Here is a 576716-nt window from a genome sequence, read left to right on the forward strand (position 1 = left end):
CCTGTGGCGGATGCATGTTGATGTATGGCAAAACCAATACAATATTGTAAAGTAAAAAAATAATAATAATAATAAAAAGAAAGTGAAAGGCACTCAGTTGTGTCCAACTGTATAGTCCATGGAATTCTCCAGGCCAGAATACTGGAGTGGGTAGCCTATCCCTTCTCCAGGGATCTTCTCCAACCTAGGAATCGAACCAGGGTCTCCTGCATAGCAGGCAGATTCTTTACCAACTGAGCTATCATGGAAGCCCAGTGAGGGAAGTTACCAGGGAAGCTCAATGAGGGAGCTATCAGGGAAGCCCAATGAAGGAAGGGCTTCTTAAAACGCAGATTGCTGGGCCTCAGAGTCTGATTCAGTGGGTCTGGGTGGGGACCAGAGCATTTCTAACAAGTGCTGTTGCTGCTACAGAATGAAGGTCACACTTGTAGAGCGCCTGGTCTACAGCCTCTCTCCAGAACACCTCCAGTGTGCCACAGACTGAAATCAGAGGAAAACAGCAGGAAACAATAAAAAGGGAAGGGGAGAGCTGATGCTGCCCCGCCTGATAGGAGAGGCAGGGCCCCCATCTTGCATGTCCCTCCTGCTCATAGCTGACAGTGTGCCTGCATCACAGAGCACCGTGAATATTTCTGTATGGTGACGTAGCTGGTACACGCAAACACAGGCGACAAATGCCAGTCTATCGTGTAAACTTCTGGAAAGACAATGTCTGTCTGTGGCTTTCTAAATGCTCAACAACTGAACTCAACAAAAAATACTGAGTTGGCCTAAAATGCCCAAAGTACCATATTCTAAGCACATCATGTCAAAAATCTACTGGGGATAAAACAGTGAATTAGATACTGACAGAGTTCTTGATCTTCTGGAGTTTACTGCCTTTCAGAGATGACAGTAAACAAGAAATGGCAGAGGTGAGAGCTTGAAAAGAAAGCTACCGTTCTAAGAGCAGGCTTCTCCCTCTTTGGACTGTTGATGCCCTGCTGACTTGAACCAGATTATAAATCTTGGGGAGATGGAATTGGCCCCAAATGGGCTACTTGTTGTGTTCACCTGAGCTGACCCATAGAGCCACTTAAAACCAGAGGTTAAATGTTTCAGCATCTTGCTGAAATCTTTCAGCTCATGCTGTTTAAATTAAATGAATTTTCAGTTCCCCTTCCAGCCAAGGGTTTGATGGAAACAGCCAGGCTGGTGGTGCCGTGCTGATGTGCTCAGTCGTGGCCGACTCTGCGACCCCATGAACTGTAGCCCGCCAGGTTCCTCTGTCCATGGAATTTTCTAGGCAAGAGCACTGGAGTGGGTTGCCATTTCCTTCTCCCCCTTCTCCATGGTGGTGCAGAGGTTGCTGTAATTCTGTCTTGCTTGAGGCTGCCAGGCTAGAGGGGGCATTGTGTTGGTCTGATGTGAGCAAGTCACTGAGCAGAGAATTCCACCATATTCAGGAAACCAGAGACAATGCAGTGAAATGCACCATTGTTTGTCCTAGGACCAGCAGCCCAGTGAGTGGGTGAGCTCTGTGGCTGTGGCAAAGACACTGGTCAAAGAATCCTCCATCCCAAAGCTCTCCTGAGAGCAGCTTGTGTCTAACTAAACATTTTTTCAGGCTGACCGGAAATCATGACCTCGTCTGGAAATTATCTTTACTCTTCTGTGGGAACAGAGGGGTGGCCGCATAGACCCACAGAAGAGACATCATTCACGTCTTTGAGGCCAAGGATATTATCTGGTTTATCTATACAGCATCCCACACATTGGTGGTAGCTGCCTGAACTTAGTTCAACACAGCATCTGTAACAAAGGTTTAAATTCTGGGGCCATTAACTCTAGCTATGAGGACATTCAACTCAGGAGTCCAAGTTCCACCAAGTACTCAGGCAATGTGCATAACCTGAGAGGCTGTGGAAGTCTAGCAGGAGATCTTAGAAATGAGAGTCAGAAAAGGCTTTTGAGACTCAGTTTTTCTTTGCAACCAACCAACTGATATATGTAGAAACAGGGCTACGCCTGTAAACAACTGGAAATATTTTTGGTTAGCTTCACAAGGTCCCCCTACTCCTAATTAAGCAGTTTTTAGGAGTGACAGGGTTGCAATAGTTAAGCTAACAAGATGACCCATTTCTTAATATGGTGTGTTGCATTTATTTTAAAGATACATCCCTCTCTTCTGGACCAAAGCATTTCAGTTTTGGATCTGGACATTAGTGATCTCTTACAAAAGTATCTCTCACCATCTCATAGTCCAACATCCACACTAGAAGTTAATTCTGCAGTGAAAACTTTCTAAAGACAAAACAACTTGTGATCAAAAGAGTAAGCAGTTGGATACACCCTGCAGATGGGGTTGAAGGGTCACACTTGAATGCTCTTCAACCTGAGCTGAGTGGGTGGACTGGCCAAGCCTGGGGCCTTCAATTGTGGAAGCACCCAGCTTGTCTTCACCCCATTCACTGGGTAACTCACCCAAAAGAACACAAGGATTAAGGGCCAGGAGAGGCAGGGCAGCAGCCCACTGTGGGCTCCACATGCAACCAGCATTGAGTACATACCTTCAGAAGGAAGTAGTTATTCACAGAAAATCCACTGGCATTGCTGGGCTCTGCCTCTCAGCTATTGTCCCTCTTTCCTGAACATGCCTCAGCAGCTGGGTTGCCTGTGATATGTGGCTTTGTTTCTGTCTCTACTTTGTCTCCTGTGACATCCTTTATGGCTTTAAAGGATGCGTGATAGTGTATTACAGTAAAATGAATGTGACCTTAAAAGCAAGGTAGACATAATTTGGCCTTGGAGTACAGAATGAAGCAGGGCAAAGGCTAATAGAGTTTTGCCAAGAGAATGCACGGGTCATAGCAAACACCCTCATCCAACAACACAAGAGAAGACTCTACACATGGACATCACCAGATGGTCAACACCGAAATCAGATTGCTTATATTTTTTGCAGCCAAAGATGGAGAAGTTCTATACAGTCAGCAAAAACAAGACCGGGAGCTGACTGTGGCTCAGATCATGAACTCCTTATTGCGAAATTCAGACTTAAATTGAAAAAGTAGGGAAAACCACTAGACCATTCAGGTTTGACCTAAATCAAATCCCTTCTGATTATACAGTGGAAGTGAGAAATAGATTTAAGGGACTAGATCTGATAGACAGAGTGCTTGGTGAACTATGGACGGAGGTTTGTGACATTGTACAGGAGACAGGGATCAAGAAGATTCCCAAGAAAAAGAAATGCAAAAAGGCAAAATGGTTGTCTGAGGAGGCCTTATAAATAGCTGAGAAAAGAAGAGAAGTGAAAAGCAAAGGAGAAAAGGAAAGATATACCTATTTGAATGCAGAGTTCCAAAGAATAGCAAGGAGAGATAAGAAAGCCTTCCTCAGTGATCAGTGCAAAGAAATAGAGGAAAACAATAGAATGGGAAAGACTAGAGATCTCTTCAAGGAAATTAAAGATACCGAGGGAACATTTCATGCAAAGATGGGCACAATGAAGTACAGAAATGGTATGACCTAACAGAAGCAGAAGATATTAAGAAGAGGTGGCAAGAATACACAGAAGAGCTGTACAAAAAAGATCTTCATGACCCAGATAATCACGATGGTGTAATTACTCACCTAGAGCCAGATATCCTAGAATGTGAAGTCAAGTGGGCCTTAGGAAGTATCATAATGAACAAAACTAGTGGAGGTGATGGAAATCTAGATGAGCTATTTCAAATCCTAAAAGACGATGCTGTTAAAGTGCTGCACTCAATATGCCAGCAAATGTGGAAAACTCAGCAGGGACCACAGGACTGGAAAAGGTCAGTTTTCATTCCAATCCCAAAGAAAGGCAATGCCAAAGAATGTTCAAATTATCACACAATTACACTCATCTCACATGCTAGTAATGCTCAAAATTCTCTAAGCCATGCTTCAACAGTACATGAAACATGAACTTCCATGTTCAAGCTGGTTTTAGAAAAAGCAGAGGAACCAGAGATCAAATTGCCAACATCTGCTGGATCATCGCAAAAGCAAGAGAGTTCCAGAAAAACATCTATTTCTGTTTTATTGACTATGCCAAAGGCTTTGACTGTGTGGATCACCACAAACTGTGGAAAATTCTTAAAGAGATGGGATTAGCAGACCACCTGACCTGCCTCTTGAGAAATCTGTATGCAGGTCAGGAAGCAACAGTTAGAATTGGACGTGGAAGAGCAGACTGGTTCCAAATAGGAAAAGGAGTACATCAAGGCTGTATATTGTCACCCTGTTTAACTTATATGCAGAGTACATCATGAGAAACGCTGGGCTGGAAGAAGCACAAGCTGGAATCAAGATTGCCGGGAGAAATATCAATAACCTCAGATATGCAGATGACACCACCCTTATGGCAGAAAGTGAAGAAGAACTAAAGAGTGTCTTGACGAAAGTGAAAGAGAGAGTGAAAAAGTTGGCTTAAAGTTCAACATTCAGAAAACTAAGATCATGGCATCTGGTCCCATCACTTTCATGGCAAATAGATGGGGAAACAGTGAGGACTTTCTTTTGGGGGGCTCCAAAATCACTGCAGATGGTGACTGCAGCCATGAAATTAAAAGATGCTTACTCCTTGGAAGAAAAGTTATGACCAACATAGACAGGATATTAAAAAGCAGAGACATTACTTTGCCAAAAAAGTTCCGTCTAGTCAAGGCTATGGTTTTTCCAGTAGTCATGTATGGATATGAGAGTTGGACTATAAAGAAAGCTGAGCAACAAAGAATTGATGCTTTTGAACTGTGGTACTGGAGAAGACTCTTGAGAGTCCCTTGGACAGCAAGGAGATCCAACCAGTCCATCCTAAAGGAGATTAGTCCTGAATATTCATTGAAAGGATAGGTGCTGAAGCTGAAACTCCAATACTTTGGCCACCTGATGCGAAGAGCTGACTCTTTTGAAAAGATCCTGATGCTGGGAAAGATTGAAAGCAGGAGGAGAAGGGGACGACAGAGGATGAGGTGGTTAGATGGCATCACCAACTCAATGGACATGATTTTGAGTGAATTCTGGGAGTTGGTGATGGACAGGGAGGCCTGGCATGCTGAAGTCCCTGGAGTCTCAAAGAGTCAGACATGACTGAGCGACTGAACTCAATTGAGACATGATTTCAAATCCTAGCTCTGGTATGTGCTAGTTGTGAGTTCTTAGGCAAGTTCCTTAACTTTTTTGCCCATTTTTTCATCTGTGTCGTGGATAAACTTCTTGATAAGGCTGCTGTAAAGTTTAGTGAACTAATGCTTACAAATGCTTAGCACAATCTCTACTACAAGTTAAGTCTTCTATACGTATCAACCATCATCATGAAGTCAGCTAAGGGAAGAACTGTCTTCAGGCAATTGTGGAGATCACACCAGATGCGATGGAGTGAATGTGATGGAGTGAATAATACACTATAGATTTCCTATGGTTAGCAAAACATTGGAAGTAGTTTAAATTTCTAACAAAAAAGGACTAGTTTGGTAAATTGCAGAGTACGTGCTAGAAGCGCCCTCTACTTCAGGCACCCTGTATTGTGTAATCCAAATGTCCGCTGTGGTTATCCTTTGAGACCCCAAAATTGGCTTGAACACTATCCCACACACAGTGGGAAGTCCAGGAGGGACAATCCCAGAATGATTTGGTGGTGGGGTCCTGTGAGGGCAAGGGTATGGGCGGTGATATTTCCCCATTCACTTCTGCTGCTTCGACTCTTCCGTTTATGAATTATCTTGCTTTACTGTCTGCAAGCTTTTCTTCTGCACCAGTCAGACCACATTACATCCTATTTCCATTCTTTCACTCCCTCAAACAACACTGATTCAAAGGTGTGTGTGCGACAGGCTCACTGAATATTTGAGACAACGAAGAGGATTCAGATTTTAGCACATTGAGTAGTGTGAAGTCTTTTTGTCCTCCTGTGACCAGGGAATCTTCTCATGAGTCCCTGACAAGCTCCAGAATCCAGAGACCAAGTCCTGTAGCTTTTATTCTGCTGCTGCCCAGGCCCCTACCCTCCAACGGGCGCTGACCTTCTCTGCAGAAGAGGGGATTTGAGGTCTTACTTTTCAAAGAAGCCTGATAAGGTATCTTAGGAAAGAAATGTAGTTTTGCCTCTGAGAGAACCCTGATGTGACTGTAATTTTATATATTTGTGTACCTGACCCCATAGGCTCCTTTAGGGCAGGTACCTATGCTTGATCTGTGCCTCAGGAGGGGGAGCAACAGAGCAAATAAGAATCCATGCTCTGAGTTAAACTGCTGCTGCTGCTGCTGCTAAGTTGCTTCAGTCGTGTCCGACTCTGTGCGACCCCATAGATGGCAGCCCACCAGGCTCCCCCATCCCTAGGATTTTCCAGGCAAGAATACTGGAGTGGGTTGCCATTTCCTTCTCCAATGCATGAAAGTGAAAAGTGAAGGTGAAGTCGCTCAGTCGTGTCCGACTCTTAGCGACCCCACGGACTGCAGCCCACCAGGCTCCTCCATCCATGGGATTTTCCAGGCAAGAGTACTGGAGTGGGTTGCCATTTCCTTCTCCAATGCGTGAAAGTGAAGTTGCTCAGTCGTGTCCGACTCTTAGCGACCCCATGGACTGCAGCCTACCAGGCTCCTGCATCCATGGGATTTTCCAGGCAAGAGTACTGCAGTGGGGTGCCATTGCCTTCTCCATCGACTGCTTGGGTCCAAATACTGAGTCTGTTGCTTACTAGTTAGGTACCCACTGTAGGAAATGAGTTGTAGGGAGGATTGAGATAAGATAAAAGGTAGTGAACATAGAGCAGTGTCTGAGGTATACCCTGGGTCCTCACTAAATGCCGACACTGACTGCTCCCAGATGGATTCTGTGCCGACAGTCTGCAGAGACCAGCTTCATGGACATGTCATTCCAAGCTGAAAAGAGGTCTTTGGTGTGATTGAGTAACTTGGTTTCCTAATGTAGAATGTCAAAGGATGAATTCTTAGACAATTGTTTTTCCCCTTAGTAAGACTGTAGTTTAAATATTTGGACACAATAAAGGAAACTTTTACTTAACCAGGTTGGGAAGAAGAGTGGAAAAGAGCTCAATTGTTTCATCTAAACAGTGACAAGCCACGAAACCATGTCAGGCTTCCCTTCTCATTATTAATCACTTAACACTACAGATTCATTTTGGGTCTTTTTTTTTTTTTCTCTTTCTACATACAGAACAAAACCAAGCAAGTTTAAAAATTCTTTATTTGAAGTTTAGACAAAGAACAAGTATTGCATCATAAAGACTTGCTTAAAAGCATATCATAGTCTGCTGTCATTGTTTCTTTATGTGTTGAAAACAAAACAAAACAAAAAATTTAAGGGAGAAAATGGTACATCTTTCCTCCATATTTTAACCCATTCTTAACCGAGCACCGATACAACCTTACAAAGAAAGTCCTGGTGAAACGACATCTCTGATGCTCTCTCCTCGGGTTCTAATGGCTCCGTGGGAGCAGCACTACCGGTCTCAGACTAACCATACTGCCAGTGTGATGACAAGTGACAAGTATCTCTAAGGCCAGTAGTACAGAGCAGTTTCCATCTAAAGTTCTATTTCCCCCACTCTCTCTCATGAAGATGACTGACCTAGAAATGAGGGCTGAGTGCGAGTTAAAAGGGTCCAATATACATCTGTCACGAAAGTCAGCCCACTGAACTGTCTGCGATGGTCCTGCCGGGCAAGACGCCAAGCCTCCAGGTCTGCTTGTTGACTAACGGTCAGCAGCATCACTGGGGGCAAGCAGCACTGTTGCTGACCTTGGAAACGGTCAACTATGCTTTATTTACTCCTTGGTTCCCCATTTAATATAATTAAAAGCCTTTTAATGTGCTGAGTCTCTAAGGCTTCAAGGTAGCAAACCACTATGTTGAGTATGGTGCCCACTTTTGACAGTGACTAGCCATGACCTGACTCACACACAGGACAAGTTTCCTGATCCAGATGCCTTTCTCATCTTCTTTTCATAAGTTCTCACAGAAAACCTGACAGATATTAACACAGAGGTATTAGAATAAACTGCGAAAAGTCCTAGTCTTGTCCAAAATAAAATTTATTTTAAGTTTACTCATTAAAAATATGTTAACAGAACAGACTCTTTCTTCAGGTAAGAGAAAAGTGTTTTTTTTTTTTTAATGTGCACAGTTCCATCTGGACTCTGGCAACATTTTGGGTGGTAGTCCAATGTTCTATTTCCTAGAAAATTAAAAATTAATCTCAACCCCTAGGGGTGAGGGGAAATAGGAACTGCTCCCTCCCAAATATTATTAGGTGTAAGAATAAAAATTCCTTACGTTTCATTTTATCTCTTTAAGCTTTATTCTGCTTTTCAGGTATAAGTTATAATTAGCATTCATATTAGCAGCGAAGATCCTAATTTCTATAAATTAAAATGACTCAAGACTAACAGAAGTAGCATTTGGCAAAGAATGAGGGGTCTATAGAGGGTCAAAAATGTCTATCAATTCTGGCATTAAGCAATCTTATTTGAGAGGTTAATTTGTATGAAAACAGCCAATAGGATAGTACGCAAGGTCTCATTTGAAGTTGAGTCCTGTGACTCTGAAACAGGAAGCTGAGTTGGCCCAGCAGTGTGCAGTGGAAAGAGGGCTTTCACGGTGGAAAATTTCCATGAGGTCAGACTGAAGGGGGCATGGACTCTAACTCTGGCTCTTCAGTAAAAGTGGTTACTTCTAATAGTTGAAAGTGGAAGCTGCTTTGAAACTTGGCAATGTGTTAGAAAGTCAAATATAATTACAAGTTTTTCTCTCTGATTGTCAAGTTTCACCACCTGAGGTTAGTAAAATGGTGAGAATCAGAAAATAGTACAAAAGCTGCAAAGAGCTTGAGAATTCTCCAGCTTTAATCACTCCAGATGCCGCAGCAGCAGGGTCTTATCAGAGTGTCACTGCTGTGACTACTGGGGGTTCATTCCCGGGAGGCAGATTCAAGCCAGGAAAGTTTAATCGGGACAGTGTCTCTTTAAAAATGCTAGAAAAATCAGTTTGAATCCCAAATTTCTTGTCTGTTTCTAAGTAGTGTTTATTCAGAACACTCAGGAATGACTCATGTAACATTGCTGCTTTCAAATACCTCTGCGTCTACTTCTTGCTAACAAGAGAAGGCAAAGAAATGCCAGCTTTGTTCTGAAGCCTGTAGTCTTTTTTTTTTCTTTTTTTAAATTAGAAGATGCTCTGAGCTTTCATAATCACAGGGAATTTCTTATTTGTGAAACGACAAACACTACCCAATAACATAAACTACAAGGATGGCAAGCAATGTTTCTTTCAAGATGACCCTTTCACAAACCCTAACTTTAGAAAGAGACATTTCACACTGTGGTCCTAATGGAGCTGTGTCCCTGTTCTGCTGAGTGAGTTAACCCCCCGGGGAAGCAGCCCCTGACATCTGACTCAGTAGGTAGCACAAGGGAACATCTACTTCCATGAAGCCTTAAAAAGTCGCAACCAGGTGGGAAAAACACCCAGAAGTCTTCACCATCACTTCCCACGAGAGTAGTACCAGTGCCCCAAAGGGCACAGCCATCTAGGAACAGGTGGACTTGACCTCTCCGTGACCTTATCTAATATCCTCACACATTTGCAAAATACCACTTAAAGACTTAATAAATTAAAAAATTAAATAAATATACACCCACACATCCGCCATAATTCCTGGTTGCCATCCCCAAAAGGCAATCTCACCACAACAATTAGGGGAAAAAAACAGCTTAATTTATTCATCAGGCACAGCAACTTTCCATTTCCTAAAGGACTTTGAGCTAGCGTACAGGCGTTAAAATAAAAATACCATTATGCCCAGGGATTAGCAGTAGCCTTGACAGTAGTTTAAAAAGTATATTTCTTTGCACTTGTCAGTTGCCTTTCACTCATTTCCTGAAACTGTACCCTGAGGAGAATCCTGTTCCCACCTCTCAAAAAGATCAACTGCAGAATAGGTCATGACAAGGAGCAGAAAGGTCGGTGAGTGCAAGCAGGCAAGGCTCCCAGGCTGCTTTTTATGGGCACTTCACAGGTACTCTCAATCCACACTTAACCCACCTGAAAGGCATTCAGGGGACGCAACATGTAAGCCTTCAGTCTGGCCACTTGGTAAAATGAGCGCAGGAAAAGCTGGGAATGAAGGGAAAAAGTAAAAGCGAGTGCTAAAACCAAGAACTCCACGTGATGGTTCGCTCTTGTGTGATTCAGTGCAAAGGACAGGAAGGAAGCACCATCTATAATCACTCCATGCACACTTCATGTGTATCCACCGTAATGACTACCTCAGTTCCAGGGGAAGACTGGCAGCTTGGGAATGACCATGTCGCCACTGACTACTAGCCATGGCAGCAGCCTCTTGTTTGGAATAATTCACAGGACAGAATGGGAAGGATCAGGGCCAGGAGAAGACACTCCTGGAGAAGATGGCCTGCAGCCTAAAGGTCTTCTAGGCGCTGCCTTCTCTTTCTTGGTGCCCAGTAGAAGGAGGAGTGGTCCCCTGGGAAGTGGCTCTTGTCTGAAATTGCCCAGGACAGACAAATCACAGTGGAGTGCTGCCCTGATTTAAAACAGTTTGTGCATACAGAAAAGGAGGCTACTGACACTTCCCAAACTCCAGATTCCCGGGGAACAGAGCAACAGAGCCCCCTACTTCCCCTCACAAGAGTTAAACTGATTTCCTCCAAAAGCATCTAACTGACTTAGACAGAGAAGCATCACTGTCCAGACAGAAGTGCTGGTGCGTCTTCAGAAGTATTTAGGAACTATGCTAATTTCACAGGCAGAAAACTAACTGGCTACATATAAATCCTTGAGTTGATATATTTTCTCTGTTCTTTTCTTGCAGGGAGGAAGAGACTGATACAGTGTGGAATGGAAGGGAAGAAATCTGACCAAAGCAAGTCAATTAGGATAAGAAGCGGTGTTTGCAGAATGCATTCTACCGAGAAATTGAAAAGTTTCAGAGGAGGAGAGGGTCAAAGACCCATTTTTGAAGCTAAAGGTAGAAATCACAGAGAAGAAAGTAAAGTACAAGTGAACAAAGTACGATATTTTTCTGTTTCGTTTTTAATAATGGGAGGACAAAAGAATTAAATTCCTTCACTGCCTTTTCACTGGAGAACTGATAATTACTGCCATATTATGGGATGCACTCCACCAGTAGGAATCTAATTTGCCTGTGTGCATAGTCTTAAAGGAGTAAATACCTGTCAATTCTCAAGAGAAAAAACTCGTGTTTGTTTAAATCTAAAGTCACCTACATGCTCCTTACTTGAACTGGGTCATATTACTAGAAGGTGTGTAGTGTGTGGAGATTCAGTCAAGTGAAGGAAAATGGCTTTAATTAAACTGCAGTCTCATCAAACTTTCAGTGTTTTAAATACATGTGTTAATGGAGCTATCTCCTCTTTCAAAAAGACCCCCACCACCGTCTCTTCCATTTCATCCTCTCAAATTCACTACCCTCCCCCGGCAATACAGTTGTTCTCATGGCGTTTCAGGTGTGAACCACAAATCCCAAGATAAACTTTGCCACTGGAGGATCTTCCCTTTTACCTAACACTCCAAAGGGTTTGCCTCTCTTGGGGATGCTTTTGGCCCTGCTGGTTCTGACATTTGCTTTCCAATAAGCATGCATCCACAATTGGTTTGCATTAAGTTGATGAAAGATCTAATCAGTGGAAACATCTGTGTGCTGTTAAATCAAAGTATGGTACCTATAAGTGAAATGGCAGAGAGGGGAAGCAGGTCTTATTTGAAAGAATATGACTATTTAAACACAAAACAAATACAGAGGGAAAAGTAATTTAGAAAAGTACAGGGAAAAAAAAAAATCTACACCAGGCAGCGGTGAAGAATGCAGGGCTACCTGTGCCCCCAGAGAACTGCTGCTTGCCTTGTGTCAGCTTCAGTGCTCTTCAAGTGGATAGGCAGATGGTGAGAAATGGAGCAGCTTCGTTTTTTCCTCTTCTCTCTCTGGAATTCTATTATGAGGCAGTTCTCTGCTTGCCACCGAGGCAAAAAGAAACATTTCTCTCACCCACTCACCAGTCTGGCAGGGTCCCATTCTTAGTTCTCCAATGTAGCCCCAGGGTACTATTGTAATGACTCAGGGATGGTGCTGACAACATGGGCTGCCTCTGGGGCTGCTGGAGGGGAACCAAAGAAGGTGTTGGTTTGATTCCTCTGCTGATCCCGGAGGTAAGGAGGAACTGACGAGCTTTTGATGTGGAGGATTCTGGTGTCCATCACCTGACAGTCAATCTGCATCATCACTTCGTAATCTTGCCCGTTGATCACATTCTCTGCAGAGAGGAATACACACAAGGAATAAATATTCAACAGAAGGTGAAATTCCGCTATAAGCTTGAATCCCAGGAAGACATCATGAGCTCCAAGGTGTGAACTGTCAACACGCTTTCAAGGGTATAGAGAGAATTCATCAGTCACTAATCAGAGCTACAGTGCCGGGATGGGCTGTCCTCTCCTCAATTCTGGTTTCTAAACAACCTTCACTGGCTCAGGAGGCGCTGGAGGCACTGTCAGAATAAATACCGCAGGTTACCTATTCACAGACATTGTATGTCTTGTATGCTTTCCATGCAGTGTATCACCACGACTGCAGCAACTGGAACAGCAGGGGATTTCAGATGCAGAGGGTGGGGAGTGGGTGCAGCGGGAAGAATACTTAAGTCCTCTCCTTCCCTTTCAACAGCGGGAAGGAGTAATCTGTCAAATGGACCACCACATCATGTGAATCGTAAGGGGGCCTTGGCCAAGACTGCTTGGTTCCTGTGCATCAGTAATATTTCTAATTTAATTAAGATATTCCCAACTATGCATTTAAGGGTTAGAAATTAGGAACATAAAAATACAGTGAAGGCTATAATAATTTATTCCCTGATTTGTAATTCCGGGTGGTTTTTTCCAACTTGTAGTCAATGAAACTTGGCATAAAACTGATGGAAGAATTATAAATAGATAACATCTTTCAAGTCCAGCTGAACAGTCACAGCAATATAGTCAGAGGATGTGTGAACTTGGAAGAAGGCTGGAGAGTCAACGTGGCATCTCAGTTTGCATTCTGAACCACGAATCCAGAGCTGGGTGTGGGGATCAGGAAGAAGCTGGCGAAGGCCCAGTCCTCCACTGCCTTTTTATGAAGATGATACACGGCCAGCCAGTGATTTTTAAATTAAACACTTGGCTTCTCTAGGACAAAGAACTGAATTTAAAAGTAGAATTCTTTCTATTCCATTATCTTTTTATTTATTTTCTACTACTACACCATGTATGCCAAGTATTATAAATCCAGAGGAAGAAAATCCAAAGCTTGACATATGATCCTCAGATTCCATTATGTTTGGGAAAACTGAACTATGGAGTTTGTCACTTATGAGGCAGGAAAAGATTTACAGAGATCACCTAATCTGGGGTGTCTTAAAACAGGGTCTAATGCAAAGACCTCAGAGTCCATAAGTTCCCTGAAATTACATGCAAAGTTCTATTTGTGTGAGCATTTTTCTGGAGAGGGGTTAGGATTCTTAATGAGGTCTATCGCCTCTTAAAGGTTAAAAACTTATTAAATCTAATAAGCTATCAACTTCAAGTGCCTTGAGCAGATCATATTTTTAAAGCTAATGGAAGACATAATTCTTCCACTTTTATTGGCTGATTGTTTCAATTTCTAAAATAGTCTCCACTGATGGTGAATTTCCCACTACAAGTCTTATTATAAGTCTCTTTGATTACAGTTAAAGCTAATTTCCTTCTTTCCCAGCCGTACTAGTGATGAAGAGCAGTCATTTGCTGCTGGATATTAACTAACCCTACTTATTTTTTAAGACCATTGCTATGGAATTTTAACTCCAATTTTACAGCTCCTGCTACTCTGTAATGGCTATCAAATCATTTACTTATCTTTAGAGAATTAAATCTGATTGCCTGCAAGTTAGCCAACGTTTCCCTATCCAGGTGTTTTCTTTTCTAAAAAGTAGGCAATGGAAGAAAGACAAGCTGCTAACGTATTTGGAGTTATTACATTCAGAACATGTGATACAGTTCAGATTCCAAGGTACCACACTAGTTATTTCCTTTTGGAACCATGGTCCCTCTCTTTTAGAAAAACTGAAAGATTGTATGTGTGTGTGCATGCACACACACACACACACATGACCGAATAATGAAAAACACGTGTATAAGAGACATAATATACATTACTAATTTTTACTACTTTCCTGGATTGACTCAAAATCCAGATGACAGTATAAGATCAAAACTAGGTTCTCTCATATAGCCCATACCACCTGCAGAAGTCATCAGAGCCCGTGTGCCTGAGATGCTTTAAATTGATAACTGGAGTTCTTTAATATCTTAAATATTGGGAAGAGATGAAAAACCTGGTGGTATGAGCTCAGATGTTTGGGGGAAAACTAAAGCTGTGTCATGATTCCAAAAACCTGGGAGTCCCTTGCCATGGCTGAAATGGCATCATTATTTTAAGCCCATCCAGGAGGCTCAGGCTAGCTATGGTTCAGGAAGCTTTAAAATGGACTCTGTTCTTCACTCCTTTCTGAAATTTGAGGCCAAGGAAAGGACCAGCAATACTAGAAGAAGACTCTACCAGACAGGATATGAATGTCTTAAACCGAATTTAGGAAGCCCTTCTGAACGACAAACTGATAATTTAGGGTTTAAAGTGACATACCATTAGGACTCCCAAGTTACCCACAACCTCTAAAAAAATAAGAGTAGCTCTAGCAATTTCTTTTCTTTGGTCCACTCTGTGGGACCCTATAAAAGAGTCCTTTGGGGGTTTCAGTACTGACCCCCTTGCATAATGAGTGGGGTGGTCTTGGCATTACTGATGAGGTTCTAATTATTTTAACTAAAGGAGAACAGAATGAGAAACAGCTTATGATAACTTGTGGCCTGGTAGGCCCTTCCCCTGTGCTGTCAGGCACACAGTCTGCTTCCAGGAGCAACAGAGAGACTCTGAAACTCTGAAATTTGTGCCTCACTGTGAATAATACAAGGGGTCTACCGGTGGTACAGTGGTAAAGAATCTGCCTGCCAACGCAAGAGATGCAAGAGACGTGGGTTTGATCCCTGGGTTGGGAAGATGACTGTATATACAGCCCATGGGGTTGCAAAGAGTCAGACGTGACTGAGTGACTTTCACTTCACACTTCCAGTATTCTTGCCTGGAGAATTCCATGGATGGAGGACCCTGGTGGGCTACAGTCCATGGGGTCACAAAGAGTTGGACATGACTAAGCACGCACGCATGTGAATAATATACACCAGAGTAGGTTCTAACTGGAGAGATGAGACCTGAAGATTCTGGTGGCTCAGGGAAAAGGGAGAGGAAGAGTCTCTGAAGGAAAATCCAGACAGGATGTGAGAGGCTGAGGACGGACTGCACACTCTCATTAAGGGCCAGGCTTCCATTATGAAGGGGCAGCACCCCCAGAAAAGAGAAAACATCACAGCTCATGGGCTTTCTGACAAGAGGGAACAAGGTAAATACTGGATTAGGGAGTTGTTCGAGTTACGTGAAAAGATTGCTAAAACATTTTTTGTGTACTTAATGAAAAAAGACAGTGACTATTTGGGAAAAATAGAACTAAAAGGAACAGTGTGGAGCACAGACGGTAAAGGTTCACTCTCCCTCTTGCACTGGCAAGCGCTGTTTTGGGTGCTGCACAAGTGCAATAACTGATCTTGCATTCTGGGCCTTCTGGAGTAAACACAATGAGAAGAAACATTGACCTGAGTCAGGAAAAAGGTATAAAATACGAATACTTCACGTTCAAAATTAATCAGGCAAATAAAAAGGAAGAGGTGATTGACTTGAAACATGAGCGCCAGAAAGTGATTCTGAATGCCCAGAAGGACTGGGAAAGCATGAAAAAGAGTGCCTGGATAGTGGAGGTGGAAAAACTCTAGGCACTGTGAAATTCTGAATGCCTGTAAACACACAGTGACTGAATTAAGAATAGCCTGCCAAGAGGCTGTTAGCTGGGAGATGACTAACACATACATCAGAACCTTGACCGTAAACAGAATTCAAATACCTCAGAATTTTACAGAAATTTAATTTAATTTAATTTAAAAGCAAAACAAAACAAAACAAGACTTCACCAGTGCTTTGCAAAGAAGTTATGTATGAGAAAACAGATTTCTGTTCAGAATCAGACACTAATCAAGCTAGGCTGGTGACTGGCAGTAGGCTGTCAGTATCTGTACCTGAATTCTGCGGGGTGTGGGGAGACATGGATGGTAAATAAAAATCCCCCCTTCCACGGATCACAAGATATAACTTCATCCAAAACAAACAAACTGAAAAATGAGGAAAGAAACCCAAATGGGTAAGAAAGTGGAGACAAAGGGAATGGAAGGTGGGAACAGAATGAACAATAACGTGGTAAAATATCACATGTGTGCCGGTTGTGACCATCCCAGTGCGCCATGCGTTGGAAAAAAAATTAAAAAGCTCTTTCTACTCTTCTACCCAAATTCTCCATTCAACTTCTTTTTTTAAAAATTAATTTAATTGTAGGATAATTACTTTACAATATTGTGATGGTTTTTGCCATACATCAGTATGAATCAGCCATAGGTATACATATGCCCCCTCTATCCTGAAGCCCCCCTCCCATCTCCTTCCCCACTCTAAACCTCCAGATGTCACAGAGCACCGGCTTTGGATGCCCTGCCTCATACATCAAACCCACACTGGTTATCTATTTCATATGTAGTAGTGTATATGTTTCAATGTTATTCCTGTTTCAAGAACTTCTTCTGAGAACCTTCTATGAAAATTCCAATATTGACCTTTTTCTTATAACCAATATATAAATGTTCTATGTCACTGAATATGTTAAAATACTGACAGAAAAGAGGTTTGGCTCTTTTAAAAAATGTCTGGCATTTTTGAAGGTAGCAGGTAAGGGATCAGATCACTGGTCGCGCTAGAACCTTTCCCTCATCAGCGGGGAAGAAGACTGAGTGAATAACTAAGAGTCATACTGAAGATGGGCTTCCCAGGTGACACTGGTGGTAAAGAAGCCACCTGCCAATGCAGGAGACATTAAGAGACGCAGGTTTGATCTCTGGGTCAGGAAGATCCCCTGGAGGGAGGGCATGGCAACCCACTCCATTCTTCTTGTCTGGAGAATCCCCATGGACAGAGGAACCTGACGGACTACAGTCCACGGGATTGCAGAGTTGGACACAACTGAAGTGACTTAGCAGGCAGGCATACTGCAGATGGAAACACAAAATACACTTCTGACTTGACTCTTTCCAGAGACATAAGGAAGAACACCTGCAGGAGCAAAGAGCACCCAGTAACTTCTATTGTCTGCCCTTTGCTGTTTCTCAGACAGTGGAGAGATTTCAGGCTGTGAGTGTCCAAGAAAATCAGAGATACCAAAGGAACATTTCATGCAAAGATGAGCTCAATAAAGGGCAGAAATGGTATGGACCTAACAGAAGCAGAAGATATTAAGAAGAGATGGCAAGAATACACAGAAGAACTGTACAAAAAAGATCTTCACGATCCAGATAATCACGATGGTGTGATCACTGACCTAGAGCCAGACATCCTGGAATGTGAAGTCAAGTGGGCCTTAGAAAGCATCACTACAAACAAAGCTAGTGGAGGTGATGGAATTCCATGGGGCTATTTCAACTCCTGAAAGATGATGCTGTGAAAGTGCTGCACTCAATATGCCAGCAAATTTGGAAAACTCAGCAGCGGCCACAGGACTGGAAAAGGTCAGTTTTCATTCCAATCCCAAAGAAAGGCAATGCCAAAGAATGCTCAAACTACCGCACAATTGCACTCATCTCACATGCTAGTAAAGTAATGCTCAAAATTCTCCAAGCCAGGCTTCAGCAATATGTGAACCGTGAACTTCCTGATGTTCAAGCTGGTTTTAGAAAAGGCAGAGGAACCAGAGATCAAATTGCTAACATCCGCTGGATCATCAAAAGAGCAAGAGAGTTCCAGAAAAACATCTGTTTCTGCTTTATCGACTATGCCAAAGCCTTTGACTGTGTGGATCACAATAAACTGTGGAAAATTCTGAAAGAGATGGGAATACCAGACCACCTGATCTGCCTCTTGAGAAATTTGTATGCAGGTCAGGAAGCAACAGTTATAACTGGACATGAAACAACAGACTAGCTCCAAATAGGAAAAGGAGTACGTCAAGGCTGTATATTGTCACCCTATTTATTTAACTTATATGAAGAGTACATCATGAGAAATGCTGGACTGGAAGAAACACAAGCTGGAATCAAGATTGCCGGGAGAAATATCAATAACCTCAGATATGCAGATGACACCACCCTTATGGCAGAAAGTGAAGAGGAACTCAAAAGCCTCTTGATGAAAGTGAAAGTGGAGAGTGAAAAAGTTGGCTTAAAGCTCAACATTCAGAAAACGAAGATCATGGCATCCAGTCCCACCACTTCATGGGAAATAGATGGGGAAACAGTGCAAACAGTGTCAGACTTTATTTTTCTGGGCTCCAAAATCACTACAGATGGTGACTGCAGCCATGAAAATAAAAGACGCTTACTCCTTGGAAGCAAAGTTATGACCAACCTAGATAGCATATTCAAAAGCAGAGACATTACTTTGCCAACAAAGGTTCATCTAGTCAAGGCTATGGTTTTTCCAGTGGTCATGTATGGATGTGAGAGTTGGACTGTGAAGAAGGCTGAGCGCCGAAGAATTGATGCTTTTGAACTGTGGTGTTGGAGAAGACTCTTGAGAGTCCCTTGGACTGCAAGGAGATCCAACCAGTCCATTCTGAAGGAGATCAGCCCTGGGATTTCTTTGGAAGGAATGATGCTAAAGCTGAAACTCCAGTACTTTGGCCACCTCATGCGAAGAGTTGACTCATTGGAAAAGACTCTGATGCTGGGAGGGATTGGGGGCAGGAGGAGAAGGGGACGACAGAGGATGAGATGGCTGGATGGCGTCACTAACTCGATGGACGTGAGTCTCAGTGAACTCCGGGAGTTGGTGATGGACAGGGAGGCCTGGCGTGCTGCGATTCATGGGGTCGCAAAGAGTCAGACACGACTGAGCAACTGATCTGATCTGATCTGAGTGTCCAAGGGCAGGGAGGGACAGTGGGAGGGGCTTTATACATTTAACTACAAGACAAACCAGAATTTGTTAAACTTTTTAAAAATACATGTGTATTTATTTTTTATTGAAGTATAGTTGATTTACTGTATTACATAAATTGCTATTATATTCCATTTAAAATTATTATAAAATATTGGCTATATTCTCTATGCTTGTAGCTTATTTTATACATAGTGGTTTCTACTTCTTTATTCCCTCCCTTTACCTTGTTTCTCCCCACTGGAAACCACTGCTTTGTTGTCCATATCTGGTAGTCTGTTTCTGTTTTATTATATTCAGTCATTTTATTTTTGACATTCCACATATAAATGATAAAATACAGTATTTTTCTTTCTCTGTCTGATTTATTTCACTAAGCCTAAAAAGGTCCGTCTAGTCAAGGCTATGGTTTTTCCTGTGGTCATGTATGGATGTGAGAGTTGGACTGTGAAGAAAGCTGAGTGCTGAAGAATTGATGCTTTTGAACTGTGGTGCTGGAGAAGACTCTTGAGAGTCCCTTGGACTGCAAGGAGATCCAACCGCGCCATTCTAGAGGAGATCAGCCCTGGGTGTTCTTTGGAAGGACTGATGCTAAAGCTGAAACTCCAGTACTTTGGCCACTTCATGCGAAGAGTTGACTCATTGGAAAAGACCCTGATGCTGGGAGGGATTGGGGGCAGGAGGAGAAGGGGACGACAGAGGATGAGAAGATGGCATCACCGACTCGATGGACGTGAGTTTGATTGAAGTCCTGGAGTTGGTGATGGACAGGGAGGTCCCGCGTGCTGCAATTCATGGGGTCACAAAGAGTCGGACACGACTGAGCAACTGAACTGAACTGGATACTCTTCAGTTCCATCCATGTTGTTGCAAATGGCGATGCTTCATTCTTTTTTATGGCTGAGTAGTATTCTGTTGCTATATACACCACATTTTCTTTATGCGCTCATCTACTGATGGACACCTAGATTGCCTTCATTATCTTGACTACTGTAAATAATGCTCTCATGAACACTGAGGTGCATGTGTTCTTTTGAATTAATGTCTTCATTTTCTTCAGATATATACTCAGAAGGGGAGTTGCTAGATCATATGGTAGTTTTATTTTTAGTTTCTTGAGGAGACTCCATATAGTTTTCCACAGTGGCTGTACCAATTTACATTCCCGCCAACAGTGTACAAGGATTTCTCCACATCCTCCCCAACATTTGTTATCTGTGGTCTTTTTGATGACAACCATTTTGATAGGTGTGAGGCGATATCTCATTGAGGTTTTGATTTGCATTTCTCATTAATCAGTGATGCTGAGCATTTTTTTTCATGTGCTTGCTGGGCATCTATACGTCTACTTTGGAAAAATGTCTATTCAGGTCCTCTGCACTTTTTTATTTGGGCTGTTTGCTTTTTCAACATTGAATTGTTATGAGCTGTTTATATATATTTTGGATATTAAACCCTTACTGGTCATATCACTGCAAATATTTTCTCCCATTCTCCTGTTTTCTCCCAAAATGGCTGTCTTCTTTTTGTTGGTGGTTTCCTTTGTTATGCAAAAGCTTTTAAGCTTAATTAGGTCCCATTTATTTACTTCTGTTTTTATTTCCTTTGCTTTAGGAGACAGATCCTAAATACTAGTGCTACAATTTTTGTCAAAAAGGGTTCTGCCTATGTTTTCTTCTAGGAGTTTTTATAGTTTCCAGTCTTACATTTAGGTTTTTAATCTATTTCAAGTTTATTTTTATATACAGTACTAGAGAATGTTCTCCTTTAATTCTTTTACATGTAACTGTGCAATTTTCCCGGCACCACTTAATGAAGACACTGTCTTTTCTCTATTGTATATTCTTGCCTCTCTTGTCATAGATTAATTGGCCATAAATGTGTGGATATGCTTCTGGGCTCTCTATTCTGTCCCGCTGATCTATGTATCTGTATACAGAACCATACTGTTTTGACGACTGTAGCTTTGTAGTATAGTCTGAAGTCAGGAAGTGTGATGCCTCCAACTTTATTCTTTCTTCTCAAGTTGCTTTGACTATTTGAAGTCTTTGGTGGTTCCATGTAAAATTTTTAGAATTGATTGTTCTAGTCCTGTGAAAAATGTCATAGCTATTTTGATAGGCAATACAATAAATCTGTAGATTGCTTTGGGTAGTATGGTCATTTTAACAAGATTAATTCTTCCAATTCATGAACATTGAATGTCTTTACAATTGTCTATACTGTCTTCGATTTCCTTCATCAATAACTTATAGTTTTCACAGTACAGGTCTTTTAACGTCCTTGGTTTAAATCTGTTGCTAGGAATTTTATTCTTTTCGATGCCAATGTAGATAGGACTGTTTTCTTGAATTCTCCTTCTGATACTTCATCATTAGTATATAGGGAAACAAAATATTTCTTTAATTAATCTTGTATCCTGTAACTGACTGAACTTATTTATTTAGTTTCGGGGTAGAGATTTCAGGGCTTTCTACATAGTGTCATGTCATAGTAGTGAGAGTTTTACTTCTTCCCATCCAATTTGTATGCCTTTTATTTCTTGTCTGATTAATATGGCTAGAACTTCCAACACTGTGTTAAACAGAAGTGGTGAGAGTTGGCATCCTTACCTTATTCCTGAGTTTACAGGAAAAACTTTCAGCTTTTCTTGTTGAATATATTAACTGTGGGTTTGTCATAAATGGCCTTTATTATGTTTAGATATGTTCCCACTATATTCACTGTGATGACAGTTTTTATCATGAATGGATATTGAATTTTGTCAAATGCTTCTGCATCTGTTAAGACAATCATGTGATTTTTAGTCTTCATTTTGTTAATGTGATGTACCACATTAATTGATTTGCAGATATTGAGCCATCCTTCCATCCCTGGAATAAATCCCACTTGATCATGGTATGTGATCCTTTTTACATATTATTGAATTTGGTTTGCTAATACTTTGTTGTAGATTTTTGCATTTATAGTCATCAGAAATGTTGGCCTGTGATTTTCTTTTTTCATAGTATCTTTCTCTGATTTTGGTATCATGGTAATGGTGGCCTTGCAGAATGAATTTGGATGTGCTCTCTCCTCTTCAGTTTTTCAGAATAGTTTGAGAAGGAGAGGTATGAATAGAATTTGTTAAATATTACATGATTATTATATTTCTGAACAATGGGGACACAGATGAGAAAGAACTTATCTAGTTAGAAGATCTATAATAATTTAATTTTAAAAATGTATGGGCCTACAATAATGTCTATAAAACCCATCAACCCTTAAGGAAGACATGTAGTGGTCATGATGATTGAAGGAAACTACACTTACTGTTTTATATTTAAATATAAAGCATTTTTACATGTTTTTTTCTCTTTTTTATTATTTATTTATTTTTAAATTTATTTACTTATTTTTTAATATAAATTTATTTATTTTAATTGGAGGCTAATTACTTTACAATATTGTATTGGTTTTTATATATACTAAATTTCCAGGAATAAACTACTGAGTAATTTATTTAATAACATTTAGTGGTTTGGTTTGCCAGACACTGTTCATCTAATACTCAAAGCAACCTCCTAATTCAGGCATTATTATTCCCATTTTATAGATGAGAAAACTGGAGCATAAAAATGTCATGCAACTAGCAATACAACAAGGAAATGGCACAGCAGGAAGTTCAAACATAGTCAGAGTGTCTTTAGAATACATTCTTACAAACCACTCCACTATGTTGGGAATATTATTTTTTAACTGAGATTTGTTTATCATCATTTCAGGAAATCACATCCCCAATGGCAAGTATCTTGTGATACTAAGTGACCCTTAGTACCTGGGTCACTATTATGAAACGCTAGTATCAGTTTGCATTTGTAGCTGTTGCATTCCCAGTCATAGTAGGTACTGATTCAAGCACCTGACTTGTTCACTGTGTATTCTAATGCAATATAAGCATTATATTTATAATGCTTGAACATTATATATATTTATCCATTCAACAAATATTTACTGAATTCCTACCATGTGCCAGGCACTGAGGATACAGAAGTGAACAAAACAGAAAAAAAAAAAAAATCTTATTCTCATAGAGTTTAACCCTTATAAAAGATGAAAGTGAGGGTGGAGACCGAAACTAAATAAGTATACAGAATGTTGAATAAGTGGTATGGGTAAAAACAAAGCACCGAAGGTGGTTAGGGAGTGAGGGTGGCAGTGTGAGGAGTGGCTTGCAGTTTAGATGTGGTGCCCGGTGGAGGCTTCACTGAGAGGGTGACTTCTGCATAAGGACCTCAGGAGGTGAGGAGCGAGCCATGCAGCTATCAAGGGAGAAGTCGAGCACGTACATGTCTGAGATTCCATGACATTTTAGTGGAGAGAACAGGCAAGCAGTAGGAAATAGGGGTGAGGACTGATTGGTGGGAGAAAACAGGGTTAGAACTGTAATTTTGGAGTTTATTTGTAGACAAGACAGATGGAGTCCTGAAACCAAATGGTACTCTTGGGGAAAAAATGATGGGAACATGTGTGTTAAAAAGGATGGGCATGAACCCAGAGAATGGGAGAAAATAATTCCTTCATTTGCAAATAATCTCCAAAATATAAAAACAGCCCATGCAGCTCAAAAAAAAAAAACACACAACCTAATCAAAAAAGAGTTGGAAGATCTAAATAGACATTTCTCCAAAGATACACTGATGGCTACAAAGCACATGAAAAGATGCTCCAACATCACCTATTATTGGAGAAATACAAATCAAAACTACAATGAGGTATCACCTCACACCAGTCAGAGTGACCATCACCAAAAAATCTGCAAACAGTAAATGCTAGAGAGAGTGTGGAGAAAAGGGAATCATCCTACAATATTGGTGGGAATGTAAATTGGTATAACCACTATGGAGGACAGTATGCAGGTTCCTTTTCATCCCAATCCCAAAGAAAGGCAATGCCAAAGAATATTCAAACTACCGCACAATTATACTCTTCTCACATGCTAGCAAAGTAATGTTCAACATTCTCCAAGCTAGGCTTCAACAGTGAGTGAACTGAGAATTTCCAGATGTTCAAGTTGGATTTAGAAAAGGCAGAGGAAAAAGAGATCAAATTGCCAATATCAGTTAGATCAGAGAGAAAGCAAGAAAATTCCAGAAAAACATCTACTTCTGCTTCATTGACTACACTAAAGCCTTTGAATGTGTGTGGATCACAACAAACTGTGGGACTACCAGACCACCTTACCTGCCTCTTGAGAAATCTGCATGCAGGTCAAGAAGCAACAGTTACAACCGGACATGGAACAACACTGGTTCCAAATCGGGAAAGGAGTACGTCAAGGTTGTATATTGTCACCCTGCTTATTTAACTTATATGCCGAGTACATCATATAAAATGCCAGGCTGGATGAAGCACAAGCTGGAATCAAGACTGGCGGGAGAAATATCAATAACCTCAGATATACAGATGACACCACCCTTATGGGAGAAAGTGAAGAGGAATTAAAGAGCCTCTTGATGAAAGTAAAAGAGGAGAGTGAAAGAGCTGGCTTAAAACTCAATATTCAAAAAACTAAGATCATGGCAACTGGTCCCTTCACTTCATGGCAAATAGATGGGGAAACAATGGAAACAGTGACAGACTTTATTTTCTTGGACTCCAAAATCACTGCAGATGGTGACTGCAGCCAGGAAATTAAAAGATGCTTGCTCCTTGGAAGAAAAGCTATGACCAACCTAGACAGTATATTAAAAAGCAGAGACATTACTTTACTGACAGAGGTCTGTATATTCAAAGCTATGGTTTTTTCAGTAGTCACATATGGATGTGAGAGTTGGACCATAAAGAAGGCTGAGTGCTGAAGAACTGATGCTTTTGAAACGTGGTGTTGGAGAAGACTTTTGGGAGTCCCCTGGATAGCAAGGAGATCCAACCAGTCCATCCTAAAGGAAATCAGTCCTGAATATTCATTGGATGTTGAAGCTGAAACTTCAATACTTTGGCCACCTGAGGTGAAGAACTGACTCATTTGAAAAGACCCTGATGCTGGGAAAGATTGAAGGCAGAAGGAAAAGGGGATGACAGAGGATGAGATGGATGGCATCACTGACTCGATGGACATGAGTTTGCGCAAGCTCTGGGAGTTGGTGACAGACAGGGAAGCCTTGCGTGCTACAGTCCTGGCATGCTGGGTTGCAAAGAGTCAGACATGACTGAGCGACTGAACTGAACTTAAAAAACTAAATATAGAACTACTATATGATCCAGCATGTATCTGGAGAAAACTGTAGTATGATAAGATATATGCATTCTGATGTTTACTGCTGCACTATTTACCAAAGCCAAGACAAAACTAAAGAAGATGTGGCACATATGTACAACAGGATAGTACTCAGCTGCAAAGAAGAACAAAATCATGTCATTTGCAGCAATGTGGATGGACTTAGAGACTGTTATACTGAGTGAAGAAGTCAGACAAAGACAAATATCATATGATATGGCTTATATGTGGAATGTAAAAAAAAAAAAGGTACAAATGAACTTACTTATAAAACAGAAATAGAGTCACTTGTAGAAAACAAACTTGTTACCAGGGGGGAAAAGGGGAGAGGACAGATAAATTGGGAGACTGACATATACACACTTCTATATATAAAATGAAAGTGAAATTGTAGTTGCTTAGTTGTGTCCGACTCTTGCGACCCCATGGACTGTAACCCGCCAGGCTCTTCTGTCCATGGGATTCTCCACGCAAGAATACTGGAGGGGGTTGCCATTCCCTTCTCCAGGGGATCTTCCTGATCCAGGGATCAAACCCAGGTCTGCCACAGTGCAGGTAGATTCTTTACCATCTGAGCCACAGGGGAAGCCCCCATATATAAAATAGCTACTGCACAGCCCAGGGACCTCTACTCAATACTCTGTAACATCCTTTATGGGAAAAGAACGTGAAAAAAAGAAAAGAGTAGATATATGTATAACTGATTCATTTTGCTGTATACCTGAAACTAACACAGCATTGTAAATCTACTATACTTCAATAAAAATTTTTTAAAAAGAATGATGAACATGAAGGAAAAGAGTAGATCTGTGGTTTTATCTGATCACCGAGAATACTTTTAACTGAGAAACCAAACTCAGTTTGTAATCTTCATTCATTCATTCAACAAATGTTTATATACTAACTATAGGCCAGGCATGGTTACAGACTCTTAAAAGCATTCAGATCCTATTTTCTGTATCCAAATTAAACAGAGGGTGAATTTTCTAAAGGAAAACGGACACCATATCATGGGTCACAAAACTGTCCACAAACATTTACTCAGTGCCTTAAATTGTAAGGAATTACGTAAGAAAATGAGGTTTCTCCCTTTATGCAGCTGACAGGAGTGTTTCAAAAGCAACAAAATCACATTTAAAATATTGGTAAAACATCAAACAAGTGCATTTCCTCAGAAAAGCCTTTCTTCTTACTACCAAAACTCAAGTTGCATCCTCAAATCACATCAGTTATTTTCCTTCATAGCACTTACCACAACATATAATTAAACACTGGCTTATTTACTTGTTTATGAATATATGCCTCCCCTACCAGACCATCAACTCCATAAACTCAAAGAATATGTCTGTTTCATTCACCACTACATATCTGGAATTAGCAACATCTCTTTCCAGCAGACAATGAAAAATACAGAACATGGTTAAGAAGGCTGTCCTTCATACTTGCTAGTTATGTCATCAGGTAATTCTTTGCCCTATGAAAGTTCCATCATTCTTGACTCCAACTTGAGAAAGTGTCATCCTAGAATACTTCCAGAAATGGTAGCAACAAAGAATTTCTAATATCCTCAAACACAAAAATAATCCTACTCTGAAACATAGCTGAAGTCACTTCTTTTCAACCTCAAGTTTATATTCTGAATTCATAACCATCAACAATGACTCCTTTAAAGGTGACCAGATGAAATTTATCCCCTGGGAAATTTAGGGGCTTACAGAAGTTTAAGCTGTACATGGTCACGTTCCTACCTTTTCCCAAGTTCAGCTCCTCCTGGGCTTTCGACAGTTTGCTAGAATGATTTCAGGAAATCTGACTATAATTGTTCAGATTCCATAATAATTGTTCATAATTCCAAAACAATTCCATAGTTGTTCAAAGACTAATGGTATTAGTTTTTCTTTACCCTGGATTTACCTAGTCTTTGCCTGAAAATGCTGCCCACATATGTGAGAGGTTTTTTTCATCAGATCATAAAAAGAGTTACATTTCATTGATCTTCAACAGCCCCTAACAGATCATTAAATGGATATGACAAAATTACTCATTTTGCTTCAAACTGGATTTCTAGACTACCAAACTGATATCTGATTATGTAATTTCAATTAGCCTGAAAAACTGAGAACAAGTGCACTTCAATATGAGTGGCAACAAAGGGACCCACGAGAACACTGGGTTGGGGTTAAAATTAAAATTCATCCTGAAAGCTGAATGAACTAGACACAGGAGCTGATCTGTTGCCCTAAGACACAGTTTTGAGTTTTAGCCTGGGACGTGGGCCCAACTCTAGGGATGACCAATGTTATTGCTTCAAATAATAAAATTGCTGGCACCAAGTACTAGAAAACTGTTTCATGGTGTCACAATCTGCAGTTTGAGACCCATAAGAACCGAACCAATGTTCAAAGGCACTTCCTTCTAAAACCAGAACACGTGGAAGAACTACCCCACAGGCAGATTAAGAACCAAACCTCTGCAATTACTAACACTGGGTCAAAGAGCACTCTTTCTTCTGAAAATCTGTGGCTCCGTAATTGCATTTAAAATTAATACATGGGAATTATACATTCTTCTCAGAGCATCAAAATGGCTTTCTCTGTAATATTTCTGCCCGTTGTGTTGGGCAGACTCAGCTTCTACAAGGAATCACTAAATCAGAATTATAGAACGTGAAGGAACCTGAGGCCTGATATTGTCATATTGCTCTCAGCCTAGTAAAAAGTCTAGCATATGTTTTATTCATAAAATGGAATCTTAAAATATTTTGGAAATGACAGTCACTCAATATCAGGTACATGCAGAAAAACTCATTCACATTCTAGAAACAACTGCCAACAGGTTAAAATGAATGAAACCTGACATGGTATTGTAACTGTAGACTAAAAACCAACAAAGTGAAATATATATAAATATATATACATATATACACACACACACATATGTATATACCCAGAAAGCGGTTTGTGTAACACGGAAGGCTGCCATTCTTCATATTCTTTCAATAGGAAGAAGTGTCTTTTCCTCTCCACACCTGCTCAGATATAAAGCCTGTTTAAGGGCACAGAACAGGTGAGGGGCCCTGTAAACTTCAGAGGCTTCTCAGATACACCCACTTCTAAAGTCCATTTAACTTGGACAGCTCTTAGGAGGACTCACAGTAGAAAGTCGGCTCCCTGAGGACAAGGAATTTTTATCCATTTCTCACTGCTGAATCTCCAGTGCTTGGCACACAGAAGGCACTCAATAGGCATTTTAAAATAAATGAATGAATGAGGCTTTGGTTGTGTGGAAGTGTTCCCACAGGATGCTGACTTACAGAGGGTGCTGGAAGTATTCTCCTCTACACAGAACTGAGCTCAACAAGAGAGAGTAAGGCGGCTTCCTCAGGAGGGACCCGCTCTCCTGTGGGTTCAGTTTTTAACCAGAGAATTCCCCCCTCTCTCAAAACAGGGGCAGGAGCGGAGGTAAGAGAGAGGCGGAGACCAGGTTCAGAGGTCAATGTCCACAAGGTTATTTGCCATTCTGGGTCTCATTTTCTCCACTGCAATGTCCGCAGTTCTCAGTCTGCAGGAAACCATGTTGCTTTTCAACTACATAATGTTCCGAAAAGCCTAGAACTCCCCAGTTTCCTGTGTTTACTCCCCACTCTTACAACTGATAATTCTGTAGGCTTACATAAGCAAAACCCAGGAAACAGGACTTCTTAAAGTGTCTGCATTTATAAATAGCCTGACTGCCCCGCTTAAGCACTGTAACAGGCAGTCCTGCCTCCAGGCAAGCTTCATTAACAATGTGCGTGCGTGCACGCATGTGTGTTCAGTCGTATCCAACTCTTTGTGACCCCACGGACCGTAGCCTGCCAGGCTCCTCTGTCCTTGGCTTCCCAGGCAAGAATACTGGAGTGGCTTGTCATTTCCTACTCCAGGGGGTCTTCCTGACCCAGGGATTGAACTCTTGCCTCTTGTGTCTCTGCACTGGCAAGTGGATTCTTTACCACTACGAAAGGCCAAATAAATGCTGAGATTCTGAGACTACTAATTCAATCTCACTCTTAGTTGAAATTTGACCAAGTGCTGGGTCATCTAGAGTTTACTTTTTCAGAAACCTAAAAAATAAGTAAGTTTATCTTTTAGACACAGAGGTCTTTGATAACAAATAGGATTTTTTTTAAAGTTAAGAAACTGGTATAAACAGTACTTGTAGATATCTGGAAAAGAAATAATTGTTGAGTGCCTTATTCAGATGTTCCTATAAATGAGTGAGGCTCACTGTTTCAGTATTCACTTTACTCTTGCAGATGAAGTAATCAGAAAATTAGTGGAAAAAAATTTCCCTTTTGTTATTATTGGAAACTAATCTAGAAAAGTTGTCTAACAATTGAGGAAAGATCTCTGGATTTATTTAGAGAAAAATACTAGAGGATACTTGGTTAAACAGCTGATAGAAGTCATCACCAAGTACAATTAAGGCTCTGCTGTGAACTGATACCCCATCCTCAACCCACCCTCCACATTAGAAATGGCCTGGATGGTCTTGTCTCAGATTCTCAAAAGAAATGGCCTAAGGACTGTATAAGATTTTTGATTTTATAACACAAAAATAATCTGGAATATACTATTCTACACATTGAATAATTTTTCCATTCTGGGAATTCTGATACACTACCACATCAGCCTACAAATAGTACCACTTTGACTCCTACAACAAATGCCTCTTTTCCAAGAATTTTTCATGAGTTCTGAATTAATATAAAGTGGGATACAGACAAGCTCTCTCTTGCTATATGGTTGAACTATTATTCTCTGAGCCATAAAAGCTATTTCTCTTTTTGGCAGGGAAGCCATTTTCTCTCAGACATTTCTATTTCTTTCAGAAAAAGGAAGCAGTCATATTTACAAAACTACTGAATAAATCCTGGTACTATATAGGTTTTTGGCAAGAAGCCAAACAGCATTTTGGAAAAGTTTAAAGTGAATTAACTATAAAATGTTCTGATCAATAAATGTCATGTGATTTGCTGAGCAAAGAGTGAGAACGGGGCGTGAATGTTAATATTCAGGTGAAGTTCAGTAAGTCTCCTGCTCTCATTTTTTTTCACAAACTAAACTCACAAAAGCAGAGGGTGCTTGTTTTTTTGTTTTTGTTTTTTTAAGATAAGACCTGCTACATAAAAAATTATCGATAAATAATGAATGAAAAATGGGTACAATTGAGTACATGTCACATTCGAGTGTTCTACTCAGCTATGAAGATGACAAACCCTGCTGAAAACCCAAAACTAAGCCTGCTCCATCCCCCAAGGCCCGTGTGGAATGTATGCCACATACACTCTGAGAATCGCGTCAAGACCAAATTCCCAGAGACTCCTGGTGTCAACTAGGATACTCAAACCAGAAAGAGATTTTTTGATCAAGGATGTAATTTTGACTTTTTAAACTCAGAGAATTTCTCATCCTCTCTCATGGAACAGTGCCTAACAGGTGGCACTGCTACAGCAGAAGCATAATCTTCTTAGAGGATCTGTGGTTGTCTCACAGGAGTGTAACATCATGGATACAGGCTCCTCCTCACACTTTAGTTTGTTAAAGACTCTTTGGGCTTGCAGTCAGGTATCCTGTACTGTCTTATCTAAATACTTGGGTAGGAGAACAGAAAATGTGCTCATGAAAGCTAGTGGCTATGCATTCAGTGGATCCAGCATGGTCAGGCACTGCTCTCAGCTGAAATGTCTAACCAAATCCCTGATCATTCACAGAACTAGCAAATGATTACATGACACAGTTCCTATTGGTAAGTAGTTCGCAATCAAGCTGGCAGATAAAATATACAGAGGAAGAAGACACTAATAATAGTTCAGAAGGAAGATATTCTAAAATTACTGAAAAAATATAGCAATTTGCTTGTATGCAATAGAAATTAACAATGATAAGCTTATTAGGATCCTATCTGTACTTCTGTTATGACAGACAATTATACTTTCTCCTAGTGAAAAGTCATGTAAGAATAAATACAGCAGTGATCAGTTGGTGTTTTGGAAACTGCATGACCTGTGAAATCCAAACGCTGGCTGGTATGGTGACAGGAGTAATGGTTATAATAAATTAACTTCAGTTCAAGCAAAGAACTTAATACAGTTGCCTCTAAGTGCAGCTATAAAAGTGCTTGGGGATAAGGAGAAAGAAGAGATTAATTCTTTCTGGAGAAAATGGAAATTCAGTAAGAGAAAGGTGACTTAGGAGGCTGATGTTTTATTGTTTGTCTTGGGTTTTTTTTTGGCCGTGTGGCATGTGGGGTTCTTAGATCCGCACGCCCTGCACTGGGAGTGCAGAGTCTTAACCACTGAACCACTAGGGAAGTCCCTGATGTTTTTGTTTTCTTTTATTTCCAAATAAAAGTTTTGGTTTGATTACTGATCAAATCCCAAATTGAGTAATTAGCTTACTATTCTTACTTTCTCAAATTTGTTCTACCTTGTCAGGGGTCATGGCAGGTTCACTTAGTCACAAACCATTGTGCAAGGAGTAAAACAGGACTGGAGATCACAAAACTTACTCAACTTGTGCATTTAAGAACCAGTATTTGACAAGGAGCTTGGAGAGCTGCCTTCTGCTCATAAGGATATGCACACCACCTCCAAATAACTGTACTCCCTCCACAGAGAGAATTTTTACGAAAGAAACAGATATATTGCAAAACAACTGCCTTACTCCTTCTTTGCCAAAACCGTTGTACAGAGTTGGACAACCACCCACCTGACTCACCAGTGCACTATTTGTATCCGGCTGCCTGGAGCACATCCTTAACTCAGAACAGCAACAGTGCAGAGCCATGCGGCAGACTTGCCTCCTTTCCTGACCTGTGGATCACTGATTTAGTTCCCTAGTCTAAAGCGGCCTTGGCTTCTGGTTTGTTTGCCCCTTTGGTGAGTGGCTGAGTCTCCCTGTGGCAGAGGCTGCATGAGAGACCGGCATGCTTGCCAATCCTGTAATGTGACACAGGGAGGTGAAAATCCCTAGGTTTATGCAGCTCTCCACCTGTTCTCATTACTCCTGCTATGTGGGGACAGCGCCGAGGAAGGGCTGGCCTGTGTCCCCTATGATACAGTAACTGATGCAATAATTGTTTTAAAACTTCAAATTACCTAAAAAGTATTCCTAATAAACTGGATTCTATGTTATAAGATCACTTACAACCTCTTGTGGATTTTGACCTCACTCAGCTCCAAACTGAAAAAGCATGGAATGTGGACCAGAAGATCAGGGTCAGCTTAAACTCTGACACTGCTGGTCCACAGTATTTTCCGGGGAAAACCACTTTACCTTTTTCATCTTCCATTTTCTGGTTTCTTTTTCATGCACTGAATATTTACTGAGTGCTTTCTATGCACCAAGCCTGTTCTAGGTGCTGGAGCTAAGAAGTGAACAAAACAGACCAAAGCATTTCTTCACGGCATTTCCTCACAGTGTATCCATTCTAGTGGGTAGGAGGAGGCCGATGATTAACAGTTCATTTCAGTCACTCAGTTGTGTCCAACTCTTTGTGACCCCAAGAACCGCAGCACGCCAGGCCTCTCTGTCCATCACCAACTCCCAGAGTTAACCCAAACCCATGTCCATCGAGTCGGTGATGCCATCCAAAAATCTCATCCTCTGTCATCCCCTTCTCTTCCGGCCCTCAATGTTTCCCAGCATCAGGGTCTTCTCAAATGAGTCAGCTCTTCGCATGAGGTGGCCAAAGTATTGGAGCCTCAGCTTCAACATCAGTCCTTCCAATGAACACCCAGGACTGATCTCCTTTAGGATGGACTAGTTGGATCTCCTTGCAGTCCACGGGACTCTCAAGAGTCTTCTCCAACACCACACTTCAAAAGCATCAATTCTTCGGTGCTCAGCTTTCTTCACAGTCCAACTCTCATATCCATACATGACCACTGGAAAAACCATAGCCTTGACTAGATGGACCTTTGTTGACAAAGTAATGTCCTGCTTTTGAATATGATGTCTAGGTTGGTCATAACTTTCTTTCCAAGGAGTAAGCGTCTTTTAATTTCATGGCTGCAGTCACCATCTGCAGTGATTTTGGAGCCCCCCAAAATAAAGTCAACCACTGTTTCCCCATCTATTTCCCATAAAGTGATGGGACCAGATGCCATGATCTTCGTTTTCTGAATGTTAAGCTTTAAGCAAACTTTTTCACTCTCCTCTTTCACCTTCATCAAGAGGCTTTTTAGTTCTTCTTCACTTTCTGCCGTAAGGGTGGTATCATCTGCATATCTGAGGTTATTGGTATTTCTCCCGGCAATCTTAATTCCAGCTTACGCTTCTTCCAGCCCAGTATTTCTCATGATGTACTCGGCACAGAAGTTAAATAAACAGGGTGACAATATACAACCTTGACGAACTCCTTTTTCTATTTGGAACCAGTCAGTTGTTCCATGTCCAGTTCTAACTTTCGCTTCCTGACCTGCATACAGATTTCTCAAGAGGCAGGTCACGTGGCTTGGTAATCCCATCTCTTTCAGAATTTTCCACAGTTTGTAGTGATCCACACAGTCAAAGGCTTTGGCATAGTCAATAAAGCAGAAATAGATGTTTTTCTGGAACTCTCTTGCTTTTTTGATGATCCAGCAGATATTGGCAATTTGATCTCTGGTTCCTCTGCCTTTTCTAAAACCAGCTTGAACTGGTTCTGGAAGTTCATAGTTCACATATTGCTGAAGCCTGGCTTGGAGAATTTTGAGCATTACTTTACTAGCATGTGAGATGAGTGCAATTGTGTGGGAGTTTGAACATTCTTTGGCATTGCCTTTCTTTGGGATTGGAATGAAAACTGACCTTTTCCAGTCTTGTGGCCACTGCTGAGTTTTCCAAATTTGCTGGCATATTGAATGCAGCACTTTCACAGCATCATCTTTCAGGAGTTGAAATAGCCCCATGGAATTCCATCACCTCCACTAGCTTTGTTCGTAGTGATGCTTCGTAAGGCCCACTTGACTTCACATTCCAGGATGTCTGGCTCTAGGTAAGTGATCACACCATCGTGATTATCTGGGTCATGACGATCTTCTTTGTACAGTTCTTCTGTGTATTCTTGCCACCTCTTCTTAATATCTTCTGCGTCCGTTAGGTCCATACCATTTTTGTCCTTTATCGTGCCCATCTTTGCATGAAATGTTCCCTTGGTAATTTTCTTGAAGAGATCTTTAGTCTTTCCCATTCTATTGTTTTCCTCTATTTCTTTGCATTGATCACTGAGGAAGGCTTTCTTATCTCTCCTTGCTACTTTTTGGAACTCTGCATTCAAATAGGTATAGCTTTCCTTTTCTCCTTTGCTTTTTGCTTCTCTTCTTTTCTCAGCTATTTGTAAGGCCTCCTCAGACAGCCATTTTGTCTTTTTGCATTTCTTTTTATTGGGGATCTTCTTGATCCCTGTCTCCTGTACAATGTCACGAACCTCTGTCCATAGTTCATCAGGCACTCTGTCTATCAGATCTAGTCCCTTAAATCTATTTCTCACTCCCACTGTATAATCAGAAGCGATATGATTTAGGTCATACCTGAGTGGTCTAGTGGTTTTCCCTACTTTCTTCAATTTAAGTCTGAATTTGGCAGTAAGGAGTGTAATAATAAACAAGAGAAATAAATACCTAGTATGTTTGAAAATGAACACCAAGGACAAAACTAAAGCATGGAAGGGACACATGAAATACTGAGGAGTTGAACCTAATTTTAGAAAGAGTGGTCTAGCAACAACTGACCAGGAAGATGATTTTTGGTGAAAATGCGACTTTTTTGTCAAGACCTGACAGTGCAGAGGCAGCTGGTCATGCAGGTCCCTGGGGAAGGGCATTTCCGGCTGAGGGAAGAGCCCCGATAAAGGCCCCGTGTGTCTGAGGAACAGCCTCCTGGCCAGGGCGACTGGGGCAGAGGTAGAAGCAGGGCTGAGGCCAGAGTGGGGCCAGGGCGCCAGACCCCTCAGGCCACACGGATTTGGGCCTCTACTCTAGATAGATGAGACACAACTGGGGCGCTGAACATGAGTGTCACTGACTGACTTAGATTTTAATAAGATCATTTTGACCAGTTTCTTGCTTATTTATTGCAAAAATTGCATTCGTATTTCCAAAGTTCTTAAGAATTAAATGCGATCATCTGGTGGAGGACTTTCAGGCTATAAAGCGACATAAAATGTTACCTTCTGTCATTGTGTGGAGTCACACAGTGGAGAGACGCCAGGCTTTGGAATCACAGACGTGAGTCTGAAGGTGAGCTTTTCTAATTGGTAGCTAGAGAGTGAAAAGGTGGCTTAAAGCTCAACATTCAGAAAATTAAGATCATGGCATATGGTCTCATCACTTCATGGCAAATAGATGGGGACAGTGGAAACAGTGTCAGACTTTATTTTTTTTGGGCTCCAAAATCACTGCAGATGGTGACTGCAGCCATGAAATTAAAAGACGCTTACTCCTTGGAAGGAAAGTTATGACCAACCGATTGCACATTAAAAAGCAGAGACATTACTTTGTCAACAAAGGTCCGTCTAGTCAAGGCTATGGTTTTCCCTGTGGTCATGTATGGATGTGAGAGTTGGACTGTGAAGAAAGTGGAGCACCAAAGAATTGATGCTTTTGAACTGTGGTGTTGGAGAAGACTCTTGAGAGTCCCTTGGACTGCAAGGAGATCCAACCAGTCCATTCTAAAGGAGATCAGTCCTGGGTGTTCTTTGGAAGGACTGATGCTAAAGCTGAAACTCTAATACTTTGGCCACCTCATGCGAAGAGTTGACTCATTGGAAAAGACTCTGTTGCTGGGAGGAACTGGGGGCAGGAGAAGGGGATGACAGAGGATGAGATGGCTGGATGGCATCACCGACTCGATGCACATGAGTGTGGGTGAACTCCGGGAGTTGGCGATGGACAGGGAGGCCTGGCGTGCTGCGATTCATGGGGTTGCAAAGAGTTGGACACGACTGAGCGACTGAACTGAACTGAAGTTTTTGTAACTTCGTCTGTAACAGGGAAGCTAATATCTACCCTATAGGGTGGCTGTGAGACTTAAACACATAGATTAAAGTACCTAACACAGCATGCAATGTACACCCCTCTAAGTAGCAAGGACACAAGACGTCAGAGCACAGGGAAAAGGCCTGGGAATCTGTGACCCCAGGGTCTAGCTGTGACTTTCCACTCCTTTATGGTCTTGTGGTGACGGACTTAGCTGCATTCTTTAAAGCTGATTCATTTTCTCCATCTCTCTGATGGATGGAGGTTACAGTTTCCTGTGGTGGTATGAGGGTTAAGAAGTTAATGCCTGTGACCCTGCTGTTTGAAAGCAGATACTACAGAATGTTCCTATTGTTAATACAAGTGTGACTAAGGCTTACGCTAAGGAGACAGTGAGAGATTCCAGAGGAAGCTGCTGCTTTGGAAACAATATGAGATTTATGTTTATCCTGAGAACGCTTTCCAGAACCGTTGAAGTTCTATGACTTATATTAAAAAAAGAAGAAGAAGAAAGAGAAGAAAAAGGAGACAGGTCTACAGCATCAGACGTCTGTTATTACATAGTAGAAATGGTTGCAGAGGGGAAATTCTGGCACATATTAAAAACCTGTTTTAACTCTTGCTTTAGAGCTAAGAAAGCACTAGAAAATTTGGCTATTTGCCTATCTCTTTTTCAGATAAGTTATCCCAGTCCGCTTCCTGTAACTTGGTATGTCTCATCAGAATTCATGACATCTTTCTGGGCTTCTTCAATAAAAAATTTGGGGCCCTTCTTGGGATAAAACAACTGGAACCACTACATAGTTTATATAGGTCACTATTAATCTCTATGGAAGGCAGGCTGAAGGCTGAAAACTAGGCTGGTTTATGACCTAGAAAATGCAGGCCATAAGCTTTCTTGAAATAATCTGTATTTCTTGGGATTTTTTAAAAAGCAAGATATCAAAGCAGAGACGGCTTGCCACTCAGCCTCTTCCACAGACCAACAGTGACTTGCTACTTTTATGCTATTAGCTCATCTCATCAAAATACCACCAAACACAGAAAGCTATGCTGGACTGCAGCCGGGCATCACACATCCCAAGCAACTGTAAAATGTAGTCACCACCTATGTTTCTGCACTAATAGGCACTATGTAATCTTAACAGAGCTGTGAATATACTCAATTTAACCTTTATTTTTAAAGCAGGACTAAAATATCCAATTTAATATGTAGTACAGCAGCTCTCAATTAATAGAGTGTAATAAACAAGGGCTTTTCTGAGATATATAAGGCAAGCAAGGCAGATGTTCTCCCAGTGGGAGTTTGTTCATATGATCAATATGATTCAGTTACATAAATATTTACTTAACAGCTGTTCTGTGTTGGGTACTGTGCTGGGTGCTGGAAAAAGAGATGAGTAAGACCTGGCCCCGGATCAAGGCATTTAAGGGAGGCAGCAATGTAAACAGATACAGGCAGCATAGGTGCTGTGTGGGTTTGCCTATGGCGTAAAGAGAACAAAGAGAAGGAGTGTCTTCCCTGGCCTGGGGGGCGGGGGGTGGAGGGGTGAGGAGAGGGTGAAGAAGGCTGTCTGAAGGAAATGCCACTGAAGGTGAACTCTGAAGGAGTCTTCAGCCAGGTCAGAGGTAGGGGAAATACTAGAGAGGGATAAGCATTAGGCAATGCATGAAGTCCTGAGGCAACAGTCTGTGCAAGGGGTTGTTGAAGTTACATGGTGAAGTGGAAAGTGGGGTTATGAGTCTGAAGAGATGAGAAGGGGTGGTTCACAAAGAGCTTGGAATTTATCCCAATGGCAGTGGGGAGCCACTGAAGAGTTTTAAGGAAGTGAGAAACAGGATTGGATATGTATTTTATTTTAATAGGTCACTGGTGCTAGTGCAGAAGACAGAGCTGTTGAAGGATGGAGACAAGAACAAAGGGATGATTCAATCATAAGTTTATATATCTTGACTTTTTTCCTGTGGGGTAAAGAGGTCCATTAGTTTTGCTTTATATCCGCCAGTGCAGATGAAAGTATGGAACACAGATTTTTAATGTATGCCTGACAGTCCAGAGTATATCCCACTTGGTGCAAGAGTTAACCCTCCGTCCTTATTAGGTCTGCTTTGTTTCTAATAAAAATACATGAGCCCAGTGTAAGAGGAGTCCTAAAAAGTCCAATATGGTTCTTAGATCCACAGTGAAAAAGTCTTCCCTTCTTTTTTTGTAACAAAGTGGCACAATCTATTGCAAAATTGTCTCTTCTTAAGCAGAATATTTATTATTTTTTAACATTCAATATATGATTTGGAAAAATAAGGAATTATCAAGGGAATAGTGAAGCATTTGCTACATTTTCTATACTGCTCCCAATTCCTGGATTGTTCCCTATTTAAACTAACTTTCAGTTCAGTTCAGTTCAGTTCAGTCACTCAGTCGTGTCCGACTCTTTGCGACCCCGTGAATCGCAGCACGCCAGGCCTCCCTGTCCATCACCAACTCCCGGAGTTCACCCATATTCATGTGCATCGAGTCGGTGATGCCATCCAGCCATCTCATCCTCTGTCGTCCCCTTCTCCTCCTGCCCCCAATCCCTCCCAGCATCAGGGTCTTTTCCAATGAGTGGCCAAAGTATTGGAGTTTCAGCCTCAGCATCAGTCCTTCCAATGAACACCCAGGACTGGTCTGCTTTAGGATGGACTGGTTGGATCTCCTTGCAGTCCAAGGGACTCTCAAGAGTCTTCTCCAGCACCACAGTTCAAAAGCATCAATTCTTCGGCACTCAGCTTTCCTTATAGTCCAACTCTCACATCCATACATGACCACTGGAAAAACCATAGCCTTGACTAGATGGACCTTTGTTGGCAAAGTAATGTCTCTGCTCTTTAATATGCTATCTAGGTTGGCCATAACTTTCCTTCCAAGGAGTAAGCGTCTTTTAATTTCATGGCTGCAATCACCATCTGCAGGGATTTTTGAGCCCCAAAAAATAAAGTCTGACATTGTTTTCGCTGTTTCCCCATCTATTTCCCATGAAGTGATGGGACCAGATGCCATGATCTTAGTTTTCTATCAATAACCTCAGATATGCAGATGATACCACCCTTATGGCAGAAAGTGAAGAGGAACTAAAAAGCCTCTTGATGAAAGTGAAAGAGGAGAGTGAAAAAGTTGGCTTAAAGCTCAACATTCAGAAAACTGTTGTTCAGTTGCTAAGTCCTGTCTGACTCTTTGCACCCTTGGGAGGTACCTACTGTATCTCCAATGTTAACACATGGGAAATCTGAGTCTAAGAAATTTACATAAACTGCCCCAAAGCACATAGGTAGTGAAGAGGAAGACTCATATTTGAACTCAGGTCTGATTCCAAAGTCTGAGTACTTTTTTCTATGACAGCAAGACCATGAGATCTCTCAAAAAGAGGCAGCAATTCAAATTTTATTAACATATAATTTACTTGGGCTCAGAAGGAACTTTTCGGTTAATTAAAATGCATTATATTTTAGAAATGTCTTCATTTCCTGTTTGGTTTTCCTTTTCACTCCTCTACGCCCTACCATCTCTTCAAAGAAGAGATGACAAAATCAAGATAAAGTCGTGATCTTACCACAGAGAAGAAAAATAGTGTAGAAACAGATTCCTTTGGATTCTCTGAGATTTGATATCCAAACGCAAGGTTGGTTCGGTCCAACAGTTTAGATGACTTTGGGTACAAAAGACATTTTGGCCAGCTAGTCTACATATCTACTAATACTACAAACACTGAATTCCTACTTCATCCATTCCATGATGGCAGCTCTCTTTGTCATAGCAGCTTAATCTGTATATTTATATCATGATGAAATATAAAGAAGGATCTGAGCATCCAATAACTACTAAGCACCTTATTCATGCCAGGCACCATCTCAGGTGCTAGAGAGAAATCGTCAAATTTAAGGTTCTTCCCTCATAGTACTTATTTAATAGTAGAGCAGTCAGAGCAAAACAAAAGCAGTTTCAGACACTGACAGGCTATGAAGAAACCAAAGCAAGACAAGCACTCAGAGAGGGCTAGTGGAAGAGAGCAGAAGACAGGGAGGGAGGGAGGCGGGGAGAGGAGGGAATACCCTACATTCAACAGTAGTAGCATTTGAGAAAGGCTTTCTGAAGATGTCCTCTTTTGGCTAAGATCTAGGTGATAGGAAGGAGAGAGCCAAGGAAGGACCAGACAGAAGAGTTTTCTAGGCAGAGGGACCAGTACGTGTAAAGGAGTGAAGACGAAATGAGCTTACATGTTCCAGAAAACCCAAGACGGCCAGGGAGGCTGAGGTGGGGTGAATGAGGAAGGAAAATAAAATCAAAGGAGGAGGTAGGGATCAAATCATGTACCATTTGGTAAGCTATGATAAGGGATTTGGAATTTTTTCTAAGTGTGACAAGATGCCATTGCAAGATTTTGAACAAGACAGGGATATGATTTGATTTACATTAAAAAAAAAATCACATCACTCCAGCTGCTCTGTGAAAAAGTAGAATGAGACACGACTAGTTAGGGAGAATTACAGTTGTCCTGCTGAGATAATGGTGGATAGATCAGAGCAGTGATCAGAGCAATGAAAGGGAGATGAGGAGAAGTTGTAGGGCTCAGTGTTATTTTGAAGGTAAAATTAATAGGACTTACAGATGGATTGTATGTTGCGTAAGAGAAAAAGAGAGGAACCAAGGTTTCCTATTTTTCTGGCATGAGCAGCTGGGAGAACTAAGATGAGGAAGGGGGTTGGGAAGAAAAGTAAAGAGTTCAGTTTTGGACATGGGAGTGTTTGGAGATGTTGGAAATGTAGCTGGGTAAAGAATCTGGAATGCGGGGCATAGGTCAAGGCTAGAGACTCAAAACTGGGAGACATCCGCACCTATTTAATACCTGAAGCCATGTGTTGTGGAAATTGCTCCGTTCACCAAACTCAATTATCCTCTTTTTCCTCTAGTAAAAGAACTGCCAACTTTTACCTGGAGTCCCAGGCTACCTGACTAAAGACTACATCTCCTGGAGGCCATTCAGAAAGCTGTCATGTGACTCAGTTCTGCCCAGTGGAATGAAAGGAGAAGAAATACTGTGTAGTGTCCTCAAGGGTGGGGATATGTCCTTCACTCCCTATTTTCTTCTTCCTGCCATCTAGAACACAGATGTGATTGATCCAGAGGCTGGAGCAGCCATCTGGGACCAGAAAATGGAGGCAGCGTGTTGAAAACAGCAGGAAAGAAAGAGTCTGGATCTCCAACACTAACAAGCTATCATAGCAGTGGGATCATCTACCCTCACTTTTACAGGAAAGGGATGTTGTAATTTAGATACCATGGGATTAAGTGAGAATCACCGAGGTAAGACCAGGGGTAAGGTCTAAGCCCTGGGATATTTCAACGTTTAGGGTTTGCGAGAGGAGAAAGAAAGAGTCCATAGATGAGACCGAAAAACAGCCACTAGTGAAATAAGATGAAGAACAAAATGAGACATAACAGAAAGGTCATAGTGGAAAACAACTAGATAAAGTGTTTCAAAGTAGTGCCAAATGCTGCTGGGAATGATAAAAACAGAGAAGAGAATTTGAAAGAATGAAGGTGAAGGCAGCTTTGACAAGTTTCAGTCGAGTGATGAGCTGAAAGACTACTTGGAGTGGGTTAAAGAATAAATAGGAGCAGAGAAGGAGGAAGCACCAAGTACAGATGAGTCTTTCAGTGATTTCTGCTAAAGAGGGCGATAGTGAAATGGGAGATAACTGGAGAGGAAATGAAGGATCAGGGAATATTTTTTTCTAAGTGAGCCCTACTATCATTATCAAACCTACTGTAATGAGAAGTTTAAAATTTAATTAAACTTGTCATTATTAATGACAAGTACTAAAAAGCAAGAGCTCTGAAATGCAGTATGAAATACTTACATTTTTATAAAGGAGTAATTCTTTCTTTGAAAACTCACCTCCTTACAGGAATGACAGCTCAAGCTGTTAAACTTGAGACCCTTAATGAATCACGTTAACAGCACAAATGCTGTCGCTATACTACAAATGCAAATAGGGTGATTAATGGGACTCTTTCTCATTTATAAATCAGTGCCGATAATTAAAAAAACCCCACAACTTGATAGTCTGACTAAACTTTCTTCTACAAACTTTTAAAATATACCTTATATTTTTGGTACCAATGAATTAAAAAGTTTGGTGTACTTTTTCCATTGGAGAAATCTGACCATTTCCTTGAAAATCCTAATGCTCTTCTTATGTTCTCTCAGATTCACAGGGAAATCTCAAGTATGTGAAAATCATTAACATTTAGTAGGAGAGGAGTTGGGGGAGGAATCTAACTGTTCGCACAAAATATTTGGTATACAGAGGCAATTATTTCTTTAGATGTAATTTCAAAATATTCATTTATGTGAGTTCAGAAGTCAAACCTACAACTGCCATTAGTCATAACTTCTGTTAGTGCGTAGGTTCTCATACAATACCTTAACCAACCAAACAAAAAATGACATGTGGAGATTTCATAGGGAAGATTCCCAGACAGTGAAAGAAAGTGCACTCTGGGTAGAGGACACTTGGCATGTCCCGGGAACAACAAGGAGGACACTGCATGGAGAGGAGAGGAGAGGAGAGGGCAGAGGAGTGGAAAGTGAGGTCAGAAATGCAGCGCGTCTGTGTGTGTGGCGAGAATCATGCAAGGCTGTGCAGGCAGTTTGCAGGGCTCTAGCTTTTACTCTGAGTGAAATGGAAAGTGATTATTTTGAACAGAGGAGTGACATGACCTAATTTATGTTTTAACAGGATCCCTCCAGCTGTAGTGTTGGAGAGAGACGAAAGAAGGCAAGGGTAAAAACAGAAAATAACAGGAGTCCATTCAAGGCTCTACTGAGGTCTGGTTCAGAGCAGCAGGGCAAGGAGCTGAGATGTAGAAGAGGTGTGATTCAGGATATGCGCTGAAGTCAAGTCAGCAGAATTAGTTGAGGGATTAGATGTGGGGTGTGGAAGAAAAAAGAAAGGAGCCAAGGATGACTCCAAGGCTGTGCAAACTGAAGGCTGGATATGCCATCAACTGAGATGGGAAGACTATGAGAAGAGAAGGTTGGGGGTGGAAATGAGGAGGTCTGGTTAAGTGTGAGCTGCCTCATCTAAGTGGAGATATTAAAGAGGCAGTTGGATAAATGAATCTGGGTAGGCTGAAGTTAGAGGTACATTATGCAAGTGTAGATATTGAATATATAATGAGGGAAGTGCATGGCTAAGTCACTCACTGTCATAAGAGAACCCCCAAACAACCTGACAGGCTAGAAAAAACATGAGCAAACTCTAACAAGCTGAAATTAAGTCGAAACGTAAAATTCTACACAAATACATGATGAGGGAGATAGAGTAGACTAGAGACATGTTTGAAAAATATACAGAGGTCTTAATCAAGTATACAAGTCTGATAAATCAAAGGTGAAACAACTCATGCCAACTAAGGTTGTGTTGAGAATACAACCCCCAAAATGAGAGTTCTACTCTTTACCTGTTGATCAGAGCACATTTGCAATGCTTTGTCCCATTCTGTACTGGCTTGAACCCAGGAGTTCAAAGCAGCCATTTTCAAAGACCTTGAAGCTGACCATGTAGGAAAAGGATTACGTGTCTTCTCCAAGGCCCAAGGATACTGAATTAGAACCAGTAATCGAAAGGCAGAGATTCTGAAGCAATATAAAAAGAAATTTCTGACATTTATAGCTGTCTGAAAAGAGAATGAACTGTCTCTGGAGGTAATCAATGCCCTTTTATGAGAAATATTGGAGCACTGTCACCATTTTCTGAGACTCTATTATAAATGCTTTCATATGCTAGATATATTATTGGCAATTTATACAATATATTAAGTCCCTCTTTACTACAACCTCATATGAGGAAAGGCTTCCCTGGTGGCTCAGCTGGTAAAGAATCCTCCTGGAATGTAGGAGACGCAAGAAGTGTGGCTTTGATCCCTGGGTCGGGAAGATCCCCTGATGGAGAGGAAATAGCAACCCACTCCACTATTTTTGCCTGGAAAATTCCATGGACAGAGGAGCCTGGTGGGCTACAGTCCGTGGGGTTGCAAAAGAGTCATACATGGCTGAGCACACATGCATGCATGCACACATATGAGGAAATTTCCACTCAGAGCAAAGTGAACAAATCATATAGTTAGGGAAGAGCTGAGATTCACACCTATGTCCATCTGTTTCAAAAGCCCATGCTTCTATGCATGTCTCTCTCTGGATATTTTCAACTGTGTGTAGTCTTTTTCAATAGTGTATGTTAAAACTAATATGGAATAAGAAAACACTCTGCCTAGTTAAGTACCTGTTAATCCAAAGAGCTCCGTGATAACTTCATACCAATTATTGAAACCCATTTGCATCTCTCTTTCTTAAAAAAACACTTATTTTATATTGGAGTATAGATGATTAACAATGTTTTGATAGTTTCAGGTAGACAGCAAAGGGCTCAGCCATACATTATACACTGGAGAAGGGAATGGCAACACATCCAGTATTTTTGCCTGGAGAATACCAGGGACAGAGAAGCCTGGCAGGCTATGGCCCGTGGGGCCACAGAGAGTCGGACACAACTGCGCCAATCGCACACACATACATATACATGTATCCATTCTCCCCCAAACTGCCCTCCCACCCAGGCTGCCACATAACACTGACATCTGCACCTTTTTTTAGTAATTGTGTGCATCATATTTCTCTGTTAAGTCAGATTCTCTCCAGCTATCATGGAAGGTCAACTGGAATGAGGGTAGAGACAGAAGTATTGTTATTTCTGGAAGGAAACTTCCTGACAGTGGTTAACACAGTGGGTGATGATGCCCCAGGAACAAACGGAGAATGTGAGAGCTAGTCAAGACTCTTGCCCTGCCCCAAGGGAAGCATGGGTTACCTTAGTTCTAATGCTGTCAGTGGTAGAATGTGCTTATTCCCTGGAAAACAAAGTGTTTATAACATGCTAAGTGCCATGGAAACACATTTGTTCTTTCCACAAGCATATGAAAAATTCAGGGGAAAAAATAAATCACTGAGCTTAAGAACCAGAAGAAAAACAATTAGAAGGGAACTTAGAAGAAAAGGAAACACCAAATCACAACTCCTATGAAAAAAATCACACTCTCGAGAGTTATGGGCCTTTACATAGAGGCTGTTGGCCATACATTCTCTTTGAAAGGCCTCTGGGGAGGTACCTGGTGCATTGGGAAGAGGCTCTGCTAACACCACTGGGAACCAAAAGCATCTCGGGAACAAGGGTCCACAGATGTGTGGCACTCTGAACAACTCACTCCTTCCTCTATCCGAGCTCCTCCTACCTGAATGGGTTTCCTGATAAAGAATTTCCTGCTACTTTTTGGGCACTTCTTATTTTTTTTCAAACTTTTCTTTATCATGTTTTGGGTTGTCAAGTGGCTCTAGAGGCTAAAGGAGCAGGAAGGAAGGCAGCAACAGCCTACTGACATGACAAACCAGAGGAAGATCTGGTTTCCACAGGCCATTGGTGAAGCTCCCCCGGGCTGAAGCTGGGCTCGCTGCTGGGTGGCTCACCAGGCTGGGCTCAGATCCCAAGGCGTCCTCCTGTGAAACAGACGCACTTGCACGGGTGGAGCTTTTGCTCTGTATGGGGGCAGGCAAAGTTCTCCTCATTAAAAGGACGTGTGTGGCTTCAAACACTGTGGCCTGATTAAAATTTTTCTTCACAGAACAACTCTGTTAAGAGTTGGGCATGACTTAGTGACTAAACAACAATTAGCCACTGGCACTTACCCCCTGGCTCAGTTTGTGCTTACTTTTCCAGCTGTCTCTCTATACATTGTTTCACAGAGTTTTCAGGTGACTCTCCTACCACTGTATTATCTTTGCACTAGCATCCATGCTACTCCCTAATATAAGTAAAGTGAAAGGGTCAGTCGCTCAGTTGTGTCCCACTCTTTGCGACCCCCTGGACTGTAGCCTGCCAGGCTCCTCTGTCCATGTCCAGGCAAGAACACTGGAGTGGGTAGCCTTCCTTTCTACAGGGAATCTTCCCAACCCAAGGATTCAACCCACAGATCCAACCCACATCTCCTGCATTGCAGGCAGATTCTTTTACCATCTGAACCACCAGGGAAGCCACTAATATAGTGGCCTGTATTAAAAAGAAACCTTTGCTTTCCTATATGATGATAATAACTGATATCATATTCTCACAGGTAATCACAAAGATGACCATGAACTTGTCAGGGAAGTTACAGCACAAAAGCTGGGATCAATCAAATTTTCACTAAGTTCCTTTTTTAAAAACTGCATTCACTAACTTTCTAGTCTTTGATTTATTTTCATGATAGGATCAACTGAATTAAAGCTGAGACTGCCAAATTCATCAATTTAGAGGACTGGAAGATTCTTTATCAGGTTGACCCACTCACCTACAATATCCCTGTGGTCTCTAAAACACCCTTAGCACAGATGAGTAAGGGAAAAATATATATATAAAGAAATTCCTCACATATATTCCAGAAGATAAGAAATCAAAATTAGTGCAACAAAAATTGTCTAAAAGAATACCTTAGTAGGTTATAGGGACAGGCAAGGGAGCGAGCCAAAATCACCACAGTAGCACTGAGTACTTGACCCGAGTTTTGAAAAATCTGTGATACTTCGCAAGTGTAGAAGCAGGAAGAGTGGTCTGTAATCTCACTGAACATACAAAGACAACTGGATTGGATTGCCAGCTCAGAGAAGACTGACTCAATCCTTATAATAGTTAGGTAAACCAAAAGGCTAATAGCAGAAGTCTTCCATTTAAGCTCATAGAGAGAGATTTCCCCTGTGTTGAACAGATATGATCATGGAGTAACCATGGAATGGAGATCCCACTATTCTTCAACATGACACTTGTGTTTATGAGGGAAGTGAAGTCAATAAAATGGTCAAGAAAAAAATGATGTGGTTTTGGCAAATAACATGCCATCTTCTATAAAGTCTTGTGTTCTGCTTACAAGCACATAGTCCTCACCTTTCCTCCAGGTCAGATCATTATCAATTCACGCCTGAATGAATACAAAAGTTCCTAGCTGTGGCACCTGATCATGTCTAATCCAGCCTCTGTCTACATATAAGTCATCATGTACACTGTCAGGAGATTAATCTTTCTTCACTTTCATCATGTCCCTGGCCTTGATGGTCTCTATGATACTGTGAAAGGCGTTACATGACTGCCTCTTTATGGCAGTGATGCTGGAATGGAGAAGTGAATGAAGAGGAGGAGTGAACCATGTGATGATGTGAGGTTAAGAGGCTTCCAGAAGATGGAAAAGCCTGAAGCATAAACAATCACTCAGGCTGAAGACGAGCAAGGACTGTGTGCTGGAGTGGAATGAACAAGAATAGGACCGGTGGTGACAGAGAAAATGAAGCTGGAGAGACAGACAGAGATCAGTTGAGTTATGGAGGCCAAAGTGAGGAGTGTGGACTTTATTACAGGTTTAACTCATGATGAGTTACGTGAGTAACTTAATAAGCTCTGCCTGTTGAACAAATTAATTATTAAAATCTATTCAGAACTACTTATTTTGTTAAATTAGAATTGAAACTCACAGCATGATTTAAAAGAAAGAGAAATATTCTGCATGTTGAACATGTTTAAATTAAAATAATCTTTTACATGGGCCAAAGTTTTCTATTACTAAAACTGAATAATGTCAATCTTTCTAAGTCAATGGAAAAAATGAAGTTACACATACAAATTTCTAATTGTGTCTTAGAACTTTAACATTATCTCTTGATAAAATGGATTAATAACAGTGGATATTCACAATTCAGATGCTTTAAAATATTATGCACATATACACATAATTTAGGATGGAGAGACCTGCTTATAATACATATGTTTTGGAAATAAAATGATCACTTGTTTGCGTGACAGAATCGCATATGTCAATGCTCTACCTAAAGACACTATGACTTTTGGGTACTCCATGACTGGACAATAGATTCACTAAATGTGACAGGCAGCCTCTACCAGCACCTCCAGTGAGCCCCACTTCCTAGTGTTCATATCCCTGGTGCTCCCTCCTGTTGAGTGGGGGCTGTATTTAATAATTAGCTTCTAACAAACAGAATATGGTAAAATTGATGGGGTATTACAACAACACTGTAGCATCCACTTTGAGCATTCTCTTATTTACTCATTCTGAGATAAGTCAGATGCTGTGTTATGAGCTGTCTAACAGAGAGGCTCATGTGGCAAGTAACTGCGGGAGGCCTCAGGCCAATAACCAGTAAGTAATGCAGCTCTCAGTCCAACAGCTCACAAGGAACTGAATCCTACCAACAACCATGTGAGTGAACTTGGACATGGATCCTCCCTAAGCTGAGCCTTAAGAGGCTGCAGCCCTAGCTGAGAGCTGGACTGCAACCTCATGAGAGGCCTTAAACCAGAGGCACCCAACTGAGCTACCCCTAGACTCCTAACCCACAGAAACTGTGAAATGTTTTAAGTCACTAACTTTTGGGATACTCTGTAACACAACAATACATAACTAATATACCGAACTACTTATCATTTTAATGGAGATGTAGATCAGTTACATTTTTAACAGTGGCTAATCCAAAAGACATTTAAAATGTCTGACATACATATTTAATCACTTTGTAATAGCAAGTTTGCCTTTTAGTATTTTTTAATATTAGAATTAGTTTAAACGGGCTAATTTGGAGGGGATAGCCAAAAAATCCAAAGGTTATATATTAATGAAAAAATCTGATCAGAAACTAAGAAACTGCAGTTTCAAAGAGACAGAAATCTAAAATTAGAAGTTAAAGACTGGGTTCTAATATGCCTGAGAAAAATCTAGAGACTGTTATCAGATGAAAAATGAAATTGTAAAATAATTTTGTTTTTAAAAGAATGGCAGTGGGACATAAAGACACAATAACTTGCACTCGCACTGCAACTTGAAAGCCCTGGCATCAGTGCTTATTAACAAGTCAGCCTCTTCATGCCTGTTTCTTCATCCATGTAATAAAAATAATAAGAAACCTACACTTTAGGGTTGTAAAGCACTCAGAGCAATGCTTGGTACATGGTTAACAACCAAAGAGATTTAGTTCCTATAACAATTACTGTTTTCTGTTATAGTCTTAAAAAATTATAAACCACAAATTTTCAGGTTACTTCACATGAGACATTTTAAAAAAAATTAGCAGGAAGTTCAGGAAACCAAACTTTAACCAGAGCTAAGAATAAGGCTTGGATGTCCTGGGTAGTACAGTGGATAAGAACCCACCTGCCAATGCAGAGGACACAGATTTGATCCCTGGTCTGGGAAGATTCCATATGCTGTGGTATAACTAAGCCCATGTGCCATAACTATTGAGCCTGTCCTCTAGAGCCCACAAGCCACAGCTACCAGGCCTGTGCGTTGCAGCTCCCGAAGCCTGCATGCCTAGAGCCTGTGCTCCACAACAATAAAAGCCAACACTGCACCGAGAAGCCTGTGCATCGCAACAAAGAGTAGCCCCTGCTCAGCACAACTAGAGGAAGCCCATGTGCAGCAATGAGGAAGACTCAGCACAGCCAAAAATAAATAAAGGCTTGTTCAAGAAAGCGAGAAGACAAACCCAGAGAATGAGTGAAAATACTTGTAAATCATGTACCTGATAAGGGACTGGGACTTGTATCTAGAACATAAAATGAACTCTTACTACCCAATAATAAAAAAGACAAATAATCAAATTAAAAACAGGCAAATGATCTGATGAGATAGTTCTTCAAAGAAGATATACAAATGGCCAATAAACACATGAGAAGATGGTCAACATTATTAGCCATTGGTAAAATGTAAATCCAAACCACAATTAACATACCATTCCACACGCACTAGGATGGCTGTAGGGGACCTGGGATCCCAAACGGCTCTGAGGGACCAAGCCTGCACGCTGCAACTAGAGTCGATGCGCCACAGTGACGATCACACACGGCTCCATGAGGACCCCGTGTGCTGCAACTAAAACCTGACCCAGCCAACTACTGAAATAAATAGATATTCTAAAACAGACAACAGTAAGTGCCATTAATAATGTGCACCAAATGGAACCCTCGTACACAATTGGTGGGAACATAAAAGTACAGGTTTTCAGTGGAAAACTTAGACATTTATTCAATTTTTAAATGTACAATTTGCTACCATCTCTTTCGCTGAATCAACTGAATCAAAAAAGGAAAATAGTTGACCAGTGGATGTAAAATGTCTCCAAAATCCTCCACTTTACAATAAATGTGAAGAATCTTGTATTTTGTATTGAGATAAACCCATTTTTTAAAGAACATGGTAGTATTCTAATTCATTATCATAAATGCAGTTTGAATCTTCAAATGTTAAATCAGGCATGCTATGAATTAAAATCTACTTGAGAAATAATATTGAAACTAGGAAACCAGAAAGGCTCTTATAAAAATAGAAGCCAAAAATAAATAAATAAAAAACCAAAAAATTCAATGAGAATTTCCCCTGCTGCATCTTGAATGACTAAGCTGTATTGTGTGGGAAAATAGCATTGTCTTAAAAAAATAAAAAACTAAGCAGGAATTGAGGATTTAATTATGTGATTTCATGGAAATTTACTGCCACCAAAAAATAAGCTCATGGTTTATTTGCCCTCTAAAACACACAATCCATTTAGGCAGACCTTCCTTTAAAGATCAGCTACCTCAGCCTTCTCACGTTATAGATGAGGGCATTAAATTGAACACCTGGTTAAGGGTTGAGCAGAGTGAGAACCTAAAGTGTAGGTTGTTTTCCTGGGTCTTATGCTGAGACTAAACCTTTAAAAAGAGACAACAGTTCCTGTATCTGTGTAGAGATAATGGACTCCAAGTAGAGTTATTATCCATTCTTTAAGACCTTGTTAACTTCTGAGAATATCAGTTATCACCGAGACTTCTATTAAATGAGTTTTATCAAATGGTTTAGGAAAACAGTTTTTTTTTAGTTTAACGATATGAACTAAAGCCAAAACTCACTATCTTTCTCCTTTGGTTGTGGTTTCTTTCTTCTCACTTTCTGTGTTTAACCTTCTCTGATTATCTACAATGTAGTTGAAATAAGTTTTTAGGCACTTGGCATCTACTGTTATAGATTTAGAGAATCTCCTATCTTAAGAGGTAGAGCTTACGTCCCACTATATAATTTAAGTTCTTGTGAGATAGCAGGAATTATATATTGGCCTCTGCCCCTGGTTCCTGGCATAGAGTTCCTAAAACCCTTGGAATTTCTTAAGTGATAAGAGCACTGGGAGCATGTTTTGTTCTAACATTTGACCTTTCACCATGGTTCCTGATACAAGACTCCTGAAACCTTTGTGCTGGGTGACAGGAATGTCTTCTCCTAATGAGGCCACTCTGGATGGTCTCCTGGATTATGGCTGATCACTGAAAAGACCAAGCCATGATGAGAAGTTTGGAATTTTCAGCCCCGGCCCTGCTGAAAATGGAGTTAATGACTGACCATCCTGCCTATGTGATGAAGCCTCCATAAAACCCCCAATAATATGGGATCTGGAAGGCTTCCAGGTTGAAGAACACATCCGTGAAATGGGAGGGTGATGCATCCCAATTTCAAGGGAACAGAAGCTCCAGTGCTTGGGTTACTCCTGGACCTCTCCCTATGGAGCTCTTCATCTAGCTGTTCATCTGTGTCCTTTATCACATCCTTTAATAAACTGCTAAACATAAGTGTTTCCCTGAGTTCTGTGAGCCACTCTAGCAAGTTAACTGAACCCAAGAAAGGGGTCACGTAAACCACTAATTTCTGTCCAAGTTGGATGAAGTTGCAGGTAACCTGGGGTGCTGACTACTTGGAACTGGCATCTGAAGTTGGGTGGGAGCAGTCGTGCGGGATGTGACACAGATCCAAGTGGACAGCGTCAGAACTGAGTTAGATGGTAGGACTCCGAGCTGGCATTGTGGAGAATCCCTGGTACGGGGGGAAACCCCACACATCTGGTGACCAGAACAGTTGTTAGTATCTTTGTGAGGATTAAAGGAGAAAGACACAGGAAAGGAGAACCACAGGTTTTCTCAATACGGTACCAGATACTTAATCTCCCAGGTTTCCTTATAACTAGGGTACAGATACGTGACTTAGGCATTGCCTTACAAGATGCACCTGCTCTAGACTACAAAGAAGCTGTGGCTAGTAAGACTCTCCTGGACAGGGAGGTGGCCCTGGAAGCAGTAGCATCTAATTTCAAGAGCCAGCCATGGCACTGGTTCTGGAAGCAGACTTAGGAATCAGTGATCTCAGTGGTGCAAGCTATGCTCTATGACCAGCTGTGGTGTGGAATTTGGGGCTTTGTTCTTCTTTAAGGGACCTCCAAGTGTGACTCTCTGGCTTTCCTAGAAAATCTGCTTAAGTCACCCAGAGTTAGTCTCTGTTACTTGAAACCAAGAAGTATTAATACAAGCAGCTATAAGTAAAAGAAAAAAAAAAGAAAGGAATACAGAAAAAGAAAGAAAGGAAAAAAAGCTCTTCTATATTGTGTTTATCTCAAGCTGGTTCTATATGTAGTTTTCATATTAAATAGTATTTCTCAGCTTGTAAGATAATGTCCAGCATTTAGTAGATTGCTAACAAATGTAGAATTAAATTGGCTATTTTATTTACAAAGGTAATACTTATTAATGAAGCTTCCAGGGATAAAAGGGAAAAGATAGCACCAACAGGAAAGTACATTTACCAGAATGTGTGAGGACAGAACAACTAACCAAACCCAGAGTCAGGGGCAGAAGTTTTTTATGTTCATAGCCTAGTTTCTCTAATGGAACTTTCAAACTATCTAAATTTGGGCAAGCCCATTTTCCTGGGAAGATACATGTTTCTAGAGAAACGCAGACAGTAAATTCCTTAGTGAGAGGACAGTTTTTTTTATTTTTGCTATAAAATGACATGCTTTATTTTGCATGTAGAACTGATCTGTTGGTCTGGGACAGGCTAGGTTAGGGAAATGATTAATATTTATTTACTAGAAAATGTAAAAAAAAAAAAAAATTGTATATTTAAATCCCAAGGAAAAAGCAAGCAAATTTTGAAATCCATGTTTGCTAAATTTGGATGGAATGAATTTATTTTAAAATCCTTTAATTGGGTAAACACGTGATGCCAAGAAAGCTGCAGCTTACAGTTGCTCCATTTGTTTCTTCACATTTTAGTATACTGGTAAGAAAATCTTTCTGTCTTATCATGGAAATTCCAGGGAACATGTGAGCATGTCTATCTTACTATGAACATAAGTACTTCATCATTTTGTTGGCCATCCTACCAAATTATGTGCTTAATATAAAATATTTATAGATGCCTGGAACATAAACACCATAGCTGCTACTCTGAAATTATGGTAACATAAACTGGCATTTAGTTATACTGCTTCCACTCAGTCACCAACTATTTAAATAGGAGCTTTGGGTAAAGGAAAGTGACTGCAAGGACTATTCAGAAAATTCAGTTATGATTCTTCCAACTTCTCAGCCATTTCAGCCGTACACTGGGATAAAATTATACCATGGAGACTGTGTGAGGACCAAATGCAATTATATATTTTAAATAACCCAGAAATATGCTTAATATACATGGTGGGCACTCAAAAAAAGGCAAAAGGAGAAGGGGACAGCAGAGGATGAAATCGTTAGATAGCATCACCGACGCAAAGGACGTGGATTTGAGCAAACTCCAGGAGATAGTAAAGGACAGGGAGGCCTGGCAAGCTGCAGTCCATGGGAACGCAGAGGCAGATGTGACTCAGTGACAACAAGAACAAAACTCAAAAAAAGGAACGTTTTTTGCAACTATTTAGTAGCACAGGCAAATCTATGTCAAAAGCATTTTGTTTGGGGGAAAAAAATTCCAAAATATATTTTAAGCTATGATACATGCTGAATAAATCTTGTAAATGCTTAACTTTATTTTTATCCTCTCATTATTCTAACAGTATAGTTCATACTTACTATTTTTATTCATTATTCATAACATAATTCTTTGTTTAACCCTGGATTTTATCATTTTGGTGATGGTTTAGTCACTAAGTCATGTCCGACTCTTTGAGACCCCATGGACTGTAGCCCACCAGGCTCCTCTGTCCATGGGATTTTCCAGGCAAGAATACTGGATTGGGTTGCTATTTCCCTTCTCTAGGGGATCTTTCCCACCCAGGAATCGAGCCTGGATCTCCTGCATTGCAGGCGGATTCTTTACCAACTGAGCCACCAGGGAAGCCATGATTATCATTTTAATATGGGAAAATTTATGTAAATATCTCGCTATCAACTAGGGAGGTCGCTGCTTCAAAAAACTGTAAGGTATGTGACACTGCTAATTCTTTCTCTGGGTTTACTAACGCACTACAATTCAGTTCAAAGTCGTACAATAACCAGTGACAAAGTGAGTTGGTGTTTTAAGAGAAGACAAAAAGGTTTTCTAAGACGTTTATGTCTCACTTCTCCCCATGTCAAATACTAAGTCATTTTGCTTCTAATATAAAATGGTTTATCAAATAAATATAAACAAATAACCTTTCACATTTAACTAAAGTTCTGTGTCTGGGGATGTGAAGATCTGGGCCTGGTCAGAGCTCCATTAATAGCTGGGTTGGGTCAGCCGTTTGCCTCCCTCAACCTATTTTCTTACCTCTATCATAAAGCTGTTATACTAAACTATCACTAAGTTTTCTTCCAGTTCCTAAATTCCCTATGATCTACATTATGTCCTGCTTCCCAGTAAGATCATTGGTTCTCTGGAGGCATAAATCAGATCTTTGAGAGAAACTGTATGTTACTTAGCATAGTGGTATGTATGGAATATCTATAAATCTGAACTGCAATTATGACACTGTAAACCCAATATGGAACCAGATTATTACATCTTATAGTATAAAACCAATTATTGCAAAGTAACCATTATTTAACATGTACAATGGGGTCCTCTCTTATATTTCAGTCAAGCAAATGCTTCCTTTACCGCTCTAGGCAGTATGAAGCTGGGAGGAATGACTAAACAGGATAGTTTCTATGTGAGGTGTTATGTCCTCTTATCTCCATAAACCATTAAAATACTCCTAACTTCTAGGCTTACACTGTCGTACGTCAGTGTGGTAAGCAGCTTCAGTAAGTTCCCCAAGGAACCCCACTTCCCGGTGTTCATACCCTTGTGTACTTCCCTGCTAGAAGGAACCAGGGTTAGCATGCAGCAGAACGGATGGGGCTCCAATGCTTAGGTTTAAAAGACTGACTGCTCTCCTGGGAGCTCTCCCACGTGCTCACTTTCTCACTCTTGTGGCTTACTTACCCTGAGGGAAGCCCCAGGGAGAGGCCCTCACAGTGAGAAGCTGACACCTCCTACCAACAGTGAGTGAGTTTGGGAGCATCCCCTTCAGCCCTGATCAAGTCTTCATCTTCACCAACAGCTTACTGCAACCTCAGGAGAGATCTGAGGCCAGAACCACTCCGCTAAGCTGTTCCCAGATTCTTGACCTTCAGAAACTGTGAGCTAATCAATGTTTGCTTTTTCAAACTGCTAGGTTTGCAGATTATACACAACAAATACCTATTTATCATCCTTTTCTAATATGAAGTACCTGTGATTTCTTCTTCTTGCCTAGATGATTATAACTTCCTAACTGTTGTCCCTGTAAAAGCATCAGCCTCTGTAATATTCATCCTTTACATGGCTGTAAGTGAGATATTTGACATGCAAGTTTATTTGTGCCTGTCTATTGCTTAAAAAATTTTAGCAGCTCCCTATTACTATTAGAACATTCAAAACTCCATACCATGTTATAGAAGGCCTTCACAAACTGGCTTCTGTTTTCTCTCTAGCTTCTTCTGCACCTCAGTACTTAAGCACTTTACCTCTACTTCAATACCCAAAGTGAGCTAAGGATTTTTCTTTTTCTGATATCACTATTACACTGTTTCCTCTGCCTAGAATATCTCATCCATTTGGCCAACACTACTTATCCTTCAAGATTCAGTTTAAGTATTACTCTGTGTGTGTGTGTGTGTATTTAATTAATTATATATTTTTCTTGGACATAGATACTTCTATACAAGCGTCTGGCTTGTATATATTTATAATTCAATTTGACAAAAACTTTTAAGCACCTACTATGTGTTCGGCACATTTTTTGTAAGGCACTAGGAATAACAAAAAATATTAAGTGAAGGGTCCTTAACCTAAGGGAGGGGAAGTAGCAAGGAAGCTGGACAGTAAACAACTGATTACAAATGATGTGAATGTTACAAAAATAAGGGAGTTCAGAGTATTCTGGGCAGATAAGGTGGGGGAGGGACCCCCAACTTATTCTATGGTTTTAGGAGAGATTTTCTTGAATGATTGTTGAGTAAAGAATTTAAGAAAAAACTCTTCCCAAAAGGTGTGAAATCAAAATAAAAACACAGCCCTAAATTTTAGTTCAAAAATCAAAATTAGCAAGTAAAACGGAGACATACTTTGGCAACAATATATGCAAAAAAAGTTATGAACTATATCTGACAGAAAGCACAATGTATGATATAGAAAAAAAAAAACACACTTTGGTTTCACCAATGGGAATATACTATATAGATCCTCCTCAACTGACAATGGAGTTACATTCCAATAAACCCACTATAAATTGAAAATATCGTAAGTCAAAATGAATTTAATACACCTCATCTACCAGACATCGTTTAGTCCAGCTTTTTCTGTTTAGTCACTAAGTCATGTCCGACTCTTTGAGAACCACGGGTTGTAGCCCGCCAGACTCCTCTGTCCATGGGATTTCCCAGGCAAGAATACTGGGGTGGGTTGCCATTTCCTTCTCCAGGAGATCTTCCCCACCCAGGGTTCTCACCTGCGTCTCCTGCATTGGCAGGTACCAGGGAGGCCCTTAGCTCAGTATACCTTAATTTGGCCACATCAGGTCTTAGTCACAGCATGTGAGATCTAGTTCCTGATCAGGGATCAAGCCTAGGACCCTGCATTGAGAATATGGAGTCTCAGGTGCTGGACCACCAGGGAAGTCCCAAGCCTAGCTTACCTTAAATGTGCTCACAGGGGCTGCCCTGGGGCTCCAGTGGTTAAGAATCCACCTGGCAACGCAGAGGAGACAGGTTCGATCCCTGGTCTGGGAAGATTCCACATGTCATGGAGGAACTGACCCCGTGCACCACAACTACTGAGTCCACACTCTGGAGTCTACACTCTAGAATCCGTGCTCCACCACAAGAGAAGCCAGCCGCAACGAGAAGCCAGCACACCGCAACGAAGAGCAGCCCTCGCTCTCCACAACCAGAGAAAGTCGAGCACAGCAGCAAAGACCCAGCACAGCCAAAAACACCGTTGTTTTAAAATGTACTCAAAACACTTGTATTAGCCTACAGTTGGGCAAAATCACCTAATACAAAGCCTATTTCATAATAAAGTGTTGACTAGCTCATGTAATTTACTGAATACTGTACTGAAAGTGAGAAGCAGAATGGTTGTTTGGGTACAGATTGGTCGTAAGGGTATCCATTGTTTACCCTGGTGATCACACGGCTGACCGGGAGCTGCTGCTGCCCAGGATCACTAGAGTACTATAACTAATATCACTAGCCTAGGGAGAAAAAAATCAAATTTCAAAATATGAAGTACAGTTTCTATTGAATACATAACACTTCTGCACTATCTTGAAGCCAAAAAAATGGATAGGTCAAACATTTGGAAATTGGGGACTGGATAAGACTCTTGAGAGTCCCTTGGACTGCAAGGAGATCCAACCAGTCCATCCTAAAGGAGATCAGTCCTGGGTGTTCTTTGGAAGGACTGATGCTAAAGCTAAACTCCAATACTTTGGCCACCTCATGCGAAAAGCTGACTCATTGGAAAAGACTCTGACGCTGGGAGGGATTGGGGGCAGGAGGAGAAGGGGACGACAGAGGATGAGATGGCTGGATGGCATCACCGACTCGATGGACATGAGTTTGGGTAAACTTTGGGAGTTGGTGATGGACAGGGAGACCTGGCATGCTGTAATTCATGGGGTCACAAAGAGTCGGACACAACTGAGCAATTGAACTGAACTGTATAGAGTTTGGAAATACTCCATTATGCTCAGTATTCACAGCCTCTTAAAGGAGGGAAAAAGAGCCCGTTGAGAAGAGAATGACCAGAACTGAGACACCCTGAACCCACATCACAAAAAGAATAGCTTCTGAAAACTGGAAGGCCTTGCTGTGTGAAGACTCAGAGGTGCACAGTGTATAAGTAGCTAAAGGTCAGTCTTGTAGAAGAAATATTTTATATTAATATATAATCCCATGGATTTATGGATAGAGTAAGGAAGAGACAGAAGAACAATTCACAAATAGCCAGAGCTATTTAAGGCAGATAAGTCTTTATCCCTGGAGGTGACTATTTCTCAATTTGTTGGCCACTGAGCAAAGCACTGCAGAAGGGAATCCAAACATTGGAAGGGAGTTAGTATGTATGACTTTGTACTAAAGCCATTTAAACCTTGATATTTTATGGCTTGAATACATGAATATTAATGAGTCTTTCTTCATCCTAATCTACACTGCAGTGATGCCAAGTAGTTCACATTTCCCACAAGATCTGTTCTATATAGTAAGCAGAACGAAAACAAAGAGATGGGCTTTAGATATCTTCAAAGAGGCTATCTATATGGCCTTCTCAGCAACCCTGCTCCTAGCAACAAACTATTTTATAGTTCATTTGTCTCATTATTTAATCTAAATCATATGTTTAAGGCATGCATTTGTTTCTGTAAAATCTGTAATAAATCTGGAGGAAAATATCTCTATGGATATTTGGTTGAGTTCAAAGGCAACTGCTGCTTGACGTACTCAAGATCCCCAAAGCAAAAGTTCTCTCTAATGAACTCTAGTATCTGTATCCATATTTTCAATTTCAACTTTCTGAATTCAGAAAAAGGAAACATAGATTTCTTCAGACTTGCTAACCTTTATTTGTAAAAGTCCAAGCATGTGTGCTTCATCGTGTCCAACCCTCTGCAACACCATGGAGTCATGTAGTCCGCCAGACTCCTCTGGCCACAGGATTCTCCAGCAAGAATACTTGGGTGGGTTGCCATTTCCTCTTCCAGGGGATCTTCCTGACCCAGGGATTGAACCTGTGTCCCCTGCATTCGCAGGTGGATTCTTTACCACTGAGCCACCTGGGAAGCCCCAAAAGTCCAAGTGTGAACAAAAACTACAATGTCTTTGACATGTACATCCTTAAGATGATTCTAGTCTATCACCCTGTCTTCAATTTACATCTTAAATATCAAAGAATTTACCATGCAAGTATGGAAAGAACTATGCAACACTCCAGAGAAAGTTATGGTCTCTACTGTTGCCAATTGGTATCACTGCAAAGGAGAACACGCAGAGAACCTGCACTTGCTCAGCAGTTCTTCTGAAAAACAGAAACTTGAGATTATGTGAAATGGCTCAATCTTCTGACATACTACAAGGTTCTTAATTTTCCAGTACAAAGATAAATCCATTCTGAAGAGCTTAATATGTATAAAATAAATAAATATTTCAAATTTTGGACAGTCAGTAGGAGGTTCAAACCAATTTTGTTGGCTTAAATAGATGTTGATCTGTAGTTTTTATTAGCTGAAAGCTAAACCATCTGTTTGAGTAGAAACAGATTTTGGCCCCAGGGAGAAAGAGTGAAAGTGATCTCACTGAAGCTAACAGGGCACTGAAGGTCAGTTAGGTACAGTGGGTTTGGGAACTGGCTCCTTTGGGTCAAGGAAGTTCTCTAGTATCCTAGAAAATACAATGCAAACTTGTCTAATGTAAATCTCTGAAGCCTAGTGAAAGTTCTAACAGATTAAATGTTTGATTAATAAATCACATACAAAAGGGACAAACGCTTCATGGAAAAGATTTACTTGTACAACTTCCAATAAACTATCAAAGCAATGATCATTCTTCACAAAGTGATAAGTATTCCAAGTACAGAAAGGCAGACATACCATAAATCCTATTTTATTTCTATTTTAAAAATCTATCTTCAGATTTACTTTGTAGAAGGGGCTTCAGAACAGGCTATACCAAGTGGGGATAACCTAGTGGTTTTGAAGGAATTAAAAACAGATACCCTGATGACTTCAAGAAATAAATGGGAAAGAAAGACAAGCAGAGAAATGAGGGTGGCAGGATACAGTAATACGACAGCTTTTTCAAAGTCATGGGATCAGTTTTTACTGCTTCCTCCTTTAGCTGCCAAGTGCTATAGATTTTCCTTTGAAACTTCTTTGGACATTTTCCCTTTCTCTCCATTCCAGGCCTTTAATGATCTCATTCCAAGACTGCTGCAGTGTCTCCTTGCTCATCTCCTCTGAAGCTTCAATGTACTCTACCCTTGTTCCTAGCGCAGCTTCCCTCTTATTTTTCTTTCTATTTACAGACCTCCTCCAGATTAACAGTCTCTTAATAGAGCCTTTATAGTGTTTTTAAAATTATGATAGCTTAAAGTCACTTCCTTAACTCATTAACGACCTAAATCATATATAACTGCACCCCATGCAATAAACACCTATTCCCCATCTCTCCTCAACACGAACCCTCTCCTTACTGTCTTCTCCTGGCCACCTGATGTGAAGAGCCAACTCACTGGAAAGGACCCTGATGCAGGGCAAGATTGAGGGCAGGAGGAGAAGGGGGTGACAGAGGATGAGATGGTTGCATGGCATCAGCGACACTACAGACATGTTGCTTGCTGTTCAGTCACTAAGTCGTGTCCAACTTTTTCCAACCCCCAACCAATATGAATTTGAGCAAACTCTGGGAGACAGTGAAGGAAAGAATCGGATACGACTAAATGAACAACAAAAACTACCTGGATACCTTGCTCAGTTCCAACATGTGATGGAGCACGCAGCAAGCAGATGCTGGTTTGTCCACAATATCCATTATTTCCATACTAAGAGAAGTTCACTTTTTTTTGTTTTTTTCAGATCACAGTGTACCTAGTTAAAACATTATACTTCTGAGCCTCCTTTGAAGCTAGGCACAAGAATGTGACACAGTTCATATCCAGTGAGAAATAAAGTCTGCTACAAATTTCTGGAAAATGTGTCTTCTGATAGACACCATGCCTTCCTTTTTTTCTGTCTGAAATACAGATGTGACGGCTTGAGCTGCAACAGCCACTTTGAGATCATCTGGGAAAGGCCAAGACAATTGCAGCAACCTTAGTCCTGCTGCTGCTGCTTCTAAGTCGCTTCAGTCATGTCCGACTCTGTGCGACCCCATAGATGGCAGCCCACCAGGCTCCCCCCTCCCTGGGATTCTCCAGGCAAGAACACTGGAGTGGGTTGCCATTTCCTTCTCCAATGCATGAAAGTGAAAAGTGAAAGTGAAGTCGCTCAGTCGTGTCCGACTCTTAGGGACCCCATGGACTGCAGCCCACCAGGCTCCCCCCTCCCTGAGATTCTCCAGGCAAGAACACTGGAGTGGGGTGCCATTGCTTTCTCCGAACCTTAGTCCTAGCACCCTTAAATTTCTGAATCAACACCAGCAACTGGACTGGTTCACTGCTGTGGATTTTTCAATACATAAGAAAAAAATCCAATTTATTTAAGCCCATGCTTAATTATGTGTTCTGTTACTTGTAGCTGAAAGCAATTTTTATATTATTTTATAATAATATAAAATATTTTAATATAATAGAGAGTATAAGATAAAATTGTATATCTTATACTTTCCTCATCCTTATATTCTAAGTTTCCATTTACAGTTCAAGTTTTATCTCCCAAGGAACCAAATTATGTTAGTCATAAAGATTTTCTCATTTATCATATTCTTCTAATTTTCTTTTTTTTCCTTCTTTTGAAATTTATTTTTTAATTGAAGGATAGTTGCTTTCATAATTTTGTTGTTTTCTGTCAAACATCAACATGAATCAGCCATATACCATAGCATTAGCTTTACAACTACCAGTACCTAATTGATCTCTCCTTTAAAAAAATCAATCAGCATATTATTAATGGTTCAGAACTTATCTGTGCCATCACTGTGGGTCTAGATCCACTTAGTAAGGTAGCATCAGTGGAAGCTATGAGCTATAAAGAGACCTAAGAAATTCAGTCAGATTTTACCCAAATTCTAAAGACAATTGTGTCACAGAAAGCAATGGCCACCCACTCCAAGACTCTTGCCTGGAAAATCCCATGGACAGAGGAGCCTGGTAGGCTGCAGTCCATGGGGTCGCAGAGTTGGACACGACTGAGCGACTTCACTTTCACTTTTCACTTTCTTCATGCATTGGAGAAGGAAATGGCAACCCACTTCAGTGTTCTTGCCTGGAGAATCCCAGGGATGGTGGAGCCTGGTGGGCTGCCGTTTATGGGGTCGCACAGAGTCGGACACGACTGAAGTGACTTAGCAGGAGCAGCTGCCTTCCTTAGGTGAATGTCCTCTCACTAGAAAACTGCCAATTGAATCTGCAGCTCAGAATGTAAAGTCAGTCTTTATGAAAGTGTTCCTTATCATAGTTAGCACAGTAAATGTGACTTAATGCTCATCATTTTACTTGTCAGTTATTACTATATTCATAATTAACACATCTCTGACTTTGTTTCAAAAGAAAAAAAATCATTTTTTCAGATGAATAGTGTGATTTTTCTCCTTTCTTCAGTAGAAATTCTCAGTGGGAATTTTACTACCGGTTTTAATAGTGAGTCAAAAGTGGAACTACTTGATCATGCATTAAAAAAAACATGGCTTCAAGAGAAGACTCCATTTACTCAATTAGATATAATTATATCTGAAATGGAATGAATTGCAATCAAAATGCAAAACTGTTCACATATTTTTAAAAATAGATAGCCTGTACACATTTAAGGAGAAATGAATATATAAGAAGAAAATGCACAACTTTTAGGCACAACTCTCTTGGGCAACCAGCCTGCTTGAGCAGAACAAGTCTAAAGTAGGACAGTTTCCAAATATATTTTCTTTGAGATAACACTCCTATGAAAGTAATCATCAAAAGCAGTTGTATCAACATTCTGTTATTATAAAAACCAATCCATTTATTTGGTTGGTTTGCTTTCTGCCCTTCTGTTATAGTCTCTCCAACCAAAAGGGGTTCCACTGGTAGTGACTTCTAGATTTTCCTTACATGAAAATTATTTTGAGATTAAACACAATTACAGTTTAGCCTTGTAGTCATTTGTTCACTTACTTGAACCCTTAATACTGACAGGGTAGAATTAGAGTTACAGTTTTATTTTCGTTACTCATTTACCACATTGTCTGAGCCACATGGTTAACAGAGGGAAGGAAGACAGTAAAACCAAATCAACACAAGTGCTGGTCAAACTGTGAAATGTACCCGCTAATGGCTGTGTTCAATGTCTGATGAAAGGCGTCTACAAAGTAGTTACCATTAAAAAAACTCTTCTATGTTTTTTGTTGAATTATGTATTAAGAATGAACGAAAGGAAATGAGCAGTTTTACTATAACATGAGTGGAAATAATTTAAAAGCAGGAAATGCTGACTTATAGTACAAGAAGACCTTCTAGAATCCTTTTCCAAAAAAAAAAAAAAAATAGCAATAGCCTTTTAATTCATCACCAACTGGCCTGCCATACATCTGCAATCATTGTTTTTTAAGTTTTTTTAAAAGTATGCCTCAGTTCAGTTCAGTTCAGTCGCTCAGTCGTGTCTGACTCTTTGCGACCCCATGAATTGCAGCACGCCAGGCCTCCATGTCCATCACCAACTCCCAGAGTTCACCCAAACTCATGTGCATTGAGTCGGTGATGCCATCCAGCCATCTCATCCTCTGTCATCCCCTTTTCCTCCTGCCCCCAATCCCTCCCGGCATTAGTCTTTTCCAATGAGTCAACTCTTCACATGAGGTGGCCAAAGTATTAGAGTTTCAGCTTTAGCATCATTCCTTCCAAAGAAATCCCAGGGCTGATCTCCTTTAGAATGGACTGGTTGGATCTCCTTGCAGTCCAAGGGACTCTCAAGAGTCTTCTCCAACACCACACTTCAAAAGCTTCAATTCTTCGGTGCTCAGCTTTCTTCACAGTCCAACTCTCACATCCATACATGACCACTGGAAAAACCATAGCCTTGACTAGACGGACCTTTGTTGGCAAAGTGTCTCTGCTTTACAATATGCTATCTAGGTTGGTCATAACTTTCCTTCCAAGGAGTAAGCATCTTTTTATTTCATGGCTGCAGTCACCATCTGCAGTGATTTTGGAGCCCCAAGAAATAAAGTCTGACACTATTTCCACTATTTCCCCATCTATTTGCCATGAAGTGATGGGACCAGATGCCATGATCTTAGTTTTCTGAATGTTAAGCTTTAAGCTAACTTTTTCACTCTCCTCTTTCACTTTCATCAAGAGGCTTTTTAGTTCCTCTTCACTTTCTACCATAAGGGTGGTATCATCTGAGGTTATTGATATTTCTCCCGGCAATTTTGATTCCAGCTTGTGCTTCTTCCAGCCCAGTGTTTCTCATGATGTACTCTGCATAGAAGTTAAATAAGCAGGGTGACAATATACAGCCTTGACGTACTCCTTTTCCTATTTGGAACCAGTCTACTGTTCCATGTCCAGTTCTAACTGTTGCTTCCTGACCTGCATACAGTATGCCTAGAATTTCATTTTACTTCAATAATCTTCAGTGTGAAGACTTCTTCAAAGACCTTCTTTCTTACAGCCTAACCTGTTTTCAACTCTCTTATGAGAACAAGGGAAATTAAATAATAAAGTTTATTACTCTTCATTGAAGAGTAATAAACTACAAAAATTAAATAAGGCATGGAGAACACAGAACGATGCGACTATTATTTTCTAAATGGCATTAAACTCACATCCATATCCTACTCTCTTTAGCTATTTCTTATATAGACATTTTTCCACAGCTCAAAACCACAAAGTAGAATCATTATACATTATAGCTTAAGGCAAAACATTGACCTAGAATCTAATTTATTTTGCTAAAATTGGAAAATCAAATTCCTATTCCCAAATCCCCACATACAGGATACAAAAAAATCCAATTGCTCAGTAAACTTTAACTTTATGCCCTCTACACTCACTCCAACATTCTACAAGCTCCATTTAAGTCAAAGAGAGGGATCAAACCCACAACTCATTTTTCTGTTTCAAGTTACATGTAACTTTTGAATTCAGAGATGGTAGAAAATATATTTTATTAACTTCCTCAAGTCCTCATATTGCTCACGGTGAAAACCTTGCTGACTGTTTTTAATCAAAGAGTTAAAATAGTAATGTCTTTCAAGTGACCACAAAGTAATGACCAAATAACATTTACCTTACTTATTGTGTCGTTCAACAAACATGTGCCTATCAAATCCAAAATATTATATTATATTGAATTATATTGCTCAATGAATGTGCTTAACCTTTATAACAGGGATCAAGTAGTATAAAAATATATCTTAAATTCTTGAGTCCACATATTTTTAATATTTACACATTTGTCTTTAATATTAAAATATTTAATTAATAATTGATCAAAATATATTTTATACAATGTATTTAGCTCTTACTTCTCTGTTATATAATGGTTGAATAAATGGTACAAATTACTTCCTTGACCTTTAATGTCTTCATCTATAAAATGAAGATAATAAAAAATAAATAAATAAAATAAAATAAAATGAAGATAATACTTAGCTGGCAGCTGAGCATTACATAAATTAACAGAGATGAACATCTTGCAATACACCCTGTGCCAGACACTGCTTGCTCTAGGTACTGGGGTTATGGTAAATGCAAATATAACAAACATTCCTGTCCTTACAGAGGAGGAGAAGCTGGCTAAAGTAACCAAGAAGGAGGTGCAGCAGGAAAACTAGACCAGCCATTGTATTACAAAAGCTCACAAAATAAAGTGTTTAAAAACACAGGGAACACCAAAAATGAACGTGAGGGGACTGACTTTAAAAGAAGACAAATAAACTTCTTGAAGCAGTGAGAACGCTGCTATCATGAATGAAGTGGTGGTCTCACAACGGTTTACACTTGTCAAAACTCATAAAATTGTACACATAAAATTGGTGATTTTTTTATTGTATGTACATTATATCTCAATGAATCTGATTTCTAAAAAATGCATGTGTCACGAAAAATAATTTTAAAAAGGGCAGAAGAGCTGTTCTACATGAAAGGAGACTAAAGAGGTGTGACAAGGAGATGCCATGTATGACCTCTGATTGGATGTTGAATCCCTTCCCCCAAAAGCTATAAAGAATATTTTGGGGTCAAATTTGGAAATTTGAATATTGATTATATATTAAACTCTATTATATCAATGTTAAACTTTGATGTGGTCATTTTATTGTGCTTGTGTAGGAGAACATCCCTTTTTTAGGAGATGCATATTCAAGTATTTAAGGGTAAAGTATTAAAATGTTTGCAACTAACTTCCTAACAGTTCAGAAAAAAACACATATGAGTATAAAGAGATAAATAGATACAAATAAAGTAAATATGGGAAACTGTTAACAATTGGTGAAATCTAGGTAAAGGGTCTCCATATACTCACTGTACTCATCTTTCAACTTTTCTGTAGATGTGAAGTTTTTAAAAATAAAAATGGGAGGCTGAAAAAACGGGAATAGTCAACCATGTCAAATAACATTGTGAGGTCAGGTAAGATGAGAATGAAGACATGACTCTTGGCTTTGGCAAGGTATTGGTCATGACCCTTTTGCAAGAATACTTCAGCAGGGCAAAAGTTACCTAAGAGTAAGCAGAGGAGAGAATGGGAGATAAGTAAATGGAAGCAATGAGTATAGGTAACTCTTTCAAGAGTTTTGCTATGAAGGCAGCAGAGAAACAGCACATGGAGTCAAGAGATTCTCCCTACACCAAAAGCAGTATTAAGGCACTTTGTATGTTGGTAGGGATGACCCAGTAGAGAAGAAACTGATCACTGGGGATAGCAAGGGTAAAAATGCAGGAGCAAAGTCTCTGAAATGGTGAGAAGGGCTGGGATGCACGATCCAAAAGGAAGGAGTCACCTTAGATAATGGTGACCATGATGACAATGACAAAGTAAGAGTGACCAAACTGAAAACAGCTAGGCACTATTTAAAGCATTTCTGCTTATTTAATTCTCACCCAAATCTAAGAGGAAGGTATTACACTAATACCTCCTTTTACAGGAAGCTCAAGTACAGAAGGAAATGGCAACCCACTCCAGTATTCTTGCCTGGAGAATCCCATGGACAGAGGAGCCTGGCAGGCTATGGTCCATGGGGTTGCAGAGAGGCAGACATGACTGAAGCGACTAAGCATGCACGCACGCACAAGTACAGAAAACTTAATTAATTTGTCGAACTACACATATCCAATAAATAGCAAAGTTGGGATTTACAACTCAGTGGAAGAAACTTTTCTCCCAGTGCAGTAAGAAGGAAAGCAGAATTTGTGGGTATAGATGCTGCTAGGTAGTGGAAAGATGAGATAGCTCTTCAACGATTACATCTATTTTCTCAATGTAGCATTTTGATGAGTTCATCAGCTGAGGGGGTGAAGAGAGGGGATATTGGAGATTTGAGAAGAGAAGGTGAGAAATTCTTGTTTCAGAGAGAAGGCAAGTGGATTTACTAGCAATGATAGGTGGTACTGAATGCCCCTTTGGAATTAATGGTCATAAATTTGAAGTGAATCTCCTTGTCCAGACGGGATGATGTTTTGTAGCAATTTTCAACCGCTTGACAGGAGGCATAAAGAGTATAGCTGTGTTTAATTAGGGTGAGATTTTTACAGACAAGTGGGACCTAAGGAAAGAGGATGGGGGGGGGGGGTGGTTTGTAAGAGTGGTGATAGTATGGAACACGGAATACAGGCTTGGTAAGGAGAAGTGTATGGCCAAGATGGATGTAAGACACAGAAAAAGTGGCAGGGTCAAAGGACTGGAGATTTGTGAGGTCAGAGAGTAGCTGGAGTGTGGGTATTACAGTGGGAGAGCAAATAAAAGTCAGAGTGGGATGCCTGGAGAGATTTCAAATGGATGCCATTATGGATGATGAGGAGGTCTTGAGTATGACCATGTGGATGGGAAGCTGAGGTGGTGCAGAAATAAAAGATGAGTTGACCTAAAGAGGCCTGAGTGCTGGATGAATCCTCTGTGTAGATGCTGAAGTTTTATAGAGTTGACAAGAGCCGTGGTGGAGAAGTAGTCAGTGAAAGCGGGATAGAAGACAGCAGCAAAGAAGGGTAACAGGAGTGTTATAAACTTAAAAGATGTTAGGGAGACCAAAGAAGAAAGGTGAGGTCATCTGGAGGTTGTAATGGGGGACAAGGATACTATCCGCCCCATCTGCAGACTCTGAGATATATGACATGGGAAGGAAAAATCAAGGTCTAATTTGAGAAGTGGCCTCAAAACAAGAAGGTAAAGGGATGGTTCAGAAAAGAAGCTGAGGATGCAGCACAGTACTGAGCACATGGTATCTACTTAATCAGTATTTCCTGAATTTGAAGTAACTTTTCTAAGAGTTGTCTATATCCTAAAAAGGAAAACAAAACTTATTTACAAAGAAATTCAAACCAGATTAAAAAGGAAATGATCCTCTAATTATGGTATTTTTCAAATCCATGAAAAGGCTCATTTAAAAAAATTAGTCCCCTGGCCAATATAATCAAACAGCATCTTACTGTTTTTGGCTTAATATCAATACAAATGGATAGCTTACTGTTATGCAGAAGAATGCCTGGTTTTACTTTATAAGAACCTGAGATCAAAATACTAAAATTAAGTAAATTCTGCCTTGTTGAAGGTTAGACAATACCCTTTCTGAGCATAAACTGACAAGAAGTTAGATCTATTACGGTTCAAGTAGAGAAATCTAGGAACAAGATGAATAATATTTCCTAAGCATATTCTTTGGAGTGTAATACACTACCCTTTCTAATATACTGTTCCACTTGAAGTTGTAATATGATTGATCCATGAAAGCTTCAGAGGTATGCCTTCATTGAAGGAGTATAAGTTCACCTCAGCGTTACAGTTTGTTTTTTTAAAAAGTTTGTTCTGTCTTCCTAAGACTAAGAGGACGTCATAATTCTTTCATGTTTTAAAAAGAAAAAAACTTTTTTTTATATGTTATGTGTCTATAACATTGTCTCCTAAGCATTTCTAATAAGCTGTCTGTATACAGTTAGAGCCAGACATCCTGGAATGTGAAGTCAAGTAAGCCTTAGAAAGCATCACTACAAACAAAGCTAGTGGAGGTGATGGAATTCCAGTTGATCTATTGCAAATCCTGAAAGATGATGCTGTGAAAGTGCTGCACTCAATATGCCAGCAAATTGGGAAAACTCAGCAGTGGCCACAAGACTGGAAAAGGTCAGTTTTCATTCCAATCCCAAAGAAAGGCAATGCCAAAGAATGCTCAAACTACCGCACAATTGCACTCATCTCACACGCTAGTAAAGTCATGCTCAAAATTCTCCAAGCCAGGCTTCAGCAATATGTGAACCGTGAACTTCCTGATGTTCAAGCTGGTTTTAGAAAAGGCAGAGGAACCAGAGATCAAATTGCCAACATCCGCTGGATCATCGAAAAAGCAAGAGAGTTCCAGAAAAACATTTATTTCTGCTTTATTGACTATGCCAAAGCCTTTGACTGTGTGGATCACAATAAACTGTGGAAAATTCTGAAAGAGGTGGGAATACCAGACCACCTGATCTGCCTCTTGATAAATTTGTATGCAGGTCAGGAAGCAATAGTTAGAGTTGGACATGGAACAACAGACTGGTTCCAAATAGGAAAAGGAGTTCATCAAGGCTGTATATTGTCACCCTGTTTATTTAACTTATATGCAGAGTACATCATGAGAAACGCTGGACTGGAAGAAACACAAACTGGAATCAAGACTGCTGGGAGAAATATCAATAACCTCAGATATGCAGATGACACCACCCTTATGGCAAAAAGTGAGGAGGAACTCAAAAGCCTCTTGATGAAAGTGAAAGAGGAGAGTGAAAAAGCTGGCTTAAAGCTCAACATTCAGAAAATGAAGATCATGGCATCCGGTCCCACCACTTCATGGGAAATAGATGGGGAAACAGTGGAAACAGTGTCAGACTTTATTTTCGGGGGCTCCAAAATCACTACAGATGGTGACTGCAGCCATGAAATTAAAAGACGCTTACTCCTTGGAAGGAAAGTTATGACCAACTTAGATAGCATATTCAAAAGCAGAGACATTACTTTGCCAACAAAGGTTCGTCTAGTCAAGGCTATGGTTTTTCCTGTGGTCATGTATGGATGTGAGAGTTGGCCTGTGAAGAAGGCTGAGCACTGAAGAATTGATGCTTTTGAAGTGTGGTGTTGGAGAAGACTCTTGAGAGTCCCTTGGACTGCAAGGAGATCCAACCAGTCCATTCTGAAGATCGGCCCTGAGATTTCTTTAGAAGGAATGATGCTAAAGCTGAAACTCCAGTATTTTGGTCACCTCATGCGAAGAGTTGACTCATTGGAAAAGACTCTGATGCTGGGAGGCATTGGGGGCAGGAGGAGAAGGGGACAACAGAGGATGAGATGGCTGGATGGCATCACTGACTCGATGGACGTGAGTCTCAGTGAACTCCAGGAGTTGGTGATGGACAGGGTGGCCTGGCGTGCTGCGATTCATGGGGTTGCAAAGAGTCGGACACGACTGAACGACTGATCTGTCCTGATACAGTTAATTGAAGTTTGACAGTCCTCGATGATCTTAAAATGTACAATGAATACCTAATACTCTTTCTCTAAGACTAAATTTTATTGGAATTTATCTAGAATCCCAGTGTTTTATAATTGTATTTGGTGGCTTCAGCATGACCATCAATCAGAATGTGGACTGGTTCAACTGCAGGTTAAAGAACTTTTCGATTTTGTCTTACTCATTAAACTATAAGGTTGTCATTATTAGACAGAAAATTTACTAGTAGTTCTGTTACACCAGATAAATGGACTTGAGAAGGACAACCAATCCTCCCAGTTCCATTAGAATTTAATATGATGTGTCAGAGAAAGTCATCAGCCAACAATATACACTGTGCTCATTGTCAACACACACCTGACACTGGGAGTGAGAAGTTTCTCTTTTCCATGAAGAACCCAGCTGGAAGTAATCTCTTCTTTACTAAATCCCTTTAGTACTTTGTTTATTCCTTATGGGATGCTCTCTCTGGAATACAGTGATTTCTGTGCTCATCTTATACTCCCTACTAAACTATAAGCAAGTACACTACACCATCACACTTTGGATACTCTCAAAGCACTATGGTATTATTTGTATTTTATCCAATACCCAGAATTAATGAGAGAACAAAATGCAATAGTAATACTGTCAATATCAAATTCATTAGTATTACAGATTAAATATAAACAGGTTTCTTAGGTTTAGTTTGGGAATCACATCACATCACCATTTATGTTATACAAGAAACTGCTTTGAGCTCCAATAACCTAACTTATGAACTCACCCTCACAACATAGCAAGGACTTCTTATATAGCAGGTATTATCAGAAAGGCCCCAAGCAAGAAGTCTATAGATCAGTAAAGATAAATTGTATATAAATTTATATACAAAATATATAGTAATTGTAAAGGTAGCTTTAGACTAAACCTTTTACTTTTTAAAAGAGAAGAATTTAAAAATAATATTTTGTGAAAACAGTGGGAAAACGTTTCAGAATTAACGCATGGATATATACTTGACCAGATGAATGTGTTAGTTAATCCAGAGAATCTAGGTTAAACAAAGCAATCACATGTCATTCATAAGCCAAAATTTCAACTTACCATTTATGTTTATTGCTGGTAATACAATTGACATCTTTGGTCTTGAGGTCTTGTTATGGGTGGTAGCTGGTAACAGCAGGTGATCCTAAGATTAACAAAGAACAATTTGTTACATATAACAATCAGCTTAGTCCTGTAACAAGCCCAGTTCAGAGTTTCTAGGATGCCAACATTTCAATGCTATCATAAAAAAAAAGGTGGGGTGGGGCTGGCTAAGCCCTTTTGTACTCAGAACTCTGGCCTGAAGGACTAGCTGCAAGGCCTCTGTACTTGTCCCCCTGTGAGCAGGTGAAACCAGACTAAGCACCGAGGAAGAGAAAAAGGGATCTTCCGTCAGGAGGGAGGCGTCATCCTGGAGGACAGGAGTCCTTGAAACCGGCTTCAGACCTGTTTTGAAGACTGGGTAAAAAGCACTGCCCCATTTCTTCTGGACTCAGAGATCAAGCCCTAAGCCTTTAGAGTGGGAGCACTGACTTCAAGACCCTAGACTAACAGAGAACTAATGCTAGGGAGTATCAAATAGTGAGAACTCACACAAAGGAAACCACTTGAATACAAGAACCGGCATCACTCAACCACCCGTGCAAGACGCCTGTGCCGGACACCTGTGCAGGATGCCTGATCTAAACAACAAACAAAAATAAAAGCCCAATCATCAGCAGACAGGATTACCACCTCACTCAGCCTTGTCCATCAGAGGAAAACCAAACAAACAAACAACAACAACAAAGAGCTCAGCACAAATCTCACCCTACATGAAGCTTACACAAACTACTGGACCAACCTTAGGAGAGCAGAAACCAAAAGGAAGAAAGAATTCAACCTTGAAGCCTGGGAAAAGGAGACCTCAAACATAGTAAGTTAAAAAAAAAAAAAGAAAAAGCAGAGAAATACTACACAAATGAAGGAACAAACTAGAAATACATAAGTCCAAATAAATGAACAGGAAATAGGCAAACTACCTGAAAAAGAATTCAGAATAATGATAGTAAAGATGATCAAAAACCTTGAAAACAACATGGAGAAAATGTAAGAATCAATTAACAAAGACTTAGAAGAATTAAAGAATAAAGATGCAGAGACAAACAACACAATTACTGAAATTAAAAATACTCTAGAAGAAATCAATAGCAGAATACCTGAAGTAAAAGAATGAATCTGTGAGCTGGAAGATAAAATGTGGAAATAACTTCTGAAGAGCAGAATAAAGTAAAAAGAATGAAAATAACTGAGGATGGTCTCAGAGACCTCTGGGACAATATCACATGCACCAACATTCGAATTATAGGGTCCCAGAAGAGGAAGAGAAAAAGAAAGGGTATGAGAAAAATTTTGAAGAGATTATAGTTGAAAATTTCCCCAACATGGAAAAGGAAATAGTCAACCAAGTCCAAGAGGCACAAAGAGTCCTGTAAAGGATTAAACCCAAGGAGAAACACACCAAGACATATACTAATCAAACTAACAAAGACTAAATACAAAGAAAGAATATTAAAAGCAGCAAGGGAAAAGCAACAAGTACATTCAAGGGAAACCTCATATGCTTAACAGTTAATCTTGCAGCAGAAAATCTGCAGGCCAGAAGGGAATGGCAGGATATATTTAAAGTACTGAAAGGGAAAAATCTACAACAAAGATTATTGTACCCAGCAAGGATCTCACTCAGAATTGATGGAGAAATCAAAAGCTTTTCAGACAAACAGAAGTTGAGAGAATTCAGTACCACCAAACCAGCTTTACAACAAATGTAGGGACTTCTACAGTCAAGAAATACAAGAGAAGAAACAAGATCTACACAATCAACCCCAAACAATTAAGAAAACGGCATAGGGACATATATACCAACAATTACTTTAAATGTAAATGGGTTAAATGCTCCAACCAAAAGACACAGACTGGCTGAATGGATACAAAAACAAGACCCATCTATATGCTGTCTACAAGAAACCCACTTCAGACCTCTCACTTTCAGTGAGACTGAAAGTGAGAGGATGGAAAAATATACTCCATGCAAATAGCAAACAAAAGAAAGCTGGAGTAGCAATCCTCACACCAGACCAAATAGACCTTAAAATGAAGACGATTACAAGAGATAAGGAAGGACACTACATAATGATCAAGGGATCAATCCAAGAGGAAGACATAACGATGGTAAATATCTATGCACCCAACATAGGAGCACCTCAATACATAAGACAACACTAATAGACATAAAAGGAGAAATTGACAGTAACACAATAATAGTAGGAAACTTTAACATCCCACTCACACCAATGGACAGATCATCAAAACAGAAAATTAATAAGGAAACATAAGTCTTAAATGATGCATTAGATGAGCTGAATCTCACTGATATCTTCAGGGCATTCCATCCAAACGCAGAATACACCTTCTTCCCAAGGGAACATGGAACATTCTCCAGGATAGACCACATCTTGGGTCACGAATCAAACTTCAGTAAACTTAAGAAAATTGAAATCAAGCATCTTCTCTGACCACAATGCTATGAGACCAGATATCAATAATAAGAAAAAGCTGTAAGAAACACAAACACATGGAGATTAAACAACATGTTTCTAAATAACCAGAAGATTACTGAAGAAATCAAAAGGGAAATCAAGAAATTTCTAGAAACAAATGACAATGAAAACACAACTCAAAACCTATGGGATGCAGCAAAAGTAGTTCTAAGAGGGAAGTTTATAGCAATTCAATCCTACCTCAAGAAACAAGAAAAACATCAACTAGACAACCTAACTTTACATCTAAAACAACTGGAAAAAGAACAAAACCCCCCAAAAATTAGTAAAAGAAAACAAACCATAAAGATCCGAGCAGAAATAAATGAAAAAGAAATGAAAGAAACAATAGTAAAGATTAATAAAACTAAAAGCTGGTTCTTTGAGAAGATAAACAAAATTGACAAACCTTTAGCCAGACTCATCAAGAAAAAAAGGGAGAAGAATCAAATCAACAAACTTAAAAATGAAAAAGGAGAGGTTACAACAGACAGTGCAGAAATACAAAGGATTATAAGAGACTATTATGAACAACTATATGGCAAGAAAATGGATAACCTGGAAGAAATGGACAGAGTCTTAGAAAAGTTCCATCTTCCAAGACTGAACCAGGAAGAATTAGAAATTATGAACAACCCAATTACAAGCACTGAAATTGAAGCTGTGATAAAGAAAATCTCCCAAAAAACAAAAGCCCAGGACCAGACGGCTTCACAGGAGAATTCTATAAAACATTTAGAGAAGAGTTAATGCCTATCTTCTAAAACTCGTTCAAAAAACTGCAGAGGAAGGAACATTTCCAAGCTCATTCTACAAGGCCACCATCACCCTGATACCAAAACCAGACAAAGACAACACAAAAAAAGAAAACTACAGACCAATATCACTGATGAACATCGATGCAAAAATCCTCAACAAAATTTTAGCAAACAGAATTCAGCAACACATCAAAAAGCTCATATACCATGATCAAGTTGGGTTTATTCCAGGAATGCAAGGATTCTTCAATATATAGCAATCAATCAATACCCTGTGATACCCTATATTAACAAGTTGAAAGATAAAAACCATATGATAATCTCAATAGATGCAGAAAAAGCCTTTGACAAAATTCAGCACCGATTTATGATTTTAACTCTTCAAAAAATGGGCATAGAAGGAACCTACCTCAACATAGTAAAGGCCATATATGATAAGCTTACAGCAAACATTATTCTCAATGGTGAAAAACTGAAAGCACTCCTCCTAAGATCAGGGACAAGACAAGAGTGTCCACTCTCACCACTATTATTCAACATAGTTCTGGAAGTCCTAGCCACAGTAATCAGAGAAGAAAAAGAAATAAAAGGAATCAAGATCAGAAAAGAAGAAGTAAGGCTCTCACTGTTTGCAGATGACATGATACTAAACATAGAAAAGTACAGTATGAGAAAATTACTAGAGCTAATCAGTGAATTTAGCAAAGTTGCAGGATACAAAATCAATACACAGAAATCACTTGCATTTCTATATACTAAAAATGAAAAATCAGAAAGAGAAATTAAGGAATCAATCCCATTCACCACTGCAACAAAAACAATTAAATATCTAAGAATAAACTTACCTAAGGAGACAAAAGAACTGTACAGAGAAAATTATAAGACACTAATGAAAGAAATCAAAGACGACATAAACAAATGGAGAGATATCCTATGTTCCTGGGTAGGAAGAATCAATATTGTGAAAATGACTATACTACCAAATGCAATCTAAGATTCAATGCGATCCCTATCAAATTACCAATGGCATTTTTCACAGAACTAGTACAAAAAATTTCACAATTCATATGGAAACACAAAAGACCCCGAGGAGCCAAAGCAGTCTTGAGAAAGAAGAATGGAGCTGGAGGAATCAACCTTCCTGACTTCAGATTATACTACAAAGCTAGAGTCATCAAGACAGTATGGTACTGGCACAAAAACAGAAATATAGACCAATGGAACAAGATAGGAAGCCCAGAAGTAAACCCATGCCCCTATGGGTACCTTATTTTTGACAAAGGAGGCAAGAATATACAGTGGAGCAAAGACAGCCTCTTCAATAAATGGTGCTAGGAAAACTGGACAGATACGTGTAAAAGAATGAAATTAGAACACTTCCTAACACCATACACAAAAATAAACTCAAAATGGATTAAAGACCTAAATGTAAGACCAGAAACTATAGAACTCTTAGAGGGAAATATAGGCAGAACACTCGATGACATAAATGAAAGCAAGATCCTCTATGATCCACCCCCTAGAGTAATGGAAATAAAAACAAAGTAAACAAGTGGGACCTGATTAAACTTAAAAGCTTTTGCACAGCAAAGGAAACTATAAGCAAGGTGAAAAGACGACTCTCAGAATGGGAGAAAATAATAGCAAATGAAACAACTGACAAAGGATTAATCTCTAAAATATACAAGCATCTCATACAACTCAATAGCAGAAACACAAACAACCCCATCAAAAAATGGGGAAAAGACCTAAACAGACATTTCTCCAAAGAAGACATACAGATGGCTAAAAAACACATGAAAAGATGCTCAACACTGCTCATTATTAGAGAAATGCAAATCAAAACTACGAAGAGATATCACCTCACACCAGTCATCAAAAAGTCTACAAATAATAAATACTGGAGAGGGTGTGGAGAAAAGGGAACGCTCCTCCACTGTTGGTGGGAATGTAAATTGATACAGCAACTATGGAAGACAGTATGGAGATTCCTTAAAAAACTAGGAATAAAACAACCATATGACCCAGCAATCCCACTCATAGGCAAATGAGGAAACCAAAATTGAAAAAGACACATGTATCCCATTGGTCACTGCAGCACTATTTACAACAGCTAGAACACAGAAGCAACCTAGATATCCATCGATAGATGAATGGATAAAAAAGTTGTGGTACATATACACAATGGAATACTACTCGGCCATAAAAAGGAACACATTTGACTCCGTTTTGATGATGCAGATGAACCTAGAATCTATTACACAGACTGAAGTGAGTCAGAGAAAGATAAATATTGTATTCTGTGGTACTGAAGACTTCACTTTCACTTTTCATTTTCATGCATTGGAGGAGGAAATGGCAACCCACTCCAGTGTTCTTGCCTGGAGAATCCCAGGGATGGCGGGGCCTTGTGGGCTGCCGTCTATGGGGTCTCACAGAGTTGGACACGACTGAAGCGACTTAGCAGCAGCAGTGGAGAAATAGACATAGAGAATAGACTTATGGACATGGGGAGAGGGGAGGAGAGGGTGAGACGTATGAAAAGAGTGAGATGGAAACTTACATTTTAAAAAAATGATAGTTTTTTATTTGAACCTGACTTTGGGATAATTAACTACAAATCATTTTATGATTCATTCATTCATAATGCAATACACATGAATTACTGAGTGACTATCATTAGCCCAGACCAGCCTGTGACGCTCAGTTATGTCTGACTCTGCCAGGCTCCTCTGTCCATGGAATTCCCTGGGCAAGAATACTGGAGTGGGTTGCCATTCCCTTCTTTAGGGGATCTTCCTGACCCAGTGATCAAATCCAGTTCTCTGACATTGAGGGCAGATTCTTTACCATCTGAGCCACCAGGGAAAGACTATCACTACCAGATACTATAGAAAACTGCTAGTTCTGATAACATATATCCTGCAGTATACTATAAAGAGCATTGGTCAAGCAGTCAGAACAGAGGGCTTTTAATTCTAGCTCTGCCACTTAATAGCTGTATAATCTGGATCTATTTCCAATCCTATAAAATGAGGAGGCTGGACTAGATAATGTCAGAAGGTACTGAAGTTATCTAGTAGAGTCATCTTCAAATTTCTTTTTTAAAGAAGAGTAATGTTCCGCCCCCTCCTGAAAACAATACTGATCCCAAAAACTGATATATAACAGAGAGGTTCTGATTCAAGCAAGACCAAGGCCTAGAGCCTTGCCTGCTTGGCCTTCTCTTCTCCCTTTGAAGCAGCCAGTGTTAGGCTTCTCTTTTGGTAAGCAACAGAAAAATGCTAAATAAGATGCATAGTTCTTCCCCTTAAAAAGTGTACAGCTTAGTGGAAGGGTAAAAAAAAAAAAATTATAAACGATGCCTAGCAAAATTATATAATTCTAAATGTAATATTGGGGCTTCCCAGGTGACACAAATGAAAGAATTTGCCTGCCAATGCAGGAGACACAAGAGAGATGGGTTTGATCCCTGGGTCAGGAAGATCCTCTAGAAAAGGATATGGCAACCCACTCCAGCATTTCTTGCCTAGAAAATAACATGAACTGAGGAACCTGGCCAGTTACAGTCCACAGCATTGCAAAGAATCAGACATGACTGAGTACATACACATAAATGTAATATTGCCAACTTTTGATCATCTATAAGTGACCCAGAGCATCTGAGGTTTCTAGTTTCCAACCACACAAATACTGAAGCTGAAGTAAGAATGAACCAAGAGGACTTTGGCTTCAGAAACAGGGAAGAATGAGTGTTTTGGAAAAGGTATATATGTCTTTTGTAGGTATGAAAAAGCTGGTTAAAAATGACTTTGACTTTGATATTAACTACTGTTTTCAATAACTCAGACACTTTTTTTCCTAGCAAAAACATAGGAATTGTCACAACAAAAAGGAAAAAGAGAAAAAAGTATACAGTAGTGTTTCTTCTTAAGGGAGCATGGTTAAACTGAGATAAAGCTAACCCGCAGTCTAACTCCTCTTGCTTTATTTTCTTGCTCCTGTGTTGCATCATTTGTTCAACAAACTTGCTCTATGGAAGGACTCATCAAAAAATAGGACTTGACATAGCTGAGAGTGATAAAAAATTCAATGCAACTTAATTCAATGTGATTATGAAATGTAAGTATCAGCAAAGCTAAGAAAAAAATCTAGATTGTGAAAAACAAACAGAAATTAATGTACATGAACAGAACTGTACAGAAAACCTTTCCTGTAACTGCTTGTGCTTTGTCTAATTCAAGGCAACATCTCCATGAGAACATGTTTATTTTTAAAAAAAACCAAAAAAACAGAGGGGAAAAGATGAGTGTGATTGTTCTGTTATAATTCCAGCACTGCAGCATGGGAAAGTTTTTTTTTTTTTTAAGTGCATTGTTAGACACAAAGATCACACATTTCTGAAAGTAAGATAACATATGATAGCCAAGACAAAACAAAATTTGCTGATCTTCGTGCCATAAAAATTATAAATAGCTAAACACCTATAATTAAAATACTGTTCAGGATCCCCCAAATTGAATGAGAAAACAAACCAACAAACTTACAAGCCCCAAATTAAGGCTACTGTAAAAATAAACATACTTTGATTCCACTGGTCACGGGTTAAGGTCAGGCTCAGACTTAAATCTGAATTTCCTGTTAGGATCTAGATGTCGTATCAAACTTCTTTAAACATGATTTTCAGAACATAATGCCTCCTGCTTTCTCTCTTCATTAAATTTCATACAAAGTAGTTACTTTTGCAGCAGAAAACCAAAAAAACACATTACTATTTGTGAAAAAGAAGAAATCACATCTTGAACGCATAAAAACTATTACAGTTAACCTTCCCTACCTCTAATTATTAAAGGTTTGCAAACTGGGAGTAAAACCTATAAAGTGCTTGTTTACAAAGAGACCTATAGGTTAGACATGCAGGGAATCAAAGCTGGTATACTAAAGACTCTGGGCTTCCCAGGTGGCGCTAGTGGTAAAGGACCTGCCCGCCAATGTAGGAGATAAAAGAGATGTGGGTTCTATCCCTGGGTTGGGAAGATTCTCTGGAGTAGCAAATGGCAACCCACTCCAATATTCTTGCCCGGAGAATCCCATGGACAGAGGACCCTGGTGGACTACAGTCCGTGGCGTTGCAAAGAGCTGGACATGACTGAAGTAACTTAGCATGCACCCACGAACTCTAACTGTGCCTATTTTATATTAAAAAATACTTTGCACACACACACACGCCTACAACAGTGTAGTTGCTTCATTTAATATTTACTTTCACTTCATCAAGTTAAATGTTTCTTGCCATAACAGTGAATCTTCAATCATTTGTTCTCTCCAACTATGTTTATCTCACGTTTGATGGTATTTCACTAATCCTATCAGTGACATCTTCAGAAAGGAATCAGTCAACATTTACTGACTTCTCACCATTCACTAAAAAAAAATTTACTGAGCATAGTAACCTACCATGTATTCAGCACTGTGCTACAGAGGATATTTTCTTTTAAAGAACACATATTCAAGTTTTTCTTAGGCAAAGAATGCTAATTGTGGCAGGAACAGTCATTGTGCTCGGTATCTGCTTTCCTTTTCCTATTCCTTTTCTAATATCATTTAGCTGGGCACGAAGCTACTCAGAAAAAGGACTATATTCCTGTGCAACCAAGTGAAGCTACACATTCAAGTTCTGGTCAGTGGACTGTGAGGAGAAATGGTGCATGAAACTTTGTCAGGGTGGTGATGGTGAAAGGCAAACTCGCTCCTTTTCTTGTTTCTCACCTGCTAGCTAGAATGCAGATGTGACTGCTGAAACTGGGGTAGCCATCTTGCATCAGGATACGGAAACTGCAATCTGAAATTTATGGAGCAATAAGAAGGAGCAAGGGATCCTAATGATCAAGGAGATACCATTAGACCTCCATATGAGAAACAAACTTCTAATTTGTCTAAGTCACTACTATTTTGGACTTTTCTGTCACTTGTACTAAAACAACTCCAATGACTAGTTATATTACAAGTTTGTGAAATAATATAGTGGTTTTTACTCAAGAGAAATCTCAATAAGGGTTAAAATAATCAAAGAAGCTTTACTCTTTAACAGTGTAAAACAATCACCTTTGTTATCTGGCCTTGTTGATAATATTCCCCTCCCCTTTATTTATTAAAGAAATTGTCTAGGAAATTCAATCCTGGAAAAGTACAAGTACAATTAGATGAATCTGAACAAAATTCTTTCTTTCTTATTAAGTCAGTTAATATAATTCAACTGCAACAAAGGTGAAGTTACTTAGAAATAAAAAGTAGAAAAAAGATGTTGCCATAGAGATAAATTATTTTGTCACAGTCTTTCAAAACTATGTCACTACCTTTAAGATATCTTCAAATGGACTCCTAAAAAGCTTTTATAGGACTGAGATACCTAGGAATATCTTTGGGGAGAAAACTATGTGGACAAAATAGCATAATCAACACTTTGTTATTCTCAGAGGAAGTTAGAGAAATACTGGTGGGAAAACGCCAAAACGTTTCATTGTCAGAATAAAGCATCAGTTTTCCAATGTTATACAATATTGTGCATGAGAAAATATACTATTTTCATACAGCTTTCCCCATTCCCTCTTCCAAGCACTTTGTTAGAAAAACAAAATTATTAGTGCATAACACAGCATCCAAAGTTATCTGTTTCTTCTCTTTTTTTTTTTAAAGAGCTAAAATTGGAGACTAACTTATCAAAAGAACAGGACCACATTTTGCCCAGCTGGAGGTTATGATGGAAAAGCACATTCAAACTGAGGTCCTACCAAGTTTTGTCTAATGTTGATTGTACGTATCTGTGTAGGTAGAAACTGACCTTAACTTAAACTAACTCACTAGGTTAAATGACCCTTCCCGCTCCCCCTCTAAAACTTACTGCTGCCTCTAACACACTAAACATTCATGACTAGTTGGGTTATTTTTCCAAAACTACCTTTGCTAATTGCATTTGTTACTAATTGTGTAATTTAATAAACTACTACATAACTGATAAAACAGTGTGAATAGAAAGAGAGCACTGTGGGTGTAGCGCTTCCGAGTTGGCGCTAGTGGTAAAGAACCTGCCTGCCAATGCAGAAGAAAGAGACGCAGGTTCGATCCCTGGCTCAGGAAGATCCCCTGGAGGAAGACACAGCAACTCACTCCAGTATTCTTGCCTGGAGAATCCCTTGGACAGAGGAGCCTGGAGGGCTACAGCCTATAGGGTCACCAAGAGTCAGACACGACTGAAGTGACTTAGCATGCACCAGTGAGTAGAGTTTATTGCAAGAAAGACAACGTGGAACTTTAGTAGATGTGCACTCAAAAAGAACCAGCCCTACCTCAAAGCTTGCCAAATGAATGCACATTTATATAATTAATTGAGATAAAGTAAGACACACACACGTATATATCTTAAAAAAAAAAAAGATCCTTTGCTTTAACCAAATTTGTTAATTAACAGATTACCCCTAGTCTCTGTTTTACTAGGTAGAACAGCTTTGCCCATGTTAGGAAACTGAATCAGGGCTGCAGTCTTTTATTTTTGATAGAAAGGAATGTATTTAAAATTTATTTATTTGGCTGTGCTGGGTCTTTGTTGCCATGCAGGCTTGTCTCTAGTGGCAGTGTGCTCAGGCTTCTCACTGCAGTAGCTTCTCTTGCTGCAGGGCACAGGCTCTAGGCTGAGTGGGCTTCAGTAGCTGCGGTTCTGGGCGTTAGAGCACAGACTTCATAGATGTAGTCTATGTTTTCTTAGTTTCTCTGCGGCATGTGGGATTCCCCCGGGCCAGGGATTGAACAAGTGTCTCCTGCACTGGCAGGCAGATTCTTTACCACTGAGTCACCAGGGAAGCCCAGAAAGGAAGGTATTTAATATCTAACGATGTCCCCTAAGGATGAGGGAAACTCAGTCTGCAACAGGCAATATCTGTGACACTAAACAGCTTTCACTTAGATCAACATGTCAAAGAGTCATGCAGATCAGGCACATATTAATAACAATGACCTCTTGATATTTTACATTTGAACCACGTAAACTGTATTACAGACATGGGGGTTGGTTTTCCAACCCAGAAAACTGTTAAAAACAGACCAAAAATAAAAAGAGCATCTATCCACATTTGAAAAACAGCTTTGTATTTAATTTTCTCTATCAATATGTTCCTACCTTTTGTTTCCTGTATCACTGCCTCATTTGCCTTACCAAGTATCTTTCAGACCACCAAACTGAAGGCCAAAGCAGTAATTAAAGTCAGTTTTTCCTAGTTATTTATCAATTCACAACATTCTGAACTAATGTTAATTTCTAGTAGTTGCATTAACTGTTGATCAGGAACCAAATCTGTCCTTTCATTTAAAGCAATTATAAAGCAAAGGCAATCAGGAAATTTGAAATCATTAAACTACACAGACACACATACTGACATATCCTGAAAATAAGAATTGCAAAAAAAAAAAAAAAAAAATTAGAGGTAGTAAAATTAAGTAGAGTGTAATCATTTAAAAGTCTATTAAAATGTCTATGATGTAGAACTTCCCATCATAGTAAAAACATAAGTAAAATACATTACTCATCCCAAAACTAGAAACAGTTAATAGAAATAGCTAATATGAATGCAGTATTTGTGCCACTAACATATGCAATAAAACTACAGGCCAATAAAAGGAAATGTAAAGTTTGCATCTGCACCATTAGCACACATGTCAGCCAGAGGAAAAATAAATCAAAACTATTAGAGCACAACAGATGGCTCAAAAGCGAGCCAAGGTTTACATTTTGACAAGAGGAAAATTTTGACAGTAAATTCAAATCTGATAGTGCAGGCAAGGTCACCCCCAAAAAAAGTTAGTTTGAAATCCTAATAAGTACAAACTAAAGTACTGCCATAAGCAATGGTTCTCATATCAAACTCTACAAGAAGCCCCCAAAACTCCCCAACTGATGCTGAACTCCTTTTTTTTTTCTTAATTTTTTAACTGAAGGATAATTACAATATGGTGGTGTTTCTGCCATACATCAACATGGATCAGCCATAGGTATACACATGTCCCCTCCCTCGTGAGCCTCCCTCCCACCTCCCATCCCATCCCACCCCTCTAGGTAGTCACAGAGCCCCGGCTTAAGTTCCCTGAGCCATACAACATATTCCCACTGGCTATCTGTTTTACATAAGTTAGTGTACATGTTTCCATGCTACCCTCTCCATTCTTCCCATCCTCATCTTCCATATCCCCGCCTCATGTCCATAAGTCTGTTCTCCATGCCTGCATCTCCACTTGCCCTGCAAACAGGTTCATCGGTACCATTTTTCTAAATTCCATATATGTGTGTTAATACGGGATATTTATTTTTTCTTTCTGACTTACTTCACTCTGTTATAGCTCTGTGCTGAACTCTTTTATTCACACAAAAAGGGCATGATTGAACCATACAAAACTGTCATTTTTATGGTGAGTCAAATCTCAGTAATTTCATAATGGTCAACCTCATAGTTTGGTGAAGAGTTTTGAGAGACCCTAGGACAGTAAGAAGATCAAACCAGTCAATCCTAAAGGAAATCAACCCTGAATATTCATTGGAAGGACTGTTGCTGAAGCTGAAGCTCCAATACTTAGACCACCTGATGAGAACGGCCAACTCATTGGAAAAGACCCTGACGCTGGGAAAGACTGAGGGCAAAAGGAGAAGGGGACGACAGAGGAAGAAATAGTTGGATGGCATCACTGACTCAATGGACAAGAATTTGCGCAAACTCTGGGATATCGTGAAGGACAGGGAAGCCTGGCGTGCTCCAGTTCAGGGGGTCATGAAGAGTCAGACACAACCTAGCAGCTGAACAACAACAACACCGTTACGTATGCCTCTTTCAAGTCCAGAATTAATTTTGAGTTTCACAGCCAAAATGATTCCTTGTAAACTTTCCCAAGAATAAGACAGTAGCCCCCCAGTCATTCTTCTGTCTTGATGAGGGCTTCAGGGAAAGTGTTTCTAAACCAGGGTGGGATTGTTTTCCCTAAAGAAAGCTCTTAGAACAAAATGTTGGTTATGTGCCTTGAATAAGTAGAGTGCTAGGAAGTCTCTGACCTTATACTTCCTATTTCTTCATTCAGTAATCTGAGCTCATCAAACTTCAAAACTTTGTCAGCTATAATACAGAGCTTTTCAAAGGTGGACCATGTGTGATTTAGGCAAATACATTAGGATTCCTGAGACTTGTTATCAATCATCATTTGTTGTGTGCTGAGAGTGTAGCGTCAGAAAAATGTCTTATTAAGGAGAAAGATCAAACACTAAACGTATAGAGTTTAACCATATGAGAGTCTGTCAGACATAATGTTTACAAGATGTTTTATTTTAAAAATTGACTTTACTCAGGACTACTGGCAGGAAGTGAATTTCCTGAGAATTAAATTGCAAACTACAGATATGCTACCAAAGCAAAGGATGGGATGGGACAGAGGAAGGGTCTGTGTCTACAGAAAATTGAATCAAGTTTTCTGAAAAAAGAGATTAATTAGGAAACACTTCAAGCAAAAAGTTAAATATTGGTATCTAAGAGAATTACTTTATTTTTTTGTTGGAAAAATTGGGGAAAATGTTGGGTGGAGACCAAAAATTTTTTTAAACTAGGCAGCTGGCTCTAGAAATGAAGTAAACTTGTACAAGAGTGGAGTGGGGGATTAGCTCAAATGGTAGAGGACTTGCTTAGCATGTGAGTGGTAGCGGGATCGATGCCCACATTCCCCAGTTTGGGGCTTCCCTGGCGCTCAGTTGGTAAAGAATCTGCCTGCAGTGCAGGAGACCCTGGTTCGGTTCCTGGGTCAGGAAGATCCACCAGGGAAGGGATGGGCTACCCACTCCAGTATTCTTGGGCTTCCCTTGTGGCTCAACTAGTAAAGAATCCGCCCACAATGCGGGAGATCTGGGTTCGATCCATAGTTGGGAAGATCCCCTGGAGAAGTGAAAGGCTATCCAGTCCAGTATTGTGGCCTGGAGAAATTATAGTCCATGGGGGTGCAAAGAGTTGGACACGACTGAGTGACTTTCACTTTGACTTGTACAAGAGTAGTCTCAAATGTCCTATGTGTGTAAACAGGGGAGGGAACATGGAGGGATATGATTCTAGCTGATTCCTTCATATCTATGACTCTACAATCTTCTGCAGTGGAAGAGGAGTCCTACTTAATCTATTCTCCTGGAATGATTCTAAGTGTTTGGATATTTCCCCACTCTTCACTACAGATCTTGATCCTTTTCTTTCCAAAGCAATTTTGATCTTGGTTTCACACAAAGAAATATGAGGGGCTGGAAAATATCCATAAAGTACATTTTAGGAAAGACTGGACTTGACAAGGCAAATTACAAAGTGGGCAGTGACAGCTGTCTAAGTTTATTCCGTTCCACCTCATAGTGGAGAACCACTTTCCACAGCTGAATAAAAGAAACTGAGGGTGACAGACACAGCTGATCTAAATTCCTGAGCCTAGAAATGAAAGCTCTTTTATGATTTGGTCCCCATGGATTTTGGTTTTTCTATTGGGATCTCTCATTCTTTTTCACAAACACTGGTGTCAACTGTCATAGATACTCTCTATAAATTCAACCAAGAAAGGAATACACTCTGGTATTTCACTTCTTTTAATTTAAAAAAATGGCGAGAGAGAAATAACAGAGGTTTAAGTATTCAGAGCTTCTACTCCTATCTCTGTGCTTCTTCTAAGGATTTTTTTTTTTTTTAGCACTGCTGATAGTGTGTGTGGGAGGGGTGAGGTTATAGGTGGAGAGGAGAGTTGGAAGAAGCTACACTGGCTTACATTTTTTAAAAAGTATTAGTTTAGCAGAGGGGGAGAAGTCTGGAAGTTGGAAGGGTAGAAAAGAATTGAGTAAAGAGGGCTAGCCTGAGCTGTGGGCTTTGTGTGACAGAAGAGAGACTAACGCAGTGACTGTGTGTTGGGGGCAGGGAGTGGTGGTTGGAGGCAAGAGGATGTTTTCCTGTCTATTAATATTCCCTTTCCAGTTTTTTCAAGAGACTCCATTAAAAGGCTATATTACTTATCAAGTTTTTGAAGTTTTGGATTTGCATTTCTTTTGGATGTGCCACTATGCCAAAATTAGTCTTTTAAAAGGGTAAGAAAAAAAATGTCTAGTTTTATTTGAATTACATAGATAAAGGGTCTTTTCTTCTGTGGGCAGACTTCATAATGGTCTTCTGGCAAGGAAACACATTTAAAAATCAAGTTAAATCCTAGTACCAAGAAAAAAAGTTTCTCACAGGCCTAGTCATTTGAAGAATCTGGGCAGCTACTATCTGTACAACATCTGCCTTTCTCTGCTTCCCTCCACTGTTATTCTCCTACCCATGCCAATTCCTGGCCTGGCCCAGCCACTCAGCTTCCTCTGTGGCCCAAAGCACTTTCCCACCCGAGCCTCAACCCAATTTTCTCTTCTGCAAAGTGGTATTTTTCTCCCTCCCCGTCCAAAGGGTCACAGCTACTCCTTATATCCATTCAGGTCTCAGTTCAGTTCAGTTCAGTCGCTCAGTCGTGTCCGACTCTTTGCGACCCCATGAATCGCAGCACGCCAGCCCTCCCTGTCCATCACCAACTCCCGGAGTTCACTAAGACTCACGTCCATTGAGTCAGTGATGCCATCCAGCCATCTCATCCTCTGTCTCCCCTTCTCCTCCTGCCCCCAATTCTTCCTAGCATCAGAGTCTTTTCCAATGAGTCAATTCTTTACATGAGGTGGCCAAAGTACTGGAGTTTCAGCTTTAGCATCAGGTCTAGCTGAGACTAATCTCATTCCTAGACATGTGCTCCTACTACTAGGTTCAACAGTGTGCCTCCATTTGGTTTGCCCAGGCTGCCATAATGAATCCCACTGTAGGTTACAGGGGCCCAGATATCTGGAAAGAGAGGACACTGAAGGGCGTATACTATAAGGTACAAAGCAGGAGAGATTAAAGTCTTTAATTTAATACTCTTGATATTTAATATTTGTAAGGCAAGCCATAGATTACATTCCTAAGCTTAATAAGTATTGTTTATTTTAGTCATGTGAATTTCAAATTAGTTTCCCTAAATCTTTAAGACTTGGCACTTAATTTTTATAGTATTAGCTGGTGGTTATGGCTATCCTGCATCCCAAAAGCTTTTCTATTTGTTGGTATTACCACTGAGTGGGTTTTTGTGCAGAAAATATCTTCAACTACTGAAGCCTGATGCTAGGAGACGAAGCCTCTCTCCCAGCTCTTTGGCAACTAGGGCATGGACATGTGACATAAGCTTGGCCAATCAGATACTCCTTTTAAATTTGAAAGGCTCAGGCATTAGTGAAAAAAGACTCAGAGACATACAGATTATTCATAGCAGTGAAGAGTCAGCCACTGACAGCAGTGCTAGCAATCTGTGGGGTATCCAGTGGTGGGTTATCCTAACCCAACTTCTTGAGCTGAGACAATGGCTGTGTTCTTTGCTGTGTGGCTTCCTTTGGTTCCCACCATATTCTAAGCTGAATTCTCCAGTCTTCCATGGTATCTGTGAACTACCAAATAGACATCCAATAAATTCCTTTTCTGCTTAATGTCAGCAGTTTCTGCTTTAACTTACAGTAGGTTTCTGTTGTTTACAATCAAGAAACACTACTAGGACAGAGCTGCAATTCCATTTCTGACATATTTGACATTGCCAGTTAATGTCTGACCTAACATTTTTCAAAAACATTAAGTTAACAATGGCATTATTTTAGATAAACTACAACAGAGTTATAAATCAATGGGCTTCCTCATCTTCCGTTTGATGCCCACAGTAATGAAAACTAACTCTGTCACTACCACACTATTGAAACTGTCCTCAAAAATATTACATTCCAATTGTCCAAGCCACTTGCTTTTATTTAGTCCTCAGGCTAGATTTCTCTCTGCAGCATTTGATATGCAACTTTCCCTCCTCAAATTCTTAGTTCTCATTTTCCTCCAATGTTACTGTTACCTTCTCTTCCACCACATTCCACATTAACAATTGGTGTTTCTTAGTGGCAAATCTTTTTTCAACCCAATTCTCATCTAGTCCCATGACTTGAAGTATATGTCTGGCTCAAACCTCCCAAACATTAACTGAAGACCCATATTTACAATTTTTCACTAACCATCTCCACTGGAATATCTATAACAGTATTCTTAAATGACAGTTTATCTTCTCCTGGGTTTTCTACTTTTGTTAACTCATCAATTTCCATCTAGTTATCCAAATAGAAATCTAAAATCATCTTGGACTCCTTCGTTCTTACCTTCAGCACGAAATATGCCCCCTTTTCATTCCCAAGCTTAAGTCCACATTAGCTCCTCTCATGTACTTCTACTTACTCTGCTTATTTAACTTATATGCAGAGTACATCATGCAAAATGTCAGGCTCGATGAAGCTCAAGATGGAATCAAGATTGCCAGGAGAAATATCAATAACCTCAGATATGCAGATGACACCACCCTTATGGCAGAAAGCAAACAGGAACTAAAGAGCCTCTTGATGAAGATGAAAAAGGAGAGTAAAAAAGCTGGCTTAAAACTCAACACTCAAAAAATTAAGATCATGGTATCCAGTCCTATCACTTCATGGCAAATAGATGGGGAAACAATGGAAATAGTTAAAGACTTTATTTTCTGGGGCTCCAAAACCACCTCAGCTGGTGACTGCAGCCATGAAACTAAAAGGCACTTGCTCCTTGGAAGAAAAGCTATGACAAACCTAGACAGCATATTAAAAAGCAGAAACAATACTTTGCCAACAAAAGTCCATGTAGTCAAAGCTATGGTTTTTCCAGTAGTTATATATAAATGCAAGAGTTGGACCATAAAGAAGATGGAGCGCCAAAAAATTGATGCTTTCAAACTGTGGTGTTGGAGAAAACTCTTCAGAGTCCCTTGGACTGCAAGGAGATCAAACCAGTCAATCCTAAAGGAGATCAGTCCTGGGTGTTCACTGGAAGGACTAATGCTGAAGGTGAAGCTCCGATACTTTGGCCACTTGATGCAAAGAGCCGACTTGCTGGAAAAGACCCTGATGCTGGGAGGGATTGGGGGCAGGAGGAGAAGGGGACGACAGAGGATGAGATGGCTGGATGGCATCACTGACTAGATGGACGTGAGTCTGAGTGAACTCCGGGCGCCTGGTGTGCTGAGATTCATGGGGTCACAAAGAGTCGGACATGACTGAGTGACTGAACTGAACTGAACTGAATCTTATATATTAGGAATTATTCTTAGATGTTTTATGAGTAGTGAAGACAGTCCTATAAATCTTTGAATCTACTATTTCAAAGCTACCATGATATACCTTGTTCATGAAGAAAACTGAGAACTGTTAAATGATTTTCTTTGTTCACAAAGAGGAAATAAATGTATGACTCATTTGTGGGCAGTCACAGAATGATTAAAGTATAACTGAATGACAACTCCCTGAATATAAAACTTTTCTAGAAAATGAAATCAAAATTTTAAAAATAAAATTACAGTACAGTGGTTTGAACTTCACTTCATGGCAAATAGATGGGGAATCAGTGGAAACAGTGGCTGACTTTATTTTTCTGGGCTCCAAAATCACTGCAAATGGTGACTGCAGCCATGAATTTAAAAGACGCTTACTCCTTGGAAGGAAAGTTATGACCAACCTAGACATCATATTAAAAAGCAGAGACATTACTTTGCCAACAAAGGTTCGTCTAGTCAAGGCTATGGTTTTTCCAGTAGTCATGTATGGATGTTGAGAGTTGGACTATAAAGAAAGCTGAACACAGAAGAATTGATGCTTTTGACTGTGGTATTGGAGAAGACTCTTGAAAAAGTCCTCTGGACTGCAAGGAGATCCAACCAGTCCATCCTAAAGGAGATCAGTCCTGGGTGTTCATTGGAAGGACTGATGCTGAAGCTGAAACTCCAATACTTTGGCCACCTGATGTGAAGAGCTGACTCACTGGAAAAGACCCTGATGCTGGGAAAGACTGGGGCAGGAGGAGAAGGGGATGACAGAGGATGAGATGGTTGGATGGCATCCCTGACTCAATGGACATGAGTTTGGGTGGACTCCGGGAGCTGGTGATGGACAGGGAGGCCTGGCGTGCTGCAGTTCACGGGGTAGCAAAGAGTCGGACATGACTGAGCGACTGAATTGACTAACAGTGGTTTGAAACCACCAAACTTTAGGTGAGTACCTACTTTAGCCATTTATTGATCTATTCATTCATTTACTCATAAGTGATTCAAGAACAAGTTCAAATCTAAAAAAGCTGCTGTCTGCTACACACATTCAGTTCAGTTCAGTCACCCAGTTGCATTCGACTCTTTGTGACCCCATGAATCGCAGCACACCAGGCCTCCCTGTCCATCACCAACTCCTGGAGTTCACCCGAACTCATGTGCATTGGGTCAGTGATGCCATCCAGCCATCTCATCCTCTGTCGTCCCCTTCTCCTCCTGCCCCCAATCCCTCCCAGCATCAGAGTATTTTCTAATGAGTCAACTCTTCGCATGAGGTGGCCAAAGTACTGGAGTTTCAGCTTTAGCATCAGTCCTTCCAATGAACACCCAGGACTGGTCTCCTTTAGGATGGACTGGTTGGATCTCCTTGCAGTCCAAGGGACTCTCAAGAATCTTCTCCAGCACCACAGTTCAAAACCATCAATTCTTTGGCACTCAGCTTTCTTCATAGTCCAACTCTCACATCCATACATGACCACTGGAAAAACCATAGCCTTGACTAGACAGACCTTTGTCGGCAAAGTAATGTCTCTGCTTTTTAATATGCTATCTAGGTTGGTCATAACTTTCCTTCCAAGGAGCAAGTGTCTTTTAATTTCATGGCTGCAGTCACCATCTGCAGTGATTCTGGAGCCCCCTAAAATAAAGTCTGACACTGTTTCCACTGTTTCCCCATCTATTTCCTATGAAGCAATGGGACCAGATGCCATGATCTTAGTTTTCTTAATGTTGAGCTTTAAGCCAGCTTTTTCACTCTCCTCTTTCACTTTCATCAAGAGGCTTTTTAGTTCCTCTTCACTTTGTGCCATAAGGGTGGTATCAAATACATATCTGAGGTTATTGATATTTCTCCCAGCAATCTTGATTCTAGCTTGTGCTTCCTCAAGCCCAGCGTTTCTCATGATGTACTCTACATATCCGTTAAATAAGCAGAGTGACAATATACAACCTTGACGTACTCCTTTTCCTATCTAGAACCAGTCAGTTGTTCCATGTACAGTTCTAACTGTTGCTTCCTGACCTGCATACAGATTTCTCAAGAGGCAGGTCAGGTGGTCTGGTATTCCCATCTCTTGAGCAATTTTCCAAAGTTCATTGTGATCCACACAGTCAAAGGCTTCGGCATAGTCAATAAAGCAGAAATAGATGTTTTTCCGGAACTCTCTTGCGTTTTCGATGATCCTGCGGATGTTGCCAATTTGATCTCTGGTTCCTCTGCCTTTTCTAAAGCCAGCTTGAACATCTGGAAGTTAATGGTTCATGTATTGCTGAAGCCTGGCTTGGAGAATTTTGAGCATGACTTTACTAGAGTGTGAGATGAGTGCAATTGTGCGGCAGTTTGAGCATTCTTTGGCATTGCCTTTCTTTGGGATTGGAATGAAAACTGACCTTTTCCAGTTCTGTGGCCACTGCTGAGTTTTCCATATTTACTGGCATATTGAGTGCAGCACTTTTACAGCATCATCTTCAGGATTTGAAATAGCTTAACTGGAATTCCAACACCTCCACTAGCTTTGTTCACTACACTCATTAGGACTGCCAAAACTATGAGTAGAAATCCAAATTCAGGCTTGCCTAAAATATACTGGGGGTGAGGGTATACTGGGGGTAGGGGTAGAGGGGAATGTTGAGACTGAAGAATATGCTTGGTCACTTAAGACTGACTGACTTTAAAAATTACTTCTTATAATTACACTCAAATACTTCGTATGTATGACAAACTAGAAAATTATTTTATGACAGTTAAGGATCTCTGTTGTTTAATAGGATGGAATAATGTACAGGTGATTGACACAGTGGTCTCTCTACTAGTAATTTTATACTAAAACATCATAACAATGTTACCAGGGTTATACAGCAAATGTATTGCCATATGTAAGGTAATAAATGCATTAATACTTATTGTGAGCTCAAGCACATGTACAGAAAGAGTTTCACATACACCTGAACAAAATAATAGATTAGTAAATCCTCAGGATAGGTTAATCAATGGACAGAGACAGTTAGATTGTTTAATGAAATAATACTGCTTCTTGAAATTACTGAGATCAGTTTGAAATTAACACATACACACTATTACATATAAAACAGATAATCAACAAGGACCAGTCTAGTGTATGGGACAGGGAACTTTATTCAATATTCTCCAATAACCTATATGGGAAGAGAATCTGAAAAACAATGTACGTATCACTGAATCACTTTGCTATACACCTGAAACTAAATCAGCATTGTAAATCAACTATACTTCAAAATAAAATAAAAATTAAATTTAAAAAAGAAAATAAGTTAGCCATTAATCTGACAGTGTAGCTAAAAATTTCAGAAATAATTTCACAGTAAATCTAGTTACTGATTAAACATACATTTAGAATAGTATCACCATGAAATAATACTAAAAGTCTCAAATTTATTTTCTAGGCAGGACTGTTGTTAAACCTTTTTGAAAAAATTTAAGTGATTTCTGCGGTAGAAATGAAAGAGCTTAAAAAATGAGTAATGAGTAATATTTCTTTCTGATACATTATTTCTTATAGTCTTTCCTATGGGAATTATGAAAGTTCTCATTTTTCAAACATTAGTTTTAATTTTTAAATGTTCTTATGGAGCTAAAGTTCATTAATTTTACATAAAACTTTTACAGAATGAGCATATCTCAGGTAATACATAAATTTATGTACTTGCAAAGCAAAAAATTAGCACATACTGTAAGATTAAGGAGATATTCTTTTAATAAACTACAATTATTTGCTTCCTTTAATCAAGCTATTTTGACTTCATTTGTTGTCATTACTCTTAATCTTCTTTCTAAAAGTATAAACAGAAATTCGATTCTTAAGTAACATTTAAACTTCCTACCATACTGTGTGGTCTTTTGGACTTAATATAATACAATGCAATAAGTTGAAATTTAAATACAAAGGATTATATTCAACTTATTGGTTTACTGAAAATATTAACTCTCAGCTCATGAAGCTCATAAAATGGTCTTTTTCACTACTCCTCTACAGAAGAGCAACCATCTTAGTCTGTCAAATTTCTTTAGTTCCAGACGGGTGCCTTAAAGCAGTATTGGAGTAAGCTATGAAATACATAGGTAATGGGTTCAATAATTTTGTGCTTGTCTCACAGCAGAAAATGAAGGAAAGAAGCAGACAAAAACATTCACTAACATTAAAGAAGCTGAGGAATAAGACAGTGATGTCTTGACCTCACCATACTTTTTAAACTGTTTAAAATTTATGAAATAATTTTAACCAGAATATTTTAAGTCTTTATATTAGCAAATAAAACTTAAAATCTAAGAGAATTCTTTCTTGAGTATTTAATAAACTATGTACCTTTAAGTATTTAAGAAATTAACTTTTTAAAATCAGAAATCTGGAAGGGTAAAGCATTATGTTCATGACCATAGAGAATCAATTTTGAAAAAAAAACTTTTCACTCTTTGATATACAAATTTCTTCATAACTGTTGGTTAGAAAAGTAATAAGAGAATTACTGATGCCGTTAATGGGGTGAGAGAGTTGTTTTCAAATGGGCTTATACAGCATGGGAATTCAGTACAGATGTTTGGAATAACTTGCAGCTGTTGCAGGGTGAATAGGCTTAATGAAATCACTGGGAATATTGAAGGAAAATTGCCAGAAGTACTTTAAAACATTTATATTATTGTGATTAAAAACCGTTTAATTAGAAGCCTAAAATTGGTCTTTAATTATGATCAGATTTTTAGACGTCTCTCATTGTTACATATTCCTGGGTATACATCCACAAACATGTGCAGTTGTAACAAAGTACCTCACTTACTATTAATGTATGTCTGATGAGAAAACAATTTTCTTTAGTTTGATCAAGTTGTGGCTCAGTTAAATTCAAAATGCTTTATAAATTTATTATATGCAAAACACCAAAAGGATAAAGAGTGAATTAAAAAAAGTCCCTCACTATTCTCAAGAAACTTACCTAAAGAAGGTATTATACGTGTACACATAAAAATAATACAGAGAAACAGTATTACAGGAATTCAGTGGAATTTTCCAGATTTCACTGAGTGTTCAAATGCTGTTCCTTGAGGATGAGCCTGACTTTGCCTGAAGGTATCCATAAGTACATTATTCCTTCATCCAGGTAAAAATTGTTAGGAAAGTCAACCTTCAAAATAAGATGTCAACCTTACCATCTATTAGGTTTCTAAAGCATACGGAATCACCCTGAGTTAGCAATACAGAAGGCTAGTACTCTAGGCTCTCATCATAAGTGTGGATAAGAGATAAGATATTTAGAAGATATGTTTAAGTGGCATGCTGGCCATCCACTCCCTTTAGGCACTCCAAGTTCCAAGATGAATTTGAACTCTGAGAAGGCTTGATTCACTTTTACCATACATTATGAAAAAAAGACAAATCAGTGTCCTCAGGTAATGTCCCCATAATGTCCCCATAGAAGGTTTTGGTTCAGCTTCAAGACTCAACCCAATTAACTTAGAAATCTTAGCTCTAAGCATGTTGCCTAAGGTCAATATATTGTGAACCATATATGCAAGTCACATGTAAACTTTCTAGTAATAAAAAAGTAAAAAGAAATGGGTGAAATTAAATTTAATAATCTATTTTCTTTACCCAACATATTAAAAATACTATCATTCAATTTGTATGTAATCAGTGTAAAAATTATTGAGCTATTTTACTTTTTTTCTTCAAGTTCTTAGTCTTCAAACTCTGGTGTGTAGTTTGCTCTTACAACACATCTCCATTAGGACCAGTTAGAGTTGAAGATTAGTGGCTACTATAACGAACACTGTGACGCTCTAGAGGATAAACTTCTTTTGGGAAATGGTCCTTTGAGCCTTCGTCTCCAACAAAAACCTATCGCTCCTCTGCTTTCCCCTTTATTCTGTAGGTTATTACGGACAGGGCCTTAACAACTCCACTTAGCAGTTCTTTGGTGGTAAACAATGGGAGGGTAGGTGACTTGGTCAGTAAGATATTTTAAACCCATAAATTCAAAAGTGAAATAAATAAAATCTTGTACTATATTTCTCCCCACCTATCTCCAAATGCTGTAATAGCACCTCCCTCCAACACGAATCTGTCTGCAATGCAGGAGACCCAGGTTTGATTCCAGGGTCAGGAAGATCCCCTGCAGAAGGAAATGGCAACCCACTCCAGTGTTCTTGCTTGGAGAATCCCATGGACAGAGGAGCCTGGCAGGCTACAGTCCATGGGGTCACAAGAGTCGGACACGACTTAGCGACTAAACCACCACCACCACAAATGGCATGGCTGATAGTTTAGAATGTCTCCTCAGGAGAAGTGGAATGGGAGTATTCAAACTCCTGGGGGTATTGACTCCTTAGTAAGGGTCATTTCTATGACCAAAATAAAGTTACGGATACCATATAAATTTAGATATTATTTAGATACCTTTATATAATCTTTTAGTAAAAATACTATAGCCCATTCTGGTTTAGAAACATTTCAACTTCTCTTAAATTTCATATAATAAAGTAATACACCACTTCGTAGTGATATGTTAATTTGTGGCTACTGGTTTGCACGTTTCTAGAACTCCCTTTTAAGACACTATAATCTCATTTATTGAAAATGAAGATGCAGTACAGTGCAGTGAATAAAGCACTAGCCTGAAATGGAAGATGATTTGGCTTCTAGACTTCTGTCACGTAAGTTGTGTGATGTTATATAATTCTCTGAATCTAAATTTCTTCATCTGTAAAATTAAGGAGGCAAAAGTACATCAAAAACCTTAACTGGAAGCTATATATTTATTCAAGAATTTCAAAATGCTGTATTATCTGAAACAAATAGTGTTTCCAAGGTCATGTTGCAAAACTTTGTTAAGAGTGAGATTAAATAACAAAGCTAAAATAAATGGACAAGTTATAAAAGGAACTTAATTCTGCAGGCGGGTTTAGTTCCTGTTCATTAGCTCCTGATAGTTTTTCACAAGGAAAAATAACACGACGTTCTCTATGTGAGAGAATTCATTAAGTTCAGTTTAGTATTGAAATAGTTTAAATTTGAGTGACTAGGATCACTAAGCTTCACTGATAAGATTCTGCTAACTAACTTTAGAAACTTAAAGACTTATCACAAAAAAGAAAGCAAAGAAAAAACACATACAAATGTATAATCATCTAATATTAAACACCTATGACTGTTGATGAAAAGATAAGTCATGAAACTTCGACATTTCTATTTTATTTCCCATGGACAATTTCAGTTCCAGGTGGGCAGATACTTATGTGTTAGCACTACAGTGTTGTAATTCAGAGAACAAGGGTGGTCCAACACCTGTTTCTGTAACTGACTGAGTCCTTTGTTTTTTCAAAAAGATCAGTAATTTTTTAAAAAATGCCTTGATGTCAGTGCACAATAGCATCTTTCAGAAATGTTTAAATGTTGACAAAGGAAGTAGGATTCCCTCCTACTCATACCAAATCACTGTAAGAAGGAACAACTCATCTAATCAGTACAAGACAATGAGTGCTTTCTTGAACATATTGACAGAGGTAATAAAAATGTTTTTTGAGGGGGAATGGGATAAACACTAAACAATAAAATGGTTAATTCCACTATGGAACCTCAAATCAAAATCGGAGTAAAATCCTAATGTAAGTATCTAGACATTCCCACAGTAACCTAGGCACACGTCTTCCTCACTACTTGATCTCTATTTTCCACATTGTGGTCAAAACCCTTATCCTAGCTGCATATCATTGCCACAGCTAGGTAACAGAGCCTTAGGAATCCTTGAAAGACAAAATTAAAGGGGGTTCATCTGTTGCTATCTGAATCTGGGGGATAACAGCCAAATGAAATTCTAATTAGTAAAACTTGATTTAAATATAAATGCTTATCTTCTATAGAAATTTACATAATCTTTGTTGCAATAATATAAGATGTATTTCTTAAAATAAATGAAACCCACACATAAGCTTCAATGATTTCATTAAACTAGTGGATGACTAGAGATGACTTCTCCCTGTTTGTTTTTCAAATTTCTGAGCATTGAGATAGTCCTTTTGAAACTGAAAAAACATTTTAAATTGATCACAGTTATCTATTAATGGCTGAGGCTATTTGGTAAGAGTTCTGCAGAAATATGAAAACCTCATTAAGACAATTTAAAAAGTTGCTTCTAATAACCAAAGAATTTATAAACAATTTGATAATTAAAAAAAAAAACTTCTATGCTCCAAAACTTAAGAACTTTGAGTCTCTTCTATATCAGTTTTATGGCTTAAGAAAGGTATATCACTCGGTTCTAAAAACCAGATCTACCAACTTCAGAATTTCCAATCAAATCTGAGTTAGAAGCTTTCACGAATCATAAAAAGAATTTAAAACTAAAATTAATTTCAAATGAGTTTTTCAAACCATTTCCTAAGAACAAAATATGAAACACACACTCTTTCAATTCAGCTCTTTTTAAAAGGAATTTAAAAGAGGCTTTAAGACTAACAGCAAATGATACATATTGGCTACCATGCTTTGATACCAGTCCTGAAATAGGCTCATTACAATAAAAGCTTTTGCAACCATATGCAAGGAGAAATCATAAAGGGCTTGATTTTTGCAGAAGTAGGCACCAGCTCCAAATTTGTTTGATATAGTGTTAGAACAGGGAGAAAAATGCAAATACCAGAAATCTGAACTAAAAAGGACAAGCATATTTTCTTAGTAAAAGACATGCTTGGGTATTAGAGATAATTTATTTCAATCTCGCATAGGGTCAGCATCAAGAAATTGAAACTCCAAAACTTTGGCCACCTGATGCAAAGAACTGACTCACTGGAAAAGACTGATGCTGGGAAAGACTGAAGGCAGGAGGAGAAGGGGACGACAGAGGATGAGATGGCTGGATGACATCACCGACTCGATGGACATGAGTTTGAGCAAGCTGTGAGAGCTGGTGATGGACAGGGAAGCCTGGTGTGCTGCAGTCCATGGGGTTGCAAAGAGTTGGACATGACTAAGCAACTGAACTGAACTGGCATAGGGTTTGACAGTTTAAAAGAATAAGAAACAAGCAAGATGACGGTGGTATTATGTATGGAACAGGTATTTTAAACCTTAGATGATTAACTATGGTTGAAAAACAAGCAACAATTGGACTTCCTTACACTGTCGATTACACACTGGCATGCAATTACATGCCTGTCAAACGACATCAACTGACGTAGAATTCCTGGCACTTAATCTGAATCAGATCTAATACCTTACAAGGGAAATAAAGAGAACTCTTGAGGAAGAATGTTAAATGCAACCAGAAGTCTTTCTATTAGGCAATATCTTTTGTTTTTTACAAGGTCCAATTTGAAAGATGCAGGCTTTTCAGAAGTTCAATGAAAGAATAAACTTGTTCTATCTTGGGGCATCATTTTTTAGAAGTTTACTTTGAAAATAAAGCTTCCACTAAACCAGTTTACAATTTTTTCTCATCTATATAGGTTAATATAGACACATATTCATGTATATTTTAGTAAAATGGGCTCAGTTATAAGGATGCGTTATAGTTATAAATATAAATAAAAATTTTTTAAAGGTGATTATGTCTCTAATTCACTTCACTCAGGAAGAAACAGCTATTTTACTCCTTCAAGTGAAAAAGATAAGGAAAATGAAAAAGAAGAGGTGCCCAAAATCACCATGCTCTTCCTGCATAGACTTTGACACTACTCCAGAAAAAAAAGTAATGAACATCACTATTCACTTAGAAAAACAAAACCACCCACTAGAAATGTGGTATAATTCAAAATAAGAAATATTTCTTTTTTAAAAAAGATGCAAAAGAAAACATCTCTGCTTTACACATTAAACAATTCTTACTGTTAAATAGGAAATGTTTTTATAGCAGCCTTTAGAGTCAAGTCTGTACGATAAAGGTTCATGCTGGTTTTCACCCTTGGCAACCAAAATGCATTGTTGAAAAGAAACTCCTAAACAAAAAAGTCTCCTTCAAAAGTGATTTCATTCATTAAATGGGGAAACGGGGGAGTGAGGGAGGAATGATTAAGATCAATGAAAAGAGAAGATAATCATGTTTTGATCCTATCTGAAGCAAGATCTGAAGGTAGTTTCACTTATAGTAAGGAAAGATATTGCAAAAAAAGGGGGGAAGGGAGTAGAATCACAAGCAAGTTTTAATAATAGATTCTAGACTCTCACTTGGATAGTTACCTAGTTTCAGAGGGTCTTATATTATGTGAGAAAAATTTCCAATGGGAAATACATTCTCATTTTTCACAAAAATAAATTTAATCCCTCATAATTTCCCTACCAAAAACTCATTTGAGGAATAATTTATTGCATGAAAGTATTACTTAAAATACATTAAAAGATTAAGGTCATAACTTATTATGCATAGTCTTAAAAAACTCTCATGAGGATTCAGGGCACTTTTAGCTGAATGGGAAAAAAAGATGAAGCTGTCAATTGTACATGGGAATAATCTCATTCTTGTATATAAAAAGGCAACAAAAGTAACTCCCACTCTTTTTCCAATTGTGTATTATATAACTTCCACAAATGCTGATTTTGAGTGACGAAGATCCTCAAATAATACTAATACTGAAAAAAAAAGTGAAAGTGAAAGTGAGGTAGCTCAGTCCTGTCTGACTCTTTGCCACTCCATGGACTGTAGCCTGCCAGGTTCCTCCGTCCATGGGATTTCCAGGCAAGAGTACTGGAGTGGGTTGCCACTTCCTTCTCCAGGAGGTCTTCCCAACCTAGGGATTGAACCTGGGTCTCCCGCATTGTAGGCAGACGCTTTACCGTCTGAGCCACCGGTAAAGTCCCACTGAAAAAGTTTTCAATAAATATACTTCAGCTGGCTGAAGTATCTTCATCACCAGATAAAGTAGAATTCTGAAAAAAAAAAAACAAACAAAAACCCACCATGGAAGAAAGATTCATCATTCAATAACTGCAAAAAATTCTCTGATGCATAAGGTGACTCAGGGTATAGTAATTTACCTTACCGGCAAATAAAATTTGAAAATGCTGGACTTGAAATACACCAACAATATAGATCACTACTGAGATGACAATGGTTTCCCCTAAACTGGGCAGCAAAAGCAGGAAGGAGGAAAAAACCCAGTCACATTTTAGAGGCTTTAGATTTTAAAAATGACCCATATAATTTGACAGGAAAACTTTTAAGAAATAAGAAATATATTAAGGGACAAAAGGGTACAGGAGTTGAAAATCAGTTGAGGGCAAAAAATGTGATATAAAGCTTGAAGGACTTAGCAGGGACTTAAACAAATGGATATACAGAAGAAACTCTAAACTGTGTGTAAAAGGAAAATAGATGATGCTGAGGTGGCAGAAGATTGTGCCAGGAAGCCATTTTCACAGATTTCTCTCCAGTCTAAGGGAGGTATAGATGCCCATTTCTTTAGAACAACTGAGATCTATCCCTCTTTATATGCTCATTTTTCTTACACATCAGAGTTGAAAAATACCAAAGGTATGAGTCCAGCTGAGGAGGAGGAAAACTACACATCTGAAAATTAAAGTTCAGATAAGCACACAGGTCATCAAAAAATGATTTTTATTTCAATTTGCTAAATTGAAAGCATACAATGACCTAAACGCATCCCTTTAAACTCTTTTTCTTGCAAAAAACAAAAGATGGTATAAAAGGAGCATTTCTGAGGTTTGAACAAAGTAACAGAGCAGAACCTTAAGAAAAGCGTCATTGAACTTTCTTTAAAACTTTTTTTTAATTAACCCCTGAAACCATTCGATATCACCAATGCCATAAAAAAAGAAACCTTAGCCAACATTCATCTATAAAGCTGTTTTTAAAATGGCCATCCTTTCTCCTTGACCAGCCTTACCACCTTCAACCAGATGGCTTGATCCCATTCTCTCTCCCCAAAGAAAAATCAAATAAAAATTACACCAAGAGGATTTAGTATGAGGATAAGCTACGAAACAGTCTCTAAAGAGTAACGCACATTTCCAGTTGTTTCGTCACCTGTAGATAACCAGCCTTCTGAACAGCTCAGCCAACTCCTGAAGGAAGTAGGGTGGAGAAAGGTCCTCAGTAAAGGTTGTCAGTGTTGGTGCTCCGCGGGGTCTTGATCTTCTCGATATTCTTGAGGATTACATCATGCAAAGTGGCATACTGGTTCCGTAAATGGAGCAGGATCTGGCGCACACTCAGGTACTCATTTTCGTCGACCTCCGCTACAGTGCGGCGATAATCTTCTACCTGGGGATATTTCACTATCTTTGATACCAACTTTGCCCTGGTGTTGTAGTAGGTGGAGAAGCGGCGTAGATAGGAGGCTGCTGTGCTCTCCACGGTCCACAGCTGGTCCACGGTGTCTTCCTGGATGGACACGCCGAAGTTGTTGCCGTCTTCCACCTTCGGAATGAGCAGCTGCACCCACATCCGCACCGTGTTGCATTTCTCTCTCAGCAGCTCGATCTCAGGCTTTACACGCTCAATCAGCTCCACCAGATGCTGGTTGCTCCGCAGAAGCTGTCCCTCGCCGCCGGGCAGTGCTAGTACCTTGATGGAGGACTGGGTCTGCAGAGGTGGCGGATCCCGCTTGGGCCCATCACCCGCAGTGTCTGGGGTGATGAGGCTTTCTGGGGCAATGAGGCTCTCTGGGGCTGGCACTGAACGGATTCTGGACAAGTCTTGCAGGCGGAGCTCCTGGACGCGACTATCTAGCTCCGAAAGCTTCTGAGGGAAGAAGGTGGACACTAGATCCTCGGCCTCCTGGGCGATGCGGGCCCGGAATGAATCTACTTTCCCCAGCACGTCCTGCTCTAGCTTCAGTGGAGAAGCCATGACCGCCAGGGGCGTCGAATGTTGGAACAGATACGGGTTTGGGCTTCCGGCGCCACCGCCAACTCCCAACAGACCAGGGCCCGCTAGGCCGAAGTGACGTCCCAGGGTCTCTGCGGACTGGCACGCGGTGGAAGCGGAGCCGCACGCTGACCACTCCCGATGGCACGCTGACCACTCCCGATGGCACGCTGACCACTCCCGATGGCACCCTGACCACATGTGTGTAGGTGGGGAGGGAGCCCAGCCGGATCTAGTTATCTGGGCGGCCCATCCCCTATTTACTGGCCCCTACGGGCTGGAAGACAGTTCCAAAGAACATCGTTAAACTTAAGCTGTGACGACGGAAGTCAAGGAAATCCACAGTCCTTAGATCCAGAATACACAATCTCTTTTGAAAGTCACCTCACGAAATGGGGTCCCAAGAGCAAGTCTCACTTATGAAGAGCTTTAAATCACATCTTTACATGTAATCTGAGACTATCCATGCTTTCCCCTTAGAAAGTCAGAGGGCTTCCCTGGTGACTCAGTCGGTAAAGAATCTGCCCGCAATGGGGAAGATGCGGGTTCGATCCCTGGGTTGGGAGGATCCCCTGGAGGAGGGCACGGCAACCCACTCCAGTATTCTTGCCTGGAGAAGCTCCATGGACAAAGGAGCCTGGTGGGCTACAGCCCACAGGGTCGCAAAGAGTCAGACACGACTGAGCAACTAAGCATACATAAAAAGTCAGAAGCGAGTGCACTATTATATTTTTAATCAAGTTAGAAAACTTCTGAGATCTTCTATGGCTTACTTCATATAATTTTTAGTTTAAATTTATAGCAAATGTTAAGTTACAGAACTTTTCTAAAAATTCATTTTGGTGAATAATCACAGTTAAATCTAGACTGTAGATTAAAGTAACAGATTTCCTGAATTCTAAGTGTATGGTGCTTACCGAGGTTAATATCCTTGTTTTTAGGAAGCACACACTACAATATTAAGGGATAAAGTGGTATGATGCATTTACCTATTCTCAGATGCTTCAGAAAAAGTGTGTATGTTTGTCAGTGTGTGCATGTGTATAGAGAATGAGAATGCTGAAGCATGTGGAGAAATGATAAAAATTGATGACTCTGTATAGACTGTATGAGAGATCAGTATTAGTCTTATAAATTCTCTGTAAGTTTCTACTTAATTCAAAATAAAAAGTAAAAAAACTACCTTTTCCTTAAAGTTTTCTGGAATCATAAAGACAAATTCGATAGTCTTCTAAACTCTCACCCTATTTATTTATATTCATTTTCCTTTCCCTGAAATATTTTCCTTTTCTTCTTTGCAACCCACAGAGTAAAATCCATGCCACTCACTTTTATTCTAAAATTATTGAAGTTTAGGGTTTTTTTTTTTTTTAAGGATTATTCTAAAGATGCTATAGTATAGTTTCAAATGTAATTGTCACTTTGATCAGGCTGTAAACTCCTTCAGGACAGGAGCCAAGTTTTAATTTATTTCCTTTACAGGTGCTCAATACATGCCTGATGAAATGATCTTGACATAGTAAGATTTTAGCTAACTAGAACTTCAGAATATCTAGAACCAAAAGGAAAATATCAACAAGACAAATATGTTGTTACAGGTTGGGTCCCTAGCAAGCAGAGAAGTTGCTTACTGGAAGTTTATTAGGGAGTGTTCTTAAGATAAACACCTATGGAAAGGAAGAGACAGAACTGGGAGAAGTTGGACTTCAATGCAATCTCAGAGCCTTGACGGACCCCATGGGGAACTGGGTAATGCCCTTCAGAGTTATCCTGAGATGGGGTCAAGGGAGTTCTGAAGAGGGCTCTTTGGCGGCAGGACTTCTTGCAGTTGGGAAATAAAAACTTAAGTTCTGAGGAGGGATCTGGGGAGCTCATCATAGCTTCAACTACATATGTAAAACACTAAGATACCATAATCCAAATGGAAAAAAAATACCTCATTGGGAGTGGTAATGGGGTTGAAAAGAAGCATCAAGAAAGTCTTAGAAAGTAAAATTAACATGGTGATAGTTTTAGATATGGCGAGATGAGAAAAAGCAGAATTCAATATTATGCAAGTTTTTTTTTTTTGGCTTAGGTAAATAATTTCTATTTATACTTATATTAAACCTCTCCTATGGGGTCACTAAGAGTCTGACACGACTGAGCGACTTCACTTTCACTTTTCACTTTCATGCATTGAAGACGTAAATGGCAACCCGCTCCAGTGTTCTTGCCTGGAGAATCCCAGGGACGGCGGAACCTGGTGGACTGCCATCTATGGGGTCACACAGAGTCGGACACGACTGAAGCGACTTAGCAGCAGCAGCAGCAAGAGGTGATTTAAATATACATACATTTTTTACACACACATATTTACATTCGAGTTATGAGAATTTAGATAGAGCTGTCAAATAGAAAAGAAAAAGCAGATCTTGAAACATGACCACAATTTCCCAAATGTTGATTTTCTTCATAACTTTGGCTATAAAAGATTACAATAGGGCCAGCATGGAAATTCCTTTTTGTACCAATAACATCCTCAAAGGTATTAATATATATGGTTTAACAGATGGTTATTTTGTTTTCAAAGAGAAAACATTTCTAGCTGCTTTTTAACTGAAGCATAGTTGCTTACACTGCTGTGTCAGTTTCCGCTGTACAGCAAAGTGAGTCAGCCACACATACACATATATCCCCTCTCTTCCAGTTGCTGTTTTAAAAAAGGAGAGAAGTTTCTTTCTGTTTATAAGTGATTAATGTAGCCATTTATGTGAAATTATTTTCTTTACTTGTCTAATGATAAAATATAAAATCCTTTGGGGGATTTAACTGCTCTTTTTTCTGATGTGATGTAAGAATTTTATTTATTTGTAATGTTTTCTGGTCTTGTGAATGAAAGTAGCAGTTGGTAGGAAAGTAATAGCTCCTAATTCTTCTTCTGCCATCAACCATCAGCAGTCAGTTTTAAAGATTATTTAATGCACTTGCATGCCTTGATTTGACCCATGAAATTAACACCGAGTGCTAACAGGTGGAGGAAGGCTAGGGACAGCTGTATAGACTGTTGTCTCGTTCAGTTCAGTTTCTCCTTTCTTCACAGCCCAGTAGGGTTCATCATGAACTGATGCCAATAACAGACACCCCGCTCGTCTTTTAGAAATACCAACAGATCTATGGATTGATTTGTCCTTTAAATATCTTCCAAATCTGAAACTTCCCTGTGAAGATGGGATTCTGTGGTGCTAAGTTCCACTTACAAAACTAAACAACTATTGTTGTATCAACTATTGGAGACACCTGTAAGTGTGCGACATGGATTGGAATGTAATCTTCCAAACTAAGCTTTTTTCCCCCCACTGATTTCTGTCTATGAAAGTTAGAAGAAATATCATCAGTGGGGCTATATCTAGATAATCGTAAGACTCTGGTGGGTGGTAATATTTATGTCTTTATAAAACCTCAACTCTGGGTTGCAATGGATCTTACGTTATCTAGACCAAATGGTTTCATTTACCACGTGTGAACACCCCCAAGTGAGCAATTTCTAGGCCTGGGAAATATATCATGTCTCTTCCTTCATTCTTCTTCCTAGACTGCTGTAAGTAAAGGTACAGAAATAAACAGTCTGCAGTGCCTTTTTGTCAGAATCAAGTCTCCACATCTAACATGATCATGGCTTTAAATGAAGTGAAAGAAATTGAATGTGTTAAGTCACTCAGTCGTGTCTCTTTGCGACCCCATGGACTATCGCCTGCCAGGCTTCTCCGTCCATGGAATTCTCCAGGCAAGAATACTGGAATGGGTTGCCATGCCCTTCTTCAGGGGATCTTCCCAACCCAGGGATCAAACCTGGGTCTCCTGCATTTCAGGCAGATTCTTTACTGTCTGAGCCACCAGGGAAGTCAAGTTGGCAATATAGGCATTGTGGTTAAAGTTTGAAGTTAGTCATGTTCAGATCTTAAGCTTTGCTACTTACTGTGACTCAGGCTAAGTTATCTAACCTCTCTGTGCTTCATTTTCTTCATCTATAATAATATCTATAAAATTATTTTGAGGATTAAATTAGTTAATACATGTAAAGAGTTTAGCAGAGGGCCTGGAATATAGTAATTGTTCAATAAATGTTAGCTATTATTGAAGGAGGGTCTATCAACAGTCCAAAATCTCCCTTTACTCTTAGGAGTAGAACTATGTATTCTAGACAAACAAAACAAGATATAATTTTCTCGTTCACTGTCTTATTATTTAGCAGTGATGACTAATTGTACTACATAGTTGAATATAAGTATCTTTTTTTAATGGCTTGAATTTCTCAGATCATCAGTATTTAGAGTCCATATCACAGAGAGCATAGGTGAAGTAAGCACAAAGGTTTATTGGCTACCTTGACTGAAAACTCTGTTTCTAAATAGAACCCCTTCTTGCAAAAGCCATATCTTCAGCAATTTCACATTATTTTTATCTTACAAATTACATAATTGGGATAGTGTGGAAACAGTGATGTCTACTTTCAAGGGTCCTTAAAAATCACTGATTTTAACAAAAATCCACTGATTTTCGGGTCCTAGATTCTTGACTTTTTAAGATGCTATGGCCAGTGGCTCTCCATTCAAGTCACTGATAGCTTCCTTGTTTACAAACTGCCTGGATCAGTAATGTACTGAAGGACTTCCCTGGTAGTACAATGGATAAGAATATGCCTGCCAATGCAGGGGACATGTGTTGGATCCCTGGTCCAGAAGGATTGATTCCACATGCTGCGAAGCAACTAAGCCCGTGTACCACAACTACTGAGCCCACGTTCTAGGCCTGCGAGCTGCCACCGCTGAGGCCTGTGCTCCCCAACAAGAAGCCCCTGCAGCGAGAAGCCCGTGCACCACCACAAGGGGCAGGCCCCGCCCACCGCAACCACAGAAAGCCTGCATGCAGCAGCGAGGACCCAGTGCAGCCCAAAATAATTAAAAAATAATGTACTGGACGGATAAGTAATCTTCTAGTTCAGTATTTTTCAAACTGAAGCCCACTGGTTCCCTATAATTATTTGTGTGTCTTCATTTTGATGATAAATTAATTGATGTAAGCATATTGTGGATCATATTATAACTGCCATGTGATCTGGGGCCCAGCAATTACATTTTTATGATTATGATGGTACGAAGTATATCTACCTTAATTGACGAGAGAGGAGCCTATTAAGTGGTGTTGGTTTAGTTGCTAAGTTGTGTCCGACTCTTGCAACCCCATGGACTGTAGCCCACCAGGCTCCTCTGTCCATGGGATTTGCCAGGTGGGAATAGTGGAGTAGGTTGCCATTTCCTTCTGAGAAAGGAGCCTATTAGGTATGATTATCCATTTTTCCCTTCTCCCAAATAACTGTTAATCCAATAGAGCAAAAGGTTTTTTTAGTGGCTCAAATAGAGAAAACCTGTGGGAGAATTAATTGGAACTAATAATATGAAAATGTTTAATTAAAAATGAAAAGCGCTTGCACCATGAGAGTCGGTACTTCACTTATCAGTAGTAACTTACACAAGAACATAGTCTATGACATAAATCCATGTTGTTGATTTGAATTTTATTTTTGTAATATTATTTATATTTAATTTATATATTTATATTATATAATAGAATTATATTATTTTGGTTTAGTACTTGTAAACTAAAAGTAGGGGATGTTTCGAGTTTTATGTTTATATGTACTTAATAAACATAAGTCAATGCTGGCAGAGAATTTCTTCCTTTAAAAGTAAAAATCCTCTTCTAATGCCTTATGTGAACAATTCCAGAGTTATCTTCCTGAAATGTGTTATCAGATTTCTCTCAAATTCCTTAAGCATAGCCTACAAGTTCCTTCCTGACCTATTTCCTGCCATCTTTAATTTCCCAGAACCAACTCTACATTCCAATAACATGTCCTATGCTTTTACAAATTCAGCTTTCTCTGTGTAAAATGCCACACTGCATCATTTTTCTCTCACTCTGTCTTACTCATCTTGCTATAATCAACTCAAGAACGTTTCCTGATGCCACCTGCTTCCTTGTTAGATGAAGTTATTGCTTCTGGCACAGGTTAAATAGTATAAGATCTACCTCATAAAGCTGTTGAAAGGATTAAATGAGATAACATATAAAGCATCTAGAACAATACATTCTTCATAAATAGTAGTAGTTTCATTTGTATCTTAAAGTATTCTGCATATATCTCTTTTATAGTTCCTATCACAGTATTGTAAGTCTGGATTTACATGTCACTTTTCTCCACCATAAGTTCTTTGAGGATAAGCATTTCAGTTCTTTGATTTCTGTATGTCCTTTAATGGCAGTGTGCCAGGTAACAATAAGTGTTCAATGAATATTTACTGAATAAATTAATGAAGTATAATAAAATGTATCAGACATGACCTAACTAGCAAAAGAGATGAGATTCTCAAGCAACTTATTTTTTCGTTTTCCCCTGAAAAGCTGCTGAACTATCCTACGTCACATAAAAATCCATTTTAGAGATCTAACAGTGGTCTTCTGGGCTGAACTCTTTAGGGATTTATAGGGAAAGTAGGAAATATATTTCTTTTTTCTCCCATCAACAGCATGCAGAGTTTTACATTCTGCTTTTGACTCTGGTAATATGCCAGAATTCTAGCAATCACAGTATTGCTTAGTTCTAAGAAGGAGCTCTTACATAAACAACTGGAGTTGGTCTTTAGAACAGTAGTTACGCATCACTGCGTGTTTGTGCAAAATGAACATCTCAGGAGTACTAGAGAGGTACACACACAAGGGATACGGGCGGGGCTGGCTGACTCATGCGCCTACTGTTTACTTACAGCTTCTTATTAGGATGGCATTTGTTTTATTTGGCAAATATACAAGATTTCACTGACTGAGAGAGGAAGATGTAAGAAAATGCCCAAGCATAAAACTTCTACCCCTGAATAATAATCTGTAACTCGGTGCTGTATCAACAGACTCCCCAGGGGCTGGTGCAAGCTGAAACCACTCCAGAATTACAAATTTCATGAGCTGTAGACTTTACTACTAAAAGTGAAGTAGTGGTTAACTAAAGATTTTATTCTTCCACACACACGTCCATTTATAAACGCTAAATTCACTAGTTGGGGCTAAATTTTTTATTAGTATATAAAATATGTATGATGAGTTTCTAATTTCTGTAAATAATTCTGACCAGCAGAAATAGTCAAATGTACATTTCAAAAACCAAACCAAAGAATGTATATGCTTCAACCTGAAAAAATGTACTTTCTTTATGTTCGTTTAAAATTACTCGGTCCTTTCACTTTGATTTTCCTTCTTATCCCTTATCACAAACTGAAATTCTATTACATGTTTATCTATTTGTTGTTTCCAGGCTCTAGAACATAAAATCAAGAGCTTTTTTTTGTTTTGTTTATTGGATTCTTTGCAGTGAGAACAGCTTAGAACATAATGGCTACTCAATAAATATTTTGTTGGATGAATGACAGTAAACTTGTTTAAATCTCATGATTTAAATAACTCTTTGAGGATAACTGCATTTGGAAAAACTTTTAAATTATGAAAGTAAGGTAATTATTAAAATAGTCGTAACTTAGTATGAATAAAGTTTTTGGAACAATAAAAGCAATCCTTAAATATCTGAAGAAAAAATGTTTTATGACGATCTCTCATATTTATGTTTTCTCTTAAAGAGCAACAAAAGAGGCACTACTTGTTTTAAAAAATTTGGATTTTGGTATTTATCACTTCCATTTACCTTCTTAAAATATATGTTTTTTCCCAAGATGAAAAGATTCATATTTTGAAAGATGGAAAATATAACTCCTTAGCTTTCTATTTTCAACTCAGGTCAACTACACCAAATTGCAGTAAAATTAAAAAAAATACAGATAAAAACAATTGAATTTGGACTTATTTTGGTTCTAATAAGTACTTTGCTTAAGGAGATGCTATGCTTTCCTGAATGTAACCTGAACACAAAGTTGGTAAAATAATCCTAGGAGGATAAAAGTTTTCAAAAAACTTAGCAATCATATATGCACAGAAATTACGTTGATCACTTCTTTTTGTATGGTAAATAATACATATACTTATTTTACTAAAATATAAGCAAGATAAACTTCATAGCTAAAAAGCTGACCCCAAAGCCTCAGTCTTAAGTTGTTTCATCAGAATAGACTTAAACTATTTATAATCTGAATTCAAATTATTTTATCTTTAATTATTGATCTACTTAATAGTCTATGGTGGACTTCCCTGGTGGTCCAGTGACTAAAACTCTGAGCTCCCAGTTCAGAGGGACCAATTCAGGGATGTTTGATCGCTAGTCCGGGAACTGATTCCACATGCCACAACTAAGAGTTGGCATGCTGTAAAAGACACTACATGCCACAGCTAAGACCCAGTGCAGCCAAATAAATACATAACTATATCTTTTAAAAACCTATGAGCTTCCATTATATATAAAAATGTCAGGTAACAGGTTTCATCTAAAAATGAACAACAGAATTAGAACCTTGTGCAGTAATGTCTATTAATATTAAACCTATGCTGACATTAACTGTTTCAAAAACTATATATGATTTTATGTGTGCTATTAAAATTTATAGGAAAACAAGACTAGTTTTATGCTACAAATATGTAATATTTACTAAATCTTCTGGATGACCTATCACATCCATACCAGGCATATGGTTCCTATCTTCTTTTCAATTATCAGCTGATGTTACTAAAATCATCAAAATGAATGTGACAGAGTCAATTTGAATAAATCCTAAAAACAGCAGAAAACCTGGTGTCTTCTGTTACTTCATGTTCTGTCGGTAATCTAAGTATCTAGTTTCTGCAGGCATCACATGAAATGAATATTGAAATAGAATTAATTTAGGAAATCACTCTGAAATCACTTTTTAAAAGACTACTGTAAGAAATTTATAGACTACTGAGGGAGATTCTAGCTGTCCTTCTGTTTGGAAGAGCTCTTCCTTTCAAATTATAATTGCCTTTACCCCCAAAAGGGATAAAGGGTAGGTCTAAATTATGTAAATAAAGCCTTCAAAAAACCTAATTAGATAATGGATAGTAATATAAAAGTCACTGTTGTAAAATGTTGCAGATTTCACACTCTTTCCAATATGTTAATTTTCTGTCTGTTGCTGAATGATAATGGCAAAAAAATGAATCTTTATGGGGAGTTGGGGGTGGTATGGGATCATGGATGACTGTGTTATGTCTAATGAAAAACAAACTTTCTTCCCTTGTCCTATCCATTTATAGGTTCTTCAAACTGTAGTCACAGGCTTCAAAGGTCAGTCCCCTGATGACAGAGAAACAGACATATACTGAACACCTACTATGTGTTAAGTACTATCCTATTAAGTACTCTTCTAGTACCTGATTTTTTATATAAAAATTTTTATATAAAATTTCTTAGCCTAAAAAGAGAGAATTATTAATATTAGAGATACTGAGGCTCTGAAAGTGTTTCCCTGAAATCTTTGAGTTTGTAAGCAAGAGAACAATGCTGGTTGAAATCCAAATACATTCGACTCTAAAGCCCATGCTACATGATTTCTTACAAAAAAAAAAAAGGCTGTCTCAGCACCTCCAAAGTTATTTTCTCTACAAACTAAAAATTATGATGACTCATAGCTGATTGGAAATTTTTTTTCTTATTTCTGAATAAGGCTGCATAGTGCTACAGGATAAACTATCTATACCCTCTGTTATTTTTCTACTCTTTAAGCCAACGCCTAAAATATCTGTATGTGCATGTGTATGCACATACATACATGTATTCATACATACATAATACATGTATTTTTAAAAGAATAATTCTAAGGTCAAATCCTATAGGTCTTTTTTACTAAAAAAGGGAGAAATACATAGTAGATTAGACACAAAGTAGTAGCCAGTTCTTTTAAAAACTTTATTTTTAGCTCCTCTTTCCCTTACTTTTCTGTGTATTTCCTAGCACTGAGATCTGTATTGGCACATGTTGTATGTTTATTTCGTCTGGTCTCCAGAACCTTGGTTTGGCAATATCTTCCACTACCCATTACACTTTTGCTGTAATTACCTACAGTATATGTTATGTTTCCAAAAGAGTATATAAATAACATTTCATTGGTTAAGTAGAAAGTCAGGAAACTTGAGGTTGAAGGAGTTCAGTCACAGGATACTATTTTAAGAAGTTCCAGCAAAATGGACAACAAGAAAGTTTTAAGGATAACAAAAGAAAATAGCCTAGTGTAGCTCAGCTGATAAAGAATCTGCCTGTAACACAGGAGACCTGCTTCGATTCCTGGAAAGGGAAGATCCCCTTTAGGGAGGGATAGGCTACCCACTCCTGTATTCTTGGGCTTCCCGGGTGGCTCAGATGGTAAAGAATCGAGAATCCGCCTGCAATGTGGGAGACCTGGGTTCTATCCCTTGGTCAGGAAAATCCCCTGGAGGAGGGCATGGTAACCCACTCCAGTATTCTTGCTTGGAGAATCCCCATGGACAGAGAAGCCTGGCAAACTACAGTCCATAGGGTCGCAAAGAGTTGGACATGGCTCAGTGACTAAGCACATACCCTTTTAAGCTTAGCTTTATTTTAATTCTTCTATTAAAAGCTACTGGACACAAGGAAAAAGAGTTTTTATTTAATTATGTACCTATATAAAATGATGGATATTCAATAAACTTAATGATAGTCATTTCATGATGTGTGTAAGTCAAATCATTATTTTGTACACTTTATACTGTGCTGTGTGTCGATTTTATCCCAATAAAACTAGGAGGAAAAAAAACTATGGGATGTAAACAGTATTGAATATCATAAAGTACTGGATATCCATATGCAAAAAAATGAACTTTGACCCATCCCTGTGCCATATACAAAAAGTACTTTAAAATGGATCACAGACCTACATGTAAAACCTAAAACTATAAAACTTTTAGAAGCAAACATGAGAAAATCTTTGTGACCTTGGGTTAGACAAAGATTTTTTAGAACAATAAAAATAATACTTAAAGGAAAAAGATGATAGATTGGACTTCATCAACATTAAGATTTCTGCTCTTTTAAAAACACTGGTAAGAAATTGAAAAAAACAACAGACTGGGAGAAAATATATCCAAATCAGTAACTGACAAGGGAATTTTATCTAGAATATTTAAGAACTCTCAAATCAATTATAGGAAAACAGCTACAATTAAAAATGGGCAAAAGATCTGAACAGATACTTTACAAAAGAAGATATATGGATGGCAAATAAGCACATGAAATGATGTTTAAGATTATTTGTCATTAGGGAAATGCAATTAAAACCTGAGATCAGTCAGTTCAGTCACTCAGTTGTGTCCGAATCTCTGCCACCTCATGGACTGCAGCACACCAGGCCTCCCTGTCCATTGCCAACTCCTGGAGCTTACTCAAACTCATGTCCATCGAGTCGGTGATGCCATCCAACCATCTCATCCTCTGTTGTTCACTTATGCTCCTGCCCCCAATCCCTCCCAGCATCAGGGTCTTTTCAAATGAGTCAGTTCTTCACATTAGGTGGCCAAAGTACTGGGAGTTTCAGCTTCAGCATCATTCCTTCCAATGAATATTCAGGACTGATTTCCTTTAGGATGGACTGGTTGGATCTCCCTGCAGTTCAAGGGACTCTCAAGAGTGTTCTGCAACACCACAGTTCAAAAGCATCAATTCTTCGGCGCTCAGCTTTCTTTATAGTCCAACTCTCACATCCATACATGACTACTGGAAAAACCATCGCTTTAACTAGACAGACCTTTGTTGGCAAAGTAATGTCTCTGCTTTTTAATATGCTGTCTAGGCTGGTCATAGCTTTTCTTCCAAGTAGCAAGCGTCTTTTAATTTCATGGCTGCAATCACCATCTGCAGTGATTTTGGAGCCCAAGAAAATAAAAGTCTCTTACTGTTTCCATTGTTTCCCCATCTATTTGCCATGAAGTGATGGGACTATATGCCATGATCTTAGTTTTCTGAATATTGAGCTTTAAGCCAACTTTTTCACTCTCCTCTTTCACTTTCATCAAGAGGCTCTTTAGTTCTTCTTTGCTTTCTCCCATAAGGGTGGTGTCATCTGCATATCTGAGGTTATTGATATTTCTCCCAGCAATCTTGATTCCAGCTTGAGCTTCATCCAACCTGGCATTTTGCATGATATACTCTGCATAAAAGTTAAATAAGCAGGGTGGCAATATACAGCCTTGATGTACTCCTCTTCCTGTTTGGGTTGTTCCATGTCCAGTTCTAACTGTTGCTTCTTGACTTGCACATAGATTTCTCAGGAGGCAGGTCAGGTGGTCTGGTATTCTCACCTCTTGAAGAATTTTCCACAGTTTGTTGTGATCCACACAGTCAAAGGTTTTGCGTAGTCAATAAAGCAGAAGTAGATTTTTTCTGGAACTCTTTTGCTTTTTTGATGATTCAACAGATGTTGGCAATTTGATCTCTGATACCTTGACACATTTATTAAAATGGTTCAAATAAAAAAGATTGGCCATATCATATCAAGTGTTGGTGAGAATGCAGGGGAAGTGAAACTCTCGTATACTGCTGGTAAAAATGTAAAATTGTACAACCACTTTGGAAAATAGTCTGGCAGTTTCTTAAAAAGATAAACACATACCTATCATATAACCCAGCCACTTTACTCCTAATTTCCATAAGAGAAATGAGAACATATGTGTCTACAGAGACATATGTACACCAATATTCATAGTAGCATTATCTCATGTTGATAACTGTAAACTCATGTTGGTCAAAGGGTACCAGTTTCCAGTTATATGATGAATAAGTTCTGGAGATATAAGATACAGCATGGTAATTATAGTTAACAATTATTTGTATTAGCCAAAAGTGGAAGGTGAATGAATAAACAAATTGTTATATTCCTACAACAGAGTACTAAACAATAGAGGAATTAACTATTGATAATACAACAGTATAGATGATTCTCAAAGTAATGATGTGGAAGGAAAAAATACATACTGTATGATTTCTTCATAAAAATTGTTTTTTTAATGTAAATGAATTTATAGTATTATATCAGAAAGAAGATCAGTGATTGCCTATGACAGGGGAGAGAATAAGTGGGGAGAAATTACAAAGGAGTAACCATCAGAAATGATGGGCATGCTGATTATTTTGACTATGGTGATGATTTCACAGATATATACATTTTTCAAAACAACATGTGTGATTAAGTATGTACAGCCTCTTAGATGGTAGTTATATCTCATTAATGCTGTTTTCTATTTTTTTAGACAATAACAACTAACCCACCATGGAAAACAGTATGAAGGTTCCTCAAAAGATTAAAAATAGAGCTATCATATGATGGAAAATCCCACTTCTGGGTGAGTATCTGAAAGAAATGAAATCAATATCTCAAAGAGATATCTGCACCCCAGTGTTCACTGCAACATTATTCACAATGGCCAAGACATGGAAACAGCCTAAGTGTCTAATGATGGATGAATGCATTGATAAGGAAAATGTGAAACACACAAAGTGGAATATTATTCAGCTATAAAAAAGGGGAAATCCTAGTATGGAGAACAGTATAGAGGTTCTTTAAAAAGCTAAAAACAATTAAAACAAAGTTACCATATGATGCTATATATGTATATATATATACAATGGAATATTACTCAGCCATTAAAAAGAATGAAATAAGGCCATTTGCAGCAATGTGGATGGACCTAGAGAGTATCATACTGAGTAAGTCAGATCAAGAAGGAGAAATATCATATGACATCCCTTATATGTGGAATCTAAAAAGAAATGATACAAATGAACTTATTTACAAAACAGAAAGAGACTCACAGACTTAGAAAACGAACTCATGGGAAGGGACAGTTAAAGACTTTGGGATGGTCATGTACACACTGCTATATTTAAAATAGATAACCAACAAAAACCTAATGTATAGCACATGGAACTCTGTTCAATGTTATCTGTCAGCCTGGATGGGAGGGGGGCTTGGGGGACAATGGATACATGTATATGTGTGGCTGAGTCCCTACACTGTTCACCCGAAACTATCACAACATTGTTAATTGGCTATGCTGCTGCTGCTGCTAAGTCGCTTCAGTCGTGTCCGACTCTGTGCGACCCCATAGACGACAGCCCACTAGGCTCCCCCGTCCCTGGGATTCTCCAGGCAAGAACACTGGAGTGGCTTGCCATTTCCTTCTCCAATGCATGAAAGTGAAAAGTGAAAGTGAAGTCGCTCAGTCGTGTCCGACTCTTAGCAACCCCATGGACTGCAGCCCACCAGGCTCCTCCATCCATGGGATTTTCCAGGCAAGAGTGCTGGAGTGGGGAGCCATACAAAATGTTTTTGGTGTTAAAAAATGAAATTAAAAAAAACAAAGAAGATGTGGTATATTAGTTATACATAAAAGAGAAAGAATGCCATTTGCAGTAATATGGATGGACCTAGAGATTATCATACTAAGTAAAATCAGAGAAAGATAATACTGTATGATTTGCACTTGGATGGGGGAAATGAGGGAGATGTTGGTCAAAAGATACATATTTCCAGTTATAAGATGAATAGGGTCTAGAGATCTAGAGATATACAACTACAGTTAATAATACCATATTATATACTTGAAAATTGCTGACAGAGTAAACCTTAAATATTCTCAATATTAAAAAAAGCAATTATGTGAGATGATGGATGTGTTAACTAACCTAATTATTTAACTAATAATATTAACTAATAATCTAATAATTTAACTAATGTGCTAACTAGCCTTTATTATAGTAATCATTTTATAATATGTATGTGCAAATATATTATAAAATAATTAAAGACATATACCTTAAGCTTACAATGTTATGTATCAATTATATCTCAATAAAGCTAGGGGATGGAGAACACTAACCTTTACCTTAAAAAATGGCATTACATGATATACAAACTCTCACTAGCAATTTTAATTATAAATATGTTAAAGAATAAGTCTTTGCTTCATATAGCAGAAAATTAAATTCAATCCAGACACAAGGTTTGTTTTCTTGTATTAAGAGAGTCTTCCAAGAGGTATGGTTCCCTGAATGCTAAAAAGACTAATTCCTCATAAGGCCGTAAGGCAGAAATCCAAGTTAAACGCTAAGTGTTCAAATATTACAACAGTATAAAAAATTAGAAAATAGTTAGGAAATGATAAAAAGAACATGCCAAATGAAAACAAAACAGTATTATTAGGCTGCATCTACAAATTCTTGTAATTTTCTAGCTTCCAACAACTACAACTAAACAAAGATATGAGCGGGGAAAAAGAGGGAGAAAGAAGAGAAGGATGGCCCTTTTCCTCACAGCATCTCGATGTGTTAATGAGGTGCCTGATGATATTTGCAGAAAGCAAACAAGCTACTGCATCAAGACGTAAATACGGTTGTGACTATCACACCCTCTACAATTATTTTTGTCACCATGAGCTATGATGTAATAGTTACAGGTAAAATATCTCAGAACAATCAGTTCTCAGCTGTTAAGTCTCCAGGAAGAGTTCCCTGCACAGGACTGTACTGTAATTATTTGTCTGTCATTTTTTACATTATAAATTCCTTGAGTGCAACGGCTATGTCTTATTAATCAGCTGTAACCCCACATCAAGCACTTTCTTGCAGAGATTTCATTTATCTCATACTGCAAACTGGCACCCACCATGGCCTGACAATCCTGTTTCTCTAGCAGGCACACTATTAGTCAAGACAACTATTTCACACCTACCCACTCCTCTTTCCTCAAATCCCCTATACCTCCTCCAACAGCCTCACCTGCAGCTGATCACACTGTATTAAATCCTTCAGTGGAAAATAGAAGCCATCAGAGGTGTCTTATCTTCCTAGAATAAAACGTCCTCCCTATAAATTGCCTGGCTTCTAACTGCAAGACAAGAAAGGTCTCACCTTCTAGCACAAAGGACAGTCTTTCTACTTGTGACATAAATTCCACCTGTTTGCCCCGCCTCAAGGACTTCATCACTTCTAATAACACTGCTCTCTTACTATCCACTAGTTCATTCCGTGAAAATTTAAAATTGTTATCTTGGAATTAAAAAAAACTACCTTTTCTCTGTTCCTTCTGTTGACTAAAAAAATACACAACCCAAAATTTGAGAATTACTTTTATTTGGCAGACAGAACTGAGGACTTAAGCTAGTTCTGAGAGACTTGTTCCAAAGAGGTAAGGAAGGACCCAGGGCATATAGGAGATTTTGCTACAAAGACCTGGTAGTTGGGATGTCAAAAGATTAGTATTATTAGTTAATGAAAACCAGATGTCTCAAGAAATTCAGTGTTTTTCTATACATGGGAAGATTCAAGACTCTGGGCTCACTGAAACCAATTCCCTTGATATGCATTGCTTGTATTTGTTGACAAACATTCTCATAAAAGATTTTTGTTGCTGATTATTTGGTGTTCATACTGAATGAATATAAATAAAACATCAAGTGTGTAGGTTCTTTCATTTATAGAGCAGAAAAACAATTCTATACTAGAAATACTAATTCAATCTCCATATTTTCTAAATCATTCATGTCATTCAGTTGCTTAAATGCCTTAAATGGCCCTCAGAATAAAATTGAACTCCTTACCATAGCTTACAGTCCTTGTGTGATATGGCACCTTCCAGTCTCTCCAACCTTATTTTCATAACTCAACCTCATCCCCCGTACTATTCACTAACTCTTCTGCCACACTGGCTTTCTTATAATACCTCAAATAAAGCTTCATTCTATGAGGCCACCCTGATACCAAAACTGAGCACCAAGACACTACAAAAAAAAAAAAAAATTATAGGCCAATACTCTTTGATGAATTTAGATGCAAAAATTCTCAAGAGAATATTAGCAAAACAAATTAAAAAAAAAAAAAAACAGAAAAGATCAGACACCATGATGAAGTGGGACTTATTCCAGGGTCACAAGGATGGTTCAACATTTGGAAATCAATGTGTTACACTGCATTACCAAAAGGAAGATAAAAATCACATGATCATCTCAACAGACATATAAAAAGCAATTGAGAAAACTCAACATCCACTCATCATAAAAACGCTCCACAAAGTACGTATAGAGGGAATATAACTCAACATAGTAAAGGTTAAGACCCACAACTTAAGGTTATTCTAAGACCAATCATGTAAAGTTTAAGAGCCACTGAAATATCTTACATGGTAAATTTATAATGCATTGGCTGAAGAAGTACATACAATCAATACCTGACAGACTAAAAATGCTGTGGATAGTTGACCCCGCTCAGTGCCTGCTGGATGAAAAGTCAATACAAGAAATTATGGCTCTGCTACTTTCTAGTCATATAATAACGCATCAAATTAAAGAGTAGCTGCAAATATGAAGACTGAATTAATATTTCTACTGTAGAATTGTTCTGCTCAATAAATGAAAGAAACTACACACTTGATATTTTATTTACATTCATTCAGTATGAACACCAAATAATCAGCAACAAAAATCTTTAATGAAAATTTTTGGCAACAAAGAGAAGCAATTCTAAAATATTCAGTATTGAATATTTAAACATTTTGAACAATGGTTTTGAATCTCATTTATCCTGGAACAACTGTGTTGATATTTATACTGATGATACAAAATCAATTCTGATACTTTAGCCTGAATGAAGACAAGGGCACCAAACTGTATTAGAGTTCACTGTATTATTCATCACCTCATGTTCAGATACACACACATATACACATCATAAACACACACACAAAGTCAGTTTAAGGACATCCTGGATAAAGCAATAAAAGTTATTAACTTTATTAAATCTTGACCCCTGAGTAGACTTCTTTTTAATATTCTATGACAAAATAGGAAATATACATAAAACATTTCTGCTGCATCCTAAGTATGACTGTCCAAAGGAAAATCACTTGTGTACTGTGTGAGTTGTGAGCTCTACAAACTACTTTTTTTTTTAATTTCTTTTTTGGAAAGGCCATGAGAAAATACTTGAGATAATAGTTAAAAATTTCCCTAAAATGGGGAAAGAAATAGGCACCTCAGTCCAATAAATCCAGAGAGTCCCAAACAGGATAAACCCAAGGGAAAACACCCCAAGACACATATTAATCAAATTAATGAAGATCAAACACAAAGAACAAATATTAAAAGCAGCAAGGGAAAAACAACAAATAACATACAAGGGGATTCCCTTAAGGATAACAGCTGATCTTTCAATAGAAACTCTTCAGGCCAGAAGGGAACGGCAGGACATACTTAAAGTGATGAAAGAGAAAAACCTGCAACCCATATTACTGTACCCAGCAAGGATCTCAATTAAATATGAAGGAGCAATCAAAAGCTTTACAGACAAGCAAAAGCTCAGAGAATTCAGCACCACCAAACCAGCTCTTCAACAAATGCTAAAGGATCTTCTCTAGACAGGAAACACAGAAAAGGTTTATAAACTCAAACCCAAAACAACAAAGTAAATGGTAACGGGATCATACTTATCAATAATTACCTTAAATGTAAATGGGTTGAATGCCCCCAACCAAAACAAAGACTGGCTGGATGGATACAAAAACAAGACCCTATATATGCTGTCTACAAGAGACCCACCTCAAAACAAAGGACACATACAGACTGAAAGTGAAGAGCTGGAAAAAAATATTCCATGCAAATAGACACCAAAAGAAAGCATAAGCAGCAATAACTCATATTAGATTAAAATAGACTTTGAAATAAAGGCTGTGAAAAGAGACAAAGGACACTACATATGATCAAAGGATCAATCCAAGAAGAAGATATAACAATTATAAATATATATGCACCAAACATAGGAGCACCACAATATGTAAGACAAATGCTAACAAGTATGAAAGGGGAAATTAACAGTAACACAATAATAGTGGGAGTCTTTAATACCCCACTCACACCTATGGACAGATCAACTAAACAGAAAATTAGCAAGGAAACACAAACCTTAAATGATTCAATGGACCAGTTAGGCCTAATTGGTATCTATAGGACATTTCACCCCAAAACAATGAATTTCACTTTTTTCTCAAGTGTACATGGAACCTTCTCCAGGATAGATCACATCCTAGGCCAGAAATCTAGCCTTGGTAAATTCAAAAAACCTGAAATCATTCCAAGCATCTTTTCTGATCACAATGGGGTAAGATTAGATGTCAACTACAGGAAAAAAACTATTAAAAATACAAACATATGGAGGCTAAACAACACACTTTTGAATAACCAACAAATCACAGAAGAAATCAAAAAAGAAATCAAAATATGCATAGAAATGAATGAAAATGAAAACACAACAACCCAAAACCTAAGGGACACAGTAAAAGCAGTGCTAAGGGGAAGGCTCATAGTAATACAGGCATATCTCAAGAAATAAGAGAAAAACCAAATAAATAACCTAACTCGACACCTAAAGCAACTAGAAATAGAAGAAATGAAGAACCCCAGGGTTAGTAGAAGGAAAGAAATCATAAAAATTAGGCAGAAATAAATGATAAAGAAACAAAGGAGACCATAGCAAAAATTGACAAAGCTAAAAGCTGGTTCTTTGAGAAGATAAATAAAATAGACAAACCATTAGTTAAGATTCATCAAGAAAAAAAGGGAGAAGAACCAAATCAACAAAATTAGAAATGAAAATGAAGAAATCACAGAAGACAACACAGAAATACAAAGGATCATAGGAGACTACTATCAGCAACTATATGCCAATAAAATGGACAACTTGGAAGAAGTGGACAAATTCTTAGAAAAGTATAACTTTCCAAAACTGAACCAGGAAGAAATAGAAAATCTTAACAGACCCATCACAAGCACGGAAATTGAAACTGTAATCAGAAATCTTCCAGCAATCTGGAAATCTTCCAGGACCAGATGGCATCACAGCTGAATTCTACCAAAAATTTAGAGAAGAGCTAACACCTATCCTACTCAACCTCTTCCAGAAAACTGCAGAGGAAGGTAAACTTCCAAACTCATTCTATGAAGCCACCATCACCCTAATACCAAAACCTGACAAAGATGCTACCAAAAAAGAAAAATACAAGCCAATATCACTGATGAACACAGATGCAAAAATCCTTAACAGAATTCTAGCAAACAGAATCCAACAACATATCAAAAAGATCATACATCATGACCAAGTGGGCTTTATCCCAGGGATGCAAGGATTCTTCAATATTCGCAAATCAATCAATGTGATTGATTGATATTGTTAACACCACATTAACAAATTGAAAGATAAAAACCATATGACTATCTCAATAGATAGAGAAAACCTTTGACAAAATTCAACATCCATTTATGATAAAAACCCTCCAGAGAGCAGGAATAGAAGGAACATATCTCAACATAATAAAAGCTATATACGACAAACCCTCAGCAAACATTATCCTCAATGGTAAAACATTGAAAGCATTTCCCCTAAAATCAGGAACAAGACAAGGGTGCCCACTGTCACCACTACTATTCAATATACTTTTGGAAGTTTTAGCCACAGCAGTCAGAGAATAAAAAGAAATAAAAGGAATCCAGATTGGAAAAGAAGAAGTAAAACTCTCACTGTTTGCAGATGACATGATCCTCTACATAGAAAACCCTAAAGATTCAACCAGAAAATTACTAGAGCTAATCAGTGAATATAGTACAGTTGCAGGGTATAAAATTAACACACAGAAATCCCTTGCATTCCTGTACACTAACAATGAGAAAACAGAAAGAGAAATTAAGGAAACAATTCCATTCACCACTGCAACAAAAAGAACAAAATACTTATGTATATATCTACCTAAAGAAACAAAAGACCTATATATAGCAAATTATAAAACATTGATGAAAGAAATCAAAGAGGACACAAATATATGGAGAAATACACCATGTTAATGGATCAGAAGATCAATATAGTGAAAATGATATACTACCTAAAGCAATCTACAGATTCAATGCAATCCCTATCAAGCTACCAACAGTATTTTTCACTGAGCTAGAACAAATAATTTCACAATTTGTATGGAAACACAAAAAACCTCGAATAGCCAAAGCAATCTTGAGAAAGCAGAATGGAACTGGAGCAATCAACCTGCCTGACTTCAGGCTCTACTACAAAGCCCCAGTCATCAAGACACTATGCTACTGGCACAAAGACAGAAATATAGATCAATGGAACAAAATAGAAAGCCCAGAGATAAATCCATGCACCTATGGACACTTATCTTTGACAAAGGAGGCAAGAATATACAATGGAGAAAAGACAATCTCTTTAACAAGTGGTGCTGGGAAAATTGGGCAACCACTTGTAAAAGAATGAAACTAGAACACTTTCTAACACCATACACAAAAATAAACTCAAAATGGATTAAAGATCTAAACATAAGACCAGAAACTATAAAACTGCTAGAAGAGAACATAGGCAAAACACTCTCCGACATAAATCACAGCAGGATCCTTTATGACCCATCTCCCAGAATATTGGAAATAAAAGCAAAAATAAACAAGTGGGACCTAATTAAACTTAAAAGCTTCTGCACAACAAAGGAAACTCTAAGCAAGGTGAAAAGACAGCCTTCAGAATGGGAGAAAATAATAGCAAATGAAGCAACTGACAAACAACTAATCTCAAAAATATACAAGCAACTCCTGCAGCTCAATTCCAGAAAAATAAACGACCCAATCAAAAAATGGGCCAAAGAACTAAATAGACATTTCTCCAAAGACATACAGATGGCTAACAAACACATGAAAAGATGCTCAACATCACTCATTATCAGAGAAATGCAAATCAAAACCACAATGAGGTACCATTTCACACCAGTCAGAATGACTGCGATCCAAAAGTCTACTAGCAATAAATGCTGGAGAGGGTGTGGAGAAAAGGGAACCCTCTTACACTGTTGGTGGGAATGCAAACTAGTACAACCACTATGGAGAACAGTGTGGAGATTCCTTAAAAAATTGGAAATAGAACTGCCTTATGATCCAGCAATCCCACTGCTGGGCATACACACCCAGGAAACCAGAATTGAAAGAGACACATGTACCCCAATGTTAATCGCAGCACTGTTTATAATAGCCAGGACATGGAAGCAACCTAGATGTCCATGAGCAGATGAATGGATAAGGCAGTTGTGGTACATATACACAATGGAATATTACTCTGCCATCAAAAAGGAATCATTTGAATCAGTTCTAATGAGGTGGATGAAACTGGAGCCTGTTATACAGAGCGAAGTAAGTCAGAAAGAAAAACACCAATATAGTATACCACCGCATATGTATGGAATTTAGAAAGATGATAACAATAACCCTGTATGTGAGACAGCAAAAGAGACACAGATATAAAGAACAGGACTCTGTGGGAGAGGGCGAGGGTGGGATGATTTGAGAGAATAGCCTTGAAATATGTGTATTATCATATGTGAAATAGATTGCCAGTCCAGGTTCAATGCATGAGACAGGGTGCTCAGGGCTGGTGCACTGGGATGACCCTGAGGGATGGGATGGGGAGGGAGGGTCAGGATAGGGAACACATGTACACCCATGGCTGATTCATGTCAATGTATGGCAAAAACCACTACAATACTATAAAGTAATTAGCCTCTAATTAAAATAATTAATTAAAAAAAAAAAGAAAAAACAGAAAAAAAAAAGTCTTGTTTGGCTGTGCCACATGGCTTGTGAGATTTGTTTCCCAACCAGGGATTGAGCCTGGGTCATGGGAGTGAAAGCCCAAAATCTGAACCAATAGGCCACCAGGGAACTCCCTAGCAACTTTTTAATGTAGTATCAGTTTTATTTAAAAGGATGTCAGATAGACAAATAGTATTTTGACTTGGGTATTTGAAAGACAAATGAGTTAAAGGAGGTTGCCACTTCAAGGAAAACAACTGACAATATTTTGACAGTGATGAAATGAGCCTTCAAGCAAAAAATAGGATTTTGAAAAAGTTGCATCTGCTACCATGAACTTAACAGCTTCCTAATATTTAAAGACTCTCTTTCTTTATAAGGGTGTTTAGTGGATGCTAAGAGTTAGTACTACTGGGGTTTCCTGGGTGGCCCAGTGGTAAAGAATTCACTGCCAGTACAGGAGCTGCAGGTTTGGTCCCTAGGTCGGGAAGATCCCCTGGAAGAGGAAATGGCAACCCACTCCAGTATCCTTGCCTGGAAAATGCCATGGACAGAAGAAGCTGGTGTGTTACAGTCCATGTGGTCACAAAGAATTGGACACGACGGAGTGACTAAACAACAACAATACTTAAAGACTTTTCAGATAAGACTTGTGGTGGTATTAAACAGCATGGTTTTTTAAATATTGTATAATAAAATGTGTCAACATTTGCAAGATCTGTATATCTCAATGAGCCAAATTTTTCCAAATGGCCAATGTGTGACGTTACAAAATCATGCATGGAGAAGAGATCCATTCAGAGGGCAAGGTAAAAACCAATGGATTTTAATGTATCAGAGTGCTAAAAGTTCTTAGATTTGGCTTCTACACTTAAAGTACCCTTGAGGAAACTATCTCTGGTTGAATTTTGGTATGGCATCAAAGAAGAATACCCACAATTATCTGCAAAGGCTTTGAAAATATTTCTTCCATATCCAACTACATTATCTGTGTGAGGTCAGGTTTTCTTCATATATTTGAGCCGAAAGGAAATGATTAATGCAGAAGCACATATGAGAATCCAGCTGACTTCTACTAAGCCAGATATGAAAGAGATTCATAAAAATATAAAACCAGCACTCTTCTCACTAATGTTTCTTTGAAATCTTTTGGGAAAATACAAAGGACTCTTGAAACTGAAAAGTTTGAGAACCTCTGATCTACATCAGTCAAGGACCTCCACTTTCTTATCACTCAGTTCAGTCTGAGGCCTGATTTTTCAAGCAAAATAGGAGCCTGAAGATCAGAGTCAAATATATAGGAAACGCTGCTGCTGCTGCTGCTTCTGCTGCTGCTAAGTCGCTTCCGTCGTGTCTGATTCTGTGCGACCCCATAGACGGCAGCCCACCAGGCTCCCCAGTCCCTGGGATTCTCCAGGCAAGAACACTGGAGTGGGTTGCCATTTCCTTCTCCAATGTATGAAAGTGAAAAGTGAAAGTGAAGTCACTCAGTCGTGTCTGACTGACTCTTCGCGACTCCATGGACTGCAGCCCATCAGGCTCCTCCATCCATGGGATTTTCCAGGCAAGAGTACTGGAGTGGGGTCCCATCGCCTTCTCCATATAGGAAATGAGTGGATAAATATTTGATGAGATAAATATTTGACTGCAAAATTCTGAGTTGGATGTTTTTTCATTCCAAAGCCAAGGAAAATTTTTTTGATTATGTATCATTCTCTTTATACTGCTTGTACCTCCACAAGAATAGATATCCAAATGCTACTAATTCAAAGCACATTTAGCAGGAAGAATGCAATAGTCTCTTTAAGGAACTTTAAAGTAAACAGCCCCTCCAAGGCAGATTCATACTCAACAGAATAAAAGTTACTGAATTTCTATTCAATAACAGAATGAGAAGAAAAGTAGCTATAAAACTTTAACAGAGGCTTGCTTATTCTGTATGATATTATTTTCAAGATTTACTTCTAGGTGTATTATAATCAGACATAGATGACTCTATATGAATTATTTAAAATATAGGCTATGGAAGATTTGATTGACAAGCTTTTCTTGAAGCATGTTTTTTTCTTTATTGAACAGTTGATTTACAGTATTATATTAGTTTCAAGTGTACAACATAGTCATTTAATATTTTCATAAATTATATTCCATTTAAAATTATTATAAAATATTGGTTATAGTCCCTATGCAGTATAAAATGCATTTAAATTTACAGATTTTCAAAGACTGATTTCTAGATTTACCATGAGACCTAGATGGCCCCAATAAAAGTAATCAAGAAGCTGGTCTATCACAAATTGTTTATCACATTATGGTGATGTTATAAACTAATTTAGAATCCATCCATCAAACTAATGGATTTGATATTCAGTTTGTTCATTCATTCAGTATTTACTGAATACCTGCTCTATGCCTGATACTAGGCTGGGTACTATGGATAGTGTGATGACTAAGATGGAGTTGGTTCTTGCCCTCAGGTGCTTAGGGCCTGACAAGGGAAACAGACAGTAAGCAAATAGTTACATAATTATTTAGTTAGACATACACCACACTCTGGTCTCAGCTAATCATCTATCCTGCTGGTTTCCAGTGTGATTCTATACTCGGAACTGGAAAACTCCTCAAAGCCCAACCATAACAGACTCGCTACAGATTAGCATCAGTGTCTTGAAATAAATACCACACACCTATTAAAGCCTTAGGATCTTTCAAGAAAAACCAGCTACATGTCAGTGTTCAGATTTGTTGATGGTGTCAAAGTTAAACAAATCATAGTCCAAAATGAAGAAATCACCACATATTGGGGAGGGAAGGACATAAGCATTTCAGACCTTACTCCTGAGTCAGATGGTAAACCAACAACTTTTCCTAACTATAACTGCTTCTTCCATAATTAAGCTTTATGACATCATCAAAAAGCTAGCACCAAATTCTGTTTAAGCATAAAATGATTTAATAGTCTACTTTGCTAGTTTTCCAACTTTTTGAGGAAAAACTTGAAGACCATCTGTGCATTAGTTAAATTAGAAATAGTTCTATCTCCTTTAAATTTTAAAAACATTTCACCATTATTAAAAACCAGCTCCCTGTTTAAGATTTAGAAGACTTTTGATGTCTCAAGGAATACTTTAAATATGATTTTATTTCGTAGAAATCTGGTTTTAATTCCACTTTTCCTTTTATTTTGTGTAGTCCTACTGCAAATCAAAAATTTTTCTTTAACTTCCTCCATGCTCTGAGTTAAACAGAAACACATTAATACAGATGAGGAACAAACACTGACATGTTTATTTTCTTTTAAAACATCTGTCAAAAATAAAATATGCACTCCATTCTTATATTTATATGTATATAAATTAACCATAACAGTCTCTCTGTGACTATTCTGGGAGATAGTGAAAGACAGAGGAGCCTGGAGTGCTGTAGTCCATGGGGCCACAAAGAGTCGGACATGACTTAGCAATTGAACAACAACAAATCTCTCTTTACTTTATATCTCTCCTATCCTTAAACATACACATGCGCACACGTGCACACACACACACACATACACCAACACACACCTTAGTTCTCTTCCCTTTACCTGTATCCAGGCTATTTCCCCTTCCCTTCAGTGCCAAATTTACCAAGCCCCCCACTTTATTTCCTTCACAGTCTCTCTCAGCCTCTAATCTTCAAGTCACCAATTACTTCCATGTTTATACAGGCCAAATGGGCTTTCCTCATCTCGTTCTCAGTGAGTTCTGTAACACCTGATACTGCTGACCATCTCTTTTTTTTAATTCTCCTTCCTTAATCTCCATATTTTAAAATAGATTTCCCCCCTTCATCTGTAGCACTGCTCCAATTCTTCTTCTATATCTCTAATCATTTCCTCTGTATTTCCCTGGTAGCTCTGTTTCTCTTACAATATTACTCTTCATAGCATGGGTCCTGCTTTTCCACAGGGCTTTATCTTTGGTCTTGTTCTTTAGAAAATGAACCAGAAGCATTCAAACAATGTTTTGAACAGATGGATCAGTGGAATTAAAATCTTGAATTAAAATCCAAGCTGAATATTCTGAAAGACAAGGGACTTGGACTTAAAAGTTCTAGAAAGGCAATATTGGGAAGTGGCTGCAAACACAGATTCTGGAACCAGACTCTGTAAGTTAAATGCTGGCTCAGTCACCTCCAAACTATGTCATGTTGGACAAATCAACCTCTCTGTGCCTCAGGCTCCTCATCTGCAAAGTGAAGATAATAACTGTACCTACCTCAGGATTAAAGACTGGCATATTATAAGCACTATAAAACTATTATTAGATAAATTATAAGGTCACTAGCAATTAAAAAATCAAACTCATTAACTTATGGGTCTATCCTGTAATTTGACATTTTGTTTTTGTTATGGTTGTTTTTCAAAACCTTTAAAATATTCAAACTCCAACAGACTGAGTCATTCTAGTAACTTTAAAGAGTTTTTAACACAATACTACAGGTCTTTGATTCATTTAGATATTTGGCAAAACTAATATAATTATGTAAAGTTTAAAAAAAAAAAAAGGACAGTGTTGACACATAGAAACACATATACACACAAATACCTACACACACACAAATAGAAGACTGGAGATTTCAGATTTCTAGAGTTAGAAGGAAAATGCAAACCTGCTCTAACTGAATCATTTCACAGATCAGGAAACTGAAATTAGGAGAGATGAGTGATTTGTCCAAAATCAAATAGTAAGTGGCAGAATTGGGGTTAGAATGCAAGTCACTAAAGGCTGCATCTGTGAGTTGTTTAAAAAACATTTTCCCTCACATCTTCATGATGTGAAGAAATATTTTTTCTTAAAATGCAGTTTTGCTTTCAGGAAATGTTTTCTTACTCCGTTATGAGAAATGTGAAGTTTGATGAGAAGGAAACTATCCAAACTTTATCAATTATCAAATCCCACCTGAAGAATAGGGGTAGCTTTAGAAGTCATTCTATTCTGTAGCTGAAAATCTATCCACATCAAAGTAGACTATATATTTAAAGATTTTTTCCACAGTTACTCAAATAATAAAAGTAATTTTAAACGTTCACTGAGAAAATTTCCTTATTTGTTTCTGGAAACTTCATCTCTAGTAATCTTTTGAACAACAGGACATAAAAAATAAGGCAAAAAGTCACAAATAAATAGCAGTTTGAGACCTAACATTTATTTAGGACTTACTTTACACTGTCTGCAGTGCACTGCAACAGACTTTGTAAAATGACCAGAGGAATAACTTTATTCCTGCCCAGAGAAAGCTTGCAATCTATAAAAGGAGCTTAAACAAATGCATGTGAAAAAACATCATAAAATAAAGATTACTAAATATAGCACATGAATCACAAAAGGTTGGAAAAGACTCAGATGGACTTGCCCACCATCCTGAAAATTTTGAAGACTTGAAATCATGAGTTATAAGTTCTTTGTGTCCATGGCTATTCTACTTACAAGTCTCGTTATAGAGACTACTGAACAGTCATTTTTCAAACATAAAACAAGTTATATTACAGTTTATAACTGAAAAGTCCAAATAACAGAAACTTTTTTTAATATTAGCTAGGAATCTGTTACAGAGCCAAGGAACAAATGACTAAATCCCCTAAAACCATACAACAGTAACTCATATTCAACAAGGAGCTTGAGATCAAAAGTTTCTCATCTCAAGAATCTGGCATGCCATATACAGAATGCATTATAAAATGCATTTACACAGACACAAAAACCATTCTTCTCTATGAGAAGTTCTAGCGTACCAATCATTAAAATATTGTCTATTTTGGCTAAAGTACTTCCATTTCAAGACACAGCAAAGATTTTTTTTTTCCCCTCAACTGTTTTAAAAAGAAACCAGAAACTCTCAAAGTCTACTTATTATATTCCCTTGGTTTCAAATCTGAAGCGATACTGTAATCTTTCAGACCATTAAGTTATTCTTTACTATTATGAAAGTGTAACCTAATAAAGCACTTAAGCTACAGTCAGGTTATTAACAAACAAAATATTTTAATTGTTATATAATAACTCCAGCAAAACTGGCCAGCAGATTTGGCAACAAAACATACTTGGCTTTGGAGAAACAGAGTAATTTTGATATTTAAATATTCTGCATATATATCTAAAATGCAGCACCAGAATGTAAAGAAATAAAAAAATCGTATTAAATTAGAACACCTCAATTATTGCTATTTCTACTGCATACCATTTTTGTGTCCTTAGACAAGCTACTTAACCTCTCTGTGCCTCAATATTTCCATGTGTAAAGTAAAACTAGGGATACTTTATTATATGTACGGAACTAAGATTATAAATGTGAAAGGAGTGTGTAAAGTATAATCAGTTCAGTTCAGTTCAGTCGCTCAGTTATGTCCGACTCTTTGCGACACCATGGACTGTGGCACGCCAGGTCTCCCTGTCCACTACCAACTCCCAGACTTTACTCAAACTCGGTCAACTGAGTTGGTGATGCCATCCATCCATCTCATCCTCTGTCGTCCCCTTCTCCTCCTGCCTTCAATCTTTCCCAGCATCAGGGTCTTTTCAAATGAGTTAGTTCTTCACATCAGGTGGCCAAAAAATTGGAGTCTCAGCTTCAGCATCAGTCCTTCCAATGAATATTCAGGACTGATCTCCTTTAGGATGGACTGGTTGGATCTCCTTGCAGTCCAAGGGACTCTCAAGAGTCTTCTCCAACATCACAGTTCAAAAGCATCAATTCTTCTGCACTCAGCTTTCTTTATAGTCCAACTCTCACTTCCATACATGACCACTGGAAAAACCATAGCCTTGACTAGACGGACATTTTTGGTAAAGTAATATCTCTGCTTTTTAATATGCTATCTAGGTTGGTCATAACTTTTCTTCCAAGGAGCAAGCGTCTTTGAATTTCATGGCTGCATTTGTGGTGATTTTGGAGCCCCCAAAAACAAAGTCTGTCACTGTTTCCCCATCTATTTGCCATGAAGTGATGGGACCAGATGCCATAATCTTTGTTTTCTGAATGTTGAGCTTTAAGCCAACTTTTTCACTCTCCTCTTTTCACTTTCAGCAAGACACTTTTTAGTTCCTCTTCACTTTCTGCCATAAGGGTGGTGTCATCTGCATATCTGAGGTTATTGATATTTCTCCCGGCAATCTTGATTCCAGCTGTGCTTCCTCCAGCCCAGCGTTTCTCATGATATACTCTGCATATAAGTTAAATAAGCAGGGTGACAATATACAGCTTTGACATACTCCTTTTCCTATTTGGAACCAGTCTGTTGTTCCATGTCCAGTTCTAACAGTTGCTTCCTGACCTGCATACAGATTCCTCAAGAAGCAGGTCAGGTGGTCCGGTATTTCCATCTCTTTCAGAATTTTCCACAGTTTGTTGTGGTCCACACAGTCAAAGCCTTTGGCATAGTCAAAAGCAGAAGTAGATGTTTTTCTGGAACTCTTGCTTTTTCGATGATCCAACGGATTTTGGCAATTTGATCCCTGGTTCCTCTGCCTTCTCTAAATCCAGCTAGAACATCTGGAAGTTCTCAGTTCATGTACCGTTGAAGCCTGGCTTGAAAAATTTTGAGCATTACTTTACTAGCGTGTGAGATGAATGCCAGTGTGTGGCAGTTTGAGCATTCTTTGGCATTGCCTTTCTTTGGGACTGGAATGAAAACTGACCTTTTCCAGTCCTGTGGCCACTGCTGAGTTTCCCAAATTTGCTGGCATATTGAGTGCAGCACTTTCACAGCATCATCTTTTAGGATTTGAAATAACTCAACTGGAATTCCATCACCTCCACTAGCTTTGTTCGTAGTGGTGCTTTCTAAGGCCCACTTGACTTCACATTCCAGGATGTCTGGCTCTAGGTCAGTGATCACACCATCGTGATTACCTGGGTCGTGAAGATCTTTTTTGTACAGTTCTTCTGTGTACTCTTGCCACCTCTTCTTAATATCTTCTGCTTCTGTTAGGTCCATACCATTTCTGTCCTTTTTTGTGCCCATCTTTGCATGAAATTTTCCCTTGGTATCTCTAATTTCCTTGAAGAGATCTCTAGCCTTTCCCATTCTATTGTTTTCCTCTATTTCTTTGCATTGATCACTGAAGAAGGCTTTCATTCCCTCCTTGCTATTCTTTGGAACTCTGCATTCAAATGGGTATGTCTTTCCTTTTCTCCTCTGCCTTTGACTTCTCTTCTATTCACAGCTATTTGTAAGGCCTCCTCAGACAATCATTTTCTTTTTGCATTTCTTTTCCTTGGGGATGGTCTTGAAGCCTGCCTCCTGTACAATGTCACGAAGCTCTCTGTCCATAGTTCTTCAAGCACTCTATCTATCAGATCTAATCCCTTGAATCTAATGGTCATTTCCACTGTATAATCATAAGGGATTTGATTTAGGTCAAACCTGAATGGTCTAGTGGTTTTCCATACTTTTTTCAATTCAAGTCTGAATTTGGCAATAAGGAGTTCATGGTCTATGCCACAGGTAGCTCCTGGTCTTGTTTTTGCTGACTGTATAGAACTTCTCCATCTTTGGCTACAATGAATATAATCAATCTGATTTCGGTATTGACCATCTGGTGATGTCCATGTGTAGTTTTCTCTTGTGTTGTTGGAAGAGAGTGTTTGCTATGACCAGTACATTCTCTTGGCAAAACTCTATTAGACTTTGCCCTGCTTCAGGACCCAGAGATCCCACAGAGACTGAGACTAAGAATTGTGTTTGAGTGTCTCCTGTGGAGGTACGGGTCAGCAGCAGGCTGATGCAGGGGCAGGAGCTCTGAGTGCAGCAGACCTGGGTGTGGCATAAGCCCTCTAGGAGGTGGTTGCCATTAACCCCATCACAGAGCTGCCAGAACTTGCACAGGACTGGGAAACAAACTCTTGGTGGGCACAAAAAGAACTTTATGTGCACCAGGACCCAGGAGAAAGGAGCAATGACCCCATAAGAGACTGATCCAGACTTGCCGGTAAGTGTCCAGGAGTCTCCAGCAGCGGCATGGGTCAGCGGTAGCCTGCTGCAGGGCTGGGGGCACTGAGTGTAGCAGTGCATACATGGGACCTTTGAAGGAGGTCACCATTATCTTCATTACCTCCACCATAGTTTGGCCCCAGGTAAATAACAGCTGAAACTCCAATACTTTGGCCACCTCATGCTGGCTGAGTTGACTCATTGGAAAAGACTTTGATGCTGGGAGGGATTTGGGGCAGGAGGAAAAGGGGACGACAGAGGATGAGATGGCTGGATGGTATCACCGACTCGATGGACATGAGTTTGGGTGAACTCCGGGAGCTGGTGATGGATAGGGAGGCCTGGTGTGCTGCAGTTTATGGGGCTGCAAAGAGTCGGACGCGACTGAGCGACTGAACTGAACTAACAGGGAGGGAACATAGCCCCACCCATCAACAGAAAATTGGATTATAAATTTACTGAGCATGGCCCTGAACATCAGAACAAGACCCAATTTCTAACTCAGTCTCTCCCATCAGGAAGCTTCCATAAGCTTCTTATCCTTCTCCATCAGAGGACAGACAGACTAAAAACCACAAGCACAGAAAACTAACCAATCTGATCACATGGACCACCGCCTTGTCTAACTCAACGAAACTATGAGCCATGCCATATAGGGCCACCCAAGACGGATGGATTATGATGGAAAGTTCTGACAAAATGTGGTCCCACTGGAGAAGGGAATGGCAAACCACTTCAGTATTCACACGTTGAGAACCCCATGGAGGGTATGAAAAGGCAGAAAGATAGGACACTGAAAGATGAAAGACCTCCCCAGTTTGGTAGGTGCCCAATATGCTACTGGAGATCAGTGGAGAAATAATTCCAGAAAGAATGAAGAGACAGAGACAAAGCAAAACAATTCCCAGTTGTGGATGTGACTGGTGATGGAAGCAAAGTCCACTGCTGTAAAGAGCAGTGTTGCAGGAACCTGGAATGTCAGGTCCATGAATCAAGGCAAATTGGAAGCGGTTAAACAGGAGATGGCAAGAGTGAACATCGACATTTTAGGAATCAGCAAACTAAATGGACTGGAATGGGTGAATGTAACTCAGACGACCATTATATCTACTACTGTGGGCAGGAATCCCTTAGAAGAAATGCAGTAGCCCTCATAGTCAACAAAAGAGTCCGAAATGCAGTACTTGGATGCAATCTCAAAAACGACAGAATGATCTCGGTTCGTTTCCAAGGCAAACCATTCAATATCACAGTAATCCAAGTCTATGCCCCAACCAGTAATGTTGAAGAAGCTGCAGTTGAACGGTTCTATGAAGACCTACAAGACCTTCTAAAACTAACACCCAAAAAAGATGTCCTTTTCATTATAGGGGACTGGAATGCAAAAGTAAATTATAATGGGCGTATACATTAAAGGTATCCATATTTGTATATGAATGAAAAAGAAAATGGATATATAATGCTCTTGATATAATCATTAACTAAACTCAGGTTAAGTGAATCCTCAGACAACTCTGTTCTATTTTTTATAATGTGCTTAAGACCTGAATAACAGTATATCTTAAAGTAAGCTAACAATTTATTTGGAAAAAAGCCTTCTAAAATAAGGATTTTTTTTATAAGTCTCTCTCTTCTAAGAAAAGACATTTTTTTTAAATTTTTTTTAATTGGAGGGTAATTACTTTACAATATTGTGGTGGTTTTTGCCATACATTGACATGAATCAACCATGGGTGTACATGTGTTCCCCATCCTGACCCTCCCTCCCACATCCCTCCCCACTCCATCCCTCAGGGTCATCCCAGCGCACCAGTTCTGAGCACCCTGTCTCATGCACCAAATCTGGACGGGCAATCTATTTCACATATGATAATATACATATTTCAATGCTATTCTCTCAAATCATCCCACCTCGCCTTCTCCCACAGAGTCTAAAAGACTGTTCTATACATCTGTGTCTCTTTTGCTGTCTTGCATATAGTGTCATCGTTACCATCTTTTTAAATTCCATATATATGCGTTAGTATACTGTATTGGTGTTTTTCTTTCTGACTTACTTTGCTCTGTATAATAGGCTCCAGTTTCATCCACCTCATTAGAACTGATTCAAATGCATTCTTTTTAATGGCTGAGTAATAGTCCATTGTGTATATGTACCACAGCTTTCTTATTCATTTGTCCGCTGATGGATCTAAGTTGCTTCCATGTCCTGACTATTGTAAACAGTGCTGCGATGAACACTGGGGTACACGTGTCTCTTTCAACTCTGGTTTCCTCAGTGTGTATGCCCAGCAGTGGGATTGCTGGGTCATATAGCAGTTCTATTTCCAGTTTTTTAAGGAATCTCCACACTGTTCTCCGTAGTGGCTGTACTAGTTTGCATTCCCACCAACAGTGTAAGAGGGTTCCCTTTTCCCGCACCCTTTCCAACATTTATTGTTTGTAGATTTTTGGATCGCAGCCATTCTAACCGCTGTGAGATGGTACCTCATTGTGGTTTTGATTTGCATTTCTCTGATAATGAGTGATGTTGAGCATCTCTTCATGTGTTTGTTAGCAATCTGTATGTCTTCTTTGGAAAAATGTCTGTTTAGTTCTTTGGCCCATTTTTGATTGGGTCATCTATTTTTCTGGAATTGAGCTGCAGGAGTTGCTTGTATATTTTTGAGATTAATTCTTTGAAAGACATATTTTTAAAATAGCAAGTATTTTTCAAAATTCATTTAGTCACTTCTTTTTTCAGCCAGAGAAGGAAACTGGCTAGAAGATTATGAAAGCAGAGATAAGTAAATGGCCAAACTTCAAGATCCATGTGTAGTTGTGAAGTCCCAAAACAAAAGGAGCTGTATCCTTTTGAAGGAGACTTTATACACTAATCTCCTTTGATTACTAAAGAAATTCCTCTTGCCTCCGAAGATTTTATATAAAGGTATATACTAAACAAAAATTTCCAAGAAACAAATAATATACGTTAAGAAAAGATGCCACTCTTCTAAGCATGTATTCGGTATTACTTTAGGCATTAACTTAGAAAATGTCATTGTCATTCTGTAAAACTCTCTTTTAAGGCCTTCCGTGGGAATAAACCTTTGGCAAACTTTTTGAATCATTAACATCACCAGTCAACCTTTCTGCACTATGAAAGTCTTTCTTATTCTTTGTCCAAAGTTACAAGTTTCTGGTTCATGCTGCTTGAATCTGCAGATACTAGACACCAACCCTTCTCCACACACAAAAAAAGCAACAAGGTCTAACAACAATCCACTCCAATAATTTCACCAAGGTGACTTTTTTCTTAGCTCTAAAGCTTAGATTCAGAGATAAGCACAAAGCTGATAAGATACATCTCTGGCTAGTACAACCATAAATAAAGCAAAGACAGGTCATCTCTAACTGAACTTTCTGCTGGAATTTGGCACTGCCCATGTTATTTCTTAGAGCAGCAAAATAGATTTAAATTTCTCTAAGCAAAACAGATGTAAATATACACCTTAAACGATGATGAAAAACCGTGAACTTTCCCTTAGTGAAGCATACATAAAATTGCTTTGTTCAATAAACACTGAGTGACTGGCGTTGTGCCGAGTGTCAGCTGTAGTCATAAAAAAGCACACGACACTTCCCGTCTTTCCGAGGCCTGTGATACATATGAGAAGACAAGCCTTGGAGACCAGAAACTAGGGACCAATAAAGAAAGAAGTCTTTTAAAAAAGCAGGTGTCACGTGATATAAGAAACAGTTTATGAAGCTCTAATGGTTGATCACAATCTTTTTCTCAAACTAGTAGTCCAAGCTATTCCTTCTGCATGAACTTGCTGGTACATTTAAAGAAATCCACCCTATTTCCTCGGTCACAAATGAATGGACCATGGGTCATGAGCCAGATTATTGCAGAAATTCCATATAATTATATGTATATATATATGTATATGTATATGTATATATATATATATATATATATATATATATATATATATATAATCAAGCTCTTTATGTTTGGGGAGTCTGAATAAGACATGTGAGAAAAAGACTAAAGTGGAATTACTGGAGCTGCTGTTGAGTCAGGAATGACAACAAGCCACTACTCTAAGTCTCCATGAGGACTAGTGTACGTTCCAAGCTATGAAATATAAGAGTTGGTTTATTAAATAATGGTATACTAAACAGTCAATAGCTACATCTACTTTTTTATAAATTAAAATATTTGTTAAACACATGTCCAATTATAAAATAAAACAATATGGTTTGCTTATTGGCTCCGTTAATTTTCATTTATACTAAGCAAAACCTGGGGGCATCAAAATTCCTACACTTCTTAATTTCTAATGCAGTCACACAGTATCAATTACAGTAATTTCTGTCAATGAAATTAAGAGCCTGACTAAGACTTCTACGTCTTTCTTTTTTTCCCCTTATTTATTTTTATTGAGATTTCTACATCTTTCTGCACAAGAAATGATGCCAGCTAACTTTTTAATAAAACTGTTAGTATATTTTATATTGAAAAAAATGGAAAAGAAAACTAAGCATGTAAGCATGAGATCATTATGTCTCTCATTCTCATTTTAGCAAGAACAAAAAGAACAACCCAGGACTTAATCAAATTCCTGTCTAATGACATAGTCATCATGATAAAATTAACTTCCTTATCCCTACTGTTGAAAAAAATAAAGCAAGAAAAAGTAAAAAAGGATGCTCTCTCTCTCTCTAAGGACTTCTAACGACTGTTATCTAGTTCAGTTCATGCTTATCCTCACTTTTCCTTGATATAAAACACTAAGATATGATAAATCAGTAATTAGGAAATGAAAAACTCAAACAGAATGTGAGAGTCCAACAGTTTGCTTAAACATGAGACAGTTCCTTCCAGAACATCAGAAGGTTGCAGGGAGGGTGACAAATAATTTTCTAGTAGCACTTTTCACAGCAAACTAATGAGAATTAGCTTTTACAAATGTAAGAAATGTAACATATTCATTAAAAAAAAAGAACAGCATTCGTCTTCCTTTGTAAAAACACAGTCCTTTTAAGGCTACAATAATTTTCTTCGTAACAAATACTTGTTCTCCTCCCTAGAAAAATGCTACTAGTCATGATGTCAATCTGTGGCTTGACAATTGCTACTTTTAATGTATACTGTACTGTTTTCATCAAATAATACAGAAATTATCCCAAACCTAAGGAAAAGTATTCAGCTATTTCAGTGCTTCTTTTGTGGTTATATTCATTATATATACACATCAACACATTCGTTTTAACACCCATCGAGTCTCTTCTTCATAGTGCTGGATCCCATTTACATTTCCCCCCAACATAACTGTGTCAACCCAAAGCAACACCAAGTTCTCATCAGCCAGTAGAGCTGGAGCCTTGCTGAAACCCTGTTTTCAGCTGCCCCCTTGCTGCTAAAAATGAACTTTGAGGCTGGTGCAGTATAGAAACACACCGATTACATCTGAGAGAATAGACTGAGCACAGGGAGTTTTTGAGAAAAGGCAGAAGTCATGAGATACCTTCACTAGAGTATCCCAAATCTCCTAACACATTTGATTAACGACTACACATACATGAAATGTTTGACTGCCCTAATCTTCGAGTCCAAAATTCTGAGCCACTAAATATTTATACTTCAGGAAAAGAATTAACTGAAAATTTCAGTGATAGTGAGTTGTGACAATAATCAGACAATGCATCATTTACTGTCAGCATATGCTTATTTCTATCATGCCTCTCCACATTCTTTAAAAAAAGAAAAAGAAAAACCTAGGATACAAACTACCAAGAAATTCTAACCTATTCATATGTTACTGGTTTAACATACAGCACTTTACGAGAGATATTCAAATGGTAATTCTATGAAAAATGTATTTTCATTTTAGAGGAAAAGTAGATGGCATGAAAATAAGCTATGCGTTTTACCCCATTTAGTCTAACATTTGTAACATTCAGAAGTGGTCATATAAACATTTTCTTTTGCATGAGTGACTAATTGTCTTATACATTCTTCACTAATAAGAGTAAATGCTTGATGAAGGAGAGAGAAAAGAATAGAAAGTCTCAGTCACATAGATTCAAACATTCCACATGTAATGTATTAATCAGCCCATAACTCATATTAAGCTAAAATTTAGGAACTCTACTTTCCATTAACCAAATGGGAAAACCAAACCACCATAAAACCTAAAAAGAAATTTTTATGTTTTTACTTCTCCTTTAGTTATAAACAAAAAATATGGCTATAGGGACAACAAAGAATAAAAATCAATAAGCAGCTTATATTTTCTAAATAGTGTCTGGTATCAACTCCATGTTCTTCATAACTTGAACAGCTCAAGGTCAAGCTTGTATTATAGCACTTAGAGTGTTCTACTCATACAATTTATTGTATATTGCTTCCCATCTCATATATTTTTATCTTCCATAGTATGCAGCCCAATGCCTTATGTACAGCAAATATTCAAAAATATTTCTTTTATTCTCTCCAAATGAACTTACCCTTCGAAACGACACAACATAAAACGTGTCTCCCCTTCTGCGGATAGCTTCAAAGAAGTCTTGGTAACTTCTGGGTGAAGCATAATACACCTGTAGCTCACTCCCTGAGTTCCTGCTGAAGTAAGAAAATGGCAAAGTGCTCTTAAACCGATGAATTTCTATCCACTCAAAAATGCTTCCTAATCTAAGGTGACATCTGAATCATAAGAATCTCTCTCAACCAAAATATTAGTAGCATTTTGGCAGCAATTTTTGCAATAACATTTTGAAAAGCTAAGATCCAGTTCACTAGAGCTAAACTCTCATTTCTGAATGCTCTAAATGTACCAGTCAAGTGCACTGCAAAGCACGTAAAAACAACAGAAGTACCAGAAAACAGACTTCTACATCAGTTTGCATGATTTTAAAATTTTGGTAAGAAAAATTAAGTCTGAGGAAAAGTTCTTTTTCACCGTTCTGTCAAATCTGTGAATGCATACTTGCTTATGAGGCTGTACAAAAGGGGAAAAAGAGCTTAGGATTTGGAAACAAATATACCTGTCTCTGAATTCCTGTTCCACCCCTCAATTGGGCAATTGTGGGGGAAATCCATCCCAGAGCAACTTCATTTTCCTCATCAGTAAAATGAGGGTAACTACATAAACCTTTCAGGACTGTCCCTGGGGTCAGAGATGTTCGTACCAACCATGTTACTCCTATGGGTCCTTTTGCAGAGGAGTCACTCAACAATGATTAGCCATAGATACTAAAAGTATCATGTCAGTGCCTTGATAAAATTATATCTAAAAATGTAATACCTCAAACCACATCATATCCCGAAAGATGTACTCAAATGGTGTTAATATAGTTCTTAATAATATTTTCAGGGTCTTTTATTGTTTAGCACAGTAAGCTAACACCCAAAAGTTAAAGAGAGTAAAAAAAATGTTTATCTTTCTTCAAAAACAAAAATCATATATATTTAATTCTTATAGGTTCTTCTATATCTTCAAACTTATTAACTTAAGAGGACGGAAAGATTGACCTAAAAGGAAATTATAAATGAGCCATAAAAACTTCCTTTGAAATAGTTTCATGTACTCAATAGGCCATTTCTAACTATAATATTTTACCTGTACAACTCTTATTATTTACGGTAGTTACGTTCTATAAAGTCAGTGCGAACTCTGAACGAGAAAACACTGAACTGTTCTCCTAAGGGAAATACAGGTGAGATTGCTGTGAGCCCTTAGTTACAGCATTTTTGTGAACTGATCATCATATAACCTTGCTTTATATGTTTCCATTTAAAGACACTTTCTTTAACAAATACTGTTCACTCATTAACAAAGCACTCACAGGCAACACCACTATAACCCGTGTACACACGAAGTTTACCTAATACACGTTTTCTCTACACAGCACAATACGGCTTTCTCGGGCTCTCACAAAACTAGGCAGCACACTGCAGAACTATGCTTGTAGGCAATTTTAAATGATGAATTTACAAGCAAAAATCATACAATGTAAAAAATACGGCACTAAATAGATCTCAGAAAGGACAAGTGTTTATAGTATGAGAGCTGAAACAGGAAGCCAAAGTACTGCTTTGCTGAAATTCACCTGGGAATGCAAATGACCATGAAAGTACCTTGAATATTGATTGGCGGTACAAATAAATTTTCTCAAGTAAGAGGATTCATAAATACAGAATGCATGAATAAAGAAGGTCAACTATAATTCCCTTTAAAACATTTTTTAAAAACTGTTTTTTAAATAGCAGTTTAGGTTCAAGCAGTTTTCAGTTTTAAATATTAAGTTTGGGATTAAAAGAAATGCAAAAAGGCAAAATGGTTTTCGGAGGAGGCCTTACCGATAGCTGTGAAAAGAAGAGAAGCAAAAGGCAAAGAGAAAAGGAAAAATATTCCCATTTGAATGTAGAGTTCCAAAGAATAGCAAGGAGAGATAAGAAAGCCTTCCTCAGTGACCAGTGCAAAGAAATAGAGGAAAACAACAGAATGGGAAAGTCTAGAGATCTCTTCAAGAAAATTAGAGATACCAAAGGAACATTTTATGCAAAGATGGGCATGAAAAAGGACAGAAATGGTATGGACCTAACAGAAGCAGAAGATATTAAGAAGAGGTGGCAAGAATACAGAGAAGAACTGTACAAAAAAGATCTTCATAACCCAGATAATCACGATGGTGTGATCACCAGCCTAGAGCCAGACATCCTGGAATGTGAAGTCAGGTGGGCCTTAGGAAGCATCACTACAAACAAAGCTAGTGGAGGTGATGGAATTCCAGTTGAGCTATGTCAACTCCTAAAAGATGATGCTTTGAAAGTGCTGCTCTCAATATGCCAGCAAATTTGGAAAACTCAGCAGTGGCCACAGGACTGGAAAGGGTCAGTTTTCATTCCAATCCCAAAGAAAGGCAATGCCAAAGAATACTCAAACGACCGCACAATTGCACTCATCTCACATGCTAGCAAAGTAATGCTCAAAATTTTTCAAGCCAGGCTTCAGTGGTATGTGAACTGTGAACTTCCAGATGTTCAGGCTGGATTTCAGACTGCCAACATCCGTTGGATCATTAAAAAAGCAAGAGAGTTCCAGAAAAACATCTACTTCTGCTTTTGACTATGCCAAAGGCTTTGACTGTGTGGACCACAACAAACTGTGGAAAATTGTTCAAGAGATGGGAATACCAGACCACCTGACTTGCCTCTTGAGAAATCTGTATGCAGGTCAGGAAGCAACTGTTAGACTGGACATGGAACAACAGACTGGTTCCAAATAGGGAAAGGAGTATGTCAAGGTTGTATATTGTCACCCTGCTTATTTAACTTATATGCAGAGTATATCATGAGAAATGCTGGGCTGGATGAAGCACAAGCTGGAATCAAGATTTCCAGGAGAAATATCAATAACCTCAGATATGCAGATGACACCACCCTTATGGCAGAAAGCAAAGGAGAACTGAAGAGCCTCTTGTTGAAAGTGAAAGAGGAGAGCGAAAAAGTTGGCTTAAAGCTCAATATTCAGAAAACTAAGATTATGGCATCTGTTCCCATCACTTCATGGCAAACAGATGGGAAAACAGTGACAGACTTATTTTTTGGGCTCCAAAATCACAGCAAATGGTGACTGCAGCCATGAAATTCAAAGACGCTTGCTCCTTGGAAGAAAAGTTATGACCAACCTAGACAGCATATTAAAAAGCAGAGACATTACTTTACCAAAAATGTCCGTCTAGTCAAGGCTATGGTTTGTCCAGTGGTCATGTATGGATGTGAGAGTTGGACTATAAAGAAAGCTGAGTGCAGAAGAATTGATGCTTTTGAACTGTGGTGTTGGAGAAGACTCTTGAGAGTCCCTTGGACTGTAAGGAGATCCAACCAGTCCATCCTAAAGGAGATCAGTCCTGAATATTCATTGGAAGGACTGATGCTGAAGCTGAAACTCCAATACTTTGGCCACCTGATGTGAAGAACTGACTCATTTGAAAAGACCCTGATGCTGGGAAAAATTCAAGGCACGAGGAGAAAGGGAAAAAACGGAGAATGAGATGGTTGGATGGCATTACTGACTCAATGGACATGAATTTGAGTAAGCTCTGGGACTTGGTGATGGACAGGGAGACCTGGCGTGCTGCAGTCTATGGGCTCACAAAGAGTTGGACACAACTTAGCGACTGAACTAAGAGATTAAAAACATTTTTAACTAATGAAGAAATAATATGCCATCATAATAATGTGTCAAAAAATGAATATATTTTTAACATACACATAGTAATTGAATAAAATATTCTGGTTACAGAGATCTATAAGTTACTACATATAACTGAACAATCTGTTTCTGTAATATAATGAGGAGAACAAGTTTAAGATGGAAGCAAAGTGTGCATTTCAACTTTACTGAAATACTGCTGCTGCTGCTGCTAAGTTGCATCAGTCGTGTCTGACTCTGGGCGACCCCACAGACAGCACCCAACAGGCTCCTCCGTCCCTAGGATTCTCCAGGCAAGAATGCTGGAGTGGGTTGCCATTTCCTTCTGCAGGGGAAAATACTAGGTATTTAGAATTCCTTAACCAAGAGCCTCCACACTTTCTCACCTGATACTAGTGGTTTCTGTGTATTGGACGGCCATGAGCTGAGAATTTGAGCCCTGTTCCAGAGCACCCTGAAAGAAAAGAAAATGTGTTAATGTTTCATAATGAAATTATATGAAAAGTTTCCTATATTGACTCATTCTATATTTACATTTACTAAACTTCATTAAAGTATTCTTAAAAGTTTTTTTCATGAATATTCTGACATATTAAGCTTACATAACTAAATACCAATAAACAAATTAGAACTCATTTGGTCATATTCTGGGCTGAAAGATGTGTCTTATGGACAGTAAGACATTTAAGGGACTTCCCATAAAGATTCAAGATATAGCCACAAAACTTAATCCAAGTATCACAGGTTTTATGACCAGCTCATACAAGTATTACTGAATGTATAACAATTTAAGCATTAGTTGCTCAGGCATGACTGACTCTTTGCGATCCCTTGGGCTATAGCCCACCAGGCTCCCCTGTCCATGGAATTCTCCATGCAAGAATACTGGAGTGTGTAGCCATTCCCTTCTCCAGGGGATCTTCTCCAGGGATCAAACCCAGACCCATTGCATTGCAGGGAGATTCTTACTGTCAGAGCCACCAGGGAAATCATTAACAACTTGTGTTTGTCTCAAATAATTATTTTCCCAATGAAAATTTCCTAAAGTATGAGAAGAAAGTGAAAGTGGAAGTCGCTCAGTCATATCAGACCCTTTGCTGACCCCTGGACTATACAGTCCATGGAATTTTCTAGGCCAGAATACTGGAGTGTGTAGCCTTTCCCTTCTCCAGGGATCTTCCCAACCCAGGGATACATCTCCCACATTGCAGCCACAAGGGAAGCCCAAAGTATGAAAGGTCCATAACAAAACTAGATCCTAATGTTTACTTTTTCCAGTGAGTCAACTCTTCGCATGACCCTGATGCTGGGAGGGATTGGGGGCAGGAGGAGAAGGGGGCGACAGAGGATGAGACGGCTGGATGGCATCACTGACTCGATGGACATGAGTTTGGGTGAACTCCGGGAGTTCATGATAGACAGGGAGGCCTGGCATGCTGTGAATCATGGGGTCGCAAAGAGTCGGACACGACTGAGAGACTGAACTGAACTGAACTGAAAGTTTACTTTGAGTAAACACAAAGGTCTTCGTGCATAAATAGACCTATAGACTAGTCCATCACTAAGAGATCTCCCCAGTGACTCCTCGCCTTCTGGAACCATTAGTGATCTACACAGATTATGGTAGAAACTTCTCTCCCACTTAGCATCTGCTTTGCACTATGTCTTCTTATATACCCTGGCAGCTTTGTAAACTGATCTTCAAAAAAGTTTTATAAGACTATCAGAGTTCAAGAGCACATTAGGAATTGACTTTACTATTACCTTGTCAGAGACTTAACTAACTTTAATCACAAGATTACTAGCATTTGTTCGTTACTATATCCATCCATTCTTCCTTCAGCACTCAAACTTTCATAGAATGTGCCTACTACATGTACAGGTGCTACAGAATTTGATTTCTGCCATCAAGAAGCTTGTAGTGTAACTGGGAAGACAATACAGTATAATGCTAAAACACAAGAATATACAAAGGGTTAAGGGAAGAGAAGAGGGAACGATTTTGTTTGGTGGTAGATGGAACCAATATGCAGGGATGAACAGAGGGTTTCCAATTCCTGGCTCTGTAACAAGTCAAGGGTCTTATTTTATGAAAAACTAATGTAGGTCTTAAATATAGTAAGTGCTCAAAAATGCATTAAACAAAAGTAAAAAGAGCACACATAAAATGAAAAGAAAAAGATACTTAAATAATAAAATATTATACTTACTGTTATGCTTATGAAGTAGCAAATAAAGCCAAAATTAAACTACAGCTAGTGGATAATATAAATGTTAAAATAAACAGATTAAATAGCTGATGAATTTTAAATGATTTTGCTACTTTGGCACATATGAAATAAGCACAGAAGTCTGAAAAAAGTCAGACTTCTTTTCATAGACTCAGAAATGAGTGGGTAGGCTTTAAAGAAAGCTGAGTGACTTACAGAGACAGCAGGCAAACAGAACCTCAACATGCCATTTACCTATTCAAGATTTACACCAATAAATAGCGGGACTTATGAAAATTTGACTGTGAACGTCAACATTTTTAGCTCTGTGGACTTAGCACGAGGTTATGATCAGAAAAAAAAAGTGAGACATTTACATAGAAGTGAGAAAGATGTTAAAATCTCCAGTTATGTTGTAGATTTGTTTTCCCTTTGGTTCTGTCATTTTTCTGCACTATGTTTTTGAAACTTTGTTATTTGGAGCCTATGCATTTAGAATTGTTAGAACTTGATTTAATGCTCCTTCTCTCAACACAAAATTTCTGTGTCTTCTGTAATATTCCCTATCTACTTTGTTTGATTAACATAGCCACATCAGCATTCTAATGCTTAGTGTTTGCACAGAAAATACACTTCACCCTTTATTTTGCATCTGTCTGTGTCTTTACGTTTAAAATGTCATTTCTTACAAACAGCATATAGTTGAGTCTTCCCTTTTAAAAAATCTAGTTTGATAATTTCTCCCTTTTAATTGATAAGTTTAGGCCATTAACTTTAATTGCTAATATAGTTGAGTTTGTTTCTACTACCCTGGTATATATTTTCTATTTATCCTAATTATTCTTTATTTGTTTATTCTTTTGGCTGAAATATACACTTTTTTAGCATTCCATTTTTACTGCGGATATCACCTTTTTAACTATTCCTTGTGCTCATTTTTAGTGGTTGCTCTAGAGATTATACTTTGATCTTTAAGCTACTAGTCTACCTTCAAATATTACTTGAACAATATAAAAACTTCATAAGAGTATAATTCCATTTATCCCCCTCCCTTTTTGTTCTTATTATCTAATATTTTACATCAAAACAAACTATAAACCCCACAACAAGCTGCTGCCAAGTTTTGCTTTTAAAATAGTCTTTTTAAGATCTCAAATAGCTAAAGCAATGTAGAAAAAAAAAAAAAAAATGGAGCTGGAAGAATCAGGGTCCCTGACTTCAGGCTATACTATAAAGCTATAGTCATCGAAAGAGTATGATACCGGCACAAAAATAGAAATATTCATCAGTGGAACAGGACAGAAAACCCAGAAATGAACCCATGCACCTATGGTCAGTTTATGACAAAGGAGGCAAGAATACACAGTATTAAAAAACAGTCTCTTCAACAAATGGAGCCGGGAAAATAGGACACTACATGGAAAAAAATGAAATAAGATCATTCTTTAATACCATACATGAAAATAAGGTCAAAATGGATTAAAGACCTAAATGTGAGACTGGACACTATAAAACTACCAGAGGAAAACATAGGCAGAAGACTCTGACAGAAATCGCAGCAGTATATTTTTCAATCTGTCTCCCACAATAATGGAAATAAAAACAAAAATAAACAAATGACACCTACTTAAACTCAAAAGCTTTTACACAGAAAAGGAAACAATAAACAAGACAAAAAGACAACCCACAGATTGGGAGAAAATATTTACAAATGATGTGACTGACAAGGGATTAGTCTCCAAAATTTACAAACAGCTCATGATGCTTAAAAGCATCAAAACAAACAATCCAATCAAAAAATGGGCAGAAGACCTAAATAGACATTTCTCCAATGAAGACATACAGATGGTCAAGAGGCACCTGAAAAGATGTTCAACACGGTTAATTATCAAAATGGCTATCATCGAAAAATCCACAAACAATAAATGCTAGAGAAGGTGTAGAGAGAAGGGAACCCTCCTACACTGTTCGTGGGAATTTAAATTGGTACAGCCAGTGTGAAGAACAGTATGGAGGTTCCTTAAAAAGGACAAAAACAGAGCTACCATATGACCCTGCAGTCCCACTCCTGGGCATATATCTGGAGAAAAACATGATCTCAAATGATACATGCACCCCAATGTTCATTGCAGCACTGTTTACAACAGCCAAGACATGGAAGCAACCTACATGTCCATCAACAGAGGAATGGATAAAGCAGATGGGGTACACATACACACTGGAATATTACTTAGCCATTAAAAAGAATGAAATAATGCCATTTTGCAGCAACATGGATGGACCTAGAGATTGTCATAGTGAGTGAAGTTAAGTCAGACAGAGAAAGAGAAAAATCATATGACATCCCTTACATGTGAAATCTTTTTTTCTAAAAAGACATGATAAAAATAAACTTACAAAACAGAAAGACACTTAGACTTAGAAAATGGGTAAAGAGCTAGTTAGGGAGCTTGGGATGGACATGTACACACTGCTATATTTAAAACAGATAACCAGCAAGGACCTACTGTGCATATAGCACATGGAACTCTGTCGGTGTTATGTGGCAGCCTGGATGCCATCCTGGGGGAGTCTGAGGGAGAATGGATACATGCATATGTATGGCTGAGCCCCTTCGTTGCTCACCTGAAACTATCACATTGTTAATCGGCTATACCCCAATACAAAATAAAAAGTTTTTTTTTTAAGATACTAGTCTTTTAAAGACTTTGATATACACAAATAAAATAAAGATACTAAAACAAAACAAACAGCCATTTATTTTTATCCAGATATTTACCCATTGTGGTGCTTTCACTCTGGATAATCTGGTGTTCTGTCTGGTACCATTTCCCTTAGTCTAAAAAACTCATGTTAGTATTTCTTACACTGCAGATCTTCTGGAGACAAATTATCTCCGTTTTTATCTGTCTGAAAATGTCTTTATTTTGCCTTCATTTGGAATGATATTTTTACTAATTTGCCCCTTTATCTTTTCTAATAACTCACAGTCCAGGAAGAGGGTAGAATTATGAAATAGGACAAATCAAATCAAGAATATAAGGCTTAGAGATGACAGAAATTTAAAAAATAATGTTCATTTGTCAAATTTATAGAATACCTTATTGGACTATTAGGTCCTTTGCACAAGAAGGTTCAAATTAGCAAAGAAGACTAAGCAGAGTAGATACAGGTTTTGTATACTAAAAAACAAAACCAGATGAATTCTTTATATGCTTTGGTATCAACAACAGCAGAAGAAGCAGAATGATTCTTCTTCCCCTAACCAACCAAGAACTTCATTTAACCTTTAACAAACATAGATTTATCCTTGTCATTCCTTTTTTCTGTAATAGCTAAGACTCCCATTTTTTTACCATTATCTAAGCTCCCTACTAAAAATATATGTACCCAAGATAGCAGAGAAAGAGATAAGATTTTAAACTACAAATCTCCAAATGTTCAAAAGCCATGAAATTAAAGCAAAATTCTTTATCTTCCACTAAAATTTCTGTAAGATTAAAGAACACCAAGCACCCTTACAAAGTTAACTCTCTGCTTATTTATCTAATGAACAGGAAAGAATAACATGAAAAAATATGTCAAAAGATAAGACAAAAAACTTATTTAGGCCAATGATTTAACCTATTTTTCATAAAGCCCACTTTGCCAGCTGTGTGGAATTCTCCACTGGCAACAGTCTCTTCCTGCTCCCTTTTCGCTCTTCCCTGTATAACAAAGGATGAAAGCCTTTTTACCCAACTATATTACTCAAACTTTTTTGCTACCAGGGTCTATACATAATTTAGGCTCTACCAATAATACTCACTTGCACCAGATTTGGAAAACAGAGGGAGACAGAGTTCATTTTTTTCTCTGGCCATGGAGGCAGCTAACGCATAGGCTTTGGCAGATGTGAGTTTTGGCAGTACTAGACATTGTATTTGGAGAAGGCAATGGCACACCACTCTAGTACTCTTGCCTGGAAAATCCATGGATGGAGGAGCCTGGTAGGCTGCAGTCCATGGGGTCGCTAAGAGTCGGACACGACTGAGCAACTTCACTTTCACTTTTTACTTTCATGCATTGGAGAAGGAAATGGCAACCCACTCCAGTATTCTTGCCTGGAGGATCCCAGGAACAGAGGAGCCTATTGGGCTGCCATCCATGGGGTCGCACAGAGTTGGACACGACTGAAGCGACTTAGCAGCAGCAGCAGCAACAGACGTTGTATTCCAATGCGAGTAAGCAGCTTTGGGACTTTGAGGTAACTATGACATTAGTAATGATTGCCTGTAGCCTCCAGAAGTACTGCCAACAAATGAAGTTGCTATAATAGGTGAACAAAAGGTAAGTGGCCCAGAGAAACACACGCTGGATAATCAGAGACTCTCGATGTCAGAGCTTAAGCTCATTTAGACTAACCCTCATTATTTTATAGATGAAACAGTCCCTTAATGGTCAAAAGTTCATGTTTCTCAATATCCTTTTAATGTACTTTAGAACATACATACTGCTTCCAATTAGTTTCCAAATAATCAAATAGTTAAGGCGTTCCATTAGCATATCCATTAGCTTCCCTTGTGGTAAAGAATCTGACTGCAATGCAGAAGACCTGGGTTCAATCCCTGGGTTGGGAAGATCCCCTGGAAAAGGGAACGGCTACCCACTGCAGTATTCTAACCTGGAGAATTCCATGGACTGGACTGATAGTCCATGGGGTTGCAAAGAGTCGGATGTGACTTTTACTTTCACTTTATCTTCCCTGGTGGCTGATGGTAAAGCATCTGCCTGCAATGCGGGAGACCTGGGTTCGATCCCTGGGTTGGGAAGATCCCTGGAGAAGGAAATGGCACCCCACTCCAGTACTATTGCCTGGAAAATCCCATGGATGGAGGAGCCTGGTAGGCTACAGTCCATGGGGTTGTAAAAGAGTCAGACACGATTGAGCAATTTCACTTTATTAGCATATAACCAGGTAAACCTGGTGAAACATATCCCATCCCAAAATGAAATGTCTTGATTCTTACAGCTACTCCATTTCTCTGTTTCCATTAATGGGAATCATCCTGAAGTAATTTTCTCATTTTATTTTTACCTCCTGAACCCATATCAATGAGCCTTTTGTCATTACCACTCTCCAGTGAGACAACTTTTGTCAGTCACTTGTTGATGCTTAGTCACTAAATTGTGTACAATTCTTTTGCTAACCCATGGACTGGAGCCTGCCAGGCTCCTCTGTCCATGGGATTTCCCAGGCAAGAGTACTGCAGTGGGCTGCAATTTTCTTCTCCAGGGAATCTTTCTGACCCAGGGATCAAACCTGGGTCTTCCACACTGCAGGCAGACTCTTTACCGTCTGCACCACCAAGGAAGCTTTTAATCCAGCTTTATTCCAATTCTTGATGTTCCTCAAATACATAAACTGCTTCCTCCTGAGGGTCACTAATACTTTCTATTCTCTTGCTTTGGAAACTGTTTTTCCAGGTTTTCTCCTAGATCTTTACGTTATTTGCTCCTCCATTTTCTGCCTATGGCAAAAGCAGTGTTCTCACCAAAACCCTCTTCTTCCCAAGCACATAGGAAAACTACATTTGCCAAACCTACTGCAAGGGAGACTAGGAAAAGTGACAGAGTTTTAGTCAACGGAACAGTGGCAAAGGCCATGCCTTATCCCTAAAATATTTTGCATAATTTTCCAAACTTTCTTCCTCAACATCCAAAGCTAGAAGCAAAGGATTTCAAGTTGCTGAGGCCACAATGTGGAAGAATCTGGGTTCCTTAGTCACTGCTTGGAGGAAAGCCATTCTAGAGAGCTATCTCAAACTCCGAGTGGGTGAGAAACAAATTTCTATTCCAATGGCTACTGAGATTTTGAGGCCAGCTGCTGTTGTTTGGTTGCTAAGTCGTGCTCAACTCTTTGTGACCCCCCATGAACTGCAGCACGCCAGACTTGTGACAGCTGGTAATAATTACCTTGACAATACCTTACTCAAGTGGAATCTCTTTAGAGAAGGCTTCTCTTACCACCCAATCTAAAATTGCCACTCACCTCTCAATTCAAACTCTAGCCCTGTTTTTTTCTATAAATAACTTTTAATTTTGAGTCAGTGAGTCAAAGTCGCTCAGTTGGGTCTGACTTTGCAACACCATGGATTGTAGCTCACCAGGCCCCTCTGTCCATGGAATTTTCCAGGCAAGAATACTGGGCTGGTTTGCCAGTCCCTTCTTCAGGGAGTCTTCTCGACCCAGGGATCAAACCCAGGTTTCCTATATTGCAGGCAGATTCTTTCCTGAGCCACCAGGAAAGCCCTTTGAGTGTATTTAAATACTTATTTATTTTTTTAAGTTAATCTTCTCCCTCGTGATGAGAACTTTAAAGATCCATTCTCAGATTTCCCTGGTGGTACAGTGGATAAGAATCTGCCTGCCATCTACTGCAGAGCACATGGAAATCTGCTCAGTGTTATGTGGCAGCCTGGATGGGAGGGGGGACTGGGGATACATGAATGACTGAGTCCCTGAGCTGTTTACCTGAAACTATCACAACATTGTTAATCTACTATACCCCACTACAAAATAAAAAGTAAAAAAAAAAAGAAAGAATCCACCTGCCAACGCAGCAAACACAGGTTTTACCGCTTGTCTGGGAAGATTCCACACGCTGCGGAGCAACTAAGCCCTTGTAGCACAACTACTGAGTTCGCGTGCTGCGACTACTGAAGCCAGCACACCTGGAGCCTGTGCTCTGCAACGAGAGAAGCCACCGCAACGAGAAGTCTGCACACCAAAGCCAGAGAACGGCTCCTCCTCTCCACAACCAGAGAAAGCCCGTGAGCAGCAATGAAGACCCAGCACAACCAAAAACACAAAAGATCCATTCTCTTCCAATTTTCAAATATACACTACGGAATTATTAACTAAGGTTACCATGCAGTGAGCTACGTCCCTATGACTTCTTTATTTCGTAACTAGAAGTTTGTGGCCTCCACCCACCACCTCTGGCAACCTCCATGAGTTTGGTGTGTTGTTTTTTTTTTTTTTTAAAGTCAGAATTCAATTTTATTTCACATTGATAGAAACCGTGAAAAAGATTTACATTTTCCCACGTTACAGCACAGCATTTCAATGGAATATTTCTTGCCATAAGTTAGATCTTGCTGATTTGTGTCAGTGAAACAACAGTTTATATTCTTCAAGGTAAAGCAAAATGACTTAGTAAATGATTGTTTAAAAACTGTGAATCCAGACATAAACATATGGCTTCATTATTCACATGCTTGTGTAGTCCATACCAAGTCATTTCCATCATCAAATAGCACCCATTTATGAAGATGCCATCCTAACACTGTCCTAGTCAGCTGGAATTTTAAGATTCCACATGTAAATGAGATCATACGGTATTTATGTTTTCTGGGTCTGACTTATTTCACTTGACTTGTTTATAGTTTATCTTTCTCATTAGAATGTAAGTTCCATGAAGGCAGGGACTCTATAGTACTCTCTACTATATTCCCAAAGTCCAGGATAGCACCTGGCTCATTATTACTACCACAGGTAACATTTGTTAGGAGCTTGCAATGTGTCAATCTAAGTAATTCAGAAGTAGTATTAGATACTGGAATGACAGAAAGACTATAAATGTACTTTGTGGTAAAAAACAAAAAAAATTTAAGATAGAAGCCCAGCTATACAGGTTCTAAATAAGAGCTGTCAATAACCTGTCTAAATACAAAAATGCTCTCCATGGAGATGTGCCTTCAATCCCAAGCTGTCCTACATTTGAAAAGTTCTAAGAACAGAGGAGATAAACAGTATCATTTGTTAAGTTTTTTGTGCCAAGAACAGCTGATGCAGACCCATGCATAGCAACTCCAGACTTGAAAGCAAATTTGAGAGAGCAGGAAAGAGCACCATGCCTGAACAGGAAGCACTAGCACTATAAAACCTAAATGAGTGTTGTGAAACCTGGGAGGAGGGCTTCAGTGGCCTTGACAGCTGCACCAGTAGCAGCAGGAGGCAGCAGGAAGTGGTTACAGTTCAAGCTTCCCAAGTCATCCAGGGAAGACAGCAACGCACCTGCAGGAAGCCTTCTAACAAGTATGCCAAGTGAAAGTGAGAGTCTTAATCGTCAAAGTGTTAGTAGCTCAGTAGGGTCTGACTCTTAGCGACCCCATGGACTGTGGCCTGCCAGGCTCCTCTGTTCACGGAATTCTCCCAGCAAGATACTGGAGTGGGTTGCCATTTCCTTCTCCAGGGGATCGTCCCAACCCAAGGATTGAACCTGGGTCTCCTGTATTGCAGGCAGATTCTTTACTATCTCAGCCACCAAGGAAGCCCACAAATATGCCAACTGTTGTTAAAGACAAGCAGAAACAAACCTGAAGAATACGAGTTTTCTGTTGATTATTCGTCATTCTTCTTGACTTGGTCCTTTCCACTTCGTGCCTATGAACCCATCCTCGAAGTTCATGATTTAACCTATAAAACAGCTTAATTGATTAAACATATTTCATAGAAACAGATGTTTCACCTGATTGGAAAGGAATTTAATCATGTTCTGAGGTTCCAAAGAGCATTCCAAATGCCTAATGATTCAATATTCTTTTGACTTAAGAAAGCGAAGACACTTAATGTTAGTTGTTTTTAATGACTTGCATTTTTATATAGTAGTCTCCTCAATCATGAGTTCAAAGTTCAAAGAAAATCATAGCTAAATACCTGCCAAACATAAATACTAAATGCAAAAGTTTTTCCACAAAGTATTTCTGTTTCTGCTCTTGGACTATGTACACACAAATACTGGAGAGCACAGAACAAGTCATAGGGCTCCTAACCACAGATGGACGCATCAAGGCCTTTGAAACGCATGCTGTTTGGGGAGAAGAAAAAGAATCAATCAACTGCTCAGGAAGAGAATTTTTAAGGCACTATAATCCAAATTTTCCAAAACTGAAAAAAAAAAAAAAATTTTTAAGCCCAGTTCAAATATAACTTCCCTTTATTTTTCTTACTTTTTAAAGCAGTTGTGGAGATGTCAGACTATACTCAGTTTTCTACAGTTGATTACTACATACCACACACACACAAAAAAAAAACTGAAGCAGTTTTTAAGGTGTGTAGATAGGATCCAAGAATCACAGGAAAAAAAATTCAAGGGAAGAGTAAATAAAGAAAAATACACTAATGTGAAAGTGATTCCAGAATCACATATCTTCAAATTACTACCTTCCTAATTTGAAAAGGTACCTTCCAATATGAATGTTACCACCTACAAATCTAACACTTACCCTGAATTTTTATATTAATATCATTCTTCAGTTTTCAAATAAGACATATTTAAGCATACAACTCCCATATAATCACATAAAATAGACCCAATACCCCCTTTATCAGGTTGGTGGGGAAACTGAACAATTGATATGCCTGCCTATGGTTATGCAAGAAATAATTCAGAGTTTTCTCAAGTATTTGGTTAATCTGAATTAATATCTGTCTAGGTTCCACAGCTAAGCACAGGAACCCAATCAGCTATATCTGTAACAATCGACAACACTCACCTGAGAGATTCTGTTGTGTTTATCAGGGGCTGACAGGGAGGCGGAGGAATATAGAGTAATGGTTCTTCAGTTAGCACCATCAGGGCTTTGTCATTTGAAACAGAATGGTCATATCTGAAACATAAATGTACAAAATGTGTTGCCTTGTGTCTTGTATTCCTAAGAGGAAGTCTGCTATAAGAAAGTCATTGCTAGTATTGTTTTCATGAAAATAAAAATATAAACCAGTACAATCCTCCTATACAGCAGAGAACTATATTCAGTATCCTACGATAAATCATAATGGAAAAGAATGTTAAAAAGGAATGTGTGTGTGTACACACAGCACTAACACAATACTGTAAATCAACTACACTTCTGTACTTCCATAAAAACATTTTTGTAAATATTTTGAATAGAAGATACTGCAAGCAAGAAGTGAATGTGATTTAAAATGGGGGGAAATATATACCATATAGCACAAACATCATTTTGCAATTTTCTAAAGAGATTATCACGGTAGTTCACATTTACTGCCCAATTATTAAGTACTTAAAACTAGAGATATAATGATAACACACAGTTCATGTCTTCAATGAACTCAAGGCATACTCAGTGATGCTGGAACACGAGGGGTAACACAGTGAGAAGCTAAACTGGGGGAAAGACCCACTGATGGACAGGAAAGACTTACGACCGACAGTGAAGTATTATGTAACCAGGACTGAAGTTTGTGCTCATTCTCAACACTGTGATAAGAGAACTGAACAGTCTCCTTAAAAGAGTGTCTGTGTATATATCCCAGTGTTCATTACAGCACTATTTGCAATAGCCAGCACATGGAAGCAACCTAGATGTCCACTGACAGATGAACAGACAAAGACGTCGTGGCATATATATACAATAAAATATCACTCAGCCATAAAAAGGAACATGTTTCGGTCAGTCCTAGTGAAGTGGATAAATCTAGAGCCTGTTATACAGTGACGTGAGTCAGAAATAGAAAAATAAATATCATGTATTAATGCATATGTATGGAATCTAGAAAAAACCAGTACTGATGAACCTCTTTACAGGGTAGAAAACAGACTCTGGACACAGCAGGGGAAGGAGCGGATAGGACAAACTGAGAGAGCAGCACTGAGACATGTACAGTGCGATATGTGAAACAGACAGCTAACGGGAAGTGGCTATGCCACACGGGGAGCTCAACACGGTTCTCTGTGACAGCCTGGAGGGTGGGGGAGGCTGGAGGGGGCAGGGGGAGGTTCAAGAGGGAGACACATATATACTTACGGCTGCTTCATGCTGTTGTATGGAAGAAACCAATACAATATTGTAAAACAATTATCCTCGGATTAAAAATAATTTAAAAAAAAAATCTGTGTGTGGTAGGGGAAAGGAAAAGCATAAAATACTTGGCAGGAGAAAAGTAAAAGCCTTGAAAAGTTAAATATTAGAATCAGAAGAGGAATCCCTAATAAAACACCTGACTGACATTAACCAGTTATTCCATTAGCTTTAAAAAATATACTTTCCTAATCATCACAGTGATCTATATCATGTGAATTCATATCCGGGGTATGATGTAGTGAGCAAAATGTGGGTTGAAAATCTTAATCAGATCCTAATCTGAGTTGAGGATATTATAGCTATTTATTCCCTTCAGTCTGCTATTTTAACCTTTCTTACTAAGAAATCTGAATTCTGTCTTGAATTTCTTTATATACAATACTCTGGATTTAGAAAACTAGATTTATTAAAATTCAAAAAGAAAAACACAAAATTGGACATGGCTAGATTTGTGCTTTTCAATCAACAATAGATATTTTTGAAAACCAACTATATGCCAGATACTGTGCTAGGTGATGGAATTCCAACAGGGAACAGGGAAATGAAGTCCAATCCTCCATGATCTTGATGGAGAAGATGGACCAAATACAAGAAAACAAACACAGAGAATAAATCCAAACTGAGGTAAGAGCTACGAAAAAAACATATGGTTGAGATAGAAAACCAAATGACAATGCCTACTTCAGATAAAATGGTCCGAGAAGGAGAAGGTATTTAAGACAAGGCGTAGAGGATGGCAAGAAGCCAAACCTATAAAAACTGGGGGAAGAGTGTTCTAGATAGAAGCAGGTGGGAAAAGGGAGGCTTTATGGAATTAAGGAAAACTCACCAGCGGAAAATTGTAAGCAAGTGAGGGAGGCACAAGATGTTTGGTAAGATGGAGACCAATCATGATAAGGAATTACTAAATGTAATAAGAAGCCACAAAAAGGTGTTAGGTAGAGAAGGGATATATTTTTAATTTATATGTATCCCTTGCTATTGTACCAAAACCAGTTTTGATGGAGGCAAAAGGGGAAGCTGGGAGACCAGTCAGAGTGGAAGACCACGCTGCCTTGCGCTTGGTAAATTCTCTCTCAGGAGAGATCAACAGCAATCTGGGCAAGAGCTGAAGATACTATGACCAAGGTGGTGGCAGTGAAGATAAAAAATGAACCAATTCAAGATAATGTTTGGAAAGAATATCAATAGCACTTGTTGAAAGGGAGGAACCAGGGTTTCTGGCTTGAGCAACAGAAACGACGAAGCGTGCTGTACAGAAGCGGGTGGAACCTGAGTATGGAAAAGGACCTAGAGTTTCACTGTGCAGGTGTTAAGTTCGAAATGTTAAGAGAAGTGAAGGAACTACTGGATATATGACTTTGGAGACTCAGAAGTCTGGGCAGGAAATCAAAGAGAGTCATCGCGATATACAGAAATGGACTGTGTGCTAAATTATGGCATAAAGGGAAAAAAAGCTCACAGTTCTATACGTTAGGATTTGGATAGAAGAGGAGCCTACAAAGATGAAGCAGAGCCAATGAAAACAGAGGAAACAAAACTGCAGCAATACTAAAGGAGAATACTTCAAGAAGGAGTGATCTATACAGCCAAATGCTGAGGAAAGATCAAGATAGAGAGTTTTCACTGGACTGACAATGCTGAAATCAGTGGCCACCTTGACAAAAATAATTTTTGCAGTGTGGAAAACTAACTTTAGATAAAACTTAAAGACTTCTAACTATGCCACATACAAGTGGGAAAAAGCAACAGCAGAGGGTATATACACCATTCTTTCCTGCAGCTGTACCAGAAACATTCTTGATGCCCTTTCTTCTGCCTCCGGGGGTTGTTATTCAGAATAAAACAGCGATTGTGGTACACAGGTAATGAACGCACACACAAAAAGAAATCAGCTCAAATTAACTGTTGAGGGAGAAGGAAAAAACCCTGCCTTGCACTTGGTAAATTCTGAATGCTTTTAAGAAGCCAGAGGCTGTTTACCACACTAAAAAAAAAAAAAAAAAAAAAAACCACCTACTAAGACCAAAGATCTTTATATATGTGTTATTTTAAAATCAGGTCTGAATACTCACAAAAATACAAACACTGAAGTCAAGTTCATCAAAAAAGTCTTGAACTACTTTTGAAACTATAAATCTGATTTATAATTTTATTTCCATGTGATAAACTCTGGTAATGATTTCTGCACATCTGTGCTGACTGGCTTTGTTCCATCAGCCAAAAATATTCTTTGGAAAAGGAAACAAAAAATCTGATAGGAGAAATATTATATCATGAAAGGGTCTGCTGCTGCTGCTGCTGCTGCTAAGTCGCTTCAGTCGTGTCCGACTCTGTGCGACCCCATAGACGACAGCCCACCAGGCTCCCCCGTCCCTGGGATTCTCCAGGCAAGAACACTGGAGTGGGTTGCCATTTCCTTCTCCAATGCATGAAAGTGAAAAGTGAAAGTGAAGTTGCTCAGTGATGTCCGACTCTTCTCGACCCCATGGGCTGCAGCCCACCAGGCTTCTCCATCCATGGGATTTTCCAGGCAAGAGTAATGGAGTGGGGTGCCATTGCCTTCTCCGAGGAAAGGGACTAGGTGGAATTGAAGAGGAAAGAAAAGGGAGAACATAAGCCAACATGCAATCAGGAAACAATGATATCCACACTACTCCTGAGATGGTCAGAGTTCCAGACTGCCTGCAAACCATTCCATACCAATAGAGAAAATTTCAATAAATAAATCACTGCAATAAAGGGCAGTCTTAAGGAGCTACAGCTAATGAGAATTTCTGGAATAAATACTGGTTCTGGCTGATGCCTTAGAAGTTGATGCCTTCATCTAAGAAGTCCTGATTTATACCTGACATGCTGACATAATTATTACACTGGTACAATAGTATTAGTAGCTGAAGCTCCAATTCTTTGGCCACCTGATGCAAAGAAGTGACTCATTAGAAAAGAGCCTGATGCTGGGAAAGACTGAGGGCAGGAGGAGAAGGGGACGACAGAGGATGAGATGGTTGGATGGCATGACCGACTCGATGGACATGAGTTGAGCAAGCTCCAGATGGATGGTGATGGACAGGGAGGCCTGGTGTGCTGCAGTCCATGGGGTTGCAAAGAGTTGGACACGACTGAGCGACTGAACTGACTGACTGACGCTAGTACTAGTTTTCATTATTAAAAGTCTCTCGGTTTGGTTGACAGATTACATGGTCATCTTATATACCACACATTTCTAAGACTGAAAAAATATATGCAGTTAATTATTAAATGATAGACAAATGTAATATTATAAATTACGAGATTAGAATCTACTCCTTTTTTATTTGAACCAGTTGTCATAACTCTCCTGAAAAAATTAAACATAACATAAAGTAAACTGCATTAAAACACACACACACAAATGTTATGGCTGAGTGTAAATAAACCACCTAAAAATCAGTTTAAAACAAATTCATACTTGGTGCTTTCAAACGTTTCACAAACATTTTTTGGTATCTGTTATTTAGTATATAAAATAATAAAAGAAAAAATATCAAATTAATGGGCGAACACCTAAATCTACCAAATGGCTCAATAATAATCTTAGGTATTTCGATAGAGACTTGCATACAACCAAGAATCAATAACATTTCCATTTTTTATTAAGACCAGTGGAGGCTCTGGGTCAAGGACAGAGAGATGGCTTGCACTTCACGAATTATTTTGAAAGCTGATAAATTACAGCCTAAAAGTCATTCAGACCTCTAGTTAGAGCTAATACGATCAAAGGACTGTGCTTTCCACAAACCACCATATTATCTTACTCTAACATGGACAAGTAACTGAAAACTTTTATTTATTGTAGTTTGTGAAAAATACAAAATATTTTTATAACGCTTACCTGAACAGTAATTTCAGGTGTCTAATTCCATTCTATTTTTAGCAACAAGCTATAAAACATAAGTGGCGTACTCTCAACTCTCATAAATCCAAAGGCTATCTATGAAAAATGTAACTTTTGCTGGATCTTACATAGACAACAACAGAACTCAAAATTACAGCATATGCAGGGCTAACTTGGAAAAATTATTTAGCAAATTAAAAATACTATTACTATTAAACTCCAGTAATGTTCAGAGAGACTTATACAATCACTAAGATCAGTATTTCAGAAGTATGGCTAATTTGGGCATGTAAAAAAAAAGGCAGGAAATGTTAGGTTTTCCAACATCTATCACATTCTATGTTGCATTACAGTTACTACCATAGAATTCTTTGGATCATCTGCCATATTTAGCGCAGTATTTTGCACACTGAAGATTCTTAAAAAAAGTGAATACTAGCGTTTTTTTTCCAGGAAGACTGAATGAAGACAAGCCTGAAGGACTATGGTAATACTCTCATTAAGTGGTATGGGTGTAACAGAGTAAAAATCAGAAGAATGATTCCCCTATGGCCTTTGGCCTGTGAAACCTTAGAGAGTTAAGAGTAATCAAATCTTTAATGATTTTCAAGCATTATTCTGTGCCATGGTTGACACACTATAACCTCCCTTTGCCTTGTAATTCAAGGACCTAGCTCCACTTGACTCTAATAAAAATTATAAATCACACAGAAATGTTTATCAAAAACATTTTTGAAAAGGGCCACTATAACCTTCTTCTACTTGCCATAGGTAAAAATTATATTTTCATACAGTTGTCTTTACTACTTCCAAGCTATATGGAAATTTATGAAGACAGAATTAAATTATAACAAGAAAAAGAGATTCAATAAAAATCACAATAAACAAGTATAAATGATTTCATCTAATAACTGCAAATGGATTCAGCCATATCATTCCACCAAATCATATCCATCACAGATGATACAGTAACAAATATTACACTATATATATAAACATATGACAGTAAAATAACTATACTAAAGCACTACAAACAATATACCATGTGTAATATATAATGTATGTGTTTCAACGCATATAGTAGTACACACAAACCGAGATTTTAAGGTCCCAGCTCTACAAGAATTCTAAAACTGGGACAGTTTTTAAAAAGGAAATTTACCCTTAGAACTGATCTTGGTAAAATTTATGAACATCCTTGTAACTTGTTTGCTCTACTAGTTGAAATTGTATATAAACAATTTAGATATAAATCTAACCTGTAGCTGTTTTTCTGGATGATGTCATCCGATGTGTCTTGCTCCTCTTTAGCAGAAAATCCTAGAAGATGCCTCCTTTGATTTGTAGGGTTCACACTAGGATTCATTCTCTTGGAATCTTGTTCCAACATGCTGAAAATGTTAAAATGTTAGCAAATAATTGAAAAAAAATTTGTCATACATACACATGCTACGTGTGGCTCTGAAGCAAATCAGAATTCTGTACACACAGCAAGAACACTAGGTATAGAGGTAAGTCAAAACAGCTTACTGATATGGTCAAATCCCTAGCTTGGCATCCTATACATACATGAAAAACAATCTTGAAAATAATTTTTCTAACTATAGAAGTACATTATTTATAAACTGTTTTAAAAAGTCAGTATTCTATATGCTTTAAACTATGAATATATCCCTGGAGAAGGACATGGCAACCCACTCCAGTATTCTCGCCTGGAGAACTCCATGGACAAAGGAGCCTGGGGGGTACACTCCATGGGGTCGCAAAGAGTTGGACACAACTGAGTGACTTAGCATGTGAATATACACATATATATAAAGTAAAAATAGGTCCAATGTACATATAAACAAATTCCAAACTCAGATAATAACTACAATAAGAAGTCCTCCTCGATGCTTCAGATTGATGTTTTCAAAGAAGAAATACTTCAAATAAAACGGGAATTATTCTCTTTATCAACAATCAAATTCACTAGATTTTCACCATCCCAGAAGGCAGGCTATCAAATAAAGTTAACAGAAATTTTTTAAATGTTGATTTACTCCTTTCTCTTCACTCTTCCTAAATCTTTTTGTATGTATCTGGGGCAAACATAGATATATATTATTGCAATAGTTATTTAACACTTTCAACTAACTAACCAAGGGCTTAGAAACCTGGCTCATCGATATGATATCTTGTGTGTTTAATTTTACAGTGCCACATATATAACTTATACTAGTCAAAATCTTCTTGAAATTCAACACAAAGGGAATTTCCCTAGGGAAGCACAAAAGAAGGGATACCAGATTCTATTTAGAGGGATGAAGCGTAGGAAGGAAATAAGGCTGATGAGAGTGTCACAGTTAAGGGCCCCGAGATTCTAAGAGAAAAGGAGTTCTTTCGGGTGGAGTACTTTGCCTCCAGATTTGGAGAAAGGGATGTTAGGTGGAAGGAAAAGCATGCACATCACTGTAGAGTCTCTTCCTGATGCCTTGCTATATCCCCCATTCTCTGCAGTCCTTCCTTCCTGGAGTCACCATCATCCAGTGTTTCTCACAGGATGTGCTGTGGCGCGCGGGCACACTACAGACTCTTCAGGGGTTACCATTGAATGATGGTCATGGTGTAAAATCTAATTTTGCTACAACTGAGGCTCCATTTTGTTACAACTGTATCTTTCAGAAAGAATGTTCACCTGAGTGGTCAGGAACAGTATAAACCCTGCTACAAATGAGATAAAAGGCTGTGGAATACCCCACTAAACTTATGAACACTTAGCCTGGTGAGTATTTTAGAAAACATGAGATAAGCAGTAAACAAAAACAATTTTGTAGGGAAGCCAAATGAAGAGTGTGATGATAACTGTAGAATGTGTTTTTTCTTTTCAAACCTTGCATTTTGGAAAAGGGTTTACTTTTTAATCCTTTCAAGGGTGATGCCAAAACGTCTACCTAGGAAAGTAAGCCTAAACAAAATCAAAGGTAAACACTTCCCCCTCAGGACTTCCCTGGTGGCTCAGTGGTAAAGAATCCACCTGCTACGCAGGAGACACAGGTTCAAGCCCTGATCTGCGAACATCCCACATGCTGCAGAGCAACTAAGCCCAGGCACCACAACTACTGAGCCCAGGAACTGAAGCCCAGGCACCTGAGAGCCTGTGCTCCACAACGAGACATGCCGTCACAACGAGAAGCCCGTGCGCCGCAGCTAGAGAGCAGCCTCCGCTCTCAGCAACTAGAGAAAAGCCCGCCCGGCAAGAGACCCAGCACAGCCGAAAATAAACAAATAAATGAAATTATTTTTTTAAAAAGAACTTACCCCAGTTTACAGAATTATTCACCTCCTATCAACCTACCTCTCCATTGCAATTGTGAAATATCCACATAATAACATTCCTGTTTGGTGGATGTACTCTGTCAATTTCACCAATGACTAGGAGAAACTCTACCACTCTAACTATTTAAGAATTGGGTCTGAACCCCACTCACATTTTATTTCTACTGGATAGTGTTGAGCTAAAAGCTCCTAGGAAGGAACAGGGTTTGGGAGAGGAGCAAATTCTGGGTGTCCCTCCCTGCAATTCACTTCAATAGGGTCACTTTTTTTTTTTTTTTTTAATTAAAAATGTTTCAACTAGTACCACTAGTCTTGGTACAAATTCTGGACTCTGTATTCAGAACATACCTAATAAGCAAGCCTTCTTCCAATATCCAAAGAAACCTAACACCCCTCAGCCCTCACTTCAGGCTTTCTTTTTCATGGCTGTAGTTTCTTCTGCATGTTCCTCTTTACAGTACAGTCTTAGGTTCCTTCAGCGTATGTGGTCACTCCCCCCTCAATATGCTTCTCAGAGATGATGTCCAGAACTGGCCACAGTACTTCTCAGGTGGTATGACCACTACAGGACGGAACAGGGTAATTCCTTCCCATGTTCTAAATATTATTCTTCCACCAATGCAGCCTAATATCACACAGGCTTTTTTGGCAGTTACATCAGACTCTATATTGAAGTTGGTTTAATTAAAATTCCAACTCTTCTTACAAACTGGACTATTACCCTCCCTTCCCTTCCCTTCTTCTCCCACTTCCAATTTAGAATTTACATAACTGAGCTTTGTGATCCCGTTGAGTAATTTACGTTAATTCCCTTTAAAATATCATTCAAGGACTTTTCAGATCCTAATTAACAACAGAAATTCTCCTTCAAAGCAAGGAACAACATGCCACCAACATCCTCAGCTAAGCTGTTGTTAAGATATCAAAAAGAAAAGAAATTAAGCCCTGGAGCATGCTCCCAGGCAGCACCTTCTAAGTTTGTAAAAACATAAGTAAAACACTTATGAATTAATCATAATATCTCCTAGTCCAAAATCCCTGTCTTGACCATAGGGATATTACAAGACTGTTAAACATTCTCCTAAGATGCAAATGCAGTATAACAGCAGCTACCATTTTCTGAGCACCTTCTACGTACTAAGGAATCAAAGCTCAAAGAAAGTTGAGGCTCAAAAGAGTTTAAAGTTTGCAGAAGGTCATGCTGTGATATGGTGATTTATAAAGAGAAATACATATTTGGTGGCAACATTTTTCTGGCCCAGAGTTCCTAACATCCTTGCGAATTTCCCAAGTGATGAGACCCATAAAGGTGCCATATGCTATGTTAATGAGGTGACTCTGGAAGGCCCTTGGGTTGCCTAAGGGTGGGGGTTAGTCCCCAAAGGAATCAGTCATAGAATACAGAGTTTGAACTTTCAGTCCCAACTCGCACCCCCACCTCCAGGAAAGGGAAAGGGACTAGAGATTAGGTTCAATCACCAATGGCCAAATGACTTAATCAACCATGTCTCTGTCATGAAGCCTCCATAAAAACCCAAAACGAAGGGATTCAGGGAGCATCTGGGTTGGTGAACATTCAGAGCCAGTGGTGAGCTTGAAGAGGTCATGGAAGCTCCCTGTCCATTCCCCCATACCTTGCCCCATGCAGCTCTTCTACCTGGCTGTTCCGGAGTTATATCCTTTAATGATAAACTGGTATTCTAGTAAGCAAAATGTTTCTCTGACTTCTGTGAGCCACTCCAGCAAACAAACAGGAACCTGAGGATTGTGGGATCCTCTGCTCTATAGCTGGTTGGCCAGAAGCACAGGTGACAACCTGGATTTGCAGTTGATGTCTGAAGCGGGAGAGGGTAACTCTTGTAGGACTGAGCCCCTAATCTGTGGAATCTGACCTTGTCTCCACACTGGCTGTATCAGAATTAAGCTGAATTGTAGGACACCCAGCTGGTGTCCGTGCTTGTTGGTACGGGGAAAATCTCTCCATACTTTGGAACTGGATAATCAGAACCCTTAGGAGAACTGTTTGGTGGTGTGGAAAAACACACATTGGAATTAGTGTCAGAAATGTACATGCTCTGAGTAATTAATGAAGCCAGGATTTGGGTCCAGGATTAGAACATCATCACTGCCTTATGTTGATGACATTTCCCAGAATGACTGATTGACTCACTCATTTATTCAACATGTTCTAGACACCTATTATGTTCCAGGAATCATATTTGATACTAAAGACTCAAAGATAAAACCAAATATAGTGTGTATAAGTGTTTCTGTGTGTGTGTATGTTGGGGGGGTGGATACAGATACAAGATAATAGAGGGATTAGCAGCGTAATAGCAGTTAATGCCAAATGTTACAGAAGCATATAGCTAGGGCATTTGATCTTTACCAAGAGGATCATGAAGTTATCTTTAAATGACAAGCAGTAAATAAACAGGTAGAAAAGGAGGATGGGAGTGAGAAAAGGCATTTCATGCAGACTAATATGAAAAAGGACACAATCACAGGAGAGTATGATTTGCTTGAGAAATTCCAAGTAAAGCAGGAGAAGGTATATGGGTGGACATGTACATGTATAAGCACGGAGGGAAAGGGACCATCGCAAAGAGAGAAGGGAGAGACGAGACTAAGAGTACTGCAAGGCTAGATTACTTACGGGTGGCCTCGCCTGCCACAGTAGCAGTAAGTCTAGCAATTTATTCAATAAAAGAAACAAAACTGGTATGTTTTATTCTTGTTTTAATTTTGGTTCCCAGTTATCCTGTCCCTTTCTATATCAACATCTTCCATGTGACTAATGTTAAATTCCCTGGTATAATGGGAGAAATCTACCTTCTTTCTTTTAGAAACTGATATCACGTTTGTCCCCTACCCATCTAGACTACTTGGTGACTATCACTGCCAGAAAAACAGCAGAACGCTAGGACCGTTCCTCTGCTTTACCTATTTCCTGGCTAGGGATCTTAAAGCTGTTTGTGAGGCTCTCACAGGTAAGTGCTAAGTTAAAGTGGCTGCTATGGCTTCTGGGAGTAGCTTTTACATTTTTCCTTCCCTGAATCCTACTGTCAACTAGCAACGAACACAGTTAGTTCTTCTGGATCAGAATGCACCTTCCTCTAGCACAGTGACTCTCACAAAGTGCAGTACCCAGACCAGCAGCATTAGCATCACCTGATAACTGGTTAGAAATGCAAACTCTCAGGTCCCATTGCAGTCCTACGCACCCAGAAACCCTGGAAGTGGTGCCTAACAATCTGTGTTTTAACTAGCTGTCCACATGATACACGTCAATGTTTGAGAACCACTATTTTAAACTAATCTGGTTTCTCATAACATCTTTCCTACCTCAATTCCCTAAAAGTTACATGTTTTTCACAATAAATCCAACAAAAGTGAACAGTGTGGGGAAAAGGATGGGGCAGTTAGATGAAATGGCTGTGGAAGGACACAATCAAAAATGATGTATGTGGTTTATGGATGATTAATAGAGTAAGTTATTTTTTAGAGGTTTATATTTATTTTATTTATTTTGCTGCACTGGGTCTTACTTCCAGCATGTGGGGTTTTGATATTTGTTGCAGCATGTGGAGTCTTTAGTTGCGGCATGCGGGATCTAGTTCCCCAACCAAGGATCACACCTGGGCCCCCTGTTACTGGACCACCAGGGAAGTCCCTAAAGTAAATTATTAATAGTTCATAACCATCAGTACTTGGGAGTTTTTAAAGAGTTCTTCTACTGATTATTGTTCTTTAGATGATTTTACTACCACTATGAAACTGGGATTTCAAGTCACAATTTATAACTGTCACAAGGAAATGCCTTGCATTTAACTATCAGTTCAGTTTATTCCATCTGTTATTGGACTGTAATCACTTAGCAGTCATAATCACTTAGCAGCTACACTTGCTAGAAATCAGTTTTAATGTTGATTGGTTTGGCTCATAAGTGATCACTATTATTCCCACTGCCCACATGAGAAAATGATTATCAGAGTGTAATGACAAATATATGTTTAACCATAACAACTTTAATAATTTTACCCTTTTTTAGCCTGAGGGCTCACTCAGATCTCATTCAATGGACTCCACAAACATGATCTTCACAACACTTTCATTACACAGAGTCAACAAAGCATTTTTAACAAGGAAGTAAGACAGAGAAGAGGCAAAAAATAAATATCCAGGCTAACAAATACATGAAAAGATGCTCAACATCACTCATTATCAGAGAAATGCAAATCAAAACCACAATGAGGTACCATCTCATGCTGGTCAGAATGGCTACCATCAAAAAGTCTACAAACAATAAATTCTGGAGAGGGTGTGGAGAAAAGGGAACCCTCTTACACTATTGATGGGAATGCAAACTAGTACAGCCACTATGGAGAACAGTGTGGAGATTCCCTAAAAAACTGGAAATAGAACTGCCATACGACCCAGCAATCCCACTGCTGGGCATACACACCGAGGAAACCAGAATGGAAAGAGACACATGTACCCCAATGTTCACTGCAGCACTGTTTATAATAGCTAGGACACTGAAGCAACCTAGATGTTCATTGGCACACGAATGGATAAGGCAGTTGTGGTACATATACACAATGCAATATTACTCAGCTTTAAAAAAGAGTCAGTTCCAATGTGGTGGATGAAACTGGAGTCTATTATACAGAGTGAAGTAAGTCAGAAAGAGAAACACCAATACAGTACATTAACGCATATATATGGAATTTAGAAAGACGGTAACAATGACCCTATATGTGAGACAGCAAAAGAGACTCAGATGTAAAGAACAAACTTTTGGACTATGTGGGAGAAGGCGAGGGTGGGATGATTTGAGAGAATAGCATTGAAACCTGTGTATTACCATATGCGGAATAGATGACCAGTGCAAGTTCAATGCATGGAGCAGGGCACTCAAAGCCAGTGCTCCGGGACAACCCAGAGGGATGGGGGAGGGAAGGAGTTGGGAGGGGGGAGGGGGGTCCAGGATGGGTGGACACATGTACACCCATGGCTGATTCATGTCAATGTATGAAAAAACCACCACAATACTGTAAAGTAATTAGCCTCCAATTAAAATAAATAAAATTTTTAAAAATGACTAGAAGAAGAAAAATAAAAAAGCATCCAAACAGTCTATGAGTCTCAATTTTCTTATCTATCCATTTGGCCTGAATGTATTTTGAAGGCAACATATCAGGAAATTCTGTAAAGAAGCTTTTAAAGTTTTTCACTTGTTTATTTTTGGTAGTTGTTGTCTTTCGGCCCCAAGTCCTTGTAAATTTTTTTGAAGTCTTAAAATGAAATTTCTCTTAAGCTAAATTACAGAGACGCTGACTGTCCAATTCAGCTCAAAACAACTATATATGCTTCAAACTATGAAATGACTTACAGAAACTAACCATCTAAATAACTGTAAGTTTACATTTCCCTTGTTTTTATTAATATTTGAAATACATGAAGGAGCTTTATTTTACTAGCAGAATACAAGACTGTCTTCATACAACTTTGACAACACAAATATGAAGGAAGGAATTTGACAGTCAAAACAGCCAAACGTACAAAAGAGTATGAGAAAATTGTTGTTGATATGAACTTTCAGATGCTTGGCATGAGTGTTTTTGCATCATTCAGTGTCTCTTTTTGTTAATTTTGGAAAAAAATTTCCCAAAACACAAGGAGATGACTCAGTCACAATAAGAGTCAGTATAATGATTAACTGTTACAGTTCATGATATAAATAGGGTGATCTAATCACACTTTTCATAATTAGCTTAAATCACATTCTACTCAGTATTTTCAAATAAACTAATAAATATTTTAAAAAACAGAAGTCTCTATGTCTCTGTGACCAGAAACAAGCTACCCTGCAAGAGTTACAAGTTTTAAGGCTCAGAATAACCATTACACCGACAAACGCTGCTCATGCTGGGGGTCAGTGGGCCTGAAAAGCACAGATTAATAAAACATAAATAACTTCAATTTCTCCAGAAGCCTGGAAAAAGTATTATAAGAACTGTTACTTTATTTTTTCATTTATGAAATTCTAAAAGCTAACAACTGTTTCACTTATGAAGCCAACTTAATTATTAAGATATGATTTCAGATACCCAATTTTCATACCAAGTAGCTCAACAAAAAATGGCACATCTCCAAATCTATACTACCCGTCACAAACCTGTTTCCTTATGGTACCAGCTGGTCAATTTCAAAGTCAAGCCATTTCAGCAGGTAAGAATCTTACAGTTCCCATCCCCAAAAGAAACCCATTTGCTGCTATTGCTCTCCCTGAACACTGCATATGAAAAACTGAAATCACTTTAGGATTTGGAAAGAGCGGGAAGATCCTTAGGTTTTAATGTGGAATAGTGGAAAGAACACAAAATTTGGAATCAAGAGATGTGCATTCAACATGTGGCTCTGAGACTCCCCGAGTCATTCTGGGAAAGTTGGTTAACTTCTCTGAGCCTCCAATTCCTCTCTTCACAGCAGTTTTCAAAGATTCAAATGATATGATGGATGAGAACATGCCTTATAAATCAGAAAGGAAGATGACACAGCAGTTAGTGGCACAGCTTGTCTTCCCGCCTGCCAAGGTTCAGGCTATCCTCAACATAGCAACTGGAGTGATTGTTTTAAAATCTAGGTCAGATGACTATGTCACTCCGCTGCTCAAAACCTTCAGATGGCTCCCCATCTGTATCATGGTAAAAGCCCAAATCTTTAAAATGACCAAGGCCTCGCTAAGTTTATTCCCTCCCTGTACCTAACCTCTCTGGCCCCATCCCCTACTACTCTCCCCCTCCTTCACTTTAGTCCAACCACACCAACCCCCTTGCTTTTCCTGGAACATGCAAGGCACACTCCCACCCTAACACCTTTGTTCCCTCTGCCTGGAATGCTCTTTCCCCAAACATTCATATGGATAATTATCACTTTTAAGCCTTGGTTCAAATATCTACTTTACAATGACAACTATTTAAAACTACAATTCCAATAACCACCCTCACACTTGTAAAACTGTTTACCCTACTATATTTTATCCCTTTTTTCTATCATTTTACTTATTATGTTTACTATCTGTATGTCCCTGTATGTGTATTTTGTTCTAAGACAATGCCTAACCCACAGGAGGCATTTCTTTTTTTTTCCTTAAGTAACAAATGTTATTTTATGTAACATTCTGCCTCTTGCCAGGAGAAAAAATCCAGATCTTTATTTTAGAGAAAACTAAGGCACAACTCAAGAATAGCAGGTGGTGAACTCATTATTATACCATCTCCAGATGCAGGAACAGGAAATTATGTTAATTTTCATTGAAACTGAGGCTAAAGACAGGGAGTTCTCAAGGGAGTTCTCCAAATCTTAAAAAAGCTATTTTTCTCTGTTTATTGAATGGTTCGCAGATGATTTTTGCAGACTTGTAGTAACTGGGGGCAATTTACTAGAAACAGAAATTTGAAACAACAGATCAATAGTCAAGATTAAAAAAAAAAAAAAAAAAAATTCCTCTAAATAGTAGTTCTCAGAACCACGGATTACCAGACCTGGAGAAGAAACACATACGTACAGCAGCAGTTTGCCAAGCAAGCCGGCAAGAGCAAGAAGACAACCTGAGATTCTTTCATCCATTCAAGGAACAACTATAAAGCAAGCACTCTTCTAACAGGCAGTGCTCATTCTTGGAATCTAGTCACTAGACTCTGAGAAAGGCCAAGCAGCTTGCAGAGTGGTCCAGCTAAAGGAAGAAGGAGACCCCTAGCCAACAGCCCTGGCTCAGTCCCGGTTGAGGCCAGCACCAACCTGCTGGCTATGATGAGTGAGCCATCTCCAAGCAGGTCCTCCACCCTGAGTCAACCCAGCTGACACTCCATGGAGCAAACAACTGCTGTCTCTAGTGAGCACCTCCCAAACTGCTGGTGTTTCAGCCAAGTAAATGACTGTTGTTGTTTTAAGCTCTTAAGTTTTGGGGTGGTTTGCTACACAGCAATTGATAACTAATACACTCTAGTTATTAAATTTCTGAAGTCAATAAATCAATATTTAATACAGTAAGTTTGTGTGTGAACAACTCTTTTGTATCCTCTCACTTGAAAAAGGCATGCTCTAATCTTTCTTAAATGACTATAAATTTCAGTGCAATCTCTTCTGTTATAGTCCCATCAATCCCATCAACCCATAAAATAAATATTTTCTCCTTTTACATCCAATCTTAAGCTTTAGGGAAATGGGTAACATTATTGGATCTTTTTCTCTGCATAAATGGCTATTGTTCTATTAATGATTAACACAAGGGCTCCAAATACAAACTGAATTCTAGCTCTGCCGAATGTTAGCTATGACTTCAGTTTCCTCATATGTAAAATGGAGAAAATAATACTTACCTTATAGTTCAATATATAAAGTGCTTAGATTAGTACTTGCTGCACAGCAAATGTTTGATAAATAAAAGCTCAACAGCAAAACACTTAAAAAACTGCCAGCTTTATCAACCAAACACAGGTGGTATCAACAAACAGGCAGATTATTCTGAAACTGTCTTCACTTTTGTACTCATCTTTTTTCCCAACTATCTTATTTCCATTTATCTCTCATTTTCAAATTCACATTATACAAAAAAAGGGGGGAAGGAAAATTAAAGTAAGTAATGCTGCTTTATTGAGAATTCCAATAAAAGGGTTGAGTTGCTGTTGTTTAGTCACTAAGTTGTGTCTGACACTTTTATGACCTTATGAACTGTAGCCCGCCAGGCTCCTTCTGTCCATGGGATTTCTTAGGCAAGAATACTGGAATGGGTTGCCATTTCCTTCTCCAGGGGATCTTCCTGACCTAGGGATCAAACTCACGTCTCCTGTATTGGCAGGGGGATTCTTTACCACTGAGCCAACAGGGAAGCCCAAAAGGGTTCAGACAGAAAGCCACATAAAGCATACAGAGTATCCATGATTCCCCAGTAGTAGCTTCTCAGAGTTCATGGGTTGTGATAAGTTGACTGGTAACATAAGATATCAGTGTCAGTTTATGTTCAGGACACACAGACACCAGGAAGTCTAGATGCATAGCACACACTCACACTTCTTGCTACACCAGCTATAACTCAGTTAAAAACCATTCGTGAAGTGAAAGTGAAGTTGCTCAGTCGTGTCTGACTCTCTGTGACCCTATGGACTGTAGCCTACCACACTCCTCCGTCCATGGGATTTACCAGGCAAGAGTACTCGAGTGGGTTGCCATTTCCTTCTCCAGAGGATCTTCCCAACCCAGGGATCAAACCTGGGTCTCCCACATTGTAGGCAGACACTTTAACATCTGAGCCAAAAACCATCTGTAGAATATACCTTATAATATAAGTTTCAAATGTTTACTGAAATGACAGAACAGGTCAAATCTGGAGAAAATAAGACAGTAAACTTCTAGGCAAACTGCCTAGAAACAACATGTAATAATTACATATATATTTTGCAAAATCAAAAGTTTCAAAGTTATTTTATACTACCTTAATATTAAGCCAGACCCTCACTTATTACAAAGTAAAGCTAAGTATCCCTCTATTATTTATGTTTTGCACAGCTCAGTATTGAAAATGGTGTTTGAAAAAGCTATTTTAAACAATCAGCTACTGGTCCTTGTTTCACATTAAACTAAGATTTATAGACTAAAGAAAATATCAAAGTAACCAACTTAAACTCTGACAGTTTTCGCATCTGCCCTAGTCTCTCACTGACGCCCTCTCACAAGATAGAAGTGGCAGAAGTTACCACATGATCTCCTTTTATCTTTGAAAGTGACACAGTGACTGACTCACTCAAGGTATTAAAGGAAGTTAGCAAAGAATGTGCCTTTCTGATTTCAACTGCTTTCCCTTCACTATGACGAGTCAGGTCTGAGGGGAAAGGTAGCCAAGTGATACATTATAAAGCCATTGCAATACTCCTTATTCGTCTCTCTATATGTAACTCACAAGAAAGCCAAAACTAAAGAAAATCATCAATAGAATTTTCCATGCCCTCAAAACTCTGCACTGTTGATAGACTCTATGTCATTTTTTTAAACAAAGGGTGAAACCCTATAGGGACTAGAAGAAAAGAGAACCAATTACTTTGCACAGATTCTTTTTTGAAGAACATGAATAAATTAGACATTTGGGAAAAGAACTAATCTTAGGTCTCCTGGCTGGCTGGCTAAGTCACTTCAGTCATATCTAACTTTTTGTGACCCCACAGACTGTAGCCCACTAGGCTCCTCTGTCCATGGGATTCTCCAGGCAAGAGTACTGGAGTGGGTTGCCATTTCCTTCCCCAGTTAGGTCTGCTGCTGCTAAGTCACTTCAGTCGTATCCGACTCTATGTGACCCCATAGACAGCAGCCCACCAGGCTCCACCATCCCTGGGATTCCCCAGGCAAGAACACTGGAGTGGGTTGCCATTTCCTTCTCCAATGCATGAAAGTGAAAAGTGAAAGTAAGGTCGCTCAGTCGTAATCGACTCTTAGCAAACCCATGGGCTGCAGCCTACCAGGCTCCTCCGTCCATAGGATTTTCCAGGCAAGAGTACTGGAGTGGGGTGCCATTGCCTTCTCCGGTTAGGTCCACTACCTCTCTGCAATCCCAGAGTCAGTAACACCTAGTATTTAGATGTATAGTATTTCTTCAGTTTATGTGTCACTTTGATAAATGTGGAAAGTACTTTTAGCCAAAAACTTGAATTAGATTTCATTTTAAAGTTTAGCTGAACAAAACCATGTATACTTGGTGGTTTGAAGTCTGACATATAAGTTATAGAGTAACTTTTAACCTACAGCCAATAGTGATATCATACAGCAAAGTGTGCTCAGCAACTGAATAAGGGGAAAAATTGAAGCCAGATTTGGAGACAGGCTCATCTCATATAGGAAAGTTAGAACTCTTCCTATAAAAATAATGAAAAGCTGACAAACAGAGAATACTGGAATTAGAGACATTTTATTTCTAACCAGTTCCAGGCAACTCAAATTCAATACCGTATTCTCTGTGGTGATCTTTTCCCTAATAACATAGTCTCTTAAGAAACCACAGAGCAGCTGGCCCCTATGGAGTATGATTTGCCTTCCTCACCCAAGTCTGATGTCTTAAACTGTAAACATTATGGTTCTTATGAGAGGACAGCACCTAACCCTGGACAAAGGAAAAGTATTATCAATTTCAAACACTTGCTAATTTTGTTGTTGTTCAGTCGCTAAGTCATGTCCAACTCTTTGCGACCCCATGGACCACAGCATGCCAGGCTACACCATTCTGTCCTTCACCATCTCCCGGAGCTTGCTCAAACTCAAGTCCATTGAGTCTGTGATGCCATCCAACCATCTCATCCTCTGTCACCCCCTTCTCCTCTTGTCTTCAATCTTTCCCAGCATCAGGGTTAAGACTTAGTATATTTAAAACCTCCTAAGGATGCTTCTTTATTATTTGCAGAAAAGGAGAATGGTTAAAGTGACTTTTTAAATATGTAGAAAGGGGAAGAAGTAACAAAGGAATCTATATACTGCAGTCCTATGTCCCAGGAAGAAGTTCCTCTTATAGGATTCTGTCATGGCTCTTATTCTCTCCAAAACACAAGTTCATAAATTTCCTCAATTATATAAAACAAACCTAGGAATATACAAGTGCCTATCCAGAGATTTTTAAAAATTTCTTTCACATGTATTATCTTCCAATTTAATGGGTAAGCATGCTTACAATCACCATAGGGGTCGATGTATAGAAAGGAAGAAATATAAAATTATACACAGTAGTTTTCAACCCTGGACACACCTCAGGATTATCTAAAGAAAAATGCTTTATTTAAAAAGAAATGATTTAGACCCATCTCATTAGATTCCATACATTAGGGGTAGGGCTCAGTTAGCTGTCTTTTTAAGATTTTCATAGTGATTATGTACAGGCAAGGTTGAAAACCACTATAGACAGAATTTAACAAAAAGTCATCCAAACTATTAAGGAGAAAAGGGAAATTAGCAAAACATCAGACAAACTTCTATGATAAAAGCTGTTGCCCTATCATCATTCAAGAGTCAAGAAAACTCAGAATATAATAAGGTAATAATAAACAACAAACTACAAGTAGCATTCAGACTGATGTTTTTCCAACTAGCTCTTAATCACTTTGTTTTACAAAGAAGGAAGTATTTTTAGCACAATTTGTTGCTGGTTAAACTTTATTTGCTAACAGAACCTTTTAGAAATTCTTTTCTTTCTATCAAAATTTATCTATTTTCCTCCCCTCTTTCCTTATTTCCCCCTCATTTCTTAAGTTAATTCAACTTCCCTCCATGAAGAAGTATTTTTACAAGTGTCTAAAATGAACACTGCCCATTTTCCCCACCTCACTATATTTCCTGAATATTTGTATAACTCTGAGATTTACAGCAACCCTTGGGGTGAGGAGCAAGTTAAACTTACCTAATGTCGAAACTGTCATGAAGTTAAACTTAAAACAATGAAACTTCCGAGTCAAATAGAAACACAGCATAGAGAAGCAATGAAAAACTATGTCTTCAGTATGAACAACATCAGGTATGATCTTTGACTACTCCTTGGAAGTAGGGACCCAACAGGAGGGAACCCTAAAGACAAGTCCTCTCCCTAACAACAAAAATATTAATATCTCTTCCTCAACCTCATAACATTTAAAACATAATAACCAATTATACCAGACCTATCCAATCTCAGTGTCTGTTAGAAGGTTTAGTGTATGAAAAATGATTAGATGAAACTACATTTATAGTACAGGAAGTGGTAGTAATGAGATAAAGAAAACAGATATGAGAAGTAAAGTATCTTAGAAAATGTACAATAAGAAAAAGTAAAGAAAACAGAGTCAATTGTAAGAGGCCCAGGATTTGAGGGTTCAGCATAGTGGGGGGGACACATGTGTACCTGTGGGTGATTCACGTCAATGTATCGCAAAAACCACCACAATACTGGAAAGCAGTTATCCTCCAATTAAAATAAATCAATTAGCTAAAAAAAATTTCTTTGCCATTTTTATTTTATTTTATTTTTTTTTTTTAATTTTATTTTTTAACTTTACAATATTGTATTCGTTTTGCCACATATCAACATAAGAGGGGGATAACTTCTTTTCCACTTCCGTGGAACCTTTTATATTATACTTTGGTTACTGTCAGGCGTCATACATTTCCCTTGGAATGTTTATCTCTCCTTCTCTCCTTATAAATTTTTAATTTTACTCTCCTCTGTAAAAGTCTTTCTTTACAATAATTATCTCCATCTATTTCCCTCTTCTCAGTACAACACTCACAACATACACCAGTTACTTGGTACTTGCTATGACACATCCTTGCATTAGTCACTGTTTATGCTGTTCTCCTTCATTGTGAGCATGATGGCCTATGTGACCTGGACACAGTCCACCCTTTCAGCCTAACTGCTTACCATTCTCTACCATATAAACTACGTTCATTCACATTCAATCATTCATTTCACTTAGTCACTCAACTGTCATCCAACAAATATTTATCAAGTAGCTACAATATGTCAAACACAATCTAAAAGCAAGGTAAAAAAAATTTTTTAATAATAAAAATAAATAACAAGGTAAGCTCTAGCCATCCCTGACTGCAGCTTACTGTAGGTAACAGTCATCTTCCTTCACCTCTCCAAGCATTTATTCAGAATATTCCCTCTGCCTGGAAGCCCGTTCCCACTTTGTCACCATGATTAAACCTTTCCTCACAATTCAGTGCAACATGTGTCTACAATGTACTACGCACAATACAGATGCTGAGAATATACGTATATTTCTTTAAAAAAAAAAGGAGGGAATTTCCTGGCAGTCCAGTGGTCAGGATTTGAAGCTCTCACTGCAGGAGTCCAGGTTCAATTCCTGTTTGGGGAACTAAGATCCTGAAAGCCATGCAGCATGGCTGAAAGGACTCAAGGAGTCAATAACAGTGATGACAGACAGACCAACAAATAATCAGTAAAACGTGATACATTCTATTATATATATACAGGATAATATGGGAACACTAAAAAGAAATACTAAGCCCAACCCAGTCAAAAATGGGCAGAAGACCTAAACAAACATTTCCTCAAAGAAGATATACAGATAGCCAATATACACATGCTGCTGCTGCTAAGTCACTTCAGTCATGTCCGATTCTGTGTGACTCCATAGACGGCAGCCCACCAGGCTCCCCCATCCCTGGGATTCTCCAGGCAAGAACACTGAAGTGGGCTGCCATTTCCTTCTCCAATAATAAACACATGAAAAGCTGCTTAACATCATTCATTATCAGAGAAATGCAAATCAAAACTAAAATGAGGTATTACCACACACAGGTCAGAATGGCCATTATCAAAAACCTACAAACAATAAATGCTGGAGAGGAGGTGCAGACAAAGGAACCCCCTTGCAGTGTTGGGAATGTAAATTTATACAGCCACTATGGAGAACAGTGTGGAGATTCCTTAGAAGACTAGAAATAAAACCACCATATGAGCCAGCAATCCCACTACTGGGCATATACCCTGAGGAAACCACTATTCAAAAAGACACACGTACCCCCAGTGTTCACTGCAGCACTACTGACAACAGCCAGGACACGGAAGCAACCTAGACACCCACTGACAGATGAGCAGATCAAGAAGCTGTGATACATACACACAACAGGATATTGCTCAGTCATAAGAAAGAATGAATTTGTGTCAGCTGAACCTAGGTGGGTGAACCGAGAGCCTGTTACACAGAGTGAAGTAAGTCAGAAAGAGAAAAACAAAGATCATATATTAACACACATACACATATGGAATCTAGAAAAATGGTACTGCTGCTGCTGCTACTGCTACTGCTGCTAAGTCGCTTCAGTCGTGTCGGACTCTGTGCCACCCCATAGATGGCAGCCCACCAGGCTCCCCTGTCCCTGGGATTCTCCAGGCAAGAAAACTGGAGTGGGTTGCCATTTCCTTCTCCAATGCATGAAAGTGAAAAGTGAAAGTGAAGTTGCTCAGTGATGTCCGACTCTTCGAGACCCCATGGGCTGCAGCCCACCAGGCTCCTCCATCCATGGGATTTTCCAGGCAAGAGTACTGGAGTGGGGTGCCATTGCCTTCTCCAGAAAAATGGTACTCATGAACATATTTACAGGGCAGGAAGAGAGACACAGACCAGGAGAAAAGACCTGGGACACAGCAGAGGAAGGAGAGGGCGGGACCAACTGAAAGAGTAGCCCTGAAACATATATTACCACACATCAAGGGAAAGCCAGCAAGAACTTGCTGTGAGACGCAGGAGCTCAACCTGGTGCTCTGTGACAACCCAGAGCGGTGGGCTGGGTGGGGCTGGGAGGTTCAAGAGGGAGGGGAAATATGTACACTTATGGCTGATTCAACTTCTTGTACAGCAGATATCAACACAACATTGGAAAGCAATTATCCTTTAATTAAAAAAATACTTAACCTAGCCTAGGGGTGAGTTCAATTTGCTCAATGCCAATTCTTAAATCTAAAAATAACAATTCCCTTGCTTTTCTTTATAGCTATACCATATATGCACATGCATACATAATGTACAGTTTTCCTGATTTGAACTTCATATAATCATATTTTAAATATTTTTCTGCAATTTGTTTTTCCCACACAGCATAGTGCTTCCTACAAAGTCTGATAAACAGCATTTTAATATCTAATTTAATATCAAATTTTGTTATGACTTCTTCTTTGATCTATGGGTTATTTAGAACTGTGCCTTTTAATTTTTAGTGGTTTAGAAGTTCTAAGTTTCATCTTTTTTATTATTGATTTCCAGCTTAATTGCCAACAGTGAATATACTCCATATGTTAATTTTTGAAATTTGCTGATATTTCCCTTATGGCCTAGTACAAATTAATTTTTTAACACTTTCACATATGGTTGGAAAAACTGTATTGACAGATGCAGTTGTATATACATATGGCCACCAGATCAAATTTAATAATGGCAATAATCAAATCTTCTGTATCTTTGCAGATTTTCTTGTCTATGTGGTCGATGAATTATTGAGAGAGGTATGCTAAAATTTCCCACTATGGCAGCAGAAGGTCAATTTTATCCTGTAGGTCTGTCAGTAATTGTTTACAAGGAATATTACTGGGAACATACTAATTTAGAATTATAATATCTTCCTGGTAAACTAAACCTTTAAATCAACATGTAGTGACTAAGTCTAACACTGCTTTTCTCCTTAAAGTATATGTGTCTGATGCTAGGCTTTCTTTTGACTACTATTTGTTTTTTCCATCCTCTGACCACCTACTTTTTTGTAGCTTTATGCTTTTAGGTGTTTCTCTTATAAACAGCATAAAGCCCAATTTTGCTTTTCTCCCCAATCCAGTCTGACAATCTTTGCTTTCTAAATGCAGAGTTCAGTACATTTCCACTCATTGTGATTACAGAAAATATTCTAGATTCATTTTTACTACAGTATTTTGTGCTTTCGTAATTGAGCTGTTTATTTCTCTCTTAATGCCATCTTTTGGAATGAATCTGTCCACCTCATTCCATGATACACTAGACTTAGCAATGATATATTCTATTTTGCTAGAGGTTACCCTTCAAAACTTTAAAATATCAATTTAACACTCTAAACATAGTCATTATCTTTACCTACTTCTCAAACAATACAAACTTTGAATACGTTAAGTTCAGCTACACCCCTCACAATTTATCAGTTATTATTATCCAGAAATTACAGTAGTCCCCCTTTATCTGTGGTATTGCTTTCTGCAGTTTCAATTACCTGTGGGTAACCACAGACTTCCCTGATGGTACAGTGGATAAGCCAATGCAGAGGACACAGGTTTGATCCCTAGTCCAGGAAGCTCAACTGCTGAAGCCTGCTCCCTCTAGGGCCTGCGAGCCACAACTACTGAGCTCCTGGCTGCAATCACTGCAGCCTGCAGGCCAAGAGCCTATGCTCTATAAAAGAAGCCACTGCAGGAAGAAGCCAGCACACGGCAACCAGAGAGAAGCCCTTGCTTTTTGCAACTAGAGAAAATCTGAGCCCAGCAACAGACTCAGTGCAGCCTAAAAAAATAAAAATATATGAAACATACCAGAAATAAACAATTATTGTTTTAAGTTGCGCACTGAGTAGCATGATGAAATCTTGAACTGTCCTGCTCAGTCCCACCCTTAAAGACGTCAGTTATCCCTTTGCTCAGTGTATCCCGCTGGTAAGTCACTTTGCAGACATCTCAGATACCAGGTCAACTGTCACAGTATCGATACTGCAGTGCTTGTGTTCAAGTAACCCTCATTGTACTTAATAATGGCAAACAAGTGCAGGAGCAGTGATGCTGGCAATCTGTGCATGCCAAAGAGAAGCCATAAAGTGCTTCCTTTATTTGAAAAGGTCAGGTTCTCTACTTAATAAGAAAAGGAAAAAAATTGTATACTGAGGTTGCTAAGACCTATGTAAGAACAAATCTTCTATCCATGAAACTGCGAAGAAGGGAAAGAAATCATACTAGTTTCATCATCACATCTCAAGCTGCAGAAGTTACGGCCACAGTGTATAAATGCTTAGTTAAAATGGAAAAGGTACTAATTGCTACCATAAGCTATTTTGAGAGAAAAACAGGTCACATTCATATAATTTTTCTTACAGTATATTGTTATAACTATTCTATCATTAGTTACTGCTTTTATTCTTACGGTGCCTAGAAATTAAACTTTATCATGGGTATGTACATATGGAAACAACATAGTGTGTGTGTGTATATATATATGTAGTATTCCATACTATCCATGATTTTAACCATCGATGAGGGGTCTTGGAACATACCCCCCAAGGATAAGTGGGGGGAGCTAATACTAAATTTCTGTCTTGATTTGTTTTAGACACTGTTATGTTTTATACCATCAACTTGTTTTAGTTTCATCCATAAAAGATTTGAACGCTTTCAGTAAATATTTTGGAACTAAAAAAGTTTCGTTCACATTTATTATTTTTGTTGTTGTTGCTGGCTACTCATTTCTAGGTCTCAAAATCTTTTGAGTCCATTTTCCTTCTTCCTTAATTCCCTGACACTTGTGAAGACTACAAAAGATTTTGGATGTCCCTCAAATCTGGCCTTATCTAATGTTTCTTCATGATAAAATCCAGGTTATGGATTTTTGGCAAGATTATCCCAAAAGTGATACTGTGCCCTTTCAGTGCATCACATCAGGAGGTACAAGATGTCAGTACATCTCATGACTGATTATTGATTATTGGTTACTTTGATTATTTAGTTATGGCAGTATAACCCCATGCCTCTTAATAGTGCTCATGTTTTCCATCTCTATGTTTCTATGTTACGTTCTGCATAATTTCTTCAGCTCCATCTTCCCATTTACTATTTATTTCTCCAAATGTGTCTAATTTTTTGTTTTAACATGTGCATTACTTTTCTAATTCAAACTTTTTAATTATCACATTTCCAGATTTTTTTCAAAATGTCCTGATCAATTCTGATAGTCTTTTGTTCTTTCATCTTACTTTAACTCCCTCTTTTAACATACTTATATTTTGTATCTATTAATTCAAATATCTGTAGTCTTTCAGAGTGTCACTCTGTAGTTTATTTCCTCTAACTCTTGCTCACGGTAGCCTGTTTGCTGGTGTGTTTAATAATTTGGAGGAGGTGCGGGGATGCGGATTCATGTTCAATTGAAATCCTACCTTTGGCAATTTCTTTAGATGTCTATTTAAAGTGCCTTTCTTTGAGAAGGACTGGCATTTGCTTTGGCCAAGAGACTAGTAGTAGCACCAACAGAGGATCTCTTAAACTAGATTTTTGTCTTGGTTTTTTGGAGGCCACACAAGTAGTAGAAACTCAGGCTCAAACCAGCATGAGTTAGGGCCTGTGGTAAAGAGAAAAATTTTTTAAAATTCTACTCACAGTCAAGGTACTTTGCAACACTCCCCCTCTGAGGTATGGTAATCTACTTTTTTTTCTTTTAGCAACCAAGAATGGTATTCTTTGGAAGTCCTGACTTTATTTGGGTGGGCGTAGGAGGGCTTCAGTTGCGACTTTTCACTTTGCTTAGGTCCAGAGCTCTCTTTCCCGTTCCCAGATGCTAGGCCAAAAGGATAAGGAAATAACTCCAGGACAAACACTACTTCCAATGATAGCTTACTACATGGATTCATGTTAGCTCGGCTATTTCTGGCTTCCAAGAAATCCTTCCTTTTTCCTCAGTTCAGCCATGAAATAAGAGTTTTGACTTGTTTTTTAACCTAGCATTTTCTGGTACACTAAAATGCAAAGTTTCTCTGTACCTCTAGCCCGCCATATTGCCAAAAACAGACATCTTTAAGGTTTTTTTGAATAATGATAGGGAAAAAAAATGCTTTAGGGTTTAGTAGAAAAGGCAGAGTTTTTAATGATAATTTTTAAAAAGAGATCTGGATTAAATTTCAGGTTCTTTATAAACTATGACTAATAATCATAGACTCAACCTCGATGAGTAGAAAGTGAGAAGAGGGTTTCCTACCAATTCATTTGTCCTGTTTGGTTATTCCCTGCTGCCTAGAGTTACTGTTTTTATAGACCACCCAGAATAGGCCAGTTCCTTGAATTCTGTGCCAAAAATCACTAGATGCCCCCTTTACCATCCACACAATATCAATAAGGTCAGAAAAATTAACCCTTTTAACTATATTTAGTTTATTTTCTTTTTCAGTGTAATAACTATTCGGGTACGCAAAACTCTTCAAACTAGTCAGTTTTGCTTACACATTACTTTGACAAAACTCTGTTACTTTAGACATAAGGTGTATTTACATTTCATCACCAAGTGCCTTCAGGAAATGTTTCTTAAGGCATACCTATATTTGGCAAACGTGTGTTATATATTTTTTCACTTGGATCCATACCAGTAAGGCACAAAAGTTCAATTCTCCACTGAACATCTGAAACAACATTAACAACACTATTATGGTAATGTGATCTCTTCTGAAAGAGTTCAGGTTCCTAAATCTAAAATGCTTTTGAAATCTCTGATTAAAATGTCTATTTGTCTGGCCAGACTTAGTTTTCCGGTACCTGAGAAAAGTTGAGTTAGAACTCATGGTCTGTTATTTAAAAGCCTATGCAGTTTCTATATCAATTAAAGCAGAATAATGCTTGCTTTATATATACATATATATATATACACACACACACAAGGCCACGGATGTGGAAGTTGTTCAATAAATATCTTCCAGGTGGTACTAATAAGGTTCAACTAGGGAGTTCCTGTTCCTCTTGCAGACTCCCAGGCCTGAGAAGATCCTCTGTCTCGCAGTGAAAAAGACTGCAAACGGTGAGGTCAATTAAGAAATACTTCTGAATAATATACATGATGGAACATCTTCATCCCCAACATTTGCTTCAGGGGTAGATCTCAGTCTTTCAAGTCATTGTTGCTCTCTAGCTTTGATATTTCACTGTTTGTGCCGAATTTTCTCCAGAAGAAATAATTCCAGCTTTGTATGAGTTTTGTAGCCATTTCTTTCCTATTTCCTTCTTGGTGTCTGAGATATTCCAACTTGTTAAGACATCTTCATATTTCTTCATTCCTTCTAGTTCTTCTCTGTTTTTTTTTATCTTCAGTCTAAGCCTTTTAAACATGTTTTTAAAATCTGAACAGTTGCTAATATTCCCATTACTTCTTGGCTTTCTGTTCCTAAAGCTTCACATAAAGACAGGCATAGATTTCCTTGGGTTGCTCCTCAGGATTTTCAAGTATTTCAACTTTCTCTCATTCTTATTTATTCTTTTTGTACTATCCATCTAATTTTTTAAACACAAACCTTTATTGATAAATTGAGACCACTATCCCCTCCATCCATAATGGGTCAATCTACTTGCTCATGGAAATAAGACCCATCCTTTGATACACCCATCACCTCAGCATCTGTGAAGATCAGTAATTCATTAAAAGTTTTTTGTTCCTGTCTTATCTTTCAAATCTCTATTGACTTATACAGACTTTCACAACAGGACATACCCAACACCATTCTCACTTCCTGCAGCAAAATTCTACTGTCTTTATTCATTCATCAAATGCTACTACAAAAAGTCACTGTGACTACCATTATCAGAGTTATTGATGTTCCTTCAAGAATATGCTATCTTTACACAATACCTACATAATCTTTTTTCATATTACAATTGTTTACATATGTGCTTCTCTTACTAGACATGCTTTTATTCATGTGTACATTCCTGGTTCCTTGCTCAGCACCTGGCAAACATATAAAAATATATGCTGTAGGTCTGACTGAAAAAACAATGAGCCTCACCTCAGAGAGCCTAGATAACAAATGAGGAACTAAAAGCACACAGCTTTTAAGAAATCATATAAATGTGTATCTCTGGGATTCCGTGGTAGTATAGTGGATAGGAATCCGCCTGCCAATGGACGGGACGTGAGTTCTATCCTAGTCCAGGAAGATTCCACATGCCGAGGGCCAATTAAAGCCTGCGTGCCACAAAGACTGAGACTGCGGGCTGCTACTGAAGCCCGCACACCTAGGCCTGTGCAATGCAACAAAAAGAGCCACCGAAGTAAGAAGCCCACACACCACAACAGAGTGCAGGCCCTGCTCACCGCAACCTGCACTCACGGAGCTCCGTCTGGTACTGAGGGTCCCAGTATAAAATGCACTCAACTTTTGAGAGTTGCACTCATGTCGATGAGTGCAGAAGAATTGATGCTTTTGAACTGTGGTGCTGGAGAAGACTCTTGAGAGTCCCTTGGACTGCAAGGAGATCCAACCAGTCCATCCTAAAGGAAATCAGTCCTAATATTCATTGGAAGGACTGATGCTGAAGCTGAAACCCCAATCCTTTGGAAACCTGATGCGAAGAACTGACTCATTGGAAAAGACCCTGATGCTGGGAAAGATTGAAGGCAGGAGGAGAAGGGGACGACAGAGGATGAGATGGTTAGATGGCATCACCGACTCAATGGACATGAGTCTGAGCAAACTCCAGGAGTTGGTGATGGACAGGGAAACCTGGTGTGCTGCAGTCCATGGGGTCAAAAAGAGTTGGACACGAGTGAGCGACTGAACTAACTGATGACTTTATATTCACTCCATAGTAATCTAATTCACTTTATTCAAGTAATTTAATTATATTCAAGTTCCTAAATCAGGATGATAAAGTTTTGATTAGCACGTCTCTTGTCTCCTATATTAATCAAAAGATAGATCTTCTTAAATAAAGAAGTTGCACTCCTTGGGACTTCCTTGATTCTTCAATGGTTAAGAATCTGCCTTGCAATGCAGGGGACAGGGGCTTTGATCCCTGGTTGGGGAGCTAAGATCCCACACGCTATGGGACAGCTAAGCCCACACACAACAACTACTGAGCCCGCACACGCATACTGGAACCCCTGTGACACAACTAGGGGCCCACATGCTACAACTAGGAAGTCCGTGCACCACAACAAAAGACCCTGCATGCCGCAACTGAGACCTGATGCAGTGAAATAAATTAGTATTTTTTTTAAAAAAGAAAAAGGAGTCCAGTTCTCACACACAAAAACAAAAGAATTTTAATATAAAGGATACGGGTAAAATGTCAAAAATAAATAATGAAAAAAGCAATAATTTTTTTTTTAATAATGCAAATGCTTATTTCAGGTATCTCTTCAGCATGTTTTATGTAACTTGTCTAGTATAGTGTCAACTTTCAAAAATAAGTCAACTTGAAATCATGACTTTTCACCGAGCTATCTTAGTTAACCAATTAAAAAGCGAGGTCTCTGGGACTCCATGAAGAGATTTCAAATGCTCTGGGGAATTGTGCTAACATCAAACAACAACCAGAGTCCAATATGAGATCGACTTCATTTTTAGAAAACAACTACATAGAAATAAAATGGGAATGACCTGGTTTGGCTATCAAACATGTGAACAGGAGGTTCATTATATTATTATACTATTTTCTCTGTTTAAAATCGTCATAAATAAAAAAGAGATTATTATTATTCAACTTATAATTCCTTTCAGTTCTCAACTAATTTTAATACAGATTTCACTCCTATCCCTAATAAATCTGCTTTCCAAGATTACCACTGACCTGCTAATCACCAAATTCAGTATTTTCATCTCAGTTTTCTGCCTCTCCCAAGCCCTCAACATGTGATACCACTGCTCAAGCCCCTCCTGAAACTCTTTTCATCCTTGGCTTCAGAAAATCATTTTCTTCTCATTCTGTCCCCAATCCTATTCACTTTGAGTGTCTTTCCCTGGGTCTATCTATTGTTCATGCTGAGTCACTCAGATTCTTATTATTCTTCTTCCTCTATTTTTCTCCTTGGATAATCTCAGCTACTCCACTAACATCTCTGTCTATCTATCAGATAATTGGTAGGGAGGGGTTGGGGGCAAGAGGAGAAGGGGACAACAGAGGATGAGATGGCTGGATGGCATCACTGACTCGATGGACGTGAGTCTGGGTGAAGTCCGGGAGTTGGTGATGGACAGGGAGGCCTGGCGTGCTGCGGTTCATGGGGTCGCAAAGAGTCAGACATGACTGAGCGACTGAACTGAACTGAATATCTAGGCATTACCTCAAATTTCCCAATATCTAGTCACTATCTCAAATTTATACTAACAATAGAAACCATTATTTTCCACCATGAAATTATTCATCTTTATATGTTGGCTACTTCATATAAGAGTATCACCATTTGGTCCCTCAAGAGAGAAATTTTGGAATAATGTTTCCTTTCTCTCTTTTCCTCCTCACATTCCACACTGTATTCATCATCAAATCCCACAGAGTTTACATCAGAGATGTACCCTGGGATAGGCCATCCTTTCCATCACCATAGTCCAAGTTTAGACTCTCGTCTATTGCTTTACATACATCAACAGAATCCCATGCTGTCTCTGTCAACAGTTTCTCCTCCATCCAAACCATTTTCAATAGCACCCTCAGAGTCATTTTAGTCATCTTCCTAAGATACGAAACTGATTATGTTACCCTCTGCCTAAAAACCCAGGAATGACTGGTTTATAGTAGCACTGAATACAGCAGCATACTAAGCCCTTCATTATCTGGCCTCACTTATATCACCAGCTATATTTCCTCACACACACTTCCACATACATAAAATGCACCGGATTTTTCACTTTTTTTCTGAACTTGTCAGCCATTTCATAACTGTGCCTCTTATCATGCTGCTCCCTTGGCATGCCTCTCCCGTACTTTCCACCAGGCAAACGATCGTCGTACTGTAAGATTCAGCTTCCTCTATGGGATTTCCCTCATCATTCTGGCATTCAACAAAAGAAAATGTTTTGTGCATCTATCAATATGACATGAACCTTCTCCTCAAGGAATGCATATTCTGGTTTATATTCTTTTAGTACTTTGTTCATACTGAAGTTATGACATTTATCACATTATGCTATAGTCATCCTGCCACACGTCTCTCCTCCCAGCTGGATCATGAGATCTTTAAAGGCACGGCCCCTGTCTAACTACTCTTTGACTCCCCAACATCTAGGATGCTGACTTTGTTCATGTGCAGAGTATGCCATGGTTAGTGGGAATCTGAAAAAGATGATTTTTAAGATCCCTTTGAATTCTAGTATTCTATAATTTCAACATTAATGCAGCACTTCTTAGTTGTGATTTAGCTGAAAACCTGTGTCAAATACAGCTAGAATGCTTAAAATATTTATATTAATTCCTGTTCCAAACCTACGGAAGAGGAAACAGAATTACTGCTCTAGTTAGGGAAGAAATCATTCAAGTGCCTTATAATCACTGACACTCAAGTATCATAGTATTGAGGGAGGTAATATTATAATTACATTTTAAAGGTAAGTAATTGAGGCATAGAGAGATTAAGTAACTTGAATAAGACAACAAAGTTACTAAGCTAGGTGGGGAAGCTAGGATTTGAACTCAGTCTAATTTCAAGGCCCATGATCTTTTTCAGTTCAGTATTATGCTTTATCAGTGCTCTGTTTAATAACTTAAGGCTTCCTTCATTTAAAAAAAACATGAACTTTACTTTCTGCCAGACCTACATGAAGAACAAGAAAGAGGAACCAATCTTTCTTCTGTTATCTTGCCTCTGAGGAGGAAAAAACAAATCCATTTTTCCCTAGCTTATGACTAGAGCAAAAATAATAAATAATAAGAATTCAAATTTCTAGCATTAGTATCCAAAACAAATATCTATACACTTACCTCATGGGTCCATAGTTCAATATTACAAATGCCAAAACTATCATCACACAGATAGCTCTTCGCTTCGGACTAGGAACTTTAAGCCTCTGGTTCTAAAGAAAATGATCATATTAAATACAATTGAATTACACATCAGTCTCACAAAAAGCAACATCTAAGATAATAATAACCCTCCTCTTTACCAGTTATGAGAATGCTTAAATGAAAACCAAAATGCAAATATGAGGAAAGAATACTTTTCAAAAGACTAAGGAGAGGAGTAGGAGAGAAGAGACACAGCAGCCCTTGTTACAGAGGCCTCTTCACCCAAAGGAAGAAGTCAACAATTTTATGTTTTTATGAATCTTCAAAGAATCCCAAGGCACTGTACTTTAGTAATCTGTCTCTCTCTTAAATCACTGTTTTCAGTAACATAATGGAATATTCCCATGTGCTCAGGGTAAGATAGAAAGAGCAATGTAAGAAGCCAGTCTCCGGTGGTCAGGACTCCACGCTTTCACTGCAGGGAGCATGGGTTTGGTCCCTGGTCAGGGAATGAAGATCCCACATGCTGCCCTGCACAGTCAAACAAAAACGTCCCATTTACTAGGCAGAGGCATCTGTTTGGTTTAAGAAAGCACTGCAGTAGGAAATTCTGAAGGCAGCAGATTTCATGAACAGAACTGAGGTGATTAGCCTCATTGGGATGCATAGCAACGAAATACAAAGTATAGCATAGTGGTTGGGTGAACTGAGAACACATTAAATTTTTAAATTTTGTATTGTTTACTCTTTTAAAAGGGAAGACCTAGTGGGACTACTTAGGAGACCTGATGTGATTCATTTAGTCAAAAAAAAAAAAAAAACAGAGAAAGGGTGCTATGATAATAAGGGAGAAGAAACCCAGGAAAAGGAGACAATTTTTATACACAGCTTGGGAGGTACAATTCCAAAGCTCCTCTTTCCAACATTTTATCCTTATGACAAATGTTTTTGGGCTTATTGTGCCTGTCTTTTCCTATTTTTATTTTACAAAATTTAATTTAAAATGTAAAATTTCCAATTGCTTTATCAGGAAAAAAAAATACTTCAACCCATCATCTCGCCTCTATCACTAACTAGCACTCACCTCTGATACAACTTCATCCAGTTGCCGCTTCAGGGAACCATTCTCTTTCTTCAGCTTCTCATTCTCCAAAAGGGCTGCCTTTAACCTTGCCTCTAAGCCTAGCATGTATTCTTTCTTCTTCTTGCGGGACTGACAAGCTGACTCTCGATTTTTAATCATACGTTGCTGTCTCCTTAACACAGCAATCTAGGAAAAGTTACAGTAAATCAAAAATAGTTGGATTTTAGAATCACATCAGTGAAGAATATACTGACTTTTATAATTATCTTTAAACAAATTGTTCAAAAGATAGCTTATTGGTTGTTTTTAAAAAAATACTCAAATGAAATAAACTGAAATCAAATGATTAAATAAGGCCTTCTAAAACCTGTTAAATGATTTCTTCTGGTGTTTTCACCAGAAATAAGACTTATTTATTGATAAATAATAAATAAGATTTATTTATTGATCTTCCCACTTTCCCTTTAGAAATACTATTTATATGTATACATACAGCTTTAATCTATATCAGAGGCCCTGAATTACTTGACTGTTTTTCGGAACCATCTATCCAGTTACTTATAGGGCCACTTCTGCTGGTAGAGTTACCATCACTTCAAATTCACCACGTGCCAACTGAATTCATTATCTCCCTCTACCTATTCTTTAAAACCTACTGATTTTCTATCAATGGTATCTCTCAGGATATAAAGGAAGGTGTGTCCTGTAACCTATTTTTCTTTCATTCCCTACCATATTAACTCATCTCCAGACTACTGCAACAGCTTTCTAACTACTTCAGCTGGCTTGAAGCTCCTTCTGTCTACAATTTTTAAGATAACTTTCTTCTAAAAACATTTTAATCTTGCTGCTGCTGCTGCTAAGTCACTTCAGTCATGCCCGACTCTGTGTGACCCCAGAGACGGCAGCCCACCAGGCTCCCCCGTCCCTGGGATTCTCCAGGCAAGAACACTGGAGTGGGCTGCCACCTCCCTCTCCAATGCATGAAAGCAAAAAGTGAAAGTGAAGTCGCTCAGTCGTGTCTGACTCCTAGCTACCCCATGGACTGCAGCCTACCAGGCTCCTCTGTCCATGGGATTTGCCAGGCAAGAGTACTGGAGTGGGGTGCCATTGCCTTCTCCATTGCAAAAGCAAGCTAGTCACATATTTTACCTACCCACGTTTGCTTTCAAAATCTTCCATAATGCGACCACTCTCTACTTTTCTAACTCTCCAACTATTCACACCACACCTTCCAATCAAGGTTATTCCATGATCTTCACACATATCTAACGTGTTCCTTTATTCATACTGTGTGTTCTGATTTAGAATGCTTTCCTCTACTAAGCTATTTAAGGACCATCCAAACTCTTAATTATGATAGACCACTAGGAGTTTTTAATATTGTCTGAATTACTTATGCCCTTGTAGTTCAGAAGATACAGCTGAATGCTCTGTTTCAAAAATGCTGACTTTTTCTCTCTTTTCCTAGATTTTATACCTCGGAAGCCAAAACTATGTGATATGACCCACAATATCGACCATAATCAAAACTTACTGACCAAAATTATTTTTGTCATATTTTATAAACAAAGATGTGAAAAGTGTTTTAGCATTAGTCTATTTCAGAGAGAATGTGAGATAGTAAAATTAAGTCCATAAAAAGAATCAAATAATATTAAATGTATTATTGTAAGTGTACAGATGACAGAATTTCTGACTTCTCTGTTTTGTAAAGGACTTTTAAAAAAGGAAACATTTTACTGTGGCTGTTTAATAACTTTCACTGAGATACATAAATAAAATTAAATAATTTAATGCTGATTTCTTTTGAAATAACACTGCAATTTCCACCCCATACTACAGTTTCTAGAAATAGAGGTATACCAAATCCAACTGAGCCATCAGACTCCATAAGGAAAAAAAAAGAATCCACAAGGAAAAGAAATATTACATGAGATATCAAGAAGTGTATCTTTCCCCCCTTTTTTTTTCTTTTTTTAAGTGAAACATCACAAGAATGCTGACTTTGGTTATCACCCATCTACAAAATCTCCCTGTGGCATAACTACCCCACTCTTCAACACACACACACACGGGGCAGTGCCAAATCACGATGGGTTTTAACTATCCATCAATTTCAAACTATTTCCGGACAATGCCACTTTGTTCAAGCCACTATTACTCTTAGTGATCTTCATTTTTACTGAGAATGCCAGTGTCCATAATTAATACTTAACACAAGAGCGCTGAAGTACACAGAACGCCGAGCAAGCATGTAAAAGAGAAGGTTCCCAGATGGAAGAGCTTGTACTAAAAGTTGGATAAAAGGTAACCTTACTTATTTAAAGGCTGATTAATGTATGGACTCTGGGGAGGCTTACAGATGGCACACTACCTAATAAATTTCAAACAGGATTAGGGATTTCTATAAACAATAAAAGCACCTGCATATTATACAGCATAAAGTTTCAAAGGCCGTCAGTGCACATGCCTCAGACTAAAGAAATGAAAACCACCTGTAGCCAAATATTCATTTCTTCCCATAGAAAGAGATAACAATAGTTCTGAAAATGCAGTAAATACTCAGTATTACCAATAAATACAAAAGATGAATACAATAAAAATATATGAAGTCCACAGGAATCTCCAAACACAGAGCTCCTACTTTACATCTCAGCAAGCTATCTTCAGCTAACTGAATAAAATATTTAAATTATTCTGTATTTTTGAGGGTAAAAAAAATAAAATAAAATTTCAGATTAAACATATACATATTGTTTGTTTGTTTGACAGGGGAGGATATTTTAAAAGAAAAAAAGGACTACCTGTAATTACTATTCTGTAAACTGATTTTCTTCCCATACAACATATCATGATCATCTTTGACATGCCATGAGAATGGCAGCACAGTATTTCAATTACATTGATGCTCCGTAAAACATTTAATTAATCTCTTGTTGAAATTGTTACAGTTTTCAAGATTCTTTAAAATAAGGCTCATCATTCGACACTGTTAAGAGTAGAAGAATCAAGGCTAGAATTTAGGGCAGTTAATTCCAAGACCAGTGCTACTTACACAATAGCTCCACGCTGCTTTTAAATACCAAACAGGAAGTCCTGCATTACAGTACGGAACTCTAAACTCAGTGAACTGTGTGGTTACTTTAATTATGTGCCTGTTTGAAATTGAAGGCTTATGGAACTGCTTGTATCTGGAAGTTTACCCTCCTCTGTTAGCAGTCTACAAACATAAAATCAATACTCTGGCCCATTAATCAATTGACACATCTCCTTGTGGGCGTATAAGATGATTTAGCATGATTGAGATGAGTGAACAGCTAGCCGGTCCCTGCTTCTGATCATCCTGCCTTCAGACAACTCTTTCCCAAGCATTATGTCTTGGAAAAGGAAAAACTCCAAAGCAGAAAAATATTCTCCCTGTATTGCCACTGCACTATAAAACATCAATAGCGTTTCCTTATTAAACATTTATTTGACTGTAAGAAAGACTCTCACAATTGCCATATGACCCAGCAATCCCAATGCTGGGCATACACACCAAGGAAACCAGAATTGAAAGAGACACGTGTACCCCAGTGTTCACTGCAGCACTGTTTACAATAGCCAGGACATGGAAGCAACCTAGATGTCTATCAGCAGACGAATGGATAAGAAAGCTGTGGTACACATACACAATGGAGTATTACTCAGCCATTAAAAAGAATACATTCGAATCAGTTCTAATGAGGTGGATGAAACTGGAACCTATTATACAGAATGAAGCAAGTCAGAAAGAAAAACACCAATACAGTATACTAACGCATATATATGGAATTTAGAAAGATGGTAACAATAACCCTATATGAGAGACAGCAAAGGAGACCCAGATGTAAAGCACAGTCTTTTGGACTCTGTGTGAGAGGGCGAGGGTGGAATGATTTGGGAGAATGGCATTGAAACATGTATATTATCATATGTGAAATGGATCGCCAGTCCAGGTTTGACGCATGATACAGGGTGCTCGGGGCTGGTGCACTGAGGAGACCCAGAGGGATGGTATGGGGAGGGAGGTGGGAGGGAGGGTCAGGATGGGGAACATGTGTATGGATTCATGTCAATGCACGGCAAAACCACTACAGTACTGTAAAGTAATTAGCCTCCAATTAAAATAAATTTATATTAAAAAATAATAATAAAATTAAAAAAAAAAGAAAGACTCCCATAAAAGGAGAACTTTCACAAATGGACAAATACTTTTTGAAGGCTGGATCAATTCAAGAGTCAAAATCCTAAGTCTCTTTGCATTATGTTTCATTTTAAGTTACTGATAAACACAAGACATGTTCTTCTTACAAATAAATAGACTATATAGACCCTTGATTCCATGACGTTGCTAAAAAATGAGCTTCGAAGTCCTGAATGGCTATAAAGATATTAAAATATTTTACGGCTAAGAAATACATCCCAACATCTCACACAAGCTCAAGACAGATCAAGTACAGGTAACATACAGGTGAATGAACCACTAGGCTACTATACATCTATCAGTTCTAATTCTCATTTTGCTGAGTTTTTCTCTCTACACTGATGTATAAAGCGAACACTGTTGCTGATTAACCTCTTCATTATATCAAACAAAACTTTATTCAATTAAATAAAAAAGAAATAAACTTCACCTACTGGAAAATGACACTTTAATCCTCTAAAGGTCTCATCCAATCCAAAAACAAAATGGTTCTAGTACCAATGTTAAACACATGTGCTTAATTACCATGTAGCACAATAATGACTACTGTATCATAAAATATGGATGCTATTAACTTTGCTGTTTTATCTGATTCCAGACTGTTCAAATAAAGTCAATCTTTATACTTTGTCTCACAAAACTTAAAACCATCTGCTTGAATTTTTTTCTTAATTAAGAGAATACATTTGTAGAGAGAGAGAAAAGGGAACAGCAAGTTTCAAGATACGGATAATTTAAAGTTGGCACCACATCAGGGCTGCCTTGTAAGCCTCGTTGACAGAGCAGAGTAAAGACCACAGTGCTGAACTGAGGGAAGGCCAAGGTCTGAATTCTAACTCCACTATCGCAGGTCATATGATGGAGGTGAGGATCAAATTTAATGGACATGAAGGTTGTCTGTAAACTGTAATGTACTACACACATGCCATGCTGTGCTAAGTTGCTCCAGTCATATCCAACTCTTTGCCACCCCATAGACTGTCACCCACCACGCTCCTCTATTCATGGGATTCTCCAGGCAAGAATACCACCATGGGTTGCCAGTTCCTCCTCCATGGGATCTTGCAGACCCAGGGATCAAACTCATGTCTCCTGTGGCTCCTGCAATGCAGGCAGATTTTTTACCACTAAGCTATATGTTGGGCTCCAAAATCACTGCAGATAGTGACTGCAGCCATGAAATTAAAAGATGCTTACTCCTTGGAAAGAAAGTTATGACCAACCTCGAGAGCATATTAAAAAAGCAGAGACATTACTTTGCCAACAAAGGTCCGTCTAGTCAAGGCTAGGGTTTTCGCTGTGGTCATGTATGGATGTGAGAGTTGGACTGTGAAGAAAGCTGAGCGCTGAAGAATTGATGTTTTTGAACTGTGATGTTGGAGAAGACTCTTGAGAGTCCCTTGGACTGCAAGGAGATCCAACCAGTCCATCCTAAAGGAGATCAGTCCTGGGTGTTCATTGGAACGAATGATGCTAAAGCTGAAACTCCAATACTTTGGCCACCTCACTCAAAGAGTTGACTCATTGGAAAAGACCCTGATGCTGGGAGGGATTGGGTGCAGGAGGAGAAGGGGACGACAGAGGATGAGATGGCTGGATGGCATCACTGACTCGATGGACGTGAGTTTGAGTGAACTCCGGGAGTTGGTGATGGACAGGGAGGCCTGGCGTGTTGCGATTCATGGGGTCACAAAGAGTCAGACACAACTGAGCAACTGAACTGAACTGAAGCTATAAGTTTCACTAAAAAGAAATATCCTGCAGCTATGAATAAACTGGGTGAGGAAACACATATTCTTAATTCCATCAACAATGTGCCTCAGAGATACTCTGATAAACTGTTCAACTAAAGTAATATTGCAAATATCTGCCTTCATTCCAGCTCTTATTTTTACAGATTTCAAATATTAAATATCAGATTAAAACAAAAACAGACAAAATCTGGAAATCCCATTTAATTCATACAAAAGCAGAAAACCAGGGCCTAAGAATAAAAATCTAATTCACTCTCCTCCCAAGATCCCTCAGTCTGCTCCTTATTCTGTATTTATCAGGACTCTCATTTGCCTGAGAAGGCCATTAGGAGGTTTTATGCACTTACAACAAAGAGTCTGGTATATACCACTTCATCAATATCAGCCATCTAAGTAACATGGCCTTGACTGAAATATTTAACCAACTGATTCATTCAATGGTAAAATGGGAACAAAGCCCGCTTTACAAGGATTTTGAGAGAATCAAATAGGACTATGTGAAAATAAATGTGAAGTACTTATCAAAACTATATTAGAGAAGAGCTGAACTTCTCAGAAGCGTCAAAAAGACAAAGGCTATGGGAATGCTCCAGACTGAAAGAAGTCAAAGAGACATGACATCTCAGTGCAGTAGCTGACCCTACAGGGATCCTACACTGGAGGGGGAAAAACTCAAGCGATAAAACTGTCATACTGACAGCTGAAAAAAGTATTTTACAAAGGGTAAGAGAATATCCCTATTCTGAGGAAATACACACTGACATATTTAAGGGTAAAGAACTATAAGGTATGTAACTTACTGTAAAATAGTTCAGGAAAAAAATGTATATATGTGTGTATATATATATATATATATGCAGATGGTTAGACAGGCAGATAAATAAAACTAACTGATAAAGCAAATGTGGTAAAATGTTAACAACAGGTAAATCCAGGTAAAGTTACATGGTGTTCTCTGCACTAGTTTTGCTTTCACAACTTTTTAAAATTTGAAATTATTACCATATGCAAGGTCTGTACACATGTCCACACACATGCACACACACACATAAGACTGCAGTACAGACATAACACTAAGGAGTTATAGCAAAAGCAAAAAGAACTTTCCTTTAAAACTCATAATCAAGGGTGGTAAGAGCCACAGAAAATGTTAACCATAACAGGTTTAATCTTTGAGTATTATTTGTTAACCACCTTTAACCAGTCAAAAGTTCTCTCCTGTTAACAATTAATATTCTTTCACACATTTGTAGAACAGTGATGTTCTGGAGAATACACACCTTCAGGACTATATAGCCAATGATACTTTCATTGAAATAATTTGTCATTTTTCTTTGTAAATTATCTATTCACTTATTTTGTCCATTTGGTTGTTGGGTTAACTTGCATCTTTCTGATTTGTAAACACTCTTTATATACTAAAAATTGCTTTTAAAAGACTACACAAACTTGCACATGAATTTTCAAAGCAGCATTATTCCTGGTAGCCTAAAAGTGGAGACCACCCAAATGTCCATCAACTGATGGATGGATAACCCAAATGTGGTATATCTGAAAAATGGACTATTATTTGGCCAAAAAAAGGAGAAAACATTGAAATATACCACATAAATACATCTTGAAAAATATTGTGCTAAATGAAAGAAGTCATACACAAAAGCTATATCATGTATAATTCTACTGACATGAAATGTCCAGGATAGGCAACTCCATACAGAAAGCAGGCTTAACTCAGTTTGTATAGAATCTACCTGCAGTGCAGGAGACCCTGGTCCAATTTCTGGGTCAGGAAGATCCGCTGGAGAAAGGATAGGCTACCCACTCCAGTATTCTTGGGATTCCCTTGTGGCTGGTAAAGAATCCACTTGCAATGTGGGAGACCTGGGTTCAATCCCTGGGTTGGGAAGTTCCCCTGGAGAAGGGAAAGGCTACCCACTCCAGTATTCTGGCCTGGAGAATTCCATGGACAGTACAGTCCATGGAGTCACAAAGAGTCAGACACAACTGAGAAACTTTCACTTTTCCTTATACAGAAAGCAGATTAGGAAGTAGCTGCCAGGGGTTGAAGAGGATGGCAGATGAGGAATGACTGCTAACAGGAATGGAGTTTCTTTTTAGGGTGATGAAATATCCTAGAATTAAACATCAGTAACAGTTGCATAACTCTGAGAATATACTAAGCAATCACTAAACAGTGCACTTTAAAAGGGTAAACTCCGACTTCCCTGGTGGTCCAGGGGCTAAGAATCCACCTGCCAATGCAGGAGACACAAGTTTGATCCTTGGTCCAGTAGGATTTCACACGCGGCAGGGCAACCACACCCGCGTGCCACAACCACTGAAGCCCAAGCACCCCAGAGCCCGCACTCTGCAACAAGAGAAGCCGCCACAGTCAGAAGCTCACGCTCTGCCACGAGAGAGTAGCCCCACCTCGCTGCAACTAGAGAAAGCCTGTGCACAGCCACGGAGACCCAGCAAAGCCAAAGAAAATAAACAGTTTTTTAAAATAAAAAGGTAAACTCCATAGTATATGAATTTTAGCCCAACTAAGCTATTAAAAAACCCCAAGCAAACAAGGACTTTCATTCACCTCAAAAGGCCATGGAAGGCAGAAGCTAAGGACCCTCTTTCCAGACAAATGTACATGCATACAAAGTATTACAAGCAATTATGCAGGGAACAGAGTGAGGTGAAGAAAAGGGAACTTGTTATGGAAACACTGAAACCTATCGATGGGTACCATTAAGAAACCCTGTGACAAATTACAACTACCCCTAAGGTGAAAAGCTACCTAGCTTCTGACGCTCTAGTTTCAGTTCCAAGAATTTCTCCTACAGATACACTTTCATATGAACAAACTGAAGTAAGTACCAAGTTATTCAATGGAGGAATGTTTACAAAGAAAAAAAAATCCACAAAACTCTTAAATGATTATGACAGCTGTATGAGATAAGACTACCATGCACCTATTAAAATAATAAGAAAACTTTTTATGTACTGCTGTCAAAAAATCTCTAAGATATATTGAAAAGAGTGACATGCAGGAGAGTGTTTATAGTATGTTACCATTTCCATAAAACAGGTAAATAGGTAAAAAGATATACTCTTATATACTAAAGAACTATCTCAGAAAGAATGCACAAAAAACTGGTAACAATGATTGCTTCTGAGCAGGGAAACAAAACAGCTAGAAAGCATCTAGGTCATGGGAGGACTGTCTTCCTAGGAATGAGTCTCCAGGGGTAGTTTATAGGAAGAGAAATCAGAGAAAGGACAGAAGCATTTAATTATTTATTAAGATATAAACCAGCATCCCTCTAAAAATAATTATTTATTAACCTTATCAAGATGCTAAACTGAGAAATAAAGAATAAAGAATGTTAAAGTTGCCGTGACATAAATCTAACCTAATGCAACACATCAGGGAAAAAAAATTTTTGTTCACTTCTCATTCCAAAGCTACTGTAACCACAGAAGAGATTACTTGCCAAAGTCTTTATTCAGGATAAATTTTTAGGAGCCCCAAATCTCCATCTAAAGAGGAACTGCAAATATTTTAACGAAGCATGTTTTTCTTTTACGTGCACAGTGTCTGGTAGCAGCAAAGCCAAAAAGTAGTCAGCACAGAAGTAATTTCTTTACTAGAATCTGGATAGCTTTTCAGATCTCTAAATCTTCCTGTTGAATTTGTTCTGATGGATTCCTCTACTTTATAGCCTAAAGAAATATCATGATCTCAATGTCTCTGTTGCTTAAGAATTTAGTTACTAAAAAGTTCATTATTTATTCACTATTTATCTTTTTAGGTCTAAGGTAGTCACACAATTCAAGGTTATTCAGCTCACACTTTGACCTAACAGTATCTATTTGTGGGTTTACAGACAAAATAAGCATCTTCAGTAGTTCACTTTTTTTTTCTGAAACAGAACACAGACACTCTCCATCTTTCTAAGTTTCTCTGCACTGCTTTGCATTGTAAACAGATTGTTTTAGATTCATACTTTTCTTGGAAGCTACTCCTTTAGGGGGTACCCTGTGAGTCCTGCTACTACACATCCTCCTGGGTATGACAAGAATACAAAGCCCTGACCACTCTTTACCCAGGCCATTTCTCAGGGTTGACCTTGAGAGATGAGATAACATCTCCCTCTGGACAATGAGGAGGCTTGCTTACTGCTTGCTGTAAATGTAGTCAATTCCCAACTTCAGCATTCCGCCACTGCAATAAAGGAACACTGTGTGTACAGCATCATCTGGGCCAGTATCACATCACCCCCATGCTGACAATACTAACAATACCTGAATTCTTGAACTTAACTATGTAACACTGTCCCCACAGAAAGAAACACAAAGTTTCAATTTGGTATGTATGCCAGGGGAATCCCCTCCACACCATTCTCACACCCAAGGCCACTGAAAAGGATCCCCAGCACCCACCTTCTCATGATGGCTCTAGTGACCCAGGACAGGGACTCCCAAAGGGAAGGGCTGGGATGGAAGGAGTCAAGGTCACTAAGTAAAGATCAAGACAGAGGATCCAAAGTAATAAGGGGTTTGAAAGACCCTCAGTGGAGCGAATGGAGAGAAGACCATTCGCTTCTCTCAGTGGGCTGAGAGAAGACCTGCGGCCTCCTGTCAGTATAGCCTGTACCCCTTCATCAGTCTCCCATCTGATGTTATTTCAAGTTCTGACCTTGTTTCTGATAATTTTTTTTCCATTGTATCCACCAACTGATTTCTATTAAGGGTTTTTGCTCCACCTTGACCCACTTGCAACATTTAGAAAAGAATTTCACCCCTCTTTTTTTTCTGTTCTGTTGTCCCAGTAACCAGAACAATGTTGTAGCTCCGTAGCCTTAAAACTAGGACCATAAAGTCTTGTGAACTTTATGGAATTATAATGGGTAAGTGGAAGTGTTCAATGCAGATTTAAACAGATTGCTGTTTCCAAGCCCTTGGTTTGATGTTTGGCAACATTCAATAGCACTTTAAAGAAAGATTAGCATGTTCTCCCATGAAGGCATCTTTGTAGTTCCAAGATTACCATTTACTAAGAAACTGCTTGAGAGAATTTCTACACTGAAATGAGAGACCATGTTCATTTTTTCCATCAGGATCTGAGCCAAAAACCAACCATATTTCTTGAAGACTTAGGTGAGGTTTCCAAGAGTTAAACAGAACAGATTTACCAGCAAAAGGCAGGAAGAGTGAGATTATAATTTGAACCAGGCAAACTGTTTCATAACAGAAAATGTGGCACTTAATGTAGTTTGCAGAATATGGTATGCTAAAAATGCTACTTTATGGCAGGAGCAGACCTCTGGAGAGTGAAACCAGCCAAACGAAAAGAACAAAAAAGGTAGAAAAAAAGAAGCCATGTCAGCAATACAAAGCCACAAAAAACTGATACACTTTTTTTTGGTTCCGAATTACAACTTTTCCACCACATTTTGTGGTTTAAAAACACACAAAAAAACGCTTGCTGTAAAAGTTTTCATTTTGGCCATTTTGAATCGGGGTTATACTAATTCAAATTTATCCTAATTTAATAGGACTTGAGTCTAACAAACACACACACTGTTGAGGTCACAGGAGACTACATATGTGAGCAGATCAAAGTTTTCTGCAGCTCCTTCTGGAACAGATTTATCCTGGGTTCCTGAATGGCTTGGCCAGCTGATAGAGGACAGACTGATGTTTCTTTACTTGAAATAAACATTAAGTCAAAACCTCTAACAGAAAACTCATACTGAAAAGGTTTGGCTCACTCCCTGATGTGCTAGTCAAGAAGAAACGAGCACAAAAATCTCAATGCAGGTTGATTGGAAAATGTATTCTAATCATCTTTATGTCTCTTGCACCAGACATACAGTACTTGAATCTTTCTTATATAACACTGTCAATTCTGAATTTTGAAAAATAATAAGAATGCTAGTCAATAATTATTGCTTAAAAAAAAGCTAATAATACTTGTTGATTCTATACTTTCTCATCTCACACATCCCCCAGTTCTTCAATGTTGACTGCATTATTCACCAAATTTACAAAGGACTCCAAGAGTTTAAAACCAAAACAGACATAGTCTTTCACATCAAAGAACTTCTAAAGGATGTCTGGTTAACAGACTGACAAATAATTAACTGAAATGTTTATAAAGATTACAGAATGTGTGTCAGTGACATACAATGATGACTGCCACCATTAAGATGCTCATTATTCAGATATTAAGCCTAGAAGAAAAACAATGATCTCTTCTTGTTTTTAAATAGAATTACTGCATCAAAGACTCTTAGAAGAAATTTTTGTATAACTTGGGCTTCCCTTGTAGCTCAGCTGGTAAAGAATCGGCCTGCAATGCAGGAGACCCCTGTTTGATTCCTGGGTCGGGAGGATTCACTGAAGAAGGGATAGGCTACCCACTCAAGTATTCTTTGGCTTCCTTGGTGGCTCAGCTGGTAAAGACTCCGCCTGCAATGTGGGAGACCTGGGTTTGATCCTTTAGGCTGGGAAGATAAAGGAACGGCTGGCTACCCACTCCAGTATTCTGGCCTGGAGAATCCCATGGAGTGTACACCCATGGGATGGCAAAGAGTTGGACAGACTGGGCGACTTTGACTTTTACTTTCTGTAACTTACCTGCACCTGTTCTAGATGAGTCCTCTGGAATAACCCAGAACAGTTATCCTATTTTCCACATGACAACCTTCATTTTCTAGAAGATGGCTCTACTTTCAGTCTTCTTTTCTTTAGCTGACTGAATCATACCAACCCTTAAACCATTCTTCTCCCCATGACATGGTTTCTAGACCGTCTCCCCACCCTAGCTACACTCCTCTGGACCATCCCATGATTGAATGTTATAATTCTATGAATGTATACTAAAATATGCTAAGATTTTTTAACACTGAAAACAGTGTGTGCCAAGACATGAAGGAGGAACAGTAGTGTTACATGAAAATAGATATATAGTACAGGATTAAGCTTGACTATTATGTTAGTTTATTTTGAGTACTAAAAAAGGTAAGCACACAGTGCTGTGGCATAATAGATACTAATGTATAGTATGTGTTTCAATTGAAGATGAAATGATGTGAAGCTGAGATTTGCTTTAAAATACTCTATGTGGAGCTGATGAGCACAGAACAGAGGAAACATGATTAGCAAAAAAATGTTGGTACTCGCTGAGGTATGATTGGTAATCAAAAATGTTGGTAATCAAAAAATATATAGATGTCATATACATCAATTTTTATAAATTTCTAATTAGCCATTATCTTTTTCATGTCTAAAATATTTCAAAATACATATTTTTAATGTCTGAACAAATTACCTATAGACAACTTTGAATATTTTCTATTGCAAGTTTTATTTGTGAGTATTATAGAAAAAATATTCAAATTCACAATTTAAAAAGTATTAAAAGAAAATTTTAAGCGGTCATTTTCAAAATCCTTGTTCAGAATAGAAATTATTTTAAGCATCTTTTCTGATCACAACAGTGTGAAACTAGAAATCAACCACAGTAAGAAAAAAGGGGAAAGAACCAAACAACAAGCCACTGAACAAACAACGGGTCAGCAATGAAACCAAAGAGGAAACCAGCAAGTCCCTCAAGACAAGTGAAGATGAAAACACAGCTTCCTAAAACCCATGGGATGTAGCAAGAACAGTGCTAAAAGGGAAGTTCATAGCCATACAGGCCTTCCTCAAGACACAAGAAAAATCTCAGATAACCTAACCTGACACCTAAAAGAATTAGGAAAAAAAGAACAGACAAAACCCAAAGTCAGCAAAACGAAGGAGATAATAAAATCAGAGAGGAAATATATAAAATAAAGATCCAAAAACAACAGAAAAGATCAATAAAACAAGAGCTGGTCTTCTGAAAAGATAAACCAACAAGCCTCTGACCACACCCACCTAGAGGAAAACAAAGAGAACTCAGATAGACAAAGCAAGAAATGAAAGAGGAGAGGTAACAAGTGGAACCACAGAAACACAAAAATCATAAGAGGATACTACGAACAGTTATATGCCAACAAACTGGACCACCTAGAACCACACAAGTTTCTAGAAACATACGGCCTGCCAAAACTTAGTCAAGAAGAAACATAATTTGGATAGACAAATCACCAGAAATGAAATAGAATTTCCCTGTGAACTTCATTCTCCTGTGAAAAACTTTTTAATTGAAAAGTTGGATGTATGATTTTTAGTTGAAAATATCATGAAATATTTTTTAGATTTTTGGTATCATTGTTCATTTACTTATTGTAGAAAACTTCTCAAACACAGAAAGGAAAGAAAGACTACACACCCACCCTCAATGAGTACCAACATTTTTTTGCTAATCATGTTTCCTCTGTTCTGTGCTCATCACCTCCACATAGAGTATCTTAAAACAAGTCTCAGCTTCACATCGTTTCATCTTCAACCGAAACACATTCTATGCATTAGTGTCTTAAGCTACAGCACTGTGTGCTTACCTTTTTCAGTACTCAGACTAACGTAACAGTCGAGCTCAATCCTGTACCATGTGTCTATTCTCATGTAACACTACTGTTCCTCCTTCATGTCTTGGCACACACTGTTCACAATTCCTATATAAACTGTGGGAATTGCTGTAGAATTTCGGTGTTCTACTCCAGTAGATAATATTCTTTTGTTATGGGTCTTTACAATATTGCTGATGGAGATTACTTGGCTGTGTTTATGCAACAGTAGAGCAATTCTACAATGAAATGGCTACTGAAATGCTAGTTAATAAATTCTAGTAGACAGATCTGTCAATAGTATGATATACAATGTTACATAACTCACAGGATTTTAAAAATACTTTGCAATACCTAAAGAAAAGGTAATATCCACTTTTATTTTAAAAAAGATACAGGGTTTGTTTTGCTTTCCCAGTCATGATTTTAGAGAATCCACTTTCAGACTAATTACTTGATTTTAACTTTCATTGAACTTCAGGCCCGTGATGTTCAATTACTGTTTAACACACAACATAAGGTATTTTGTATCACTTTTAAAGAAAGCAAGAGTTAGCTGGCAAATACTGTAACTGGTTTTAGGCTGTGACAGATCTTGGGAAACTTTCTGTGATTTACGAATTACAGAAAGTCCCTATAACAGAAACTCTGAAGGTTTGCAAAGATGGGAAAAAACTAAATAATCATTAAGAAACAGAATTCCTAAGAGTAGCAAGTCATCATTATGCAGTGGTGAAAACTCTACAGTAAGTTAAGAGAGAAGCTAAATATAAACTCTGACCAAAAAGAAGTCTACAGACTTATCTGGGGCGTTGCCAAAAACATTTCAATCAGGAAACATGAAAGAATCCTGTAAAATACTAGTATTTTATGATTGAGTTGGGGGTGACAGTCTAAAGTATTGCGATGAAAAGGTTCAAAAGAAGGAATTAAAGAAGAGGAAGGTATGCATACCTCTCTTAGTCAAACCACTTTGGACTTTTTAAAACCTTTTCACTTAGATTCTAACAAAATAAGCCTTACCTTAATTTTCCACTGGATGTGCAATTTCAGCACATTTGACACAATATAACAAACGTTAAAAAACAAAAATAGTGTCCTTTTTTTGTTCTCATTTTTAAAATCAGGCATTTAAAAAAAGCATTCAACTTCAAAACTTACATCAGAACCCACATTTTTCATCGTACTTTGTAGGACAGGTTTGGTCACAGAAAGTTTCCCGTTTGCTGGGCTGTTTGCCACAGGGGCTGGTACCACATTCACCACATGATTAGGTAGCTGCGTGGTTGCCCCAGCAACAGCAAGGACTGGTTGAGGAGAGGGCAGAACTCCAGGGGCCTGGAGCTGAACCACGGTAGGCTGGGAGAGCACCACGGTCTGACCTGCAGTAGAGAAAAAAGAAAAGGAATCAGAGGGTGCGTAACTGCTGCAGCAGAGGCAAGCTGTTGAGCACTTAGGTCTCTTCTGCAGATACAATAGGTAAAAACCACATGAAACGATTTGAAACCACCAATTAAACCACAATCAAGAGCAGCACACATTCTTGCTGACTTTCACTGCTGTGTTTTTAATGAATTTAAAATATGTTTTAAATTCATTCTCTTTGAAGTTATGATTAACAATGTATTTCCACACTTTTTTTCAACTAACAAATACTAAATCTGTTAAGTTATACATAGATTTCCCTAAGTATTAACCTCTGAAACTTTTGCATGCTAGAAGTATTTATCATATTACAAAGAACAAACCTTGTATACTGAGCACGGAATCATATATTTTAAGTTAATGGGATTTAGAAATACATACAACACCAAAAATATATGACAGAGATTCAGGAAGTCAATACTCAGAAGAATCTGAGTCTACAAATATCAAAAATGTTAAAACCACTTGAGATAAATTCTTAGCTAACACGGGAAACAGAGATCTGTAATTTAACACAACCAGATAATGTTGACTCCCCTACCCACCAAAATAGTCTACAAGTCTTTTCTTAATCTTCACATTTAACCTTATTTTAAAATTATGCTATTCTGAAAATTAATATCATAACCTAAAGAAGGCTCATACAACTCCCAATACTGATCTAGTCCAATACTGATCTAGTAAAACTTTTATTTGTCTGCTGAGTGTTTGCTTTCAGATCTGGCCAATTTTATAAGGCGTTGAAAGCCTCACCTAACATCCACAGCTGCCTGAGCCTATCTAGCAAAATAAAGGTATTAAAGTAACTGGCAACTAAAATTTCCCATTGTATATTTATACTCTTCTTGAAGGAAAAAAAAATACTATGCTTTCAGACAGTGTAATATGCATGACCCATGTAAAATTCAGCTCAGTATTTCAAAGGATCAAAGAAAACTAAAAATCAAAATAATGCTTCAAACACCTGTTTGTTATGAACATGTCTTAGCTTGAAAAAGAATCACTTCTATAAAATCAGTCTTTCTGTCTCAAAAGGCCTTGAAAGCATACTTATACTAGAATTAATAGTATTTTATCCCTAAAAAGTAAATAAATTAGTAAGAAAGACCTAAAAGTAATTTCACAGATTTATCATATACACAATTTAGTATAAGTGATCCCTAAGTATTCTTACAGAGAAGGCAATGGCACCCCACTCCAGTACTCTTGCCTGGAAAATCCCATGGACAGAGGAGCCTGGTAGGCTGCAGTCCATGGGGTCGCTAAGAGTTGGACACGACCGAGCAACTTCACTTTCACTTTTCACTTTCATGCATTGGAGAAGGAAATGGCAACCCACTCCGGTGTTCTTGCCTGGAGAATCCCAGGGGCGGGAGAGCCTGGTGGGCTGACGTCTATGGGGTCACACAGAGTCGGACACGACTGAAGTGACTTAGTAGCAGTAGCAGCAAGTATTCTTATCTTCTAATTTTCCCTTGGAATAATTTACTTTATGAAATAAAAACATATAAAATATGGTAATAACTCATAAGCAGATATAAACTTGCTCTAGCCAAATATTCAAATAAAAATAGAGAATTCCCTGGTGGTTCAGTGGTTAGGACTCTGCACTTTCACTTCCAAGGACATAGGTTCAGTCCCTGGTCAGAGAACTAAGATCCTGCAAGCAACGTTGCAAAACCAAAAGTAATAATAATAAATAGCATATCACCAAATGTTTTTTAAATAACACTTACTGATCTATTACAGTTAATCTGGTACTGTGAAAGACATACTCATGTATGTCAAGAATGTAAAACTCAGACCAAAGGTTCCCACCCCGAATTTAAGGACCCTTCTTTAATATCAAAAACATCATGTCACCCAAGACTATCACAGCAGTCCTTTCAGTTTCTGTAGATGGAGAAAATATGTGATGAGAAAAGTTTAGTAAGAATTTACTAGTGATTTGAAATGAATCTGGAATTTATTATCCTAAGTATAACCACAAAATTTTTAAAAATCAGTGCAAAGATATATGAAACAAATTATGTATCCAGTCAACAGAAAATATGGATGTGCAGATACCCTACAAAAAAGCCAAAAGCTACTGCCACTTCAACCATCCATATCCCAGGATCCACAGTCTACAGGTTGAGAACCACTGATTTAAAGCAATACTTTGAAAAGAGCATTATCAGGGGCAGTGTTCCACATCTCCTGAGTTTAAAAATTATGGTAAAGTGAAAGTGAAGTCGCTCAGTCGTGTCCGACTCTTTGTGATCCCATGGACTGTAGTCTACCCGGCTTCTCTATCCATGGGATTTTCCAGGCAAGAGTACTGGAGGGGGTTGCCATTTCCTTCTCCAGGGGATCTTCCTGACCCAGGGACCGAACCCAGGTCTTCTGCATTGCTTTACCCTCTGAGCCACCCCGCAAAACTAAAATGTTCAGTGAATTTAGGGGATTACTCCAAAGGTCAGAGAAGGTGGTAAATGTAAAGAGTGAAATCATTTCAAGGAAACAATCCTACTTTTAGCTCCAATTACAGATTTAAAGCATTGGCAGACAACACATGCAGATGGCTTTTCTTAATCAATTTTCTTAAAATTGATTCAAAAAATAATCCAAGTCTGTAGTGTTCATGTCTGGTTATCACCATCTCCTTGCTAAGAGAACTGTAGCATGGAGCAAGGGAGATGAAGCAATATCAAGGCAAGGTCTGCATACCAAATGTGGCTCCAAGTCCTTCCAGGCCATTGATGCCTCTTTTTTTTCAAAAATGCTCATCAAGCCCTTTCATCCCAGAGTGCCCAACTAACCTCAAATTATTTAATATCTAAATCAAAGATCCTCTAAATAGTCTTGGCATGTTTGGGTTCAAGACAAAATGGGGAGAAGCAACTACATTTCTATTACAGTGTGTTCACGGTGGCTTGCTAAATCTGACGTGCTAGATGCTCACCAGATCACAAAACGCAAGGCAAAGAACTGTTTCAGGGCTTAAATAGTTAGCAGCTGAACATAAGTTACTACTGTTCCTCATGTGCAAACAGTTAAAAAGGGCATACCAAAACACTGTTTATCCATTTCAGCATGCTTAAAATCCTCTTTGGCATTACACACAAATCCCCCTTCATGGACCATGGCTGGTTTCAATGCTGAATACTTGACTATGGATGACTCACTGATTGTGATAGTCAGTGTCTTCGTTTTCAATTATCTTCAAAGATTTCAAACTTTGTATCAAACATTTATTGAATGTCTTCTTTGTTTGAAAGAGTATGGCTGTGTGACTGAGTAAATAATTTCTCTGTTTATTAATTTTCTCATCTATAAAATGAAGATGATAATAAAGCACCTATCCTCACAGAGTTGATGTAAGGAGTAAATAAGATGACACAGTTAAGCACTTAGAATGGTATCTGGCACTTGATCTTTTATGTATAATAACTTTCGTAAGGGTATTTCATGTATAATTAATTCATTAGTTTTCATAGTTACTGTTATTTAACTATTGATATAATTTTCCAATTAGATAGTCAATTCGTGAGATCAAGGACCACTTGTCTGCATTCTTTTAGAGGCAATAGAGCATAGTAATTAATTACACAGACTCTGAGCCAGACCATCTGGGCTCAAGTTCTGACTGTGCCTCTATTAATAGGACGACTTGGAGCAAGTTATTTTACCTTTATCCTCCATTTCAATGATTTGAACCACTATCTACCCAAAAAGTCCAAGAGAGGATACTTGCCCTTTTTCCATCCTCCATTCCCATCACCTAACTGCCAACCCCTGTGATTCTACACTTTCTAACATCTCCACTGTCTATCCTGGATCTTCACTGATAGTCTAAGTTTCAACACCTCTCACCTGCACTATCATAAGAATCTTAATGAATGTATAGGACACAGATGTAGAAGTAAGCAGCAGTTATTTACGGCAGACTGAACAGCATGTCAAGAAACTAGAAAAAACAAGAAAATGTAATGGACAATAGCCAAATTAGTTGAACCAAAGATTTATAGAAAGGAGAGTTATTATTATAAGGTAAAGTTAGAAAACTAAACTGGAGACAAACCATGATGAGTTTCACATTCCAAGCCAGACAATTTGAACTTAATCCTGTAAGAATTACTTCTTTTTTGCAGGACTTGCCTGGTAGTCCAGTGGTTAAGACTCTGCACTTCCAATGCAGGGGGCAAGGGTTTGATCCCTGAGTGGGAGCAAAAATCTCGCATGCCGCACAGTGTAGCCAAAAAAAGAAATTACTTCTTTTTTAATAACAAATATTTACTTCTGATACTTATATTGATTAACTGTAAAATGCCTTTCCTATTTCTCTTCTTCCCTCCCCATTATCAAATAAATGTAAGACTGGAAGTTATACATTTAAATCTGTTATGTTATTACAAAATTACCTCTCCAGATTACACTATAAAAATAGTAACGAGGCCTGTATTAGCATATGCTCCCCCCAAAATAAATACTGTTTTCAGATAATGGGAAAGCACTGAAGTTCTGAATAGTGTATGATTCAGGCCTCTGAAACTGATAAACTGCTCAGAGAAGTTTTCTCTTCTCGCTATAGGTAAGATTTTCTATCATTCAAACACAGCCAATGGTCTGCTGCTACTGCTGCCAAGTCGCTACAGTCGTGTCCGACTCTGTGCGACCCCAGAGATGGCAGCCCACCAGGCTTCCCCGTCCCTGGGATTCTCCAGGCAAGAAGCCAATGGTCTACTAAGAGCAAATTCTTAGGAACACCTCTTGCTTTACATACTGATCATATTAATGTCAAACTTTTACCTTTTATGTATGTGTTTTAATAGCTTATGGAAGCTATAATAAAGTTCTTCACACATTTAAATTCTTAGCCTTTGGGATGATGTACACTTTTGAGATCCTGATGAAAGTTTTGGAGACTATCCCTAGAAAAATTCACAAATAATATACACTAAATCTTGCATTTTATTTCAAGTAGTTCATGATATCCATTCACAGGTCCCAAGAATACCCATTAGACAGGACTGCTATTTTTCATATGAAAAAGACCGTATTTTGACCCTGTCTTCAGAGGGCAGGTATTTCAGATTTGTTTGGTTGGGGTTTTCTGGAAGGGATTGGTGAATTTTCACGGATCCATCCAGTCTTTCACCTAGTTCTTTTTATCAATGCCATACTGTCTATGACCATGGAATAGAGCAAAGTTAATAGAGTACCTAGAAATCAAATTTATGACCTTGCCCTCACTAAAACCATGCTTCAAAGAAATGAGCTAAAAATCTATAACTGAAAATAGTTATAAACGTAACACTGGTATTTATTTATAACCCATATCCCATTGATACCTAGTCTTACTTGGTGCCAATAAGATAAATCCACGGAAACAATGCTGCACAAGTTTCGCTTTAGCCATGTGTACACACATCAGTATAGGCAGGATGATGAATACTCTTCCCAAGAGAGCTCTGTGTGCAAATGAGTCCTGTATGTTCAGTCAGTTCAGTCACTCAGTCATTTGTCTGACTCTTTACGACCCCATGGACTATAGCACGCCAGGCCTCCCTGTCCATCACCAACTCCCAGAGCTTACTCAAACTCATGTGCATCGAGTCAGTGATGCCATCCAACCATCTCATCCTCTGTCGTCCCCTTCTCCTCCTGCCCTCAATCTTTCCCAGCATCAGGGTCTTTTCCAAAGAGTCAGTTCTTCTTATCAGGTGGCCAAAGTATTGGAACTTCAGCTTCAGCATGAGTCTTTCCAATGAATATTCCAATGAATATTCAGGACTGATTTCCTTTAGGATGGACTGGTTGGATCTCCTTGCAGTCCAAGGGAAGGGACTCTCAAGAATCTTCTCCAACCCCACAGTTCAAAAGCATTAATTCTTTGGTGCTCAGCTTTCTTTATGGTACAACTCTCACATCCATACATGACTACTGGAAAAACCACAGCTTTGACTAGATAGACCTTTTTGGCAAAGTAATGTCTCTGTTTTTAATATGCTGTCTAGGTTGGTCATATATGTGACAACTATATACATATTCCTATATGTGAACAGTACCAAATCCTCAGACTTGAACTTCTTTTAATATAGACCTCAACTTCTTATAGAATCAACTATACGAGGCCATCTAGTGGATGAAATATAGAAACACACATTCTTAATGGCTTGAAGTCAGAGGTTCAGGTATTTAATGCCCTGTATAAGCTCATGTTTATTAAACAATGCTTCCTACTACTAGGAGATTTAAGAGTCTGATTCTATTGTCAAACCACACCTATTAGACCTGAAATGGACCACTGTATTTTAAATACTAACCTCTCCCTAAAAACAAAAAAAATTCATAAATACAAAAATCTCAGAATACAATAGCATCAAGAAAGTTTCCCAGATTTTCTTCTTCCCTACAAAATTACAAGCCTTAGAGGCTGTTTTCACTAAAACTGTGAGAAAAAAGAAGTATCAGATATAATTGATCTGGATAGCTACCTCCCTTGTTAGGACAGGAACCACCTATTAACCATCTCTCTATAACCTCCTCAGAGCCAAGGACATTCTTGACACACACACCCAACATATGCTCAGAAATTATACCCTGAATTAAAACAAGTCATATGACCCATGCCTCAGAGTCCTCCAATTAAACATACAGAACATCAGATTCCATTCAGGTACCTTTAGTAGGTGCAGGATGTATACTGATAATTGGCTGCTGCTTTGCCAATGGCATAAGTGTTGGTAGTGTCTGAATAATGATTGTTTTTGCTGGAACGCTGGGGTTTGTTTGAGTCTTGGGTGCTGCTGGAAGTAATAAAGGCTTGGGCTGAATTGAAGGTTTCGAATTTATCTGAATTTTTTTCTTTGGAGTCAGTCCATTTTCTGGAGAAAAACCAAACCACAAATTATTTAAGTGCAATTAAGCAAATCCAAGAAAGCAGATTCTATTATACACCTTTCTCTACACATTATCTTAACCTCTGACTACCCTTAACTGAAGTTTAAGCATAGTTTAATGTACTGAAAAACAGAATTTTATCTTAAGTGGACTGAAGAAGAGTCCTCAATCTGAGGTCTTCCCTTCTGACCAAGCTACAGCTTTGCAAAGGGGACACAGGAACCAGTAAAGAAAAACAGCTAAAATCACTGAATAAAGCATTGAGGTGAATGAGGTTAACAAATGCCACAGGCAGATGGGCCTCACATTCAACTTCTTATAGGTGAAACTTGGAAATTTCTCCTGAAGATGGGGCCCTAAATCTATTTCAGGGCATCATTCACCTATAAAGACAGAGACAACCAAAGAAGATCATTTTTTCCCTTTCCTCTTCACATTAACGTTCACAACAAAGGATATAGGTCCACTAGTTTAAAAACAGCAAGCTAGCTTAATAAACATACACTTAATCCAACATTTTCCTTTAAGATATGGAGCTTACTCTCAGTCTACAATAGAAATAACAGAAGCTAGCAGATGGAGTAATACCAGTTTTGCTCTTAGGACCAATGATGGGCTTGTCTTCCTTCAGTGGCTCTGCTGAGGAGGGGTTGTTGGAGCTTTCACCATATAAGGAAAGAGGAGACATCTGAGAAGTAGAAGACAAATCCAACTCCTCCTGCAGTAAAATACAACACAAATAAATTCATGCAGAAGAACAGTATCCTTGAGCAGAAAATGGCTTAGAAAGAGAGGCAAGATCCATGCATAAACAGAAACACTTCAAGATAATTTCAAGTCAAAGGTGTGATATATTACAACTATATCTACACAGTAAGCACTAAGAGATGATGGATAAATCAACATTATCCATCAATACAAAAGTAAAAGTAACTAAAAGCGAAGTATGTCTATTTAACCCTCTTATATTAAAGATACGATCACTGATTCGATCTGCTTCTACATTTTCTCCCACAAACTTTATGTTTTACTTGATTCCTAGCCATACAAACATTTAGTATCATTATAGATTTACAGGTAAAATGCTAATATCTTTTCCCTACCATCTCTTATTCAGACTTACAGGAATTTCAAAAACAAATAATTCTTACTATTTTCATCCTTTTCTATTTATTAAAACTACCTTTGTCCCTAATGTTTGAAAGAAAAATCCTGAAAGGAGCAGGGCTATTTTATTTAATGGGTAAATTAATAATGCAGAGATATACAAATATTAATATTTTCCAAAATTCAATATTCAGTGGATCTGTCTCATTTTGCTAAAATAAAGAAACTTAACATAGGATAAAGTAGCATTTCAATTCCAAGAAAGAAAGATGTTATGTATAATAAATAAATAGGCATATACATTTACATACATACATCATATCATCTTCAAAAGAATCTACAAGATCACTGAAAGAAGAGTTAAAAGAATACTTGTTTGCTCTTAGCATAACGTAGGCCCCCTTAAGTCAAAAATCCAGAAGCCATAGAGGAAGAAAAAACAGATTTGAATAATAATTATTTTATAATAAAAAACAGGCCATAAACAAAGTTAAAAGATATATATTAAGAGAAAATATTTGCCTAAAATGAACAAAGGACAGGAGTCATCATTTCACTGAAAAGGAAATGCAAATGGTAGCCAAAGGCAAATTTAAAAGAAAATCTTTCTTTTTAATCATCAGATACGAAAAGTTAAAATAACCTGAAAGAGCATGTGGCAGAAATGGTCACTCTCAGTCATGCTGGTGAGGACGAGAACTGCTTCATTCATCCATCCCTAACACCTATCACCATGTAGCCAAAACCCAGGACTGCATGAACCTTATAGTGTATTGAATAATAATACATTTGTGTGTGGGGGCGGGGGGGGGGGGGAACAGTAAGAGATAATATAGGAGGAAATGATTATCTTTATGGCCTTAGATGCTTAAAAGGCATTTAATAAAACTCTGCAAAGATTCTTCATAAAAGTCCTAGAAAATAAGAACTGGAAGGATGATTTAACACTTAAAAAAAAAAGCTAGGCATCATTGGATAGCCGAAGTCATACTTAATGGTAAAATACTAATACTTTGCCATTAAAGTTGGGACAAGAAAGAAATAATTGCTTTTTCTGTAATTCTACAAAACATAATTATAGCAGAAACTAAAATAAAAGGAACAAATATTAAAATAGAGACAGAAGTGCCTTTGTTTTGCAAGATGATGTGCTATCTACTTAGAACACATTTAAGAACCAACAAAAAAATGTTCACTATAAAAATGTACTAATAATCACTTAGACAATATAATAAAAATAGTTCATTCATAATAGTAATAGCAATTATGATATACCTAGGAATTAATTTTTAAAGAATGTATAAGGTCTATATGAAGAAAATGATAAAGCTTAACTGAGAGACAAAAAAGAAACCCTTAGTAACAGAGAAACATATAATATTCTTTAACAAGATGATTACAAAGGCAATACAACTGGGAAAACTAGTTCATTTATACAGTGAAAATTAAAACTAGATTTGTCCTTAACACTTCATATGAAGGTCAGCTCTTAGGCCTACTAGGCGACATCTTTGACAATGTTCACTGTGATGCAGGTGAAGGGTTAGGCAGTTACATTCAACAAACTGATGCAGACAGAGCAATATGAACGGGTCTTAAAAACACTGTGCTAATTTTTTACAGTAAGAAATAAAGAGATCTAATATAATACCATTTACGTAAGTTTAAAACACATACACAAAACTGAAATCAGTGAGAAAAAAAAAAGGAACTTTAATAAATGGTACTGGAATAGTCCTTCTGATAGTCATTGAGGAAAACAAAAAAACTTGGATTTGTATCTTACATCATAAACCAGGATTACTCCAAATGGATCAGATTTGAAAATTAAAACTAAAACCTTAGGAAATATATATATTAACAAGTCACTTAGAAACTATTACTTCCTGAATAATTTGATCCTAAAGCCACTAGATGGGGCACAGTGCAAGACAAGCACGGACACAGAGAGGCAGCCTGCGGGAGTGTCAGAGTCCAAGCGAAGCAAGTAAGGGCAGGCAGCCAAGCCCAGGGAGTCAGAGTAAGGTAATGATTGTATCCATATTGCATCAGCCTGAGGTAGGGTGTCAAAGCCCAGAACACAGGAGTCAGTGTGAAGGGACCAGCACTGGCAAAATCCAGGACAACATAAGAATCAGAATAAATAAAATAATGAGCTATAATCTATTGACTACGCCAAAGCCTTTGACTGTGTGGATCACAGTAAACTGTAGAAAATTCTTAAAGAGATGGGATTACCAAACTACCTGACCTGCCTCTTGAGAAATCTGTATGCAGGTCAGGAAGCAAGAGTTAGAACTGGACATGGAACAACATACTGGTTCCAAATAAGGAAAAGGAGTACATCAAGGCTGTATATTGTCACCCTGCTTATTTAACTTATATGCAGAGTACATCATGAGAAACGCTGGGCTGGAAGAAGCACAAGCTGGAATCAAGATTGCCGGGAGAAATATCAATAACCTCAGACAGGCAGATGACACCACCCTTATGGCAGAAAGCGAAGAAGAACTAAAGAGTCTCTTGATGAAAGTGAAAGAGGAGAGTGAAAAAGTTGGCTTAAAGTTCAATATTCAGAAAACTAACGTCATGGCATCCAGTCCCATCACTTCATGGCAAATAGATGGGGAAACAGTGGAAACAGTGGCTGACTTTATTTTTCTGGGGTCCAAAATCACTGCAGATGGTGATTGGAGCCACGAAATTAAAAGACGCTTACTCCTTGGAAGGAAAGTTTTGACCAACCTAGACAGCATATTAAAAAGCAGAGACATTAGTTTGCCAACAAAGGTCCATCTAGTCAAGGCGATGTTTTTCCAGTGGTCACGTATGGATGTGAGAGTTGGACTATAAGGAAGGCTGAGCACAGAAAAATTGATGCCTTTGAACTGTGGTGTTGGAGAAGACTCTTGAGAGTCCCTTTAACTGCAAGGAGATCCAACCAGTCCATCCTAAAGGAAATCAGTCCTGGGTGTCCTTTGGAAGGACTGATGCTGAAGCTAAAACTCCAATACTTTGGCTACCTGATATGAAGAGCTGACTCACTGGAAAAGACCCTGATGCTGGGAAAGATTGAGGGCAGGAGGAGAAGGGGATGACAGAGGATGAGATGGCTGGATGGCATCACCAACTCAATGGACATGGGTTTGGGTGAACTCTGGGAGTTGGTGATGGACAGGAAGGCCTGGCGTGCTGCGGTTCACGGAATCGCAAAGAGTGGGACACAACTGAGCAACTGAACTGAACTAAATCTGTTGAATAAACTAGGAAACCATGAGTCCATACTGATATAAACAAAGAAATGAATGAATTTAAAGTTTGATGAGAAACAGGATATTTTTACATAGTTTTAAAGTACCTTCTCATAAAATACCCATTTATGGCAAAGGGAGATGGGCAACTTCACAGTAGAATAGCCTGGAAGATACCACCTTAATCAAATGAACAAAGTAAACCTCATCAGTAACAGGACAAATGAAAACAGCATGCAACAGCATCCAAAGTAAATGAGACAGACACAGCATCACTTCTGTGATATTCCTGCCACAAAACTGAATCTCACCCTGAGGAAACACCAGGCAAACCCAACCAGAAGACATTCTATAAAATAACTAGTCTTTAATCTCCAAAAGTGACAAGTCATGAAAGTCAAGGAAGAATGAACTATTTCAACTGAAGGAGATTAAAGAGACAGGACAACCAAATGCAATGTATGATTCCAAACTAGCTCCTTTTGCTCTCTACAGGATACCTCTAGAACAACTGGTACAATCTAAATGAGAGCTGAGGATCAGATAACCATAAGGTATAAACATTTATTTCTTGATTTTAAGCTGTATTATGACTAAAAGACATATCCTTACTTGTAGGAAGTAGACATTGGAGTATCTAGGGGTGACAAGGCATCAGGTTGGCAATTTAGTCTCAAATGATTCAGGGTGAAAAAGTTCTTTGTAATGTACTCATAACATTTCTGTAAGTTTGAGGTTTTTCCAAACTCTCTCTCTCTCATCTGTCTATCTACATAGCTATATATCTATCTATATGTGTGTATATACACACACACACATCTATCTATCTATATATACACACATCCAAGAAGACAAGAATATAAATATTATAACTTCTGAGCAGTTAAAACCCTCCTTTGAGTAACAACAACAACAAAAGCAATAGAAGATTGGTCATTCAGCTATGGAGAAAAGTATCCCTAGAGAAAGTAAACACCAGAAATAAAGCTTATAGAAAGTGACAAATTAGAGAAGAAAACACTTGTAACTTATTTCACAACCTAAGCACTAATCTTTATTTTTTGGGGCTCCAAAATCACTGCAGATGGTGACTGCAGCCATGAAATTAAAAGACGCTTACTCCTTGGAAGGAAAGTTATGACCAACCTAGATAGCATATTCAAAAGCAGAGACATTACTTTGCCAACAAAGGTCTGTCTAGTTAAGGCTATGGTTTTTCCAGTGGTTATGTACGGATGTGAGACTTGGACTGTGAAGAAGGCTGAGCGCCAAAGAATTGATACTTTTGAAGGGTGGTGTTGGAGAAGACTCTTGAGAGTCCCTTGGACTGCAAGGAGATCCAACCAGTCCATTCTGAAGGAGATCAGCCCTGGGATTTCTTTGGAAGGAATGATGCTAAAGCTGAAACTCCAGTACTTTGGCCACCTCATGCGAAGAGTTGACTCATTGGAAAAGACTCTGATGCTGGGAGGGATTGGGGGCAGGAGGAGAGGGGGACGGCAGAGGATGAGATGGCTGGATGGCATCACCGACTCGATAGACGTGAGTCTGAGTGAACTCCGGGAGTTGGTGATGGACAGGGAGGCCTGGTGTGCTGCGATTCATGGGGTTGCAAAGAGTCGGACACGACTGAGCAACTGAACTGAACTGAACTGAAGCACTAATAATTCTAATATGTTATAAAACACTTTAAAAATTGAAGGGAAAAAGACCAATACAATCCAATAGAAAAATGGACAAAAATTTGACAGTTCATAAAAAGAAATGCAAATAGGCATTATACATATGAAATATACCAAAAGATGTCCAACCATACTTATAATAAGAGAATAGAAAATAAAACAAGTTAACACTATGTAGCAATAAAGGGAAAACTGGCTCTCTCACATACTGCCTGGTCAGAATACACAACTGTACAACCCTTTGGAGGGAAATTCAGCAATAAACAGTAACATTAAAAATCACCTTGATCTCAGCAGTCTCTCTTTAGGAGTATATCCCCAAGATATCCTGGCAAAAATATGAAGTGTCTTATGTATATAGTTATTTATTACAACAGTGTTTGAGTTCAGAAAAGACTGAAAACAATACATATGTCCATCAATACAGAAATCATTGAACAAAGTATGATATAACCACACACCAGAACACTGTAAAGCCATAAAAAGGAATAAGAAAGAATCTATAACCTGAAACTGTAGTTTCCTCCAGGATATATACCACTAAGTTAAATAAACAAAGTGAAGAACAGGGATGTAACATGCTACCTTCTTCCAAGGGAAGGGAAAAAAAGGCTATTTCAGCTAGAAGGAAGAGCATGTCCAAAAATCTAAAATGGTAGAAGCAGAGGTCTCACTGCCCGTGTTCACTGGTGGTGTCTCACACAGCTCTTGGGGCAGTTGTTCACAGACTGGAGCACACAGGAGCTCCTGGAGGTAAAGCCAAGAGCAGTGAGAAGGCAGGGGTAGGAAGGACAGTGAGAAAGAAGACTGGAAGGTAAGCAGGGGCCATGTCATGGAGGGCCTGATACACTAGCCATTTGGATTTTGTCCTTGTAATGGTTGGGAAGGTTTTAAGCAAAAAACTGACACAATCAAACCTGTGATTTTTAAAGATTTCTCTTTGAAGATTCCTCTGCTAAGAAAGGTCTGGGGAATTAGGAGGCAGAGAGACCAGTCAAAATTCTATTGCCTTAATCCAGAAGAGGTGATGATAGTCTGGCAGGGTGGAGAAGATGAATCCTAGAGATACTAAGCAGATAAAATCATCAGGATTTAGTAACTGCTACATGTAAACCACACCAGAATGAAATACCTCAATTTACATCAGATATAATATATTGAAACATTAATTTAAATTTTCTTCTTATATTTTTTTCCTTTTTCCTTTCCAAAAAATGCCTAAGTCTTTTGGTATTTTCTTTTCCTGCCCTCAAGAATTTTTTTCCTAGATGAAGAGCAGAAGCATGTTTAAGGTTTTGTAAAAAACCTTACTAACTCATTCAAAAGATAGTGCTAGGCATTCCTGAACTAAGGAGACCATTCTAGGTTTTATGGCTAAGGAGTCACACAAAGACCATGTCCTCCAAGAACATATATCCTAATAGGGAGGAAAGAGTGTAGCACAGAGAAAAGACTTGATAAAGACAGAGTAAGCTTGATAAACAAAAAAATACTGGATACTGGTAAAGTACAATGAAACAAATGAAGCAACGAAATTATAAAAACAAGATCATAAGGGAAGGGTGGCAAAATCAAAGAGACTAATAACTTTCTAACTCCCTCAAGGTCCTTCCTCAGGATTAAAAGAGGTAAGATTTATATTAGCACTTAATAAAAGTTAACTTCCTTCCCCATATACATATTTCCCAGATACCACTATAACCAAAATCATTGTAAAAGACTAGTTACTTACAGGAACATGCTGAGTTGATGAGTAAGAGTCCACTGATTGAGGAGATGAGATTGAACAACTTGAGGAGGCTGGCGAAAGTGGCTGAGGTTCTGTCTTAATATCTTTAATTGGAAAAGGAGAAGCAAAAATTTTCCCACTGGACAATATAAACTCAGAATAAATAAGAAAAAAGGTTAAATCTACTCTCAAAATTCAGATATAGAAGCTAAGGTCACCAAAATATATCATCAAGTGAAAATTCAAGATGCAGAAAATAGTATATCCAATATGCTTCCATCTGTGTAATAAATTTATATGTATGTTTATATGTGTATATATACATATAAATACATATACACATACTATTACTAACATCTGCACTAATTCTCTTAAAAGATAAACTTAAGAAATTGGTCACAGTGCTTGTCTCTAGGAAGCAGAACTTGCTGGCTGAGGGACAAAAGCCAAAGGAGACATTTTTCTACTCTATAGACTTTTCGTATCTTTTGAATATTATGCCATATGCAAAAAATTATAGATTTTCCCCCAAAATAATTTTAAAACATAAGAAACAGGGAAGAATTTTTGTGGAAAGCATTTTTGACAATAAAATTACAATACAAAAATGTTCCTATCTTTTGAACTATTTTTTTAAATGTGTTGATCAACTTCAGCCCAGCAGTGTTCCTCAGTGCCAAATTTCTAACAGGGTAGGAAGGAAGGAGAGAAGAATCTGTGCCAGACTGTGTTCTCCAAAGTTAGGAGCAAAATACCTGCCGTGTCTCATGATCTGTACTGTGATCCTGCCACTTCTCCATCAAGAAGCAGTGATTATATTCTCTTCTATTTGAATCTAGGTGAGCCTATGACTTCCTAAATCAACAGAGTATGGGAGTAACGATATGTGAATCCCAAGTCTGGGTTACATTAGGTAGCTGAAAGACTCACATTTGAGCCCTTGAATCCTGATTACCACGAGACTGCCAGGTTTTGAGGAAGCCAGGACATTTAGAAAGATGATGGTCAGCTCTCACACTGGCAGTTCAAATCTTCACATCATTTCAGATCAGGCATCAGACATGTGAGGGAAGAAGCCTTAAGGTAGTCCGAGCCCCCAGATGTCAGGCTACCCTAACCTCCAAATCTTCCCAGATGATGTCTGGACACCATGGAGCAGAGACAAGAAATTCCTGATGTATCCTGTCCAAATTCCTAACCCATAGATTCTGGGAGCCTAATAAAATGGTTGTTGTTCTAAGCCACTACGTTTTAGAGAAGTTTGTTACATAATAGTAATGAGAACACTGACCCTGTGTAGTCCATATTCTATGAGGAAAGAAAGGAATTGAGTGAGATATACTAATATATAAAAGGAAGGGGAATAGGAATTACAACAGAGGGGGAGGGCTGTAACTTAGATGGGGAAATGTGCTGGTTAATTACCCACTGTTACTCAGCTCCATGTTCACCTCCTATAGTCTGTGATGAAAATTAATACAAGTCCCAGCTGGCTTCCTTTTAGGTCCTGTCAATAGGGGATTCTAGAAGGATGTTTCTTACGGTAGAATGGGGGAGAAGGGATTTTTTTTTCATCCTTCCATCAGCTTTATCCCAGAAGGGACAGTTTGCTTTAGGTTCTAGTTTTTTTCAGCACACCCAAAACCCAGTTCAGTGGCCCCTTACAGATATTGGCATCGTCCAGGTAGTGGCTCCTCCTCAGAAGGGTCTACATGAGACAGCTACACTAAGGCCCTAGGTTCTGATAATCCAAGTCTCTTCCCTTTGATTCGCTAAATCCTGTTTAATTCTCAGAGAGGTTAATCTCTTACAGTATTACATTTAATTCAAATATTAAATATTACAGTATTACATATAATCTCTTAGAGTATTACATATAATTCAAAATCGATATTTCTGAATTATAAAATTTTCATTCATTATGTGACTCTGCCATAACTCTGAAATTCTTTATATCTATTTTGGCAAGAAATTTATGTATGCCTGGCCATACCAGAAGTAGAATGTAGTCCCTGGAATTTTTTAACAAATAAAAGTAGACCAATAACCCCACCTAATTTTGACTATTACCAAACCATAAAATAATACGGATCCATTTAAAGTTTTTATCAATGAAATACATCATTACCTGTACAGAATTGGTTGTTGACGTCCCAAATGCCTGTCTCCCAAGGCATCAAATCCAAGTCAAAATCAAGATTATCAAAATTACTTTCCTGTAGATTTCAAATCAGCAAAAGAATATCAGATTAAAATATATACATCCAGAAACCAAACTAACAGAAACAACTTGTCAAAAATAACTATTACCCAAATTAGAAAAAATAATTTTCTAAGTTAATCAATTCATCTTGAGAATATATCTTAGATACCTTAGAGATAAACCAATTTACTCTAAGCACAGTAGTAATAACTAGGAAGGAGGTAATGGAGTCAACATCTATCAGAAAGATTCAGTTGGTCTCATTCTTTTCAATGAAGAGACACTATTACAAGATATTAACACAAAATATATGTTTTGTCATAAAGGAGATCCAGTATAATAAGTTTTCCCACTGTCACTAAAGGGAAAAAAGTCAAAGCAAATGCCTACTTATAAAATCATCTCTATCTGCAATGGAAAGAATACAGATGTATCCAAAAGACATTCAGGAATCATAAAGAGACTAACTGAACCTTCAGATATACCAAATATTAAAATGGTTATGGGAGAAGGAAGAGATCCACAGGAGGAGGGCAATTTTATCTTTTTTACTGGTCTATAGTTTTCAAATTTCTAAATTTTTTTTAATCCTAGAAGATAACACCAAGTTTCTCAAATAGGGGTCAATAAACCTTTTAGAGGAGCTCTTAGCTTCTTGTCATTTAGGTGACAATTTTTTTTAATGTAAATATAAGTGTATTCTGGGTCATAACCATTTTCTACCATATATAATAATATAGAATAACCACATGATTTCAGAACCCTCATATCACTTAAGACAGTATCACTACTATTTTAAATGTCTGAAGTCACAGAGATAAGAACAAAGGAAACTTAATATAAAAACAGTACAACAAGTCAAAAGGTAGTCGGTATTAACTTAATGTGACAAATAATAAAACAGCAACAAAAAAGAAAGTAACCCTCAGGCAAAAAGGAAAGATTAATCTAGTAATTATTAACAACCACTAGTAATAATTTCTAGAATATTATCCTTCCAAATGTCTATTATTTGGTTTATTTTTTATTGAGACTGTAACAGAAGAAGGGAAATTTTTCTTATCTTATATTTGCCCTAAACTGAGAAAATATTAGTGTAAGTTACTTAAGAGAACACATGAAACTGCACACAGAAAAAAGAAAAAACTACTGAAATTATGAAAGAAACAACTTTTAAATCAATCTCCTTTGCTTTTTCCTCAAATTTGAATCTATACATAAAAAATTAAACAGCCTCATACTTTCAGCAATGAAAAATCTTTAAACTTTCGTAGTCCAAGTAAATTGAGCAATATTTGGCTGATTACTAGCAATCCTTTGTAACATGCTCAATAGTGGCGTGACCTACTTCAGGGATGCTTCATACTCAATCTTCAGCCAAAAAAGTCAAATACCTTTTACAGCATAAGAATTTTATCTGGTTGGAAATTTCACAGGCCCATTTTATTGTAAAGCAAAACATGCTGATACTTATATACTCTGCTTCCTCAACAACTTCTCAAGAGAAACTGTACTGCCATGTAGAAGAATGATGGTTATACAACTGCAAAGGGCCCTCTAAGATGATTTAATCCAATCTCTTATTTTATACCAGAAAAACTAAGAAACTGAAAGACTGAATGACTTCTTTGAGATAACAGAATGTTAGTTATAAAGTCAGAATCATATTTCCCTGAACCTTTCAAATATAATATATTGTTTCTTGAAGACTAGGCTCTGGAGGTTATGAAAATAACATTAGTTGCTTAAACAACCAGTCAATATTAAAACCCAACTTAATTATAGACAACATTATAAAGCATCTCATAGAGTAAACGAAACCATAAAATCTTATGCATTTGGAGAAGGAATTAGCAACCCACTCCAGCATGGGCTTCCCTCGTAGCAGGAGACCCAGGTTCAATTCCTAGGTCGAGAAGATCCCCTAGAGAAGGAAATGGCAACTCATTCTGGTATTCTTGCCTGGAGAATCCCATGGACAGAGGAACCTGGTAGGCTACAGTCCATGGGGTCGCAAGAGTCGGACACAACTTAGTGACTAAACACCACCCCCCACCCCCACTATTCTTGCCTGGGAAATCCTATAGACAGAGGAGCCTGAGCAGGCTACAGTCCATGGGGTTGCAAAGAGTTGAACACAACTTACCAACTAATATTCACACTTTCATGCTTAGGATGGATTTTCTAGCTCCAAGTCACCCTTTGAGGAAATGCCTCACTTTGTACTACTTTGTGTAAACATAAAGACTATTGTTTAAGACAACAACAACAAATCTCATGAATTGATTTTAAAAAACATGTGTTCCACTCTCTATTGATTCATGGTAAAACAACTGCTAAATTATTCTTTGAGAAATGTCAAACTCACCAAGTGATAAATATTCAACCTGATTGATGTACATATAAAATCACTCTGTTCACTTGAACTACTTCCCAAGTCAAACAGCACCTCATCCGTTAAAGAAGAAAGCAAAATAAGAGTTCAGGCCAAACAGCTTCACATATACTGACCCAGAAAAGGAAAAAAGAAAGAAAAATCTAAGCTACTTTTGAGGAATCAAAAGTACTATAATAACTTTTATGCATACTTCCAGCTACTCAAAGGCAAAAAGGAAGGACATTTCTAAGTTTCAGAGCTTTCGACACTACGGATACTTAACTTTAAAAAAGGAAGTTGGTTAAGTTCTCTTTCTAAAAAAAAAGTTTTATAATTTACTACTTTTTGGGGTGGGGGTGTGGTGCTGGATCTTCGTTGCTTTTCTCTAGTTGTGGTGAGAGGGAGACATTCTCTAGTTGAAGTATGCAGACTTCTCACTGCAGTGGCTTCTCTTGTTTCAGAGCATCAGCTCTAGTGCCCACAGGCTTCAACAGCTGTGGCCTGTGGGATCCATAGCCGCAGCTCCTGAGCTCTAGGGCACAGGCTCAGTAGATGTGGTGCTTGGGCTTAGCTGCTCCATGGCATGTGGGATCTTCCCAGACCAGGGATCAAACCTATGTCTTCTGCATTGGCAGGCAGATTCTTTACCACTGAGCCACCTGGGATGCCCGGTAAGTTCTCTTAACTAGAGCCATGACTCACATATATCCCTTAACATCACATTGTTTCCCTTTGCAGCAAAATATGTGTAAAAACCAAGAGGTAGGGAGTTAAGTAACTTCTCTAAGGTTACCCACTCCTGGGGCCAAGGCAGACTTAGAATACATGTCTTCTACACACTAAGACCAGAGCAATTTCTGCAATCATACATTCACTGAAAACAAAATGGCAACTAACTTTCATTTTTAACCCTGAAAGTTATTTAAACTTAAATAACCAGCCTAAAGGTGTTATTCTAAAATCTTCTTGCAATAGTTAAAGATTAAATATCACATTATTCAACACTTCTCCCCTAATAAATACTTACATAAGTCTCATTTGCTGCATCCAATTGCAGGTCATCAGTGTCTGTGAAATAGCCAAGTTCAGCAAACAGGGCAGAATCTTGAGACAAAAGAAAACAATAGGTATTTCCTGTTAATCCAGTGTTTTGACTAGAGGATAACTGCTGTGTCCTTATGCCAACTCTATTAGAGTTTCTCATTAGCCATTCTAGCAGTGTGAATGACAGCCGATGCAAAGCTGATTTCTCACACATGTATTATTTTCCACATACTTTTTATCTTGTGAACTAAACTATTATCGGAGAAGGCAATGGCACCCTACTCCAGTACTTTTGTCTGGAAAATCCCATGGACGGAGGAGCCTGGTAGGCTACAGTCCACGGGGTCGCTAGAGTCGGACACGACTGAGCAACTTCACTCTGACTTTTCACTTTCATGCATTGGAGAAGGCAATGGCAACCCACTCCAGTGTTCTTGCCTGGAGAATCCCAGGGACGGGGAAGCCTGGTGGGCTGCCGTCTATGGGGTCGCACAGAGTCGGACACAACTAAAGCAATGCAGCAGCAGCAGCGGCAAACCATTATACCAAGGATTAAAAAATGTCCTGCCATGTCACGTTGGACTAATTGATAGTGACTTTCTGGAACATTATTAACACAAAATCTGAGGCTTCATCTGGACTCAGCACAGAAAAGGTGACACAGTTGATCAGCAGTGATGACAGGACAGGTATCAGGTATTTACCATCCATGCCTTAAAGGTACAACCAATTTTCTATCCAAACAATAAAGAACTTACCTAAATCACTGAATTTATTTCAGCGAATCTAACAATGTTCAAATTTCCTAATGAGACTGCATTATAAATCCAGAAACATGAATACAGAATGTCAAGGTGCTGATAAGGCAAACAAGGCTGATTACTGTACAATCTGTAAAGTATCTATTTTCTCTAACATCTTAAGAACTTCAAGTGCTTTGAAGAGTCTGCCAGCCTAAGTTGGCCTCTGTACTCCCTACCATCGTGCCACTGAAATGTGCTCTGGTGGTTCCTTACTCCACACATATAGGAATTGCACTCCCAGTCGAGCCTTGACTAGGCCAGTGGGAGAAACATTTCAGCAACCTAAAACAAAATAGGACCTAGCAAAATACGTTGTGTGCAGTGATAATGAAAGGTTATTCATATAACTCTCAGAAAAGGACTACCTTAAACTCAGCTGTCCAGCAAAACAGAACAAAAAACCCATATAAGTAGCTAACTGTGACTATGTACCTTATACACAGGCTAAAACTCCTTGAAAGAGTTCTTTATCTGCTGCCTCTCATTTCTCTCCTCCCTTTCCTTCTTGAACCTATTCCAACCAAGCTCCTCCCACACACACAAGCATACACATCAGTTATTAATGTCACCAATGACCTCTCCTTTGCTAAATTGAATAGTAAATTCATGGTCCTCATCGTACTCTCAACAGCTTTGAAACAGTTGATCCTTTCATATTAATTGAAGCATTTTCCTCACTTGGTTTCAAATTATCATCCTCCCCTGGTTTTCCTCCCACCTCAAGATAGGTTGGCCCTATCTTGCTGGTTCTTCCTTATCTTCTTAATATAAAATTGTCCCTGGGCTTAGTGCAAACTTTTCTATCTACTCCCTTTGTGATTTCAGCTGAGCTCATGGCTTTAAATAGCATGGACATGCCAAGGATTCCTAAATAAACATTTCCAATCTATACCGTAAGATGTATAAACAGAGTAAGTACTCCCCATCTCCTCTTGAGTATCTAAAAGGCATCTCAAACTTAAAACAGCCAAAACTGAGCTTCAAATCATCCTTCATCAAACGTCCTATGGCTTTGTCTTTATCTCAGTTAATGACAATCCAATTACCCCAGCAGCTCAGGTCAAAAACCTTAAGAGTCATTGTTTATTTCTTTTTCTCATTCTGTGTTCAATCTACCAGTAAATCCTGTCAGCTCTGTCTTCAAAATATGTATTAGTAATCTGGCTTCTTACCTTTCTTTTCCATCCTTCCAACTCTTTCCATCTTTCCTTTCTTCCCCTGCTCTTCTGAACAGAGAGATGTCAGCAGAGCAAGAAGGGTGGTGGGGATTTTTGTGTCATCATCTGTGAAAATGTGCCTGGTACCCAAGGAAATAGGATGATGCCAGAGTGGGGGCTGCCTAGTGGAGGTGTAGGCATGCCTCAGCTGCCAAGAAAATGCGGCAGTGGGAGGAGGCCCAGGGTGGTAGATGTAAAAATCAGCCCAAGTGGTTAGAAGAGTAATAATACCAAAAAAATGTGCTATTTGATAAAGCAAATGACTAAATATATTTAAAATAATTGGAGCTAGGTTCCTCACTGTTTGAAAAAGGGCTTACAAACATGAAAAGGGAAGAGAATAAAAGAATCCTAAGGTGTTGGACTGGTATTAGAAGCATTAATATGGGCACATTTTTTAAAATACTTACACACAGAAAGAATTATAGATGTTTGTATAAGTGTGTACACACACACACACACATACATATACATGTATTTCTTAGCTTTGTCTGCTAACAGGTCCAAGAAGGGATGACATCCCATCAGTATTTAAAAATCCTGTTTCCAGATCTTGGATACTAAATATGATCCTCTACTAAATGGAAGTCCACCAAAGGGCTACTTAGAGTAATAGCTAATTCCAGGGTTTAGACAGGGGCATGCAAAAGAGGCCTGGGAAAATCTTGTTTTGCCAGAAAATAAAGAAATTCTCGGAGAATGATGGAAACACGTTAAAAGAACAAAGAAGCTGATATGAATGGACTCTATTTTTGTTTGTCTTTTTGTTTTCTCATATTTACAATTCTTTCATGTAACGAATAGACTCTTACTGGTCAATTATGGGAAAATCTGAGCCTCAAAATAAAGCCAGAGTACAACCCATTAAGTCAAATAGCAATTAGTGAGCCCATAATGAAATAAAAAGAGAAAGCTCTTTCTTACAGTATCAGTTCAGTCACTCAGTTGTGTCTGACTCTTTGCGACCCCATGGACTGCAGCACACCAGGCTTCCCTGTCCATCACCAACTCCCAGAGCTTACTCAAACTCATATCCATCAAGTCAGTGATGCCATCCAACCATTTCATCCTCTGTCATCTCCTTCTCCTCCTGCGTTCAATCTTTCCCAGCATAAGGGTCTTTTCCAATGTCAGTTCTTTGCATCAAGTGGCCAAAGTATTGGAGTTTCAGCATCAGCATCAGTCCTTCCAATGACTATTCAGGACTGATTTCCTTTAGGACTGACTGGTTGGACTTCCTTGTAGTCCAAGGGACTCTCAAGAGTCTTCTCCAACACCACACTTCAAAAGCATCAATTCTTCAGCGCTCAGCTTTCTTTATAGTCCAACTCTCACATCCATACATGACCACTAGAAAAACCATAGCCTTGACTAGACGGACCTTTGTTGGCAAAGTAATGTCTCTGCTTTTTAGTATGCTGTCTAGGTTGTTCATAGCTCTTCTTCCAAGGAGAAAACGTCTTTTAATTTAATGGCTGCAGTCACCATCTGCAATGATTTTGAAGCCCCAAAAAATAAAGTCTCCCACTGTTTCCCCATCTATTTGCCATGACGTGATGGGACTGAATGCCATGATCTTAGCTTTCTGAATGTTGAGTTTTAAGCCAGCTTTTTTACTCTTCTCTTTCACTTTCATCAAAAGGCTCTTCAGTTCCTCTTTGCTTTCTGCCATAGGGGTGGTGTCATCTGTGTATCTGAGGTTACTGATATTTCTCCCGGCAATCCTGATTCCAGCTTGTGCTTCTTCCAGCCCAGATTTTCTCATGATGTACTCTGCATATAAGTCAAACAAGCAGGGTGACAATATACACCCCTGACGTACTCCTTTCCCGATTTGGAACCAGTCTGTTGTTCCATGTCCAATTTGAACTGTTGCTTCTTGACCTGCATACAGATTTCTCAGGAGGTAGGTCAGGAGATCTGGTATTCTCATCTCTATAAGAATTTTCCACAGTTTGTTGTGATCCACACAAAGGCTTTGATGTAGTCAATAAAGCAAAAGTAGATGTTTTTCTGGAACTCTTTTATTTTTTCAATGATCTGGCGGATGTTGGCAATTTGATCTCTGGTTCCTCTGCCTTTTCTAAACCCAGCTTGAACATTGGGAAGATCACGGTTCTTACAATATAATGTCAAGTAATTTACGCAGACATAATGTCTGGAGAGAATCACCATTTGGCATTAGAGTGGTACTTGATATAGACTGGAGTTATCAATGGAGGCCAGGGCTAGTGAGTGAAGGCTTAATAAGGAATATGATATTGGTGGCACGTCCAATTATCTCTCCCCAAATATGATTCAAATGTAAAAGGAGAAATAGAGACGCTACTGTGTAGAAATCTGGAGATACTAACTTGACCATGGGATCAAAGTGAACATCACTTTGGGACAGATCAACATGGTGTGCCTCCGAATGCAACGCACTGAGAACAGAGCATCATTTCCCTGGCATTCCTGCCACATTCCTGCCATGGACTCAAGGCCTGATTCTGGTCATGAGGACAGAGTGGATAGACCCAGGTTTAGAGTCATCTTACACAACAAAAGATATGCACTCTTTAACACTGTCCAGGATACAGAAACAGGCAAAGACTAAGGAATCGTTCCAGGAGACATGACAAGTAAAAGTAATGTGGGTTTGTAGGCAGGGTCCCAGACTGGAAAGGGAACGGGGACATTATTAAGACATACAGCAACATGTGAATGGTATCTGTGAACTGGAGGATAATGCTGGACCTTTGTTCATTTCCTGACTGGAAGGAGTATATGGTAGTTGATACAGGAGAGTATCCTTGTTTCGGGGAAGAGAGGGTAAACACTGCAGTGTTTAAGGGTAATGATCTCACAATAGTTTTCTGGCTTTTTCTCTCTCTAAAGAAAGAAACAGGGCCAATACAGCAAAATTTAACAATTACGGAATATGTGTAAAAGGCATGCAACAATTCTTTGTACAGTTCTTATAACTCTTCTGTAGGTTTGAAACTGTTCAAAAATTTAAATTTGAATAAAAAATATACATGGGTATATACACATGCATATGCATATGTGTATAGATCCATAATCCAACCACTTCCATTTCCTCCATTCTCCCATCATAAATCACTTGGATTGCTGCAGTAGCCTCCAAATGGTCTCCCTGCTTCTGCCCTTGACCTTCCTTCAGTCTATTTTCAACAGAGCATCTAAAGTGAGCCCATAAAAACATAGGATGTTACTGAGAATCAGGATTTCCACAGGAGGAAAAGAGAAATGAAAGTATATAATACAAGAAGAAAAAAGCTTTCAATACTATATAATGCAAGAAAAAAACTTGCAAAAGTATATAATGCAAGAAGAGAAAGAACTCTGTCTGTGCTGTCTTTGAACTGTGAATATTTAGTACAAATTCATGCTTTCTAAAAACACATATTTCCTTTTCCTTAGGAAATACATAGTGAAGTGTTTGGGAGTTTCATATTATTTGCAACCTGCTTTCAGATGATGAAAGAAGAAGGAAGTGTCCGTAATACTGAGAGAGAAAGCAAGTATGGCAGGATGTTAACAGTTGATAAATCTAGGTAAGGGGAATATAGGTTATCGCCATACTGATCTTTTAACTTTCCTGTGGTTTGCTAATACTTTTAAAAACTGATAGTGGGTTGATAAGTACACTTGTATATCCACAGAATATCTTAGAAGGATCCATACGGAAGTGGTGGTATTGGTTACCTATGAAGTATCTCTGAAATTTACTGCCAATGTCTATGTCTTTTTCACCAATCCCACCCTACCATTTAGATTTCTACTATTTAGATTACTACTATTTAACAATAGTAAACTATGGTAGCTATTCGGTCTCATTTGCTCAGCAAACTTTCCCACCTGACAGCCACTTTGACCACTTATTTATTCCTTTACTTCTTATAAGATGAGAAATCAGTGGTGACCAGTTAGAAAGAGCTGTTTTGGCAAAGCGGTAGAGCCTGACTGCAGTGGGTTCAAGAGACAATAGAAAAAGAGAAACTGGAGCCGGTGAACATGGACATTTTCTAAAAAAGAATTCTGCTGTAAAATAAAAGAGAGAAATGTGGTGGCAGTTAGAAGGGAAGTTAACATTTGAAGCGGGTTTGGGGTTTTTCTTTTTTTTTTTTTTCACTCTAGATAGGAGAAACAACTACATGCAGGGAGGGAAATGATGATTCAAGGCACAGAAGGAAGAAGTTTGAGCAATATTCTTGAATAAAGAAGGAGGACTCTTAAGCACACATGGAAGTGATCGGCTCTCTCATTCCCACCAACAGAAGAGAAGCAAATATGCTGGCACACGGATGGGCAAATAAGGTAGTAGGAGACTGTGGCAGTTCTCTTCTGATTCGAAGGATTCAGGAAGAGGTGCTGGAAGTTTGAAGAGAGAAGAAACTTCACAAAAACAACCATCAGAATGAGAGGACCAGGGACATATGATCAGCTGGGTAACACTTACTCAAAGGTCTATTTCAGGTTAGAATCATAAATTTAGTGACACCAGTCAGAATGGTTGAATTTTCTTTTTTTTAGCCACTTTCAGCTATTTGAGGGCATTCATGGAGTAGGCAGAGAGAGATTTAACCAAGGCTCTGGTTGACCAAAGAGAGAATTACAAAGCAGGAGAGAGACAAAGAATACTGAGGGTATGAGGCAATGGTTAGAGACTGTCCATGTAATGTAAACTGGATAAGGGGAAAGTGATGACATAAAGGGGATGAGGGACACGGAAAAGATGACAGAATCTCAGCAGGGCTGGAGGTGCCACTGGACCACTAAATAGAGTGAGCTGGTAAGACAGAAGGTGATGGTCAGAGAGGGATGTTTGAAACTGAGATTATGTTATTAGTAACAACTAGATTGAGGCTTATGACTGGGAAAGCAAATGGCTAAGACAGGATGGAAGGTGGAGAGGAGACCCAGGAAATGAGAGGTCAAGGTGTTTGAAGGATCTTCTCTGAGAAGGCTTCCCTGGTGGCTCAGACGGGATTCGATCCCCTGGAGAAGAGAATGGCAACCCACTCCAGCACTCTTTCCTGGACAATCCCATGGACAGAGGAGCCTGGTAGGTTACCATCCATGGGGTCGCAAAGAGTCAGACATGACTGAACAACTTCACTTTTTTTTTCTTTCTTTCTTTCTCTGAGAATACTGAAATCAGCCAAAAATCTTGATGGAAGGAGTGTTGAAGTAAGTGACAATAAGTTAAGAACTAAATTTTTTCAAAAAGTGAGGGAGAGTGAACCAGAAATTAGAAGATGACTATAAGAGGGACAGGTGGAGGAGAGCATGTGAGACAATGTGAAACTTAAGCCTGGATGTGGATTTTTTTAGGGAAGATGAATGATCAAAAAGCAGCAATGAAGAACAAGAAAGACGCTAACCCACCTTCAGAGACCCTAATGGTATAAAGGTTTTGAGAATGAAAACAGCAACCATTCAGTAGGGCTTCAGGGAAAAAGTGTGATCAGGGGTGTCAGGTACTGGTCAACACAGGAAGGCAAAGAGAACTTTCACAGAAGATGCTGAAGTTATCAAAGAAACCACAGTGGCAGAACAAAGCTTCTGATCTTGGTACATATATCTTATATGTGGTCAAAATAAAAAAACAAGTGGCTTTTGCACAAATGTAAGAAAGAGGAGGAGAGAGTAAGGGAGGTAGGAAGGAAAGAGAAGAGGAAAGATATACAAATGGCAAACACAATTTAGGAAAAGATGCTCCACATCACATGTTATCAGGGAACTACAAACTAAAATAATGCGACACCACTACACATCTATTAGAATACCTAAATCTGAAATGCTGGCAACAACCAAGTGTCAGCAAGGACTTAAAGCAACAAGAATATCCATTCACTACTGGCAGGAATGCAAAATGGCATAACCACTTTGGAAGACAGGTTGAAAGTTTCTTACACAACTGGACATACTCTTACTGTGTGATCCAGTAATCATGCTCCTTGGTATTTATGCAAATGATATGAAAATGCATGTCCACATAAAAAGCTGTGCGTGGGCGCTCCCCGGTCTGGTGGTTAGGAATCGGCACTTTCACAGCCATGGCCTGTGTCCAGTCCCTAGCGAGGGAGCTGAGATCCCACAAGCTCCATGGCACAGCAGAAAAAAAAGCTGCACGTGGATATTTACAGCAGCTTCATACAGAACTGCCACCATTTGAAAGCAACCAAACTGTTTTTCAGCAGGTACATGGATAAACAGACTGTGTGCCTTGAACAAATCGTGTCCCCCCCAAAATGTATAAGCTGAAGCCCCCAATATGACTGCATCCAGAGGTAGGATGGTATTTCGGAGGTAATCAGGCTTAAATGAGGTTACAAGTGTGGGGCCCTAATCTGCTAGAACTATGGCCTCATAAAACTAAGAGCTAGATCTATCTACTTACCTCTCTCGCTCCTTCCCTCCTTCCTTCCCCTTCCACCCCTCTGCCTTGGGAGGACACAGCAAAAAGATGGCTTTCTGTAAGTCAGGAAGAGAGGTCTCACCAGAACCTGACCATGCTGGCACCTGAAGTTGGACTTCTGGCCTCCAGAACTGTCAGAAAATAAATTTCTATTGTTTAAGCTACCTAGGTATTTTGTTATGGGAGCCCAAAAGACACTGTGGTACATCCATATAATGGAATACTATTCAGTGCTGAAAAGAAATGAGCTATCAGGCCACTAAAAGACAGAGGGATCTTAAATGCATTTGCTAAATGAAAGAAGCCAATTTGAAAATGCTACATACTATATCATTCCAATAATACGACATTCTGAAAAAGGCAAAACTAGGAGACAGTGGAAAAATCAGTGGTTGTAGAGGGCTTTGGAGGAAGCGGGCAGAGATAAATAAGTGGAGCACAGGGAATATTTTTAGGGCAGCATAACTACTTCATATGATACTATAATGGTAGATACTGACATTATGTATTTGTCAAAACCCACAGAATAAACATGGAGAAAGCAAGGGAGTTTCAGAAAAACATCTGCTTCATTGACTATGTGAAAGCCTTTGACTGTGTGGATCACAACTGTGGAAAATTCTTAAGGAGATGGGAACACCAGACCACCTAACCTGTCTCCCGAGAAATCTGTATATAGGTCAAGAAGCAACAGTTATAACTGGACATAACAACCAACTAGTTCAAAATTGGGAAAGGAGTGTAAGGCTGTATATTGCCATCCTGCTTATTTAACTTCTATGCAGAGTACATCATGGGAAATGCCAGGCTGGATGAATCACAATTGGAATCAAGATTCCCAAGAAAAATATCAACAATTTCAGATATGTATATGATACCAATGGCAGAAACTGAAGAAGAACTAAAGAGCCTCTTGATGAGGATGGAAGAGGAGAATGAAAAAGCTGGCTTGAAACTCAACATTAAAAAAAACTAAGATCGTGGCATCCAATCCCACCACTTCATGGCAAATAGAAGGGCATAAAGTGGATGATAGATTTCCTTTTCTTGCGCTCCAAAATCATTACAGATGGTGGCTACAGCCATGAAAGTAAGAGACGCTTGTTCCTTGGAAGGAAACCTGTAACAACCAAGACAGTGTATTAAAAAGCAGAGACATCACTTTGCCAACAAAAATCCATAAAGTCAAAGCTATGGTTTTTCCAGCAGTCACATATGGATGTGTGAGGTGGATCATAAAGGAAGCTGAGCACCAAAAAAATTGATGATTTTGAATTACAGTGCTGGAGAAGACTCTTGAGAGTCCCTTGGACTACAAGGAGATCAAACCAGTCAATCCTAAAGAAAATGAACCCTGAATATTCATTGGAAGGACTGTTGCTGAAGCTGAAGCTCCAATATTTTGGTCACCTGATATGAAAAGCCAACTCACTGAAAAGACCCTGATGCTTGGAAAGATTGAAGGCAAAAGGAAAAGCAGGTGGCAGAGCATGAGATGGTTAGACAGCATCACTGACTCAATGGACATGATCTGAGCAAACTCTGAGACAGTGCAGGACAGAGGAATCTGGCATGCTACAGTCCATGGTGCTGCAAAGAGCTGGATACGACTTAGCGACTGAAAAGCAAAAAAAAAAAAAAAAAAAACAACAACACAGAATGAACAGTGAATCTTAATATAAACTATGGAATTTAGTTAATGATAATGTATCAATACTGGCCCATGAACTGTACCAAATATACTTCATTAATGCAAGACGCTACCAACTAGGGAAACTTGGGGGTGGGGAAACTCTGTACTAACCCCTCAATTATTCTGTAAATCTAAAACTGTACTAAAAATAAGTGCTATCAAGTATTTAAAAATAATTACACTGAAATAGAATTTCAGCATCCATAAATAAAGTTGTTCTGGAACAGGGTCATGCTCAGTTTATACTGTCCATGGCTGCTTTCATATTGCAGCCGGCAGAACTGAGTAGCTGGAACAGAGACCACATGACCACAAAAGCCTAAAATACTTACTATCTAGATCTTTACAGAAAACATTGACAGGGCCTCTCTAAATTTCATTACCCAACATAAAAGGAATATGCACATCTTGTCATAGGCTGTTCTGAGTAAGCCATTTTTAATTATTCAAAGTTGTTAGAATCCCAAGTTCTAATTACATGATCTGATTTTAAAATTTTAACTGGCTAGCTTGTAATATAGAAAAAAATCAAATCAGTGAAGTACCTGAACACCCAAAATGGCAACTCCCAGAAAAAGAACCCACATTCTACTGAGAAATGCTAGCAGAAAGTAACCTTTCACTCCAGCGCCTGCAAAACCTATACTACTTACTGAACACCTGAGGAATCAGAAGTAAAATGTTCTATTAGGAGAAGATTTAACAGTGTCAAAAGAGAAGCTTGGAAAACCATGGGAAATGGGCATATTCAGGGAGGGGCAGGGCAAGACACCCAAGCTGAGTCAGTGAACCTACTACAAAGAACTGAATGATCTGTTAAAGAACATTAAAAGTAGGAGTCAACAGATAAGATTAGTCAGGAAAATGCAGCCTGAGTATCAGAAGACATAATAATGCTATCAGGAAGTATCCCACAGTTATAGTTTAAGAAACATCATGAACATATAATAGTTGACTAGCTGAGAAAATAGATCCTAACTATCCAACATACTAGATTCATTAATAACTGGGGGTATCTTGGTAAGAATCAAATCTGTAGAAATAATTCAGGAAAGCAATATAAAATAGTGACTAAGTTAACAGGCTTTGGAGGTAGACAAACGTAGTTCTTAGCCTGCTTCTGACACTCACTAGCTATAAGACTTTGAGCATTCATTTTCTCTCAGCTTCAGTTTCCTTATCTGTGCATCTAAGAGCTTAGCAGAGCACCTCACACATAATGTTTAATAAGTGACAATTGTTCCTAATTGTAATAGGAATATATTTTCCAAAGCCAAATATATTTTCCCAAGCCAAATACAGTAGGCTTATACTATATAAGATTATATTAGGCTTATACTACTTACACTACAAGTACACTCTACTTGTAAGAGACAGTCTACTTTTTCCAACAACTCAGAAAATCTACCCAAGGATTGAAATAAATCTCTGCTGCTGCTGCTAAGTCACGTCAGTCGTGTCCGACTCTGTGCGACCCCATAGACGGCAGCCCACCAGGCTCCCCCGACCCTGGGATTCTCCAGGCAAGAACACTGGAGTGGGTTGCCATTTCCTTCTCCAATGCGGGAAAGTGAAAAGTGAAAGTGAAGTCGCTCAGTCGTGTCCGAATTTTAGCGACCCCATGGACTGCAGCCTACCAGGCTCCTCCGTCCATGGGATTTTTCCAGGCAAGAGTACTGGAGTGGGGCGCCATTGCCTTCTCCGGAAATAAATCTCTAAAAGTATATAATTTAAGAGAAGTTCTGCCCTTGGAAAATCAAATGAGAACTTCAGTTCAACAAAGAGAACTGAGATTACACTCTTGGTACTGACAATGACGGTCCAATGAAAAAATGAAGGTCAGTCTGTGTTTCCCCCAAATTTTAAAGGTAATGAATGGTGTAAATTTTAGGTTTGCTAAAGGACTCATTCAGGGAAGTATACAACCCCAAATTCACACTGAAGCTCAAGAACAGTATAAGTACTCCTCTGTTAAGGTAAGAATATTACTATCCTTATAAGGTAAGGACAAGTTTTCTTTAAACACTGGATGATAAAGCTTCTCTACTCTTATTTCGACCACATTCCATTCCTACTCTTCCTGCCACAAAGCCAAACAAAATATCCGTAACAAGCAAATTCATAATTGTATCCGGAGAACAATCAGGATTATACCCATTTATAAGCGTTAGGTGTAGATGGACAGCAACCTGAGGTCAGGTGCTAGGGTGCTTTGCTTCTCTGCCAATATGGACATCAGCCTCGATCAATAGTGGAAGCTCAGAAAAGGTTTGTCTTCTTTCAGACGAACCAAACGTGTACATACACGCACAAACACTATACGGCAAGCATCGCCCACATCGCACACTGAGAAAAACCTTCAGCCGTTTTGGTGGTCACGGCCATCCTGCCCTAAGCTTCCTAATGACGTCGTATTCGCCGCACCAAATCATCACCTGGTACTTTCCCAGAGGAAACAGCCAACACGATAGTAATTCTAATCAGGCAGCATTTTACACTCATGTCGCCAGGACAGACACCGACAGGTTCTGCTATACTCTACTAGGACCACGGACGGACACGACGAGTGACCCTCGCTTCCCCGACAGGATTCGTCCACACCTGTCACCGAGAGGGCGCGGAAGCAGGGAGGAAGAAACCTGGAGCCACCCCTGGCACAGTCTCAGATCCCACTCACCCCAGTCTTCATCCGGCCGGTGAGGGAGTCCCGGACTAAAAGGTGACTCCATGGTGCCGGCAACGCCAGCCGGTTCCCCCGAAACACACGTTCCCCTGCCCAGTAACTCGGTGACTAGTCCTGGGACGGCGGCGGCGAGCGGACAAAATACTCCGTAACGCTGACGCGACGGTGGCCGAATGGAGACAAACTGCTTCCGCCGCACGAGGGCCGCCAGAGCCTGAGCTAGTTTTAAACAAATCGCTGAGCAAGTATTTTTCCCTTTTGGAGTTTTCGACATTTTCTGTTCTGCTGTTTTAAGGAAAAAAGAAAGACGCAAATACTACGTCGGTTAAATAAAATATAATATTTTGAGAAATGGGGGAAAACCCATTCTGAACATCGTCCCCTTTGATTCCACAGTGGAGATATATCAAAACAAAATTTAGAGACTAAAAAAGTAACTCTGGTTTAATTTTAATAACTCACTATGAGTATAAAAATTCTCCATATACACAAATGTGTGGAAGAAAAATACACAACTACTTTTCCACATTCGTTAGAGCTTCCCCTCTATTGGCACAGCATCTGAGATAAGCAAAAATACTAGGAATCGTACTTCTAGAAAGCCTTTTATTTAAGAAAATTTAAACAAAATAAATATAAAAGATGAACTTTCCAAAAATCAAAATCAGCTCACCGCCTTAAATATACATTTCTAAAGCATAGCACCTAGTAGACCGAGTCCTCGAGACCTTACCCTAAGACCTGTAATAATGTAAATTCCCAATCGTTTTACTACTAAAACTTATGGATCGATTTTGTTTTAAAAAATCCACCTACACCACAAACTCTAACGGAAAACTTGAACTGAGTTTGATGAAAGAGTTTCAAGACCGCTACTTAAAATTTCTTTCTAAAGCATTTCAGCAGTTGAATATTTAATAAAAGCCTCCACCTTAAGAACACGTATATTCTTAAGAACACGTATATTCTTAAGAACACGTATATCGATGCATGAGACACGGTGCTCAGGGCTGGTGCACTGGGATGACCCTGAGGGATGGGATGGGGAGGGGGGTGGGAGGGAGGGTCAGGATGGGGAACACATGTACACCCATGGCTGATTCATGTGAATATTATTGCAAACGCCACCACAATATAAAAAAAAAAGGAAAAAAAGAACACGTATACCTCTAGGACCAAGTGGAATCTTTCCCTAGGCTACTAAACAAAACAAGCCCTTCCCAGAAGCCTCAAAACTCCTCGTGGCTGGATGATTACTACGGATTACACAATCCGGAATATACAGAATCACCCTGGGATGCAAACCCCGAAAAAAATCACTGAATTATCTTACATTAAAGGTGATTCTTTCTGTCATCGGCTAACTAATCATTTTTCATATCAGGTGAAATTTATAAGGTTTTTATTCTCACCCAACTGCAAATTCAAAAATTGCCAGGAAAACTAAAATAAAACCACCAAGAATCTTCTATATCCACCACATATCTTAGTCTTTTTTTTTTTTTTTTTTAAGAAAATCGCCATGACTTAACTCCAGCAAGTTTTCGGGTTTTAATTTAAATTTTTTTAATTTTTTATTCAAGTGGAGATAATAATAATACAAAACAGATTTTGTGTGCTTACCACCAAGAATAAACAAATACAAAGAATTTCCATTTTCACTTCAGGTTTTTCATAAGAAACTAAGCACTGCAGATTAAGCTGAGCTACGTTGTTTCCTTCTGCTTCTTTCCCTTCGTCCACACAGGCAACTTCTATTACGAATTTTATGGTAACCGTTAAAGTCCATTTTTATCATGTTTAAATATGTGTATAGATACATACATTTAGTGTTGTTTTGGGGTATTTTAATTTACATAAATGTTTAGCACTAGTCTTCTCCAAGTCACTTTTCTCATTCAAATTTATTTTTTGATATTTTAACTGTTATATGGCATTTCCATAAATTTTTTCATTTCCCTACTGATGAACGTAAATTTTTCATTTCCCTACTGATGGACATTTGGATGGTTTCATCATTTTACTGTTACATAAAATATATCCTCGTATGGATATCCTGGTGCATATATGCAAGAATGTCTTTTAAGGTACTTGCTGGCTCTAGGAGTACTGCTATTTGCCAAATAATACCAATTTACACCTATCATTAGGAGTGATGAATTCTCACCAACACTAGATGTAACCAGACTTTTATTTTTTGCCTGTGAAGGGTGTGACTATAATTTACATTTCCCTGACAATTAAAGAGGTGGCACATCTTCTCATATTCATTAAACTTTATTTCTTCTGTAAATTGCCCATTCATCTTTCATAAAATTTCCTACTGGATTTTCTTTCAATGATGTGTTCATTTAACTTGTATGAATGTAGCAAATACTTTCTCTGAGGCTGACATTTGTCTTTGTTTATGGGATTTTTGTCCTCTAGGTTTTAATTTCAATGTAGTCAGACTTATCAATCTTTTGTTAATGATCTCTGCTATTTGTATATTGCATAAGAAATCCATCCCTTTCCTGAGGGAATTTTTGTTTCCAGATTTTTAGTTTCATTTTACACATCCTTTTTTTTTTTTAATTCAGTTATTGCTGACATATAGTAGCACTATTGCCTTTTTACAGCAATTTTGTATTCAAAAACCTGACTGAATTATGTGCAAATGCTCATCCATGGAGTTATACCCTCCCTACTGTAAATCCTCTAGGATTTTCTGTGTAGAAAGACTTCTTGTATGTAAACATTAACATTTTAAAATCTATTTTTAACATCATTTTAGGTGAAGCGAAAGTCCCTCAGTCGTGTCCAATTCTTTGCAACCCCATGGACTACACAGTTCGTGGATTCTCCAGGCCATAATACTAGAAGTGGGTACCCTTTCTTTTCTCCAGGGGATCTTCCCAACCCAGTGATTGAACCCAGATCTCCTGCATTGCAGGCAGATTCTTTACATCTGAGCCACAGGGGAAGCATATTGTTTTAAAATTAACCTTTAATATGGAAATTTTCAAGCAAACAAAAGAATCTGGGGAATTCTTAAGTCTTCTTTTGGAGGAACTCCTGGCAGTCCAGTGGTTAGGGCTCTGCATTTTCACCACCAGCCACTTTCACTGCTGTGGTTTGGGTTCAGTCCCTGGTTGGGGAACTAAGACTCCACTGTGCAGGGCCAAAAGAAAACAAAAACATCATTTGTCCTGTAAATTTTTCACTTGGTGAGTCTCCTGATTGTAGTATCTAGAGGTTTGATAGGTTTGGGGTTTTTTCATTTGTTTCTGCAAAATCTTTTCTTTGGAGACATTTTTTAAAGAAACATCAATGTTCGTTAAGAAATATGCTGTTTGTAGATCTTTTTGAATCATACCTGTTAGTTATCAAATAACTTAATTCATTTGCTTTAACTTAAACCTGTGGCAGAGAAATAAAACTTCAAAGAATTTTATGTCTAGATCCATACCTAGGACTCTACTCTGGCATCTGGTAATGTATCTTCCCACAGGTTAAGAATCCATGATGCCAAAGTGATGTGCCCAGCCAGGACATATATCCCCCTCCAGACACACTTCTGACACACAAATAGCTCCACGCCTTGCTCAGGCCTCTGACCCCTAAGAACTATGACAATAGTGAATGCCAGGATGTAGACAGCTTAGAAATGTGAGCTTAGGAGTCCAAATAATACATATGCACACGGTCCCCATGGACAAATCCAGGGGTAGGGAAAGAGGGGCAATCTGTGGGTAGGAGCCAACTCTCACTGCATTGCCATATTTTGTCACAAAACTCCAGTCAGAGAATTCTAAATTCAAACGTCTTCTAGGTCATTATGAAGATGTATTTGTCAAGATAAGAGATTAAAACATTTTAATAGCTTAGTAGCTTTAAGTTCTAAATATTAAGACAAATAGAATGTAAACTTCAATTCTGTTCTGTCTGAATCCTGCCAATGTTGGTAGAATGCCTGACTAGTGAATTTGTAGCTTAGTTAAAAACGGCATTTCATCAGTACTATTAGATTTTACAATCTGATTGACATTTTCAGTGTATCTTCAAGACAAATATCACCCTGAACAGTGAACTCAAACAATAAATATAGAGGTTAAAAGATCAGATTTTGGAGTAAGTCAAACTTTACTTCTAATCTAGGTTCACTAGATAGCTATGTAACTATTGAGGAAGTGACAATCTTTCTGAGCCTCAATTATGACTGTAAAATAGGAATAGGGTCTATTTCAGAGCTGTTTTGAGGATTAAATATACATTAAGTGTTTAGGATAGTGACTGGCACAAAAGTACTCAATTAATTGCAGGAATTTTAAGAGAAACTGTTGACTGCTAGTGGCTAGGCACTATATAAAGTTCTGTCAGCACTGTATCACAAAAATCCTCAGAAAAACTCCAATGTGGATCCTATCATTATCTCCATTTTAGGTAAAAATGAATTAAAGCTAATGCAAATGACCTTTCAAACAACGCTGTCAGGAGAGCAGAGAATATATTAATCTCATTTCGTGAAGCGGAGAAGGCAATGGCACCCTACTCCAGTACTCTTGCCTGGAAAATCACATGGACGGAGGAGCCTGGTGGGCCGCAGTCCACGGGGTCGATAAGAGTCGGACAAGACTCAGCGACTTCACTTTCACTTTCACTTTTCACTTGCATGCATTGGAGAAGGAAATGGCAACCCACTCCAGTGTTCTTGCCTGGAGAATCCCAGGGACGGGGGAGCCTGGTGGGCTGCCGTCTATGGGGTCGCACAGAGTCGGACACGACTGAAATTGACTTAGCAGTAGCATTTCGTAAAGATGAAAAATGACTCAATTTTCAAAAGACCTGCTCACTTCCAAGAAGATGGTGATCAGTGGAACCAGATTAGAGCCACTCTCTAATAATTCTACTTCAGTACTGTTTTCACTGTACCACACCGCCTCTGAAATAAGGTTAATATTGCTGTTTTCAACAAATGTATAAATCCTAATGTTTTACACTGGTATTCCTAAATATTAAAAAGAATTCTTTTTTGAGAACAAAGGCATAATGGATTTTCTATCTATCCCCCACCCCCTGCCAAAAAAGAAAAAAACAAAACACTGAAAGACTTTAAATCTGAAAAGCCTGCTGAGGATGTTTCACAAAATTTCAAAATTTACATAAAGAATAGTCATGTATCCCAAAACGATCCCTCACTGGCAAATACTAATTATCACTCAAAAAAGATACTGTTTTGTCAATTCCCCTGGCAACAATATAAATTACAAGGCAGAGGTTTTATCTAGTTTGTTCAGTGTATCACCAAATTGCATACAACAGGTGCTTGGTAACTATTAACTGAACTGACAAGTATAAATTCAAGTAAAATCTACATAATTCTCTGTGTCAGATGCCACAGTGTCATGGATAGGTAACTTGAACAGCATGAAACGGCTGCTACTCAACTACTTTTTACCTACAAAGAGGCAAAGGTTCAACCTAATTGCTTTTAATAATCTTTCTGGAAAACATTACAAAGTAAAGAGGTAAACAGCTATTATGAAAGCTAAGACAGAAACGGAGAAATTTTTTCTCCTAAAAAAAAATGTATTAAATGAAAGTTGCCAAAGGCTCCAGGTCCTATTCTGAGATACTCTCAAGAGTCAACTGTAACAGTCCCACCCTTTTAAAGAGGATGGTGATTCACACTTCTTTGTATTTAAAGTAACTTCCATGTTGGTGTTTATGTACATATAGATATACTCACATGTGAAGATATGTAATATGTATTAAGAACATGGACTACTTTATTAGCTATTTCTGATCTCATGTAAATGTTCAAACATCTAATCAGGTACAATTCTAACTATTATCAATGAGTAAAATAAATTCATCTCCAGAGATCACATTAAAAAGCTAATCTGGACATATTACCTTTCCCAATACTCTTAACACACCAGGCTAAAAAGGTGACTGATATGCAGTTACCCCACATTTAATTTTATTCATCATTAGAAACATACCTAACATTAATATATTTCTTTAAGCAGATTACTTCCAAAAGTATCTTAAACACATTTTTCTAAAAACTCAGATAACTGGGATTCCAGAACAAAAGTAGAAAAAAGACATTTTAGTCAGCATTTTACTGATGTCCTTTCCTTCTACATTTCCAAGAAAAATCCAGACTTACGTGGCTTTACTAATGTCCCTTAAAAGAAAATCTCAAAACACATCCAAGAAAATTTGCTTTACATTTCTAGAAATAAAAGGATGTCACTTAAATATGACAGTTTTAAATTTTTGGACATTATTCTGTCCATCTAGACCTGAAGAATTCTTAACTAACATTCCAAAAATCACAACTGTAAGGAAGTGACGTATGTGTAATTATGGCTGATTTGCATTTTTCTATAGCAGAAACCAACACAAGATTGTAAAGCAATTTTCCTCCAATAAAAAATAAATTTTTAAAAAAGATGGGGAAAAAATCACAACTTTTAATATATATGAAATAAAGAAAGTATCCAGGTTATAGAAGATTTTAATATCAAAGTATAATTTACATGATTAAAAAGTTCTGATTTCTATACAAAGTATTCTACGTAGACAGTAATAAGAAGCTGACAATGTATAATTTCTAAGTAACATCAAGTGATTTTATCTTCTCACATTGCAAATGAAATGTTAACAGCCTAAAAACTACACAATCTGCCACGGATGACAATAAGGAAGAGCAGCACATATCAGCAAGTCATCACATGTAACGAGTTCCTGTTTCTCTTGTTTGTGATCCCCACATTGGCAGCGTTTTCGTTTCGTCCACTCTGCTCTTATGTATTTGAAAAGCGGGTGCTATCCATCTGCCACATGAGCACTGTTCACCATACCAGTTGAAAGAACCCAACTTGGCATTGCATTTGGGGCAGAGAAGCTAAAAGAAAACAGATGTGTTACTTCTTCTCTCACTTTTATATAAAACAAGTAATTATCTTTGGTAACACAGGATATAAAACAGTTAAGACATGGCTCATAGTTTCAAGGAGTTGATGATCTAACCAGTGAGAGGAAACGTAATGGCAATTTATTATAAGGGATAGTAGACTGCAATAATTCTTAAGTATGTTGTACTCTGGGAGTACAGAGAAGGAATAGATTAATTCCAGAATGAAAGGAGAAAGGTGAAGACTGAGGCATGAAACAGAAGGCTTCATGACTGTGGCATATATGTTGACTTTTTTTTTTACCTAAAGACTTAAATTTTTATTTCTAATTAGCTAGTACTAAGACTAGAGCATTTCAAGCAAACAGTACAGACATGAGCATACCTGATCCACACTTTAAATACAGTGTCATCATAAACAAGATGAGACAGAAAAATCTTTCATTATCCACACACCATATTATGTGTTTACTTTTAAACCAACTATAAAGTTTGTACATAAAACTCAGAACTAAAATTGATTACATAACTATCTACAAGTTTTTAGTTTGACAAAATATACCACATTCCTCAAAACAATTAAACATAGAGTTACTGTATGAACCAGTAATTCCAATTCTGGGTATATTTTCAAAATAAAAGCAGGGACCCAAACAGGTATTTGTATATCCATGTTCATAGCAGCATTATTTCCAATACCCAAAGGGAGGAAGCAACCCAGATATCCGTGGATAGATGAGTAGACAAAAAAATGTGGTATACACATAAAATGGAAGACTATTCAGCAGTAAAAAGGAAGGAAACTGACGCACGCTGCAACATGGATGAACCTTGAGGACATTATGCCAAGTGCAATAAGCCAGCCACAAATTTATGAGGCACCTGGAGGAGTCACATTCATAAAAGCAGAGAGTAGAACAGTGGTTGCCAGGGACTGGGGAGGCGGGGGTGGGGATTAGTGTTTAAGGGGTAATTAGTTAATTAGTGTTTAATGGGTATGGCATTTCAACTGGGGAAGATGGTGGTGATGGTTGCACAATGCGAACATTCTCAATACTACTGAATTACACACTAAAAATAGTTAAAATGGTAAATTTATGTTATGACTATTTTACCATAATTTAAAAAAACCACATTCATAATATATGTATGTCAGACCATTTGTGCCGTACACCTTCAACTTATACAATGCTGTATATCAATTATATCTCAATAAACTGAAAAAAAAAAAACAAAAAAAAACTGTGTATCTCAAAGCTGAGATAAGCAACAGACTGGATAAAACACCTGCATTATGTGAAACACTAGACGACATAAACAGCTCCTAAATTCCTTAGAAAAAGACAAAACCCATTGAAATGCACCAAGGATATGAAGGAAATTTCCTGCGAAACAAAGTATAAATGGCTGATAAGTACATAAGGATGTTGGTCTCAGCAGTAGTCATAGAGATTCAAATTAAGACACCTTAGGATTAACATTTTTCATCTCATAGACAGACAAAACCTTACTGATTTTATAATATCCATATGCCAACGGTATGGGGAAGTGAGTACATGCATTCAACGTTAGTGAAAGGCAAATTTGTGTGGGCATTGTTAAGGTTGGCCCAGAATATTAGTAATATTTTAAAATGTACACTCTTCAAGCCAGGAATTCCACTTTTAGGTATATATTCTATAATAAAGGTACAAAGAAGTATGCACAAATGTGACCTAGAATATGTCACAAAAAAATAAAATAAGTGCCTTTATCTTGGATGCTTTCCAGATTAAATACAAGCAGCAAGGGAATTCCCTGGGCATCCAATGGTTAAGACTATGCTTTCACTGCTGAGGGCCAAGGTTCAATTCCTGGTCAGCAAACCAGGATCCCACAAGCCACAAGTGGCAGCCAAGATAAATAAAAGCAGCAAGGCATAAACATAAGCCACAAAAAAAAAACCGATAAAGTGGACTTCAACAAATAGTATCAAGAGTCAGAAGTGACTGCTGTACAAGGTTTATTTGGTAGCAATAACAATGGTGACAGATTCTAAAACCTGTGAACATACTAAAAACCACTGAAAACATACTAAACATACTAAAAACCACGTACACTTTCCATGGGTGAATTATATTGCAAGTGAATTATATCTCAATAAAGCAGCAGCATCTGAAAACATGGGTTTGAATATAGGGTACCCCCTTCTAGGCAAGACATTAACTAATGTAAATTAAGTTTCCTCATATATAAAATGTGAATATATATCTGCTCTATTTTATAAAATTATTGTATTCTTCAAATGAAATACAGTGAGAGTTTCATAAAAACTCACTATACAAACTTAGATAATCTTTAAACATCATTACCTCTTAGATTAAGAATATCTTTACATTAATATCAAGTAAACCTAAAAAGAGTTGTAGTGGTCACATGATGCTCATATGAGCTGCATTCTTTACAATTAGTAAGAAATGATAAAGAATCTCATAACAAATATATAAAACTGAAAGAATCAAGAAAACAGAGATACATAGAGCCAAAGGAGAAAAAGGAAGATTAAGAAGAAATTTTAAATCTAACTTTAAAATCTGTGATTTGCCCTATTTCTTACAAAGCTCAAGTTCTGCTAAATATATTCTAGTTTGTCTTAATTTGAAAAAATATAAACAATAGCCTTAAAAGGAATTAACTGAGACCAAAAGCTCTCAACCAGAAAGTGGATCACTGTTTTAGATCATCTGGTTTTTAATTAACTAATTTATCTTTGATAGAATCTTGCCTATCCTACAGAGATATAATCTTTAGAAAGAAAGCAGTTAAGATGGAGTAAAACACTAAAGCATGGTTTAAAATGAAAGAAGGAACAAAATACAGATGACATAATAAAACTAAAGAAAGTAAAATGTGTTCTCACCTGTCCATCCATCACTCCCAACAAAGTGGATTCCATCCACTGTACAGGTTCAATGAAGTAAGATGTACACTGAGCCTGACTCCCTGCGGAAAGCATGGGGGATGCCGTCATCCTCTTGTGGGCAAAGGCTATAGGACCACTTCCTTCATTATGATCCAAAACGCTAGAACTTCTAAATAAAGATCGCCTGCAAACCCCCAAACAAACAAAAACATTAATGATTTCCAAAAGAATGGAAAAATAGATTAAAAGTGCAGTTATTTCTTAGAGGGAAATTAATATAACAAAGATTATGCTATTTTAATTTTTGATAACCTCTACAAGTAACCAGATAACTTTTAAGAATTCATATTCTCCTTGAAATCAGATCTGAATATGAAATTTCTATATTTTTCCATTAAACAATCTTCCTACAAGATTTTAAGAAACTGAAACTTTCAGTACTTTTCTACTGAGACAAAGTAAAATCTCCAGAGGATACAAAATATTTTACCTGCACTTTCTACATTTGTAGAGACCCCCATCTTTCAATCCTTGTGAAATGGCAGATGGGTCAACAGCAAAGAGTTCTTGAGGTAAGTTCTGCAATTCTACGTAACATAAAACATATCCACTTGTCAAAATCAACTCTACATTTTCAGACAAATTCAGTTTGTGTCAAATTGAGGCAAGTTGCTCAGTGGTAAAGAATCCACATGCCAATACAGAAGACAAAGGTTCAATCTGTAGGTTGGGAAGATCCCCGGGAGAAGGAAATGGCAACCCACTCTGGTATTCTTGCCTGGGAATCCCATGGACAGAGAAGCCAGTCCATGGGGTCACAAGACAGTCAGGACACAACTTAGCAACTAAACAACAAAATGCTAATCTCAGAAATTAAAAAAAATCTCCCGTGTTGAGGAACGAGGACGAGGTGGGACAGCACAGTGATGCAGCCCTTGGCTTCCAGGCACAGACTGCCTGACTTCAAGTTCGAGCCAGCCATTTACAAACCATGTGGACCCTGAACAAGCTATTTCTTGCTAAACCATGGTTTCAAAAATGAAATAAAAAGTACCTGCTTCAAAAGTGAAATAATGCACCTGAAGGCATCTGGTCTCAGAGTAAACCACATCTACAAAGGACTGAATGTGCTGTGCTTCGTTGCTCAGGTTGTGTCTGACTCTTAGCAACCCCATGGACTATATAGCCCGCCAGGCTCCTTAGTCCATGGGATTTCCGAAAGCGAGAATACTGGAGTAGGTTGTGATGACCTCCTCCAGGGGATCTTCCCAACCCAGGGATGGAACCCAGGTCTCCGGCATTGTGGGCAGATCCTTTACCCAGGCTGAGCCACCAGGGACGCCCAAAAAGGACTGAATACATACTGCCAATTATTACTTACCTGGATACTTCTCTGTAACCTTTTGTAAACGATATTGTTTATAAACTGCACTGGAGGTATCCACTTCACAGCCCATTGCCTGGTATAATTTCAGTTGCCACTCAAACCCCTCATTCATCCTGCAAGGGCAAACAGATACAGAGTTAAATTTTCTTAAATAAATAAAACTGCATCACAAAAGCAGAATTATTACTGTATCAAGTAACTCACTTGGCCTCTGGCTTGACAGTCTTAAGGTTTTCATAGGCTTCTTCAAAGGTAAGCTGGTCAGTCTTCATCATAAAAGCAGTTATTACAGTCACACTTCGACTGACCCCTGAATGACTGAAAAAGAAACCTTTAAAATATCAAATAGCAACAATTACAAAAACAAAAAAACCCACCCCTATAAATGGTAAAGTTTGGGTCCACTTCTTGTCTGCTTCTTCTACTCAGGTAAATCCTATGCCTCTGAAATACTACTGCTACACAAAAGAAGTATTCCTTGATTTCCTTATTCACTTTTAATTCTGAACCATGTGAATGTACTACCTACTGAAAAATAATTATACTAATTTTTAACACCTCACAATGCCTTCAGATAAGAAAGCCTTCCTCAGCGATCAATGCAAAGAAATAGAGCAAAACAAAAGAATGGGAAAGACTAGAGATCTCTTCAAGAAAATTAGAGATACCAAGGGAACATTTCATGCAAAGATGGGCTCAATAAAGGACAGAAATGGTATGGACCTAACAGAAGCAGAAGATATTAAGAAGAGGTGGCAAGAATACACAGAAGAACTGTACAAAAAAGCTTCACGAGCCAGATAATCACAATGATGTGATCCCTCACCTAAAGCCAGACATCCTGGAATGCAAAGTCAAGGTGGGCCTTGGGAGGCATCACTACGAACAAAGCTAGTGGAGATGATGGAATTCCAGTTGAGCTATTTCAAATCCTGAAAGATGATGCTGTGAAAGTGCGGCACTCAATATGCCAGCAAATTTGGAAAACTCAGCAGTGGCCACAGGACTGTAAAAGGTAAGTTTTCATTCCAATCCCAAAGAAAGGCAATGCCAAAGAATGCTCAAACTACCACACAATTGCACTCATCTCACACACTAGTAAAGTAATGCTCAAAATTCTCCAAGCTAGGCTTCAGCAATAAGTGAACCGTGAACTTCCAGATGTTCAAGCTGGTTTTAGAAAAGGCAGAGGAACCACAGATCAAATTGCCAACATCCGCTGGATGAAAAAAGCAAGAGAGTTCCAGAAAAACATCTATTTCTGCTTTATTGACTATGCCAAAGCCTTTGACTGTGTGGATCATAATAAACTGTGGAAAATTCTAAAAGACATGGAGTATCAGACCACCTGACCTGCCTCTTGAGAAACTTATATGCAGGTCAGGAAGGCACAGTTAGAACTGGACATGGAACAACACACTGTTCCAAATGGGAAAAGGAGTACGTCAAGGCTGTGTACTGTCAGCCTGCTTATTTAACTTATACTCAGAGTACATCATGAGAAACGCTGGGCTGGAAAAAGCACATCTGGAATCAAGATTGCCAGGAGAAATATCAATAACCTCAGATATGCAGATGACACCACCCTTATGACAGAAAGTGAAGAGGAACTACAAAGCCTCTTGATGAAAGTGAAAGAGGAGAGTGAAAAAGTTGGCTTAAAGCTCAACATTCAGAAAACTAAGATCACGTCATCTGGTTCCATCACTTCATGGGAAATAGATGGGGAAACAGTGTCAGACTTTGTTTTTGGGGGCTCCAAAATCACTGCAGATGGTGATTGCAGCCATGGAATTAAAAGACCCTTACTCCTTGGAAGGAAAGTTATGACCAACCTAGATAGCATATTGAAAAGCAGAGACATGACTTTGCCAACAAAGGTCCGTCTAGTCAAGGCTATGGTTTTTCCAGTGGTCATGTATGGATGTGAGAGTTGGACTGTGAAGAAGCTGAGCACTGAAGAATTGATGCTTTTGAACTGTGGTGTTGGAAAAGACTCTTGAGAGTCCCTTGGACTGCAAGGAGATCCAACCAGTCCATTCTGAAGGAGATCAGCCCTGGGATTTCTTTGGAAGGAATGATGCTAAAGCTGAAACTCCAGTACTTTGGCCACCTCATGTGAAGAGTTGACTCATTGGAAAAGACTCTGATGCTGGGAGGGACTGGGGGCAGGAGGAGAAGGGGACAAGAGAGGATGAGATGGCTGGATGGCATCACTGACTCGATGGACTGAGTCTGAGTGAACTCCGGGAGTTGGTGATAGGGAGGCCTGGCCTGCTGCAATTCATGGGGTCGAAAAGAGTCGGACACGACTGAGCGACTGAACTGAACTGAATGGCTTCAGAACAAATCTAAACTCTTTTGCTCTTGGTTTTAAAGGCCCTGGAGATCTGGTCCCAAACTTCTATTTTATCTTTATATAATATTTATAACAAAGGCTGGCTGTAAAATTGCTGACTCAGTAAGCGTAAACTGTTGTTATTATACTCCTTCTGCCACTGCTACGTCCTAATCAATTTTTCTCTCCCCAAATCTCCCCTACATTGGCCACGCCTGCCCCAAACAAGAACAATGAAATAGCCTGCTCTCCCTCTTAAGTCTGAATAACCTTAACCTCTGTTCATCTCTCTTACTACACACCTCGCATCCCAGTCTGCATTTCCTCAGTATGTGTCTGGCTACTCGAGAAGAGATTTAAACTCTTTAGGTGTAGAGACTTAGTCATTTATCTGAAGATTCCTCCTACCCTGGAAAACTCAGCGGCTGCAGAATGACCCAACATAAACAAAATGAATGAAAAGCCTGCGCTTCGTCAGGGGACCGCGTCCCGCCCACTCCTCTCTCTGACACAAGCCTACGCAAGAGGGAGCTGGGACAGCCCTCTGGTCCTCTTCTGGGCCCTGGGAGGGAAAGGGTGAGGTGGGCCAGGTAGAAGCGTGGTGAGGTTGCTCTCCCCACGGACCCGACCACTCACCAGTGCACCAGCACCGCGCGGCCCTCGGCGCGAGCCTGGACAATGAAGGCCACACAGCGGTCCAGATGACTGAGCAGGTCGGTCTCAGGTTTGTCCAGCGCTGGCACGAAGAGACTCCGTAGACCCTCGACCCCAGCCCCCGTTTTGAAGTTAGGCTCCTCCGAGTCCACCGTCAGCACTGCCGTGACGCCCGCCTCCCTCAGGTGGTCTGGCTCCGCAACGGCCGCGGCTCCACCCAAGAACAGCCCCGGACGCACTTCCAGCATATGCCTGGCAGAGCTGGCCCGGCTCTGGCTGCCGATCTGGTGCTCGCAGCCATTGCTCCCGTCCTGCGCCTCCAACATGGCGGCGCCCGGGGGCCGGGCAGCGGCTGGCCCTACCACCGAGTAGGCAATCGGCTAGAACGTCCTTACTTTAGGCCCAGCCGGCTGAGTTGCGCCGCTGCTGCCTCGGAGGGTTTCGTCGACCGCCGGAATGTGGATTTACTGGGGAAGGTGACGTGACTTCGGCCTGGGCGGAGCTAAACCCCATTCGCAGCGGCTTCTGAACCCTAACGCAAATACCTACAGGGTTTCTCAGGCTCTTAGGGCTGAGATTTTTATAGATTTCTGCAGAAGCAGAAAATGGATTCAAGTTGAAATGATGGTCACACCAACTGAGTCAGTACCATAATCTTATGCATTTGAAATACAACGCTTTTCCAGTACGTATGAAATCATTTGTTTGTAGTTCTTCTCTTGTAACCTTTTACTTTTTTTTTCTTTTTGCCCCCTCCTTTTTTTTATTGGTATGTGACTTCTTGTTGGTGTATATTCTGTATGTTTGAAAATATTGATCCCATGGTTTTGTGTCAGTGCACTCCAAAGACCACCAAGAATCCACGTGTAGTTTTAAATAAATTGAGTTTATTACTCAATCATGAACTGTAGAATTTTGGGAAATGCAGGTCTTAAGAGAATGTTGCTGCTGCTGCTAAGTCACGTCAGTCGTGTCCGACTCTGTGAGACCCCACAGACAGCAGCCCACCAGGCTCCCGTCCCTGGGATTCTCCAGGCAAGAACACTGGAGTGGGTTGCCATTTCCTTCTCCAGTGCATGAAAGTGAAAAGTGAAAGTTAAGTCGCTCAGTCATGTACGACTCTTAGCGACCCCGTGGACTGCAGCCTACCAGTCTCCTCGGTCCATGGGATTTCCCAAGCAAGAGTACTGGAGTGGGGTGCCTTGCTGCTGCTGCTGCTAAGTCACTTTAGTCGTGTCTGACTCTGTGCCACCCCAGAGTCGGCAGCCCACCAGGCTCCCCCATCCCTGGTATTCTCCAGGCAAGTGGGGTGCCTTCAGATCAGATCAGATCAGTCGCTCAGTCGTGTCCGACTCTATGCGACCCCATGAATCGCAGCACGCCAGGCCTCCCTGTCCATCACCAACTCCCGGAGTTCACTCAGACTCACATCCATCGAGTCGGTGATGCCATCCAGCCATCTCATCCTCTGTCATCCCCTCTCCTCCTGCCCCCAATCCCTTCCAGCATCGGAGTCTTTTCCAATGAGTCAACTCTTCGCATGAGGTGGCCAAAGTACTGGAGTTTCAGCTTCAGCATCATTCCTTCCAAAGAAATCCCAGGGCTCATCTCCTTCAGAATGGACTGGTTGGATCTCCTTGCAGTCCAAGGGACCCTCAAGAGTGTTCTCCAACACCACAGTTCAAAGGCATCAATTCTTTGGCGCTCAGCCTTCTTCACAGTCCAACTCTCACATCCATACACGACCATAGGAAAAACCATAGCCTTGACTAGACGAACCTTTGTTGGAAAGTAAAGTCTCTGCTTTTGAATATGCTATCTATATTGGTCATAACTTTCCTTGCAAGGAGTAAGTGTCTTTTAATTTCATGGCTGCAGTCACCATCTGTAGTGATTCTGGAGCCCAAAAAAAATAAAGTCTGACACTGTTTCCACTGTTTCCCCATCTATTTCCCATGAAGTGATGGGACCGGATGCCATGATCTTCGTTTTCTGAATGTTGAGCTTTAAGCCAACTTTTTCACTCTCCTCTTTCACTTTCATCAAGAGACTTTTGAGTTCCTCTTCACTTTCTGCCATAAGGATGGTGTCATCTGCATATCTGAGGTTATTGATATTTCTCCCGGCAATCTTGATTCCAGCTTGTTTCTCCAGTCCAGCGTTTCTCATGATGTACTCTGCATATAAGTTAAATAAACAGGGTGACAATATACAGCCTTGACGAACTCCTTTCCCTATTTGGAACCAGTCTGTTGTTCCATGTCCAGTTCTAACTGTTGCTTCCTGACCTACATACAAATTTCTCAAGAGGCAGATCGGGTGGTCTGGTATTCCCATCTCTTGAAGAATTTTCCACAGTTTATTGTGATCCACACAGTCAAAGGCTTTGGCATAGCCAATAAAGCAGAAATAGATGCTTTTCTGGAACTCTCTTGCTTTTTCCATGATCCAGCAGATGTTGGCAATTTGATCTCACATATTGCTGAAGCCTGGCTTGGAGAATTTTGAGCATTACTTTACTAGCGTATGAGATGAGTGCAATTGTGCAGTAGTTTGAGCATTCTTTGGCATTGCCTTTCTTTGGGATTGGAATGAAAACTGACCTTTTCCAGTCCTGTGGCCACTGATGAGTTTTCCAAATTTGCTGGCATATTGAGTGCAGCACTTTCACAGCATCATCTTTCAGGATTTGGAATACCTCAACTGGAATTCCATCACTTCCACTAGCTTTGTTCGTAGTGATGCTTTCTAAGGCCCACTTGACTTCACATTCCAGGATATCTGGCTCTAGGTCAGTGATCACACCATCGTGATTATCTGGGTCGTGAAGATCTTTTTTGTACAGTTCTTCTGTGTATTCTTGCCACCTCTTCTTAATATCTTCTGCTTCTGTTAGGTCCATACCATTTCTGTCTTAGGAAGATCCTATTACAGGATTTTGGGCTTCCCATGGGGCGCTAGTGGTAAAGAAATCGCCTGCCAGTGCAGGAGACTTAAAAGACCTGGGTTCAATCTCTTGGGTCCAGAAGTTCCTCTGGAGGAGGGCATGGCAACCCACTCCAGTATTCTTGCCTAGAGAATCCCATGGATGGAGGAGCTTGGTGGACTACAGTCCATAGGGTCGCAAAGAGTTAGACACAACTGAAGTGACTTAGCATGCATTAGAGGATCTGAGCTTATATTAAATGGGTTAGGGCTAAGGGGCTGTGGAAGCAGGACTTTGCTCTGGATTGGATGCTGTCAGGAAGTGGGAGTGATTCTATGATTCAGTATGTTAATAAATCTTACCCAAGGGAAAGAAGGCTAGAGAGATGCTAAAGCTGTAACTGGTCAAGAAATAGCAGTCATGGTACTGGCATAAAGAAGGAAACATGGGCCAACGCAACAGAATAGATAACGCAGAAATAAACCCTCACATGTATGCGCAAATGATCTTTGGCAAGGGTACCATGACCAAACAATGGTCTTGTCAACAACTTTTTGGATATGACACCAGAAGCAATACATGGGATTATATCAAACTAAAAAGTTTCTGCACAGCAAAAGAAACAATCAACAAAATGAAAAGGCAATCTACAGAACAGAAAAAATATCTGCAAACCATATATCTGATAAGGAGTTAATATCCAAAATATACAAAGAACTCATACAAGTCAACTGCAAATAAAAATAGAAAATGGGCAGAGAAACTGAAAAGAGATTTTTTTTTCTAAAGAAGACATACAAATGGCCCACGGGTACATAAAAAGATCCTTAATATCACTACCCAGCAGGGAAATACAAATCAAAACCATGATAAGATATCACCTCACACTTGTTAGTATGACATTAAAAAAAAAAAAAAAGCAAACAATACGTAGCATGTTGATGAGGCTGGTGGATAAAAGGGAACCCTTGTGCATTGTTGGTGGGACTATAAATGGATACAGCTACTCCGGAAAATGTATGGAAGTTCTTCAAAAACTTAAAAAACAGAGCTACCATATAATGCAGCCATCCCATTTCTGGATATATGTCCAAAGGAAATGAAGTTAGAATCTTACAGAGAGAGCTGCAGTCTCATGTTATTCCCAACAGCCAATACATGGAAGTGACCTAAATGTCCATCTAAGCATGGATGGTAAAGATGTGATTTATATATTATGAAATATTATTTAGCCAAATGAAAGTAGGAAATCCTGCCATTTGTGATAACATGAATAGAACTTTGAAAGCATTATGCTAAGTGAAATAAGTCAGAGAGAGAAAGACAAATATTGCATCATATCACTTATATGTGGTAACTGAAACAGCTAACTCAGAAACAGCATAGAATAATGGTTGCCTAGGGCTGCAGGGAGGAAGAATTGAAGAGTTGTCCAATTGGTATAGAGTTTCTGTTTTTCAAGATGAAATGGTTAAGAGGGTAAATTTTTTTTTCATCATATTTTTTAATAGCAGTCATTTTAGCTAAAATAGAGGGATATTTGGTGTTTTGTAATTGGACAATGTTCATGTTCTGTCTTATTCAGACATAATGATGCTGGTCTTTGTCTTACTTCGTCATGATCTCGGAGTTGCCTTGTCTGATGCTGATTTTCTGTGAAGTTGTTTACGTTCAGCAGGAGAGGAAGAAACACCTAACTGTGAGCGCCTGGCCAGCTGTAGCAGCACTAAGGAAGATCTACTTCATAGTACCAAGCCAGCTCCTGGATGCCAGGGTCTGCTTTCCTCTTTCTCATATATGACTTTATGATTTTCAAAGAGACTGAGACTTGGGGCAGGGACACTTGACCCCCATCTAAGTCAAACGGAGGAAGCAGCGACTACTTGTCCTTGGAAACACTTAAGTGGGCAGCCTGTAGGGATGGAGGAAGAGTGGTACCTTCCCTTACTCCCACCACAGGCTCTGAACCTCTTAAGGGTAAGGACTTTGCCTTTTCATCTTTGTATCCCTCACCCCACAGAATTTGGGCTAATGGTGCTGATTATTCCATCTTTTGAATGTTAGAAATGAAAAGGAAAGGAGTACCAGAAAAGACACTGTGCACGTCCCTTTCAGTGTCATATCCTTCCCCATCCCAAAGGCTTTATCTCAAAGTCTCACTCAGTGTTTTTGCTGCAGAGTCATGTTCTCAATCTTCTGAGCCCTTGGTTGAATCAACTCGGCCTTTCTCACTTTATGGTCCTGGAAACATCTCCTTTGTGTCAGGCTCTACAGTAGATGCTGAAGCTACAAAATGAATGAGTCTTTGCCCTCAAGGAACTTAGAGAAAAACTGGAGTAAAAGATAAATAAATAGCCTAGTAGTGTTTTGACAGGAGCAAGGGCAAATCACTAAGAAGAATGCCAGGGGTGGCATGTATGGCATATATGAAAAATACTGAAATATATGTATCAAACTATTAACAATGGTTATTTCTGGGAGCTGACATGAGGAGACGTACATGATAGGGTTTATACACTTCTTCCTGTATAATTTCTTAATACACTTCTTTCTGTATAACAGTACATGAACCGTGAACTTCCAGAAGTTCAAGCTGGATTTAGAAAAGGCAGAGGAACCAGAGATCAAATTGCCAACATCCGCTGGTTCACTGATAAAGCAAGAGAATTCCAGAAAAACATCTACTTCTGCTTTATTGACTATGCCAAAACCTTTGTACGGATCACAACAAACTGGAAAATTCTTCAAGAGATGGGAATACCAGACCACTTGACCTGCCTCCTGAGAAATCTGTTTGCAGGTCAAGAAGCAACAGTTAGAACTGGACATGGAACTACACACTGGTTCCAAATCAGGAAAGCAGTACGTCAAGGCTGTATATTGTCACCCTGTTTATTTAACTTCTATGCAGAGTACATCATGAGAAATGCTGGGTTGGAACTGAACTGTATAATTTGAATCTTTTCAAGAAGTGTTATTAAAATTATTCATTGTTAACAATCATAGATATTTACATTCTGGAAAAATGGTGGAGGGGAGAATTAGGGTTAATCTCCTAGACAATTTGTTCAGTTCAGTCGCTTGGTCGTGTCCAACTCTTTGCGACCCCATGAATCGCAGCATGCCAGGCCTCCCTGTCCATCACAAACTCCCGGAATCTACTCAAACTCATATCCATCGAGTCAGTGATGCCATCCAGCCGTCTCATCCTCTGTCGTCCCCTTCTCCTCCTGCCCCCAAGCCCTCCCAGCATCAGGGTCTTTTCCAATGAGTCAACTCCTTGCATGAGGTGGCCAAAGTACTGGAGTTTCAGCTTTAGCATTAGTCCTTCCAATGAACACCCAGGACTGATCTCCTTTCGGATGGACTGGTTGGACCTCTTTGCAGTCCAAGGGACTCTCAAGAGTCTTCTCCAGCACCACATTTCAAAAGCATCAATTCTTCGGCGCTCAGCTTTCTTCACAGTCCAACTCTCTCATCCATACATGACCAATCACCATCTGCAGTGATTTTGGAGCCCAAAAAAATAAAAAAATAAAGTCAGCCACTGTTTCTTCATCTATTTGCCATGAAGTGATGGGACCATGATCTTAGATGCCATGATCTTAGTTTTCTTAATGTTGATTTTATTAAGGTAGCCTAAATCATGCCATTGGGAGAAGGCAATGGCACCCCACTCCAGTACTGTTGCCCGGAAAATCCCATGGATGGAGGAGCCTGGTAGGCTGCAGTCCATGGGGTCGCTAAGAGTCAGACATGACTGAGCGACTTCACTTTCACTTTCCACTTTCATGCATTGGAGAAGGAAATGGTAACCCACTCCAGTGTCCTTGCCTGGAGAATCCCATGGACGGATAAGCCTGGTAGGCTGCAGTCCATGGGGTCACACAGAGTCGGACATGACTGAAGCAACTTAGCAGCAGCAGCAGCAAATCATTCCATCAGCTTTATTAGTTTTCTGTTGGAAATTAGCTTTTCTTCCTCAACTCCTTAAAATGAATGTACATTCCTTCAAGGATGGGAGTGGGAGACATATCTGAATTGTTATTGAACATCATATAGCCTGGCTCAGTGTTTATCTGTACCTGGGTGAATAATACCTCAATTCCCAAAGCTGAAAGGTATTTACCAGCTTCTGTATTTGTATGCCTGGCCACTAGGTGGCACCATGTGCCCTTTTGCAAAATATATTTTCTTCAGTTCAGTTGCTCAGTCGTGTCCGACTCTTTGCGACCCCATGAATTGCAGCACGCCAGGCCTCCCTGTCCATCACCGACCCCCGGAGTCTACCCAAACCCATGTCCATCCAGTCGGCGATGCCATCCAGCCATCTCATCCTCTGTCGTCCCCTTCTCCTCCTGCCCCCAATCCCTCCCAGCATCAGAGTCTTTTCCAATGAGTCACCACTTCCCATGAGGTGGCCAAAGTACTGGAGTTTCAGCTTCAGCATCATTCCCTCCAAAGAAATCCCAGGGCTGGTCTCCTTCAGAATGGACTGGCTGGATCTTCTTGCAGTCCAAGGGACTCTCAAGAGTCCGACACCACAAGAACTTCCCCAACACCACAGTTCAAAAGCATCAATTCTTCCGCGCTCAGCTTCCTTCACAGAGAAACGCATATATGGCAACCTGCAACAAAAGCTGGATGTTTGGCCCAGGGAAAGAAATTTGTGTTTAGAGAGGGAGCTGGGTTGCTTCTTGTCAAGAAGAGGAGAGGAGGCTCTCTGCCTCTACCTAGCATTGGTAGGCTCAGGCATGCACCACCCCCAACACACACATAATTTATCTGTTCATTTTATCGGGAGCAAGCCTATATCATTGATAAACATGAATTAAGCAAAAATTCTAAGAGATATTCAAGTATGTGGTGGCTTGCATTTTAAAAAGACATCACTCATTCTATATAACAAGGCCTAAATCTGATGAGAGTCCACATCACCCTACCTTTCCATTTATGGTTGCTTTCAGAATGTTTCATCTTCTAGAGCACAGTCACAAGTATGATTTAACACTTTCACCTTTAAAAATATTTGCTGTAAGTGCATATTTATGCTGAGCGATGAGTAGGGCAATTTCCCCTCTTCTGCCCCATCGCCTCCCCATCATGGTCCAAAGACAAGTTCCTCTTTTTATCTCCAGCATGCTGCCTGGGCCCTCCTAAACCCAATGAATTATCAATAAATGTTTGTCAGTTATGTCCTTAATGGAACTTAAGATCTATGACAGTTATGGAGATACACGTGAAATGTACTTTAAGGCCTCCAAATTAAAATGTTGAACAAAAATGTAAATGGTGACAACAACATTATTTTGTCTGTGTTCGTGAGTAGAAGGTGGACACCTAGAAAGTGATGAGTTCAGATTTGACACTGTCTTTGAGGCACACAGTCTGCAACCAGAGAAAACCCAGGTCTGAATCCCAAGCTTCTTCTGACCCTATTACCTACCAATATGTAATCATGTGCTTGTAGAAATTTATATGATTTCTCTAAGCCTCAGTTTCTTCACCTGCAAAATAGAAATGCTGTGCTGTGCTTAGTCGTTCAGTTGTGTCTGACTCTTCACCACCCCGTAAACTGTAGCCCGCCAGGCTCCTCTGTTCATGGGGGATTCTCCAGGCAAGAATACTGGAGTGGATTGCCATGCCCTCCTCCAGAGGATCTTCCCAACCCAGGGATCGAACCCAAGTCTCCCATAGCAAAATAGGAGAAATTATAGCCACATTGCAGAGTTCTAATAAGAATTAACTCATCAATATGTGTTATCGCTAGGAGAAAGAAATCCCAAGCTGCACCGTTGCCCCTGAAGCAGCTCGTAGAGGATGCTGTGCAGGAGAGGCTGAGCTGCAGCGAGGGAGAAACGACCGCAGATGGCGTGTCCTGAGGAAGTTGGTGAGCAGATATAAATCACTGAGCGTCATCAGTCCAGGAATTCAGTGGTCATGAGACTTAGTGGTAAGAGGACCCTAACTACTCATGCTGTTTCAACCACATTCTGAAGTCATGTATTAGAGTCCATGTCTTGTAAAAACGTGTCCTCCTTCCCTAGAAGGGCACCTCTTGTCAAGATTCTGAGGAAATAACATCACCATGAAGCCCTGCGAACAGAGATGACTGAAGCGAGTTGAAACCCCCTCCTTATGTAAGGATAGCTTGGTCCACTGACCCAACAACTTCTCCTGTCTTACTCCCAACTGTGCCCCCCGACCCACCCCTAATATTTGAAAACCCATCGCATTTGGGGACAAGCCATTTGAGAAACACTGGGGCAGGAACTGGTTAGTGATATTTGGGTTGTGCTCTCAGTTCCTTTTTGACTAAAAGAGAAACTGGTAAACAAAGAGTCAGATGAGTAGGGCAAAGATGTTCCCTATTGCATGTCAGGGGTTTGCTGGGTTATATTTTGCAAAACTCTTCTCCCTCCATTCCTCCCCAGACAAGCAAAATACAGAGAATGGCCAAAGTTGCCCCTTTCCAACATCACAACCTTTGGAGTACTCTTGCTGCCTAAATACAGTCCAGTGTGTTGTAATGGAAAGAACTCTGGACTTGGATGCATGTTCTAGACTTAAGTTTTGGTTCTATCATGTATCAGTGTTATAACTTGGCCAAGCCAGTTAAGCCCTCTGAATTTCAGTGGCCCCAGCCTAAAATAAAGCCTTCTCTAACATTCACTAAATGATTTTAAACTATAAAAATCAGAAATTCTATAAACTTTTGGTCAGTACACAGAACATTTCTATATCCTTTAAAAATGCTGTTGCTTGCCCCTCCTTATACCAAATATACTCAGCTGCTTCTTCTAAGTGTGTTTCCTATCAACTATCTCATATTTTCCAAGATGTATTTTTAGAAAAGGCAGAGGAAACAGAGATCAAATTGCCAACATCTGTTGGATCATAAAAAAAAAAAGCAAGAGAAATCCAGAAACTCATCTACTTCTGCTTCATTGACTATGCTAGAGCCTTTGACTATGTGGATCACAACAAACTGGAAAATTCTTAAAGAGATGGGACTATCAGACCACCTCACCTGCCTCCTGAAAAACCTGTATGCAGGTCAAGAAGCAACAGTTAGAAGCAGACATGGAACAACAGACTGGTTCAAAATTGGGAAAGGAGCGTGTCAAGGCTATATATTTACAAACATTCAAGATGGCAGGAGGAAACTGTCCAAATAAAGAGAAAAGGCTAGATTTGGATGTTCAATAGAAGCATTTTGTATGGTCCCAAAGTGGAGATGCAGCCTGGAATATGGTGAAGCCCTTTAACTCAAGCCTCCACTATGCAGACAGAGGTGCAAATACCCACATTCTGTATTAAACTGCCAGTACAAACAATGCTTGGAGGCTCAGACCAAAGAAATTATTCATTTTGGCTGGAGGAAACTGGGGGAAATTGTCCAGGAAGGCGGCATTTGACTTGGGTCTTTCCCACAGGTGAAGGAAAGAGCTGTGAGGGAGAAAGGGCTGGAAGAGTAGTCGGAAGACAGAGAGCAGTGAGGGAGAAGGCACAGAGATGTGAGGGCTGAGAGGCTTGAGAATGTTTCATTAAGGGCGCCCAGCGTCTGAGAAATACATGATTTATCCTGAGACTTCACAAGCGGTCCTGGGGCATGTGTTGGGTCCCACGAACCAATGCAGTCCTAACAGCAGCCACACAGAGTTGTAGCTGTTGTGAAGGGAAGAGGCCACTACAAGTCCCGCACAAGCCTCAAGTTTATCAAGCCCCTTGCACACGAGGATCTCAGAATTCCTTAGTGGGGTCACAAAATATAACATGGATAGTGGGGTAGTAAGTGGATGAGCCCCATCTGCATGTACCTTTAGGATATCGAACCATTACTGGTTGCCTCTAATCCAAAACGATGCAGGTTACTGCAGGAATTTCTCGTATGCACTTATAAAAAGAAGCAATTCATATGAATTCTAGCATTATCAACTGTAGAAAGCATGATGACTACAGTTAATAATACTGTTTAAAAGTCGCTGAGAGAGTAGATCTTAAAAGTTCTCACCACCAAAAAATATATATGTAACTATATACAGTGGAGGACTTATTGTGATGATCATTTTGCAACATATACCAATATCAAATCATTATTTATAGAACTGAAACTAGTATTAATATAACATTATGTGTTAATTGTTGTTGTTATTCAGTAGCCCACTTGTGTCTGACTCTTTGGGACCCCATGGACTGCAGCACACCAGGCCTCCCTGTCCCTCACCATCTCCCAAAGTTTGCCCAAGTTGGTGTCCACTGCATTGGTGATACCATCCAGCCATCTCATCCTCTGACACCCTCTTCTCCTTCTGCCCTCAGTCTTTCCCAGCATTAGGGACTTTTCCAACGAGTCAGCTGTTCCTATCAGATGACTGAAATACTGGAGATTCAGCTCCAGCATCAGTCCTTCCAACGAGTATTCAGGGTTGGTTTCCCTTAAAGTTGACTGGTTGGATCTCCTTGCTGTCCAAGGGACTTTCAGGAGCCTTCTCTAGCACCACAGTTTGAAAGCATCAATTCTTTGGCATTCTGTCTTCTTTACAGTCTAGCTCTCACAACCGTACGTGACCACTGGGAAGACCACAGCCTTGACAATATGGACCTTTGTCGGCAGAGTAATGTCTCTGCTTTTCAACACACTGTCTAGGTCTGTCATCGCTTCCCTGCCAAGAAGCAGCCGTCTTCTGATTTCGTGGCTGCGGTCACCATCTGCAGTGGTTTTAGAGCCCAAGAAGAGGAAGTTTGTCAATGATATTACCTCAGTCCAAGAAGGAGGGGGGAGAGGACAGGGAAGAGAAAGGAGGAGGAGGAAGGGACAGGCAGGCTGGTGGGTGGGGAGGAGAATTGGAAGAAGCATCCACTAGGGGCCAGCATGACCTTACCAAGGACAGTCTCGCCTTACTAGCCTGTTTTTCTATGACTAAATAGGCAGGTAAGGGGACATTCTCACCCACTGAATCTGCACTTCTGCAGTCTTGTAGACAGATCTCCTCACGAATAAGGAATAAAGGTGTCCCTCCCCAACTCCCTAACTATCCCTTCTTCCCACCCTTCACTCCAGCAACCATAAGCTCATTCTGGAAGTCTGTGAGTCGGTCTCCAGAAAGAGAAAGGAAAAACCCATGTGATATCACTTATACACAGAATCTAAAATATGATACAAATGAACTTACAAAACAGAAAGAGACTCAGAGAAGGAATTTATGGCTGCCAGGGTAAAGGGATTGGAGAAGGAAATGGCAACCCACTCCAGTGTTCTTGCCTGGAGAATCCCAGGGACGGGGATGTCTGGTGGGCTGCCGTCTATGGGGTCGCACAGAGTCGGACACGACTGAAGCGACTTAGCAGCAGCAGCAGCAGGGAGCTTGAGATGGACATATACACACTACTATATTTAAAACAGATAACCAACAAGGACCTACTATATATCACATGGAACTCTGCTCAATGTTGTGGCAGCCTGGATGGGAGGGGAGTTAGGGGAAGAATGGATACATGTATATGTGTCACTGAGTCCCTTCACTGTTCACTTGAAACTATCACATTGTTTGTTAATCAGCTATGCCCCAAGACAAAATGAAGTTTTTTTTTTTTAAATGATGGTACATGTATGTATATACATACATATATACAGATACATACATACAATAGAATACTACTCAGCCATAAAAATGAATGAAATAATGCCATTTGCAGCAACATGGATGGACCTAGAGAGTGTCATACTGAGTGAAATAAGTCAGAAAGAGAAACCATGTGATGTCACTTATATACAGAACCTAAAATATGGCACAAATGAACTTATATATTAAACAGAAACAGACTCACATAGAGAACAAGCTTGTGGTTGCCGGGAGGGAGGGGAGGTAGAGGAGGGATGGATTAGGATTTGGGGATACAAACTATTATATATATATAATATATATAATATATATCAAGATATATAAGATAAACAAGATCATAGTATGCAGCACAGTGATCTATATTAAATATCCTGTGATAAACAACAATGAAAAATAATAATATGAAATAAACATTTAAAAAAAAAAAGAAATAAAGGTTGGATATTAGAGCAATTGAGTTAGTAATTGGTTAAATAATTGCATCCAAAGAGAGGAAAATAAAATGGATCAATAGCAATCATAAGAGAAATTTCTAATAAGATAGAGCCATCATCTAAATTTCTTTAATCTGTTTTATTCAACTTTCTTTCTTTTTTTTTTTAGTATTACAGTGCACAAGACATGTTTATCTAATCTACATGTGTTACAGCTGAGAGGGATTACATTTGGATCCAAAATTGTCTTTGTCTTTGTCCAGCTAACTAAATTCAAAAAAGAGAAATATAAGATCCTGGACTTTGATCCCTCAAATGAACTACATAAATATAAATTGGGGGTCAAAGAGGTATGGCTTAGATAAAACATTCTCTTGGGTTTGCAAGCAATAGCTTAATGAAGCTGGACAATAGTACCTGACTCCTGGGAGAGTGGCTATCTTTTGCTGCTGCTACTGCTAAGTAGCTTCAGTTGTGTCCGACTCTGTGTGACCCCATAGACAGCAGCCCACCAGGCTCCCCCGTCCCTGGGATTCTCCAGGCAAGAACACTTGAGTGGGTTGCCATTTCCTTCTCCAATGCATGAAAGTGAAAAGTGAAAGTTAAGTTGCTCAGTTGTGTCCAGCTCTTAGCAACCCCATGGACTGCAGCCCACCAGGCTCCTCCATCCATGGGATTTTCCAGGCAAGAGTACTGGAGTAGGGTGCCATTGCCTTCTCCGGGCTATCCTTTAGGCTCACTGAATTCCTTCTCAAAAGACCTGAGCTCTATTTCTACCCCACCACTAACAAGTCTTTCAGTTTCTGCGTCTTCATTTACTGACCTCTAAAACTAACAAGTTGCCGTAAATCTTTGGGTCCTTCACAATGTAAAAGTCTACATAGGACTCACCCCTTTATTGTCCATGGAAGTGGGATGAGCATTCACTTCACTACCTTTTCAAGTGCCTTTCTGAACTAAAGAGCCTGGAAAGCAAAAAGGGATCAAGACTCCCTTGCAGCTAGGTCTGGCGACTCAGAAGCCCTTAGACAACATATAGAAGGTGAAAGTGAAGCAGAGGCTGTACTTCTGCAGCTTCTGTGGCTCCTGTAAACCAGGTGGATGACGCTCTTGGTTTCTTCAGCAGCAGCAATATCAGAGATCCCAGTGGATCCCAGTGGATCTCTGTGGTGCTGAGAGGCAGGGCCCTGAGCATCTATTTCTTGGACCATAGCAGACTGGGTATGCTGAAAGCACAATTCATGGAATGATCAAAATTCAGCTTTCTTAATATTTCATAATCCATTTCAGATTCATTCAGTGGAGTAATCCCCTGCTCCTCTTGCTACTCAAAGTCACTAGTATCAATTGGGAACTTGTTAGATATGCAGGCTCTCAGGTCCTACCCCAGACCCACTGGGTATAATCTGTATTTGCAGAAGAGCCCTGGCTGATTCATGCATACATTAAAGTTTGAGCCAATCCCTGACTTTTCTGCTGCTCTTGGCAGTTCATATTCCTTTAATGACTTTAGTCACAAATATAGTTTCAATTTATTAATTAGAATGCCCAGTCTTAGATGTTAATCAGAACTTCAAGCTTAATTCTGAGATAACTCTTTGTCCTCATACATATTGGGTTTAGGTCCTGACTTGAGAAAGCAGCTTGAAGGAGCTTGATTGGTTTTCCTTTGTTTCTCTTTCTGCATCTCCTTAGTGTTTGTTTCCTTTTCACCTCACCCAGGCCAAAGAAGGGGATAACAGGGAAGGAAGGAAGGATGGGTAAGGAAGTAGAAAACTCTTTGGATGAGCAGCTTCCTCCTCTCTGAGTTTGGAGGTGACTATGGCCAATTCTTTCTCCCATAAACACGTTTTGTGGACTTTTTGGAGGTGTTCATTTTGGGGGACTGATCCCCTCTGATATTCAAGACAGGCTTATCTTTTTCCAGGTGTTCACTTGCACCTCTTTCCTCAATCTCTGGGAATCCAGACTCACCTCCAGCTTTTCCGGTATTTTTTTCAACCCCTTCTGGTGGCCTTATTCTACAGGAACCAAGCCCCAGGTGGCACTAGTGGTAAAGAACCTGCCTGCCAGTGCAGGAGATGTGTGAGGTGTGGGTTCCCTCCCTGGGTTGGGAAGATCCCCTGGAGGAGGGCACAGCAACTCACTCCAGTATTCTTTCCTGGAGAATCCCAGGGAGAGAGGAGACTATGGAGGCTATGGTCCACGGGGTCGCAAAGAGTCATGTCAGACTGAGGCAACTTAGCACACACACATGCAAGATAACCCCATGGCAGCTCTCTGTCTTTCATGGACCACGGAAATATGTACATACCTAGCTTTGCCCCCGCAAATTTTGTAGTGTAGAATCCCAAAACAGACTTCTCCATCCTATGGCCACAACTCACCTTAGCTTTCTCAAGAGTGAGTCAGGCCCAGTTTCCTGTGTCTTGCAACTGCGGGGAACACATTTCAGACCTCTCTGGGTGAGGCCAAGGGACTGCCCTCATTAGGCTTGAGGGGGAGAGGATAAGCGCCCCAGACTCCCCACTATGAGTAAGAATTGTGATGGAAACTCTTCATATGTCAAAGAAAGCTCTTCACAGACCCTCTCTCCCCTCCATACTCTAACCCCTTTTTAATCTTCTTGATTTGATTTCGGAGTCCAAAAGCCAGAGAACAAATCTTTGGTCATTTCCTTTGTACATTCTGTGTATGATGATCTGGCTTCAGAATTCCATGTCTGTTGCATTGCATCATGAAATATCACTTTTGACATCCTGTCACAAGTGCAATTGCTTAATTGTAAAAAAATAAAAATAAAATTCTGCCTTCCTGCCTTTTTCTCCCTGGACACACCCAGTCAGTTATGGGTCCCACATTTTAAATCAAATACAGAGATGTGCCCAGAAAAGCCAGGATGGGGAAGGAATTCTAAATTAAGAACAGTTGAAAACACTGAAACAAACAGAGTCTATCTTTAAGAAAACTAAGCATGACTTAAGCAGCGTCTTTAAACATCCAAAGGCCTAACAAGAGGATGAGGAATTAGATCTGTTATGTGTAACTCTAGGAGGCATGGTGAGTAGAAGCTATAACAAAATCATTTTGCTCATTACCCATAGGAAGAACTTTCCAATTGCCAGAGCTATCCCAGGCAGTGGTAAAGAACCCACCTGCCAATGCAGGAGACCCAAGAGATATAGGTTTGATCCCTGGGTTAGGAAGATCCCTGGGAGTAGGAAATGGCAACCCACTCCAGTATTCTCACCTGGAAAATTCCATGACAGAGGAGCCTGGCAGGCTACTGCCCATGAGGTCCAAAGAGTCAGACACAACTGAGCATGCCCACTCCTCCTAATATAAAGTGAATTGTCCTTGGGAGGCAACGAGGACCGAATACTCACAGGAAGTCAAATGTGGCCACATGGCAGGAGAAGTTTAGAATCTTAATAAGTGGTTTCTTGGTTGAACTAAACAGCTTTTAAATTCCTTTCAGATTTTTGAGGACTTCCTCTTCAACTGAAGAAAAAGTCCATCTTTAGTCTCAGGCTACACGTAGGGTCATGTGTAACTTTTTTTCTAGACATATTGAAATTTGCTTTTAGGATGCATTTTGTATTTCATTAATTCTAAGAGATAATTTTGTTCAAACTACTTTTAATGTCTCTGGAACTACAATGCATCTTATGACTGTCATCGTGTCATAGTTTGCACTGCTTAAATAAACACGAACATGAAAGTACTGGTTTCAAAATTTAAGAACTGGTATGAGCATCTTGGGAGAAATTTCTAGAGATGACAGTGAAACGTTCATAGGTTGTGAGAAGTGGAATGGGTGGTGTATCAGACATGTTTAGCCACATTCCTAAAAGTGAAAGTGTTAGTCACTCAGTCGTGTCTGACTCTTTGTGACCCCATGGACTGTAGCCCACCACGCTCCTCTGTCCATGGAATTTTCCAGACAAGAATACTAGAGTGGGTAGCCATTCCCTTCTCCAGGGGATCTTCCCGCCCCAGGGCTCAAAACCAGGCCTCCCACAGCTGAAGTCAAAAGTAAGTTAACTCACGATGATTGCAAAACCAGCTTACAAGTCTGGCAATGATGAGTGTTACTCTTGTTATGGCTTCTTTTAAGGAATGCTGCATTACTAATGCTCTTCATAGGAAAGAGCACGTTGCAAGAATGGGAAAAAAATCTTTGATAAATATGAGTGGGGAAAGTGATTTAGAGAAGTCAAACTCTGAAAGTGAATAGTTTTAGGAATACCTCACCCAATTTATATATTTCCTTTATGTTGTCCTTTTTATGCATACGTAAGAGTGATATAAACTGTGGAAAATTCTGAAAGAGATGGGAATACCAGACCACCTGACCTGACTCTTGAGAAACCTATATGCAGGTCAGGAAGCAACAGTTAGAACTGGACATGGAACAACAGACTGGTTCCAAATAGGAAAAGGAGTACGTCAAGGCTGTATATTGTCACCCTGCTTATTTAACTTCTATGCAGAGTACATCATGAGAAATCCTGGGCTGGAAGAAGCACAAGCTGGAATCAAGATTGCTGGGAGAAATAGCAATAACCTCAGATACGCAGAAGACACCACCCTTATGGCAGAAAGTGAAGAGGAACTGAAAAGCCTCTTGACGAAAGTGAAAGAGGAGAGTGAAAAGTTGGCTTAAAGCTCAACATTCAGAAAACTAAGATCATGGTATCTGGTCCCATCACCTCATGGGAAATAGATAGGGAAACAGTGGAAACAGTGTCAGACTTTATTTTTTGGGGGCTCCAGAATCACTGCAGATGGTGACTGCAGCCATGAAATTAAAAGACACTTACTCCTTGGAAGGAAAGTTATGACCAATATAGATAGCATATTCAAAAGCAGACCTTTGCCAACAAAGGTCCATCTAGTCAAGGCTATGGTTTTTCCAGTGGTCATGTATGGATGTGAGAGTTGGACTGTGAAGAAGGCTGAGCACTGAAGAATTGATGCTTTTGAAATGTGGTGCTGGAGAAGACTCTTGAGAGTCCCTTGGACTGCAAAGAGATCCAACCATCCCATTCTAAAGGAGATCAGTCCTGGGTGTTCATTGGAAGTAATGATGCTAAAGCTGAAACTCCAGTACTTTGGCCACCTCATGCGAAGAGTTGACTCACTGGAAAAGACTCTGATGCTGGGAGGGACTGGGGGCAGGCGGAGAGGGGATGACAGAGGATGAGATGGCTGGATGGCATCACCGACTCGATGGACGTGAGTCTGAGTGAACTCCGGGAGTTGGTGATGGACAGAAAGGCCTGGCGTGCTGCAATTCATGGGGTCGCAATGAGTCAAACACGACTGAACGACTGAACTGAACTGAAGAGTGATTATAGGACTTCCCTAGTGGCTCAGATGGTAAAGAGTCTGCCTGCAACACAGGAGACCTGGGTTTAACCCCTGGGTCGGGAAGATCTCCTGGAGAAAGGAATAGCTACTCCAGTATTCTTGCCTGGAGAGTTCCATGGACAAAGGACCATGGCGGGCTACCGTCCATGGGGTCATAAAGAGTCAAACATGATTGGCAACTAACACTTTCACTTTCAAGAGTGAAATTTGAATTTAAAAATAGAAAATTTTAAAATTTTCTATTTCTAATTAAGCCTAAAAGACATTGTGTGGCTATTTGGCCACAATTTCCTTCCTTAATGTTCTGCTCAATGGTGCATCCTATGGTCAATGTCATTTTAGATGCTGTGAACTACAGCGATAATGTGATAATAGCTTCTATCAAGTATGTTACTTGGATAACCTCATTGAATCCTTCTAGCAATTCTGTAAGGAAGATGCTATTATTACTGTGCTTTGCAGATAAGGAAATACAACTTCAGGGAGAAAATCTCTTGCCCAAGTCTTGCTGTTGTCGCTAAGTTGTGTCTTACCCTTTGTGACCCAGATGGTAAGTAGTGAGGGTGATGTTTGAACCCAAGTCTATTAACTGCTGGCCGGGGTTCTTAACCTCTATACTCTGCCACCTCTAGGTCCAGAGTTAATTAGCTTGGCTACTACAACTTAACATTCTACATTAAGAGCATATTTACTGTAAAGAAACGGGAGAGTGGTCATCTCCCACATCAGCTCCTTTGAACTGAAAAAGACTTAAGTGTACCAGTTCTTTAGCCTCAGATGTTAGCTGAATCAGGGATGTACAGTTATATGAGGCCTCTTATTATAATTAGAATGTTAAGCATTGAAACCAATTATCTTCGAAGGTGTAGTGCATGTATAGTGACTGGGGAATAAACTAAACTAATACGGGCAAACTGCAGTACACCTTGGGAACTGGGTGGAGAACTAGGATGATCTGGCTTGGAATAAGAGCTCTACTTAGCAGAAAGTTCACATTTATTAAGGAAATATAGTCAAGAGTACATTCTCTTAGTTAACTGCAGCCCAGCTAACAAGAATTCAGACGATGGGTGGGTTAGAACTACAAACAGGGACATTGACTCTGCAAGGATTGCACTGCTGAGTTGTTGCACAGCACAAAGTTAGTAATGTTGCCAGGATTCAACTGGGGGAATTCAACAGAAGATTAGGGGTCAAGAGTTTCTCTGGGTTTATTAAGAAATATAGGACTTCCCTCGTGGTACAATAAATAAGAATCCACCCGCCAATGCAAGGGACATGGGTTTGATCTTTGGTCTGATAAGATTCTACATGCTGTTGAGCAACTAAGCCTTTGAGCCACAACTACAGAGCCCGAGCTCTAGAGCCTATGAGCTGCATGTACTGAAGCCCACAACGAGAGCCTGCACTCTGCAACAAGAGAAGCCACTGCAACAAGAAGCCGGTGCCCAACTGAAGAGCAGCCGCCCCCACTTGCTGCTGCGAGAGAAAGCCCTCGCGAAGTACCAAAGGCTCAGTGCAACCAAAACTATATGAATTAATTTTTTAAAAGAAATATATAACTGCAATGATGTACTCTCCTGACCAGGGTAAGAGAAACAAGCTCTCTCAGACATAATGTGACAATATCTATTAAAATTTAAAAGGACTCATTTTCTTTAACAATTCTACTTAAGGCTAGGAGTTTGCCCTACAGATATATTCAAATATGTGTCTAAAGATCTAAGTGTGAGAATCTTCATTGCAGCATAATCTAAAACAACAGAAGTTTGGAAATAACCTAATAGTTCATCAATAGGCACTGGCAGACGTCATCTCTCTGGAAAGTGACTTGTGAGCCTCCATGCTGGGCTTGGTGCTCCTCCTCTGTGCTTCTAAGCACCTTAGCATCCCCTGACTTAGAACCTTTAGTAATGAAAAAAATCTGTTTATTTGTCTTTCCCTCTCTAAGTGAAAGTGAAAGTGAAGTCGCTCAGTGGTGTCCGACTCTTTGCGACCCCATGAATTATAGCCTACCAGGCTCCTCTCTCCATGGGATTCTCCAGGCAAGAGTACTGGAGTGGGTTGCCATTTCCTTCTTCAGGGGATTTTCCCGACCCAGGGATTGAACCCGGGTCTCCCGTATTCCAGGCAGATGCTTTAACCTCTTTAAGGTTACTCTTATTTCCCTCTTTTTCCCGATGAGAGAGCTTGAACTCAGAAGGCCTGTACAGCCCATGCCTCACCAACAGAGTTGATGACGCAAAAGTATATGCAGAGGCATGAAAGAGGCTCCATGGGGAGAGAGCAAGTGGTCCGTGTGACTGCTCCATGTCATGATAGGGAGTTTGGACTTGAACCTAGAGGATTTGATTCACTCTCTTAGGAAAAAAGTCATTAAGTGTGGAACCCAGAGTTGAGTTCCTTCCTTCCACAGAGTCAAGTCCAGATGAGAAACTTAGACTCAGGGAGGACAGTATGAGAGAGGGAGGCCGAGATCCAAAGGAAACTTGCCAGGACCGTTTCTGCTGTCTGATGGAGGACTTCCGGGTTCCTTGTTTGGTATCTGGTATGGACACTCACAGGTTTACAGTCAAGGCCTGAGACTGAGACACAGAAGTGATCAGAGAGCCAGAGAGCAGTGGCTTCCTCCCCAGGTTTCTCCAGCATTCTGTTGCTACCCTTGCTGCTTGAGAATGAGCTTGAGATTCTCCTTGGGTAGCCTGGGCTAGCTAGCCAGCCTTCTGTTTCCCTAAAAGCATGTTGGAACCTGATGAAGCTGGATGAGGACTCAGCGCCCTGCGCCCCACCCAGAGGAGCATGGCCAGTAAGCTGCCTGTCTGACGTTTCTCAGTATTTCCTTAGTGCAGGTCTTCCTGGGAGATCATTAATAGGTCTTGTAGGGGAAGATCAAGGAGATTCGGGGGGCTTAAAGACATGGAGACTAAAAGGCATAAAAGTTACTCCTTCCCTTGCCACACAACATAAATAGAGAAGTTGAGTCATGAATGATTTCATTCTAACCCATAAATCTTATTCTTTCCCATCCCCCACATCCCTGGCCTTAAATGGAGGTAGGTGGCAGGAAGGAAGATATTGTGGCTGCTGTGAATGAGGAGATAGTAAAGAGATAAAATGCTCTTTTGAATGGCTATTTCACCATTTCACTCCCTTAAGAAATGATCAACTGATATTTTAAAATTACTTATTATTGAAGTATAATTGCTTTACAATGTTGTGTTCATTTCTGCTATGCAGCAAAGTGAATCAGTTATACATATCAACTGACTTTTTTTTAATGGGTGAGATTCTTTGATTAGGTAATCAATGCTAGTCATGACCCTAATGCTACTCATTTTCTATCTGGATAAAGAGACAGCAGAAACATCAGGGAACAAAATCACAATGGGCCCACTGAAATAGAGTCGGGTTAGCCAGGGAAGGCATGCCAAGAAAAGATTCTGGGAAGTGAGCTAAGCCTGCATAGAAAGCTGAAAAGCAGAGGCACAAAGACCAGAAGCCCAACACTGGATTATAGTGCCTGAACATACCTTCTCAAGGGATAAGCAAGTGGCCGCTGAGATCAGTTTATTTGATTGCTCTTTCGTAATTTTAAATTAGCTTCTCCTCCAGTAAGGTTTATTTATGCCCTCCATAAAGAATGTTTCCGCATATCCATCCCAATTTTCCAACAGGTTTAAGAACCTCTTAACAAGACTTCCATGTTCTGAACCCTTTCTACTTCCCCATGTTCATCTCCTGCCACCTTCTGCCTAAAATATACCCTACCCTGCCATACACACACACATAAACACATATAATTCTCCAGCCACTTTTAATTATTTGCAACTCTACAAACACACTATGGTCTTCCATGTCTCTGCTTTTGCATCCTCAGCCTGCATCCCCCGCTCCTCAATATTTTCCCATCTTCACTTGGTGAAATCTTGCTCTCCTTCGAGATTCAGTTTCCTCCACTGAATTCCTAGTGTTTCACAGAAGCACTTATCACATTGCACTGTAATATATGTGTGAACCCACCTGCCTCTCTTCTTATACAATTTCAGTGACTTTGTAGTAATAACATGGTGAAGACAATACTTGAAGAAAGTAAGAAGGTAAGAAGAAGAAAAAGATGAAGGATGTTAATGTGATACTGATTAATCACTCAAAAAGAAAGGGAAATTGCATTGTGACTGAATACCTATAGACTAGAAGGGTGGGAGGGTAGAGTTGTTATCAGTTCTAAGCCTTGACAGTAAAGGTTAACTGATGAAGGTATAGGTAGGCCTAATGAGAAAGAATTCTCCTGGAAATAATTCACACCAGCTCTGCTGAGATCTCATAGTTTTAGTAGGCAGATGAGGAACTTATAAAGACTGAACTGTGTCTTAGTGTTGGAATGGCTCTTATAGAAGAAACTGGCAAAAACTAGAATACAGCAATTTTGAGAATTTGTCTTAAACTTTCTTCAAAGAGATTTCTCGATGCAGTTGTTTAATTTAGGCTAAAATGAGCAGGGCCTGCCTGCTGCCACCAGAGCCCATCAGAGTCTGTCAAGCTATGCTGGTGTGGGAGGTGCATCTGGGTGGCTCTAAGTGTACACTCACCCTTAACCTGGAACGGGAGACCCACACAAATCCCTTTCTGTCTCTAAAACTATAACACAGGACTTTGAAGGTATAAACTCATCAGAAACAGAACTGAAAACCTTTTAAATTTTAAGTTTCAATTCATGATGAATAATTAGGGTTGTAATTATTGACCCTTAAATGTGCCAAAGAGTTTAGTACCAAAATAACCTTGTGCTGAAATATGCGTTGTGTGGGTTTACATGAAAAGCTAAGGATGACTAAATCCACTTCCAAAAGTCAACCTCAAAGCAGTAAATAGCAGATTTCTACTTCCCTACTGAAATCTGTGAGGCGAAGGAAGAGATGAGAGGGAAGGCCTTGGGGTTACAAACTGCTCAGATGTGCAGGTTGAGATTGACGTGTCAGCTACCACACTTTATAAACCACAGCGAAACACAGGGATGAAACAGAGGTGGCTTAGGAAGGTCTCCACGTGACGGGAGCAGGAGAAACCAGAGGTGGATGTGCCTGGAGAGGGGACTGTAGCCACCCCCTCCCTCAGCTCTCCACAGTAGTGGTCTCAGGGGTTCCCTGACTCACAGCCGAGTGGGAAGTGGGGGTCTCGACTGTGTGCCCTGGCAAAGGCTGTGTCTCCTTTAATTCCAGGACCACCCGGCTGAGGAGGCCTTGGAGCAGCTGCATTTCTCGGAGCAGAAGCGCCACGTCGGGTTTTAGGGCGCCAGCGGTTTGTTGCAAGGGTGTCGGTGGCGCACACGCTGGTGGCCCAGCGGTGGGGGCTCCGCCCGCGGGGAACTGCGGCCCCGCTGAGGTGACATTCGGGACGGAGGGGACCGACGGGACCGATCTGGACACCGGGGGCTTTCTGAAGGAAAGCGGCTGGTTACCGGGGTCCGGGGCGGTGGTGGACGCCAAGTCCAAGGGAGAACCTGCGAACACAGCACACAGAGAAACGCTCGGCTGAAATCATTCTCTCATGGCCTGAGGCGGGAAAAGGGGGCGAAGGACTGAAGGACGGGCCGGGCTGGGGAGGCGAGTGGGGATGTCGAGGAAGCGGGAAATGAGCTGGAGGGGTGAGGGAGGCAGGGGTGTGGGAGGCGGTGGAGCGGGACGGCGGGGCAGGAGAGCGGGTGGGGAGTGACGGGCGTTTCCGGAAGGCGTGGGCGGAGGCTGGGCGGCCGGGGCTGCCCGCCCGGAAGGCTTCGGGAAGGGCCGTCACTCACCGCGGCCCGGGAGTTGCAGCCATGGGCTGCGTTTCCGGACGCTGCGGGTGGCTGTAGCCGCCTCGCACCAGTACGATTCCAGCTCCTCGACCTCCGGCTCGGGGACCGTGTACTCCGCATCCCAGTCGTAGCGGCGCACGGGCCGACTGTACTTGTAGAAGGCGAACTGCAGTGGCGTGTCGCGCTTCTGCGGATGCAGGCGCGTCTCGCAGCGCAAGACCACTCCTCCGAAGGCCCCGCCGCGAGCCTCCACCCGGCCTATCACCCTCAGCGCGGGCGCCTGGAACAGCTCTGCGGAAGCGGGGGCCCAGTGGCCAAAGGTGCACTTTAGGCCGGCGCAAGGGTCCCAGGGAACCGGGCCCAGCTTTGTAGTCCCACGACCCCTCTCCCGCTCCGGTTTCCCACGAGGACCTCTAACCCACCAGGGAGGAGATTGTGTGTACACTTGAAGGGAGGAAAGTCTTTGAAAATGTGGGAGACGAGTCCACGAGGGAAGGGGAAAGCTTGAATGGAGCGGCACCAAGTCAGACACCTCGAGTCACTCCCCGACTGACATCCAGCTCTGATCCTTCAGCCTAGAAGGGGTCTCAGGACGCCTGGAAGCAGTTCCCTCGCCCCAGTCCCACCGTGATCCCATTTACTGCCACTGTCATTCTGGCTGGGGCTGCGGAGAGAGCTTCCCCCTACATGGGTGCCTACCCAGAGAAAGAAGCCAGGACCCCTGCCCCCACCCAGGCTTAAAGATCAAGTGCGACTTCACACTAAGAAGGAGAGGAGAACGTGCTCGTGGTCCCGCAGAGAAATCCCCAGCTTGCCAGCTACTATAACTCTGGCCCCTTCATTTCCCCGCCGGGTTTCTGTCCCAGAATTTCCCAAGGCTTGTTTGTCTCCCTCCCCGGCCCCGTCTCCCCCACCTTGCACGGTCACGGCCACCTTGGCGGAGAACATGGGCGCGCTTTCCACGGGAATGCGCATGGTGCCGGAGCACTGGTAGCGCCCGCTGTCGCTGGTGCGGGCCTGGGGTACCGTGTAGTTGGCGCTGGAGTGGAAGTAGCGCACGGGTTGGCCGTCGTGGTAGTAGTGAAGTTTATAGACGATCTTATCGTACCAGCCGCGACAGCGCATGACCAGCGGCTCGCCCTCGAACACCGCAGCATAGGGCACTTGCAGGATCAGCCAGTCTACGACAGTCAGCACAAACAGCCTGATTCCAAGAGAAAGTCCAGCCCTTGGGGTGACCCATTCTTCTCCACCTCCCTGCTCGCTTCTTCCTACCCCTTTTCCCCCACCAATCCCCTTCTCCCTTCCTGGACACCCCAGGAGCCTCAGATGGTGAGTGGCAAGGGGAAGGGGAAGGCCAACCTTAGGTATTGATGGCTGAGACTTGGTTCCAGCCTCAAAGAGTAGTGTCCGTCAGAATCCAGTTTAAACGCCTTAAGATGGCATCAAGGCCTTCCTGACCTAGCCCCTGCTTACCTTTTCAGCACCATCTCAGGATTCTCCCCTGCCCCGTGTCTCCTTTTCCGCCTTACAATGCAGGCTAATTCCATCCATACTGTACTGCTGGGAGAACTGGCACTGCCCAGAGCCTTAGTACATGCCAAGAAGACCTCTTCACCTACTTTAGTTGAGGCCTGTTATCCTGCAGGTCTGAACTTAGATCTTATCTCCTCCAGAAAACATACCTGAGGGCCTCCCACCCCCCGAGGACAGCCTTAGGCACCTTCTGCGGTACCCTTATTTACCTGATCATCATACTAGCTAACGTTTACACAGCCCTCAGTTCAGTTCAGTTCAGTTCAGTCACTCAGTCGTGTCTGACTCTGCGACCCCATGAATCGCAACACGCCAGGCCTCCCTGTCCATCACCAACTCCCGGAGTTCTCTCAGACTCACGTCCATCTAGTCGGTGATGCCATCCAGCCATCTCATCCTCTGTCGTCCCCTCTCCTCCTGCCTCCAATCCCTCCCAGCATCGGAGTCTTTTCCAATGAGTCAATTCTTCGCATGAGGTGGCCGAAGTACTGCTAAATGCCACTTTAGGTGTTTTACATGGAGAAAAAATTCTGCAAGTAATAGCCACGATCTCTATGGTACTCTCGGTTCTGCAAGCAGTAACTACTGTTTATCATATTCAGTATCTTATCTGTGCTTGCTATCAGTTTCCAAACAAGAAACCATGGAGTGTGGATGAGAGTTGGACCATAAAGAAGGCTGAGCACCGAAGAATTGATGCTTTCGAATTGTGTTGGAGAAGACTCTTGAGAGTCCTTAGGACTGCAAGGAGATCAAACCGGTCAGTCCTAAAAGAAATCAACACTGAATATTCATTGGAAGGACTGCTGCTGAAGTTGAAGCTCCAATACTTTGGCCACCACCTAATTCAAAGAGCTGTCTCATTGGCAAAGACCTTGATGCTAGGAAAGATTAAGGGGAAGAAGAGAAGCAGGCGGCAGAAGATGAGACAGTTAGATAGCACTACTGACTCAATGGACATGAGTTTGAGCAAACTCTGGGAGATAGTGAAGGACAGGGAAGCCTGGCGTGCTGCAGTCCCATGGGGTTGCAAGTAGGCTGACGTGACTTAGAGACCGAGCAACGAATGGGTATGAAGTATAAATGCTAATCTGAACATTGAGTGTTAACCTTTTAAATTCTGAATAGAAAATATACCCTACCAGGCTAAAATGACAAAATATTCCCTACAAAGTAGCCAATCCTGTGCCCTAATGAACAAATTACTGTTACTTCTCTTATTCTGTTTGGAAGCTCTTTATGTCTTCCCAGGAAATTAGTTTCTTCTTGACTCGTGTGTGTGTGTGTGTGTGTAATAAAAGTGCTTTGTTCATCTGCTTTTTTCTTTGACAACCTCTCATAATTCATTTTTAATCTTCACAATAACCGAACAGATGGACACTCTTATTGTCCCTATTTTACTAATGGGAGGCACAAAGAAGCATCACTCTGTTCAAACAAGAGTAATCCCCCAGTTGCAGGCAACCTGTCCAGGGAACCTCACTTTTCCTGCTTTGCACTGCCCTTTCCCTTCCTGCCCAACCCTCTTTCTCAAAAGTATTCAGTATCCCAGGTCCTTAGACTCTCTTCTCTTCTGAGCTAGTAAATGAACAGAAATGTTTATTTACTGTCCACTGGCAGGATGGTAAAGGGACCTTTGAGGCTATGCAAGCCTTACTGCATCTCTCACATAGTGCCAGGCAGACTCAGTATAAACCCTCTCTTCCTACCCCAATCAGAGTGGCCCCGTGTCCTCTCCCACAGGAGGGGCAGCCTTGCCAGGGGACGTGTGCGCTGCCCTTCCGGTGTTCAGACGCTCACCATTAGATACAGAGAGGTGGATGGGGTCACTGACGGGTGCTCCGCGTGTCTGGCATCTATACACCCCTGGCGTGTGCACCTCGATGCTCTTCTTATAAGAAGGCAGGAGTAGGTGGCCCAAATACCAGAGAGTGCTAATGGGTCGAAGCTCCAGAAGCAGCGGGTGGTACCCATCACACCGCAAGGTTACCTTTTCCCCTTTGAAGATTGTGGTCCAGGGTGGGTGCAGAGACAATATGGGCTTCTCTGGAGTAGCTGGGGGAGAGGGTATGGGAGGCAGCAATGTGAAAAAGAGAATCAAGGTGAGGTGCCCGAGGATGAGATCTCAGGTTAGAAAATATCAGAAAATGCCAGTTTCCAGGACCCAGGTTACTAGTCCGTCTCTGGGAGAGGAGAGACCACACTGGGCTATCAACTAGTCCCTTGGTGAGCACCCATGTCTAAGTGCCAGGCCTGCTGGCAAACTGAGTCACAGGGATTGAGAAGCCATGAGAAGAGACGCTACCCTGGAACAGCTAAGAAGTGGAGAGTACCCAGGCAGGTCACTTGGGATGGTTGGAGTAGAAGTCACAGAAAATTGGGATGAGGGATGTGTAAGACTCACCAGCTTGTCCACTGCTTGGAACTACAAAACAAGAAAGAAGAAGGAGAATGTTGGCAATGAAAGGAAAACGGGGCCTCTCTTGACCATAGGAAAGATTCAACAAATCCCAAGACGTGTTTTTCTTCTGCCTTTAGTTCCCTCAACTCTGAGAAAGCCCCTTTCCTCTTTTCCTCTCCAAAAATAGATAACAAACTGAGGACTGAATATCCCCCCCAACACACATATACACCCTGACTCCCACTCTTCCCCATACCTAAAGTTCTTAGGCCAGTGTTGCCTCACTGAGGACTCACCCAGGAGCAGAAGGACTGTTAGCTCCCACATGGTGGATCTACCAGCAGCAGCTGCAGAGCAACGGAGATGCCCTGACATGGGATGGGAGAAGAAACAGAGACCAGTGACCAGTGACCAGTGCTGACCACTGAGCCCTGGGAGACATCGCTGCTTCTCCCAGTCATTCCTCATTTCTGAACACGGTGGACTGGAGGGAGCAGGAGACAGGCTGGATATGTGTCAACTCTCAGATGCCCCAGCACCAGACACTGTCCCACCTGCTACGCCTAAACCACCTCACATCTCAGGCCAGCCCCACCTCCTGTAGAGAAAGCCTTTGTTCCCTTTGCAGCCCAAGAAAGCCACATAGAACCCCAGGCTCTGCCTGCCACCTTCAGGCTCCCAGCAACATCCCACTCCCATCTCACTCCTTTCCTATCCAGGAAGGTCCCATAAGCCTCAAATGAGAAAGACATCTTCATGTCCTCAGGATCCACACAGGACAGGGGCTTCCCTGGTAGTCCAGTGGATAAAACTCCATACTCCCAAAGCAGGTGGCCTGGATTCGATCCTTGGTTGGGGAATTAGATCCTGCTTACTACAACCTAAGTGGCTTAGATGGTAAAGAATCTGCCTGCAATGTGGGAGACCTGGGTTCTATCCCTGGATGGGGAAGATCCCCTGGAGAAGGAAATGGCTGCCCACTCCAATATTCTTGCCTGGAGAATTCCATGGGGTCACAAGGAGTTGGACATGACTGAGCGACTAACATTTTCACTTCACTTTGCTGCAACTAAAGATCACTTGTGCCCCAACGAAGACCCAGTGCAGCCAAATAAATAAATAAAAATATTTTTTAAAAAATAGATCCACCCTGGATTATTCTGCTCACTTCCCAGTGATAGGCATTGGTGGGAAGTGAGATTGACATCGGGTTCTGTATACCTGGAAGTCACGTCCTTCCCTGGGTGAATAGACAGAAGAGTATGATTCATCAACCACCTTCTGTGTCACTGTCTTACAGTGTCACAGTCAAGAGGAGAAATGTTTATTTGTTTCCTCTTTCTATCTCCTTTCCTGAAAACTTAAACCTCAAAAATTAGAAAACCCTTCCTTCCCACCTATCCCAAAGATCTTCTCTATAACATATCCACTCACTTGGCTTTCCTTCCTTCTCTCTGTCCCCAGCCATGCCCCAGTTCTAATAATCCTTACCTGTGTTAGAAAAGTCACTGCATCAACCCCTCGGAAGCTTCTCAGACCTGACCTCTCGCCTCTACTTCTTGTGCTTTTCAGCCGTGTGATCATACCCTGAGCAGTGGGGAACCTGAATTCTCCTGTAAATACTTAATGAATTTTCCAACCTGATAGTATGTCTCCTTGGACAGTGTTCGGTCCTCATCTGTGACTGTTTAGTACTAGGGTACCTCCTTCCTTTGGAACTCTGGCAGGAAGGAGATAGATGATCAAACCCTGTCAGGGTTTAAGACGGTCTCTTCCCCCCTTCCTTGCTGATGCCCAAAGTTTCACTCTAAGAATTTCCTCGTAGTTTCTCTTAATATGCTAGCCTTTGTTAAAAATGCAGATGCCCCGTAGGGAAATGCGATTGATCCTTTAAATTAAGCTGGTCACTTCAGATCCTGCTTTGAGAACACGTTTTGATAGAAGAGAGATAGAATTATATGGGTCTGAAAACCAGGGAGGTAATTGATAAGGTGTTCAGGAGTGGGGGGAGGAGAGGACGAGACACCAGGAACAGAGACTATAAACTGCCCGCTTTAGGAGGGCCCAGCTAGGCAGTGTTCCCAGCTTCTCCCAACATGCCTGATGCCTCATCCGGGGCCAACGTGAGCCTCCGCACATCATCCACAATCTGTACCAGGCCACCACCTTTATGATAAGAATGTAATGCACCCCTCAGCTCTTCCCTAAATCTACCCAAGTTGACTCTATTTTCTCTTCCTATCACTCAGAATACAGATCTCAGCCTCTTCCCCCAGATTCCACGAAAAAACTTGATTACACTCAAAATTCATGAGGTGTACAATCTTCCCTGAAAATCTCTAGAATCACCCGTAGGGTTCATATCATATAGCGCTCAAGTTTTGGCTTGAAGAATCTCCCACCCAGCATTTCTTCATTCCAGGCTTTCTTCTGCACTTTCCTAAATTGGATCTTCTTCTCCATCCAGGACTTTTTCCTGAAGAATTTCTAATTCTTTACTATGCACACCTTTACTATGCAGAGAAAATTAGCAATGATCATTTATTACCTGAGCAATTCTGTGAAGCCTATCACGACATCACTTCTGGACAAGATATACCATTATCTGCTAAGAATTCTGAGAAATAAGACGCTTTCAGTGATGACAGTGGGATGCTGCTGCTGTTGGTATCAATGGAGACACAGCTTATTTCAGTGGGTGCTGCAGCCCTGAGCATGTAGCAGGCACAACACCATGTGCCTCACAGATATTACTTTATTTATTTATTAAAAATATTTATTTATTTGGCTGTGCCAAGTCTTAGCTGCAGCATGTGGGATCTAGTTCCCTGACCAGGGATCGAACCAGGCCCCTTGCGTTGGGAGCTCAGAGTCTTAGCCGTGGACCATCAGGAAAGACCATATTACTTTAATTCCTGCAAGGGGACTTTAAGGAGGAATTATCATCTCCATTTTACATATGTTTCCTGTGGTGCTAGAACTGGAATTTGAATAGAAATCTGTCTCAACTCTAAAATCTGTTTTTTCATGCTCATAGCAGACTGTCATCATTAGTCTTTTCAAGTCTCCTCTCTCCTTTTATTTTTTATCTTTATTCACACTGGGGCTTCCCTGGTAGCTCAGATGGTAAAGAATCTACCTGCGGTGCAGGAGACCTGGGTTTAATCCCTCAAGGGGAGCGGCTACACACTCCAGTTGTTGCTGTTCATTGTCTAAGTGATGTCCAACTGTTTGTGACCCCAAGAACTGCAGCACACCAGACTTCCCTGTCCTTCACTATCTCCTGGAGTTTGTTCAAACTCATGCCCATTGAGTCAGTGATGCTATCTAACCATCTCATCCTCTGCCGCCCCCTTCTCCTCTTGCCCTCAATCTCTTCCAGCCTCAGGATCTTTTCCAACGAGTCAGCTCTTTGAATTAGGTGGCCAAAGTATTGGGGCTTCAGCTTCAGCATCAGTCCTACCAATGAATATTCAGGGTTGATTTCCTTTAGGATTGACTTGTTTGATCTCCTTGCTGTCAAGGGACTCTCAAGAATCCTCCAGCACACAATTCAGAAGCGTTAGTTCTTTGGTAATCCCCTGGAGAACAGAATGGCTACACACTACAGTATTCTTGCCTGGAGAATTCCATGAATAGAGGAGCCTGGCAGGCCACAGTCCATGAGGTCGCAAAGAACTGGAGACAACTGGGTGACTTAATTTTTCACTTTTCACTCATACTTCTGTTCACCTCTGCTCCACACGAACACCCACTGTGTAAACTACTTTCTAATCCTTCATACATGCGTATATTTACATTTGAGAAATGTTTAGTATTATTAATTTACATATATGCTATTGAGTTTTAGATATTTCTCTTTTAGAATAAAAGCCAGAGTTAAGAGGAATTTGCCTCCCCCCTCCCCTTTTTTCCTGCCTCAGTGATTGTGCTGAGACATCTCACCTCATCTTCTCTGACCCTTGAACTGGAATTTACATCATCAATTCCCCCGGCTCTTGGGCCTTTGGATTCAGACTCAATTTCCCTTTCCTAGGCCTCCAGTTTGCAGATGGCAGATCATGGGACTTTTCAGCCTCCATAATCTAGTGAGCTGATTCCTCATACTCACTTTCTCTTCTCTCTGCCTGAGCCTCTGAAAACCACCATTCTACTCTTTGCTTCTACGAGTTTGGCGCTATCAGATTCCACACAAAAATGCATGCATGCATGCTAAGTCACTCAGTCATGTCCGACTCCTTGCAACCCTATGGACTGCGGCCCGCCAGGCTCCTCTGTCCGAGGGTATTCTCCAGGCAAGAATTTTGGAATGGGTTGCCTTGTCCTCCTTCAGGGCATCTTCTTCACACATAAATGAGATCATGCAATATTTGTCCCTCTTGTCTGGCTTATTTCACTCGGCACAGTGTCTTCTAAGTTCATCCATATTGTGAATGGCAAGAGTTTCTTTTCTTAAGGCTGAATAATATTCCATTACATATATGTGTAGTACATACAACGTATCTTAGATACATTTTAATTATCCATTCACTTGTTGACATTTAGGTTATTTTCATATTTTGGCTATTGTGAATAATGCTACAATGAACATGGGAATGCAGATATCTCTTGAGATACTGATTTCCCTTTTCACTTAGGGATATATATATATATCCCTCCCTCCTTCCCCTCCATTCGCGCCTTCCCCCTCTCTACTCTCCCCTTCCCTCCTCCATTTTCTCCTTTCCTATTCCTCCCCTTCCTGGCTTTCCCTCTCCTCTTCCACCTCTCCTTCCTCCCTGCTCCCTGGGAGCCCCCTGTTTTGGATTAGCTGGGGACCACCACCGGAGGCAGGGGAGGGGGCCCTGTGGACTACCCTCACCCCTGGCCCCAGCCCCACCACCCAGCTCCAGAGCATCTCCCCCTTCTTGATCCTCAGGCCTTGAGGAATCCCAGCCCTCCATCCCACCAGGATCTGTGGCGAGTGGGGGCGACAGCAGCTGTGTCCCCGGGGAGGAGGGGAGGAAGATTCCAGCTGAGCTCTGCTGCTGCTGCTGATTGTTGCCTTGGCCAGCCCCACCTGCCAGGTGCTCTCATCACCACGCAGGGCTGCCATCCTGGACGACCAGACTGTGTGGGGCCACAGTGAATGTCTGGCCCTGACCCTGACCCTGGCCCGGGAGCAGATCAACAGGATCATCGAAGTCCCAGCCAAGGCCCCTGTGGAAGTAGACATCTTTGGGCTGCAGCAGGGCAGCCAGTAGAGGGCCACGGACACCATGTGTCAGATCCTGCCCAAGGGGGCCGTGTCTGTCCTGGGACCCTCCTCCAGCCCCACTTCTGTCTCCACAGTGAGCCAAATCTGTGGAGAGGAGATCCCCCACATCAAGTTGGGTCCCGAGGAGATGTCCCACCTTCAGTACCTCCGCTTTGTGTCTGGCAGCCTGTACCCCAATAACAAGGACACCAGCCTGGCCATCTCCCGGATCCCCAAGTTTTTCAACTACCCTTCAGCCAGCCTCATCTGCGAGTGCTTATCTCAGGGCCGAATGCTTGCTGCGATTGGAGGAACTGGTGCGTGGCTTCCTCATCTCCAAGGAGACTCTGTCCATGAGGATGCTGGACGACAGCTGGGACACCACCCCGCTGCTCAAGGAGTTCCACAATGACAAAAGTGTCCACCATCCCCATCGACACCAACGCATCCACCTCCCACCTCATTCTCAGTACCATCTCGAGGCTGGGAATGACCTCAGCGTTTTCAAGTACATCCTCGTCACCATGGACTTCCCCATGGTAGAAAGTCACCATGGACTTTCTACACCTGGTGGTGGAGGACTCCTCCAACATCCTGGGCTTCTCCAGGTTCAACACCTCGCAGCCCTTCGATCTCGAGTTTGTGCACAGCCTCAAAGTGTCCTGGAGGGAGAACTGAGAAGCCAGCACCTACCCTGGCCCCGCGGCGAGCTCGAGCCCTACCCCCAGCTCGCAGATACTTCTGGTGCCCCTTCAGGCCTCGGCCGATCATGCTCAGAACCCCTGGTATCCCTTTTGCTTTCTGAGTACATCCAGGAGGCCTCACGGTGTGGCCTGAATTAAGTCTGACCCATTCCTTCCTCTCCACCAGCTCCACTCGCATGTGTCCCCTCCAGGTGCCCAGCACATATGCACCCCAGAACCTTTGCACTTGCTCTTCCTGCTGCTTTGCATGCACGTCCCTAGGGAGCTAGTGATTTGATCCCATGTTGCCAAGTTACTGCTCAAATGCCACCCCCCCATTAAAAAAATGGCCAACTACCCACTATTTGCAATACTAGAGACTAGGGTTCCATCCCTGGGTCAGGAAGAACCCTTGGAGAAGGAAATGGTAACCCACTCCAGTGTTCTTGCCTGGAGAGTTCTATGGACAGAGGAGCCTGGCATGCTACAGTTCATGGGGTGGCAAAGAGTCAGACAGGACTTAGCTGACTAATACACAGAAGTGGGACTCTTGTTCATTAGGCAGTTCTATTTTTAAATATTGAGGAACCTCTGTAATGTTCTCCATAGTGGCTGCACCAATTTACATTCCCCACAATGGTGCACAAGGGTTCCCTTTCCTCCACAGCCTTGCAACACCTATTATCTTCTTTTTGATACTAGTCTTTCGGATAGGTGTGAGGTGGTATCTCACTGTGGTTTAATTTGCTTTTTCCTGATAATTAGTGACATTGAGCACATTTTAATATACCTATTGGCCATCTGTACATCTTTTTTTGAGAATGCCTATTCAGATTCTTCATCCATTTTTTAATCAAGTTATTTGGGATTTTGCTGCTAAGTTGTTCATGCTTCTTATATATTTTGGATATTAATCCCTTATCAGCTATAGGGTTTGCAAATATTTCCTTCCACTTCATAGGTTGCCTTTTCATTCTTGATTATTTTCACTGCTATGCAGAAGTTGTTGCGTCTTCTCACAGATGTACAAAGGAAAAAAGAAACATGTAGTATAACCAACTTAGACTCTTAAAAAGTGTCCAATTAGAAGCATTAAAATGACTGAGCTGAGGTTGAGGTCAAAATTATTTTATTATACCTAGAGAACTGATTAAGGAATCAAAAAGTAAATGGGTTCTTCTTTTTAGAAATGTGTAAATATTGAGATTTTTGAGGGTAATGTCAGGCTGGGCCTTAAGAATGATCTAGTTCAGTAATTCTCAGTTTGGTCTAGAGATACCTGGGGGTTCCAATGACCCTTTAAGGGATCTGAAAAGTCAAAATTATGTTTGTGTGCTGAGTCACTTCAGCCATGTCCAATTCTTTGTGACCCCATGGACTGTAGCCCACCAGGCTCCTCTGTCCATGAGATTCTCCAGGCAAGAATATGGGAGTGGGTTGCCATTTCCTCCTCCGGGGGATCGTCCCAACCCAGGAATCGAATGCACATCTCTTACATCTCCTGCATTGTCAGGTGGGTTCTTTACCACTAGCTTCACACCCTACTAAGAGGTCTCTTGCCTGTTTCATTAGGTTGACACTTGCATAGATGGCACAAAGCAGTGGGGGATAAAACCGTTAGATCTGAAGCATAGTTGAAGGCAGCGGCACCAAACTGTATTTTTCACCGTCATGTTGTGCGCTCACAGTAAGAAAACAGAACAAAACCTTGATGAAATCATTTAAAAAATAACTTTGTTACATTTTGAGCTCAAAGTACACATCTCTTAAAATATTTTGTGTGCTGAAATAGGAAGTATGCACTTCTGTTCCATACTGAAATACAATGACTGTCTTCAGGGAAAGCTCTTACACAACTGAGTTCTGAGTTGAACCAGCTACCCTTTTTCTTGGAATACCATTTTTAATTAAAAAAATGACTGAAAAACTGTAGTCATTCAGACTTGGGTATTTCTCAGACATTTTCTTAAAAGTGAACAAAGTGAGACTGTCACTTCAAGGAAAACATCTGACAGTAATTGTTGCCAATCGTGAAATTCCAGATTTCAAATGAAAATTAGAGCTTTAGAAAAACTTGCATTTGTTATCATGAGCTTGACAGTCTCCCAGTAATTAAAGACTTTTCTGTTAATACTGAATCTGATTTTTAAAATATTGTATATAATGAGATGCTATCAACATTTAAAAGATCTCTATAACTTTGTGAACAAGTATTTTCAACTGCCAACACACGAATGAAAGATCTATTTAAAGTACAAAAAGGACCAATGAATTTTATTGCAGCAGAGTAAGAAATGCTTGTTGAGGGCTTCCCTAGTGGTCAGTGGTTAAGAATTCATCTGCCAAGGCAGGGGACAAGGATTCAATCCCTGGTCCAGGGAAATCCCATGTGCCACAAGGCAACTAAGCCCATGCACCACAACTCCTGAAGCCTGCACATCCTAGAACTAGAGCTCTGCAGCAAAGAGAAGCCACTGCAATGCAACTAGAGAGTAGCCCCTGCTCGCCACAACCGGAGAAAGTCCTAATGCAGCAACAAAGACACCGCAGCCAAAAACAGAAAGAAATACATGTTGATATGGCTTCAGATTCCATAATGCAACTCAATGTTTAAAAACTACCCTTGTTGAGTTCTCATGTAGCATCAAAGAAGAATATCCACAATTATACAAAAAGTCTCTTAAAATGCAACTACAAACCTGGATGAAGCCAGATTTTCTTCATAAACTTCCACTGAACTCTCTTTTTAAAGCAGAGTTCATGTTAAATTTTTTTTCTTATAACAATTTGCACAGTACTGTACATATAAATACCACATTAAATGAAGGTACTTCAGTACTGACAAAAATTAGCTGTCTTGTCTGGCTGGGAAAATGTGTGAAACATCTATAGTCATGTCTTTAAGCTCAACAAAAAAAGGTTTACCAAATCCAGCAATTCTAACAGTATACCAGGGGCAGTCTTTAGCAAGTTGAGATTACTTGGAGATCGAAAAAGAACTACTTCACACTGTAGGTAATAAACTTGGCTTCTTATTACCTGTAAGAAAAGACAAAAGCAGATAACATAAAGGAATCTGAAGATGATTTAGAGATATATATATATATATATTTCTAAATTCCTACTCCAAGAAGATTTTTTTGATTAATAATTTATATTTACCTGTGTGGTCCTCCTCAGTGGTCTCCCATTAGCTCCTCAGAGGTAACTACTATCCTGACCATGGTGTTTCCTTTTTTATGCTTTTTTAAAAAACTTTATCATGTGTATGAATGAATGGCTAAACAATATATTCCTTTGTAGAAAGGACATCACACCATATGGTATCTTCTAGGACTTTTTTTTTTCACTGAATATTAATATTCCTAATATTCTTTTATGCTGCTGCATTGTAGCTATGGTTCATTTATTCTGTTGTATAGTATTCTGTTCTGTGAAGATAGCACAACTTATCCATTTTTCTGTTGGACAACTGAATTGAATTCAAAGTTGTGATTTTACAAATAGTGCTATTATGAACACTATTGTACATATCTTCTGGTATACATGTATATATACTAGTCAGTATGTATACTCAGGCATGAAGTTCTGGGTTATAGAGTGAAAAGTATTCAACTTTACAAGACAACAGGTGTGCTTGGTATCTAACGTTTATTTCAGAGATAACATCCGGTGCAGCTGCATTAAGGCCTCTTTGGTTTACAGAATCCTACACTGCACAGGCCATAAACCCAATCTAGTATAACAGTTCCTCTTTGCCAGCCTTTTTCCAATTTCCCCAGGCTGGACAGACAGATGAGGACAGGTAAAAGCTCTCTCCCTCCACACCTTCTTTTCTGTTCCTGCCTTTCTTATCCCTGGTGATAGCAGTTTCTCTCCCTGAGGCATCCAGTTCTTGACCTAATCTGGGTCCTCTAGGGGAGAACCTGGACATTTTGCTGATACTAGATGTCCTACTCATCCTTTAAGGTATACTTAATTCCCATCTTCTTCACAATGCTTCCCTTATTATGCTGACACCCAATTCAGTTTGATGATCCACAATTCACTGAAAGTTTAAACATCCCTCATTAAACTAGACACCAATGAGTCAATGTGGAACAGAGAGCTCAAGAAGTCCTCCAAGAGCTCACCTTTTAGTGACTAGAAATAAGATAGTAAAAAAATTAAAATGCAGTGTGATGATAAAGGTCCACATTGACACATGGATGAGGAGTACAAAAGAGAGACACTTAGCCAGCTACACCCATTTCTTCCTTATTTTTTCTCTGAGAGCTTTTATTATCTGTACATGGCTCCCTTATTTAGCGCAGGCTTGCAGGATGCATTTATGAATGTGGTACCACTAGGTGAAATCAATTCCGTGTAGAATGGCTATAACACAGAACGTTTGAAGGTACATTCAGCGTGGTCCATTGGCACCTGAGCTTCCACTTTGGTCATCTCCCAAATGACATATTTCTGGTCATCATTTCTTGCAACTCCCACTCATACACTTGTTAATCCATCCTCTCATGCTACAGTGATATTTGTGGACTTTTACCAATTTTCATTTGCTTCTTGATCTTTCCCCTGGTAGATGACAGGAATCACCATAAAACTGGCATTTTAGAAGGCAATGGCACCCCACTCCAGTACTCTTGCCTGGAAAATCCCATGGACGGAGGAACCTGGTAGGCTGCAGTCCATGGGGTCTCTAAGAGTCAGACAGGACTGAGCGACTTCACTTTGACTTTTCACTTGCTTGGAGAAGGAAATGCCAACCCACTCCAGTGTTCTTGCCTGGAGAATCCCAGGGACAGGGAAGCCTGGTGGGCTGCCGTCTATGGGGTCGCACAGAGTCGGACACGACTGAAGCGACTTAGCAGGAACCACCACGGAGGAGGGCATGGCAACCCACTCCAGTATTCTTGCCTGGAGAATCTCCATGGACAGAGGAGCCTGGCGGGCTATAGTCCATGGGGTCACAAAGAGTCAGACACGACTAAGTCAGTCAGTGACTAAGCAGAACACAGAAACCACCAGAAAACTTGAATTTTAACATTCAACGTGATTCTATTCCTCTGTTTCTTTGTGGCATTTCTGGAACAATCAAATACACATCGTTGTAAATCACTGTGGGTCCAAACTGCACACAGAATAAATAGCAGAAAAAACCGCTCACTGAATAACTTCACACAACGTGATTTAAGATAATATGGTAGAGTCCCCCCTGGCTGAGGTCATAAAATGAAGGGCTAACTCACTGACCAAAGGTTACTGTAGAGTATGTCAAGCTAGCTCTCATTGGCTGAGAATGCACAGTAGCAGTCCAAGCATAGAAAAAAGTATTATTATGGTACCAAAATCAATTTATGTATATTTTTAAAGAAAAATATTTCAGAGATGAATTAAATAATTGCTGTTCTGGCAGTGCTATTGTTGTTGTTTAGTCACTCGGTCATGTTTGACTCTTTGTGAGCCTGTGGACTGTAATGCTTCAGGCTCCTCTGTCCATGGGATTTCCCAGGCAAGAATACTGGAGTGGGTTACCATTTCCTTCTCCAGGGGATCTTCGTGACCCAGGGATCGAACCCAAGTCTCCTGCATTGGCGGGCAAGTTCTTTACCACCTGGGAAGCCCAGCAGTGTTAGGCTTTATCACATATTTCTGTGATCAAGCATGATAATTCAGTAGGATCCTCTGGGGAATTTGTATATGCCCTGCTTTAATTGCTTAATGGGTAGGCGTATTACCACCCCTCCATCTCAAATCGTAAACCCTCTATAGACAGAAACACTGTTTTATAGGTATATTTAACATAGCATCAATTTGGGCATGTAGCAGAGGCCAGAAAACACCAGCATGAATTAATATTTGCTGAATTAAGGCTAGCGGGAGAGAATTAAGTAAAAGAGGCAAAAGTTCATCTCAGAGTCCAACACCTACGTGAAGCTGAGATTCCCCAACCTCAGCACTATCGCCATTTTGGACGAGATAATCCTTTGTTGTGGAAGGCTGTTCTGTGTATTACTGGATGTTTAATAACATCCCTAGACACCAGCAGCACACCCTCCTCACCATGTGACAACCAAAAATGTCTCCAGACATTGCCAAATGTCCCCTAGGATGGAGAGAGATTGCCCTTGGTTGAGACTGCTGCATTAAATCTATCTCATTGCTTCTCTTTCATTCACCAGATTCTGGTCTGGGCCACAGAAGGCAACTCTCTAGATCAAGCAGGATATGTCTTCATGTTAAGACAGAATACACAATTATAGTTAAACTCTAGGTATAACTTGGTACAAATTTATTTATACTCACCTATCTCTGCTGCTCTAACAAAACACTGGGGCAACCTGTAAAACCATTTATGCATAAGTATAGAACAGAAAGATGAAAACTAGAAAAAAAAACTGGATTTATTGGGGGTAGTCAAGCAATATGGCAAGTGAATTATTTATTCATGTTTGGTAGGACCCTTTGTGGTCTCAAGCTTCAGGTGGCTAGACAAGTCCCTCAGCTCTATGACCAGGTGACCAAGGAGAACTCTCATATCCTGTATCTGCTTGAGGAGAACACCCATCTGGTGATACAGATGAGGGTCTGGGCCTTGCAGAGGGGAAAAGGAGTCTGGATCCTTAGAAGAAGGGGTGGAAAGTGGAGGCAGTGGCCCAGGGGGCTTTGTAGAAGTAGTTTCTGGAGCATCTGGTTTCTGAGGAGCTGGAGTCAAGGTAGTGGGTGCAGCAGACCTGGAGGGACCTGGATTAGGGGGCAGGAGACACAGACAGAGTGAAGTCTGACTCTCGTCCTACCCTCATACTCCTGGTCAATCTTTCTTATTCTCTGAAAGTAGCTTTGGAGCCCAGTGGCAGCAAAAATTTGAGGACTCTGGTCCAAATTCCAATCTGAAGAAATCTGCATTTCTTCTGCTTGAAAATCTTCCACAGGGAGGCCTTATCATTAAAAGGGCTATGGATGTTAGCCAGTTCCTCCTCTTTTAATTGAATTCCTTCCAACAGGCATGTTGTACAACAGGTAACTGGTCCTAGGTCAATCTCTGATTGTACATGCATGCATGCTAAGTCTCTTCAGTCGTGTCTGACTCTTTGCCACCCCATGGACTGTGGCCCGCCAGGCTCCTCTGTCCATGGGGATTCTCCAGGCAGGAATACTGGAGTGGGTTGCCATGGCTTTCTACACTAATGTACTTGACATTAGTGTAATTCCTTATCCTGTGCCAGCCTTCAGTGTTTTGAGGATGCCTCTGCTGGCCCCATGAGTCACTTCCTCTTCAAGATGAGCCTCTCCCATCCCTTCCATTATTTTCCTTATGACATGACTTGAGCGCCCTCCCTACCCTGGACACTTCCTATGGGTATGTTTCAGATCAAATGCAGCCTTCTTGACTGAGATTCCTAGAATTGAATATAAACTCCAGCCTACTTCATCCTCACTCTAGAAACTCTGTTGCTACAAATGCCCAGAGTTCATGAAGGGAGTGTCAAGTCTACAGGGCAGTAGCTGCTGGCTCAGGTCTTGGTTTGGTGAGTTGTACACCACAGTCTGAGGGAGAAGTTGCCTCTCTGTGCTTTTTTTCCCACCACCAGGGCCTCTGGCTTATTGTTCTTGCCTCCTGTGTGTCTTTTCTTAACCTGCTTACACCAAACCCTAGCTCACGGACCCAATTGTCTTATCCCCTTCCTTCCTGCTTTTTCACACCCATCACACACACACACACACACACACACACACACACACAAACTCACCCTGCACCCTGATCTCCAGCTTGGGGCTCTGTTTCCAAACTTGATTGTCCTCAGTGGCTGCTTCACACCAGTAGGCCCCAGAGTGTGCCTCTGACACGGTGGGGATCTGGAATTCTGGAGAGGGACCCCTGCTACGCATTGTCCTGCCGTCCTTGTAGAAGGAGAAGAGGAGGCGGGCGGATGACCTCTGCAGGGGCAGCTTTGTCTGACAGCTCAGGGTCACTGGCTTCCCCTCTTGGGGCTCAGCTGAGGGTGTGACTCTGAGAACTGGGGCTCGAAACAGTTCTGGGGGAGAGAGAGGTGAGAAAGAGGAGCTCAGCCATTCATTCAGATGAGCCCCCGGCAAGCAAAGAACCCTGGTCCCACATTCCTTCCTCTATTTCTAGATCAGGAAGGACTTCTCTTAGAAAAGTTCCATTTGAACCTTTCGAGTTGTCTCTCTCTTCAATAGACAGGACTAGAGAAGATCTAGAGATTGGCAAATCTGACAGTAAGCCAGACATCCAGTCAGTGAACATCGGGGAGCACAGAGCTGTAGGACAGAGCAGAAGGAAACATGTTGAGCTTGGAGTCAAGCTGAAGGGCTTGGACGGGCAATGCTAAGATGCTGCTCCTCCTGAAGGCCACCTGGGGCATCTGCCAGCAACCTACTGCTTAGGCCTTTGGTGATCTTGCCATCTCCAGAGAAAGACATTTGTAGTTCCTCTGTCTTTCCCCACCTGCCTCCACCATGATGACACTGCCTCTAGCGCTTACCGTGAACTGTGAGAGCCACAGGAGACGCCGTCTCTGGGCTCCCAGGACCAGGGCTCCTGAGGACAGCACTGCAGTGGTAGTGCCCGCTGTCGGCCTTTTGCGCCACAGTGATGGAGATTTCCTTGCTAGGTCCGGGGGGGCCAAGGGCTGCGCCGTCTCGGTAGAAGGTGACCTGGGTCAGTGGCCAGTCTTGCCAGGCCAGGCAGCGCAGAACCAGAGGGTCTCCTTCGAATATAGGCTTGGCTGGGCTTTGGAGGATCAGCCAGTCTATGGGCCAAGGCAAAAGCTGAGTGTGACCTACTGCCCCTTGGGAGCTCCCTCAATCTGCCCACAGTAGATCCCTCTAGTCTTTCTCTGAGGGGCCAGGCCACCTGCCCTCTGGTTGGGAGTGTGGGACAGCTTCTCTAGGGTCTAGCACAGAGGGTACCCTGGCTTCTTGGGCTGAAGATGGAGCAGATGGTATCTCTTCCCATGGCCAGTTTCCTGAGGGTACCTTCCTGAGTGGGCTGTGGGGCTGAAAGGAGAGCTTTGGGAAATGGGAGAAAGAGCTGCCTGCACTGGTCAGTCCTTTCTAGGACCTCACCGTAGGACACAGTCAGGTGGACGGGTTCACTGAAAGTGTAGCCCTTGACCTGGAAGCTGACTTCCCTTGGGTCCGTCAAGTCATCCTCAGGGTGGCACATGCTGTCCTGGGTGCTGGCTGGTCCTTTGCACTGGAGTGCCTCAAAACTGGCAGCTGCGGAGAGCATGGTTGGAGAAGAACCAGAAAATGATGCTGCAGCTTGGAGAAGGAGGACAGGAAATGGCTCTCCACAGTGGTTCCTCCCTCTCCTTGGGGAATCACGCGTTTTAAAATAGAGTAAGAAGACATCAAAACCTTTTTTTTTTTTTTTCCCAAGAGACCCATGTGGCTCTCTAAGAGGGACGCATTTGACTTGATTCGCTGGCTCCCGGGTGCAGTCAGTGAGTGGACTGTGGGTTTGAGGAAGGGGGTGGGGAGAGAATGGTGAGCTCACCAGCATGACATCCAGCTGCAGGTGCAGGAAACCAGATGTCAAAGACAAAGAGGATCCCAGAGCAGACAGACACAGGACAAGAGGGAAAGGAGATCAGATTCTAACATTTGTTGAGGGTCTACCATGTGCCAGGCATTGCCAGGCACGTTCACACTTTATCTCACTAATCTCACAAGATTTCTGGGCATGTGATTTCACCCCCACTTTATAAATCTTATTAATAAATGAACAGATTTTGAAAAGCCAATTCATTTACCCCCAATTTTAAAAAAGAGTAAGGAGTATAGCAAGAAAGTCAGGTACATCTGAGCCCAAAGTCAGTATTCTTTTTACTTAGTTGTCCAGACATGATCTACTTTAGTCCTCAGACCTTCCTGGGGGCTTTCTTCCATATTTTCTTTTTCCCAGATTCACTTTGCTCTTAATCCTTGAATATGTCATCTACTAACTAGCTTTTAGTACCTCCTTCCTGGCTCCTCCTTTCAGGTCTTCCTTTTTCAGTCTCCTTTACCTTAATGTCCTCTGTCCCTTGAACCTTCCCTGGCAACGGTAAAGCCCATCCTGTGTCTTTCCCTCTACCCCTGACCCTCTACTCCAAGTCTGTACTGGTAGCTCTGAAACAATTCTTTCTTTGCTTGGGGGTTGAAACTTAGTGTTATAGCTTTTCCACCACATTTCCTCACCCTACCTCTTAGTTCCATGGCTGACCCAGGCTAGGTAAATCTCTCATCTCCGTGACTGCTTCTTGACCCTCTTAATGCTTCTTTCCCTCTCCTGGGCCCATGGCCGTTCACATGTTCTCAGTTCTTTCCTGTCCCACTTGCTTTTGCTCCCTTTCACTTGCAAAGTCCCAGTACTCTTCTTTGAGCTGGTAACTTCTCTTAGCAAGGCCAGTCTCTACTTCCTAATCCTCATTACATCAGCAGCAGGTGCTTTCTTTCAATCCCCTCTCAGCCCTCTTCATCACCCTGCTACCCTCTTTTCAGTTCCTCCACTTTCAGTCAACTGGACACAGCCTCTTCTCTTTTTTGTAAAATAAAATGTTGTTAGGCTACCAGGCACTTTGACTCAATAAACTACGTGACAGGTATTATTATTCTCATTTTATGGATAGGAAAACCGAGTTCAGAACTATGAAAAGTGGCTTTTCCAAGTGATACAGAGCTAGTAAATAAAAGAAGAGTGGCTTGAAACCAGAGCATCTGATTCTGAGTCTGTTCTCACCACAATACCACTGCTGTGTCATAATTCAGTCACCCAGTCCTGTTTCTGTATGTTCAATAAAACAATTCAACAAAACTATTGTGTAGGGGAAATGTGGGTGCTGAGAATTCAAAGATAAATAAGATATAGTTTTAAAAATCAAACAAAAAGGCATTGTCCCTGCCTACAAGTAACTCTCAGTTCAGTGGCTGGCACAGGCATATGAAGAGATTGTTTCAGAGGAGGAAGAAAGGAAAAAGAAAGAATTTGCACAGGCAGCCATCAAAGCAGAGAGGAGGGCTCAAGGAAGATTTCCTGGTAAAGATGCCACCTAAGCTGAGTCTTTAGGGATGCCCAGAAGATTGTAAGCGAGAGACGAGCAGGGAGCAATGGCGGGGGCAGGGAGACGGGACTCATTTCAGGCAGAAGTAGCAGTATGAACAAAACTTTGGAGATAAATAAGAGTTTGGCGGGTAAACATAAGCAGGTTGGGATTTATTGAAAGGCCCAGAGGGTGAGAGAAGAGGTTGAAGAGGTTGAAACAAGGCCAAGTTATTGTGGACCTTGAATGCCATGATAAGGAGCTTTGGCTGGCAGACTTGAATTTTAGAAATTACTCTGGCTGCAGAGTCCGAATTTATTTCAAGGACACCAGGCTGAGATATGAAGATTAGTTAGGAAGTTGTTGGACTAGCACAAGACAGAAATGATGAGGGCTTGTCCTGCTGCTGCTGCTGCTGCTTCTAAGTCGCTTCAGTCATGTCCGACTCTGTGCAACCCCACAGAAGGCAGCCCACCAGGCTCCCCTGTCCCTGGGATTCTCCTAGTAGATACAATTAGTCATGTTTCAGGAAAGAGACCGGGTCTAGGACCAACTTAGAAGGTAAACTTTGCCAAACTTGATAACTGATCATGTGTAAAAGATGAAGGAGAGGGAGGAATCTACATTATCTCTGAATTTTTGACCCAGATTTCTGGATGGATACCATTAACTGAGATAAAACAGTGAAAAATGAAATTTGGGGACTTCCTTAATGGTCTAGTGGCTAGGATCCCGGGCTTTCACTGCCATGGCCCAGGTTAAACCCCTGGTTAAGGAACTGAGATCCCTCAAGCCACACAGTGCAGTCAAAAAACCAGAAGGATGAAATTAGGAGCAGGAGGCACCAGGAGGATCGATGAGCTCCACTCTGGTCGTATTGTGCTGAGATATCTTGAAACACGCAGGTAGCTATGTCTTGTGCAAAGCTTGATGTTTGAATGTGAAACTCAAAAACATGATTAGGGTGTGATGCATCACTTAGAACTCTTAATTATACAGTTGTGCTGGTAAAAGTTAGACAAATAAGTTCACTAAGGAGACTGTAAATTAAAAACTAAGGCGGCAAGGAGGCAACTGTAGAAAATGCCAGTCTTTAAGGGAAAGAGAAGAAAAGCCACCAAAGAGACCAAGAGAGATACATGAAGTACAAAGAGAAGACAGGGGAATAGAGATTGCCGAGGAAAAATATGTGATCAGCTGTACCCAGTGCAGCAGAGAAGTCCAGCAGGATAAGATTTTAAAAGTGTGAAGTGTCTGAATAGAGTTTGTTGTACTTTGGCCAAAACTGAGTCCACCGGAAGCCAAACTGCGGTCATTAAGAGTGAGTGACAAGTGGGGAAACAGAGAAAGCAAAAATGCAGACTACTCTTTCAAAAGATTTATCTGAGAAAAGGAAGAAAAGAGTTGAGATTGTAGCTAAAGAGGGCATCATAGTCAAGGGTACTTTTAGGATGAAAAAAAATACCATTCAGAAACAGCCATTCAGTCCCGCACACGAAACTTCCATACACTAGCCATATCCCACCTGAACTTGGCTTCTGAGTGCTGAAGTTAGTTCATGCTGCTTTCCTTTGGGTCTTTTCCCTAAAGTCCTACATATCTCCATTTCCACAAATTCCAAGATTTTACTTACCCAGTAGCATCTGGGCTGCCCAGAGCAAAGCAGGAGAAAAGTAGAAGACTCTAGCCATGAGGACAGAGCTTAGCTTCGTGGTAACTGCGTTTAGGTCTCCTGCAGCTTCTAACACACTGATTTTCTTCAACATGAAACCCCTCAAATTAGAAAAGAGGAAGTAAGTCTAACTGTCTGATCGCCTGCATCTGGGGCCCATTTTCAACTTTGCAATTGACTTTCATCCTTCAGATTGACCAGGTTGGCTCCAGCACCATCAGCACCCTTAGGGGTGTGGATGACATGATCACCCTCCCAGTTGTTCGTGAATTCCCCCGCAGAGCTCAGAGACCTTTCAGAGCATGTTGGAAAGCATGTTTCAAAGTCTGCTCTCCCACCGGCCTTCACAAACTCTAGGCAAAATCAGTGCAACAATCGTTTATGTCACCAATGAAATAACGGGATAGGAGGCAGGAAATTGCTTGAAGGCTACACAGAAAGTCACAGGAAGACCATCGGTGAGAATTCAAGTGTCCTATCTTGTCCTGTTCCAAGTCTTACATGCTTCTAGTAACCAAACTGGAGCAGGACTGAAGGGAGAAGAAGATTGGTGGTGGTTGTTCAGTCCCTCAGTCGTGTCTGACTCTTTGTGACCCCACAGACTGCAGCACGCCAGGCTTCCCTGTCCTTCACTATCTTCTGGAATTTGCTCAAACTCATGTCCATTGAGTCCATGATGCCATTTAACCATCTCATCCTCTTCTGCCCCCTTCTCCTCCTGCCCTCTATCTTTCCCAGCAACAGGGTCTCTTCCAATGAGTTGGCTCTTCACATCAGGTGGCCAAGGTATTGGAGCATCAGCATCAGTCCTGCCAGTGAATATTCAGGGCTGATTTCCTATAGGATGGACTGGTTTGACTTCCTTTCTGTCCAATTGGTAATGGCACCAAATTACATATGAGATTAGCCCCCTGGTTGTATTCTTTCCTGGAGAATCCCAGGGATGAGGGAGCCTGATGGGCTGCCATCTATGGGGTCGCACAGAGTCAGACATGACTGAAGCGACTTAGCAGCAGCAGCAGCCACATGCTTCTAACATCCAAAGCCCAGACAAATTTGTATACAAATTTTTCTAGACTCAGGCCTCAGCTCTCTTTTTCTACAGTACAACTAAGGCTATTCAGTCTCATTGGAAATCTGAGTAAAAGGCAAAGAGGGACTCCTGGGAAAGAGCAGAGGAAAAAAGAAAGTCAATTTCCAGGGGCCCTATCTGTAAGGTTAGGGCTCAGGCTCATGGCCAATGCTCAAGCCACTGATCCTGAAGAAATTAGAGACAGAAGGCATCTGATAGCCTGAGAAACCTGAGAAGAGTCAGGAACAAGGGCAGTATGAAGGCCACAGCATCTCTCTTCAGCTCCAGGAGTCCTTATGGGAACCACATGCCTCCCTCTGAACATGTGCTGTTGGACTGAGATCTCCTCAATGGAAGGGCCCAGGCCTCTTTTCCCAGGGACCACACTACTCTCCCCTTCCCATCATGACACCCACCAGGCCCTCAGTTGGTGACTCAGAGATGAAACGGGCCATCAGAAATGGGGGAAGGCAGTCCTGCTTGAAGGCAGAAGGAGAGTCAGCATGACCCTTCAACTGTGCAAAAACCACACATCAGAACAGATATATTAGCAACAGAGGCCTGACAGAGCGGGTACTTCTCAAGCTAAAATAAGCATTTAAAATAAATTTTCCATTATCTGAGAGACAAATTTTTTTTGCAGGTGGCCCCAGGGAATGCAGTGGGAGTGAGGGGTGAATATGGGTGTGGGGAGAAGCAGTGAGGCAGTAAGCCCCGCAGGTGATGTGACGCGAAAGAACCCACAGGCTCAGAAGAGGAAGAGAAGTCTAGACCAGCCCTAATGAAAATTAAGAAAATGAAATGTGTTTAGATGAACTTCCAGACTTAACACTCTGTAAAATACAGACTTTTGGAGTTAGGTCTGTAAGGAGCTTCCACATTAACCCCACAAATCTTTCCATTCTCATGCCCCCAACCTCTCCTTAACTGCCCTTACCACAAAGTTGTACCTAGATGGAGACCCTCATCTATACACACCATTTCCATCAGCTCCCACAGGATCCCACTCTCAGTATGGAAAGTAAGAAGGCCCCTGCGGACGTGGGATGAAGCGATCACATTCTTTACTCTGAAATTTCTACTAAGCCTCTGGAAAATTTCACTCACATGAAGTCTGATCCATGAAATACTTAGAACAGGTGTGAATCACTGGGAAAAGAGGAACACTGGGCCTGTTACGTGCTTATGGAGGCTGATCTCAGTTTACTGAGTTAGTCCCACCATGAAGATCACCCCAGAATTTTCACAGATCAGTGGGGCAAGCCTCCGTCCTCATTCCATCCCAATACTAATGAGACCTTTGATGTAATTTTCAACTGCTCCTGGCTTGTCACAAGCAGGATGTTTATTTTTTCTTTTTTTTTAATTGAGTAGATTAAAAAAATTAGAAAAGATAAATGATGGTATAAAGAATAATGATGCAATGAAGACTTTTGTACCTGGTTAAGTGGAGGAAATAGAATATTACCACTATCCTTGAAGCACTGTGTGGGTTCCTTCCGATTTCATTATCTTCTTTCCTGGTGACAATCAACCACAATCCTGATCTTCTATTTATCACTTCCTTTATTTTATTTTTTGTTTTTAAAATTTTATTATTTATACAATGTTGTGTTCAGTCTCTGGTGCACAGCAAAGTGTCACCCCTTTATTTTATAGTTGTAAACATTTCGCACTTGGAACTTTTATTAAATTGATTAATATTGTATGCATTGTTTTGAGATTTACTTTCTTCTCTTCTTTTTTTTTTTTTTTGTGAATTCTTTATTAGCCTTGTGCTGGGCTTGGACAAAAAGTTCTTAATACCTTTTCTAGAACCCTTCAGGTCAGGTGTATGTGTGTGTGTTTCGTGTTTAAAAACTCTTTTGCACAGTGGTTTTAGGCTCGCAGCAAAGGGTAAGGTGCAGGGAGCCCGCGTACCCCTCCCGCCCCCGCGCACGCGCGGCCTCCCTCACTGCTGCCGTCCCCTGCTGGTCCGTTTGTTAAAACTGACAAGCCTGATGCACCATAATCACCCCAAATCCCAGGTTTGTCTTAGACTGCATTCTTGGTGCTGTACATTCTACAGCTTTAGACAAATGTATCCATCAATATAGTAACATACAGATATTTTCGCTGCCCTACAAATCCTCGCTGCTCTGCCTATTCATCAGTCCACTTCTGCAACACCTGATGACCGCTAATATTTTTACCGTTTCCATCGTTTGACCTCTTCCGGAATGTCATGTAGTTGAAATCATGCACTGCGTGGCTCTTCCAGACTGGCTTCTTTCACTTAGCAGTGTCTTTTAAGATTCCTCCATGCCTTTTCATGACTCGATAGTAGATTTCTTTTTAGCCCTAAATAGGATTCCATTGTCTAGATATACCAGTTTATTTACCATTCACCTACTGAAGGATACCTTAGTGTTTCCAAGGATTGGCCGTTATCAATAAAGCTGCTATAAACATCCATGTACTAATGATATGGAACATCTTTTCGTGTATTTACTAACTGTATATGTTCTTTAATGAAGTTTTGTGTGTTTTTTTTTTTTTGTAGAAGTCAAAGTGTAAATTAGGTAACAGGGACAAATCTAAACCAGGCTCCAGAGCCAAGAGTGTGACTTCCACTGCCCACCTGTTTGGGTTTCTGAGTTTATGATTTACATTTAATGTGCTTGCTGCCTTGCCAATCTGACTGGTTTTCTTCTGCTTTCAGTCGCATTTAGTTAAAATGAGGTGCAGGCAGGCAGTCTTATGTTCTGGGGTTGCTGGAGGAACAGAGGAAGCAACTCCTGCCCAGCAGAGTGTTCCCTGGGCTGCTGGCAGGCAGACTCTCCAACCCAGCTCCGTCCTGCAGGGGAAAACAGCAGGGCCAACATCTCTGTGGAGCAACAGGGCCCTGAACAAGCTGGCGGTGTCACCTTTTAAATGTGGCACAGGCCAAGGACCCTCTTTGCCCCAGGCAGTCAGAGGCTGGGCAGGCCCTTGGGGTCAGAGGTCTCTGACTGACCCGAGGCTGAGGCAAGAACGGAGTAGCCTCCATCCTGATAGCATTTCTGTTGCCCTTTTCTCCGTCCTCTGCCCCCACCGCTCAGAACGGAAGCAAAGACCCTTGTGTCGCACATGAAGAAATACTTTTTGAGAATCCAGGCGCTGAATATGATGTCAGAGTCTGTGATAACAGTATACCTCATCCCCCTGGGGCCCTAATGATTATTCAAATGTTTATTAATTCAAATGTTTTGCTCCTATTTTAAAGTTAGGTTGTTTATTTTCTTATTATTGAGTGGTAAAACTTTCGGCTTTTAAAAATTCTAGATATATGTCCCTTACAGGGTGATATGTTTTAGAAATGTTATCTCCCAATCTGACTCGTCATTTTATTTTCTTATCATTGTCTCTTTTTGAGGGGTATCGTCCAAATGAATTTGCATGTACGTATTTGTCGGGTTTTTGTCTGTCTGTGTGTGAGGTCTGGTGCTTCTTTTCTTTTCTTATTTTTATTACTGAAGTATAATCGACCTAGAGACTGTGGTAGCTCCAGGTGCGCCACAGTGGTTCAGTATTTCTACACACCACAAAATGATCACCACTCATTGCCTTTTTTTTTTCTCATTGTCTTTTGAAAAGCAAACACTTAAAATTTTTATGAAGTCCAATTTACCAGTTTATTCTACATTTTTTTTCTTTTATATATTGCTTTTTAATCCCACTTAATAAATCTCTGCCAAATCTAAGGTCATTAAGATTTTTTGTTGTTTTCTTCTCGAAGCTTTATAGGCTTAGATCTTACATTTAGATATAAGATCCATTTTTAAATGTTTTTAAAAATTTTATTGGATTATAGTTGATTTACAATGTGGTGTTGGTTTCAGGTGTATAGCAAAATGACTCAGTTGTAGATATGCATATATCTGTTCTTTTTCACATTCTTTTCTCACACAGGTTATCACAGAATATTGAGTTTCCTGTGCTATACAGTAGGTCTTTGTTGGTTATCTCTCTTATATATGCATTCTCGCTAAGTCACTTCAGTCACGTGTAACTTTGCGACCCTGTGGACCATAGCCCACCAGTCTCCTCTGTCCATGGGATTCTCCAGGCAAGAATACTGGAGTGGGTTGTCATACTCTCCTCCAGGGGATCTTCCCCACCCAGGGATCAAACCCACATCTCCTGTGTCTCCTGCATTGGCAGGAGGGTTCTTTACCACTAGCACCTCCTGGGAAGCCCAGCTTATATATAGTAGTTTGTGTATGTTAATCCCATGCTCCTGATTTATTCCTCCTTACCCCTACATTCTCTTTTGGTAACCATAAGTTTGCTTTTAGGATCCATTTTAAGTACATTTTATATATAGTGTGAGTTAAGGACAAAGGTTTAATTTTCACATTGGTTATCAATTGTTCCAGCACCATTTGTTGAAAAGATTATACTTTCCTCATTGAATTGCTTTGGCATCTTTATCAAAAATAAATCAGCCATATGTTTATGATGATATGTCTGCACTCTCTTTAACTTTGTTCTCCGTTTTCAAAATTTCAAAAGCTCTTCCACATAGATTTTGCATTTCCATGCAAATATTGCTACACTTCCGTATAAATTTAGAAACAGCATGTCAACGTTTTTTCAAAAAAGCCTGCTGGGACTTTGATTCCATAGATCAGTTTGGAGAGAATTGACATCTTAACAATTCCACGTCTTTGATCTATGAACACATGCGCTCTCTGTTTAAGTCTTCTTGAATTTCCCTTAGCAGTTTTCAGTATATGTGTCTTGCACATCTTTTGTCAAATGTATCCCTAAATATGTCATATTCTTTATGCTATTGTAAGTGACACTTTAAAAAAATAAAGTTCTGATGGTTCAGTTAGTATATAGAAATACGGACAGTTTTGTACATTGAATTTGTAAACTTGTTAAAGTCACTCATTAGCTATAGGAGTTTTGAAATATAGATTCCCTGAGATTTTTTTTATACAAACCATCCAGTCATTTTCAAATACAAAAAATTTTATTTCTTCATTTTCATCTGTACATTTAAATTGTTTCCTTTATCGCCTTATTTCACTAGCTAGGACTTCCAGCACTATGCTAAAAGAGCGGTACGAGCAGACTCTTCAGCTTGCTTCTGGCCTTGGGGAGAAAGCATGCAGGCTTTCTCTATTAATGCTGTTGAATGTGGGTTCTTTACATTGCCCTTCATCAGGGTGAGAGAGTTTTCTTCTGCTCCTTCTTGTCCGTGCTTCGCCATTCAGTCGTGAAGGACTGTAGCCTTCCAGGCTCCTCTGTCCATGGGAATATCCCAGCAAGAATACTGGAGTGGGTTACCATTTCCTCCTCCAGGGGATCCTCCCTCACCCAGGGATCAAACCCACATTTCCCGCAGCTACTGCATTGACAGGCAAATTCTTTACCATTGAGCCACCTGGGAAGCCCACCTGTTCCCACTTACTATTTTTTAAAAATAATTAATGGGTGTTGATTCTGTCAAGTGGTTTTTCTGCCTCTACTGAGATAATCATATTTTTGGCTCTATTAATACAGTGAATTACATTAACTGGTTTTCAAATATAAATTCAATCTTGCATTAGTCGAGATGTCTGTCTATAGCTACACTGTGGCTATTGAGTGCTCGTGTGACTTTGCAAACCTATAGAACACATAGTGAGGCCATCTATCTTATTCCTAAGACTTGAAAATGTATTGCAGTACACAAGTTATTCCTCACTTCTTGACTGGCTTGTTTTTATATTTCTTCAAAGAGAGAGAAGGAACAAAGGAAGGGGGGCGAGATGAGAGAGACAGGGAGGGAGGAAGGAAAAAAAGAGAGACTACACTCAGGTCCAGTTTCATATTGCTCAAGTAGAAGCTAGAAGTCTCCAGGCGTGCCAGATATGAACTGACACGTCTGTCTTTGGATGCCTGTTACACCTACAGCTCGGGTTTTAGAGCACACATTCAGAGAGCATTTACTCGGGTTTTAGAGCACACATTCAGAGAGCATTTACAAAGATGCTCTGAGCTCTCCAATGCGCGAGACCAATGACCCTATTGTTTCTCTTCCAGGGGACAGTTCCCCATTTCCAAACAAAGCCAATTCCTTACCTCTGGGAGACTAGAAGTATGAGGAAACACACTCTGCTGCCAGGTGGACCTCAGTTTCATAGAGAAAACTCACATATTCTGGGAAGATAGCGCTCAGAGCTATTCCTTTAACTTGATTGCTGGCAGCAAATGAAAGAATTAATATTTCATAGAGGATAGTGCCCTGGGCCCTTTCTTGAGAGACTGAATCTGCCTGAAGTTCTTGGACCACGGAGGATTAAACAATATATTTGTGTATATTTTTTCTAACTCTCTTTGTGTTGGCTTTGCAGCTTAGTTCAGCAAAACAGTTATTCTGAGCTGCAAGAAGTACAACACAGAGACAAGCAGGCTCTTGCTCAGGCCCAGAAGGATGGTCTATCTCCCTTTCCTTTGTTGCTGTGTTTGGGTCTGTCAGCACAGAGAACAGCCTTCAGCTTTCAGCCCCACATGGGTTTTTTAATGTCATTTATTAATCAATTGAAATAAATCTCTCAGTGTCTTTGTTGAAGGAGACTATCTAGCAGACCACAGGCTTCTTTCCCCCAAACACACGCCTGAGAAAGCGAAAGTGGCAGGAACCGCTTCTTATTTGACAGAGCAGTTTTACAGGTATTTACTCTGTACAGGAATACAGAGGTGTCAATTACATTATTGCTCAAGTAACACATTATGCGGAGAAGGCGATGGCACCCCACTCCAGTACTCTTGCCTGGAAAATCCCATGGATGGAGGAGCCTGGTAGGCTATAGTCCATGGGGTCGCTAAGAGTTGGACACGACTGAGCGACTTCATTTTTACTTTTCACTTTCTTGCATTGGAGAAGGAAATGGCAACCCACTCCAGTGTTCTTGCCTGGAGAATCCCAGGGACGGGGATGTCTGGTGGGCTGCCGTCTATGGGGTCGCACAGAGTCGGACACGACTGAAGCGACTTAGCAGCAGCAGCAGCAACACATTATGAAATAAGATAACCAAATCAAATTATGAATTTTAGATCTTTTGATATTCTCATCAAAGTCTTCAATTTAACAACAAATCAGACTAGGTTCTTTGAGCCAGCTTCATCACGCAGAAGGATAATGCCCCTTGTGTTCATGCAGGAGAGAGGGGACATCTCTTTCATCTCTTTCTGAGACTTACGAAAGTGCATTTTTCAGATTAGAACGTGCCATTTTATTGTTATCATTGTGAGCAAAAAGAAGGCCTATAAAATTCTATTTTGCTGGTAGAAATGATGTAGAAATGAACAGGGTTTTATTACTTCATAATAGTAACATAAGGTGCACAGAACATTGTGCTTTCAAATGTTATTTATAATGATACATGCTACTTATAGAAAGTGTAGAAAACACAGAAAAAGGAAATAAATGAAAAAAAATCACACACATAGAGACTTTTCCTATGGAGGTTCTGGTCAGGTGTTTTTCCCTCCAACATTTCAGGAGGAAACTACAGACTGTGATTAACTCTATGTTTCAATAGAAAGTATAAGTTTAAATATGTATATTAAAAATATAAAGTTTCAGACATCTTCTGAGAATATGGGTAAAAGGTACTTGTCCCTATTTCTCCTGTTGCATACAACTAAAAATCCTGGACATTGTATATAAAACAAAAATAAGATTCTTAAAAACTGGAGAGAAAAAAGTAGACCAATTAGAGATCTTAGGCTCTGAGGGATGACACAATGGTGTGTTCCCTGGATTTTCTTTTGGCGTTATATATCTCAAATTTTGAGTGAAAAACCAGTGACCCAGAAATATCGATAGCACAGCCCAAAACGAAGCCCTGACAGAACTATGTTCTCTCTAGCCAAAGGACTAGAAAGGACCAGCTTAGCATGACCCAAAACAGTCAGATAATAAATGTTCCACTCCAGCAACATCACAGGAAAAACCTCACACTACCCACAAAAGCATCAGATAAAGTAAACTTCAGAGCTAAGAAAGTTACCAGAGACAGAGAGGGATATGATATAAAGACAAAAGGATCAATCCACCAAAAAGACCCTAAATTAATATATAGCAAGCAACAGAGCTGCAAAAGGTGAAGCAACAATGAGAGAACAGGAGAACTTGATAAATCCACAATTACAGTTGAAGGCTTCAACACCTCTCAACAACTGATAAATCAACCAGACAGAAAATCAACATGGATATGGAAGGGCTCAATGACACATTAACCAGCAGGATCTATGGAATGAAGCAGGGCAAAGACTAATAGAGTTTTGCCAAGAATATGCACTGGTCGTAGCAAACACAAGAGAAGACTCTACACATGGACATCACCAGATGATCAACACCGAAATCAGATTGATTATATTCTTTGCAGCCAAAGATGGAGAAGCTCTATACAGTCAGCAAAAACAAGACCAGGAGCTGACTGTGGCTCAGATCATAAACTCCTTATTGCCAAATTCAGACTGAAATTTAAGAAAGTAGGGAAAACCACTAGACCATTCAGGTATGACCTAAATCAAATCCCTTATGATTATACAGTGGAAGTGAGAAATAGATTTAAGGGCCTAGATCTGGTAGATTGAGTGCCTGATGAACTATGGACTGAGGTTCGTGACATTGTACAGGAGACAGGGATCAAGACCATCCCCATGGAAAAGAAATGCGAAAAGCAAAATTGCTGTCTGGGGAGGGCTTACAAATAGCTGTGAAAAGAAGAGAAGCAAAAAAGCAAAGGAGAAAAGGAAAGATATAAGCATCTGATTGCAGAGTTCCAAAGAATAGCAAGAAGAGATAAGAAAGCCTTCTTCAGCGATCAATGCAAAGAAATAGAGGAAAACAACAGAATGGGAAAGACTAGAGATCTCTTTAAGAAAATTAGAGATACCAAGGGGACATTTCATGCAAAGATGAGCTCGATAAAGGACAGAAATGGTATGGACCTAACAGAAGCAGAAGATATTAAGAAGAGGTGGCAAGAATACACAGAACTGTACAAAAAAGATCTTCATGACCCAGACAATCACGATGGTGTGATCACTGACCTAGAGCCAGACATTCTGGAATGTGCAGTCAAGTGGGCCTTAGAAAGCATAACTACAAACAAAGCTAGTGGAGGTGATGGAATTCCAGTTGAGCTATTTCAAATCCTGAAAGATGATGCTGTGAAAGTGCTGCACTCAATATGCCAGCAAATTTGGAAAACTCAGCAGTGGCCACAGGACTGGAAAAGGTCAGTTTTCATTCCAATCCCAAAGAAAGGCAATGCCAAAGAATGCTCAAACTACTGCATAATTGCACTCATCTCACATGCTAGTAAAGTAATGCTCAAAATTTTCCAAGCCAGGCTTCAGCAATAGGTGAACCGTGGACTTCCTGATGCTCAAGCTGGTTTTAGAAAAGGCAGAGGAACCAGAGATCAAATTGCCAATATCTGCTGGATCATGGAAAAAGCAAGAGAGTTCCAGAAAAGCATCTATTTCTGCTTTATTGACTATGCCAAAGCCTTTGACTGTGTGGATCACAATAAACTGTGGAAAATTCTGAAAGAGATGGGAATCCCAGACTACCTGACCTGCCTCTTGAGAAATTTGTATGCAGGTCAGGAAGCAACAGTTAGAACTGGACATGGAACAACAGACTGGTTCCAAATAGGAAAAGGAGTACGTCAAGGCTGTATATTGTCACCCTGCTTATTTAACTTCTATGCAGAGTACATCATGAGAAACGCTGGACTGGAAGAAGCACAAGCTGCAATCAAGATTGCCGGGAGAAATATCAATAACCTCAGATATGCAGATGACACTACCCTTATGGCAGAAAATGAAGAGGAACTCAAAAGCCTCTTGATGAAAGTGAAAGAGGAGAGTGAAAAAGTTGGCTTAAAGCTCAACATTCAGAAAACAAAGATCATGGCATCCGGTCCCATCACTTCATGGGAAATAGATGGGGAAACAGTGGAAACAGTGTCAGACTTTATTTTGGGGGGCTCCAAAATCACTGCAGATGGTGACTGCAGCCATGAAATTAAAAGACGCTTACTCCTTGGAAGGAAAGTTATGACCAACCTAGATAGCATATTGAAAAGCAGAGACATTACTTTGCCAACAAAGGTCCGTCTAGTCAAGGCTATAGTTTTTCCTGTAGTCATGTATGGATGTGAGAGTTGGATTGTGAAGAAGGCTGAGTGCCGAAGAATTGATGCTTTTGAAGTGTGGTGTTGGAGAAGACTCTTGAGAGTCCCTTGGACTGCAAGGAGATCCAACCAGTCCATTCTGAAGGAGATCAGCCCTGGGATTTCTTTGGAAGGAATGATGCTAAAGCTGAAACTCTAGTACTTTGGCCACCTCATGTGAAGAGTTGACTCATTGGAAAAGACTCTGATGCTGGGAGGGATTGGGGGCAGGAGGAGAAGGGGACGACAGAGGATGAGATGGCTGGATGGCATCACTGACTTGATGGATGTGAGTCTCAGTGAACTCCAGGAGTTGGTGATGCCAGGGAGGCCTGGCATGCTGCGATTCATGGGGTCACAAAGAGTCGGACACGACTGAGCAACTGACCTGAATTGAACTTAATCAGTATTTATAGAACACACCACTCAGTAACAGTGGAACACACATTTCTTTTCAACTCTCCATTGAATATACACCAAACTGGACCATAACCTGAGCAAAAACAAAACAAAAACAAATAAACAAAAACTCAACAAACCTGAAAGAATTGAAATCATAAAGAGTATGTTTTCCAGACACAATGAAATAAAACAAAAAGAAAACAGAAAAAAAGTCTCTAAACACTTGGAAAGTAAAAAAGATATTTCCAAACAATACATGGGCCAAAGAGAAAACCTTAAGAGAAATTAAAAATACATTGAAATGAATGAAAATAAAAATGCAACATATCAAAATTTATGGGACACAGTTAAAATACTACTGAGAAAGAAATTTACCACTGGATTAAAAAAATGAAAAAAATCTCAAATCAGTCATCTAAACTCCTACTTCAGGAACCTAGAGAAAGAAGAGCAAAATAAATCCAAAGCAAGCAGAAGAAATTAAATAATAATAAGAGCAGAAAACAATGAAAACAGAGAAAATCAGTGAAACAAAAAAATAGTGAAAATTGATCTTTATTGAGAATATTAAAAAAAATTGACAAACCTCTAGCAAGACTGATCAAAAAGGAAGACACAAATCACCAATATCTGAGTGAAACAAGAGCTATCACTACAGAACTTGCATAAATCAGAAGGAAAATTTTTAAGTACTACAAACAATTTTATACACATAAATTTGACAACTTAGATAAAATGAAACAATTCCTTGAAAAGTACAAACTATCACAATTCACTTAAAATAGATACCTGAATAACCCTATAATTCTAAAGGAAATTGCATTCATAATTTTATTTATTTATTTATTTTTTAAATATATGTATTTATTTTTGGATTCAACGGGTCTTAGTTGTAGCATGGCATTGGGGCTCTAGTTGCAGCTCATAGGCTCAGATGCCTTGAAGCATGTGGGATCTTAGTTCCCTGACCAGGGATTGAACCTGCATCCCCGGCATTGAAGGGCAGATTCTCAACCACTGGACCACCAGGGAAGTCCCTGCATTCATAATTTTAAACCTCCCCCCAAAGAAATCTCCAGGCCTGTATGATTTCACTGGAGAATTCTGCTGAACATTTAAAGAAGAATTAACACCAATTTTTTACAACCCCTTCCAGAATACGGACAGTGAGGGAACACATCCCAGTTCATTTTAGAAAGTTAGTATCACCCTAACATCATGCTTAACAGTTCAAACTCCATGATTTCCCACTAAGAGAGGAAACAAGGCAAAGATGTCTGCTCTCACCCCTCTTAACATAATGCTAAAAGTTCTAGCCAGTTTAATAAAGAAAATAAAATTAAAAGGCTTTCAGGTTGGGATGAGAGAAATAAAAATATCCCTGTTTGTACATGGTATGATCACCTATTTAGAAAATCTGAAGAATTCATAAAAAATTCCTAGAAGCTACTAAATGAATATCCAGCAAGTTTGCAGAACACAGGTAAAGAGTAAAAAATTATTCTTTCTATATATTTAGCAATGAACATGTGGAGCCTGGAATTAAAAATGCAACTTCATTTATAATCACTGAAAAGAAATAACAGGTGCAAATCTAACAAAATATGTTCAGGACTTATATGATGAAAACTATATAATACTAGTGAAACTATTTTAATATAAATAAATGGGGAGATACACCATGTTTTAAGGATTAGAAAATTTAACATCTTTAAAAAGCCATTTCTCCTCAAACTATTATATTGGTTTAACACAATTCCTCTCAAAATCCTAGCAAGGAATTTTTGTAGGTATAGACAGTCCATATTATTCTAAAATGTACATGGACAGACAAAGGAACAATAATAGATTCATGTTGAGGTTTGACAGAAAAGAGCAAAGTTCTGTAAAGCAATTCAGTTCAGTTAGTTCAGTTCAGTTGCTCAGTCGTGTCCGACTCTTTGCGACCCCATGAACCACAGCACGCCAGGCCTCCCTGTCCATCACCAACTCCCGGAGTTCACCCAGTCCATTGAGTCGGTGATGCCATCCAACCATCTCATCTTCTGTCATCCCCTTCTCCTCCTGCCTTCAATCTTTCCCAAAAGATAAATAAATAAAAAATACAAAAAAACATAATGTTGAAAAAGAATAAACTGAGAAAAATAAATCTACAGTAAGACTTGATTGGCAGAGGAGTACACACAAAGACTAATGGAATAGAACGGAAAATCAGCCATCAGATCAGATCAGTCGGTCAGTCGTGTCCCACTCTTTGCGACCCCATGAATCGCAGCACGCCAGGCCTCCCTGTCCATCACCAACTCCCGGAGTTCACTCAGACTCACGTCCATCGAGTCAGTGATGCCATCCAGCCATCTCATTCTCTGTCGTCCCCTTCTCCTCCTGCCCCCAATCCCTCCCAGCATCAGAGTCTTTTCCAATGAGTCAACTCTTCGCATGAGGTGGCCAAAGTACTGGAGTTTCAGCTTTAGCATCATTCCTTCCAAAGAAATCCCAGGGCTGATCTCCTTCAGAATGGCACAAATATGCCCAACAGATTTTGACAAAGGTGCAAAAGTAATTCAATGGTGAAAGACTTTTTTAATAGATAGTTGGTAATTCATAGCAAAAAAAAAAAAAAAAACCCTCAATTTAAGCCTCATACCTCAAAAAAAAATGAACTCAAAATGGATGATGGACTTCAAAACGTGAAAAAATAAAACTTTTACAAAAATACAGAAGAAATGTCTTTTGGGCCTACTGCTAAGCAAAGAATTCTTAGACTTGATACCAAAGGTGTGCTTTATTAAAAGACAGAGATTTTCATTGGATATGTGAAAATCATAAATTGAAGGGTTTAACTTATTTGACTAATAGTTGTCTTACATAATTTTATTGATATAAATACTTGTATAATTTAAATAATCTGATGAAATTATGCTTTTTCAGCAAATGAAAAAGAAATTAAAGAATATTTAATCACAGTAGCCACCGGAAAACAGTAAACAGTAAACCAGAGACTAGTGGGGCAAATATCATAGATGATTTTAAATCTATACATATTCTTTATTTTTTTAAAAAAATATGAAAAATATGAAAATCTATATATATTCTTTATTTTTAAAAAAATATGAAAAAATTTTAATATGAAAATATGATAATACATTTATAGGAGACTTGGAAAATGCAGAACAAGTTTTCATATAGTTCTACTGTTTATTACAATTATTTTTGAAGTACACAAATTAAGATTTTTAGTAGGAGTTTCAATATCATACTCTCAAAAATTAATAGAATGAATATATAGAAAAGTAGAAGAATATAGAAAACCTGAAAAGCTCTGTGAACCAACTCAACATAATGAAGATTTATACAATTTTCACACAAGAGTAGCATACAAATTCTATTCCATCTCCCATATAGTGTAAAATAAGGGACCTTGGAACATATCCGGAAACATGGAACAAGGTACAAAAGTTTCATACTGTAAAGGTATTCACACACAGTCCGTCTTCTTATCATTGTGGAATCATGTTAGAAATCAATATCAAAAGATATTTGAAAGGAACCCACATATTTTCAAGTGCAATATGCATGTTCTTTAGTATTTAAAAAATGGGCTTCCCAGGTGGCGCTAGTGGTAAAGAACCCTGCAGGAGGCGTAAAAGGCATGGGTTCCATCCCTGGGTGAAGAGCCCCTGAGGAGGGTACGGCAACCCACTCCAGTATTCTTGCCTGGAGAATCCCATGGACAGAGGAGCCTGGTGGGCTACTGTCCATAGGGTTGCAAAGAGTCGGACACGACTCAAGCAACTTAGCTTGCATGCACACAGTATTAAAAAATACAGAGTTACCCTGGAGAAGGAAATGGCAACCCACTCAAGTATTTGTGCCTGGGAAATCCCATGGACAAAGGAGGCTGGTGAGCTACAGTCCACGGCATCCCCAAAAGAGTAGGACACGACTTAGCGACTAACACAAACAATGTAAAATACTTTTTTTTTAATGTGTGATGATTTTTTAAAATTTAATTTTTTTAACTGGAGGAAAATTGCTTTACTGTGTTAAAATATTTTTAAACAGCTAATTTTCTCCTTCAGAATTCTAAATCACTTCTTCTGACTTCCCTTTTGTGTTTGTTAAGAAGCAACTTTAACCTGTTCGCTGGTAATGATAAGGTTGATGCTTCCTGTGTTTCTGATAGATGCTCTCATTAACATCACTCATACATAACCTTAAACAACAAGCACAAAACATCACTCAAAAGACAAAATGGAGATTGAAAAAATGAAAAATATGAGATTTATAAAATACATACATACAAAATCTGTTAGCCAGCCCCAAGTGATGATACCAATTACCCAATGCAAATTATATACATTCAAGCTTTATTTTTTAGAGTAGCCTTGTAAAAAAGGTGTTATTGCTCTTTTATGAAAATCTTGTTCTTTGCTTCTATGTGTGCTACTTTTTTATGTCATAGCTTACTGGTTTTACGTACGTAGGTTTAAAACATTTTATATTGAATGTTTGTTGAGCTCTTATAGAGGTTCTTAAATTGATGGGTCAAATTAAAATATACAGTTTATTATAATCACCATGTTACAAAAATAAGAGAGATTTATTTTATTATTTAACTTATCCATAAATTATTCCCCAAAGGGTTTTCTAAGTGTTTTTTGAGGAGGGGGATGAGGATTGATAAGGTTGTTCAGTTGATAAAATAATAAACTTATTATTGCAGGTATAAAAAAATACAAACTTAGAAATAAGAAAGAGAATATTCTTCACGGCTAAAAATCATTACAAATATAAAGGAGATTTCAATGTACAAAATAAAAAGCAAACAAAAGAAAACACTTGATCAAACAATCAAAAGCTAACTCTGTGAAAAGATCAATGAACTAGAACTTGGACAAGTCTGATTAAGATAAACAGAGGTACAAAGGTCTCTTTTTAGTATTCAACCATTTAATAGCAGTACTTTGTTTAGTATCTCTGATGTAACGTGGGGATGACCACAACATATGTGGGGATGCCCACAAATCTTGGTCACGTTGTTATAAAGAATCGAGTTACAGGGAACTGATCTTATTTCCATAATGAGACGAATGCTATTGAGAAGCAAAACAATTTTCCTGAAAGTTCCTGGAAGAGTTCAAGAATTGGGAGAACTAGGTACTACACAAGATGTGGGATGGAACCCATGCCTTTTACGCCTCCTGCAGGGTTCTTTACCACTAGCGCCACCTGGGAAGCCCATTTTTTAAATACCAAAGAACATGCATATTGCACTTGAAAATATGTGGGTTCCTTTCAAATATCTTTTGATACTGCTTTCTAACATGATTCCACAATGATAAGAAGACGGACTGTGTGTGAATACCTTTACAGTATGAAACTTTTGTGCCTTGTTCCATCTTCCTGGATATGTTCCAAGGTCCCTTAGTTTATACTATACGGGAGATGGAATAGAATTTGTATGCTACTCTTGTGTGAAAATTGTATAAATCTTCATTATGTTGAGTTGGTTCACAGAGCTTTTCAGGTTTTCTATATTCTTCTACTTTTCTATATATTCATTCTATTAATTTTTGAGAGTTTGATATTGAAACTGCTACTGAAAATATTAATTTGTCTACTTAAAACATAATTGTAATGAACAGTGGAATTATATGCAAACTTGTTCTGCATTTTCTAAGTCTCCTATAAATGTATTATCATATTTTCATAATTAAAAAAATAAAGAATATGTATAGATTTAAAATCATCTATGATATTTGCCCCACTAGTCTCTGGTTTACTGTTTACTGTTTTCCTGTGGCTACTGTGATTAAATATTCTTTAATTTCTTTTTCATTTGCTGAAAAAGCATAATTTCATCAGATTATTTAAATTATACAAATATTTATATCAATAAAATTATGTAGGACAACTATTAGTCAAATAAGTTAAATCCTTCAACTTATGAAGCTTACTAGCTTTTCCCAATTTTTCAAAAAGTTTCTGAGGCAACTTAATGCTATTTCTTACACAGGCAAATGCTCCAAATAATTTTTCTCTTTCTTTTGTTTTTTTTCCTTTAACAAGAAGTCCTTCCTGGAAATCGCTGTTCTTCAACACTAGTCTGGATTGTTTGCACTCTAGGCTCCCTGCATGGCTGTTGTGTTAAGGCCTCCTTCCCCTGAATTTTCTGTATTCCCATTTCTTGATTGACTTGGCTGGAGCAAGTTTGCCAGGGCGTCTGAGAAAGGGTGTGCAGGTGGAATAGCAGATGCCCCTGGTGCTCCACCTCAAATTCACTTGGTTCACCTGAATTCACTCATACTTGATGACTAGTTCAGTTTCTCCTGAGAATTAAACAAAGGTAAAAGGAAAACTAGTGACCTGGAAACATCTACTCCCCTTGGGTATGAGAGAGGCTCTAAGAGTCTAACTTCTCCTTTTACAGATTTTTCCAGTTATCCCCTTATTTTCAAAATCATACCTGATCCACACCTTGTGTAGTACGTAGTTCTTATGTAGTACCTAGTTCTTATGTAGTACCTAGTTCTTGTGTAGTACCTAGTTCTTATGTAGTACCTAGTTCTTGTGTAGTACCTAGTTCTTGTGCAGTACCTAGTAAGCAATAAGCACATAGAAAACTAAACACACGATGAAAATGAAGCAGTAATTATCTCTAGAGGGAAAAAAAAGATTGTTCAGGAGGAGAAATGTAATTAGAAAATACTATTTGTCTCAATAATGAACAGTAGTCATACAATGGTGATAAAATTATATTGGAGCACTGGATAAGGAGAATGAGAACTGAGTGACCATGGTATAGTAAAAATAGTCTTCTTATCCTATAGGAGGAAATCAAGTGAATAATATCTGACATTTAAAATCAAGAAATAGTTACAAATGTAGTATTTGGAAATATGGAGATAAATTAACAGATGATACAGTTGAAATTGTTGAAAATTATTGCCTCTGGGGGACAGGACTGAGGAGATGCAAGGGAAGGGACAAGAATCAGCTATTTCTTGTTATATGCCTTGTGTTCTGTTATATAATTCAAATTATGTCTTATTACTTTAACAGAACATTAAAATTTTATTTAAAAACAGAAGAAAGCATTGTCTTCACATATACATTTAAGACATTCACATGAGAAAAACTCACGCAGACCACACTGTGCAATATAAGTGGGAAATAACAACAAAAAAAGATAATGCTCATTCCCTTTGGAAATAAAGCAAGCAAATAGCGTGAAACACTCATCTAAATAAACCTTGAGCTAAGAAGAAAATAGAACAAAAGTTATAGATTATTTAAAGACAAATAGCAATGACAAAAATACATATCAAAATCTAACGGATGTGGCTAAAATAGCAATAAGAGGAAATGTTATAGCCTTTTGTGAATTTGTTTAAAAACAAATCCTTAGAACTTTGTAAATAAATGAACAATACAGTAAGTCTAAATAAAGTAGCAGAAAGAAATAATCCATCAGAAACAAATAGCAAAGTCTTGATCATGAAATCAAAAGTCATGACAAGACAAACAAAAAACTAGACAAACATTTGGGAAGCCTGATTAAGATAAACAGATATGACAGTCAAGGTGGTTCACTCTCCAAAAATCATTCCACCTCCAAATGATTAAGCTAAAGTAAGTTATTCCCTTTTCTAGTGATTGATTTAGGAATGGGCATGTGACCCAGGCCTGACCAATAATGATGTGATGGGAAGATTGCTGGAGAAACATTTTCTCACTCTTAAGAAAGAGACACATAGAAGAGGTAGTTAGCTGTTTTCTTTGTCTAGATCTTTGGAAGTGATGCCTGGAACTGCTGTGGTCGTCATGCTGCTAGGCCAAGGGATCGCAGCACAGCACACCCAGAGTTCTGATGCACAGGAGACACCCTGTCTCTGAACTTTCTGTTGTGTAAGATAATACATTTCCCTATCCTTTAGGCCAAATTGAATCTGATTTCCTGTTATTTCCAGCTGAAGTCATCTGACAAAAGAAAGCAAGCCCAAAAGCTAGGTATGAGAGAGAGAATATAAATGCAGACACACAGCAATAGTCACTCAGTCGTGTCCAACTCCTTTGTGACACCGTGGACTGTAGCCTGCCACGCTCCTCTGTCCATGGGATTTCCAGGCAAGAATACTGGAGTGGGTTGTCATGCCCTCCTCCAGGGGATCTTCCCTCCCCAGGAATCGAACCCGGGTCCCCTGTATTGCAGGCAGATTCTTTACTGTCTGAGCCACCAGGGAAGGCTACAGATACATAGATTATTACCAAAAGATAGAAGAAGATACAGTGTATAGCTGCATATCAATAAACTGGATGGTTTCTAGGAAAGTAACATTTTTTCAAAATTGACTCCAGTGAGATAGAAAAGCCTTATTAAACCAGTAATGACAGGGGGAAAAAAAAGTTTGTCAAAGATCTAGCCTAAAAAAAGTATCAAGCCCACAGGATATGGGCTTGATCTATTTATTTTTGGTTGTGCTGGATCTTCATTGCTGTGTGTGGACTTTCTCTAGCTGTGGCGAGCAGGGACAGTGCTCAGGCTTCCTACTGCAGCGGCTTCTCTATTGCGAAGCACAGGCTCTTGATGAGTGCGCTTCAGCAGTCGTGGCCCATGGGCTTAGTTGCTCTGCAGTATGTGGGATTTTCCCAAACCAGGGATCAAACCAGTGTCCTTTGAATTGCAAGTTAGATTCTTATCTACTAGATCACCTGGGAAGTCTTCCTGCCCCCGCCAGGATATTATAGGAGAATTCTATCAAATCTAAATTAACTGATATAAAAGGAAGTTGAAGGATCCTAGAAACATAAAAAACAGGGCAGATTCAGGCATGTAGGAAGTTAGTCTAATCTGGGCTATTGGGATGGCCACTGGGATGAATGAACTTCACTTGTTTGCAGGCACAGTGTCACTTTGATCAAGATTTAAATTCCAGGGAAACAGCTCCTGGTTGAGCCAGCTTGGGGTGCACGTTCTCCTCTGGAACTAGGGATGAGGTCAGCCCACCTACCTGCATGGAATGAGACAGGGAATAGAGCTAGTCAAAGGGAAGTCGGGCTCTGTTACTATTAACAGAATCAGGGAAAATCAATGCTGGGTAAGAAAATAGTCCATTATAATCAGATTGGAAAAGTTAAAAATACTCAGCATTGACAAAGGGGTCAGGAACTGGTTTCCCTAGTATACTTTGGGAGGATATGTAGACTGCTTTTTTAAAGATGAGAGCATCCTTTGAGCCAATGATTCTACTTCTAGGAATTTATCCTGAAGAAATACTCACATATGTAGTCAAAAACATCATTCAAGAATGTTGTTCACCACAGTATTGCATATCAGATCAGTTCAGTTCAGTCGCTCAGTCATGTCCGACTCTTTGTGACCCCATGAATCGCAGCACGCCAGGCCTCCCTGTCCATCACCAACTCCCAGAGTTCACTCAGACTCACCTCCATCGAGTCAGTGACGCCATCCAGCCATCTCATCCTCTGTCGTCCCCTTCTCCTCCTGCCCCCAATCCCTCCCAGCATCAGAGTCTTTTCCAATGAGTCAACTCTTCGCATGAGGTGGCCAAAGTACTGGAGTTTCAGCTTTAGTATCGTTCCTTCCAAAGAAATCCCAGGGCGGATCTCCTTCAGAATGGACTGGTTGGATCTCCTTGCAGTCCAAGGGACTCTCAAGAGTCTTCTCCAACACCACAGTTCAAAAGCATCAATTATTTGGTGCTCAGCCTTCTTCACAGTCCAACTCTCACATCCATACATGACCGCAGGAAAAACCATAGCCTTGATTAAACGAACCTTTGTTGGCAAAGTAACGTCTCTGCTTTTGAATATGCTATCTAGGTTGGTCACAACTTTCCGAAAAATTGGTAATATTTAAGATATCAGTTAAATGAAATATAGCACAGCATTTGTACTATGGAATACTGTACAATCCTTAAAAAGAAAATACTTCCATGGAAGAGCTCCATAATATACTATTCATCAAAATAAACTGCATAAGTATATGATCCCATTTATGGTCTTAAAAAACTGTGTGCATACTCAGTTGCTCGGTTGTGTCTGACTCAAAAAACCTAAAAATATGTATTAGGTGTGTATTAAAAAATCCAGAAATAGGGTACTCTTTCTGCCCCCTTCTGATGCCTATGTCAGAAGCTTTCTCTATCTCCTTTATACTTTAATAAAACTTTATTACACACAAAAAAAAAAATAAATAAAAAAATAAAAAATAAATAAATAAAAAATCCAGAAATATACTCCAAAATTCAACAGTAGTTACCCACAGAAAAGGAAATAGGATTAGGGGGTGAGAACAAAATGGAACTCTCACTTTTCCTCTTTATATTTCAGTATTATTTGAGTCTTCATGCTCACAGTTAGCATGAGTTTTGGCCTATGTGTATTTGTAAACAGGCAAAAATATAACGTGATTTAATTTTAAAAACCCATATGCTTATACATATTATTATAGACAGAAACATGGATTGAAATTTTTTAAACATTAGCATTGATTGTTTCTATTTTGTGAATTTATAGGTGATCTTAATTATCTTTTTGCTTACCTGTATTTTAATTTTATCTTAGAAATTAGCATAGTAAACTAATTTACATATAAATAAAATAAATTGCTACTATGTAATGTATCGGAGAAGGCAATGGCACCCCACTCCAGTACTCTTGCCTGGAAAATCCCATGGATGCAGGAGCCTGGTGGGCTATAGTCCATGGGGTCGCTAAGAGTCGGACACAACTGAGCGACTTCCCTTTCACTTTTCACTTTCATACATTGGAGAAGGAAATGGCAACCCACTCCAGTGTTCTAGCCTGCAGAATCCCAGGGACAGGGGAGCCTGGTGGGCTGCCATCTATGGGGTCGCACAGAGTCAGACATGACTGAAGTGACTTAGCAGCAGCAGCATGTAATGTATGAATAGAGGGACATACATTGTTACTGTAAAAAGGGCACGAGTATGTGAACAAGAAAACCACAACAGAAGAACTATGAACGGCTAATACTCTTAAACGCTCTCATTCTAAAGGCCATAAAGTAAGCCCTCAATAACCCAATAATTGCAATTACTATTCCTTATTGTACAGCAATATGTGAATATGAAACCTCATGAAAACTACTCAACAAAGGAAGCTGCTAAATTCTGAATGCAAAAATGTTGCACAACGTTCCTGTTAGAGTCCCAGGAAAATGAGGCCTCGCTAAGGACATCTCCTGAGGAAGCTGTCAGTCCTGTTTCTAACCTCCCGGAACCTTCTCTGAGAAGTTCACATCCTTCTGATAACTCTGATAGGGGAAGAGCAGAAGAGAAAGAGTCAGTAAATCTCCGTTCAGGACTCATCTGAAGTTTGGCTTCCTGAGAACTGGTGTTTATTTACCATGGGAGGAAGAGAAAGAAGACATGGAAACAAGAACACAAATTCATTGGAAGAAGAGTATATGGTTTTAAGATGAGGGATACTTGTCCTACACTCCAAACATTTTCTTGCCCCCACCTCCTGCCCATTACCACCTCCCCAAGATTCTTACCACTGAAAAGAAACCGACCGCAGATCAGTCTATATTCTAATTGGTTCAGTGATTAAAAGATAAGGGGACTGTTGTTTGTGTAGTATTTTATTATAAAAGTAATAAATGGTCTGTACAGAAGAATTAACAAAGCAAATGAAAAGCACCAATAATTCCATCCCCAGAAACAATCACTTTTAATATATTGGCATACGTTAGTCTATTTCAACATTTCTGAAATCATCCATGGTTATCTAATTTTTCTCATATAACCTGTAACGTATTTCTGTGTTGCTGCAATTTCTTAATAAAAGTAATTTACACTGGCTGTGTGAATGTATAATAGAAGAGTCCTACTGATGAACGTGCTGAGGCAAGGAAGAAATCAGCGGTCAGTTATCTGAGGCTATATCACCTGTGAATGTCAGAACAGAGAGCTTCAGGATTCAGAGGACCGAACTCTGAAAAAGTCATTCTCCTTCTTTAGAACTGCAGTATCCTCTTCTACCCAAGAGGAGTTCAGGCCAGAAGACACCAGATCCTGGCCTCTCCGATTCACTGCCCCAAGTCCCAGGCGAGACAATGAAAACTAAAGGCGTTTCTGGTAATCGGACTCTGAGTCTTCCTCTGCAACATCCGGGTGCGAGAGGAGTGAATAGGTGACTGTGTTCTCAGCCTGGAGAAAACAGAAGGGAGCAGTGAGGATCCGCGGAGAGGCCGCAGGAAGGAGGCCGCAGCAGAGGCAGCAGGGTGGAGGAGGGGGAGAAGGAAGAGCAGGTGGCGGAGGGCTCACCTCAGTTCTGGCAGCATCATTTTCAGCATCAGTGAGACCGGCTGTGGGCAAAGAGAGCAGAGGTGAGCAGGCGCACGGCTATAGCCTGGGGCCGCCCCACACTGAGGCGGGGCCCAAACCAGGCTTGAGGGAGGACCACTGACCCCAACTCAGCCCTGTGGGCCGAAAGCTTGGTTCCCAGCCCACCCTCAGTATCCCAGACATGGCGCCCCCACCAGCTACATTAGCAAAGGGAGACAGTCATCTGTACTACACTCTTTTCGGAAAATCACTATTTTCTTCGAAGCTACCAGGCAGCTTTTGGGATTGGAGATACTGAGTAAGAGGTGTGTGTGGACTGGGGTGGGGACCTTTCCAGGTTAGCCAGATGTATTGGGTTGGCCAAAAAGTTCATCCAGATTCTTCTGGAAGCTGGTACAGAAAAACCTGAACGAACTTTTTGGCCAGCCCAATAGTATGTCTTTGTCGGAGCTCTGGAGAATCTCCTACTCCCTCACATCAAAAAGAAAGAAAGCGTGAGAGTGAACAAGGGAGGCTGAAGAGAAGGAAAGAAGGAAGCAAGCAAGCCAGCCAGCACTCTCCTTGGTGAAGATCTAAAACACATCCAAATTTCCTCATGTTTTTGCCAACACACTCACTTTGCCAGTGCGGAAAGCAGCTCAGTATCTGCAAAGCAGCATTCCTCAGGAAGTGGGGAAGGAGTCTGAGACAATGCATCTAGTGTCTTCATTCATCTCCAGGACACAAGGAATCCCTGTATGCCATGCTCCAACTTCTGGAACAAACCACGTCCTGAATCCTCCTTCTAATGCATCCCTCTACAATCCCAGCAACCTAGATGAGCCTTTGGGGAAACCATCAGCCCCAGTGCCTTCCTGTGAAATAAACACCTTGTGAAATATATTTATGCCAGTGGTAGAACCAAACATCAAAATGGCTAACCCACTTGTGTTCGGACGTTTTATCCTACGTCAGCTTGGCCCCAGTGCAGACTCAGGTCCATATCCCCACTTGGCCTGGCCATGGGACCTAGGGATCTTGCTCAAAGTGCCGCTGGACAGCTGGGCCGTTTTGCTCAAGCTCTCAAATCTGTTGGCTCTGCTCTGAGTCATACTCCAGCCATCAGAGGTGGGGTCCTCAAGGGCTTCTTTTTCCTGTCTGTTTCTGCTGTCTGGAAGCCCCCAGAGAAAGCTCCAGGTCCCTCCAAGCTCTGGCTTTAACTACAGTCAGGAAATCACCTGGATAGTCCTGCTCCTTTAACATATCCCCACTTGGGCCAGAGTTGATGGGCACTGACTCTCAGAATGTCAGACCGGGAAGGCTTCGAGGTCCTCCAGGCCAATGCACTCATTTCCTCAGTGAGGTGATTAAACCCCAAGAGAGGAAACGACACTCAAGATTCCATTTTATGATAGCGACCAGGCTAGTGCCAGGTTCACATTTAACAAACCTACAGGAGTGGGCATTAGATCCAGGCTTTGTCGACAGAGGAAAGCCCGCTAATGTAGCTAGTACACAGAACTTTCTCAGCCTAAAATCTTCTCTTCATGTTCCACCAAGAGTTGAGCCCTTACCCCATCGCTCACCCCATCTACTCTTACCCCATCTCTCCACAGACACGGACTACAGCAAATCTAGGCTTTATTCCCTTGGCCTCTTTCCCCTTTCCTCTAGAGTTTTCTCTCTTTAATTCTATTTGCCTTAGTCTTACAACATCTAACCCCCACCCTGTGCCAGCTCTTCCAAAGCTCCACAGAAAGACCTAAATATCTCTGATGTCCTGCTCTGGAAATACCCCTAGAAGTTCTAGCCCCAGAAACTCAGACAGGGCCATTGTCTCTCTATCTAGGATAGGTATTCATCTCCTCATCCCCAGTGAGGTCCTCTTCAGGCCCAGGAGTTAGTCTCAGAACTGACCAAGAGATTTGAGCCCCTGCCCTCCTCCCACTGCCCCCTCCCTCTCCTGTGCTCACAAGCCGCCTCTTGATGCACACGGCAAGCCGCTTCTTGACGCACACGGCAAGCCGCCTCTTGACGCACACGACAGGGTGTCACTGAGCCCACAGAGGGGAGCTGCACTCACCTGGTTCCTCAGGGAGGGTCTCTCCCATTTCCCTGCGCTCAGGGCTTCCTGGGAGAGCTAGGAGGGGCACATGGAGGTTAGTAGGATTACGGGGTAGAACCTAAGTCTTCAGGACCACGGACCAGAGGCAAGACTGGGTTAGAACCAATACATACCCTTCTCCCACAGACACGCCTCTCCTCCCCACTTCCCAGAGACTACCTTAGCCTATAAAAGGGCTGGTCTAGAGAGGTAGAAGTTGGCTAGGTTAATAGTAGGGACTCATGGGACTGTCAGAAAGGCCATTCCATTGCACCTTTCTTAAGCTTGCTCTGCCTTTTAAAAGCATCTCTTTCTCCCTCTCAGTTTTTCTCACTGAGTCTCTACATTTACTTACCATCGGTAACTGAGGTCTTGGCTATGAACCAATTGCCAAGTGCTTTGTGAGGTATAAGTAGTATTTTTTCTCTTTGTCAGTGGCTCTGAGTCTTTTTTTCCCTTTTACTTTCTCTGTGTCTGGATAACTTTGGCACTTTCTCTCACCAGTAAGCTAGCTTTACAGTGTTAAGAATTGTGATGATCTGCTTACTAGATTTCTATAGCACCTTCCCTTCTCTCTCAGCAATTTTACATTAATATTAATACTATGGGGGGAAGGAGCCTGCTTTCCAAGAGCTGAAGTTCTTCAGCTGATCAGTGAAGAGATGTTTATTAATCATCTTACTGTGTGGCAAGCACTGTGCTAGGTGCTGATGGGAAGAGGAAAGAAGCATAAAACAAAGAGACATGCTTACTGCCCTCCTGTGCCCTTTAGAATACAGATTAGCTGTTTAAAGGTACCCTATGTCAATTCCATGAACTTTCTGCCCTGCTTCACCTTCTTTTTTTCTGCTTCACCGTTTGTGGCTTCGATGGCATCAAATTGCTCCCAGCACCCTCCTTACACTTCCCCGAGCTCCATCCCAGCCACAGTGTTTCTCATTTCCATGTCTCAGCCCCCACGCCTGTAATGCTCATCTACCATCTTTGCCTGGTTAACTGCTAGCCTCAAACATCACCTCCTCCATAATGTTAACAGCCTGTACTATATGGTGCTAGCTGTGTGCTGGGCACTGTTGTAAGAGCTGCAGGCTCATTCATTCTCATAACCTTATGAGGTAGGTTCTATTTGTGTCCTCATTTTTCAGATGAAGAAACTGAGGCACATAGAAGTTGAATATGATGAGGAAAAACAACTGTTTTCCTGAAAACAACAACAACAACTTTGTTTCCCTGAGTTGCCACCTAAGAATTTTACAGTATGATCACCTTGCTTACTCCCAGAGTATGGACATTTAAGATAAGGACTTGAGTTTAGGATTCCCGCTGTTAAGTTCTCACTTTGATTTTCCTGGGGCATCTTTCAAAACAACCACTTAGATGTTAAGCCCACAAATATGTTGGTGTCCTCCACCTCAACCACTTCATAAATAGTGGCTTGACACTGTTCTCTCTGCTCACCCATGACCTGGGGCAAAGGGTTGCCACCCCTTCTCATTTCTGGGATCTCTGAGTGGCAAATCTTGTGACTCTACTTCCTTTATGAGAATGTATTGAAACTGTATTTTCAATGAAAACGACCCAGGGCTTTCACTTCCCCAGTCTAGGAGTTCAGATGCTGAAGGAGCCGCCAGCCCCGTGTGGGTGGCTCGTGCCTCCTTGTTCAGCTGGTCGTGATGTGAACATTCTTAACACGCCAGCTCCATCTTCTCAACACACAGAGAATAACTCACCCCCACATTACTCAGCCGGTGAGCAGAGGCGCTTAGATTTGAACTGAGGCAGTCTGACCCCCCAGTTGAGCTTCAATCACCATGCAACACTACCTCCCTATGACGTTTTCTCTAACTGGCCCAGCCCGTGCTGGGTCATTCAGGCTCTTCTATCCCTGTCGTAGCCTATGCATTCTCTAATACTGGTCTTATCCCCTCAGTTACTATCTGTGCTATTATACTATTTGTATTTCAGTCTTCTCGACAATATTATGGACTCCCTAAGGGCAGAGGCTGAACTTTTCTTTAACTTGGCATCATCCACAGAGTCTATCACAGTGCTTGACACATAAGCCAGTTTGTTCAGGCCTGTTAAATGAATGAATGAATAAATAAAATATGGGACTATATATGAATGCTAAGGATTCTCTAGCCCAAAGATAAGGGTTCTAGCCATGGTTGGGGTTAGGGCCTTGGCTAAAAAGGAACTGATAACAAGAGGGACCAAGAGGAACCACAAACCTGAGATTGGCTTTCTCCTGAGGCGGAACCAGGTTATTATGGCCGCAACAATAGCCACTGCAGCAAAACAGGTGCCTATAGCCACAGCTGTCATCGATGAGGGGCCGCTCGAGCTGGACTCTGGGGAAGACAGACCTCAGGACCCTCCCTATGCCACTTCACCCTCCCTGCCCTCCTCCAGTGCAGCACTTGCTTCCTCCCCCAGCCTCACCTGCACAGGTGTTCTGTGAGTGGGTTTGTGCCTCCCCGACACCCTTTCGATTTCTCTGCTAATCAAATGAAGGCACACTGCTGAGTGTATAAGGTGGAGGGAAGGGTTCCTTTTAGCCCGTGGGGATAGCAGGAAGCATGAACCTGAAGCCTCCAACACTGGACCCCTAAACTGTTTAAGAACATGCTATACCTTTGGGAGTGAATGGACATATCATGAAACATGAGAGAAAATTAGGAAAACTTCAGTTCTTAGGAATGTCCAGGAGCTTTGGGAACTTCTACACCAACGAGAAAGCTCTGCCTCACTGCTGTGCTTGGTGTGATGGGCTTATATTTCAAAGTGGAATAAGAGCCTCATCACCTGTCACTTGAGAGCTGAGGGTTCCAAGCTCTGGACAGCATTTATCAAGTGGCCCATACCCCTGCCCTTGGCCCCAGAGCCGAGGTTTGCTACTATGGCATTTCTCAAATCTCCATTTAAGACCATGTGACTTTATTCCTAACTATCCATCTCCTCTTCTCCCATCCTTTCATCTTGAGAGAGTCCCCACCTTGGACAGTGATGTTCACTGGTTGTGACGAGTGTAGCATCTTCCCGATAAACGCTGTGCAGTGGTACTGGCCGCTGTGACTGAGGTTGGCGCGTGGGATAGAGAAGTTGGTGCGCTGATAGGAAAATATCTTGGATTTCCTATCCTGGTAGAATGTGATCTTATTCAGAGGCTGGTTTCTCCAGCTGTGGCACCTCAGCATGATGGGCTCCCCTTCCTGGAACACGAGGCTGGGGGTCTGGAGCAACAGCCAGTCTGAAAGACACAAAGGGACCTCAGGACCCAGAAGGTCTTGACTCAGATCTGAGACCCAGACCATCCCTCCGGGGGCCAGTGTGTGTCGGGGGGAGTTTAAATGTGGACTCACACACCCCTGGTCTCTAATTCTGGCTCCTTCGTGTATGCACCCTGTGATCCTGGGTAAATAATGAATTCTTCTGGGCCTCAGTTTCCTCGTATGTGGAACTAGTCACAATAGTACCATTAGCTGTGCTGTTTACAGTAGTTGCTGGCACACAGTAGGTGTTCAGATATGCTTGTCTTCTCGTTCCCATCCTGGGAGACACAGCTGCAGCCCTGTCTGGCCCAAGAGGCCTCTGCAGGTGGATACAGGGGACCCGGAGTGCAGTCCCTTCCCCGAGGAAGGAGGGAGGTGGGGGAGAAGCCAGTCTGAGAGAGAAGACAGCATGTGAGGGGGACAAGCAGAGACCTGTGTCCTTGGGGAGAGTCACGGGCACCCAACAAATATTGGTTTACTTGGTGCATGTTAGTAAACAAACGTGGAATTTCACTTCAGCGGGGACTTTGTCTCAAGCCAGCAGTGACATGGGTGGGCCATTCATTAGCCAGCTGTGTACTTTCCCCCAGTCATTTTAATCCTTTTGCTGAGGAAATATTTTTAATTTCTTTATAGTTTAAGGAATAGAGGCTTAGGTAGGTACTTATAATCCTGACCTCAGCCCATGCCTTCTGTTTTCCTGAAGCTGTAGGACAGATCAGAGTTGGAATTGGAAAGAAAGGGTAGAAAACAACAGATACATTGGAAGGGAGAAGGCAAATGAAAAAAAAAAAAAAGCCACACGTGTGCCAGTCAACCACACTTAGTCCCTTCAGCAGACCAGAATGATGCCAACCAAGCCCCTACATTGGCTGGTGAGCCTGCCACATACGTGGAAGGAAACGTTCACAGCAGAGGGAGTGAGTGACAGGGAAGAGAAAACCACGGGCCACAGCTACAGTGGGACAGTGCAGAGAGAAGGTGGGGCGCCCGGCCTTTGCTCTGTCACACAGGCTGGAAACCCACGCCTAACACTGGGGGCAGTCCTGTGTTCCACCCTCTTCCTCCCCCATCACCCTCCTCGTGAGGAGCTCAGACCCTGGCTAGACGTTCTACTCCAGGATTAGGTGAGCAGTCCTCGGTCTCTAGTCTGCTTCTTTTATACAGGTTGGATTAAGCTAGATGGGAATGCTGAGAACTGTAGAGATTTCTTAAAATGAAGTAGAACTCAGAGAAAATGTCAAAGCTGCTTCCATGTAGCACCTGCAACCAATTACTTCTCCTCTCTGTCTGGGGAATCCCCTCTACAGAAGGTATACAGCCTTAGAACAGCACTTGCTTCTCGGCAAAGTCTCCGCTGGTGCCAAATTTTAACCTGTACAGTGGAAGCCTCAGCCTTAGGGTGGTTTGTCCAAGAGGGCCATCTGAGGTCTCCTTGAGGACAGTTCCTTGGTGCAGATCATGAGGGCAGGGCCCAGTTTCATGTTCATGGCACTCATGAGGTGTTGTTTAAGTCATAAAAGGGCATTTCCGTCAAACTCCTGGGAACAAAACTCCTCTGCAATCTCCTGGAAGCCTTGTAGAGAAGCAATAAACCTACATAAGACTCCAAAGGCTAAGATTACTAGACAGGAACACAGGGTCGATGCCATGAATCCTGGCATAGGCAGAGCCGAATGGAAGTTTCCCGGGCCTCATTCCCCATGCCCAGCTCTCACTGATAAAGGCCCAAGGATGTTGGAGAGAGTGCTTTCATCATAACTGAAATCTCTGAACCCCAGCTAGAGTGCTCCTGACCCCTGCCGCACGTGCCCTGGATGATGGCATGGATGGTGTCAGAGGAGCAGCAGGGTCCACACTGGTGACCACAACATGGTGAGCCTCCCGAAACTCTTTCATTTTCTCCCTCTTCAGCCAGAACTGGCAGCTACAGCTCACACAGTACCTCTTAGTGGAAATGAAGCAGAAAACTCTTGGAGCCGTAGAACTGTTCTGCAGGAGTATACTTCCCACAGTGCTGGAACTTTGGGAGATTTGCCTTCTTTACTGCTGAGTAGATGGGTTGTCCCCTTCACTGGAGCCACCTGACTGATTCTTATTCAGCCCTGTCGGGAGGCCAGTCTACAGTGGCTTATCAAACTCTTTCAGTAATGGAGAACACTGGGAATGCTTCTGCTCAGTCCTGGGTACCAAAGCCCTCAGTTACGTGAGTGAGCATCTGGGGCTTCACAGTGCTTCGCCAAGGTTTGAGTTTCCATTTGTCTGGATACCATGGCTAAGGTAGAAGGTGGTGCTGATGGGCAGGGGCCTCGGCTGCCAACTCATCGCTTGGTGAATTACCATTCCCATTGGTCACTAGTTCAGCTTCTTCTCCAAGACTGTTCTCCTCATCTATGGTCTTGGGCTCTCTGCTGCCTGAGAACCCTCGGCAGGAGCACTGAACGCAATGTGGAGACGTCATCTCCCTCCTCCTTGCATTGGACAGCCGATGTCTGGGCTTGTCCAGTCAGTGCACAGACTGCATGAGGAGAACAACAGGGACCTGTGCTGTGGTGGCTGAGGCGCAGTGAGGCTCGTGGGTACTGCTGCTGCTGGACCACCTGGAGGTGCGCAGCTGGGCGGTGGGTACTGGGACTGACGGTGCTGGAGCTGCAGCCAGTGGTCGAGAACAATCTGCAGTCGGATAACCACTTGTTTCTTCAACAGCTGGATCTGTGCTGTTGCTAAATCAGTGAACGGGGCTTGACAGGAGTAACTAAACCCATCAGGGTCTGGGTGGGAGCAGGTGTGGCTGTCCGTGTCAGGCTCATGCCCTGCTGACCACTCCCATCTGCTTCTGCCTTCTTGGCCACTGCACTTTCTGCCTCTGGCTAACACCCCGGGTCAGTCACTGCCTGGATGTAGGCAAGGGCTCCACCTCTCCAGTGCCTTTCCTTGGGCAGCTCCTACCACCACCTATTCCTCACGAGGGCAACTCACCCAAAGGCCCAGGTGTGTGGCCACTTCTTCCTGGACCCATGAGCCTATGTCCACTGCCTCCACCAGCTGGACTAACGTTAGCAAAGGGACCTGAAGTCCTAGAGGGAGTCTGAGCCACAGCTAGGGCCTGGCAAAAGGCCTGGGGTAGGCCAGAAAAGAGGTATTAAAAAGCAAAAACATCACTTTGCCAACAAAGATCCATACAGTCAAAGAGATAGATTTTCCGGTAGTCATGTATGGATGTTAGAGTCGGACCATAAGGAAGGCAGAGCACTGAAGAATAGATGCTTTCAAATTGCGGTGCTGGAGAAGACTTTTGAGGGTCCCTTAGACAGCAAGGAGATCAAACCAGTCAATCCTAAAGGAAATCAACTCATTGGAAGGACTGATACTGAAGTTCCAATACTTTGGCCACCTGATGAGAAGAGCCGACTCATTGGAAAAGACTCCAATGCTGGGAAAGATTGAAGGCAAGAGAAGGGGATGACAGAAAATAAGATGGTTGGATGGCATCACTGACTCAGTGGACATGAGTGTGAGAAACTCCTGGAGATAGAGGACAGGGAAGCCTGGCATGCTGCAGTCCATGGGGTCACAAAGAGTTGAACATGATCTAGTGATTGAACAGGAACAAAAGGGGGAATAGCATTCTGGGTGGAGCCTTGGGCTGAGACCTGTTGTTGCTCATTGCCAAGTTCTGTACTCAACCGTATCTGCATGGACTCCAGGAGCCTGAGCAGATGGTACCTCCTGCTGGACTACAGCCACTAACAAGCATCAGGATGAGTTGAAAACTAGAGGCCAGGGTCTGCTGGGCCAGGGTCTGCTTTACCTAGGATTGTTTTCCCAGCTGCAGTCTTGGATCCATCTAGGGCTGGGATAGGTTGAGGGAGAAGGATGTCGTGATCCCCAGTAGCAAAGATTGGGTCAGAGTTGTAACACTGGAAGAGTTCACTCTGGGATTGGCTGGTGAATGGGGAGGCTGATGCTGTGGCCTGACTGGGGCCTGGGTGGTGCTCAGCTGCTGTGTCTTGCTGGCATTTGGGGTGCTGATCTGCTGCCTGGCAGCAGTTGTGGCCAGCTGGACCACAGCCAGCCCACGCAGCTGGGCCTGCTGAGCTGCTGCTGGCACAAATTGGTGTAAATACTGAGGCCCACAGAGCTGCCCCAGCAGTGTCTACAGAGCCTGCCCCGCCTCTTGTTTATAGAGAGCCTTTGCCTTGGACTGAGAGTGCCTTGCCTTCTGTTGGCACTGGTCTCCATGGCAGTGGTCCAAGGTCACCCAGGCTGCTGTTGGGCTCAAGGACGTCATATCTAGCTCTGCACCTAGGTCCCCCAGGGTGGTGCCCACCTCATGTGCCAGTCGTTCCATCATCAGTCACAGTGGCGGGGGTGTCTCCCATAGTCCTGAGGAGAGGAAGCCCCTCAGCTCCACCCCTTCCTGGAGGGCCAGAGCACTAAGGCCAGGGCCTTGCCAGGCCACTGAGGCTTCCCTCCGTGACTGTCTTTTCCTGCTAAGCCCAGAGGCTAAAGATGGCAGGACTGGGACTGGAGCCCACTGGGCCTATTAGATACTTAAAATGTGGGTATTCAGGGAGGGAAGGGGACTAAATGAACAGTAACAATGACAATATTTATCATAATCACATTGCAGCTTTTTTTTTTAATGGAGAAACTATTTCTTGCCAAGAGCTTTGGAAAATCATTGATCTGTTCAACAAACATTTATTAAGCCCTGCCCTGTGCCTGTGCTGGAAATATAAGGAGATGAAGACACAAGTTTCACCTCAGTTGCACAGAGAGAGGGCAGGGATTAGGGAAATGTTGATTCTCAACAGAACCTCATGTGGGAGGCAGTGGTATCTCCACTAGCAAGTGAGGAAACTGAGGCTCAAAGGTGAATGAAATCATCATGTTTAGATGGCTAGTAATTCCCTGTGCATTTGACTCTGCCACGAATATGGGAAGATTTCTATGATTTAGAGGTTTTCTTCTGCTTCTCTCACACCCAGATGCCTGTTGGTGGCCTGGTCACCTTCTTGCTCAATCGGCACCAAGACAAAGGAGCCCAACATATTCTGAGAAATCTCTTAGGAACTTCCACCTCACCACTCATACTAAGCCGAGGAGGTGGGTTGAGAAGGGAAATGAGTAGACCAAAACCACTTCAAACAACTCACAGCCGTGCTTTCCAGTAAGTAGGCGACTGCCCTTTGCTAAAAACCTCTGCATGGAAGCAGATTTCATCTCCCCTTGTTCTCCCAGACTCTCCAGGGCCTCCTCCACTGACCGGAAATCACATCCAGATGCACAGGGTCGCTGAGGCTGGTCTGCTCCCTCTGGCACCTGTAGGACCCACTGTCGTTGCTGCCGGCCCTAAAGCTGTAGCTGGGCTGCTTCTGGGTGTGGATGGAGCTCCCGTTATGGAACCATGTGGTGAGGTTGCCTGCAGAGAAGCTGGTCCCCTGGCACGTCAGCGTCACGTGATCCTCCCTGAGCACATTGATCCACGCAGGCTGGATGGTCACCACAGCTTTTGGGAGATCTGCTGAGGGGCAGAGAGAGGAGGCAGCATGAGGAAAAGGGACCCCAAGGGCCTAAGCAGACCCCAAATCTCAGATGATGGAAAACTGTGGCCATGCTGCAGAGATCAAGAGAAGAACCCAACCCAGAACAGGTCCGCACCTGAAGGCAATTCCTCCAACTCATGTAGCCACACAGGGGCCCCCAGGAACCCAGATTCTCTCAGGGAGGAGAGGAGGAGGGGTAGGGAAATGGGAGAGGGGGCAAGCACACAGTCGAGAAACACAAGTACACCTCGCCCAAGGAGCTCTGCCCAGTTCCTTCTCTGTCTCTATTTCTCTTTCTCTCTCGAACTCACACTCACAGACACACACACACACACACTACACATACATCCTTTGGGGAATCACTTCCCCCACCCTCATAAACTGAGGCATTTGGACACTAGTGGATAAACTGTCTTCCCAGCTGGATGAAGACAAGTGGGGCCACCTGGTGGAGGTGCCAGGCTGAGAGTCAGAGGTCACATTTCTCTTCTGACCTGCTTCATTCCTTATCCTGTAGAATAGACCTGTCCTGACACCAAAGCACAGATGAATCTCTATGGCCTCAGGAGAATCAGAAAGAGTGAGAAAGGCCAGAAGGCCAGTCTAGGAGCTCTGGATTCAGTGACCCAGGAGAGCCCCACCCCCTACCAGTCCTGGGTGGTGGAGAGGTTAGTGGTGCTGAGAAAGGAGTGCCCAGCAGTGTTCACCCCACCCAGCCGCAGCCAGTAATACGGCCTCCTAGTTCTCTCCAGGGTAACAGGCCCTGAGAGCTTCAGATACATGCAAAGTAGATGATTTATCAACCCATGGGGATAACCTAAGCAGATCATGTGATTCTGCATGGTCTGGGCTCGTGGTTTAGTTTGGAGAGAAGAAGGCAATTGATACAGAGGACAGTTATTTTCCGTGACAGAATCTGTGAGGTATCATCATAACAGAAGCAGGAGGGCTGAGGCATCTGTGTCCCTTGGCTGCCCACCCCTGGTGGCTTCAGTGGAAGGGAAGCAGGAAGGAGAAGCGGGTGCAGGGCTTCTTGTGGGCACAATTCCTCTTTCCTGGCTCTACCTCAATCTTGGATTGCTGGTGCCTCCAGAGTTCCTCCATACAGGGTGCAGGGAGCAGAGAGAGCTGGGGGACAGAGGGGATGTGGTGGAGCACTTACCAGGTTTCCCAGAAACAGGAGCTGCAAGAGAGAAAGCAAAGATCAGCCTGGTGTTTGGATATGATGATTCATCATTACAAATAATCATCAGTCCCAGGTCAAATTCCCTTCACCTGCACAGATTTCCCTCTCTGTGTTATTCCCTTTCTCTTTTGCATCACCCATTTCTCCTTCTCATCTGGGTCTTTCCTACCAACATAAATATGCTCCAGGATGTTTCATTAAAAGGATAAAAATCTCACTTGACCCTGCATAGAATTCCAAAAGTATTTCCCTGCTCCCTTTCCCAGCCTGATTTCTCAGTTCTTTTTCTACATAGGCTATCCTCATTTCTTCTCTTTCCAATCACTGAACCTCTCTAGTCCACTAAAACTTTTGTCAAAATCACCAATGACCTCAATGACAAATTAAATGGATATATTCTATTCCTCTCCCAGATTCCCCCCATATAAGGGTATCTCTTTACCATCTACCCAGGTATTCATGCCAGAAAACTGCAAATTTTCTTTTATTCCTCTCTCTCCCAAACCATCTACCTTTGCACCAGTAAATTCTTGTTCATCCTGCTTCCAGTTAGTCCTTAAGTGCATCGACTTTATCCATGTCCAAACTACTTTAGGCTACCATCAGCTTTCTTCCATCTCCTAACTTAGCTTTTCCCTTCTTCTGTTCCCCCTGCAATTCATTCCCCACAGAGCAGCTAGAATCATTTTTAAAATAACAAATCAGATATCACCCCCCTGCTTACAAGCTTTCTGGTTTCCTCCTTTGCTCTTAAAGTAAAATGTAAATATTTACAAGGCCACACCTGATACAGTCCTTGCTCACCTCTCCAGCCTCATCTCAAGCTCCACTTTCCCTATTCACTGAATTCCAATAATACCAGCCCTCTTTAAATTCTTCAAACTTGGGGCTTTTCTGTATGCTGAACTCTCTGAACCCACTTCCTTTGTATCTTCAAATGGCTTAATTCTTATCTTGCTTCAGGTCCTAGCCTAAAAGTCACTTCCTCAGAAAATTCTTTCCATATCGTCCTGTTAACACAGGCTATTCTCTCATCTCCCCCACAACAACTGTTCTTATCAGAGTATCCTGTTTACAGCTTCATAGACACTTCCCAATTTATGCATTTGTGCTTTTTTATTTATTGTTTGTGTCCCTCAGTAGAATGTAAACTCAAAGAGGGCAATAGCCATGTTAATTTTATTTACCAATACTCTGAAAATCATCCATTGAGTGTTACCTAGGTGAGAGATAAGACAGCCCAAAGTTGTGATGACAGTAGAAAGTGAAGATGGGGACATAGGCATGAGGGAAATGTAACACGCAGCAAGAGAGTGCCACTTGATGAAGTATGGGGTTTTGTGAATGGGTGACCAGGAAAATAGTTAATTGTGCTCACACAAATATAAATGTTAGGAGGAGAAGAACATTTGTGAGGGGAAGATGATAGAGTTTGAATGTGTTTTGTTTCTGAGCTGACAAATCAATTTGCAGGTTTCCAACCGGGAAAATGGAAATATAAAATTGTATCTGACACAGACAAGAAAGACAGGTTTGGAAATTATTGACATAGAAGTTAGCTAAAGACCAGAGTGTGCAGAAGTGACAGGTGACAGTACAGGAAATGGGTAAAGAAGCAGGACCAAGAGGAGGAGGAGAAACAAGTAAGAGATGAGAAAACTAGAGAGAAGTCATCTTCCACTCATTCACTAAACAAATATTCAGTTCAGTTCAGTCGCTCATGTGAATATTAAATGTGTTCATGCTCTGTATCGTCACTGTAAGGGAGACAGAAGGCCGTCTCTCTCGTTCCCTGATAAATCCCCAGAGGCTGCACATAGCATTTATTTAATGTGTAAACAAGGCAGTCTGTGGACTCTGGAAAGCGGAGAGTCCTTGGACACATTGCCTGGCTCTAGAGGAACATCTACCTGTAAGAGTAGGGTCGGAGCTTCATTAGGTAGGCCGTGGAGCAGCGCTGAAGGCATTTATGGAGTACAGTGGCTCTCCCCCAGCCATAGCTGAAGAAGCCATGGCCTTGGTGTGCAGCGTGGATCCAGACAAGAGGAGACAGGAGCAGTCAAGACTAAACCAGAATGTGTTGTAATAAAATGAGCTACAGAGCAATGAAGACCTAAATCCTTGGTGACACCAAAGAGGCAAGTGGACAAAAATGCCGGAAGTCTGTCCCAGGAATCTCGCCTAGGGCTCACACTGATATCGCCACAGCAGGGGCAGGGAAGTGTGCACCTCTCCAGGCCTGAGCTCCTCCATGTGAAAGAGGGAGGACGTTCCGTGTGCTCCTTTTCCATGCTATTCTACTTCACTCCATCTCACCTTGCTCGTGGGGGAATACTCTGTCTTCCTCATCTCCACCCCCTGTCCCAGCATCATCCAGCACCAAGGGCCAGGGCTCCCAGCACTGACCAGATTTTACTACCCATCATAGTATGTAACTTGGAAAATGGCTGGCTGCATGTCTTCCTCTGGGACCATCCTGAAGTGGATTTGATGGTCATACTCCAGAAATTAAGTTTGGGAGGACATTCCTGGTGATACGACTCCTCTACTTGGCCTTCCCTAGACTCTCCCACCAGCATTATCAGTCCATGGTCCCTAGCCCAGGGCTGAGAACGTGGTCAGAAAGCAGTGCTCAATCACAGCCCAAGATCCTCTCCTTCTCTTTCATCAGTGATAGGACACCTCTCCCTGTCTGTACAGTGCAAACAGACATGCATGATGTCTCTGGTCTCACAAGTGATGATTCTAGAATTGCCTGGCTTATGCATTCTCTGGTTCCTATTCCCTGCATAACTGAGACCCTCCTGTGCTTTTTCCCAGGTAGATCTCCTTTCTCATAAACAGAACAGGTTTCTGCTGTCTGAAGTGGTTTCAGGGGCACAGAGAACAGCCACTGCCCCCCACTACAATGTGCTGTCTTGCTTCCCCACATCGCCATGGTATCACTGACTCAATAGACATGAGTTTGAACAAACTCCAGGAGATGGTAAGGGTCAGGGAAGCCTGGCATGCTGCAGTCCACGGGGTCACAGAGTCAGACACAACTTAGCAACTGAACAGCAACAACATCTCCTATTTGCCTAAGACATCATCAGCCCTCTGGCCTAAGACTTGGTCCCAGTGAAACATGCATTTCTAAGGAAGATAAACACCTTGGCCATCATTAATCCTTCAGGTCTAGCTCACTGGACTTTCCTCAGAGCTGGTTCTGTGTGGGAAGTGGTAGATTACCAGGGACCTTGGTGCCCAGTGACTTTGGGCAAAACACATTAAAAAAAAAAAACCTGACTTCTGCCAATTGCACAATTTCCCAAGGCCAGCAAGGTTGTCAGCCTGTGATTTTCATCAGCCTGCCTTCACCCTCCTGACTTTCCTGATGTGCTGCCCACTGTGGCCCTCGTCCTTGTCCCAGCTCAGCCCCAACCCAGGTGGCAGCAGCTGACTTAGAGAAGCCCACCTGCCCATCGTCCTGATCCACTGTCCCTGCTGTGCCCCCCACTCACCCAGGAAGAGCAGAGCTGTCCACAGTAGCATGTGGCCCCAAGGATGCCAGGGCGTGCAGTGAGCTCGGTTCCTCCTGGCAGCAGGGAAGGCTAGGAATGAGGGGATCCCCATCACCTCCTGGAGCGAGCAGGTTGCTCTGACAGCCCAGCACGACAGGCACTGGCTTCTTTTGAGGCTTGATAGATTCCACCCAGAGGGCAAATTCAGGAGTCCAAAAGAGGAAGTGAAAAGAAGTGTTGCTTTATCATTGGCTCCTCCCCTTCCACCCTCTTTCATCTAGAGAGTTCCCTCCCAGAAGATTCAGGGCTTCCTAGAATGAATCTGGCTCAGTCCCACTCCAAATTCACAGAAAATGTAGGAACTGGGAAACAAATTCTCCTCCTTCTCTGGGGCCACAGCTGGGCTCAGCCCCAGGGAGGAAGAGGGGAATGGTCACCCCTACTCAGCTCAGGACTCCCTGTCTGTCTCTGTCTGTTTGGAAAAGGCGATGGAGGAGAGTGTGCCAGGGGACTCCCCATCTTCTAGATCCATTTAGAGGTGCAGACACTGGCGTCAGACTCCTCCTGAGACTGAGCAGAGGGGCTTGAGGCCACCTTTCCCCATCATTTGATTGCCTTTATTATCATAATCCAGACTCCATTTTGGATTGTGGAACCAGGACAGAGAAGTGTGTCAGGGTGGCGATAGAATGATCATTCCCATCTTTTATCACCCCTTGACTTCCATTCTTTTTAAAAAAGATATTTAGTCATTTATGTATTTGACCACCCCGGGTCTTAGTTGCAGCATGTGGGATCTTTTGCTGTGGCATGCAGACTCTTAGTTGTGATGTGTGGGATCTAGTTCCCTGACCATGGATGGAACGCTAGGGCCCCTGCATTGAGAGTGTGGAGTCTTAGTCACTAGACCAGAAAGGAAGTCCGTCATTCATTCTTGTACTCATCCCTCCAACAAATATCTTTTGAGGAGCAACTAGTGCCCTGGTTCTTTGTTTCTCGCCCTCATTCCCATCACTGTTCCCATCACTATGGCGTGGTGAAGAGCAGGGCTTTGGAGCCATATTGGTCTAATTTTGAATGACAGGTAGCGTCTCAGAACTACAGATTCCTCATCTGTATAAATGAAGATTAACTTGTCTATCCTTCAAGCGGAATTTCTCAGCCTCAGTGTTACTGACATTTGGGGCCAAATAATTCTTGATGTTAGGACCTATCTCATACGCTGTAGAGTGTTTAGCAGTATCCCTGACCTCTCCCCACTAGATGCCAGGGGCAACCCCTAACTGTGAAAATAGAAATGTCTCTAGACATTGGCAAATTTGCTCTTGGGGGCAACCTTGTTGCTGACTAAGAATCACAGTGGTCATGGTTTTTGAAAATTAAAAGAGAATGTGTGTGCTAGCACAGGCCCTGGTGTGTTGTGGGTATCCAGTCAATGCTAGTTTCCTTTTTCTGCTCTCTATCATCGTCCTCATCCCGTGTGTTCACCCTCAACATCCCCAGAACATGAGATGCTCTGGGATCTCTCTCGGGACCCTCTGCTGGGACCTCTCTCCCAAATGCTCTCTCAGGAAACAAGCTGTAATATTCAAGGAAATGATACTGTAAAACCTGTTCTTACACTCCGTGGTCTTCAGAAACCTCAGCAGCACCCCCGCCCCTCCGCCCCATTGGACAAGGCTTTACTACTGGCCCCATTCTACCCCATCCCCCACTCCCAATCCTCCTCCAGCCCTTATCTGATGTTTAGGTGAAAAAGTTTCCTTAACCAATGTCAAGACTCCAGTGAGCTATTATCAACACTTTAAAAGTTAATTTATATAATGTGACTCACAAATTGGAGCCACCCCAGTAGAGCAGCCCACATCATGAATTTAAGCCCAGGTAAGCCTGCACTTACAGGAAACAGCTGTCCAGGAACTTAGCATGCACCAATCACAGTCTTCCAACTCAGCTTTAGCTATCAGGATCTTCTAGCCTTGTAAGTAAACTCCCAACTCCTAGCCAATGAGGCCCTGTTTCCACATGGCCTCCTGTAAAGCTCTGTAACACTTGGCCTTGCCCAAATCCCTTGGAAAGAGTTCTGCTTATGAGGAACTGTACTGCCTCAATCCATGGCTTGCTTTCCCTTGAATAAAGGATATCAGTCATAACTAAATCACTTTAGCTTTGTCGTTGGACAGGTAGGGTATATCTCATTTTATTGTGCTAACTTTATTGAGCTTTGCAAATGCATTTTTCACAATCGGAAGGCTTGTGGCAACCTTCACTGAAGAAGTCTGTTAGTACCATTCTTTTTTTTCAACTGCATTTGGCACACTTTGTGTCCCTGTGTCATATTTTGGTAATTCTCACAAGAGTTCAAACCTTTTCATTATTATTATGTGTTATGGTGATCTGTGATCAGTGATCTTTGATGTTCCTACTGAAATTGTTTTGGAACTTTTAGCAATAAGGCCATTATAAATTAAGGTGTGTACATGATGCTATTGCACACTTTATAGACTATGGTATAGTGTACACATAACTTTCATATGCACTGGGAAACCAAAAAGAATTGTGTGACTCATTCAATTGCAATATTGGCTCTACTGCAGGGGTTTGGAACCAAACCCGCTCTGTCTCTGAGGTACAGCGAGTAATGTCAGTGAAGTGTAGTATGAGGACAGCTACTGAGGTTCTAAGGTTGGCTCTGAGATGAAAGTGAAGGTTCCTGCAGAGCCACTTTACTTTGCTGCCTCTTCAGCATCTCCGGTAAATTTCTCTTAAATCGAGCTCCACCTATTTGCCATTTGGAGATCAAGTTTGTTTATTCTAACCCTTTTAGGTGGAAATTTGGGGTGTGAGCCACTCCAGATATTTCGTGGTGAGACCTAGTAGGCCACAACATTTGAGTTTATGCACAATCTCAGCTACAGTGTAAGCATCTACAGGAGGTACAAAAAGATCTCAGGAACATGCTCAGGCAGCCAGAAACAGTAAGTCTGGTTGAACTAAGGAGGATTATTTAAACAAGGGAAAATAATAAGAGCCCCTTATACAAAAGACTGGAAAAGAGAATGGCAACCCACTGCAGTATTCTTGCCTAAGAAATCCCATAGACAGAGAATCTTGGCAGGCTACAGTCCATCGGGTTGCAAAGAGTCAGACATGACTGATCAACTAACACACACACACAATGCAAAAGAAAGATGGTGGCAGGCATTAGGAAACTCCGAAAGCTTGAGGTGAGTCCACAAGGGACTTGGGGAATGGAATTAAGACTATAAATTTGGGCTTTTTTGACCAAAAGCACATCAAAATCTAAGTAGGCACAAGTCAAACTCTTGAAAGCCATCAGAGCATCTGCCACTATAAAGACATATGGGAATCTTAGAAACCAAAGCAGCAAAATTGGTGGCCACAGACTAAGCATTTAAAAGCTGTTAGAGGGCTTACCACCTCTGTCTCAGACTCCTGGACTAGGATAAGTTGGTAGAGGAATGGGTTAGACTGACAGTAAGTCACGTGCCAACCTCACAAAAATGTCCAAATAACCAGCTACATTGCTGAATACCATACAATCCCCAACCTGGAGGCACTTCCCTATTAGGCATTAACTTGGCTCTGAGGAAGGCTTTCTTATCTCTCCTTGCTATTCTTTAGAACTCTGCATTCAGATGGGTATATCTTTCCTTTTCTCCTTTGCCTTTGGCTTCTCTTCTTTTCACAGCTATTTGTAACGCCTCCTCAGACAACCATTTTGCCTTTTTGCCTTTCTTTTTCTTGGGGATGGTCTTGATCACTGCCTCCTGTACAGTGTCACAAACCTCTGTCCATAGTTCTTCAGGAACTCTATCAGATCTAATCCCTTGAAAGAACTGACTCATTTGAAAAGACCCTGATGCTAGGAAAGATTGAAGGCAGGAGGAGAAGGGGACGACAGAAAATGAGATGGTTGGATGGCATCACCGACTCAGTGGACATGAGTTTGGGTAAATTCCGGGAGTTGGTGATGGACAGGGAGGCCTGGTGTGCTGTGGTCCATGGGGTCGCAAAGAGTCGGACATGACTGAGTGACTGAACTGAACTGTATATAATCGTAGGATTTGATTTAGGTCATACCTGAATGGTCTGGTGGTTTTCCCTACTTTCTTCAATTTATGTCTGAATTTGGCAATAAGGAGTTCATGATCTGGGCCATAGCCTGCTCCCGGTCCTGTTTTTGCTGACTGTATAGAGCTTCTCCATCTTTGGCTGTGAAGAATATAAGCAATCTGATTTCAGTATTGACCATCTGGTGATGTCCATGTGTAGAGTCTTCTCTTGTGTTGTTGGAAGAGGGTGTTTGCTATGACCAGTGCGTTCTCTTGGCAAAACTGTATTAGCCTTAGCCCTGCTTCATTCTGTACTCCAAGGTCAAACTTGTCTGTTACTCCAGATATCACTTGACTTCCTACTTTTGCATTCCAGTCCCCTATAATGAAAAGGACATCTGTTTGGGGTCTTAGTTCTAGAAGGTCTTGTAGGTCTTCATAGAACCGTTCAATTTCAGCTTCTTCAGCATAGACTTGGATTACTGTGATATTGAATAGTTTGCCTTGGAAATGAACAGAGATTATGCTGTCGTTTTTGAGATTGCATCCAAGTACTGCATTTTGGACTCTTTTGTTGACCATGATGTTTACTCCATTTCTTCTAAAGGATTCTTGCCCACAGTAGGAGATATAATGGTCATCTGAGTTAAATTCACCCATTCCAGTTCATTTTAGTTTGCTGATTCCTAAAATGTCGATGTTCACTTTTGCCATCTCCTGTTTGACCACTTCCAATTTACCTTGATTCATGGACCTAAAATTCCAGGTTCCAATGCAATATTGCTCTTAAGTATCTTCATTATTTGGAAAAGCATAGCTGCCTATTTGTAATTCATTGTGAAAGGGAGCAGAGTATGTCATCCCAAAATATGATTCTTTGGCATAAGAATTGTCTTGATCTGGTTATATTTAAGAAACAGAAGACACTGGGAGAGTTCTGAAAACTGAAAAGTTAGTCTTTGTAAGGGAAATCTACATCTATAAGGGAGAAATATCAATAACCTGAGATATGCAGATGACACCACCCTTATGGCAGAAAGTGAAGAAGAACTAAAGAGCCTCCTGGTGAAAGTGAAACAAGAGAGTGACATGACTGAGCGACTGAACTGAACTGAAGGGAAATTTCCACTTATAAATGTGTCAGTATAAGGGAAAACCACTAGACCATTCAGGTATGACCTAAATCAAATCCCTTATGATTATACAGTGGAAGTGAGAAATATATTTAAGGGCCTAGATCTGATAGATAGAGTGCCTGATGAACTATGGAATGAGGTTCGTGACATTGTACAGGAGACAGGGATCAAGACCATTCCCATAGAAAAGAAATGCAAAAAAGCAAAATGGCTGTCTGGGGAGGCCTTACAAATAGCTGTGAAAAGAAGAGAAGTGAAAAGCAAAGGAGAAAAGGAAAGATACAAACATCTGAATGCAGAGTTCAAAAGAATAGCAAGAAGAGATAAGAAAGCCTTCTTCAGCGATCAATGCAAAGAAATAGAGGGAAAAAACAGAATGGGAAAAGCTAGGGATCTCTTCAAGAAAATAAGAGATACCAAAGGAACATTTCATGAAAAGATGAGCTCAATAAAGGGCAGAAATGGTATGGACCTAACAGAAGCAGAAGATATAACGAAGAGATGGCAAGAATACACAGAAGAACTGTACAAAAAAGATCTTCATGACCCAGATAATCACGATAGTGTGATCACTCATCTAGAGCCAGACATCCTGGAATGTGAAGTCAAGTGGGCCTTAGAAAGTATCACTACGAACAAAGCTAGTGGAGGTGATGGAATTCCAGTTGAGCTATTCCAAATCTTGAAAGATGATGCTGTGAAAGTGCTGCACTCAGTATGCCAGCAAATTTGGAAAACTCAGCAGTAGCCACAGGACTGGAAAAGGTCAGTTTTCATCCCAATCCCAAAGAAAGGCAATGCCAAAGAATGCTCAAACTACCACACAATTGCACTCATCTCACATACTAGTAAAGTAATGCTCAAAATTCTCCAAGCCAGGCTTCAGCAATACGTGAACCGTGAACTTCCTGATGTTCAAGCTGGTTTTAGAAAAGGCAGAGGAACCAGAGATCAAATAGCCAACATCCGCTGGATCGTGGAAAAAGCAGGAGAGTTCCAGAAAAACATCTATTTCTGCTTTATTGACTATGCCAAAGCCTTTGACTGTGTGGATCACAATAAACTGTGGAAAATTCTGAAAGAGATGGGAATATCAGACCACTTGACCTGCCTCTTGAGAAACCTATATGCAGGTCAGGAAGCAACAGTTAGAACTGGACATGGAACAACAGACTGGTTCCAAATAGGAAAAGGAGTACATCAAGGCTGGATATTGTCACCCTGCTTATTTAACTTCTATGCAGAGTACATCATGAGAAATGCTGGACTGGAAGAAGCATAAGCTGGAATCAAGATTGCCGGGAGAAATATCAATAACCTCAGATATGCAGATGACACCACCCTTATGGCAGAAGTGAAGAGGAACTGAAAAGCCTCTTGATGAAAGTGAAAGTGGAGAGTGAACAAGGTGGCTTAAAGCTCAACATTCAGAAAACGAAGATCATGGCATCTGGTCCCATCACTTCATGGGAAATAGATGGGGAAACAGTGGAAACAGTGTCAGACTTTATTTTGGGGGGCTCCAAAATCACTGCAGATGGTGACTGTAGCGATGAAATTAAAAGATGCTTACTCCTTGGAAGGAAAGTTATGACCAACCTAGATAGCATATTCAAAAGCAGAGACATTACTTTGCCAACAAAGGTCCGTCTAGTCAAGGCTATGGTTTTTCCTGTAGGCATATATGGATGTGAGAGTTGGACTGTGAAGAAGGCTGAGCACCGAAGAATTGATGCTTTTGAACTGTGATGTTGGAGAAGACTCTTGAGAGTCCCTTGGACTGCAAGGAGATCCAACCAGTCCATTCTGAAGGAGATCAGCCCTGGGATTTCTTTGGAAGGAATGATGCTAAAGCTGAAACTCCAGTACTTTGGCCACCTCATGCGAAGAGTTGACTCATTGGAAAAGACTCTGATGCTGGGAGGGATTGAGGGCAGGAGAAGTAGGGGACAACAGAGGATGAGATGGCTGGATGGCATCACTGACTCGATGGACGTGAGTCTGAGTGAACTCCGGGAGTTGGTGATGGACAGGGAGGCCTGGTGTGCTGCGATTCATGGGGTGGCAAGGAGTCGGACACGACTGTGCGACTGAACTGAACTGAACTGAACTGAGGGGTCTGCTATCTAGGTAGATTATCTAACTGGTGCTTATTAGACAATTACTGACTGATCAGTCTGAGATTGCATTTCTGGGAGAGCCTAAACTGCAATAAAATCTCAATTTCATAATGTGGTGTTTAGCACAAGTGACTCCATTTTGGGCTCTTTGTTTTAACAATGTTTAATATGGAACCTGGCGCACAAACTTAATCTTCACCATTATTATTGTTATTAAAAGACTAGAAGATGAAAGAAATTGAAGATTACACAAACCAACAGAAAGATATACCATTCTCAGGGATTGGAAGATTCAATATGCTTAAATAGTTCATACTACCCAAGACAATCTATAATTTCAATGCCATCCCTATCAATATAGTGATGGCATTTTCCACAAAACTAGAGCAAATAATTCTAAAACTTGAATGGAAACACAAAAGATCCTGAACAGCCAAAACTATCTAGAAAGAAGAACAAAACAGGAGGTATCAGATTCTCTGATTTCAAACTTTACTACAAATCTATTGTTGTCAAAACAGTATGGTACTGGCACAAAAACAAACACATAAATCAATGAAACAGAGTAGAGAGCCCAGAAATGAACTTATACTTCTATGGTCAATTAATCTATGACAAAGCATGCAAGGATATACTATAGGAAAAAGTCTCTTCAATAAACAGTGTTGAGAAAACTAGACATCAACATGCAAAAGAATCAGACTGGATGACTTTTCACACCATCTACAACAATGAATACAAGATGGGTTAAAGAATTATTGCAAGACATGAACCATAAACATTCTAGAATAAAACACAGGCAGTATGCTCTTTAACATTGGTCTTCACAATATATTTTTTGGATATGTTTCCTCAGTCAAGAAAAACAAAAGGAAAAATAAACAAATGGGACTACATCAAACTAAAAAGCTTTTGCACAGCAAAGGGAACTATCACCAAAATGAAATGGCTATCTACAGAATGGGGGGAGATTTTGCAAACAATATAACTGACAAGGGGTGAATATCCAAAGTATGTAAATAACTCATACAACCACACAACAAAAACCAAAATCAAAAGATAAATCAATTAAAATGGCAGAAGACCTGAATAGACATTTTTGCCAAGAAGACTTACAGATGGTCAGCAGGCACATGAAAAGATGCTCAACATCACTAATCACCAGGGAAAAGCAAATCAAAACCACAATGAAATGTCGCCACACATCTATCAGAATGGTTATTATCAAAAGACAAAAAATAATAAGAGTTGCTAAGAATGAGGAGAAAAGGAAACCCTCGCTCATGCTTGGTGAGGATGTAAATTGGTTAGCCATTATGGAAAACAGTATTTGAGGAGATTCCTCAAAAAATTGAAAATAGAGCTACCATATGATCCAGCAATTCCACTCCTGGGTATTTGTCTGAAGAAAATGAAAACACTAATTGGAAAAGTTATATGCACCCCTACATTAACTGCAGCATTATTTACAAACCCCAAATATGAAAGCAACATTAGTGTCCATCTATAAATGAATGGACAAAGAAAGCCAGTGGTGTATACACACTATGGGATATTGTTCAGTCATAGAAAAAGAAATCTTGCATTTGTGACACCATGAATAGACCTTGAGAGTATTATGCTAAGTGAAATGAGTCAGAGGAAGACAAATACTGTATAATTTCACATATGTGTAGAATCTAAAAAACAAGACAAGACTTTCCTGGTGGCCCAGTGGTTAAGAATCCACCTGCCAATGCAGGGAACACAGGTTCAATCCTTGGTTTGGAAAGGTTCCACATACCACACGGCAGCTAAGCCCACGTGCTGCAACTGCTGAAGCTGATACATACTTTTAAAGCCCATGCTCTGCAACCAGAGAAGCCGCAGCGATGAGAAGCCCATGTACTGTAACTAAAGAGTAGCCCTCACTTGCTGTAGCTAGAGAAGCCCTTGCACAGCATAAAGGACTCAGTGCAGCCAAAGATAAATAAATATTTTTTAAAAAAATTATAAAATGAGCAAACATAGTAGAGTCATAGACACAGAGAACAAACCGGTGTTTGCCAGGGGAAAGGGGTTGCCAGAGAGAAATAAGTGAAGGAGAATAACTTCATTCATAACTTCAGTTGTGAAATAAATGAGTCATGAGGACTTCCTGGTGGTCCAGTGGTTAAGAATCCACCTTCCAATGCAGCGGACATGGATTTGATCTCTAGTTGGGGAACTGAGATCCCACATGTCACAGGGAAACTACCCATGGGCGGCACCTCGTGAGCCCACACAAAGCTAGAGACACAAGGCCGTGAACGGCAGGGAGCAGCCCACACACCACAACCAAAGATACAGCGTGCCACCACAAGGATCTGGCACCCCGCACCTAGGACCTGACGCAGCCTAATGAATGAGTAAAATGAAAGAGACCAGTGTCATTAAAGAATAATAGATGAGTCACGGAGATGAAATGTACAGAGGGGGAAATACAGTCAGTAAAAAAATAAAAAAAAAAAGACTAGGAGAGTCTGGTCCACTGCTTCCAGTGAGGGATGGTGTTTACGGACCCACATAGGAAAGGACAGATAAATGACTCCAGCTCTAGACACGCTTGGATTCCAGCCGCTTGATTCAGAAGATGTTTTTTTCTTTCCTTCCTGTGCTTGGTTGGGTTTTGTTTCTCTTCCTGTTAATACAACGACCACTCTTTCAGTGGATGCCTGTAATCCCTTTATTAGTCCTTCTATGGTTTCCTTCTTACAGTGACTTCCTCAAGAGCTGAGAAACTACTGACCCCAAAGGAGGAGGAAGTCTGGAAGGAAAGGCAACCACAGAAGGAGAAGAAAGGATACAGAATGATGGAGTTACAGAAGCTCTGGCTTCAAGGGGCTCAGCCAGCTCCATATACCAGTATCAACAGCCCAGCCTGAAAACTTTCAAACTTACATCTTTGCATTAAAACATTGTCACCTCAGAGGGATAGTATGGGGAGGGAGGAGGGAGGAGGGTTCAGGATGGGGAACACATGTATATCTATGGCGGATTCATTTTGATATATGGCAAAACCAATACAATATTGTAAAGTTAAATAAAATTAAATTTAAAAAATAAAATAAAATAAATAAAAAATAAAACATTGTCACCTTTAACACCGTTTTAGAAATGCAAATACTCTAAGCTGTGTGGATCATTAACTACAAGTGTGGCTTTGCTCACCAGTCACTCATTTTCATGGAGAAGGCAATGGCACCCCACTCCAGTACTCTTGCCTGGAAAATTCCATGGATGAAGGAGCCTAGTGGGCTGCTGTCTACGGGGCCGCACAGAGTCGGACACCACTGAGCGACTTCACTTTCACTTTTCACTTTCATGCATTGGAGAAGGAAATGGCAACCCACTCCAGTGTTCTTGCCTGGAGAATCCCAAGGACGGGGGAGCCTGGTGGGCTGCCGTCTATGGGGTCGCACAGAGTCCGACACGACTGAAGCGACTTAGCAGCAGCAGCGCTCATTTTCAGCACAATAGAGTGCTGAAGAATTATCACGAGAGGATAGAAAAGTAATATAAGACAAGGAAAGGCTATTTCTCAGGAAGCAAAGATCCATGACAAAGTGAGGGTCTTAGACAACAGAGGGCTATTTTTCTCTGGGGGCCTAGATTAGGAAGGGAGAGATGAGATCAGATTTCAGAGAGAGCTTTGCCATTTTGCAGACCTCAATGAAGTGAGGGAAATGGACAGGATGCTCTTTATCCAAAATTACTTTTGTAAATATTTTCTTCCAGTTTCTGGCTTTTCTTATTTTCCTGACAGTACCTTTTGCAGAAGTTCTACATTTTAATAAAGTGAAGTATCAATTATTTCTTTTCATGAATCATACTTTTGATGTTGTATCTAAAAAGTCATTGTCGTACCTGAGGTCATCTAGATTTTTCTCCTTTTTATCTTCTAGGAGTCTTATAGTTTTGCATTTTACATTTAAGTCTATGATCCATTTTGAGTTAATTTTTGTGACGTGTGTAAGGTTTGTGTCTAGATTTTTTTTGGCTTGCAATCGCCCAGTTGTTCCAGTACCATTTGTTGAAAGGACTGTCTTTTCTCTGTTGTATTACCTTTGCTTCTTTGTTGAAGATCAGTTGACTGTATTTACGACGGTCAGTTTCTGGGCTCTCTATTGTATTCCAGTGATTTATTTGTCTATTCTTCTGCCAATAACAGGATGTTCTTTGAGAACTCTTCCTGATCTACTCACTTCTTCCTGGTCATTAAACTATGTTAATGAAGATAGACATTGATTCATTTCCAGTTTTATCCAGTTCAGGCTCCATACTCTGCTTTCTCTTCAACAGTGATCCCAAGGCTGAAAGTGACCGATCTTTCACAACCTGCCAGGGACAACAGTGTTGGAATCTTAGGTCACATCCAGGTAGGCTGCTCTAAGGAGCCACACACAGGAGGGTGGGACATAGAGATAGCTTATCATGACTCCTATCCTAAGCAGATGCTGTGCCATGAGGAAGGAGGTATGTCATCACCCAGGGAGAAAAACGGAAGAGTGAGGAGCCAGAGAGGTCCATTAACCAAGTATTCAGAGAGGATGTGCTGGGGGATGAGAAGTCAAAACAGATGAAGGTGTGATGGGTCCAGATTCAGTTTGGAACAAACCTTGTCAAAATCGAGTTCCATTCACTCATTCCTTTTCTACATTGGCAGATTGCTAAGAAAAGACAGGTTGTAAAAGGATAAGAATATAAATAAAGGAGATCTCCATGTAACTATGGAGATGGTTGATGGCTGAGGAGGCTTATAGAAAAGCCCCTCCATGGTGGGGGAGGAAGGGGTGCTGGGAGGTCACTTTATCATTCTAGAAACTGGGAAAAGTTGTTTTGTACAAGAAGATAGTGGGAGTTCCCAGTTTAGCATCTGTTCTATCCTGTGGTCCCTAGTCTCAGTAGAGGACCCCAGAAGAGTTTCTCTGGCAAAGGTACAGAGAAGGTGGGCAAGCTGGAGTAAACTTGAACCCTGGCAGAATTGCAGAAGTGAAGCTAACGTCTTCTGGGACACCTAGAGAGCAATGACGCTGAGGCTGGCAATAGCACCAAAGGCTGAGCAAGGGAGAGCTTGCCCAAGGGGAAGTGATTACCTAGAGACTGAGTGACTCAGTGACTCAGTCAACATCCAGTGCTTTAACCCTATATTCACTCTATACTCATAAATGGGGTGATTAAACCCCGTTTTAAAGCAAGGTCCTACTGTAATAAATATCCTATCATATATCATAATAGGTATATAATCTTTGCTATACAGCAAAAATTAACACAACATTGTAAATTAACTATACTTCAATTAGAAAATAAAATAGAGTGATGGTGGGAGGATGAAGAAATAAATAGAGGCAAGAAGCTGTGTCCTGAGAAACATTCACTATAATGGGGAATACAGGCTGTCATGGTCCGGGCGCAGGTTGGAAAAGAATTTCCAAACACAAGGCAGGATGAAAGAAGAATAAAGTTTATGTGAGTGGGGAGGGGAGAGGCTGCCAGCACAGCAGGCCGGCTTCCTGATAGTCAGGGAGAGCCGACAGTGAACAGGGGTTCTTGATTCATTTTTATACCCTGGTTGTAAGGAGTGGGATAGGGGTCTTACGGGCCATTTGCTGATTGGGTGAGGAAGGTATATTGGTGGGGGGTTGGGGGGGGCGAGTAAGGCAAATACCTTCTCCCTATATGAGGAAGGAGGGGAGACAGGATATACTGGTCAGGAGGACCTGAAATTCATTAATAGTTACATCACTGGGGATGGGAGGGAAAGTCAATAAGTGTCTGCTTTTTCCATTCCTGCATTCCAAGACCCTCCTTGGTTTCATCTGCTCTTTTGTCCTTGGGTCAGCACATTCCACCCTCTCTTTATTTTTAGGGCCAATTCTTTGGCCCCTTTTCATACCCTGCTAATGTCTATCTACCTATTTCCCTTCTCAGGCATTTGGGAACCCAGTCTCAAGGGAAAAGGGGCAATGATGCTCTGGCTTCTTCAGGCTGTACAGGGGTGCCATGGGGCTCTGGGTTCCCTTTGCCTGCATGGTATACTTAGGGAGGAAGGTGGGGTTCCATGGAACAGTATGGCAGCTTGTTCTAAGGTTGTCCGAGTATCCACTGGCTGGTATCCTTTTTGTAAGACCATTTGGAATTGGAGCTTCTGAACCTGTCAGGAGATGAACTTAGGTGTTAATAATACATGGGCCAAACAGTAATATCAGGAGGAAGGTGATGGCAGGTCCAAGGAGAGGTAAAAACCATGTTATATTAGGTAGGCCCCTTTGATAGTTTGCCAAATAGTATTTGCATCTGGGGACCCTTTTTCCAAAGTAGTGTAGCCATTTAGCTTGTTCATGTATTTTCTTAATACTCTCTTCTACTAGACCACTGCTGTTAATATATGTGCAACAAGTTTCGTTGATGACTGCACAAATTCCCTCTTGCTCGGCTAGGAAATAATCTAAGGCCCTCCTGAGGTCCATTACCACCTCTGCTAAAGAATTTAAAGACTGGGAAAGTCTTTCCATTGATCTTCCCGTGACTCAGCGGAGGTCATACAAAGTGTCTGATAAATTACTTATAGTTGCTTCATGGTAGATGAAGCCTCCCCAGGGAGCAGCTAATCCAATGGCAGCTCCAGTGCCTGCTAAGATGAGTCCTGTAGCTCTTTTAGATCTGGGCTGTGTGGCTTGGTAAATAGTCACTCCTACAGAGCTGTTTTGCATAATCCCCAAGGTGCATTGTCCTTTATACCATGCATTATTAAGACATTTGAGTGCAATTTGCTTTACCTGGATAAGGTGATGAGGGTTCTATGTGCCCATCATATGGCAGTGGATTAGTAGGGAGACCACAAATGAAGACCTGTCCAGCTGGGGCACAAATGTGTCTCACCTGGGAGGAGTTAAACCGGTGTATTATCTGGTTTCCCCAAGCAGGGGTATCATTACAATGGTAAGATAGATGACCAAAGGAAAAAGGGGCATGGGGATTTGGATCTTTCCCATATGCCTTGTGCTAAGTCACTTCAGTCGTTTCTGACTCTGTGCGACCCCATAGACGGCAGCCCACCAGGCTCCCCTGTCCCTGGGATTCTCCAGGCAAGAACACTGGAGTGGATTGCCATTTCCTTCTCCAATGCATGAAAGTGAAAAGTGAAAGTGAAGTCGCTCAGTCGTGTCCGACTCTTAGCGACCCCATGGACTGCAGCCTACCAGGCTCCTCCGTCCATGGGATTTTCCAAGCAAGAGGTACTGGAGTGGGGTGCCATTGCCTTCTCCGCCCATATGCCTTAGGAGCACTATATACTAGGCACCAGGTGACCCCGAGTGCCCCTCCCCCATGAGCACATTGATTGTAAGCGGTGGAGGACAGTGGTGTGGAGGTCATAGATATTGGGCACCAATGTGGAAGGTTACCATAGCCTAAACCATTTTTGCATCTTGGATGGTTAAAAGTCAGAGGTGAAATCTGGGAGGCATCAAATCCTCATATATTAGGGAGCAGTTGTGTTGCAGGAAGGCGGACCCCTTCCAGGGCCTGAAACTGGGCTCTTGTCTAACCCTCGGAAATGAATTGTCCAAGGAGACACATGTGCTGACAAAGAGATTTTATTGGGAAAGGCCAGCCGGGTGGAGAGCAGTAGGGTCAGGGAACCCAGGAGAACTGCTCTGCTGCGTGGCTCGAAGTCTCGGGTTTTATGGTGATGGTATTAGTTTCCAGGTGGTCTTTGGCCAATCATTCTAATTCAGAGTCTTTCCTGGTGGCGCACGCATCGCTCAACCAAGATGGATGCTGGCAAGAGGAATTCTGGGAAGTGGACGGACACGTGGTGTCTCCTTTAGACCTTTCCCGAACTCTTCCGGTTGGTGGTGGCTTATTAGTTCCGTATTCCTTATCAGGATCTCCTGTCATAAAACAACTCATGCAAATGGTTACTATGGTGCCTGGCCAGGGTGAGTGGTTTCAATCAGTGTGCTTCCCCTAACAGTTACAGGGGCCTCCTCTGGGCCCTGAGCCACAGCAGTGACAACAGCTCCCCCGCTGGATACAGTGCAATGGGTCTGGCTTTTGTTTCTTGTCAGGTTAGGGTGGGGAGGTAATTATAGACATGGGAGTGTCTGGGGACAGGCCAGATGAAAAACTTAGATTGTAATCTTGGATCTCCTGTGAAAGAGGGTGGTAGGGGAGAAACTGTAGGCCTCTTTCCCGGTGTTGGTGATATACCCAGCAGTCCCTAAGGTTCTCCCCTTATGCTGTAATAGTGGAGATATTTACTAAAGAATTGCTTGTCCATTCCCCTGACATTTTCCGCCATATACTAACTAGGCTTCCAAGAAGGAAAACTAAGAGTCTCATGGCTCCAGGTTTAAGAGGAGACAGACTTGTTTGGTGAATAGTCTTGGAAGTCTCGAAGGATCTTGTCCCGTGCTAACTGTAATATGAACTGTCTTTGGTAATTTGAAGGCCGTAAGGATAGCTGAGGCTCTTGGAAATTTATATCTTCCAGTAATGCCCAGTAGAAGTCAAATTCAAAAGGGGCGATGGAAAGCTGGTGTAAGAGCAGATTTAGTAATTGTCATAAAGTGTACATTAGTATTAAGAAGAACTAAGATTATTGGGGTCAGTTGTAAGGAGTAGTGATCAAGATATCTCAAGGCTCAGAACTCAAGGAGGGGTCACCACCTGATTTCCTTTCGAAAAGAAAGCAAAGGCCATCCAGAGGTTTTCAGTCATAAGAGATGTCTGTGGAATCTTCTGCTGGCTGGGGATCTTCTTCTGGAGGAGGAGCTGTCTTCAGTCTTGACTCACGGATCCAGGGGGTGAAGCCTTGGACCTTGGCAGCTGTGGGAGTGACCAGGAGGACTTGGTGTGGTCCTGTCCACACTGCTTCGAGTGGTTTTCAATCCTGTGGAAGGGTCTTAACATATACCCAATCACCAGGGTTCAGGTGGGGAGAAGTTTCTGAAAAGTTAGGATCTGGCTTGGGGCTGTTTTGATCCTAGTATTCCCAGATGTTTTTAAGAGTTAGTCCCAAAGTTTGAAGATTCTGCGCTAAGTAATGGGTTTCTGGATCAGCCAGGTGGTCTATACTTAAGAATGGTCTCCCATAAAGGACTTCATAAGGGCTTAGATGAGACGGATTTTGGGGTGATCCAAACTCTTAAAAGAGCGATAGGAAGAAGAGTGTTGGGACAAGCCCAACAACAAACCAACCTGAGGGAGCGGTGCCGCAGAAGAATAAGGAAGAATGAGACTCAGAAATAAGGTGGGGATCAGGCGCTGATGCTATTCACAAGCAAAAGCCCAGATCCTAATCCTAGCATGCCTTTTATTGTTAACATCTACTTCCTTGTACCTGCTCTGGAGATATCTGTTCTTTACAATCCCAGATCGGGGATAAAGATATACAATGCACAGTCCTCAACCTTCAGGCCTTTCATGACTTTGTTTAGCCCTTCAGCTAGTGATGCCCTTTTCTCAGCAACTCCCTCAAGGTTCTGATTATGGGAACAGTCACTAATAGTTTTCCATCAGTCACATCAGTACTTCAACATCTTGTTTTCAAGATATCTTTCCACTATGTACTTTTGACTGCTCCTAGCCCTTTGCCTGGGTGTGATGAGAAAGTCATTCTTATTTTTCAAAGAGGCCCTGGTAATTATAGCACAGGCCTGTGCATAGCATATTCCCTACAGAAGAGCGACCCACGTTTGGTGAGTTTCAGTTGCTAGCTTGGTTAAATACTTAAGAGGGTTTGATTGGCTCTTCCTACCTTTCCGCATGCCTGGGGATGCCAAGCCAGGTGAAGATAGTAATTAATTTGTAGGGCTTCACAGACTCCTTGGGTCAAACTGGAAATAAATGCAGGGCCATTATCTGATTATAAAGAGCGTGGGAGTTCAAACCTAGGTATAATATATTCCACAAGGGCCATAGTGACCTCAGATGCCCTCTCAGTCTTAGTGGGGTAGGCTTCACCCCATCCCATAAAGGTGTCTACCATTACCAGGAGATATTTATAGTCTTTGCAAGGTGACATGTGAGTATAATCTACTTGCCAATCTTCTGGTTGGTCTCCTTTCCTCTGGATCGGGTGGAGCAATGGAGGAGGTTTTATGGCCCATTCTGGGTTAACCTGAGGAGAAATAGGACAGGCTTGGGATATAGATTGAAGGGTGGAGAGGATTCCTTTTCCAGTGAATATTGTCCCCATTAGTTTAAAAAGGATTTGGCCCCTAAGTGGGTGGCCTGATGTAGGTGGTTTAATATCTTCCATTGGGAAGCTTCTGGTAGGAGAAGTTTGTTGTCTGGGCTCAGTAGCCGTCTTTCAGGGATTAAAGTAAACCCACAGTTTGGCCCCTAAGTGGGTGGCCTGATGTAGGTGGTTTAATATCTTCCATTGGGAAGCTTCTGGTAGGAGAAGTTTGTTGTCTGGGCTCAGTAGCCGTCTTTCAGGGATTAAAGTAAACCCACAGTTCTGTCCTTCTTTGAGTTCAGAGGGTGAGTAATGAGGCAGAGAGAGATCTAGACGTGGGATGGGAGGAGCCTGTAGCGTGCTTAGGGCAGCCCTCTAGACTTCTTTAATTGCTTTATCATTTCCTTAACTTATGTCCAATGAATCCTTTTGATGTGCCCTGCAGTGCATGATGGCCACTTCCTTAGATTTTATAGCTTCTGATAAAGCTATCTTTATCAGAAGCTAATCTTCTAGAATCTCTGGCCCATGCTTAATTGGGGTATTATGAGTGGTTAATGGCCTCTTTCCTTCCAAATGGCTATGTGGTCATGTTCTACATGGAAGGTGTGTGCTGAATCTGTGTAAATATTGACTTGCAGTTTCTCTCCTAGTTTGAGTACCCTGGTTAGAGCTATGAGTTCTGCCTTTTGGGCTGAAGTATTGCCCCATGGAGTGGGCCTGACTCTATTACTTCTGTTAGGCTAACTATTGCATGCCCCGAGACCCTTGGGCCCTCCTGAATGGAACTGCTGCCAACGGTAAACCATTCTACATCTGGGTTGGGTAAAGCGGTATCTCGCAAGTCTGGCCTAGCATTGTAGGCCTGGTCATTTATTTCTAAACAAGAATGTGGAAGTGGAGAAGCTTTAGGATTTGGATCAGGCAAAAAGGTGGCAGGATGTAGAGTGGTACAAGGTTTGATGGATATCTCTGGCCCCTCTAAAAGCCTGATACTTGTGAATTCTGCTATCTGAAATCCAACGGAATGCCTTGAAATTGGGAACATCTAAGACCTGGTGAGGAGTGTAGACTGTAAGTGAGTTTGGAAGCTTCTTCTGTTAGACGTGCAGTAGCAGCTAATGCCCTTAGACAAGGAGGCCATCCCTGAGACATTACGTCCAGTGTTTTAGATAGATATGCTACTGGGCATTGTGATGGGCCCAGGGACTGTGTTAGTACACCCAGAGCCATACCTTTTGTCTCATGAGCAAAGAGAGAGAAGGGCTTTGCTAAATCAGGTAGGCCTAAGACTGGTGCTGTGATTAGGGCCTTCTTTATTTGTTTAAAAGCTGTCTCCATTTCTGCAGTCCATTCAAAGGGCAGCTCCTCTTGTCCTTTAAGGGCATCGTGAAGGGGTTTAGCTAATAAGGCATAAGTGGGGATCTAGGATTTGGCAAAAGTTCGTCATTCCTAAAAAGATTCTAAGCTGTTGTTTAGTGGCTGGCATGGCCATGTCTGAGATTAACTTCCTTCGATCAGGGGCGATACTTCTTTTTCCTGGGGTTAATATCAGCCCCAAGAAAGTGACTTGTTATGAGGTAATCTGTGCCTTGGCTGGGGATACCCAGTACCCTCGTTCTGCTAAATGTTTAAGAACGAGAATAGTGTTATTATCTGAGGTTAGTATATCTGGGCTACAGATTAAAAGATCCTCAAAATATTGGAGTAAGCAGCTTTCACCCTCCAATGTTAGAGATGAAAGGTCCTTTGCTAATGCTTAGCTGAACAAATGAGGACTATCTCTGAGGCAGAACTGTCCAGGTGAGTTGTAGGGTAAATTTAGTAATTGGGTCTTTCCATGCAAAGGCAAATAAAAATTCGGAGTCAGGGTGGGCTGGAATGCAGAAGAAGGCATCTTTGAGGTCAAGGACAGAGTAATATTGGGTTTGTGAAGGAATTTGACTTAAAAGGTTATATGGCTTCGGTACTATTGGGTGAGTAGGGATCACTGCTTGATTACCAGCCCTCAGCTCTTGGACTAAGAGCTGTCAGGTTTCTTTATTGCCAGGATCTGGGTATTGCCGGGAAAATTACATGGGATTAGAAGTCCAGTTTGGAAGAATTTGGAGATTAGAGGCATTGATCCTATTAATACTTCCTCCCTTAAGAGGATATTGAGGTAGGTACTCTAGGGAAAGAGCTAGGATCCTTTAGACGGATAACTACTGGAGTGGCTGTAACAGACCCCCCAGGAGTAGAAGTATCCCATAACTCTGGAGGAACTTGCCTGAGGATATTGGGTGGAATTTTAGGTAGGACTGGTTCCATGGTGGTTGTTAAAGCCATGTAAATGATAAGATGGCTTTAAGTTTAGCTAATAGATCTCGGCCTAGCAGGGGTAGGGGGCAGGTTGGGACGACTAAGAAGGAGTGGGTGAACAGAGTGTTTTCGCAGGAACAAGGGGAGAGAAACAGGCATAGGAAGGCTGTCCATCTGTCCCTGTTAGGAGGGTTGAGGAATAGTAAGTGGGCCCAGAGAAGGAAGTTAGGGCTGAAGAAGTAGCCCTGGTGTCAATCAGAAAGGTTACAGTGGCCCCCACCACATTCAGGGTTACCCGGGGCTCCTCCGGTTTTGTAGGGAATTTGGGAGCCTGTAGACTAAGCCCCGGGCACCTTCAGCCATCTGCCTCCAGGAAGTCAAGACCCAAAATGAAGTCTGGCTCCTGTTCTTGATAGTCGACTACCACCAACAGTGGAAGCTGACTTCAACTTTGGCTCTGATTGCCAAGTTCCGAAGTACCCCTGGTTTTGGTTGGCAGTGCTGTTGGCATGAGGGACAAATCCTCTTCCAGTGGCCCTTCTGGTGACAGTAAGGGCAAGAGGTAGGGGTGATGGAGCATGGCAGTTCCTGACAGCGTGCCCTGACTGACCACACTGGAAGCAAGTCATCAGAGATTTCTGAGGAGGAGGAGGAGCACCCTTTGATCCCTGCCATGGGAGGGACTGACTAATGGCAAGAGCCATGTACTGAGCATGTCACTTTAATTTTTCTTCCTCCTTCTGTTCCTGCCTATTCCTAGAAGGTTCCTCCCTATTTTTAAAGGCCATATCAAGCAAAACAGAGGATGAGATTTGTGGGGTTTTTGTAACTTTTGTCTACTGTCCAGGGATGCCTGACTTATAAAGTGGACTGCAAGAATGGCCTGTCCTTTGGGTGTCTCTGGGTCTAGATTGGTATATTTTCTCATAGCTTCTACTAATTGGGCCTGGAAAAGGGCTGGGTTCTCAGAAGGTTCCTGCATAACTTCCCTAAGTTTATTATAATTAACAGGTTTGATAATTGCCTATTTTCATGCCTTCTAGTAGACAAGTAATCATGTAATTTCTCCTAGTAAGTCCACCTGCTGGCCCACTTTCATTTGCTTGGTATTTGCATCCTGGGTCTGCCTGAGGGACTGCCTCTGTCCCTGCCCTTTTTGCATTAGGGTTTCGGGCATGTGCCTCATCTGCCCAAGTCTGAGCTAAAGCCCAGATCCTGCTCTTTTCTTTATGGGTGCAACAAGTAGTTAGAATTATGTGAACATCTTGCCAAGTTAGTTCAAAGGCTATGGTGAGGGCCTGAAATTCTCTGGTAAAGGTGATAGGGTCCTGACTAAAAGAACCTATTTGCCCTGTATATGAGAGAGGTCAGACACAGGGAAGGGGACATGGACTCTGATAGTGCCTGAGTCTCCATTAGCAACTTCCCTTGGGGGAGCATATTAGGACTTGGCTCCAAGCATTGGGCTGTCCAAGATCGAGTACGGGGAGGAGAAAGAAGATCTGCCACTGGATAGGGAGGCGGGGATTGTGGGGCAAAAGGTTGAGAAGAAGGATGAAATCAGGGATAGGAAGGGTCATCTAGAATATCTGGTGTAAGAGGAGGTGGAGGACAGATGCGAGGCAGTAGAGCTGTAGTGGACAGGCACACACAACATGTCTTCCTCAAGCCCAGATTCTGGCTTGAAGGGCCATGAAGTCCTGAATATAAGGAACCTCAGAATCTTTTCCATGTCTCCAACAATAGAGGTCAAGTTGGTGGATTTTATTAACAGTTTAATGTCCTATTAAAAGGCCATTGTTCTTGATTTCCTAATTTGTATTGTGGTCAGGACAAGCTACAGAAATAGACAAGTCTCTTTTTCATGAGATTGTCTGGGTCAAACATCTTCCAATTCCTGAGGATACAGCCAAGGGGTGCGTCTGAGGAAGGCGCCCAAGATGTACCAGAACCCATCCTTAGCTTATATGCCGTAGAATGGGGATACTGAGAATCACCAACTGGCAAAAGGCTTCCCTGCGACTGAGGCAAAATGTCAACCATCCCGACAGTCGCATCCGACTGAGAGGTGGCCAGTGTAAACCGTAAGACCGTGCTACTAAGGCGCCAGGAGCAGACGGGGAGATCCTGGCCACCAGCTAATCGACTCACCGTTAGAAGATCCTCAGGGACGTGGAGGCAGTTTCCAGGATGACTTGGGGTCTGTGAGGTCCTTTGGAGCCAATCCAGGCCAAGGAAGAGGAGGCGAGAGTAGAGAGAAAGAGAACTGAGGATTCCCCCTTAAAATCCTATCGGGGAGGCAGTGGCCAGGGGACAATGATCTCTGTTTTGCTTCAAACACTGTGTCTGACACGGTGCACAGAAGTTGTCTTGCTGGGCGCGGATGCCCTTGTGGCCCGATCCATTCCGTGTCCCCCTCATCCTCACACGGGAGTCTTCGTGTGGCAGGCGCCCTAATGGCTTTTAAGTGCATGACCCATGCCTACACAGTATTGGTTGGCCTAGTCCTCAGTTGGAAAGGAGAAAAAGGAGAGACCCTCATCCATTCAGGCAGCAGCTACTGGGGCACAGTGAGCAGTGGGGCCTTTGGAACATACCAGAAGGTAACCCTGGCCTGAGTTCCTCAGTTGCTTCCACAGCCCTTGCCTATTTGCAGAGGGTCCCTATGAGAAAGGAGAAGCAAGGAGGTGGGGGAAGAGACCCCAAGGTCCCCGTATGGGCCACCAAAAATGTTGTGGTCTGGGTGCGGGTTGGAAAAGAATTTCCAGACACGAGGCGGGATGAAAGAAGAATAAAGTTTATGAGAGCGGGGAGGGGAGAATGGCTGCCAGCACAGCGGGCTGGCTTCCTGATAGTCAGGGAGAGCCTACAGTGAGCAGGGGTTCTTGATTCATTTTTATACCCTGGGTGTAAGGAGTGGGATAGGGGTCTTACGGGTCATTTGCTGATTGGGTGAGGTAGGTATATTGGTTGGGGGGGGGGGGGGGGGGCGGGGTGCGGAGAATAAGGCAAATACCTTCTCCCTATATGAGGAAGGAGAGGAGACAGGTTATACTGGTCAGGAGGACCTGAAATTCATTAACAGTTACATCACTGGGGATGGGAGGGAAGGTCAACAAGAGTCTGGTTTTCCATTCCTGCATTCCAAGACCCTCCTTGGTTTTATCTGCTTTTTCAACCTTGGGTCACCACACAGGCTACATGCAAGAGACAGTATAAAAACAGCACAAACACATTCACTCATATGAGCATAGTATTGAGTTGGCTAAAAATCTGTTTGGGTTTTAAACTTTTTGGCCAACCTAATAGAAAAAGAGCTTTGAGGTTGTGACTGGAATTAAAAATTGAGAAAAAGTATGAGTGTTAGAGTGTTAGTATAGTTAAAATTATTAATTGTAGAGCCAAAGCATTTAATCAAAAAAAGTTTTGGTTTCAAACACATCTGAAGGTTAGCTGCAAGGTATGTCTGAATAGAAAGCAGACCTACATTTATGTAATCACATAAAAGTGAGAAAAGACTGAAGAACATGCAAGGTTTGTACCATAAATGGATATGATAGTCATAAAACTGAAATCATGTTTGTGTTGCAAACAGTATATCCTCAGGAAAAGCAAATACCAATATCACCTGTGGTGAAAATTTAGCACAAAGAAAGACTACAAATTGAACTAGTGATGAGAAGAACATATGGAAATCATGCCATCATGGCATGGTTCTGGCTTGTGTAAAACCCTAGTCATAGTTAGGGTCTAACTCTTAGTCATTTTTGATGAGGAGCTTTAAAACAACCATTCTGAGATAGAAAGAGAAAGGGAAAAAATGGTACAAAAAATACCAGAAGGCAAATGATAAGATAGTCGTAGTAGTGTCAGTCACTCCGTCATGTCCCACTCCACACCTCCATGGAGTATAGTCTGCAAGGCTCTTCCATCCATGGAATTCTCCAGGCAAGGCTATTGGAGTGGAAACGATCAGATGGCAATAGTAAATCACTATATATCGATAGTCATGCTAAAGACAAATGGATTTAATTCACCAATCACAAAATATAAAGTGGCTGAATGGATTTTAAAAATAAAGAAAAAGAACAAGACCCACTTATGTACTGCCTACAAGAGATTTGTTTCAGCTCTAAAGACACACATGGGTTCAAAGTGCAGGGATGAACAAGATTTAACTCAATCCAACTGTCTTTTCTGACTACAGTGGTATGAAAATAGAAGTCAACAGCTGAGTAAAGCTGGAAAATTTACAAATTTATGGAAACTAAACGCACTTCTAAATAACCAATTGGTCTAAGAAGAAGTCAAAGGGGGGAAAAATGATCTCTAAACAAATGAAAATAGAAACACACCATATCAACACTTATGGGATGCAGCAAAAGTAGTTCTGAGAAGAAAATGAATAGCTATAAGTTCATTTATTAAGAAATTATAAAGATCTAAAATAACCTAAATTTACACTTCAGGGAACTAGAAAAAGAAGAACTAGCTAGGGCTTACTTCCCTGCTGGTTCAGTGGTAAAGAGTTCATGCCAAGGAGGAGATGTGAGTTTTATCCCTGGGTTAGGGAGATCCCCCAGAGAAGGAAACTGGCAACCTATTCTTCCCAGTATTCTTGCCTGGGAAAAATCACATTGACAGAGGAGCCTGGCAGGCTACAGTCCATGGGGTCACAAAAGAATCAGACACATCTTGGCAACTAAACAAAATTAAACTCAAAGTTTGCAGAGGGAAGGAAATAATAAAGATCAGAATGGAAGTAAATAAAATAGACAACAGAAAAATAATACAAAGGATTGACAAAACCAAGATCTGGTTCTTCAAAAAGTTAAAGTTGACAAGCATTTAGCATTTTTCTTAGAAAAAAGGAGAAAAGATTCAAGTATATAAAATTAGAAATGAAAAAGGAGACATTACAACTAACTACAGAATCATAAAAGACTATTATGAACAAAGATATGCCAAAAAATTAGATAACCTAAGAAGTGGATAAATTTCTAGAAGCACACAACCTACCAAGACTGAATCATGAAGTAATAGAAAAGCTGAATAAACCAACAACAAGAGGTTTAATCAATAATCAAAAACCTCCCCACATAGAAAACCCAGAAACATATGAGTTCACTGAAAAACTTCACCAAACATTCAAAGAACAAGTAATACCAATCCTTCTTAAGATCTTCCCAAAAATTGAGGGGGAGGGAATACTTTCAAACTCATTCTACAAGGCCAGGATTACCTTATACACCACAGCCATTTAGGATTTATCCATGAGATGCAAGGGTGGTTCAGCATACGTAAATCAATAAATGCAATATGATTTATTAATAAAATAAAAGATAAAAATCACCTGACGACTCAATAGATGCAGGAAAAGCACCAGACAAAACATTCTTTCATGATTAAAAAAAAGAGAAAAGCTCAGAAAATTGGGTATAGAAGGATTACAGCTCAACATAATGAAGGTCATATATGACAAGTTCACAGCTAACATTATACTCAGTGAAGAAAAGTTGAAAATCAGGAACATGAAAAGGATGCCCATTCCCACCATTCTTATTCAATATAATACCAGAAATCCTAGCTAGGACAATTAGTCGAGACAAGTAAATGGTATCCAGATCAGGAAGGAAGAAGTAAAATTTTCACTACCTGCAGATGATATAATTTAGTATAGAGAAAATCCCAAAGACTCAACTAAAAAACTTTTGGAACTAATTAACAATTTGAGTAAAGTTGTAGGCTACAAAATCAACATACAGAAATCAGTTGCTTTTCTATATAATAATGATGGAACATCTGAAAAAGAAATTTTAAAAAACTGTTCCATTCACATAGCTTCAATAACAGTAAAATACTTAGGTATAAATTTAACCAAGAAACTGAAACTACACGACTTTGCTGAAAGAAATTGAAGATGATATAAACAAATTGAAGGACATTCTGTGTTCATGGATCAGAACAATTAATGTTGTTAAAAATGCCTATATACTATTGAATCATCTATAGATTCAATCCCCATCAACTTACAGTGGTATTCTTCATAGAAATAGAAAGAAAAATCCTAAAATTTGTATAAGATAACAAAAGATCCCCAGTAGCCAAAACAACTCTTAGGAAAAAAGAACAAAGTCAGAGGTATCACATTTCCTGCTCAAACTAGTCTACAAAGATACAATAATAGAAAGAGTATGGCATTGGCACAAAAACAGATTCATAGAACAATGGAATAGAATAGAGAGCCCAGATAGTAAACTCTTGCTTATACAGTAAATTAATATTTAACAAGGGAGTCTAGAGTACCCAGTGGAGAAAGGATAGGCACTTCAACAAATGGTATTGGGAAAACTGAGCAAACACATGTAGAGCAATGAAATTGGATCCCTGTCTTACAAAACCCATGAAAAATCACTCAAAATGGATAAAAGATTTACACATGAGACTTGATACTGTAAAACTCCTAGGAGAAAATGTAGAGTGGAAGCTTGTCAACATTGGTCTTGGCAATGATGTTTTTTTGGATATGACAACAGAATCACAAACAACAGAGGCAAAAATTGACAGATGGGACTACATCAAATTTAAAAGCCTTTGCACAGCACAAGAAACAATGAAGGAAATGAAAAGACAGCTTACAGAATGGAAAATAAAGTTTTTAAACCATGTATCACAAACCATGTATCAGATAAGGAGTTAATATACAAAATATGCAAACAATTCAGAATTCAATTGTAAAAAACAGTCTGATTAAAACCTGGGTAGACTAACTAAATAGATGCTTTTCTAAAGAAGACATGGTAAAAACAGGTACATGAAAAATGGCCAACAGGTACACGGAAAATAATGGTTAGCACTGATAATCATCAAGGAAATGCAAACCAAACCCATAATGAGACATTGCATCACGCATGTTAGAATAGCTATTATCAAGAAGACAAAATATCTTCTCAGTGCTATTGACAATGTGGAGAAAAGGAAATGCAAATGTGTTTCGGGGAAAGTAAATTGGTTCAACCACTATGGAAAACATCATAGAATTTTCCTCACAAAATTAAAAACAGTACTATCTTATGAACAGAAATCCCACTTCTGGGTACATACCCAAAGGAAATGAAGACAGGATTTTGAAGAGATAAATGCAGTCCCATGTTAGCTGCAGCATTATTCACAAAAGCCAAGATATGGAAACAACCTAGATGCCTATCAATGCATGGATGGATGAAGAAGATGTGAGATATCTTCAGGTTTTAGATTATCAAATCATGTGAGAAACCTGATTCTTGTGCCTAAACTTATCCTGACATGATTTCTGGTGATTTTTTACTTTGAACTTGACTTGCCCGTTTTGGAGAAGCTCTATACAGACAGAGAGCTCTATACAGTCAGCAAAACAAGGAGGAGCTGACTGTGGCTCAGACCATGAACTCCTTATTGCCAAATTCAGACTTAAATTGAAGAAAGTGGGGAAAACCACTAGACCATTCATGTATGACCTAAATCAAATCCCTTATGATTATACAGTGGAAGTTACAAATAGATTCAAGGGATTAGATCTGATAGACAGAGTGCCTGAAGAACTATGGACAGAGGTTCCTGACATGGTACAGGGGGCAGTGATCAAGACCATCCCCAAGAAAAAGAAATGCAAAAAGGTAAAATGGTTGTCTGAGGAGGCCTTACAAATAGCTGTGAAAAGAAGAGAAGCAAAGGAGAAACGGAAAGATATACCCATTTTAATGCAGAGTTCCAAAGAATAGCACAGAGAGATAAGAAAGGCTTCCTCAGTGATCAATGCAAAGAAATAGAGGAAAACAATAGAATGGGAAAGACTAGAGATCTCTTCAAAAAAACTAGTGATACCAAGGGAACATTTCATGCAAAGATGGGCATAATAAAGAACAGAAATGGTATGGACCTAACAGAAGCAGAAGCTATTAAGAAGAGGTGGCAAGAATACACAGAAGAACTAGACAAAAAAGATCTTCACGACCCAGATAACCACAATGTGTGATCACTCACCTAGAGCCAGACATCCTGGAATGTGAAGTAAAGAGGGACTTAGGAAGCATCACCATGAACAAAGCTAGTGGAGGGGATGGAATTCCACTTGAGCTATTTCAAATCCTAAAAGATGGTGTTTTGAAAGTGCTGCACTCAATATACCAGCAAATTTGGAAAACTCAGCAGTGGCCACAGCACTGGAAAAGGTCAGTTTTCATTCCAATCCCAAAAAAAAGGCAATGCCAAAGAATGTTCAAACTACCACACAGTTGCACTCATCTCACACTCTAGCAAAGTAATGCTCCAAATTCTCCCAAGCCAGGCTTGAACAGTATGTGAACCAATAACTTCCATATATTCAAGCTGAATTTAGAAAAGACAGAGGAACCAGAGATCAAATTGCCAATACCCGTTGGATCATCAAAAAAGCAAGAGTTCTGGAAAAATATCTATTTCTATATCTGGACTACTCCAAAGCCTTTGACAGTGTGGACCACCACAAACTGTGGAAAATTTTTCAAGAAATGGGAATACCCATCTGACCTGCCTCCTGAGAATGCAGGTCCTGTATGCAATACTTCCTGTATGCAGTTCAAGAAGCAACAGTTAGAACTGGACATAGAACAACAGACTGGTTCCATCCAAACTGGGAAAGGAGTCCATCAAGGTTGTATATTGTCACCCTGCTCCTTTAACTTAAATGCAGAGTATATCACGCAAAATACCAGGCTGGATGAAGCACAAGCTGGAATCAAGGTTGCCAGGAGAAATATCAATAACCTCAGATATGCAGATGACACCAGCCTTATGGCAGAAATAAACTAAAGAGCTTCTTGATGAAAGTGAAAGAGGAGAGTGAAAAAGTTGGCTTAAAACTCAACATTCAAAAAACTAAGATCATGGCATCTGGTCCCATTACTTCATGGCAAATAGATGGGGAAACAATGGAAACAGTGACAGACTTTATTTTCTGGGCTCCAAAATCACTGCAGATGGTGACTGCAGCCATGATATTAAAAGACACTTGCTCTTTGGAAGAAAAGCTATGACAAACATAGATAGCATATTTAAAAGCAGAGACATTACTTTGCCAACAAAGGTCCATCTAGTCAAAGCTATGGTTTTTTCAGTAGTCAGGTATGGATGTGAGAGTTGGACTATAAACAAAGTTGAGCACTGAATAATTGATGCTTTTGAACTCCAGTGTTTGAGAATACTCTTGAGAGTCCCTTGGACTGCAAGGAGATCCAACAGTCAGCCCTAAAGGAAATTATTCCTGAATATTCATTGGAAGGACTGATGCTAAAGCTGAAGCTCCAGTACTTTGACCACCTGATGCAAAGAACTGACTCTTTGGAAAAGACCCTGATGCTGGGAAAAACTGAAGGAAGGGGGAGAAGGGGACAATAGAGGATAAGGTGGTTAGATGGCATCACTGACATGATGGACATGAGTTTGAGCAAGCTTTGGGAGTTGGTGATGGACAGAGAAGCCTGGCATTCTGTAGTCCATGAGGTCACAAAGAGTCAGACAGGACTGAGCAACTGAACTGAACTGAAAATTCAAAGGAAAAATGTGAAAAAAGAAAGAAAATAGAACAGAATATCTAAGTGATAAATAATTATAAAATAGTTAAATGTATGTGTAATAGATACATCAAAGAGGAGAGAAAGAATGGAGCAAAAGAAACATTTGAAGAGATAATGGCCAAGAATTTTTCAAAAATAATAGAAGCTGTCAAACCACACATCCAAGAAACTGAGAGAACAGTACACAGACTAAATACATGCGTGCACGCATGCACATACACACACCCCCACATAAACACATGGGGCTTCCCTGGTAGCTCAGCTGGTAAAGAATAGGCCGGCAGTGCAGGAGACCCTGGTTTGATTCCTTGGTCAGGAAGAGCCCCTGGACAAGGGATAGGCCACCCATTCCATTATTCTTGGGCTTCCTTGGTGGCTCAGATGGAAAAGAATGTGCCTATAATGTGGGAGACCTGGATTCTATCCCTGGGTTGGGAAGATCCCCTGGAGAAGGAAACAACTACCCACGTCAGTATTCTTACCTGGAGAATTCCATGGACAGAGGAGCCATGGCAAGCTACAGTCCATGGGGTCACAAAGAGCTGATTTTCAGAGAGAAGAAACACTTCATACTCAAACTCTTGAAAACCAAAGATAAAGGGAAAAATCATCAAAACACCAATAGATCTTAATTTTTAAAAATCTTAGAGAGTTAGGATATCAGTGCCACCACCATAGTCAGACCAAAAAAGGTATAATCACTCCAGAGAATATTTTAGCAGAAATGTAAAGACATTTAAATCTGTCTCTTGGCCAACTCACAATTGTCTAGAAGGTTTAAAAAAGAAATTTTTCTAAGAAATGGAAATGAGAAAAAGAAAGTCAGAACTCCATTTCTAAAGCATGCCACATAACAATGTCCTTTTGGAGCAGATGGAAAACCCAGCGGTGTCTAGACCTTGTTTTCTAGTCTTCCCTGCAAGATGAAAATTTTAGGTCATCTCAGACTCCAGATGGCTGCTCTGCAGTCTTCCTTATTACTTGTCTTGAAGAGGAAGTCCATTTTCTTTTTGAATCTCAAATATTCCTCCCCTGAGTTGTCCTAGATGTTGCTTTGGGTCCTGCCACATGAAAGTTTCCCTTCATTCCAAGCCCAAGGAATACTCGAAATCCTCTCACTTCTCTAAGAAATAACCTGTGAACTCATCACAGCTTGCAGGACCAAAATAGTTTGATGTTCAGTATCTCTTTCATCAAGACTTGGGTGTCTCCTGCCCCTCTGATGACTCTTACTACTTTCTGTGAAGGCTCCTGTCTTCACCCACTCATTAAACATTGGTGCTTGTTCATCTCTCTATCTTCAGCATACTTTTCTCTTTTCCAGTGATTTTCTAAATGGGGAGAGAGTGCCCCAGGGTGAGTATCAGAATGGGAAGGGGAAAGAGAGGAAGAAGTGTAACTTGAAAAGATTATTCAGCATTGTAATACAATGTTATACTTGCAATTTGACAGATAAGTTTTGAAATTTGAGATAAAATTAAAGGAAGATGAAAAGTTTTATATTTACATTTAAAGGGGTGGAGAATAGACTTCAAAAAGTTGGGAAACATGATTTTGCACCTTTGTTACTTCTAAATGACTTTACCCACACCCATAATTTCTACTAGACTAATACTCAAAGTGATTCCTCCATCCCCACCTCTGGGGATATTTGCCAATATCTGAAGATATTTTGGGTTGTTAAAACTGGGGAGAATTCCCCCTTACATTTACTGGGAAGAAGCCAAGAATGCTGCTGAGTATCCTCCAATGGACAGAACAGCCTCCCATGACAAAGAATTTTCTGATCCTAAATGTCAATAGTGCTAAGGTTTAAAAAACTCTGTTCTACTCCCTATATGCTAATGACTCCCAAGTCTTTATCTCCAGCCAACACTTTTCTTCTGAATTCTAGAAAAGTATAGAATAATCAGCTAATTATTAGGCATTTTCACTTCAAAAATTTTTCTTCCAAAGTGAGACTCATCTATTCCTTCCACCCTTGCACTCTATGATCTGACTTCTATGAAGTCAAAACCCTTCAAGGTACCTTAGGCCACTACTATCTATCATTCCTATCCAATCAATAATTAAATTTTCTTAAACTTCTTTCCCTACTGCCAATTATTAACAGGATAAAGTTTTGAGTAAGTCACCTAATCTCCTTGTGCCTTGGTTTTCTGATTTGTAAAGTGAGGACAATAATAGTTCAACTATCTCACATGATTGATATGAGGATTAAGTAAGTTAATTATTGCTTAGAAAGCTTGCAATGGTGCCTACACATAGTAAGTACTATGTAAGTACTTGCTGTTATTATTATTTATTTCATGGCCTAATTATTCCTTGCCTAAAATATTGAAATAGAATCTTAACTAGTCTTCCTTCCTCAGTCTTGCCCCATTCAAATCCATTTTCTGTAACTGTTTTCAAAAAGACATATCAAGCTATTGTTCATCAAAAGACATTATTTAAGAAGTGAGTGATCACAGACTAGGAGAAGATATTTGTAATAGACATATCTAACAAAGGATTCGTATCAAGAGTACATGAAGAACTTCTACAGATCTCTAAGAAGACTGATTAAAATGTGAAGAACCCAGTTAAAATGTGAAGAAAAGATTTAAACAGGCACTTCACAGGAATTCCCTGGTGGTCCAGTGATTAGGACCCTGTGCCTTCACTGCCATGGGCCCTGGGTTCGGAGAACTAAAATCACGCAAGCTGCATGGCCAAAAAAATTTTTTAATAAAAAAAAAAAATAGGCATATCATGAAAGAGGATATCTAAATGACCAAATAAGCACATGAAAAGACACTCAGCATCATTGTTTATCAGGGAAAGGCAAATTAAAAACACAATAAGTGATCACTATATGCTGATGAGGTTCAGGATCCGCTGTCCCAAAATATGGTAGCTTGGCGTATTGAGTATTTTAAGCTGAAGGAATTTTTTTTTTAATGGCAGAAACCAGAAGGTTGCTCTGACATCCTCACCTCACCCTTCTTCCCTGAAAACAGGAGATAAATATCCCAAGTAAAAGGTACCCTCCCTGTACCAGGAGGAAGGGAAACATTTATCAACAGAGACGGGGAATTTAGGCCCAAGAAGACCGTACAAACAGCCTTGTTTATTCTTCACCATTTACTACCCATAGATAGTTCAAACTTCCTGCCTTGTCCATGTTTCACAAAATCATTGTTGCTTGTCTGAAAGGTATAAAAGTTTCCTTCTCTGTTTACTTTTTTTAGTCTCATCTCTTAGTGGGGCTCCTATTCACATATAAAATTTATTTTTCCCCTGTTAATGTGTCTTATGTCAATTTAATAATTACATTAGCTAAAGAACTTCGAGGGGAAGAAGGGGAAGGTTTTCTTCGCCTACAACATCTACCTGATTGGCTAAAATTAAAAAGATTGAAAATACAAAAATAAACTCAATTAAAACCAAAAGAGTGAAAACCAAAATTGTCTAACAGATCGAGTCACTGCTCTGCTCAAAATCCTTCAATGAGTTCCCATTGCCTTCAGGATGATGTTCAACCCTTCAAGATGACATCTAAAACCTTAAGGACAGCACAAAACTTCTAAAAATATACCTATTGTTACCAACTCTGCCTCTTTGCAGTAATGTAGCATAGCAACAAGGAGCCATCTTGGACATACATTACAAATACAAAGCCTCAGTAAATACAAAATTTCAATATCCAAAAAGATACAGTATTTAAAAAATTTTTAACTTAATTTACTGATTCATTTATTTTATTTATTTTTGGCTGCTCTGGGTCTTCATTACTGAGTGTAGGCTTACTCTGCTGTGTGTGGGCTTAGTCTAGTTGCAACAAACGGGGGTTACTCTCTGGCTGTGGTACACAGATTTCTCATTGTGGTAGCTTCCCTTGTTGGATAGATCAGGCTCTGGGTCATGAGGGCTTCAGTCACTGCAGCACATGGGCTCAATAGTGGCACTCAGGCTTTGCTACCCTGTGGCATGTAGAATCTCCCTAGACCAGGAATTGAACCCATGTCCCCTGCATTGACAGGCAGATTCCTAACCAGTGGACCACCAGGAAAGGTCATCACCAAGGTATACTATTGAAACATAATTTTTCTCTCTAGATTCTCTTCATTTTTACTAAACCCAGCCAAATTAAAGTTGACTTGTTCAAAGTAAGCCTTGTTTCAATAAATATGGCTCAATTATTCGTATAAGTGTAATTGCTTATATAGGCTCTTTTAAATTGTTTGCACTGGAACTTTTCATTAGGAATCTCAGATAGAACCTTTAAAAGGCCTCTCAAGCCTGGGAGAGCCATGCCCATGGCTTGTCTTCAGATTCTACCTGTGATATCTGTAGATTGGGTCAATTTGTGTCTTTTCCAGTTCCCCAGACTACCTAGAGAGTTCCAGAAAAACATCTATTTCTGCTTTATTGACTATGCCAAAGCCTTTGACTGTGTGGATCACAATAAACTATGAAAAATTCTTCAAGAGATGGGAATACCAGACCACCTGACCTGCCTCTTGAGAAATCTGTATGCAGGTCAGGAAGCAACAGTTAGAACTGGACATGAAACAACAGACTGGTTCCAAATAGGAAAAGGAGTACATCAAGGCTGTATATCGTCACCCTGTTTATTTAACTTCTATGCAGAGTACATCATGAGAAATGCTGGATTGGAAGAAACACAAGCTGGAATCAAGATTGCCGGGAGAAATATCAATAACCTCAGATATGCAGATGACACCACCCTTATGGCAGAAAGTGAAGAGGAACTCAAAAGCCTCTTGATGAAAGTGGAAGAGCAGAGTGAAAAAGTTGGCTTAAAGCTCAACATTCAGAAAACGAAGATCATGGCATCTGGTCCCATCACTTCATGGGAAATAGATGGGGAAACAGTGGAAACAGTGTCAGACTTTATTTTTCTGGGCTCCAAAATCACTGCAGATGGTGACTGCAGCCATGAAATTAAAAGATGCTTACTCCTTGGAAGGAAAGTTATGACCAACTTAGATAGCATATTCAAAAGCAGAGACATTACTTTGCCAACAAAGGTTCGTCTAGTCAAGGCTATGGTTTTTCCTGTGGTCATGTATGGATGTGAGAGTTGGACTGTGAAGAAGGCTGAGCGCCAAAGAATTGATGCTTTTGCACTGTGGTGTTGGAGAAGACTCTTGAGAGTCCCTTGGACTGCAAGGAGATCCAACCAGTCCATTCTGAAGGAGATCAGCCCTGGGATTTCTTTGGAAGGAATGAAGCTAAAGCTGAAACTCCAGTACTTTGGCCACCTCATGCGAAGAGTTGACTCCTTGGAAAAGACTCTGATGCTGGGAGGGATTGGGGGCAGGAGGAGAGGGGATGACAGAGGCTGAGATGGCTGGATGGCATCACTGACTCGATGGACGTGAGTCTGAGTGAACTCCGGGAGTTGGTGATGGACAGGGAGGCCTGGCGTGCTGCGATTCATGGGGTCGCAAAGAGTCATACACAACTGACCTGACCTGACCTGACCTGGACTACCTAGATCCCTGCACACACCAAGAGTTAGTCTTTCCCCTTCACCTGGTAAGCGTGCTCAGAACCCAAGAGTCCCCAGTTTCTAGAGGAACCAACAGAAAGAAAAGAAGAATATTATAATTTTACCCACAACTACAAATTACCAAATTGTTGTAAATCACAAGTAGCATGAGAATAAGGGTTTTTTCTATATCTGAAAAACAAAGAGTAGTAGCTAATTTAATCCCATATAATTAATCTTTGTTCTAAGTTCAGCTTTAGCAGCCTCTCTCCTGCCTGCCATCCCCTTCCAGGAGCTCTAATTACCATGACAGCAGTCCAGGTATGATTGTGGCACTGCCCTATGGCGTGGCATCCCTGGCGATCCAGCCTCCAGAGGAGTCTTCCAAACCTCTATCCCAAAGAAGGCTGTCTGGAGAGAAACTTCAGAGCATCCACTCAAACTGAGGGGCCCCAAGGGGCTGCCTGCCCACTAGTCGGTCCTGGAGGAGGCCCCAAGATTCTACTGCCAATATTCACCTTCTGTTCACTTGTGCTGAATAGAAACAGGGAGACGGAGTTCTGGGTGAAGTAAAAACAATGGATTTTATTGCTTTGCCAGGCAAAGGAGGCCACAGGGGCTACTGCCCTTCAGACTGTGACCCACCCTGGAGAAGGTAGTAAGGCGTTTTATAGTGTTCAAGGAGCAGGGCGTGCTCAACTTGTAGACAATTCTCAGATTGGCATCGAGGTGATGTTTCAAGCATCATCAACCTTCTGATTTCAATCGGTTCTGGGGTCGCAGTTTTCATCTGGGGGGGATCTGCTTCCTGTAAAAACAACTTAGGAATGTGCATCAGGGCTTTATCTATATCTTTCAGGGAACTGTGAGCTTGGTAATTCAGCTGTGTGGCAGTTATAGTCAAAATTGTTACCAGTTCCTTACCCCAAGAACTAGCCTTTGTTTTTACGTCTTCACATTTCCTAATCATGAACTCTTAAGTCAGCGTTTTACTTCAAAAGACAAGGACACAGGGGCTCGTACATGGTTTTGCTATTACTGTAATTCCCACCCCAGTCCTATGCTCCACCACTACCACATTTCTTGCTGGTCCCCAAATTTGCCATGTTTTCACCTATGCTGTTTTCTGTCAACAGAGCTATTTTCCCAACTCACACTTATTGCTTAAGACCAAACTCCTCCATCCTTGTCAAGACCAAATTCCTTCTCCATAAAGACTTCCAAAAGTTGCACATAGCTAAACTCTAGTTTGCAAGAGTCACCTAAATGTTGCTGACTCCATCGGTGGCCCTGCCTTCACAAAAATCTCTCTCATTCTTAAATTCTATGTGCCATATTTTGGGTCCCTTGACTTTGAAATCATGTTCTTGTTATATATATATATATATTTTTGGTGTTCAGAATGCCTTTATTTATTTTTTTTTCTAATTTTATTTTATTTTTAAACTTTACATAATTGTATTAGTTTTGCCAAATATCAAAATGAATCCGCCACAGGTATACATGTGTTCCCCATCCCGAACCCTCCTCCCTCCTCCGTCCCCATACCATCCCTCTGGGCCGTCCCAGTGCACCAGCCCCAAGCATCCAGCATCGTGCATCGAACCTGGACTGGCAACTCGTTTCCTACATGATATTTTACATGTTTCATTGCCATTCTCCCAAATCTTCCCACCCTCTCCCTCTCCCACAGAGTCCATAAGACTGTTCTATACATCAGTGTCTCTTTTGCTGTCTCGTACACCGGGTTATTGTTACCATCTTTCTAAATTCCATATATATGCGTTAGTATACTGTATTTATGTTTTTCCTTCTGGCTTACTTCACTCTGTATAATAGGCTCCAGTTTCATCCATCTCATTAGAACTGATTCAAATGAATTCTTTTTAATGGCTGAGTAATACTCCATTGTGTATATGTACCACTGCTTTCTTATCCATTCATCTGCTGATGGACATCTAGGTTGCTTCCATGTCTTGGCTATTATAAACAGTGCTGCGATGAACATTGGGGTACACGTGTCTCTTTCCCTTCTGGTTTCCTCAGTGTGTATGCCCAGCAGTGGGATTGCTGGATCATAAGGCAGTTCTATTTCCAGTTTTTTAAGGAATCTCCACACTGTTCTCCATAGTGGCTGTACTAGTTTGCATTCCCACCAACAGTGTAAGAGGGTTCCCTTTTCTCCACACCCTCTCCAGCATTTATTATTTGTAGACTTTTGGATCGCAGCCATTCTGACTGGTGTGAAATGGTACCTCATAGTGGTTTTGATTTGCATTTCTCTGATAATGAGTGATGTTGAGCATCTTTTCATGTGTTTGTTAGCCATCTGTATGTCTTCTGAAATCATGTTCTTGTTATATTTTTTTCTTAGCTAACAAAAGAAGGCCGTTTGCTGCTCTCTACTGCCCTCTGTTGAAACAAAGGAGACAATGTGAGTTTCCTCTGCAGGACGAAAAGCCCAGTTTTCAAAAAAACTAAGGATCTAAGCAATTTAATATAAGAAGCAGCCAGTTAATGGGCTAGAGTAGTGAGAGTCAGGTTCAGGAGCAAGAAGAACCTGGGGGTGTTGTTTTCTAAGCCACTTGCTCTGCTCTTCTGCTTGAGTGACCCTTAACTTCAGACAGTGATGTCAAAAGCTTGCTTTCATTCACTCTCACTCTGGCTTTAGACCCTTAGAGTGAGGGCACAATTTGAAGTGGCAGTAGAAAACTAGAAATTAGATCCCAACGTCTAGGATCTGCTGAGACTGGCTGGGACCGGAAACCCTTTGCTAGAGTGCTGCAATGCTTGCAGTTAGAGCAACAAAATGGAGAAGGCAATGGCACCCCACTCCAGTACTCTTGCCTGGAAAATCCCATGGGCAGAGGAGCCTGGTAGGCTGCAGTCCATGGGGTCGCTAAGAGTTGGACACAACTGAGCGACTTCACTTTCACTTTATAGTTTTGTGCATTGGAGAAGGAAATGGCAACCCACTCCAGTGTTCTTGCCTGGAGAATCCCAGGGACAGGGGAGCCTGGTGGGCTGCCGTCTATGGGGTCGCACAGAGTCGGACATGACTGAAGTGACTTAGCAGCAGTAGCAGAGCAACAAAATACAAAGAAACTGTATGGGGCAAATTCTGGACGTAAGTTGCAAAAAAGAGACCCAAAAACCCAGCGGCCCTGAAGAGCCAGGAGCACAAGCAGGGGATCGAGAGCAAAAGCAGAGTACAGAGCATGCCCCCTGTACACAGCACCCACCTAAGGCTACGCCACCTGATGACCCCTGGAAGCACCCCTAACCTTGCCCCATGTAATGAACAACCACCCCGAGCCCAACCCCCCACCCCACCCACCCCACCCCCACCCCCCTACCCTACCCCACCCCACCCCACCCCACCCCCACCCCACCCACCTCCACCCCCAACCCCCACCTCCACCCCCAATCCCCAACCCACCCCACCCCACCCCACCCCCGCCCCAGGGCGAGCAACCAAGGGAATCTGTTGTTTGTTCCTGCTTCCCCCTGCTGCTGTAGGAGACCCAATAAAGCCTTGCCTGAATTTCTTGTCTGCCCTCTGCTGCTGCTGCTGCTAAGTCGCTTCAGTCGTGTCTGACTCTGTACGACCCCATAGACGGCAGCCCACCAGGCTCCCCCATCCCTGGGATTCTCCAGGCGAGAACACTGGAGTGGGTTGCCGTTTCCTTCTCCAGTGCATGAAAGTGAAAAGTGAAAGTGAAGTCACTCAGTCGTGTCCGACTCTTCGAGACCCCATGGACTGGAGCCCACCAGGCTCCTCCATCCATGGGATTTTCCAGGCAAGAGTACTGGAGTGGGGTGCCAAAAGTCGCTTCAGTCGTGTCTGACTCTGTGTGACCCCATAGACGGCAGCCCACAGGCTCCCCCGTCCCTGGGATTCTCCAGGCGAGAACACTGGAGTGGGTTGCCATTTCCTTCTCCAGTGTATGAAAGTGAAAAGTGAAAGAGAAGGGCTCAGTCGTGTCCAACTCTTAGCGACCCCATGGACTGCAGCCCACCAGGCTCCTCTGTCCATGGGATTTTCCAGGCAAGAGTACTGGAGTGGGATGCCATTGTCTGGCCTCTAGTCAATTTCTATTGATTAGGGAAGGCCGAGAACCCTAGTGGTTATCACTGCTACTCACATGGCTTAGAACCTCCCCCTCAGGCCTGCTTTGTCCTTTAGCTGTATCAAGTGCAGGGTCCCCAGCAAGGGTAAAGATTCAGGAGGGTAGCAACTCTGTCTTAAGCCAAACATGCTAAGAATTGCTGGAAACTGCTCCTGGGGAGGGCTGAAGCTGTCCTGCTCAGTAGCAAATCAAAATTAGATAAGGACATTTGAAGAAGTATAAATGAGGTTCTAGGGCTTCCCTGATGACTTAGTAGGTAAAGAATTCACCTGCAATGCAGGAGACACAGGAGGCAGGGGTTTGATCCCTGGGTTGGGAAGATCCCCTAGATAAGGAAATGGCAACTACTCCAGTATTCTTTCCTGGAAAATCCCATGGACAGAGGAGGTTCCAAATAGGCCAGTGACAAAAAGATAATTTTCATCTCATCGAGATGAGGCCCCAAGGCCTCAGTAAATAAAGGAAACACTTCTATGGCTTCCAGTTAATTTCCTAAAGCACAGTTCAGCTTGAGGCCATGTCTCTAGTTCTAACCCATATCTCTCCTTCCAGATATCCAACAGATTCTGACCACTCCATCACTGTGTCCCACAGGCACCTCAAACTCAAAATATCCACACCCAAACTTATATCTCCCTACTCCATTCCAGCTAAAATTCTTCTCATCTTATTTTCTACCTCAAGAAATAGCACCTCCCAAGCCAGAAATCTAGATATCATTGGGTTTCCTTACTCTCTTTCATAATCCACATCTAGTTTTTCCAGTTCTCTTTGCTAAATATCCAAACCTCACTACCATTAACCCTTACCTTGGTCCCAAGTCATCTTCACCTGCCATCATGACTACTGCAAGAGCCTAACTCAACTTTCTGCTCCCAGTCTTACTCCTTCCAACCTGTTTATAAGCCACAACCAGAGTAATGTTCAGACACACTGAAAATCAAAGAAATGCAAATTAAAATAATAAGACCCCATTTCTTGTCTATTAAGATTAGGAAAAAGAATGTGATTAAATGGATTCTCATAGATTTCTGAATGAAGTGTAAACTAAAACAATTGTTCTGGGAAAAAATGTGGAACTACTATTAAAAGTTGAGAAATATGTATGTCTATGCCATCATAATTTCACTTCTGGGAAAATGGCCTTTGGAAAAATGCCAAAATATTTTTTAAACTGCCATTCTTTGCAGCACTATTGAAAATAATTAAAATCAGAAAGTCTGTGAGATGATGAATGTGTTAATTAACTAGAATGAGAAAATCCTTTCACTATATGTATATACAAAACAAGTCATCACAATGTGCACTTTAAATATCTTTTTTTTGTATTACTTATGTCGATAAAGCTGAAATTTTTTTTTTTAAATATGAAGAAATCTAAAAATGTTGGATGTTTTGGAATCTGACTAGGTAAATCGCTCTGAGAGAAGTGTATATATCAGTTAGGTGACTTTCCCCAGAAAGTACCAGAAAACCCTCAGATGGCTTAAACAACAAGTAATATTTTGCTATGTCATATATCAAGTTGTCGGAAGATAGGGTAGTTCCAGGGTTAGTTAAACGATGGCTCAATAATGTCACCAGTGCCCTAAATGTTTCTCTTTACTGTCATTAGCAGTGTAGCCACTTCCCTTATGGAGGCAAGACAGCTGCAGCAGCTCACAGAATACACCCTTAAACATCACCACGTTCAAAGCCTCACAGAGATTTTATTGCTTCTTGTGCTCCAGAATTGCCCCCCTACCCCCACAATCAGATTGCCCTTGAGGATTCATTGTCCAGAGCTGTATTACACATTCAGTTCTAAATAAATCACTGCTGCTGCTGCTGCTGTTAAGTCGCTTCAGTCATGTCCGACTCTGTGCGACCCCAGAAACGGCAGCCCACCAGGCTCCCCCGTCCCTGGGATTCTCCAGGCAAGAACACTGGAGTGGGTTGCCATTTCCTTCTCCAATGCATGAAAGTGAAAAGTGAAAGTGAAGTCGCTCAGTCATGTCCGACTCCTAGCAACCCCATGGACTGCAGCACACCAGGCTCCTCCGTCCATGGGATTTTCCAGGGAAGAGTACTGGAGTGGAGTGCCATTGCCTTCTCCGAAATAAATCACTAGCGAGGGAATTGGTTCTCAAAGTGTGAATAGCAGTATTAGCATCATGTGTTTAGTCACTCAGTTGTGTCTGACTCTGCAGCCCCACAGACTGTAGCCTGCCAGGTTCTTCTGTCCATGGAATTTTCCAGGCAACAATACTGGAGTGGGTTGCCATTTCCTGCTCTGGGGATTAGCATCATAATCTGTTAGAAATGCAAATTCTGGAGCCCTATGAGAATCAGAAAATCTGAGAGTGGGGCTCACTAATTTGTGTTTTAACTGTACCTCCAGATGACTCTGATAGAGCTCAAATATGAGGACCACTGACTTAGACTAAAGAGAAACCACCTCCTGGGGCTAGGAAAATGTCTAGTCTTCTCTCAAGTTCATGGACACCATGTGAAAGTTGCTTAGTCATGCCCGATTCTGCCACCCCATGGACTGTATGTAGCCTGCCAGGCTCCTCTGTCCATGGGATTTTCCAGGCAGGAATACTGGAGTGGGTAGCCATTCTCTTCTCCAGGGGATCTTCCCAACCCAGGGATCAAACCCAGATCTCCTACATTTTAGGCAGAGTCTTACCACCAAATATCTGAACCAAATCATGTTCTACCAGCAAGGAAGAAAGGGAGAAGAAATTCAGAGCTAGAGATAATCGTGTTCTAATGATGATGAGTCTTCTAAGGATACAAGGAATGACATGGTCTCTTCCTTTCCACATTCCTCAAAAATAAATATTTTTTAGTATGCTTTCTTCAGTTAAAAAATGTGAGGGAATTCCCTGGTGGTCCATTGATTAGGACTCTACACTTTCACTGCCGGGGCCCGCCTTTGATCCCTGGTCAGGGAACTAAAATCCCACAAGTTTCATGGCATGGCCAAAAAAAAAAAAAAAAGTGGAAAATACTGAGTGATATGTGCATTTGCAGCCTATGCATATGTGGAAGTGTTGTAAGTAATTGTTGCAAAATAATTATGTAATGTAATACATAAACAGTAGGAACAAAATAAGCAAAATATAAATACGTAAGGGTAGATGGGTGTTTACATGAATATGGATGTATAGGGAAAGTTCTGGAAGGACTACAAAATTCACAGTGGTTATTCCTAAGAAGGGAAGTGAAACTGGAGGAGAAACGTATTACTGTCACTTTTACTTTATTTACTTCTTGTGGAGTCCTGCCCCAAGGCCACAGGTGTTAGAGCCTTGTACTAAAGCCACAGAAGCAGAGCCCAAAACCAGGTCATCTCCGAAACTCACTGAGCCCCTGTGTAACTCACCATTGCTAAAAGCCCCCCAATCATCAGCAGCCAGCTTCTCACCCCAAATTAGGCAAAAATTTCCACCCTGGTAGTTACCCAATAGCGCCACAACCAACCACATAATGCTAGCCTTCAGGTGGCAATTTTCTTTGTCTTCAGGCTATAAAAATCGGTTGCTGCTGCTGCTAAGTCACTTCAGTCGTGTCTGACTCTGTGCGACCCCATAGACGGCAGCCCACCAGGCTCCGCCGTCCCTGGGATTCTTCAGGTGAGAACACTGGAGTGGGTTGCCATTTCCTTCTCCAATGCATGAAAGTGAAAAAATACAGTGAAGTTGCTCAGTCATGTCAGACTCCTAGAGACCCCATGGACTGCAACCCACCAGGCCCTTCCATCCATGGGATTTTCCAGGCAAGAGTACTGGAGTGGGGTGCCGTTGCCTTCTCTGTAAAAATCGGCTACTAACCCACAAAAAGTGTTGGCTCTCCCTGACCTGTTAGGAGGCGTCTGTTTGCTGTGCTCCCAGTGCCCATGTTATCTCTGCTCTTTGTTCTTAAAACCTCACTCCTCTCTGCCATATTCCGTGTCTGGAAATTCTTTTCCAAGCCTCATTCAGACTGCCTCGACATTTCTAAATTGTTTCACTTATTTATAGAAAGAATATATTCTAGACCACGTGTGTAGTTTCAAAGAAGTAATTGTTTAAAATGTCAACACACAATATAGGCAAGAGGAGAAAGGACTGAAGTTCTAGGAATGATTCTGAGCTCTGCTCACATTTTCACAGATGAAAAGATGGTAGTAAAGAAAAACCATTTCAAAACTAAGCATTTTTGTTTTGTTTTGTTTTGTTTTGTTTTTTGGTGTCGCTTGACTGGCTTGCATGGAAGAGAAAGCATGAGTTCAGCTTTTATAATTAACTGTTAAATCTTAGTGCTATTAATTTGATAGCTCTGCTAGAAAATTCCCTGGACTCCCAAAAAATAGCCTATGGCCTTCATCGGAATTTTTAAAAGACAAAGTTTATCACTTTGGATACCAGAAAAGCTTTATCAAAAGTGCAAGCTCTTGTCCAACTCATCCAAAAAAATCCAGCAAGGAACACAAAACTCAAAGAAAAAAACAAATACTGAGGTTGAGGAACAAAGAGAACCAAGAAGCAGTTTATTTAGGACAGAAGCCAAAGTTACCCCCTCAGAGAATAGGGTGGGTGGCCTCCCAAGTGAGGGATGCCCACAGAGTTTTTGATCCCACTTTTATGCTGTTTTTAGCCCTTTGAATGGGTTGGGGTCTTTTTGATTAAGGATGGACTATTCATTGAGGGGAAGGCTGAAGCATGGTCTGGATTGCACCAGGTTTTTTCAGTCCTGATCCTGAGCATTTATCTCCAGAAGCTACCACAAACACACTCTAAGAGTTTGTTGGTCAGCCTCTAGGTCATGTCTGACTCTGCAGCATGCCAGCTTCCCTGTCCTTCACTGTCTCCTGGAGTTTGCTCAAATCATTGAGTTAGCAATACCATCCAACCATCTCATCTTCTGTTGCCTGCTTCTTCTCCTGCCCTAACGTCTCCCAACATCAGTGTCTTTTCCAATAAATCGGCTCTTTGCATCAGGTGGCCAAAGTATTAGAGCTTCAGCTTCAGCATCAGTCCTTCCAATGAATATTCAGGGTTGTCTTCCCTTAAATCTTCTGTATTGGCCCAGGGCCACCACATGTGGACGCTCATACAAGGTCATCAGCAACCTGTGTGCTTTGATTGCCCATGCTCCTCGGTTTTCATGGTGAGAGTTTCTTCCTCAGATGTTACCAAGTTTCTGTTTTAAATGTCATTCCTCCCTGTGTCATGCAAAACGAGGAAGTGTCTTTGTTGTCTCCTTAATGCCCACGCACAAGAAGGCTATTCTTAGGTTTGGCCCTGTATTTCTTGCCTCATTTTCTGCAAGGCTTAGAAAATTACACCTGGAAGCCAGCATTCAAAATGATAGGGCTTCCCTGGTGGCTCACACAGTATAGAATCTGCCTGCAATGCAGAAGACCTGGGTTGGAGTCCTGGTTTGGAAGATCCCCTGGAGAAGGGAATGGCTACCCACTCCAGTATATCTTGCCTGGAGAGTTCCATGGTCAGAGGAGCCTGGCGGGATACAGATCATGGGGTCACACAGAGTCAGACAAGACTGAGTGACTAACACATATTTAAAATGATGGAATGTTAAAAGGGAAAGAACTAGATATAATCTAACTCAATTACATCATTTACAGATGAGCTTAGGAAAGGGAAGTGGCTTGACAGCTAGTCTCTGTCAAACCGAAACCAAAACTTGGATTTCCTTCCTCTTCCACCATTATCTTTCCCATACCACATCACCAACTTAAAATTCTGCAGGTCTGGGGGGAGTCTAAGTATATTCTGATGTGAGATAACGAGGTAGGATATGTATAAGTCACTCTAGCAGATAGCATCTATTTTCTGGAAAGTTCTTATATGTCAGTAGGCTGTTATTTTAATGGCAATAGCTAAAGTTCAGGCTATGGTTTAAGGTTACACCACAAATATAGTTTAGTTCCTTGCAGTTTTCTTCCCTTGTGTCTATCTCTTCCTATTTGGGGAGTAGTTTTCTCACCTTGATTTCCTTTGTGTGTTTCTATAAGCATATCTGTTTTCAGACTTCTGTGTCTGTGTCTTATTCTGTGTGCATTTTCCATCAGTGTTTGAGATTTAGTATCTGTGAAGCAGGGTATTGTCTTGAGTATTTTTTTACTTTCTGATCATCTTTGTCTTTCTCAGTTTTCCCTCATTTTTTCTTTTTAATGAAAAAGCCTCCAGATGACTCTAGCCCTCAGCTGTTTGATTCTTCCCAGAGCACCCCTCAGACATCATGGAGCAGATATAAGCCATCCCTACCATGCTCTATTTGAATTCCTGACCCATATAACCCATAAGAACAATCAAATGTCTGTTGTTTTACACCATAATGATTATTGTTTTAAATTTGAGTATGGTTTGTTACATAGCGATCGATAACCGGAGTTCTAGTTCTGGGCTATATCGAAGACAAGCAGGCCAGCCTACCGCTCACACTCCCTCTCACGACTGTATCTTGGATTACTTCACTGAATTTCTGCCTGTCTTCATTCTAGGATTTCCTGAATCCAATTGAGCTGCTTTGGAGGTGCCACAGGTGACATAATCTACCTGGACTCGTGCTCAGGACTGCTGTCAGCAAGCTAATCAGAGAGTACTTGACCTGAACACTACTGGAGAGAAGTTACCAAGACCGAAGACTGGTCTAGCTACAAACCCATACCCCTCAACCTCTGCTGGGCCCTTCGCATTGCTTGGCAATCCTTTTACATGTAAACTCCTGTTCAGCTCCTTCTCCTGTTCACCATAAGGACCACCCTGGTGGCTCAGACGGTAAAGCGTCTGTCTACAATGCGGGAGACCCAGGTTCGATCCAATCCACTCTAGTACTATTGCCTAGAAAATCCCATGGACAGAGGAGCCTGGTAGGCTATAGTCTATGGGGTGGCAAAGATTCGGACACGACTGAGCGACTTCACTTCACTTCACTAAACCTTCTCTGGCACCCTTAAGCCCTCCTACTATCACCTTCGCCCCCTCTTTCTCAACAGTTGACTGACTCCTTACCCAAGAAAATCAAGGCAATCAGGCATAAAGTACTTCACCTTTCTTACTCACTGTCTGAAAATACATTTGCATATGACTTGTCTTGAGCACCGAAGAATTGATGCTTTTGAACTGTGGTGTTGGAGAAGACTCTTGAGAGTCCCTTGGACTGCAAGATCTAACCAGTCCATCCTAAAGGTGATCAGTCCTGGGTGTTCATTGGAAGGACTGATGCTGAAGCTGAAACTCCAGTCCTTTGGCCATCTGATGTGAAGAACTGACTCATTTGAAAAGACCATGATGCTGGGAAAGATGGAAGGCAGGAGGAAAAGGGGACGACAGAGGATGAGGTGGTCAGATGGCATCACCAACTCAACCGACATGAGTTTGAGTGAAATCCGGGAACTGGTGATGGACAGGGAGGCCTGACGTTCTGCAGTCCATGGGGTCGCAGAGTTGGACACGACTGAGTGACTGAACTGAATGGAACTGATGACTCTTCCTCACCTCCTGCTCTTAGCTCAGAGGGAGAGGTGTTCCATGCCTACCTCAGAACCGACTCCCCACCCATGCGCTATTCTCATGTCTTCAGGATCTGCGCTTGCTTCATCATGTTTTCCCTCTTTGTCATGCACCCAACTTCTCCCACTCCCACTGACTTCTTCCCAAAGACCTGTAAGCAAGTCCAAGTCTTTTACTTAAAACACAATTTCCCTTTCTTTCCTTGTCCCCCTTCTACTTATCATCTTCTAATTGTCCTTTCTTACTATGTCACTCAGGGCTCTCCATAGTAAGCCACAATATCAGAATCTGGATATATTCAGTGTCAAGAAAGGAATCTATTGGTGGGTAACTGGAGGCAGGTCAGCCAGTCCTACTGTTGTGTGCCTGGGACCCAACTGTGTCCCTCTCTTCTAAAGGTGTCTACGTCATACGTGACCAAGTCTTACTTATTTGAGATTGAGCATTCCAGGAAAGACAAACTTGCCAGGCCCAGCTCACATGCCTGCTCTTTGGCTTTCTGCATTAGTCAACTCAGGCTGCCATAGCAAAGTATCACAGACTGGGGAGCTTAAACCTCAGAAATTCATTTTCTCACAGTTCTAGGGCTAGAAGTCAGAGATCACGCTGTTTTAAGGGTTGTTTCTTTTTTTTCTGTGATCTCTTTCTTTGGCTTGTAGATAGCCATTTTCTTGCGTGTTCACATGGTCTTCCCTCTGTGCATGGCTGTGTCCTATCTCCTCTTCTTATAACCATACCAGTCATCCTGGGTTATGGTCCACCATAATGACTTCATTTTAAGGTACTGACTCTTTAAATACCCTATCTCAAAATACGGTCACAGTCTAGAGTTACTGGGAGTTAGGACTTCAACATATAAATATAAGGGAGACACAAGCCCAAGAGGGGGTGAGGGGCGGAGGGGAGATCTATCTCCTTTGGCTTCTGCAATAAAAAGCAATCACCACTTTCTATTACTACTCACAGTGGGGGGCTTCCCCAAGGAATACTGAGGTGCTGGTGAGAAGGGGAAGAGGAGTGGATCCAGTCATGTTTTCATAACACAGACACTTAAAAGGAGTAGTAACTCATGGCCTTCCTTAATGGCTCAGTGGTAAAGAATCTGCCTGCCAGTGCAGGAGAAGCAGATCTGATCCCTGATTTGGGAAGATCCTACATGCTGCAGAACAACTAAGCACATGCGTGACAACTGCTGAACCAGTGCTCTAGAGCCGGGGAGTAGCAACAGCTGAGCCCACAGGCCACAGCCACTGAAGCTCAGGCGCCCCAGAGCCTGCGCTCTGCAGCAGAAGAAGCCACTGCCAAGAGAAGCCCACTCGCCGAAACTAGAGAAGAGCGTGCACAGTGACAGAGACCCAGCACAGCCAGAAACAGATAATAAATAAATATTAAATAAAATTTTAAAAATTAAAACACTTTTTCATTTCCACCCAATCTTCAGACAAAAGTTATCAAGCTCCTATCGCCCAACCCCAGCCCCTGAAATTTCTCAGGCAAAGGTTGTAAATAGTTCTTGGATTGCCACACTGAAAGAACTTTGTCTTAAACTTTTCTACAGCATTTTATACTGTTGACTTCTCTCTCCTACAAGATCCATTCTCCCTGGGCTGTCTTGCTGTGCTCTCTCCGTTAGCCCCTCCTACCCAATTTCCTTTGTCAGCTATTCTTCCTTTTCACACCCTGTCAAAGTTGCTGAGTGTCAAGTTTCTGTCACTGGCCCTCTCTTTAGCCCTTTCCCACCTCTCCCCTTGCTTCCCCTTTTCCTCACTGTTCCCCTTTCTTTCTCAATCAATACTCTTATAAACAAAGAGATTTTTATACTTTATCTTAACCTATGCTCTCTAGATAGGCTTCACATGGAGGTTCTTAAATTATAGGGAAAATGGTATGTATATGTGCATTTTTTCTTAGGAGAGGGCCTAGCTGCTGCTGCTAAGTCACTTCAGTCGTGTCTGACTCTGTGCGACCCCATAGACTGCAGCCCACCAGGCTCCCCCGTCCCTGGGATTCTCCAGGCAAGAACACTGGAGTGGGTTGCCATTTCCTTCTCCAATGCATGAAAGGGAAAAGTGAAAGTGAAATCGCTCAGTCGTGTCCGACTCTTAGCGACCCCATGGACTGTAGCCCACCAGCCTCCTCCGTCCATGGGGTTTTCCAGGCAAGAGTACTGGAGTGGGGTGCCATTATCAAAAGTTTAAAACATCAACCATGTTGATGCCTCCTAAATCTTTTGTCCAGACCCTTCTGAGTTCCAGAGCCATATATCCAACTGCCTACTTGACATCTTCACCTAAAATCACCACCAATCTCCAACTCAGTGTCAAAAGCTGAGATCATTATCTCTCTCTCTCAAAGCCTGCTCTCCTTCCTCTATTTCTTATGCCCAAGAAATGTGTTGCCATCCTCCTGATAACCCAAATCAGAAAGCTGAGCATCACCTAGCCCCTCCTTCTAAATCACTCCTCATTGCCGTTCATTCATCCAAATGCTGTCCATTCCACCTTCTTAACATCTCTCCTAAAGGCTTCCATTGCATTTTCACTTCTTTAACAGAGACTCTCCCTTAACTCAACTGTTAAAATAACTTCCCAAGTTTTTCCTCCATTTTCAATCTCTTTCCCCTCCAACCTATTTCGTGGACTATGTTATTCCCCAGCTTAAAACTTTGAAGATCAGTTTTATGTTTTGTAAAAACTACCATGATAACAGTTCAAGAAAGTCCAAAATTTTCACCATGGCATACAAAGTCTTTTATGATCACCTAATAAACATTAATTGAGTGCCTCCTCGAGGGTTTCCCTGGTCACTCAACTGGTAAAGAGCCTGCCTGATAATGCAGGAGAGTCAAGAGATGTGGGTTCGATCCCTGAGTCAGGAAGATCCCCTGGAGAAGGAAATGGAAAGCCACTCCAGTGTTCTTGCCTGGGAAATCTCATGGACAGAGGAGCCTGGAAGGCTACAGTCCACGGGGCACAAAAAGTCAGACACAACCAAGCACTCACACACACACATGGCTTATTTGGGGGCTTCCCTGGTGGCTCAGACAGTAAAGAAGCTGCCTGCAATGCAAGAGACTCAAGAGATGTGAGTTCAATCCCTGGGTCAGGAAGATCCCCTGGTGAAGGAAATGGAAACCCACTCCAGTATTCTTGCCTGGGAAATCCCATGGGACAGAGGAGCCTGGGGGGTTACAGTCCATGGTTTGCAAAGAGTCAGACATGACTGCACAACTAAGCAGGAGTCTACTCAAGGTACTGTATTGTATGCTGGGGATACAACGATGAACAAGAGGAACAGATTCCCTGCCCCCAAAGACCTTACAGTCCACAAATGTGATGAGTACTACAAAGGAGGAGGACAAGCCACTGCAGGATTGCAGGGGATGTGAGCGTCCCAACTTGAGTCAGGAAACGAGAGCCGGCCTCAGCCTCTTGTGTTCCACTTCCAGTTGTCATCAACAGGTGTGTGTCTAGATATGGAACCAACAACTTTGAATGCATTATTTCATTTAAACTTCACAATAACTCCTTAGGGTTGGTACCATTTTTGCTAGCCCCATTTTAGAGATATGGAAACTGAGGCCTAGCAAGTTAAAGTAATAGAATTGGAATTCCTTCCCACACTCATCTGAAACGCAGCCCTCTTAGACCTTTAAAAGCTTGTACTTCTCTTTTGTTGTATTCACGAATCCTCTGGAGCTATCCTCAGCTCTGTAAACATGCCCACCTATTTCACTTACGGTCTTGGCTCATGATGCTGCCGTTGCCTGAAACACCCATTTCCCTCAAAAGCCTTCCTGCTGAACACACAATTATCTTCTGTGATCCAGTAAAAGTGTTCTCTCTTCCGTGTGGACTCCTAGAATTAGCCACTGCCTTCTCTGTGGATACACAGAATTTCACAAATCTTTTCTAAGTTCCTGAAGCACTTCAGATGCTTATGTGGGTAGTCTTCCCCTGCCGTGATCATTCACTCAGTCGTGTCTGACTCTTTACCACCCCATGGACTACAGCCTGCCAGGCTCCTCTGTCCATGGATTTTTCCAAGCCAGAAGAAACTATAAATCCCAGAGGATGATAATCGAGGACCTCTGTAATCTCAGAACCTTGTGCTGTGGCTGCCATTTCAACATGAAGGAAGAGAAGAAGGGACAGAGTAAAGAAAAAGATGAGGGAGAAAAGAAAAAGCAAGCACAGAGACAAGCACCCCAGTATAAGATAATGCCAAGACCATCTGTTCTTCTTTTTAAAAATTTGCATTTACTGCAAGGTCAATCCTTACCAGCCCAACCACAGTCAGTTAGAGGGCTGTTCAAGAAAACCTGCAGAATGGCTCCCACTCTGTTGCGGTCCTCCTGTGTTCCCCTCCTCTCCTTCCAGTCTAGCCCATGCTCTCGACAGCTGACAGTTCCTCCCTCCAACTGAAGGCCACAGACAGAAAATGAGTCAAGAAGAAAATTAAACCTCAAAGGAGGAAAATAAAGTGAATGCCTGGCATCACGTATGTGGCAGAAAGCGGCTTCAGGGAACAAAGAACAACACAGAGCATTGAGAGGTACCCACCTTTCGCCCTGAAGCCACAGAAAACCCAGAAGACACTCGATTTTAGACTTCCCAGATAAGCCACCACAGCGCTACAGCATGGAGCCTGAAGATTTCAAATACAAGTCTGGATTTTGGAAGATGCAAGTAAATCACCCGAGAGGAGCACTAGAATGGCTCTTCATTCGTTTCCGCCATCCATCCTTATCAGACACTTAATCCAAGGGCCTGTGGGGGAGGGGCTGCTGTAGAAGCATGTTGGGGGCAGGGAAGACGATAATGGGAGAGGACAGATTAACTCTACTCCAGAGAAATGAAAATGTGTGGAGCAGTTTTTATATCACTCCGGAGTGGAAAGGAAGTGTCCGAAGCAATGGTCACTTTTGCCAGCCTCTGATTCCATGCTGCTGCTGCTGCTGCTGCTAAGTCACTTCAGTCGTGTCCAACTCTGTGCGACCCCATAGACGGCAGCCCACCAGGCTCCCCCATCCCTGGGATTCTCCAGGCAAGAACACTGGAGTGGGTTGCTATTTCCTTCTCCAATGCATGAAAATGAAAAAAATACAGTGAAGTCGCTCAGTCGTGTCCGACTCTTAGCAACCCCATGGACTACAGCCCACCAGGCTCCTCCATCCATGGGATTTTCCAGGCAAGAGTACTGGAGTGGGGTGCCATCGCCTTCTCCGGATTCTATGCTACTCCTGCCAAACATCACCGGCCCACTTCTGTCTGCTGCTCACTTCCTGGGCTTTTCCAAGCAAGGCCTGTCCTAGATGTCCAGAAGCCTGCTGGGGGCCTGAAATGGCCAAGCAGAGCCATTGATTTTCTGTCTAGGAACTAGACTGATGTGAGAGCAAACAGCGCAGGGGTGAGGGCGGGGGTGGGGTGGGGTGTGGGTGTGTGTATTTTGGCAGAGCAATGTCGAGAAAGGCGGAGAAGAGGTTAACAACTTTACCACTTCCTAACCACTGCACCTCCACTTTTTCCGGTAAGGAGCTGCTTCACAGGGCCCTGAGGGGCCTGAGCTAATCTGAGCTACTGTGGCCCATCACAGCCCTAGGAACACTGGGAGAAGTGTCACCCTAGTTCTCACCTCACCTGCTTCCTTTCCTGCCTTTCCACCTTCTCTTCATTCCTTCTAACTTTTTGGAGGTATCTCCTCCTCCCAGAGCCCATTTCTCCCACTGCCTATTTCTTTTAATAGAGGATTCAAATCTCATGATCAAATTCCCACTAAGTTAGTAGCTCCTGCAGTTTACAGATCCCAGAGGTATACACATCTCCAATTTTAAAAGAAAATATTACTGTAGATAATATCGGGGTGAAGGACACTTGTAATGATCTGAAGATTTAAATGACTGCTTCCTGTGGGTAGCTTCTGGTCGCTCAGACAGTAAAGCGTCTGCCTGCAATGCAGGAGACCCAGCTTCAATCCCTGGGTCAGGAAGATCCCCTGGAGAAGGAAATGGCAACCCACTCCAGTATTCTTGCCTGGAGAATCCCATGGACGAAGAAACCTGGTAGGCTACAGTCCATGGGGTTGCAAAGAGTCGGACACAACTGAGTGACTTTACTTTCTTTTTTTCTTTCTGTAGGCAGGCCCTGGCTGCTTGGAGATGGGTCTGGGCCAAGCAGGAGAGTGAGACGTTTTGAAATAGAACAAGAGACCCCCCTAAGGAAGTGTTCTCTTTCTTGAGTCTCATTCCCAGGCTCCTATTGTCTCGAACGTGGCATTGGTGGGTCCTAATGCAAGAAGTGGGCTCATTCGTCTGCCATTTATATTCAGGAATTACATGAAGTTCCCAGAAATGGAAACTGGTACGTAATAGATTAGGGGTGGGGAGAAAGGCTGTTTACTTCCTCTCTTCGAGTCAGCTAGGTCTCTTGAGGGTTCCTATCTGTGGTGACTTGCGCACTCTAACACACAGCATGTGGCAACTGCTACCACCGGCAGCTCTGCTGCTTCTAGGTAAGTCAGACTCCCTTGGCCTGAGAGCAGAGCAAAGATGCCCTGGGCACAGCAGGCATCTCTTCTCAGGCAAGGAATGAGACCCTTAACCAAGGACAGACCCCTTCCTATGTCTATAGACCTTGGTTTAGCTCCTAGGACACAGCTTCAGGGGTTAGAGATACAGGAAATGGGCATAATCGGGAGGTGAAAGGAGAGGACATGAGTTCTCCGTCACTTCACTCCTCTAGGTCTCAGCTTCTCTGGCTATAAACTGACAAGTATGCACTGGGTAGCCCCTAAGGTCTGTCTCCCATTCTCACTTTCCAATGCTCCTCTCTCAGTCGTTTCATTTCTCTCCTTTCCAGAGGACTTGGGTGGAGATAGTTTCCATGGCTTGATTCAGAGATATTCAACCTGTGCCCTTAACTTTGGGGTTTGAACAGGGACCAAGGAGGAAGGGTATTGAAAACAGGGATTTGGGCAGACAACAGATTAGGAGGTACAGACGCTGGAAACCAGAAGGCAGGCAGTGGGGGAGATACCCACTCTATTCATCTTTGTTGAAGATGTCTTTTCCTTGTCTGTTTATTCAATGGCTATACGGGGCCTTCACTGTGGCGCTCAGGCTCTTCATCGCTTTGCGCGGGCTGCCTCTAGTGGCGGAGCACAAGCCTCTTGTCGCGGTGGTCTCTCGTCGCGGTGGTCTCTCTTGTTGTGGAGCACAGGCTCTAGGGTGCTCAGGCTTCAGTAGTTGTGGCTCATGGGCTCTAGAACATGAGCTCTGGTTGCTCTGCAGTGTGTGGGATCTTACTTCTGGCGCCAGGGATTGAACCCGCGTCCCCTTTACTGGCAGGCGGATTCTTACCACCAGGGAAGTCCCCACTATCTTTATCCTGATTCTTGGGAACACTGGCCTCTGAGGGCAGAGGTGGGCAGGGGAGTTTAAATACCACACTCCAGTCACCCTGTTCTCTGCTGCTGACCAATATTTGTTTTATTCTTTTTTTCTTACAGTTTCAGCTGACACGCAAACTGGTGAGTTTGCTTCATGGTCTTGGACGGATCGAGTGAGGCATGTAAATGTGTAATAGCTGCAGGGCACTGTTAGGAAATGTTCTTTGCACAAGAAACTGTTGACATGGAGTTGATGGTGGTGGTGGTGGTGGTTTAGTCGCTAAGTTTTGTCTGACTTGCAACCCCATGGACTATAGCCTTCCAGGCTCCTCTGTCCATGGGATTCTCCAGGCAAAATATTGGAGTGGATTGCCATTTCCTTCTCCAGAGGATCTTCCCGACCCAGGGATTGAAACCAGGTCTCTTGCATTGCGGGCAGATTCTTGGCAGGGGCAATTCCCCCAATACAGTGGGCTTGGCCCTACCAAGGAGGAGGCTAAGTCTCTCCAAGTCAGTATGCTCAGACTGAGTGCAATGCTGCTGCTGCTGCTGCTGCTAAGTCACTTCAGTCGTGTCCGACTCTGTGCGACCCCACAGACGGCAGCCCACCAGGCTCCGCCGTCCCTGGGATTCTCCAGGCAAGAACAGTGGAGTGGGTTGCCATTTCCTTCTCCAATGCGTGAAAGTAAAGTCGCTCAGTCGTGTCCAACTCTTAGCGACCCCATGGACTGCAGCCTACCAGGCTCCTCCATCCATGGGATTTTCCAGGCAAGAGTACTGGAGTGGGTTGTCATTGCCTTCTCCAGACTGAGTGCAATACTAAGGCTGAAATGCCAACTCTCAGTTTGCAATGGGTTTTGAGCCTCCTTGGGAATACCAGTATAGAGCCTGCTCACTTCTCTGCCCTTATCTACATTCTCTTAACACTTCAGCAGATCCCTCAAAGGCTGTGGTGCTCCTAGACCCTCAGTGGAACCACGTGCTCACGAATGACCGTGTGACTCTGAAGTGCCAGGGAGACTACCCTGTTGAAGACAATTCCACAAAGTGGTGGCACAATGGGACTCTCATCTCAAGCCAGACCCCCAGCTACTTCATCGCAGATGTCAAGGTTCAGGACAGTGGCGAGTACAAGTGTCAGACAGGCCTCTCTGCACCCAGTGACCCGGTGAAGCTAGAAGTCCACGTAGGTGAGTAGGAGAAGGGGAAAAAGGAACTGACCAATAAAGGATAAAAAAAAAAAGAGGCCCTGAAAAAAAATAATGTTCCTGGGGATTAAAACTAGGATGAGATGATCTGTAGTCTATTGAATTACATCAGTATTGTAGTCCTAGCTCCAAGTAGGCCTTAGATAAAATGTCAAAGCCTGGCATACACTAGGGACAGGGCTGCTGGACTGCACAATTCCAAGAATCTACATTCACATAGAAGATGAATATATACAGCATGAATGGTGTCATCTGAAGGTCAGGGCATGACATCAATGCTCTATAACAGTTATTGAATAAATTAATGAATCCACTTTAGGACCTCAATCTCCTCATTCTCAGACAGTCTCCACATTCTCTAAGCTACCCAACAAGCCACCCCTAATCTAGCATCATATCTATTTCCTCTTCCCATCAACGCTACACTCAAATATACACTTCAGCCTAAATTTGGCAATGTGAAATCTCTCCTAATAAAGATAGATACACGTTCAGCCCGCACATTCATCATGGAACGAAAGTCTTTGTATCTTAACAAAATCCAGGCATTGGATGCAAGGAGAAGTATGTTGAGGCAGAGATGTCTCCTGGTGTCCCTGAAATCACACCACATAGCCTGGTACCTGCTGTGTCTTGTAAGCTTCACTCTATTTGCATGACTGCCCCATCTCCATAATGTATGTGAGTGGAACAAGCCTGGAGGGAAAGGCGGGTTTAATGAAGGAGGACCTGCAACAAAATTCCACGGACCTGGGTCTCTGAAGCTGATTTTCTGGGCTCCTACACCTGACTGTGTTACTTAGTTGACTTAGTTCTCAATCTAGCTAGGTGAGAGATGGCCATGCCTGTGTGCCAAGTTGCTTCAGTCATATCCGACTCTTTGTGACCCTATGGACTGTAGCCTGCCAGGCTCCTCTGTCCATGGGATTCTCCAGGCAAGAATACTGGAGTGGATGGCCATGTCCTCCTCCAGGGGATCTTCCCAACCCAGGGATCTAAGCCACATCTCTTACATCTCCTGCTTTGGCAGGCAGGTTCTTTACCACTAGCACCACCTGGGAATCCCAAGAGATGGCCACCTGTGACCAAATAAAATGGGGAATTACCAACAGGAAGCAAGAGAAACCTCAAGTCTTGGAGTTGTTAGTTTGTCTTAAACTTGGCTCTAGAAACTGACTTTAGAAGTCTAATTAGTGTGAACAGTTTTAAACTCTGACCAAGAGCATTAAGTTCACCAGGCAAACTCCTGATCCTTCTTTTGGACCCACTTCACTTATCTTCTTCTCTGAGAAGCTTTGCTTACTTTCTTCGGGCCGGATTTCTTTGCTCCATTCTCTTTGGTCATGCAGTCCTTTGTTCTTAGCCTGTTGTAGCACTTATCACCTGGTATTATAATTATTTCTGAGTATATGTGTTTCTACGCCTAGACCACAGGTTCTTTGATGTGTCTCAGTCATCTGGGTGTCCCCAATCTGCATGACATGACATAGTAAGTTCTCAATAAGATATTTGTTTAACTAATGTATATATGAACATTCACTGAGTCCATGACACCCTGAATGGAATAAGAATGTTCTCCCCTCAAAGAAACCAAACTATATGTGTGTGTGTGTGTGTGTGCGTATATGTGTGTATATACAACATAAGTTATGTATATATATGTGTGTGTGTATGTATGTATATATATGATTACATATGTAACCCCTGTTAATATTTAAGCACATGTTCTTTCTTTTTTATGAGCATACATATGTTTTATATTCTTTTTAACTTAACATTCTCTGATAAATGTTTTCTCATGTCATTTTAAAATTTCTCTGCAGTATCGTTTTAAATTATTCAGGCCAACTTCCTCACCATGACTTCAAGTTCTCTGTGTGTGTGAAGTCTGGTTACTTGGCAAGGCAGTTGTGAAAAGAGTTGTTTTGATGATTAACTGTTTCCGTCTTAAAGGCTGTGCTCTGTAATGAAATGGTCTTGCTAAGACACTGTGGCCCCTGAAATTAGCAGTTACCATCAGCACTACCAAGCATGCTTTTCTTTCCTCTCCCTGACTTTTACAAGGAGTTCTCCTTCACAATTTCTGTAGTCACTCCTACGGATACTCAGTAACCTTCTTCCTGACTGGTTGCAACAGTCTTCCAACATTCCTAAAACCATCTATTCCTTCTGAAGTCTACCTTTCCTTGTATTCTAATACGATTCTTACTCTTTGATCTAGAATTTACAATGGCCCCTTATCACCTTCCATAGCAAATCCAAGTGTGGACTTTGAGGATGCTGCAGCTTGCTTCTCACCTGCCTCATCACTTAGTCCCTCTGCTCTCACTTTATGCTTTGATCATGTGTGTGTCTGTCCCTCTCTCCCATTAGACAAAAGCTCTTGGAGTGACTTGAGTTCTCATCCAGAGTCCAGTTGTCTTTTTCCCAAAGAAAGTTACATAAGGACGGCGCTGCCCGGTCTGGAGTTCCACTGTCCCCCAGCACCTGGGTGGTGAGCATTCTCTTCAGAAGAGCTTTGTGCTGGGTGCTGAGGCCTCCTGGGCCTGTGTTCTCTTTGTGTCTTGCAGGCTGGCTATTGCTCCAGGTCGCTCAACGGGTGGTAAATGTGGGAAAGCCCATTCGGCTGAAGTGTCACAGCTGGAAGAAAACTCCTGTAGCAAAGGTCCAGTATTTCCGGAATGGCAGAGGCAAGAAGTATTTTCATTGGAATTCTGACTTCCACATTCCAGAAGCAAAACTTGAACACAGTGGTTCCTACTTCTGCAGGGGCATTATCGGGTCTAAAAACGAGTCTTCAGAGTCTGTGCAGATCACTGTTCAAGGTAAGACATGTGCGGCACTAAAGGGACCAGAGACCCCTGTGCTGGGAATCTTGCATTCACACTGGGGAGATGAGTTGGGAGGAAATTGCTGACAATTCCACAGACTTCTTTATGAGTGTCATTCACTTTGAAACATGACAGCAGGTGCAAAGGCCACATTTCCTTCCTCATAAATATGCCTGTCCTAACTTACCTCATTCAAACCATATCCACACTCTTGTGTGTCTCTATCGTGCTGGCCCTTTTTTTGCCTGCTCCTGCTCCCCTTTCTCTTCCAAGTCTCAAGTCTTAGCCAAGAGTCTAGCTGGCAGTAGTAACCCCTCACTTTCTCACAGAAAGACCCAGAACCTGTGTTCTGGCTCTGCTGCTGATTAACCATATGACTGTGGCCAGTTAGTCTCTTGAACTCAATTTCCACTTTTGTAACAAAGACAAGCTGACATTTATTGGGCATTTTTCAGTGTGCTGGACACTGTGCTGAATGCTTCATTACATGCACTTAATCTGAACACCTGAGAATTAATGCTTTTGAGCTGAGGTGTTGGAAAAGACTCTTGAGAGCCCCTTGGACAGCAAGGACAGTCAATCCTAAAGGAAATCAGTCCTGAATATTCATTGGAAGGACTGATGCTGAAGCTGAAACTCCAATCCTTTGGCCACCTCATGCGAAGAACTGACTCATTGGAAAAGACCCTGATGCTGGGAAAGATTGAAGCAGAAGAAGAAGGGATGACAGAGGATGAGATGATTGGATGGCATCACCGACTCAATGGCCATGAGTTTGAGTGAGCTCTGGGAGTTGGTGATGGACAGGGAAGCCTGGCGTGTTGTAGTCCATGGGGTCACAAAGAGTCGGACACGACTGAGCGACTGAACTGAACTGATATTGAATTCCACTTTCCAAATCATTTAGAAAACATCTCCAGTTTCTGTAGCACCATCCTCCAGGGTCAGAGATGCCCTGCCATGGTGCTCCTGGACTTCCTAATCTCCCAAAACTTCCACCTGGAATCAGACTGAGATAAAATCCCTGATACTGGGAAAGATTGAGGGCAGGAAGAGAAGGGGGCGACAGAGGATGAGATGGTTGGATAGTATCATTGACTAAACGGACATGAGTTTGAGCAAACTCTGAGAGATAGTGGAGGACAGTTAAGCCTGGCATGCTGCAGTCCATGGGGTCACCAAGATTCGACACGACTGAGTGACTGAACAACAATACACTGTAAGCAATTTACATGTAATAATACAGCAATATAGACACACATCTTCTGAGATTCTAACAAAACAATGCCATAGTTTGTATAAAAAATAACTTCATCACAATTTAAATTGAAAGTAAATACTCTCAAATAGCTAGGAAAAGAGAGAGCAAATAATAAGGAAAATGGGGGCAAATTGCAAACAATTAGTAAATCTAGGTAAAGAATATCTGAGAGTTATTTGTACTTTATTGACATCCATTTTTTAAGTTCAAAATTATATCAAAATTAAGATTTTTTAAATTGAGACTAAAAATGCACTCTCATCTTACTACCTTATAGGCAACAGCAGAGAATGACTTTAAAACAATCTTAATGGCTAAGAGGTTGAGAAGCAACAAATTCTAGCCCTTTCCATTTTGGGTTCTTAGTTACTGAGCCTTGATAAAGAAATATTTTCTGACGATAAGTAGGATAAGTAGTAGATTTCAACGGCTTACCTTGTGTGTGTGTTGGTTTTTGTTTTTGTTTTTGTTTTTTCATTTTCTTGAGTCGGGTGAATACACTGAGTATAATTTTGAGACACAAGAGAAAGTTACTGAATTAAAAAACAGTGTTCTCACAACAACTTAAACTTTGATATCTCTCATTGCTGTTGTACAGTCACTAAGTCATGTCCGACTTTTTGCAGCCCCATAGACAGCATGCCAGGCTTCCCTGTCCTTACCTAACTCCCAAGTTTGCTCAAACTCATGTCTATTGAGTTAGACATCTCATCCTCTGTCACCTCCTTCTCCTTCGCATCAGGTGGCCAAAGTATTGGAGCTTCAGCTTCAGCATCAGTCCTTCCAATGAATATTCAGGGTTGATGATCTCACGCAAAACCCAGCTACAAGTACCTCCATCAAACATGAAAACACTATTGCTCAAGAAGCACTAGAATCCAAAACTGGTAGGAGGAAGCTGTGGCTTTCTTCCAGGCTCCCCCACATTCAATAGAATCTGTTTCTTAGCAGGTGTCAGAAAGACTTCACAGTGATGACCTCACTGTTTATGCCAATTTTCTGCCTTAACAAATGTCATTTTTTTCTCATCTCTCTGCTCAGCTCCAGAAACTTTACAAACTGTCTCGTCATTCTTTCTACCTTGGCACCAGATCACCTTCTGTCTGGTGATGGGAGTCCTGTTTGCAGTGGACACGGGACTGTATTTTTCTGTACGGAGACACCTTCAAAGCTCAGAGGAATGGAGGGATGGCAAAGTCACATGGAGCAAGGGCCCTTAGGACAAATGGAGGTAATGAAAGCAGCAGCCCCATCCCATGGGGGTGATAAAAGCAGCATCTATGAACCTCTTCCTAATTTCACAGCCTTATCATCTCCCAACAGGCATCTCTGGGAGCAGCAGGAAAATCACACGTCAGACTCTAGGGATCTGAGGATCCTTCACCCAACTCTGTTTCTTCTAGTCTCCTATGGAAAGAAAGTGCCAACCGTGAAGGACCAGTAAATATCTGCATCACCAGAAATAGAAGTCTCAGAGCTACGTGGCTGCTTTCTGTATTCCAACCATTCTGTCCCAAGAGAACAACCATACAGACTCTCAAAGATCAGCCCTGATGTATGAATATTGTGCTAAAATAAATGGATATGTAAAGAAGAAAATTCATGGTGGAGAGGCAGCTGGATGGTGGTCTACATCTTTTGCTGCACGCTGACTGCCTTCAAGGCACCCTGAAACTCCTTCTAGATAGTCTGTGGGTACATGTGGGGGTCTGGGGAAGAGAGCACAACCAATGAAGAGGGTGGCTGAGAAAGAGCAGGGTAGTCCAGGATAGACCAGGCAAGACCACCACCCGGGCTGTCTTCCTAGAACATGAACCATGGTGGAGGTAAAAGAAAATCACAGACGTGAGATGGGATTGAGTTTTCCAGGGGAGCCCCTGTCAAAAGGATACAGTGTGAGTCTGTGAGTATACAATGATAAATCCTCTCAATGTCATGAGTAGAAAATGATCCAGGAAGGGGGTTAGGGGTTGGAGGATTTGCAAAAGAAAGCACAGAATAAACTCATTGGAAGGAACATTGCTATCCCAAATTAAGCCCACTGAACAAAGGTATATCAGTGTCTAAACCGAGAAAGCATTACAAGAAAAAGTCAACCACAACTGCACAGGAAGGAGCTGGCAGGAGATGAGGATGCTTTTAGACTGAGAATTAGAGAGAAGGGGCATATAAAACCAGAATTTTCACTTCAATATCTAATTCAGCTTTATTCACATCACCCTTAAACAAATGTTGGATAACCACTATTAAATGTACTAAACTCTACTGAATTAAATCATGAAACTTTTAAATCCTTCAGCATGTCAATAATAATGGAGTAGAGGTGAAATCAATCACTGCTTCTGGAAGAAAGCTTTAGCTATCTCTCTTTGTGTTTTAGAAGCTTTAAACTGAACATTTCTTGATTCCGGTAAGGCATTTTTACAAGATTCTGCATGTTATTGTTAGATAGAAGATGGAAAAACCACGATAATAAAACATGAATGATAGAATCCTTTTGTCCTCCATTGCCTAAAGTCTTATCAGAGATTAGTTAATGAGAAACCCCTCTCCTCTCAGCAACCATCTCACCACAACTCATATGAATTAGTCAACTTGCTATTTCACCAGATCTTGTTGAAACAACTGGGCAAAGGGGAACTCTGATAGGTGGTCTGGGATAGGAGGATGGATGGGAATTAAAGGTAGTTTTAGAGCATGGGGCAGGCAAGAAAAGGTAGAGCTAGGAAAGAAGTAGGTCAACTATGAGCTTTATGCCAAGCCAACAATTCAGGTTTGGTATAAGAATATTAGAAGTATAGGGATATTAGATTTGGACATGAGACAAGGGCATTTGGAAACGTTAAACATTCAACTCACATCTACTTAGTACTTAAGTGCCAATTAAAAAAAAAGTTTTGTTTTTTTTAATGTGTGGCTGAGGCTGGCCCTAATTGCAGGCATGGGGGTTTAGTTTCCCTGGGGCTTGTGGGATCTTAGTTCCCAAGGCAGGGATCAAACCCATATACCCTAAATTGGAAGGCAAATTCTTAACCACTGGATCACCAAGGAAGTGCCCAAGCTAGCATTTAGCTGCTGAAGATACCAAGATGAACAACCCAGGTCATTCCCTGGAGCAATTTTCATTCTAGTGAAAAAAATAAAAAGCATAAATAGAGGATGAAGAAAGGGCTGCCGAAAAGAGGCTTAATATTTGGTATTGTGGTAATGGATGACTAAAAGTTTGCCAGGCAAAAAAGAGAAGTGCTGAAGGCTGATGGGCAATGATTCAAAAGCCGGAGAAGGGGGTCAAGAAAGTGGTTTGGTTCTGTTGCAGTCTAAAGAGTCAGTGAAGGACAGCAGAGAGTTCAGGGGCCAGATCTTGAAAGGCACTGCCTTCCAAGATAAGGAGGTTGTCATTTACCCTGCAAATCATTGAAGGATTTTAAGCAGAACAGGTCTTTTCTAAAAAAAGCCTCTCTGGAAGCTACTTGGAGGCTGGAAAGAAGAGGACAGTTGAAGACAGGACACTGCCTAGGAAGCAAGGTGGTTATTGCAGTAACTCAGGGGGCAAGTAATCAGAAAGTAACTATCAGCAGGCAGAAGAGGGAGATGGCTATTCAAATGTTTAGAAGGTAGGTTCTCCAAAAATTGCGAACCAGCAGGACGTAGCATGACTGAGGGCCCAGGGTCTGGAAACACAGTTTCACAAGTTAAGAATACAAGTACAACAGGCAAGACAGGCAGATGTAGGGTAAAAGAATCCAGTTTTGGATTTTGGTTGGTAAATATTTTTAAAGCATCAGTTTCGTGATGCAATTTTAGTAGAACCTTACTCAAGCAAGTAAAAATTGTTCTCCTAGTTGCAACCCTGATCTCATACACCCTTTGTTTAGAAACTGCTAGCAAAATACATGGAGAACTGAAAGAGATGAGACTTGTGGTTGCCAAGGGGGAGGAGGGAAGGGAGAGGGAAGGACTGGGAGTTTGGGGTTGGTAAAGGAAACAATTACATTGAGGATGGATAAACAACAAAGTCCTGTACAGCACAGGAAACTATAAACCTGCCTGCCAGGTTTCTTGGGATTAACCTATAACTATGTGCATAACTGAGTGACTTTGCTATACAGAAAAATGCCATGTAGTGCCACAAAGCGCCACAACACTGCTATACAGTGTGATGCCAAAGAGATGGGCACCACACTGTGAATCAACTATTGTTGTTGAGTCGCTAAGTCGTGTCCGACTCCTTTGTGACACCACGCAGTGTAGCCAGACTCCTCTGTCCATGGGATTTCCCAGCCAAGAATACTGCAGTGAGTTGCCATTTCCTTCTCCAAGGCATCTTCCTGACCCAGGGATCCAGCCTGCTTCTCCTGCATTGGCAGGCGGATGCTTTATCGCTGAGTCCCCAGGGGAGCCCAGATCAACTATGAAAGTGAAAGTGAAAGTCGCTCAGTCGTGGCAAACTCTTTGCGACCCGGTGGACTTTACATTTGGTGGAATTCTCCAGGCCAGAATACTAGAGTGGGTAGCCTTTCCCGCCTCCAGGGGATCTTCCCAACCCAAGGATCAAACCAAGGTCTCCCTCTGCAGGCGGATTCTTTACCAGCTGGGCCACAGGGAAAGTCCCAAATCAACTCTACTTCAATTTCTAAAACAAACAAACAAACAAAAAGTAGTAGGTTGGACTCAGGCTGGGTGGAGATTTGCAAACTTTCATAATGTTAATGCTATTGGTTTCCGGTGAGAAACTGACAGGTCTATTTCAAGGGTCAAAATTGCTACACTTCGTCCCTGGGTGGATTCGAACCACCAACCTTTCGGTTTAACAGCCGAACGCGCTAACCGATTGCGCTACAGAGACAGATGGAGGGAGTACCTTTTTCCAACTTGGGTCACTGAAAATAAACTCAAAGTGTTCTGTGTCTCCAATGTGGTTGAGGCCGGGTAGGAACTGGTAGAGACATCCCCCTCCAGAGCACCAGGGAAGTAAGTAGCCCAGAGAGAAGTGGGTCCTTTTCCCGCACTAGCACCTGCTTAGATCTGAGACAGGACTCAGTTTCTACCCGGAAGATGCTAAGAAAACGAGAGCAGCCGAAGGGGAATGAACCGGACTCTTCGTCGTCGTTCCGTCGTTCAGTCGAGTCCGACTCTTTGCGACCCCATGGACTGCAACACGCCAGGCCTCCCTGTCCATCACCAACTCCCAGAGCTTGCTCAAACTCATGGCCATTGAGTCGGTGATGCCATCCAAGCATCTCATCCTCTGTCGTCCCCTTCTCCTCCTGCCTTCAGTCTTTCCCAGAATCAGGGTCTTCTCGAATGAGTCAGTTCTTCGCATCAGGTGGCCAAAGTATTGGAGCTTCATTCAGCTTCAGCATCAGTCCTTTCAATGAATATTCAGGGTTGGTTTTTCCTTAGGATGGACTGGTTGGATCTTCTGCAGTCCAAGGGACTCTTGAGAGTCTTCTCCAGCAGCACAGTTGGAAGGCATCAGTTCTTTGGCGCTCAGTCTTTTTTCTTGTCCAGCTCTCACATCGGTACATGACTACTGGAAAAACCATAAGTTTGACTATACGGACCATTGTTGGCAAAGCAATGTCTGTGCTTTTTAATACACTGTCTAGGTTTGTCACAGCTTTTCTTCCAAGGAGCAAGCGTCTTTTAATTTCATGCCTGCTGTCACCGTTCGCGGTGATTTGGCGGCCAAAGTCTGTCATTGTTTTCATTGCTTCTCCATCTATTTCGCCATGAAGCGATGGGACTGGATGCCATGATCTTAGTTTTTTGAATGTTGAGTTTAAAACCAGCTTTTTCACTCTTCTCTTTCACCCTCTTCAAGAGGCTCTTTAGTTCTTCCTCGCTTTCTTCCATAAAGGTGATGTCATCTGCATATCTGAGGTTATTGATATTTCTCCCGGCAATTTTGATTCCAGCTTGTGCTTCCTCCAGTCCGAAGTTTGGAATGACATACTTGGCATATAAGCCAAATAAGCAGGGTGACAATATACAGCCTTAACTACTCCTTTCCCAATTCTGAAACAGTCTGTTGTACCATGTCCAGTTCTAACTGTTGCTTCTTGACCTGCATACAGGTTTTGCAGGAGGCAGGTCAGGTGGTCTGGTATTCCCATCTCTTTAAGAATTTTCTACAGTTTGTTGTGATCTACACAGATGGGGGTCTTGGGGGGAATCCAAAATGAATGCTCTGGGTTCAGGAGTTCATTTGGTTTTCCTCAGAGAAATACATCACCATACTTTTTTGCCGATTTAGGCAATTTATGCATTCATGCATGAGTGTTAACTTATAATAACATTATTACTGTGAAAATTTTAAATACTGCATCACATATCCAATCATGTCTGGAAAAATATTATATTTAAGTAAAGGAGCATAGTGAAACAAAACTGATCTTCAATTTCAGCTGTTTAGAAGGATTTCTACTAGTTTACTAGGCTCCCAGACAGAACATAGAGTTTATAAATGCCTATAATTTATGGACTTTCACTCTGACATAATCCAGATTCAAATATTCAAGGGCCCTTATCCAGTGAAATCAACCTAGAGATTCTGGCCAGTGCTGGGCCTGATAAAGTAGCTCCTCTCTTTGTTCTTGGGCCATTTAAAAACCCCAGGCTTCCTGAGCTGCATCTTCTCTGCCACAGGCATACCCAACCAGGTTACAACACCAGTTCTTCTCTGAACCCAGGCACTCACAAGAAGTGATTTTCTCTGTTGCACAAGTCCCAGGGCACTAACACATAGAATCTCTGTCTTCCTTCTGCACCAGCATCCCTTTAATAACGGTTCCAGATTAGGTGCAGGTCCAAGTTTTCACTGATTTCCAGTGAAATGAGAATACACACAATATATATATATGTGTGTGTGTGTGTCTGTGTGTGTGTGTGTATCTCAGATAAGTTTGCCAAATGACCTCCAAGCCAACATTGTTTTTTCACACTTTAAATTTTTGTTTTTAAATGTCCCTTCTTTTATAACATTAAGATGAGGATAGATGACAGTTGATGTGGCTGTGATTGTTTTATTAATTTCCTAACTTAGCAAAACGAAAAGTTAGCAACCCTATGTTGGTCACCAGCATTTGGGGGAAATTTTTACTTCTCTATGAAGTCCTAGTTTGGGAATCACTACTTTCATCTTGGCCACAAAAAGTAAAAATAACTTTCAAGTTTATTCTAAAAACATATACATTTCCTGTACTTCACTTTGCATGTACACATGATAGCAATTCAAAAGAAGGTGGGAAAAGAAGAAAAGAAAAACTGAGGCAAAAAGAAAGTACAAAATGGGATAGTGAAATAAATCCAAAATATATCAGTAATCACAACAAATATAACTGGAGAAAATGTGCCAGTTAAAAACAAAAGTGGATTTTTAAAATATATTTTATTTTTATTTTGTTTAGAAGAATGACATTAAACATAAACAGAAAGACTGAATGTAAAAGAATTGTTACTCTTGAGAGTCCTTTGGACTACAAGGAGATCCAACCAGTTCATCCTAAAGGAAATCAGTCCTGAATATTCATTGGAAGGACTGACATTGAAGCTGAAACTCCAATACTTTGGCCGCCTGATGTGAAGAACTGACTCATTTTGAAAAGACCCTGATGCCGGGAAAGATTGAAGGCAGGAGGAGAAGGGGACAACAGAGGATGAGATGGTTGGATGGCGTCACCAACTCATGGGATGTGAGTTGGTGATGGATAGGGAGGCCTGGAGTGCTGCAGTCCATGGGGTCACAAAGAGTCAGACCCAAGTGAGCAACTGAACTGAACTGAACTGATGTCAGAAATATTCTAAGGAAAAAAACGTTTGTACTTGGTATATATTAACAGCTATATGGTGGACAAACTAAAGTTTAAGAAATAAATCATCACTAGAAGAGGATGGTCACTATATGCTAATAAAAGATTAAACACATGATAAACACATAATACTCTAAACACATATGTATCTATTAAAATAGTATTAAAATATAAAAGCAAGAATTATTAGACCAAAAGGGAAATTAACAAATCTATCACCATAGTGGGAGAATTCAACATACTTCTCTCAGTATTTCATAGATCTAATAGTTCAGTTCAGTTAGTTCAGTCTCTCAGTCATATCTGACTATTTGCAACCCCGTGAATCATAGCACGCCAGGCCTCCCTGTCCATCACCAACTTCTGGAGTCTACCCAAACCCATGTCCATAGAGTCGGTGATCCCATCCAGCCATCTCATCCTCTGTCATCCCCTTCTCTTCCTGCCCCCAATCCTTCCCAGCTTTTCCATATGAGTCAACTCTTCACATAAGGTGGCCAAAGTACTGGAGTTTCAGCTTCAACATCAATCCTTCCAATGAACACCCAGGACTGATCTCCTTTAGGATGGACTGGTTGGATCTTCTTGGAGTCCAAGGGACTCTCAAGAGTCTTCTCCAATGCCACAGTTCAAAAGCATCAATTCTTTGGCACTCAGCTTTCTTCACTGTCCATACATGACTACTGGAAAAACCATAGCCTTGACTAGACGAACCTTTGTTGGCAAAGTAATGTCTCTGCTTTTGAATATGCTATCTAAGTTGGTCATAACTTTCCTTCTAAGGAGTAAGCGTCTTTTAATTTCATGGCTGCAGTCACCATCTGCAGTGATTTTGGAGCCCCAAAAAATAAAGTCTGACACTGTTTCCACTGTTTCCCCATCTGTTTCCCATGAAGTGATGGGACCAGATGCCATGATCTTCATTTTCTGAATATTGAGCTTTAAGCCACCTTGTTCACTCTCCTCCTTCACTTTCATCAAGAGGCTTTTTAGTTCCTCTTCACTTTCTGCCATAAGGGTGGTGTCATCTGCATATCTGAGGTTATTGATATTTCTCCCGGCAATCTTGATTCCAGCTTGTGCTTCTTCCAGCCCAGCGTTTCTCATGATGTACTCTGCATAGAAGTTAAATAAGCAGGGTGACAATATACAGCCTTGATATACTCCTTTTCCTATTTGGAACCAGTCTGTTGTTCCATGTCCAGTTCTAACTGTTGCTTCCTGACCTGCATACAGGTTTCTCAAGAGACAGGTCAGATGGTCTGGTAGTCCCATCTCTTTCAGAATTTTCCACAGTTTATTGTGATCCACACAGTCAAAGGCTTTGGCATAGTCAATAAAGCAGAAACAGATGGTTTTCTGGAACTCCCTTGCTTTTTTGATGATCCAGAGGATGTTGGCAATTTGATCTCTGGTTCTTCTGCCTTTTCTAAAACCAGTTTGAACATCTGGAAGTTCACAATTCACGTATTGCTGAAGCCTGGCTTGGAGAATTTTGAGCATCACTTTACTAGAGTGTGAGATGAGTGCAATTGTGCGGCAGTTCAAGCATTCTTTGGGATTGCCTTTCTTTGGGATTGGAATGAAAACTGACCTTTTCCAGCCCTGTGGCCACTGCTGAGTTTTCCAAATTTTCTGGCATATTGAGTCCAGCACCTTCACAGCATCATCTTACATATAAACAAATGAACGAGTTTGACTTTATATGTATATATATAAAGGGATTCCAGATTAGGAGCAGATTCAGTTTAAAGATACATATGTAGTACTACCAATTTAATGAGTATATTAAGACTTGTTTAACAAGTATATTAAGACAAGTTTAACAATATTCCATAGACAGAGGAGCATGGTGGGCTACAATCCATGGAGTCGCAAAGAATCGGACACAACTGAGTGACTACCATGTTAACATTTTGTATGTATATGGTGGTTTAGTTGCTAAGTCCTGTCCCACCATGCTCCTCCGTCCATGAAATTCTCCAGGAAAGAATAGTGGAGTGGGTTGCTATTCCCTTCTCCAGGGGATCTTCCCAACCCAGAGCTGGAACCCAAGTCTCCTGCATTACAGAGAGATTCTTTACTGTCTGAGCCACCAGGAAAGCCTTATATCCATATCCATATATATTTATATATATATATATAAAAAACTTTGCAACCAATTATATATGTATATAAAACTCTGCGACCAATAATTACAGTTTATACATTCTTCTCAATTGACTTTGTATGAGGCCATAAAACAAGTCTTAATATACTCAGGAAATTGGCACTATTGGAAATCTTTTTTAATTTGCTTTTAAATAACTTGTAATAAAGATAAACTGCATGAAAATTGAAAAATACTTAGATTGAGTAACTAAAACTAGAGCATACCAGAATTAGCAAATGCTCAATGCTTTACATGTGCTCTTGGGTAAAGGAATACTATCCTAACCGCCAATGTTTAGACTATACGTTAAACAGTATTTTCTGTTAAATAAATCTGTTTTTAAAAAATGAAACACAATTTCACCCTATTACAGTAAGAGGAATAAATAGCCAGTAACTATTCTGATTGGTCAGCGCCATACCAATGAACTCCTCAGATAGAACCGTCCTCTGGCTTCTGCTTTGGCTCTCCCTATACACTCCAGAAAACTTCCCCATACCACTGCTAGCCAACTCTAAGAAACTCTAGGTAGTCACTTCCAAGGAGCCCACTCAGTGCCTCCCAGTAGGCAGGTCTCATTTAAGCCAGCCTACTGCAGGTCCTGGATATAGGTCCCTGTCCCTAAATGTCTCCCCGGACAGGGCTACCTGAACCACAGTCCAGTTAAGAAGCACTCAGTGTCAGTCTGACCACTCACTACTCAGCACACTTCTGTAGTCACCGTGCTTGTAACCATCTGCGGGAACTGCGGCCTCCACCCCGGCTTGGCCCCAAGAGAGCCGGAATAGCAGAGAGAGCAGGCAGGCAGTAACAGGTCACGGTGAAGGCATCAGCCTGGTCTTGTGGCCTCTGCTAGCACTCTGGCACTGGAGTGTAAGAAAACTCGGGGACTAAGGGATGACTGAGATGCACTTGTTCTCTTTTTCCATCCATGTTCTACTAATATTTTACCTTCTTTTCTTGGGATGAGGTGGGGTTTTTTGGGGTTTTTTTTTGAAAACCCAAACATCTTCCGATGATGGGCATTAAAATTTGTTTTAGTGATAAAATGAATAATTAATGTTTGCGTGTTGCCAGGCACCATTCTAAACATTAACTAACTCATTTGAAAGTTGTAGTTACGATTTTTATCCCCTCTGACAAATGAGGGAACTGAGACAGCTGAAACTGCAACCCGGGGAGCACAAGAGACCCATGTGCTTAACCACCACATTACGTCACCTCATCCAGCCTAAATGGCTGAGGTCAGCCTAATTGCATATCTCATTCCAATAAGTGATTTTTGTATGATAGAGATAACACATACATAAAACCCTTGGACAGTATTTTAAAAGCTAGAAAAAATGTTAATATAATTGCTGCTAGTTCTGCAGAAGATGACAGGGAATTCAGTATCAACATCTATCCTTTCCTAATTTTAGGAAAAACTTTTCTACTTATTGAGATAAGTTACCTAATGACTATCCATTTTGGGGGAAAGGAATTGGGAGAATTTGATGCACTTCCCCTATGCTAAACCAGAGTTCACATTCCAGGATGTCTGGCTCTAGGTGAGTGATCACACCATCGTGATTATCTGGGTCGTGAAGATCTTTTTTGTACAGTTCTGTGTATTCTTGCCACCTCTTCTTAATATCTTCTGCTTCTGTTAGGTCCATACAATTTCTGTCCTTTATCAAGCCCATCTTTGCATGAACTGTTCCCTTGGTATCTCTAATTTTCTTGAAGAGATCTCTAGTCTTTCCCATTCTGTTGTTTTCCTCTATTTCTTTGCATTGATCAAAGAGGAAGGCTTTTTTTTAATCTCTCCTTGCTATTCTTTGGAACTCTACATTCAAATGAGAATATCTTTCCTTTTCTTCTTTGCTTTTCGTTTGTCTTCTTTTCACAGCTATTTGTAAGGCCTCCCCAGACAGCCATTTTGCTTTTTTGCATTTCTTTTCCATGGGAATGGTCTTGATCCCTGTCTCCTGTACAGTGTCACGAACCTCCTTCCATAGTACATCAGGCACTCTATCTATCAGATCTAGTCCCTTAAATCTATTTCTCACTTCCACTGTATAATCATAAGGAATTTGACTTAGGTCATACCTGAATGGTCTAGTGGTTTTCCCTACTTTCTTCAATTTAAGTCTGAATTTGGCAATAAGGAGTTCATGATCTGAGCCACAGTCAGCTCCTAGTCTTCTTTTTGCTGACTGTATAGAGCTTCTCCATCTTTGGCTGCAAAGAATATAATCAATCTGATTTCTGTGTTGACCATCTGGTGATGTCCATGTGTAGAGTCTTCTCTTGTGTTGTTGGAAAAGGGTGTTTGCTATGACCAGTGCGTTCTCTTGGCAAAACTTTATTAGCCTTTGCCCTTCTTCATTCTGTATTCCAAGGCCAAATTTGCCTGTTACCCCAGGTGTTTCTTGACTTCCTACTTTTGCATTCCAGTCCCCTATAATGAAAAGGACATCTTTTTGGGGTGTTAGTTCTAAAAAGTCTAAAAAGTCTAAAAAGTTCTAAAAAGGTCTTCATAGAACCATTCAGCTTCTTCAGCATTACTGGTTGGGGCACAGACTTGGATTACTGTGATATTGAATGGTTTGCCTTGGAAACAAACAGAGATCATTCTGTTGTTTTTAAGATTGCATCCAGGTATTGTACTTTGGACTCTTTTGTTGACCATGATGGCTACTCCATTTCTTCTGAAGGATTCCTGTCCACGGTAGTAGATATAATGGTCATCTGAGTTGAATTCACCCATCCCAGTCCATCTTAGTTCGGTGATTCCTAGAATGTCGACGTTCACTCTTGTCATCTCCTGTTTGACCACTTCCAATTTGCCTTGATTCATGGACCTAACATTCCAGGGTCCTATGCAATATTGCTCTTTACAGCATTGGACCTTGCTTCTATCACCTGTCACATCCACAACTGGAGGTAAGTCAAGTGGGCCTTAGAAAGCATCACTACGAACAAAGCTAGTGGAGGTGATGGAATTCCAGTTGAGCTATTTCAAATCTGTGAAGGTGCTGCACTCAATATGCCAGCAAATTTGGAAAACTCAGCAGTGGCCACAGGGCTGGAAAAGGTCAGTTTTCATTCCAATCCCAAAGAAAGGCAATGCCAAAGAATGCTTGAACTACCACACAATTGCACTCATCTCACACGCTAGTAAAGTGATGCTCAAAATTCTCCAAGCCAGGCTTCAGCAATACGTGAACTGTGAATTTCCAGATGTTCAAGCTGCCTTTAGAAAAGGCAGAGGAACCAGAGATCAAATTGCCAACATCTGCTGGATCATGGAAAAAGCAAGAGAGTTCCAGAAAAACATCTGTTTCTGCTTTATTGACTATGCCAAAGCCTTTGACTGTGTGGATCACAATAAACTGTGGAAAATTCTGAAAGAGATGGGACTACCAGACCATCTGACCTGTCTCTTGAGAAACCTGTATGCAGGTCAGGAAGCAACAGTTCGAACTGGACATGAAACAACAGACTGATTCCAAATAGGAAAAGGAGTACGTCAAGGCTGTTTATTGTCACCCTGCTTATTTAACTTCTATGCAGAGTACATCATGAGAAACGCTGGGCTGGAAGAAGCACAAGCTGGAATCAAGATTGCAGGGAGAAATATCAATAACCTCAGATATGCAGATGACACCACCCTTATGGCAGAAAGTGAAGAGGAACTAAAAAGCCTCTTGATGAAAGTGAAGGAGGAGAGTGAACAAGGTGGCTTAAAGCTCAATATTCAGAAAACGAAGATCATGGCATCTGGTCCCATCACTTCATGGGAAATAGATGGAGAAACAGTGGAAACAGTGTCAGACTTTATTTTTGGGGGCTCCAAAATCACTGCAGATGGTGACTGCAGCCATGAAATTAAAAGACGCTTACTCCTTAGAAGGAAAGTTATGACCAACTTAGATAGCATATTCAAAAGCAGAGACATTACTTTGCCAACAAAGGTCCATCTAGTCAAGGCTATGGTTTTTGCAGTGGTCATGTATGGATGTGAGAGTTGGACTGTGAAGAAAGCTGAGCGCCGAAGAATTGATGCTTTTGAACTGTGGTGTTGGAGAAGACTCTTGAGAGTCCCTTGGACTCCAAGAAGATCCAACCAGTCCATCCTAAAGGAGACCAGTCCTGGGTGTTCATTTGAAGGATTGATGTTGAAGCTGAAACTCCAACACTTTGGCTACCTCATGCAAAGAGTTGACTCATTGGAAAAGACCCTAATGCTGGGAAGGATGGGGACAGGAGGAGAAGGGGATGACAGGATGAGGTGGCTGGATGGCATCACTGACTCGATGGACATGGGTTTGTGTAGACTCCAGGAGTTGGTGATGGACAGGAAGGCCTGGTATGCTGTGATTCATGGGGTCCCAAAGAGTCGGACATGACTCAGCGACTGAACTGAACTGAAACCAGGGTTCAGGTAGAAGCATTATTTGGCTAGTGACAGCTGTATAAAATAGAGCCAACAATTGTTAAAAATCAGCTAATCTGGAGATGAATAGAAAGATTTAACATAGTATTTGCCCTGACATTACCCAGAGATCAGTTTTATAAGATACAAAGACACGTTTATCTACATACATAAAGAATAATAGAGAATTTTTGAAACACATATTCTTATAAATGTTTTAAATCTTCAGAATATTCCTAGCTAAACACATTCCTAGCTCTGTGTTTCAACATAAATGAATCCCATAAAACTAATATTTAATGGAAAACATACTAGTTGTAAAAGAATACGTGCCACCTGATGCCAGTTATGTAAATTTTAAATCCTTGTATATCAATACCCTGCTTAAGAATGAAACAGAAAAACCAATATAATATTGTAAAGTAATTAGCCTCTAATTAAAATAAATAAAATTAAACTTAAAAAAAAAGAATGAAACAGAAGAAGCCTCCAATGTTCCTCTATTTTTCTTTTTCCCAATAAGGAGTCTTATTTTGGATTTTATATTTATTATTCCTTTGGTTTTTATAAGCTTCACTACTTGTGTGCGTGCATGTGTGCTGAGTCATTTCTGTCATTTCTTTGCAAACTTTATGCAATTCTTTGTGACGTTATGGACTGTAGCCCACCCGGCTCCTCTGTCCACAGGATTCTCCAGGCAAGAATTCTGGAGTACCTGGGTTGCCATGCCCTCCTCCAGGGTCATTATTTGTGTGTATCTTATCAAATATCTGAAGAGCAATTAAATTAGATAGAAAATAAAGAGGATTCAAGCCTTGGAAGAAGGAACCACAATGGGTGAGCATTCTTCATTCTTCATATCTTCATTCTGAGAGCACTCACCAATCAGACATAGTCAGGCATATGAACATGCTGAAAACCAACCTTGTACCTCACGCATCAAGGTACAGTTTAGATCTCCCAGACTGACTAGAAATTGAAGGAATAAATTTCAGAAAGCAGGGAGCATCATCAGGGAAAAACAATCTGCAAATGAATCACATTTCATATCTTTGGTTCACCCTAGTACCTGCTATTGGAGAAGGCAATGGCACCCCACTCCAGTACTCTTGCCTGGAAAATCCCACGGACGGAGGAGCCTGGTGGGCTGCAGTCCATGGGGTCACTAAGAGTCAGACACGACTGAGCAACTTCACTTTCACTTTTCACTTTCATGCATTGGAGAAGGAAATGGCAACCCACTCCAGTGTTCTTGCCTGGAGAATCCCAGGGAAGGGGGAGACTGGTGGGCTGCCATCTATGGGGTCGCACAGAGTCGGACACGACTGAAGCGACTTAGCAGCAGCAGCAGCAGCAGTACCTGCTATGTACTGACTCGAGGGAGGCCAGGGGGAAAATAACAGCTGGAAGTCTAAAAGAATACTGAGCAGAGATTTTAAGAGCCGCCCCACCAGAGGAGGAAAAAACACTGGAAATGACATAAATATTCAAAAATAGGAGACTTTCTAAAAAAATTATGATGTAGCCATATAGTATAACAATGAAGTCATTAAACCAATGTTTTAGACTAGTACTTAATGAATATGGAAATATTCACATGTTTAAATAAACATTCAGTAGCTTTAAAAATGTGTACAGTATGATTCTAACCTTGCAGTTAAAAATGCCAAAGAGATAAAACATACAGCAAAATATTAATAGAGATTTTCTGGATGATGAAAATATGCGTGCCTTTTATTTCTTTGTGAGTGGCTTATTCTCCATATTTTCTGTAAGGACTCTATATTACCCTTATATTCAGGAAAAATACTATCCTTTGGGGAAAAAACGAGCATATACTATCTACCAGGTGCTCACACAAGGCACTACTTCAAAGGACTCTAGCCTTGCAAAGCGTCTCAAAAACTGTACTTTTGTTCCTCTCCCTTATAAAGAAACTGCAGCCCAGAAAAGTTAAATGATTTGCAAACACGTCAACCGTTTGTAGTGATAAGTAAGACTTCTGACTGTCAAACCAGCGACTCATTTCTTTGTAAACCAGTTTAGACATAAAATCTTGGTTTATTCCTCATCATCCCTTGTAGAGGAGAGGTTTGTTTCATAAATTGCATTCTTTGGTGTAGTATGGCAGTGCAAAGAGTGTGGGCTTGAGAACGTTAGGTTGGCCCCTACTGAATAGCAATATGAAGGAAGGGAGCAAATGAGAGCTTAGTGAATCGTCGACGCAGGAGAAAAGAAGAAGGAAAAAAGGTGGAAATCTGCAGTACAGGGTTTAAGGCAGAGCCTGAATCCTGGGATGGGATTAAAGTGTGCGGCAGGTAAACAATAGGGATGGCCCACTTAACTGCAGAGGAGGTGGAAACTTGATTGCAGGATTAATGATTCGGTGCATTTAACGCAGAACCGGGGTTCCAAATAACCGCAGCAACTAGTACTCTTGCCCAGGAGCCAAGAAATTTGCATGGAAGAGAAGTACTCTTGGAAAGAGCCTAAAATTGTTTGCTGCTGCTGCTGCTAAGTCGCTTCAGTCGTGTCCGACTCTGCGACCCCATAGACGGCCTCCTACCAGGCTCCTCTGTCCCTGGGATTCTCCAGGCAAGAACACTGGAGTGGGTTGCCATTTCCTTCTCCAGTGCGTGAAAGTGAAAAGTGAAAGTGAAGTCACTCAGTCGTGTCCGACTCTTCGAGACCTCATGGACTGCAGCCTACCAGGCTCCTCTATCCATGGGATTTTCCAGGCAAGAGTACTGGAGTGGGGTGCCATTGCCTTCTCCGAAAGTTGTTTAGTCTTTATTTTGGCAGTGGGGGGACAAAATAAAAGTCTTTCGCCTCCCCGTCGGGGAATCGAACCCCGGTCTCCCGCGTGACAGGCGGGGATACTCACCACTATACTAACGAGGAAAACGACAACTACGTATGTAAAATTGCTCACTAGGAAGTTACTTCTAAACTGCCATCGTCATTCCTTGAAAAATTGGCTGTTATTCAACTTGTCTCTTTACTGTATCTAGTCTGTCACATTGCAATTGAAACATAATGGGAGCTCTACGTGTAATTTAAACTTTCTAATAGCCAACTTAAAAAGTAAGAAACAGGTGATATTTTTAATAATATATGTGATTTAACCCAAAATTTCGAAATAAGAACTGGATTTTTTTACATAATTTTCAAGCTGGTAAGTATTTTTCATTTACAGATACCACATTTCAACTCAGACGTTAAATTTTCATTCGAAAAAAATGACTAATATTTAGATTTCATGACATTCACAACTGAAATTCAAGTGGACTCATAACGTACCAAGTTGTTCGTAACGTACTTTAACGTTCTGCAATAGGTAAATGGAGTATCTGTATAACTTTTTACATCAATTTATTTCAATTAATTAATTACAATTAACTAGACTTTGACATGCAGTTCCTCAGACACATTCGCCAGTTTCAAGTGGCCAACAGCTTGTAGCTACCGTATCAGTCTCGGAAATATAAAACCATGACCCCTTTCTGAAGCTCAGTTTCAGACAGGACATCCGGAAGATCCCAAAGATTTCTCAAGAGTTGAAAGTTCAAAATGGAAGGCAGGAGGGAAGGTAAGAGAGAAAAGAAACGCTTCAGATTCGAATCCCTCCAAAATGTAGCTGGGCAGAGAATGAGGTCAAGGGAGAAAGTGAGGTACGGCTGCAGTTCTAGTTTCAGTTCTCAGTTCCGCTCAGGCTTTAAACTGCAAACTACATCGCACGCTCTTCTTCTCTCTCTCAATTTAGTTGGAGTGAAAGAGGGAAAAGTTTCCCTGCGTTGGCCGGGAATCGAACCCGGGTCAACTGCTTGGAAGGCAGCTATGCTCACCACTATACCACCAACGCCTGCTTAGCAAACTTTTCGAATTACACGTATAAGAGTAATAGAGGCTATGAATCTGCAAATGTTTTTTAGTACTGTTCTGTGTCTGAAACCCCAAAATACACAGAGCCTTTTCTAGGCGAGGATGGGCCCCGTTCTTACTCCTCTTAATCGGCCCCGCCAACTAAGGACTAGGGCCTGAAACGCAGAGACCACCAGGGGCCTGGAGCTGGAAGGACGGAACAGCGAGAAGCCAGGAGGGAAAGCCAATGCCTCGCTTGGCAGAGCATTTTCTTACCCACGCCCCCGCCTTCTGTCATCCGAACTCCCTGCTCCGCCGCTTGGCGCCGCCCTAGGACTAGATCCACAGGGTGTTGCATTCAGTAAGGGCGATTTGAAGCGAAAGGGCCGAGGGAGAGCAGCCAACAAGGGAGTCCACTCTGGTGTGGCTAGGTCTCCGGAGAAAAGGAGCGAGAGGGCCACTGGAGAAATGGATCTTTGCAATTTAGGATGGTGATAACGTAGGAAATAAGAGTCAGAAACAGTTTTATTTTCCCTATTTTGCGAAGAAGTCCAGGGAGGAGTTGTAGTTTAATTTAAAATGAGAAACTAACCATGCTACAGCACTTTTTGACAGTCTTAGAAGAAAATAAGAAAGCTGAGTCTGCGTGTGTCAGGATGGCCGAGCGGTCTAAGGCGCTGCGTTCAGGTCGCAGTCTCCCCTGGAGGCGTGGGTTCGAATCCCACTTCTGACAACATCCCGTTATTTTCTTCGGGCTTTTCTTATTTGTTTCCAATGAACAAGTAGGATTGAATTCGTGGAGAAACGACTATTGATTAATCAACACTTTATTCTTTAATCAACGCTTTATCAACACTTTTTAATGCTCCGTATCTACATATGAAGAATGTGCTTCGCTTTGAATATAAAACTGAATCTATGTGGTTCTGTGTATGTGCTGTGTGTTAGTCGCTCAGTCGTGTCTGCCTCTTTGCGACCCCATAGACTGTAGCCCACCAGGCTCCTGTGTCCATGAAATTCTCCAGGCAAGAATACTGGAGTGGGTTGCCAATTCCTTCTCCAATTTAGATCTATCCCTAGTTACAATTTTTTTCTTTTTTTCCTTTATTATTATTATTATTTTTTTTTCAGTGTTACAGCTCCATTTTATTTAGAAGATAGCAGGAGAGAGAGAGGGTGAGACAGAGAGAGAGAGAGAGAAAAGAGCGCACGCACGCGGGAGAGAGAGTCCCTCTTTTTTTCCTTTAGACTCCAGTCTCTCAGTGCTTATTCACCTCATGGAGAAAAGCCCTCAATCCAGATCTCTTAAACTGCAATTGACCCGAGTCTTTTTGTGCTCAAGATTGTAGTGTCAAGCTTTGGTGAGGCTCTGATTCCCCACCATCTTGCCAAACTGCTCCCACCACCAATTTTTATTCAAAAGACTTGCTGTACCACCAAAAACCAGGGAAAGAAATCAACATACCAAACCCAGGGGAAAGTAATAGAAAGGGAAAATAAACGCATGGAGTTGTTTCAAGAACTTTTTCTTCAAGACCTAAACAAGCCACTTTCTCATTTGAGAGGAACTGGTTATAGAAAAATGTTGTCCTTTGCAGAAGAGAGAAGAACTGTCGATCCGAAGAGGCTGAATGTGTGAGGTTCATAAGCATGAAGATGGAAGGATCTTTAGGTTGGTTAGTGAAAGTTTACATTCTTTGTTATTTACTAGACTATAACCTTGGGAAATGTATTTGACTTTTCTGAGTGTTAGTTTGCTTGTTGTAAAATGGAGACAGAATTGTTGTGAGGATTGAGTGAGATGACCTAGGAGCTTATTAGAAATACACATCTCAGGCTGCACCTCTGATTTATTGAATCCACATTTTATAAGATTCTCAAATGATTCTCACGCATAATAAAGTTTGAAAGCACTGGTCTGTCTAATTTAAATCTTTAACTTGGAATATCCTTTCCCTTGCGACCTTTTACTCTGTATCATTTGAGCACTTGCAGTATGCCAGTCTGCTTAAAACAGAGACAAAAAGCTAAATTAGATACTGTGTCTAAACTAAAGAAGGTAAGAGTGTATCCATAAGAGAGACAGGGAAAAAATAACAAAGCTGAGCCTTAACCACATGATCAAGATTAAGATCACCAGAGTTGAGTCATATTGGTATCACATACCTCCTGATATAATGCAATAAGATGGGCATTTCACCCTGTGATATACTGCCCCCAAACCCCCACTCTAATCATGAGAAGTCTGACAAACCCAAATTGGGCGACAATCTGCTTCCCTGGTAGCTCAGCTGGTAAAGAATCCACCTGGGTTGGATCCCTGGGTTGGGAAGATCCCCTGGAGAAGGGAAAGGCTACCCACTCCAGTATTCTGGCCTGGAGAATTCCATGGACTGGATAGTCAGTCAGTCCATGGGGTCACAAAGAGTCAGACACGACTGAGCGACTTTCATGTATTTTCTGCCAAATACCTAACCAGTGCTTATCAAAATGTGAAATTTTGGGGGACACTGCTTTATTTATTTCTTTCTTTATTCATTCATTCATTTTTGGCCATGCTGAGACTGCATTGCTGCACGTGGGCTTTCTGTCATTGCAGAGAGTGGCAGACTATTCTCTAGCTGGGATTCTCCCTGCAGAGCAGAGGATCTATGTGCTCCAGCTTCAATAGTTGCAGCACGGGGACTCATTAGTTGTGGCTCAAGGGCCCTAGAGCGTGCAGGCGTGGGTAGTCGTGGCATGTGGGCTCAGTAGTTGCAGAGCTTGGGCTTAATTGTTCCAAGGCTCCATGTAAGACCTTACCATTAAGAGAAGGTGGATGAAGGATATACAGAGATTTTCTGTAGTATCTTTACAATTCTCTGTCAGTCTAAAATTATTGCAAAATAAAAAGGTCTTAACAACAACAACAAAAAACTTAACAGTGGTTACCTGTTAGGAATAGTAGCAGTTGGGAGTGGGGCAAGGAACTGCTATTATTCTTGTTCTGCCCCCCCACCCCCACCACCACGAGGCTTGTGGGATCTTAACTCCCCCAAGCAGGGACAGAAACCCAGCCAAGGCAGTGGAAGTAGAGAGTCCTAACTACTGGACCACCAGGGAGTTCCCAAAACTGCTGATTTTTCATTGGAAGGGTTGTAGGAAGTTTTGATTTTTTAAATAATGGAATGTATTTTGTTTCAATATTTTGGGAAACAAATTAATATTGTAATCACAAAAGTTGTGATTACAGTAATCAAACTAAGACTATATATACACAATACAATGACATTTAAATACCATGCTGTCCTCCAACCCAGGGATCAAACTGCATCTCCTGCATTGCAGGGGGATTCTTTAACTCTGAGCCACCAGGGAAGCCCATTAACAGGAAACAATCCCCAAAGTATCTAAAGCATCAGCAACAGTCATTCAGAAGTAGATGAAGTAGTTCAGTTCAGTTCAGTCGCTCAGTCATGTCCGACTCTTTGCGACCCAATGAATCGCAGCACACCAGGCCTCCCTGTCCATCACCAACTCCTGGAGTTTACCCAAACTCATGTCCATCGAGTTGGTGATATCATCCAGTCATCTCATCCTCTGTCGTCCCCTTCTCCTTCTGCCTCCAATCCCTCCCAGCATCAGGGTCTTTTCCAGTGAGTCAACTCTTCGCATGAGGTGGCCAAAGTATTGGAGTTTCAGCTTCAACATCAGTCCTTCCAATGAACACCCAGGACTGATCTCCTTTAGGATGGACTGGTTGGATCTCCTTGGAGTCCAAGGGACTCTCAAGAGTCTTCTCCAACACCACAGTTCAGAAGCATCAATTCTTCAGTGCTCAGCTTTCTTCACAGTCCAACTCTCACATCCATACATGACCACTGGAAAAACCATAGCCTTGACTAGATGGACCTTTGTTGGCAAAGTAATATCTCTGCCTTTCAATATGCTATCTAGGTTGGTCATAACTCTCCTTCCAAGGAGTAAGCATCATCTAATTTCATGGCTGCAATCACCATCTGCAGTGATTTTGGAGCCCCAAAAAATAAAGTCTGACACTGTTTCCACTGTTTCCCCATCTACTTCCCATGAAGTGATGGGACCAGTTGCCACAGTATTCATTTTCTGAATGTTGAGCTTTAAGCCAACTTTTTCACTCTCCTCCTTCACTTTCATCAAGAGGCTTTTTAGTTCCTCTTCACTTTCTGCCATAAGGGTGGTGTCATCTGCATATCTGAGGTTATTGATATTTCTCCCTGCAATCTTGATTCCAGCTTGTGCTTCTTCCAGTCCAGCGCTTCTCATGATGTACTCTGCATAGAAGTTAAATAAGCAGGGTGACAATATCCAGCCTTGACGTACTCCTTTTCCTATTTGGAACCAGTCTGTTGTTCCATGTCCAGTTCGAACTGTTGCTTCCTGACCTGCATATAGGTTTCTCAAGAGGCAGGTCAGGTGGTCTGGTATTCCCATCTCTTGAAGAATTTTTCATAGTTTATTGTGATCCACACAGTCAAAGGCTTTGGCATAGTCAATAAAGCAGAAATAGATGTTTTTCTGGAACTCTCTTGCTTTTTTGATGATCCAGTGGATGTTGGCGATTTGATCTCTGGTTCCTCTGCCTTTTCTAAAACCAGCTTGAACATCTGGAAGTTCATGGTTCACATATTGCTGAAGCCTGGCTTGGGGAATTTTGAGCATTACTATACTAGCATGTGAGATGAGTGCAATTGTGCGGTAGTTTGAGCATTCTTTGGCATTGCCGTTCTTTGGTAATAAAGTGGTTAGTTTGTTTAAATCTCTCTGTAGAAAAATAGATACCGTCCAAATGAGATCTGAAGTGTTTTCACAACTAAGCATGATGGAATTCTCCTTCTTATAACCTGTGTCTGTTTAGAGAGAGAGATTGTTGAAATGTGAGGAAACTATCCAAACGTAGGTGCCATCATTCTGTTTGAGAAGTTACAAAAAGGTTGCGGTGGTCAGTGTTGGAAGTGGGAAGGACATTCAGGAAAGGGGAAGTGTAATACAGAATATGTGTGTGAGATCATCTCTTTTTTGCAGGTTCTTTCAATGTAAAACAAGTCACAAAAGACTTGGGCCAGGTGCAGGAAAACGCAGTTTAAAATGTGAGCTGACAACCAGACTACAGGTGGGTCGTTACTGCAATCTCCTCTCAACCTGCAACAGATCACCCTTAGCTAAATATAATGTAGCATTCCTCTAACCAAGGCCACCTTCATTTCTGAGATAAAAATAAGTCTTTGGGCTGATTGGGAACTAACTTACACAAACTTATCCTTCTCTTATGTCATTTAACTGGCAGTAAAGTTGAGCCTGAGGATACTCCCCTGGTTCAGTCACTTGCTATAAAAAGCACATATTCACTTAATGAATAATGCAAAGATACAATAAAACATACTTTTTCTCTCAGGGCTCCGTGTCCAACTGTGTTCTAAAGGAATAATATGTACAATTTCACAACATCTGGGGGAAATCTTTCTTTTTTTTAATGGTCTGTTTGTGAGTTAACAGTGCACGGAATGTAGAAGCAGGCAGGACATAGTTCTTAATTTCAACTCTCCCCACTACCCACGTTCCCTGACTTAATAGATATGGATATTGAGTAAATTGTTTAACCTCTTTTAGCCTCTGGATCCTCACTTTCAAAAGAGATAATACACTGTTATGTTGCTGTGATGATTAGATTGTACATAGTCGACAATCAATTAGTAATAATTAGTAATAGTGAATATTTGTTGCTCAATACTAGATGCCTAGCCTAACATTCTTCTTCACTCCTCACATACTTATTTAATTGTACCCTCATTACACATCTGAGATATTATTTGATCATCATCCCCATTAAATAGAAGGGAAACTGAAGCTCAGAGTTTAACTTGCGGAGTAGATAAAGGAACACCCGTCTGGTTCCAGTACAGCCATCTTACTACACAGTTGCCACTGTCACCATCATCATCGTCATCATCCTAGGGCCATCAGCAGAAAGCAGATGGGACCATGCAATTCCTCTCACACAGATAAGATCAATAATAATTTTAATTATACCAATAGACTTACTCTCTTAATCTAACAAATACTATTCCCCAGAATCCAGGACTTGGGGTCTGTTCGGTAAAAGAACAATAAGGTCACATTATGAGAGGCAAATAATTAGCATATAAACTTTTTGTCCGTGTATTAGGACACATAGACTGAAAAACTAAACTAAGCTCCCAATACAGAATTTTTATCTTAGGGTCTTGCCAAAACTTGCTTCTCTTCATTCTCTGCTTTTCCAACTCCACCTCCCTCCCTCTTTCAACACAATATCACAATTCTCTCCTCTCTCCTCACACTTCAATACTATCTCAGTGTGCCTTCCTCAAACTCTTCCTCTTGCTTTCCTTTATAGAAATTATGCACATAGCCTCATGAATTTTCTTCCCATCCCTCCTTCAAAACCCACCCCAATATTTCTGCTTCTGAAAGCCCTGCCCCTTCGTCTACTTAATTGGATAGAAAGAAAACTAAGAAATTCTAAAAGTTTATTTAGCTTTATTATTTCATATAACAAATCCATACATGCAAGTAACAAAATGCATTAAATGTAGGTAAAAGCAATATTAAAGGGCCACACAAATGTTCATAATGATTTTACTTCTGCTTGTTTGATGTAGGAGAAGATTTTTTATAAGTCAAATGACAAATATCTCAATAATAAAACATACTGACCAAAAAAAAAAATTCTCTGTTGAGGGTAAGATTCTCCTCCACTCCTACCCCTTAAGTTGGGCAGGATCACAGTAGAAAGTCTAGAAAGTCCACAAACCCAGCCCTTGCAGTCTCAGCTGACCCGTCCAGAGGGGCCATTTAATCGACCTCCTCGATGACAGGGCCAGTACTAGGGGCTCCATGTCGGGCTTGGGCTCCACAACTGCTGCCCACAGAGACACCAGGCCCCCCATAGAGCCTGGAGAAGATGGGGCAACAGATCTGCTCCAGCTCCCTCTTTTGATGCTCATATTCCTCTTTGTCTGCTAACTGGTTGTGCTCCAGCCAAGCAAGGACTTCCTGACACTTGTCTTGTACTTTGCGCCTGTCCTCTTCAGGAATCTTATCTCTAAGCCTCTCCTCTTGCAAGGAGCTCTTCACATGGAAGACATAGGCCTCCAGAGAGTTTTTGGCAGCCACCCTGTCTCTCTGGGCCTCATCCTCAGCCTTGTACTGCTCAGCCTCACGAACCATCCTCTCCACCTCCTCCTTGCTCAGCCGGCCCTTGTCATTGGTGATGGTGATCTTGTTAGCTTTGCCTGTGCTCCTGTCAGTGGCTGTCACACTCAGGATGCCATTGGCGTCAATGTCGAAGGTCACCTCGATCTGGGGGACTCCACGTGGGGCAGGAGGGATGCCGCTGAGCTCAAAGCGCCCTAGCAGGTTGTTGTCCCTGGTCATGGCCCTCTCACCCTCATACACCTGAATCAGGACCCCAGGCTGGTTGTCTGAATAGGTGGTGAAAGTCTGGGTCTGCTTGGTTGGGATAGTGGCATTCCTCTGGATCAGTGTAGTCATCACCCCACCAGCTGTCTCCAGCCCCAGGGACAGGGGAGCAACATCCAGCAGCAGAAGATCTTGCACCTTCTCACACGTGTCCCCCATCAATACGGCTGCCTGCACAGCAGCCCCATAAGCCACAGCTTCATCCGGGTTGATGCTTTTGTTCAGCTCCCTGCCATTGAAGAAGTCCTGCAGGAGCTTCTGTACCTTGGGGATTCGCGTAGAGCCACCCACCAGGACAATGTCATGGATCTGGGCCTTGCCCAGCTTGGCATCGCGCAAGGCCTTCTCTACCGGCTCCAGGGTGCTGCGAAAGAGGTCCGAGCACAGTTCTTCAAAGCGGGCTCGAGTGATAGAAGTGTAGAAGTCTACACCCTCAAACAGGGAATCGATCTCCAGAGTGGCCTGGGTACTGGACGACAGGGTGCGCTTGGCGCGCTCGCAGGCCGTGCGGAGCCTGCGCAGGGCCCGCTTGTTCCTGCTCAAATCCTTGCCATGCTTCCGCCGGAACTCCTCCATGAAGTGGTTCACCAGCCGGTTGTCGAAGTCCTCTCCACCCAGGTGAGTGTCTCCAGCCGTGGCCTTCACCTCAAAGACACCAGCGTCGATGGTGAGGACCGACACGTCGAAGGTGCCCCCACCCAGGTCGAAAATGAGCACGTTGCGCTCTCCGGCGCCCAGCCGGTCCAGGCCGTAGGCGATGGCAGCTGCCGTGGGCTCGTTGATGATTCTCAGGACGTTGAGCCCCGCGATGGCACCCGCGTCCTTAGTGGCCTGACGCTGCGAGTCGTTGAAGTAGGCAGGCACCGTGATTACAGCGTGCTTCACGGGCTGGCCCAGGTACGCCTCCGCCGTCTCCTTCATCTTGCTCAGCACCATGGACGAGATCTCCTCGGGGTAAAACGCCTTGTCCTCCCCGCGGTAGGACACGCGCACCTTCGGCTTGCCGCCCTCGCTCACCACCTGGAAGGGCCAGTGCTTCATGTCCGACTGCACAGAGGGGTCTGTGAATCTGCGCCCGATCAGTCGCTTGACGTCGAACACGGTGTTGTGCGGGTTCAGGGCCGCCTGGCTCTTGGCCGCGTCGCCCACCAGCCGCTCGGTGTCTGAGAAGGCCACGTAGCTGGGGGTGGTGCGGTTGCCCTGGTCGTTGGCGAGGATCTCCACCCGGCCGTGCTGAAACACGCCTACGCACGAGTACGTGGTGCCCAGGTCGATGCCTATGGCCAGCTCCCTCGCGGCGGACATGGTTGTGGTTTCTCCCGCTCCCGGCGACCAGTGCTATACAGAGTCGGATGGATGCAGGAACCTGCGAAAGTTGGTGCTGCTCAGCAGTGTAGGTGTACGCAGCGGCGCCTCTCTCCTGCCTGCCCAGCTCGGATCTGCTCGGCTCCGGCTCCACGAGCTTTTTATCCAGTTGCGGGAGACCCGCCTCCTCCCGCTGCCGCCGCCGCCGCGAAACTTCTAGCGCCTTCGCGGCGAGCCCAGAGCCGCCCGGCCCGCCCGCTCCGGCTGACTCAGCCCAGGAGGCGCTGCACTGACTCTGGGAGAAGGTTCGAGCGGATCGGGCCGTGCAGGGAGCGGCGGCCCCACCAGCGTCTGACTCAGAGTTGCAGAGAAAGTTCCAGCTTCTCCCGGCTTGTTCTAAGGGCGAGCGGTTGGGGCAGAAGAATGGTAAGGTGAAAACTTGTTCTCCCTCTGGTTGGTTGAAGAGGGCGGTTTTGAGTCCAACGGCTCTAGAAAAACCGAAAGCATTAGAGCCATGGCTTCAAGGACAGAGGTTTAAAGTTTTATTATTTTAGTCTTGAAACATGAAGGCTGTGTTTTCAAAATTGTGATTAAGAGAGGTGGTCAGATTTCTGTTATGGAGTGGACCTAGGGTCAGAGATGATGGTAAGAGACAGTGTTGTGAAGCTTTATCACGGAAGTAGCATTGGTGGTTCAGTGGTAGAATTCTCGCCTGCCACGCGGGAGGCCCGGGTTCGATTCCCGGCCAATGCATCCTGCTCTTTTCTTTCAGGGTACCCGCATTTTAACATTTTTTTCTGTTGTTTTTTTTTTTTTTTCTTTAATTCAACTTCTAAAGTGGATCTTCATTAAAAAAAAAAAATTCTATTTGAGTGTAGTTGTTTTTAAATGTTTCTGCTGCTGTATAACAAAGTGAATCACTTTTAAATTTACATATATCCATTATTTTTTTTAGATTCTTTTTCCATAAAGGTTGTTCTAGAGTAACTATACATCCTCAAAAAGAAGGAACCTATTTTTATAACCCAAGAGGGAGAGAAGCTGTCAGCTTTAAATTCATTCTCTCTCAGTGTTTAGGCTGCCCAGGCCTGTGTGTCAAAAGTCAGGATATTTTAGGCAAGGCCCTGCAAAAAAGGGTGCTCACTTCAGAAAGAAAGATGTGGCCTGGCCTGGGGTCTGTGCCCTGTAGTTCAGGGACTACCTTGTCCAAGCTGCTCCAACTTTCTCTCCCAGCCCTCAGCAGCCTCAAAAGCCCTACACATCTACCCCCAAGAGTTCCAAGTTCCAAGAGTCCTACAGCTTCTAAAACAAGCTGTAGAACAAATTATACAGTGCAGTCCAGTTACGGTATGTACAGATCTGTGACACCAACTACTTGTACATCCTTGAACAAATCATTTCAACCATCTGGTTCATTGCTTTCTCAGCTTTAAAACGAGGAGATTGAACTTCATCTTTTCTAAGACATTCTATAGCTGTAGAAGTCTCTGGTTTCACCCAGGAGGAAAAGAGGATTCCTGTTTCCCCTAAACTATGTACCTGCTCTATATCTGAAAAAATCAAGCTTCTGTTGATAAGAAAAAGAGGAGTGATCTGCTATGTCTATCCTACGGTGCCACATATACTTTATTCATTTTAACCCTTAACAACAGTCCAGTAAGGAGCCTTAGTGTGCTAGATATCAATGATGCTTAAAAATATGTATGAGTCTCCTCTTTTCAGCCTCAAAAAAGGATTGCAATTGCATGCCTCTTGAGGTCAGGTCATACAACTTGTTTCGATTAATGAAATTTAAGTATGTGTATGTTACTTTTGGACAGAGTGCATTTAATTACTGTCCTAATTGTTACTGTTCTCTTTGCCTTCTTTGGCAATGTGTGGTAGTTGGTGTTAAAATCAAAGTATAGTATAAACCTGAGCCATCCCATGAGAGAGAGCTTCCTTAGGAAGTCTTCCACGTATATAGCAGAAAATGAGTGAGAAATAAACCTTTGATGAGTTATGCCACTAAGATTGTATTTTTACAGCATATGAGCTTAGTATACTGGCTAGAGCTAGTCAAACAGGGTTATCCCCATTTTTTTTCCAATGTGACTAGCCCCAGAAACATAACTCACCCACAGTTCTACCTTTGATTTCGTCCCTACTCCAAGTTAGACCTTCTTATGTTGTTTTTTTTTTTCCCCAGTTACTATAGTAAAAGCAATATTATCTATTTAAAGGGAAAGTGCCAGCCAAATAGTGTGCTCTGAAGACATCAGATTCCATAAGCATTTATTAAACATCTACTATGTTCCAAAGACATTATGCTTCCATGTATGTTGTTACACTTTAACCTCACATGATATCCCTGGGGAGGGAGATAAAGATATCAGTATTTCACAGAAGAAGAATCTAATTCATAGAGTAGTTAAATGAATTCTTCAAGACAAAGCACCTAGCAAATGGTAGAAACACAAATCCAAGTTGTTCAACTCTCTTTAGTATGCTTTCCACGGCTACTGTACAGGATTAGAAAGTCCATTCAATTAGAGGGCAGTAGGTCCAACTAATACACTACTTTACAAGATGTGATGGGTGAAAGTAAAAAATGAGTTTAGACAGATAACATTCAAAGCTGAAATGAATGTACTAGTGGGATATTTTGGGTAGTATCTAATAGGGTGTTCAGTAGTACTGAATTGGACTTTTGCTTCTGGTAAGATGGAGTAGATGTACTTTTTTAAAAAGTGTCTGATTTTGAATGCTGAAGAACTTACTGATTCCATAAATATGTATTGAGGGTCTTATCATGTGCCAGACCCTGACCTTGACTCTTAAGTATATAGTAGTGAACAAAACAAAGGCCCAGATCTCCTGGAGCATGTTTTAATGAGAGAGGGAGTAGTCAGTTGGTGATACATCCATGGGGGAAAAAATACAGCAATAAACAACTGAACATATTCAGCTGGAGATGAGAACAATGGGGGAAAATAAAGCAGGAGAGCAGGATTAGGAGATGGTGGAGGAGTGAGGTTAGGTTGAATGACCAAGGAGACCTCACTGATGAGGTGATATTTGAGTAAAGACCATGAAGAAGCATGATGCGGATATCTGTAAGAACATTTCAGAAACAGTAAATAACATAAACCTGTAGCAGAAGTATAATTGAAGTGTCCAAGGAAGCAAAACAGAGCAATAAATGAGGTCAGAGAGGCATTGAGGAGCAAGATCATGTAGTACCTCGTAGAACATTGCAAAGGCATTAGCTATTACTCTAAATGCAAGGGGGAAGCTATTACATAGCTTCCAGAAAAGAAGTGACAGATACAACACACATTGGCTGTTGTGAGAATAGACTGTTGGGTGACATGGTTGTGTGCAGGAAGACCAGGCAGGAGGCTGTTGCAGTAATCCAAGTAAGAGAGGATGGTGGCTTGGATCAAGATGCTGCCACGTCCACCCCCCTCCTGGGGCTGTGCCATCCCTCCAGGCAGCCCCGGCCCCCGTGAGCCCTTCTGCAGCCTGTGAGAAGTGAGAAGATTGTTGGATTTACTTTGAAAGAAGCACCAGGATTTACTGAGGCTTCATATATTTGAGGAGCCTCTAGCGAGGAGCTGGGAGAACACATTTGCTGTGAGTCCATGTAGAGCTGGATGGGTGGGGACTGTGCCTTAGCCTTTGGGAAATCAGTGAAGGGAGGGATGGAGGAGCCTGGTAGGCTGCAGTCCATGGGGTCGCTGAGGGTCGGACACGACTGAGCGACTTCACTTTCACTTTTCACTCATGCATTGGAGAAGGAAATGGCAACCCACTCCAGTGTTCTTTCCTGGAGAATCCCAGGGACGGGGGAGCCTGGTGGGCTGCCGTCTATGGGGTCACACAGAGTCAGACACGACTGAAGTGACTCGGTGGCAGCAGCGGCAGGGCCTGTTACCTTCTACTTGATCTGGAGATCACAGGTCTTTTCTTTCCCTGGAGGCTCCTTAGCCCAGGTTATTGTCAAAGTGAGGCCAGGGAAGAGGAAAGTTATGGACTGAAGAGTTGCTGCCACTACTGCTGTTACACCATGGAATGAAGGGTCATTTGTCCTGAGGGTCTTGGCTCCATCTGACTTTGTTATTCTTCCCGTCTCCCATGGAGCTTTGAAGGTCTCTCTGCACTGAAAAATACAGGCCTGTATCCACTGCCAAAAGGAGTCCCATCACCAGGCAGAAAGTGATTTGATACCAAGGTGAAAAGATGAGTGGAACTGCTGGACCTAATCGGAGAGGCAGAGGGATAGGAAAAATTACAGTTGTTAAGACAGAAATTTGGAACAGTCATGTCCCTAGTGAGGAGTCTTTACAAAGCAACCCAAGCCAAGGCCAGGAGCAGACAGCTACCCCAGGAAGTCTTCAGTGGATCGCTTCGTCTGTCTGCCTTCCCAAATAAAGTGCTGGATCGGCATTTCCCAAAGGATGACCTCAAACACATCTGTTCTGCAGAACATTAAGAAAAGTTATAGAAGAAGAAGGGTTCTGTGGTTACCTGAGTTTGGCAAATGCCTTACCAGGCTCAATTTAAAAGTTTTCTTTGAGACAGGGCTTCTTGAAGCCTTTGGTGTGCATTATGAATATAAAAGGAGAGGAAAAGAATACGTAGTGTGTTCTGCATTAATTGGACCACAGAACCCTTCATTCTGAAAGGGTTCTCAAAGAGTTATGTGATTGGGGAACAGCCTTTGGGCAACATTGAACTCGGGAATACACAGATGACATCAACACATCTTCACTCACCACCTCCTCTGAACCCAGGGCTGGGTACTCACTAATGAACATCAGGCTGGCATAAATAATCTGTGATACCGTCTGAAAGGACATAATATGGATTCCACAATGTACAGTTTCTCAAGAACAGGCAGAAGTCTAGTTCTTTATGTGTAGAGAGAGGTTCTAATGCCAACATGGCTGCAGCAAGCTAAGAGTCGATCCTAGGGTGAGAGGCTCAGTAGGGAAACGCAGCAAGCATTAGACGCCGGGAGAGACACGTGACAGAGTGGTTTGAGTGAGATGCAAAAGAGGGAGAATGGCAATGTCTGGGAATTGGATATGGAGCTTGAAAAGGTGGATTTTGTCCCCTGAGAGTTAAAACACCAAATAAATGACACCCATTTCTATAATCCCTGAGAAATGACCGGGAACACAGCTTCACATTCATATAACCATCAGGCCAAGCTAGGACTTCAGGGTTCCTGTTTATGTTAAACAGGCGCTCCCAGGAAAACAAACATTCTGGAGTCCAGAAGATTAGTAATCCCCTCACTACCCATCTTTCCAAGGTGTACATCTCCTTGAACAACCTTCATTCCCATCTTGGACAGTGATGTTCACTGGCTGTGATGAGTGTAGCATCTTCCCGATAAACGCTGTGCAGTGGTACTGGCCGCTGTGACTGAGGTTGGCGCGTGGGATAGAGAAGTTGGTGCGCTGATAGGAAAATATCTTGGATTTCCCATCCTGGTAGAACGTGATCTTATTCAGAGGTTGGTTTCTCCAGCTGTGGCACCTCAGCATTATGGGCTCCCCTTCCTGGAATACGAGGCTGGGGGTCTGGAGCAGCAGCCAGTCTGAAAGACACAAAGGGACCGCAGGACCCGGAAGGTCTTGACTCAGATCTGAGACCCAGACCATCCCTCCGGGGGCCAGTGTGTGTCGGGGGGAGTTTAAATGTGGACTCACACACCCCTGGTCTCTAATTCTGGCTCCTCCGTGTATGCACCCTGTGATCCTGGGTAAATAATTCTTTTGGACCTCAGTTTCCTCGTATGTGGAACTAGTCACAATAGTACCATTAGCTGCACTGTCTACAGTAGTTGCTGGCACACAGTAGGTGTTCAGATATGCTTGTCTTCTCGTTCCCATCCTGGGAGACGCAGCTGCAGCCCTTCTGGCCCAAGAGGCCTCTGCAGGAGGATACAGGGGACCCGGAGTGCAGTCACTTTCCCCGAGGGAGGTGGGGGAGAAGCCAGTCTGAGAGAGAAGACAGCATGTGAGGGGGACGCAGCAGAGACCTGTGTCCTTGGGGAGAGTCACGGGCACCGACAAATATTGGTTTACTTGGTGCATGTTAGTAAACGTGGAATTCAGTGGGGACTTTGTCTCAAGGCAGCAGTGACATGGGTGGGCCATTAGCCGGCTGTGTATTTTTTCTCCCAAATTTCGTTTTTTTACTGCGGAAAAATATTTAATTTCTTTGTTCCGTAGGGAATAGAGGCTTAGGTAGCTACTTCTAATCCTGATCTCAGCCCACACCGACTTTTTTCCTGAAGTTATAGGACAGAGCAGAGTTGAAATTGGAAAGAAAGGGTAGGAAACAGCAGATACCTTGGAAGGGAGCAGGGAGATAAGAAAAAATGACAACAGTCACACGTGTGCCAGTCAACCACACTTAGACCCTTCAGCAAATCATAACACCAACCAAGTTATATTTATGGAAGCCACCTCAATAAGAAGCCCATGCACCTCAACTAGACACTAGCCCACACACAGCAACGAAGACAGAGCAGCCATAGATGAATAAATAAATAGAAATTTAAAAGACACGAGTTTCACCTCAGTTGCACAGACAGGGGACAGGGATTAGGGAAATGCTGATTCTCACCAGGACCTCATGTGGGAGGCAGTGGTATCTCCACTAGCAAGTGAGGAAACTGAGGCTCAAAGGTGAATGAAATCATCATGTTTAGATGGCTAGTAATTCCCAGGGCTAAGGAAATGGCAACCCACTCCAGTGTTCTTGCCTGGAGAATCCCAGGGACGGCGCAGCCTGCTGGGCTGCTGTCTATGGGGTCGCACAGAGACACGACTGAAGCGACTTAGCAGCAGCAGCAGCAGCAGGATTCAGTTGTGCTGTGTCTGTGCATTTGACTCTGCCATAATAATGGGAAGCTTTCTATGAATTAGAGATTTTCTTCTGCTTCTCTCACACCCAGATGCCTGTTGGTGGCCTGGTCACCTTCTTGCTCAATCGGCACCAAGACAAAGGAGCCCACCATATTCTGAGAAATCTCTTAGGAACTTCCACCTCACCACTCATACTAAGCCGAGGAGGTGGGTTGAAAAGGGAAATGAGTAGACCAAAACCACTTCAAACAACTCACAGCCGTGCTTTCCAGTAAGTAGGCAACTGCCCTTTCCTAAAAACCTCTGCATGGAAGCAGATTTCATCTCCCCTTGTTCTCCCAGACTCTCCAGGGCCTCCTCTACTGACCGGAAATCACATCCAGATGCACAGGGTCGCTGAGGCTGGTCTGCTCCCTCTGGCACCTGTAGGACCCACTGTCGTTGCTGCCGGCCCTAAAGCTGTAGCTGGGCTGCTTCTGGGTGTGGATGGAGCTCCCGTTATGGAACCACGTGGTGAGGTTGCCTGCAGAGAAGCTGGTCCCCTGGCACATCAGCGTCACGTGATCCTCCCTGAGCACATTGATCCACGCAGGCTGGATGGTCACCACAGCTTTTGGGAGATCTGCTGAAGGGCAGAGAGAGGAGGCAGCATGAGGAAAAGGGACCCCAAGGGCCTAAGCAGACCCCAAATCTCAGATGATGGAAAACTGTGGCCATGCTGCAGACAGATCAAGAGAAGAACCCAACCCAGAACAGGTCCGCACCTGAAGGCAATTCCTCCAACTCATGTAGCCACACAAGGGCCCCCAGGGACCCAGATTCTCTCAGGGAGGAGAGGAGGAAGGGTAGGGAAATGGGAGAGGGGGCAAGCACACAGTCGAGAAACACAAGTACACCTCGCCCAAGGAGCTCTGCCCAGTTCCTTCTCTCTGTCTCTATTTCTCTTTCTCTCTCGAACTCACACTCACAGACACACACACACTACACATACATCCTTTGGGGAATCACTTCCCCCACCCTCATAAACTGAGGCATTTGGACACTAGTGGATAAACTGTCTTCCCAGCTGGATGAAGACAAGTGGGGCCACCTGGTGGAGGTGCCAGGCTGAGAGTCAGAGGTCACATTTCTCTTCTGACCTGCTTCATTCCTTATCCTGTAGAATAGACCTGTCCTGACACCAAAGCACAGATGAATCTCTATGGCCTCAGGAGAATCAGAAAGAGTGAGAAAGGCCAGAAGGCCAGTCTAGGAGCTCTGGATTCAGTGACCCAGGAGAGCCCCACCCCCTACCAGCCCTGGGTGGTGGAGAGGTTAGTGGTGCTGAGCAAGGAGTGCCCAGCAGTGTTCACCCCACCCAGCCGCAGCCAGTAATACGGCCTCCTCTTTCTGTCCAAGGGAACAGGCCCTGAAGCCTTCAGATACATGAAAAATGGACAATTTATCAACCCATGGGGATAATCTAAGCAGATCATGTGATTCTGCATGGCTTGGGCTCGTGGTTTAGTTGGGAAAGAGGAAGCAATTGAGACAGAGGACAGTTATTTTCTATGACAGAATCTGTGAAGTGTCATCATAACAGAAGCAGGAGGGCTGAGGCATCTGTGTCCCTTGGCTGCCCACCCCTGGTGGCTTCAGTGGAAGGGAAGCAGGAAGGAGAAGGGGGTGCAGGGCTTCTTGTGGGTGCAATTCCTCTTTCCTGGCTCTACCTCAGTCTTGGATTGCTGGTGCCTCCAGAGTTCCTCCATACAGGGTGCAGGGAGCAGAGAGAGCTGGGGGACAGAGGGGATGTGGTGGAGTACTTACCACATTTCCCAGGAACAGGAGCTGCAAGAGAGAAAGCAAAGATCAGCCTGGTGTTTGGATATGATGATTCATCATTACAAATAATCACATTGTGAAAGGTTGTTGCCGAGCCGTGAAAGATGCCAGGACTCTTGGCCTCTGGAGGAGAGGAATTCAATCCAGGCCAGTGACAAGGCATGATTGCTCAGAGCTTTTGTGTAATAAAGTTTTATTAAAGTATAAAAGAGATAGAGAAGGCCACTCCTTAGACTGGTCTTCTGACATAGACATCAGAAGGGGGCAGAAAGAGTGCTGCCTTGCTAGTTTTTAACAAGAAGTTATATTCCTATCAGCAGCCTGCTGATTAGAGGAAGGAAATGTCTCAAAACTCAGAGAGTGGTACCAGGCCCCTTATTCACAACGCGCATTTTGAGGTAACATTGGCACAAGGTGAGTCATCCCAGGCCATAAAATGATTGACATGAATCTTGAAGAAAGGCAGATTTCCAAACAAATACATAGTCTCATTAACATAGCTTAAGAGAACATTTCCATTGGGAAAACACACTGGTCTGTTGAGCTCTTATGGGTTCTGAGTGTTAGGCTAAACCGACTTGAAGAAAGACAGAGTCCAAGGTAAATACATAGTTCATTAACATAGCTTAAGAAAAACATTTCCCTGAGAAAAACGCATTGGTTAGCTCAAGGTTTGAGAAAAGTTAAGTTCAGGTGGAACCCGGTGTCGTCATGGCAACACAGAATTTTAAGGGAAACCTCCTTTTAATTTTGTATAGAGAAGGGGAATACAATCTGACACTTGTAGTTTCCTCCTGCCGTTTAAGAGAGAAATAAAAAAGTGTCTGATACTTGCAGCCAGTCCTCCATGTGGGGGCCCCTAGCCTTCCTGCCTGTTACCCTCTCCCTTGCAAATCCCCTTCCCTCTCTCGTGAGTCTCTTGAGGTCCTTTAACATCATGTCTGCATTTCGTTCACCTGTGGTGTTCATGCCTTAACTTGTTCAGCTGCGTTAACAAAATTACCACACAGGGGCCAGACTGATATCTTCATAAATTTACTGTCACCATATTCGGAAAGACACTAAACTGCAGTTCTGACACTTGAAGACATTTGCTCTGATTCTCTTGGTAGTGATACTGATCTTTTCCTCTCTTCATGCTTGCAGTGCAAGGAGGCATTCTTGATGTCTCTGGTCCCACAACTGATGCTGCTGGAGTTGCCTGGCTAACATATTTTCTGATCTCCATCCCTGAATAACCCAGACTCTCGTGCGCTTTTCCCCAGGGGACTCTCCTTTCACAGAAAGAGAATAGGCCCTGCTGCCTGAAGTGGCAGGCCCAGAGGATGGCCTCTGCTCCCCAAGGCAGTTTTTATCGCTCCTTCATGCCTCTTATTGCTTAAGACAGCATCGGCCCTCTGGCCTAAGATTTAGTCCCAGTGAAACATACATTTCTAAGGAAGGTGAACACCTTGGCCATCATCAGTCCTTTAGGTCTAGGTCACTGGACGTTCCTCAGGGCTGGCTCAGCTGTGGGAGGTGGCAGATTACCAGGGGCCTTAGTGCCCAGTGTCATTGGGCAAAATGTTTAAAAAGCCCTACTTCTGCCAATTTCATCATTTCCCAAGGCCAGCAAGGTCGTCAGAATGTGATTTTCATCAGCCTGCCTTCACCCTCCTGACTTTCCTGATGTGCTTCCCACCTCAGCCCTCATCCTTGCCTCTGGCTGTAGAGAGGTTAGTGGTGCAGAGAAAGCAGTGCCCAGCAGTGTTCACCGCACCCAGCTGCAACCAGTGCTACCACCTCCTATTTCTGCAGCAACCCAGGTGGCAGCAGCTGACTTAGAGAAGCCCACCTGCCCATCGTCCTGATCCACTATCCCTGCTGTGCCCCCCACTCACCCAGGAAAGGCAGAGCTGTCCACAGGAGCATGTGGCCCCAAGGATGCCAGGGCGTGCAGTGAGGTCGGTTCCTCCTGGCAGCAGGGAAGGCTAGGAATGAGGGGATCCCCATCACCTCCTGGAGCGAGCAGGTTGCTCTGACAGCCCTGCACGACAGGCACTGGCTTCTCTCGAGGCCTGATAGATTCCACCCAGTGGGCAAATTCTGGAGTCCAAAAGAGGAAGTGAAAAGAAGTGTTGCTTTATCATTGGCTCCTCCCCTTCCACCCTCTTTCCTCTAGGGAGTTCCCTCCCAGAAGATTCAGGGCTTCCCAGAATGAATCTGGCTCAGTCCCACTCCAAGTTCACAGAAAATGTAGAAACTGGGAAACAAATTCTCCTCGTCCTCTGGGGCCACAGCTGTGCTCAGCCCCAGGGAGGAAGAGGGGAATGGTCACCCCTCCTCAACTCAGAACTCTCTGTCTGTCTCTAAGGCGATGGAGGAGAGTGTGCCAGGGGACTCCCCATCTTCTAGATCCATTTAGAGGTGTAGACACTGGCGTCAGACTCCTCCTGAGACTGAGCAGAGGGGCTTGAGGCCACCTTTCCCCATCATTTGATTGCCTTTATTATCATAATCCAGACTCCGTTTTGGATTGTGGAACCAGGACAGAGAAGTGTGTCAGGGTGGCGATAGAATGATCATTCCCATCTTTTATCACCCTTTGTCTTTCTTGTACTCTTCCCTCCAACAAATATCTTCTGAGCAGCAACTGGTGCCTGGTTCTTTATCTTTCTCGCCCTCATTCCCATCACTGTCCTATCATCATGGCGTGGTGAAGAGCAGGGCTTTGGAGCTGTAGTAGTCTAATTTGGAATGACAGGTAGCTTCTCAGAACTACAGATTCCTCATCTGTATAAATGAAGATTAATATATCTATCCTTCAAACAGGATTTCTCAGCCTCAGTACTATTGACATTTGGGGCCAAATAATTCTCCATGTTAGGACCTGTTTCATGCATTATCGGGTGTTTAGTAGAGTCGGACATGATTGAGTGACTTCCCTTTCACTTTTCATTCATGCATTGGAGAAGGAAATGGCAACCCACTCCAGTGTTCTTTCCTAGAGAATCCCAGGGATGGGGGAGCCTGGTGGGCTGCCATCTATGGGGTCACACAGAGTCGGACCCAACTGAAGCAGCAGCAGCAGCAGCAACATCCCTGACCTCTACCCACTAGATGCCAAGTGACATCCCCTAATCGTGAAAATAGAAATGTCTCTAGACTTTGATAAATCTGCTTTTGGGGGCAACATTGCCCCTGGCTGAGAACCACTGCACTCAAGGTTTTTGAAAATTAAAAGATAATTTGTGTGCTAGCACCATCCTTTGTGGGTATCCAATCAACACGAGTTCCCCTTTTTTGCTTTCTGTCGTCATCCTTGTCACTGTGTGCTCACCCTCAACATCCCCAGAACAGAAGATGCTCTGGGACCTCTCTCGGGGCCCTCTGCTGGGGCCTCTCTCCCAAATGCTTTCTCAGGAAACAAGCTGTAATATTCTAGAATATGATACTGTAAAACCTGCGTTTACACTCTGCAGTCTTCAGAAACCTCAACTACCCCTTGGCCCCATCGGCTAAGGCTTTACTACTGGCCCCACTCTACCCCGCCTCCCACTCCCAATCTACCTCCAGCCCTTATCTGATTCTTAGGTGAATAAGTTTCCTTAACCAGTGACAAGGCTCCAGTGAGCTGACATCAACACTTTAAAAGCTAATTTAGGAACAACTTGGTGGTCCAGGGCTTAAGGATCCGCCTGCTAATGGAGTAAACACGGGTTTGATTCCTGGTTCGGGAAGATTCCACATTCTGTGGAGTGACCAAGCCTGTGCACCACAACTGCTGAAGCCCACGTGCCCTCGTGCCCATGCTTTGCAAGTGGAGAACGCACTGCGGTGAGAGGCCCATGCACTGCAATTAGAGAGTAGCCCCCACTCGCAGTAACCAGAGAAAGCCCATGCACAGCAAGGAAGACCAAGAGCAGTCAAACAAAAAAGGAAAGAAACTAAAAATAGAGTAATCATATGATCCTGCAATCCCATTCCTAGGCTTATATATATCCAGAGAAAACCATACTTCCAAAAGATATATGCACCCCAGTGTTGATTGCAGCGCTATTGACAGTAGCCAGAACATGAAATGGTGCATATATACATTAGAGTATTATTCAGCCATGAAAAGGGATGAAATAATGCCATTTGTAGCAACATGGATGATCCTAGAAATCATCATATTGAGTGAAGTAAGTCAGATAAGGACACATATCATATGATATCACTTATATGCAGAATCTAAAAAAAAGTGAACTTATTTACAAAAGAGAAACAGACTCACAGACTAGAGAACTTATGGTTATGGGGTAAGTGGGGAAAGGGTGGATGGGAGGGAGAGCTTTGGAGTTCAGATAAGGACACGTATCATATGATATCACTTATATGCAGAATCTAAAAAAAAGTGAACTTATTTACAAAAGAGAAACAGACTCACAGACTAGAGAAATTATGGTTATGGGGTAAGTGGGGAAAGGGTGGATGGGAGGGAGAGCTTCGGAGTTCAGATAAGGACACGTATCATATGATATCACTTATATGCAGAATCTAAAAAAAAGTGAACTTATTTACAAAAGAGAAACAGACTCACAGACTAGAGAACTTATGGTTATGGGGTTAGTGGGGAAAGGGTGGATGGGAAGGAGAGCTTCGGAGTTTGGGGACTGATGTGTACTCACTGCTATTTTTGGAATGAATGGCCAACAGGGACCTGCTGTGTACCACAGGGAATTGGGCTCAATATTTGTGGCAACCTACATGGGAGGGAAGTTTGAGAAAGAATGGATGCATGTATGTGTGTGGCTGAATCACTTTGCTGTGCACCTGAGCTAGCACAGCATTGTTAATAATCTATAGTCCAATATAAAATAAAAAGTTAAGAAAAGACATCAGTTCAGTTCAGTCACTCAGTCGTGTCCAACTCTTTGCAACCCCATGAATCGCAGCACGCTAGGCCTCCCTGTCCATCACCAACTCCCAGACTTCACTCAAACTCACGTCCATCGAGTCAGTGATGCCATCCAGCCATCTCATCCTCTGTCATCCCCTTCTCCTCCTGTCCCCAATCCCTCCCAGCATCAGAGTCTTTTCCAATGAGTCAACTCTTCGCATGAGGTGGCCAAAGTACTGGAGTTTCAGCTTTAGCATCATTCCTTCCAAAGAAATCCCAGGGCTGATCTCCTTCAGAATGGACTGGTTGGATCTCCTCGCAGTCCAAGGGACTCTCAAGAGTCTTCTCCAACACCACAGTTCAAAAGCATCAATTCTTCAGTGCTCAGCCTTCTTCACAGTCCAACTCTCACATCCATACATGACCACTGGAAAAACCATAGCCTTGACTAGATGGACCTTTGTTGGCAAAGTAATGTCTCTGCTTTTCAATATGCTATCGAGGTTGGTCATAACTTTCCTTCCAAGGAGTAAGCGTCTTTTAATTTCATGGCTGCAGTCACCATCTGCAGTGATTTTGGAGCCCAAAAAAATAAAGTCTGACACTGTTTCCACTATTTCCCATCTATTTCCGATGAAGTGATGGGACCAGATGCCATGATCTTCGTTTTCTGGATGTTAAGCTTTAAGCCAACTTTTTCACTCTCCACTTTCACTTTCATCAAGAGGCTTTTTAATTCCTCTTCACTTTCTGCCATAAGGGTGGTGTTGTCTGCATATCTGAGGTTATTGATATTTCTCCCGGCAATCTTGATTCCAGCTTGTGTTTCTTCCAGTCCAGCGTTTCTCATGATGTACTCTGCATAGAAGTTAAATAAGCAGGGTGACAATTTCCAGTCTTGACGTACTCCTTTTCCTATTTGGAACCAGTCTGTTGTTCCATGTCCAGTTCGAACTGTTGCTTCTTGACCTGCATATATAGGTTTCTCAAGAGGCAGGTCAGATGGTCTGGTATTCCCATCTCTTTCAGAATTTTCCACAGTTTATTGTGATCCACACAGTCAAAGGCTTTGGCATAGGCAATAAAGCAGAAATAGATGTTTTTCTGGAACTCTCTTGCTTTTTCCATGATCCAGCAGATGTTGGCAATTTGATCTCTGGTTCCTCTGCCTTTTCTAAAACCAGCTTGAACATCAGGAAGTTCATGGTTCACATATTGCTGAAGCCTGGCTTGGAGAATTTTGAGCATTACTTTTCTGCATATGAGATGAGTGCAATTGTGTGGTAGTTTGAGCATTCTTTGGTATTGCCTTTCTTTGGGATTGGAATGAAAACTGACCTTTTCCAGTCCTGTGGCCACTGCTGAGTTTTCCAAATTTGCTGGCATTAGCATATGTTTAATGACACACCTTCAAGTACCAGGAGAGTTCTGTCGCCAACCATAAAAGGTCAAAAGGTTGGCAGTGGCCCAATTCTTGGAAATCTCTGCTCCTTCCCTGAAACAGATGGAACAATCCTCCCACTCATTAGCTTAGGCAATTACCCAGCCCATGAAAACTAACCACCATCCATATATGGGGGCCTGTAGCCTTCTGAGATAGCCCATACTCTGTGTGTGAAGTGTGTTTCTTCCAAGGCTGTTCTCACATTTTGAAATGGACTGCATTGGGAGAAATTGGAATGTATTGTTAGTCTTTCAGTTATGTTCAACTCTTTGTGACCCCATGGACTGTAGCCCGCCCGGACTCCTCTGTCCATGGAATTCTGCAGGCAAGGATACTGGAGTGGATTGCCATTTTCTTCTCCAGGGGATCTTCCTGACCCAGGGATCAAACCTGGGTCTCCCACATTGCAGGCAGATTCCTTACCATCTGAGCCACCAGGGAATGTGGTGGTACGTGATCTTGATTAAAAGACCATGGGTTCAGGTCCCAGTCTGGGGTGCACAGTTTCACTACCACTTGCTTCTCTCCTCCTTTACCAGTGCTCAGTAAACCAACTTGTTGCAGGGGGGGACACCCCTTCCAGGGTCCAAGAGTGGGCTCTTGTCTAACACTTGAAAATGAATTGTCTGAGGAGACACGCATTTTGACAAAGCAAGAGACTTTATTGGGAAGGGGCGCCCAGCTGGGCAGAGAGCAGCAGGGTAAAGGAACCCAGTGGCACACACATGGCTCAAGCAAGATGAATTCCAGCAAGGAGGATTCTGGGATGTTGGTAAGACATATGGACTGGTGTCTCCTCTCTCCTTTTGACCTTTCCAGAATTCTTCTGGTTGGTGGTAGCTTGTTAATTTTCTATTCCTTACCAGGACTTCCTGTTGTTAAGAGAATTCATGCAAGTTGGCTACTTTGGGGCCCGGCAGGGCAGGCAGTGTTTGTCAGTGTTTCTCCTATCAAATCCTGTATCTGAAATGCCCTTTCATTCTGAAGAGATCTTAAGACTGTAAACAAAAGTCTGCCAAGTTTGACCTTATTTGACACCCCTTATCTACCCTTAAAGGAGCAGGAAATGGCAACCCACTCCAGTATTCTTGCTTAGAGGATCCTGTGAACAGAGGAGCCTGGTGGGCTGCTGTCCATGAGGTCACACAGAGTTGGACACGACTGAAGCAACTTAGCACTTAGCATTAGCATCTACTCTTAAAGGGAGGCTGCCAAATGGGCCCCTTATATGGTTGATGAGACTCTGATAAACTGCTATTAGTTATTCCCCTAAACGGCCAAGGCAAACTAAAATTAAAATTAATGGGCAACCTTACAAATTCTGATGGATACTGGAGCTTCACTCTACTTTAAACCCCTCTTGCTTCAGAGCCTCCAGAAGGGATCCTGAATGAAGTGGCAGAAGACACTGAAGAGTGGGAATTCTGACCGGAGTCAGGATCTTCCAGATCTCTATCCTATAAAGTTGGAAGCAAAGAAGGGTTTCCAACCCCTCGTGGATAAATTCCTAAGGCATAGCCTCTTGGTGCCCTGCCAGTCCACACGTGACAATCCTGTTCTTCTAGTTGTTAAGCCCAATGGGGAATATAACAGGGCACAAGACCTTAGACCAGTAAATGATGCAGTGGTTCCTATACATCCCCTCGTGGCCAACCCTGATTACATATTAACTGAAATCACTGAGGATGCTAAATGGTTTATTGTATACCATCTCAAGGATGCCTTCTTCTACATCCCACTTCATTCCTTATCACAATATCTGTTTGCCTTCGAGTGGACTAATCCTGACTCAGGCTGAACACAGTAATATACCTGAACAGTATTGCCTCCAGGGTTTCAGGACACTCCACACCTGTTTCCCCAGGCCCTGGGAAAGGAACTAAGGGAAACACACCTAGAAGGAAGTGTTATTCTACAGTACATAGATGATATTTTAACAGGTAATCCCTCCATGGAGTCCTCAGATCAAAATACCATTGAAGTATTAATTCAATTAATTTCCTTGGGGCCTAGGGTTACAGAGTCTCTCAGAAAAAGGCACAAATCACAAAGCAACAAGGTAAGTATCTGGGATATATTATAAACTCTGGATATAGACAGTTATCTCCAGATTAAAAAAAAAAAACTATATTAGGCCTAAGCACTTCAAAGACTAAGGAAACATCTCCATAGCTTTTGAGGGATGGCAGGATTTTGTACAGTTTTGATTCCAGGATTCAGGCTAATGACTAAGCCCCTGTATGAAGCCACTAAAGGCCCAGATACAGAACCACTGGCCAACTGGAGGCGGCCTTATCAAGTACCAGGCTTTGCTCCTTGACTTCTCAGAGTTAATCCTCAAAACCTGCCATACTCTTAACCCCGCTACCTTAATGCCTGTTGAAAGCCCAGAGCTAACACATTCTTGCCTCCAAACCCTTGACAAGGTCTATGCTCACAGGTCTGACCTAACAGACACAGGCCGTAGAAAGTCCTAAAGAAGAATGGTTTACTGATGGCAGAAGTTTTGTTAGAGACGGTCAGGAGAGCAGGGTATGTTTTTGCGGGCACTCATAGCATCATAGAAGCAAAAATCTTGCCACCTAACACCTTGGCCCAAAATGCTGAACTGATAGCTCTAACCCAAGCCTTAATCCTAGGGGAAGGAAAGATTATAAGTATATACCTAGTCTCAAAATATACCTTCCTTGTTTTACATGCCCACACAGCTATCTGGAAAGAGAAAAGACTTCTAAATGTAAGAAACCCCCCTGTAAAGAATGAGGCTGAGATTTTACACCTCATAGAAGTGGTCCAGAAACCAAATCAGGTAGCAGTCATCCACTGCCTTGAGCACCAAAAGGGAAATTCTCAAATTTCCCGAGGAAACGACAGAGCAGATCAGGAAGCAAAGTAAGCAGCCCTGATGCCCATAAATGAAATGGTTTTAATCTCATCCCTTACCCCTTCTAACATTATACCCAGCTACTCAACTTCCAAAGAGAACTGGACATGAGATAGAGGGGGAACTAAGAGAACAGATAGTTAGTGGCACATAGATCAGAAATGGCTCATACTTCTCTCTGAACAATGGAGAACTGTTAAAGAAGGGCTACATGATTCTCTCCCTCTGGGGAGAGATGCAATGTCTATCATTGTTTTCTGACTTTTTACAGGGAAAGGGCTCCTGGAGGAAATGAAAAGAGTTACTCAAGCCTGTGCCCTTTGTGTCACCCATAATCCTGGGGGCAATGTCAAGCCTCCTTCTTTTGTTAGCCCAGTCCAGCGTCATGGGACTTATACAAGACAGGACTGGCGAATAGATTTCACTCTGATGCCCTCTTTCCAGGGCTTCAAATACTTATTAGTCTTTATAGATAACTTTACTGGATGGATAGGTGAATAGAAGTCTTCTCCACTAGAACAGAGAGAGCAATTGAAGTGACTAAGACAATCCTAAAGGAAATTATTCCTAGATTTGATTGCCCCATCACTTTCAGAGTGACAATGGACCTTTGTAGCAGAGGTTTAACATTCAGGCAGAAGGGCAGGGTCGCCTGAGGCAGGCTGTTATGTATGAATGATCTCTTGTGATCTTCCACAAGAATGATCCCTCAGCCTGCAACAGCTTGAAGTGGGGCTTCCATTCCCAGCCAGAGATTGAGACCAGGTTGTGGTGGTGAGACCCAGTAGACCAGTGGTCAGTGACAAAAGCCCTGGCCCTTCAGCTTTGCAGAAAAGAATTCCCACAAAGATGGAAAGTAGTGAAACAAGTAAAGTATTTATTAAGAGGGAAAAAATAAGGACAGTATGTGTGGATAGATACACGGGCAGGCTCAGAAGGAGAGTCCCTGAGTCTCATTCTCATAGTGGTTTGAATTACTTTCATAGGGCATTTCTTCTGGGTTTCTTTTGGCCAATCATTTGATTGGCCTGGTTCACAGTCCATATTTGGTATATCTCAGGATCTTCCTATGTGTGTGCATGCATCTTTAAACCTAGATGGGTTTTACTGAAAAAGCACGTGGATAGCCTGGCATTAATTACCATCACTCCCCTTTGACCTCCCAGGAGTTTTCTGCACATGTGTGGTTGAGGGGATCTCCTGATTTCTGGAGCGAGAAATATTTTAACCCAAAATGTCTTTGTTCAGGATGTTCAATGTCTTTGTCAAATGTCTTGTCCATCTGTGGATGACTACAGGAAGGAAGAAATTAACACATCCCTTCCCTGAGGCTGCCTATTCCAGGAAATATTTGCAAGACTGAAAGTGAAAGTGAAGTCGCTCAGTCTTGTCCAACTCTGCAACCCCATGGACTGTAGCCCACCAGGCTCCTCCATCCATGGAATTTTCCAGGCAAAAGTATTGAAGTAGGTTGCCATTTCCTTCTCCAGGGGATCTTCCTGACCCAGGGGTTGAACCCAGGTCTCCCGCATAGCAGGCAGATGCTTTACCTTTTGAGCTACCAGGGAAGCCCCTTTGCAAGGTTAACTGCCTTTTAACTACTTCCTCACCTCCCCACTTCTCTGTTCTATAGAAGAATCTGGCATCCAGACTCCATAAAGGTGGCTATTTTGAGACATTAGTCTGTCATCTTAGTCAGTCAGCTTTCCAAATAAAGTTGCATTTCTTGCCTTAATACTTTGTCTCTCTGATTTATTGGCCTGTCTTGCGGTGTGCTGACTGAGCTTGGACTTGGTAACACTTTATTTTGGAGATTCTGGTGGGTTTAAATAACTAATCGATTGGTCTACATGGTTTTCGTTTTTTCTCATCCCGTTCTTTAAATCCCTGCTCTTATATAGTAAATTCACAAATAAAAAGTGAGGCCCCAAACCCCTAGGCACTCACTCTCAACCCCAATAAATGTGTTAGGGGAAGCACACTGACTGAAACAGCCCACCCTGGCCAGGCACCATAGTGACTATTTGTGTGAGTCATTTTATGACAGGAGGTCCTAGTAAGGAAATGGAACTAATGAGCCACTGCCAACAGGAAGAGTTCAGGAAAGGTCAAAAGGAGACACCACATGTCTGACCACCTCCCAGAATCCTTATCACTGGCATCCATCTTCGCTGAGCAAGGCATGCACCACCAGGAAGGACTCTGAGTCAGAATGATTGCCCAAAGACAACCAGGAAACTAATCCCATTACCATAAAACCCGAGACTTTGAGACCCATGGCAGAGCTGTTCTCCTGGGTTCCCTTACCCTGCTGCTCTCTTCCCACGTGCCCTTTCCAATAAAGTCTCTTGCTTCGCTAGCTTGTTTGTCTCCTCGGACAATTCATTTCTGAGTGTTACTCAAGAGCCCACTTTTGGGCCCTAAAAGGAGTTTCCTTTCTGTGACAAAAGCAGTACTCCAGGCCTGTATGTGTCTCCCTATGACCTTGTTGTGTGGCCCCAGGTGTGCTGGTAATTGCTAGGTCTTGTAAATAGTAAGGCTCCATTTTTTTCAGTTTGCTGATAGTTACTGCTAAAGGGCATCTTGCAGTTATGTCAGGGGAAGCACACTGATTGAAACCCCCCACCCTGGCCAGGCACCATAGTAACCGTCTGCATGAGTTGTTTTAAGACAGGAGGTCCTGGTAAGGAACACAGAACTAATAAGCCACCACCAACCAGAAGAGTTTGGGAAAGGTCAAAAGGAGACACCAGGTGTCCAACCGCCTCCCAGAATCCTCTCTGGCATCCATCTTGGCTGAACAAGGCGTGTACCACCAGGAAGGACTCTTGAGTCAGAATGATTGGCTAAGGACAACCCGGAAACTAATCCCATCACCATAAAGCCTGAGACTGCAAGCCACATACGTGGCAGAGCTGTTCTCCTGGGTTTCCTTACCCTACTGCTCTCCACACGGGTGCCCTTTCCCAATAAAATCTCTTGCTTTGTCAGCACATGTGTCTCCTGGGACAATTCATTTCTGAGTGTTAGACAAGAGCCCAGTTTTGGGCCCTGGAAGGGGTTCCCCCTTCCTGCAACATTTATAAGAACTAAAAAAGTTGGTCCAACTGTCACGCAAGTGTATGTTCCTTGGTTCTTTGTCTCATCACAACAAAGATTTGGAGTGATGGACATTAAAGCCCCCTCAGCATGTCACAGCTCTCGGGTCTTGGATAGACTGAGTTATAGCTCTCAGGTCTCAAAAGGACCATGTTGTAGCTCTCAGACAAATCAGCGTTACAGCTTGGTGTTACAGCTCTATTTTATTTAGAAGATAGCAGGAAAATCAATCTCTGAGGCGTAAGGGCACATCGATCCAAATACGTGAAGGGAAGAGTGCCCCAGCCCGCAGGAAAGAGCGAGAGCGAGAGCGAGAGTGAGAGCGAGAGCGAGAGAGAGAAAGCTAGCTTTGGCTGTCTTTTTATGTTTATCTCTCCCTGGGCCTGTCCTATGTAAATTGGGCCAGCCAGGAGTGTTGTTTGTTTTACCTGAGGTCCTCACTCCAGTCCTCGGAACTTTTGTTCTATTTTCGAGGGCTTTTCCCTTCTTTGTCTTTTAGCCACTGCCATTTTGGACTCCTTTCCCCTATTCTACCTACCTAACACAACCACAACATTAGTTGTTGGTAGCCTGAGACTAGCACAAAACAAGGTTGCGCACCATTTATAGCTGAGGTCCTACTGTTGCCAGCTCTCAGGGGAATTAGCTAAGTATCTTGGAAACTTTTGTGAGTGGCTCTAGATCTTGGGAGAGCTATTATGTTCTGCATCCTGTTTTTTAAGGCATTCTCCCCTAAGCCAAATGACACTATATACCCAGAGAGAAGAAAAACATTCCTAGGAGAAAGAGCTATGATCTACATACAGAACATAGGATTCTTTTTTAAGTTGAGCAATTCCATCTTTTATTTATTTGTTGTTATTGAAGTATAGTCGATTTAAAGGTTTTTTTTTCATTTCTATCTCAGTTGAAGATTTTCTCCTGATTAAAAAAACAACAACAACAAATTGAAGATAATATAGTCAGACCGGTGGGTCAGACAGCCCTTTGGAGTATTCAGGTTGCAATGCATTTCTTTAAGGAATTAAAAACAACTGTTCTTGTAAGAACTGAATGCAGCTTAAGAAACAATTTCCCTTCATCTTGAAAGCTTGTAGGTCTTGTAGAAATCTGGATTTAGAAAATAAAATTCCTCCTTGGAGAACTTGCTTTCTTTCCTTGGTCTTTAAGATGTAAATGTACACCTGGTCTTCTCCAGGAACTCTTATCTAGCCCATATCTTTGAAATGCAAATCTCAGTGAGGTAACTTTTATTAGAAAAAAGGAAAAGATACTTGGAAACTAGGTAGATGAAAAATCTTTAGGGTTATCACAAATGTTATGAAAAAGATATGCCATCTGAGCAGGTAACTTTAACTTATTCCATCCACCAGAAACATAATTTTGATCTAACTGTCTTTTTTTTTTTTAAGTAAACTAAAAAAGTGAGTTTTTATCAACTAAAAGTGAGTTTTGCCTTATCGTAACCAAGCAGGACCCTATGGGGCATTCCTGGGACAGGCCTTCCCCCATATCCTCTGCTTTAGCTTCCCCCTGAAGTACTTAGATAACAGTATTTGATATACATTTCCTGAATTGTTTAGTTAGGGGAACCACTGACCAAAACTGCCTGCCCTGGCTAGGCAAGATAGTAGCCACTGTTGCAGTGAAAAACGAAAAAAAAAAAAAAGGAGTGAGTTTTTAAACGTTCCTTTCCTGAGAGCAAAGAAGATAAAACAGTGAGCAGGCGGGAACATTCCTAGTTTTTTTTGTTTTTTTTTTTTACTTATTTTTATTTATTTTTTTTACTTTTACCAGATGCCATGATCTTAGTTTTTTGAATGTTGAGTTTAAAGCCAGCTTTAAAGAGCTTTCACTCTTCTCTTTCACCTTCATCAAGAGGCTCTTTTTGTTCCTCCTCGATTTCTGCCATAAAGGTGATGTCATCTGCATATCTGAGGTTGTTGATATTTCTCCTGGCAATCTTGATTCCAACTTGTGCTTCATCCAGTCCAGCATTTCACATGATGTACTCTGCATGTAAGTTAATTAAGCCGGGTGACAATATACAGCCTTGACATACTCCTTTCCTGATTTGGAACCAGTCTGTTGTTCCATGTCCAGTTCTAACTGTTGCTTCTTGACCTGCATACAGATTTCTCAGGAGGCAGGTCAGGTGGTCTGGTATTCCCGTCTCTTGAAGAATTTTCCACAGTTTATTGTGATCCACACAGTCAAAGGCTTTGGCATAGTTAATAAAGCAGAAGTAGATGCTTTTCTGGAATTCTCTTGCTTTTTTGATGATCCAGTGGATGTTGGCAATTTGATCTCTGGTTCCTCTGCCTTTTCTAAATCCAGCTTGAGCATCTGGAAGTTCACGGTTCACATACTGTTGAAGCCTGGCTTGGAGAATTTTGAGCATTACTTTTCTAGCATGTGAGATGAGGGCAATTGTGTGGCAGTTTGAGCATTCGTGGGCATTGTCTTCCTTTGGGGTTGGAATGAAAACTGACCTTTTCCAGTCCTGTGGCCACTCTGAGTCTTCCAAATTTGTTGGCATATTGAGTGAAGCACTTTCACAGCATCATCTTTTAGGATCTGAAATAACTCAACTGGAATGCCATCACCTCCACTAGCTTTGTTTATAGTGATGCTTCCTAAGGCCCACTTGACACATTCCAGGATGTCTGGCTCTAGGTGTGTGATCACACCATTGTGGTTATCTGGGTTATGTTGATCTTTTTTGTATATTTCTTCTGTGTATTCTTGCCACCTCTTCTGAATATCTTCTGCTTCTGTTGCTGCTACTGCTGCTAAGTCGCTTCAGTTGTGTCTGACTCTGTGCGACGCCAGAGATGGCAGCCCACCAGGCTTCCCCATCCCTGGGATTCTCCAGGCAAGAACACTGGAGTGGGTTGCAATACTATTTCTGTCCTTCATTGTGCCCATCTTTGCATGAAATATTCCCTTGGTATCTCTAGTTTTCTTGAAGAGATCTAGTCTTTCCCATTCTATCATTTTGCTCTATTTCCTTGCACTGATCAGTTAGAAAGGCTTTTTTAATCTCCTTGCTGTTCTTTGGGACTCTGAATTCAAATAGGTATATCTTTCCTTTCTCCTTTGTCTTTCACTTCTTTCCTTTTCTCAGCTATTTGTAAGGCTTCGTCAGACAACCATTTTGCCTTTTTGCATTTCTTTTTCTTGGGGATGTTTTTGACCACCACCTCCTGTGTAATTTCACGAACCTCTGTCCACAGTTCTTCAAGCACTCTGTCTATCAGATCTAATCCCTTGAATCTGTTTTTCACATACACTGTATAATCATAAGGGGTTTGATTTAGGTCGAACCTGCATAGTCTAGTGGTTTTCCCTACTTTCTACATTGTAAGTCTGAATTTTCCAATAAGAAGTTCATGATCTGAGCCACAGTCAGCTCCCAGTCTTGTTTTTGCTGACTGTATAGAGAATAACAGGGGTCAGAGTTGCCTGTCTGATTTAGAAACCGGGATGATTGGGTGTGGTTTTTTGGTCGTCCAAAACAGAACATGGATTTCTGATACTGGTTAATAACATCCGAGGAGAGCCTCGTGCTCAGGAATAGGTATAGCATGTCAGTTCTGCCAGCACTCCTAGTTTCAAGGCTTTGGGCTAAATCATAATACCCTAGGGCAATTTCTAGATCCCGGTTTTGTCAGATCAGTTCTGACAGTGAAGGTTACCCCACATCATGAGTTGTCCAGATTTCCTACAGACACCCTTGTTTGGAGTTGCTTTTAAGACAGTTAAGGAGGATCACTTGGGTAACGTTAGTCAAGAGAGAAAATAAGGGCTTGGGTGGGATGCAGATGTTATCATGGGAGTAAATATAGACAGCTATTGCTGATGCCAAGGTGTGAAGTTCTTCTCCCCTTTTACCCAAAAGGCCATGCCATGACCAAAAGGTGTGCATTGGGTGATGGCATGTAGCTGGGCTGGAAGGGTGGGCCATTGATACCCTGGGATAGGTTGGACATATCCCCAGCTTCTGTCATTAATTCAGATCCAGTAAGGGGTGGTCAGGTTGAGTTGAGAAGCAGTGTGGTTTGCAAGCGTATATGCATCATCAAGGGAGAGATTAATAGCTGTGCAGGGAGACATGATCAGAAAGAGAAGGAACATCATAGGATGCATTTACTTATCTGAGGGAGATTTAATGGTGTTCCTCTTGAACAAGGTCTCAGGTCTTCAACAGGTTCGCAGGAGTAGTTGTCCTCTGGCTTTGGAGTCTAGTCCCCATCTCCCCCTCCTGTAGACCATAGGGTTTTATTCTAGAATTGTGGACCCAGGCAGATAGACCCTTCACTTTTACACTGGTTGAGGCTACTAGGACTTGATGGCCCTGTTCATTTCTCGAACAATGGGTTTGGACTCCCTTTCTCTTGCCAGGTCTTTACTAATACTTTGGTCCCTTGGCTGTACTTGGGGATTTTTCAAGTCCTCCTGTGGTCTAGGGAGGACCTGTTCTCCATATCATTGGAGTTCTTGTTCAAACCTTCCCAACTCAATTATATGTTTTAGGAATGCATTGGTGTCTTCATCAAAAAACAAGTCAGAAGTTAAGAATGGACATCCATACGTCATTTCATAAGGACTTAATAATAGTGGTCATTTGGGGGGCTGCCCGTACCCTCATGAGGGCTATGGGTAGCATATGGATCAATTTATTATGTGTTTCTTGACATAGTTTGGCCAGAGCCCTTTGAAGAGTCTGATTGGCTCTCTCCACCTTCCCTGAGGCTTGAGGCCACTAGGATGAGTGGAGGCACTATCTCCTTTAGCAGAGCTTTACAGACTTCTGTAGTTCTCTTTGTCCCAGTAGGGAATGCTTCAATCCATCTTGTGAATGTGTCAACAAAGACTAGCAAACAAGACAACATTTGGGTCTTTGTCATGGCTGTAAAATCCACTTTGCCAGTCCTCCCCTGGGTATGATCCCCAATGTCGGACAGGTTTAATTAGAGGAGGTGGCAAGAGTCTGGTTTTTGGATTATTTCTTAGGTATCACAATTCTGTGTGACCTGCTACATAACCATAGCCAACTGGGGGTGGTAGAGAATGGGCTTGAGCAAGGTTTCCAGATTATCTTTCCTAAAATGGGTACTTTTATGTAAGGAGTTAGTAATTTTCCAAACCTGAGAGTCGGAGTATTATTTGGGCCTAATCAGTCTGGAACTACCCATGTGACCCAATCTCCCAGCCCTGCTCGGCATATTGGGAATGTTCCTCTGGGGTATAATTTGGAGTCAGGATTTCCTTGGGGTAAAGGGGGCAGGTAGCAGTGACAGGAGTAGCTTCCCTCGAGGCTTGTTTTGCCTCCTTATCAGCTTTCCTATTTCCCTGGGCCTCCTTTTCTTGTCCCTTTTGGTAACCCTTGCAGTGGATGACAGCTAGTTTAGCAGGAAGTTTGACCACCTCCAGGAGCCTGAGAATGAGCTCTTTGTGTTTAATAGGAGAGCTTTGAGCACTGAGCATCCCTTTTTCCTTCCAAATTGCCACATGGGCGTGCAGGATGAGGAAAGCATACTCAGAGTCTGTATATACATGAATCCTCTTTTCTTCCCCTAATTCCAAAGCTCTTGTCAGGGGAAAAGGTTCAGCTTTCTGGGCTAAGGTGCCTAGGGGAAGGCACTTTCCCTCATTTCTTCTAGGCTCACTATGGCATATCCTGCTTTCCTCTCTCCTTTTCTACAAAGCTACTGCCCATCTGTGTACCATTCTTCCTCTGGGTCAGATAAAGGTGTCTCTGATAGGTCAGGGCAAGAAAAGTATAACTCGTTATGATTTGCATGCACTGGTGATCCAAAGGGGAAGTATGGGGATCTGGCATTTAAAGTGGACTGGATTTAAAGTCTGATAGACTCTTAATTTTATTTCTGGAGTGTCTTGGAGGGCTTGTTATTGGGTGATCCTTCCCCCTGTTATTCCATGTATCCCCTGTGGTGGGCTGGCCCAGGATCAGCTTTGATGCCTCTCTAACCATAAGAGCGGTGGCCACTACTGCCCCGAGGCAAGTGGGTCATCCTCTGGCTACCTCATTTAGTTGTTTCGAGAAGTAAGCTACAGGTTGTAATACAGGCTCCATTATTTGCCCTAATATCCCAAGAGCAGTTCCTACCCTTTCAGAGACATACAGCCTGAAAGGCTTTTCCAGGTCCAGGAGGCTTAAAGCTGAGGCTGTAATGATAGCCTTTCAGGGCATTAAAGGCAACCGTGCAGGTCTCATCCCAGTCAAGTGGCTCTTCCTCTTTCCCTCTTAATTTTTCATATAGGGGTCAGGCCAGATTCCCATAACTGGGATCCAGATCCTGAAAACCCAGTCATTCTTAAAAAAAAAAAACCCTAAGTTGTTTTCTCATTTGGGGGTAGAGGGTACTTAACATGAGGGATTTTCTCTAGGGGTCAAGCATTCTTTTCCCCTCTGTAATTATAAATCCAAGGTATCTTACTTGGATCAAACTAATCTGAACTTTTTGGGGGGATACTCAATAACCCTTTTCATAGAGGAAATTTAAAGTTTTAATAGTATTCATTTGAGAGCTGGTAAAATCTAGGCTAGCTATGAGCAAGTCACCTACATACTGTATTATATTACTGTTTGTTAAGGTTAATTCCCTTAGTTCTTTCCCAAAGGAAGTCCTAAAAATATGAGGGCTGTCCCTAAACCCTTGTGGTAGTTGAGTCCAGCAAAGTTGTATAGCCTCCCTTGTTCCTGGGTCCCACCACTCAAAAGCAAAAAGAGCTTTTGGGATTTGGGATGGAGAGGAATATAAAAGAAAGCATCCTTAAGGTCCAAGACTGAGAAGTATTTAGCATTTCCTGGGACTTGGGATAGGAGTGTGTTCAGGTTCAGGACTATACTGCCCTTAGATCCCAGAAAAATCAATAAGATCCATCTGGTTTCTTAACAGGGAAGATTGGAGTATTTCAGGGAGACTCATAGGAGATTAGAATTCTAATATCCTGGTAGTTGTTAACTAGTGGTCTAAGACCCTCAAGAGCTTCTAGTTTTAAGGGATATTGTCTTCTTCAGGGGTAAGGAGCATTTGGCCTCAGAAGAATCTTCACTGATTAAACATTTCTGGCTAGCCCGGGACTGGAGACATCCCACACCTGGGGATTGACCTCATCTAAGAAAGGGAAGGACTCCTCCTTTTCTACATCTGACTGCAAATATTCAGACACAAGACAAAAGAAATTATTGGTTTCTAGCTTTCCCCAAGTCATTCTGGTCTGGAGGCAGCAAAGAAGGTCTCCCCCCAGTAGGGGAGCAGGGCAACCAGGGATGTATAAAAAAGGGTGGGTCCCTTGCCAATTGCCCACCTTACAATGGAAGGGCTTAGTAAAATTTCAGCTTTGGGGTTTTCCATCTACCCCCATCACCATTTTATTCATGGAGTCTAAAGGTCCTAATCAGAAAGGAAGAATAGAGAAGGCAGCCCCCATGTCCGGAAGAAAGTTCACATCTTTACCTTCTATTTGCAGAATCACCTAAAGATCGAGAGGAGTGATCTGGATTTCACCATTCGGGGGAATTTCTTGAGCTGCTGGGCATTGCCAGTCCCAGTTGCCCAGGATTCACACAGAGGGAGCAGGTGTAGGGGTCTCCATACGCCTTCCCTTAGGGTGATATGGACACTCCCCTTTCCAATACCCATCCTCTCTGCAGTAGGCACATTGGGTGCGTCTCAGCCACAGTGGATTTCTAAGATCCTTTCTTCTTCCTTACTCCCTCCATGACTCTGGCATAGTAGCAGGATGATTCAAGGCCAAGATTTTAGCCTGTTGTTGGGCCAAGGTTTGGGTCTGCCTCTCTATCCTCTTATCCTTTTGGGCTTCCTTTTGCTCCCTTTTGGCTTCCTCCTCCTGGTCCCTATTCAAAAACATCCTATTTGCCTCCTTCACCAAATCAGAGATTGGGCTTTCTGGTCCTTTTGCTAGTTTTTGCAATTTTCTTCTTATGTCTAGGGCTGCCTGGGTTATGAAGGAATGGGCCAACAGGACTTTTCCTTTCATACTCTCTAGATCTGCCTGGGTAAAGTTCTTAAAGACCTCTGTGAGTCTTCCCTCCCACCCACCCCCCCCAAAAAAAAAGAGCTGGATTTTCATTCTCTCCCTGTGTAACCTCTTTTATCTTAATATAATTTATGACCTTTTGGACACCCCGGGTCATTCCTGGTAGTAGGCAAGTAGTGAAGATTCAAAACAAAAGACCTGTATACAGAAAACTATAAGACACTAACGAATGAAATCAAAGACGATATAAACAGATGGAGAGAGATTCCATGTTCCTGGTGGGAAGAATCAATACTGTGAAAATGACTATACTACCAAATGCAATCTACAGATTCAATGTGATCCCTATCAAATTACCAATGGCTTTTTTCTCAGAACTAGAACAAAAAACTTCACAATTTATATGGAAACACAAAAGTGTTTTCCTGACTAGCCAAAGCAATCTTGAGAAAGAAGAATGGAGCTGGAGGAATCAACCTTCCTGACTTCAGACTATACTACAAAGCTACAGTCATCAAGACAGTATGGTGAAAGTGAAGTCACTCAGTCGTGTCCAACTCATAGTGACCCCATGGACTGCAGCCTACCAGGCTCCTCCGTCCATGGGATTTTCCAGACAAGAGTACTGGAGTGGGGTGCCATTGCCTTCTCCAGAGGATCTTCCCAACACAGGGATTGAACCAGGGTCTCCCGCATTGTAGACAGATGCTTTACCATCTGAGCCACCAGGGAAGTCCTAGTTAGTGGTTGCTGCTGCTAAATCGCTTCAGTCATGTCCGACTCTGTGCGACCCCATAGACGGCAGCCCACAAGGCTCCCCTGTCCCTGGGATTCTCCAGGCAAGAATACTGGAGTGGGTTGCCATTTCCTTCTCCAATGCATGAAAGTGAAAAATGAAAGTGAAGTCGCTCAGTCGTGTCCGACTCTTTGCGATCCCATGGACTGCAGCCCACCAGGCTCCTCCGTCCATGGATTTTCCAGGCAAGAGTACTGGAGTGGGGTGCCATTGCCTTCTCCAAGACATCTTGTTCCATTGGTCTATATTCGTGTTTTTATGTTAGACAGTATGGTACTGACAAAACTAGATAGCAAACTTAGGGATAAATACACACACCTATGAGCGGCTGATCTGATCTGATGGGTACCTTATTTTTGACAAAGGAGACAAGATTATATAATGGGGCAAAGACAGCCTCTTCAATAAGTGGTGCTCAGAAAACTGGACAGCTACATGCAAAAGAATGAAATTAGATCACTACCTAATGCCATACACAAAGATAAACTCAAAATGGATTAAAGACCTAAATGTAAGACAAGAAACTATTCAACTCTTAGAGGAGAACATAGGCAGAATACTTGATGACATAAATCAAAGCAAGATCTTCTATGACCCACCTTAAAACAAAAATAAACAAGTGGGACCTAATTAAACTTTGAAGCTTTTGCACAGCAAAGGATACTACAAACAAGATAAAAAAGACAACCTTCAGAATGGGAGAAAATAATAGCAAGGGAAACAACTGATAAAGAATTACTTTCCAAAATATACAAGCAGCTTATACAACTCAATACCAAAAAAGCAAACAACCCAATCAAAAAGTGGGAAAAGGACCTGAAGAGATATTTCTCCAAAGACATACAGATGACTAACAAGCACATGAAAAGATGCTCAACATCACTCATTGTTAGAGAAATGCAAATCAAAACTGCAATGAGACACCACCTCAAACCAGTCAGAATGGCCATCGTCAAAAAGTCTACAAGCAATAAATGCTGGAGAGGGTGTGGAGAAAAGGGAACACTCTTGCATTGCTGGTGGGAATGTAAACTGATACAGTTACTATGAAAGATTGTATGGAGACTCAGGGAACTTAAACAGGGGCTCTGCAACAGGCTGAAGGGTGGGGTGGGAAGGGAGATGGGAGGGAGGTTTGGGAGGGAGGGAACATGGGTATGCCTATGGCTGATTCTTGTTGATGAATGACAGAAAACCACAAAATTTTGTAAAGCAATTATCCTTCAATTAAAAAATTAAAAAAATTTTTTGCTGTGGTGGGACAGAACCGGGGAAGTTACACACTCCCCCAACATGTATAGTGCCATGACTCAGATTTAACCTGGCGGGAACAACCTCAGCTCAGCCCCTGCAAGGCGGAAGCCAAGCACAGCAGAAGACCAACTCGGTGAAGCTCCCGCAAGTGGAAGCTGAACAAGAAGAAAACCCAATGCAGAGGAAGTGACAAGAAGCCCAGCGTGCTGAAAACTGGGACAGCAAAAACAAACAGCAGAAAGCTCACGGGGCTCAGTCTCAGATTCCAGAAGACCTCCGGTTAAGGTAGGATGTCCTCACTCCTATGGATGGAAGGACATATGGCTAACAAAATTTTAATTCCTATACAATCTCTTGTTTCTTGTTTCCTTGAACACCCCGTGAATAGGCGAGCAGCAGTGGGTGCAATTGAGGGACTCTGGCAGGGTCTACTTAGTAGCTGTTGCCCAAGCTGGTGGGGGTTCTTCTGTCCTTAATCTTCTTTGTGCCAAGGATTAGGCCAATGAAAACTGTGAGCACAGGCCAGGTATTTACATTTTCCAGCAGGTTATGAAGGGGATTACTTGGCACGTTTTTCCCACTGCTTTTTCCTCCTGTCCTTCAGCTCCTCTCTCCCAGGATTTGACCCTGGCCAAAACCCACAGTGCCTGGCTTCAAGACCTAATGAAGCTCAGGCTTTTGATGTCTTATTGCAAAAAATTCAGTGAGAGACACAGGGATAGGTAAGATAGGTAGATTTGTTTGGATTCAGAGAGAAGCACTCTCCAAGAGCGTGGGCCATCACAGAGGGAAGCAGCCATGGAATATGGTGTGGTTAGTTTTCGAGGGCTGGGTGATTTCATATGCTAATGAGTGGGAGGGTCATTCCAACAACTGGGGAACCACCCACTCCTCGGTCTTTTGACAGTGCCTTGGAACTGTCCTGGCACCTCTGGGTGTGTCATTTAGCTTGCAGATTGAGGATCAAGGTTTAGTTGAATTTGACTTGTCATCTTGGACCCATTTGATTTTAATCGGTTTACGGTAGGCCCTTGGGTTATGTCATTTTTTCAAAAGTTGTGCCCTGCCCCCTTCCCTCCTGTTTCAGGCTCTTTTCTTGAGCCCTGTCCGGGCCCACAATGTTGCCTCTATAATCTTCTGGTGGGACAACCAGAAAATAGCTGGCCTTTGAGAGAGAAATGCTGTATAATATCCAATCTCTCTAGATATTCAGCCTTCATCTTCCATGTTTCCTGCAACATGTGCAACAACAGCATCTCTCAGTGAACCCACTGAGTGGGTGACAGGCACTCAATGCCTACTAGAGGTTTATCTGTTTGTGGCATCCCTTCAAGGGCAATTGGGCATCCAGGGATAATATTTGGGCCCAAACCCTTACCACCCTTCTCCTAAAGTTACAAACATACCCCTGGATCAAATCTCCATTCCACTTTTATGGAACATCCAGTCTGTTGCCTCTTATCAATTTGCTCTTAGTTCAGTTCAGTTCAGTCATTCAGTCATGTCCAACTCTTTGCAATCCCATGGACTGCAACATGCCAGGCCTCCCTGACCATCACCAACTCCCAGAATTTACTCACACTCATGCCCATTGAGTCGGTGATGTCATCCAACCATCTCATCCTCTGTCGTCCCCTTCTCCTCCTGCCTTCAATCTTTCCCAGCATCAGGGTCTTTCCCAATGAGTCAGCTCTTCTCATCAGGTGGCCAAAGTACTGAGTTTCAGCTTCAGCATCAGTCCTTCCAATGAACACCCAGGACTGATTTCCTTTAGGATGGACTGGTTGGATCTCCTTGCAGTCCAAGGGACTCTCAAGAGTCTTCTCCAACACATTTCAAAAGCATAAAATTCTTTGGTGCTCAGCTTTCTTTATAGTCCAACTCTCACATGCATCCATGACTACTGGAAAAATCATAGCCTTGACAAGATGGACCTTTGTTGGTGCTGTCTAGGTTGGTCATAACTTTTCTTCCAAGGAGTAAGTGTCTTTTAATTTCATGGCTGCAATCACCATCTGCAGTGATTTTGGAGCCCTCCAAAAATAAAGTCTGCCACTGTTTCCACTGTTTCTCCATCTATTTGCCATGAAGTGATGGGACCAGATGCCATGATCTTTGTTTTCTGAATGTTGAGCTTTAAGCCAACTTTTTCACTCTCCTCTTTCACTTTCATCAATTTGTTCTTAAGCCACTTACTAACTCCTACAACCAGGACCCTGCCTCTTTGTAGGCAACATTACTCTACCCCATTTATTATTATTAAAATACTCCTAACACTCCTAACAGGACCAGATAACCTGTTCCTTTGGCATTACTTCTGTTATTACCTAAAGTGAGTCTATGAGATGTTTACCATTGGAAACACCCTAAACTGCTCTTGTGGAGGACTAAGGGAAGAAATCAGTGACTTACATTCCCTCAGAGTAATAAGAGGATAAGGCTTATGACTATTTCTCCAGGTTCCCAGTCTCAGGGCACAGAATTGGATTGCTTTACATCATAATATCTATTCCCATCTGTGATGGACAAACCAGCAATGAGTTAAGATTACAACCCCTTAGAAAAAAAGAAAAAAACAAAACAAAATGAAAAACTAATAGGCCTCCTATTTCCATGGGTGGACTTTCTTAAGGATGAGGCTTTTTGAAGCTTATCCTACCCAGCACTGTTGCAACCTGAGAGTCAGGCATCCCCGGGTCAGAGTGCAGATCCCCAGGCAGGCTGAGGCGTGACAGCCTCCTGGAGATCAAATCGCCAGGCAGGTCAAGGCAGGTCAGCCTCCCGAGAATTGGGTCCCGGGGCAGGTCTAGGCATGCTGACCTCCTGGGACCCCTGGACAGGTGGACGCCCGAGCAGGCTGAGGTGTGACAACCTTTCAAGGACCAGATTCCTAGGCAGGTTGAGGCAGGTTGACCTCCTGGGACCCCCGGACTGGAGTTGGGCACCCTCAAGGTCTCCAGTGTGACAACTGGGGTTGCCTAGACCTGCCCAGGGACCCAATTCTCGGGTGGCTGACCTGCCTCAACCTGCCTGGGCATTTGATCTCCAAGAGGCTGTCATGCCTCAGCCTGCCTGGGGATCTGCACCCTGCCTCAGGGATGCCTGACTCTCAGGTTACAACAGTACTGGGTAGGATAAGCTTCAAAAAGACTCATCCCTAAGAAAGTCCACCCATGGAAATAGAAGGAGGCCTATTTTTGTTTGTTTGTTTTATTTTTGTTTTTTCTTTTCCTCCCTGTCATCACTGTCTTTCAGAGGGGAAATAACCAATCCACTTCCTGACAGATGCCCTTGAGATGCATCTTTGATAGCTGGAAGCTGTTCAATCCTCAAACCCTAAGGAGAAGTCACTTAAAATTCTTTTGTGCCACTGCATGGCACATTATCCTCTGGGGGACAAGGAACACTGGCCCGAGGATGGGAGTTTAAGTTATGATACCATCCTGCAGCTAGACTTATTCTGCAAAAGACAAGGGAAATGGACAGAGATCCCCTATGTCCAAATTTTCTTCCACCTAAGAGATATGAAAGAACTCTGTCTTAAGTATGGGATTGTTGTACGCCCTAAAAGTGAGCCTACTAGGCAAATGGTGTTAGGTACAGACAACCAAGAGAAGCAAGCCTCCCATGAAGGCTCACCTCCCATGGCTCCCGAGTTGCCTGATGTTCCTTCCTTGTATCCAAACATGCCCCCATATCTGGGAGCACCCCCTCCACAGAAGCCAGTTTGAGTATGTCCCCTAGTTGAAACTGGAGAATTTGGACCAACCCAGATCCATAAGCCGTTCTCCAAGACAGATCAAACAAGACCTGGGAAGCTATCCAGATGACCCAGGCAAATATATAGATACATTCCAACACATTACCTTGGCCTTTGACTTGACATGGAAAGATATCATGGTCATATTTAGTCAAACTTTATCTGGACCTGAGCATGCTAGGGTCTTAAAGGAAGCCTGAAGGTATGCTATAGGGCTTCACATGTCAAGCGATAAATACCCCATAGGGGAAACAGCGGTCCCCTCCTTAGATCCTAATTGGAATTATAATGACCCTGAACACATCTGGGAAAGAGATCATTTTCTGATCTGTGTAAAGGCAGGACTAAGAGCAGCCCAGCAAAAAGTAATCAACTATGCCTTGGTCTCAGCAATAAGTCAGCAGTCCAACAAGAACCCCACTGCCTTTCTCGAAAGGCTAAAAGAGGCCCTCCAAAAGTTTACCAATCTGGACTTAGACTCTTACAAGGGACAGGTGATTTTAAAGGACAAATTCCTGTCCCAATGTGCATCAGACATCAGGATAAAGTTACAACAGCTACAGCAGCAGGACCCTGCTGCATATTTAGATGAGATGGTCCAGACAGCCACCAATACCTTTTATAACAGAGAACAGGAGAGGGAGGCCAAGGCCCATGAAAGGGATAAAAGGAAAGAGACATTCCATGCCCAAACGCTGGCCGCCCTCCAGGGAAGCCCTATGGCAAACCCCAAGTCCTTGAAGGACAAGGCACGAAGCAAATGCCTAATCTGTAGACAAGCGGGACATTGGGCCAAAGAGCATCAAAACCATGACAAGTCTCCTAAAACAGCTGGCTACAAATGCCATCAATTGGGACATTGGGCAGCACTCTGCCCTGGGGACCCAAGAGCCTCAAGGTCAAGCACCAAGCCTTCCCTCACCATGGCTCAACAGGACTGAAGTGGCCCGCTCCAGACAGCCCACCTGTTGCTGGAGCCAAGGGTGCAACCAGATGTGGCAGGTAGGTCCAAGGATTTCTTGGTTGACACAGGGGCTACCTACTCTGTCCTGACCTCCTACTCCAGAGCCTTCTCCTCCCAAACCTGGGAGGTGCTACAGGAAAAAATTTTACTTTTAGGTGCTACAGGAAAAAAAATTACAAAAATACCCACCTGAGCACCTCTTTGTTGCTGGGATGGACAAATATTTTTCCACCAGTTTCTGGTGGTCCCTGAGTAAAAGAGATATACTCAGTAAAGTGGGGACCACCCTTGTGATGGGAAGCTTTTCAGTCCCTAGAGCCCTACTGCTTCTGGTTACTACTGAGGAACCCATTATACCCTGTCCAATAGGGAAGGGCCAAAACTATGGGAGGACAAAATTAACCCCCAGGTGTGGGACCAGAAAACTCCAGGACGACCCCACCAAGCTGCACCAGTTGTCATTGTCCTCTGAGATCCTACTCGGTTTCCAAATCGAAGCTTCTGTTCCAGAAGAGAAGCTCAGAAAGGACTACAGCCTCTAATAAATAAATCCCTTGCCCGTGGGCTGTTGGTCCCCACCAATTCATCGTGTAACACTCCAATCCTCCTTGTAAAGAAAAAGGATGGGACCTGGCAAATGGTTCAAGATCTCTGGATCATAAATGAAGCTGTAGTCCCCCTGCATCCCACAGTACCCAATCCCTATGCAATCTTGGGAGAAATCCCACCCAGTGCCAAGTGGTTTACAGTCCTGGATCTCAAAGATGCATTCTTTTGCATACCATTGGCTAAAGAACCCCAATATCTTTTTGCCTTCAAGTGGGAGGCTCCAGGAGAAAAATACCAACAGATAACTTGTACAGTATTACCTCAGGGGTTCAGAGATAGCCCCCACATTTTGGGGCAGGCTCTTAGCCGGGATCTCCTAGATCTGGACCTGGGACCTAATAGGAAAATATTACAATACATAGATGGCCTACTAATCTGCTCTCCAGATGAGAAAAATGCCAAAAAACATGCAATTCAAGTTCTAAACTTTTTGGCAGAGAAGGGATATAAAGTGTCCTGTGCTAAAGCCTAGATGGTCGAGACAAAGGTCACTTACCTGGGAGTCCAGATTACACATGGGTCTAGGAGGCTGTCCTCTGATCTGGTACAAGGAATTCTCCAGTTGCCCTCCCCCATGACTCAAAAACAATTGCAAGCTTTCTTGGGGCTAACTGGGTATTGTAGAATCTATACCCCACTATGGTCTAATTGCCCAGCCCTTATATGAAAGCTTGAAGGGATGGGATGATGTGGGATGTCTCAAAAGAAGGCAGAACCTACACTAAAACAAGCCTTAACTCAAGCACCTGCTTTGAGGTTGCCAGACTCAGAAAAAGAATTCCAACTTTATGTCCATGAAAGAAAGGCAATAGCCTTGGGAGTGTTAACTTAAAGGTTGGGATCTGAGCCCCAGCCTGTAACTTACTTATCCAAGAGGCTCAACCCAACTGCCCCAGGCTGGCCTCCCTGCCTTCGAAATCTTGCTGCTATTGCAGTCCTGATAGGAGATTCTTTAAAACTCTCTTTTGGGGGCAAACTAACTATTTTTACCAGCTGCCAAGTAAAAAAACTCCTAAATGGGAGAGGCCATTTATGGATGTCTGATCAAAAAATCCTCAGATATCAAGTTGTGCTGATGGAAAATCCAGGCCTGACTATATCACCTTGTGAGGTTCTTAACCCAGCCACCCTCCTGCCTACACCTGAGGGCTCTCTCCCCTTTCACTCTGTCTAGAAACCTTGGACCACTGGACAAAACCCTGAGAGGGATTGTCAGAAGATCCTCTGACTAATCCTGAGGGAATCTCATACACTGATGGAAGCAGCTTTGTCTTGAATGGAAAAAGAGCCAGATATGCAGTAGTCTCCAATTTTGAGACCATAAAGGCTAAACCTTTGCTACTAGGTACTTCAGCTCAGTTAGCTGAGCTCATGGCCCTGACTCGAGCGTTAGAGCTGGAAAAAGAAGAGAGTAGCCGTTTACACTGACTCCAAATATGCCTTTCTGGTGCTACATACACATGCTGCTGTTTGGAAAGAAAAGAGGCCACTTGACCACCCGAGGGCCCCCAATCAAATATGGTGATCAAATCCTTAGGCTCTTGGAGGCAGTCCATCTGCCAGATGAGGTTTCAGTCTCCCACTGTAAAGGACACCAAAAAGGGAGCACAGAAGTGGCACGAGGGAACCAAGCAGCTGATCAGGCAGCTAGGAGAGCAGCATTACAGAACCATGACCTAATAGGGATTGCCACCTTAGTTCCACAGACTAATTTGCCAGAAACTCCTTCATATACTGAAGGTGAGACTCTTAAAGCTAAAAGTGAGGCATTTCAGGAAGATCATATGGAGTGGTTCCAAAAGGAGGGACTCCTTTTTCTGCCTGGGAACCTCCAATGGAAGTTGGTTAACTCCTTACATGCCACCACTCATTTAGGGGAGAAGGCCCTCCAAAGATGACTAGAAAGTTCCTTCAGAGGAACAGGTCTCCAAATGACTATAAGGCAAGTGGTCTCCTCTTGTCTAACTTGCCAATTAAACATCCCCCCAGGAGCTTGAATATCCCAGCTGGCCCAGCCTATCCAATGATGTGGAGCCTACCCAGGAGAGAAGAGGACTTCACCCAGATGCCAGCTTCTCAAGGGTATAAATACCTATTAGTCATGATAGATAGCTTCACAGGATGGATTGAAGGCTTTCCCACCCGAACTGAGAAGACTGAGGAGGTGGTAAAAAAAAAAAAAAAAAAAAAAACTGCTCCATGCAATCATTCCGAGATTTGGTCTGCCCAGATCATTACAAAGTGACAATGGGACATCATTTACTTCTAAGGTCACCCAAGGGGTCTCGAGAGCATTGGGCATTACTTATTATCTCCATTGTGCCTGGAGGCCTCAGTCTTCAATAAAAGTAGAAAAAGCCAACCAGTTCTCAAAATCAGTGATAAAAAAGATAACCCGGGAGACCTCTCTGGGATGGAAGGAGGCTTTACCAATAGCTCTCCACCCATATTGGCCCTAAGGAACAGCTTGGTCTTAGTCCTTAAGAGATGCTATGTCGGAGAACTTTTGTTTATGTCAATGACCTCTTCCTAGATCCAGAGGCTCAGACCCTCCAGTCTTATACCATGGCCATTAGGCAATTCCAACAAGACATATGCTTGTGGGGTGCCAACCAGGATCCAAAAGATTCTAAAGAGCCACCACTATATGCTCCAAGGAGTCAAGTCCTAATTAAAGTCTGGAAAATGGGTCCCCAAAGGCTCAACTCCAGCCCACATGGAAGGGCCCCTACCCTGTAATACTTTCTACCCCCACAGCAGTCAAGGTACCAGGACATGACTCCTGGATTCACTACTCACGAGTCAAGCCGTGGAAGAAAACAGAAGAGAACACTCAATACCCCTGTGAGCCCCTGGGAGATCTCAGAAAATTGTTCAGAACCACAAATGAGTGCCGTTCTAATGAACACCCCCAAAATTAAGTTTCTGGGGATAAGATTTCTCAGGACACTCTAAAGAGCCAACAAAGCTTGGCAGGGGTTGTGCTCCAAAACAGACAGGAGATAGATCTCTTGACCCCTGAACAAGGAGGGACTTGAGCCATCTTGAATGAGACATGTTGTTTCTGGGTAAATCAGATCAGATCAGTCACTCAGTCATATCCGACTCTTTGCGACCCCATGAATTGCAGCATGCCAGTCCTCCCTGTCCATCACCAACTCCCAGAGTTCACTCAAACTCACGTCCATCGAGTCGGTGATGCCATCCAGCCATCTCATCCTCTGTCGTCCCCTTTTCCTCCTGCCCCCAATCCCTCCCAGCATCAGAGTCTTTTCCAATGAGTCAACTCTTTGCATGAGGCCAAAGTACTGGAGTTTCAGCTTTAGCATCATTCCTTCCAAAGAAATCCCAGGGCTGATCTCCTTCAGAATGGACTGGTTGGATCTCCTTGCAGTCCAAGGGACTCTCAAGAGTCTTCTCCAACACCACACTTCAAAAGCATCAATTCTTTGGCACTCAGCCTTCTTCACAGTCCAACTCTCACATCCATACATGACCACAGGAAAAACCATAGCTTTGACTAGACGAACCTTTGTTGGCAAAGTAATGTCTCTGCTTTTGAATATGCTATCTAGGTTGGTCATAATTTTCCTTCCAAGGAGTAAGCGTCTTTTAATTTCACGGCTGCAGTCACCATCTGCAGTGACTTTGGAGCCCAGAAAAATAAAGTCTGACACTGTTTCCACTGTTTCCCCATCTATTTCCCATGAAGTGATGGGACCGGATGCCATGATCTTCATTTTCTGAATGTTGAGCTTTAAGCCAACTTTTTCACTCTCCACTTTCACTTTCACCAAGAGGCTTTTTAGTAAATACCTCCAGCTAAATTAAAGAAAGTTTAACAGTCTTCGAGAAAAACATTCCAGATCCTACAGGACCTCAAAGAACGAAATGGAGAGTTCTAGGGGTGGCTACAATCTCTCCTTGGGGATCCTTCTCCTGGTGAGGGAGGATTTGGAGTTGGCTGATATCCCTACTAATCCCTGTTATCACCATTTGATGCTGCTTATGATTGCTCCATGTATTAACAATTGTCTAACCCATTTTATCTCTGCCCAGGTCAACAAGCTACAACATGGGGTGCCCGTTCAACAAGGATGTATAAAACTACACCTGACCATGGGAAATATCACTCACCCTTAGATGGACACCGCTATACAGACTCTGAGGATTGCGATAAGCAAGAGGGGGAGGCCCAATGCCCCTTGCTGTCCCAGCTCAGCAGGAAGTAGCCAGAGAGACCTTGACGCCCTATTCCCAAAGAATTGGGCCACCCACCTCTTGAGGGGGGAATGTTAGGTAGTTAGAATAGGAAAAAGGGGTCCAAAATGGTGGTGGCTAAAAGACAAAGAGAAAAACCCATAAAAATAGAACAAAGGAAGGTCCAAGGACCGGAGTGAGAACCTCAGGTGAAACAAACAGCCCTCCTTGCTAGCCCAGTTTACATAGGGCAGGCTCAGGGGGAGGAGAAAAATCTTACAAAAAGAGGAGCCAAATTTCAGCGGGGGGTTTCTCTTCTCTTTGCATCTTTTGGGTCGGCCCACCCTCACACCTCAAGGACGTATTTTCCTCTGCTTGCCAAATAAAACTGAGCTGTAACATGGAGCTATAACACTGGTTGGTCCTTCACTGCAAATTTTTGCTGTGGCGAGATGGAACGAGGGAAGTTATACACTCCCCCAATACGATGTTATTAATAACTTCTATGACCCTGCCCTGTTACCCATCAGCCAGTCAGAGAACTGTGCCTAAGATGATCACAGATGCTTGGAACCCTCCTCCCTCACCTGACTTTTAAAAATGCTTGGCTGAAACACTTCAGAGGGCAGGGGCTGTTTTAGAGCTCATACCACCCACCTCCTTGCCTGGCCCTGCAGTAAACCTTTCTTGGCTCCAAACTCTGACATCTCAGTTTGGCCTCACTGCGTCAGACTCACAGACTTGGGCTATCATTATCATAATAGTCTTGTGACTAAAATCTTTAAACAGCAGCATAAGATCTCTGGGTCTCTACATATGTCTGTGTATGTCTATGAGTATGTTTTATAAATGTGTAATTTTTTAACACTGTTGGATGATATTGCCAAAATTAATTGGTGAGGAGCTCTAATTGGCTTAAAGAAAATTAAGCATTTATATAAATCAAGTGTACTCTCAGAAATATGTAATATGTTTTTCAATTTCACATAATGTAGGATAAAGTTTGCTGAATAAAAGCTACTTTAAGCTTGTCAGTGTTGTTAGGGGAACCACTGATTGAAACTGCCTACCCTGGCCAGGCACGAGAGTAACCACTTGAATGAGTTACCTTACAACCGGAGGTCCTGGTAAGGAATACAGAACTAACAAGCTACCAACAGCCAGAAGAATTCAGGAAAGGTCAAAAAGAGAGAGGAGACTCCAGTCCATATGCCCTACTGATCTCAGGTGATCTCGACCTGCAGTGGCTTGAAGCAGGATTTTGGTTCCCTGGCCAGAGATTGAAGTCAGGACTGGCAGTGAGAGTGCTGGATCCTAGCCATTAGACCACGAGGGCCAGTAGCTAATGTCATCTGTGACAAGGCTCTGGCCCATTGGCTTTGTAGAAATGAATTCCCACAAAGAGAAAGTAATGAAACAAGTGAAGTGTTTATTAGGAGGGAAAAGGGTACATGTGAATTGACTCACACAGGCAAGCACCCTCATGGTAGTTGGATTACTTCTACGAGGCATTTCTTCTGTATTGCCTCCGGTTAATCATCTTGCTTGGCCTAGTTCTGAGTGTGTACTTGGTTTATCTCAGGGTCCTCCCCCGTGTGTGACTTCCCCTTCTTTTGGCCAGAGGAACCTTTCTGCATACATGTCGTCAGGAAGATCTCTTGACCTCAAGTATGAGAAATATGTGGGCTTGGGGCTTCCCAGGTGATCCAGTGGCTAAAACTCTTTCACTCCCAGTGAACACCAGAGGCCTGGGTTCGATCTCTGGTCAGGGAACTAGATCCTACCTGCTGCAAGTAAGATTCTTATGCCACAACTAAAGATCCCACGTGCTGCAACTAAGGCCTGGCACAGCCAAAATAAATATAGTTTTTAAAAAGAAAGAAATATGGGGTCTCTTATTTAGACAGGACTCAGCTCCCCTCTCCCTTCCTGCTATTAATATTATCTTCATCTTGGAGTACCTGTCTACAGGGGACAAACTCCAGCTGTTCAGCCTGGAGCTCATCAATCTCCTGCCTCACTACCAACCTCCCAGAATCCCCTTACTGGAATTCATCTTGGCTGAGTAATGCACGCACCACCAGGAAGGACCCTCAGTCAGAAAGACTGGCCAGAGACAACCTGGAAACTAATGGCATCACCATAAAACCCAAGTCTATGAGCCACAGGGCAGAGCAGTTCTCCTGGATTCCTTTACGCTGCTGCTCTCTGCCCAGGCATCCCTTTCTAATAAAGTCTCTTGCTTTGTCAGCACATGTGTCTCCTCAGACAACTCATTTCTGAGTGTTAGATAAGAGCCCACTCTGTCCTTGAAGGGGTCCCCCTTCCTGAAACTAAGAGTCATGTGTCCAACTCTTGAGACCCCATGGACTGTAGCCTGCCAGGCTCCCCTGGCCATGGGATTCTCTAGGCAAGAAAACTGGAGTGAGTTGCCATTTCCTTCTCCAGGGGATTTTCCTGACCTGGGAATTGAACCAGGGTGGCCTGCATTGCAGGCAGATTCTTTACGGACTGAGCTATGTGGGAAGCCCCTTCCTGAAACAGTTTGATTAAAACAGGCATGCTTTTAGAAATAGCAGCATTAAATATAATACTTTTGTAACTGAGAAAGATGCTATGGGACCTTGGTGCAGATCCCTCCCCCATATCCTCTGCTTTTATCTTCTTCCTGAAGTACCTAGATAATATTATCTGATGCACATTTCCTGAATTGTTTTATAGATGCTAAAGCCACCACCAAATGGAAGAAATTAACTACTTGATCATGAGTAGTAGCTTCCAGACCAGTTGGTATCTGACTAATGTCGATGTTAACTCCTACCGCACTGCCCTGTTACCTCACCATCGCCAATCAGAAAATTATGCACAAGCTGATCACATACCCTGGGACTCTACTCCCTCATCTTGCCTTTAAAAATGTTTTGCAGAAACCCACTGAGAAGTGTGGGCTTTCTGTTCACTAGCAAGTTCACTAGCTGTCCTGAGCTCACCTGCCACCCTGCAGTAAACACTGCACTTTACCACAACCTGGGTCAGTAGGTTGGCATTACTATGCCTGAGCCAGCAGACCCACATTTGGTTCAGTAATACTTTTATTCTACCTAGGCTTACTAAAAGTCAAATTAGCTCGTGTTATATCTGTTACAGAATTTGTCAGCAAGAAAGATAAATTAAGATGATGGTTAGCAATTTAAACAAAGTGGTTAAGAGCAAATAAATAGATGTAACTAAGATACAAGATTATAAATGAAGTTTTCAACAGTAATTATAATTCATGATACATCTACTTAAAAATAGTTTCTAAAATATTTCTGGTAACTTAAAATCTTAATGTTATACTAAACTATCTTATATAATGGATATTCATTGAATATCTAGATCATTCCAAATAAGATAAAATTCTGAAACATTAATTACTGAACATAGGCTTATCTGCTTTTGGCTTCCTTTAGTAAACATGGTTTTTGGCACATTGAAAACTTTTACTATGAGGAAGAATATACTTCTAAAAATTATGAGATGTTTTTTGTATATTTGCCAATTCACAAAATGCTAGTGCAACAGACAGTCCACGATTACTTACTTTTCAGGTTTCACTAGGAACTAAGGGATTCTAAGGGTAAGAATTATAATTAATACATGAAATTAAAACTAACAGAAATAATACAGGAAATATCTCTATGCAAGATGTGGAGATGTGTTTTTCTTAAGGGAAAAAGAGAGTAGTTTTGTCCTAATATAAAATGATTTTGTCTTAATCTAAAATGACAAAAAAAAAAAAAAATAGGAAAAAACTTAAATGGATGTAAAAAACGTTGTAGAATATTTGTGGGAAAGGATTCTTGTGGGAAAGCAGTTTTAAGTGTGGTCAAGCTAGAAAATGTGGCTAAGATTGGGATGGATTTACTTAAGGTTTTTTTAATGTTAATATCACAAGTAAACTGGTACAAAATTAGAATTTGGCTTTCTGTTAAAAAAACAAACTTTTATTGCACTATTAATAAGAAATTGGGAAAGTCTTCTTTTTTTTAGCCCTTTGGGTAATCTACTTGGAAAGCAAAGCTTTTGAGTCTTACCAAAACAATTTCCTGTGTTTCATATTGTCTTTATCAGATCTTTACTTACTTAAGAAAACTCAGTCTTCACAATATTAAAAAGCAAAGATTTGTTCACAACTATAACCTTCCTCATTGGCCTTTAAAATCTTTTAGCGTCACTCTACTTAAACAGATAAGTATTATTTCATAATGATCTGTGACCCTATGTAGTCAAATGTTCGAGCCTTTTTGCCATCTTCAAGTTCCCAAGTTCTAAATAGATTCTTATTAACCTCAAAGTAACAAATCCAAAAATCCCTTGGAATGCTCAAGCGATTTGTCTCTCAGCTTATAAAGGAGAGATGTTAAACTATGTTTATTTGTTACATTAAATGATATGCAAAACACTGTCAAAAAGTGTTGGTAAACCTTTTTAAGGTAAATGGGTATGAGTATATGTTACTAATATAGGTGTTCCAGAAATTGTTTTATGGTGCTAGAAATTTTTCAATACTTTCATTGTCCAATCATCCTAAATTACTTTATGTCATAGAATTAACTGGATAAGGCAATGGCAACCCACTCCAGTATTCTTGCCTGGAGAACCCCAGGGACAGGAGCCTGGTGGGCTGCCGTCTATGGGGTCGCACAGAGTCGGACACAACTGACGTGACTTAGCAGCCGCAGCATAGAATTAACTATATTTCCTTATGAGATGAACTTTCATCAGATTTGTATCCATGGGCATTAAAGTCTTCTGTCATTGACAGATAGTTATTATTTTACTTTGATGCTTTTGCAAAATGAGATTCATGGAAAGGCCCTATGAAAAATTGTTGACCACTCACACTGCTGCCTGGAGAAGGAAATGGTAACCCACTCCAGTATTCTTGCCTGGAGAATCTTGTGGACAGAGGAGCCTGGTGGGCTGCTGTCCATAGGGTCACATAGAGTCAGACACTACTGAAGCGACTTAGCATGCATGCATGCATTGGAGACGGCAATGGCAACCCACTCCAGTGTTCTTGCCTGGAGAATCGCAGGGATGGAGGAGCCTAGTGGGCTGCCATCTATGGGGTCGCACAGAGTCAGACACGACTGAAGTAACTTAGCAGCAGCAGCACACTGCTGCCAAATCACCGGCGGCAAACTGATACTGTGCAGGGCCCTGTGGGGCTCCTGGGCACAAGGCCTTTGTGGCCCCATTTCTTTGCTTACAGTAAACAGCCTTCATTCAGACTCTAGGACCTTCCCCGAGTTCCAGTGGGCATATACAAGCCATTGTTAATTAGGGAAAGGAGGGGATGCGAAACCAGGGAAAAACCAGTCCAGAGTGGCCTTGGGGCAAGGTCCTATTTCCCATCAATGGATACACACAACAATATCTTTGAACTATTTTGCAGATACTGAAACCCCCTCCAGGTGGGAGAAGTTAGTGATTAAAGATGGCATGCTGCCCACAAGCATGTAGACCCTAGACCATGAAGGTTGATATTAACTCCTACTTACATCACCACCAACCCATCAGAAGAATGTGCACGAGCTAATCACACTCTCTTTGAACAATTACTATAAAACTTCTCACTATCTTCCCCAGGTTGAGACACATGGTTTTGAAGGCATTAGCCTGCTGTGGCCCCCTTCACCTGGCAAAGCAAAAAAGCTAGTCTTTTCTGCTTCATCCAAAACTCTGTCTCCAAGATTTGATTCAGCACGGGTGTACACAGAAGCTGAGCTTTTGACATCAAAACCTTGCATATACATTTCACAACTGAAAAAGGGTCCACCTGGCATCTGGTTCTGTACAAATGGTGGAGAACTCACAATCAAGCTTACTAGAATGAGAAGCTATTGACATCATTAGGTAGACTGCTTGCACCCAAGACACTAACAGGCAAGAATCCTAGTCCCTTTGACTCTCATCATGAAACACCCTCTCCTCTTTGTACCTGCTTCACCATTCTTCTTTCCTTCTTGTCACTTGTAAAGATAAAGCTATCATCTGTATTTCTGGGGCTCTTGCAAAAGAGGAGACTTACCTGATTATTAAATGCCGGGGTCCAGCCCCGGTGGATCCAGGGAATTTGAAGCGGGGACGGCGTCGGCGAGGATCAGGAAACAACTGCTTAATTAAACTTTAATTAAAGATATAAAGAGTAATGGAATAAGGATAGCTCAGTGAGGAAATTCAGTGGAGAAAAGAGGCTGAATAGTTCAGCCAGAAGGTAAGAGAAAGAACGACATGGTGAGACCAAGTTTCGGTGAACAAGGCCCTCACTTTATTTTCCAAAGTAGTTTTTATACCTTAAGTTATGCATAGAGGATAATGGGGGAAGGGGTAGAGTCATGCAGCAAGCCAGGCTTTCTTCCTGCAAACTTATCATATGCAAAAGCTTAGGTGATTTGCATCATCTTCTGGCCCGGAGGCCTGTTAACATTTTAAGACCCTTTCTTCAGAAAACTTATTTTTCTCTAAAGGTGATAAGTCAAGCGCCACCCTCCAAAAGCATTAGATAAGGTTGCATTCCTACAGAGCAAAGGTGTGGTGGGCTATAACAAGAAAAAGAATTAACTCAAGGGTCCCAGGTTACAAACATAAAAGCTACTATTTACACCAATTATATTAATCAATACACTGCCAGGGACACAGCAGGTAAGGGATATGGAGACTTAGCAGCAAACATTGGCCCAAGAAGTGAAAAACCCTTCACCAATACAATTTCTAATCAATCTTTTAACTGTTCAAAGGAATCTGTATTTAGACAGTTTAGAACATCTCATGCCTCTCACAGTTGGGAGGCTCTAAACAATCACGTGTGGCCGGAAAAACCTATTCAGGCAGGCTAGAGGATTTCCAAAGGAGTTTGTAGGTTAAACACTGTCACACCCAGGAATTATTAACTGGAGCTGTAAGCTAACTCTTTTTTTCAGAGAGAGGTAGTGGGGACAGCCCCCCCCCCCCCCCCGTAAAGTCAGAGGTATAGGTGAAGGCACAAAGCAGAAAGTAGGCAGACTCTGGTTTGGGGTGTAAATGCTCGAGAATTTCCAGGGAGACTCCTGAGGCTTGATCCCGCCTTTGCGTATGCCAAGCCTCCTTCCTCAAGACCTCTGCCAGGGGCGGAGCTCGCTCCCCACAATTAAATTTGCCACCAAAGCAACAATTACTATGATACCGGTAATCCTGTAGTTCTGCCTATTACAAACTTCTCCCTGATTTCCAATGCCTCAGTTTCTTTGGACCAAATGAAGCCCCGACTCTTAACCCTGACTCTGCAAGTCAATTTCTCTGCTTCCAGTTGACAACTCTACAAAGAGAAATCAGAATACTCTGTGCAATGTACAGACCCTTAACTCTTTAGTCATAAATTATCTGACCTCTCTGCACTTCTATTCCAGCATTCTCCACCATGGGAATATTTCCTTTGGTAGGACACCTGTGCTGTTCCCAGGTTTATCTTTGTCTATGGATGATAGTCGGAGAAGGCAATGGCACCCCACTCCAGTACTCTTGCCTGGAGAATCCCATGGATGGAGGAGCCTGATAGGCTGCAGTCCATGGGGTCGCTAAGAGTCGGACACAACTGAGCGACTTCACTTTCACTTTTCACTTTTGTGCATTGGAGAAGGAAATGGCAACCCACTCCAGTGTTCTTGCCTGGAGAATCCCAGGGACGGGGGAGCCTGGTGGGCTGCCGTCTATGGGGTCGCACAGAGTCGGACACGACTGAAGTGACTTAGCAGCAGTAGCAGCAGCATGGATGATAGTGCCCTTCACACATGGGAAACTCAATGTTTAAATAATTGGGAAATGGTGGGAAGCTGTGGTCTGAGCTAACCATGTCTCTGATGGTCCACAATCAAACCAAGGCATCACACTGGGTTGCACCTATCTATTTACATTACAGATCAAATGGGAATTACCAGGAGGCATCCACAATTCAAATTTTTCTTCCTTTAGATTCCTTAAAAAACTGGAAACAGAACTGCCATATGACCCAGCAATCCCACTGCTGGGCATACACACTGAGGAAACCAGAATTGAAAGAGACACGTGTACCCCAATGTTCATCGCAGCACTGTTTACAATAGCCAGGACATGGAAGCAACCTAGATGTCCATCAGTAGATGAATGGATAAGAACGCTGTGGTACATACACACAATGGAGTATTACTCAGCTATTAAAAAGAATGCATTTGAATCAGTTCTAATGAGGTGGATGAAACTGGAGCCTATTATACAGAGTGAAGTAAGTCAAAAAGAAAAACACCAATACAGTATATTAACGCATATATATGGAATTTAGAAAGATGGTAATGATGACCCTATATGAGAGATAGCAAAAGAGACACAGATGTAAAGAACTGACTTTTGGACTCTGTGGGAGAAGGCAAGGGTGGGATGATTTGAGAGAATAGCATTGAAACATGTGTATTACCATATGTGAAACAGATCACCAGTCCAGGTTCGATGCATGAGACAGGGTGCTCGGGGCTGGTGCACTGGGATGACCCTGAGGGATGGGATGGGGAGGGAGGTGGGAGGGCAGTTCAGGATGGGGAACACATGTGCACCCATGGCTAATTCATGTCAATGTATGGCAAAAACCACTACAATATTACAAAGTAATTAGCCTCCAATTAAAATAAATTAATTAATTTAAAAAAATTTTCTTCCTTAGGCAGATCCCTATTTCCTAGGCTAGGAGTCAGTGTAAATGAGGCTGTGATTAGGAACCTACCCTTAACTCTTGAAGATATCATAGAAATCTAATGTTAAAACAATAGCTGCCCAACCAAAATCCCTGGATTCTCTGGCCAATGTTGTTCTTGAAATAGGATAGCCCTTGACATCTTTTAGAGGAGCAAGAAGTGTCTGTGCCATTGCCAACACCACTTGCTGTACTTGGATTAACACTTCTGGGGAAGTTGAAACTCAGTTACCTGGGATAACTGAAACAGTCACTTTGCTTAGTAAAGTGTCTCCTTTGATTCAGCCTTTCTTTGATCTATTTGATCTAAGTTGTTTTGGGCCAGGGGACTGTGGTGTTTGAGCGCTCTGCAAATGTTGGGAATTATTCTGCTTATAATCTTTTTGATAGTCTCCCTCGTGCTCCTGCATTTTCTCTTAAAGGCATGGGCGCAGCTGCAGGATACCAGACAAATGATCTACTTTCACCTAGAATGCCAAAGATAGGATGAAGAAAATTGCCAGTTATGGGACTGAGACCTCAATATTCTAACCTATAGATTCCAATCAGAGAGCCAATATGATTCTATGGGAGCTCAGAGTTGTGCCAATACTTTAACTTTGATCAATACTCTCAATACAACTGGAAGTATGATCAAAGGGGAGTGGAATCAGTCAAATTAATCTACATATCAGGATCCTTCATGAGGAGACTGCCCTCCGTACTGTAGGCCCAGCCCACAACACTTCACATGTAAATCTAAGTCAGCCTGCACTAACAGAAAGCCCCGTGCAGGCAACCTAACACCCACCAATCACAATTCTCCAACTCAGCTTTAGCTAGCATATCTTACCCACAGAATAGGACCTACTGGGACGTCTGATTTCAGTTTGGGAGAAAAAGTTCTTGTAAGGAAAATTTGGGGTGAGAGCTGCATGGTGTATGACTTTCTTCTGATTGGTGGATGGTGAGGTAATAGGACAGTCTTCCAGGAATCCAGTGCTCAGCATGAAGTCACCATCCTCCACCTAGAGCAGAGCGTGGGGTGAAGGGGGGCTTAGTTTTGAAACCAAGCAGGACCCTGTGGGGCTCATGGGCACAGAAGCTTTTCAGGGCCCTCTGCTCCTTGTTGCAGGGAGTAGACTCCACATTCAGCACCTTCCCTGTGTCCCAAAAGGCAGATTCAAACAGTTGCTAATCAGGGAAGCGAGGGGATACAGAGACAAGTCAAGAGAGGAGCAGCCAAGAAACAGGAGTATGGCCTTGGAGCAGGGTCCTGGTTCTGCTTCAAGGGATATACATAACTTTCTAAGCTCTTCTACAAAACTAAAACCTCTAACATGTGGAATATGAACTACTAATGAAGCAAAACTCATTCCAGAGAGGTTAGGGTTTGATATCCTTGAGAACCAGAGCTACTTCAGGCCAGACTAAAGGACTGAAGGCCCTGCACACACCTTAATTTTATCAACAACCCTGCCTTTGAACCATTCCTGTAAAACTCCTGAACAAATCTTCCTGGATTGGAACACAGTTTTTCAGGGCACAAGCCTGCTGTGTTCCCCTTTGCCCAGTAAAGCAATAGTTATTCTTTCCTACTTCACCCCAAATTCTCTTTGAGATTTGATTCAGCACTGGTGCACAGAGGCCAATTTTTCAGCATTGGTTTTTGCAGAACTTAAAGATATGTGTCATATTGCTATGTATATCCCTTGAGGAGGAACTAGACTCTGTGTTATATCACTATATTATTGTTTCTTGACAGCTTTTCCTTTGCTTCTGCCTCAGGCCAGAGGCTTTGTCACAGGTCACTGTCCCTCGCAGTCTAGTGGCTAGGGTTCAGTGCTCTCACTGCCACAACCTGACTTCAGCCTCCCAGGGACTGAAATCCTGCTTCAAGCTACTGCAGGCTCAGGCCACCAGACATGGGAAGGGCTCAGCAGAGTCCGGCTTGATTTCCATTGCCTTTAGCTTAAAATAATTCTCACACAAAGATGGCATTTTGAGGGAGACTCTTTCTGAAGCCCTACACCCTCATTTGGACAAAAAGAAACTGTTAAAAGATAAACCAGGGCATATTTTTAAAAATTTTAAGAGTTCATTTGAGCAATAATCAGTTCCAACTGGGCAGCACCAAATTGGAAGTGGTCATGGTCCATACACAGGTTGGAAAAGAATTTCCAGACATAGGCAGAATGAGACGAGAGTAAAGCTGGAGTGAGAGGCACTGTTAAAACAGCAGGACAGCTCAAGGGAGAGCTGAACCCTTTCACAGGCTAGTCGCCAATTTTTATAGCCTCAAAATAGAGAAAATCCCTACTGGAATGGTGGCCATAGATGATTGGTTAGGATGCTGTAGGGTGGGTAATAGAGTGGATATTTTACCTAATGTGGGGTCAGGGAACTGGCTGGTTTAGATTCAGAGGCTAATGGCAATAGTTGCTATGGGGCTTGGTCAGTCCCAGAGATTTTTATCCTGTGACCTTGGTACAGGGCTCCACACCTGTAACTTTGGTATAGGGTTCCACATTACCCCCTCTTTCTACTTGTGGGCCAAATCTTTGGCCCTTTAACAGCCTGCTCATGACTATAACTGTCTACCTATGGGATAGACCATGGGGACTCAGTCTGGGGACCCAGACTTATTGGGGAGAGAGGTGATGACCTCTCTGACTTCTTCAAACTGGGCAGTGGTGTCATAGGGTCCTGGGTTCCAATGCCCACTTTCTGTCAGGGTGCAATTATGGAGGGAGATGAGAGTCCAAGAAATGATAAGGCAGCTTGTTCCAGCATTGTCTGGGTGTTGGCAGAGTGATATTCCTGTCTTATCTACCACTTGGTGATTTATTTGTTGTATTCTAGAAGAAAGAAACTTAATAAGAAGGTTAAAGATACATGGGCCAAAGATTAACAGAAGTAGAAAAGCCGCCAGGGTATAGAAGAGGGGCTGGCCAGGAGAACTAGGACCAGAACTCAGTCTGTGAGGTTAGTGTTTCTATCTAGGTATGAGAAGATGCAAGAATTTGGGTTCATAAAATTCTTTACCTGAAAACGTCTGACTGTCTGAAGGCCTGTTCTTCCGGTTTTTCCCCGTGCCTCTGATCACCACCCTGAACTCCTTTCAGCTGACCCTGAAGGTCAGCAGCTTGCAGGAGTCATGAATTAATCTTTGTAGAGGCAAATGGCAAGTGCAATTTCCAGTTGGCAGAACCCCTTTGGGTCATAAATTTGACCCTGGTTTGGGGGCATTTCATGGCCATTGTGTCCCATGGTGCTAGGAAAGCTAATTCCCAGTTCTGTTGAAGCTTTTGTTGATAGGCCTCTCAGTGTGCTGTTACTGGACCAGGCCAGGGTCTTGCCAGGCTACCAGGCAAGTAGCAAAAGTCTCTGGACCACACTTATGTTACTAGCCTCTTGGTCCAGGAAAATATTCCCTCTTGTTGCTTCTTCCCATGTCTGATCTCATATAAAAGTATATATCAGCATTTTATCAGACACTCAGTCACACATTTGGTAATGTAAAAAACAACCTTATGAAACAGGTGACATAGAAAATAATATAGCTAGCTGTTATTAGTAATGTCAAAAGTAAGAATTTAAGTCAAGAACTTCCATTAAGCATAGTCCATTACATCCCCAGGCCATCTGACAGCTTGTTAAATGGCTGTAGCCTGGTGTTAATTTCCTGGTTGTAGATCATGGAGCATCTGGTCTTTATCCAAAGACTGATTATTGAGATATGCTTTAGAAACAAATTTAGAGTGTCTCTTTTAATAGTTTAAATAAACCTTCTAGCAATATAACATAACAATTATCTCAGAAATGAGTCATAGTAAACACAGACTTTAGTTAACAAAACTAGAATTTAATATTCAGTGAAACATAATTTCTTTTTCATTGTGAGGGCATTAACACCACAGCCAGAAAAGGGTTTAACCCATCAAATAAAAATGAGGTTTTGCAGGGAGCTGGGAAAAGCCAAGTGGCCTTGTTGGATTTCCAAAGCTCTGATCGTTTGATTTACAGCTATTATTTACCCATTTTAAATTCCCTGATTTAGGAGTAGACTATTGTCAAGTTTTAAGGACATCAGGATAGCAAAAGTCTGACAATGAGGGGTTAATTTTTTGTAGAAGCAGAATGAGTTTTATCTACATGTACCATAATCTTCATAGATAATTGTGAAATAATATTTATTTACTTTACCAAAGCAACAAAATGTTTTAGAAACAAATATAAATTATTTAAAGGCAAAAAAATTCACATAGTCTGTTATCAAAAGCCACATTCCAAGTAAACTTTGTTCTTTTAACAGAGAAAGAAAACCAAATACCAGTCTGATACCAGATTCAAGGCTGTATATTGTCACCCTGCTTATTTAACTTATATGCAGAGTACATCATAAGAAACGCTGGGCTGGAAGAAGCACAAGGTGGAATCAAGATTGCCAGGAGAAATATCAATAACCTCAGATATGCAGATGACACCACCCTTATGGCAGAAAGTGAACAGGAACTAAAAAGCCTCTTGATGACGGTGAAAGTGGAGAGTGAAAAAGTTGGCTTAAAGCTCAACATTCAGAAAACGAAGATCATGGCATCTGGTCCCATCACTTCATGAGAAATAGATGGGGAAGCAGTGGAAACAGTGTCAGACTTTATTTTTTTGGGCTCCAAAATCACTGCAGATGGTGATTGCAGTGATGAAATTAAAAGACGCTTACTCCTCGGAAGGAAAGTTATGACCAACCTCGATAGCATATTAAAAAGCAGAGACATTACTTTGCCAACAAAGGTCCATCTAGTCAAGGCTATGGCTTTTCCAGTGGTCGTGTATGGATGTGACAGTTGGACTGTGAAGAAGGCTGAGCGCCGAAGAATTGATGCTTTTGAACTGTGGTGTTGGAGAAGATTCTTGAGAGTCCCTTGGACTGCAAAGAGATCCAACCAGTCCATTCTGAAGATCAGCCCTGGGTGTTCTTTGGAAAGAAAGATGCTAAAGCTAAAACTCCAATACTTTGGCCACCTCATGTGAAGAGTTGACTCATTGGAAAAGTCTCTGATGCTGGGAGGGATTGGGGGCAGGAGGAGAAGGGGACAACAGAGGATGAGATGGCTGGATGGCATCACCGACTCAATGGACATGAGTTTGAGTGAACTCCGGGAGTTGGTGATGGACAGGGAGGCCTGGCGTGCTGCGATTCATGGGGTCGCAAAGAGTCGGACACGACTGAGCAACTGAACTGAACTGAACCAGCTTACTATTAATTTAACCTTAGAAAGTCCTTTCCGTAAATCTTGAAGAGGTAATATATAAATATATAAATATATATATATATATATATTTTTTTTTTTGCAAAGGCATCAGAGTGAAACCATAGTTTTCTATGATGACAAGAAGGCACATTTAAAATCTGACTACAATGCAACTGAAAAAAAGTAACTTGGGAACTTCCTTGGTGGTAAAGGGGTTAAGACTTCACCTTCCAATGTAGGGGGTGCAGGTTTGATCTCTGCTCAGGGAGCTAAGATTCCACATGCCTCCTGGCCAAAAAACTGAAATATAAAACAGAAGAAATATTGTAACAGATTCAATAAAGACTTTAAAATGGTCCCCATAAAAAAATTTGTTTTTAAAAAAGTAACTCGGTTACTGCTGTGATATGCAACACTTAGATAATAACTAGAATTAGGACTGATATTTTACCAGGACATACTAGATCATTATGAATGATTAGGTTAACAAACAAGCATTAATAGCAGATATTAATTTAACACTGAATTTCTCCCAGTTTGCACAAACCTGAAATTCATTTAGCTTAATTTCTTTTGTATTTAGAATTGTTTTATTTGTAAGCACTTACTTTTATTTAGGCCAGTTAAATTAGAGCTCATTTACAAATTAACTTCAGCAATATTGCCCAAAGACAAAGACACACACAGAGACATACAATAAATACAGAGAGAGATCTCATAATTTTCCACTTGAGATGTACTGTCTCTTTACCTTCCCCCACTTTTTTGGCTTGAGGTTCTAATTTGCCCAATGCTGAAGTCTCAGGCAAAGGACATGATAAGTTAACTTCAAGCTTTCTCCTAGGCATATTTTTGCTTAACAAGCTAACTTTCTCTAGTTGCATATGCAAGAACAGTTTTGTAATTTCAAAAAGGTTTCATTTTAATCAGTTTTCTCCAGGGTCTAATATCATGGCCATATTGTCTTTTTCTTTCTGTGGTTATGGACTCAGAGCTAAAATTTAGATAGTACTCAAATCGGCTCTGATAACAGGGGCAGACTGACTGATAAGATGTTGTCCCAGCAGAGACTGACCCTCTGGGGAGGTGAGGTCTTCCGTTTGATCAGAAGAATCTGGAGGGGTTGGGGGAAGTTTGGTCCCTTCCCACCCTGAGAGATAGGAGTAGTTAGAAGGGGCTTCTTTAGAATATTAGGAGAGTTTTTTGATCCCTCAGGCATTTGATTATAGGAGAAAGTCCTAGACCAAAGGGAACTTCAGAATCCTTTCCCTGTCTCTGACAACAGAGATCAAATATGGATACGAATGGAGGAGGGCATGGCAACCCACTCCAGGATTCTTGCCTGGGGAATCCCATAGACAGAGAAGCCTGGCAGGCTACAGTCCATAGGGTTCCAAAGAGTCGGACACGGCTAAAGTGACTTAGCACATGTGCACATGGATAGGAAAGGTCAAGTAGAGGTCATCTAGGCAATCTGATGGAGCAGAAGACAGAGAGGGATGGGGGAAAAGGCAACAACAGAAAGATACATGTGGCATGAGTCCCTCAAATCTGAATTCTGACTAAGGGCCATGAAGGACTGAACATCAAGAACCTCTGAGTCCTTTCCTGCTTGTGGCAAAAGAGATTAAGTTGAAGGATTGTGCTACAATCTGGTGTGCCATTCGGAGGGCATTTTTTTTTTTTTTTTTTGGTCCTCCAATTTATATCGGGGCCAGTCCTTTTTGAGATTTTCAAGATCAAATTTTTTCAGTTCCTGAGGATGTAGCCAAGGGGTGTGTCTGAGAGGCTCCTAGGATATACCATTCTTAGCCTACATGCCATAGACTGCAAGTACTTAGTCACCAGCTTACAGAAAGGCATACCTTTGTCCCAGTGATCTCTCCATGTGACTAATGGCACAAAACAGCCAATCATCCTAAGAGTTGCTTCTTGAGAACCTACAAGCTAAAGAACCATGTGACCCAGGCAGGGAAAGACAGAGATTCCTGGGAGCAACTGGGTAACTCACCATTTGGCACTTCCCTGAAATGTGGAAGGCACTCTTGGGATGGCTCACAGGCAACACTTAGGCTCCTTAAATCAACCCAGATGGAAAGGAAAAGAAGTGAAAGTGATAGGGAAGACAGGCTGGGGATTCCACCTTACAATCCTGTTGGGGAGGCAGTGGCCAGCGGACAATGGGCTCTGTTTTGCTTGAAGTAATATGTGCCTGACATGGAGCACGCAAGTTGTCTTGTTGAAGGTGGATGCCCTTGTGGTCTGGTCCATCCCATAACTCCCTTATCCTTCAAGGGAACTTTCAAGTGGCAGACACCCTAAGGTCTCTTAAGTGTCTGACCCATGCCTGCACAATATTGACTGGCCTAGTCATCATTTGGAAAGAAGTCAAAAAGTGAGACCCTCACCTATTTGGGTGGTAGCTACTGGGACACAGTCGGCTGTAGGGCCTTTGGAATACACCAGATGGTAACCCTGGCCAGAGGTCCTCAATTGCTGCCACAGGCTCTTGCTTGCTCACAGAGGGCTCCTCTGAAAAAGAACAGGTGATGGAAGAGACCCCAAATCCCTGTATAGGCCACCAAAATAGTGTGGTCTGTGCATGGGTTGGAAAAGAATTTCCAAACATAAGGCAGAATGAGAGGAGAATAACATTTATTACAGTAGGAGACACTGTTAGAGCTGCAAGGGAAATCTGAACCTTTCGCAGGCTAGTAGCCAATTTTTATAGCCTCAAGACAGAGAAAATTCCTACTGGAATGGTGGCATTAGGTAACTGGTTAGGGTGTTATGGGCTTCCCCGGTGGCTCGGTAGTAAAAAGAATCGGCCTGCAATGCAGACCTAGGTTTGACCTCTGGGTCAGGAAGAGCCCCTGGAGGAGGGAACAGGAACCAACTCCAGTATTCTCCATTCTGGAGAATTCTATGAACAGAGGAGCCTTTCAGGCTACAGTCCATAGGGTTGCAAAGAGTTAGACACAACTGAAGTGACTGAGCACGCATGCACAGAGGATGCTACAGGATGGGTAATAGGGTGGGTATTTTACCTAATATGGAGTCAGGAAACTGACTGGTTTAGACCCGAAGGCTCATGGCAACAGTTCCTATGGGGCTTGGTCACTTCCAGGGATTTTTGTCCTGTGACCTTGGTTCAGGGCTCCACACCTATGACTTTGGTGTAGGGCTCCACAGAAGTGATTGAGTGGTCCACCAATAGGAACTTGGAGAAAGACTGCTTTAGATAAAAGATGGAAGCAAAGCAAGGAAATTATTTGATTGGCTACAGCTTAAGTATTTGCATTATTTTAGAAAAACCTAGTGATAGCTTATGGTGAACAAGGTTGGATTTATTATTTCAAAAGGAGAGAATTTAGCTTCAGGACCAAAGACGTAGCTTCACTCACTCAGAGCTTCGTGCAGCAAAAGATTTATTGAGGTGAAAACGGGACAGAGAAAGCTTCTGACATAGACATCAGAAGGGGGCAGACTCAGCAAGGGATCTATATACTTTTTCAATTGGTTACTAGCAATAGATCAAAAGAATGTCTCAAGTTTGTAAAGGTCTTAACAGACCCACTCCCACAACATACATCTTAAGATAATAGGATTAGTCAGAAGACTTCTGTGAAGAAGGAGAAACATGTCCTCAAGAAAGATACATTGTTGTTACATAATCATTAGTACAGAGCTTAAGGAAAAACATAACTTGAGCAAGATGTGTTGTTTTATTGTGTAATCATTAGCTCTGAGCTTAAAGAAAGTTAGTTTAAGGCAAAATAGATTGTTGCCATAACAACTCAGAGCTTAAGAAAAAACATCTTATGTGACTAAGATGTAGGAATGTAGAAGAAAAAGTTTATCCCTTCCTCCTCCTTGAGGGCCCTGGTTTCCTTATCAACCTACCTAAGAATTAGCTCTCTCACCTAAGTGTCTCTTTGTTACTGGTTGAGAAGGGAAGCAGAATATACCACCCCAAAATATGCCTCACTGTCATAAGGATTATCTTGAGCTGCTTGAAACAGCAGACACTAGAAAAGCTCTGAAAACTAAGCAGAATTTTCTCTGTGTAAGGGAAAGTTACATTTAGAAAGGAAATCCCCATTTGTACAGATATATCGCTATACATACCAGGAAGAGAAGAATCACCCTAAATCATAAGAAATTATTATCTCTGCAGAAGGCACAGACTAAAACCTGCAATAATAATCTTACCCTTTAATGCACTTTTCCTAATAACTTGCCATAACTCACTCCCCCACTTCCAAAATCTTTCTTCTGTTTTTAGCAGAATATAGGTCAGAGAAGGCAATGGCACCCTACTCCGGTACTCTTGCCTGGAAAATCCCATGGACAGAGGAGCCTGGTGGGCCGCAGTCCATGGGGTTGCTAAGAGTCGGACACGACTGAGCAACTTCACTTTCACTTTTCACTTTCATGCACTGGAGAAGGAAATGGCAACCCACTCCAGTGTTCTTGCCTGGAGAATCCCAGGGATGGGGGAGCCTGGTGGGCTGCCATCTATGGGGTCGCACAGAGTCGGACACGACTGAAGCGACTTAGCAGCAGCAGCAGCAGCAGTATTTAAGGTAATGACTTGAGCCATTTCAGGGAGCCATTCAGCTTTCCTGGGTATCTCTTATGTATACAGGAGGTGTGTGGTTGTTGTTCAGTCACCCAGTTGAGTCTGACTGTTTGAGACCCCACGCACTGCAGCACGCTGAGCCTTCCTGTCCCTCACCATCTCCCCGAGTTGAGCAGCCCATGCACTGCAACTAGGGTTACCCCCACTCACCACGACTAGAGAAAGCCCACATACTGCAATGAAGACCCAGTACAACCAAAAATAAATTAAAAAAAAAATTGATGGAGGAAAACAAACAACTTTAATAATATGTATACCTCCTATATAAAATTAACTTTGGCTGCAATGGGTCTTCATCACTGTGTGTGGGCTTTCTCTAGTTGTGGTTAGCAGGGACTATGCTCTAGTTGCAGGGCGCCTGCTTCTCATTCGAATGGCTTCTCCTGTGGCAGAGCAGGAGCTCTAGAGTGCACAGCCTTCAGTAATTTCAATGCATGGGCTCAGTAGCTGTGGCATACAAGCTTAGTTGACCCAAAGCATGTGGCATCTTCCTGGACCAGGGATTGAACCCATGTCCCCTGCATTGGCAAAGAAAGTGAAAGAAAGTGAAGTTGCTCAGTCGTGTCTGACTCTTTGTGACCCCATGGACTGCAGCCTACCAGGCTCCTCCCTCCATGGGATTCTCCAGGCAAGAGTACTGAAGTGGGTTGCCATTTCCTTCTCCAGGCCTGCATTGGCAGGCATGTTCTTAACAAACGGACCACCAGAGAAGTCCTCCATTAATGTTTTATTATAAGGCAGATGGAGGAGGGTCATCTCAGCCAAGACCCTAGAAGAATAGAGGGAAAACTATTTTTCCTTCTGAAGGAAAGTTATGACCAACCTAGACAGCATATTAAGAAGCAGAGACATTACTTTGCCAACAAAGGTTCGTCTAGTCAAGGCTATGGTTTTTCCAGTGGTCATGTATGGATGTGACAGTTGGACTGTGAAGAAGGCTGAGCGCTGAAGAATTGATGCTTTTGAACTGTGGTGTTGGAGAAGACTCTTGAGAGTCCCTTGGACTGCAAGGAGATCCAACCAGTCCATTCTAAAGGAGATCAGTCCTGGGTGTTCTTTGAAAGGACTGATGCTAAAGCTGAAACTCCAGTACTTTGGCCACCTCATGCGAAGAGTTGACTCATTGAAAAAGACTCTGATGCTGGGAGGGATAGGGGACAGGAGCAGAAGGGGACGACGGAGGATGAGATGGCTGGATGGCATCACTGACTCGATGGACATGAGTTTAAGTAAACTCCGGGAGTTGGTGATGGACAGGGAGGCCTGGCATGCTGCGATTCATGGGGTCACAAGGAGTCGGATATGACTGAGCAACTGAACTGAACTGATAAAACAAAAACATATCTCTCTTTCCCATCACAGCTGAGAAAAGACTAAAGAAAGAACAAATTACAAGGAGATGTTTCTAAAAGAAAACTGAAATGAACAGGACCATGTGGGGCCCTCTGGAGTGCAGATATTTTCTGCTTCCCTTTCTTGTTTTCAGAAAAAAAAGGCTTCAGCCTTCTACACTGATTCCAAAGAGCAAATTGAAACACTTCCTAATCAGGGAAGTGAGGGAATGCAGAAACAAAGGAGAAACAGTCAAGCAGTCAAGTCAAGGCATCTACTGGGCAAGGTCCTGGTTCCTCCTGAAGGATTATACATAACAATACCTTTCAGTTCTGCAGAAACTAAGGTCCTCACTCAGGTAAAGGATGGTAACTTCAGATTGAGCCCTTGATTACTGGAATACCACCTGGTTTCCTCACCATCACCCAATTAGAAGTCATACACCCTTCAGCCCTCACTCTAAATTTTGCCCATAAAAATTCTCCCCCAAAACTAAATGAGAGTTCCTCTTTTTATGAGCACAAGCCACTCAATCTCCTTGCTTGGCCCTGCAATAAAATTTTCTCTGCTCCAAACTCTGATGTTTTCGTTTGTTTGGCCTTACTGTTAGGCACACAAAGTTGAGTTTGGTGACCCAGTCAGGAGTCTGTGTCCATGGCAGACTGACTTCAGCCAGGAGCAGCCTCTTGGCAACCCACTCCAGTACTCTTGCCTGGCAAATACCATGGATGGAGGAGCCTGGTGGGCTGCAGTCCATGGGGTAGCTAGGAGTCAGACACGACTGAGCAACTTCACTTTCACTTTTCACTTTCATGCATTGGAGAAGGAAATGGCAACCCACTCCAGTGTTCTTACCTGGAGAATCCCAGGGACGGCAGAGCCTGGTGGGCTGCCGTCTATGGGGTCGCACAGAGTCGGACACAACTGAAGTGACTTAGCAGCAGCAGCTGCTGCAGGAGCTCATTTTACTCTGGGGAAGATAAAGGGACTCTTCCTGACAGGCCCCAGCCACCACAGCATGAGGCTTTTTGGAGCCAAGAAATGTCCTGAGCTACAATCCATATTCTGCATCACTTGGGGGTGATTTGCTCCAGTTTGTGCAGGCTGAAATTTTCTCTCTATTCTATCCAGGCTCATTGCCTTGCAAGGACTGAGCCACTTTGGGCTCACTGTGAGCCAATCTGGGCTTAAGGCAGGAGGCATATTCTTTTCTGCAAAGCCAAAGGGCCAGGGCCCTTGTCACTGACCACTGGTCTAGTGGCTAGGATCTGGTGCTTTCACTGCTATGACTCAGCTCAGTCTCTGGCTGGGAGCCCAAGCCTTGCTCCAAGACATTGAAGGCTGAGGCCACCCAAGAGCAGGCTCATTGCAAGCCACTCTGGATCTTTCTTTCAAGAGCTGGGCCAATCTGTTTGGAGACCTCCATCTGGCACTGGGAGTAAAATTTTGGACTATACCTCTTCTGATTCTCTGTCTCTGTGACCATACCGTGTTAGTTGTTGGTGTTTTTGTGTGTGTTGATTGAATTGGGAAGAGCCACTCTGGCTTGTGCAGGATGGGAAAATTCTACCTGCACCATCTGGGCTCACTTCCCTTTCAGGGACTGAACCATTCAGGACTGATTATGAGACACTCTAGATTCATTCTCTTTCAGGAGCCAGGTCAATCTGGAAGTCTCCATCTGGCACTGGAAGTGGAATTTGGGGGCTACAGCTTGTCTGATCTTTTGTTGGTGGAAACATATTTGTTGTTTTTAAGTATGTCTATGTGTATCAGTACTAGGATTGGGTGGTTGAGACATCCATGGCCTTTGAGCCCTGACAAGGGTGTTTTCCTTTATTGCATTGGCTTTGAATATAGTGGAACATTGCTTGGAAATTTCCGTTTTGAGGCCTGCTGCTAAGTCACTTCAGTCGTGTCCGACTCTGTGCGACCCCATAGACGGCAGCCCACCAGGCTCCCCCGTCCCTGGGATTCTCCAGGCAAGAACACTGGAGTGGGTTGCCATTTCCTTCTCCAGTGCATGAAAGTGAAAAGTGAAAGTGAAGTCACTCAGTCGTGTCCGACTCTTCGCAACCCCACGGATTGCAGCCCACCAGGCTCCTCTGCCCATGGGATTTTCCAGGCAAGAGTACTGGAGTGGGGTGCCATTGCCTTCTCCACTTTTGAGGCCTGGGGAACTGCAACCCTGAGAGACTCGTCTATATTGCACTGGTTTGCTATTTCGCCATGAGTAATTAAGTATGGCTGACAAGAGCGCTTTTATCTTATAGTTCCCGCAGGGTGTTTATGCTCCCATGTATGAAACCAATCCGTATTTCTCTTCCTGTGCCTTTGACATGTAGATCACCTATCTGGTTTTAAGGAACTTTAATCATAATCTAACTTAAATTTTATTGATCACAGCAGTTGGTGTTGTGGTTTATTAAACATACCTTCTATATCTACGTTCACGATTGATGAGTATAGTGTATTTAAGAGTCAAAATGGCAGCACCTATGGTTCAGACATCCAAAGTAAAAGCAGGTAGTAGTCACAGTGGCGGGAAATTCAGACACATTCATGACAAATTGAATTTTGCAAACTGTATCAGATTTGAGAACAGCATCAGCAATCTCGTCACCTACCACCAACTATCCAACTGTCTGAGTCTGAGTCACTATACACACTCTGAAAATCACACTAATTCGCATAACTAGGATTACAGAAGTTGCCACATCCAGCACAATAATTTCAAATTCATTGGGGGTACCATGCAATCAACTTAAGAGTTCAATATGATGGGGAACACAGGTATACCTGTGGCGGATTCATTTCGATATTTGGCAAAACTAATACAATATTGTAGTTTAAAAATAAAATAAAATTTAAAAATAAATTAAAAAAAAAAAAAAGTTCAATAGAAGTCCACAAGCTCCTGGCACACTGTAATCTCTATTCATCTTTTGTCCCTCAGCAGAAATAGGTTTCTAACTGCACGGCCACAACCACATCAAACATCAATCCTCCCCTGAAACCCTCTTCCCCACTCACCTTAGCATCAGCCCTGCCCAAGACCATCACCACATCAGCCTGAACCCTCACCATAACCCCACTCCCAGAGGCAGAACTCCTGGCTCAACTTCGGCTGCCGGCCCGCGCCCCGACGCCCACCGCGACCCCCACCCGCCCTATCCAACCTCACCTCCTACCACCACCAACAGCAGGAGAACCAGCACAAGCCCAGTAGAATCACCGCCGCCACCAGGTCCAGCAGCCACAGCCCCTCAGGAGGGAGGGAGGCGGGGGATGGGAGGCCTCACGCGGCTCATGATGGAAGCGGCTCGAGGTTGCCACTGTGGCCAAAAGGTTTGCCCCGGGGTTCGGCGGAGGTGGCCTGAATCGTGCTTGGCTTGGAGGTGCAGGGTCCCAGGGTGCTCTGGCGCAGCGCTTAGCAAGAGAAGGTTAAAAGCGTGGGAGGGTCGCGGGAGAGGACAACGGTAGGTAGCAGGCGGAGAGGAAGTAGAAAGGCTTCCCTGACCGGGAATCGAACCCGGGCCGCGGCGGTGAGAGCGCCGAATCCTAACCACTAGACCACCAGGGAGCGTCGGGGATCCATTCTCTCGTGCGCCCACTAAACGAAGCGCCTCCATGCCACCCGCGCGCGCCCCCTTGATGCCAACACAAGGACTTTCCGAGTCCAGCCGCCCGCCGGCCCTGTCAGTCCGCCTGCCCTGGCGTGCCGTCTTACTTTCAGCACCCTCAAAACACTGTGCACACCGTCGCTTCTCGCACACACGCCAAAAGACGCGGGCCACCGGGCTGGCTCCACTCTCCCAGCTCTCTCTCCCACAAACGCCCCTGCCGGGAGGGCGGTGGACCTCAGCAAAAGGTCGGCCCGCTGCGTTGGCCGGGAATCGAACCCGGGTCAACTGCTTGGAAGGCAGCTATGCTCACCACTATACCACCAACGCTACACAGCCCGAGCGGCCTCCAGATCCCACGCCCGGGGTCGCCACAGCATACTCTCGACGCCGAAGCTGCCGCCGCCTCCGTATCACTGCACCGACGCCCCGCGAACCGGAGGATGTGCGCCGCCGCCGGCGCCAGCAGCCAAGCGGCGCCTTATCCGCGCAACCGCTAAGCGGCAGCCGGAGTCTAGCGGACCGAACGCCCCGGGGCGGCGCTCACGCAGCCTTACGGCCCTCCGGCCCTTCCTCGCCGCCGCGGCCCGCGAACCACTCCGCCTTCAACCGCAGCGGGCAACGAGGGGCACGCAACTTCCAGCACCCAGCTAGCCAAAGCCCTTCTCCAACAGGCGATGGGCGCGGCAACTTACCACGACGACTTGGGGACACGGGTCCCACCTGCCTGCACGCGTCGCGGCGCTGTGCCGAGCCGCACAGCGCGGACGTGGCGAGCCTAGGAGCCCACCGAGGCAGCCAGTGGGGGTGGGTGCGTGGGCGGCCGGGCGGCCCCGCGGGCCGCAAGCTCCGGCTCTGGTCGGGCAAGGCCATGGGGTGGCCAAGGAGACCCTCGCTCGGCCGTGGCGACCGTGAGCCCGGAGACCACAAAGGGCTCAGGCTGGAGGGCCGCACGGGGAGAGGGGGTCGACGGTGGCTAGGCCGCGCACAGCGCCCTGGCGCCTCGCCAAAAGACGGCGGAACGAGACGAAGGGCCGTTGGGGGCCTGAGGGCAGGACAGAGAGCGACCGCGGCCACCAAAAAGGGTGTATTGCCTCCCCGTCGGGGAATCGAAACCCGGTCTCCCGCGTGACAGGCGGGGATACTTACCACTATACTAACGAGGACGGCGGCAACCGTCCTACCGCCCGGCCGCTCACGGGCTCTCGGGCTGCCTGCCGACGCGTCCCGCTGCCCAGCACGGGCCCCCGGCCACCGCGGGTCTCGACCCAACCGCGCACCCAACCAACCGCCTCCGTTATAGTGGCAGCCCGCCACCCCGACAGGGCCCCGGACCCCCGGGGCACTGGACACTCCTCAGTGCGCGCCGCCTCTTGCTTCCAACGCGGGCATTCCGCCGGGAGAAGGGGGCCCGAGAAGCCAAGCGAGGCTGCGAGGACACGGTGGGCGCGCGCCGGCCGGCGTCGGGCCAGGAGGGGCGCGGCTGGGGAGGGGCCGGCACGCCGAGGGCACGGCTGGGTCCGGGGCGCAACAGGCGGCCGAGCCAGGCGCCTCGGCCGGCCGCCGCGCGCCGGCTCCGTCGACACCCACCCCGGACGGCCGCCTGCCTGCCTGCCTGCCTGGCGCGCCGCAGCGCGCGGCCCCCCAAGGGCGCCGGGGCTCGCGCCGCGTCGGGTCCCAGCCAGGCGAGCGGCCACGCGCCCAGCCAGGCCCGCCGTCAGGATGGCCGAGCGGTCTAAGGCGCTGCGTTCAGGTCGCAGTCTCCCCTGGAGGCGTGGGTTCGAATTCCACTCCTGACAAGCCAGCCTTTTGACCCGCCGGACAAACGCATCCGTCGTCCGCGCGCCACTGCCTTTCTCGACACACGCCCTCCACCGCCACCTGCACCCCCACCCCAGGAACCTTCAGTCCTCCTCAGCGCATTTTGGCTCCAAAGCTGGCTGCAGCTGCTGGTTTTCCTGCCTCCCCGCCTCCCCCTCGCCCACCCTCCCACTCCCACGGCCCCTCCCGCCCCCGCAGCGCCGAAGCACGCAGCCCCGCGGCGGCTGGCAAGCCCTCCTCGCGTCGCCGGCGCTCCGACTTCTGCCGGGAAACGGCCAGCTCGCTCTCGCAGCCTTGCTTGCACGTCCGCCCCCGGCCGCTCTCCCTCCGGCCGGCACCCTGTCCTCCGCACCCGCCCCGCCGGCCCGCCTGCGCTCCCCAGTCACACCGAGGCGGCCGAGCCCCCGCCTTGCCCGCCAGGGGGGTGCTGCGTGCCCTCGACGCTTCTGCGCCTTGCGGCCTTGGCCGGGCCACACCTGCCTGCCGCCCGCCAGGGACACGTGCCTCCCAGCCTTCCTGCTGGCCAGCGAACACCGGTCTTCCTGGCACCAGTCCGTCCCGGGAAGGGTGCTCCTCTGGGGAGGGAGCGGAAGCCCTGCGTGCCCGTGCAGCCCACCCACAGGCGCCCGGCCGGCGCCCCCGATCTCGGCGCCACTGCGCCCGTTGCCGGGGGAAGCCGCTGCCAGGGCCGGAGTCAAGCCCTTCCTGAGCGCGCTCCCTGCCTCAGCCGGCAGTCCCCGAGCCAGGAGCCGCTCTGCCAAAGGGCCCCTCCTCACCAGCACCACCACCCCGTCAGAGCCGGACCTCGGGCGCGCGGTCCGCCAGAGCGCACGAGCCGGGCTCACACGCCTTTGGTCGGGACCCGGCGGTCGCTGAGAGGAACGTCGGCGAGCTCGGCCGCAGCGACCACGCAGCGCCTGCGCCTGCACCTGACAGGGATCCCGGCGCCGGGTAGACTGCGTCGGCTCACGCGCTCTCGGGCGACACCGACAGGGTGGCGGGGGCCGTGGTCGGTGCAGAAGGCGCGCGACGGGCCGAGTGGGACCCTCCGAGAGCGCCGGGCCCTGGGGTCCTGCACGTGCCCGGATCCTGGCTTTCAGGTCGGCCCCCTACCTCGCCCCCCCTTCCCCCAACGTCGTCTCCGGCTCCGATGGAGCAGATAGATGCCGACGGGCGACCGGCGAGCAGTGAGCAGTGCCGGGCGGGTGGCGGTTAGCGCCTCTGGGGCAGCGTCGGGCGGCATTGGCCATCGGTGCATGGGTGGTTCAGTGGTAGAATTCTCGCCTGCCACGCGGGAGGCCCGGGTTCGATTCCCGGCCCATGCAGCCGCAGCGTCCCCTTTTGGTCCCGCAGTGCAGCCCCAGAGCCCAGCTAGATCTGCCTGCTGAAAGGCGCTCCAGGTAGCGCTCCTGCAACCTCTGGCTGCTACCTGCCACCGGCTGCATCTCTCACGCAGACGCCCAACACCCCGCCCCACCCCACCCCACCCCACCCCACCCAGAAAAGGCCCTGCTGCCAAGCCTCCGTGGCCCCAAGCCCTGCGGGCTCAGCCGCCCGTGCGTCCAGGCGCCTTTCTTGTGTTTGCTCGCTTCCTCACCCGGACCCAGCCGGGGGCTCAGGGATTGCACTGGAAGGAATAGCCCCCGGCTGGCAGCCGCCCGCACCACCTCTTCACCTTTCACAACGTCCGTCTCCAAGCTCCCTGCCTCACTCTCCCCACACTCCGAGAATCAATCACACTACGTTTTGCACAGCCAGGAGCAAGGATGTTGCCACATCTGGCAAGCATACCTCCCTTTCGCCTGGAGGGTCCCTGGACCAGCGTCTTGCAGGAGGAGTTCCAAAGAAGTCCACCAGCTCCCGTCCCTCGGCAGAAATGGGTCTCCAACAGGGACGGCCTCACCACCTCAAACACCACCCCATCTCCCTGAAACCCTCACCTCAGCATCAGCCCTGCCCCAAGAGCACCACCACCTCAGCCTGCACCCTCACCGTGCCCCTACTTCCCCAAACGCAACCCCCATCCCACCCCCACCCGGCTCCCCACCTCCCCCATTTGCACACCCCCCACCCCCCCACGCCCAGGTCCTCCCTGAGCCATTCCAAATCCCAGGCTGTCCAGGAACCTGCCTTTGCATTTGGCGCACTGGCCTGCTTCCCCCCACCCCCTACCCCCTACCCCAGGCCAGGGCCTGCTCCTCTTTCTGCTTCTTCCAACACGAGGAGAACTGCTTTACAGTCCTGGGTTAGTCTCAGGTGCTCGGCAAAGTGATTCAGTCCCCTGTTCTTTTCCAGGTGATTTTCCAGTGTAGGTTAAGGCGAGACACGAATACAGTTCTCATGCTACAGAGGAAAGCTCTGTTGCTCATCGACTGTAAGTACAGTACTTCCTATCTCTTGATCCGACTCCAACTTCGTCCCTCCCCTGCCTTTCCCCTTGGCTAGCCCTATGCCCGTTCTCTCCGTCTCCAGGTCGGTTTCCCCTTTGCACATAGATTCACTGGTATTCGTTGTTCGAGTCCACAGAGCTTTGTCCCTCTCCACCCGACTCACTTCAGGCAGCGGACCCTTCTGTGGGTCCGTCCGGCGTTGCGGCCCATGGCGATGGCCGCTCCTACTTGATGGCTGCGTCATATTCCACGGTACGTATTTGCCTCCTTGTCGTGCCGGCCACGGGCCGACGGGCACGTGAGCGTTTCCCATGTCTCGGCTACGGCACCGAGGGCTGCGATGACCCTGGGGGATGCCCGCCTCTCTTCCCATTGGGCGTGTTGTCTTTTCCCGATGAGTAGCCGGGATTGGGTCTGCTGGATCATCATGTGAGCTCTTCTTTGTCCTACTGGTGGACCGATCCTCGACTGATTGACTTCCCCGGAGTGGCAGTTGTTGTTCTGGAAGTGTACAACTACAGCCTGGTGCCCGTGTCCGCTGTACAGCGTTGTGATTCCCAATTGTGCGTGTAGGATGAGGGTTTCAGATCGGTTTCCGTTACAGGTGGTGACAGGATATGGGATCTCATTCCCTGTAGTATCCCGTGTATCCTTGTTGCTCCTCTCCTTTCTACGCAGTACTGGTAAGGTACATCCGTTGAGCCCGGCTCCTCATCCATCCCTCCGTCCGTGACTCTGCCCTTGGGAAGCCCGAGGCTGCTTTCCCGAGTCTGAGAGTCTGTCGCTGGTTGCCACAAGGGTGAATTTGTACAACACTTAAGATTCCACCCATCTGTGACCCTGCCTGTTTGACTTCCCTCACCAAGGGTAATATTCTGCAGCTCCAGCTTCCGCTGCTGCTGCCAGTGACACTATTGGACTCGCGTGGATGGCTCAGTGCCATGCCATTCTCTCCCTTTCTCTGGTATGGCACCTACACGGGTGAGCCGTTGGGGATGGGCACTAGGGTTTCCTCCACGTCTCGGCTATGGCAAACGGTGCTGCTATGACCGTGGGGTTTGCATGTGTCTTTCCGAATGAAGAGTTGCGGCTCTCACGGGTATGTACCCAGGGTGGGATTGGGACAGCGCGCCTGTTTCCCGCCGACTTACTTGCCTGTTGATTTCGTTTCTTCTGCAAAGTCGACTCCAGTGTCGGAGTCATGGTTGTTGCTCCAGTACAGTGGGTTTCCAATATTGTGCTCGTTTCCGGTGGACCGCAAAGTGCTTCTGTTTCCCGTGTACAGATTTTGGATTTCATGTATGTTTTCAGATTCTTGTCCACTCGAGGGGATTCCAGGGTACTGACGCTTATTCCCTGTGTTGAACTGGATCACCTTGGCGCTTCTCCCTTTATCCAGGGTCCTGCGTATCTGTTCGTCCCAGCTGCACACGCATCCCTCCAGCGCTGCCTTTCCGCTGGCGTTCCCCTAAGGTGGTTTTCTGCGTGAGTGGGTTTCTCCTCGGCAAATAGCTCCGTTTTGTATTCTTTCACGCGTTCCACATGCCTTTGTCCAACGCGGTCTGACGTGCTTCACCAAGTGTAGGAGTCTCTAGGTCCATCATTGCTTGTGACAAGTGGCAACACTGGACTTATTTCTGTATGACTGAGTGATGGTTCCATGCTACATCTGTGCCACCTCTTCTCGGGCCCGCCACGTGTGGATGGGCGCTGGGGTTTGCTCCGTGTCTTGGCCATGGCAAACAGTGTCGCCGTGTCCGTGGCGGTGTGCGCACCCTCAGACCTCCCCGAGGTTGGCCCTCTGCGGGTGTGTACCCTGGAGGGACGGCTGTGCTCGGTCACGTGGGAGCTCTCCTTGGTCCCTGTGAAATCTCAGCCACCTGAGCGGCCAACCACCACTCCCCATCCCACCCTGTGCCCCCAGCCATGTCACACCCGAGACTGGACATTTGCTCCTGATGAGTGGTGACTTTGGTCTCTGGGGCGGTACGGCGGGCCCACCCATCTCAGACCAGGTCTGGCCCCCATCTGGCACCCCGTTTCTGTCGTTGGCTTGCCTGCGTCCTCAGCCCACCGCTGAGCCTGAGCAGCCTGCGGCACCGCGCACCAGTGTGGCTCGCCCGCTCACCCGCTACCCCGCCCAAATGAATGGAGTGCTCCCCCACCATCTTCCTCATGCCACAGTCCCATCACTGTCATGGCCTGCCCTCTGCCTTTCCCTCCAGACTCCAGGCTCTGCCCCATCCGCCCCCCCCGCCCTGCCCGCCCCGCCACCAACGCCCTGGAGCTCGGGCCACCCCTCCCACGTCCTGCCCTGGCCGGGCCTGCCCTGCCCTGCCCTGAGGTTCACCAGTGCGGGCCTCCCTCCGGCTCCCCGGACCCACCCCGACCCCACGCCCAACCCTACCTCCCGCAGATCCGTCCCAGCCTCTCACATGCGCCTGGCAGGGCTTCGCCACCGTGCCCATGCTCCTGCAGAGGGCCTGCTCGAGCGGCCTGCCGATCTTTCCGCCAGGTTCCCTCGAGCCCCACCCATCCCTTCATGCTGGCCCTCCAGGAAGACTCCACCCAAGCACCCCTGGGCCTGCCTGCCAGCCCCTTGGCTCGCCGCCACCCCCTCTCCCTGCGATCGCTCTGCCCAGGTCCCTGATCCACGTGGGGCGCCTACCAGCCATGGCCCCAAGCACCTTCGTCCCATACTCTCCCCCACGCACGCTGATGCCCACGGCCCCGGCAGGGGCCTCAAGGAAACCTCCTTTGGCCACGGGAAGCACACGTCGGGCCACGGGGGCTCCTTTCCCACGGGGACTCGGCGCAATCGCACCCGAGTGTGCCGCCCTGGCCGGACTTTGGTGCCCTTTGTCGGCCGTCCACTTCCCCTCCGAAGGACACAGTCCTTGAACGGACGTGGAATGAAACCCTTTGGGGAAAGACGACCTCGAGATTGGCCCAAGGGGAGACTGTGCTGGGCGATTACCCTCGGGGAGAGTTCCTAGGGGAAGACAATGACAGGTTGGCCAGAGGGATGGAGTGGATCCTGGATAGACAGTTGGATGAGAATGGGAAACTCATAGATGTCATAACTAGGGGAGGGGTGCGGGGAACAGGGCGCTGTGCGTGCGTGTGTGTGTGGGTGGGTGTGGGTGGGTGGGTGTGGGTGGGTTTGCATGCGCCCCAGTGCCCACCTTTGGTTACGAGTGGGGGAGGGAGGCCTGGGGAAATCTTGCCTCAGTCCGGTAGGATTGAGAGCTGTGGTCAGGCAAGGGAAACACCCTGATGGTCGGGTTGTCCTCCCTGGCAGGCATCGCTGCCTCTAGCGCATCTGCCTGCCTCCAGGCTGGTGGGCTAGCTTTGCCCAGCCGGGCCGGCCCGCCCCCGCCCTGGATCTGCGAGCTCTCTCACTTCCACTAAGCGGTGGTGGGATTCGAGGCACAGGTCCACATCCATCTCACCCCTTTGCCTCGGGGACAGCGAAGAAGAACTAAAGAGCCCCTTGAGGAAAGTGAAAGAGGAGAGTGAAAACCTTGGCTTCAAACTCAACATTCAGACAACTAAGATCATGGCATCCCGTCCCATCACTTCATGGCAAATAGACGGGGAAAGAACGGAAAGCGGGAAAGACTTCATTTTGGGGGGCTGCCCCAAAGCACCGCAGACGCCGGCCGCGCCGGCGAAATGAAAAGACGTTCGCTCCTTGGGAGAAAAGCTATGACCAACCTGGACAGCATGTCGAAAAGCAGAGACGAGGTCTCTGACGAGGGGCTGTCTCGTGAAAGCTACGGTTTCTCCAGCGGTCACGTACAGATGTGAGAGGTGGAGTATAAAGAAGGATGAGTGCCGAAGAATTGATGCTTTTGGACTGCGGTGTTGGAGAAGACTCTTGAGAGTCCCTTGGACTGCGAGGAGACCCAACCCGTCCATCCTAGAGGAAATCAGTCCTGAATATTCATTAGAAGGACTGAGGCTGAAGCTGAAACGCCAATCCTCTGGCCACCCGACCCGCAAAACTGACTCACGGGAAAGACCCTGATGGAAGGCAGGAGGAGACCTGGACGACCCGACAGAAGACGAGAGGCTTGGATGGCATCCCCGACTGGACGGACATGAGTTTGAGCAAGCCTCGCGAGTTGGTGAGGGACAGGGAAGCCTGGCTGCTGCAGTGCCCTGAGCGACTGAACTGATCCCGATGCCTCCCGGGCGCCGTGGTCCGCCTCCCAGAGCCCACTCAAGACCAGAACCCTCTTGGAGACACCAGCACCATACGGGAGTCACAGCCAGCCCGGGACCTGGCGCGCAGTGGCCAAGCCGCCCAGAGACGGGGCTGGCATGAGGGACATGGGAAGGCAGGCGTGTCCGTGGCCACTGGCCCCCACTCCCCCGAGGCACATCCCCTTCGCTCACCTTCGGCTGCGGCCACCGCCCCTGCCGCTGCTGGCCCCCGCTGGCGACCACCACAGCTCGCGCCCCTACCCCCGCCCCTATCCCCACCCCGCCCTATACCACCCCACCTCCTCACCGCCCCCGGCCCCCTCCCACCCCCGACAGCAGGAGAACCAGCACAAGCCCAGGAGCATCACGGCCGCCACCAGGGCCAGCAGCCGCAGCCCCTCAGGAGGGAGGGAGGCGGGGGATGGGAGGCCTCAGGCCGGTCGTGGTGAAAGCGGCGCGAGGTTGCCACTGCGGCCAACAAAGGTTTGCCCCGGGGGACGGCGGAGGTGGCCTGAATCGTGCTTGGGCTGGAGGTGCAGGGTCCCGGGGGCCTCTGGCGCAGTGCTGAGCTGCTAGGTCGCGTCAGTCCTGTCCGACTCTGTGCGACCCCATAGACGGCAGCCCACCAGGCTCCCCCGTCCCTGGGATTCTCCAGGCAAGGACACTGGAGTGGCTTGCCATTTCCTTCTGCAATGCATGCAAGTGAAAAGTGAAAGTGAAGTCGCTCGGTCCTATGGGACTTTTAGCGACCCCATGGTCTGCAGCCTCCCAGGCTCCTCCGTCCATGGGGTTTTCCAGGCAAGAGGACTGGAGTGGGTTGCCATTGCGTAGGCTAAAAGGGTAAAGGTGGGAGGGTCGCCGGCGAGGACCCCGGCAGGTGGCAGGTGGCAGGCCTCCGGAGAGGAAGAAGAAAGGCTTCCCTGACCGGGAATCGAACCCGGGCCGCGGCGGTGAGAGCGCCGAATCCTAACCACTAGACCACCAGGGAGCGTCGGGGCAAGGCCCTCGCCTGCTCCCGCTGAACCCAGCGCCTCCATGCCACCCGCCCGCGCCACCTTGCCGCCCACACCCGGCCTTTGCAAGTCCAGCCGCCCGCCGGCCCCGTCAGTCCTCCTGCCTTGGCGTGCCGTCTTGCTTTCAGCCCCCTCAAAACACTGCGCGCGCCGCCGGCTTCTCGCACACACGCCAAAAGCCGCGGGCCAGCGGGCTGGCTCCCCGCTCCCAGCTCTCTCTCCCCCGCCATCGCCCCTGCCGGGAGGGCGGTGCAGCTCAGCAAAAGGTCGGCCCGCTGCGTTGGCCGGGAATCGAACCCGGGTCAACTGCTTGGAAGGCAGCTATGCTCACCACTATACCACCAACGCTACACAGCCCGGGCGGCCGCCGGACCCCGGCCCCGGGCTCGCCCCAGCATACTCTCGCCGCCGCCGCCGCCGCCGCCCCCCGCCGCCGCATCCCTGCCCCGACGCCCCGTCAGCCGGAGGCTCTGCGCCGCCGCCGGCGCCACCAGCAGCCGCGCGGCGCCCCATGCGCGTCAGCGCTACGCCGTTGCCGTGGTCCACCGGCCCGACGGCCTTGCGGCCCTGCGGCCCTTCGCTCCCCGCCGCGGCCCGCGAACGCCTCCGCCCTCACCTCCGGCGGGCAACGCGGGGCACGCAGCTTCCCGCACCCAGCTGGCCAAAGCCCTTCTCCACCGGGCTCTGGGCGCGGCCACTTCCCACGACGACTTGGGGACACGGGACCCAGCTGCCTGCACGCGTCGCGGCGCTGTGCCGAGCCGCACGGCGGGGGCGTCGCGAGCCTAGGAGCCCACCGAGGCAGCCGGTGGGGGTGGGTGCGTGGGCGGCCGGGCGGCCCCGCGGGCCGCAAGCTCCGGCTCTGGTCGGGCAAGGCCGTGGGGTGGCCAAGGAGGCCCTCGCTCGGCCGTGGCGACCGTGCGCCCGGCGACCACAAAGGGCTCGGGGAGAGGGGGTCGACGGTGGCTAGGCCGCGCACCGCGCCCTGGCGCCTCGCCCAAAGGCGGCGGGACCAGACGAAGGGCCTCTGGGGGCCTGGCGGCAGGACAGAGAGCGACCGCGGCCACCAAAAAGGGTGTGTGGCCTCCCCGTCGGGGAATCGAACCCCGGTCTCCCGCGTGACAGGCGGGGATACTCACCACTATACTAACGAGGACGGCGGCGACCGTCCTACCGCCCGGCCGCTCACGGGCTCTCGGGCTGCCTGCCGACGGGTCCCCCTGCCCAGCACGGGCCCCCGGCCACCGCGGGTCCCGACCCAACCGCGCACCCAACCCACCGCCCCGTTCACAGCGGCAGCCCGCCACCCCGACAGGGCCCCGGACCCCCGCGGCACTGGACACTCCCCAGGGCGCGCCGCCTCTTGCCTCCCACGCGGGCATTCCGCCGGGAGAAGGGGGCCCGAGAAGGCAAGCGAGGCTGCGAGGACACGGTGGGCGCGCGCCGGCCGGCGTCGGGCCAGGAGAGGCGCGGCTGGGGAGGGGCCAGCCCGCCCACGGCCCGGCGGGGTCCGGGGCGCGGCCGGCCGCCGAGCCAGGCGCCTCGGCCGACCGCCGCGCGCCGGCTCCGTCGACACCCACCCCGGACGGCCGCCTGCCTGCCTGCCTGCCTGCCTGCCTGCCTGCCGGGCGCGGCGCGGCGCGCGGCCCGCCAAGGGTGCCGGGCTCGCGCCGCGTCGGGTCCCAGCCAGGCGAGCGGCCACGCGCCCAGTCAGGCCCGCCGTCAGGATGGCCGAGCGGTCTAAGGCGCTGCGTTCAGGTCGCAGTCTCCCCTGGAGGCGTGGGTTCGAATCCCACTCCTGACAAGCCAGCCTTTTGGCCCGCCGGACAAACGCGCCCGTCCTCCCCGCGCCACTGCCTTGCTGCACACACGCCCCGCCTCCCGCCACCTGCACCCCCACCCCAGGAACCTTCAGTCCTCCTCAGCGCATCTTTCCTCCCCAGCTGGCTGCAGCTGCAGCTGCTGGTTTTCCTGCCTCCCCGCCTCCCCCTCGCCCACCCTCGCCCACCCTCCCACTCCCACGCCCCCCCCCCCCCCCGCCCCCGGCCGCACCGAAGCACACAGCCCCGCGGCGGCTGGCAAGCCCTCCTCGCGTCGCCGGCGCTCCGACTTCTGCCGGGGAACGGCCAACTCGCTCTCGCAGCCTTGCTTGCACGTCCGCCCCCGGCCGCTCTCCCTCCGGCCGGCACCCTGTCCTCCGCACCCGCCCCGCCGGCCCGCCTGCGCTCCCCAGTCACACCGAGGCGGCCGAGCCCCCGCCTTGCCCGCCAGGGGGGTGCTGCGTGCCCTCGACGCTTCTGCGCCTTGCGGCCTTGGCCGGGCCACACCTGCCTGCCGCCCGCCAGGGACACGTGCCTCCCAGCCTTCCTGCTGGCCAGCGAACACCGGTCTTCCTGGCACCAGTCCGTCCCGGGAAGGGTGCTCCTCTGGGGAGGGAGCAGAAGCCCTACGTGCCCGTGCAGCCCGCCCACCGGCGCCCGGCCGGCGCCCCCGACCTTCCCGGGGGAAGCCGCTGCCCGGGCCGGAGCCAAGCCCTTCCAGAGCGCGCTCCCTGCCTCAGCCGGCAGTCCCCGAGCCAGGAGCCGCTCTGCCAAAGGGCCCCTCCTCACCAGCACCACCACCCCGTCAGAGCCGGACCTCGGGCGCGCGGTCCGCCAGAGCACACGAGCCGGGCTCACACGCCTTTGGGTCGGGACCCGGCGGTCGCTGAGAGGAACGTCGGCGCGCGGCCGCAGCGACCACGCAGCGCCTGCGCCTGCACCTGACAGGGATCTCGGCGCCGGGCAGGAGGCGTCGGCTCCCGGCCCCCTCGGGCGACACCGACAGGGTCGCGGCGGCCGTGGTCGGCGCAGAAGGCGCGCGACGGGCCGAGTGGGACCCTCCGAGAGCGCCGCGCCCTGTGGTCCTGCACGTGCCCGGATCCTGGCTTTCAGGTCGCCCCCTCTCCCCGCTCCCCACCGTCGTCTCCTGCTCCGATGGAGCAGATAGATGCCGACGGGCGACAGGCGAGCAGTGAGCAGTGCCGGGCGGGTGGCGGTCAGCGCCTCTGGGGCAGCGTCGGGCGGCGTTGGCCATCGGTGCATGGGTGGTTCAGTGGTAGAATTCTCGCCTGCCACGCGGGAGGCCCGGGTTCGATTCCCGGCCCATGCAGCCGCAGCGTCCCCTTTTGGTCCCTCAGTGCAGCCCCAGAGCCCAGCTAGGTCTGCCGACTGAAAGACGCTCCAGGCAGCGCTCCTGCAACCGCTGGCTGCTACCTGCCGCCCGCTGCCTCTCCCACGCAGACGCCCACCACCCCGCCCACCCCACCCCACCCCCACCCCACCCAGAAAAGGCCCTGCTGCCAAGCCTCCGTGGCCCCAAGCCCTGCGGGCTCAGCCGCCCGTGCGTCCAGGCGCCTTTCTTGTGTTTGCTCGCTTCCTCACCCGGACCCAGCCGGGGGCTCAGGGATTGCACTGGAAGGAATAGCCCCCGGCTGGCAGCCGCCCGCACCACCTCTTCACCTTTCACAACGTCCGTCTCCAAGCTCCCTGCCTCACTCTCCCCACACTCCGAGAATCAATCACACTACGTTTGCACAGTCAGGAGCAAGGAAGTTGCCACATCTGGCAAGCATACCTCCCTTTCGCCTGGAGGGTCCCTGGACCAGCGTCTTGCAGGAGGAGTTCCAAAGAAGTCCACCAGCTCCCGTCCCTCGGCAGAAATGGGTCTCCAACAGGGACGGCCCTCACCACCTCAAACACCACCCCATACCCCTGAAACCCTGTTGCGCGCCTCACCTCAGCATCAGCCCTGCCCCAAGAGCACCACCACCTCAGCCTGCACCCTCACCGTGCCCCTACTTCCCCAAACGCAACCCCCATCCCACCCCCACCCGGCTCCCCACCTCCCCCATTTGCACACCACCCCCCCACGCCCAGGTCCTCCCTGAGCCATTCCAAATCCCAGGCTGTCCAGGAACCTGCCTTTGCATTTGGCGCACTGGCCTGCCTCCCCCCACCCCCTACCCCCTACCCCAGGCCAGGGCCTGCTCCTCTTTCTGCTTCTTCCAACACGAGGAGAACTGCCTTACAGTCCTGGGTTAGTCTCAGGTGCTCGGCAAAGTGATTCAGTCCCCTGTTCTTTTCCAGGTGATTTTCCAGTGTAGGTTAAGGCGAGACACGAATACAGTTCTCATGCTACAGAGGAAAGCTCTGTTGCTCATCGACTGTAAGTACAGTACTTCCTATCTCTTGATCCGACTCCAACTTCGTCCCTCCCCTGCCTTTCCCCTTGGCTAGCCCTATGCACGTTTTCTCCGTCTCCAGGTCGGTTTCCCCTTTGCACATAGATTCACTGGTATTCGTTGTTCGAGTCCACAGAGCTTTGTCCCTCTCCACCCGACTCACTTCAGGCAGCGGACCCTTCTGTGGGTCCGTCCGGCGTTGCGGCCCATGGCGATGGCCGCTGCTACTTGATGGCTGCGTCATATTCCACGGTACGTATTTGCCTCACCTTCTCGTGCCGGCCACGGGCCGACTGGCACGTGAGGGTTTCCCACGTCTCGGCTACGGCACCGAGGGCTGCGATGACCCTGGGGGATGCCCGCCTCTCTTCCCATTGGGCGTGTTGTCTTTTCCCGATGAGTAGCCGGGATTGGGTCTGCTGGATCATCATGTGAGCTCTTCTTTGTCCTACTGGTGGACCGACCCTCGACTGATTGACTTCCCCGGAGTGGCAGTTGTTGTTCTGGAAGTGTACAACTACAGCCTGGTGCCCGTGTCCGCTGTACAGCGTTGTGATTCACTCCTGTGCGCGTAGGATGAGGGTTTCAGATCGGTTTCCGTTACAGGTGAACAGGATATGGGATCTCATTCCCTGTAGTATCCCGTGTATCCTTGTTGCTCCTCTCCTTTCTACGCAGTACTGGTACGGTACATCCGTTGAGCCCGGCTCCTCATCCATCCCTCCGTCCGTGACTCTGCCCTTGGGAAGCCCGAGGCTGCTTTCCCGAGTCTGAGAGTCTGTCGCTGGTTGCCACAAGGGTGAATTTGTACAACACTTAAGATTCCACCCATCTGTGACCCTGCCTGTTTGACTTCCCTCACCAAGGGTAATATTCTGCAGCTCCAGCTTCCGCTGTTGCTGCCAGTGACACTATTGGACTCGCGTGGACGGCTCAGTGCCATCCCATTCTCTCCCTGTCTCTGGTATGGCACCTACGTGGGTGAGCCGTTGGGGATGGGCACTAGGGTTTCCTCCACGTCTCGGCTACGGCAAACGGTGCTGCTATGACCGTGGGGTTTGCATGTGTCTTTCCGAATGAAGAGTTGCGGCTCTCACGGGTATGTACCCAGGGTGGGATTGGGACAGCGCGCCTGTTTCCCGCCGACTTACTTGCCTGTTGATTTCGTTTCTTCTGCAAAGCCGACTCCAGTGTCGGAGTCATGGTTGTTGCTCCAGTACAGTGGGTTTCCAATATTGTGCTCGTTTCCGGTGGACCGCAAAGTGCTTCTGTTTCCCGTGTACAGATTTTGGATTTCATGTATGTTTTCAGATTCTTGTCCACTCGAGGGGATTCCAGGGTACTGACGCTTATTCCCTGTGTTGAACTGGATCACCTTGGCGCTTCTCCCTTTATCCAGGGTCCTGCGAATCTGTTCGTCCCAGCTGCACTCGCATCCCTCCAGCGCTGCCTTTCCGCTGGCGTTCCCCTAAGGTGGTTTTCTGCGTGAGTGGGTTTCTCCTCGGCAAATAGCTCCGTTTTGTATTCTTTCACGCGTTCCACATGCCTTTGTCCAACGCGGTCTGACGTGCTTCACCAAGTGTAAGAGTCTCTAGGTCCATCATTGCTTGTGACAAGTGGCAACACTGGACTTATTTCTGTATGACTGAGTGATGGTTCCATGCTACATCTGTGCCACCTCTTCTCGGGCCCGCCACGTGTGGATGGGCGCTGGGGTTTGCTCCGTGTCTTGGCCATGGCAAACAGTGTCGCCGTGTCCGTGGCGGTGTGGGCACCCTCAGACCTCCCCGAGGTTGGCCCTCTGCGGGTGTGTACCCTGGAGGGACGGCTGTGCTCGGTCACGTGGGAGCTCTCCTTGGTCCTCGTGAAATCTCAGCCACCCGAGCGGCCAACCACCACTCCCCATCCCACCATGTGCCCCCAGCCATGTCACACCCGAGACTGGACATTTGCTCCTGATGAGTGGTGACTTTGGTCTCTGGGGCGGTACGGCGGGCCCACCCATCTCGGACCAGGTCTGGCCCCCGTCTGGCACCCCGTTTCTGTCGTTGGCTTGCCTGCGTCCTCAGCCCACCGCTGAGCCTGAGCAGCCTGCGGCACCGCGCACCAGTGTGGCTCGCCCGCTCACCCGCCACCCCGCCCAAATGGAGTGCTCCCCCACCATCTTCCTCATGCCACAGCCCCATCACTGTCACGGCCTGCCCTCTGCCTTTCCCTCCAGACTCCAGGCACGGTCCCATCCGCCCCCCCCACCGCCCCCCCCTCCCCACCACCACCACCAACGCCCTGGAGCTCGGGCCACCCCTCCCACGTCCTGCCCTGGCCTGGACTGCCCTGCCCTGCCCTGAGGTTCACCAGTGCGGGCCTCCCTCCGGCTCCGAGGACCCACCCCGACCCCACGCCCACCCCTACCTCCCGCAGATCCGTCCCAGCCTCTCACATGCGCCTGGCAGGGCTTCGCCACCTCGCCCATGCTCCTGCAGAGGGCCTGCTCGAGCGGCCTGCCGATCTTTCGGCCAGGTTCCCTCGAGCCCCACCCATCCCTTCATGCTGGCCCTCCAGGAAGACTCCACCCAAGCACCCCTGGGCCTGCCTGCCAGCCCCTCGGCTCGCCGCCGCCCCCTCTCCCTGCGATCGCTCTGCCCAGGTCCCTGATCCACGTGGGGCGCCTACCAGCCATGGCCCCAAGCACCTTCGTCCCATACTCTCCCCCAGGCACGCTGATGCCCACGGCCCCGGCAGGGGCCTCAAGGAAACCTCCTTTGGCCACGGCAAGCACACGTCGGGCCACGGGGGCTCCTTTCCCATAGGGGACTCGGCGCCATCCCACCCGAGTGTGCCACCCTCGCCGCACTTTGGTGCCCTTGGTCGGCCGTCCACTTCCCCTCCGAAGGACACAGTCCTTGAACGGACGTGGAATGAAACCCTTTGGGGAAAGACGACCTCGAGATTGGCCCAAGGGGAGACTGTGCTGGGCGATTACCCTCGGGGAGAGTTCCTAGGGGAAGACAATGACAGGTTGGCCAGAGGGATGGAGTGGATCCTGGATAGACAGTTGGATGAGAATGGGAAACTCGTAGATGTCATAACTAGGGGAGGGGTGCGGGGAACAGGGCGCTGTGCGTGTGTGTGTGTGTGTGTGGGTGTGGTGTGGGTGTGTGTGTGTGTGGGTGTGTGTGTGGGTGGGTGTGTTTGTGTGTGCGCGCGCCCCAGTGCCCACCTTTGGTTACGAGTGGGGGAGGGAGGCCTGGGGAAATCTTGCCTCAGTCCGGTAGGATTGAGAGCTGTGGTCAGGCAAGGGAAACACCCTGATGGTCGGGTTGTCCTCCCTGGCAGGCATCGCTGCCTCTAGCGCATCTGCCGCCTCCAGGCTGGTGGGCTAGCTTTGCCCAGCCGGGCCGGCCGGCCCCGCCCGGATCTGCGAGCTCTCTCACTTCCACTAAGCGGGGGTGGGATTCGAGGCACAGGTCCACATCCATCTTCACCCCTTTGCCTCGGGGACAGCGAAGAAGAACTAAAGAGCCCCTTGAGGAAAGTGAAAGAGGAGAGTGAAAACCTTGGCTTCAAACTCAACATTCGGACAACTAAGATCATGGCATCCCGTCCCATCACTTCATGGCAAATAGACGGGGAAAGAACGGAAAGCGGGAAAGACTTCATTTTGGGGGGCTGCCCCAAAGCACCGCAGACGCCGGCCGCGCCGGCGAAATGAAAGACGTTCGCTCCTTGGGAGAAAAGCTATGACCAACCTGGACAGCATGTCGAAAAGCAGAGACGAGGTCTCTGACGAGGGGCTGTCTCGTGAAAGCTACGGTTTCTCCAGCGGTCACGTACAGATGTGAGAGGTGGAGTATAAAGAAGGATGAGTGCCGAAGAATTGATGCTTTTGGACTGCGGTGTTGGAGAAGACTCTTGAGAGTCCCTTGGACTGCGAGGAGACCCAACCCGTCCATCCTAGAGGAAATCAGTCCTGAATATTCATCAGAAGGACTGAGGCTGAAGCTGAAACGCCAATCCTCTGGCCACCCGACCCGCAAAACTGACTCACGGGAAAGACCCTGATGGAAGGCAGGAGGAGACCTGGACGACCCGACAGAAGACGAGAGGCTTGGATGGCATCCCCGACTGGACGGACATGAGTTTGAGCAAGCCTCGCGAGTTGGTGAGGGACAGGGAAGCCTGGCTGCTGCAGTGCCCTGAGCGACTGAACTGATCCCGATGCCTCCCGGGCGCCGTGGTCCGCCTCCCAGAGCCCACTCAAGACCAGAACCCTCTTGGAGACACCAGCACCATACGGGAGTCACAGCCAGCCCGGGACCTGGCGCGCAGTGGCCAAGCCGCCCAGAGACGGGGCTGGCATGAGGGACATGGGAAGGCAGGCGTGTCCGTGGCCACTGGCCCCTACTCCCCGAGGCACATCCCCTTCGCTCACCTTCGGCTGCGGCCACCGCCCCTGCCGCTGCTGGCCCCCGCTGGCGACCACCACAGCTCGCGCCCCTACCCCCGCCCCTATCCCCACCCCGCCCTATCCCACCCCACCTCCTCACCGCCCCCGGCCCCCCCCCACCCCCGACAGTAGGAGAACCAGCACAAGCCCAGGAGCATCACGGCCGCCACCAGGGCCAGCAGCCGCAGCCCCTCAGGAGGGAGGGAGGCGGGGGATGGGAGGCCTCAGGCCGGTCGTGGTGAAAGCGGCGCGAGGTTGCCACTGCGGCCAACAAAGGTTTGCCCCGGGGGACGGCGGAGGTGGCCTGAATCGTGCTTGGGCTGGAGGTGCAGGGTCCCGGGGGCCTCTGGCGCAGTGCTGAGCTGCTAGGTCGCGTCAGTCCTGTCCGACTCTGTGCGACCCCATAGACGGCAGCCCACCAGGCTCCCCTGTCCCCGGGATTCTCCAGGCAAGGACACTGGAGTGGCTTGCCATTTCCTTCTGCAATGCATGCAAGTGAAAAGTGAAAGTGAAGTCGCTCGGTCCTATGGGACTTTTAGCGACCCCATGGTCTGCAGCCTCCCAGGCTCCTCCGTCCATGGGGTTTTCCAGGCAAGAGGACTGGAGTGGGTTGCCATTGCGTAGGCTAAAAGGGTAAAGGTGGGAGGGTCGCCGGCGAGGACCCCGGCAGGTGGCAGGTGGCAGGCCTCCGGAGAGGAAGAAGAAAGGCTTCCCTGACCGGGAATCGAACCCGGGCCGCGGCGGTGAGAGCGCCGAATCCTAACCACTAGACCACCAGGGAGCGTCGGGGCAAGGCCCTCGCCTGCTCCCGCTGAACCCAGCGCCTCCATGCCACCCGCCCGCGCCACCTTGCCGCCCACACCCGGCCTTGGCAAGTCCAGCCGCCCGCCGGCCCCGTCAGTCCTCCTGCCTTGGCGTGCCGTCTTGCTTTCAGCCCCCTCAAAACACTGCGCGCGCCGCCGGCTTCTCGCACACACGCCAAAAGCCGCGGGCCAGCGGGCTGGCTCCCCGCTCCCAGCTCGCTCTCCCCCGCCATCGCCCCTGCCGGGAGGGCGGTGCAGCTCAGCAAAAGGTCGGCCCGCTGCGTTGGCCGGGAATCGAACCCGGGTCAACTGCTTGGAAGGCAGCTATGCTCACCACTATACCACCAACGCTACACAGCCCGGGCGGCCGCCGGACGCCGGCCCCGGGCTCGCCCCAGCATACTCTCGCCGCCGCCGCCGCCGCCGCCGCCCCCGCCGCCGCATCCCTGCCCCGACGCCCCGTCAGCCGAGGCTCTGCGCCGCCGCCGGCGCCACCAGCAGCCGCGCGGCGCCCCATGCGCGTCAGCGCTACGCCGTGGCCGTGGTCCACCGGCCCGACGGCCTTGCGGCCCTGCGGCCCTTCGCTCCCCGCCGCGGCCCGCGAACGCCTCCGCCCTCACCTCCGGCGGGCAACGCGGGGCACGCAGCTTCCCGCACCCAGCTGGCCAAAGCCCTTCTCCACCGGGCTCTGGGCGCGGCCACTTCCCACGACGACTTGGGGACACGGGACCCAGCTGCCTGCACGCGTCGCGGCGCTGTGCCGAGCCGCACGGCGGGGGCGTCGCGAGCCTAGGAGCCCACCGAGGCAGCCGGTGGGGGTGGGTGCGTGGGCGGCCGGGCGGCCCCGCGGGCCGCAAGCTCCGGCTCTGGTCGGGCAAGGCCGTGGGGTGGCCAAGGAGGCCCTCGCTCGGCCGTGGCGACCGTGCGCCCGGCGACCACAAAGGGCTCGGGGAGAGGGGGTCGACGGTGGCTAGGCCGCGCACCGCGCCCTGGCGCCTCGCCCAAAGGCGGCGGGACCAGACGAAGGGCCTCTGGGGGCCTGGCGGCAGGACAGAGAGCGACCGCGGCCACCAAAAAGGGTGTGTGGCCTCCCCGTCGGGGAATCGAACCCCGGTCTCCCGCGTGACAGGCGGGGATACTCACCACTATACTAACGAGGACGGCGGCGACCGTCCTACCGCCCGGCCGCTCACGGGCTCTCGGGCTGCCTGCCGACGGGTCCCCCTGCCCAGCACGGGCCCCCGGCCACCGCGGGTCCCGACCCAACCGCGCACCCAACCCACCGCCCCGTTCACAGCGGCAGCCCGCCACCCCGACAGGGCCCCGGACCCCCGCGGCACTGGACACTCCCCAGGGCGCGCCGCCTCTTGCCTCCCACGCGGGCATTCCGCCGGGAGAAGGGGGCCCGAGAAGGCAAGCGAGGCTGCGAGGACACGGTGGGCGCGCGCCGGCCGGCGTCGGGCCAGGAGAGGCGCGGCTGGGGAGGGGCCAGCCCGCCCACGGCCCGGCGGGGTCCGGGGCGCGGCCGGCCGCCGAGCCAGGCGCCTCGGCCGACCGCCGCGCGCCGGCTCCGTCGACACCCACCCCGGACGGCCGCCTGCCTGCCTGCCTGCCTGCCTGCCTGCCTGCCGGGCGCGGCGCGGCGCGCGGCCCGCCAAGGGTGCCGGGCTCGCGCCGCGTCGGGTCCCAGCCAGGCGAGCGGCCACGCGCCCAGTCAGGCCCGCCGTCAGGATGGCCGAGCGGTCTAAGGCGCTGCGTTCAGGTCGCAGTCTCCCCTGGAGGCGTGGGTTCGAATCCCACTCCTGACAAGCCAGCCTTTTGGCCCGCCGGACAAACGCGCCCGTCCTCCCCGCGCCACTGCCTTGCTGCACACACGCCCCGCCTCCCGCCACCTGCACCCCCACCCCAGGAACCTTCAGTCCTCCTCAGCGCATCTTTCCTCCCCAGCTGGCTGCAGCTGCAGCTGCTGGTTTTCCTGCCTCCCCGCCTCCGCCTCGCCCACCCTCGCCCACCCTCCCACTCCCACGCCCCCCCCCCCCCCCCCGCCCCCGGCCGCACCGAAGCACACAGCCCCGCGGCGGCTGGCAAGCCCTCCTCGCGTCGCCGGCGCTCCGACTTCTGCCGGGGAACGGCCAACTCGCTCTCGCAGCCTTGCTTGCACGTCCGCCCCCGGCCGCTCTCCCTCCGGCCGGCACCCTGTCCTCCGCACCCGCCCCGCCGGCCCGCCTGCGCTCCCCAGTCACACCGAGGCGGCCGAGCCCCCGCCTTGCCCGCCAGGGGGGTGCTGCGTGCCCTCGACGCTTCTGCGCCTTGCGGCCTTGGCCGGGCCACACCTGCCTGCCGCCCGCCAGGGACACGTGCCTCCCAGCCTTCCTGCTGGCCAGCGAACACCGGTCTTCCTGGCACCAGTCCGTCCCGGGAAGGGTGCTCCTCTGGGGAGGGAGCAGAAGCCCTACGTGCCCGTGCAGCCCGCCCACCGGCGCCCGGCCGGCGCCCCCGACCTTCCCGGGGGAAGCCGCTGCCCGGGCCGGAGCCAAGCCCTTCCAGAGCGCGCTCCCTGCCTCAGCCGGCAGTCCCCGAGCCAGGAGCCGCTCTGCCAAAGGGCCCCTCCTCACCAGCACCACCACCCCGTCAGAGCCGGACCTCGGGCGCGCGGTCCGCCAGAGCACACGAGCCGGGCTCACACGCCTTTGGGTCGGGACCCGGCGGTCGCTGAGAGGAACGTCGGCGCGCGGCCGCAGCGACCACGCAGCGCCTGCGCCTGCACCTGACAGGGATCTCGGCGCCGGGCAGGAGGCGTCGGCTCCCGGCCCCCTCGGGCGACACCGACAGGGTCGCGGCGGCCGTGGTCGGCGCAGAAGGCGCGCGACGGGCCGAGTGGGACCCTCCGAGAGCGCCGCGCCCTGTGGTCCTGCACGTGCCCGGATCCTGGCTTTCAGGTCGCCCCCTCTCCCCGCTCCCCACCGTCGTCTCCTGCTCCGATGGAGCAGATAGATGCCGACGGGCGACAGGCGAGCAGTGAGCAGTGCCGGGCGGGTGGCGGTCAGCGCCTCTGGGGCAGCGTCGGGCGGCGTTGGCCATCGGTGCATGGGTGGTTCAGTGGTAGAATTCTCGCCTGCCACGCGGGAGGCCCGGGTTCGATTCCCGGCCCATGCAGCCGCAGCGTCCCCTTTTGGTCCCTCAGTGCAGCCCCAGAGCCCAGCTAGGTCTGCCGACTGAAAGACGCTCCAGGCAGCGCTCCTGCAACCGCTGGCTGCTACCTGCCGCCCGCTGCCTCTCCCACGCAGACGCGCGCCACCCCACCCCACCCCCACCCCACCCCCACCCCACCCAGAAAAGGCCCTGCTGCCAAGCCTCCGTGGCCCCAAGCCCTGCGGGCTCAGCCGCCCGTGCGTCCAGGCGCCTTTCTTGTGTTTGCTCGCTTCCTCACCCGGACCCAGCCGGGGGCTCAGGGATTGCACTGGAAGGAATAGCCCCCGGCTGGCAGCCGCCCGCACCACCTCTTCACCTTTCACAACGTCCGTCTCCAAGCTCCCTGCCTCACTCTCCCCACACTCCGAGAATCAATCACACTACGTTTGCACAGTCAGGAGCAAGGAAGTTGCCACATCTGGCAAGCATACCTCCCTTTCGCCTGGAGGGTCCCTGGACCAGCGTCTTGCAGGAGGAGTTCCAAAGAAGTCCACCAGCTCCCGTCCCTCGGCAGAAATGGGTCTCCAACAGGGACGGCCTCACCACCTCAAACACCACCCCATACCCCTGAAACCCTGTTGCGCGCCTCACCTCAGCATCAGCCCTGCCCCAAGAGCACCACCACCTCAGCCTGCACCCTCACCGTGCCCCTACTTCCCCAAACGCAACCCCCATCCCACCCCCACCCGGCTCCCCACCTCCCCCATTTGCACACCACCCCCCCCACGCCCAGGTCCTCCCTGAGCCATTCCAAATCCCAGGCTGTCCAGGAACCTGCCTTTGCATTTGGCGCACTGGCCTGCCTCCCCCCACCCCCTACCCCAGGCCAGGGCCTGCTCCTCTTTCTGCTTCTTCCAACACGAGGAGAACTGCCTTACAGTCCTGGGTTAGTCTCAGGTGCTCGGCAAAGTGATTCAGTCCCCTGTTCTTTTCCAGGTGATTTTCCAGTGTAGGTTAAGGCGAGACACGAATACAGTTCTCATGCTACAGAGGAAAGCTCTGTTGCTCATCGACTGTAAGTACAGTACTTCCTATCTCTTGATCCGACTCCAACTTCGTCCCTCCCCTGCCTTTCCCCTTGGCTGGCCCTATGCACGTTTTCTCCGTCTCCAGGTCGGTTTCCCCTTTGCACATAGATTCACTGGTATTCGTTGTTCGAGTCCACAGAGCTTTGTCCCTCTCCACCCGACTCACTTCAGGCAGCGGACCCTTCTGTGGGTCCGTCCGGCGTTGCGGCCCATGGCGATGGCCGCTGCTACTTGATGGCTGCGTCATATTCCACGGTACGTATTTGCCTCACCTTCTCGTGCCGGCCACGGGCCGACTGGCACGTGAGGGTTTCCCACGTCTCGGCTACGGCACCGAGGGCTGCGATGACCCTGGGGGATGCCCGCCTCTCTTCCCATTGGGCGTGTTGTCTTTTCCCGATGAGTAGCCGGGATTGGGTCTGCTGGATCATCATGTGAGCTCTTCTTTGTCCTACTGGTGGACCGACCCTCGACTGATTGACTTCCCCGGAGTGGCAGTTGTTGTTCTGGAAGTGTACAACTACAGCCTGGTGCCCGTGTCCGCTGTACAGCGTTGTGATTCACTCCTGTGCGCGTAGGATGAGGGTTTCAGATCGGTTTCCGTTACAGGTGAACAGGATATGGGATCTCATTCCCTGTAGTATCCCGTGTATCCTTGTTGCTCCTCTCCTTTCTACGCAGTACTGGTACGGTACATCCGTTGAGCCCGGCTCCTCATCCATCCCTCCGTCCGTGACTCTGCCCTTGGGAAGCCCGAGGCTGCTTTCCCGAGTCTGAGAGTCTGTCGCTGGTTGCCACAAGGGTGAATTTGTACAACACTTAAGATTCCACCCATCTGTGACCCTGCCTGTTTGACTTCCCTCACCAAGGGTAATATTCTGCAGCTCCAGCTTCCGCTGTTGCTGCCAGTGACACTATTGGACTCGCGTGGATGGCTCAGTGCCATCCCATTCTCTCCCTGTCTCTGGTATGGCACCTACGTGGGTGAGCCGTTGGGGATGGGCACTAGGGTTTCCTCCACGTCTCGGCTACGGCAAACGGTGCTGCTATGACCGTGGGGTTTGCATGTGTCTTTCCGAATGAAGAGTTGCGGCTCTCACGGGTATGTACCCAGGGTGGGATTGGGACAGCGCGCCTGTTTCCCGCCGACTTACTTGCCTGTTGATTTCGTTTCTTCTGCAAAGCCGACTCCAGTGTCGGAGTCATGGTTGTTGCTCCAGTACAGTGGGTTTCCAATATTGTGCTCGTTTCCGGTGGACCGCAAAGTGCTTCTGTTTCCCGTGTACAGATTTTGGATTTCATGTATGTTTTCAGATTCTTGTCCACTCGAGGGGATTCCAGGGTACTGACGCTTATTCCCTGTGTTGAACTGGATCACCTTGGCGCTTCTCCCTTTATCCAGGGTCCTGCGAATCTGTTCGTCCCAGCTGCACTCGCATCCCTCCAGCGCTGCCTTTCCGCTGGCGTTCCCCTAAGGTGGTTTTCTGCGTGAGTGGGTTTCTCCTCGGCAAATAGCTCCGTTTTGTATTCTTTCACGCGTTCCACATGCCTTTGTCCAACGCGGTCTGACGTGCTTCACCAAGTGTAAGAGTCTCTAGGTCCATCATTGCTTGTGACAAGTGGCAACACTGGACTTATTTCTGTATGACTGAGTGATGGTTCCATGCTACATCTGTGCCACCTCTTCTCGGGCCCTGCCACGTGTGGATGGGCGCTGGGGTTTGCTCCGTGTCTTGGCCATGGCAAACAGTGTCGCCGTGTCCGTGGCGGTGTGGGCACCCTCAGACCTCCCCGAGGTTGGCCCTCTGCGGGTGTGTACCCTGGGGGGACGGCCTGTGCTCGGTCACGTGGGAGCTCTCCTTGGTCCTCGTGAAATCTCAGCCACCCGAGCGGCCAACCACCACTCCCCATCCCACCATGTGCCCCCAGCCATGTCACACCCGAGACTGGACATTTGCTCCTGATGAGTGGTGACTTTGGTCTCTGGGGCGGTACGGCGGGCCCACCCATCTCGGACCAGGTCTGGCCCCCGTCTGGCACCCCGTTTCCGTCGTTGGCTTGCCTGCGTCCTCAGCCCACCGCTGAGCCTGAGCAGCCTGCGGCACCGCGCACCAGTGTGGCTCGCCCGCTCACCCGCCACCCCGCCCAAATGGAGTGCTCCCCCACCATCTTCCTCATGCCACAGCCCCATCACTGTCACGGCCTGCCCTCTGCCTTTCCCTCCAGACTCCAGGCACGGTCCCATCCGCCCCCCCCACCGCCCCCCCCTCCCCACCACCACCACCAACGCCCTGGAGCTCGGGCCACCCCTCCCACGTCCTGCCCTGGCCTGGACTGCCCTGCCCTGCCCTGAGGTTCACCAGTGCGGGCCTCCCTCCGGCTCCGAGGACCCACCCCGACCCCACGCCCACCCCTACCTCCCGCAGATCCGTCCCAGCCTCTCACATGCGCCTGGCAGGGCTTCGCCACCGCGCCCATGCTCCTGCAGAGGGCCTGCTCCAGCGGCCTGCCGATCTTTCGGCCAGGTTCCCGAGAGCCCCACCCATCCCCTCATGCTGGCCCTCCAGGAAGACTCCACCCAAGCACCCCTGGGCCTGCCTGCCAGCCCCTCGGCTCGCCGCCGCCCCCTCTCCCTGCGATCGCTCTGCCCAGGTCCCTGATCCACGTGGGGCGCCCACCAGCCATGGCCCCAAGCACCTTCGTCCCATACTCTCCCCCAGGCACGCTGATGCCCACGGCCCCGGCAGGGGCCTCAAGGAAACCTCCTTTGGCCACGGCAAGCACACGTCGGGCCACGGGGGCTCCTTTCCCATAGGGGACTCGGCGCCATCCCACCCGAGTGTGCCACCCTCGCCGCACTTTGGTGCCCTTGGTCGGCCGTCCACTTCCCCTCCGAAGGACACAGTCCTTGAACGGACGTGGAATGAAACCCTTTGGGGAAAGACGACCTCGAGATTGGCCCAAGGGGAGACTGTGCTGGGCGATTACCCTCGGGGAGAGTTCCTAGGGGAAGACAATGACAGGTTGGCCAGAGGGATGGAGTGGATCCTGGATAGACAGTTGGATGAGAATGGGAAACTCGTAGATGTCATAACTAGGGGAGGGGTGCGGGGAACAGGGCGCTGTGCGTGTGTGTGTGTGTGTGTGGGTGTGCGTGTGGGTGTGTGTGTGTGTGGGTGTGTGTGTGGGTGGGTGTGTTTGTGTGTGCGCGCGCCCCATGTCCCCCTTTGGTTACGGGTCGGGGAGGGAGGCCTGGGGAAATCTTGCCTCAGTCCGGTAGGATTGAGAGCTGTGGTCAGGCAAGGGAAACACCCTGATGGTCGGGTTGTCCTCCCTGGCAGGCATCGCTGCCTCGAGCGCATCTGCCGCCTCCAGGCTGGTGGGCTAGCTTTGCCCAGCCGGGCCGGCCGGCCCCGCCCGGATCTGCGAGCTCTCTCACTTCCACTAAGCGGGGGTGGGATTCGAGGCACAGGTCCACATCCATCTTCACCCCTTTGCCTCGGGGAGAGCGAAGAAGAACTAAAGAGCCCCTTGAGGAAAGTGAAAGAGGAGAGTGAAAACGTTGGCTTCAAACTCAACATTCAGACAACTAAGATCATGGCATCCCGTCCCATCACTTCATGGCAAATAGACGGGGAAAGAACGGAACGCGGGAAAGACTTCATTTGGGGGGGCTGCCCCAAAGCACTGCAGACGCCGGCCGCGCCGGTGAAATGAAGACGTTCGCTCCTTGGGAGAAAAGCTATGACCAACCTGGACAGCATGTCGCAAAGCAGAGACGAGGTCTGTGACGAGGGTCTGTCTCGTGAAAGCTACGGTTTCTCCAGCGGTCACGTACAGATGTGAGAGGTGGAGTATAAAGAAGAATTGATGCTTTTGGACTGCGGTGTTGGAGAAGACTCTTGAGAGTCCCTTGGACTGCGAGGAGACCCAACCCGTCCATCCTAGAGGAAATCAGTCCTGAATATTCATTAGAAGGACTGAGGCTGAAGCCGAAACGCCAATCCTCTGGCCACCCGACCCGCAAAACTGACTCACGGGGAAAGACCCTGATGGAAGGCAGGAGGAGACCGGGACGACCCGACAGAAGACGAGAGGCTTGGATGGCATCCCCGACTGGACGGACATGAGTTTGAGCAAGCCGGGCGAGTTGGTGATGGACAGGGAAGCCTGGCTGCTGCAGTGCCCTGAGCGACTGAACTGATCCCGATGCCTCCCGGGCGCCGTGGTCCGCCTCCCAGAGCCCACTCAAGACCAGAACCCTCTTGGAGACACCAGCACCATACGGGAGTCACAGCCAGCCCGGGACCTGGCGCGCAGTGGCCAAGCCGCCCAGAGACGGGGCTGGCATGAGGGACATGGGAAGGCAGGCGTGTCCGTGGCCACTGGCCCCCACTCCCCCGAGGCACATCCCCCTTGCTCACCTTCGGCTGCGGCCACCGCCCCTGCCGCTGCTGGCCCCCGCTGGCGACCACCACAGCTCGCGCCCCTACCCCCGCCCCTATCCCCACCCCGCCCTATCCCACCCCACCTACTCACCACCCCCCCCCCCCCAACCCCCACAGTAGGAGAACCAGCACAAGCCCAGGAGCATCGCCGCCGCCACCAGGGCCAGCAGCCGCAGCCCCTCAGGAGGGAGGGAGGCGGGGGATGGGAGGCCTCAGGCCGGTCGTGGTGAAAGCGGCGCGAGGTTGCCACTGCGGCCAACAAAGGTTTGCCCCGAGGGACGGCGGAGGTGGCCTGAATCGTGCTTGGGCTGGAGGTGCAGGGTCCCGGGGGCCTCTGGCGCAGTGCTGAGCTGCTAGGTCGCGTCAGTCCTGTCCGACTCTGTGCGACCCCATAGACAGCAGCCCACCAGGCTCCCCTGTCCCCGGGATTCTCCAGGCAAGAACACTGGAGTGGCTTGCCATTTCCTTCTGCAATGCATGCAAGTGAAAAGTGAAAGTGAAGTCGCTCGGTCCTATGGGACTTTTAGCGACCCCATGGTCTGCAGCCTCCCAGGCTCCTCCGTCCATGGGGTTTTCCAGGCAAGAGGACTGGAGTGGGTTGCCATTGCGTAGGCTAAAAGGGTAAAGGTGGGAGGGTCGCCGGCGAGGACCCCGGCAGGTGGCAGGTGGCAGGCCTCCGGAGAGGAAGAAGAAAGGCTTCCCTGACCGGGAATCGAACCCGGGCCGCGGCGGTGAGAGCGCCGAATCCTAACCACTAGACCACCAGGGAGCGTCGGGGCAAGGCCCTCGCCTGCTCCCGCTGAACCCAGCGCCTCCATGCCACCCGCCCGCGCCACCTTGCCGCCCACACCCGGCCTTGGCAAGTCCAGCCGCCCGCCGGCCCCGTCAGTCCTCCTGCCTTGGCGTGCCGTCTTGCTTTCAGCCCCCTCAAAACACTGCGCGCGCCGCCGGCTTCTCGCACACACGCCAAAAGCCGCGGGCCAGCGGGCTGGCTCCCCGCTCCCAGCTCGCTCTCCCCCGCCATCGCCCCTGCCGGGAGGGCGGTGCAGCTCAGCAAAAGGTCGGCCCGCTGCGTTGGCCGGGAATCGAACCCGGGTCAACTGCTTGGAAGGCAGCTATGCTCACCACTATACCACCAACGCTACACAGCCCGGGCGGCCGCCGGACGCCGGCCCCGGGCTCGCCCCAGCATACTCTCGCCGCCGCCGCCGCCGCCGCCCCCGCCGCCGCCGCCGCCCCCGCCGCCGCATCCCTGCCCCGACGCCCCGTCAGCCCGAGGCTCTGCGCCGCCGCCGGCGCCACCAGCAGCCGCGCGGCGCCCCATGCGCGTCAGCGCTACGCCGTGGCCGTGGTCCACCGGCCCGACGGCCTTGCGGCCCTGCGGCCCTTCGCTCCCCGCCGCGGCCCGCGAACGCCTCCGCCCTCACCTCCGGCGGGCAACGCGGGGCACGCAGCTTCCCGCACCCAGCTGGCCAAAGCCCTTCTCCACCGGGCTCTGGGCGCGGCCACTTCCCACGACGACTTGGGGACACGGGACCCAGCTGCCTGCACGCGTCGCGGCGCTGTGCCGAGCCGCACGGCGGGGGCGTCGCGAGCCTAGGAGCCCACCGAGGCAGCCGGTGGGGGTGGGTGCGTGGGCGGCCGGGCGGCCCCGCGGGCCGCAAGCTCCGGCTCTGGTCGGGCAAGGCCGTGGGGTGGCCAAGGAGGCCCTCGCTCGGCCGTGGCGACCGTGCGCCCGGCGACCACAAAGGGCTCGGGGAGAGGGGGTCGACGGTGGCTAGGCCGCGCACCGCGCCCTGGCGCCTCGCCCAAAGGCGGCGGGACCAGACGAAGGGCCTCTGGGGGCCTGGCGGCAGGACAGAGAGCGACCGCGGCCACCAAAAAGGGTGTGTGGCCTCCCCGTCGGGGAATCGAACCCCGGTCTCCCGCGTGACAGGCGGGGATACTCACCACTATACTAACGAGGACGGCGGCGACCGTCCTACCGCCCGGCCGCTCACGGGCTCTCGGGCTGCCTGCCGACGGGTCCCCCTGCCCAGCACGGGCCCCCGGCCACCGCGGGTCCCGACCCAACCGCGCACCCAACCCACCGCCCCGTTCACAGCGGCAGCCCGCCACCCCGACAGGGCCCCGGACCCCCGCGGCACTGGACACTCCCCAGGGCGCGCCGCCTCTTGCCTCCCACGCGGGCATTCCGCCGGGAGAAGGGGGCCCGAGAAGGCAAGCGAGGCTGCGAGGACACGGTGGGCGCGCGCCGGCCGGCGTCGGGCCAGGAGAGGCGCGGCTGGGGAGGGGCCAGCCCGCCCACGGCCCGGCGGGGTCCGGGGCGCGGCCGGCCGCCGAGCCAGGCGCCTCGGCCGACCGCCGCGCGCCGGCTCCGTCGACACCCACCCCGGACGGCCGCCTGCCTGCCTGCCTGCCTGCCTGCCTGCCGGGCGCGGCGCGGCGCGCGGCCCGCCAAGGGTGCCGGGCTCGCGCCGCGTCGGGTCCCAGCCAGGCGAGCGGCCACGCGCCCAGTCAGGCCCGCCGTCAGGATGGCCGAGCGGTCTAAGGCGCTGCGTTCAGGTCGCAGTCTCCCCTGGAGGCGTGGGTTCGAATCCCACTCCTGACAAGCCAGCCTTTTGGCCCGCCGGACAAACGCGCCCGTCCTCCCCGCGCCACTGCCTTGCTGCACACACGCCCCGCCTCCCGCCACCTGCACCCCCACCCCAGGAACCTTCAGTCCTCCTCAGCGCATCTTTCCTCCCCAGCTGGCTGCAGCTGCAGCTGCTGGTTTTCCTGCCTCCCCGCCTCCGCCTCGCCCACCCTCGCCCACCCTCCCACTCCCACGCCCCCCCCCCCCCCCCCCGCCCCCGGCCGCACCGAAGCACACAGCCCCGCGGCGGCTGGCAAGCCCTCCTCGCTTCGCCGGCACTCCGACTTCTGCCGGGGAACGGCCAACTCGCTCTCGCAGCCTTGCTTGCACGTCCGCCCCCGGCCGCTCTCCCTCCGGCCGGCACCCTGTCCTCCGCACCCGCCCCGCCGGCCCGCCTGCGCTCCCCAGTCACACCGAGGCGGCCGAGCCCCCGCCTTGCCCGCCAGGGGGGTGCTGCGTGCCCTCGACGCTTCTGCGCCTTGCGGCCTTGGCCGGGCCACACCTGCCTGCCGCCCGCCAGGGACACGTGCCTCCCAGCCTTCCTGCTGGCCAGCGAACACCGGTCTTCCTGGCACCAGTCCGTCCCGGGAAGGGTGCTCCTCTGGGGAGGGAGCAGAAGCCCTACGTGCCCGTGCAGCCCGCCCACCGGCGCCCGGCCGGCGCCCCCGACCTTCCCGGGGGAAGCCGCTGCCCGGGCCGGAGCCAAGCCCTTCCAGAGCGCGCTCCCTGCCTCAGCCGGCAGTCCCCGAGCCAGGAGCCGCTCTGCCAAAGGGCCCCTCCTCACCAGCACCACCACCCCGTCAGAGCCGGACCTCGGGCGCGCGGTCCGCCAGAGCACACGAGCCGGGCTCACACGCCTTTGGGTCGGGACCCGGCGGTCGCTGAGAGGAACGTCGGCGCGCGGCCGCAGCGACCACGCAGCGCCTGCGCCTGCACCTGACAGGGATCTCGGCGCCGGGCAGGAGGCGTCGGCTCCCGGCCCCCTCGGGCGACACCGACAGGGTCGCGGCGGCCGTGGTCGGCGCAGAAGGCGCGCGACGGGCCGAGTGGGACCCTCCGAGAGCGCCGCGCCCTGTGGTCCTGCACGTGCCCGGATCCTGGCTTTCAGGTCGCCCCCTCTCCCCGCTCCCCACCGTCGTCTCCTGCTCCGATGGAGCAGATAGATGCCGACGGGCGACGGGCGAGCAGTGAGCAGTGCCGGGCGGGTGGCGGTCAGCGCCTCTGGGGCAGCGTCGGGCGGCGTTGGCCATCGGTGCATGGGTGGTTCAGTGGTAGAATTCTCGCCTGCCACGCGGGAGGCCCGGGTTCGATTCCCGGCCCATGCAGCCGCAGCGTCCCCTTTTGGTCCCTCAGTGCAGCCCCAGAGCCCAGCTAGGTCTGCCGACTGAAAGACGCTCCAGGCAGCGCTCCTGCAACCGCTGGCTGCTACCTGCCGCCCGCTGCCTCTCCCACGCAGACGCGCGCCACCCCACCCCACCCCCACCCCACCCCCACCCCACCCAGAAAAGGCCCTGCTGCCAAGCCTCCGTGGCCCCAAGCCCTGCGGGCTCAGCCGCCCGTGCGTCCAGGCGCCTTTCTTGTGTTTGCTCGCTTCCTCACCCGGACCCAGCCGGGGGCTCAGGGATTGCACTGGAAGGAATAGCCCCCGGCTGGCAGCCGCCCGCACCACCTCTTCACCTTTCACAACGTCCGTCTCCAAGCTCCCTGCCTCACTCTCCCCACACTCCGAGAATCAATCACACTACGTTTGCACAGTCAGGAGCAAGGAAGTTGCCACATCTGGCAAGCATACCTCCCTTTCGCCTGGAGGGTCCCTGGACCAGCGTCTTGCAGGAGGAGTTCCAAAGAAGTCCACCAGCTCCCGTCCCTCGGCAGAAATGGGTCTCCAACAGGGACGGCCTCACCACCTCAAACACCACCCCATACCCCTGAAACCCTGTTGCGCGCCTCACCTCAGCATCAGCCCTGCCCCAAGAGCACCACCACCCCAGCCTGCACCCTCACCGTGCCCCTACTTCCCCAAACGCAACCCCCATCCCACCCCCACCTGGCTCCCCACCTCCCCCATTTGCACACCACCCCCCCCACGCCCAGGTCCTCCCTGAGCCATTCCAAATCCCAGGCTGTCCAGGAACCTGCCTTTGCATTTGGCGCACTGGCCTGCCTCCCCCCACCCCCTACCCCAGGCCAGGGCCTGCTCCTCTTTCTGCTTCTTCCAACACGAGGAGAACTGCCTTACAGTCCTGGGTTAGTCTCAGGTGCTCGGCAAAGTGATTCAGTCCCCTGTTCTTTTCCAGGTGATTTTCCAGTGTAGGTTAAGGCGAGACACGAATACAGTTCTCATGCTACAGAGGAAAGCTCTGTTGCTCATCGACTGTAAGTACAGTACTTCCTATCTCTTGATCCGACTCCAACTTCGTCCCTCCCCTGCCTTTCCCCTTGGCTGGCCCTATGCACGTTTTCTCCGTCTCCAGGTCGGTTTCCCCTTTGCACATAGATTCACTGGTATTCGTTGTTCGAGTCCACAGAGCTTTGTCCCTCTCCACCCGACTCACTTCAGGCAGCGGACCCTTCTGTGGGTCCGTCCGGCGTTGCGGCCCATGGCGATGGCCGCTGCTACGTGATGGCTGGGTCATATTCCACGGTACGTATTTGCCTCACCTTCTCGTGCCGGCCACGGGCCGACTGGCACGTGAGGGTTTCCCACGTCTCGGCTACGGCACCGAGGGCTGCGATGACCCTGGGGGATGCCCGCCTCTCTTCCCATTGGGCGTGTTGTCTTTTCCCGATGAGTAGCCGGGATTGGGTCTGCTGGATCATCATGTGAGCTCTTCTTTGTCCTACTGGTGGACCGACCCTCGACTGATTGACTTCCCCGGAGTGGCAGTTGTTGTTCTGGAAGTGTACAACTACAGCCTGGTGCCCGTGTCCGCTGTACAGCGTTGTGATTCACTCCTGTGCGCGTAGGATGAGGGTTTCAGATCGGTTTCCGTTACAGGTGAACAGGATATGGGATCTCATTCCCTGTAGTATCCCGTGTATCCTTGTTGCTCCTCTCCTTTCTACGCAGTACTGGTACGGTACATCCGTTGAGCCCGGCTCCTCATCCATCCCTCCGTCCGTGACTCTGCCCTTGGGAAGCCCGAGGCTGCTTTCCCGAGTCTGAGAGTCTGTCGCTGGTTGCCACAAGGGTGAATTTGTACAACACTTAAGATTCCACCCATCTGTGACCCTGCCTGTTCGACTTCCCTCACCAAGGGTAATATTCTGCAGCTCCAGCTTCCGCTGTTGCTGCCAGTGACACTATTGGACTCGCGTGGACTGGCTCAGTGCCATCCCATTCTCTCCCTGTCTCTGGTATGGCACCTACGTGGGTGAGCCGTTGGGGATGGGCACTAGGGTTTCCTCCACGTCTCGGCTACGGCAAACGGTGCTGCTATGACCGTGGGGTTTGCATGTGTCTTTCCGAATGAAGAGTTGCGGCTCTCACGGGTATGTACCCAGGGTGGGATTGGGACAGCGCGCCTGTTTCCCGCCGACTTACTTGCCTGTTGATTTCGTTTCTTCTGCAAAGCCGACTCCAGTGTCGGAGTCATGGTTGTTGCTCCAGTACAGTGGGTTTCCAATATTGTGCTCGTTTCCGGTGGACCGCAAAGTGCTTCTGTTTCCCGTGTACAGATTTTGGATTTCATGTATGTTTTCAGATTCTTGTCCACTCGAGGGGATTCCAGGGTACTGACGCTTATTCCCTGTGTTGAACTGGATCACCTTGGCGCTTCTCCCTTTATCCAGGGTCCTGCGAATCTGTTCGTCCCAGCTGCACTCGCATCCCTCCAGCGCTGCCTTTCCGCTGGCGTTCCCCTAAGGTGGTTTTCTGCGTGAGTGGGTTTCTCCTCGGCAAATAGCTCCGTTTTGTATTCTTTCACGCGTTCCACATGCCTTTGTCCAACGCGGTCTGACGTGCTTCACCAAGTGTAAGAGTCTCTAGGTCCATCATTGCTTGTGACAAGTGGCAACACTGGACTTATTTCTGTATGACTGAGTGATGGTTCCATGCTACATCTGTGCCACCTCTTCTCGGGCCTGCCATGTGTGGATGGGCGCTGGGGTTTGCTCCGTGTCTTGGCCATGGCAAACAGTGTCGCCGTGTCCGTGGCGGTGTGGGCACCCTCAGACCTCCCCGAGGTTGGCCCTCTGCGGGTGTGTACCCTGGGGGGACGGCCGTGCTCGGTCACGTGGGAGCTCTCCTTGGTCCTCGTGAAATCTCAGCCACCCGAGCGGCCAACCACCACTCCCCATCCCACCATGTGCCCCCAGCCATGTCACACCCGAGACTGGACATTTGCTCCTGATGAGTGGTGACTTTGGTCTCTGGGGCGGTACGGCGGGCCCACCCATCTCGGACCAGGTCTGGCCCCCGTCTGGCACCCCGTTTCCGTCGTTGGCTTGCCTGCGTCCTCAGCCCACCGCTGAGCCTGAGCAGCCTGCGGCACCGCGCACCAGTGTGGCTCGCCCGCTCACCCGCCACCCCGCCCAAATGGAAGTGCTCCCCCACCATCTTCCTCATGCCACAGCCCATCACTGTCACGGCCTCTGCCTCCCTCTGCCCTTTCCCTCCAGACTCCAGGACACGGTCCCATCCGCCCCCCCCACCCCCGCCCCCCCTCCCCACCACCACCACCACACGGCCCTGAAAGCCTCTCGGCCACCCCTCCACGTTCAGCCATGGCCGGGACTGCCTGCCCTGCCCTGAGCGTTCACCAGTGCGGGCCTCCCAGATCCGTCCATGCCCTCGCCTGCTCCCGCTGAACCCGCGCCTCCATGCCACCCGCCCGCGCCACCTTGCCGCCCACACCCGGCTTGGCAAGTCCAGCCGCCCGCCGGCCCGTCAGTCCTCCTGCCTTGGCGTGCCGTCTTGCTTTCAGCCCCTCAAAACACTCTGCGCGCGCCGGCTTCTCGCACACACGCCAAAAGCCGCGGGCCAGCGGGCTGGCTCCCCGCTCCCAGCTCGCTCTCCCCGCCATCGCCCCTGCCGGGAGGGCGGTGCAGCTCAGCAAAAGGTCGGCCCGCTGCGTTGGCCGGGAATCGAACCCGGGTCAACTGCTTGGAAGGCAGCTATGCTCACCACTATACCACCAACGCTACACAGCCCGGCGGCCGCCGGACGCCGGCCCCGGGCTCGCCCCAGCATACTCTCGCCGCCGCCGCCGCCGCCGCCCCGCCGCCGCCGCCGCCCCCGCCGCCGCATCCCTGCCCCGACGCCCCGTCCAGCCGAGGCTCTGCGCCGCCGCCGGCGCCCCAGCAGCCGCGCGGCGCCCCATGCGCGTCAGCGCTACGCCGTGGCCGTGGTCCACCGGCCCGACGGCCTTGCGGCCCTGCGGCCCTTCGCTCCCCGCCGCGGCCCGCGAACGCTCCGCCCTCACCTCCGGCGGGCAACGCGGGGCACGCAGCTTCCCGCACCCAGCTGGCCAAAGCCCTTCTCCACCGGGCTCTGGGCGCGGCCACTTCCCACGACGACTTGGGACACGGGACCCAGCTGTCTGCACGCGTCGCGGCGCTGTGCGAGCCGCACGGCGGGGGCGTCGCGAGCCTAGGAGCCCACCGAGGCAGCCGGTGGGTGGGGCGTGGGCGGCCGGGCGGCCCGCGGGCCGCAAGCTCCGGCTCTGGTCGGGCAAGGCCGTGGGGGTGGCCAAGGAGGCCCTCGCTCGGCCGTGGCGACCGTGCGCCCGGCGACCACAAAGGCTCGGGGGAGGGGGTCGACGGTTGCTAGGCCGCGCACCGCGCCCCTGGCGCCTCGCCCAAAGGCGGCGGGACCAGACAAGGGCCTCTGGGGGCTGGCGGCAGGACAGAGAGCGACCGCGGCCACCAAAAAGGTGTGTGGCCTCCCCGTCGGGGAATCGAACCCCGGTCTCCCGCGTGACAGGCGGGGATACTCACCACTATAATAAACGAGGACGGCGGACGACTTACGCCCGGCCGCTCACGGGCTCTCGGGCTGCCTGCCGACGGGTCTCCTGCCCGCACGGGCCCCCGGCCACCGCGGGTCCCGACCCAACCGCGCACCCAACCCACCGCCCCGTTCACAGCGGAGCCCGCCACCCGACAGGGCCCGGACCCCGGGCACTGGACACTCCCCAGGGCGCGCCGCCTCTTGCCTCCCACGCGGGCATTCCGCCGGGAGAAGGGGGCCCGAGAAGGCAAGCGAGGGTGCGAGGACACGGTGGGCGCGCGCCGGCCGGCGTCGGGCCAGGAGAGGCGCGGCTGGGGGGGGCCAGCCCGCCACGGCCCGGCGGGGTCCGGGGCGGCCGGCCGCCGAGCCAGGCGCCTCGGCCGACCGCCGCGCGGCCGGCTCCGTCGCACCCACCCCGGACGGCCGCCTGCCTGCCTGGCTGCCTGCCTGCCTGCCGGGCGCGGCGCGGCGCGCGGCCCGCCAGGGTGCCGGGCTCGCGCCGCGTCGGGTCCCAGCCAGGCGAGCGGCCACGCGCCCAGTCCGGCCGCCGTCAGGATGGCCGAGCGTCTAAGGCGCTGCGTTCAGGTCGCAGTCTCCCCTGGGGCGTGGGTTCGAATCCCACTCCTGACAAGCCAGCCTTTGTCCCGCGGACAAACGCGCCCGTCCTCCCCGCGCCACTGCCTTGCACCACACGCCCCGCCTCCCGCCACCTGCACCCCCACCCAGGAACCTTCAGTCCTCCTCAGCGCATCTTTCCTCCCCAGCTGGCTGCGCTGCCGCTGCTGGTTTTCCTGCCTCCCGCCTCCCCTCGCCCACCCTCGCCCACCCTCCCACTCCCACGCCCCCCCCCCCCCCCCCCCCCCCCCCCCGCCCCGGCCGCACCGAAGCACACAGCCCCGCGGCGGCTGGCAAGCCCTCCTCGCTTCGCCGGCACTCCGACTTCTGCCGGGAACGGCCAACTCGCTCTCGCAGCCTTGCTTGCACGTCCGCCCCCGGCCGCTCTCCCTCCGGCCGGCACCCTGTCCTCCGCACCCGCCCCGCCGGCCCGCCTGCGCTCCCCAGTCACACCGAGGCGGCCGAGCCCCCGCCTTGCCCGCCAGGGGGTGCTGCGTGCCCTCGACGCTTCTGCGCCTTGCGGCCTTGGCCGGGCCACACCTGCTCCGCCCGCCAGGACACGTGCCTCCCAGCCTTCCTGCTGGCCAGCGAACACCGTCTTCCTGGCACCAGTCCGTCCCGGGAAGGGTGCTCCTCTGGGGAGGGGCAGAAGCCCTACGTGCCCGTGCAGCCCGCCCACCGGCGCCCGGCCCGCGCCCCCGACCTTCCCGGGGGAAGCCGCTGCCCGGGCCGGAGCCAAGCCCTTCCAGAGCGCGCTCCCTGCCTCAGCCGGCAGTCCCCGAGCCAGGAGCCGCTCTTCCAAAAGGCCCCTCCTCACCAGCACCACCACCCCGTCAGAGCCGGACCTCGGGCGCGCGGTCCGCCAGAGCACACGAGCCGGGCTCACACGCCTTTGGGTCGGGACCCGGCGGTCGCTGAGAGGAACGTCGGCGCGCGGCCGCAGCGACCACGCAGCAGCGCCTGCGCCTGCACCTGACGGGATCTCGCGCCCGGGCAGGAGGCGTCGGTCCCGGCCCCCTCGGGCGACACCGACAGGGTCGCGGCGCCGTGGTCGGCGCAGAAGGGCGCGCGACGGGCCGAGTGGGACCCTCCGAGAGCGCCGCGCCCTGTGGTCCTGCACGTGCCCGGATCCTGGCTTTCAGTCGCCCCCTCTCCCCGCTCCCACCGTCGTCTCCTGCTCCGATGGAGCGATAGATGCCGACGGGCGACGGGCGAGCAGTGAGCAGTGCCGGGCGGGTGGCGGTCAGCGCCTCTGGGGCAGCGTGGCGGCGTTGGCCATCGGTGCATGGGTGGTTCAGTGGTAGAATTCTCGCCTGCCACGCGGGAGGCCCGGGTTCGATTCCCGGCCCATGCAGCCGCAGCGTCCCCTTTTGGTCCCTCAGTGCAGCCCCAGAGCCCAGCTAGGTCTGCCGATGAAAGACGCTCCAGGCAGCGCTCCTGCAACCGCTGGCTGCTACCTGCCGCCCGCTGCCTCTCCCACGCAGACGCGCGCCACCCCACCCCACCCCCCCACCCACCCCCACCCACCCAGAAAAGGCCCTGCTGCCAAGCTCCGTGGCCCCAAGCCCTGCGGGCTCAGCCGCCCGTGCGTCCAGGCGCCTTTCTTGTGTTTGCTCGCTTCTCACACCGGACCCAGCCGGGGGCTCAGGGATTGCCATGGAAGGAATAGCCCCCGGCTGGCAGCGCCCCCCGCACCACCTCTTCACCTTTCACAACGTCCGTCTCCAAGCTCCCTGCCTCACTCTCCCCACACTCCGAGAATCAATCACACTACGTTTGCACAGTCAGGAGCAAGGAAGTTGCCACATCTGGGCATACCTCCCTTTCCCTGGAGGGTCCCTGGACCAGCGTCTTGCAGGAGGAGTTCCAAAGAAGTCCACCAGCTCCCGTCCCTCGCAGAATGGGTCTCCAACAGGGACGGCCTCACCACCTCAAACACCACCCCATACCCCTGAAACCCTGTTGGCGCCTCACCTCAGCATCAGCCCTGCCCCAAGAGCACCACCACCCAGCCTGCACCCTCACCGTGGCCCTACTTCCCCAAACGCAACCCCCATCCCACCCCCACCTGGCTCCCCACCTCCCCCATTTGCACACCACCCCCCCACGCCCAGGTCCTCCCTGAGCCATTCCAAATCCCAGGCTGTCCAGGAACTGCCTTTGCATTTGGCGCACTGGCCTGCCTCCCCCACCCCCTCCCCAGGCCAGGCCTGCTCTCTTTCTGCTTCTTCCAACACGAGGAGAGAACTGCTTACAGTCTGGGTTAGTCTCAGGTGCTCGGCAAAGTATTCAGTCCCCTGTCTTTTTTCCAGTGATTTTCCAGTGTAGGTTAAGGCGAGACACGAGGGGCCTCAAGGAAACCTCCTTTGGCCACGGCAAGCACACGTCGGGCCACGGGGGCTCCTTTCCATAGGGGACTCGGCGCCATCCCACCCGAGTGTGCCACCCTCGCCGCACTTTGGGTGCCCTTGGTCGGCCGTCCACTTCCCCTCCGAAGGACACAGTCCTTGAACGGACGTGGAATGAAACCCTTTGGGGAAAGACGACCTCGAGATGGCCCAAGGGGAGACTGTGCTGGGCGATTACCCTCGGGGAGAGTTCCTAGGGGAAGACAATGACAGGTTGGCCAGAGGGATGGAGTGGATCCTGGATAGACAGTTGGATGAGAATGGGAAACTCGTAGATGTCATAACTAGGGGAGGGGTGCGGGGAACAGGGCGCTGTGCGTGTGTGTGTGTGTGTGTGGGTGTGCGTGTGGGTGTGTGTGTGTGTGGGTGTGTGTGTGGGTGGGTGTGTTTGTGTGTGCGCGCGCCCCATGTCCCCCTTTGGTTACGGGTCGGGGAGGGAGGCCTGGGGAAATCTTGCCTCAGTCCGGTAGGATTGAGAGCTGTGGTCAGGCAAGGGAAACACCCTGATGGTCGGGTTGTCCTCCCTGGCAGGCATCGCTGCCTCGAGCGCATCTGCCGCCTCCAGGCTGGTGGGCTAGCTTTGCCCAGCCGGGCCGGCCGGCCCCGCCCGGATCTGCGAGCTCTCTCACTTCCACTAAGCGGGGGTGGGATTCGAGGCACAGGTCCACATCCATCTTCACCCCTTTGCCTCGGGGAGAGCGAAGAAGAACTAAAGAGCCCCTTGAGGAAAGTGAAAGAGGAGAGTGAAAACGTTGGCTTCAAACTCAACATTCAGACAACTAAGATCATGGCATCCCGTCCCATCACTTCATGGCAAATAGACGGGGAAAGAACGGAACGCGGGAAAGACTTCATTTGGGGGGGCTGCCCCAAAGCACTGCAGACGCCGGCCGCGCCGGTGAAATGAAGACGTTCGCTCCTTGGGAGAAAAGCTATGACCAACCTGGACAGCATGTCGCAAAGCAGAGACGAGGTCTGTGACGAGGGTCTGTCTCGTGAAAGCTACGGTTTTCTCCAGCGGTCACGTACAGATGTGAGAGGTGGAGTATAAAGAAGAATTGATGCTTTTGGACTGCGGTGTTGGAGAAGACTCTTGAGAGTCCCTTGGACTGCGAGGAGACCCAACCCGTCCATCCTAGAGGAAATCAGTCCTGAATATTCATTAGAAGGACTGAGGCTGAAGCCGAAACGCCAATCCTCTGGCCACCCGACCCGCAAAACTGACTCACGGGGAAAGACCCTGATGGAAGGCAGGAGGAGACCGGGACGACCCGACAGAAGACGAGAGGCTTGGATGGCATCCCCGACTGGACGGACATGAGTTTGAGCAAGCCGGGCGAGTTGGTGATGGACAGGGAAGCCTGGCTGCTGCAGTGCCCTGAGCGACTGAACTGATCCCGATGCCTCCCGGGCGCCGTGGTCCGCCTCCCAGAGCCCACTCAAGACCAGAACCCTCTTGGAGACACCAGCACCATACGGGAGTCACAGCCAGCCCGGGACCTGGCGCGCAGTGGCCAAGCCGCCCAGAGACGGGGCTGGCATGAGGGACATGGGAAGGCAGGCGTGTCCGTGGCCACTGGCCCCCACTCCCCCGAGGCACATCCCCCTTGCTCACCTTCGGCTGCGGCCACCGCCCCTGCCGCTGCTGGCCCCCGCTGGCGACCACCACAGCTCGCGCCCCTACCCCCGCCCCTATCCCCACCCCGCCCTATCCCACCCCACCTACTCACCCCCCCCCCCCCCGCCCCCCCCCAACCCCCACAGTAGGAGAACCAGCACAAGCCCAGGAGCATCGCCGCCGCCACCAGGGCCAGCAGCCGCAGCCCCTCAGGAGGGAGGGAGGCGGGGGATGGGAGGCCTCAGGCCGGTCGTGGTGAAAGCGGCGCGAGGTTGCCACTGCGGCCAACAAAGGTTTGCCCCGAGGGACGGCGGAGGTGGCCTGAATCGTGCTTGGGCTGGAGGTGCAGGGTCCCGGGGGCCTCTGGCGCAGTGCTGAGCTGCTAGGTCGCGTCAGTCCTGTCCGACTCTGTGCGACCCCATAGACAGCAGCCCACCAGGCTCCCCTGTCCCCGGGATTCTCCAGGCAAGAACACTGGAGTGGCTTGCCATTTCCTTCTGCAATGCATGCAAGTGAAAAGTGAAAGTGAAGTCGCTCGGTCCTATGGGACTTTTAGCGACCCCATGGTCTGCAGCCTCCCAGGCTCCTCCGTCCATGGGGTTTTCCAGGCAAGAGGACTGGAGTGGGTTGCCATTGCGTAGGCTAAAAGGGTAAAGGTGGGAGGGTCGCCGGCGAGGACCCCGGCAGGTGGCAGGTGGCAGGCCTCCGGAGAGGAAGAAGAAAGGCTTCCCTGACCGGGAATCGAACCCGGGCCGCGGCGGTGAGAGCGCCGAATCCTAACCACTAGACCACCAGGGAGCGTCGGGGCAAGGCCCTCGCCTGCTCCCGCTGAACCCAGCGCCTCCATGCCACCCGCCCGCGCCACCTTGCCGCCCACACCCGGCCTTGGCAAGTCCAGCCGCCCGCCGGCCCCGTCAGTCCTCCTGCCTTGGCGTGCCGTCTTGCTTTCAGCCCCCTCAAAACACTGCGCGCGCCGCCGGCTTCTCGCACACACGCCAAAAGCCGCGGGCCAGCGGGCTGGCTCCCCGCTCCCAGCTCGCTCTCCCCCGCCATCGCCCCTGCCGGGAGGGCGGTGCAGCTCAGCAAAAGGTCGGCCCGCTGCGTTGGCCGGGAATCGAACCCGGGTCAACTGCTTGGAAGGCAGCTATGCTCACCACTATACCACCAACGCTACACAGCCCGGGCGGCCGCCGGACGCCGGCCCCGGGCTCGCCCCAGCATACTCTCGCCGCCGCCGCCGCCGCCGCCCCCGCCGCCGCCGCCGCCCCCGCCGCCGCATCCCTGCCCCGACGCCCCGTCAGCCCGAGGCTCTGCGCCGCCGCCGGCGCCACCAGCAGCCGCGCGGCGCCCCATGCGCGTCAGCGCTACGCCGTGGCCGTGGTCCACCGGCCCGACGGCCTTGCGGCCCTGCGGCCCTTCGCTCCCCGCCGCGGCCCGCGAACGCCTCCGCCCTCACCTCCGGCGGGCAACGCGGGGCACGCAGCTTCCCGCACCCAGCTGGCCAAAGCCCTTCTCCACCGGGCTCTGGGCGCGGCCACTTCCCACGACGACTTGGGGACACGGGACCCAGCTGCCTGCACGCGTCGCGGCGCTGTGCCGAGCCGCACGGCGGGGGCGTCGCGAGCCTAGGAGCCCACCGAGGCAGCCGGTGGGGGTGGGTGCGTGGGCGGCCGGGCGGCCCCGCGGGCCGCAAGCTCCGGCTCTGGTCGGGCAAGGCCGTGGGGTGGCCAAGGAGGCCCTCGCTCGGCCGTGGCGACCGTGCGCCCGGCGACCACAAAGGGCTCGGGCTGGAGGGCCGCACGGGGAGAGGGGGTCGACGGTGGCTAGGCCGCGCACCGCGCCCTGGCGCCTCGCCCAAAGGCGGCGGGACCAGACAAAGGGCCCCTGGGGGCCTGGCGGCAGGACAGAGAGCGACCGCGGCCACCAAAAAGGGTGTGTGGCCTCCCCGTCGGGGAATCGAACCCCGGTCTCCCGCGTGACAGGCGGGGATACTCACCACTATACTAACGAGGACGGCGGCGACCGTCCTACCGCCCGGCCGCTCACGGGCTCTCGGGCTGCCTGCCGACGGGTCCCCCTGCCCAGCACGGGCCCCCGGCCACCGCGGGTCCGGACCCAACCGCGCACCCAACCCACCGCCTCGCTCACAGCGGCAGCCCGCCACCCCGACAGGGCCCCGGACCCCCGCGGCACTGGACACTCCCCAGGGCGCGCCGCCTCTTGCCTCCCACGCGGGCATTCCGCCGGGAGAAGGGGGCCCGAGAAGGCAAGCGAGGCTGCGAGGACACGGTGGGCGCGCGCCGGCCGGCGTCGGGCCAGGAGAGGCGCGGCTGGGGAGGGGCCGGCCCGCCCAGGGCCCGGCCGGGTGCGGGGCGCGGCCGGCCGCCGAGCCAGGCGCCTCGGCCGGCCGCCGCGCGCCGGCTCCGTCGACACCCACCCCGGACGGCCGCCTGCCCGCCTGCCTGCCTGCCTGCCTGCCTGGCGCGGCGCGGCGCGCGGCCAGCCAAGGGCGCCGGGGCTCGCGCCGCGTCGGGTCCCAGCCAGGCGAGCGGCCACGCGCCCAGCCAGGCCCGCCGTCAGGATGGCCGAGCGGTCTAAGGCGCTGCGTTCAGGTCGCAGTCTCCCCTGGAGGCGTGGGTTCGAATCCCACTCCTGACAAGCCAGCCTTTTGGCCCGCCGGACAAACGCGCCCGTCCTCCCCGCGCCACTGCCTTGCTGCACACACGCCCCGCCTCCCGCCACCTGCACCCCCACCCCAGGAACCTTCAGTCCTCCTCAGCGCATCTTTCCTCCCCAGCTGGCTGCAGCTGCAGCTGCTGGTTTTCCTGCCTCCCCGCCTCCGCCTCGCCCACCCTCGCCCACCCTCCCACTCCCACGGCCCCGCCCCGCCCCCGGCCGCACCGAAGCACACAGCCCCGCGGCGGCTGGCAAGCCCTCCTCGCGTCGCCGGCGCTCCGACTTCTGCCGGGGAAAGGCCAACTCGCTCTCGCAGCCTTGCTTGCACGTCCGCCCCCGGCCGCTCTCCCTCCGGCCGGCACCCTGTCCTCCGCACCCGCCCCGCCGGCCCGCCTGCGCTCCCCAGTCACACCGAGGCGGCCGAGCGCCAGCCTTGCCCGCCAGGGGGGTGCTGCGTGCCCTCGACGCTTCTGCGCCTTGCGGCCTTGGCCGGGCCACACCTGCCTGCCGCCCGCCAGGGACACGTGCCTCCCAGCCTTCCTGCTGGCCAGAGAACACCGGTCTTCCTGGCACCAGTCCGTCCCGGGAAGGGTGCTCCTCTGGGGAGGGAGCGGATGCCCTGCGTGCCCGTGCAGCCCGCCCACCGGCGCCCGGCCGGCGCCCCCGACCTTCCCGGGGGAAGCCGCTGCCCGGGCCGGAGCCAAGCCCTTCCTGAGCGCGCTCCCTGCCTCAGCCGGCAGTCCCCGAGCCTGGAGCCGCTCTGCCAAAGGGCCCCTCCTCACCAGCACCACCACCCCGTCAGAGCCGGACCTCGGGCGCGCGGTCCGCCAGAGCGCACGAGCCGGGGCTCACACGCCTTTGGGTCGGCACCCGGCGGTCGCTGAGAGGAACGTCGGCGCGCGGCAGCAGCGACCACGCAGCGCCTGCGCCTGCGCCTGCACCTGACAGGGGATCTCGGCGCCGGGCAGACGGCGTCGGCTCCCGGCCCCCTCGGGCGACACCGACAGGGTCGCGGCGGCCGTGGTCGGCGCAGAAGGCGCGCGACGGGCCGAGTGGGACCCTCCGAGAGCGCCGCGCCCTGTGGTCCTGCACGTGCCCGGATCCTGGCTTTCAGGTCGCCCCCCCACTTCCATCCCCACCGTCGTCTCCTGCTCCGATGGAGCAGATAGGTGCCGACGGGCGACGAGCGAGCAGTGAGCAGTGCCGGGCGGGTGGCGGTCAGCGCCTCTGGGGCAGCGTCGGGCGGCGTTGGCCATCGGTGCATGGGTGGTTCAGTGGTAGAATTCTCGCCTGCCACGCGGGAGGCCCGGGTTCGATTCCCGGCCCATGCAGCCGCAGCGTCCCCTTTTGGTCCCTCAGTGCGGCCCCAGAGCCCAGCTAGGTCTGCCGCCTGAAAGGCGCTCCAGGCAGCGCTCCTGCAACCGCTGGCTGCTACCTGCCGCCCGCTGCCTCTCCCACGCAGACGCCCACCACCCCGCGCCACCCCGCCCCACCCTACCCCACCCCACCCAGAAAAGGCCCTGCTGCCAAGCCTCCGTGGCCCCAAGCCCTGCGGGCTCAGCCGCCCGTGCGTCCAGGCGCCTTTCTTGTGTTTGCTCGCTTCCTCACCCGGACCCAGCCGGGGGCTCAGGGATTGCACTGGAAGGAATAGCCCCCGGCTGGCAGCCGCCCGCACCACCTCTTCACCTTTCACAACGTCCGTCTCCAAGCTCCCTGCCTCACTCTCCCCACACTCCGAGAATCAATCACACTACCTTTGCACAGTCAGGAGCAAGGAAGTTGCCACATCTGGCAAGCATACCTCCCTTTCGCCTGGAGGGTCCCTGGACCAGCGTCTTGCAGGAGGAGTTCCAAAGAAGTCCACCAGCTCCCGTCCCTCGTCCCTCGGCAGAAATGGGTCTCCAACAGGGACGCCCTCACCGCCTCAAACACCACCCCAAACACCACCCCATGCCCCTGAAACCCTGTTGCGCGCCTCACCTCAGCATCAGCCCTGCCCCAAGAGCACCACCACCTCAGCCTGCACCCTCACCGTGCCCCTACTTCCCCAAACGCAACCCCCATCCCACCCCCACCCGGCTCCCCACCTCCCCCATTTGCACCCACCCCACCCCCCACCCCGCCCCACGCCCAGGTCCTCCCTGAGCCATTCCAAATCCCAGGCTGTCCAGGAACCTGCCTTTGCATTTGGCGCACTGGCCTGCCTCCCCCCACCCCCTACCCCCTACCCCCTACCCCAGGCCAGGGCCTGCTCCTCTTTCTGCTTCTTCCAACACGAGGAGAACTGCTTTACAGTCCTGGGTTAGTCTCAGGTGCTCGGCAAAGTGATTCAGTCCCCTGTTCTTTTCCAGGTGATTTTCCAGTGTAGGTTAAGGCAAGACATGAATACAGTTCTCATGCTACAGAGGAAAGCTCTGTTGCTCATCGACTGTAAGTACAGTACTTCCTATCTCTTGATCCGACTCCAACTTCGTCCCTCCCCTGCCTTTCCCCTTGGCTAGCCCTATGCCCGTTCTCTCCGTCTCCAGGTCGGTTTCCCCTTTGCACACAGATTCACTGGTATTCGTTGTTCGAGTCCACAGAGCTTTGTCCCTCTCCACCCGACTCACTTCAGGCAGCGGACCCTTCTGTGGGTCCGTCCGGCGTTTCGGCCCATGGCGATGGCCGCTTGCTACTTGATGGCTGCGTCATATTCCACGGTACGTATTTGCCTCACCTTCTCGTGCCGGCCACGGGCCGACTGGCACGTGAGCGTTTCCCATGTCTCGGCTACGGCACCGAGGGCTGCGATGACCCTGGGGGATGCCCGCCTCTCTTCCCATTGGGCGTGTTGTCTTTTCCCGATGAGTAGCCGGGATTGGGTCTGCTGGATCATCATGTGAGCTCTTCTTTGTCCTACTGGTGGACCGATCCTCGACTGATTGACTTCCCCGGAGTGGCAGTTGTTGTTCTGGAAGTGTACAACTACAGCCTGGTGCCCGTGTCTGCTGTACAGCGTTGTGATTCCCAATTGTGCGTGTAGGATGAGGGTTTCAGGTCGGTTTCCGTTACAGGTGGTGACAGGATATGGGATCTCATTCCCTGTAGTATCCCGTGTATCCTTGTTGCTCCTCTCCTTTCTACGCAGTACTGGTACGGTACATCCGTTGAGCCCGGCTCCTCATCCATCCCTCCGTCCGTGACTCTGCCCTTGGGAAGCCCGAGGCTGCTTTCCCGAGTCTGAGAGTCTGTCGCTGGTTGCCACAAGGGTGAATTTGTACAACACTTAAGATTCCACCCATCTGTGACCCTGTCTGTTTGACTTCCCTCACCAAGGGTAATATTCTGCAGCTCCAGCTTCCGCTGCTGCTGCCAGTGACACTATTGGACTCGCGTGGACGGCTCAGTGCCATCCCATTCTCTCCCTGTCTCTGGTAGGGCACCTACGTGGGTGAGCCGTTGGGGATGGGCACTAGGGTTTCCTCCACGTCTCGGCTACGGCAAATGGCGCTGCTATGACCGTGGGGTTTGCACTCGTCTTTCCGAATGAAGAGTTGCGGCTCTCACGGGTATGTACCCAGGGTGGGATTGGGACAGCTCGCCTGTTTCCCGCCGACTTACTTGCCTGTTGATTTCGTTTCTTCTGCAAAGCCGACTCCAATGTCGGAGTCACGGTTGTTGCTCAAGTACAGTGGGTTTCCAATATTGTGCTCGTTTCCGGTGGACCGCAAAGTGCTTCTGTTTCCCGTGTTGTACACGGGAATTTGGATTTCATGTACGTTTTCAGATTCTTTTCCACTCGAGGGGATTCCAGGGTACTGACGCTTATTCCCTGTGTTGAACTGGATCACCTTGGCGCTTCTCCCTTTATCCAGGGTCCTGCGTATCTGTTCGTCCCAGCTGCACACGCATCCCTCCAGCGCTGCCTTTCCGCTGGCGTTCCCCTAAGGTGGTTTTCTGCGTGAGTGGGTTTCTCCTCGGCAAATAGCTCCGTTTTGTATTCTTTCACACGTTCCACATGCCTTTGTCCAACGCGGTCTGACGTGCTTCACCAAGTGTAAGAGTCTCTAGGTCCATCGTTGCTTGTGACAAATGGCAACCCTTGACTTATTTCTTTATGACTGAGTGATGGTTCCATGCTACATCTGTGCCACCTCTTCTCGGGCCCGCCACGTGTGGATGGGCGCTGGGGTTTGCTCCGTGTCTTGGCCATGGCAAACAGTGTCGCCGTGTCCGTGGCGGTGTGCGCACCCTCAGACCTCCCCGAGGTTGGCCCTCTGCGGGTGTGTACCCTGGGGGGACGGCCGTGCTCGGTCACACGGGAGCTCTCCTTGGTCCTCGTGAAATCTCAGCCACCCGAGCGGCCAACCACCACTCCCCATCCCACCATGTGCCCCCAGCCATGTCACACCCGAGACTGGACATTTGCTCCTGATGAGTGGTGACTTTGGTCTCTGGGGCGGTACGGCGGGCCCACCCATCTCGGACCAGGTCTGGCCCCCGTCTGGCACCCCGTTTCCGTCGTTGGCTTGCCTGCGTCCTCAGCCCACCGCTGAGCCTGAGCAGCCTGCGGCACCGCGCACCAGTGTGGCTCGCCCGCTCACCCGCCACCCCGCCCAAATGGAGTGCTCCCCCACCATCTTCCTCATGCCACAGCCCCATCACTGTCACGGCCTGCCCTCTGCCTTTCCCTCCAGACTCCAGGCACGGTCCCATCCGCCCCCCCCACCGCCCCCCCCTCCCCACCACCACCACCAACGCCCTGGAGCTCGGGCCACCCCTCCCACGTCCTGCCCTGGCCTGGACTGCCCTGCCCTGCCCTGAGGTTCACCAGTGTGGGCCTCCCTCCGGCTCCGCGGACCCACCCCGACCCCACGCCCACCCCTACCTCCCGCAGATCCGTCCCAGCCTCTCACATGCGCCTGGCAGGGCTTCGCCACCTCGCCCATGCTCCTGCAGAGGGCCTGCTCCAGTGGCCTGCCGATCTTTCGGCCAGGTTCCCGCGAGCCCCAAACATCCCCTCATGCTGGCCCTCCAGGAAGACTCCACCCAAGCACCCCTGGGTCTGCCTGCCAGCCCCTCGGCTCGGCGCCGCCCCCTCTCCCTGCGATGATCGCTCTGCCCAGGTCCCTGATCCACGTGGGGCGCCCACCAGCCATGGCCCCAAGCACCTTCGTCCCATACTCTCCCCCACGCACGCTGATGCCCACGGCCCCGGCAGGGGCCTCAAGGAAACCTCCTTTGGCCACGGCAAGCACACGTCGGGCCACGGGGGCTCCTTTCCCAAAGGGGACTCGGCGCCATCCCACCCGAGTGTGCCGCCCTCGCCGCACTTGGGTGCCCTTGGTCGGCCGTCCACTTCCCCTCCGAAGGACACAGTCCTTGAACGGACGTGGAATGAAACCCTCTGGGGAAAGACGACCTCGAGATTGGCCCAAGGGGAGACTGTGCTGGGCGATTACCCTCGGGGAGAGTTCCTAGGGGAAGACAATGACAGGTTGGCCAGAGGGATGGAGTGGATCCTGGATAGACAGTTGGATGAGAATGGGAAACTCATAGATGTCATAACTAGGGGAGGGGTGCGGGGAACAGGGCGCTGTGCGTGTGTGTGTGTGTGTGGGTGGGTGTGTTTGGGTGTGCGCGCGCCCCATGCCCACCTTTGGTTACGAGTGGGGGAGGGAGGCCTGGGGAAATCTTGCCTCAGTCCGGTAGGATTGAGAGCTGTGGTCAGGCAAGGGAAACACCCTGATGGTCGCGTTGTCCTCCCTGGCAGGCATCGCTGCCTCGAGCGCATCTGCCGCCTCCAGGCTGGTGGGCTAGCTTTGCTCAGCCGGGCCGGCCGGCCCCGCCCGGATCTGTGAGCTCTCTCACTTCCACTGCGAGGTGGTGGGATTCTCGGCACAGGTCCACATCCATCTTCACCCCTTTGCCTCGGGGAGAGCGAAGAAGAACTAAAGAGCCCCTTGAGGAAAGTGAAAGAGGAGAGTGAAAACGTTGGCTTCAAACTCAACATTCAGACAACTAAGATCATGGCATCCCGTCCCATCACTTCATGGCAAATAGACGGGGAAAGAACGGAACGCGGGAAAGACTTCATTTGGGGGTGCTGCCCCAAAGCACTGCAGACGCCGGCTGCGCCGGTGAAATGAAGACGTTCGCTCCTTGGGAGAAAAGCTATGACCAACCTGGACAGCATGTCGCAAAGCAGAGACGAGGTCTGTGACGAGGGTCTGTCTCGTGAAAGCTACGGTTTCTCCAGCGGTCACGTACAGATGTGAGAGGTGGAGTATAAAGAAGAATTGATGCTTTTGGACTGCGGTGTTGGAGAAGACTCTTGAGAGTCCCTTGGACTGCGAGGAGACCCAACCCGTCCATCCTAGAGGAAATCAGTCCTGAATATTCATTAGAAGGACTGAGGCTGAAGCCGAAACGCCAATCCTCTGGCCACCCGACCCGCAAAACTGACTCACGGGGAAAGACCCTGATGGAAGGCAGGAGGAGACCGGGACGACCCGACAGAAGACGAGAGGCTTGGATGGCATCCCCGACTGGACGGACATGAGTTTGAGCAAGCCGGGCGAGTTGGTGATGGACAGGGAAGCCTGGCTGCTGCAGTGCCCTGAGCGACTGAACTGATCCCGATGCCTCCCGGGCGCCGTGGTCCGCCTCCCAGAGCCCACTCAAGACCAGAACCCTCTTGGAGACACCAGCACCATACGGGAGTCACAGCCAGCCCGGGACCTGGCGCGCAGTGGCCAAGCCGCCCAGAGACGGGGCTGGCATGAGGGACATGGGAAGGCAGGCGTGTCCGTGGCCACTGGCCCCCACTCCCCCGAGGCACATCCCCCTTGCTCACCTTCGGCTGCGGCCACCGCCCCTGCCGCTGCTGGCCCCCGCTGGCGACCACCACAGCTCGCGCCCCTACCCCCGCCCCTATCCCCACCCCGCCCTATCCCACCCCACCTACTCACCCCCCCCCGCCCCCCCCCAACCCCCACAGTAGGAGAACCAGCACAAGCCCAGGAGCATCGCCGCCGCCACCAGGGCCAGCAGCCGCAGCCCCTCAGGAGGGAGGGAGGCGGGGGATGGGAGGCCTCAGGCCGGTCGTGGTGAAAGCGGCGCGAGGTTGCCACTGCGGCCAACAAAGGTTTGCCCCGAGGGACGGCGGAGGTGGCCTGAATCGTGCTTGGGCTGGAGGTGCAGGGTCCCGGGGGCCTCTGGCGCAGTGCTGAGCTGCTAGGTCGCGTCAGTCCTGTCCGACTCTGTGCGACCCCATAGACAGCAGCCCACCAGGCTCCCCTGTCCCCGGGATTCTCCAGGCAAGAACACTGGAGTGGCTTGCCATTTCCTTCTGCAATGCATGCAAGTGAAAAGTGAAAGTGAAGTCGCTCGGTCCTATGGGACTTTTAGCGACCCCATGGTCTGCAGCCTCCCAGGCTCCTCCGTCCATGGGGTTTTCCAGGCAAGAGGACTGGAGTGGGTTGCCATTGCGTAGGCTAAAAGGGTAAAGGTGGGAGGGTCGCCGGCGAGGACCCCGGCAGGTGGCAGGTGGCAGGCCTCCGGAGAGGAAGAAGAAAGGCTTCCCTGACCGGGAATCGAACCCGGGCCGCGGCGGTGAGAGCGCCGAATCCTAACCACTAGACCACCAGGGAGCGTCGGGGCAAGGCCCTCGCCTGCTCCCGCTGAACCCAGCGCCTCCATGCCACCCGCCCGCGCCACCTTGCCGCCCACACCCGGCCTTGGCAAGTCCAGCCGCCCGCCGGCCCCGTCAGTCCTCCTGCCTTGGCGTGCCGTCTTGCTTTCAGCCCCCTCAAAACACTGCGCGCGCCGCCGGCTTCTCGCACACACGCCAAAAGCCGCGGGCCAGCGGGCTGGCTCCCCGCTCCCAGCTCTCTCTACCCCCCATCGCCCCTGCCGGGAGGGCGGTGCAGCTCAGCAAAAGGTCGGCCCGCTGCGTTGGCCGGGAATCGAACCCGGGTCAACTGCTTGGAAGGCAGCTATGCTCACCACTATACCACCAACGCTACACAGCCCGGGCGGCCGCCGGACGCCGGCCCCGGGCTCGCCCCAGCATACTCTCGCCGCCGCCGCCGCCGCCGCCGCCGCCGCCGCCGCCGCCGCCGCATCCCTGCCCCGACGCCCCGTCAGCCCGAGGCTCTGCGCCGCCGCCGGCGCCACCAGCAGCCGCGCGGCGCCCCATGCGCGTCAGCGCTACGCCGTGGCCGTGGTCCACCGGCCCGACGGCCTTGCGGCCCTCCAGCCCTTCGCTCCCCGCCGCGGCCCGCGAACGCCTCCGCCCTCACCTCCGGCGGGCAACGCGGGGCACGCAGCTTCCCGCACCCAGCTGGCCAAAGCCCTTCTCCACCGGGCTCTGGGCGCCGCCCCTTCCCACGACGCCTTGGGGACACGGGACCCAGCTGCCTGCACGCGTCGCGGCACTGTGCAGAGCCGCCCGGCGGGGGCGTCGCGAGCCTAGGAGCCCACTGGGGCAGCCAGTGGGGGTGGGGCGTGGGCGGGCCGCAAGCTTCGGCTCTGGTCGGGCAAGGCCGTGGGGTCGCCAAGAGGGCGCTCTCTTCGCCGTGGCGACCGTGCGCCCGGCGACCACAAAGGGCTCAGGCTGGAGGGCTGCTCGGGGAGAGGGTTTGACGGTAGCTAGGCCGGGCACCGCGCCCTGGCGCCTCGCCCAAAGGCAGCGGGACCAGACGAAGGGCCTTTGGGGGCCTGGCGGCAGTACAGAGAGCGACCGCGGCCACCAAAAAGGGTGTGTTGCCTCCCCGTCGGGGAATCGAACCCCGGTCTCCCGCGTGACAGGCGGGGATACTCACCACTATACTAACGAGGACGGTGGCGGTAGTCCTGCGGCCCGGCCGGTCTCGGGCTGCCTGCCGACGCCTCCTCCTGCCCAGCACTGGTCCCCGACCACTCGGTTCCCGACCCAACAGCGCACCAAACCAACCGCCTCGGTCACAGCGGCAGCCCCCCAGCCCGGCGAGGAACCGGTCCGTGGTCGGCAAAGTGACTCAGTCCCCCGTTCTTTTCCAGGTGATTCTCCAGTGTAGGTTAAGGCAAGTTATGGATATAGTTCTCATTTTACCTAGGAAAGTTTTGTTGCTTATCTACTGTTTGTATAGCATTTCTTATCTCTTGATCTGATTCCCAATGCGTTCCTACCCTGCCTTTCCCCTAAGATAGTTTTCTACCTCTTAAATTGCGTATAGGGTGTAGGGGGATGATGAGGGTGTATCTGAGGTGGTGATGCTCTTGGGGCAGGGGTGATGCTGCGGTGAGGCGCACGGGCTGCTGAGCCCGCTGTGTTACATGCCACGGAGGCTTGGCAGCAGGCCTTTTATGGGTGGCGTGGGGAGGGGTCGTCGGGTCTGCGTGGGAGAGGCAGCGGGCAGCAGGTAGCAACCAGCGTTTGCAGGAGCGCTGCCTGGAGCGCGTTTGTGCGGGCAGACCTAGCTGGGCTCTTGGGCTGCACTGCGGGACCAAAAAGGGACGCTATAGCTGCATGGGCCGGGAATCGAACCCGGGCCTCCCGCGTGGCAGGCGAGAATTCTACCACTGAACCACCCATGCGCCGGTGGCCAGTGCCCCCCGACGCTGCCCCAGAGGCCCTGGCCGCCACCGGCCCCTCACTGCTTACTGCTCGCCCATGGGCATCTATCTGCTCCATCGTAGCAGGAGACGACGGGCGGGCGACCTGAAAGCCAGGATCCCGGCACATGCACGACCCCAGGGCGCGGCGGTCTCGGGGGGACCCCGGGTCGGCGGGACGCGGGCCCACTCGGCCCGTCCCGCGCCTTCTGCGCCGACCACGGCCGCCGCGAGCCTCTCGGTGTCGTCTGAGGGGGCCGGCAGTCCACGCGGTCTGCCCCGTGCCGGGATCCCTGTCAGGTGCAGGCGCTGTGTTGTCGCTGCGGCCGCGCGCAGACGGTCTTGCGACGTGTCGGTTCTCGACCCAAAGTGCCTCTGGCGTGCTGACTTTCCGGCCTGGCCGGGGTAGGGCGTGCGAGAGCGGGCGGGGGCCGGGATGCGGGGCTCGGGCTGTGCGCGAACCGCGAGAGCGGGAGCGCGACGCCCTGGAGCCCCTCCGCTGCCGACCCCCCTCCCCCCGAGCGGCGCTCATGCCCAGGGACCCAAAAGCGTGTGAGCCTGGCTCCTGCGCTCTGGCCGACAGCGCTCCCGGGGTCCGGCTCTGACAGGGTGGTGGTGGTGAGGAGGGGCCCTTTGGCAGAGCGGCTCCCGGCTCGGGGACTGCCGGCTGAGGCAGGGACCACGCCAAGTCGGGCTTGGCTCCGGCCCGGGCAGCGTCTTCCCCCGGTAACGGGCGCGGTGGCGCCGAGGTCGGGGGCGCCGGCCGGGCGCCTGTGGGTGGGCTGCACGGGCACGCAGGGCTTCCGCTCCCTCCCCAGAGGAGCACGCTTCCCGGGACGGACTCGTGCAAGGAAGGTCGGTGTTCGCTGGCCAGCAAGAAGGCTGGGTGGCACGCGTGCCGGGCGGGCGCCAGGCAGGTGTAGCCCGGCCAAGGCAAGGCGGGGGCTCGGCTGTCTCCCTGTGGCTGTAGAGCGCAGGCGGGCCGGCGGGGCGGGCGGGGAGGACAGGATGCCGTCCAGAGGGAGAGCGGCCGCTGCGGACGTTGAAGCAAGGCTACGACAGCGAGTTGGCCGTTCCCCAGGCAGAGGTCGGAGCGCCGGCGAAGCGAAGAAGGCTTGCCACCCGCCGCGGGGCTGCTTGAGTCGGCGTGGACCGGGGCGAGCTGGAGCGCGGCCGTGGGCGTGGATGGGCGTGGGTGGGCGTGGGTGGGAGCGCGGGTGGGCGTGTTTCGGCGGGGGTGGGCAAGTGGCAGTCAGAAAATCAGCAGCTGCAGCCTCAGCCATCTTGGGAGGAAAGATGCGCTGAGGAGGACTGAAGGTTCCTGGTGTGGGGTGCAGGTAGCGGGGGGAGGGCGTGTGTGGAGAAAGGCAGTGGCGCCGGGAGGACGGGTGCGTTTGTCCGGCTGGCCAAAAGGCTGGCTTGTCAGGAGTGGGATTCGAACCCACGCCTCCAGGGGAGACTGCGACCTGAACGCAGCGCCTTAGACCGCTCGGCCATCCTGACAGCGGGCCTGGCTGGGCGCGTGGCCGCTCGCCTGGCTGGGACCCGACGCGGCGCGAGCCCCGGCGCCCTTGGCTGGCCGCGCGCCGCGCCGCGCCAGGCAGGCAGGCAGGCAGGCAGGCGGCCGTCCGGGGTGGGTGTCGACGGAGCCGGCGCGCGGCGGCCGGCCGCGCCCCGGACCCAGCCGGGCCCTGGGCGGGCCGGCCCCTCCCCAGCCGCGCCTCTCCTGGCCCGACGCCGGCCGGCGCGCGCCCACCGTGTCCTCGCAGCCTCGCTTGCCTTCTCGGGCCCCCTTCTCCCGGCGGAATGCCCGCGTGGGAGGCAAGAGGCGGCGCGCCCTGGGGAGTGTCCAGTGCCGCGGGGGTCCGGGGCCCTGTCGGGGTGGCGGGCTGCCGCTGTGAGCGAGGCGGTGGGTTGGGTGCGCGGTTGGGTCCGGACCCGCGGTGGCCGGGGGCCCGTGCAGGGCAGGGGGACGCGTCGGCAGGCTGCCCGAGAGCCCGTGAGCGGCCAGGCGGCAAGACGGTTGCCGGCATCCTCGTTAGTATAGTGGTGAGTATCCCCGCCTGTCACGCGGGAGACCGGGGTTCGATTCCCCGACGGGGAGGCAACACACCATTTTTGGTGTCCGCTCTGTCCTGCCGCCAGGCCCCCAGGGTCCCTTCGTCTCCTCCCTCTGCCTTTGGGCGAGGCGCCATGGCGCCACCAACGGTGGTGCCGGGCCTAGCCACCGTCGACCCCCTCTCCCCGTGCAGCCCTCCTGCCTGAGCCCTTTGTGGTCGCCGGGCGCACGGTCGCCACGGCGGAGCGAGGCCCTCCTTGGCGACCCCACGCCCTCGCCCGACCATAGCCGGATCTTGCGGCTCGCCCGCGCACGCACCCACCCACAGTGGCTGCCTCAGTGGGTCCTAGGCTCGCGACGTTCCCGCCGTGCGGCTCGGCACAGCCCCAGGACGCGTGCAGGCGGGTGGGTCCCGTGTCCCCCTGTCGTCGTGGGAAGTGGCCTCGCCCAGCGCCCGGTGGAGACGGCCTTAGGCCAGCTGGGTGCTGGAAGCTGCGTACCCCGCATTGCCCCCCGGGGATGAGGGTGGAAGCGTCGCGGGCCGCGGCGGGGAGCGAAGAGCCGGAGGGCCGGAAGGCCGTGGGAGCGCCGGCCCCTGGCGGGCGGGCCGGCGGACCCCGGCAGCTGCGTAGCGCTGGCTCGCAGAGCCTCCGGCTGACTGGGCGTCCTGGCAGGGATGCCGCAGTGTCGGCGAGAGTGTCGGCTGAGCCCGGTGCTGGCGTCTCCCTTGGCTGTGCAGCGATGGTGGTATAGTAGTGAACATATTTCCCTTCTAAGCAGTTGACTCGGGTTCGATCCCTGACAACGCAAAGGGCCTGAATTTTGCTGAGTTCCACCGCCCTCCCGTCATGGGCATTCGCGGGAGAGACAGCTGGGAGCGGGGAGCCAGCCCGCTGGCCCCGTGGCTTTTGGTGTTTGTACGAGAAGCTGCCGGCGCGCGCAGTGTTTTGACGGGGCTGAATGCAAGAGGGCACGCCAGGGCAGGCGGACTGACAGGGCCGGCGGGCGGCTGGACTTGCAAGGGCCGGGTGTGGGCAGCAAGGTGGCGCGGGGCGGGTGGCATGGATTTGCTGGGTTCAGCAGGAGCAGGCGAGGGCCGAACCCCCACGCTCCCTGGTGTTCTAGTGGTTAGGTTTCGATGGTATCATCGCCTCTGTCTGGGGTCGATTCCCAGGCAGGAATGGTTTATTTTTCCTCTCCTTAACCCACTCATCTCCCCGGCAGGACCCTAGCGCCCCGTAGTCCAGGGTTGCTCCGAGATCAGAAAATAGGGCGACTCGTGTATTCTGGGTTAAGTTTTTACTTAAATTATTACAATCACCTGGGTGAGACATACTTGCAATTTGAAATCTAGGCAACAGGTGTCTTAGAGGAGCAATGTAGTGTTTGTGGAAAGATCTCTGCATAAAATCTGCAGTAATGAGCTTGCCTCCTCGGTTTCTATTTTGCAACCCGTTGGTGTGTTTGGCTCTTTAGTGAGAGGTTGTTGGTTCACTCCCGCTCATGGATGTTTATCAAGTAAATATTTTGAGGTAACATCAATTTCTAACATTCGGTAAGCTTCATTTGTAGGATAATATATTTCTGCTTCTGTATATACTAGTAGGTGCTCCGCACTGGAAGTTTAGTTTTTACTCCTCACCAAACAGTGATCCATTTATCCATTTTCCCCTCCCCACAAGGCCTTTACAATTTTGAGTCAGGATCATTAAAGATTCTGCTACTGATGTCCCAGTCTTCCTTTTTCTCCACCTTACTTTTAGACATCGTTCTAATCCAGAATGCTATGAATCAATTGTCTAGTAAGAGATATTTCTTAGTTTTCCACATCCTAATCAGACAGGAGTTATCTGCAGTGAAACAAACATTCCTGTCCTTTTTTCCCTGGAAGGAAATCCTTTGAGAGTGGCTTTCCTACAGAATCTCACAGCCAGTGGGCTGTTACAAGTTGGGGCTGCTACCACACAAAATAGCTACAGGTCTCTACTACCATTTAGCCACAAAACACCCTTCTTTTGCCACCATGGTAACTTCATATACAGTGTTGGGAAGGTCTTGGGTTAGTGTCCATTGCCATTCAAAAGGGGGAAATTGGAGGCACAAGAGCAATCACTGGTTCACAGTACTTTTAACATCCAGCCTGATACACGCTGCCAGTTCTGTAAGGCCCACTGCTGCTCACCGGGAATGATTATCTGCCTCTCAGTATCATCCCCTGAGTTATCCTTACTCTTCCATAAGAATAGCATTTGCAGCTGATCCTTCCCCGCCCCCCACCCCCAGCCTGCTTTCTGTCCATCAAAATTTGGAGATCCAAGGCTTCTTTTAATTTTGTCTCTATCTCTTTCAGTTCAAGCTGATGTACTCCCTTTAAAGACTTGAAGAGTTTTTTATATGTCATTATATATTTCACTTATTGGACAAAAACCACACTCACAAATCTCTTTGAGATAAGCCCTTTTTTACTTTGGGCTCTTGGTGAGGCTAGTGGAGGCCAAGGCCCTTAATATTCTTTAAAAAGCCTCATTAAGGCAAAGTCTTTGAGGCATGCCCTTAGGACAGAGTGTCCTCTTTCTGTCTGAAAGGGTCTATGAGGCCCTGTTTCAGTTTTCCTTTTGTCTTAATAAAGAGTCCTGTAGGCGCAGCCTTAGTTTTCTCTTTCCCTTGGGACCATGTTTTTCTGACAGTGCCTGGGTTCGATCTTTGCGTGGAGTCTCTTCTTTCTCTGAAAAATATTGCTGAGTGGAAACTGTCTCAAGCTTTTACATTTCCTCCAAATTCCAGGCGAAAATGGAGCAGTTAGTTGTTTGGTTCACCTCTGTTTTCTAATATTTTGTGACAGGCAGGGAAGAGGAGGAAAAGATTTCTTTTCTCCTGTACCCTCTTAGGTTTTCCAGCTAGGGCACTATAAAATGACACTAATAGAAGATTGACGAGAGGAGGACAGTTTGTGAATGCACGTAGCACACATCACACAGGAAAAAACCTCATGATGGGTCATTCAAAGGAGTGGTTACAACTTGGGCCAACATAGCATCTTAACAAAAGAAAAATACATTTGTAGAGAAATGACATGACAGGAGACCGTGGAAGGTAAAGAAGGGACGGAACTAATTGAGTAAAAAAAAGATGTTCAAATATTTGTACAGGAATGTTCATAGCAGAACTATTCACAGCAGCCAAAAGGTGGCAACAACCCAAATATCCATCAGTGGATGAATATATAAACAAAATGTGGTAAATACACATGATGGGATTTTATTCAGTCATAAAATAGAATGAAGTGCTGATATATACTACAATATGAATGAACTCCAAAAAGAAGTGAAAGAAGCCAGACACAAAATGTCACAAAATGTGTGGTTCCACTTATATGAAATATCTAAAATAGATAACTGCAAAGGAATAGAAAGTAAATCGATGGTTTCCAAGGACTGGAAGGAGAGAGTATTGGGGAATAATAATGGATATGGATATGGGGTTTTATTTTGGGATGATGAAAATGTTTCAGACTAGATCAAGGTGGTGGTTACATAACTTTCAGAATGCATTAAATGCCAATGAATTGTTCACTGAAAAATGGTTGATTTTATGTTATGTGAATTTCACTTAAAAACAAACAAGATTCAGTGTGGTCTCTGAAGTCCAATTGTCAGTAGGTTTAACTGTAAATCAGTATGTTGGTGTATTTAGCTTACCATTAATATTACCCAGCCCTGATGTTTCTCTGCCAGAAGGGACTTTTTCTTTTTTAATTCATTCCTCTTATGTAACCAGATGAAAGCATCTTTGCACTACATCCAGATAGGGCAGAAACAAAAATGCTCTGAAAAAGCAGTTATCCTAAACTATAGCCCAACCAAGGGAATTCTTTTTCTTCTGTGTGCTTAGTATAATGGTGTCACCATCTGTGATGGTTAATTTTATGTGTCAACTTGACTGGGCCATGAGGTACCCAGATATTTGGTCAAACTTTAAGTCTTTGTGTGAGAATGTTTTTGCATGGGATTAACATTTAAATCAGAAGACTGAGTAAAGCAGACTGCTCTCCCTGTTGTGGATGGGCCTTATCCAATCTGTTGGATGACCAGATAGAACAAAAAGATCGCCATCCCTCTAGTAAGAAAGAACTCATCCTGCCTAACTGACGTCAGACTGGGAATTGTGATTTTCCTGCCTTCAGATTTGGAATGGAACATCAGCTTTTGCCCGGCTAGAGCCTGTCGGCCTTGAACTAGCTCTCCTGGTTCTCAAGCCTTCAAACTCCAACTGGAACCAAACCATCAGCTCTCAGTGTCTTGCTTGCCAACTCATGCTGTGGATCCATAATCATATGAGTCAATTCTTTATAATCTCCTTCTCTCTCTCTAAATACAGACGTATAGATAGGTACAAATCTCCAATACTTTGGCCACCTGATGTGAACAACTGACTCACTGGAAAAGATCCTGATGCTGGGAAAGATTGAAGGCAAAAGGAGAAGAGGGCAGCAGAGGATGAGATGTTTGAATGGTATCACCAATTCAATGGACATGAACTTGGACAAACTCTGGCAGATGACGAGGGACAGGGAGACCTGGCATGCTGCAGTCCATGGGGTTGCAAAGAGTCAGATACAACTTTAGCGACTCAACAACAACAACAACAGATCTCCTAATAGTTCTGTTTCTAGGAGAACCTGACTAATGCACCATCCATCCAGTCCAACATCCAAGAAACTTTACAGGCCCCCTTTTCTCTCTCCTCTGATTAACTTCTAGTAGAAATACTGAGTGTTCCTCAAGTTAAAGGGATCTTTCTGAAAATTGGAAACATGATCCTGAATACAATTTTAAGAGGAAAATGTATATTTGTTAGCCCTGTACCTTCAAACTACATGGCAACTACTTGAGCGACTGAGGTGAAAATACTCACCAAAGAACTTGGCAGTGTTCTCACTGGTGGGAAAGCCAAAGAGATAAAAGAGAAAGGACTTGATCCCTAATGGATATGGTGAGTAGGAAAGGTTCTGAACTTATTTCCAAGGGTTCTGTAATTTGCTTGGAGTAGAACCTGGGAAAATGTTCCTGGTTGGAAGAGTGGAGAAAGGTGACTAAGTTTGGGAAAGAAGGACCTTAGATCCAAGGGTTTGGGCAAGGAACTGAAAACCTGATACATGGGTGAGCCTGGAAAGTCACAGACTTCAGCATGCCCTAATATCTGCAGCTATGTGAATGAGTACAGATGGAGGCCCACACACTTACACCTAAATGTTTTAAACTTGTAAACTAAGCTAGTAAACTGTGAAATAAAATAAGATCTTTCTTCCTACTTTGACAAAAATACTCTCCTAAGGATCTATGAGGCCAGTTTTGCGTTTAGAATTATGGAACTCCTCATAGTTCTGTGCCTGAGCATGGTGATACAGGGAGGACTCTCTATCCACTCTAGCTCCTTTCTGCACTGAAAGGGCAAACCTCACCTCCATGTCCAAGCTCTTCTCAAACCCCTGCAAACAGACTTCCTTTGGCCATCTGTGCATCTCTGCCTGCACACACTAAAGGCCCAGTCCACCTCAGCAGTCCTGATGGGAGAAGAGGCCTAATCAGAATTCAAGCATTTGTGCAGGTTGTTCCCAGGCCTAGGGGAGGGTGCAACTGGAGGAGGGCATGTCCCATTGACCCTCTGCATTGGGGAAGGGTAAATTTGGCAAACTCAGACTTAAATTGAAGAAAGTAGGAAAAACCACTAGACCATTCAGGTATGAATGACCTAAGTCAAATCCGTTATGACTGCTTATACAGTGGAAGTGACAAATGGATTCAAGGGATTAGATCTGATAGACAGAGTGCCTGAAGAACTATGGACAGAGGTTCCTGACATGGTACAGGGGGCAGTGATCAAGACCATCCCCAAGAAAAAGAAATGCAAAAAGGCAAAATGGTTGCCTGAGGAGGCCTTACAAATAGCTGAGAAAAGAAGAGAAGCTAAAGGCAAAGAAGAAAAGGAAAGATATACCCATTTGAATGCAGAGTTCCATAGAAGAGCAAGGAGAAATAAGAAAGCCTTCCTCAGTGACCAATGCAAAGAAAAACATAGGAAAACAATAGAATGGGGAAGACTAGAGATCTCTTCAAGAAAATTAGACATACCAAGGGAATCTGTCATGCAAAGATGAGCACAGTAAAGGACAGAAATGGTATGGACCTAACAGAAGCAGAAGATATAAAGAAGAGGTGGCAAGTATACACAGAACTATACAAAAAAGATCTTCAGGACCCAGATAACCACAATGGTGTGATCACTCACCTAGAGCCAGACATCCTGGAGTGCAAAGTCAAGTGGGCCTTAGGAAGCATCACTACGAACAAAACTAGTGGAGGGGATGGAATTCCACTTGAGCTATTTCAAATACTAAAGGATGATGTTTTGAAAGTGCTGCACTCAATATACCAGCAAATCTGTAAAACTCAGCAGTGACCACAGGACTAGAAAAGGCCAGTTTTCATTCCAATCCCCAAGAAAGGCAATGCCAAAGAATGTTCAAACTACTGCACAATTACACTCATCTCACACACTACCAAAGTAATGCTCAACATTCTCTAAGCCAGGCTTCAACAGGCTTGAACCGTGAACTTCCACATGTTCAAGCTGGATTTAGAAAAGGCAGAGGAACCAGAGATCAAATGCCAATATCTGCTGCATCATTGAGAAAGCAAGAGAGTTCCAGAAAAACATCTACTTTTGCTTTATTGACTATGCCAAAGCTTTTGACTGTGAGGATCACAACAAACTGTGAAAAGTTTTTCAAGAGATGGGAATACCAGGCCCCCTGACCTGCCTCCTGAGAAATCTATACACAGGTCAGGAAGCAACAGTTAGAACTGGACATGGAACAACAGACTGGTTCCAAATTGGGAAAGGAGTATGTCAAGGCTGTATATTGTCACCCTGCTTATTTAACTTATATGCAGAACACACCATGTGAAGTGCTGGGCTGGATGAAGCACAAGTTGGAACCAAGATTGCTGGGAGAAATATCAACAACCTCAGATATGCAGATGACACCACCCTTATGGCAGAAAGTGAAAAGGAACTAAGGAGCTTCTTTAGGAAAGTGAAAGAGGTGAGTGAAAAAGTTGGCTTAAAACTCAATATTCAGAAAACTAAGATCATGGCATCTGGTCCCATCACTTCATGGCAAATAAATGGGGAAACAATGGAAACAGTGAGAGACTTTTTGGGGGGGCTCCAAAATCACTGCAGATGGTGACTGCAGCCATAAAATTAAAAGACGCTTGCTCCTTGGAAGAAAAGCTGTGACCAATCTAGACAGCATATTAAAAAGCAGAGACATTACTAACAAAGGTCCGTCTAGTCAAAACTATGGTTTTTCCAGTAGTCATGTATGGATGTGAGAGTTGGACTATAAAGAAAGCTGAGTGCCAAAGAATTGATGCTTTTGAACTGTGGTATAGACTCTTGAGAGTCCCTTGGACTGCAAAGAGATCCAACCAGTCAATCCTAAAGAAAATCAGTCTTGAATATTCATTGGAAGGACTGATGCAGAAGTTGAAACTCCAGTACTTTGGCCCCCTGACATGAAGAACTGACTCATTGGAAAAAACCCAGGTGCTGGGAAAGATTGAAGGCAGGAGGAGAAGGGGACGACAGAGGATGAGACGGTTGGATGGCATCACTGACTTGATGGACGTGAATTTGAGTAAGCTCTGGGAGTTGGTGATGGACAGGGAAGTCTGGCATGCTGCAGTCCATGGGGTCACAAAGAGTTGAACATGACTGAGCAACTGAACCTAATTGACTGAAATTTGGAGAAGACCAGAAATATCATCCTTATAGGGGGAGAGTAGGGAAAAAAAGGACGTGTTTTCCTCAGTCAAACATGGGGAAACTACAGAAGCAAGAGAGACATACAGATTTTAGGAATGTAAGGGAGGAAGAAAGGGAAGGGAGGAAAGAAGAAATAAAGAGAGAGAAAGAGAAACCTCTATGGTCAATGTCAGTGATAAAAGTGTTGTAGGAAAAATTATCCTTTTCTTGCTTGGCTTGACTGATCACAATCTTTCTTCCAACTTTTCTGCCACTAAAGTTCCCTTCCATCCTTTGACCCAGATGGTGGTCACTGCAGTACCACCACACACACCACTTCAAAGCATTCTTCAGATGTCCTTGAAAGTTTTCTAATGTGTCTGAATCATTTGTAAGATCTTTTCCCACAAAGTGCTGCCTTCAGCCTTCAGCCTTGACCAAAATCTCTGATAGTCTAGTGGCTAGGACCTGGGGCTTTCACTATCACAGGCTGGGTTCAATTCCCCTTTAGTGGAAGCTGGATTTCCTTTCTGGTCACCAATATTTTATTGCTGTTGAGGCTTCCACCACCTCTTTAACAGCCAAGGCTTGCCTTGCACACAGTCTTTGGATCTGCAAGGGACCAGATGGCTCTTGATTTTTGCCTGCCAATGCTGAACTCCAGGATTTTCAGACTATCGAGTGGCATGTAAAATCTTCAAGCCTCTCAAACTTCTTTCAGGAGATTCTGAAGTCAACTTTGACAATTGTGGACGACGTCTCTTGTGAGCTAAGGACTGCTGTCACGTAACTTGCCATTTTAATAAGATCATCTCTGATCTTTTTATTATAATTCCTGTCTTACAGGTTAAGTTAACTAGCCAATTACCATACAGAAATGTGTTCTTTTTACAAAAGACCCAATGGATAAAGTGTGGTTTTCTATTCCTAAAATACATACAGAAGCATAATGGATGGCTTCAACTTCCTAGTGGGGCAGTTTGGAACACCCAGCTGCTGCACCAGTGGAAACCACAGTGGATCTGGTAAAATGACCTGGGATCTCTACATCTCTGAATGGAACTGCTCTTAGGATTTCAATGAACTAGAGGGAAAATTACATTGTTACTAAAACGGTGCCTGTGTCAATCAAACCTTAACACAGTTGTAAGTCATTTGAAATAACTCACTTGTTTTATGTAGAAATTACTTATATTGTGCATTGAGGGTGGGGGACAAGAAGCCACAGAAATCAGTAATTCCCAGTGGGGTGAGGCACAAGTAAGGGAGTCTGTATCTGCAGAGAGGGCTTTTTCACTCTTCACTGTCGCCTTGTTCCCTTCAGAAGTATATACCTCAGGACAGGATGACTTGGGGTTTGGGCAAGCAAGCCTCATGAAGACTCAGCTGCAGAAGCTGCAGCAGCCATGGCAACAGCAGAATGCAGGTAGTCAGAAAGAAAGCTCACTTCCCTGACAGGCCAAGTCAGTGAAAATGCTGAATCCTAACCACACACAACCAGTGAAGGGTACCAGGACAGACAGCACCTTCTAGAAAACAATCTTGGGAATCACTCGAACAAATAATAGGAACTTTTAGGGATCCTGAAAAATGTTCCTGAAATTTTAAATAATTCTATCTTTGAATGGGCATTCTATAACTGGAGTCCAATGGAACAGTGGAGCCTGCTCAGTGAGCAGGTATCAGCAACATTCTTATCACCTGCCTTGCCACCCATCTGTATATGTTAATAGCATTTACTTTGCTTGATGAACACAGAATTCTGGATGGACCCACTATGCAGTGGGAGTTCGAAGACCTAAGATGAGTAATATAAGGTAGGCACATTGCTTCTATGACTGAATAAGCTGACCTGCTTGGCCCAGAGCCCACACTTGCCCTTCAAAGCAGAACTTGCTTCAAATGCAAAAAGGCAGTGACATACTAAAAAAAAACAAGTGACCAGGGAATCCTATCATATCTTTTCTGATATCACTTTGCTTAAAGCTCAACATTCAGAAAACTAAGATCATGGCATCTGGTCCCATCACTTCATGGCAAATAGATGGGGAAACAGTGGCTGACTATTTTTGGGGGCTCCAAAATCACTGCAGGTGGTGATTGCAGCCATGAAATTAAGAGACGCTTACTCCTTGGAAGGAAAGTTATGACCAACCTAGACAGCATATTAAAAAGCAAAGACATTACTTTGTCAACAAATTTGACGGTAGTCATGTATGGATGTGAGAGTTGGACTATAAAGAAATCTGAGCGCCAAAGAATTGATGCTTTTGAACTGTGGTGTTGGAGAAGACTCTTGAGAGTCCCTTGGACTGGAAGGAGATCCAACCAGTCCATCCTAAAGGAGATCAGTCCTGGGTGTTCATTGGAAGGACTGATGTTGAAGCTGAAACTCCAATACTTTGGCCACCTGATGTGAAGAGCTGGCTCATTGGAAAAGACCGTGATGCTGGGAAAGATTGAGGGCAGGAGGAGAAGGGGACGACAGAGGATGAGATGGTTGGATGGCATCACCGACTCAATGGACATGGGTTTGGGTGGACTCCAGGCGTTGGTGGCTCAGAGGTTAAAGCATCTGCCTGCAATGTGGGAGACCTGGGTTCGATCCCTGGGTTGGGAAGATCCCCTGGAGAAGGAAATGGCAACCCACTCCAGTATTCTTGCCTGGTGAATCCCATGGATGGAGGAGCCTGGTGGGCTACAGTCCACAGGGTTGCAAAGAGTCGGACATGACTGAGCAACTTCACTTCACTTATTCCAGACATTGGTGATGGACATGGAGGCCTGGCATGCTGCGGTCCATAGGGTTGCAAAGAATCGGACACGACTGAGAGACTGAACTGAACTGAACTATGCTGAAGACAATGACAGAAAAAAAAAAAAAAAGAACAACTCATAGTTCCTTTTCCTTTCAGTCCTTACTTATCAGCAAGCCAAAGAAAATGTTGGTAGTATGTGTGTATCAGGACTTCTCAGGTGGCACTAGTGGTAAAGAACCCACCTGCCAGTACAGTAGACTTAAGAGACATGGATTCAATCCCTGGGTCAGGAAGATCCTACGGAAAAGAAATGGCAACCCACTCTACTCTTCCTGACTGGTGAATCCCATGGACAGAAGAGCCTGGGGGGCTATAGTCATAAGGTCGCAAAGAGTCAGACATGACTGAAGTGACTGAGCACACAAACGTGTGTGTATCAAGAAATAAAACAAATACAGCTGAGTTAGTTTTGTGCAGCATTTCCACTATTCCAGTAGAGACAAAAGTTATGTGCCCATAGAAGCTATCAAATATGGAGTGGGGGTCTCAGTGATCAGCCTATGAATTATGCTGAATTCATATACATATGAATTTTATATTTATATTGTCAGATAAAAACAAATCCAGACTTAGATAAGCAAAGACTTTTCAAAGAGAAAAGGGAGAATGTTCCAATCTCAGAAATCTGCAAGCATCTCAAAATTAAATAGAAAAAAGGGTGTTTCTTTCAGAGGGAGGAGTAAGCAGAGCTTAGCAGAAACTTTTAAGGGGAAGTTGAGGAATCAAGGGAGTATAAATAGATGGCAGGATCAGAGCAGTTTCCCAGGAAATGTGTCTCCCTGTCTACCCTGATTCTCAGGATAAGTTGGTGAAGGAACATATTCTATATGCTCGTCAGGGGCAGTCCAAAGTTTAAGGGCCTATTAGAGAAACCTGACTAAAGTTAGGTCAAGAAAAAGCAGAGGATAAGGAATAGACAACAGTGAGAACTTGGTCAGTATATAAAACTGGAATTGCATGATATAAAGTTAATAAATAAAATTCATGCTATTTAAATTCTTAATTTTTCTTTACATAGACATTAAATAGCAAGTAAAAAACACCATAACAAGTCACGAGAGAGACCACAGAGAAAAAGGAAAAAGTGTTACGTTTCACTACCTCTAACAGCATTTTTCACATTTTCATTTTGCTCTGGGCCCCATAATTTTTTACCTGATCCTGGTACAAAATTACCAGGGTAAACTTACAAAGAGGTAAGTTGGGTTTCCTGGTATATACTTGTGCGTTGGTTATTAAGACTTCTTTCTCAAACTTCCCAGCTAGAGTTTGTCTTGGTTTTGTTACCCATTTTTCTTCTTTATTACTAAGCTCCTGATACTGTGCCATCAACATTTCCAGTGTTCTGGGCCTTGACCAAGCAGCCTAAGAACTCTGGACACCTACGCTGTACCTCCCATTCAGGTGGCCAGCTAGCCCCTATGCCCGATTGATTGCTTTTTCTTTGCCAGTCGGGTAGAAGTCGACTGTTTCTTCCCAATCTGTTCTTTGCAGGCAGGAGCTGAACAGGGCATGCATCTCTCCAGAGCATCCTGTTGGATTTTCCTGCCACTTGGCCAAACCTAATCTCTGCTCCTCTTAGGCTACTGCAGGGCAACCTCTTCAGCCTATGGCCATCTGTGTCAATGCTGCAGCGTGCAAATGGGTCTGGGTGGGGAAGAGGTGGAGAGCCAACAGTGTTTCTGGCATTTCCACCAAGTCCCCCTCCTATGCTGGTCTCTTACTCTGCCACAGGTAGGGGACTGGCTGCTGGTGGTACCTGGGAACTAATGGGACCAGAGTATAGAGGGAAAGACCAGAGCATCAAAGTCTTCAGCTAGTTGTACACAGGGTAGAACCAGGCAGTTGAAGGAGATAACCAACCTTGATGAAATACTCTGTCTCCTTCCTTATTAGCATAGTAGAGATTATTATCATCTGTCACAGAGATTAGGATTTGATTTCCCAAACATTTAATTGTTACCACATCACATTTGTTTGTTCATTTTATTTTATTGGCTTACAAGTAAAATTAATCAGTTATTATACAGAAATACATTCTTATTTTACAAGAAATACAAATGAATAACATCCCTGATTTTGCAAGCCGGGTAAGAATATTGAGTGCTTCTGGACTTCCCTATGAAGCAGCTGGTGACAGCCACCAGTGGAAAGACTAAAAATGGTAAAATTACTGGAATTCCTAAAACTCTAATTTTAACTATTTCAAAATGGGGGAAATTTTCATAATTATTAATGCTGTGCCTGTGCTAACATAATCTTTCAAGATTTAGAAGATGTCTAAAATATTGTGTGTGTTTCAGTGCAAAAATTAATTTTTTAAAATATAAATCAAGGAACTCCCTGGAGGCCCAGGGGCTGGTACTCAGGACTTTCACTGCCAGGCCTGGGTTTGTTCCCTGCTCAGCAAACGAAGCTCCTGCAGGCTGTGAGGTGTGACCCACTCCCCGAAAAAGCACGAATCAGTGATTTTCAATGGGGGTGGCATTTTGGAATTACTTGAAGGTCATCTTTAACCTTCACAGCCCTCCCTCAGGTGCTGATCAACCTAGCAGCTGGATGTTAGACTTTGCCCTCTGTTTCTCTTGAGAACTGTGGCTGCATGGACCCCTTCTCCCTTTTTCCAAAAGTGGGAGAAAGGGCTGGTGTCTGTCTGGCTTAATAGCTAGTGCTAAGACTTGTAAAATAAAGATTCCCAGTCTCCTTACGCCAAGTGTCTTACAGACTCCATATCGTTTCTGAAATATTGTGTTATAAGAAGAAATACATATTTTGGTCTTCATTCCAGGCTACTGGCCAAAACACCTAAAAACCTTTCTAATTTCCTGGGAGCATCTTTTATTCTAATATTTGGCCTTAGACCTGGTTCCTGTCACAGAACTCCTAAATCCCTTGGAATTTCCTGGATAATAGGAGCATCTTATGTTCTGTTGAGGCAACTTTTGGTGGGCTCCTGGATAGCTTCAGGGTGGGGCCTGGTCATTAGAACTGCTACTGCTGCTACTAAGTCACTTCAGTCGTGTCCGACTCTGTGCGACCCCATAGACAGCAGCCCACCAGGCTCCCCTGTCCCTGGGATTCTCCAGACAAGAACACTGGAGTGGGTTGCCATTTCCTTCTCCAATGCATGAAACTGAAAAGTGAAAATGAAGTTGCTCAGTCGTGCCCGACTCTTAGCGACCCCATGGATTGCAGCCTACCAGGCTCCTCCGTCCATGGGATTTTCCAGGCAAGAGTACTGGAGTGGGTTGCCATTGCCTTCTCCAGCCATTAGAAAGAATATTGTGATTAGAAGCCTGGACATTTCAGCCCCCTACCATTTCCCCACTGCCATCTTTTGGAGAGGATTGGAAACTGAGTTAATAATCAAGCATGCCCAGCTGTTTACAGTAGCCAATACATGGAAGCAACCTAAACCTCCATCAACAGCTGAATGAGTTTGGAAGATGCGGTATATATTCATAATGGAATACTACTCAGCCATTAAAAAGAATGAAATAATACCATTGAGAGCAACACGGATGAACCTAGAGATTATCACGCTAAGTAAGTTAGAAAGAGAAAGATAAATACCATATGATATATCTTACCAGACTGAGCAACTAACACTTTTGGGGTGGCGCTAGTGGTAAAGAACCCGCCTGCCAATGTAGGAGACTTAAGAGATGTGGAGTCGATCCCCTGGTCAGGGAGATTCCCTGGAGAAAGATATGGCAATCCACTCCAGTGTTCTTGCCTGGAGAACCACATGCACAGAGGACCCTGGCAGGCTACAGCCCAGAGGGTAGCAAAGAGTTGGACACAGCTGAAGCGACTTAGCATGCAGCACATCTTTTATATATGGAACCTAAAATAGGACACAAATGAACCTATTTATGAAACAGAAATAGACTCACAGACACAGAAAACAAACTTAATGGCTACCACAGGGAAAGGGAGTGGAGAAGGGGTAAATCAGGAGTTTGGGATTAGCAGATACAAACTACAACGTATGAAATAAATAACAAGTTCCTACTGTATATCACAGGGAGCTATTCTCAATATCCTGTAATAAATCATAATGGAAAAGAGTATGAGAAAGAATATGTACATACATAAATGTATAACTCAATTACTTTGCTGTATACCAGAAACCAATTCAACATTGTAAATCAACTATACTTTAAATCAAAAAAATCAAGCTACAGTCAAGCTTATTAGATGAGCTTAACTAGAGAAGTTCAGAAAGCCTTTCGAGTCGGTGAACACATGGAGGGTGCTAGGAAGGTGACATACCTGGAGAGAGTGTCAAACTGCAAGCCCATTCCTGCATATCTTGCCCTATGTACTTCTTCCACCTGGCTGCTTCTGAGTTGCATCCTTTAATAATAAATCCATAATCCAGTAAGCAACCTGTTTCCCTGAATTCAGTGAGTAATTCTAGCAAGTTCTCAAACTTGAGAAAGGAGTTATGAGAACTTTAAATTTATAACTGGTTGATCAGATCCACAGGTGACGACCTGGACTTGCAATAGGTATATGAAACGGAGGATGGCAGTCTTGTGGGACTGAGCCCTTAACCTGTCTGGGCTAACCCCAGGCTGATAGTGTCAGAACTCAGTTGAATTTAGGACGCCCAGCTGGTGTCAGAGAACTGGTCAGTGTTGGGGGAACAAACCACACGTCTCTGTCAGAAGTACTCACTGTGTAGAAGAATAGAGTTTTGTGTGTGTGTTCAAATATTCTTATCCCAGCAGCTCAGAAACCATGCTTGTACACTTTAAAAATTGATGACCAGCTTGCATAACATATTACCTTTCATTCTGGGCTATTTTAATGTCCCATTCTGTAGACTTGTCATCCTGGATTAACTGATTATATAGTGCCAGACAAGATATTTCATTTCAGTTAGAGTCAAGCTAAAATAATCTACAGACATATGTAGTTCCCATTTGATTCAGCCCTTTGGGTCTGTATATGATAAGTTATGAAAACAAACAAAAAGGACAAATATTGCATTGTATTAGAATTTCAGAGAAATTAAACTATGATGAATCATTCTATTTCTGTTGCAGATGAAAGGCAAATCTTAAGTCATTCATATACATACTAAGGTTAATCAACCTTTCAAATGGCTTGAATAAAGTCTGCCTGTTAAGAAAAGTTTATAGTAGATCCTGTACCAGTATCTGATACAATTGTTTCAAACATCCCACTCTTGCAGAGAGGCTGCTACACGTTCAGAATTTCCCACACAGTGCCTTAGAGGGTCATGGATGCACACACTGAAGATTTTGTGGCTTCCTACATGAGGAGTCAGGTGCCATGATAAGAAGTGAGGGATAATGAGAACCAACCAGGAACAGCCTAAACACGTCTGTTTACCTAATGTCTATACTCCCCCTTTATACAAATGATACTATACTATACATATTTTTTTCTATACCTGCCTTATTAATTTAAATAATCTTCATTCCTTTTTGTAGCTACATAGTATTCGACCATGTAGATGTTTATAATTTATTTCACCAATACTCTATGAATGAATATTTAGGTTACTTCCAATCTGTTACTATTACGCTACTTGAATAACCTGTACAAGTATCATTTTGAAAATGTGCAACTATATCCAGAGATTAAATTCATGGAAGAATTGCTAAGTGAAAAGAAATATGAATTTGTAATTTTTAAGGAATTTCATTTTGTTCATTTTCCCTTCTTATTGAGATTTAAGGTGCACTAAACTAATATTAAACTTACAGCTTGGTGAGTTTGTATATATTCATACACCTGTGCAATCACCACTCAAGTTAAGATACAGAATATTTCCAGCATTCCAGGTGGTTCTCTGGAGAAGGCAATGGCACCCCACTCCAGTACTCCTGCCTGGAAAATCCCATGGATGGAGGAGCCTGGTAGGCTGCAGTCCATGGGGTCGCTAGGAGTCGGACAGGACTGTGCGACTTCACTTTCACTTTTCACTTTCATGCATTGGAGAAGGAAATGGCAACCCACTCCAGTGTTCTTGCCTGGAGAATCCCAGGGACGGGGGAGCCTGGTGGGCTGCCGTCTCTGGGGTCGCACAGAGTCGGACACGACTGACGCGACTTAGCAGCAGCAGCAGCAGGTAATTCTCTCCTGCTCCTTCTCAATCTGTACTCCCCACCAGAGGGAGACACTGTTCTGATATTTATCACAGTTCTTGAAATTTCATATACATGAAAGCACAGGGTAAGTTCTCTTTTGTGTATAGCGTCTCTCACTCACATAATGATTATTAAAAACAATTATATTGTTGAGGATATCAGTATATAGTTATTTTGTTGCTATGAGTATTACATTATATATCACATTTTTAAAATCCAGCCTCCTAATAACGTCTAGTCAAGGCTATGGTTTTTCCTGTGGTCATGTATGGATGTAAGATTTGGACTGTGAAGAAAGCTGAGCACCAAATTATTGATGCTTTTGAATTGTGGTGTTGGAGAAGACTCTTGAGAGTCCCTTGGACTGCAAGGAGATCCAACCAGTCCATCCTAAAGGAGATCAGTCCTGGGTGTTCTTTGGAAGGACTGATGGTAAAGCTGAAACTCCAATACTTTGGCCACCTCATGTGAAGAGTTGACTCATTGGAAAAGACCCTGATGCTGGGAGGGATTGGGGGCAGGAGGAGAAGGGGACGACAGAGGATGAGATGGCTGGATGGCATCACCGACTCAATGGACGTGAGTCTGAGTGAACTCTGGGAGTTGGTGATAGACAGGGAGGCCTGGCGTGCTGCGATTCATGGGGTCGCAGAGAGTCAGACATGACTGAGCGACTGGACTGACTGAATAATGGATATACGGGTATTTTTCCCAGTTTTAGATGATATTGGCACACCAGTCTTTTGGTTAATGTCTGCATGGTGTGTCATTTTCTGACCTTTCACTTTCAACCAATCTGTGTCTTAACACCTGAGGTGTATTTTGTGTGTTGTAAAGAGCACATAGTTGAGTCTTAGGTTTGTTTATTGATCCGGTCTGACAACTTTTGCTTTCTAACCGGGGTATACAGTCTATCTACACTTATTGTGGTTACTCACACAGTTAAGTTTATCTGTTTGTTTTCTACTTGCTCCATCTGTTATTTATTTCCTTATTATTCTTTCCTGTCTTCTCTTATGTTGATTGTATGTTTTGTTATTCAATTTCATCTCCTCTATTAACTTTGTAGTTATTGCTTTTTGGAGTATTCTTTTAGTGGTTATCCTAGAGATTACAATAGGCATCCTTGGTTTCTTTTAGCTTAGCTTAATTTAGTATATTTACAACTACTTTATGAACTACACAGGAATCTTACAGTTCAGTTCTACTTACCTTCCTGCATTTGTGTTATTTTTGTTATATATTTTACTTCACCGTAGGTTATAACCACCACAAAACATGGTTATCATTGTCACTTAAAATAGGCAATGTTATTTCGTATTTATATGCGTCAGTTTGCAGGTTGTCATTTTTTTCCTTATACATACCTTTTTCTATGTGGAGATATTTTCCTTTATCCAAAAAACTCCTCTTAGTCACCTGGAAATGTACAGCTTTTGTTGTGTCTGAAAATGTCTTTATTTTGCTTTCATATTAAGGATGTTTTCACTGATCATATAATTCTTGGACGGTAGGTGTTTCTTCTATTTTTCAGCATTTTAAACATGCTATTACATGTCTTCCATGGATTCTGTTGGAAAACCAGACATCGTTCATATTGACAGCTAACAATGGTGTCGGAATCATGATCTCTGAAGAAGAAGACTTAGCTTTGGGACCAAGGACCAGGCCTGATCACTCAGAGCTTTTGTGTGGCAGACGTTTTACTACAATGAAAAAGGGCAGAGAAAGCTTCTGACATGGACATTAGAAGGGGGACAGAGAGTACCCCCTTGCCAGTCTTATCAAGGCCTTTTATATACTTTTACCAGACCCACTCCTATAACATGCATCTTAAATTAACAAGATTAGAACTAACAACAAAAAGATCTTACCAGACCCACTTCCACAATATACATCTTAATATAACAAGATTAGTCAGAAGGTTCTTGTTAAAAAGGAGAAACATGTCCTCCAGCAAGATACATTGTTGTTATAAAATCATTCAGTTCAGTTCAGTTCAGTCTTTCAGTCATGTCCGACTCTTTGCAACCCCATGAATTGCAGCACGCCAGGCCTCCCTGTCCATCACCAACTCCCAGAGTTCACTCAGACTCATGTCCATGGAGTCAGTGATGCCATCCAGCCATCTCATCCTCTGTCGTCCCCTTCTCCTCCTGACCCCAATCCCTCCCAGCATCAGGGTCTTTTCCAATGAGTCAACTCTTCACTTGAGGTGGCCAAAGTACTGGAGTTTCAGCTTTAGCATCATTCCTTCCAAAGAACACCCAGGGCTGATCTCCTTTAGAATGGACTGGTTGGATCTCCTTGCAGTCCAAGGGACTGTCAGGAGTCTTCTCCAACACCACAGTTCAAAAGCATCAATTCTTCAGCGCTCAGCTTTCTTCACAGTCCAACTCTCACATCCATACATGACCACTGGAAAAACCATAGCCTTGACTAGACAGACCTTTGTTGGCAAAGTAATGTCTCTGCTTTTTAGTATGCTATCTAGGTTGGTCATAACTTTTCTGCCTATTAGTACAGAGCTTATAAGGAAAAACATACCCTTGAGCAAGACGCGTTGTTTTGTTGTGTAATCTTTAGCTCCGGGCTTAAAGGAAAAAAAGTCTTTTGTGACTAAGACAAACCAATGGAAAAAAAAGAAACACTTGTCCTTTTCTCTTCCTTAAGGGATTCAGACCCCTTATCAACCTACCTAAGAATTAATTCTCTCAATATGGTACTCTTTTAAAAGTAACATATTTTTTTTCTGTTTTTATGATTTTTATGTTTAACTTGTATTTTTAGTTGTTGAACTTTGATTTTTCAGGAACTTAGTAATTTAAAGAAAAAAACAAGGGTGGTTTTCTTTGTATTTGTCCTGCTTGGGATTTGCAGAATTCCTTGAGTCTGGAAATAGAGTCATTCATCAGTTTTGGAAAGTTCTCAGTCACTATCTCTTCAAAATCACTTTTGTCCATTATCTTTCCTCTCTCCTACTGGAACCAAATGCAATGTTTTTGGTATAGTCTCTTTTTCCCCATGTTTTGCATATGCTGCTACTGCTGCTAAGTCGCGTCAGTCATGTCCGACTCTGTGTGACCCCAGAGACGGCAGCCCACCAGGCTCCCCCGTCCCTGGGATTCTCCAGGCAAGAACACTGGAGTGGGTTGCCATTTCCTTCTCCAGTGCAGGAAAGTGAAAAGTCAAAGTGAAGTCACTCAGTCGTGTCAGACTCTTCCCGACCCCATGGACTGCAGCCCACCAGGCTCCTCCGTCCGTGGGATTTTCCAGGCAAGAGTACTGGAGTGGGGTGCCATTGCCTTCTCTGTTTGCATATGTGTGTGCTTCAATTTGGATATTTCCTATTGACCTGTCTTTGAGTTCACTAATCCCATCTTCTGTTGTCCAGTTTGATGTTAAAGCCATCCAAAGAGTTCAGTTCTAGAAGTCCATTTGCATCTTTGTATGGATTCTTACATCTCTACTGAAATGCTCCATCTTTTCATCTATTTTTCATGTTTCTCTGTATTTTCTTTAAATAATAAACATAGTTATTTTAAAGTTCTTGTCTATAAGCAATTGGCTTACCTTTGTTTCTGCTTCTACCATTTGCTTTTTTCTCCTGATTAATGGTCACATTTTCCTTCTTTTCATGTCTCCTAATTTTTATTGTATGATGGACATTGAATAAAATAACTATAGAAACTGAAGTAGATGTTTCCTCCCAAAGAGTTTTTTTCCCTTTTATTTTTTTCTGTCAGGCAGAGAGGATAAGAGTTGATCACTTTAATCCAATTGTGAATTAATCTGGGTCATGGATAGGTACACGCCCTAGATCATTGAAAAAGCCAGAGAGTTCGAGACAAACTCTTTCTAAAGCAGATCCATTTCTGCTTTATTGACTATGCCAAAGCCTTTGACTGTGTGGATCACAATAAACTGTGGAAAATTCTGAAAGAGATGAAATACCAGACCACCTGACCTGCCTCTTGAGAAACCTGCATGTAGGTCAGGAAGCAACAGTTAGAACTGGACATGGAACAACAGACTGGTTCCAAATAGGAAAAGGAGTACGTCAAGGCTGTATATTGTCACCCTGCTTATTTAACTTCTATGCAGAGTACATCATGAGAAACGCTGGGCTGGAAGAAGCACAAACTGGAATCAAGATTGCTGGGAGAAATATCAATAACCTCAGATATGCAGATGACACCACCCTTATGGCAGAAAGTGAAGAGGAACTAAAAAGCCTCTTGATGAAAGTGAAGGAGGAGAGTGAAAAAGTTGGCTTAAAGCTCAACATCCAGAAAATTAAGACCATGGCATCCAGTCCCATCACTTCATGGCAAATAGACATGGAAACAGTGGCTGACTTTATTTTTGGGGGCTCCAAAATCACTGCAGATGGTGATTGCAGCCATGAAATTAAAAGACACTTATTCCTTGGAAGGAAAGTTATGACCAACCTAGACAGCATATTAAAAAACAGAGACATTACTTTGTCAACAAAGGTCCCTCTAGTCAAGGCTATGGTTTTTCCAGTAGTCATGTATGGATGTGAGAGTTGTACCATAAAGAAAGCTGGGCACAGAAGAATTGATGCTTTTGAACTGTGGTGTTGGAGAAGACTCCTGAGAGTCCCTTGGACTGCAAGGAGATCCAACCAGTCCATTCTAAAAGACATCAGTCCTGGGTGTTCATTGTTTTGTTTTGAATTCCTCATATCATAGTTTATTTCCTGAAATTCCCAGTACAGAAATTAAGGCAAGACAATGCTACTCTTAAACTCCTGTACCAGGTACCAAGTTTCCCAGAGAAATAACACTTGAGACCTCGGAGCCATACTGGCCAGGGGCTATTTTAGGTTCTTCGGTTCCCTCAAAGCAACAACTTTAAAATAACCATAGTTTGTTCTTAAAAAGAACTCTAGGAAGCTGCAACCTTTCAATGCAGTAGCAGTCTAATAGGAAGAGATCCTATACTGTGGCTATAGCAGCTAGGCTTTGAGAAACTAAACTGGATCATTGTACCTAAAATCCCCAGCTTGCCTGTTAGAAATTAAGCTCTAAAAAAAAAGAAGAAGAAGAAATTAAGCTCTAGACACACTAATGAACCATTACGTTTTCATCATTAAAAGAAAACTTTATCATGTACCTTCACTGTTCTTCTCTTTACTCTCAATATACATGTTTCCTTTTTGCATGTAGAAAATATTTTCAGTGGATTTTTGACTCTTCAGCAATGCAAATCTCTGCCCCCTATTCCCCTAGTTCCTTCTTGGTAAATAATGTTAATTTTCCAATAGGAGGTGGAATACATTATCATCAAGCACCATTTATCTAGCCTCCTTACTTACGAAGAAAGTTATGGGGCAATGTTATACACCTGGAATTCCTTAAAGATACTTGCTTTCTAGTAAAATACGTGTATTTACACATATACATTATTTTTAAAATCTGTGAAGAATTCACTGAAGCATGAAATCACCTTTTATTGAGAAGCTAAAAATGTATCAAAATGCACATAACAATGGCTAATCTAGATACTATCTCCTATCAAATGTATCACCATCCTCCAAATCTAGAGCATATGCAGGCATAAACTGTATTAATCACGGTTAAGTGTGAAACCTTGCTTCGAAACATTGCTCACTATTAATTCTCAGAAGATATATGCTAGAACCATAGGAGTAATTGGTGGGCAAGTGGCTGAGGAATACCAATTAGAAAACAAAGCTTTGAGTGCTCAAAATACTTCTCTAGAAACTCTTGCATTCCCCATGGTATTTAGGAAGGGCACTATTCAGAATGAGTGTGAGTGATAGTTTCTCAGTCATGCCTGACTCTACAACCCCATGGACTGTAGCCTGCCAGGCTCCTCTGTTCATGGAATTCTCCAGGCAAGATTACTGGAGTGGGTTGCCATTTCCTTCTCCACTGGGTGTTCATTGGAAGGACTGATGTTGAAGCTGAAACTCCAATACTTTGGACACCTCATGTGAAGAGTTGACTCATTGGAAAAGACCCTGATGCTGGGAAAGATTGAGGGCAGGAGGAGAAGGGGATGACAGAGGATGAGATTGGCTGGATGGCATCACCGACTCAATGGACATAAGTTTGAGTGAACTCCAGGAGCTGGTGATAGACAGGGAGGCCTGGTGTGCTGTGATTCATGGGGTCACAAAGAGTCAGACAGGACTGAGCAACTGAACTGAACTGAACTGAACTGATGGATAGGTACAATTTTAGTCAGATTTAGTCCAAGTCTGATATCAATGATCTCAAGAGTAAAATCTGATATATATATTTGTACTTACTGCAGGCCACTCTCTCTGGCACCCTGTCTGCCAAGCACTGAGACATTGCAGATCTCGTTCTGCCTTTTCATCTCAGCACTCAGCCTCCCACGGTAACCCAGTTTTCAACAAATGTTGTGTGTGGGGAAACAGCCGTTTGTTTGATGTTCCATTGAGTTTTATCTATCAACAAACCAGTATGGCCATCAAAAGTTCCACTAGTTCTTCTTTCCTTTAGTAGGGTTCCTCTGCCTTTGTTGTTATTGTTCAGTCACCAAGTCATGCCTGACTCTTTGCAACCCCATGGACTGCAGCACACCAGGCCTCCCTGTCGCTCACCATCTCTCAGCATTTGCCCAAGTTCATGGACAGACTGTTGCCCTTTTCTCCTTCTGATTTCAATCTTTCTCAGCATCAGGGTATTTTCCAATAAGTTGGCTCTTCACATCAGATGGCCAAAGTATTGGAGCTTCAGCTTCAGCATCAGTCCTTCTAATGAGTGTTCAGAGTTGATTCTCTTTAGGATTGATTGGTTTGATCTCCTTGCAGTCCAAGGGACTCTCAAGAGTCTTCTCCAGTACCACAGTTCAAAGGCATCAATTCTTTGGTGCTCTACCTTCTTTATGGTCCAATTCTCACATCTGTACATGACTACTGGAAAGAACATAGCTTTGACTATCTTTGTTGGCAAAGTGCTGTCTTTGCTGCTTAATACTCTGCCTCAGTTCAGTTCAGTCGCTCAGTCATGTCCAACTCTTTGCGACCTGATATCTAATTCTCACCTTGGTCCCAGACTCAGAAAATTCTCAGAGGGAAGAGAACAACTAACAATCTCAGCTTACCTGAGGCTATTTCTCTATATAATTTTCGTTCATCTAGTCTTCTTTGCTTCACAGCCCTCTAATAACTTTTTAAAATATTACATTTGCAGTTTACTACATAAACTGCGGCTGCTGCTGCTAAGTCGCTTCAGTCATGTCCGACTCTGTGTGACCCCATAGACAGTAGCCCACTAGGTGCCTCTGTCCCTGGGATTCTCCAGGCAAGAATACTGGAGTGGGTTGCCATTTCCTTCTCCAGTGCATGAAAGTGAACAGTGAAAGTGAAGTTGCTCAGTGGTGCCTGACTCTTAGCAACCCCATGGACTGCAGCCCACCAGGCTCCTCCGTCCATGGGATTTTCCAGGCAAGAGTACTGGAGTGGGTTGCCATTGCCTTCTCCAACTACATAAACTACATACGGTTTACATATTATATTTATATTAAAATACTATATGTATTGGGCTTTCCAGTTGGCTGTAGTGGTAAAGAACTCACCTGCCAATGCAGGAAATGTAAGAGATGCAGGTTTGATCCCTGGGTCAGGAAAATCTCCTGGAGGAGAGCATGTCAACCCACTCCAGTGTTCTTCCCTGGAGAATCCCACAGACAGAAGAGCCTGGTGGGCTACAGTTCATTGGGTCGCACAGAGTCGGACAACACTGAAGCGGCTTAGCATGTACACACGGTATGTATTATATATAGAACTGCAATATATTATATCATATATAATTTTAAAGTATTCTATTTTTTCAGTTGCTGTAGTAAGCAAGACAGCCTGCCATTTCCTACTACAATAAACTCTGAAGCAGAGGAATTTTTTTTCATTATTTAAATAAATAATATGTACACATTGCAAAGTTTGAAAGGGCAAAGAGTAAAATCTAAGTCTAAAAACCTTCTTTCAGCCATGTAGTTTTCCCCAGAAACAATAGATACTAGCATATTCTGTATCTTTTCAGATATATGTAGATATGGATGCATATATGAGATAATTCCTCTTTTGAAGGAATGTTTGTGTTTTCCTCTGCATTAAAAAATCTATTATTTAATTTTCTTCCCTTGCGTCCAAGGATCTTTGCCAAGATATGTTAAAATAATGACAGTTGGCTTCAGTGTAATCATCCATGTTAGAATATACATCTCTATGGTTTCATTTACTCTCCAGAACGGTAAGCAATACATTTCTGCTGTTTACAAACCGAGTCTGTGGTATTTTGTTAATAGCAGCCTGAACGGACTAAAGACAAGCAGCAAGAAGAGGTTACACATGAAGATGGTAGATTGCATAAGCGTATCTAATTTCACTCTCTTCAACCCTCGTAAAACAATAGTATGAGATTTTAAAAAGATATAAAACACAGAGACGGGGAGAGCAAAGGAATAGTGGATATCAGTTTATAGAAACCAGTCAACAACAGTGCAGAGTAGCTTATCTCTATATACCGTTTTCTCCAGAGTGAATAAAGTAACTCTTACGAAAGTCAGTGGACTAGAATATACAAAGACCTTTCTTTAAAAATGGAGGTATAATTGACACTTTCTTGACAAGAGCCATGTTGCATAAGTAAATCAAGCATAAATTAATCTATGCTTTGGCAATAGACATCTGGACTGCATCCAGTTCTCACTATCACACACAGTTCTATCCTGAATATCCTGGTACAAGTTTCCTAACAGACCTACGTGTTCGTTTCTCTGTGGCATATAGCTAGGAAGACTGCTGAGTCAGAACACACAGTTATGTAAGGACTTCCAGGATGCTTCCCACGATGCTGAGCTATTTGAACTTCTACCAACAAGACGTGAGTATTCCCATTTCTCTATATTTTAGTTAAACTTACTTTCTAATGTTTCCCACTCAAAAATGTGAAGTGATATCTCAGTTTTATTTTCACTTTTCTAATTACTAGTAAGATTCACCGTCTCTTCAAATTTTTAGCCATCTCATTTTCTCCTTCTGTGAATTGACTAATCACATTCTCTGCCCACTTTTTTTCCTATTGGGTGTCCAGTTGGCTTTCTTATTTTTTTTTTTTTTTTGGTGGGGGGGAGATTATTGTTGAGGAAGTTCCTCGTATGTCAATTATACCTCCGTTTTTTAAGAAAGGTCTTTGTATATTCCAGAATCTAAATATCAGTCCCTCGTTTGCTTTAGATGCTGCGGTATCTCGCCCCTATCTGTCGCTGTTCACGCTGTCCGTGCAGTGCCGTGTCGAAGTCTTTCCTTTTCATTGGCTCAGATTCATCTGTGTTTCTCACCGTGCTTTGTGCTTCAGGATCTTATATTTAAAAATCCCTTCACACCCCAAGGTAGCAAAAGCCCTGTTCTGCCTGTTCTCCGACTCAGCCTGTAGTTCAATCTTTCACTTTTTAATATTTACTCTATTGGAAATTTGTAACTATGTGAGTTACAACCCAAATTTCTTTTTACAGTATACAGTAAGTCACTTTACCCAAGATTATCTACTAAGCAACTCATTAATTTATGCTGCTATTTCTATCCTATACCAATGATAGAATAATACCATTTTATTACTGCAGCTTTCTATCATTTTTTCATATCAAGTACAGTGAGTCTCTACTCAGTCTTTTGAGCTGTGTTAGGCATTACTGACAGTCTCCTTTTTCAAAATTCCCTTAATTATCCACAGATTTATGTACTCATGTAAATTTAAAAATCAGTTGTCAAGTTATAAAGCCACCCTGTTGGTATATTGATGCTGCATGGATTTTGTAGGAGGATTTGGGAAAAACTGTCATTTTTATACTATCAAAATACTTCATTTGTGTTCTCCTCTTGTCCTTCAGTAATTTTAAATATTTCTCCATACAAAGATGATGTGAATTTGTTCTATGGCTTGTTGTAGGTACTTTAGGCTTTTATTCTATGTCCTCTTAGGTTTCCTAGGTGATTACTGCTGATGTGGTAGATGATACCGATTTTTGTGTGTTCATTTTGTAGCCAACAAACTTGTTGAATTCTCGTAGTCTAATAGTTTATTGACTCTGCTTCATTTTCTATGCAGTTAATCAAAACAACTGTGCCTCTTTGAGAAACTGTCTAGCATCAGAGTTATGAGAATGAAATCTGGAAGCCATTAAAGTTCATTTCAGAACTCTACTTCCTCTCCAGATTGCAAATTTAATGTGTAATTTTTTTCCCGGAGACTGTGCCTCCTCTATTGAAAACTCGTTCTAGAACATCCTTTGCCTCCTCCTCGCCACCACCAGTGTCCACGCCACAAAGAAGTCTCTGCCCATTGTCTCTTGCTGCCAAGTCCTTAAATTACATAAGTATTAGAGTCCTGAGGAGGAGGGTGTGATGGAAGACATTAAGCAATGGTATTGCAAAGAGTCAGGGACAGAGTCAAGTTCTAAAAGGAAGTGGGGTGGGGTGGGGCAGGGGTGAAATGCGGGAGGAGTGACATGACTTTTCAGAGCCAAGAAAATTTTGTTATTCAACCCAGAAAGGGAACTTCAACTTCTTGTTGGAGGATTGCCACCACCTCTACCCAGAATGATGTGATTAATATGTCAGAGTCGCTGTGTACTCAGGGAAATAGCTCCCCGTAAGGAGTTGCTTTAGGGGAAAATCTGGGTGGGAAACAGTGATGAGTAGATCAAGAGTGATTCTCCTGAGCCAGATAAGGTGTGATGAGGGTGGATTCCAGGCAGCTCTCCCAGAGACCCGCTGGCCCTTGGGGTCAGATGTGTGAAAGCTCCGCCTCCTCAGAGGCTGATCATAGGGAAAGGCCCTGGCACGGTCCGGTCCTGACAGGGGAGGAGAATCAGAGACTAGCCCACACTGACAGGGGTCTGTGGGGATACGGGGGGAGGGTCCTTGTGTTCTGGGCTGTCCAGGGTCTCATCTGTTCCCTCACAGAGTGGGAACTACTCAGAGGAAAATGCCTTTAGAGTAGAAACTCTCCTAACATCTGCTCAGTTGCTAAAAGTGTATGCCATCCTTCCCCCCAGTTTTTGTCATTTTTTGCCATCTTATCCTTTGTAAGAACATTTGAGGGTTGCCACCTCAGCATTCCCGTCTCCTTTGGCATACTTCACAAAACCTTGAATTTGTCAGCCATAAAGTCTAAGTAGGATTAATCCTACCTCTAACCTCAGGAGTAGCCCTGATTGGCTCAAACTAAGAAGCACATCCCATCCTCTTTATCTATAGTACAATTACTCTTCAATAATGAGTTCTGTGAGAAATAAACACTTTTCCTGCTAGATGTGGACAAGGGAGCCTATAATCCAAGTTGCTGATGGTGGCATTTTGAGGATAGGTAAGCCAATTTATCAGAGAAGGCAATGGCACCCCACTCCAGTACTCTTGCCTGGAAAATCCCATGGACGGCAGAGCCTGGTAGGCTGCAGTCCATGGGGTCTCTGAGAGTCGGACACGACTGAATGACTTCACTTTCACTTTTCACTTTCATGCATTGGAGAAGGAAATGGCAACCCACTCCGGTGTTCTTGCCTGGAGAATCCCAGGGACAGGGGAGCCTGGTGGGCTTCCGTCTATGGGGTCGTACAAAGTCAGACACAACTGAAGCGACTTAGCAGCAGCAAGCCAATTTATGCATTTTCTGTTAATTTGACTTCATCTGATAGACTTCTGACTCTCCAATGAGAATTCAGGCCATTAGCCATTTCTGATATCTCTTCACACTCAGCACATTCTCAGCCCACAAACATCTACTGCCCTGGTGCCCTCACACTGCGTTTCATAGCTCCTTAAACCTCCTTATTCTTTGGTTATTTATCCCATACCCACTTTCTCCTCTAGGCCCTTTTCAGATTAGAGCTTCTGGAGTAGTCAGCCAACATGGTGCCATTCTCGGTTCAGTTCAGTTCAGTTCAGTCGCTCAGTCGTGTCCAACTCTTTGCGACCCCATGAATCGCAGCACGCCAGGCCTCCCTGTCCATCACCAACTCCCGGAGTTCACCCAAACTCATGTGCATCGAGTCAGTGATGCCATCCAACCATCTCATCCTCTGTCATCCCCTTCTCTCCTGCCCCCAATCCCTCCCAGCATCAGAGTCTTTTCCAATGAGTCAACTCTTTGCATGAGGTGGCCAAAGTATTGGAGTTTCAGCCTCAGTATCAGTCCTTCCAATGAACACCCAGGACTGGTCTCCTTTAGGATGGACTGGTTGGATCTCCTTGCAGTCCAAGGGACTCTCAAGAGTCTTCTCCAACACCACAGTTCAAAAGCATCAATTCTTCAGTGCTCAGCTTTCTTCACAGTCCAACTCTCACATCTGTACATGACCACTGGAAAACCCATAGCCTCGACTAGACAGACCTTTGTTGGCAAAGTAATAATTCTGCTTTTTAATATGCTATCTAGGTTGGTCACAACTTTCCTTCCAAGGAGTAAGCGTCTTTTAATTTCATGGCTGCAGTCACCATCTGCAGTGATTTTGGAGCCCAAAAAAATAAAGTCTGACACTGTTTCCACTGTTTCCCCATCTATTTCCCATGAAGTGATGGGACCAGATGCCATGATCTTCGTTTTCTGAATGTTGAGCTTTAAGCCAACTTTTTCACTCTCCTCTTTCACTTTCATCAAGAGGCTTTTTTAGTTCCTCTTCACTTTCTGCCATAAGGGTGGTGTCACCTGCATATCTGAGGTTATTGATATTTCTCCCGGCAATCTTGATTCCAGCTCGTGCTTCTTCCAGCCCAGCGTTTCTCATGATGTACTCTGAATATATGTTAAATA

The 576716-nt window shown here is 43.8% G+C and overlaps 11 protein-coding genes, 40 non-coding genes and 1 pseudogene across 67 annotated transcripts; 17 read left to right on the top strand and 35 right to left on the bottom strand.

Annotated features, from left to right (window-relative positions):
• Positions 1-7198: 7198 nt before the first annotated feature.
• ATF6 (activating transcription factor 6) lies at positions 7199-241341 on the bottom strand. 3 transcript variants are annotated; one of them, XM_027527485.1, is made up of 16 exons: positions 241058-241341; positions 228227-228303; positions 224748-224835; positions 222623-222723; positions 215439-215568; positions 214631-214834; positions 207702-207922; positions 192067-192252; positions 190959-191050; positions 163675-163806; positions 157207-157320; positions 156028-156127; positions 145844-145911; positions 141748-141859; positions 72263-72347; positions 7199-12318 (listed from the first exon to the last, which is right to left on the bottom strand). In XM_027527485.1, the coding sequence occupies exons 1-16, from the start codon at positions 241335-241337 to the stop codon at positions 12110-12112; spliced, it is 2199 nt and encodes a 732-aa protein (XP_027383286.1). In that variant the 5' UTR covers positions 241338-241341; the 3' UTR covers positions 7199-12109. The 3 variants fall into 3 exon arrangements, with proteins under 3 accessions (XP_027383286.1, XP_027383277.1, XP_027383291.1); XM_027527476.1 differs by having other exon boundaries at positions 141748-141862; XM_027527490.1 differs by lacking the exon at positions 7199-12318 and adding an exon at positions 67003-67202 and having other exon boundaries at positions 141748-141862.
• On the bottom strand, positions 102361-104162 carry LOC113883618 (annotated as a pseudogene).
• Positions 241342-247504: 6163 nt separating the features above from the next.
• On the bottom strand, positions 247505-255672 carry DUSP12 (dual specificity phosphatase 12). Its single transcript, XM_027527515.1, has 6 exons — positions 255231-255672; positions 252461-252574; positions 252251-252369; positions 251360-251456; positions 250867-251053; positions 247505-247958 (listed from the first exon to the last, which is right to left on the bottom strand). The coding sequence occupies exons 1-6, from the start codon at positions 255572-255574 to the stop codon at positions 247782-247784; spliced, it is 1038 nt and encodes a 345-aa protein (XP_027383316.1). The 5' UTR covers positions 255575-255672; the 3' UTR covers positions 247505-247781.
• A 21732-nt stretch (positions 255673-277404) lies between these two features.
• FCRLB (Fc receptor like B) lies at positions 277405-283665 on the bottom strand. The gene is made up of 6 exons (XM_027538281.1): positions 283635-283665; positions 283342-283362; positions 282738-282992; positions 280316-280582; positions 279402-279692; positions 277405-279107 (listed from the first exon to the last, which is right to left on the bottom strand). Exons 1-6 carry the CDS (start codon positions 283663-283665, stop codon positions 278719-278721), a joined length of 1254 nt encoding a protein of 417 aa, XP_027394082.1. The 3' UTR covers positions 277405-278718.
• A 7249-nt stretch (positions 283666-290914) lies between these two features.
• FCRLA (Fc receptor like A) lies at positions 290915-302068 on the bottom strand. 2 transcript variants are annotated; one of them, XM_027527530.1, is made up of 5 exons: positions 301936-302068; positions 298345-298497; positions 297762-298028; positions 297006-297290; positions 290915-292296 (listed from the first exon to the last, which is right to left on the bottom strand). In XM_027527530.1, the coding sequence occupies exons 1-5, from the start codon at positions 302066-302068 to the stop codon at positions 292262-292264; spliced, it is 873 nt and encodes a 290-aa protein (XP_027383331.1). In that variant the 3' UTR covers positions 290915-292261. The 2 variants fall into 2 exon arrangements, with proteins under 2 accessions (XP_027383331.1, XP_027383328.1); XM_027527527.1 differs by lacking the exon at positions 290915-292296 and adding an exon at positions 295610-295998.
• A 23199-nt stretch (positions 302069-325267) lies between these two features.
• FCGR2B (Fc fragment of IgG receptor IIb) lies at positions 325268-341809 on the bottom strand. Of its 9 annotated transcripts, none has more exons than XR_003508707.1 (8): positions 341585-341808; positions 338058-338078; positions 336616-336873; positions 331070-331324; positions 330306-330425; positions 326609-326742; positions 325971-326011; positions 325268-325853 (listed from the first exon to the last, which is right to left on the bottom strand). XR_003508707.1 is itself a non-coding variant. In XM_027527549.1 (8 exons), the coding sequence occupies exons 1-8, from the start codon at positions 341694-341696 to the stop codon at positions 325767-325769; spliced, it is 948 nt and encodes a 315-aa protein (XP_027383350.1). In that variant the 5' UTR covers positions 341697-341808; the 3' UTR covers positions 325268-325766. The 9 variants fall into 9 exon arrangements, 7 of the variants coding, with proteins under 7 accessions (XP_027383350.1, XP_027383342.1, XP_027383369.1 ...); XR_003508705.1 differs by having other exon boundaries at positions 326609-326745; XM_027527549.1 differs by lacking the exon at positions 326609-326742 and adding an exon at positions 328054-328110 and having other exon boundaries at positions 336616-336870.
• A 52753-nt stretch (positions 341810-394562) lies between these two features.
• On the top strand, positions 394563-403324 carry LOC113883690 (low affinity immunoglobulin gamma Fc region receptor III). 2 transcript variants are annotated; one of them, XM_027527613.1, is made up of 6 exons: positions 394563-394656; positions 395653-395673; positions 396468-396722; positions 399311-399565; positions 401874-402063; positions 402156-403324. In XM_027527613.1, the coding sequence occupies exons 1-5, from the start codon at positions 394617-394619 to the stop codon at positions 402050-402052; spliced, it is 750 nt and encodes a 249-aa protein (XP_027383414.1). In that variant the 5' UTR covers positions 394563-394616; the 3' UTR covers positions 402053-402063; positions 402156-403324. The 2 variants fall into 2 exon arrangements, with proteins under 2 accessions (XP_027383414.1, XP_027383406.1); XM_027527605.1 differs by having other exon boundaries at positions 394564-394656; positions 396465-396722.
• A 2279-nt stretch (positions 403325-405603) lies between these two features.
• TRNAN-GUU lies at positions 405604-405678 on the bottom strand. The gene has a single exon. It is a non-coding gene; the product is annotated as a tRNA-Asn (tRNA).
• A 12366-nt stretch (positions 405679-418044) lies between these two features.
• On the bottom strand, positions 418045-418116 carry TRNAD-GUC. Its single transcript has one exon. It is a non-coding gene; the product is annotated as a tRNA-Asp (tRNA).
• Positions 418117-419005: 889 nt separating this feature from the next.
• TRNAG-UCC lies at positions 419006-419077 on the bottom strand. Its single transcript has one exon. It is a non-coding gene; the product is annotated as a tRNA-Gly (tRNA).
• A 649-nt stretch (positions 419078-419726) lies between these two features.
• On the top strand, positions 419727-419809 carry TRNAL-CAG. Its single transcript has one exon. It is a non-coding gene; the product is annotated as a tRNA-Leu (tRNA).
• Positions 419810-425589: 5780 nt separating this feature from the next.
• HSPA6 (heat shock protein family A (Hsp70) member 6) lies at positions 425590-428202 on the bottom strand. Its single transcript, XM_027527626.1, has one exon. The coding sequence runs from the start codon at positions 427858-427860 to the stop codon at positions 425929-425931; it is 1932 nt and encodes a 643-aa protein (XP_027383427.1). The 5' UTR covers positions 427861-428202; the 3' UTR covers positions 425590-425928.
• Positions 428203-428542: 340 nt separating this feature from the next.
• Positions 428543-428613, top strand: TRNAG-GCC. Its single transcript has one exon. It is a non-coding gene; the product is annotated as a tRNA-Gly (tRNA).
• A 1486-nt stretch (positions 428614-430099) lies between these two features.
• Positions 430100-439484, bottom strand: LOC113883709 (low affinity immunoglobulin gamma Fc region receptor II-like). Of its 5 annotated transcripts, none has more exons than XM_027527658.1 (5): positions 438425-439484; positions 436530-436550; positions 435091-435348; positions 433181-433447; positions 430100-432100 (listed from the first exon to the last, which is right to left on the bottom strand). In XM_027527658.1, the coding sequence occupies exons 1-5, from the start codon at positions 438534-438536 to the stop codon at positions 431922-431924; spliced, it is 837 nt and encodes a 278-aa protein (XP_027383459.1). In that variant the 5' UTR covers positions 438537-439484; the 3' UTR covers positions 430100-431921. The 5 variants fall into 5 exon arrangements, 4 of the variants coding, with proteins under 4 accessions (XP_027383459.1, XP_027383466.1, XP_027383448.1 ...); XM_027527665.1 differs by having other exon boundaries at positions 435091-435345; positions 438425-439483; XR_003508722.1 differs by lacking the exon at positions 438425-439484 and having other exon boundaries at positions 432225-433447; positions 436530-436713.
• A 52427-nt stretch (positions 439485-491911) lies between these two features.
• TRNAE-CUC lies at positions 491912-491983 on the bottom strand. The gene has a single exon. It is a non-coding gene; the product is annotated as a tRNA-Glu (tRNA).
• Positions 491984-492281: 298 nt separating this feature from the next.
• TRNAG-UCC lies at positions 492282-492353 on the bottom strand. The gene has a single exon. It is a non-coding gene; the product is annotated as a tRNA-Gly (tRNA).
• A 764-nt stretch (positions 492354-493117) lies between these two features.
• TRNAD-GUC lies at positions 493118-493189 on the bottom strand. The gene has a single exon. It is a non-coding gene; the product is annotated as a tRNA-Asp (tRNA).
• Positions 493190-493739: 550 nt separating this feature from the next.
• Positions 493740-493822, top strand: TRNAL-CAG. The gene has a single exon. It is a non-coding gene; the product is annotated as a tRNA-Leu (tRNA).
• A 1276-nt stretch (positions 493823-495098) lies between these two features.
• TRNAG-GCC lies at positions 495099-495169 on the top strand. The gene has a single exon. It is a non-coding gene; the product is annotated as a tRNA-Gly (tRNA).
• A 6190-nt stretch (positions 495170-501359) lies between these two features.
• TRNAE-CUC lies at positions 501360-501431 on the bottom strand. The gene has a single exon. It is a non-coding gene; the product is annotated as a tRNA-Glu (tRNA).
• Positions 501432-501732: 301 nt separating this feature from the next.
• Positions 501733-501804, bottom strand: TRNAG-UCC. Its single transcript has one exon. It is a non-coding gene; the product is annotated as a tRNA-Gly (tRNA).
• Positions 501805-502241: 437 nt separating this feature from the next.
• On the bottom strand, positions 502242-504539 carry LOC113882599 (basic proline-rich protein-like). The gene is made up of 2 exons (XM_027525528.1): positions 503509-504539; positions 502242-503196 (listed from the first exon to the last, which is right to left on the bottom strand). Exons 1-2 carry the CDS (start codon positions 504537-504539, stop codon positions 502242-502244), a joined length of 1986 nt encoding a protein of 661 aa, XP_027381329.1.
• TRNAD-GUC lies at positions 502541-502612 on the bottom strand. The gene has a single exon. It is a non-coding gene; the product is annotated as a tRNA-Asp (tRNA).
• On the top strand, positions 503178-503260 carry TRNAL-CAG. The gene has a single exon. It is a non-coding gene; the product is annotated as a tRNA-Leu (tRNA).
• Positions 504536-504606, top strand: TRNAG-GCC. Its single transcript has one exon. It is a non-coding gene; the product is annotated as a tRNA-Gly (tRNA).
• A 6228-nt stretch (positions 504607-510834) lies between these two features.
• On the bottom strand, positions 510835-510906 carry TRNAE-CUC. The gene has a single exon. It is a non-coding gene; the product is annotated as a tRNA-Glu (tRNA).
• Positions 510907-511207: 301 nt separating this feature from the next.
• Positions 511208-511279, bottom strand: TRNAG-UCC. The gene has a single exon. It is a non-coding gene; the product is annotated as a tRNA-Gly (tRNA).
• Positions 511280-512016: 737 nt separating this feature from the next.
• Positions 512017-512088, bottom strand: TRNAD-GUC. The gene has a single exon. It is a non-coding gene; the product is annotated as a tRNA-Asp (tRNA).
• Positions 512089-512653: 565 nt separating this feature from the next.
• TRNAL-CAG lies at positions 512654-512736 on the top strand. Its single transcript has one exon. It is a non-coding gene; the product is annotated as a tRNA-Leu (tRNA).
• Positions 512737-514013: 1277 nt separating this feature from the next.
• Positions 514014-514084, top strand: TRNAG-GCC. Its single transcript has one exon. It is a non-coding gene; the product is annotated as a tRNA-Gly (tRNA).
• A 6209-nt stretch (positions 514085-520293) lies between these two features.
• On the bottom strand, positions 520294-520365 carry TRNAE-CUC. Its single transcript has one exon. It is a non-coding gene; the product is annotated as a tRNA-Glu (tRNA).
• A 301-nt stretch (positions 520366-520666) lies between these two features.
• TRNAG-UCC lies at positions 520667-520738 on the bottom strand. The gene has a single exon. It is a non-coding gene; the product is annotated as a tRNA-Gly (tRNA).
• Positions 520739-521491: 753 nt separating this feature from the next.
• On the bottom strand, positions 521492-521563 carry TRNAD-GUC. The gene has a single exon. It is a non-coding gene; the product is annotated as a tRNA-Asp (tRNA).
• A 561-nt stretch (positions 521564-522124) lies between these two features.
• Positions 522125-522207, top strand: TRNAL-CAG. Its single transcript has one exon. It is a non-coding gene; the product is annotated as a tRNA-Leu (tRNA).
• A 1278-nt stretch (positions 522208-523485) lies between these two features.
• Positions 523486-523556, top strand: TRNAG-GCC. The gene has a single exon. It is a non-coding gene; the product is annotated as a tRNA-Gly (tRNA).
• A 3745-nt stretch (positions 523557-527301) lies between these two features.
• TRNAG-UCC lies at positions 527302-527373 on the bottom strand. The gene has a single exon. It is a non-coding gene; the product is annotated as a tRNA-Gly (tRNA).
• Positions 527374-528113: 740 nt separating this feature from the next.
• On the bottom strand, positions 528114-528186 carry TRNAD-GUC. Its single transcript has one exon. It is a non-coding gene; the product is annotated as a tRNA-Asp (tRNA).
• A 544-nt stretch (positions 528187-528730) lies between these two features.
• On the top strand, positions 528731-528811 carry TRNAL-CAG. Its single transcript has one exon. It is a non-coding gene; the product is annotated as a tRNA-Leu (tRNA).
• Positions 528812-530079: 1268 nt separating this feature from the next.
• On the top strand, positions 530080-530150 carry TRNAG-GCC. The gene has a single exon. It is a non-coding gene; the product is annotated as a tRNA-Gly (tRNA).
• A 3398-nt stretch (positions 530151-533548) lies between these two features.
• On the bottom strand, positions 533549-533620 carry TRNAE-CUC. Its single transcript has one exon. It is a non-coding gene; the product is annotated as a tRNA-Glu (tRNA).
• A 301-nt stretch (positions 533621-533921) lies between these two features.
• On the bottom strand, positions 533922-533993 carry TRNAG-UCC. The gene has a single exon. It is a non-coding gene; the product is annotated as a tRNA-Gly (tRNA).
• Positions 533994-534173: 180 nt separating this feature from the next.
• Positions 534174-536213, top strand: LOC113882606 (basic salivary proline-rich protein 2-like). The gene is made up of 2 exons (XM_027525537.1): positions 534174-535434; positions 535582-536213. Exons 1-2 carry the CDS (start codon positions 534174-534176, stop codon positions 536211-536213), a joined length of 1893 nt encoding a protein of 630 aa, XP_027381338.1.
• On the bottom strand, positions 534764-534835 carry TRNAD-GUC. The gene has a single exon. It is a non-coding gene; the product is annotated as a tRNA-Asp (tRNA).
• TRNAL-CAG lies at positions 535398-535480 on the top strand. The gene has a single exon. It is a non-coding gene; the product is annotated as a tRNA-Leu (tRNA).
• A 545-nt stretch (positions 536214-536758) lies between the features above and the next one.
• On the top strand, positions 536759-536829 carry TRNAG-GCC. Its single transcript has one exon. It is a non-coding gene; the product is annotated as a tRNA-Gly (tRNA).
• Positions 536830-543057: 6228 nt separating this feature from the next.
• On the bottom strand, positions 543058-543129 carry TRNAE-CUC. The gene has a single exon. It is a non-coding gene; the product is annotated as a tRNA-Glu (tRNA).
• A 300-nt stretch (positions 543130-543429) lies between these two features.
• TRNAG-UCC lies at positions 543430-543501 on the bottom strand. Its single transcript has one exon. It is a non-coding gene; the product is annotated as a tRNA-Gly (tRNA).
• A 746-nt stretch (positions 543502-544247) lies between these two features.
• Positions 544248-544319, bottom strand: TRNAD-GUC. Its single transcript has one exon. It is a non-coding gene; the product is annotated as a tRNA-Asp (tRNA).
• A 666-nt stretch (positions 544320-544985) lies between these two features.
• Positions 544986-545056, bottom strand: TRNAG-GCC. Its single transcript has one exon. It is a non-coding gene; the product is annotated as a tRNA-Gly (tRNA).
• Positions 545057-545370: 314 nt separating this feature from the next.
• On the bottom strand, positions 545371-547107 carry LOC113882612 (basic proline-rich protein-like). Its single transcript, XM_027525548.1, has one exon. The coding sequence runs from the start codon at positions 547105-547107 to the stop codon at positions 545371-545373; it is 1737 nt and encodes a 578-aa protein (XP_027381349.1).
• Positions 546495-546577, bottom strand: TRNAL-CAG. Its single transcript has one exon. It is a non-coding gene; the product is annotated as a tRNA-Leu (tRNA).
• On the top strand, positions 547107-547178 carry TRNAD-GUC. The gene has a single exon. It is a non-coding gene; the product is annotated as a tRNA-Asp (tRNA).
• Positions 547179-576716: the final 29538 nt, after the last annotated feature.

The sequence above is a fragment of the Bos indicus x Bos taurus genome, chromosome 3 (assembly GCF_003369695.1).
Source record: "Bos indicus x Bos taurus breed Angus x Brahman F1 hybrid chromosome 3, Bos_hybrid_MaternalHap_v2.0, whole genome shotgun sequence".
Classification (NCBI taxonomy): Eukaryota; Metazoa; Chordata; class Mammalia; order Artiodactyla; family Bovidae; genus Bos; species Bos indicus x Bos taurus.

Bases quoted from the DNA above. Each gene is read 5' to 3' on its own strand.
- FCGR2B (XM_027527541.1), bottom strand. From the start codon at position 341,696: ATGGGGATCCCCTCATTCCTAGCCTTCCCTGCTGCCAGGAGGAACCGA. The intron at 336,874-338,057 runs GTAAGTGCTCCA...TCTGCCCCTCAG, and splicing joins TCCTGTTTCTGGGAAACCTG to CAGATCTCCCAAAAGCTGTG. The intron at 328,111-330,305 runs GTTTGTGGTTCC...TGCCCCTCCTAG, and splicing joins CAGGAGAAAGCCAATCTCAG to CTCTCCCAGGAAGCCCTGAG.
- FCRLA (XM_027527527.1), bottom strand. From the start codon at position 302,068: ATGTTGAAGAAAATCAGTGTGTTAGAAGCTGCAGGAGACCTAAACGCA. The intron at 298,498-301,935 runs GTAAGTAAAATC...TGCTCTCCGCAG, and splicing joins GGCAGCCCAGATGCTACTGG to CTGCCAGTTTTGAGGCACTC. The intron at 298,029-298,344 runs GTGAGGTCCTAG...CTTGGCCCATAG, and splicing joins CCACCTGACTGTGTCCTACG to ACTGGCTGATCCTCCAAAGC.
- ATF6 (XM_027527476.1), bottom strand. From the start codon at position 241,337: ATGTCGAAAACTCCAAAAGGGAAAAATACTTGCTCAGCGATTTGTTTA. The intron at 215,569-222,622 runs GTAAGTAACTAG...ATTTTACTGCAG, and splicing joins CATCAACTCAGCATGTTCCT to GAGGAGTTGGATTTGTCTTC. The intron at 207,923-214,630 runs GTACCTGAATGG...TCTCTACTGCAG, and splicing joins ACATCCTGCACCTACTAAAG to GTCAGACCGTGGTGCTCTCC.
- LOC113882599 (XM_027525528.1), bottom strand. From the start codon at position 504,539: ATGCACCGATGGCCAACGCCGCCCGACGCTGCCCCAGAGGCGCTGACC. The intron at 503,197-503,508 runs GTGCGGCCGGGG...GCAGCGCCTTAG, and splicing joins CCGCGGGGCTGTGTGCTTCG to ACCGCTCGGCCATCCTGACG.
- LOC113882606 (XM_027525537.1), top strand. From the start codon at position 534,174: ATGCGCGTCAGCGCTACGCCGTGGCCGTGGTCCACCGGCCCGACGGCC. The intron at 535,435-535,581 runs GTCGCAGTCTCC...CCCCCACCCCAG, and splicing joins GTCTAAGGCGCTGCGTTCAG to GAACCTTCAGTCCTCCTCAG.
- LOC113883709 (XM_027527637.1), bottom strand. From the start codon at position 436,707: ATGCCTTGTCACTGGCCTGGATTGAATTCCTCTCCTCCAGAGGCCAAG. The intron at 435,349-436,529 runs GTAAGTACTCCA...TCTGCCCTTCAG, and splicing joins TCCTGTTCCTGGGAAATGTG to CAGATCTCCCAAAAGCTGTG. The intron at 432,101-433,180 runs GTTGTTCAAGGA...CTCTCCGATTAG, and splicing joins TGTCCAAGATGGGAATGAAG to GTCCAGCAGTTCCACTCATC.
- LOC113883690 (XM_027527605.1), top strand. From the start codon at position 394,617: ATGTGGCAACTGCTACCACCGGCAGCTCTGCTGCTTCTAG. The intron at 395,674-396,464 runs GTGAGTTTGCTT...TTAACACTTCAG, and splicing joins TTCAGCTGACACGCAAACTG to CAGATCCCTCAAAGGCTGTG. The intron at 399,566-401,873 runs GTAAGACATGTG...CTCTCTGCTCAG, and splicing joins TGTGCAGATCACTGTTCAAG to CTCCAGAAACTTTACAAACT.
- FCRLB (XM_027538281.1), bottom strand. From the start codon at position 283,665: ATGTGGGAGCTAACAGTCCTTCTGCTCCTGG. The intron at 283,363-283,634 runs GTGAGTCCTCAG...CTTGTTTTGTAG, and splicing joins AACAGTCCTTCTGCTCCTGG to TTCCAAGCAGTGGACAAGCT. The intron at 279,693-280,315 runs GTGGGGGAGACG...CCGCTTCCGCAG, and splicing joins GGTGGCCGTGACCGTGCAAG to AGCTGTTCCAGGCGCCCGCG.
- DUSP12 (XM_027527515.1), bottom strand. From the start codon at position 255,574: ATGTTGGAGGCGCAGGACGGGAGCAATGGCTGCGAGCACCAGATCGGC. The intron at 251,457-252,250 runs GTAAGTAATAAT...TATGTTACGTAG, and splicing joins GGTTACAGAGAAGTATCCAG to AATTGCAGAACTTACCTCAA. The intron at 251,054-251,359 runs GTAAAATATTTT...GGGGGTTTGCAG, and splicing joins TACAAATGTAGAAAGTGCAG to GCGATCTTTATTTAGAAGTT.
- LOC113882612 (XM_027525548.1), bottom strand. From the start codon at position 547,107: ATGCCGGCAACCGTCTTGCCGCCTGGCCGCTCACGGGCTCTCGGGCAG.
- HSPA6 (XM_027527626.1), bottom strand. From the start codon at position 427,860: ATGTCCGCCGCGAGGGAGCTGGCCATAGGCATCGACCTGGGCACCACG.